The 576,716-nt window shown below is 39.5% G+C and overlaps 2 protein-coding genes, 1 long non-coding RNA gene and 1 other non-coding gene across 24 annotated transcripts; all 4 read right to left on the bottom strand.

Moving 5' to 3' along the window:
• Positions 1 to 120,446: 120,446 nt before the first annotated feature.
• On the bottom strand, positions 120,447 to 274,084 carry AEBP2 (AE binding protein 2). Of its 3 annotated transcripts, XM_023583027.3 has the most exons (10): positions 273,257 to 274,084; positions 244,348 to 244,555; positions 236,490 to 236,597; positions 216,338 to 216,524; positions 212,166 to 212,290; positions 202,794 to 202,861; positions 200,168 to 200,281; positions 197,790 to 197,816; positions 149,011 to 149,112; positions 120,447 to 121,505 (listed from the first exon to the last, which is right to left on the bottom strand). In XM_023583027.3, the coding sequence occupies exons 1-10, from the start codon at positions 273,919 to 273,921 to the stop codon at positions 121,445 to 121,447; spliced, it is 1,665 nt and encodes a 554-aa protein (XP_023438795.2). In that variant the 5' UTR covers positions 273,922 to 274,084; the 3' UTR covers positions 120,447 to 121,444. The 3 variants fall into 3 exon arrangements, with proteins under 3 accessions (XP_023438795.2, XP_004473284.2, XP_004473282.2); XM_004473227.4 differs by lacking the exon at positions 149,011 to 149,112 and having other exon boundaries at positions 273,257 to 274,081; XM_004473225.5 differs by lacking the exons at positions 120,447 to 121,505; positions 149,011 to 149,112 and adding an exon at positions 195,675 to 197,228 and having other exon boundaries at positions 273,257 to 274,080.
• A 9,523-nt stretch (positions 274,085 to 283,607) lies between these two features.
• Positions 283,608 to 291,972, bottom strand: LOC131274804 (uncharacterized). Of its 3 annotated transcripts, none has more exons than XR_009182098.2 (4): positions 290,432 to 291,972; positions 286,013 to 288,342; positions 285,471 to 285,754; positions 283,608 to 284,495 (listed from the first exon to the last, which is right to left on the bottom strand). It is a non-coding gene; the product is annotated as an uncharacterized lncRNA (long non-coding RNA). The 3 variants fall into 3 exon arrangements; XR_009182099.2 differs by having other exon boundaries at positions 283,714 to 284,495; positions 286,013 to 286,257; positions 286,627 to 291,972; XR_009182097.2 differs by having other exon boundaries at positions 286,013 to 291,972.
• Positions 291,973 to 316,633: 24,661 nt separating this feature from the next.
• Positions 316,634 to 567,094, bottom strand: PLEKHA5 (pleckstrin homology domain containing A5). 17 transcript variants are annotated; one of them, XM_058282854.1, is made up of 32 exons: positions 566,886 to 567,083; positions 566,690 to 566,769; positions 564,628 to 564,685; positions 425,284 to 425,367; positions 423,709 to 423,829; positions 421,044 to 421,148; positions 418,356 to 418,428; positions 415,286 to 415,386; positions 405,665 to 405,780; positions 405,357 to 405,374; positions 398,825 to 399,292; positions 390,623 to 391,076; positions 388,334 to 388,417; positions 385,989 to 386,108; positions 385,117 to 385,170; positions 368,105 to 368,185; positions 363,582 to 363,617; positions 363,007 to 363,069; positions 361,693 to 361,773; positions 361,419 to 361,568; positions 352,591 to 352,692; positions 343,361 to 343,472; positions 342,544 to 342,590; positions 341,539 to 341,727; positions 340,653 to 340,773; positions 329,643 to 329,761; positions 325,755 to 325,964; positions 324,667 to 324,819; positions 324,058 to 324,182; positions 321,668 to 321,813; positions 320,103 to 320,208; positions 316,634 to 317,501 (listed from the first exon to the last, which is right to left on the bottom strand). In XM_058282854.1, the coding sequence occupies exons 1-31, from the start codon at positions 566,975 to 566,977 to the stop codon at positions 320,114 to 320,116; spliced, it is 3,858 nt and encodes a 1,285-aa protein (XP_058138837.1). In that variant the 5' UTR covers positions 566,978 to 567,083; the 3' UTR covers positions 316,634 to 317,501; positions 320,103 to 320,113. The 17 variants fall into 17 exon arrangements, with proteins under 17 accessions (XP_058138837.1, XP_058138840.1, XP_071066301.1 ...); XM_058282857.1 differs by lacking the exon at positions 320,103 to 320,208; XM_071210200.1 differs by lacking the exon at positions 341,539 to 341,727.
• LOC111759099 (U6 spliceosomal RNA) lies at positions 460,483 to 460,589 on the bottom strand. The gene has a single exon (XR_002793184.2). It is a non-coding gene; the product is annotated as a U6 spliceosomal RNA (small nuclear RNA).
• Positions 567,095 to 576,716: the final 9,622 nt, after the last annotated feature.

Genomic DNA, 576,716 nt, shown 5'->3' with positions numbered 1-576,716 from the left:
GGAGGTTGTTGTTATGGGGGGAGGAGTGGGGTGGAGGGGGGGTATATTAAAAAAATAAAGAGAAAAAAAGAAAAAAAAAAGAATAAAGGAGGATCAAGAGAAGCAAATGGAGTTCCTAACCTCTTCCCACTAAGAACAATCTGCAAATTTTACAGTACAGAAAAATAATTTTTGCCCCAGGCAGAAGAGAAGAGACAATACCATAAGAATCTATTTAGTTACCAAGAGTTGATCATTAATGAGTGTCACCAAAAGTCTGTAGGTGTGTAACAGACAGCAGCTGAAAGTAGTGTTAACTTTCCACCCTAAAAGCCCTTTAAAAAAGTGGAACTCTTACATGTTGCTGCTCAAAGCAGAGTAAGAACCATGATCAGACTGAGCAATGGCTGAGAACAGATGAAGATTTCACGTGCTGTTCTAAATCGTTTCCTTTAAACACGTGTGTCAATAATAGTTAGTATTTTAGAATAGAGGTAAGTAATGTTTCTTCGTATTAAAGTTTTAGGAAAAAAAACTAACTCGATAATATATTATCTCCCTTTTTTTTCTCATTTACGTTAGGGTAAAAGCCTAGAAATGATATAGCCGGGCACCACCCTTAGCCTGCTAGTTGCTTCTAGAATTGCAGACATCACGAAGGAAGCAAACAGTTCTGAAGACGACTTCGCACACATTGTCTAGGATCTCAGAAATGAATCTAAGGCTGATGCTCCCTGGATATCAAAGAGAAGATATTAATAAAATTTCAGGTCTTTAAAAAAAATTTTCCATAAGGAAATTAACATTTTTTTATAAAAATTTCCTAAACTAACAGAAACATCATATTTAAAGGATAAAATATTGAAAGCTTTCTTTCTAAAATAAAGGAAATAAGAAAACTATTATCTCCATTTCTTTTCAACATTGCACTGGAATCTTGGGCCAGGTCAGTGCAGAAAGGGCAAGAAAACAAGAATAAAAGACATGAATATTGGAAAGGAAGAAATACAACTGTAAAACTTGCATTATTGGCAGGTGACATAATTGTGTATGTAGAAAATCCAAAAGAATATACAAACTGTTGAAATTTTAAAGGTCTCTAGATAGAGCATCAATATACAAAACTCATTTGTAGTTATACAGATTAGCAACACACAAATAGAAACTGAAAATTTTAAAATAGTACTTTAAAAGCATCAAATATTTGGCAATTGATCTAGTAAGCAATGTGTAAATTGACAACCTGATACTAATGTTTATATATTAATGTAAAGAATAATCAAAGCAATCTTAAAGAACAAAGTTGGAGGTCGTTTGCTTCCAGATATCAAGAGTCATAATAAAGCTACTCTAGGGAGCAGATGTGGCTCAAGTGACTGAGTGCCTGCTTCCCACATGGGAGGTCCCAGGTTTGGTTCCCAGTGCCTCTTAAAAACAAGAACACACAAGCAAACAAATGAAAAACCATCTCAGGGGAGCCAATGTGGTTCAATGGTTGAGCATCAGGTTCCCACATACAAGGTCCAGCCCCGGTACTTCAAAAATAAATAAATAAATAAGTCTTCCCTAATTAAGAGAGTCTGGTATTAGTGAAAGCTATAGAGTTAGACCAATGGAATAGAAAGAAAAGTCCACTTGATTTATGATGGTGACATAAAATGAATTAGGAAAAGGACAGTTATTTTAGCAAAAGTTGTGAGATTAGTTGGATTATCTATATATGGAAGATTTTGGGATCTTGAACCTTTACCTCACACCATATGCAAATAGTTCCAGATGTACTGTAGATCTAAATGTGAACACCAAAACAATAGGAATTCTGGAAGGAATCATAAGAAACTACTTAAATGACTTTTGGGTAGCCAAAAATTTCTTCAAATACAAAAAGCACTAACCATAAAAGCAATAAAATTGATGAATTGTACTACATTAAGATTAAGAATCTCTCTTCATAAAAGACACCACCAAAGAGTGGAAAGTCAAGCCCCAGAGTGGAAAAAGATGTTTGCAATACATATTACTGACAAATGGCTCATAGTCAGAAAACAAGTGAACTCCTAAAAATAATAAGAAAAAGACAGAAAATCCAAAAGAAAAACCAGGCTATATAGTTGAACATGCATGTTACAAAAAGGCTATTCAAAAAGTCAATAAACATATCTAAATGTGGTCAACTTCTTTAATTAAAACACAAATTAAAACCAAAATGAAATACCATTACCATCTGCTATTACAGCTACAAACAAAAACGACTGATGATACCAAGTATTGGCAAGAACGCAGAACAAGTGAAGCTCATAAAACTATGCGGGAAGAATTATTTAGTAGTTTCCACTAAATTGCCCCAGCAATTCCACTACTAAGTATACACATAAAGAAATTCATACCCATGTTTTCCTTAAAAGACATGTACAAGAAGAGTTTCTGTTTGGTGACGGAAACATTTTGGTAGTGGATGGTGGTGATGGTAGCCCCTTTTTTTTTTGGTAGCACAGCATTTTGAATATATTTAACACCACTGACTTGTATACTTGAAAGTGCCAGAAGTGATTACTTTTAGCTTGTATATGTTACCAGAATAGTGTACCAGAATACTAGTAAAGAGTGAACCCTAAGTAAACTATGGTCTATACTTAACAACATAATCATAATAACAATGTTTATCAATTTTAACAAAGGTACCACACTAATGCAAAATGTTAATGACAGAGAAAACTGTGGGGGAGGATATGGGAACTCGGTGCTCTCTGCATGGTTTTCTGTAAATCTACAACTGCTCTAATAAAAAAATTAATACCTGTAAAAGAATGTTCATAGCAGCAACTTTAATATTAGCCAAAAACTGTGGACTCTTCATACAACAGAATACTATACAGCAATGAGAATGAACAAACTATTGTTACACGCAACAGGGATAAATTTCACAAAGAAAATTTTCAGCTAACAAGACAGTGAAAGTACCTCCTCTATAATTACATTTATAGAAATGTCAAAAACAGGCAAAACTACTCTGCGGCTTAGAAGTCAGGATGGTGGTTCCATTGGGGCTGTAGTGACCAGGGGATTATACCAGGAGCACCTCCAGGCTCTGGTACGCATCTACTTCTTATTCTGGGTAGAGGTGCCTTCACTTTGCCACTTTGTGGAAATCGATCAAGCTGAGCACTAAGGGTCGGTGAGCTTTTCTACATATTATATTTGAATTATACTTGAATAAAACATTTATCAAAAAAAGGCCCAGAACATTTTCACAAAAGAGAAACACTGGTTTTTCTCTGCCCACAACAAATGAAGGATCATAGCTCTGGCGTGAAGGGAACTAACTCATTGCACTGTCACCAATGACTGATGTCTCCAAGCCACAATTTTCCTAAGGTCAATTCACTGGCAATGCTCAACAGAAATACTTAAGAGCATTTTTCCCACTCTCACTGGTTCTTCTCTTTTGCCATCCTCTTAAATCTCTGTTTCATTTTTTCTTTCCTTACTTGGTTCTTTTTTCTCTGTCTCTCTCTCCTTCCTCCCCCCGCGCCCCCCCACCACACTCTCTGTGTCCATTTGCTGTGTGTTCTTCTGTGACCGTTTCTATCCTTACCAGCAGCACCAGGAATCTGTGTTTTCTTTTTTGTTGTTGCATCATCTTGTTGTTGTGTCAGCTCTCTGTGTGTGCGGCACCATTCTTGGGCAGGCTGCACTTTCTTTCGCGCTGGGCGGCTCTCCTTACGGGGCGCACTCCTTGCGCATGGGGCTCCCCTATGCAGGGGACACCCCTGCATGGCAGGGCACTCCTTGTGCTCATCAGCACTGCGCATGGGCCAGCTCCACACGGGTCAAGGAGGCCCGGGGTTTGAACCGCGGACCTCCCATGTGGTAGGCGGGCGCCCTATCCAATGGGCCAAGTCCACTTCCCCTTACTTGGCTCTGATGCTGATAAGACTAGACTTGGTTGCATCTCAGAATTTCAATTTCCATTCCTTAATTTGAATGGGAGCCAAAACACAATTGCAGAATGTCAAATTGCCAAACCTACCAGAAAAAAAAGGTAATTGTTTAGATGCTAACTCATCTGCATTCTTTTAAAATTTTTTAATGGTTATACTTGGATTCCACCACCCTCATTATTTTAAATTTCCATTGAGTTACATTGTGTAATTTTTTGTTTTTGCAAAAGAAGAAATTTTTTTATGACTTTCTACCACAAATCAGAATAATTGTTAGATATTTTCCCTTTATTTTTGATAATTCCATTTTTCAAGGTCAAACTCAGAATTAGTTCATCTTCACATGCTATTAAATGTTATGTTGATGCTCCAAATTCCCTGGCCCCAACTCTAATTCCTTACTCACTTTTTATTATTCTGATCTACCAGAACCATAGCAACTAAGATTGCCACAGAAGAAAAGAAAATTAGAATTTAGTTATTGATTTTTCCAAAGGGCATGGTAATGAACATACAAAACAATCAGGTGGTGAATAATCACTCATGCAAAACGAGCAGTGCAAATGACTTCTTATTGGGTTTTTTTTAACTTCTCTACATTTAAGCTGTAATGAGCAGCAATATATAGCAATTATAATTTCTAATAAAGAATCTATTCTAAGAAATGTTTATTACTTTTATTGAGCTATCCAGACTTAAGTCTCTATTTTTGACAGTTAATACAATTAATCCATTATTTCAAACTTCAGTAAAGAGTGAATCCTAATGTAAATTATGGTCTATACTTAGCAATATCATAATAACAATGTTTATCAATTGTAACAAAGGTACCACACTAATGCAAAATGTTAATAATAGAGAAAGCTTATTTTAAAGACTGTAATTCTGAGACAAATATTCTGTTGTAAACAGAAAAAAGTCTACAGAAGGAGAAGAAAAATTAATAAGCCACAGCTTATAAATTCATTTAAAAATGGATAAAAACATTTCTGATTTAAAACAGTGGTGAATAATTCGTTTCTTTCCCACAACCAAAAATATTTACCAATGAAATTGTGCATACTTGCATATATTGAGAGTATAATAAAAGCTTTATACAACTGTATGCAAATTAAAAGTAATATTTACATGCCAGCAACTATTTTATTATGGACAATTGAGTGAAAAATAAATTCTTGCAAATCTAACCATTCCTTTAGAAGTGACAAGGGCCCTAAAGTAATGTTTTTCTTCCTCTAAGAGTTAGTGATTTCCATAGCAACTCTCCATCTGCTTCCCACTATCTTACAAGCTTTTTTAATTAAGCTTACATATGTCAGCGTTCCAAGATTATCTTTGTGTTTGCATAAACCATATGACTCTTTGACAAGGTTGGTGGTGCCAATAACATTAGAGAAATATTTAAATGTCAAGTCTGTTATGTAAGAAAAAAATGGATGTAAGATGGCAATGAAGTTGAGATGGGAAACACTGTTTCTACAAGAATGTTTGTCAGCAATCTTTAAGTCAATGACCACAGGCTTCTCTTTAGTTTCTGCTTCAGAAAGTGATTTAAATCCCAAGAAGTAAATATTCTATACTGAATATATATATGAGTTTATCCAATACTTAAAATCTATAGGAAATACCCAAGCTTTCCAATGTACCTCTATAGTAGCAATCTTCATTACATGAATTACACAAGTTTTCTTAATAACATGTAAAAGGGTAAGGCATCCTTTACAAAAATTTACTGAAAGGCAGATGAGAGCTATAAGACAAACACATTCGGAACTTTTTTTCTCACTACCAAATCCTTGTTATAATGTTGCTAGACAACTGCTTCAGAAATAATTAGGTCCATCAGAAGTGTCCTGAAGGTAGTAGTAGTAGCAGTAGTCATAATAATAATAATGGTCAAACTTTCACCCAAGATTTATTCTTCAGTCCTATGTTATTACACAAGACCCCCCCAGCCACAAGGTCTTATAGAGAGAATAAACCAACAGAACCCTTAGTTCTTAACCAATGAAACTCTAGTTCTAATAAAGGAAACCATATTAACGGTTTCATTTCTTGCAGAATGCTTTAAGTTCAAGGAGACCTTCTTGAAGACACATAGATGAATTTTAAAGGCGTAGTTCAATGAAAGTTTCCTTTTTTAGTGGGCTGATCTGTCCTGCATGTGGATGAGGCATATATGTCCCGAGGCCTAAAACAACTGGAACCAGTTTCCCTGCCACGTGGTGTCCTCCTCTTCAATTTACACTTTATGCGCCATATCGCCCCTGTTGGCTTTCTTCAGCTCAGGTTATTGAAATTCCCGGTAGAGATACTCATACCTGAGAGAGATGAGCCATTGCATCTGGGCTCAGTTTCTCTTCATTTCCTTGCAAAGAGTAGTACATGGGACAAGGATGTTTCCGCAGGACAGGATGCAATTGTCCCTGTTGAGGCTCTCCCTAGAAAGAGCAGACCAGAGCTAGCAACTGCTGGGGAAGACTTTTTTCTTAAAATTTGAGCAGGAAAATGTATGTCACAGGCACAAATATGGAAGGACAAAGAAAATTTAACCTATCCTGAGTTTGTTCAGTTAGGCCTGCCCTTAATGCAGTGATAACTTGGATTGCATCTCACATCCTTTGAGAATATAATAGAAGCCTATAGACTTCTTCCCCAACTATGCCATTAAAAACGTGGCTATAAAGTTAGCCTGAATTTCATGACGTTCAAGGACCTTCTGAAGCACCAGTTTGTGTTCCTGATTTGGAAGAGGCCCAGGAGCCTCTGCCGCCTGTGATGGCTCAGGACAGACTTCCCTGCTGGGAAAGTCAGGTGGGGGGTACCAACACTCACAGTAACCAGGAACCAACCGGAAGGCACATCTGCAACAAGTCAGCATAGCTACTGGCGTCACGTTTTTATAAGGAAAAACAGTGTACTGATTTTCTTGTCAGTTATCAATTCCCATTCTGCATCCTGCATCTTGGCTTAGAAGCTATCTGTATTAGCTCATTAGAATTCTCCAAAGCAAATGTACCATCAGAAATGACAGGCCTTTACTTACATGCATCTCCTTACTGATAAGCAGAAGATAAAGAAAGTAGAAGAAAGGGAGGTACAAAGGGAAAAAGAAATTTCACATCTTATAGGGAAACTGTTCTGTCCACATATGCTATATTTACATAAACATATGGAGAGATATGGTTATGCATGTGTATATGTACATCTATACATATTTAAAATATACTTACAATCATAATACATGTACATATATACATATGTAAATTTTTATGAGAATGCATAAAGAGACCATTATTCAGGTTATTCTTAGGCCAAACCACTTCTGAAACTAAGTACTGATGAGGGTTATAGAAGTAGATACAAAGATTCAAAGAAGTAGAACCAAGTCAATATTTTCTGAAATCTATTCATTTTAATCTTGCAAGAATGGTGTTTGAACCTGCAGTTCTTAAAGCATGTAAAATAAAAATCTCATCATCATAACATATAATTCCATATGGAATAATCAAATAATCCAAACCTTGGATTTCAGATATTTCTTAATAGAAACACAAAAAGAAACATAAGAAAATTCTATTTGTAAGCTTTTCTTAAAGAAACTCTCTTTCCACAACATGCTCTGTACCAATTCTCCAAGATGTTTATCAATTGTGACAAATGTACCACACTAATGAAGGATGTTGCTGATGTGGGAAAATGTGGGAGGGCTAGGGAGCGGGGCATATGGGAATCCCCTATATTTTTTGTTTAACATTTACATAATCTAAGTTTCTTTTTAAAAAAATAAATTAAAAAGTATATTTTTAAAAAAACCATTCCTCCTCTTGTCACCAAAGGAAATTACAAATGACAAAGTATGTCCTCTATGTAGACAATCGTCCCTGTTACTGTTGATAGAGCCATTAGATTGCTCAATCCTGGATTCAAAAGAGTCACAGAACAATTTTAGACTGGTCCTGGAGACCCTTAATCTCAGCCGTGATGTACTACTTTGCAAAAAAGTAAAGCAAAGAGAAAGCCCCTCCCTAGCATTGTTTTGTTAACTTCTTTTCAGGCCCTATCCTTTCCCTTTCAAGCCATCCCCCTCCTCATCAGGCTTACTCGCCCCTCCTCTGTATTATTTATGCAGCTCGTATGTACCTTTATCCTGACATTTATCACACTGCAATCCTCCCACGTTTTAATAACTTCTCTGATAATTAGTTCCCTGGAATATTGCAAGCTGGCGTATCTAGCCCTCCATCCCCACCTCACTCTTTTCCCTCCACACACAAACGTACATTTGCATCATCTCTGTAGAATATCTAAAATATAATATAAACTCTTTTTAAATACATTTGTATTAACATACCACTTACTAAGTGTCAGACTCCCACTGTCAGCTTTAAATGTATTGTTTCATTTCACTCTCACATTCTCTGAGGTAGATTTTTTCCCTCATTTTGAAGTAAAGGAAACTAAACTATAGATATCTATGTAAACTTCCCAAAGCCACATAAATGGCTGGTGACAAAGCCAGGACACAAGGCAGGCCACTGGACCCCAGAATGCCAGGCACCTCTGGCGTCTTCCTCTCATGGGAATCCATGTGGCGGTACCTTCTGCAGCGGCTCCCAGAAGCCTCTCTTCTCCTCAGTCCCCACTGGCCTCCCAATCTACTCGTTACCCTCTCACGCCCACTGTATACTTCCAAAGATAAACTCCAGAATGTGTAACATAGTGATTTCAGTGGTGGCTGAAGACTGTGATTAAAAGTATAAATGTAAGCATGTTCTTCTTTTACAATTGTTAAGAAATTGGTGATGCACAGAAAAATTACAACGAATGTAACCTATGAACAACAGTTAACAGTAATATTGTAATATTTTTACAGTAATGGCAAAGATGTATCAATTCTAAGGGACAAAATAGGGGGGTATAAGGGGATAGGGGATTTTTCCTTTTGGAGTAACGAAAACATTCTAAAATTGACGGAGGTGATGATGGCGACGGACTTGGCCCAGTGGTTAGGGCGTCCACCTACCACATAGGAGGTCCGCGGTTCAAACCCCGGGCCTCCGTGACCCGTGTGGAGCTGGCCCATGCGCAGTGCTGATGTGCGCAAGGAGTGCCCTGCCACGCAGGGGTGTCCCCCGCGTAGGGGAGCCCCACGTACAAGGAGTGCGCCCATAAAGAGAGCCGCCCAGCGTGAAAGAAAGTGCAGCCTGCCCAGGAATGGCGCCACACACACGGAGAGCTGACACAACAAGATGATGCAACAAAAAGAAACACAGATTCCCGTGCCACTGACAACAGAAGCAGACAAAGAAGAACACACAGCAAATAGATACAGAGAACAGACAACTGGGGAGGGGCGGGGAGAGGAGAGAAATAAATAAATCTTAAAATAAAATAAAATAAAATAAAATCGACTGAGGTGATGACAGCACAACTCTGTGATGAAAATCAGAGCCACCTTGGAATGGACTGTACAAAGTTTGGGGCTGTAGAACAGCTGGATGGAATCCAGTGGTGGATGATGGACTGTGGTTAACAGAACAAATATGAGAATGTTCTCTCATGAATATAGCAAATATATTATATTATACAAGGTATTAAAAATCAAGTGGGTTGGGAGCAAAAACACCAAATGTAAGATATGGGCAATAGTCAGTAATACTATTTTGGCGATGTTCTTTCATAGTTAGTAACAAAAGTTTCATAATAATGCAAGGTGTTGGTGGGAGGTGATGTATGGAAGCCCTGTAGGATGATATGCATGTTAGTTTTGTTACGTTCACAATGATTGCTCTACACTTTTTATTTATGTACATTCATGTGTAAAAGATATACTGCAATAAAATTTTAAAAATTAAGTTGCTGAAATTCAAATACAAAAATCATAAAAATAAACTAATAAACTCCAAATACACTATCACCATCACATCAGTCCCCTAATTAAGAAGTTCCTATTTTTTCTCCAATTACACCCAGATGTTCAACTTCTCCCACGAAGAACCGGTCCCTCTCTCCCCTGGGTATCAGTTGTACTTTTGGTATCTATTTAGCATATGTTTCTTTGTTTGGTACTTGGCACATAGACAGATAGAGTCCTTGCCTCCAAGGAACTCAGAGTCCAGGACCTGAAGATGTTTAAACAAGAATGTGAAAGAGTGTTATTGGTACTTTTAGTGATGTGTGGAAAATACAGTGAAACGGCAAAGAGGAGAGTATGACCCACAGCAGCACCTGTGCAGGAGAGATTGGGAGAGACTAGGGGACTAGGGGTGCCAGAGTGTGGGATGGGGCATTTCAGCAGGAGGAAGCAACTTGAGACACAGCACGGAGAAACCCTGGGGTGAGTCCAGTCCGCCAGCCCGGCTCAGGTGGAAGGTGCCAGGCAGGTGGGGCACGTAAGAGCCAAGGCTGCAAGGGCAAGCTCCCAGAGGGGCTGATGTCTGACAAGCTGTGAGAACTAGGGTGTATCTTCTTTTCCTTTTATACCTGCCTCCTCATTAGCAATTAAAATTATAGCAGCCAGTATCCACTGAGTTACAACTATAAGCCACCACTGCACTGAACATTTGACACACGTCATTTTACTTCTTACTAATATCACATAAACATGCCAGGAATTAGGTATAATTGTTCCAATTTTACAAATAAGTCAGCTGAGACTCAAAGCCATTAAGTAAACTGATGAAACTCATCTCAAAACAATCTGAATTCCTTTATCTAAATTGATGTTGCACTTTTAGGCTGCATTATCTAATGTTTGACATTTATTCATTGTCCTCCTGATCTAGTCTGTCCACCAAATTCTGGAACAAATGAGAGCAAATATTCTTTATTTTTCCTACAGTGTGTTCTACAGAGCTGAGAAAAGCAACAATGTTTGAAAATTCCCGCTTAGAAATAAGTGATCCACTACAGCTTTGAATTAAAGTATGTGTCAGCTTTCATGGTCCAGTATGTCATGGCTGGCCCCCTTTGAGACCCACTTACTACCATCTTCTTTACTCTTTTAGCAGGGCCATGTATCTTCAAAATTCTAACTAAGTTTATTCTTTCCAGAATCGACCCCTTCCAGAACAAGATATTAGTCATGTGGGGATTTCAGCCAGTTCCAACCACAGTGTCAGACCCATCTTTCCCCAACCTCAGTAGAATAGCCAGAGAGGTTTTCATGCTGTCAGACAGGGACTACTGCCCTAACCAGCAGGAATTAACTACAGAAAAGTTATCATAGCTCCTCGACATCCCCCATAAGAATAAGGGTGTGAATTCTCAGGGGTGGGAGGGAATGGAGGCAGGGAAACGAGAAGATGAGCCACAACATGGCCGACAGACAACATGGCCCACAGACAACATGGCCGACAGACAACATGGCTGCAAACCCCACTGACACCTTGAGTTTAACCTTGAGGTCCCAGTTTCTCTTTCCAGGTCCTCCCCTTGGCCCCGGATATTCCAAACAGGCCTCACTATTGGCCCCCATCATTGGTGGAGTAAACCAATTACAGCTGGGGCCTCTCCCCTCAGCATTAGAAGAGGGAAGAATAGTTAACAGTTTAAAAGGTGATGATACACAAGGCAGAGCTCGCTCTCTCTGCCTAGAGGAGCCTGCACCGCACCAAATCTGGGTGTATATTTCCATGTTTTTCTCCCATTTCTCAGCAAGCTCTGTTCCTTCCCTCATTTCCCAAATAAATTCTTTTTACTGGCCTAAAATATATATATGTGTGTGTGTGTCAGGGTTTTTATTTGTCATAGTGGTTCTCCTAACCCAAAAGTGCTGTTAATCAATCCACTTTTGTCCATCCTGACCAGGCTGATAGCCACAACTGAGGTCAATCAGTCTACAGAGTAGGACCAGTCCCTGCCTCCACCTCTGTGTATGAAGACCTACTGAGTGTATTGCATACTGACTGTCAAGCAGCTGAGAACATAAGCAAACTCATAGACTCAGAATCTAGAATACAGGTTACCTGGAGACACAGTGGGGTAGGGAACAGGAAGTAAAAACTATATAGCTGAGAGCAACATTATTATATCTTTTTGTAGCTCTTGATTTAGTCTGTGGAGCATAGTAATTACAATGCAAGGTGTTTCCATCGGTCACATTTTAGAACTGTCTGGAATCCGTAAATATTTCCAAGAAGACTTGAGAAGGTCCCAGACCAAAGAATTGCTGATGAATCCTTGTTCTACTACTTACTAGCTGTGTGTGGCCTTGGAGAAATTTCTTAACCACCCTGTGACTTTTGTTCCTCGAGCTTACAATGAAAGTAATATTCATTACCTGCCTCAAAAAAATTAAGAAATTAAAATAGTTTATACATTAAAAAATGTTTAGATCAATACCCAGTTCATAGAGAACACTCAACAGCTGGTAGCTATCACTATTGTGATTAATGATAAGTCATAGAAATAGCTGATTCTAAAATTAGCATTCTAAACAAGTATACATTGTAAATAATGGATTAATTTTAGTTTGACATTCATGGATTTAGCATCCAAGGATTTAAGTTTATGTGAGAAAAGCTGAAGTTTTATGACATCTAAATAATGTCTAATTTTGTAAAGGAAGTAATTAAACTGAGCGCAAGATGAGTAAGGTTTTAATGAGTGGCCTTGGACAATAGCTCAATATCTTCAGTCCAAGGAAGTGGATGTGTCTCAACAGACAGAGCGTCTGCCTACCATATAGGAAGTCCAAGGGTTCAATACCCAGGGCCTCTGGCTCATGTGGTGAGCTGGCCCACACATAGTGCTGCTGTGTGCAAGGAGTGCTGGCCCACGCAGGGATGCCCCCAAGTAAGGATGCCCCCCCCCACAGTGCAAGGAGTGGCCCCTGCACAAGGACAGCTGCCCCACGCAAAACCATAGCCCACCCAAAAGTGGTGCCACACACACAGTGAGCTGACACAGCAAGATGATGCAACAAAAAGAGACACAGATCCCCAGTGCCACCTGATGAGAACACAAGCAGACACAGAAGAAAACACAGCGAATGGACACAGAGAGCAGACAACAGAGGAGGGAGGGGTGAGGGGGAGAAACTAATAAATCTTTAAATATATATATATATCTACCGTCTAATGGAGCTTCCTACAGTTTGACCTATAGGTATATTCTTGCTAAATAATAAAACTTCCTTTGATTCTCATGGAAAGTGCCCTTCCACACCTACCACCCCTAAAAATGTTGGCTGGTGATGCCAGAAAAGATAAAGTAAATAAATCTAAGAAAGAGAGGGTTGGATGCCAGAAAATTTAAGTCTTGGATAAATTAAAGAGTAAAATGTTGAATTCAGCAAATGCTGGACTATACAATGTTAAAATTCATCATATGCTCTATACAAAGACAAGAAGCAATTCTTGAGACTGTTTGAAGGAGCATATCAAGTGCAGAAAGTGCTTATATATGAGAAATCAAACTGCATGAAAATTTTAAAAGGGGCCAACGTATGGAATGAAGAGATATATAAAATACATGATCTTCAGATAATGTGACTAGAGAAAAAGCTAGAAACTTGTAAAAATAATTCCAGAGAAGCAAGAAAGAAAAGAGTCACCAGAGTAACCTTTGCTGTGATTAAAGGTAGATTCAAAGTGTTAGCAAAGCATTTTTCCCAGAATATGAAGTAAACATGAGACATAGCATTAATTAAGTATGTGGCTACAGAGGCTTTGTCTCTAGCACCAAAGACACATTGAGTTATTTATTGTAAGAAATACTCAGTGCTGACAAAAAAAATCACAATCAGGTGAAAGGAGAGTAATATTTTTAGATGTAAAGTCAATATAATTTCACCCCAATGGACTCTAGTTCCCCAGCTGTTCCAACTTCTCCTTCCCTTTGAATCAATGACATAAATTACAGAAAATGAATTGACTTCAGATTTTAGATGATATGTTAATGCAATTTAGATAATAGCATTTACTTTCAGGGAAATTGGTATTTTAAATCCTAAAATCTTCCCTTTTCCTATTAAAAGAGAGTTACAGAGTTTTATTATAAGTCATAAGGGAGAGAGGATGCAGGTTACGACATCAAAGCAGCTTTCCCGTGCCTAGAAAAGGAAATCAAGGATCAAGAAGCAGGCAGGACGCAGAAAGACTTGGAAAGATAAAGACTAGGGACACATGTCGACTGGGGCCCCAGGAAAAAACCCAGGACCACACTCACCCTCATGGACCACAACCTGAAAGAACCCCTGAAATAAAAACCGAGGTGCTGGAGGGAAGATCTGAGAACATCCGGACTGCAGCTCCACGTTCCCACCATGCCTAGCAAGGTGCAGGCTGGTAGACCAGCTGGTGGAGGCAGGGTCCATATCCCTTTAGAAGAGGCAGAGAGAATAGTTCTAGGTACCCACAACCTGTGCATGCGGTGCAGAAACTTGACAATGCCTCCGTGAGAATATGGAAATTTTGAGAGAAACGATGGACTTGTTAAAAGATCATTTTTAAGGTGTAATAATAACTGCCATATAAATATAAAATGAACACTTGTCAGAGATTTTATTAATGCTTCATTGAATGAGGGAACCAGTAAGATGTTACAACTGGTTCAAAGGAGAATTCAAAGAATACATATGTAAATTTATTGTAATAGTCACATATGTACATATTTACATTTCTGAATGTTGCAATAAATTTACAAATAAATGCAAAATAAATCTGTCCACAGGGTAATAATCTATTGCCATCCGTCGTATAAGTTAATTTTTATTTCTATAGACGAAAATCATTTGCTCATTATTAGTTTTCTACAATTTATAGAATTGTAAAAACTTCAAAGGCACTGAATGACATCAAGCCCCCATAGACTCAGATAACCAGAAGAGAATTCTAGACCATGCCCTCGTTTTCCCATGCAGACACCCAGTGCCTTTTGGGGCAGTTCAAGGTCGTTCACAAAGACTGAAGAGCCCTGAGATCAGGAGAAGAAGGCAACAGCCTGCACAGATCTCACATCCAGAGGCAATGGCCGATCTCATGGTCATTAGCAGAGGAAGACAAGAAGATGCCCAGGAATCGGCTCCAACCAGCCCGCCAGGGCCACCAGCGTGCGATGTCTCGTTACCAAGTAGGATGAGCACCAGGGAAGTGGGGGCCAGCGAGGGTCCAGGGAACAGAGGACACTAAGCTTCTTCTTGAATCCAGACTCCATCTTGGAAGGAAGAATGAAAAAGACCACTTGAGAGGTAGAAAGAACTGGGAAGCTTGACCTATTCATGAATATTTAGCAGAAAGGAATTGTTTTCCGAAGAAACTGGCTTACCTTAATTAACTACTTTAAGAGGCATTTTTTTTCCTTCCCCTCACTAGGAGCAAGAGCAAGATGGGGTCAGTTACATAAAATGCAAAATGTTACTTTTGTGCTTTTTCACATCTGTGTAAATTTTAATCCTTTTGCTTTGGATAAAAATCTTCATACGCTTTGGACACATTCTCCTACCTAAAGTTGCTACTGACTTTCACCAGTGATAGGTCTTCGGTGGGACATAGCCTTATGATTACCGTAAATTTCAAATAGTTCTACAACAGAAGCATATTAAAATTTGCAAAAATACCGCCAATCATGATTTTAAGAAAGAACCTGATTCAAGAATATCTTCTCTATTGGAGTGATGAATGACCAACTATGCGATTATCCCAAATACCATTGATTGTACACTTTGAGTGAACTGTATGCTTTATTAATAAGTACCAATAAAAATAAAAGGGTATCTTCTCTCCAGCTTTGCGCATTCTCCTTCATGATTGCCCCCTCATCTTTTCCATTGCTTCTTCTTCAGCAGCCTGGCACTGAGCATCCTCCAGAAGACCTAGGGGACTTTTTTAATTACTCTAACCTGGCTAGATCTGACCGTACAATGTACCAAAGAAGCAAGCACTACTGGCTTTCGGAATTGAAGAATGAGGTAACATCATAGTTAAGGTACCATAGCAACAATGTCACAGAACATACTGCAGCAGAGTTTATTGTGATAACTTTATAAATGACTTCAGTCTGCTATTTATACCAGCATTGTAGATATAAGAAGATCACTTCTATTTTGTTTTAATTTATTGAATCCTATGAAGTAAATTATATTATCTAGAGGTATTTCTTAACTCAAGATTTACTGGAGGTCTTGGGATATGTACTTCAAAACAATGAAAAATATCTCCATACTCATAATGAGTTATGAGCTGAAACATGAGACTATTGCCCTCCAGTAGGTAAAGCCATCACAGGCATCATGCCAGGCTCCTAGGCAAGTAAAGTGGAGTAATAAAACATTTACTTACACTGCAAGTAAAAAGTTCACTTTAATTTATAATGACTCTCAGCTTTCTATTTGTGAAGCTTCAGTTTGTCAGAGTTCCAAGGAACTATTTTGATAAGCAACTCCTCAAAAGAAAAAGGCCACCGTATCTAGAAGTTAGTACTATATGCACCAATAAAAATGTCCAATAAAATATTGACAGAAGGGATCTAAGCCAAGTGATAATCAATATCCCCCAAATTCTGCCTCTTTTGCTGAAGAAAGCTCCTGTTAACTCCATGTCATTCAAACTATGATTTAAAGTTTCAAAACAAGTCTTTGCATGAAAAGTCACAGGATAGGAGAGGACATCGAGCCCTTAGATATACAGCAGGCAACAAGATCAAAGCATTACTTGATCACTTTCTGCCCTATTTTATCACTTATCATTCATTCATTTATTCATTCAACAAATACATATTGAAGATGTATCCGATATAAGAGCATTGGGCAATGTACCAGGGAAGTCATAAGGGTGAAAAAGTGACAATCCACATCCTTAAGGTTACCTAAGAACCAATGTAAATGAAAAATAAGTGCACAAAAAATTTCAGTATGGTGCATCTCTGTTAGGGCAGAGATAAGCACAGGGCTTGGGGGGAGGGGGGAGAATTCACAGACGTGTTCTCCAAGAGCAACTCTCAACAGGTGTCAGAAGGATAAGCTTTTCACCCAGAGATGGCTAATTAAATACCCGTGAACTTTGACCAGAATAAAGACATAGCCGGGCAAAAGTGTCTGGTGTAGAAATAGCATTGTGCTAATTTAAGAAAGAAAGAAAAACACAAATACTGCATTTCCAAATTTAGACATGTAGGGACATTGAGTCAGGCCACTTTAAACAGGCACAAAGTGTAATCATTCCAAGAAGTTGAGTATTGTGTCTCTTATCTACTCATCTAAAATTAAATTTCCCGTTCAGCTTTGACATAGAGACTATTTATAGACATTTTTTTAAAAAAAGAAAGAAAGAAAAAGAAAAGAAAATCAAAAAGTTTAAACCCAGGGCATATCTTCTAAAACTAAAAGAGGATGAGAAGAAAGCGACACCTAATGGTTGGTTACGTCAAACAACCCCAACTGCTCCTCCAAACTCAAGAGACCATAAAAAAGAGTCATTGACCTAAGCCATCAGAGAAAGCCTCAAAATCATCCTAAAAAGTGAAAAAAAGAAAAAAAGTTATCCAGCCCTCTGGGAAACCAGTTCAGCTCTCTAATCAAATGTCATGCAAGGCTGCAGAAATTTTTGACCAGAAGGCATTCCAAAGACCATCCATAAACAGTTGATATGCTCTTAGATTCCCTGGAAGATTTTTTGACTCTTGTAAATAAATAATAATAACAAACACTTATGTAGTACAACCATAAGTTGGACCAGACCCTGTTCTAAGGGCCTCCTATACATTTACTCACTTACAGATTTTCTTTTAACACAATCCACATCTATGCAAATGAATAAACAATAAATTCTGCTAGAATCTTGAAAGTCAGAGTAGGAATAAATGATATTGTTAAAAGACAAGAATATTAAATGTGCATAACTACTTCTTAGTACAGAACTGCAAAGGAACTTGAGAGGTCATAGTTTATTTTTTGGCCCTTAGGAGTTGTTGAAAAATCTGTCCCATGAGAGGAAATGCAGCATGTTTACTTATTTCTACTTATTCCTTAAATTCTTTCTACCCTGCTCTTTGCTTTCTTGTCTCACTCCTCTGTGAAAAAGTACTTTTTTTTCCAAACTTCTTTTCCATCACTGAATTTGTCTGGTACTTTATATGCTTATCAGTAAACTCCCCAACAATTTTCTCTCTTTGCAGGCATCGTCACTTCAATTCTGGAAACAATAACCAGGTAAATGGAGGGGTCTGGCTTAAGCTTAGTAGGTCAAATGGCCAGGCCAATTCTAAGAATGGGCACATGAATAACAACACACGTTTCTTTTATGGTAAAATGTCTTCATGTGAAAATCAGATCATTAGCATTGATCTGTACTGCCCACTGAGGGACCAGTTTTTAAGTATTTGTATTAATCATCCTAACCAACTAAATGTCAACCAATATAAACTGTTCCTAAATCTAAATGCAGTTTTATTTCTCATAAAATTGGAAGAAATCATATTTGTTATCGTCTACATCTTTATCAGTCCATGAATTACATGTGGTCTCTTGCCTATACATAAATTCAATCCGAGAGGCAGCTTTAGATATAAGCTCATTGAGGGATATTTTTGGTAATAATCAGGCCTCTGCAACTAATACAAAGGACATTAACCAATCCCTTAAGTCGTCGTGCTTTGTTAAGATCATCCTCACCCTGGAAGGCTGGAGGGCGCCAGGCTGGGTGGTTGATGGGCCTCCTGCTTCCAGAGTGTATTTCTGCTACACATGGAAACTTTTTCACCCTTTCCTTTTGTAATGGTCAGAACAGAAAAGCATAGACTATATAACTTTGCCAGAAAGTATAAAACCCTTGGCTTATGCTTTTCCAATCAAGAAGAGGTTCTATTAGAAAAAAAAATTTCTCTATGTCCCAACCTTCTCTCCTTAAAAATTGAATATTATGCATACTATATTTTGCATGGAACACACTAAAATTAATGATTAACCAATCTGGTACCCCTAGCTCCTCCCAAAGGAGTTGGTCATTTTGTGCTCCTCAGAGCACAAGGAGCACATATTTCAGACATATAACCCAGGACAAAGTGAATAATTCAATGGACCCGGTGCTGAATAGACAAAGCCCTGGCCCATATTATTTGGGGATTTCAGAACCATGATCAGTAAGGTTTTTTAACATTTCTCTCAAAAAATAAGAACTGGAACACTAAAAGGAAATCTATAGCTTTCACACCACACGAGCTAAGAGGAAGAAGGTTTCAGTCAAGCTTCTGACTCCAGGAAAAAATGGCCTACTACAAGCAAAAGAAAATTCAAGGATGAACCCTACGAAGTTCTCTCCTTTCCTTAGAATTCCCGAGCTCTGTCCTATTTCCGGGTCCTAGAATCCCCCTCCCAGTTTATTGCCAATTAAATCCTTTCTAACCTAAACCAGTGCCTGGCACATATTAGGCCCTCAATACATGTTTCTTTAATTAAGTTGTTAATCATAATGTGAACACAGTTGTGAGCTTCCTGCCAACTTGTTCCCAGGTCAGTTTCTCTGGCCCAGTAGGACAGTAAATAACAGTACTTTCAATTTCAGAGTTATATTTCTGGAAGTGTAGCAGGGAAGCCATAATGCTAAACTAACAACTGAGCCAGGCCTCCTGTCAAGAAGGGGCATGAGGGAAGCGGACTTGGCCCAATGGATAGGGCATCCACCTACCACATGGGAGGTCCGCGGTTCAAACCCCAGGCCTCCTTGACCAGTGTTGGAGCTGGCCCATGCACAGTGCTGATGTGCACAAGGAGTGCTGTGCCATGCAAGGGTGCCCCCTGCGTAGGGGAGCCCCACGTGCAAGGAGTGTGCCCCGTAAGGAGAGCCACCCAGTGCGAAAGAAAGTGCAGCCTGTGCAGGAATGGCGCCGCACACACGGAGAGCTGACGCAGCAAGATGATGCAACGAAAAGAGACACAGATTCCCGTGCCGCTGACAACAACAGAAGTGGACAAAGAAGAATAGGCAGCAAATGGACACAGAGAACAGACAACTGGGGGGGGCGGGGGGGGAGAAATAAATAAAATAAATCTTTAGAAAAAAAAAGAAGGGGCATGAAAGTGGCTAAGACAATTTCCTTCTAAGGCTTAAGGTAACAACTCTTTTGGTAATTAGAGGCCTTGATTTTCGCATCTGTGAAACAAAAGGGCTGGTCTGAATGAACTTCTGAAACACTGATATGACCTTGGCCACAGAGTTTAGGATGAACACAAAGTGGCTGTAGAAGCCATTGGGCGGGGGGGGGGGGGGGGGGGGAGCGGAATATAGCCGAGAGGGAAATCTAATTCACCAGAAATCCAGAAACATGATGGACAAATGTGAGACAAATACCCAAGGATCTTCTCTTCCATGCAGCTTGGCATGGAGAAAGAGAAGGTAAACAGTAGTGCGGATAAGAAATCCTGAGGATGAGGAAAAAACACAGGGGACTGCTTAGTAGCTTCCTTACGTGCTAAATTTTTAGAAGAAAGAGATGCCTCTCAAATAATCTGTGACAAACCATCAGTTTTGGGTTGTGGTATTTTTTTTTATTTGCATTCTGCTACAGATTGATTTCTGATCTTTGAAAAGATAGAGACATTGTGCCACTTCATCCCTGAAGTATGAAAAGAAAGCAAAGAGCATCTTGAACACAATATTTATCTAGTTTCGTAGCCTGATCTAGAGGATTTTTAAGAAATTTTACTGATAGGCTTTAACAATGAACACACTGTTAAGATCTGTGAGAGATCTGCTTGCCCGCTAATTCAGCCTACTACAATTTCATGGATGCTGGCAAAAGACGTAATTACGCTCAGCAGTAGTAGTAGCCAGAATATCAGCATTTGAGCCAGTTCCTCCAACCCCAATTCCAACCCTAGGATGCAAAGATAACCCCTGCATTCACAGTGGATTGTGTTACAGCAGAGGAAACCTGAACTTAGGTAGCCCAGATCTTTTCTACAGAGAAATACGCATGCCTGCATTTTGCTCTGGAGGGAGATACTTACCACTGCTCCAAAGGGTAACACTGCCCCTATCTTCCAAGGTTTGTTTCCTACCAATGTGGTATCAAATTCCCATAAACTTGCTGGCCTAACCAACACAAATTTTATTGTCTTGCAGTTCTGGAGGTCAGAATTCCAAAATGGGTGTAACTAAAAGCATGTGTCAGCAGAGCTGCTTTCCTTCTTCAGGCTCTACGGGAAAATCCATTTCCTGGCCTCTTCCGGCTTCTAGAGGCTGCCCATACTCCCTGGCCATGTGCCTTTCCTTCATCTTCAAAGCCATCAAAGGCAATTCAAGTCCTTCTCAGATCACATTATTCTGACCTCCTCTTCTGCCTCCCTCTTCAATGTCATAGGTCCCTTGTGATTATTTTGGGATCACCTGGATATTACAGGATCATTTCCCTATCAGCAATCTTGACAGAGGTGTTGGTGGACATCCTCGTCTTTTCCTGATCTTAGAGGAAAAAGCCTTTCATCTTTCACACTCAATATGTTGCTAGCTGTGGGCTTTTCTTATATGCCTTTAGTCGTGTTGAGAAAGTTCCTTCTATTCCTATTTTGCTAAGTGTTTTTATAAAGAAAGCATGCTGGATTTTTGCCAAATGCATTTATTGAGATCATGGTGTGATTTTTTCCCTTTGTTCTATTAATAAAATATATTACTCTAATTGATTTACTTATGATGAATTGCCTGGGATAAATCCCTCTTGATAATGTGCATAATTCTTTTAATGTATTGTAGGATTTGATTTGCTAGTATTTTATTGAGATTTTTGTGTCTTTATATGGGATATTGGTCTGTAATATTCTTTTTTTTGTGGTATTTTTATCTTACTTTGGTATTAGGTGATGTTGGCCTCATAGAATGGGTTAGAGAATGTTCCTCCTCTTAATTTTTTTAAAGAGTTTTAGCAAGACTAGTGTTATCTCTTGGAATGTTTGGGAAAATTCACAAAAGAGTCATCTGGTCCTTGACTTTTCTTTTTTTGGAGCTTTTGAAAGACTGATTCTATCTATTTAGTTGTTATTGCTCTTTTGAGATCTTCTATTTCTTCTTGACTCAGTGTAGTTACTGTGTTTCTAGGAATTTGTCCATCTCATCTAGGTTATCTAACTTGTTGGCATACAGCTGTTCATAGTATCCTCTTACAAACCTCTTTATTTTTGTGGGGTCAGTAGTAATGTCCCCCCTTTCGCTTCTGGTTTTAGTTATTTGCATCTTCTCTTGTTTTTCCTTTGTGAGTCTAGCTAAAGGTTTGTTCATTTTATTGATTTTTTCAAATAACCAACTTTTGGGTTTGTTGATTATTGGTTTTTATTCTTTATTTCATGCATCTCTGTTATAATCTTTATTATTTCCTTCCTTTGTTCCTTTGGGGTTTATTTTGCTCTTTTTTTTTTTCCTAGATCTTCCAGCTGTGAGATTAGGTCTCTGATTTGAGATCATTCTTCTTTTTTAATGTAAGCATTTAGAGCTATAAATTTCCTTCAGTACTTCCTTTCCTGCATTCCTAAGTTTTGGTATGTTGTGTTTTCATTTTCATTTGCCTCAAGATATTTCCTAATTTCCCTTGTAATTTCTTCTTTGACCCATTGGTTGTTTAAGAGTGCATTGTTTAATTTCCAGGTATTTGTGAGGTCTCCATTTCTCTCTCAGTTATTGATTTTTAGCTACATTCCATTGTAGTCAGAGATGATATATGGTTTTAATATTTTTTTAATTTATTGAGACTTATTTTGTGGCCTAACATATGGCCTATCCTCGAGAATGACCCATGTGCACTAGAGAAGGATATACATTCTGCTGCTATTGGGTCACGTGTTATATAGAGAGATGTTAGGTCTAGTCACTTTATAGTATCATTCAAGTTTTCTACATCTTTATTGATCTTTGGTCTAGATCTCCTAACCATTATTGAAAGTGGTATATTGAAACCTCCTACTATTAATGTAGAACCATATATTTCTCCCTTCCTATCTGTCAATATTTGTTTCAAACACTTTGGAGCTATGCCATTAGGTACATAAATATTTAAAATTGTTAACTCTTTTCATTGACTAAACCCCTTTATCAGTATGTAGCAACATTCTTTGTACCTAGTAATCAGTTTTTTATTTAAAGTTTGTTTTATCTGATATTAGTGTAGCCAGCCACTGCTCCTTTGGTTAACATTTGTATGGCATTTTTTTTCATCCTTGCACTTTCAACCTACTTGTGTCTTTGAATTTAAGGCGAGTCTCTTGTAAATAGCATATAGTTCATTGTGTTTTTTCAATCCATTCTGCCAATCTCTGCCTTTTGATTGGAGAATTTATTCCATTTACATTTACTATTGATCATGCCAGACGTTCTTATATCCACCCAGCATCATGACAGCACTTTTCTTGAGTGCCAGAAGCTAACATATATGAAAAAAAGAAAGAAAGAAAACACCTTCCCTAGTCCTTGCAGATTGGCCTGTGCAGTGCTCCCCTTCAGAGCTTATCCATACCATGTGCATTTAGACTGGCTCAAAGCCAAAGTGACAGGGCCTCCCTGATCCTTTATGGGCATGCATCTCATCTTGGGCCTGTACATGTGGGCCCAGGAATCTCCCAGTTTCACTGTGTACACTGAGGTACAAAGGTCACCTCTTTTTTGGGAAACAGTTTCTTCCCGGTACTGGATACTGAACTGTCCTATAGCCAGCAATCCTTTACCCCAGGCAGCCACAACTTTAAGGCTGTCCCATAGAGTTAGGAAAGGGTGCTCTGTGAGATGCCTTCTACATGTAGGGGAAAGTTCCAGGACAGCAACTGTGATAAGTTTTCTGGTTCAGTCCCTCAACAAACAGAGGGATTGGATCAGACATACATGTTCCCAGGAGGTGCACAGGGTACTCTGCTCTTTCTGAGACCAGGACCAGGGATTTCTGCCAAGAGCATAGGCTGCCTCTGCCTCTTTATAGTTACTATGAGGATTACATTTATCATCTTAAATCTATTACAATTTAGTTTATACTGATATCAACTTAACTTAAAAAGTAGACTTACTGGTATTCTAATATAGAATTATTGTGACTCTAGCAGTGGAAGAAATCATATCATTGATGTGGAGACAGTGGCCACAGGAGTTGCTGAAGGCAGGGAGAGGGAAAAAGAGATGTGACAATAGGGCATTTTCGGAACTTGGAGTTGTCCTGAATGATACTGCAGGGACAGATGCAGGACATTATATGTCCTGCCATAACCCACTGAATGGACTGGGAGAGAGTGTAAACTACAACATAAACCATAATCCATGCTGTGTAGCAATGCCCCAAAATGTACTAATCAAATGCAATGAATGTACCACACTAATGAAAGAAGTTGTCAATTTGGGAGGAGTGGGGGGGGTGTGGGGAGTGGGGTGTATGGGAATATCATGTTTTTTATTGTAACACTTTGTGTGATTTATGTATCTTTAAAAATACATAAAAAGATAATAAAAATTTAAAAAATAAAATTTAAAAACATTTACACTATTCTGTTCCTATGTGCCTCCATCCCTCTTCTTTATATTGTTCTTATTACAAATTACATCTCCATACATTTTGTATATTTTGATACATCTGTGCTTGTTTTTTATACATTTGAATTTTAAGCCATGTAAGAAGTAAAAAGTAGTATTGCAAATTAAGAATGCAATAATACAGCATTATACTTACTCATATAATTACCTAAACAGAGGTCTTTATTCTTCATGTAGCTTAAATTAACAGTCTAGTGTCCTCTCCTTTAAGATCAAGGACTCCCCTTAGCATTTCTTGTAAGCTAGATCTAGTGAAAATGAAATCCTTCAACTTTTGTTTATTTGGAAATGTCTTCATTTCTCCCTTATTTGTGAGGAATATCTCTGCCAGGTATATTATTCTTGGATAACTTTTTTTTTTCATTCAGCACTTTAATTTGTCTTCCCATTGCCTTGTGGCCTCTGTGGCTTCTATTGAGAAATTGAATGCTAATCTTATTAAGGATCTTTTATGTGATAGTTTGAAGCTGAGTAGATCGCAAAAGATGATGTTCTTAAAGTTAATCCATATCTGTGGGTGAAAAACTTATTATAGATGGAACTTTTGACTAGATTCAGTTAAGGGGCCTTCCTTTTGATTAGATCACTTTAGTAGAACATGACCCAGGGTAGGTCAGATTCCTCTTACTGGAGTCCTTTATAAACAGAGGAATAAAAAGCCACAGATACACAGAAAAAAAAAGCTGCAGTGACAGAAAAAACGTCCAGAAATTGAAATTAATAAATGAAGAGTTGAGAAAAGTCACAGATGGATCAGCCCAAAGCAAAAGTAGCATCAAGGCCCAGAGGAGAGGAGGTGAAAGACAAGTTGATGCCACCATTATGCCCTGCCATGTGCCTGATTGCCCATAGCTGAGCTCAGGGAGAAAGTGAGCCTGGAAGAGAAGGCAGAGACTGGCAGAGCCACCATTGTGTCTTGCCATGTGGCAGGAATTCAGGATCACCAGAAGCCAACCTTAACAGAGAGAGCTTCACCTAATGCCTTCATTTGGACATTTTCCCCAGCCTCAGAACTGTAAGTTTATACCTAATAAATTCCATAGTAAAAGCCAACCCATTTCTGGTATATTGCTCCTAACAGCTTTAAGCAAACTAAAACACCTTATATATGATGTGTTGCTTTGCTCTTGCTCTTTTTAAGGGTTTGTGTTTGTCCTTGGCATTTGACAGTTTGATTATAATGTTTCTGGATAGAGAGAGATAGAGATAGAGACAGAGATAGAGATAGAGATAGAGATAGAGATAGAGATAGAGATAGAGATATGGGTTCGTCCTGTTTGGCATTTATTGAGCATCTTGGACTTGTATATTCATATATTTCACCAGATTTGAAAAATTTTCTGCCATTGATTATTCAAATATTTCCTCTGGTCATTTCTTTCTTCTTTCTGGGACCCCTATATGATGGGTATATTTGGTATGCTTGGTTGTGTGCCACAGGTTCTTAGAACTCTGTTCACTTTTTTTACTTCATCTTTTTTCTTTCTGTTCCTCAGACTAGAAATTTTCAACTGTCTTATCTTTGTATTCATTAATCCTTTCTTCAGCCTTCTCCAATCTACTGCTGAATCCCTCTGTTGGAAGTTTTCACTTCAATTATTTTACTTTTGAGTTCCATAATTTCCATTTGGTTCGTTATCATTTCTATCTTATTATTGAATTTCTCATTTTTTTCATATATTGTTTTTCTGATTTCCTTTAGTGCTTTGTCCATGTTTATCTAAGATCTTTGATTAGCAATTCCAGACAGAATTTCTCTGGAACAGCTTCCATTAATTTTTTTTTCTTGTAACTGGGCCACAGTTTTCTATCTCCTTACATTTTTTGTTGGTAACTGGGCGTTCTGAGTATTACATTGTAGTCATTCTGGAAATCTATCTCTCCCACTCCTCAATCCTCCAGATCAATAACTGGAAAAAAGAAAAACATGAAAAGAAATAAAGAGAGGAAAAAGAAAGGATACTAGATGCTGTATAAAGAAATAAAAACTCCCAGTGTGTATTAGTCAGTCAAAGGAAAGTTGATGCAAAGTACCAGAAATCTATTGGCTTTTATCATGGGTACTTATTTGGGGTAGAAGTTTACAGTCACAAGGCCCTAAAGAGTCCAATTTAAGGTTTGTTCGTCACCTAAGTCTGTTGCCACATGTTGAAACAAGATGGCAGGTGATGTCTATGAGGGTTCGGCCCTCCTCTTTCCTCTTAAGACTTCATGCTCCCAGCTTCTTCAGATCTCAGCTGTAGGCTGGCATAGGATTCATCTCTTTTCCTCTGGGGCTCATTTCTTTCTGAGCTCTCTTCCTCTGTGTATCTTCTCTGTTTATCTACTTCTGTGTGTCTCCTGTCTATATAGCCTTCAAAGAGGGTCAGGGATTCAAACTAAGTCACCCTAAAGATATGGTTGAATCAAAGCCCTAATCTTAACATAATTTAATCACTGTCATCTCAACTGAATGTAATATGATCAAAGGGTATCACACCTACAGAAAAAGATCAGTTTACAAACATAATCTCTATTTTTGGAGTTCATAAATAATCGCAAACTGCCACACAGTGTAAGTGACAATATGAGTAAATATTATTGCATTTTTCATTTGTAATGCTGTCTTTTGCTTCTCATAAGGCTTAAAATCCAAATGGATAAAAAACAAAATAAGTCTTTGTTACTAGGCACACAGTGCATAAGGATATAATTTGTGATAAGAACATAAAATGGAAGGATGGAGGGATACAGGTACAGAATAGGTATAAGCTATTAAGTCAAGTTGGAATCAACACAAACTAAATTGCAATAGATTTAGGATGCTTGTATTCCCCTGTTAATCATAAAAAAAATCTTAAATGATCCACACAAAATGAAATGGAAAGTAATTCAAAATGACTCTTTATAAAAAATCATCTAAACAAAAAGAAAAGTAATGAGAAAGGGAGAAACAAAAAGGTATAAGACTTAACCAAACAATGAGCAAAATGGCATAAATCTTGCCATATCAGTAATTACCTTAAATGTAAATGGATTAAACTCCCAATCAAGTGCCAGAGATTGACAGAATTAATAAAGAAACATGACCAACTATATGCTATTTACAAGTGACCCATCTTAGATCTATGAAGCAAACAGGCTGAAAGTAAAAGGATAAAAATACATAATCCATTCAAATAGTAACCAAAAGAGTGTAAGGATGACTATATTAATATCAGACAAAATAGATTTTAAGTCAAAAACTGTTATAAGAGACAAGAAGGACATTATATATCAATATAAAGATCAATTCAACAAGAAGACTTAACAATGATAAACATAAATACACCTAACACCAAGGCACCAAAATATATAAAGCAAACATTCACAGTAGCGAAGGGAGGAATAGAAGAGTTTTACAAGAAGAGTGAGATACTATAATACACCACTTTCATAATGGATGGAACATCTAGGCAGAAGATCAGTAAGGAAATAGACGACCTGAACAATACTATTAACCAATGACATCTAAGCAACATATTTAGAACACTTCACCCAACAGCAGCAGAATACACATTCTTTTCAAGTGCTCCCAGGTCATTCTTTGGAATAGACCATATATTAGGGCATGAGAGTCTCAATGAATTTACAAATATTGAAATCATAAAATGTAATTTCTCTGACTATAATGGAATGACTCTAGAAATCAATAGCAGAAAGAAAACTGGAAAATTTAGAAATATGTGGAAATTAAACAGCACACTCTTAAACAACCAATGTTAATAAATTACAAAGGAGTTTATAAAATATTTAGAGATGGATGAAAGCAAAGATAAAAAACTACTAAAAATTATGGGATGCAGCAAAAGCAGTGCTCAGAAGAAAATTTATAGCTATGAACAAGAAGAGCAAAGTAAGCCCAAAGTTAGCAGAAGAGAGGAAACAAGTCTAGAGTAGAAATAAATGAGAGAATAGAAATAATTAAGAAAATAAAATAAAAAGTTGATACTTTGAAAAAAATCAGTAAAACTGACCAACATTTAGCTATACTGAAAAAAGATGCAAATAACGAAAATCAGAAAGGAAAATGATATCACTAGTGACCTTACGGAAATAAAAATATTATGAGTGAATACTATAAAATAATTGTATGCCAACAAACTAGATAATCTAGAAACAATATGAAAATTCCTAGAAATACATGTTACCCAAATTAACTCAAGAAAAAATAGAAAACATCAACAAACATATAACAAGTAAAGACATTGAATCAATAATCAAATACGTACCAGGACCAGAAAGCTTCACTGATGAATTCTACCAAACATATAAAAAGTCAGTACAAATCCTTTTCAAACTCTTCCAAAGAATTTAAGAGGAGGAAACAATTCCTAATTCATTCTCTCAAGCCAGCATTACTTTGATTACCAAAGCCAGATAAAGCCATTCTTAAAGAAAAGAAAATCACAGATGAATATCTCTAGGAATATCAATACAAAATACTACCAAATAAAATCCAAAAGCATTTTTAAAGATTGTTCACTATGACCAATTGGAATTCATCCCAGAAATGCAAGGTTCAACATACGAAAAATCAAACAATGTAACATGCTACATAAATATAATGAATGAAAAAAATCAATGATTATCTCAATAGATGCAGAAAAGATATTTGACAAAATCCAACACTCTTTCTTGACCAAAACACTCAGAAAACTCGGAATAGAAGGGAACTTCCCAACATGATAAAGGACATACATGAAAAACCCACAGCTAGCATCATTCTCAATGGTGAAAGATTTAAAACATTCCCCCTAAGATCACAAACAAGACAAGAATACCTCTTTCACTACTGCTATTCAATATTGTATTAGAAGTTCTTGTCAGAGCAATTAGGCAAGAAAAAGAAATAAAAGATATCCAGGGTGGAAAGGAAGAAGTAAAACTATTAACAGATGACATGATCATATAAATATGAAATCCACAAGAAAATTATTAAAGCCTACACCTGAATTCAGCAAAGTGGCAGGGTACAAAAGCAACACACCAAAATCAATTGTGTTCCTATACACTGTCAATGAACAATCTGAAGAGGAATTAAGAGAACAATTTAATTTATAATAGCATCTAAAAGGACAAAATATCCAGGAATAAATTTAATCAAGGATGAAAAGATTGTATACTGAAAACTACAAAGCATGGTTGAAAGAAATTAATGAAGACCTTAAGAAAATATCAAGACATACCATGGTCATGAATGGGAAGAGTTAATATTGTTAAGGTATCAATATTACCCAAATAAATGTACAAATGCAACGTAATCCTATCTAAATTCCAATTGCTTTTTTTGCAGAAATGGAAAAACTGATCCTTAAATTAATATCAAAAAACTTGAAATTGTTTGGAGGACTCAGACTTCCTGATTTCAAATTTTACTAAAAGAGACAGTAATCAAAACAGTGGGGTACTGCAATGAAGGTAGACAAATCACTCAGTGAAACAGAATTGAAAGTCTAGAAATAGACCCACATATCTATGACCAATTGATTTTTGACAAGGATGCTAGTACACGCAGTGGTGAAAGAATAGTTTTTTCAACAAACAGTTTTGGGAAACTGGATATAGGCATTCAGAGAAAGATGTTAGACCCCTACACCATAGACAAAAATTACTCAAAATGGACCAAGGACCCAAATATAAGAACTAAAACTACAAAACTCTTAGCAGATGGCATGGGACAAATCTTCGTGATCTGGGGAAAGCAGATGTAGCTCAGTGGTTGAGTGCCTGCTTCCCGTGTACGAGGTCCTGGGATCAATCCCCAGTACCTCCTAAAAAAAAAAGTCTTCATGACCTGGGATTCAGCAATAGATTCTTATATATGACACCAAAAGCACAAGCAACAAAATAAATAATTGATAAGTTTGATTTCATCAAAATTAAAAACATTCATGCATCAAGGTAAAATTATCAAGAAAGTGAAAAGACAACCTATAGATTGGGAGAAAATAATTTAAGATCATATGTCAGATAAGAGTTTAATAATCCAAATATATAAAGAACTTTTACAATGCAACAACAAAAAAACAACCCAACTAGAAAATGGGCAAGGTACTTGAATAGACATTTCCCCAAAGAAGATATGTAAATGGTCAATAAACACATGAAAGGATGCTCAATGTTATTAGTCATATGGAAATGCAAATCAAAACCACAATGAGATACCACATCACACACATAAGAATGGCTATTATATTTTTAATGGAAAATAACAAGCGTTGGAGAAAATATGGAGAAATTGGAATTCTAATGCATTGTTAGTGGAAATGTAAAATGGTGCAACCACTGTGGAAAGGAATATGATGGTTCCTCAAAAAGTTAAATATAGAATTACTGTATGATCTGGCAATTTCACTTCTAGATATACACCCAAAGGGAGTCAAAACAACATCTCAGATACTTGTACACCAATATTTATAGCAGCATTATTCACAATAGCCAAAGGTGGAAACCCAAGTGTCCATCAACAAATGAATAAACAAAATGATTGGTACATACACACAATGGAACATTCTTTAGCCAAAAGAAAGAACGAAATTATGAGACATGGGAATATAGAATAAACTTGAAAATTTTATGCTCAGTGAAATAATCAAGACATGTAAATACAAATATTACATGTTATCACATAAGATGTCTAGAAATAACAAATTCACAGAGATAGAGAGCAGGCTAGCCATTACTAGGAAGATGGAGGATGGGAAGAAGGGGGAGTGTTTGTTCACAAAAATAATAATTAAAAGATTTTTTTCTCTCCCCTTCGCCTCCCCCCTGCCACCTGCCCAATCCAGTTGTCTGTTCTCTGTGTCCATTCATTGTGTGTTCTTCTGTGTCCGCTTCTATTCTTGTCAGCAGCATTGGGAATCTGTGTTTCTTTTTGTTGCATCATCTTGTGTCAGCTCTCCGTGTGTGCGGTGCCATTCCTGGGCAGGCTGCACTTTTTTCACGCTGGGCAGCTCTCCTTACGGGGCGCACTCTGCACGTGGGACTCCCCTACCTGGGGGACACCCCTGCCTGGCCCAGCACTCTTTGTGCACATCAGCACTGTGCATGGACCAGCTCCACACGGGTCAAGGAGGCCTTGGGTTTGAACCGCAGACCCCCCATGTGGTAGGCGGATGCTCTATCCATTGGGCCAAGTCTGCTTCCCTAAAAGAAAGATTTTTTAAAACAACCAAAGAAGGTGCACTGGGTCTTTACATCCCCGTGGACATTGGTGGGAGGCAGAAGCTGCTGTTACCCAGATAGCCGAAACTGGGGCTAGCATCTACGTGGCCCCTCAGGAATCCCCCAGACCCACCTTCAAGCTCAGCTTTTGAAGGACGAGGTTCACTCTGCCTTCCCTGGCCCCAGCCAGCAACCCCCAGGATCTGCTCTGTGTTCCAGCAGCTGACGTCATTTTCACAGCCGCTGGCCACGGAGAGAAGAGTGGGGGCTGGCTGGGGTTCTCACTTACAGAAGCTGAACTCTTGGCAGCCTCTCCTTTGTCCAGCGTCTTGCTTCCTCTGTCACTCCCATAGTTGTTCTAAATGTCCAATCTGGTTCCAGGGTTACCACCTAGTCATTTCTAACCCCTTTTGCCAGTTCATTCCTTTTTTCTGGAGGTGGGAGTGATCTGTAAAACTTCCTACTCCTCCATTTTGCAGCTGCACCATCCTTGGAGAGGAGTTTTGAGGAGGAATTCTTTGAAGGTAGCTGTTGCTCCTCTGTGACTCCTACTCCTTCAATGTCCCAAGGGAATTTGGAGGGAAGCCTCATGGCAAGAGAGAACTTCAAGGAGAATATTCTTGGAGTAAAACAATCTTCCTAACTGATTTAAAAACAGGGTGAAGAAGTTTGCTGCTGGATTGGGATCAGTCTTCATTCCCAAACTATGCCTGGGCAAAGAACATGTTTCCTATAGACTGCATGTGGCCCTTGGGCCACCATGTATGGTTGTGTGTTGTCACGGATATATCTAGTGGCACTGGAGGGGGTGGAAACTCATTCTCCTTTTATCTATTTTCTTGTAGATGGCAGTAGAGTATCTTGTCCTAACAAAACCAGTATAATCTGGCCATACCCTACAGAGTCAAATGGTCAAGAGTGTAAAGTATAATGTAAACTATAATCCTGCTTAGTGGCAGTGCTCCAAAACATGTTTACAATTGCAATGAATGTGCCACACTGGTGAAAGATGTTGCTAATGTGGAACATGTGGGAGGTGTGGGGAGTGGGGCCTAGGGGGATCCCCTATATGTTCTCTATCACATTTATGTAATCGAAGTATCTTTTAAAAAATAAAAAAGTGGAAAAAATTAAAATAAATGACCCAAAGAACGGAGAAATAAAAAATAAATAAATAAATGAATGAATAAAACAGTATCCACTACAACCATTTCTCAACAGGTAGAAAATTAAGTATCTTAAACAATGGGCACCTCTTTCTAATAAACACAAAAGCATTTCATGGGCAAGCAGTGGCACTAGGTGGGCTTCCCGTGAGAAGAAGCCAGCGGAGGGGATGCCCTGATTCTCACACAGCAGGTCTCCCTGAGAGATTAATGAGACCTCAGCGACAGAAGGCAGAGGAGCACCACCAGATTGCAAGAGACGGTAGCTGGAATAAATGCCAAGGGGAACAAGAGAACTACCGAAGAGAAACCCCCAGACATGAGAGGAGAGGGGTGTCTACCATAAAAGAAAGCACTCCAGAAAAGGAGCTCGTTTTAAAGATTGACAAACCCTCTCCTGCCAGAGTGGATGTCACGCAGAAACTTTCTTGCCCCTCTCGCACCCTTCACAGGTGCAGGGACACTGGCTAGCCAGAGGGAAGAGGGATTGAGGTCCGCATGTCATGTGCTGCTAGAGAGCGGCTGGGGAGGCCGGAGGAGATGCTGGACCTCAAACAACTCTTCCCTCCCAGTTTCAGACTACCCCATGCTTAAATGGCTTCTGCACAACCCCAAAATCTATTTCTCTCTTTCCATCTCTCAAAATACACATACACAGATAGAGAGAGATGCTTTACAATATTCCCTCAATCTCTGAAATTTGGTAAGTTTTGACATTTTTTAATGGTATGGCCTTTACTAGCATTTAAAGAATCATGAAATAAGGCAAATTGAAACCTAGGAATGACATGTAAAAGGTAGTTAAGCTTAAAAGGGGAAAGACCAAAAGGTAAATAGAAATAAAGCAGGGTAAATGGAAACAGACTGAGGCAAAGGGGTCAGATTTCCAAGTGAGACAACATGGTGTTTTTTAACTTAATTGGTACCTCATGATAGATTCAATGGGAGCAAGATGGCAGACCAGTGGACCAAGACTCTGGCCCTAGCAGCGATCTAGCACCCCCGAAGTGATCACAAGCAGTTCTGGAAGGTATGGAGTGGAAGAGCAAGACGTCAAGTTAAAAACCTGGGAAGCTAATTAAAAAAGAAAAAAATAATAAAATTCCAAAAATATGAGGAGCCAAGGAAACAGCTGGATAGAACCCTTGAAAAACATCAAGAAGAGAGTCCAGACCCAAGATGGACAATGAATCCAAAGATCTCAGTAAGCAATGGACCTAAATTAACAGAAGCCAGAAATCTCACAGAAACCAGAGGATTGCCAGATTCATTAGATCCAGGGCAGCAACCAGGATATTTGAGAGAAACAAGCTAACTCTGAAAAGCAAACAGGCAGCAGTCTTCCAAGGATGGTACACGTGTCCTGGAAGTGCACAAAGACTTTAGAATGGTAGTGAGGCCCAGAGAGTAATAAAAGGAATTGGTTTTCGGATACTCAACTTTTATAGGCACTCTTCTCTAAAACTGATCTACCTGAAAATGTACCCTCCCCTCTCACGTCACTTTTTCCCCAATTTAGAAAGAAAGGTTTACCTCTCACCTGTATTGATTATTAAAATGGTTCCAGGGGAAGCAGATGTGGTTCAAGCAGTTGGGCACCTGCCTACCACACGGGAGGTCCTGGGTTCCATTCCCAATGCCTCCTAAAGAAGAGCAAGACAGTGCGCTGACGTGATAGGCTGGCACAGCAAGATGACACAACAAAGAGGCACGACAAGGAAACACGATGAGAGACACAACAAGCAGGGAACGGAGGTGGCTCAAGCCATTGGGCGCCCCCCTCCCACATGGGAGGTCCCAAGTTTGGTTCCCAGTGCCTCCTAAAAAGAAGACCAGCAGATGGCAAGCACAAAGAGGCTGCAGGGGCAGTGCAGGGGGAGTGAGGAGAAATAAATAAAATAAATCTTCTTTTTAAAAAAATGGTTCTGGGACCAAACAAAGAGGAAATCTAATAATTCCTTTAATCAAGACTGCATTAAAAAAAATAGACTGTATAAATAGTTTCACATTTATATTCCTGAAGTGAATCCAATTAAAAGATGCATTCCCTGTATAGTTTTGCTTTTTTAAAATGATTATCAAGTGTTTTATATATACTTTATATATATATTTTATATAGATATATAAAATAATTATCAAGCAGCTACAGGCTATTAATTATAATTATTAATAATAATAATTCAACACTAAAGAAATATTTTAACACTAATAACCTTATAGTCACAGAAATATGTAATTTTTAACTTTGAATTATATATATATTTTTTTTTGTTGTTGCAGTTAAGTTTACTAGAGTGAACAATAGGATCACAAAAAATATATTACGTTAGGATAAACTTCTGTAGAAGTGGAATGAAAATGTAATTTCAAGGAGATATAAGCAGAAATATTTAAAGATAAGCTTTAGGGCAAAAGAGTGTAGTTGTTAAACGGATGGACCCCATCAGACAGGATTTGACTCTCGATACCCCCCACCACATGTACATTAGCTGGGTGAATTTGGGAGAAGAACTTTAATGGAGTCCCTCAGTTTGTTTGTATCCCTCAATGGTTTTGTTGTTTTAATACCCTATAAAAGGGAGCAGATGTGACTCAAATGGTTGAGTGCCCAGTTCCCACATGGGAGGTCCCAGGTTCGATTTCTGGTGCCTCCTGAAAAAAAAAAAAAAAAAAACAAGCAAAAACAACAAAGGATAAAACTGCTCAGGGCAGCCGATGTGGCACAGTGGTTGAGTGCCAGCTTCTCTCATATGAGATCCAGGGTTCATTTCCAGCCCCTGGTTCCTAAAAAAAAGAAAGAAAGAAAAGCTGTAATAATAGCACCAATTTCATCAGAATTGGAGGATGATTAATAGATAATGTTTGCAAAGCGCTTAGCGTAATGCCTGATACTGATAGCGTAATGCTTCAACCAGTGTGAGCTACTGTTTTTATTCGTCGGGCCTCGTTTTCAGGACCTGTACTGCAGGAATTGACATCTGGCTCGTCCTGCCTGACTCGCCTTCTCAACCCCCGGGCTTCTATGGGTAGACACGAAAGGATTCATACCGAATCCAAACCTCAGCTCGTGGGGCATATCATCTCCAATCTTCCTCCAGAAAATGACCTAGCATTGGAATCCCCAAGGTCCTTAAACACACACTGCGCTCTAGTTTTCTCTCCCTTGTCCTGGGCACACACCCCAGGCTTCTTCCTAAGGACCGGCTCTTGTTCCTTAATGCACGTCTAGTGACCATAAGCGCAAACTCTGACACAGTACTCAGTCATGAGATGCCTCCCATAGTGCAGAACCCTTTTTCCCAGCTCAGTTGGTTGTTGTCTGTTTGACGCCTTCAGGAGGCATGCGGAAAGCTCTCAGGTGGTCAGGCTGAAACCTCTGCAGACTGGGGACATCTACTCTGGCGAGCCCTTTCCAGTGCTTTCCCGACCTTCAAGGTGTGTGTCACTCTTTCCCAAACTCTCCAGTTCATCGGCTGAAGAGTGCTGCTGTGTACCTTCTGGGGCTCTTCTTCCCCCACAGATCAGATTATCCCTTTCAAGCCTTCTACTCATAGAAATCAGCAATTACCGAACTATCCAACTCTTTTCTAGAACTTGCCTATTCATCCTAATTGACACTTCCAAACATATTGAATTATTTCTCCAAATTTTTTTCAGGTTGAGCCTAGAAAATAGGCCTCTTCAAAGACAGAAAACATAAAAAAGCATTATATTAACCCTTCAACATAATCGAATTTGAATTGGATCAAAGAATTTTTTTTTTATGTGATCCTCACAAGGCATGGAATTTCTGGAACCCCTTTCTCATTTCCCCACTTAAATTTTAAAAGTCATTTCTTAATCATGTAAGTAATAATGCACTTTGAAGACACTTCAGAGACTCGGAACAAAGGGAAAAAAGACCACCATTTTCATCACCCAAAGAAAATCATTGCTAACATCTTTGGATCTCGACACTGAGCCAAAACAAAAGCCCACCTCTCCTGCCCCACACACGTACACACTTTAAAAATAAAGGAAGGGAGAAAAAACAGACCCAAATGTGATTTCCTGGCTTTAAATCTTTTGCAGACATTCATGCTAATTACACAACAGCCTTTATTTCCTTAGGTCGCTGGGAGAACAAGAGGCTTTCTGAGCAGGCTGGGTTGGCCTTACCGCCCTCTGTCCCTCTCTCTGCTAATGAAATTTCCAGTCTGGTCTCTGGCCTTTGCGAGCAAGACAGACCTCCTACTGCTTCTGTCCTTTAGATGGCAGCATGAGCTCTAACACTACAAGGCCGGTTTTCTCCCAAGTTAAGCACTGTTCACAACCAAGAAAAAAAACTAAGATTGAAATATCTGAGGGAGTGCCTAGGAGCCGGAGAAACTGGGGTTGGGGAACGGGTCATTGAGAGTGAAAGTGTGAAAAATGGGGAAGCTAGAAGTTTCCTGTGGAATCTAAATGTTTCCAGCAGCAACATCTATGCCAAAGACAGTACATGTGTGGGCTATTGTCACCATAGCCAACCCACCACTACTCGCAAGAATGGGTGAACAACAAAATTTGTTTGTTCATTCACTCATTCACTCAATGCATATGTATTGACTTCCTACTGTGTGCCAGAGATACAGAGGTGAATAAGACAGGTAATTCTCATTCACTTACTGTGCCCTCATGGATCTTATATTCTAGAATAGGAGACAATTAAAAAATAAAAATAGACATAAAATAAACTTAGGGAGAACAACAAGAGAAAATAAAATAGGATAAAGGTGATAGAAAGGGTATAGGCTATGGCTATTGCAGACAGGATTTTCTGGGAAGATTCCTCGCAGGAGGTGATATTTAAGCAGAGATCGGATGAAGGGGGAGAGGAAGCCACTCAAGTATCGGAGGGAAAGTAAGACATAGGGAAAAACAGGGCAAAGGCCCCCGTGCCAGGCACCCTTGGTTTGTTTGAGGAGGAGGATGGCATGACTAGAGCAAGGTGAGCAGAGCCAGGAGTGGAGAGAGATGAAGTCAGAAGGAGGAGGTCATGGGGCAGAGCAGACCATTGGAAAGGGTGCTGGGTCTTCCTGTGAACATGACAGGAAACCTTTTGGATGGTTTTGGGCAGAGGACTAACATGCTCAGTTTTCTAGGGCTCACTTTGACTTCTATACAGAGTAAATGCTGGGGAGGCAATAGTAGAAGCAGAGAGGGTAATCTGTGGGAAAAGCTTCATCTTAGTGGAGAGATGGTGGTGGCCTGAGTAGAGGAGGGGAAATGGAGAGGGATGTGAGAAATTAAGATTTTGGAGGTGGAAGACTTATACTGAATCAAGCGGCCCAGCTTGGGGCTTCTCAAATTTTAATGTTGCCTGGGGATATTATTAAAATGCAGATTCTGATTCAGCAGATTCCTGGGTCTTGCATTTCAGAGATTCTGCATTTCTAACGTGGCTGGTCCGTGTGAGGAAGGAAGCCCTAAATTACGAGGTAGCCATTGTACAGAACGCATTGCCTTTCTTGCGTGCCCCTGGAAGGGTTCAAGCTATGTACCGTGCTCAGCAGAGTTCATAAAAGTCACTGTGGTAAGTAGGATTCTGGCATGGCCCCCAAAATTCCCACTCCCGAGTGTGTACATCCTGTAGAACCTCTTCCCTTTGAGTGTGGCCAGGACTGTGAATCTGATGGACTAGGTTACAAAGGTGACAGGATTTGGAGGTGTAGTTAAGGGCCCAAATCAGGTGAGCTCATAAAATGGAGATAGCCCTGGGAAGGCCAGACTTAGCCAGGTGAGCCTTAAAAGGGGCCAAGCCCTTCCAGAAGGAAGAGTCTCAAAGAGTGTCAGGGATTCTCCCAGTGGCTTTGAAGAGATAAAATATCACTTTGTGGAGAAGCCCACATGACCCTCAAGGGTCTGAGAGTGGCCACTGGCTGCAGACAGCAAGAAAGTGGGGGCTGCAGCGCTACAATGCAAAGAACCAGATTCTGCCAACAACCACGTGAGCATGGAGCACCCCTTGACTCCAGCTTTGTGGGACCCTGGGCAGGGAACCTAGCACACTGGGCCCAGACTTCTTAGCTAAAGAACTGTGAGCTAACACATGGGTATTGTTTTAAGCAGCTAAATTTGTGACAATTTGTTATCAGCAATATAAAACCAACACAGTCACTCAAATAACAGTGTGACTATAGTTGAGCTGAGGAAACCTGGTTGAGAAAGGCTAAGGTATGGCCAGAGGGACAGAGGATCTAAGGTAGGTGTGTTAGGCAGAATGTTGACTCCCTTGACCTTTTTCCCCAGGATTACTCCTGTGCATATGTTACATGACATGGCAAGGGGACTTTGCAGATGTAATTAAATGACTAACCTGATGACTTTAAAAAGGGAAATTATCCTGGATTATCCGGGAGGGCTAACCAAATGACATGAACACTTCCAAGTAGAGATCATTCTCTTGCTGGCAGCAGAAACAGTCAGACATTCAAAGCACCAGAAGAATTCAATGTGCCATTGCTGACTTGAAGATGAAGGAGGCCACATGTCAAGGAAACACACCTCAGCCCTACAACCATAGGGAAGTGAATTCTACCAACAACTTAAATGAACTTGGAAGAGGAATTGTCCCAAGAGCCTCTACAAGAGTAGCCAATACTTTGATTTTGGCCTTGTGAGTTCCTTAGCAGAGGGCCCAGCTGAGCCACACCATGCCCAGACTTCTGATCCATGAAACTGTGAGATAAGAAATGGATGGTATTTTAAGCCATTACATTTGTTGTTATGGCAGAAAAGATAAGTAACACCTTCAGAGACTGACTATCTTTCTCACACTACACGAATGGAAATCATCCATTTCAAATCCATGGTCAGCAAATTTTTTATTCTATTGTGCCTATAAATGTAATTTTTTTTAAGTAATGGAGATCTCTTAAGATCAAGTAGTGGACAACTATCAATTTGAGTTTTGGAATTTTTGTAACTAAAGTCCTTCCTTCGCAGAAACATAAACAGAGAAAAAGCAAAGTTAATTGAGATGTCACCATCCATATTCCTATGACATTGAAAAAAACACTGATTAAATGGTAAGAACTAACCCATATATATATATATATATGATGCTTTTTTTACTTTTTAATGGTCATAAATTAAAATAAGGTATATTGCAGATCACTAGTGGTTAGGGTGGTAGTTTCCTGGTCAAGAGTTCTTGAAAATGTTTTTATTTCCCCACTAGTAAATGGACTATCAACAACAATGTGCTTTTCTGGAGGGCTTCATAACTGAGAATAGCATATGCTGCTTGGTAATTTTCTCAACTCTGAATAAAGCAAAAAGCCATGGCTCACCTCATGGCTGAGTGTAGAAGTAGCAGAGAGAAAACCTGAATCAGGAATCATCAAGAAGACTGTGTCTTCATCCAAAAAGAGAGCTTCCTTTACATTTGCTAGGGAGTTTTTTATATCTTCTCTCCTATCTCTGCACTTGTCCTCCCAGAGATCCACACCGGCAGCTCCAGCTATCTTCAATCAGATCTAGAACCTGGTCTCATCCTTCTCTCCAGACTGAAAAGTCTGTCTCCTGGACATCCCCATCTGGATGTCCCACTGGTTCATAACATTCAGTAAGCACAACAGTGAGTTACCTGGAACAGCAATCGCCCAGTTCCACTGGATCAGATGTGATGTTCTGTTTCAGTTGATGTTATCCCCCCAATCACCAGGACAAGAGCGTTCAGAATTCTCATTAATGCCTTTCTCTTTTTAGTTCTCCTTGTTCTCCTGTATCTAAACAGTCCCCAAAATTATCTATCAATTCTACCCTTCATGTTGGTTTTCATATTTAACCTTAGACTCACTACCCTCCTTTATGCTGTTTCTCCTTAAATCTACTATTTCCACTATGTAGTAATTTTCCCAAAGAAAATTAGGCCCTGATATTAGTCCCTGCTCAAAAACCTTTAATGTCCCAGGACAACTAACAATGATATGATGATGGACAATGACCACCCCAAGGAACAAAGAGAGTCTGCAACTGCAAGCAAGATTGTCCCATCCATTGGTCCTATGGGATTTAAGCACCCTCTCAATTAGAGCTGGACTGGGCATCAGCATCCCAGAATCCTCAGGATTGGGGAAAGAACTATGGACCAAAGTAGACTTACCAGTATTCTAGTGTAGACTTACTATGATTCTAACAATGGAAGAACTTTTATCATTGATGTGGAAACTGACCACCGGAGGTTCTGAGGGGAGGGAGAGTGAAAAACAGTTGTTATGAGGGGACCTTTTCAGGACTTGGGAATTGTCCTGAATGACACTGCAATGACTCAAGCCATTATATATCTTGCCATAACAAAAAAATTGTGTGGAAGTGAGTGTAAACTACAATGTAACCTACAACCCATGCTTAGTGGCAATGCTCCAAAATGCACTCATCAATGGTAACACACTACTGAAGGATGTTATTAATGTGGGAAAACGTTGGAGGGGTTGGGAAATTACATTTATGTACTTTAAGTATCTTTTCTAAAAAATAAGAAAATATATTTTTAAAAAATAAAATAAATAAAATAAAAACCTTTGATGTATCCCTTATAAAGCTTAAGCTCCTTAGTCCAGAATTCACATTTCTTCCTCAATGTATCACAACTGGTTTTACCTAGCTTTTACGTTGGCTTCTTCCTCTGCATGGTCATATGTAACCTCAGCCTTCAGCAGTGTCTCTTCTTACTTTGCCACCATGAGGACACTCTTGGCGCTAACCAAGCCCCGTGGGAGTATCTACATTCCTGCCCTCTTTGCAGTAAGAATAGTGCCAGGTGACTGGGTCTGCTCAAGAACCCTCATCTTCTAGCTGGCGGCAGTTGAGAGCCCAGTGCCTCCTCCTCCTCTCTCCTCCCCTGCCACAGTGACCTTGGAGGGCAAGTGTTCCAAATGGCGTGATTATAAGGCGGAGGAAGTCTGTTGGACCCATAACAGACTTGTACTTTGTTAACCCACTGAGATTTGAGCCTTGCTTAATGAATCAGCTAGCACTAACTATCACATCTATCCCTGTGCTTTTGTTTACATGTTTGCTTCTGCTTAAATGCTTTTTCCTCTTCCCACCCATGATTCTGGCTTTTGAAATCCTCTCATCCTTAAAGGCAATACTTTGTATGTAGACTGGCTGATCCACAATGAATTTGTACCAAAGACAGGGGAATTTTAAGAAATGAGAATGTGGTGAGTTTCCATAAAAGCAAATATGCTGAATTTAAAACACTGTCCACAGCCTGAGATAACCCCTTCTGTCTTCAAGTATCTTCTTTTATAAAAATAATGGTGATATTAGATGGCAGAAAGATGTTTTCCCCCTATTATTTGGCAACATACAAGTGTGGCATCTGTATTGTATTTCCTTTACACTAACATTTTTTCTCTAAATTTTACTTTATAGCATTCCCAAATCTGGCAACCACGGCTTTAAGGCATAATTCAACTGGCACCTTGGCCACAAAGCTTTCCATTCGCCTCCCAACCCCAACACAACCCCCGATGCCTTGTATTTTGCTTTAAGCTCTTGGCCTTTTTATCTTCCCTATCAAACAGAAAATTCTTTCAGGCAAGTGATCTTTTCTTAGTCACCTTTTTATTACCCATATCAAGAAACTTAGAAAAAATTTATTCTTTTTTTTTTTTTTTTAAGGAGATACTGGGCATTGAATCCTTGAGGACCTCATACATGGGAAGCAGGTGCTTATTATTATTTCTCTCCCCTTCCCCCCCCACCCCAGTTGTCTGTTCTCTGTGTCCATTTGCTGCATCTTTGTCCACTTCTGTTGTTAGCTGCACAGGAATCTATGTCTCTTTTTGTTGAGTCATCTTATTGTGTCAGCTCTCCGTGTGTGCGGTGCCATTCCTGGGCAGGCTGCACTTTCTTTCCCGCTGGGCGGCTCTCCTTATGGGGTGCACTCCTTGCATGTGCGGCTCCCCTACGTGGGGACACCCCTGCGTGGCACAGCACTCCTTGCGCACATCAGCACTGCGCATGGGCCAGCTCCACACGGGTCAAGGAGGCCCGGGGTTTGAACTGCGGACCTCCCATGTGGTAGACAGACACCCTAACCACTGGGCCAAGTCCACCGCCGAAAAAATTATATTCTTATACAAATGTGAAGACTGAGATCTAGAAAAATTAAATTACTTGGAAGTTTTAATTTCTAACATTAACTGAGCACCAACTATGTTCCACACATTGTTTTTTGCACTTCACATCTGTTTGCTCCTGTCATCCTTACAAGACATTCTCATCTTGCCAAAAGACTATGCAAACTGCTGGAAGTCACACAACTAGGAAGTGGTAATCTTAAGATTTGAATCACAGTGATCTGGCTCCAGAGGTCATACATTTACCCACTATGCTACTCTGTAGATGAAATAGGATATATGGTTTTTTTAAGATTTAACTCAGGTCTCCTGTTTCCTGGTTGGCATTTTTTTTTCTAGTAGAATGTGGTTGTGAAATCCCTTTTCCTTCAACCTATGTTTTTAAGTATTCATAATTTCAAATAAAATATTAGGAAATTCAACCTCTTTTGTAATGTTCAATCAATATTTTGGTATAATTATCTTAGATTTCCCATTCCACATTCTAATTTTGTACACACATCTGATCAGCTTTAAGGTCCTTCTATTTCTGTGTGAATTTTTTTCCCATTTGTCCTTCAGAAAGAGAGTAAATTAAATTAAGTCACTGAACGCTGTTCAGGCAACTGTGACAGAAGCTCAATAAGGTGGGACATAGCCAATAATACCAAGTTTTGTTTCATTAAGATTTTCAATACCTATTTGGTCAGACTTAAATAAAGCTAGATTCATCTAAGAGCCCTACATTTTAATGCATTGGCTACCAATCCTTTGAGTGGTAGGTGTGCTGGTTCCAATTTTAAAAGATGGAAGAGAATTTTGGACTTTGAACAGTAGGAAAATATCAATGGTACAAAAAAATCAAGATCAAAGTGACCCTCATGTCAAAAATCCCACGTGATTTTATTTTAAGGTGGATTCACATTTCATTTGCCTAAGGAACCTCTCCCAGAAATTACAGGAAAATTTTACCACCGCATGGTTGGCCTGTAGTAGGATGTCATCCCCCTAAATTTTTATCAGAGTGACCAATAGGTATCAAAAAAGATATTTTAATTAAAGGGAAAAAATTAGCAAGCATTTATACCAGGCCAAAAATTACCTACATTAGCATACTTACTCAGTGTCATCGTGGCAAATCTTCCTCGTCCCCATCCATCTCAGTGAGAGCTCAAGATGAAGGATCGTTATACGTGGGCCCCACCGGCTTGCTCCCTCCTCCAAGTTCTTTCAGGGGCCCATTTCGTAGCACCAGCGAGTCTCCCTGGGTATAGCAGGAGGTGCAGAGAGTACAGTCCTGACCACCGAGCCCCTAACTTTAACAGGAGAGCAAATGCCTTTTCTTGAGACCTGTGAGCAATGGCCACACACCAGCGGTCCCTGAAGGCCAGAGACCAGACAGAAGTTGGGACACGGGGCCTCACAAGCCCACCCATCGCCTCTCCTCTGAAAGACTCTCTCTAACCCCCGCTACAGAAGGCCCAAAAGTATTCATAATTTGTAGAGTGGATGACAAACCTCACCACAAACCAAATAGCCTCCTTGCCTTCCATGAGGCTGTGCAACAGCCTTTCTCCAAGAGGAATGTTCTTACTCATGATGGAGTCAGGACCTGGTGTCATGTATTTTTACAGGGAGAGAAAATATTATCTTGTCCCAATAAGGTAATACTCAATCATTTTATATTTATAGTTTAAAGTCTGTATTTATATAAAAATATGTATTGCTAATTTCTAAGAGGTCTTTTTATTTTGATCAAAGACACAATCTCCACTGATGTTAACCCAATGTATAAATAAATATACCAACAACTCTTGAAAACATAAGGGGAAATTCCTAGAAATACACACAATACAATATTCTAAACAAATGTACAAAATTGTGTTTATTAAAAACAGATAATATACCATTTCTCAGGTCATCAGATAGCACTTACAAAATTCTACTATACAGTAACAGAAAAAGCCCCATAAATTACAAAAATTCAAAAAATAATCCAGACCACAATCATTGACCATAACAGATTAAAAGTAAAAATAACAGAAGTCTAAACAAAAAAGACATGTCAATTTAAAGCTTTCAACCAAATGACTTTGGTGACAATGATGCTTGTAATTGTAACTTCAGACAAGGGTTTTTTTAATGTATTTTTGAGGTTTATGATGTAAACTTTTCAATGTCAACTTTACTGTTCACAAAGAAATGTCAACCTGTCTATTAATAGGCTTTCCTATGGATTAATTATATCTGTTAAAATTAGTTTGGTTCCCATAGAAATCTCAAGCAACTGTCCCTTTAGAAAAGACTGCAGCAGATGTTACTCTTCCAGACTGCAGGATTCATCCAGGATCAGCCTCAGTATAAAAGCAGACCCTGTGGGAAGTTCTATTATAAATGTATGGCCGCTTTAAAAATGCATGTTTAAAAGAAGATAGGTAATTTTATACTAACTCAAACCATTTCTTCCAAATGGTACTCAAGATCAAGAAAATCATAGACTTGCCTCTAAATTATTCTAAGATAATATCCTAAAGCATTCTCTTCTAAGAGCAAAGAAACTCATTTAGGTTGTGTTAATTAAATCTGTCCCCAAAAGATGAAGCAAAGAACATGAAGGCACAATTCTAAAGATACACTCCCATGCACTGCCTGCTAACCCCTAAAATATTTAACGTTGGTAAAAGACATATCCATATAGAATCAGCTAAAAATGCACAAGTATTCCTTTTTCTTATTCTGAACAAGTCTCCAGAATTAAAAATAAGACCCTCTCAAGAATCGCAACACACCATAAAAGAAAGGAAGAAAACCGTATGAATTAAGGGTCAGATAAAACTATTACATGGGCACTTTAAAATCAGGCATTTTCAACAGGCTGAGAGATACTTTCCATAAAGGGAAACATATGTTATCCATACAAGTCTTTTCATTAAACCACAAAGGCTCATCTATTTACTGGTTATAAAAATTCTACATATGGAAAGAAGGTTTAAAGCCATGGAAACTTGAAATTCAATGGGCATACACATAGACATAAACACATCATTTCTTGGGTGTGTAACTTTCAGCAGCATGTAAAATACCTTGGTGAGAATTGTTTTGCTTTGCTCTTTGAATATTGCATGATGCTAAGTTTCAGAGCAACAGTTTCGTGCCTGAGTTTATACTCTTATCAGGATTTCTTCTTTTTCTGGCCACAGTCGGAGGAAATTTAATGGTGCTTAGAGTCTCGGCACGAGGCACTAGTGGTCCCATTTACCACTCAAACTACGCCACCCAAGCTTTAATCATCTGCCAATCCTTCTTTATCAACAGATTGGACCCCTGAGCACAGGGAGTGACCCACAACAAGTATCATCACTTAACGGCTCTATAATTTGAGTCTCCTAATGGCACTAAATGCCATTATATCTATATTAGATAGGAATGAAGATTCCTTCCCTGTCCACCCTACAGGATTGTTGTAGAAGGTAAGAGAAATGAATGGCCAGCCCTCAGGTCGCACAGGCTCTCTGCCAGGCTCTGGGGAAGCATAAGGAATAAGAGCTGGGTCCCGCCTCGTGCATTTGTAAAGAGCTTCCTAAACCGTAAAGCTCAGTTTAGATGGAGGGCACCGTTGTTGACCCTTTGCCACCACGCAAGGGTAACGCCTCTGTACTTGGCAACATCCATCGTACTTGGGTCTGAGTTTGGATCACTCAGCGTCCTCTATCTGAAAGTCGTGTGGCTCGTTGCTCACCCCAGGCTCTGCCCAAACTTCACCCTCTGAGAGATGCCTTAACTGACACTCTCTTATTTTGTTCATTTGTAACTTTGTAATTTTAGTTTCATTGCCTGTCAGTCATTGTTTTGTTTTGCAATGGAATCCCATTGTTTTAGCTTGGGAGCAGATTTAGGATGTTATTTTTCTTTCTTTACCTTTTAATTGTGGAGATTTTCAAATATACACAGGACTAGAGCACATGGGTTAATGAACCACACACACACACCCGTCACTCTGCTTCAGCACAACGCAGAGCCCCCTTGTTGCATCTAAACCCTCTCGCCAACCCCAGCCCCTAAATCTGGAATATTTCAAACAAATCTCTATTACTTTAAAGCAATCTGGATTGTTTTTTCACCATACTACATCAGTATATTTTACCGTAATACCTCAATATATGTCCCTAAAGGGTAAAGCCTCTTTTCTTTTAACAAAACCACTACTACATCACACCCTAACCACTTTATTTAAAATTACAACCCCTCTCCCCAGCACTTCCTCTTTCCCTACTTTATTTTTCTCTATTGATTTATTATCTTTGGCATACTATATATTTTACTTACATGTTCATTTTCCATCTTCCACTAAAATGTAAGCTCCCTGAGTGCAGATATTTTTGTCTCTTGTTCTTTGCTGTATCCCCAGTGTCAAGAATTGTGCCACATTGAAGGTACTCAGTGATTAGTTGCCAAATAAATTAATCCATCCCTTTCAAAAGAACAAATCAGATCCATAGATGGATTTAGGGCAAGACCCTGTCAGCCAACCCTTTAATTAGAGCAAAACAGCAGACCATTCAAAATTCCAAGAGACCCAAAAGTCCTGGTTTTCTCTCTAATTGCTTAAGGCTGTACTTAAGTGACAGGCTACAAATTTAAAAAGAAAATTTAAAAAAAGGACTTAATGATCATCACCACCTGCACAGAAAGCCATTTTCCTTCCAAATAGAAGCTCTTCATCCAGGGAACACTGAGGCACAGAGCATAATTTCCCAGCCTAAATTAGTCCTTCCTAATTATTATTTGCCTACCAACAGGCACGGGTGAACAGGAAAACCTCCCCGTGCTCTCCTGAATTCCTACAGCCACGGCTGACATTTGCAAAGCACTCAGTCTGCACGGGGCTTTCTTCTAAGCCCCTGCCCCCTTGCCTCCTTTCATCTTCCTGACACCTCTACGGGTGGGCATGGCTGTCACCCCGTTGACAGGGAGGCTGAGGGCACGGGCAGGAGCCCTGCCTGCAGGGCAGGGAAGGGCACAGCCCCCCCTCCCCAGGCACCGGCGCGGGGTCCAGCCTGTGTCCCCAGCCTGGGCGCTCCATCTCGGCACCATTCCCCAAATAAGGCGCCTGTGTGGGCGGCCAGCGGGTGCCCTGTGAGGGCACCTCCACGGTGCGCAGCGGCCGACGACCACCCCGGGCACTCAGCGCAGCTGTCCCTCTCCCTGCTTACATGACCTTCAGCAAATGACCCACCCTCTCTAGACCCAGCTTCTGCGTCCGTGAACTAGAGACGACAAGAGTTACTGAAAGGAGATCCTGGCAGCTCTCCGGGGAGCCCTTAGCCCTCTTCCGGGGCCTCCGGCGGGGGTCGGTGGGGCGCTGCCACCCAGAGCACATCAGTGGGGAGGTCGCCGTGGCCTTCGGTGAGGCTCCTCCGCAGCCCCCTGCCCCGGAGGCCGCAGCCCCCTGCCCAGCCAAGGTGCCGCACTGTCCAGGCAGTTCACTGCTCCTCCTGGGGGTCCTATGAGACAGGGGAGGAGTTGGCTGCTCGCTGGGAGACACACTTCAGCCACCAGATAGCGATGCCTGGGACTGGCCTAAAGGGATGAGCACGCTCGCTGGCTCCGGTCTGGTTCCAGAGCCCAAGATCACTGATGCGGCATTGCAGGCATGCAGACAGTCCAATGCCTTCGCTGGTGCAGTAGGCACCCCAGAGGTGGTTAAGGACCAAGCAGGACCTCCTAAGCAAACCCACACCTCCGCCATCCAGGAGCTTAGACCACCCCTAAATGAACCTGGAATCTCCACTCCAAAGCGTCGACCCCCGTGATGGGCTTCCCGAGAACGTGTTGGTATCGCTGCTGGGCTGTCGACTGTCAGCTGGAAATATCAGTGATAATGTATTACCTTATTCACACAAGTTTTCCTTTATTGAGTACCAAATCATGCCGTGGGAACTTGAACCTTAATAAAAGGGACACGAGTTGGAACTGATATTAGGTATTGTTCCTTGTGTTTGTACCGAGAAGCAGAAAATGAAATGCTATAGAGGCCATTGGTTTTATGGTTTTGTTGCCTCCGTATGGACTAAGAGACTGCCTTAAGTCTCTGGAAATCATCTGATATGAAAGTCAGCCACATAAACATATTTTGGGGGCTCTGGCTGGTAAATTAGCTGACAACTAGAAGAGATTTATATGTATTTTCTTGCTGCCAGGAAAGCAAGCACCCTGGGCTTAGGGGACTGGCCATCTGTGAGGCTGGATCCAACTGCGTACCTTCCCAAAAGAGGTGAAATAAAGTTTAAAAATGGTTAAAAGAGAAAAAAAAAAAAAAAAAGAGTATATCTGTGGAGTCAGACTGCCGAGCTGGAACCCCAGTTGTGCCCTTCGCTGAATTCTGTGAACCTGGGCATGTTATTTTACTTCTCTGTTCCTCTATTTCCTTACCCATAAAGTGGGAAAAATATTAGTACCTGCCTCACAGGTGTATGACAATTGAAAGTGTTACTGCCTCTAACATGCTTCAAACAGCACCTAATACATTACAAATTCTCAGTGGTGGTTATTTTATTATTATAACTCCCCATGCCTTTCCCCACTTCTCCAACATACTTCCATGCCAGCTTTTCATAGTCCTCACATAGGTGAGTATGCACATAACAGGACATTAAAACTGCCGTGTCCACAGAGATACCAAGAAAGCATAGCTGTAAAACTCCTAAGAAAAGGTGCCAGGTGATTCTAACCAAAATTGACAATACAAAGTGCCAGAACTGGTTTCCAAACTCTCAGTCCCTTCTTGTACCCCACTCCCTCCATACAAAAGCCCTCTCTTCAAGAATGCAAAACAATTATGAGGGGCAGATAGGAAATCTGTGACGAGATTTTCTGGAACCCTGTTCGCCCTGTGGGGAGTCTACCCCTTCCCCTCAAGGTGCTTCCTTCTCTGCTAAAGTGAGGGGCTTCCAAGGGACCATTCAGAGGGCGCAAAATGTCTTCTGTGATATGGGAGATTTGTGCCTGGAGAAACCTGTGGCAGCAGGACAGAGGTGACAGGTGGCCAGACTCAAACAGGATGGGCCTGCACATCCAGAGCTTGTCAGGGTGAAGATGTGTGAGGATCTCCCAGCAGTCCCTGGGGGCCAAGGGCCAGAGAAGGTAGGATTAGAACCACTTTAGTTCCTGACCAAGGGGATGCCCTGGAGGGGTGAGGGGCTTCCAGCAGGAGAGTGCGAGGAATGGAGCACTGAGAGGACCAAGGGCAGGGGGCCATCAGAAAGCCAAGGAGCTGTGCAATCCCTATCACGGGAGCTGCAGTGCGTAGTGCAAATGGAATCACAGAAATGCCCCTGAGAAAGAGCCAGCTTTAAACAGCTGTCAGCCTGCCACAGAAGGCTCTTACTCTTGGATAGGTCAAAAGAGCATCTTGCGAGTGGAGGATGCTTGGAAGAGACAGAAAAACCTGACCACGGCCCCTATTTAGAAATGACAGGTTCCCCTCCACCTGCTCCAGACCTAGCTAAGGTAGGAAGAAAGAGCCCACCGGAGGCCCTGGCTATAGGGGCAGATGGGGAAGGCACTTATCTTCGAATGAAGATTGACATGTTAAGTGATACAGTGAACTAGACACTTATATACAGAATTGAATTGGGATGCTTATGACCCAAGGTAGGCTGTCAATTTACTAAGAGTGAGCAGGAAAGGCCTGGGGCTGTAGGGTGTTCACCCAGAGGCAAAGGTATATTACCCCACTGAATAAATCACACGAGGAGCTTTAGTTTGCCAAAGGACTGCCGATGCCAAGTACCAGAAACAGGTTGACTTTTATAAAGGGGATTTATTTGGGGTAAAAACTCACAGTTCCTGATGGGTATGGGGAAAGGCAGGAAGAGATGAGAGGTGGAGGCGTCTTTGGGACATGGAGCTGCCCTGGATGGTGCTTCAGGGGCAATCACCGGACATTGTAAATCCTCACAGGGCCCACTGGATGGAATGGGGGAGAGTATGGGCCATGATGTGGACCACTGACCATGAGGTGCAGAGGTGCCCAAAGATGTACCTGCCAAATGCAATGGATATGTCATGATGATGGGAAGGAGTGTTGCTGGGGGGGGGGAGAGGTGGGGTAGGGGTGGTAGGGTTCAAAGGGACCTCATATATATATTTTTTTAATGTAATATTATTACAAAATCAATAAAAAAATAAAATAAAATAAAATAAAAAACTCACAGCTCCAAGGCTATGAAAAGTCCATCTCCAGGCACAACGAGAGGTGCTTTCTCACCAAAATCAGCTGCCATGTGTTGAAGCAAGATGGCAGGCGATCTCTGCCTGGTCTCTCCTTCCCCTCTGGGCTTCCTCTCTCAGGCTCAGCTGCTCCCACTTTCTTCCCAATTTCAGCTGCAAGTTGCCATGGGGCTTGTCTCTTTCTGGGCCTCCTATATCACTCTTGGCTATTCTGCTCTCTTCCCAAGTTCACCTATGAGCTTGCAGCCATACAGCAGGGCTGGTCTCCTCTTGAGCAGCTCTGTGGGCCCAGTCTATTTGAGCCTCTCAGGGGCTTCAGTTTTCTTGCACAATCCTCTCTTTCACAATTGCAAAATCACTGGCTCCCTTTTCCTATGTGTCTCTCTCTCTCCCTGTGTCTCTGGGTTTATATCAGACTCAACAAGGAGGCAGAGACTAATCTGAGTCATGCCTCACTGATGTAGTCCAATCGAAAGCCCTAAAGTGATCTTATCAAAGATCCTAATCAAAGGATCCTCAACTGAACTTAATGCAATCAAAGGGTATCACACTTACAGGAATAAACTAGTTCAAACACATAAATCTTTCTCTTTCGGGGACTCATAAAATAATATCAAACTGCTATAGGGGGCAGTGGAAATAAATAAATATGTGTTTTGTTTATACATCTTACATATCTTACTTGTTCAACATGCAAGCTATCTACTGTTAGCCTTTACCTCCTGTGCCCCAGCCTCCCCACTTCAGGTTCTGGAATGCCCCAGTAGTCCTCACACTACCCTCATGCTCTCAATTTCTCTTCTCTATCTAATATCACCAGATCTTTTACTCACTCTGTGCCACTTCTATCTTGAGCTCCAGGCACCTTCTTTACTATTCCCAGGTCATATATATGTACCTGTTTGTCTTCGCACATGCCTTTCCCTCTGCTTGGAATATCCTTTCCCTTCTCTACACCTGGTGAACACCTACAAGAGATCATCAACCCTTACAAATATAGATGCAAAATCCTCCACAAAATACTAGCAGACTGAATCCAACACCATTAGCAAGTGGGATTTATTCCAGGAAAGCCAGGATGGGTCAAGAACAGAAAAGAATAATACACTACATAAATAGAATGAAGGGGGAAAAAACACATTTACATCTCAACTGATGCAGAAAAGGCATTTGACAAAATCTAGCACCCCTTCTTGATTAAAAAAAAACTCTTCAGAAAACTAGGATTAGAAGGGAACTTTGTCAACATGATAAAGGGAAGATATGAAAAATTCTCAGCTAACATCATAGTCAATGGGGAAAGACTGAAAGCTTTCCCTCTAAGATCAGGAACAAAGACAAGCATGTCTGCTTTCACCACTGCTATTCAACACTGTACTGGAAGTACTAGCCAGAACAATTAGGCTTAAAAAAATAATAATAATAAAATGCTTCCAAATTGGAAAAGAAAAAATAAAACTATCTTTCATAGATGGCATTATCTATATATAGAAAATCCAAAGGAATCCACAAGAAACATATTAGAGCTAATAAAATAAATTCAGCAAAATGGTAGGGGCATAAGATCAACACACAAAATGAGTGGTGTCTCTTACACTAGTAATGAACAATCCAAAAAGGAAATCAAGGAAACGATTCTGTTTACAGTAGCAACTAAAAGATCAAATATCTAGGAATAAATTTAACCAAGGTTGTAAAGGCCTTGTATATTGTGTGCCAGCCAAGGTTTTCCAGAAAAATGAGAATTGACAAGATATGTATGTAAACATTAAGAATTTTACTAAAGAAATTGACTCACCCAACGATGGGGATTGGCAAGTCCAAATTCCATAAGGCAGGATACAAGTTAGGAACTCTAATGAAGGTTTCAATGAATTTTATCTCTACTTCAGCCAGAAGCTAGCTTGCTGAAGTAGAGATAGAAATTCTTTTCAACTGCTGAAATTAGTTCTCCCTTTAAGGCCTTCATCTGATTGATTGAGGAGACTTCTCCCACAGCTGAAGGCAATCTCCTATGTTGATTGTAGATTTAATCAGCCATAGATGCAATCAACTGTCAAGTGGTTTAGATCCATGAAATACCCCCACAATAGCAACCAGGCCAATGGTTGTTTGACCAAACAACTGAACACTACAACCTAGCTAAAGTGGCACATACTATTAACTATCATGCATGGAAAACTAAATATCACTACTGAAAGAATTCAAAGACCTAAATAAATGGAAAGATATTCCATGTTCATGAATTGAAAGACTTACTATAAAGATGTCAATACTATTGTATTAGTCAGACAAAGAGGTGCTGATGCAAAGTACCAGAGACCTGTTGGCTTTGATAAAGGGTATTTGTTTGGGGTAAAAGCTTACAGTTACAAGGGTCTAAAGAGTCCATCTCAAGGTACCATAGGAAGTACTTTCTCACCAAAGTCAACTACTACATGTTGAAGCAAGATGGCAAGCGATCTCTGCCTGGTCTCTGGGCCTTCTCAGCTGCTCGGCTGCTCTGTTCTCTTCGGCTACAAACTATCAGGCAAATGACTCATCTTTCTTCCTGTGGCTTTAGCTTTTTGAGCTTTATCCTTTCTGTCACATGGCAAGACTGAAATGACCAAGTTCTTGCCTCTTCCTCTTAAGTGAGTGTCCATTTATATCAGCCCACTAAGGGGGTGGTGGCTCAACCCTGAGTCATGCCTATTGGCATCATTAAATCAAAGCCCTAAATTTATTTTATCAAGTACACTTAAAATCTGTGAATTTAATTCAATCAAAAGGTGTCACACCCAGAGGTACAGACCAGTTTACAAACACAATCTTTCCCTTTTTTAGAATTCATAAATAATGTCAAACTGCCACAATTACTCAAAGAGATTCACAGATTCATGCAATCCCAATCAAAATTCCAACAGCTTTCTTTACAGAAATGGAAAATCTGGTCATCAAATTTATATGGAAGGGTAAGGAACCCCAAATAGCTTTTAAAAATCCTGAAAAAGAACAAAGTTGGAAGACTCACACTTCCTGATTTCAAAACTTTTTACAAAGGAACAGTAGCCAAAACAGTGTGGTCCTGGCACAAAGACAGAACATATAGACCAATGAAACTGAATGGAGAGTTTATAAATAAACCTACACATCTATAATCAAGTGATTTTTTACAAGGGTGCCAAGACTACTCAATGGGGAAAGAAGAGTCTTGTCAACAAACTGTACTGGGAAAATTGTATATCTACATGCAAAGAATAAAAGTGGGATCCCTACCTTATAAAAAAAAATTAGCTCAAAACTTAAAACACTTAGAAGAAAATGTAGGGAAATAACTTTAGGACCTTGAATTAGGAAATGGATTCTTAGACTTTACACCCAACACATGAGAAACTAAAGGAAAAAAAAAAATAGATAAATGGATTTAACAAAATTAAAAGCTTCTGTGCATCAAAGAAATTATCAAGAAAGTGAAAAGATGAATGCTACATACTCCCTAGAAACTTGTCCCAGGTACCACCTGTCCCATGTGTCCCCCACATCCAACACCTTAAACCAGTAATTCTCCCCTGCCATATTTGCCAAAAGAACATTTCTAATGTTGTAGTTTCAACCACATACCCACAAATCCCCAGAGTTCACATGCTCCCTCCCCCAACTCTCCCTCCAATTCCATGGACAGTCTAACCCACCCTCCCTACACTATCCCCCTTACAGGGCAGTACCACCCAGCCCAAAAGAATTACTGCACCACTGTTATGCCCATCCACAGCACAACTATATAATTCCACCTTATAGATTTTGCCCATATGGGCATTGAATCATAACCACCTTCTCCCTTTCTGTCTCCTGTAAACCTATCTTTCAGACTCTAGCTCTGTGAGCCTGCTTGATTTGCTTGTAATCAGTGAGGTCATGTAATATTTGTGTTGTAGCATGGGGTGGACACTCATAATGAGTGGGAAGATGTTGGACTTCCATCCTGAGGAGTCCTGCTATGATCTCAAACAGAGGGGCAGAAGTATCTTGAGAGCATAGGCAGTGCCTAATAAGAGAGGACAGACCAGTATGTCAAGCCCTCAATGCTTCTTTTTGTTGTTGTTGTTTTTAAAAGATTTATTTATTTAATTCCCTCCCTCCCCCGGCTGTCTGTTCTTTGTGTCTATTTGCTGCGTCTTGTTTCTTTGTCCGCTTCTGTTGTCGTCAGCGGCATGGGAAGTGTGGGCGGCACCATTCCTGGGCAGGCTGCACTTTCTGTCACACTGGGCGGCTCTCAATGTTGTTGCAAGTAACTATGAATCTGGTCCTTCAATTAGTTAATTTTGGTGGTCACTGTGGGTCCTGAGGGGAGAGGGAGGGAGGAATAGAATAGATGGAACAGAGAAGTAGACTTGGCCCAGTGGTTGGGGCGTCCGTCTACCACATGGGAGGTCCACAGTGCAAACCCCGGGCCTCCTTGACCCATGTGGAGCTGGCCCATGCGCAGTGCTGATGTGCGCAAGGAGTGCCCTGCCACGCAGGGGTGTCCCCCACGTAGGAGAGTCCCACACACAAGGAGTGCACCCCATAAGGAGAGCCACCCAGTGTGAAAGGAAGTGCAGCCTGCCCAGGAATGGCGCCGCACACACGAAGAGCTGACACGACAAGATGATGCAACAAAAAGAAACACAGATTCCTAGTGCTGCTGATAAGGATAGAAGTGGTCACAGAAGAACACATGGAAAATGGACACAGAGAGCAGACAACTGGGGGGGAAGGAGGGGAGAGAAATAAATAAATAAATCTTTAAAAAAAAAAAAAGAAAGAATAGATGGAACACAGGACATTTTGGGTAAATTGGAATTGTACTACATGATCTTCCAAAGATGGATATAAATCATGCCAAACTTCATCAAAATCTATAAAAGTCTATGGTTCAAATGTAAACCACAATGTAAATCATTGACCAGGGTTATAGCAATGTTTCAATATTTGTACATCAATTGTAACAAATGTATCATCCAAATGTAAAATGTTATTAATAGGGGAGAGGGGGAAAGGTAGAGGATGTAGGTTATATGGAAATCACTTATATTCTGTACATTACTTTTCTGTAACCTAAAGCTTCTTTGAACAAAATGAAAAAAATTAGACTCTAAGCAAATAAATGGAAACAAATGTCACTATATGCAAGACAACAGATCTTAATGAAAGACCTAATGTTTTTAAAAATTTTTTTCTTTCATATTTTTCCTTTTTATTTTTTCATTATTTTGAACTTTTTAAAAAATTTTGTATTTTATTCATTATTTTTAAAGCCATCATTATATCATTTTCCTATTAATTATATTCAGTTATTTTGTTGGCTTCAATTTTCAAGCAGTTTTGGATCACAGAAAGGTTACAATTGTGGCAGGGGAGGATCATTGGAGTGGGGTGTCAGAGATAGGAACTGCATGGGAGGAGGTTCACCTGGGACATAACTATAAGGCATATGAATGTGCTCAAGTGTTCATGGGGCATTGTCACAGTGAGTGGAGATCCACATAATAACCAAAGAAATATCGAATTCCCATCCTGGAGAGCTCTGCCACATTCTCTAATGGGATAGCAAGAATCCCCTAAGTACAGGAGCAGAGACTAGTGAAGAAGGATGGACCATTGACAGGCCCTTGATTGTGATGTCTGTACTTATGAACTTTTACTTCTGAATTTGAAGCTTAGCATAGTGTTATAAGGTGCCTATGTGTTACCTCCTGAGAGCCTCCTTGTGTTGCTTAAATGTGGCCTCTCTCTAAGCCAAAACTCAGCATATAAATGCATTACCTTCTCCCCAGCATGGGACATGACTCCAGGGAATAAGCCTCTCTGGCACCAAGGGATTACTACCAAGCACCAACTAGCAATGCAACTGGGAAAAGACCCTGACCAAAAGGGGGAAAGGGTAAAGACAAATGAGTTTATATGGCTAAGAAATTTCAAAGTGAATCAGGAGGTCATTTCAGAGGTTATGCTTATGCACTTCGCAGCAGGAACTCACTGACTGCCAAAGTAAATATTATCTCAAATAGTGGGTCTCCTGAGGGCTGTGGAGATATCCAGACACTATAGGCAGGGCGGACAGCTCAGGAGTTTGGCACCCTGCCAGGGGGCCCTACTTTGGAATTTATGCTCCCCAATGTGATAGAGTTGAACTCAGTTGTTTTTCCCCTACACATGGTTCTGCTGTCCCTCTATATGAATTAGTGCTCTACAATTAATGCTAGAGTTAAATACTTGTATGTCCAAGAGACTTAAATCTTTGGGCTGTCTGTGTGCCAGTTGGGTCCTGAATCTCAACAGACTTGCAACACCTAGTCTCCAGTTCATTGGACTCAGCCAGGACAACTAACAAGGAGAAGATGACTGAAAATTACCATCCCAAGGAACAGAGAGAGTCTGCAACTGTAAGCAAGATTTTCCATCTGTCTGCCCCATGGGACCTAAACCCCTTCTCAAGTAGAGGTAGAGTGGGCATCACCATCACAGAATCCTCAGGACTGAGGAATGGACAATGGGTAGAGTAGATTTACAGTTGTTCTACTGTAGAGTTGCTGTGATCCTAGCAATGGAAGCACTTTTATCATGGATATGAAGGCAGTAGCCACTGGAGGTTCTGAGAGGCAGGAGAGGGAAAAATAGGTGTAATTTGGGGGCATTTTTGGTACCTGGAAATTATCTTGAATGACATATCAATGACAGATACAAGCTATTGTATATAATGTAATAACTTGCAAAAATGTTGGGAAAGAGTTTAAACTACAATGTAAACTACAATCACCGCTTAGTAGCAATGCTCCAAGATGTGGTCATTGATTGTGACAAATGTACCACACTAATACATTGGAAAATGTGGGAGGGCTAGAGAGCAGGGCATACCAGAATCCCCTATATTTTGGAGTAACATTTATGTAATCTAAATTTCTTTTTAAAAAAATTAAAAATATTAAAAAAAGAAAGTGAAAAGAAAAGCTACAAAATGAGAAAAAATATTTGAGAACCATATATCTGATAATGACTGATAAAGGTTTAATATTGAAAATATATAAAGAATTACCACAACTCCACAACAAAAAGACAAACAAACCAATTACAATATGGGTAAAGGATTTGAATAGACATTTCCTAAAGGAGATAAAGAATCAATAAGCACATGAAAAGATATTCAGTATTATCTGCCACTAGAGAAATGCTTATCAAAACCACAATCAGATATCACTCCACATGCACTAGAATAGTTATTATTTCAAAAACAGAAAATAGCAAATGCTGACAAGGGTGAAGAGAAATAGAAACCCAATTTTAAAAATGTCCCAAGGATTTGAACTGACATTTCTCCAAGGAAGATAATCAAATGGCTGATTGATGATGAAAATGAAAAGATGCTCAACATCATTAGCCAGTCAAGAAATGCAAATTAAAACTAAAATGAGATACCACTTCACACCTATTAGGTTGGCTATTATTTAAAAGACTGAAAATAAAAGTATTAGTGAGAATGCAGAGAAATAGTGACCTTTGTACATTGTTGGTGGGAATGTAAAATAGTGCAGCCACTGTGGAAAACATTTGACAGTTCCCCTAAAAATTAAATATAGAACTAAAATGTGACCCAGAAATCCCACTTCTAAGTATAAACCCAAAAGAATTAACAGCAGAAACTCAAACAGATCCTTGTACACAATATTATGGCAATATTATTGACAATAGGCAAAAGGTGGAAGCACCCCAAGTGTCCATCAATTGACATGAATGGAAAAACAAAATATGGTATAGACATACAATGGGAGATTATTTAGCCCTAAAAGAAAAATGACGCTCTGATATATGTCACAACATGGACGAACCTTTAAGCCATCATGTGGAATGAAGTAAGGCAGGCACAAAGGAACAGTTATTGTGTGATTCCACTAGTATGAAATAACTGGGACACGTAAATTTGTAGAGACTGTAAGTGGAACGCAGCTTACCGGGGCAGGGGGAGAGTGAACGGGGAGGTAATGCATTAGAGATGCAGGGTTTCTGTTTGGGAGAATGGAAACGTTTTGGCAATAGATGGTGGTGGGGGTAGCTTAGCTTTGTGAATGTGATTAGTCTCACTGAACTGCGTGCTTGGCAGTGGTTGAGGTGGAAAATTTTACATTGTACATATGTTTCCACAATTAAAAAGAGAGAAACTAAAGAGAACATGACAATTAAATGTAAAGCATGATTCTTGACTGGATCTAATAACGGGGAAGAAAAGGTCCAAAAGGACATTATTGGGACAACTGAAAAAATTGAAATATAGACTGTATGCATTATATCAATGTTAAATTTCTTAAACTTGATAACACTACTTAATGTTGTTACATAAATGAGTATCTTTGTTCTTAGGAAGTATACAGGGATGCATTCAGTTATCAAGATAATGACATAGGCAAAATACTCCTAAATGTTTAGAAAATTGACTGATGATTGATAGATTAAATAGATGATGGAAAGATAGAAAATTGATAGGTAAGTAGGTAGGTAGATAGATAAATAGAAAATAAAAAGAAAGAAAAGAAAGAGGGAGGCAGCAAAGGAGAGAGGAATGGAGGGAGGGCGGAAGGAAAGAAGGAAGGAAGGAAGGAAGGAAGGAAGGAAGGAAGGAAGGAAGGAAGGAAGGAAGGAAGGAAGGAAGGAAGGAAGGAAGGAAGGAAGGAAGGAAGGAAGGAAGGAAGGAGGGACAGAAGGAGGGACAGAAGGAGGGAGGGAGGGAGGGAGGGAGGAAGGAAGGAAGGAAGGAAGGAAGGAAGGAAGGAAGGAAGGAAGGAAGGAAGGAAGGAAGGAAGGAAGGAAGGAAGGAAGGAAGGAAGAATAGAATAGAATAATAAACCAAATGTGGCAAAATGTTAAAAGATAGTAAATCTGGGCATATGGGTAGGGGATATACTTGCATTCTCTGTCTTTCTCTGTATTCGTATCGTATAATTTTTGCAACTGTTCTGTAAGTTTGAAAGTATTTCAAAATAAAAAGGTTAAAAGAAAAAAAAGATGCCGTCAAGAATGATGTCGGCCTAGTGGACATTTTCCTTATCTTCTGCCAGATGCCATTAGCTCCTGCCTGGCCTGCCTTCCAGTGACATGCTGCTGCGTCTGCCTCCATCAAGTGGCTCGTTATACTGCGCCATGTGATGTGACTGCTTCTTGGACTGAAGGTGTCACAGAGGCAGGGTCTTCTTCATCACAGTAGACTCATTAACTAACACTGAAAAGACCCAACCTTTCCATAGTCCAAATCTCAAGCTTCCCTCATAGATGGGAGCCCCCTTGTAATCAGAAGGCTTAAGGCTTGACGTTCACGGTGCTATCTGGACTTTCAACTTCTCCAGCAGGCCAGCAGCTTCTCTCTGGACAGCACAGGAGAAAAGCTCTAACTTCTAGCAAAGCTCAATTAACTACTTAGAACTCGATTAACTCAATTAACTACTTAGAACTGCTGCCTCAAAGTGCTGCCTGGATGCCCTCCCCTGCTTTGGGTATGCCCGCCCTTTAGGTGCGTGAAGTTAGGTACTAGCCTCTCCCTATAGCTTGTACCAATGCTGGAGGCAAGATCTGAACTTGCTTTAAATGTTTTTTAACTATCTAATTTCAAAAATAGTCATTAGTCTTGTTTGCATGTGTTTGGAGTCAGGTATGGAAAGGTAAGCACGACTAGACTGTTAATATTGGTTAATATTTTTCATTATGTCTTTATATTTTACACACTAGACATACCATTTTATAATTGTTGAAGAGGAGTTTCATAAACGATTAAACCATTAGGTACATTTCTAAAAATGGACTCAATCTGTGTTCAGAAGCCTGTGTGTCCACTTCCTTACTCATGGCTAAGGGGGAGTAGGGGCAGTCACTAGGTACCTCACGAAGCCAGAGTTTGATCTGATGGATCTTTCCATTTGGAAAGCAGCACCTACTTCCGCACCATTTCCGAGCCTTGTCCAGAAGCAACAAAAAAGGCTGCTTTTTAGATACAGAACTTTCTCTCTGGCCCGTGCTGGGGCGACCTGACACAGACTTTCCTTTCATCTGCCTTCAGAGCATGTTCTTGCCTGGTCTTAGAAAGCCCTGGAGCTCCTTCATAAGACACACAACAGACGGAGGCTAGGTTGGGACATTCCAAACTGATTGATGGAAGAGAACAGATGATGTGCACATTTTCTGTAGGCCAGATGTACCTTCTCTCTGCTTAAGGGATTACCAGCTAGGGAAAGAGGGCCTTAATAAAAGCAGGGGGGGGGGCGTCCGTGAAGTGCTGCTAAGAATCGCCTGATTAACTCCTGCTTTGAAAGGAACTCGAGCCGGTCTCACCTACGTGCCATTTACACTCACGTCATTGTGAGCAAAATAGTGACTAAGGACAGTTGTATTGGAGCAAGAAATGTCATTTCACGGGAATATCCAATACAACTAAGTGATTTCCACATCCTGAGTACGACTTATAATGTTAGGTTTTCAATCTGGGTTTATCAAGTCCATATGATGAGAATTCTCCCTAGTGCTCATAGGTAAGTAACTAAGTTCACTCCTTCTCGTCCCTTCCATCACATTGTGCTAGCCGTGGCTGATTGGGCATTGCTTCCTCCAGAAGCAGGGACTGAGGTGGGGGAGAGAATAAGAAAACCGAAGCTGGAGGAAGGGGATTAAGCAGGGACAGACACTATTGGGTGCTTGCCACGGAGTAAGCACTCAGTAACTGTTTCCTGAAGCCATGCTCTGCCTACAGATTCAAAGTTACGGTACTGAGTGACCTCAGTTATTATAAAGAACACCAAAATCAGGAGTTTTATTAAGGTCAGATGGGCTACTCCAGGGGTTCTCAACCTTTTTGTTCCACAGAACCCTCTGCCAGTCAGGTGAAAACCACAGACCCCTCCCTAAGTCCACACTAAACTGTGTGTTATTTAATAAATAGATCACAGCCGCACCAACATGTCCCCACAAGGATGTTTTCTTGAATTTTCAATTTAAGCTCACAGACACCCTGCAATCTTTCCACGGACCCCTGGTTAAGAACTCTTGGTCTCTGGTCAGAATCCTCAAAGTACTGCATGAATTACTATAAACATAAAATGGAAGACCACGTAATTACCACGACATCACTTCTTGGCCCACTTATCCCACCCTTACCCCACCACTCTCCCCCTCACCTAAGGCTCTGTGTCAAAATTTTGCACAGTGATAGCTTCTTCCTTTTTTAAGGAGGTACTGGGGATTGAACCCGGGACCTCAGGCATGTGAAGCAGGTGCTCAATCACTGAGCTACACCAGCTTCCCACTGATAGGCCTTTTTTTTTAAGATTTATTTATTTATTTCTCTCCCCTTCCCTCCCGCCCCCACCATTGTCTGCTTTCTGTGTCCATTCTCTGTGTGTTCTTCTGTGTCCACTTGCATTATCTGGTGGCACTGGGAAACTGCATCTCTTTTTTGTTGTGTCATCTTGCTGCGTTAGCTCTCCATGTGTGTGGCACCACTCCAGGGCAGGCTGTGCTTTATTCTTGCAGGGTGGCTCTCCTTGCAGGGTGCACTCCTTGTGCATGGAGCACCCCTACGAGACATAGCACTCCTTGAGCGCGGCAGCACTGTGCGTGGGCCAGCTCACCACACGGGTCAGGAGGCCCTGGGGATCAAACCTTGGAACCCCCTATGGTAGGCAGATGCTATATCAGTTGAGCCACATCTGCTTCCCATGATAGACTTTTAAGATTCCCTGATTATGTAGTCAAAATTCCTAGAAGTTACAGTGTGACTTGATAGATTGGCCACTTAAATGAGTTATCAAAAGAAAGCAGCACTACAGCCTCCGGTTTAAACCAGTCTTCAGCAACATGCAAAGCATACTGTTAGACTGCTCCAGTCACAGAGGGCTGTTAGCTCGCCCATGGAATTGTCCAAATATACTCAGAGCTTTTAAGATAGAGATTATGATAGTCCATTCAGATTCAATTATTTTAACCTTCTCTGTTAAACAGGAAAGCAACTTTTAATTTAAGAGTAAAAATTAATAGTGATAGCCATACAAAAATCAAAGAACTTGAATATAGAACCAAACACTATATTTTTTAACCAAACATGCAGTAGTACTCGACAGGGAGGTCTAAATCTACTTGTGCTCATTGTGGCATCATTATGAATGATTTTTAAACAGCAGAATCACTAATAGATTTCTCTCTAAGCCTAGAGATATTTATTTCTTCACTACACTGCCCAAATTGCCACAGGACTGCAGGAAGAAGGGAGAAAGCAGATTCTGTACTGGCACAGGTACATGGTATTCCACTCTAACTAGCAGTGCTGACAGCCACTGGCCACCAGGTGCCCTCTTGCTAGGTAGGCGAGGGAGGGCATTAGTTGGGTGTTCTATGCTGGGGCCAGAGGTTAGACATCACTGTGCAAGGTATCTTACCACCCCTCTCTCAAAGCCCCCAGTCATTCTCTCTAGAGACATCCACCTGAAATGCCCTAACTATAGCTCCCTTCTTAGAAGCCCCAGCAGTTAGAAGAGTAAAATTAAAGTGAATCTGTGGAGCGGATACGGCTCAAGCAATTGGACATCTGCCTCCCACATGCAAGGTCCCAGGTTCGGTTCCTGGTGCCTCCTAAAGAAGACAAGCAGACGCCACAGTCAGCAAGACACCACAACCAGCAAGACTCAGCAACTAGTAGACACCACAGGTGCTGTAAGGAGCAGACACCACAACCGCTGCAACCAGCAGACACCGCATTGAGCAGACACCGCAACGAGTAGATGATGCAACCAGCAGATGACACAATGAGCAGGGAGCGGAAGTGGCTCAAGTGGTTGGACACTAGCCTCCCACATAGGAGGACCCAGGTTCAGTTCCCAGTGTCTCCTTCAGGAGACGAGCAGACAATGAGTGGACACAATGAACAACCAGCAGACAGACAAGGGAGCCATCTGGGCGGGGTGGGGGAGGATAAAAATAATAATAGTAACAAAGTGAATCTGTGACCCAATATTCTTTCATTCCCTAAAAGTCACGAAGTATATCATTGCAGTTTTAATCCAAGGCATTGGGAATGGATATCAGCTTTTTTCCATCTCTAGAGTAAATCATTGGCTAGGTGATTTCTAGCTCTCTCTTCTTAACAAAACTCTTTGACAAATTTGGGGTAGACCAACTTCGTAAGGACTTCTTTTTTCCTGAGCCTTGAAATGTAACTGGCATTATCATCATTTCTCTTGTTCACAGCTGCTCTCCCTCTTACTCCTCACAGCCTCTCAATGCCCCAGCAGCTATGGCCATTTGGGTGTGCTTCCAGCCCCCTATAAACCAAGTATCGCCTGAACTGCCCCCACAGCACCAAGACAGAGCCCCACGCTCGCTTCCACTGGGGAACCCCCTTCCAAAGCAGATGCCCCACTGCTGAGACCCACGTAGGCAAGGAAAAGAAACACCATAAATGTGATGCGCCCTGTTACTGTGGTGTGTAAAACTGGGCTCCTGGGGTCCCTCGCACGGTTCCTGTAAAGGGTGCGCAGAGAAGTCCCATCCATGAATCTTAGCCTAAGGCTAGGTCAGGGACCAAGGGAGAGAACACAGTAGCACAGACTTGTGAAAACGCTTCTCAAGGAGAAGCTTTCCCTTCCTTCCCCTCCCAGAAGTTAAATATAGAGAAGTCAAAGAAAGAGGGGGCGGGAGGGACGGAGAGAGGGAAGGTGAAAAGGAGAGAGAGGTGAGAGGAAGGAGGGAGGGAGGGAGAAGGGAAGAAGGGAGGAGAGAGAAAGAGAGCAGAGGAACAGAGAGGGAATCCCCATCCAGCTGAAGGGGCAAAAAGGAACTCCAGCTGTAGAGAAGCCCTCTTAGATGCTGATGGCTTAGTTAGGAAAGGAGCAGAGTAAGGAGACTCCTTACGGAACTTTGTCGTGGAGATTGCCTTGTAGAGCCACCCCATCTGGGGCATGCTCAACCGTGTGAATCTGTGATCTAGGTCTTGCTGGGAAGATGCGTAGACTTTCTGAGCCGGCTGCCAGGAACCCTGCCCGGGGGTCTGAGGACACCTGTCTGCTTTTGTCACATTCCGAAGTTCTTCTTTGGCAGGTGCATCTTACTTACTACTACCGTTGGTGGTCCTCTGGGTGCTAATTCAGCCCCGAAGGTTCTTCAATTTCAGGACCTTACCTGAAAGTCAACTTACATTCTCTTCCTTATTTATGTTTTATGTATAGGAATCCCTTCCTCCTTTAGAATGAATGCACGGGAGTCACCACTCCCAATTCCCTCAAAACAAAGGCGAGGTCAGGAAGCAAATGTGCCTCAAACGACTCGGCTCCCATCTACCGTTCGGGAGGTCCAGGGTTGGAAACCCAGGGCCTCCTGGTGAAGGTGAGCTGGTCTGCAGAGAGCTGAGCTGACCTGACGCCGCAAGATGACGCACGGGAGAGGCAGTGAGAGGCATAGCAGACCAGGGAGCGGAGGTGGCTGGGGGACTGAGTGCCTCTCTCCCACACCTGAGGTCCCAAGATGGGCCCCCAGTGCCTCTTAATGAAAGCGCGCACAGCAATGGACGCAGAGAGCAGTGAGCGTAGGCCAGGGCGGGGGCGGAGGAGGAATTTAAATAAAATAAATCTTTTTAAAAATAAATTAAATTTAAAGAAAAACAAAGGTGATTTTACATTTTTGTGAGTAGGAGTGAGAAACCTGCAGTGAGTGCCCTTCTTCACTATATTACCGAATATCCACTTTATTGAGGCGCTTGTGATAAATGCCTCTATGATATTAAAAGCCTGAACACCTGGGTTCCACCTTGAGGAAGTGGATTACTTTTATCTAAGAGTGTTCTGAATTGTGTATCTGTTCGCCTTTCCCCCTTGGTATTTTGATTTAATTTTTTTAAAGTATAAAACCATATATAAAGTCTTTAGCAAGTGCACAGAATTCTCTGAAGTCTGTTTAACTGATAGCTTCATTTGTGGCTCTTTAACTGTCCCTCCCCTTCCTTTTCCTCCATCTTCCCTGTGAACTTCTAAATTATTTTAACTTGCTGAATTTTATGTTTCCTTCTAGCCACCTTAATTCAGTAAGGGGAATAGTGCCTCGCACCTCTGGGCGCACGATAATTTACCTGAGTCGGTCAGTATGCGTTCTCTTTATGGTGAGGAGGAAACCACGTAACAAGCGAAACGCGGGCGCCGGCTGCCTCAGCTGTCCAAGAGCTGCCGGCCCGGGGCGTCTCACCCCACACGTGCGCCCCCGTCTCGGTTACTGTCGGCCCCGGCACCCCGGGGCCACGAGCTGGGCAGGCCCTCCAACCTCGTCTCCTTCGCAAGCTGGCTCTGACGTCCGTGCTCTGCCCGGGGCTGTCCAGGGAGTGGGCCTGCGCACTGCCCGCTGTGCCCGTCTCCCGGCACCTGCACCTGCGCCAGGCGGGGCAGCAGGCACGTCCGCCGCCCCCCGCAAAGAAGTTGCCAGAAATACTATTATCCCTTACAGCCATTGTACAATTGCTAACATTTGCTTCTTTATTTCATGAGCATGTCCTATTTCATGAATCATTTAAGAGCAAGTTAAGCCTTCATGCCTCTTTATCCCTAAACATTTCAGTATCTATTTCCAAAAAACAAGGATTTTGTCTTTCACAACATCAGTGCTAAGGAAAATCAGGATTTTTAACCTTTACTAGATACTATTTTATACTATATATCCTAAATAGAAAATATTTGTACATATGCAGACCTTATGCAAGTTTCTCTGTTGTCACAGTAATGTCCCAGGGCATTTTTATACATGGAGTCTAGTCCAGCATCTAATCCAGGACCACAGGTTGTGTTAGTTGTCATAACTCTTGAATATTCTTTCATCTGGAACAGTTCTTTAGTCTTTCTTTCTTTCATGGCCTTGATTGTTTTTGAAGAATATGGGCCAGTTAGTATATATGATGTTCCTCCAAGTGGTTTTGGCTGATGTTGGGTTAATTATGATGCTTCCTCATCATTAGATTTGGGTTATACATTTCTTACCATAGAAGTGATGGTAGTCTTTCTCAGCACATCTTCTCAGGAGGTACATGATATTATTTGCCCCCAAATTGGTAATGTTTACTTGATCAAAGTAATAGTTCCCAGATTTCTCCACTGTGAGCTTTCCTCTTTGCCCTTGAGAGAATTCTCCTCTAAAAATATTTGAACCTAGTGCTTTTGTGTGTGTACATTATTTCCTTAAGTACTTTGTTTATTTCTTCTACAAAAATTGAATTATTTTTAAGCTTAAATTTTGGTAAACCATATTTACCTAAGAAAGCATCCATTTCATCTAGGTTTTCAACTTTTTTTTCCATAGAGCACTAAGGTCCCTTACAATATTTAAAAATGTAGTCAGTGTCAAAGGTTATTTCTCCATTGACATTTCTTATTTTGTCTATTTGTGTTCCCTCCTCTCTTTTTTTCCAACTCCATCACACTCAGGAGCACAAATTCCAAAGTAGGGCCCACGGACAAGGCACTGAACTCCAGAGCCATCTGCCATGACTGTAAGACCTGGGTGTCTCCGTAGCCCTCAGGAGCACCAGTAGCTGGGGTTGTATCTACTTTAGCTGTCTCTGGGATCTTGCTGAGACGTGCATAAGCACGACCCCTCTGATGACCTCCCGACTCATTTTGAAGTCTCTTAGCCATATAAACTCATTTGTCTTTACCATTTCCCTCTCTTATTAAGGTCTTTTTCTAGTTGTATCACTAGCTGGTGCTTAATTTCTGCTTTTATAAAGATTTCACTTGTTGTGATTTCTTTTAGTTTCCTTTGTTATCTTTTCTAGGGAATTAAATTCATTTATTTTCACAATTTTTTGTTTTATTGCTATAAATATTCCCTTGATCACTGCTTTAAGTGTATCCCATAGATTCTAAGTGTTTATGTTATTACCATTTTTTTTAGAAATGATTTAATATTGATTTTGTATTTTCACTTTCATCCAAGAATTATTTAATAAAATATGTGTTGGTATTTTTATAATTTCCAGGTAGGAGGGCCATTTTGTTTTGTTTTGTTTACTATTAATTTCTACTTTTATTCCATTATTATCAGAGAGTATTGTTTATATTATTTGGACTTTATGGAATTTACTGAGATTTTCTTTGTGACCTAATAATATATGATGATGTTCCATTAAGAAATATATTATCTATTATTAGAGGGTATCATTCAATATATATCCATGAGAGCTGCCTTACTGGTAAATGTGTTTTACTCAGTCTTCCTTTTTTTGTACACTTGATCTGTCTTGTACTGTAAGTACTATACAAAAATTTCCTTTATTAGTTATTTCTATTTCTCCTTGTATCACATAGAATTTCTGCTTTTATATCTAATATATCTTCATTGTGAATGGCGACCTTTAAGTGTCCTAATATATCACCTTATTGCTTTTTGGCTTGATTTCTATTTTTTCTGATACCCTAACTCCTGCTTTTTTATTATTTCCATTTTTCAATTATAACTTTCTCATTCTTTTATTTTTTAGCCTTTATGAATCACTGTTTTAAGTGTCTCTTTTATATACAGCTTATAGTCAGACCTTGTTTTGTAAGTCGAATGGAAATCTTTTTCTTTCAATAGGTGATTTAAAACCATTCACATTGATATGACTGATATATTTGGCCTGTGACATATTTTATGTTAAGCGACTGTGTGCATGTAATTACTGTGTTTTTCCTCTACGGTTTTTCTTTGCTGTTTTAGTTTTAAAACTTTCTAAAAAGTGTATTTTAAAGTTTATATTTTGTTCTAGTATTTACTTTTGCACACAAATGTTTAATGCTCTTGTCCCCGGTTTTCTTTTTTATCATTATTTTGTCTTTATTTTTTTTAATGTTATATTCAAAAAATATGAGTCCCCAGTTTTCATTTACTTTTACTATCTGGTTTTCAGTTTTAAATGGTTTCTTTGACTCCCATCTATTGCCTATATAATAATCAATTAACTTATTTCTACTTTCCTCTTTATCGCCTTTCTTCAATTTCAAACTAAATTAGAAACTTATTTCTACTTCATCAGAACATATAATTATACATTACTCTTCAGCCTTCATCCATCTTTTTTCCTTTAATCTAGATTAAGTATATTAATTTTTCATCTTCAGTCCTTGTGTCAGTTTCCCCTCATAGCTTGGCTGGATAAACATTGTCCTCTAGTGGACTCCTCAAGAATTGCTCATTAGTAGAGTATTCTCTGATTACTGCAATGTTTAAAATTGTTCTTTCTTAGCCTTCATATCCGAAGGAGAGCTTAGCTGGATATAAAACTTTGTTTCACACTCTCCTCCCTTGAGTTTCTTGAAAATGCTGTTCCATTGCTTTGCTTTCCATGTTGCTTTTGAGAAGTCTGATGACTGTCTAATTCTCTTGCCATTTGATCTTGTTGCTTTGGAGCCATGGAGATTTTTGTATCTGTCTTCAAATGAATAACTTACTACAATCATGGCACATGGCTCTGGAGTTCAGTGTCTTGTCAGTGGGCCTTACTTTAAAATTTGTGTTCCTGAGTGTGATGGAGTTGGACTCAGATATGATCTTTCTACACATGCCTCTTCTGTCACTTTTACTGAACCTGTGGTTAGCACTGGGGTCGGTGTATACTCAGACTTGAATCTTTGGACTGGCCATGTGCCAGCTGGGCCCTGAGCCTCAGCAGAGTTTCAATTCCTACTTTCTGGTTTATTGGAATTACCCAGGTCAAGCAGGAGAATCGCATCCATCATCCATGTGGGATCAAGGCCCCCTCTCAATATAGAGGTGGAGTGGACATCACCATCCCAGGGTCCATAGGATGAAGGAATTAAATACGGATTAGAGTGGACTTACTGGTATTCTACTATAGAACTATTGTGACTAGTAATGGAAGAAATTGTAGCATTGATGTGGAGAAAGTGGCTATGGTAGTTGCTGAGGGCAGGGAGAGGGAAGAAGAGGTGTGATGTGGGGGCATTTTTGGGACTTGGAGTTGTCCTAAATGATATTGCAGGGACAGATGTTAGACATTATATATCCTGCCATAACCCACTGAATGGACTAGGGGAGAGTATAAACTACAATGTAAACTATTATCCATGTTGTGCAGCGGTTCTCCAAAATGTATTCACCAAATGCAGTGAATGTGCCACAATGACAAAAGAGGTTGTTGATGTGGGAGGAGTGGGGATTGTGGGGGGAGGGTATATGGAAACCCCATATTTTTTAATGTAACATTTTTTGTGATCTATGTATCTTCAAAAATATATAATTTAAATAAATAAGTAAATAAATATATGAAATTTACTAGGATACACCTCAAAATTTATTGTATCAGGTCAGTTTTCCCAGGACCTATTAGGGTCTTTCAATTTTCAATTACTGGGAAGCGGATTTGGCTCAACTGATAGAGCATCCGCCTACCACATGAGAGGTCTAGGGTTCAAACCCTGGACCTCCTGACCTCTGTGGTGAGCCAGCCCCTGCACAGTACTGATGCATGCAAGGAGTGCTGTGCCACCCAGGGGTGTCCCCCACATAGGGGAGCCCCATGCACAAGGAGTGCACCCCTTAAGGAGAGCCACCCCGCATGAAAAAAGTACAACCTGCCCAGGAGTGGCGCCGCATACACGGAGAACTGATGCAGCAAGATGATGCAACAAAAAGTGATACAGATTCCCAGTGCCGCTGATAAGAATACAAGCGGACAGAGCAGACAGCTGGGGACGCGGGGTTAAGGGGAAAGAAATAAAGACAGAAAGAAAGAAGTGGGTTTAAAAAATTTTTTTTTCTATTATACTTTTGTTTCCAGAAAGTTTTCTTGAATTATGGTTTTAAATATTATTTTTCTTTGCCTTCTTCAGGGACTCCTGCTTATAATTATGGTTACTCTTCTATGCTTAGATTTTATGTCGACCACTCTCACCCTACCCTTTTTATTACTTTATTTCATTTTCACTCTCTTGGTTGCTTTCCTGCTCTTCAATGTCACTTGTTAAATTTTCATTCAAATATATTCTCACTTAAATACCTTGAATTCAGCCTTTATCTCTGGTATTTAAATTTTTTATTCTTGTTCTCCTATCCCATTTAAGCAACTTTAATTTTATTCTTTTTTTACCCATTTCTTTTCTTAGCTTTTTAATTTCTGATTCAAGATATTTTTAATATCCCCCAAATGGTCATTTAAGAGATATTTGTTTCCGTTTAAAGTGTGTGTATTACATTTTTTCCTGCTTCATAGATGTTGGACTCTTTTTCAGTTTTTCACTTATACTAGACTTTGTATTTCTGGTTATGATTTTCTCTCATTCCCTATTCTATACTGTTTTGTGTTTGCAGATAATCCTTAACTCTCCCCAAAGACTTGCAACAGAGCTTGAAAGACAGCTCTGCTAAAAATGAGTATTTTTGTATGCTAAGATAATTTGAAATTTTATTGTGCTTTCTGTTTCTAATAATACTTGTAGGTGTGGGACTACTTTTCTTATTAATTTCTTTTTGGGGGGAAATTTGTGGAGAGATTTTAATTTATAGGCTGGCAGCATTATTTCTGCTACTCAGAAGATCCCCCCAATAAATGGTTTTGAATAAATAAAAGCATTCAATAATATTACCTAAGTTAGATTTCGAAAGTAAAAATCTTCTAAAATCCAGTACATGTCATATTTTACAAGATCTCCTAATACAAGAATTATAATAATTGGCATATATTAATTGCAGATTATAAATATGTGGGTCCTTCTTTTTAAGAAAATATGTTCCTTAAATAAAGGAGTACCAGACACAAAGAATATGGTCTTACTTTGAAGGCCAGTTTCCATTCCGATGCAAATATATTTGTGCTTCTTTCATTCTATGTCATCCAAAATTTAAACCAGAGCTAAGATTTTCCTATTTGTCAGATTCTTGGGAACGTGCAAAATCACTTTCAGAAATTAAGTAGAGAAATTTTTAAATGAAGTGGCATTGCTCTATCTTTACCCCATTTTTGCTGAGTACTTTCATAGACTTTAAAAGAATTCTTTGGTGCTTAGGACAACATTTCACACTCCATAACTAAAGGACAAGGCATATTTGTAAACTAACTGGGGCTTGGCATTCAATCCAGATTTGCAGCATTTGCAAAACAGATGAACTGAACTATTTTATAGTTCTAACAGCTTTCTTCTTTTAGTGTTAACACGCCTAGAGTAAAAACCCATAACCTGGGGGGACGGATTTAGCTCAGTGGTTGAGCACCTGCTTCCATGTACCTGGTCATGGGTTCAATCCCCAGTACCTCCTAAAAAATAAAAATAAAAAACCATAAGCTGCTGTGTCCACAGAGTGAAGTAAGAAGCTTGGAAATCAGATTTTTCTAGTTTTTCCTTGTACCTTTCTAAAATGTTCTTAAAACATTAACTAGCTTGACACTATACCAAACAAAGCTAAATCCCATCCAAACGTAGCCTTGAATTTATGCAACAGATAACTTCATTTCACATTTATGCTCACAAAATGTTTTGTTATGTAGTTTGTATACAAATCAGGAATAAAGGGCAGTGAACTGCCCTCCTAGAACTCAACAGAAGCCCATCGTAAAAGATTTGGCAACTAAACCTTCCTGGCCACAAAGACCTGCATATGGTTCGTCTCTTTCTGGAGTGCAATAAATCACAGCCTTAAAGAGAAATAGGTGGGGAAGCTCAATTTAATGTCCTCATTTCAAAAGACAAATGGTAAAACAGATGGCAGCATATAAAGCAGTCCCAGCTCTTTATCACCTTAGTTCTTCAGAATTAAGCATTTAGACCACAGTGATTTTAAAACATATCCATGAAAGTGCAGGAAAACAGAAAAAGCTTTAAAAAAAATTCCTGGAATGGTAGCCAGTGTCCCGGAGCTGGGATTAGTCCCGACCTTAATAAAACCAGGTAGTGTGAAGACTGATCTTTTAAAACAAAATCAACAAATGACCCAAGCCTCTCTGGTGCTTCCCAGCCCAAATGAATGTTGTTATACAAGTAAGGTATTTCTCAAGGCTGGCTGAACTCCCAGCTGAACGGCATCTTTTCCTTCTGTCACACACTTGACCAGTTCTTTAGAGGGCAAGAGCAGCTGTCGATTAAACAGGCCTACAGAGCCTAAGAGTCAATATCACTGGTAAATGCAGATTCATTCACGGAAAGACCTTGGCCCGCCTGCCCTGACCCAGCCTACAGGCTCAACGGGGTGGGAGAAGAGGCAAGGGTGGGGAAGAGGGCCCAAACGGGCAAAGGCAGAGGCGCAGAGGAAAGCTGGAGCATCAGGGACCCTAAAGCACTGCTGTGAATGAACTCAGTAACCTACTCACGGAAAGAACAGAAGCAAACCGAATATGAGCGGCACCATTACTGCTGCAACATGACTCGACTGGTATTAAATTATTGCTTTCCTTAAGCAACGGCAATATCAAGTGTTTCCAGAAGTGAATTGACTTCAGACCACAATGAGATATCATCTCACACCTCAGAGAATGGCCATTATTTTTAAAAAAGAAGAAGAAGAAGAAGAAAGAAAGAAAACTTCAAGTGCTGGAGGAAATGTAGAGAAATAGGAACACTCCTTCACTGCCGGTGGGAATGTAGAATGGGCAATTCGGCAGTTCCTTGGGAAGTTAAATACACAACTGTCATATAATCTGGCAATCCCTCTACTAGAAATATACCCTGAAGAACTGAAAACAGGGACACAAACAGACATTTGCTCACAGATATTCATCGTGGCGTTATTCACAATTGCCAAAAGATGGAAACAAGTCAACTGTCCATCAAAAGATAACTGGATAAACAAAACGTGGTACATACATACAATGGAATATTATGCTGCTGTAAAAGAAGAGATTCATACGATAACATGGACGAACCTTGACGATATGAAATCGGGATGCACATGACAATGTGGATGAACCAATGTAGTTCATTTCCCAGCCCCCCATACCTCAAAAAAAAAGGTAAATTCGAATATGCCTGGCATGCCTTCTTGACCCAGGTTCGCTAACACAGCGTCAGGACTCTGAAGCATCCTCAAGACCATCCTGCCCTTGATCTCAGGGTGCTCTGCGGTTGCCAACTTGAACTCCCCAGAGTCTCCAGTGCCACTGCATAGCCATCAAGTCAGTGATCCCATAAAAGAGACAAGAAGGGCAGACCCTGGTCCAACGCACACCTTTCTTCTCAGGGGAAGGTGTTGTCTGGAGGTCACAGAAGAGAGCTAAAGAAGTGAGTGGGACCGAACGCCAGCACAGCCACAACAGCTTGTGATCTGAAGAGCACTTCCTTCTTCTCCCCAGCCCCACCTCCCTTGTGTCATCCCAAGCAGTCCCACTGCTTGCCCCCATCCCTGGGGCAATGACCTGCCCAAGTTTCTGATAGCTCTCCCTAATAACTTCTGAGCCTACACTGTAAGTGATAAAAGCCGTGCACTTGTTTCCCTAATGAAAATCATTTCACACTTGTCTGTGGAATGTTCTTTGCTGCAGAAGGTCAATAAATTCATTTTTATATAAGGAAAATAGAACATCAGACTGTGATGACGATTCAGTAAGATAATTTGTACAAAGCACTTGGCTCGGTGTATTATAAGAACTTAACAAAAGGCAGCTACTGGTGGGAGACAATTCTCTGTAGGATAGGTCTCTTACATTTCTGAACACCTTATGAGCACAGCCACTGTTGGGGCCTTTTTTCTAGACTTTCTTTTCAGGGATGTCTGTGACAGGCTAACTTTTTCCCAGCAAGTAGGTCAAAATTTCATACCCATTGAAGTTCTTGACACATGCTGCTTCCCCATTTGTTGTTTCTTCTGGGTTGAACAAAAGTTGGAATAGCGCTGGCTTCAGCAAATACGAATTGCAACACTCAGGTTGCTTGTGGATAGAATGAGAAGGCAAATGCCGTTGTGAGGAGAAAAGGTTGCCTGTAGTGGGATTGGGGTGCACTGCCCAGACTCCCCTTTACACCAAAACACTCATTCTCCCAGCCGTCAGGAGGCTTGGCTGCTTAGGGCTCAGCTCATCACCTTCCAGGAACTGCCCATGGCAACAGGAACCTGCCTCACCCAGGGGCAGCTTGCCTCCAGCCATGGGGGCACAAAGGTGAGGCCTTTTCCTCAATTCAGGCTATCCTGGACCCAGAGCCTCCCCTGGGGCCTTCAAGGCCACTTTCCAATTTCAGCCTAGTTGAATTCCCTCTCTGCTCCATCCTGCTTCCCTCCCTTCCTTCCAGGCGTTACTTACACTAAATCTCCTGAGTCTCAGGGTCTGTTCCTGGGAACTGAGGGTGGTGGGGAAAGCCTTTGTTTCTATATATCCCCAGGATTCCCACCAGCGTTTTGTGACCAAGCCTAGACCTCGCGAGTCCTCTGCCATTTACAATTTTTTTGCTCACTTCACTCTTGCATATGCTCAAATTTCAGACTCACCCACTAACAATGACTGTAATGGGGATCAGTAAAGAGCGTGTGAATGGTTACCTGAAATTAGGCTCTTGCAAAACCTTCTGGATGGAGAGAATATCATAACTGTTAAACTCAATGCAGATTAAGTAAAGCTTTCATGGGAGTTCACATTTTCTCATCTGCGTACGTTTTCTAAAAACATGGTCTGCTTCTAAGAGAACAAAGTAAAGCCTCTTAGAACACTAGTGCCGGCAAATAAGTCGGGAAAGGGGAGAAGAGTGAGCATATCTGAACTGTGCAGCCAGAAAAAAATAGCCAATTCAATTAGGCTTTCACTTGATTGTTGTTTCCTATTAGTAAAGAACAATTGTTTCATATACGCAGAGTTGCTTTGCCTGAAAGATCTGAACGCTGGGACCGAGGTCCCTAAATATAAAATCATCAATTACCAGTGTATTTGCAAAAGTTTCAAAAACCCTACACATAAGACCCCATGGGCATAAAGAAACAAGTACAGAGAGAGAGACCAGTTCTTTGTCAGTGTTCATTTACTGAAGAATTTGGCTTTAGGAAAGAGGAATTAGGTTTCTACCTTTCCGCTAAGACTAACAGGGTCAGAAAGTCAAATGGCACTAGAGTAATTCTTTTCTTTAAAAAGCAAAAGTTAAAGCATCAACTCTTTAACCCCTGAGCAAAATACTCTGCTGACTATCAAAAGCAAAAGTTCATCCAAAGGTGAGTCAAAGTCAATTACCAGTCTGTTTAGGCACAAACAAACAAAAAAAAAAGAACGAATGCACAAGACGCTGGCTTTTTTGCAGCATAGTGTTTATAAAACATTTAATGGAGTGTTTCCTTTCCAATTAAAAATGACGGTAGGATTTACCTTTCAGTTTTAATATCTTTGCCTGATACTCATACTCTTAAAATGAGCCAAGGCAATGAAGGAAACCATTCTATACATATATCTCCAAAATTACCCTCACCTCAGGGTAAACGGAAAGGGTATTAAGAGCCTGAAGTGGGGATAGGCTGGACATCCCTTAGCTACAACCTGAAATATATTTGTAATGTCAAAGCCTGCTACCTGAATATTCCAGACATCCTGTGACCTACCTAATACCCTTTAATAAAAATCTTTTCCGTTTTAACTAGAGTAGCAGGGGGGGAATTGAAACTAAGAACAGTAAGTCATACAGGAACTGATGCCAAAGATTTGCAGTCAACAGACCACCAAAGAAATAGGAGTCTTTGACTCATTTTCTTCCCTGCTTGGACCTGAAGGTGGTGATGATCCCATTCCTGTAAGAGGAGTGCTAGTTCACGGTACCCGGGCGGGGCAAAAGTGTAATTGACATTGTCACCTGCAGCAACCTGGATGACTTGCCTACCATTGGCTGGCCTGAGGGACTGCTGCTTCTGCACAGGAGAGCTCGAAGAAAGAAAATGCCAAGCTCAACGTTTAAGATTCTTGGCGAATCAGGGGTTTTTATTATTGTCCTGAAAACACCTCTCTTGCAGTTGTTTGGCTGAAAGAGTTGAAAGTCAGGCACGGGCGGGAACCTGCCGTTGCACAATTACAACAAAGGTTCGCGTCACAGCTCCTCTCTTAAGCCCAAGTTAGGGAGCTGAGACAGCACGGGGCCCTCAGAGTAGGGATGGAGTCTGGTGCCCTAGACCCTTACCACCAATCAGCCTCCCTTACCAGAGGAAGCAGGTTCCTGTCGCACTGTCTGCTGAATTGGTTCTGACTCAGTAGAACAAACGTGATTTTAAAAACACTGCCCCGGGGTGGTTGTGGCTCCAGGGTTGCCGAGTCTCCCCATGTCCCACCTCTCATTGCTTCCATACCTGTCACTAGGCATGTTCCAGCAGGTCCTTTGAGGCAAATTACAAAGTCAAGCCATGGCATATACATATACAACATGTACAAAAACAACAAAAATGTTCAAGAATTGGCTGATTTGTATCACCAGAAGTCTGGAGAATAAGCATGAAAATGGATTCTGGGGGTGCTAGATCACAGGGAGAGGAACTTCAAGTAATGAATATAAAAGCAAATGCCAAAATTCTGGATCCAATATACTACTTCTAGATAACTCAGGTTACTTCCGACTTGCTTCTTGGTTACATAGCTCTAATCTGGATTCATTGATGGCTAAATGAAGCTGAGATGCCAAGCAATGTAATATAGTGAAAGACATGCAAAGATCGAGGGAAAAAAGAATAATAAACTAGAATTATCACATACAACTTCCTCACCTCCCTCCTGTCTCCCAAAAAGACCCTATCACAGCATTGAGCAACATTTAAATGGTGAAGGAATTAACAGTGTCTTTGAAAAGCACTATAGTGATTTAACTCTGTGGGTCAAGATACAGCAGGCAAAGCTGCCACTGCAATGGGCCCCATTATTTCACTAAGGATTATGGGATACCAGAGGGGATGAGGCTAACAGTTACTTAGCCCTGAGGGGCATCATGCGCTTATTTCTCAAAATAGGCAGTAAGCCTTCAGCAGACAAGAATTTAATTTGCTTAATAGAGTTTAATCCAAAAACTATTTTCTTATTGAAAATTCAGTAATGTTGGTATAAGTCTGACTAAAATGCTTATACATTCATGCACACAAGGTCAAAATATCTGAAGGGTGAAAATAACTCCGGAGTTAAAATACTGACATCAATGAGACATAGTCAATTGCCCTGCACATGGCAGAGAGCACACATGATTATTTCTATAAACAAAAAATGTCTGTTCCAAATTGATTTGCTATTCACACAGAAAACTGGTTAAGGTTTTCTCAAGTGTTTTTCCAAAATTGCCTTTATTATAAATTAGCTTAAGAATGATTCCTAAGAGGTTTGATTCTAAAGTCACAGAAAGATTTAAAAATACTTCCAAATATTCCTTAAGAAACTGTGATGGTGACACTTCTTGAGTCAGAAATTGTTCATCTACAAAGACACTGATTATCACTGATAATCTTAAATCTTAAATCTTGTGTCTTGTCAGGATTTTTGGTCTATTTCTTTGGCTGGGCGATCACTTCCTGTTTCTTAGGATGGCTTGTAATTTTTTGCTGATGTCTAGGCATCTTAATATGCTGGTGATTAACTCTGATGGTCAATTGCTCTCTCTTGCCTAGTGGTTTGTTTCATGGCTCTTCTTTGATTTTTGGTTCAACTTATTCCAAATCTTTAAAATTGCTCAGGTTAGTTCATTATAATAGGGCCAGGGACCACTAATGGGGTCAAAATAACTGTAAACTGTCTCAAAAGTAATAAATAGGAGACCACACCATGCCAAAACCCATGAGCCATAGGTAAAGCTAAACTCAAAGCCAAAATTATACCATTAAATAGTTTAATATTGTTATTAAAGCAAAATAAGCAGTTCTGGGAAGATGGCATCAGAAGAGGTGGGCAGGGCTCAACTCTCTAATAAAAACAACAGAGGAAGGGCAAAAAGCTGTCCAGGGGATCTGCTTTAGGGGTCTGCAGACCAGGAGAGTGCCACACAACCTCCAGGAGGGTAAGGGACAGAGAAACAAAAAGGCAAAACAAAAGCTGTAAGTAACTAACCCCCTGCAGCCAGGAATGGCACTCACCCCCCACCCTCAAGTTGAACAGCCTGGATATAACCCATGGCTCGCTGCCACCCAATGAGAGGAGAAAGGGCAACTTTCTCTGTGGGAAGAGGGAGGGTGTGACAGAGAGCAGAGCGTGGTTTCTCTACAGCAAAGTTGGCCAGCAGACCCTCTAAGAATCTCTGCTTTGGGCAGAGCAGCATCACAGACAAGTGGAGGTTGGAAAAAACACTTCCAAAGAAAGATTCACCAATGTGCCATCTGTTGGCCAGCTGGGAAAATGCAAGTAGAAAAAACACTTAGCAGCCTCTGTTCCCAGGCTAATCCAAGCAGCTCTGCATCTCATTAGTGGGTCCCTGGCCCTATTTTAATGAACTAACCTGAGCAACTTTAAAGATTTGGAATAAGTTGAACCAAAAATCAAAGAAGAGCCATGAAACAAACCACTAGGCAAGAGAGAGCAATTGACCATCAGAGTTAATCACCAGCATATTAAGATGCCTAGACATCAGCAAAAAATTACAAGCCATCCTAAGAAACAGGAAGTGATTGCCCAGTCAAAGGAAGAGACCAAAAATCCTGATGAGACACAAGATTTAAGATTATCAATGACAAGCACAAAAGTTTCCTAAATCAATTCAAGGAGTTGAAAGAAAAGATGACTAAAGAGATAAAGGACCTTAAGAAGACACTGTGTGAGCATAAAGAATAATTTGAAAGGCTGCAAAGAATAATCACAGAGCTTATGGGAATGAAAGACACAATGGATGAGATTAAAAATATATTAGAGGCATATAACAGCAGGTTTGAATTGATGAAAGACAGAATTAGTAACTTGGAGGACCCAGCATCTGAACTTGAAAAGACAGGCAAACAAAAAGAGAAAAGAGCAGGAAAAAATGGAGCATGGTCTCAGGGAATTGAATGACAATGTGAAATGCACAAACATAACACATTATCGGTGTCCCAGAAGTGGAAGAAAATGGAAAAGGGGTAGAAAGAATATTTCAGGAATAATGACCAAAAACTTCCCAACCCTAATAGAAGACATAAATATCAATACCCAAGAAAGACAAATGCACCCCAAACAAAATAAATCTGAATAGACCTATGAGGAGAAAACTACTACTCAGAATAGTATCAGAGATAAAGAGAGGATTCTGAAAGCAGCAAGAGAAAAGTGAAGCATCACATACAAGAGACTCTCAATAAGATTAAGTGCTGATCTCTCTTTAGAAACCATGGAGGCATGAAGAAAGTGGTATGATGTGTTTAAGGTACTGAAAGAGAAAAACTGCCAGCCAAAAATCTGTCTGGCAAAGCTGTTCTTCAAAAATGAGGGTAAGTTCAAATTCTTCACAAACAAAAACTGATAGAGTATGTTGCCAAAAGATCAGAATTACAAGAGATGCTAAAGGGATCGCTACAGACTGAAAGGAAAAAACAAGGGTGAGAGACTTGGAGAAGAGTGTAGAAATCAAGATTATCACAAAGAGTAAATTAAAGGATAAAAAGACAGACAAGAGTAAGATATGACAACAGAAAGCAGAAAGACAAAACAGATGAAGTGATGCCTTAATAGTAATAATATTGACTGTTAACAGCTTGAACTCCCTGAAGAAAAGACATATAGACTGATAGAATGGATAAAATGTGTGTGTGTATATATATATACGAACCATCTATATGCTGTCTAAAGAGACTCACCTCAGATGTAAGGACACAGCCAGGTTGAAAGTGAAAGGTTGGAAAAAGATATTCCAAACAAATAATAACCACAAAAAGCTGGAGCAGCAACACCAGTAGCAACAGAGTAGCAACACTATTTTGCAACACCAGCTGCAAAATAGATGTTAAATGCAACTATTATAACTATTATATTATATTATAATAATAAAATTGGCAATTCATGAAGAAGAAATGACTATACTAAATATTTATGCACCTAACCTGAGTGCCCCAAGATACATGAGGTGAAGCTGAAGGCAGAAATAGATGTCTTTATAATAATAGTTGGAGAATTCAACCCACCACCCTCAGTAATGGACAGTACATCTGGACAGAAGATACATAAAGAAACAGAGAGCTTGAATAATATGATAAACAGACATCTGTAGAGCATTGCACCCCAAAAGCACAGCATATACATTCTTTTGAAGTGCTCACAGCCTTCTCCAGGACAGACCATATGTGGAGTCACAAGACCAGACTCAACAAATTTAAAAAGACTAAAATTATACAAAACACTTTCTCTGATGATAACAGAATGAAGCTGGAAATCAATAATGGACAGAAAAAGGGAAAATTCATAAATATATGTAGATTAAACAACAAACAAATAATCAGTGGGTCAAAGAAGAAATTGCAAAAGAATTCAGCAGATATTTCAAGATGAATGAAAATGAGAACACAACATATCAAAACCTATTTGACACCACAAAGCAATGCTGAGAGGGAAATTTATAGCCCTCAATGCTTACATTAGAAAAGAAGAAAGAGATAAAATTGAAGATCTAACTGCACACCTGGAGGAACTAGAAAAAGAGCATCAAACTAATCCCAAACCAAGCCAAAGGAAAGAAATAGTAAAGATCAAAGCAGAAATAAATGAAATCAAGAACAAAGAAACAATAGAATTAACAAAACCAAAAGTTAGTTCTTTGAGAAGATCAACAAAAATCACATATCTTTAGCTAGAATGACAAAGAAAAAAAGAGAAGACATCAATAAATAAAATCAGATATGAGAGAGGGGACATTACCACTGAACCCACAGAATTAAGAAAGGTCATAAAGGATACTATGAACAACTGTATGCCAAAAAATCAGACAATGTAGATGAGATGGACAAATTCCTAGAAACACATGAACCACCTATCACAAGTGAAGAGACTGAAACAGTTATGAAAACCTACAAAAGATGAAAAGCCCAGGACCAAATGGCATTATAGGTGAATTCTACCAATCATTCAAGGACAATCTAATACCATTCTTGCTCAAGCTAATCCAAAAAAAATTGAACAGGAAAAAACATTACTAAACTTATTCTATGAAGCCAACATCATCCTAATAACAAAACCAGATAAAAATACTACGAGAAAAGAAAATTACAGACCAATATCCCTAATGAATATAGATGCAAAAATCATCAAAAAAATACTTGCAAACCAAATCCAAAAGCACATTAAAAGAATCATACACCATGATCAAATGGGTCTTATCCCAGGTATGCAAGAGTTTTTCAACAGAAGAAAATCAATTAGTGTAATAAACCACATTGATAAATTGAAGAAGAAAAATTACATGATCCTCTCAATTGATACAGAAAAGGCATTTGACAAAACAGCACCCTCTCTTAATAAAATCACTCCAAAAGATAAGAATAGAAAACTTTTCTCAACATGGTAAAGTGCATGTATGGAAAAACTACAGCTAGCATTGTTTTCAACAGTGAAAGAATGAAAGCTTTCCTGCTGAGATCAGGAACAAGGCAAGGATGCTCACTGTCACCACTGTTATTCAAATATTCAACTAGAAGTTCTAGATAGAGAAATTGGACTAAATAAATAAATAAGAGGCACTCAAGTAGGAAAGGAAGAAATAAAACTTTGGCCTTTTGCTGATGATACGATCCTATATCTAGAAAATCCTGAAAAATCCACAACAAAGCTCCTAGAACAAATATTTGAGTTCATCAAAGTGGCACGATACAAAATTAATATGCAAAACTCAGGATGTTTCTGCAAATTACTGACGAGCAATCTGAGGAGGAAATCAGAAAAAAAAATTCCATTTATAACAGTGAAATATTTAGGAATAAATTTAACCAAGGGCATGAAGGACTTTTATTCAGAAAACTATAAAACATTGCTAAAAGAAACTGAAGAAGACCTATAAATGGAAGGACATTCCGTGTTCATGAATTGGAAGACTAAATATAATTAAGATGCTAATTCTACCAAAAGTGATTTAACAGATTCAAAGCAATCCCAATAAAAATCCCAAAAGCTTTTGTCGCAGAAATGGAAAATCAATTATCAAATTTATTTGGAAGGGTAAGGAGCCCCAAATAGCCAAAAAGAAGAACAAACTTGGAGGATTCTCACATTCTGATTTAAAGCATATTATTTAGTGGCAGTGGTTTGAAAAAAAGAAAGAAAGAAAAAAACCCAGCATGGTATAGGCATGAAAACAGACACATAGACCAATGGAACCAAACTGATGGTTTATAAACAGACCTTCACGTCTATGGTCAAGTGATTTTTGACAAAGGTGTCAAACCCACCCAGCTGGGGCAGAACAGTCTATTCAACAAATGGTTCTGCAAGAACCTGGCATTCATATCCAAAAGAAAGAAAGAAGACCTCCTTTCGCATACCTTATATAAAAATTAATTCAAAAAGGATCAAGTACCTAAATATAGAAGCTACAAACATAAAACTCCTAGAAGAAAATGTGGGAAAACATCTTCAAGATCTTGTGGTAAGCGGTAGTTTCTTAAACCTTACACCCAAAGCACAAGCAACAAAAGAAAAAATCGATAAATGGGACCTCCTCAAAATTAAACACTTTTTCACCTCACAGGATTTGTCAAAAGGGTGAAAAGGCAGCAGACTCAATGGGAGAAAATATTTGAAACCACATATCCAAGAAGGGTTTGATATTCATGTTAGATAAAGAAATCATACAACTCAACAATAAAAGACAAGCAACCCAATTTAAAAATGGGCAAAAGACTTGAATTGACTCCAAAGAGAAAAAACGAACAGCCAAAAAGCACGTGAAAAAAAATGTTCAACATCACTAGCTATTAAGGAAATGCAGATCAAAACTACAATGAGATACCATTTCATACCTTATAGAATGACCACTATTAAAAAAACAGAAAACTACAAGTGCTGGAAAGGATGTGGAGAAACAGGAACACTCCTTCACTGTTGGTGGGAAGGTAGAATGGTGTAGAGACAGTTTGGCAATACCTCAAGAAGCTGATTATAGAACAGCTGTATGACCCAGCAATCCTATTGCTAGGGATATATTCAGGAGAAATGAAAGCAAGGATGCAAACTGTTTGCACACTGATATTCATAGCAGCATTATTCACAATTGCTGAAATATGGAAACAGCCCAAATGTCCATCAACTGATGAATAGATAACCAAAATGTGGTCTATACACACAATGGAATACTATTCAGCTGTAAGAAGAAATTAAATGGGGATGCATATGACTACATGGATGAAACTGGAGGATATTATATTGAGTGAAATAAGTCAGACACAAAAGAACAAATATTGTATGGTCTCACTAAAATGAACTAAATACGATGAATAAACTCACAGAGGTCAACTCTAGAGTAGAGGTTACTGGAGATAGAAGGTGGGTTGAGAATGGGAGCTGATGTTTAATTCATGTAGCAGTATTAATAAGATTTACTCTAAAAGTGAGGAAATGAATAGAGCCGAAAGTAACACATTATAATGACTATACCACAGCTGATTTACAAATGTGACTGAGGCTGCAAGGGGTAGTATGTGGAAGTAAATGTCAGTTGAAAGGTAACTAGAGAATATTCTAGGATACGTATAACAGTGATTTCAGTGGTGGATGAAGATTGTGATTAATAGTATAAATATAAGAATGCTCTTCTTTTATAAAGTGCTAAGAATATGGTGATACAAGGGAAAATTACAACTAATGTAACTTATGGATGATAATTAACAGTAATATTGTAATATTTTGCAGCAATGCCAAGAAAGTATTTTTTTTTCAGTACTAAGGGACAATAGGAGGGTATAAGGGTGTATGGGGTTTTTCCTTTTAGGGTAATGAAATTGTTCTTAAATTGACTGAGATGATGACAGAACATCTCCGAAAATGAGAGCCACTGAGTATATACACTTTGAACAGATTGTACAAAGCATGGGACTGTATAACACAATAAAAAGGACAAATATGATAAAGTTTTCTTCTAAACAGAAACAAATCTCTAATGCCAACATAGGGTGTCAATAATTGGGTGGGATGGGGGGAGATCCGCCAAATGTAAGATATAGGCTAAGTGTTACTATGACTATAAATACTTGGATGATGCTCTTTCAGAGTTTATAACAAACATTTCACAACAACACAAGGCGGGGAGATGTATAGGAGCCTTATATGATGATATGCATGTTTGTTTTGTAAATTCACAATTCTTTTATTATTATTTTTAATTAAAGTTAATAAATCACAAGGAACTACTTGTTTATTCATTATGTATGTTCATGTATGAATGATATACTTCTAGCTTCCCACATGGGAGGTTCCGGCTTCGGTTTCTGGTGCCTCCTAAAAACAAACAAACAAACAAAACCCCAAACAACATGCAAACAAATGGAAAAACCGATTCAGGGTAGCTGATGTGGCTCAGTGGTTGAGCACGAGCTTCCCACATACAATGTCCCGGGTTCAAGCCCCAGCCCCGAGTACCGCGAAAAATAATAATAATTATAAGCTTCCTTTAAAAAAAAAAAAAAAGCACAAATGATGGGTTGCATTCCACAGAGGGCTACTCACCCCAACGCCTGTGTCCTACCCAGTAGCTCCTAGGAACTCTCTTCTCCTCATTTGACCTAACCCCAACGCATTCCCCCACCCCTCCCATTCTAATCTACTCTCTTCCAACCCCAGAGAAAACACCCACCATTTTAGTTCTCTTGGTCATTCCTACACAAAATACAAATCTCAAGATAATGAGATAATATCTACTGCCATACTAAGCGCACTAGCAGGCAGCAAGGGCCCAGGGGTAATTCAGACTGCTGACCCGTTCATTTCGTTGTCGGGTGCCTTTGCTGCTTGTTTGGGCATTGTAACAGCAGAATTCCACCACAACCGAAAACAGCTGACAACCTACCATGACCTGTCAGGTCAAAATATATATACCACCCTCTGAAGCCCTCCTTCTCTTCTGATTCTTGGTATAACAAATGGCTAATGGCACAGGCTCTGCAGATAGACAAACATAAATCCATATTTCCACCGTACGTACATAGACAAGTTTAGTAATTTTTCTGACCTTAGTTTTCCTCTTCTGTAAAATGGGGGGAGTACTACCTATCTCCTTGGACTGTTGCAATAATTAAACGAGATAATGCTGGTAAGATGCTCCCCACAGTGGTGTAGACGAAGCATTCAGTTAATATTAGTTCACATCATTACTCCCCTAATCACCTGCTAGCATGTAATTGTACAGGCCGGTGTCCAAATTCAATTTTCAAGAGGTACCAGGGACTGAACCCAGGACCTCATCCATGGGAGGCAGGTGCTCAACCACTGATCTTCACCTGCTCCACATAAAATCATTTTTAATTCTACCCAGGTAATCCATTTGGAACGTTCTTTTTACATATTTTAAGGAACTGCAGTTACAGCAGCAGTCTGATAAGAAACACATTTGAAACAATGTACTCACAAAAAAGATCCACATCTCATAAGAATTCCTCATTTTTATTACGTACCCATAGTTCACCACTCCACTCATATGATCGTGCTAAATAAAGAAGGACCCAGCACTTCCCCTGCTTTTATCTATTCATAACGTACCCATCAAGGTCCAGACCAAAAGAAAAGCACAGGGACACGCAGGGCCTTGCCTTCAGTGCTCAGCTCTAGGACACGACTTCCAGGAATGGGTTGTGGGTTGTGCTAATGAACTGATTTCTTTTTTTTTCTTCCCACCTCGTGGTTTGCACTTGCTGTGTCGGTTCGTCTTCCTTGTTTCTTTAGGAGGCACCAGGAACCGAACCCAGGACCTCGGATGTGGGAGGGAGGCACCTGTTTGCTTGAGCAGGGATTGGGACTCCTTCACCAATGGAAGGAAGCAAAGGAAGTAACATTTATTAAACATTCACCATGAATCTTCTCTGTGTTAGGCCCTTTAAGAAACTTACTCTACAAATCCTCTTTCAAGATAACTATCATCCTTGCCATTTTGCCTTGAGAATCCAAATGCTAAGTAATTTGCCCAAGGTCACCCAGGCAGGATTTGAACCCCGGGCTGTCTGATTCCAAAGCCCATGCTTATAGCTAGCAGTCTATGTGGCAAAACACATACGTAATACATGGATAGCCAAGGAATTAAAGTGAATGACATGTTTTCAACTTCAGATACTCAAGTCCTTTCAATTCAACCTCCAAAAAAACTCTCAAATTCATCCTCTTTTCTCCATCTCTACCCCCTTCCCACTAGTCCAATCCTGTCACTGTTTATCTAAACCAATGCAATAGTCTCCCTACCTCTCCTGCCACCTTTAATCCATCCTCTACACAGCAACCAGAGTGATATTTTTTAAATTAAGGTATATTATGTCCTTTCCCTTAAAAAAAGTTTTTTTTCAATAGAACCCCATCAAATGCAATATGGAATGAACATTCCGACAATGTCCTCAGGCTCCGTATGCTCTGCCCAACAACTCTCCTCTCTGGACCCAGCACCTACAACTCTTCAGCCTCTCTCGCTGGATTTCAGCCTCATTGGTCATCTCTCAGGTTCTTAAATCTACTGCTCTTTCCCATTTCAAGAACTTTTCCCGGGAAGCAGACTTGGACCAATGGACAGAGCATCTGCCTACCACATGGGAGAGCCAGGGTTCAAACCCCGGGCCTCCTGACCCGTGTGGAGCTGGCTCATGCACAGTGCTGATGTGCGCAAGGAGTGCTGTGCCACGCAGGGGTGTCCCCCTTGAAGGGGAGCCCCACATGCAAGGAGGGTGCCCCATAAGGAGAGCCGCCCAGCAAAAAAGAAAGTGCAGCCTGTGCAGAAATGGTGCCGCACACACAGAGAGCTGATACAGCAAGATGATGCAATAACAATAACAAAAATGAGACACAGATTCCCGGTGCTGCTGACGAGGATACAAGCGGACACAGAAGAACACACAGCGAATGGACACAGAGAGCAGACAACTGGGGATGCAGGGCAGGGGGGAGAGAAATAAATAAAAATAAATAAGCTTTTTTAAAAAAAAGAACTTTCCCATTTCAATACCCATGGACACCACAGCTAATTTGTAGTTACACTTCAGGATTCAGTTCAAATTTTACTTTCTCAGAGAGGCTTTCTCTGCCACCATAAAATAATTTTTTTTTCATATTATTCTCTGTCATAGCATTCGGCTTGCTTTTTTCCCATAAGGACCATAAGTAGATTAATTTATTGTTTTATTGTGAAAATGACTACATCCCTAGCTATATATTGAATGTTGAGTAAGTGAAAAACCAAACTCACAATTATTTAGTGTCTTAGAACGGCATTTGTCTTAGTGTTTTAAGTTGACTCTTTCTAATAGTCACAACTACGCGGAAAGGTAGGCATGGTCAGCAACTGATTAGGTGGGCTGATGGCAAAAGAGGTATAGCCTGAAAATACAGAGCTAGGTGGAAAAAAATAAGAAACAGAATGAGTTATAGAACACTAACATTTGTGTAAATTAACAATATACATGTAATTCTCAAAACTCCTCAAATGGTATACTTGAAAGTTGATCATTTCTCTGTACATAAAGTTTAACTCAAAAGTAGAGCAGTAAACAGTGAAACCTAATTAATGACAGGCATGCTCAAGTGTTTTGGGATAAAAGGTACTGGTGTCTGCAACTAACTTGGAAGTGCATCTAAAAATTAAGATGTGATAAATATAGCAAAATGTTAATTGCAAACTTTCGATGGTGGGTAGGTGGGTGTTCACTGTATAATTCTTTCAACTTCTCTGCATGTTTGAATTTTTTTCACAATGAAATGCTGGGAAAATGCATGCAAAACCATGCCTATTTTGCAAGAATACAGACCTAAAAGGATATATTAGTCGGGGTTCTCTAGGGAAACAAAACAGACAGGAGATATCTAAATAGTATGAGATTTTATAAAATTGTCTCACACTACCGAGACAACGCACAAGTCCAAATTCCATAGGGCAGGCTGCAAGTCAGGGACTCCGATGAAGGTCTTTAATGAGCTCCCCAGGAAATGCTGGATGTCTGAAGTAGAGATGGGAATTCTCTCTCTGAATGCTGAAATCACTTCCTCTTTTAAAGCCTTCAACTGATTGGTCAGATGTCACTCATGGCTGACGTCAATCTCCTCAATCTACGCTATCAACTCACTGATGATTAAAGTCCATGAAATGCCCTCATATTACAATTAGCCCTGTGCTTGCTTGACCAGACAACTGGGCACCATCACCTGACCCAGCTGACACAGTAGCCTAACTGTCACAAAGGGATACTACACATCGAACATATCAAATCAGTGATATTAGAATGGGTACTACCTTAATTTGCCAGGGCTGCTGTTACAAATACCACATATGTGTTGGCTTAAGTAACAGAATTTTTTTCTCACAGTTCTGGATGCTAGAACTCCAAAATCAAGGTCTCGACAGGCATACTTTATCCCAGAGTCTGTAGCCTTCCGGTGCTGGGCTCCCTGGCTAGCACCTCTGCTCTGCCGCATGGTGATCTGCCTTGCTCTCTGGCCTCTTCTGGCTCCATACATTTTCACCTGCATCTTCTGCTAATTTGCTTTGCCTCTAATGGGTCTTTTTTTTTTTTAATTTTTTAAACAAATCAATTTTATTCATACATATTAATAAAGCATACAATTCATCCAAAGTGTACAATCAATGGTATTTGGGGTAATCAATAGTTATCTTTTGCCACTTTTTCCATGGTTCTTAGCCGTGCCATTGGCCTCAGTCCTTTGGAGAAGGGAAACAATCTGATTCCTCACACTTGGATTATTTCTCATCATTTTCCACTTCAGGGAAAACAACAAAGGATACATCTCAGGTGCATCGCACATAGTGAGGCAGCCGTTGTAGCCAAGGCACCAGCTCTGCCATTGGTGGTGCTGAATGAGAGTTAGAATGCCGCCCTCTCTGAGTGGGTGATTTTAGGCAGGTCACTTCATCTCTCTGACCTCATTTTCTTTTTTTTCTTTTTTTTTTTTTTAAGACTTTTTATTTATTTATTTCTCTTCCTTTCCCCCCCCTACCCCGGTTGTCTGTTCTCTGTGTCTATTTGCTGTGTCTTCTTTGTCCACTTCTGTTGTTGTCAGCAGCACAGGAATCTGTGTTTCTTTTTGTTGCGTCATCTTGCCGTGTCAGTTCTCCGTGTGTGCGGCACCACTCCTGGGCAGGCTGCACTTCCTTTCGCGCTGGGCAGCTCTCCTTACGGGGCGTGCTCCTTGCGCATGGGGCTCCCCTATGAGGGGGACACCCCTGCGTGGCACGGCACTCCTTGTGCGCATCAGCACTGCACAGCGCCAGCTCCACACGGGTCAAGGAGGCCCGGGGTTTGAACCACGGACCTCCCATGTCGTAGGCGGACGCCCTAACCACTGGGCCAAGTCCGCTTCCCATCTGACCTCATTTTCTTTTCCAAAAAGTGGAATAATGGTGCCTATTTCAGAGCTGTGGTAAAGAACTAAAACAATGAAGCTACAAATACCTTATGCGTGGAGTTAGAAATGATCCTTACACTCTCATTCTCCACAAAATTTTAATTTCCCCCTTGTTCTCCCAGATACTTTCTTTCATATTGATTTATGGATGTCACTAAAAAGGTTCCTGAGAGGAAGGTTTTAGATCCTCAATTGTTGCTATACAGCCTCATGCACAGGAACTTTGTTGATATGCTGCGTGTTAAAGCACCTCACAACTGTTGGTTAATATTAATACTTCATTGTATCAATTCTCCCTTCAGAACGAAGGCACCTCTAATTCTTAACATGTGTACTTGAAAATCAGTATTTGATTTGGACGAGAGAAAATGAGCCAAAAACACGTGACAAGATTTCATAAGTCCCTGCTAAATGTAATCGGCTATTAATATTTTCCTCATGCTTTAGAGCAGCAGTTTCCAATGTAGCGTTTGCATACTCCAGGGAGTAATCCAATTGGAAAGGAAAGGGAACTACTAAAGCTGGTGTTTATATTTGTTTACCTCGTTCTTTTGAATTTCCATTTTCGTGTATAATATACTATTAATATATTAATACAGTGTATATACCATGCTCAGAACATTTTTACTAATGGAGAATTTGATCAAAAAAGTTTACAAATCACTAATATGAATTTATAGCACATTTGGAGGACCTAAGCTTTTGTTTTTTAATTCATAAATGAAGTTATAATAAACAACCTACATGGTCATAAGAATTTCAAATACAGTAAAAGAAACCACTCTGCTCACTGGGCAGTAAGTGCTGTCCAAGGCCAAAGTGATTTTTCTGATGAGAGAAGAGAGAAGACAAAGAGGCCAGATATACCAATTCCAAATCAGAGAAACCTTTAGGAAACTGTGGAGAAAACCCTCTCGGGTGCTTTCTGAGGAGGAGAATGCTGCTTTTGCAGATAAGCAGCCTCTTGATAGAGGTCCAAAGTCACATGGCTGAAAAGCAGCAGAGCTGCACCTTGCGCCTTTATCTTTTCTTTGTCAAGTCCATTCTTGGTTGGTAGGTTTGAACAACAGAGCTCCATCTTCCTGGATATCTGAAAACATTACAGCATGGGAGCAAGGTAGCACTGAGGTAATGGGATTTAAGAGGGCGGGAAAAAACAGCAGAAAGAATTCAGAGAATGAGTTTTAGTCCTGCTTCCACCACTTATGGGGTCGGTGTAATTTACAAATTGTAAAGAACGCACAAAAGTCAGGCATTATTTTCAGGCCCAGACATTCAGACATTCTGCTTTAGAACAGTGCCAGCACGGGCCTGGATTTTCCATCTGTGCAAAGGAAGCCACTGATCCTCAGGCCCAGTAATTTGGGGAACCATTTAATGCAGAAAGCCACAGAACCCGCAGCTTCCCTGGCCACCAGTGAATCCCCATTCAAATTAGGCTTAAGACAAATCCAAACAGGGAAATGGATGTGGCTCAGCCAATTGGGCTCCCATCTACCATATAGGAGGTCCAGGGTTCAAGGGCAACCCTGGTGAGGGCAAGCTGGTGCATGAGGTGAGCTGGCCCACGCAGAGTGCCGCCCCATGTGGGAATGTGGCCCCGCACAGGAGTGCCGCCCTGCATGGAAGTGCCAGGCAGGCAAAAGCTGCCCCGCACAGGAGTGCCAGCCAACGTGGAGAGTTGGTGCAGCAAGATGACACAACAAGAGACACAGAGGAGAGAAAAAAAGATGTAGCAGAACAGGGAGCTGAGGTGGCGCAAGAGAGTAATCGCCTCTCTCCCACTCCAGAAGGTCCCAAGATCAGTTCCTGGAGCTGCCTAATGAGAATACAACAGACACAGAAGAACACACAGCTAATGGACACAGAGAGCAGACCACGGGAGGAGTGGGGGGAGAAATCAAATAAATCTTTAAAAAAATGCTAACGCAAACAGAGATTTTAAGGAGAGTGCTAGAAGTGAGGGGAGACACCACTGTGCTTACGGAAGGCAAATCATTGTGTTCCCTGAAACCGGAGGAAATTAGGGGCAAAAAAATGTTCAGTTTTGTCATTCTTAGAAAAATGACTCTGTTTACAATTCCAAAGGAGAATAAATGTTCCTATTAAAAAATGTTCATCTTCTGAGAAGATGTTACTTCTTTCTAGTCAAGCTCAGAAACTGTCATTAAGGGAAGAAGTCTTCTTTGTAGGAAGTTCCAGTAACAAAGGAACTACTGAAGGAATATTAAGAATTATTATTCTCCTTAGAGTAACTGAATTCTATAGTATGCAGATGGAATTTTTATTTTAATAGCCATGTAAGGAATATTTTACCACTTTAAAATTTTTCCCTAGCCATTTTTGTATCTCACAGTTTGCTACTCGAAAGAGTGAAAATATATGGCTGATACAACAATCAAAACAGGAAAACTTTTTCCATCTCTCCTGTCGTTACCTTTTATTGCTCATCTGGATTGGCTAATAAGGTTAATAGCCAAGGAATTAATTAAAAATGTCTGTTTTAGCTGAAATGTGCTGCTATTGCTGGGTTTATTGATATATTTTTTTACCATAGTTTTAAAAGCTAAATTATCACCAAGTGGTGAAATACTCTCTTGGTAGATCCCTCTTCATTATTCTTAAAAATCAGCTGCAGTTTCAGAGAAACTTTGGGGTCATTTTCCATTATGTTATGTTTCTTTCCAAAAACTAAAGGAGGTAAGTGATCCAAAGAAACTCTTAATATTTCTAAAAGTCCTTCCAAGTCATTCCTTCCAAATCTGAGACCACACACTAATATGGATATTGAGATCTCTTGGTTTCAACATGAAGACAAATGATAAATAAGCCAAGTCAAATAAGATGAGATTACCATTTTTCCCTTAACCTTCAACCAGTTTCTTGCCTAAAATGCCAACAGAGTATAATCATCATAAAGTGGCTGAACACACTCCAGACAATAATCTGGCATTTCTTACAAGGAGCAAAGCTCTTCGAATTAACTACTCCAGGGGAAAGCACATGTAGTTCAAGGAATCAATAAGCAGAAGGAGAAAGTCAATGACAATGAACACAGTGTCATAGGAAACCAATCTAAATTAGAATCCTGATGAAGTGTTCTGAAAAAAAGTCTATCATTAGATTCAATGTCTTGAGAATCAATATGACAGGCACAGATTAGACATTCAATAATAATCAAATCATGTCTCCAAAATTGTCCAAAGACTTTTTTTCTCTAGAAATTTAATTTTCAACCTTTGGCCTTGAGTGTTAAAAAAAAAAAAAAGCTGTTCACATTCTTAATGAAGAGCACATATGAAAAATCATAGGACTCCAAGGCCTCCAACACAGACCATAATTGGAAAGGCAGGCCCTACTGAGGGGATATTACCTTACAGTGCTTTGAGAGCCCCTCAGCATGGCAACAGATGCATCTAGAATTTAAATACATTTCTGTTACATTAAAATATCCCAGGTAGGGGAGTTCCAGGAAGATAGCATAGAGTAGGCAGGCAGGGCTCAACTCTCTCACAAAACAACAGAAAAAGGGACAAAGGTATCCAGGAAAAATGTTTTGGGGTCATCAGAGCAGAACAGTGCTGCACAACACCCAGGAGGGAAAGGGACAAAGAGGCAATGGACAAGAAAAAACAAACATGAATTAATAAATCCCCATGGCGGCCAGGAAGAGCTCCCATCCCCACACTCAAGGCATGCAGCCTGGATTCAACCTGTGGCCCACTGCAGCCAACTGAGAGAGGAACAGACATATTCCTCCCTGGGAAAAAGGAGAGCAGGTAGAGAGCAGAGGGTGGTTTCTCTTCAGTGAATTTGACTCCAGAGCTTACTTTGAATCTCTGCTTTGGTCAGACCAGAAAAAAAGGCAGGCAGAATTTACAAGAGACACCTCCATGGAAAGGTTCACCGAAGGGCACCATCTGCTGGCCAGCAGAAAAATACAAAGAGAAAAACTGCATTTTAGGTCTCTCTTAACCCAAACTCCTGGGAGAAAATCTGTGTCCCATTAGTGAATCCCTGGCCTGATTTTGATAACTTAAGCTGGCAATTTTAAAGACTAAAAACATGTTGAACCAAAAATCAAAGAAGGGCCATGGGAAAAAAACAAACACTAGGCAGAGAGAGAACTTGACCATCAGAGTAAATTCACCAATATTCAGATGCCTAGACATCAGCAAAAAATTACAAGCCATATCAAGGAACAGGAAGAGATGGCTCAGCCAAAGGAACAAACCAAATATCCTTTCAAGATTCAGGATTTAATACAACTAATCAATGATAATCATACAAATCTCCTAAAGTAATTCAGAGAATTGAAGGAAAATATGACTAAGGAAATAAAGGATATTAAGAAGACACTGGGTAAACATAAAGAATAATTTGAAAGTATGCAAAGAAAATTTGCAGAGCTTATGGGAATGAAAAATACAATGGATGAGATTCAAAATACATTATAAACATATAACAGCAGATTTGAATTGATAAAGACAGAATTAGTGATATTGAGGACAGAACATCTGAATTTGAAAAGACAGGAGAACAGAAAAAGGAAAGAATGGAAAAAATGGAACAGGGTTTCAGGGAATTGAATGACAACATGAAACACACAAATATGCATTATCAGTGTCCCAGAAGGGGAAGAGAATGAAAAGGTGGCAAAATGGTTATATGAAGAAATACTGATAGAAGACCTCCCAACCCTTATGAAAGACATAAATATCTGTAACCAAGAAGGGCAAATGCAGCCCAAAAAGAATAAGTCTGAATAGACATACTTGGAGACACTGACTATTCAAGGGAACCTCAATAAGATTAAGTGACAACCTCTCATCAGAAACCACAGAGGCAAAAAGAAAGCTGTATGATGTATTTAAGGTACTAAAAGAGAAAAACTGCCAGCCAAGAATTCTGTATCTGGCAAAACTGTCCTCAAAAATGAGAGTGAAGGAGTAGATGTAGCTCAAGCAGTTGGGTGCCCACCTCCCACATGGAAAGTCCTAGGTTCAGTTTCCAGTGCCTCTTAAAGAAGACAAGCTGATGCACTGAGCTGACACAATGAGCTAACACAAACAGAGAGTGGATATGCTCAAGGGGTTGGGCACCTGCCTCCCACATGGGAGGGCCCAGGTTCATTTCCCTGTGCCTCCTAAAGAAGATGAGCAAACAATGAGTAAACACAATGAGCAGATACAACAAGCAGACAGAGCAAGCAGACAGATGAGAGAGGGGGCTGGGAATAAGGGTGAGTTTAAAGACTTCACAGGGAAAAGAGAGAGAGAATGTTTCCAAAAGACCAGAAAAGGGAGTGTTGCAAACTGAAAGGATGAAACAAGGGTTAGAGATTGAAGAACAATGTAGAAATGAAATTTATTGGTAAGAATAACTTAAAGGGTAAAAAGATAGGGGATAGTGAGATATGACAACAGAAACCCAAAGGATAAAATGGATGAAGTAAGCAATGTCTTTATAATAATAACATTGACTGTTAATGGCTTGAACTCCCCAATCAAAGTACATAGAATAATAGAGTAGATTAAAAAAATATGAGCCATCTATATGTTCTCTAAAAGAGATACACCTCAGATATAAAGACAACCATACTGAAAGTGAAAGGTTGGAAAAAGATATTCCACATGAACAATAACCAAAAAAGATCTGGAATAGCGATACTAATATTGGACAAAATAGCTTTTCCGTGAAAAACTGTTAAAAGAGATGAAGAAGGTGATTATGTATTTATAAAAGGGGCAATTATAGGAAGCAGATTTGCCTCAATGGATAGAGCATCCGCCTACCACACGGGAGGTCCAGGGTTCAAACCCAGGGCCTCCTGACCTGTGTGGTGAGCTGGCCCACATGCAGTACTAATGTGCACAAAGAGTGCCATGCCATGCAGGGTGTCCCCCGCGTAGGGGAGCCCCATGCGCAACGAGTGTGCCCCAAAGGAAAACCCCCAGCACGAAAAAAGTGCAGCCTGCCCAGGAGTGGCGCCACACACATGGAGAGCTGACGCAGCAAGATGATGCAACAAAATGAGACACAGACTCCCAGTGCCGCTGACAAGAATACAAACAGACAACAGAGGAACACGCAGCGAATGGACACAGAGAGCAGACAACTGGGGTGGGGGGAAGGGGAGAGAAATAAATAAATAATAAAAAATCTTTTTTAATAACTAAAATAAAAAGGGCAATTCACCAAGAAAAAAATAACTATAATGAATATTTATGCACCTAACCTGGGTGCCCCAAGATACCTGACACACACAGTAAAAACTGAAAGGAGAAATAGACGTCTCTATGATAATAATTGGAAATTTCAATACGTCACTCTCAGCATGGGATAGAATATCTGGACAGAGGGTAAAAAAGGAAACAGGGAGTTTGAATAATATGATAAATGAACTCGCTCTAACAGACATTTATAGAGCACTGTACCCCAAAGCAGCAGGATATACTCTTTCAATCGCCCATGGATCCTTCTCCAAGACAGACCACATGTTGGGTCACAAGACAGGTCTCAATAAATTTTAAAAGACTAAAAATGTACAGAACACTTCCTCTGATCATAACAGAGTGAAGCTGGAGATCAGTAATGGATAGAAAAATGGAAAATTCAAAAATATATAGATGGAACAGCAAACTCTTAAATAATCCGTGGGAAAAAGCAGAGGTCGTAAAATAATTCAGTAAATATCTTGAGACAAATTAAAACAAGAATACAACATATCAAGAACTATGGGGGGAGCAGGTGTAGCTCAGTGGTTGAGCACTTGCTTCCCATGTATGATGCCCCAGGTTCAATCCCCAGCACCTCCTTTGAAAAGAGGTGAGCACCTGGCTCACTGCACAGGCACTCCGCTCACCACATGGGTGCTGGCTCGCCACACAGGCACGCTTTCTCTTCTTCTTTCTCACCAGGAGGCCCCGGGGATAGAACCAGTTTCCTCCCATATGGTAGGTAGAGGCCTTATCACTTGAGCCACATCCACTTCCCATCTTTCTGCTTTTTTAATGTAAGCACTAAGGGATATACATTTCCCTTGCATATTGCCTTTGCAGTGTCTCATTACCACATTAATGAAATATGTTGTTGATGTGGGAAAGTGTGGGAGGAGAAAGGGATGGGTTTCTTTTTTTTTTTGTAATATACTTTTTTATTTTTTAAAAGACATTTAGATACATAAATGTTACATAAAAAATATGGGGGATTCCCGAATGCCCCACTCCCTACCCCTCACACATTTTCCCACATTAACAACAACCTTCATTAGTGTGGTGCATTTGTTACAATTGATGAACACACTTTGGAGCATTGCTGCGCAGCATGGATAATACTTTACATTGTAGTTTACACTCTTTCCTGCACAATTTTGCAGGTTATGGCAAGATATATAATGGCCTGTATCTGTCATTGCAATGTCATTCAGGACAATTCCCAAGTCCCAAAAATGCCCCCATATTACACCTGTTTTTCTCTCTCTTTCCCCTCAGAACCTCCAGTGGCCACTGTCTCCACATCAGTAATAACAGTTCTTTCATTGCTAGAATCACAATAATTCCACAATATAATAACAGTAAGTCTATTCTAGTCCATTGTCCATTCCCAATCCTGAGAATACTGGTGATGCCCTCTCCAATTCTAATTGAGAGAAGGCTTAGATCCCATGGGGCAGATGGATGGGACTACCTTGCTTGCACTTGCAGACTCTCTCCGTTCCTCGTTGCTGTCCATCATCGTCTCCTCGTTAGTTGTCCTGGGTGAGTCCAATGAATTGGAGAGCAGGTGTTACAACACTGTTGAGATTCAGGGCCCAACTGGCACATAGACAGCCCAAAGATTTAAGTCTCTTGGACATATACCTATCCACTCTAGTACTAACTATAGTTTCAAATTGAAGGGGCAGAAGAGTCATGTGTAGGGAAACCACAAAAGTGTCCAACTCTGTCACACTGGGGAGCATAAACTCCAAAATAGGGACCACTGGCAGGGCACCAAAGTCCTGAACTGTCTGCCTACCTATAGTGTCTGGGTGTCTCCAGAGCCCTCAGGAGCCCCACTATTTGAGGCAATATTTACTGTGGCAGTCAATGAAATCCTGCTGAGATATGCATAAGCATAACCTCTGGAATGACCTCCCAACTCACTTTGAAGTCTCTTAGCCATATAAACTCATTTGTCTTTACCCTTTCCTTCTTTTAGTCAAGGTCTTTTTCCAGTTTAAAGCTTCTTTAAAAATAAAAAACTAATTTCAAAAAACCAAAATGAAATGCTATCAATAAAACCAAAGTTGGTTTTTTGAGAAAATCCACAAAAGTCACAAACCCTTAGTTAAACTGACAAAGAAAAAAAAAGAGAGAGAAGATGCAAATAAATAAAATCATGAATGAGAGGGGGTACATTACCACTGACCCCACAAAAATAAGAGAGATCATAAGAGGATACTATCAACAACCATATGCAAAAAACTAGACAATGTAAACAAGATAGACAAATTCCTACAAACACACAAACTACACGGAAATAGAAGACCTCAACAAACCAATCACAAGTAAAGAGATTGAAAGCGTCATCAAAAACCTCCAAAAGATGAAAAGCCCAGAACCAGATGGCTTCATGGGTGAATTCTACCAATCATTCAAAGATGATCTAGGGAAACGGACTTGGCCCAGTGGTTAGGGCGTCCGTCTACCATATGGGAGGTCCCCGATTCAAATCCCGGGCCTCCTTGTCCCATGGGGAGCTGGCCCATGCGCAGTGCTGATGCGCGCAAGGAGTGCCCTGCCACACAGGGGTGTCCCCGCATAGGGGAGCCCCATGCGCAAGGAGTGCGCCCCGTAAGGAGAGCCGCCCAGCACGAAAGAAAGAGCAGCCTGCCCAGGAATGGCGCCGCCCACACTTTCCGTGCCGCTGACGACAACAGAAGCGGACAAAGAAACAAGACGCAGCAAATAGACACAGAGAACAGACAACGGGGGGAGGGAATTAAATAAAATAAATAAATCTTTGAAAAAAAAAAACAAAGATGATCTAATACCAATATCTTGCTCAAGCTCTTCCCAAAAATCGAACAGGAAATAGTTCTCCCAAACTCATTCTATGAAGCCAAAATCACCCTAATACTAAAACCAGATAAAGATACGACGAAAAAGGAAAATTACAAACCAATATCTCTAAGCAAAAATCCTCAACAAAATACTTGCAAACCAAATCCAAAAGCACATTAAAAGAATCATACACCATGATTAAGTGGGTCTTATACCAGGTATGCAAGGGTGGTTCAACAAGAAAATCAATTAGTATAATAAACCACATTGATAAATTGAAGAAGAAAAATCTCACCATCCTCTTCATGGATGCAGAAAAGGCACTTGACAAAATACAGCATCCTTTTTGGATAAAAATACACCAAAAGATAGGAATAGAAGGAAGCTTTCCCCATGCGGTAAAGTGCATATATGAAAATCCTGCAGCTAGCATTGTACTCAACAGTGAAAGACCGGAAGCCTTGCCTCTGAGATCAGGAACAAGACAAGGATGTCCACTGTCACCACTGTTATTCGATTTGGGGCTAGATGTTCTAGCAAGAGCAGTTAGGCTAGATTTAAAAAAAAAAATAAGAGGCACCCAAGAAGGAAAGGAAGAAGTAAAACTTTTGCTATTTGCTGATGATAGTCCTATATATCTAGGATATATATCTATAAAATGCAGAAAAATCCATAACAAAGTTTCTAGCACTAATAGGCTAATTCAGGAAAGTGGTGGGATAAGGATTAATACACAAAAATCAATACCTTGCGCAGCAGGTGTAGCTCAGTGGCTGAGTGTCTGCTTCCCATATACCAAGTCTTCAATCCCTGGTATCTCCTAAGAAAAGAAGCATTACCTCTTCTTTCTTTCTTTCTTTTTTAAGATTTATTTATTTATTTCTCCCCCCTTCCCTGCCCGTCCCCCCCCCCCCCCTCCGTTGTCTGCTCTCTGTGTCCATTCGCTGTGTGTTCTTCTGTGTCCGCTTCTATTCTTGTCAGCAGCCCGGGAAACTGTGTCTCTTTTTGTTGTGTCACCTTGCTGCGTCAGCTCTCCGTGTTGTGCAGCGCCACTCCTGGGCAGGACTTTCACGCTGGGCAGCTCTCCTTATGGGGTGCACTACTTGCGTGTGGGGTTCCCCTACACAGGGGACACCCCTGCATGGCACACATCAGCACTATGCGTGGGCCAGCTCCACATGGGTCAAGGTAGTCCTGGGTTTGAACCACGGACCTCCCATATGGTAGGCAGACACTCTATCCATTGAGTCAAGTCTGCTTCCCTCATTAACTTTTCTATACACTACTGATACGCAATCTGAGGAGGAAATCCAAAAAAAAAACTCCATTTGTAAGAGCAACCAAAACAATCAAATATTTAGGAATAATCTTTACCAAGGAATCAAAGTCCTGTATTCAGAAAGCTACAAATAATTGCTAAAAGAAACTGAAGAAGACTTAAATAAATGACAGAATATTTCATGTTCATGACTAGAAGACTAAATATTATTACAATGTCATTCTACCAAAACCGATATCCAGATTCAGCACAATCCCAAAAGCCTTTTTTGTAAGAATGGAAAAGCCTACTACCAAATTTATTTGGAAGGGTACAGAGCCCCAAATAGCCAAAAATGTCTTAAAAAAGAACAAAGTTGGTGGACTCTCACTTTCTGACTTTACAGCACATTACATAGCTACAGTGGTTTAAGAAAAAGTGATACTGGAATAAAGATAGGCCTATTGACCAATGGAACCAGATTGAGAACTCAGAAATAGACCCTCACATCTAAGGTCAAGTGATTTTTGACAAGGTTGTCAAGCCCTATCGCTGGAGCAGAACAGTCTATTCAACAAATGGTGCTGGGAGAACCGGATGTCCATAACCAAAAGAAAGAAAGAGGACCTCTATCTCACACTTCAGACAAAAATTAACTCAAAATGGATCAAGGATGTAAATATAAAAGCTACAACCATAAAACTCCTGGAAGAAAATATAGGAAAACATCTTCAAGATCTTGTGGTTGGCACTAGTTTCTTAAACCTTACCTCCAAAGCATGAGCAGCAAAAGAAAAAATAGATACATGGGATCTCCTCAAAATTAAACACATTTGTTCTTCAAAAGATTTTGTCAAGAAAGTAAAATGGTAGCTTATTCAAAGGGGAAAAATATTTGGAACCACCTATCCAATAAGGGTTTGATATCTATGTTGTATGAAGAGATCATATAACTCAACAATTAAAAAGACAAGCAACCCAATTTTTAAAATATGCAAAAAACTTGAATAGACATTTATCCAAAGAGAAAATACAAATGGCAAAAAGCACATGAAAAAATGCTCAGCATCACTAACTATTAAGGAAATGCAGATCAAAACTACAATGAGATACCATTTCATACCTTGTGGAATGGCCATTATTTAAAAACCAACAAACAAACAGAAAACTACGAGTGCTGGAAAGGATGTGAAGAAACAGAACCATTCCTTCACTGTTCGTGGGCATGCCTTTGTGGAAGACAGTTAGCCAATACCTCAAGAAGCTGAATATAGAATTGCTATATAATCCAACAATCCCGTTACTAGGAATATTTTCAGAAGAACTGAAAGCAAGGACATGGACTGACATTTTCACACTGATATTCATAATGGCATTATTCACAATTGCTAAAATATGGAAACAGCCCAAGTGCCCCCCAACCAATGAGTATCTAAACAATATGTGGTATATACACATAGTGGAATACTATTCAGCTGTAAGAATAAATGAAACTGGGAGGCATATGACAACATGGATGAACCTAGAGGATATTATGTTGAGTGAAATAAGCCAGACACAAAAGAACAAATATTGTGTGGTCTCACTAATATGACCTAAATATTATGAGTAAACTCATGGAGGTAAACTCTAGAGTATGGGTTACTAGGATATAGAAGGTGGGTTGAAAATGGGAGCTGATGTTTAATATATGTAGCATTATTAAGATTTACTGTAAAAGTGAGAAAATGAATAGAGTTGAGAGTAACACATTATAATGAGTACAACTAACACTGCTGATTTATAAGTATGATTGTGACTGAAAGGGTTAGTATGTAGATGTAAATGTCAATTGAAAGGAAACTAGAGGACAATCTAGGGTAAGTATAATAGTGATTTTGGTGGTAGTCTTAGCACTTACTTAGTTACACTTACTAAGTGCTAAAAATACGGTGATACATGGGAAATTATAACTAATGTAACATGGATATAGTTAACAGTAACGTTGCAATATTTTACAGCAAAGGCAAGAAGATAGTTTTCAATACTAAGAGGGAAATGGATATGCCTCAACCAACTAGACTCCCATCTACCATATAGAGTGTCCAGGGTTCAATGATAAGGACAAGCTGGCCCACACAGTGAGCTGGCCCACATGGAGTGCCAGCCCATGTGGGAATGTTGTCCCACACAGGAGTGCCACCCTTCCTGGGAATCCCACCCAGCGTGGGAAAGTCGCCCCACGCAGGAACGCCAGCCAACGCTGACAGCTAGCACAGCAAGATGACGCAACAAGAGACACAGAAGAGAGAAAATAAGAAGACGTGGAGTTGAGGTGGTGCAAGAGAATAATCACCTCTCTCCCAATCCAGAAGGCCCCAGGATCAGTTCCCAGAGCTGCCTAATGAAAATACAAGCAGACACAAAAGAACACACGGAGAACAGACAACAGGGAGATGGGGGGGGGGGCAGAGAAGTAAATAAAATAGACCTTTTAAAAAACATTAAGGGGCAACAATAGTGAAGTATAAGGGGTATGGGATTTTTCTTTTTGGAGTTATGAAAATGTTCGAAGATTGACAAGTGAAATCAGTAAAATTCTGTGATGAAAACGAGTGCAACTGAGTATACATTTTGAATGGATTGCATGAAGCTTCAGACTGAGTAACACAGGGAATCCAGTGGTGAATGATGGGCTATAGTTAAGAGGAAAAATATGAGATTGTTTTCTCCTGAACAAAAACAAATATATAATACTAAGATAGGGTGTAAATAATTGGATAGGTTTGGGGAAAATATACCAAAGGTAAGATATGGGCTATACTTAGTGGTAATTTTTTTTTTAAGGAGGTACCAGGGATTGAACCCAGGGCCTCATACATGGGAAGCAGGCGCTCAACCACATGAGCTATATCCACTCCCTAGTATTTATATTTTGACAATGCTCTTTCATACTTTGTAATAAATGTTTTACAATGTGAGGTGTTGATGGAGGGAAGATGTATGGGAGCTTTATGTGATAATATCCATGCTTGTTTTGTAAATTCATAAATTTCACTATATATTTATTGTTCATATATGTTCACATATGAATGACATTCTTCAGTAAAATAGTATTTTTTTAAAATCCCAGATAAAAGAAATGCTCATAACAGCACCTTTTTTTTTAAATTTCTCTTCCCTTCCCCGCCTCCCCTCCCCAGTTGTCTGCTCTCTGTGTCCATTCCCTCTGTGTTCTTCTGTGTCCACTTGTATTCTTGTCAGCAGCACTGGGAATCTGTGTCTCTTTTTGTTGCATCATCTTGCTGCATCAGCTGTGTGTGTATGGTGCCACCCTGGGCAGGCTGCATTTTTTTCACGCTGGGTGGCTCTCCTTACAGGGCACACTCTGCACATGGGGCTTCCTACACAGGGGACACCCTGCGTGGCACGGCACTCCTTGCGCGCATCAGCACTGCACTGGGCCAGTTCATCACACAGGTCAGGAGGCCCTGGGTTTGAACCCTGGACCTCCCATGTGGTAGACAGATGCCCTATCTGTTGAGTCAAATCCACTTCCCTCATAATAGCACCTTTAAAGTGCTATTTTCAGATCTCTATTACAGAAATAACAAACCCGGGAAAAAAATGTAAAGTAACAAAATATATTTCCTGGTCCTCTGTATCATTAAATAAAGCAGATAACTAGATGGTTGAATGCTCATAAAGTTATGAAGCAGAATCAAATTACCCAGGAATTTGTGTTTTGTTTTTCTTTACAAAACAAGCTTGCATCTCTTTTCCAAAATGTGTATTTGGTCCCATGTATATTGTGAGTATCTTTGTTCTTTCTAGATGACAAACCATTATCTCCTTCCCTCCCTGATGTCTAACATTCAAGTCATTGCAAAATTTGGATGCAGAAAAAATACTAAAACTCCAAAATGATGCAATCCTAGGAGACAGTAAACAGGAGCGATGAGGCAAGGATAAAACCCTCATTTGAATAGTGGAGGGGAGAGCTGTGCTTCACAGTGGAGGCATCCAGTGCCCCCCGGTGGTCTGCCATCTCTTTAAAGACCAGCGCCTGAAACCCACATGCTAAAGGTTCCTGAATTTTTATCTCTAGCCTCTCCCTTTACCTAGGTACCCCTGACGGGATTCTTGCTCTGTCCCAACCTCACCACTTATGTCCTCTTGAGTAACCAAGTGGTATGATTATTTCTGACATTGATTCTAAGGTGTTACTTAAATTAGGCCTGGAAATTCCTATAAACTAAAGAGGTTAGAAGATATCATAGGAAACCCTTTTGGGACTCACAAAACATGCCAAGAACTGTTCTGCCCTCTTCATGTACATTAATTCATTTAATCCTCACAACAACCCTATTAGGTAGATTCTATCATCCGTATGTTTAAGATGATGGAATTAAGATATAGAGAGATGAAGCAGCTAGCTCAGGAACACACAGCTAGAGGGAGAGGATGTGGCTTGAGCAGTTGGGCACCTGCTTCTCACATGGTAGGTCCCAGGTTCAGTCCCCAGTGCCTCCTAAAAACAAAACAAACAATAAGCAAACAAACATAAAAACCAAACCAGGGCAGCCGATGTGGCTTCGTGGTTGAGCGCTGGCTTCCCACTTACGAGGTCTCAGGTTCAGTCCCCAGCTCTAGTACCTCAAAAACAAACAAACAAACGAAAAAGACCCCACACAGCTAGAAACTGGCGGAGCTGAATTTGAACCCAGGCAATCTGGTATCAGAACCCATACTCCACTCCTGTCCCAGGCTGCCTCTCAAAAATAAAGAAGTAAAACAAACGAACAAAAATTGCAATTTGTTAAGCGTTCTCTTAATAACCCCTTATCTATTTTACACTGTGATTATTTTTGGAGTGTCTCTATCCCTTTCAGTTTGGTCTCCACTTGTATAAGAAGACACAGAAAATAGGAGATGAGCAACAGTCAATAAAAATGATGCAAGTGAATGAATGAATTGCTGAGACCCTCTGTTTCGCTCAGCCATCTGTCTTAACTAGGTATTATTCTCAGCCAGCAGGCCTAACACGTCCCTGTTGTCCTCTTTGCTCTGAACACGGGTTTTTTGCAGACTCCTTTCTATCTTCCGCCCTCATAATGTGCCTAGAGGTAAGTCAGCATTCCTCCTTTCTCATGGGTGCTCCTCTCTAGACCACCTGCGGCTTGGGTCTGCATTCTCTGCAGATACTACAGTGAAGCCACACTGCCTTCAGATTTTATCATTTTAATGAAATATATAAGCATAGAAAAATATAATAAATATCACTCAACTAAAGACACAAAACATGAAAATGTTGCTTCCCTGGAAGCCCCTGATTCCTTCCATGACCCTTTTCTCTCCTCTCTGCTCTGAATTACCTCTATCCTGAATTGGGGGAACAATTTGTACTTTTAATGTGGCTTAGTTTTGCCTGAGCTGCTATGACAAACACCACCCAATAGTTAAGCTTAAACAACAGGAATGCACTGTCTCATGGTTCAGAGGCTAGAAGGTTTGCCCGCTTCTTCCTGGGCTTGGTAGAGTCTGGTGCTGGCTTGCCCAGGTCCCTGGGGCTCCTTGGCTGGCATCCGTGTTTGTGTCACCTGCCCGTGCTCTCACCTTTCTCTTCCAGATTCTGCTGACTTCCTGCTTCCAGCTCCTCCCCAGGGCTTTCTCTTCACAAGGCCTCTAGTAATATGACCAAGACCGACTCTGATTCAATTGGCTACACCTTAGCTAAAATTAACATCTTCAAAATGTCCTATTTACAAAGATTCTCACACAAGAATGAGATTAAGAACGTGTTTTTTTGAGGGGTAAATAACGCAATCTATCATAATATGGACTAGAAGTAATATGCAGTTTTGCATGATTTTAGACTTTATAAAAATTATTTCACACGACATATATACTATTCCTTTAGCATAATATTATTATTTAAAATAATAATAATAAAGTGAACACCTTGTTCCCACACAGGTTAAAAGAAGAACATTACTATTTCCCTGGAAGCCCTGGCATGCCTCTCCCTGACTCCATCTCCTGCCTCCCAGAAGCAACCACTGCCCTGACTTGCACATTAGTCCTTTTCTTTTTCATGGTTGCCATCACTTATGTATGTATCCATAAAGCAGGTGTTACCCAGTTTTGCTTTTTTTTTTTAAGATTTATTCTATTTATTTCTCTCCCCTTGCCCCCCATTGTCTGCTCTCTGTGTTCATTGCATTTTTTCTGTCAGTCAGCACTGGGAATCTGTGTCTCTTTTTGTTGCATCATCTTGCTGCATCAGCTCTCCATGTGTGCGGCGCCACTTCTGAGCAGGCTGCGTTTTTTTCACGGTACGGCTCTCCTTGTGGAGCGCACTCCTTGCACATGGGGCTCCTCTATGCGGGGGGCACCCCTGCGTGGCAAGGCACTCCTTGCACCTGGCAACACTGCACGTGGGCCAGCTCACCCCACACAGGTCAGGAGGCTCTGGGGATCAAACCCTGGACCCCCTACATGGTAGGCGGATGCTCTATCAGTTGAGCCACATCCGCTTCCCTGCCTGTTTATTAACTTATAGAATGTTTGCATATATTCTTGTGATCTCCTTTCTCCACTCAGTATCAAGTTTTAGAAATTCTTCCACATTGGTGCACATAGCAGTAGTTAATTCATTTTCACCATGTCACATTATATGGCAATTCCACAAATTCTCCTGCTGAGAGGATTTTTTTTAAAGGAATGAATCCCAGATCTCATACATGGGAAGCAAGTGCACAAAAACTGAGCTACACCTGGTCCCCTACTGATGGGATTTTATTTTGCTGTTGACGTTATTTTAAGCACTTCTCTTATTTTTTTTTTTTCCATTACAAAAAAAAATGCTATAAATGTGTTTGACCATGCCCTGAGGTATACATGTGCTAGAGCAACTCTAGGGTATAGATTTAGGATTACTACTGCTGGCTCATAAAGTATGAAAATGTTCAGTTATATTTAGAGTGACCACATATCCTGTTGCCCCTTTTGTCCCAGCCTACCTATTAAGAGTTCCTCTTTTGTTCTCAAAAGTGTTTTCCAGTTTGGACAGTAACTTCTATGGTCTCCCTAGTTACTTTATATTCTGTAAGACTGTTTTCCAAGGTGGTTGTTCCAATTTGCATTCCCATCAGTAATCCATGAGTGTCCCTGTTACATCACATCCTCCCCAGCAGGTAGCGGGTATGAGATGGCACCACTTTTCCTTTTGCATTTGGCTGGTTGCTAGTGTGGTTGAGTACCTTCTCATAGGTAAATTGGCCTTTCTGATTACCTGGCCCTCTGATATGCTTAGTCAAATCCTTTGCCCATATTTTTATTGTATTGCTTATATTTTCCTTATTTTTATAATAATTTGCATATGTTCTTTATACTAATTCTTAATCAGTTATATGGGTTGCAAATATTTTCTCTCAGTCCATGGATTTTACATTTCGCTTTATGATATCTTCTGATATGCAATGTTTTTCATTTAATATAGGCAAATTTATCACTTTCTCACTTTTTTCCATTATGGTTTAACAGTTTTTTAGTTTTGTATTAAAAAAATCTTTCCTACACTAATGTCATAAAATATTTTCTGGGGCAGCGGACTTGGCCCAGTGGTTAGGGTGCCCGTCTACCACATGGGAGGTCCGCGGTTCAAACCCCCAGCCTCCTTGACCCGTGTGGAGCTGGCCCATGCGCAGTGCTGATGCGCGCAAGGAGTGCCGCGCCATGCAGGAGTGTCCCGGCATAGGGGAGTCCCATGTACAAGGAGTGTGCCCCATAAGGAGAGCTGCCTGGCGTGAAAGAAAGTGCAGCCTGCCCGGGAATGGCGCCGCACACATGGAGAGCTGACACAGCAAGATGACACAACAAAAAGAAATACAGATTCCCGTGCCACTGACAACAACAGAAGTGGACAAAGAAGACACAGAGAACAGACAACCAGGAGGGCAGGGGGAAATAAATAAATCTTTTTAAAAATTAAAAAATTAAATAAATAAAATATTTTCTGTATTTAATGCTACAAGTCTTGACTTTTATCTTATTATTTTATACTTTCATAATTTCTTTGCTTCATTCATATATAAACTCCTTCCTTCTAGATTCAATTTCCTTCTTCTTGAAATTTATCTTTTAGTAGTTTTTCAGTAATGCCATGGCAGCAAATTCTCTCAATCTTTGTCTGAAAATGGCCACATTCACCCTTATCCTTAGATGATAACTTAGCTAGCTATAGAATTCTAGGTTGAAGATTAGTTTGTCTCTTTGGACTTTGAGGCTGTAATTTTTATTTTATTTTATTTTATTTTATTTTTTTGCTGTTTTCTATTGCTACTTTTGAGAAGTCTGCTGTCAAACAAATTGCCTGTTGTTTGTAGGAAATTTGTCTTTTCTCTCTGGTTACTTTTTAAATCTCTGGCTTTGGTGTTAAGCAGTTTCACAGTAATGTGTCCAGGTGTAGGTTTATTTTATCATTTTTTTAAATTTTTACCTTGATTGAATGTTGTGCTTACCAAATCTGTGCTTGCTAAGTCATTAATTCTGAGAAAATTATCTTCCAAAATTTGCCTTCCTTTGTCTAGCCTCTACTTCTGGAAATCCTAATCAACTTTAATTGGAATTTTTTTAAAATTCCATCCTCTCTATTTCTAAGCCTTTCTTTCATGGATTCCTTCTCTGTATAATTCTGTGACCATTCTGAACAAGCTTTCAAATATGTTCTAGTTTAATAGTTTTTTGTTTAGCTGATGTTTAACTTCTAAATTGATGCTTAACTTACGCAATGTGTTTTCTATTTCAATGACTATACTTTTCAATTTTTTAAGTTATGTTTAATTATTTTTCAAATGAGTTTTATCTTCTGTGATAATATCTTGTTATCTATGTTTTCAGTTCCTTCTCTTCAGGTTTTAAGTGTTTACTTTTTCTTTTAAAAAAAAATATTTTGAAAAAATTTTTAAAGATTCTTAGATTACATAAATGTTACATAAAAAATGTAGGGGATTCCCATATGCCCTACCTCCTTCCCCTCCCAGACTTTCCCACATTAACAACATCCTTATTAGTGTGATACATTTGTTAAAATTGATGAACACTTATTAGAGCATTGCCACTAAGTGTGGATTATAGTTTGGCTTTAAGTGTTTTAAACATCCTTATTATTTTATAGTCTCTGTCTAATAATTCCACTATCTGAAGAATTTTAATATCTAATATTGCTTCTTTTTTTGTCAGCTGACATTTTCTTATGGTGGATTATTTTCTCTATTTTTCTTTAATAATCCTATGCAATAAAACAGAGAAGTTTCATTTTTGCTTCTGCCTGGTGCCCAGATATCAACTATTTATTACTTTTATGTTAATTTCTCATTTTAGAGATTCCCAATTCATGCAGATAGTGTAAATTTAAATACTAACCCATATGAAGTCAGACCTGTGTTTACAAAATCTTTAAAGACTATATCAGTTATCTATTGCTGCTTTAAAAAGCACCCTAAGGGAAGCAGATTTGGCTCAACCGATAGAGCATCTGCCTACCACATGAGAGGTCCAGGGTTCAAACCCAGGGTCTCCTGACCCATGTGGTGAGCTGGACCATGCTCAGTGCTGATGCGAGCAAGGAGTGCCGTGCCATGCAGGGGTGTCCTCCACCTAGAGAAGTCCCACACACAAGGAGTGCGCCCTGTAAGGAGAGCTGCCCCATGCAATAAAAGCACAGCCTGCCCAGGAGTGGCGCTGCACACATGGAGAGCTAACCTAGCAAGATGATGCAATAAAAAGAGACAGATTCCCAGTGCCGCTGACAAGAATGCAAGTGGACATAGAAGAACACACAACAAATGGACAGAGAGAGGAGACAAGGGAGGGGGTGGGGAAGGGGAGAGAAATAAATAAAAAATAAATCTTTAAAAAAAAAAAGCACCCTAAAATGGGAAGCAGCTGTGGCTCAATCAGTTGGGTTCCCGTCTACCATATGGGAGGCCTGGGTTTACGTCCTGGGGCCTCCTTGTGAAGGCAGGCTCTCCAGCACACTGCAGAGAGCCACCAGCCCACAAGCACTGCAGGGCACTGCCCAGCCCGCATGTGCCATGGAGAGCCGACTCAGAAATTGACGCAATAAAAAAAAGTGAGACAAGCAAAAACACAGAAAAGCACACAGTGAATGGACACAGAGAGTAGACAACAAGCCAGCCACTGGGGCGGGGGCAGGGTGGGGAGGACACGGAAATAAAAAAAATTTTTTAAAGCACCCTAAAACATAATGACTTTTTAAAGAAAGATTTGCTGTCTCTCAACAAATCTGTCCATCTGTAGTTTGGCTGGGTCTCAGATGGGTGATTCCTCTGCTCCATCCCGGGTTCTTTCATGCATCTACATTCAGCTGGGAGCTCGACTGGGAATGACAGGTCCAATAGGACCTTAGTCCCCTCATCATCACTCTCCTTGCATCCTCTCATTTTTCATAGATCTACCCTGAGCTTCTTTCCAACATGGCAGATGGAGTCCATAAGGGAGTGATCCAAGAGTGTAGGCTCCAATGTGCAAGCGCCTATCAAGTCTTTGCAGGCACCACACTTTCTAATGTTCCATTGGCCAATGCAAGCCACACGGCCAAACTCAGAATCAATATGGAAGGAAAGTATGGTTCATTGAGGAACACTAATGTGATTTCAATAAAGGAATCTTTATTGTGATTGTTGTCCTAGATCCCAGGCTGGGAAGGACAAGTTTCTCTGATCTCTTCCTCTGCCTGCAGCTATATTTTTCCTCATCCTCCATTTCACAGATGATGTATTCAAACCTAATCCAAATACCAAAAGTTATATGCCTCCAGCAAGGCCCACTGTTCTTATTTCATATTTGCAAATGTCAGAAACACCACCTCAAGCACAAGAAAATGGTGATGCTTCTCTTGATATTAAATCTAAAACAAGAAAAAAGCAACCCTGCTAAATTTTTGCAACTTTCTTTGGTCTTCTTTGGGACTTCAAAATGGAACCATAACTATATCCCCTTTTTTATGTTGCCCTACTCCTTTGCAATAACAAGAGTCTCTTTCTTTACATCTTTTTATGGACTTGTTCCAGACTCTTCTGAGATTTATAAAATAATTTTTCATATTAATGTAAAATTTTGTTGCTTCTCAACCTATCAGAATCTAGTTATGATTCCAATTTTGTTTTTCTCTCTTTTCTTTCCAATCTTTACCTCAAGTTTCTGTTATTTCACATTTTCAGTTTCTAAGCCTCAAGATCAATCTTTTCCCTCTGTTTCTCCATACCACTCTCCAACCCTTTTACAAAAAATGGGTATTCAGTAATTTCAGACATGTTCCTGGATATATTCTGATGTATGAATGATTGGTTTGGCACCTGTGTTTGTTAACAACAAAAAGTAACAAATCTCTGTCTTGGAGGGGTTCATTTTTTCATAGACCTTTTGGTAGAATTACGGTTTAATTGATATACACTTAGCATGAGAAAAAAAGATCAGTTCTATTCACTAATATGCAAGCTTTCTTTGGAACCAGGCTTATTGGAATAGTGAAAAGTAATACAAAAATAGATCTCATATCTCAACTCTTGGTCTGAACTCACCCAGAGCTTCACACTGTCTGAATACTTAAGAACCCCACGAAAGTCCTTCTCTCATCTATTCATCATATTGCAACTTACTATCAATTTTTCCAAAATCCCTCTTCCTGCATAGGTAAATGATTCTAATGAGAAAATATTGGTTAGCTTCAGCCTATTTGTTTATGCTCTGTTCCTGTTCATCAGAGTCCTCTTTTTTTCCTACCTTCTGTTAGTCATTGACATTTGCTGAACACTGCTCTCCCCTCTGCAGTTTTGGCTGGTCTTAAGGAATTATATACCATGAAAATCTTTATCAACTGAAGGATAAAATCTTGACATTGATCTAATCAGATTTGTTTTGTTTCCTTTTACTCACTCTGGCCATCGCAGAAGAATAGGTACAAGAAGGATAAGATGGTAGTTGGGAGATTGATCAGGGGAAATTGCACTGGTCCACAAAAAATTTAACTGGGGAACTACAGAGGTAATAGCAGAGGTGCGTTAGGAGCAATAACTTTAAGTGGTAAAATTGACAGGACTCAATGGCTGGGATGCAAGGGTTGAGGGAGAACAGGTTGTGAAGAGCAAGTTATGCTTTGGTAGCTGGGCAATGTTGATTCTTTAATTTTTTTAAAGGAGGTACTGGGGGTTGGCCCAGGACCTCATACATGTGAAACGTGCTGCACTTGTTCCACTAATGTTGTTTTTTATGGAGATAAGAATACAGAAGAGCAACTCTGGGTGAAAAGATCATTCATTCCATTTTAGTTCATTTCTTCTAGAAATTAACCCTCTGATTCTGCTGTTTTTAATTCCATTCAAAGCTGACAGAGAGCATGTTTAGGTTCAGCGAGATGTGGGGAAACTGATTTGTGTTTAGTGGTTAATTTTTTGTGTTTGCCTTTGTATCGCTACAGGGCTATCAAAAGGTGATGACTGGGGTAAAAAGAAATACAAATCTGGAACTCACAAAAAAGATGTGGGCTAGAAATGTGGATTTGTGTGAGGTCTTTTGTGCTATTTGTTACCTATTACATCTCAACTCCAGATCCAGATGCTTTGTGATGCTGGAATTTTGCCAGTGACATTTTCGAGATTCCTTTGCCTGCTAGCTTCCCATTAAGTTTTGCACTAGAGAGATACTGGAAGGCAAATGAGACGATAAAGGATTTCCTTCTTCCTTCTTCCCTTTGTCTTACTGTTTCTGTTGGTGGGACTCTAGTGGCGGCACTTCATCCCAAGAGCAACAATCGTTGTTTCCAACCTTCAACATCTTTTAGAAACCCCAGAGACCAGCCTCATCTCAGGCCTTCAGAGGTCCAGCTGCAACCTGGTCGTGGTCATTCCTCAGAGGCCCCAGAGACGCAGGTCCCCTACTCAGATGTGCTAGCTTTGGACAGCCCCGACCTCTTCTCTTTGGTTACCCCAGGAAAGAGTTCCTAGGGTTGGTAGCAGCTTGTCCAGTAATTACCTCTGTATTCGTGCAGTGCCCTCTCTTTTTCTTCCAACCCTCTAACACCTGTGTAATTGATTCCTTATATTCATTTCCCTCTGTTGAAATACCTATTATGGTTTCTGTTTTTCTCACTGGACAGTGACTGATATACTCTAGGTATAAAAAAATCAATAATGGGGAAGCGGACGTGGCTCAACTGATAGAGCGTCCATCTAGCATATGGAGGGTCCAGGGTTCGATGCCCAGGGCCTCCTGGCCCATGTGATGAGCTGGCCCACACACAGTGCTGCCACACGCAAGGAATGCCGTGCCACGCAGGGGTGCCCTACACGCAAGGAGTGTGCCCCTAAAGGAGAGCCACTCTGTGTGAAAAAAGCGCAGCCTGCCCAGGAGTGGTGCCACATACATGGAGAGAAATAAATAAAATAAAGCTTTAAATAATAATAATAATAAATTTCCCTCCTCTTAAGAAGCTCTGAGACTAATTAGGAGGTTAAGATAGGTAAATAAATGTACCAGTTTCTATTCAAGATGGTCAACTGCCCATACTTATTTCCTCTCCCTCCCAAGACATAATAAAATGATAGAAAGGAATTAAGCTATAAATTCCAAACAACAGAGGAAATAGGGATGAAAGGAGATACACACTAGCAAAGCATTTCAGTAAATTTTCTGGAAGTTAGAAGACTTGTAACTGATGAAGTAGGGAAGAGGAAACCCCAGTCTGGAACGCATATAGAGGGGACTGTCGCTAAAGATGGAGACAGTCTGCCCAGCAGAGCCCAAGAGTGGCCATCAACTCAGAAATGCCGATTACCACAGAGGGTGACGTGAAAGACCAGGGTGAACAGAGATTAACTGGATGTGCATAGACCAGCTTCCTTTCCGTCCCAATCTCCTCCAGCCAAATGCTCAGGCAACCCCCATTCCCACAACACCTTGAAGAATAAAAATTATTTATCTCCAATGAAAGAGAACTTGCAGAGGAGAACCAAACCACCACTGGGACTATTGCTGCTTCACAACAAATCTCTTCCCATTCTAGAACTTAGGGTCCCCAAGCTTAACAGCAGGCTCCCTGGACACTCACTTTCACATGAAGAGTCCTGGTCAAGAAGGATCACTTACATTCACAGAAATCTAATTTTCTATGGCATAATTCTTGTTTAAAAAATCAAATACATTTACTTTATTTTGAATAAAAAATGAAAATAATACAAAAAGAATACAGTGAAAATGCTATCTCACTTTTCCTCACCTTCCCAAGTCCAACCTATTCTCATCTCAAAGGTAATTTCTTAGATAGACTTCTAGAGTTTTTATATAAACACAAGAAAATATATTATCATATCTAAATTTTCATTAAAATTAGCATAAAATACACACTTCTGCACCTTGTCTCTCTGTTTACTTAATGGTACACAGAAAACATCATTTTAAGTAGATAAACTCTAATTTATTTACTGAGTGTCCTATTGATTAATATTTGGGTTGTATCCCATCTTTTACTATTAAAACAATGCCTCAATTAATGATATTGTATATACAAATTTTCCCATGTGCTATCAAATCATTCTTAAATGAGAATGGACAAGTGATGGAACCAGACTTTGAGGAAAAACATATGGCCAAAAAAATCCAGAAAAACAAAAATAATTTTGAACAGAAAAATCATGATCAGAAAATAATTATTTTTTTATATTAAAACCTCTAAAAATGACTAAGCAAAACTAGAAAATTTTAGAGCTCTGTGGTACATCAGGAAAAACAGTAAACTCATTTTGAAACAAAATCCTTTCTTGACAACTGAACAGACCCAACTATTACATACCCAACTAATAGAGGCATATGAGAGTTTTCAGGGGAAACTTCCAGTTCTCTAAGTTTTATAAGGGCAGATAATTTAAAAGAAAAGGAAAGAAAAACAGTGTACTAGTCAGTCAAAGCAGTGCTGATGCAAAATACCAATAATCTGTTGGCTTTTTATAGAGGGTATTTATTTGGGGTAGAGGCTTACATTTCCCAGGCCATAAAGCTTAAGTTACTTTCCTCCCCAAAGTCTGTTGCCACATGTTGAAGCAAGATGGCTGCCGACATCTGCAAGGGTTCAGGCTTCCTGGGTTCCTCTTTTCCCAGGACTTTCTCTCTGGGCTCAGCTGTTGTATTCTCTCCACAAGGCCAGCTGTAAACCATCAGGCAAATGGCTCATCTCTCTTCCTGGGGCCTCTGCCATGTCTAACAGAGACTTCTCTCCTTCTTCACATATCTGCTTCTTTGTCTATTTATTTCCTGAGGCTCCAATATCAAAACTCCCACCTCCCTTCTCTGTTGTGCATTTTTTCTGTGAGTCCCCACCCAGGGACTCAATGTCCTACTGATGTGGCCCAATCAAAACCTTGATCATTATTTAATCAAGTGAAAGTGAAACCTCTGAATCCAATATTATCTAATATGCCCAGAGGAACAAGCTAGTTTACAAACATAAACCAGTATGCTTTTGAAATTCATAAACAATATCACACTGCTACAAGCAGTACAGCGAATCTAAAACAGAGACTGAATCTGAAACTGAATAGTGCAGAAAAAAGTGGTAAACACACAAATATGGGAGCGTTGGAAGAGAAACTTCCAAGACTGATCAGATTTTACTTGTGTCTGCACAATAAGGAATATCCTAGGTACATATTAGAAAGAATGAGATATAATAAAGTTGGGGCATGAAAACCTTTTGATGGCTAACATGAAGGTTCTGTGTCTGGAACTGAGGTGATATATATTTTTTAATTACATGTCTTTATTGTGCTTTTTTAATTATCAAAGTAAAAATAATCTTATCAATACCAAAATATATTTGACTTCACATAAAAAATTATTATTTTTTAAAACTCAGATTATTAGCTTTAAATTTGTAGGAAAAACAAGGACAGAGTGCCATGAAATTACAGTATCAGAGAATAAGAAGAGTCCTTGAAATTAAAACTATAATTGTTGGGGGAAGACAATCAATAGAAGGATTAGAAAATAAAATTGAGACAATGTCCCAGAAGGAACAACAACAACAAAAACAAAAACAGAAAAAACTGAGACATCAAAGATCAACCCAGGAATTCCAACAACCTACTAATAGAAGTCACAGAAAAATATAAAAGAGAGAGGGAGCAGATGTGCCTCAAGCAGTTGAGAGTGCTTGCTTCCCACATGGGAGGTCCTGGGTTCAGTTTCTTGTACTTCCAAAAAAAAAGTAAACAAATGAATAAACCAACTCAGCGAGCCGATGTGGCTCAGTGATTGAGTGCCGGCTTCCCATATAAGAGGTTCTGGTTCAGTCCTCTGGTGCCTAAAAAAAAGAGAGAGAGCAAGAAAGAAAAAAGAAAGGATGAAATAACAGGGTAGAAGAAGTCACAATAGACCAAGGAATGAAAACAGTGATAAGGGTTCCAAATCAGCTTCTAGTCCAGCAGTAATATATAAAGTCTCAAATCGATAAATCAAAAATAGTTAACTGTGAATTATCTGTAGCTTAAAACAATAACAAATATTTATTTTGCTCACAAATTTGCAATTGGGGCAAGACTTGGCAGCAGCTTATTTCTGTGCCACATGGCATCGACTAGAAAGCTCAGTTAGGATCTGAGCATCCACTTTCATGCACATGGATGACAAACTGGTGTTGATTGCCCTCTGGGAATTCAGCCAAGCTCCAGGTCTGAGAGTCAAAGGCTTCAGTTCCCTGCCACATTAACTATGCTATGTGTGGCTCGGGCTTTCTCACAGCACAGTAGCTAGGTTCCTAGAACAAGAGTTCCAAGACAACAAGGCAGAATTCATGACATTCTATGACCTAGCTTTGGAAGTCACATAACATCATTTCCACAATTCTCTTTTTGTCAAAACAGTCAGAAAGGGCCATCAAGCGTCACCTCATGATAGGAGAATGGCAAGTTTCTAAGAGAGTATGTGGGACAGGAGATACTGTTGTGATCTTCTTGGGAAAACGTAGTCTCCCATAGTGACTTTAGCATATTATTTGGGTCATGAAGATAACCACCAGAGGAGCTAAAAACAGAATTAATTTGAAAGAATTGAGAGGTTAACCCTGGAAGATGGGACCAGGGGTGGAAAATAGTGAGGTGGGACTATTGTTTTTAATACCGACCCTTCTGTTGTGTTGTTGTTTTTCAATCAAGTGCTTGTTTCAGTTTGATAAATTCTTTTAAAATTGTACTTAGAAAATACAAATATAACTAAAATAGCTGTCCTCTCACCTTCATAAGTTGACATGTCTGCTCTCATACCAGTCATAACTTTGGAACCAAACTTCCTCACTGGTTCCATAAGTAAAACAATAACTGCAAATTTGGTGATTTTTTTTTCCTTTGGAGTTTTTATGGAGATTTCTTAGCTCATGGAGGAGGAACACATCACGCACAATTGATTGTTACATTTATGTTTTCCTAAATACAATTTTAAAATATAATTTATCAGGGTGCTAATGTGGCTCAAGTGATTGGGCTCCCATCTACCATATGGGAGGTCCAGGGTTCAATTCCCAGGGCCTCCTGGTGAAGGAGAGCTGGCCTGCGTGGTGAGCTGGCCCAGGTAGAGTGCTGGCCCACTCAGGAGTGCTGGCCTGCATGGCAAGCTGGCCCGAACAGAGAGCTGGTGCAGCAAGATGATGCAACAAAAAGAGACACAGAGGAGAGACTATAAGAGACACAGCAGACCAGGGAGCTGAGGTGGCACAAGAGATTGAGCACCTCTCTCCCAGTCCAGAAGTTCCCAGGATCGGTTCCCAGTGCTGCCTAAAGAGAAGACAAGCAGACACAGAAGAACGCACAGCAAATGGACACAGAGAACAGACAATGGGGGTGGGGGAGAGTAGTAAATAAATAAATATTTAGAAAAATAAAATAATTTGTCAAACTAATACATGCATTTGATTTTTTAAAATCAAAAACTACTGAAGGCTTATGATGAAAAAAAAATTTTAACCATTGCCCCTCTTTCTATAGCTAGTCCATATTTTTCTGAATTCTTTTAAATTAATTCTTTATTTAGTTCTTCAGGTAGTTTTTATTTGACAAATCCCCCCATTTGAAATTTCTCTCCTCCTTTCAAGTCTCCTCCTTGTCCTCTCAATTTCATCTGTCTGCTCCTGCACCCTCCCCCACACACACACAAACACAGAGCCCTGTCCCCTTGTGTAAAGGTAACTCACCCAAGAGACTACTCTGAATCCTGGACAACTCCCACCTCCCATCCCAGGCCTGACTGCTCAGCTTCGGCTCCTGAACAAGCTTATCAAAGCTGCTCTTCAAAGGCTTTGATCTCTCCACAAGGAATTTTACAACAACCGCTCATAAAAGAAAAGTTTCTCATTTTACACAAAAAAAGCAAACCAGAGTAAAATCATTAGTAATGGAAATATGTCAGTGCTCAAAAGGAAACCAAGAAGGAATGGTTAACTCTAAGGAGATTAGGAAACACTTTCCAGATGGCAGGAACGGTTATGAGCAAAAGGTGTTTCAGACAGATGGAAAGGCCTTAGAAATGGTAAAAACACGCAGTGTCTTATGGAATCTTTATTTGTGAAGCATAAGGTAAAAGAGGAGAAAATGTGAAAAATGAGACCAAAAAAAGTTGATAAGAGCTAGATCGTGATGGTCTTTTTATATAGGGCTCAGGAGCTGGACTTGAGACCATCGTACAGGACCTGAGAATTTAAATGCCTGTTGATGCCAAGCAAACTACATAAATAAGCAAAATGAGATCATGTAAATGAGGGAAAAGATAGCAAGAGTAGAACCCTATGGGAAACCTTTCTAAATGGGACAGTGCAAATATTTTCCTGCAGAATGCAAAGCTAGTGTTGCCAGAGCTTTCAGTTTTTCAACTTTTCAACAAAAACAGAATATTCAGATTTTTTGGTGATATTCCCCAATCTTTAAGTGTTGGCTACTAATATGTGCTTTTTCAGGCTCACAGAGTATGTTCAGCCAACAGAACACAAATTTTTAACTCTTCTACTGGCTATCAGGAACACCATTACAGAACCTGAAGACAGGGAGTCATGGCCTGCTCTGCAGTTTTAAAGATAGTTCTAGGGAAGCAGATGTGGCTCAAGCAATTGGGCTCCCATCTGCTATAGGGAAGGTCCTGGGTTCATTTCTCGGGACCTCCTGGTGAAGGTGAGCTGGCCCACGTGGGGAGCTGGCCCACGCAGCAAGCTGGCACAACAAAAAGACCAAGAGGTGAGACAGTGAGAGACACAATAAACCAGGTAGCTGAGAAGGTTAAAGCAATCGAGCACCTATCTCCCACGTTGGAGGTCCCAGGATCAGTTCCCAGTGCCTCCTAAAGAGAAGACGAGAAGATAAGCATACCCAGAGAGCACACAACGAAGAACACAGAGAGCAGACAGCGAGTGCAAACAGCAAGAGTTGGGGAGAAATAAAATAAATCTTTAAAAAAAAAGATTGCTCTAGTGGCAGGATGTAGGATGGATTGATTGGACGAGGGATAAATGGAACATAGAGAAGTTTGAAGACTCTTGCAATAAATCATCAGTAAGAGACATGCAAAAGTCTAAGTAAAACAGTGCTTTTGTCTTTTTTATTAGAGAAGTAAGTTTACAGAAAAGCCATATATAAAAAATACATTTAAAAAAATACAGAGTTCCCATATCCCACCCTATTATTAACACCTTGCTTTAGTGTAATATATTGGTTATAATTTAAGAAAGAACATTTTTATGACTGTCCTATTAACTATAATCGTACTAGTAAAGACAGTCCATCATTTACAATGGAGTTCACTGTGTATACTCTGTTGTTGTTTTACAACTTTTTTCCTGTTAACACATACACATCCTAAAATTTCCCTCTTTTAACCACATTCACATATATAATTCAGTGCTGTTAATTACATACACAATGTTGTGCTACCCATACCACCATCTATTATCAAAACTTTAGAATGACCCTAAATAGAAACTCTGCACAACTCAAGCATTAATTCCCCATTCCCTACCCCCAACTTGGCCTCTGGTAACCTAAACTCCAGATTCTGACTCTATGAGTTTTTTTATTCTAATTATTTCATATCAGTGAGGGTCATAAAATATTTGTCCTTTTGTGTCTGATTTATTTCATTCAACGTGATGTCTTCAAGGTTCATCCATATTGCCACATGTATCAGAACTTCATTCCTTTTTATGGCTGAATAATATTCCATTGTATATATATGCCACATTTTATTTCTCCATTAATAAATTGATGGGCACTTGCTTCCATCTTTTGGCATTTGAAGGCACAATGCTTTTTAATCAATTATTATTTTCAATGCAAGGAGGTGAAATGGTCTTGAGTATTTCTCACCAGAATTTAACTCCAGATGAATTTTCTTGTTTCTGTAAATCTTGCGAGTTACGTATACTTTCAGAGATATAATGGGTTTATCTCCGTTACTTTCCATAACTTCCATTTTTTTCTCATAAACGTTCTTGCCAGTAAGAAGAAAAGGAAAACTTGTATAACTGGCTTTAGAAAGGCAGCTTGTTGAGTCTCTGCCCTCTGCTTCTGTATTATGTCAATCGTAGACGTAAACAGATATTTTCTGCAAATGGCTTCCACATGCCCCCAGCTCTGAAAATAAAATAAACAGTGCAGGCTGTGAAATCAGAGTGTTTTAAACAGAGTATTCCAACTGGGAAAATTGTCTAAACATGAACCTTATTTTTACGGTGATTTAAAGTGGTCCTTTACCTATGAAAATAACCTTTAAAAAAGAGTAAATGTGGGAAATAGGAAGAAGAGAAAAAGAGAGAGAAATTATCCACCTGTTTTTCTATTACACCTAATACTTTTCATTTCTATTTGCTAAGGTGGAATTATATCTCTGGTACAAAAGTATTACATTTGGGCAAGAGAGAACATTTTAGCCACTTTCAGACTTACCAAGTACTGATGCTGTCTCATGTTCCAGCAAATTAAATCAGGGAGAGTCCACAGTGCCTAGTTTCCCAGCCAGGACCTGCCAGGAGCCGGCCAGGCTTCGCCCCGCCCCATCCCACCAGCTCACAAAGCACGCCCGGGCATCAGGCCCGTTCCACTAGCGTCCAGAACCAAAAGGAAACGAGACAGCACTTCACTCCTGCATCTGGGGCCACACAGGCTTTGAAGCTAGTGTAGGCTTCAGGGTATTATCAGCCATTTGCAACCCTGCCCAGAACACGAGTAAGTGAAGAACGCACATCCAGGAAGGAGAGCCTGGCCTGCTTTCCCACCAAGTCCATCCCCACCAAATAGGCGTCCTGCTCGCACGTTTTCCAAGCTTTGTTTCCTTGGGTGAAGATATGTGTGGCTATGACCCCGGAGCTCGAAACCCTAGTCTCATGACTGTAAAATTCCCTTTCTCCATGGGGATAAAAGTCAACACTCCATCTCCAATGGACGCTTAGGGGAGGCCCTTTCCTGCTCCCATCTGTGGGGACTCAGCTGAAGAGGATCTAGTTCCTATCTCTGCAATCAGAGTAAAGGGAAATTCCATTGAATCCTTCTGGGGTTGTGATGAGGACAGATGTGTTCCAAATAGCCTGGGATGAAAACTGGAGCACATTTTCTCATAGAAATAATAATTAGCTTCCCAGGCAAGTTCATAAAATCCTATTTGAACCCATAAAATTCTCAGAATACTCCGGAAATTCCTACGTAACCCATCTGCTCCACTCTTCCCCAGCTGTTTTTCTTTTTTAAACAGACTAGCATGGATATGATCCTAGTTGGCTGGATACTCCAACCCTCTTCACTCAAATTTACAAAAACCCATCTATGCATTCTACCTGATATTAAAAACCTATATAGGGAAGCGGACGTGGCTCAACTGATAGAGCATCCGCCTACCATATGGAGGGTCCAGGGTTCAAACCCCGGGCCTCCTTGACCCATGTGGAGCTGGCCCATTCGCAGTGCTGATGCATGCAAGGAGTGCCCTGCCACGTAGGGGGGTCCCCCGCGTAGGGGAGCTCCATGCACAAAGAATGCACCCCATAAGGACAGCCACCCAGCGTGAAAGAAAGTGCAGCTTGCCCAAGAACGGTGCCGCACACACAGAGAGCTGACACAACAAGATGACACAACAAAAAGAAACACAGATTCCTGGTGCCACTGATAAGGATAGAAGCAGTCACAGAAGAACGCACAGCGAATGGACACAGAGAGCAGACAACTGGGGGGTGGAGCGGGGAGGGGAGAGAAATAAATAAGAAAAAAAATCTTTAACAACAAAAAAAAACCTATATGTGCTCAGCTGATGAGTTTTGTAGTTCCACTATAGCTCACCCCACCTCAGACCCCTCACAGAGTGTGAGCATGTTTCACAGCTCTTTCCTTTCCTTCTATTCTGATGATCTTCAGCTTTGGAGGAAATTTGAGACCGCTATTACAAAGGTAACCCACCAGAGAGAGACCCATTTGTATATGGAAGTTCTATATGTGATATCATCAACTAATGGGAAAAGAATAAATTGTTCATTAGGTGAAGTGGAGAAAACGACTCACTATATGTAGAAAAATAAATCACTCTTTGGAATCTAACGATTTCCCTCTCTGTGTATTAGTAGAGAGGAGGGAAAAAGAGGGGAGAGAAAGTGTTAGACCCTTGAAAAATGAGGAGTTGTACAGACTAGGCAAATTCCATAGAGCTTAGCAAAGTCTCAGGAGTGTGAGCAGGTGACCTTCGCCTAGTCATGTGGTGGCATGTGGTGTGTCCTTGAACCCTGTGGGGGTGTGTGGTGTGTCCTTGAACCGTGATGGATGATCTCCAAGTAGCAGTTTGGCTCCCACTGGCTTCCACAAGAATGCCATTAGAGAAATTCACCAGTCTCCTAATGCTAATCTGATTCCTCTTCACTGGTCTGCCCAGGTCAGGAATCCTCACCCCCCTAACTTTTATTTCCTAAAAGTAATGCCCCATCTCCCCTAGCCCAGGTGCCCTCCTCTGTCCCCATAAAGGTACAGATAAGGTAACGTCATTCTTCCTCAAGGGTCTTGCCTGGTATATTGGTATGGTATAAATCCCTTGCCTAGATTAACTCAGGTCCTCTCTTCCCCGTTTGGAGGAAGTAAATACAAAACGCTGAGATTTGGTTATGTCTTTTCTTTCCCAGCATAATAATGCTACTTCTCAAGACAATGAAGATACCTTGGTGCAACAAAGAGAAAAGTCACTTATAAGGAAGTAGGAAACAAACAACACAAAGATAATTGTTTATAGATATTAAGGCCTATTAGTAATCCAGGATTATCCTTATATGATCATAGAGGAAAGGGAGCTCATGCCCTTCTAATGAGTAAAATGCTTGGGAAAATCTCCGATTGGTCCAACTAAATTCTCCCATCGCTGATCAAGCACCCTGGGTAGGAAAAAGGGGTACTGTGAGACACTAACCCTGTGGTAAAGAAGTCAACCTCACCAAACACTAATGTTTGTAGAACAGAACGGTCAACAATTATCCAAAAGAAGATGGAAGCACTTTTTGAGGTAGAAACAAGAGGCTATTAAGTCAATGAGAAAATAGTTTCCGAAAAGGATTAACAACCAATTAAATTAAATACTAAAAGAATATATCATATATAACTGGAGAGAACAGAAACACTTATAGTATAAAATAATAATATATATTATATAAAATGTATATTAATATCAAGATATATTAATATATTCATATTATCTCAGTGGTCTAAGTGAGATTAGTTCATAGCAAGTTTCTCCAAAATGAGTGTAGGCCTGAAAATTGTTTTCAACCGGAAGTTTATTTCTAAACCCAAATCCAAGACGGAAGAGAACTGAGAGTTCAGAAATAAAGCCACACATTGATAGCCAACTGAGTTTTGACAAGGGTGTCAAGTACCTTAATTGGGAAAGGAATAGATGCTTCAGCAAATGGTGTTGAGAAAACTGAATATCCATTTGAAAAAGAATAAAGCTGGACCTCTATCTTATACCATATACAAAAATTAATTCTAGATGGATCAAGAACCTAAACATAAGAGCTAGAACCATAAAACTCCTAGAAGAAAATATAGGGAAAACCTTCAAAACCCTGGATTTGGTAGTGTTTTTTTTTTAATGACACCAAAAGCATGAACAAAAAAAGAAAAAATAGAGAAAATGGACTTTATCAAAAAAATTTTTTTAACTTTTACATGTCAAAGGATATTATCAAGAATGTGAAAGGATTTGGGAGAAAAGATTTGTTAACCACAAATAAGATAAGGATTAATATCCAGAATATATAAAGAACTGCTACAACCTAATGAAAAAAAATAAGACAACGTATTTTTAAATGGGACAAAGGGTTTGAATAGACATTTCTCCAAAGAATATATACAAATGGCCAATAAGCACATAAAAAGATGCTCAACAGCATTAACCATTCGGAAAATGCAAATCAAAACTTCAGTGAGACGGAGGCAGACTTGGCACAGTGGTTAGGGCGTCCGCCTACCACATGGGAGGTCCACGGTTCAAACCCCGGGCCTCCTTGACCCGTGTGCAGCTGGCCCATGCGCAGTGCTGATGCGCACAAGGAGTGCCCTGCCACGCAGGGGTGTCCCACGTGTAGGGGAGCCCCACGCGCAAGGAGTGCACCCCATAAGGAGAGCCACCCAGTGCGAAAGAAAGTGCAGTCTGCCCAGGAATGGTGCCGCACACACGGAGAGCTGATACAACAAGATGATGCAACAGGAAGAGACACAGATTCCCGTGTCGCTGACAACAACAGAAGCGGACAAAGAAGATGCAGCAAATAGACACAGAGAACAGACAACCGGGGGGGGGGGGGGAGGGGAGAGAAATAAATAAATCTTAAAAAAAAAAAAACTTCAGTGAGATACCACTTCAAACCCACTATGATGGAAATTAGAAAAACAGAATATAAGAAAAGTTAAAGAGGATCTAGAGAAATAGGAAACCCCATACATTGTCAGTGGGAATAAGGAACTAAAAGTCAGTTTTTCAGTTCATCAGAAAGTTGAACATAGAACTACCATACAATCTGGCAATCCTATTTCTAGTTATATACCTAGAATTGAAGCAGGGACTCAAACAAATATTTGTACACCAATGTTTATAGCAGCATTATTCACAATAGGCAAAAGCTAGAAGCAATCCAGGTGTCCATCACTGGATGAATGGATGAACAAAATTTGGTGTATACACATAATGGAATATTATTTAGTCATAGAAAGGAATGGAGTTCTGAAACATTCTTTAACATGGATGAACCCTGAAGACATCATGTTGCATGAATAAGCCTGACATAAAAAGAAAAACATTGTATTATCTCACTTATATGAAATACCTAGAATTAGCAAATGTCATAGAAACAGATAGTAGATTACAGGTAACCAGGGCCCAAGAGGGAGGGGAAGAAGGAATTATTGTTTAACAGGAACAGAGTTTCTATTGAGGTTGTAGCAGTTTGATATGGTTATGAATTCCAAAAATAGATATTGGATTATGTTTGTAATCTGGTCTGTATCTGAGTTTCTATTGAGGTTGTAGCAGTTTGATATGGTTATGAATTCTAAAAATAGATACTGGATTATGTTCGTAATCTGGTCTGTATCTGGGTATGATTAAGTAATGATCAGGGCTTTGATTGAGACCAGGTCAGAGCAACTCCTGTATTATGCCAATTTAACTTGGGTTTTTGTCATATTGAATAGAAGAAGCCTAAGTATTATCCATAAGATATGATGGGAACCCTAGCCACTGGTAGGAATATCTGGGAATGGAACATGAGGTATCTTTCTTAGAGAAAAAGGTGTTTGGAAAGAAATAGCGATGCCTGTGGAAATAAAATAATCCCTTGCTGTTTTTAGAGTAGCTATGGTATCTGCCAAACAAGAACCTTTTAACTATTAAGGCACTCCTCTCATTATAATCAGAGTTCAGTGAGAGAATCAAGTCCTATCGAAAATTATTTGAAGGACTATTTTCTATTCAGTTCTGTTAAGGATGGTACATAGTTAGAACCATTCTAGATACAGAAGAGAGAAGCTAATTAATTATATGTATGCAAAAATTCTATATACAAAAATACTCTAGCAGAAATTCCTGTTGAGAAAGGCTATAAGGCGCTTATCATATCTGATATTACTTGACAACTGTATTTAATGTCAACCACTATACTTCATAAATTCTAAAATACTATTTTCAAATTTTAACATACCTTACATTTTACATAGTAATCATTGTTTTTGTCTTTCTAAAACATATATATTTTAAAATGGTATATTTTATAATCCATGGATTTATTGGGTTTGTTGAAACATTTCATAATTGAATATTGGCTCATGTTCAAGTATATACATTTTAAAGACATAGATTGTTTATCATACAATATTTTATTTGCCATTCTTTCCTCACCACGCACTTATCCCCAGCACAAACACAATCCACAGCACAGTCTGGCTATATTAAAAACTTTTATGTGATTTTCCATAAGATTTTATTACAAACTTCTAAAACTACAATAAACACTTGCGTTTCAACTGTAATTCCCTAGGCTGCTGGAAAAAAGATAGCCTTCAATGTTTTGCTGAAAGTTCTATGCTATCAACATTGTTGGCATACAAAAAAACAGGTCTTTAATTTTTCACTTATTTGGTTAATTTTAATAAAATAGTAATTTTTCATTTTAATAATTATATATAATAATATTTACTGATAATTTATCATATTCCCTGATCAGTATTAAGTGGTTTATATGTATTATCTTTCTTGATATTTGTAGCAGTTTGATATAGTTATGAATTCCAAAAATAGAATTTTTATGTTTGTAAACTGGTCTGTACCTGGGCATGATTAAATTATGGTTAGGGCTTTGATTGGGCCATGTCAGTAGGGTATTGAGTTCCCACCCACCAAAGGGCGGGGACTCACAAATAAAAGGCATGGCAAAGGACAGAGTTGGAGCTTTTTGTTTTTTTTTTTTTTGTTTTTTTTTTTTTTTTTTTTTGTCTGTTTTCTGTGTCTTTTTGCTGCGTCTTGTTTCTTTGTCCGCTTCTGTTGTCGTCAGCGGCACGGGAAGTGTGGGCGGCACCATTCCTCGGCAGGCTGCTCCCTCCTTCGCGCTGGGCGGCTCTCCTTATGGGTGCACTCCTTGCGCGTGGGGCTCCCCTACGCGGGGGACACCCCTGTGTAGCACGGCACTCCTTGCGCGCATCAGCACTGCACGTGGGCCAGCTCCACACGGGTCAAGGAGGCCCGGGGCTTGAACCGCGGACCTCCCATGTGGTAGACGGACACCCTAACCACTGGGCCAAAGTCCGTTTCCGAGTTGGAGCTTTTTGATGCTGGAAGTTTTCGATGTTGGAGTTTTGATTTTGGAATTTGATGCTGAAGTCTTAAGCTGGAGGCCCAGGAAGTAAGCACACAGAGGAAAGAGAAGCAAGCCCCAGGATGAGAAGAACCCTGAGCCTGGAGAGAAGCAAGACCCAGGAAGAGAGGAACCCAGGAAGCCTGAACCCTCACAGACATCAGCAGCCATCTTGTTCTAACACGTGAAAATAGACTTTGGTGAGGGAAGTAATTTATGCTTTATGGCCTGGTATCTGTAAGCTCCTACCCCAAATAAATATCCTTTATGAGAGCCAAAAGACTTCTGGTATTTTACATCAGCACCCTTTTGGCTGACTAATACAGAATTCATAGCAAATTCATATGAGATAAGTATTCCTATTAAAGAAGAAATAACTGATGTACTCTTAATTCATTTGCCCAAACACATTTCAGGTGGAGGAAATGGTCTTAATCTAGATTTTCCTGACTCTAGAACCTAACTTCTCAACTACTATGGCACACTGCTTCAATTTTAACATTATTCAGATTGAAATCCAAAGAGAATTGTAACCTCTTAGAGAATGAAAAATACAAAGATTTTAACTGAGTATGTAGACAAGTAGGACTAGCAATGTATGCTGGAAAAGCCTGAATTCTAGTTCAACTAAATCCAAGTCTTCCAAAATTTACCCACTCCTACATTTCCAGTCATGTTTTTCATTACACTTCACTGCCATCACTACCACTACCACCACTTACCCCAGAAAAAGTTCCTACATTCCAGTAACAGACCCTCTCTCATCATATTCTACTATCTCCCTTAAGTTTTCTCTGCCTAAAATATGCTTCTCTCCCTCTTCATGTTCATCAAAATTCAATGCCACTTTTTCTAGGAAGTCTCTCTGAGCTCCTTCTTTCTCCCCCACACTCCTCAGCAATTTTTTTTAAAGATTTCTTTTTTTTTTTTAAAGATTTATTTTTATTTATTTAATTCCCCTCCCCTCCCCCGGTTGTCTGTTTTCTGTGTCTTTTTTTGCTGCGTCTTGTGTCTTTGTCCACTTCTGTTGTCCTGTCGTCAGCGGCTAGGGAAGTGTGGGCGGCGCCATTCCTGGGCAGGCTGCACTTTCTTTCACGCTGGGCGGCTCTCCTTACGGGGCGTACTCCTTGCGCGTGGGGCTCCCCTACGCGGGGGACACCCCTGCATGGCAGAGCACTCCTTGGCGCGCATCAGCACTGCACATGGGCCAGCTCCACACGAGTCAAGGAGGCCCGGGGTTTGAACCGCGGACCTCCCATGTGGTAAACGGACGCCCTAACCACTGGGCCAAAGTCCGTTTCCCTCTTTTTTATTTATTCACCTCCCCCCCCACCCAGTTGTCTGCTCTCTGTGTCCATTCGCTGTCTGTTCTTCTGTGACCGCTTCTATCCTTATCAGTGGCACCCAGAATCTGTGTTTCTTTTTGTTGGGTCATCTTGCCGTGTCAGCTCTCTGTGTGTGTGCAGCACCATTCCTGGGCAGGCTGCACTTTCTTTCATGCTGGGCGGCTCTCCTTACGGGGCGCACTCCTTGCGCATGGGGCTCCCCTACGAGGGGGACACCCTTGCGTGGCACGGCACTCCTAGCACGCATCAGCACTGCGCATAGGCCAGCTACACACGGGTCAGGGAGGCCTGGGGTTTGAACCGCGGACCTCCCATGTGGTAGGCGGACGCCCTATCCATTGGGTCAAGTCTGCTTCCCCTCCTCAGCAATTTGAACCTGTATCTACCTTACTTACTTGAACCACTGAATCTTCCTTACTTTTTATTTCCTATACATGTCTGCTTGCTTCCCTCATTAGATTTGTTTTTAAGATTTATTTCTCCCCCACTTCCCATTCCCCTCATTGTCTGCTTCTGTGTCCATTCACTGTGTGCTCTTCTGTGTCTGCTTATATTCTCATTAGGCAGTTCTAGAAACTTATCCTGGGAACTTCCAGAGTGAGAGAGAGGCGATTACTCTCTTGTGCCACCTCAGCTCCCTTGTTCTGCTATGTCTTCTTATTTTCTCTCCTCTGTGTCTCTTGTTGCATCATGTTTCTGTGCCAGCTCTCAGCTTCAGCTGGCACTCCTGTACAAGGTGGCTTTACATGCTGAGCAGCATTCCCACACAGTGGGGCAGTCCCGCATGGGGCAGTATTCCCATGTGGGCCGACACTCCGCATAGGCCAGCTTGCCACATGGGCCAGCTTGCCCTCACCAGGAGGCCCTGGGCATTGAACCCTAGACCTCCTATATGGTAGATGGGAGCCCAATTGGTTGAGCCATATCCATTTCCCCCCATTAGATTTTGAATTTTAGGGACAGACTGGGCAGTATATCTCACTGGAGGTCATCTAAGTCTCAGCCTCATTTGTAAAATGAGGATGATAAATACTGTCAGTAAATGTAGTCACAGGGTGAAGTTTAGATCAAGATTGTGGCTGTAAGATCCATTAAACCACATAAATGTTTAAGTTGGTGCCTCATAGAGCCTTTCAGCTAAATCAGAGGACTTCTAAGAATCTTTAGGGCATTGTCCCCACAGCACCTGTTGTCTCAGCTCAAAGTAGAAGGGATTTTTAGGTGTATCTTTTGTCTAATGAATAATACTTTGATTCACAGAAAGCCTACAACGTATTTAAAAACTTGGACTAAATGGATCAAAATAGTTCAAAATGAAGAGAGGCTTCTAGGCAGAAATCATTTTGGGAATGCTATTCATACACAAATATAAGCTATTTTTTAATGGAAAAGGAAGTGTGACTCAGAGGGTGGAGCCATACCCAGAGAGCAGAAGCAAGAGCCAGAGAGACCTATTCTCAGAGAACAGAAATGGACCCTAATCCAAAAATATTCCTTGTACCCAGAGTTAGCAGAAATGATGATAAGTGCCCACCTGGATTTCAAAATTGCTATGGATCAGTAACAACTTCATGCTTCCTGTTCTTCCCTTTTTTGAACAGGATTTTCCAACGTGGTTATTCTATCCCTCTCTAGTCACTATGTATTGGGTATATGGGGATCAGATAACTTGTCTCTTTTTGTTTACAGGGCTCTGCTCCTGTTGAACTACACCAAAGAATCTCCAGTCACACCTGAACTTAATCAAATAAAGAAATACTGTAAAAAGATGACTTTTGAGGGATGGATGACTATATTCTATACGTGGGAGGGAGGTGAATTTTTATTCCAGAAGACTCTGATAGTTTCCAAAAATGCCCACCATCAATTCCTTCCCTCCCTGTGCACACATGCCACATCTCATCAAAAGGTAGAGTTTATTTTCCCTCTCCCTGAATCTGGGCTGGTCCTGTGCCTATTATCACCAATAAAATGTGGCACAGGAGATGTCTTTGGCACTTACAAACTCAGGCCTTAGGAGAACTGGTTACTCCTGCTCAAAATCCAGTCTCCATGCCATGCAAAGCCAAAATCACATTGTTTTCATTTGCTAAAAGCTGCTGAAAGCAATATACCAGAAATGGGCTGGCTTTTACGATGGGGATTTATTAACTTATAAGCTTACAGTTCTGAGGCTGAGAGAAATATCCAAATCAAGGCAGCAAGTGACTTTAGCTCTCTCATTGAAGACTCAGCAGAGATGACCCTGGACCTCTCTGTCATGTCGGAAGGCACAGAGCAGCACCTCCCAGTCTCTACCTTTTCCTCCAGGCTCTGTTGCTCTCAGTTTTGGGCTGCTCCATCTGTGGCTTTCTCTTTCAGCTTCTGTGGGTTCCTCTCTGAGTTCCTTGTCTCCCTCCATATTCATCCCATTTATAAAGGACTCCAGTAAAAGGATTAAGACCCACCCTGGGTCATGCCTTACTGAAGAAATCTAATCAAGGGTCCCTGACTGGATTAATCTAATCAAAAGGTCCCACCACAATGGGTTCACAGCCACAGGAATGCATTAGCTCTAAAGACATGATCTTTCCTGAGGCCCACAAAAGCTCAGACTACCACATGCATGGAGAGACTAAGTGAAGAGAATAAAAGTCAACAGACCCAGATGAGCTCTAAGCCAAAAGACATCACCAACTGAAGAGACATCTTAGATATTCTAGCTCATTTGAGCCTTTTGATGCCTACGGCCTAGCCAACATTACACAGAGCAAAAGAACCATCCAGATGACACTAGTCAAGCCAAAGAATCATGAGAGATAATAAATGTTTGTTCTTTCAAGCCACTAGATCTGAGGGTAGTTTGTTCTACAGCAATAAATAATGAAATAGTTTCCAGATGACAAAAAATATGAACATAGTACTTGCTTATGATACTGTAGAAAATGAAATTGATTCGTTAGAACTGGAAATACTATAAAGATAATCTATTTTAGACCAACGTGTCCTTCAGTCAAGGAGAGAAAATGAAGTCCATACAGTGAGTTCATGAAGAGACAATTCTAGAACCCATCTCTCATACCTTAACAGTCTGTTGAGGCCTTAAAGAAAAATCAGTGACTAAAACTGTATTCTCTATATCACATTTATATTTCAGAATTACTGTTAAACATGAGATAAAATTCTGTTTTACTCTTTTGAAAAACAGCAGGGACAGCAATTTCTTAGAAGTCAATGTAGGGTCTCTGAGAAGTCATTTTTATGACTATGTGGTACATATGAAGCAATATTTGATCAAGAGAGTAAGAGCAATGATCTAGAGAATGCCTCATCTCTTCTCACATAAAACTTCAGAAGAGAGAATGCTGATAGAGGAGAGAAAAAGCTTATCTTAAAAAGTCTAGGGAAACGGACTTTGGCCCAGTGGTTAGGGCGTCCGTCTACCATATGGGAGGTCCGCGGTTCAAGCCCCGGGCCTCCTTGACCCGTGTGGAACTGGCCACGTGCAGTGCTGATGCACGCAAGGAGTGCCGTGCCACGCAAGGGTGTCCCCCGCATGGGGGAGTCCCACGCGCAAGGAGTGCACCCGTGAGGAAAGCCGCCCAGCGTGAAAAGAAAGAGCAGCCTGCCCAGGAATGGCGCCGCCCACACTTCCCGTGCCGCTGACGACAACAGAAGCGGACAAAGAAACAAGACGCAGCAAATAGACACCAAGAACAGACAACGTGGGGAGGGGGGGAAATTAAATAAATAAATAAATAAATAAATAAATAAATAAAGTCTATATGAGAAGTGAATGTGGCTCAGGCAATTGAGCTCCCATCTACCATATGGGAGGTCCCAGGTTCAGTTCCCATGGCCTCCTGGTGAGGAATCCCCAGGCAGAGAGCTGATCCAACAAGATGACACAACAAAAAAGAGACACAGAGGAAACACAATGAGAGACACAACAAACCAGGAGCTGAGGTGGTTCAAGTGACTGAGTGCCTCCCTCCCATGTTGGAAGGTCCCAGGATTGGTTCCTGGTGCCTCCTAAAGAAAAGATGAGAAGACAAGCAGACACAGAAGAAGATGTAGCAAACAGACACAGAGAGAAGACAGCAAGCACAAGTGGCGGGGGGGGGGCAGGGAATAAATAAACAAATCTTTAAAGAAAAAAAGTCTATAAATAACAGGAAAGATCTTGCTGTTGCTCATAGCCATTTTTCAAGTGGTAAGAATACCTAAAGACCATATGTTTTATTCAAGGTGAGGAATATGTTCATGAAAAGGGAAGTCTTACAACATCTATGATGTGAATGACAATCCAGACTACTCAACTTAATAGAAATACAATTGAAGTTTGTATATAGACCCTGTATCTAACAAACTCACTAACAAATTTGCTGATTGTAATCATTTTTCTGTAGCTACATTTGTATTTTCTTAATATATAATCAGTACAATCTTTTTTTTTCCTGAGATACCAGGAGCTGGGGTTTGAAGACTAGACCTTATATATGGTAGGCTGGCACTCAATCACTGAGCTACATTGGCTCCCCTGAGTTGGTTTTTTAGTTTGCTTGTTTGTTGTTTGTTTTTTATTTATCTCTTTTTTTTTTTTAGGAGGCACTGGGAACCTCCCATGTGGGAAGCAAGTGCTCAACCATTTGAGCCACATCCCAGTACCATCTTCAAATAATGAGATTTTTTTCTTTCTAATCTTTATACCTTTTATTTCATTTTCTTGCTTTATTGCATTGGCCTTAAACTCTCTTACAATGTAAATAGAAGTGGTAACTACAAAAGTTCCATTTTACTCTCAACCATTACATATTGTATAAGTCATTTATTAACATAAATAAGTGTTGGATTTTCTTATATGCTTTGCCTACAGCTAGTGAGATGATTATATGTCATTCCCATTTATTTTGGTAATATAATAAACTACACTGATTTTTAATGTTAAAAAATTCATAAACAAACCCAACTTGGGTTTTTTTGTGTATTCTTAAGTTAGTCTTCTGATCTTTTGTTTAGGATTTTTCCATCTAGCTTCATGAATGAGGTTGACCTTTATAATTTTCCTTTCTTATAATGTTGTCAAGTCTTATTATTAAGGTAATACTGGCTCTGTTTTAGTTTCCTAAGTGCTGCCAAAGCAATATATGAGAAATAAAAGTTTGCTTTTACAATGGGATTTATTAACTGATGAGCTTACAGTTCTGAGGCCATGAAGTGTCCAAGGCATCATCAGAGATGCTTTCTTCCCAAGCTGCAACTGTGGGCCATTGGGCACATGGCAGGGTCTGCTCATCTCTCCCCATCCTATAAGTCTCATTGCTTTCAGCTTTGGGCTGCTCAGTTTGTGGCTTTTCTGTCTCCTGGTTTGGTGATTTCAACTTCTGGAAGCTTCTGTCTCTGGGCCTTTTTTCTGTGTCTGTTGATTTCTATTCCTTCATTTATAGATGACTCCAGTAAAAGGATCAAACCCACCCTGGGTGATGCAATCTAATCAGAGGTCTTTAACTGGGGTGATTTAATCAAAAGAGCCCACCTACATTAGGTTTAGACACTCAGGAATGGATTAGCTCTAAGGACATGATCTTCTGGGGTCCACCCAGCTTAAAACTGTCACAGGCTCATAAAATAAATTGGAAAGTGTTACCTCTTTTTCCTATCTCTGGAAGAGATTTTATTAGATGGACATTATTTCTCTCTTAATTACTTGGTAGAATTCACGCATGAAACCTTCTGTGCTTGGAATTTTCTTTGTGATTAAGTTCTTTTATTACAGATTCAATTTCCTTTATTGTTTTGAAGTATTCAGACTTCCCAATTATTCTTGGATCAGTTTTGTGTTTTGATAGGAATTTGTCAATTTTTCTAAATTTTTCTTCAAAATTGATTGCTAAATTAATTGGCATATACATGAATTTTTTTATCTGTGTGGTGTTTACTTTTTCATTTCTGATACTGAATATCCAAGTCTTCTCTCTTTTTTCTCATCAGAGTACCAAGGGTTTGTCAACTTTATTAGTCTTTTATTAGTCTCAAGAGAGTCAAGTTTTGGCTTGGATAATCCTCTTTATCATCTGTGTTTTCTATTTTATTAATTTTGCCTCTTACATTTATTATTTCCTTTTTTTTTTTTGAGATGGGTGTATACTCAATTGATTTTCAGTGTATCTTCTTTGCTAAAATATGTGTTTAGGGCTATAATTTTCCTCTAAGCATGACTTTAACTATGACACACAATTTTAATACATAGTAGTTGTATTATCATTCAGTTCAAACTACCTTCTAATTTCCATTTTTATTCTTCTTTGGGCCATGAGTTGTTTAGACATGTACTACTCAAGTAGCATATTTGTGAATATTTTCTAGTTATATTTTGGTTAGGAATGTCTAGCTTAAGTGCCCAGTATGCAGAGAACATACTCCAAATTATTTCAATCTTGAAATTTGTTCAGATTTGCTTTGATTCAGCATACACTGATTTTTTAATATCATGTACATACTTTAAAATTTTGTGGTTCTTCTACACGTATTAGGTACAGTGTTGTTTTCTCTATTATATCAAGTATGTTCATCAAGTTAAGATCTTCTATATCTTAATCTTTATAGGGGAAGGGTCTAGTTCTGTCACTTATTGAAAAAACTGTGTTAAAATCTCCCACAATGGCTTTGGGGTTGTCTATTTATCATCACAGGTCTGTCAACTTTTACTTTGTATATTAGCATGCCCCTATTAATAGTGGCATGCTAATTTACAAATTTGTTTATCTTTATTTCATTAAACCTTTTATCATTTAAAGTGTGCTTTTTACCTCCAGTAAGGTTTCTTGCATTATGATTTACATTGTTATTAAAATAGCTATACCAGATTTGTTTTGGTTAGGAATTTTCTTAGCATTATTTTTCATTATGTACTTACAATCTTTCTGTATTCTTATATTTTAGATATGATATTGTAAATAGCATATAGAATGAATTATATTATCTGATGATCTTCACATTTTAACTTGATCATTTAGTCCATTTGTACTTGACAGAATTACAAATATATATGCGTTTAAATGTACCCCTTGCACTTTGCTTTATATTCGTCCCTTCTGTTCTATGTCCTTTTTTTCCCTCCTTATCTTCTTTTTTATTTATCTTTATTATTTTATCTTTCCCTTCAATTAACTGTGCTTCATGCACTTTATTTAAATTCTTTAGTAGTAATCCCACAGACTACAATATGCATCTCTGATCTACCAAAATATATTATAGCATAAATTATTTTACCTCTTCCCAAACAATGCAAAGACTGTATTTATAACTCAATGTATTACCTTTCTTGATTTATATGCTAATTTGTAATATATTTCAACTATATTTAACCAACCAAAAATGTTATTATCACTTTTATGGTCAGTACTCATTTAAAGATATACATTTATCCTTTCTGTTGCTCTTCCTTCCTTTCTGTGTATCTCCATGCTCCTATCTGGGATCATTTTCCTTCCACAGGAAGAACACTGTTCAGATTTCTTCTATTGCATATATGCTGGATATGAACACTCTTGGGCTTTGTTTGTTTCTTTGAAAATGACTTTCTTTCAATTCCATCCTTGAAAGGTATTTTTTGCTGGGTATAGAATTCTATACTCAGTTATTTTCTTCCATTATATTGTCTTCTGCTTTATACTGTTTTTTGGGGAGTCAGTTGTCTATTTGTTGTTCTTTGAAAGTAATCTATTTTTTTCTGCTGCTTTTAAACACTTCCCTTTGTCTTTGATTTTGACCAGTTTTGTTCTGATTTATCCAGGTGTATCAATCAAGGGAGGAGAGCATTACGGGGTATGTTGGAATTAGACTTTATGGAAGAAGGAGTTAGGATCAGAGAAGACTCGCCAGTAAGTCAATCTGAAAACTAAATGTGTCCAGCCACCAAAAGGGGAGTTCATGGAGAAGCTGTTATTATATAACAACTCTCTATGAGCCCATCGTTCACGGAGAAGCTGTTATTATATAACTCTCTATGGGCCCATGGAGTAGAGGCTGGAGGTGGGCCTGGAGTCAATGATGTCAGCAAGAAGAACTGGGTGCAAAGAAGAGGAAAGCGAGACAAAGCTAGAACCCCCATCACCTCCGCATCTATTGTCACCACACCTGAGTATGAAAACACTGGAGAATAAAGACTGCTACCATCCAAATCTCACCCAAGTTCATCTTTTGGACAACTGTAACTCAAAATTATACATGAGAGGTTAAGTCTGGGAAACACAGTCCCCCAAGCTTGACCAAGTTGATACAGCAATTCCCCAAACTTGGTTTAGCTGTCTTTTGACTCATTGTGCTAGGGGTTTATAGGACTTACTGAAATCTGCGGCTGGTTGTTACTACTTATGTAAAATTCTCAGCCATTATCTCTTCAACTATTACTTCACCATTCTCTCTTTTTCTTGTGCAATTCCAAAAACTTATGTTACATCTTATCACTTTGCCACTTATGTAACTTTTGTTCTTTTTTATAATTATCATCTTTTATTCTTTCTGTACATCATTCTGGATAGTTTCCACTGACTATCAGTTCACTAATTCTCTCTTCAGGTGTGGCAAATTTGCTATTAAATCCATCTATTGAGTTCTTAATTTCAGTTATTTTCTTCAGTTCTAGAATTTCTATTTTGTTATTTTTTAAATATTTTACAGCTTTCTGCCAAAGTTCTTAATCCCGACTTCTATTTCCTTGAGCATAATTAGCGCAGTTATTTTTAAATACATGTATTAACTCCATTATACGAATCTCTGTGGGCCCTGTTGCTCTTTTTCCTCTTGATTTTCAGTCACATTGCCTTGTCTCCTTACAGGTCTATCACAGTTATTTGTGACTGAGTGCCAAACTTTGTATATGAAAAAAACACTATAAAAATTATTTGACGCTTAGAATAATGTTAACTTCCTCCAGAGAGGATTTACATTTGCTTCGGGCATGCAGCTATGGACAAAACGCAATACCTAACACCTTAATCCAATGAGAAATTGAGATTATTAGAAGGTGGGCTGCATTCTTCATGTGAACTGTTGTATTTATGGTTCAACCTTAGTCTTACAATATAGTTCTTTAGGGTCCCAAACCAAAGCTTGGTGGACATTCACCATGGTTCTCTCCTTAGTGAATCAGGACTCCAAATTCTGTCAAGCTACCTGTCAGGTCTCTGTTGCTTTCAAGCATATTTAGTTTATATTTTGTCCAGATTTTCTAGTTATTCTCAACAAAATAGTCTGCATTGCTGACGTGACACTACCAACATTTCCCCCAGTGTTCTAACCTATTTATTTAATAGATTTTAGTTTTATATTTGATTTCCCCATAATTTCAGTGTTATAATGTTTTCCTCCTCTTATTTCCAGGAATATGTTTAGTATTATATGAGAGTCAGGGCTTTTTCATCTTATGCTGTATCTTCTCAAGATTCTGTAGGTTTGCTGTTTTGTTTTGTTTTGTTTCTATCTGGTTGCATCATCATCTTTTTTTTTTTTTTTTTTTGGTGCTTCATTTTGCCATAATAATAGATTGCAAAAGTTCCCTGAATTCAGATTGTAAATTCTCTCTTGTGAGTGGAACAGTCTGGGCTCTTGTAGCTCTGTAGTTCTTTTCAGCTACAGATTTGTCATTGTTTGGGTTTATCTTGCTGATTTATTGTTATTATAAATGGATACAGTCCATGATCTGGTCTTGGTAGGGTATACATATTTAATCTTTCCTCACTACTATCTTCAAATACTCCCTTTAAGATCTACTTTCTCTGACCTTCACAATTTTATGAATATCTACTAAGTTTCCTTGTCCAGTTCAAATTCCATCCTCCAGGAGATGGAATATAACTCCCCACTCCTGAAGTGAGGGCCGTGCATAATGAATTCCTTTCAAAGAGTACAGGACGGAAAGGGAGAGAAAAGAGTGACTTTACAGTGGAGAAACCTGACAAACACTATTCAGCCAGGTGATAAGTGAACATCGCCTGTGATAAGTCAGGTTGATAGCATGTACTCTTGATATGATCTAATATGAAAGGCCTTTACCTTGTTTTCTTCCCCAAAGCAGATAATCTCAGTCTGATCATGAGAAAAGCAGCAGAAAAAAAATCTCAGTGGAGGGATACTCTACAAAATATCTGATGAGTAATCCTCAAAACTATCAAGGTTGTTAATAACAAGGAAATCTGAGAAACTATCACAGCCAAGAAGGGCCACAGGAGACAAGTCAATTAAATGGAATGTGGTATCAAAAAAAGGACATTAGGGGAAACTAAGGAAATCTGAATAAACTATGGACTTTAGTTAAGGGTAATGTATCAATATCAGTTTATTGATTGTGATAAATGTATCATATTAATGTAAGATGCTAATAACAGAGGAAACTGGGTGTGAGGTATATGGAACACACTGTACTCTATTCACAATGTTTCTGTAAATCTGCAACTATTCTGAAATAAGAGGTTTACTTTTAAAAATCTCTATCTTACATCCGATTTAAAATTCATATCTTCATGCTAACTTCCCAGCCCAAAATGTCTCTCTCCCCCCTCAAACTCCAGGGAAATCACATCAGATTCTTCTAAGTGTGTTGTGATCACAACTTTGCTTTTGTCCCTGTGACAATGGCTTCAAATCTTCCTGTCACGCAGCTTTAGGAGCCCATGGATCAGCTGCCGTCCTCTATAAGGGGAGGGAAGGAGAAATTCTACTGTATCTCCTCCACAAAAACCCTGTGAGTAACCTTCTTTATCTCTCCAGTGAATTTTGATAAATGAGCCCAGCATATTTCTTTAAAATAGACATTTTAATTAGAAACTTAAGAACGTGTAGGCTTTCAATAACCACAATACTCAGTCCTGGGACCTCAGTCAAAATTCACAGCAATTTAATATCCCATCACTCTATTATAAAAACCTTTTCTGGGAAGCAGACTTGGCCCAGTGGTTAGGGCGTCCACCTACCACATGGGAGGTTCGCGGTTCAAACCCCGGCCTCCTTTTTTTTTTTTTTTTTTTTTTAATTTTTTTTATTTTTTATTGACTTTGTAATAATATTACATTAAAAATATATATGTGAGGTCCCATTCAACCCCACCCCCCCCACCCCCCCTCTCCCCCCCCCCAACAACACTCGTTCCCATCATCATGACACATCCATTGGATTTGGTAAGTACATCTTTGGGCACCTCTGCACCTCATATACATTGGTTCACATCATGGCCCATACTCTCCTCTATTCCATCAAGTGGGCCCTGTGAGGATTTACAATGTCCGGTGATTACCTCTGAAGCACCATCCAGGGCAGCTCCATGTCCCAAAGACGCCTCCACCTCTCATCTCTTCCTGCCTTTCCCCATACCCTTTGTCCATTATGTCCACTTTTCCCAATCCAATGCCACCTCTTCTATGTGGACATTGGATTGGTTGTGTCCATTGCACCTCTATGTCAAGAGGAGGGTCAGATTCCACCTGGATGCTGGATGCAATCCTCCCATTTTCAGTTGTAATCACTCTAGAGCCCCGGCCTCCTTGACCCGTGTGGAGCTGGCCCATGCGCAGTGCTGATGCGCGCAAGGAGTGCACCCATAAGGAGAGCCGCCCAGCACGAAAGAAAGTGCAGCCTGCCAGGAATGATGCCATACACACGGAGAGCTGACACAGCAAGATGACGCAACAAAAAGAGACACAGATTCCCAGTGCTGCTGATAAGGATAGACGCAATCACAGAAGAACACACAGCGAGTGGACATAGAGAACAGACAATTGGGGGGGGCAGGGGTGGAGAGAAGAGAAATAAATTTTGAAAATAGTCTTAAAAAAAAAAGAAAGAACTTTAAAAAAATAAAAAATAAAAACATTTTCTTTGTTACAGATTATTTCACTGGAATTTTAGTGGCACAGTCATGTAGGCACTCTGGGCATGGACTCAAAATCTCCCCAGAAATCCCCACAATAAACCTTTAGAACACACCTTTTGAAATCCATTGAAAATTAGATTAGAAAATTTCCTAACAGTCTACAGACAATTAGAAACCCTAGCCATAAAGAGCAAAACAATAATTCACAATTATTAATAACAATAATTGGCGGTAGTTCCGTTGATCTTCTATTATTTCTGTTGGGTTATCATCTAGGTCTTAACAATACTTAAGACTGTAGTTTGTGGGAAATGGACTTGGCCAAGTGGTTAGGGCGTCCGTCTACCACATGGGAGGTCTGCGGTTCAAACCCCGGGGCCTCCTTGACCCATGTGGGGCTGGCCCATGTGCAGTGCTGATGCAGTGCTGATGCGCGCAAGGAGTGCCCTGCCACACACACAGGGGTGTCCCCCGCGTAGAGGAGCCCCACGCGCAAGGAGTGCGCCCCGTAAGGAGAGCCGCCCAGCACGAAAGAAAGTGCAGCCTGCCCAGGAATGGTGCTGCCCACACTTCCCGTGCCGCTGATGACAACAGAAGCGGACAAAGAAACAAGACGCAGCAAATAGACACAGAGAACAGACAACCGGGGGAGGGGATTAAATAAAATAAATCTTTGAAAAAAAAAAAAAGACTGTAGTTTGTAAATTCATAAAGATCTGTTGAGCCACTGCTCTGTATCTTCTCATCTGTTTATTGATAATGCACGATGAACACAGGATAGAACACAGGATAGGTATTAGTGAAATGATGCTTTCTAAGAAAACTGGAATATACCAAAGAGATTGGAAATGGGCAAAACCAGAAACCAATTTGTTTTCCTGCAACAGGCAAAAGCTAATGGTTGTCTGAACTATGATACTGAAAAAGGGGATGGAGAGACATAAACAGGTTTCAACATATTTGGCAGGTAGATTTATAAGAGTGGATATTATTGGGCAAAGAGAGAGAAGTCAAGGGTAATGCCTAGTTTTCAAGACTGGCCAATTGGATAGGCAAAGATACTATAAGCAGCAGTAAATGGAGGAATAGATTTTTAAAGAGAGGAGACAGTGGCTCCTAAGAAAAAGGAGTCAATGGAGAAGAGTATTTTGAAGTGTTTCAAGGAGGAGGTTTTCTACTCACCCACCCCAGCACTGTCCCATCTTCACCCCTAATGGGAAGCATGTTTGCGTAAATCTGAGTAAAGAAGCAGACACATGGCTGGCATCTTTACCTGTTGAAGTTTCACTAGAAATGCAAAAATATTAAAGAAATATTTAAAGTGTATATTTTGTTTGTATATTCTTCCCTCTGGAAGACATAGGCTATCTCTTTTTCAGTCAATATAGCCAAGGGATAGCTTATTTTTTTCACTGTGAAATAGAATGTAAAATATTTTCTGAAAGTGAGAGGGGGCTGGAAGTGCTTAGAGTTTTAGAAAGATTGGGAAGTTTTAAAATAGTTGATGCAGGAAAATGTGATATTGCCAAGAAGGAAACAGAAGGATAACCAGACAACATATGACCTAGTAAAGATTAAGTTCTGGAACTCAGTAAGGCTTCCAAGAGTAGCTCTTGGAATTCTATCTTCATTAGATAGAATGGATCTATCTAATGAAGTTGACATTCAATAGATATTTATAGACTATAAAATACTCTTTATAGGGAAGCAGATGTGGCTCAAGTGATAGAGCTTCCACCTACCATATGGGAAGATCTGGGTTCGATCCCTGGTGCCTCCTGGTGAAAAAGAAGAAGAGAAAGTGTGCCTGTGCAGTGAGCCAGTGCCTGCATGAGTGCCCACGTGGTGAGCACAAGTGCCTGCGTGGTGAGCCAGTGCCTGCACAAGTGAGTGATGCAGCAAGATGATAACGCATCCAAAGAGAGACAAGAGGGAGAGTCAAGGTGAAATGCAGCAGAAACCAAGAACTGAGGTGGCACAATTGACAGGGAACCTCTCTCCACATCTGGGGTCTCCAGGATTGAATTCTGGTGAATCCTAGAGGAGAGAAAATGAGAAGAGAAGACAACACAGACAGAAAAAAACAGCAGGATGGGAGGAGGGGAAGAGAGAAAATAAAAAATAAAATAAATCTTTAAAAAAAAAAAGATTCTTAATTTCTAAAAAAAAATTATAGAGAGGGAGCATTTTATAGAGTATTTTATAGTCTATAAATACCTATTGAATGTCAATTTTGTGCTAGATATTGTTCTAGAAACTCAGGATATAATGGCAATCAAGGCAGAAAAGGAACTTGTTTTGACATTTAAAGTCTAGAAGGATGATACAAAAAATAAGTAAACAACTCAAAAAGAATATTTTAGATAAAACTGAGAAGAAAAATTCTATTAAGAAAATAAAATAGGATGCAGTAGAGATAATCGTGAAAGATAAATTACTTTGGATTGGATGTTCTAGAAAGAAGGTAGCATTTAGATTGATATCTGAATAGCCAGAAGAGGGTATATAAATATCCGCAGGAAGAGCAGCCTTGGCAGAAGAAACAACAAATGAAATTGAGTTTGGCATGTTCAAGGAACCAAGAGAGAAGAATGGCTGGATGCGACGTCAGTGTTGGCGCATAGGGTACACAAGGGAGAGCTTCAGAGCAGCTAAGATTTGTTAGAGAGGCAATGACCAGATTATGTAGATCCTAATAGAATATAGTAAGGAGTCTGGATTTTATTCTAAGTTTAATGGGACTCCATTAGGAAACTCTAAATGAGGGGAATGACATCTGGGTCACATTTCAAAAAAATCACTGTGGCTGCTGTGTGAGAAACAGAATGTAATATAACAAGAGTAGAAACAAAAATACCAAATAGAAGGCTTTTGCATTAATCCAGGTGAGAGGATTGGAATATAGGCTAGGGTGGTGGCCATGAAGATGGAGAAGAGTGAAAAAGGAGGGAGAAATCAACTGCTTCAAACGCTACAGCCAGGAGGATATGACCCAATTAGTGACCGTGGACAGGCTCCATGGACATCATTGCTGACCTTGAGAAAGGCCGTCCCAGTGGACGGGGTAGAGCAGATGGCAGCCTGGAGATGGCTAAGGAGCACGGAGGTGAGGAAGTGTGCACAGGGATTACAGTCAGCTCTTATAAGAAGGGTAGCTAAGAAGATGACTTGAGAAACAGGACAAAGGAGGTAGGGCTCATAGAGTCAACTGGTGGGAGATACTTAAACAATTTCTATGGTGGCAGACTTTGCTCTGAAAGGGTGGGAAGCGATGATGCAGGAGATGCCATGAAAAGATGGCAGGGACTGAAGTCCAGACCCAGATGAAGCAGTTGGCTGACATTAGAAAGCGAAGAAACGCAGATGAAGCTGGGGTGTAGACCTGAAGGTAGGAAGACAAAGGAGTCCAACAGGGTTCCGCCAAGAGAACATCTCTTATTTGAAACTTCTACTACATTTCCTTGAGTGGATCATAGATCTTTCTTCACTTCTGAGAGTAAGCAATAGTATCCATGTCAATTGGATAATGACCAGAGCACCGGGCCTCCAAAAACGGCTCAAGTTTATACAGACGTCATCACTGTGAAATCTCTTCCCCCGTGAGGATCCTTTTCCAAAATCCCCATATTCTCCTTTTAGCCAGAAACTGAGACGCATCTATATAGTAAACGTGACCTGATTATTTGCCACAGTAGCTTGTATTTGGTGCCTACTTAAGAAAAGAACTATAGTAAAAAATTTTTTAAAAATACCTATACATGGATGAATCTTCAAAACATTATGCCAAGTGAAAGAAGACAGACACAAAAGTTCATACATTGTATGATGTCAAGTATAAAAAGAGAAACGAAATCAATTAGCCCAAGCTGTCTGACATGAGGCAATCTGAGTGCTCAGACCAGCCAGAAATCAAACTGACTTACAGAAAGAAGTTACAAGTACGTACGCCTGAGTTTATGACTGACATTCATACCCATTATATACACTTTAACTATTTTTAAACGTCATTATAAAACACCAACTTTAAACCACCTTTGCATTAACAGCCATTCAGGTTTCTTTGTTTCTGTGCAAATCTTGAAATATTGAAATTTAGCTTTTTAAGCCATCTCTGGCATATATATAATGTGCAGTTGAAGAGGAAGTAATTCTGCACCGATCTTTTTTCTTTAATTCAGATTTGCACGTGGCATCTCACGTAAAATTATACGGGGAATAGACTTACTCTAACACACATAAATCAACTGCAGATAAGGCTCAAGTGCTTCTCCTCAGAGCTGACTCTTGCCCCAAAGCCACAGAAGGCTGCACAGCAATAAGCAAACAGATAGCTCAGGTCATGCTAATTACTTAAGTTAAAGGCTGATCATTAAGTTTTGGATACTTTTCACTTAAACTTTAAATTTTTATTTATTTATTTTCTAGCTTGATGAAGTAATTACCATTAAAGGCAGAACTCAATCACCTGCTAAAATATGACAATAAGCGAAACAAGATTGTACAGCTCATAATGAGAGGCGCTAATTAGGCACCGAGTGATATACAACTAATAGCCAGACACACCACTCTAACAACAGTACATAAAATGAAAGCAAAATGCCTATGAGGTTCACACAAAATCCTTTGATGGCAAGAAAGTAGACTGAGAATTATCTGTCATCCAGTTTCATTTTTAGTGTGACTAAAACGGCTCAACTTCTTATATGTCACCCAGTGAGATTTTACAAAACAGTTCTCTAGTCCTGCCAAATGACATGATTTTGAAACAAACCACAGCAAGCCCAAAAATAAAGAACTTGGATGTTTTTGCTTAACTGAACTAACTCAATGTCATCAACAAAAATTTTACATGAAAAAAATTTAAATCTGACAACGAAGTTCCTCATTGAAACCATTCAAAGTAAGTAAGCGAGGAAAAGATAAATTCTATTACAAAGAGTTTATTAAAGTCTGGGCTATGTTAATAAGCAGACAATAACAAAAACATAATTACTCTCATTTCTGATAAAGTCCAGGCACTGCTGGCCATTAAGGTGAGACAGGTAAATGTCCCTTAGGGGAAGCAGATGTGGCTCAAGCAACTGAGCTCCCGCCTATCACACAAGAGGTCACACGTTTGGTTCCCGGTGCTTCCTAAAGAAGACGAGCGACAGAGAGCTGATGCAATAGGTAGGCACGGTGAGCTGATGCAACAAGCTGACACAACGAGAGATAAAGGAGGAAAAACATAATGAGAGATGTAACAATGCAAGAAGCTGAGGTGGCTCAGGCCATTAGGCACCTCCCTCCCACATCAGAGGTCCCGGGTTTGGTTCCTGGTGTCTCCTGAAGAGAAGACCAGCACATAATGAATGGACACAGCAAATGCAAGCAAAGAGAGAAGAGGGAGAAAGAAATAAATAAAATAAGTCTTTAAAAAAAAAGTCACTTAGCATCCATGGCTCTAGAGAATTACATGCCAGTTAACCTCAAGTTGCAAGGACAACCAAATATGTCCCCACATATTTCCAAATATCTTTCAGGGGGCCATACCATGCGGGTTAATGTCACTGATCTAAACCAAAAATACACATTCATAACATATATAGATGACTTCCTTTAAAGCTTTAGATTTTATAATTTGGCTCAATAAAAATGTGGCTTTGTTGATAACCTGTGTGTAGTGAGCTGGCCCACACTCAGTGCTGCCATGCACAAGGAGTGCTGTGCCACACAGGGTGCCCCCTGCATAGGCGAGCCCCACACGCGAGGAGTGCGCCCCGCAAGGAAAGCCGCCCTGTGCAAAAAAAGTGCAGCCCACCCAGGAGTGGTGCCGCACACATGGAGAGCTGACGCAGCAAGATGATGCAGCAAAAAGAGACACAGATTCCCAGTGCCACTGACAAGAATACAAGCAGACACAGAAGAACACACAGCGAATGGACACAGACAGCAGACAACTGGGGGAAAACGGAGAGAAATAAATAAAAATAAATCTTAAGAAAAAAAGATAACATTAAAAAAAGCTAAAATAGGAGCTTTACAGAGTTATTCATAATGATAAAGATGGAAAGCTCAAGAATGTATATGCATTTTATAAGAATATATATCGGGAAACGGACTTTGGCCCAGTGGTTAGGGCGTCCGTCTACCATATGGGAGGTCCGCGGTTCAAACCCCGGGCCTCCTTGACCCGTGTGGAGCTGGCCCATGCGCAGTGCTGATGTGCGCAAGGAGTGCCCTGCCACGCAGGGGTGTCCCCCGCGTAGGGGAGCCCCACGCGCAAGGAGTGCGCCCCGTAAGGAGAGCTGCCCAGCGCGAAAGAAAGTGCAGCCTGCCCAGGAATGGTGCCGCATGCACGGAGAGCTGACACAGCAAGATGACGCAACAAAAAGAGACACAGATTCCCATACCACTAACAACAACAGAAGCGGACAAAGAAGACACAGCAAATAAACACAGAGAACAGAGAACCAGGGTGGGGTGGTAGGAGAGAGAAATAAATAAATAAATCTTTTTAAATTAATTAATTAATTAATGAAATAAAGCCACAAGGTCAGGAGCTTGTACAGATATTTCTAATTAAATTGGAAATAAATTGTTCTGTTAATGAAACTCCATAATTGTTAAACTTATTAAGGTACTGCCTTTCAACTGGCCACTTTTCAGTTACTTATAATGATAGTGGTCAGTTCTAGAAGAAATGTTTTTACAATGAACTTTCAAGAGAAGGCTCTGGTACAAATATTTCAAACAAAAATGTAAGTGAATTGGAGTTCACATAAGTAAATGGAGTTTTAAAAACTCCATTAATTAAGCATATCCCAAATGTAACTTAGTTGTACCAGCTGGACTCTCCCGCTGATACTTTCACTAGCTGAGGGGGCTCATTCTGGCAGTGCGTGGTCTCCACCCTACTGCTCACAACTGCAGAGAAAGTGTCAGCACCAAAACTGAAACCAAGTTTAGACTAAAATACAAAAAATTGTTTTTACTCACTTGAAATTTTGAGGCAATGTCTGACAGAACCTGCAACTCCTGAGATATTTTCAAAGGGCCCAACTGAATAGTGGCAGCCGAACCTAACGATGAGGTAAGTTCCCACAGGAGTCTAGTCATCAGCTCCTTTTAAAACACGCTCCCCACCTCCATGCCAGAAAGCAAGCTGAGTGGGCTTTTTTAGGATATCGCATGAACGTTTCCTGAGATTGCTCCCACAGACTTCTGGACCAGTTTTACTAATGGGATTGAGATTGAAAGTGTGAGGCGAGTCGTTTTTCAAAGGCTACCTGTCTTAGTTTCCAGGCTGCTTGGGCGAACACCACACTTTGGCCTAAATAACAGGAATTTATTGGCTCAGCATTTCAGAGGCTAGAAGCCTTGTTTCCTCTCAGGTTTGGGAGCATTCTGGTGGCGGAAAAGCACTGGGTTCCTTGGCTTTCCCCTCAGGCGGGGAAGGCCTCTCCTCTCTCTTCCAGTCCCCTGATTTCCTGTTCTGGCCCCTGCCTTTGTCCTTCTCTTCCTCAGGCCTCCAGGAAGAGGATTCTGACCCAGCCTGCTTCAGAGGCCCCACCTGAACCAGAGGAGCTCACCTCCACAGGAGGGGGAAGAGCACGCTGTTTTCTGTGGAACGTGACTCGGCCTGCCACACTACCTTCTGTCCTAGGACCAGGACTTTTCTCCACACTGTGCTACTGAAAAAAATACAGAAAGAGAGTAGATACCAATGTTAATACTGTCATCTACAAGTCCTGTTGTAGAAGCCAAGCCACTTCTGTTCTCCTTACCTCACTGTTTAACAAACAGATGCTATAATTTAGAATTCATAAATTATCAACAAAATATAACTTTTATCCATATTACATACTAGGGTTTATCTTATGTAAGGTTACATTGGATACGAGGACACTAACGTGAAAAAGATAAAAAAAGGAAGTTGAAACTCACTTAGTTCAACCACCTCGTTCTATTTATTAAGGAGGAGAGAGGAAATGTCATGCCCAAGATAACAGGGCAAATATGCAGTCCATCTGGAGCTGAGCCTCACATCTCCTCATTTCTAATCCAATATTCTTCCCGTGCCTCACAAAGCGGGGTGCCTGCGTGAGCAGCCTCCACGCAGCAACTCTCTGGACCCTAGAAAGACGTGAAGGGGCTGCTTCTCCAGCATCCGAGTATTTTAATAGCATGGTTCCCACACAACGTTCCCAAGAGACTGCCTTTCATATTTAAATGAATATGCATTCTTTACCCTAGAAAGGTCTAGGATTTGTCACAAATCTAAAAATAATGATCATGTGTTTGGGTATTTTATGATGGCAAAAGCGAACTTCAAAGAAGGTACACAACTATTGCTTCGAGGGGAAAAAAGGGAGAAAAGGACACATGATTTACGATGGCAACTCCCTCTGTGAACAAAATGTTACTTTTTTCCACCCTAGGATGAGAGAAAAGTAGGAACATATTTCCTAAAATGCCATGTTGCCGAGGGGAAATAAATCTCAGGACCTTTTTTGGAGGGGGGATGATAGAAGCCCCAGTACTGCGATTTGGACCCAGTTCAGAAGTCTGATCCAGTTTAATCTCTTGGCTGAGTTCCCGACTTTGCTGAATTCTCTCCAGAGATCAAGGTCAAAGGGCCCGCCCCCGACAGCAGGCAGCCCTCTCTCCAAGCCCAGGAAAGGCTCGAACTGGGAAAAGAACGCAGAGACAGCGTTTCCTTTTTTATTTCCACAGATCCTCAGTGAACGTTCATCAAGCAGGGCTGCGATGGAAACAGTGTGTTTCCATTTTAAAGAGGAATGTTCACAGGATGAGAAAAGAAACTTGCCGATGTAGAGGGGGCTGGAGTCTGGCTGGGGCTCTGGGAATTGCAGGCTGATGGGCTTTGAGCTTCCAGCAGCATCACGATGTCCTAAGCAAAACATTACCTGCAAATGAGGCCACTATTTAGTAAAAGGTACGGAGCCGAGTGTGAGAAAGGAACAAGCTCAGTCGTTTGGCTCTAGGGAAAACACTGCCTCCTCCCAAGTAGCTGGTTTCCCCCACTGTGGCATTGCTAACTCTGGCAGTTCTCACCACCTGCGTTATTCTCCAAGACAGGGGTTGGTTCATGCTGGCGCAAGAGTACTTAAACCTCATTTTTTCAAACCTGCTGTGTCTTTAGTCAGATCTGTAACTTGCCATAATTTTAAAAATCATCGCCACCACCTGTGACCTGTCCCAATTAGAAAAGCAGTCCTTGCACACCATTTGGCAGTACCAAAGGATCGCCCCGTTTGTTTTGAGACAAGCTTTGCAAAGTCCATGAATACAATTTTAGGTTTCATTCTTCCTTCAAGCTTTCAGAAAAAGCTTGCCACCAGATTTGTTCAAAAGGATTCCGCCTCCCGACAGTGCCTTCTTACCCGGAGACCCTTTCCTTTCATGTTCTAGTAGAGCCTGTGCACCACATTTCTTCAAAAGCCAAGCTTTCCTCCCACCAGCAGAAAGGCAGCTCCTGCAACCTATGGCAATCTGAAACAAAGTCACAACACATGGACATCCCACTTCTAGCTTTAGGACAGTTTGAATTATATTTACTTCAAACATCTTTATTGCTAGGCCTGAATTGGGCAATATTTTGTCATGGTGCTTTTTTTTTTTGGCTCATAAGGAAACCGTTTTCTTTATCCTTGGTGCTAAGATCACAAATGGTCTTTCTCACAGCACTGGAAAACATGACTATGACGCTGAAAACCACGTTTGCTGCCCAGCAAGCATGCATGCCCCAGGACTCTGGAGCAGAAATCAAAGGCATTTCGTTGTGTGAATGGCCTGCAGCTGGAATCTTTCCTTCCAGGCTAACAAGGAGGTGGAGGAGCTGTGCAGCTCCGTGGGCTTGATTTGTGATGGGTGATAAAAATATTCCGTAGCCCCACTCCTCAGAGCCCAAGGCAGTGCTCTCGGACTAGGCACAGAGTAAATGCGTGCTGAGGTCCAGAAAAATCCATGGCCAGGCCCAACAAGAAGACGCATCACCCTCTTGCCTGCTTTTCACCTGAAATATTTTATCTGAAATGACCATTGGGCCTTTGAGGTGAAACAAAAGGGTTGCCGCAAGACCCTGAGCAGTGCAAGGTCCTCCGGGGATTTTTCAGATCCATGTTTAAAATTTTTCTTCTCCAAAAAAAAGACTGAGACAAATGGGTCTATTTATCCATTTATTACAGAGGTGTGTTAACCTATTGAGGAATTTCTGCTCTCTCTTCTCTACATGCCTTTTCCATTTGAAGCCTTATCACTGAACCTAAGTAACCAGATGAAGTTTCGCTTTGTCTTATATGCACCAAAAATGAGCTAGGAGATTATCAAGGATTTCAGAGTATGGATGTTACAGGCTCCATTTTCAGGACAAAATTGGTGGAGAGATAGGGGCGTGCCAGCCGGGCACTAAGCTCTAACCACGGCTCTCGTTCACCGGCTGAGGGATCAGGGGCGTGCTGCTTACCTCATGGCTTCACTGTAACGTGGAACCAATCCCGCCCTCCTCTCAAGGTGGTTGTGAGAATTAGACAAAGACATTGTGTAAAGTGCCTGGCTCGTTATATCATGATCATCATTGCCAATACTACCAGTGCCCAATGAAAAAGACATGCTTAATAGCTATATCTGTTTCACTGGTAAATGAATGAATGAATATTTACAGATGGTTCTCCTAAGATCCCTCTCAATTGCTTCTGATACACTTAAAATATAAAGCAGTGCCTCTCAAATTGTAAGGGATACACTGGTCGCCTGGGAATCTTGTTAAAATACAGACTCTGGGTCAAGAGGCCTGAGGTGGGGCCGGAGAGTCTGCATTTCTAACCATCTCTTAATCAATGAGGACGCTGACCATGCTTGGACTAAAAAGTACTAAGTCATCCTCTAGGAACAGACCAGTTCTTTAAAGATTCACATGAGACCAAAATGTCTAGCCAAATAAAAGGTGAACAACAGTTAAGACACAAATGGTCTTTCCCACCACGGCAACTAACAAAAACAGATTCTCAGCGATATTATCATCTTTGGTCATACGACCAAGGAGCTCCAGTGACCTCATCAATGAACTCACCATGCACACAGAGTTAAGAGTCAAACGGCAGTCCATCTACTTACAAGGGGCCGCTCACACCTGTCTCCACTTTCTCTTGTAAGTCGGAAAATATTTGCTATTGTTTGTGGAATACTGGAAACTAAGCTTTAAATGTCTCCGTAATGAATGTCAGGAGCACACATAAAAACAGCATTTAGTTTCACTTCAGGTGATTAATAAATGCCTCATGCCCATTATGGGCTCCGCGACATAAGCCCGGTGTCGGGGAGGAGGGCCAAGAGAAATAAGGTCCTTGGCTCCAGGGAACTTAGAGTCAGGAGACATGTTGACAGACTGATAGGAACATGAAGGTAATTTGATGCCAAATGAATATAAAACAGGGGAGACTAACCTAGAGAGGTGGCACCAAGCAAGGCTTAAGGCAAGAACTGAAAGATGAACTGTCCAGGCCAGTTACCCAGGAAGAAAGTCTGTGGGGAATATTCCAGGCAGAAGGAAGAGAAAGTTCAAAGACTCAGAAGCAGAAGAGGGCAGAGAGTTCTAGAAGAAGAGAAAGAAGTCCAATATGGCTTCTTTCCACCAGCTAACTATTCATACAGGGAAGACAAAAGGATGGAGAAGCAAGAGTTCCATTTAGATCTGTCAAGATTCAATGAGCTTTTATTTCTAAATGCTTATTATTAACTTTATATGGTACACAGTAATTGCAGAAGGAAGGGAAGAAGGGTAGGAGGGTGTGAGGCAGGGAAGGAGGGAAGGAGGGAGGGGGGAAAGAAAGGAGGGAGGGATGATTGCTGGCAGGCTTCACTCAGCCAGATCACCTGGCAAATGAACAAGGCAGAGTTTCTGTATCAAAAGAAAGATTTCCAAGTTAAAAACAAACAAACAAAAACAAGCAAACAAACAAAAAACCCAGAATAATTTGGTTTCTCCATAAGGCTGTAAAATAATGAATGTTATTTACTTGGAAGTGAGATTTCTGGGAAGGGAGTGAAAGTAATGGTTAAACGATAATACTTCAAGAGTAAAGCACTTTGCAAAACATTATTTGCAAAGCAGCTATTCATTTGACTCCATAAGTTTCAATTATAAAAAGGTGAGTAAGTATAAATTTGCTTCATGATGCTCAGGAATAAGACTTACTGTTTCATTTCTTTATTTTTATAAATCAAATCAACCTATCTTGGGTCCCAACCTACCCTCACTTACCAGGGTTAGTGGGAAATTCAATAGTTCATGGTTTAGAAGGAGGGGGTCCTCCTTCCTGTTATTTGAAGGAAGGTCTTCACAAGAATTCCAGGAGATTACAGAGTATTTGAGATATGAGGGGAGGGACTCTGTGGTGGTTTCCATGACTACCATTGCTCCTTTTTCACTGGGAGATGCTGAGAAACACTGCTCACCATCATTAGGGGAGGCTCTGGGATGCAGTCACAGCTGTTCTGTTGTCTTACCTCAGGCTCAGACACTGGGTAATGCTCTCAAGGTCAAAGCACCCAATCTAGTTCACACAGGCTTCCTGCAGTCACCCTCGTACACACAATGATGGGTGCTACAGGCCAATGGACTCAAGTCTTCATCACTCTTCCCAACATCAAACTGTTTCTTGATAGGGAAACGGATGTGGCTCAACCAACTGGGCTCCCATCTACCTTATAGGAGGTCCAGGGTTCGATGCCCAGGGCCTCCCGGTGAGGGCAAGCTGGCCCACAAGGAGTGCCAGCCCACACAGGTATGACACCCCACACAGGAGTCCTGGCCGATGTAGTAAGGTGGTGCAGCAAGATGATGCAACAAGAGACACAGAGGAGAGAAAATAAGAAGACAGAGCAGAACAGGGAGTTGAGGTGGCCCAAGAGAGTAATCACCTCTCTCCCACTCCTGAAAGTCCCAGGATCGGTTCCTAGAACCGCCTAATGAGAATACAGGCAGACACAGAAGAAAATACAGCAAATGGACACAGACAGCAGACAACAGAGGGAATTGGGGGGGAGGGATTAATCAAGATAAATCTTTCAAAAAAAAAATGAAACTGTTTCTTGATAGAATCAACCATCAATTAATACTGCCTTGGTCCTCTTCTTCTTTGAATCATCAGATTGATCCCCATTAACAGGCCTGAAATACAACACCCAACACTTTCCCACTGGGGCTGAAAATGCCACTTAGCAACCTCTTTGAAACTGCCACTTACTACCCCACTTTTCAGAGTAGCTCCTCCCTTACTGGTTTGTAGAAGTTTCTTGTCTTTCATTCAAAGGCCTATCTCCTCATGTTTATTCATGGGGGACTTGCTGCCGCATGATATATGTTACTTTTTCTTCTCCCCCTTGCAGTACCTGCTAAAGCCAGCTCCAAAAGATCTAGTCACTGAACATTCTAGGCCTCCATTTTAAGACCAAGCATAACTGCAACAGAGCTGAATCCCACCTTTCCAAACTGGATTGGCTGTCACCTCACCCCATCCTTAACCACACCCCAAACTGGATTGGCCCACCTCATCCTTAGCCATACCCTTCAGCCCACCTTCCTCAGATGGTATAAAACCCCACAACCATTTTGTCTGGGGAGACTGAGCAGAGGTGTGCCTCTGGTCTCCTTGCTCATCAACTATGCAATCAACTCTTTTCTTGAAACCCTGGTGACTCAGTATTGCTTTCTGTGCACACTGGACAAACGAATAGACTTGGAAGTAATGATTTGGTGACCACAAAGGGACGACCATAGAAAAGACTGCCTGAGGTTCCATGGTCCTTGCAGGACAGCGTTTCTAGTCATTGACCCTGAGCAGCCACCTAGACCAGTTAGTCCAGTGGCTCAACAACCGGGACTCTCTCCTGTGTCCACTGGTGTTGTCGGCCCTTTGGCATGGTTTAATTTCAAGAAAAGAAACAATTTGGTGAACATACGTCTTTGGGGTGAGTAACTTTGTTAAGGTACCTACTCTTAAGCAAAACCTGTCTGGTCTCTGGTTGTGGATTTGAGTCCCACCTTAGTCCAACCAGGTTATACAGGGTGCAGATCCCAGGCATGTGAGTCAGTTGCTAAAGTGCTCACACTCTGGTTGTGGGTTCAAGTCCCACTCTGGGCTCTGGTTGTGGCTTCGAGTCCAACTCTTGTCTCTCTTCAGTTGGTATACCAGTTGTAACATCTTTTGTTAGTGCACTGTATACAACTCCCCTTCCCCAGAGCATGTCCATACCATAACTAAGAATCAAGGCACAGTACCGTACCTTTCCAATTTCCCATTTGGTCTTTCCGAACTGCTGGTTTAATTTTGAAACCTGTAGTCAATACCAAACAGGTACAGTCATGGGAATTGTTAACAGTACTTTTGACTGCAATCCTTTGCAATGCATTTTGGATAATCAGTCTCTGTTTAGCTATGAACTAATGAGAAAGAAAAGATTAAATCCTTCTGTAACACAGCCTGGCCCCAAAACAAATTAGGATCTGGAGACCAATGGCCAGAAAATGGATTTCTTAACTATAAGGCATTTTTTAATTAGGTTTATCTTATTAAAGAGAAACGTTTTGGTAGAATTGTATCAAATGTTTAAAAAGTTTAGGTGCATTTTCAAGCTTGATCATTCAGAACTTCTGGCCCTGTTCTGGCCTTTTGGGCACCAGGAATCGGGGTGCTTGTGCTTGCTGTGGACAACCTGGCATTAGGGGGGAAGATGGCCCAGAGTCTCCCTAGACAGCAGCAAACCCCTCCCCCACAATGCTCTTTGCCCTCTAAGAAAGCAAAATGCCTTCTAATGTGACTGTTAAGGCTGCCCCAGGAAATGGCAGCAGCTTCTCCAATTGTCCACATCGCATCTTTAGGTGAAATAGATCTTAGGATTTGAAACAGGGACACACGGACACTAGTGATACTAAGGCCACCTTATTTATCTTAAATCCCCTGCCTGCATTAACCCTCCTCTAGGAATACAGAAATAATTCATACGGTGGGTGAATGAACCAAACCAGTTAGGGCAGCTATGGGGGAGGCATAGAAATGTTGCAAGATAAGCCATATTTTGCATAATTTGTCATATAAAATGGGTTCATCACTTACTGTACCACTTTAAGGGAATTCACCTATTTGGACTTATTTTTCCTCTAATAATACTTTTGTGATAGTAGCCACAGTAGCAAGGGGGTAATTGAGTACAACTGCCAAATTTCAAAAGGTCAAATAAGGAAAGAAAAATATCCTTGAAAGCTACAGAAGACTTTTTCTGGATTATGCTTAAGACAAATGAAACAACTGTAGTATATTTCCCATAGCCTGATAGTATGCTTTTGCAGTTGGTTGTCCATAATTTTTAAACGTTTTGAAAACAAAGAGAGTTTTAACCTGCAGTGTAGGAAAAAGAACGGAAAGCTGCTGGGTGCTTTTATATGCCTGCAATTAAATCATAGCTTAGCCATAATAAGAAACCAGACCTTCCTACATGCGCACAGAAAACTGTTTTTGGAAATTACTCAAAATATATCTCACTGAAATACTGATAAAATGGTAAACTGAGAAAAACAATATTTCTGAAAACCATCCCCTAAAACAGCTATGTATTCTGAGTTATCAGTGTTAAGTACAATAAAAACCTAAAATTTTATTCTACTTAGGTATATTCTCCCTAAATTTATATAGGTTACTAATAAATTAAGCTAGCATTATATTTATCATATCTTTAAAATGATGTAAAATGTAAATTTGTACTTAACAAAGTTGAGTTAATACTCTGACACACTTTATTTTAAGAATAAAGTGAATCATAAGACAAGGTAATATTGTCTGTATTTTATGACTTGAATTTTCTGTAATCAAAAAAGAGATTTATTGCACATCATCTAATTTAACCTGTCTTGTAAGTTTACTTAGACAACCTAACTCAGCTTTAACTGACATGGAAACTTAAAATAGGGAATAAGATCTTGGTGTTCTGTACAGGTTGATGTAATACCCTGATACAATTCAGAGTGAACTGGGTATAAAATGAAAAAGTATTTGCAAGGTCTAAATCTAAGATTTATTCCTTTTTGGAAAAGAAAAATTATCCTCATTCAAACTTATAACAGGGGACCTATAAAAATAAACTCTGGAATATATGACCTTCCTCATAAAAGAAACTATGCAAATCAGCCAAGTCTTCAACTTAAACCTTGCACTTAAGAAACTTATTTCTGTAATAAGGAAACTAAGCTTAATTATAATCAATGCCTAAGAGTCACAGACCTCCTTGTTGCTCAAATGTGGTCCCTCTCTAAGCCAAACTCTGCAAATAAACTCACTACCTACCCCACGACACTACAAGGGACATGACTCACAGGAATAAGCCTCCCTGGCACTAAGGGATTAATACCAAATTTTGATCAATGATGCTTTTGAAGAAGGATCTTGGTAAAAAGGGGGAAATTTTTAAAACCAAATGACTAAGAGACTGAGTTGGGACAGCACTCTGTAAGTTACTCTTATGCAGGTCTCAACCAGATGTCACAGGCTGCCACACTGTGCAGGGCCTCAAGCAGCAGTGCTCTTGAAAACCCTGAGGACATCTGGACACTCAAAACCAGGCACATGGTTCATAGAACCAACAATGGGCCCAAGTTTGTATCCCACTAGGGCACATATTTTTCCATGTTTGTATAACCAGAGAAAATAGCATAGACCTTGCCACTACAGGTATTGGAGTTTTAACTCCTACTACTACTCTCCTCGCCTCCCAAGTCCTGACAAAAAAAGTGCATTAAGCTTAATTTTTGACAGTATATTTGCTACCTTAGGATTTGCAGTCCCAGGGTGGGAATATATGTCAAGTAACTATATGTAATCTCACTCTGATCATAGAAAACTATTTTCCAAGGTCATGAGGAATGAATATCTGTGAAAACCACAGGAAACATTTACCTTTTAAAGGTTTGGAAGAAGGCATCTTTGACACCAAGGTCAGAATATTCCAATGTGTAAATAACATTTGGATAAAAGGCCAATATACTCTAGGATATTTGAAGGTAGATCTGTCAATATACCAACCTACTAACCATTTCTGACATGAATAGGCAGTAGGCATAATCATAGCTGGATTAGGATTAACAACAGAACTATTAGCTCCTTGGGGTTGGGTTTGCTTACCATGAAGCAGCTTTATACAATTTAACTGCCAAGATTGAGGAACTTGCCAACTCTACTGCTACTGTACTTGAGGCCATTTGAATCTCTACTGACTCTTTGGCAAATGCTGTGATGGACAATTAGATAGTCTTACACTATCTTTTTTTTTTTTAAGATTTCTTTCTTTCTCCCCGCCCCGTTGTCTGTTTTCTGTGTCTATTTACTGCATCTTGTTTCTTTGTCCGCTTCTGTTGTTGTCAGCAGCACGGGAATCTATGTCTTTTTGTTGCGTCATCTCTCTGTGTGTGCGGCACCATTCTTGGGCAGGCTGCACTTTCTTTCGCGCCAGGCGGCTCTCCTTGCGGGGTGCACTTCTTGCACGTGGGGCTCCCCTACACGAGGGACACCCCTGCGTGGCAGGGCACTCCTTGCGCGCATCAGCACTGTGCGTGGGCCAGCTACACATGGGTCAAGGAGGCCCGGGGTCCTCCCTTGTGGTAGATGGACACCCTAACCACTGGGCCAAGTCCATTTCCCTACGCTATCTTTTTAAAAGAACAAGAAGAAGAATGTGCTGTACAAATACTTCCTGCTGTACTTGGGTAAATACCTCCAGCCAGATTGAGTTAAATATGCAAAAGATGTACAATCAGGCCACTTTTGACTATATACAATTAATAACCCATCTACACAAACCTTGTGGGAGTCAATTTAAAGGTCCTTGTGCAAGGTGTCTTGGCTGTTAGACATTTTAAGTTCAATAATAGTAAGAGTAATAGCAATGCTTATGCTCAGGCCTTTAGTTCTATAACTTGCTATCAAATTTGTATCCCAGAGGCTACAGTTCACTGGACTCTTCTGCTCTACTGCTGTCCTCAGAGAACAGGGTACCAGCCTGTGCCTGAGCAACCAGTCGAAGCAGGGGAAATGGATACCCCAGAGCCACTTCCTCAGCTCAGGACCCAAGAATACCTCCAACAGCATGCTAAGGTGGTCCACTCCTCGAATTCCAACCTATATCTTCAGTTTTCAGGAAGTAGCTAGAGTGGTAGTCACCACTAATCTCTCAAAATAGAGGAATATGTCAACCAAAAAGGGGAGACTGAGGGGAGCACATGTAACTCAAGTGGTTGAGTACGTGCTTCCCATGTACGAGGTCCCTGGTTCAATCCCTGGTACCTCCTAAAAACAAGACAAATGAACAAAAAAAACCAACTCTCATTGGGGAACAGATGTAGCTCAATGGTTGGGTGGCTGAGCATCTGCTTCCCATGTATGAGGTCCAAGGTCCAATCCCCAGTACCTCCTAAAAAAAGGGGGTGGGGGACTGCAATCACCACTTACCAACCCCTTTGAAACTGCCTCTTACTAACCCATTTTTCATCGTAGTCCTTCTGTGGCAATCTGATATTATGAATTCCAAAAAGAGATATAGATTATCTTTGTAAATGTGTCTGCTCCTCTGGGTGTGATACCCTTCGATTGTATTAGATTCAGCTGAGATGCCTTTGATTAAATTATGTTACAATTAGGGCTTTGATTCGACCACGTTATTAGGGCAACTCAGTTTGAGTCCCCACCCACTTGAGGGCTATATAAATGGACATTTATATGCAGAAGCAGATATGCAAGAAAAGAGAGAACTCCACAGACATGGCAGGAAGAGAGATGAACCGTTCACCTGATAGTTTACAGCTGACCTTTTGAAGCACAAGAGCAGCTAAGACCAAAAAGAAACAAGCTCTCCAGCCTACAGCTGAGATCAGAAGTTGGGCCCATGGAACCTTAAAAGGAAACAGGAAGGCTGAACCTTCACAGATATCAGCAGCCATCTTGCTTCAACAGGTGGCAACAGACATTTGGTAAGAAAGTACCTCTTGTGGTACCTTGAGTCGGACTCTTTAGGGCCTTGTGACTGTAAGCTTCTACCCCAAATAAATATCCTTTATTAAAAACCAACAGATTCCTGGTACTTTGCATCAGCACCCCTTTGGTTGACTAAAACATCCTCCCTTATTGGTTTGTAGAATTTTCTAGAAGTTTCTACTTCCCTTTTTGTTCAAAGGCTTATCTCCTCAAGTTTATTCATGGGAGGCTGAATGCCTCATGAGATAAATTACTGTTTTTTTCTTCCCTTTGCAGTACCTGTTAAAGCTGGCTCCCATCAATTCTAGTTACTGAGCATGCTCCACTTAACCCCACCTCTCCCAAACTGAATGGGCTGATCTCACCCCATCTTTAACCATTCCCTTAAGCCCACCTTACCCGAGATGTTATAAAACCTCAGCATACATATTTTTGTGTGTGGGTGGGGGGGGAGACCAATGCGAGGTGTGCCTCTAGTCTTGCTAGTTGACTATGCGATAAACTTTCTTTTCTTGAAATCCTCATGACTCAGTATTGGCTTCTGTGCACGTCAGGCAAGTGAATCCACTTGATGGTAACTGGACCAAGGGGTAAAGCGTGCTCTAGAACCATTTAGACTTTAAGAAACACTGCTGGGCTCATTTTCTGGGGTGAGAGTGATAGATAACAGGAGATGCTTTATGCTTCCTGGTCAAAATCACAGGGGCAAAATTAAAACCCAAAACATCAAGTACTTTTTTCTTAGTTCACAATTCTGATAAAGAAATTTATTTTTCTCTATAAACCAAAAGCTATTTCTACAAACTTATAGTCACATGTCAATTTGATATAAACATTGCCACCTTTTCATTCCCTCCTCACAGAGCCTCCCCGTAACCATTTGTATTCCTTTCTTCCACTCTCACTACACGAACAGATTTTAATCCTTTGATACTTTGCTTCAGCTCCCTTCTTTTCAATCCCTTTTTGCACCTGCTATTTGTCTCAGACTCTCTGATACTCACTACCTCCTTCTGTTTGAGAACTTCCCGAGTCATTTCTACCCTGAGTTTACTGACTTTCCTTTTACCCTCCCTCCACGATCTACCACTGCTGGATAATTCCAGGGTGCTTGGGTCGCCTTCATTCTTCTGTGTATTGACGGAGTGTAATGACGGAAAGGCAATTCCTCCTAAGTGAGCTCAGCCTGTTCCCATTACTCATGACATACATTTTTCCCTGTTATTCTCTCTGCATATCTTTGATCACCTTTATCCAAGCATACAGACAAGTAATGAGAAAAATATAATGAACACCCTTTTACTTATCTTCCAACTTTGTCAAATTTAACATTTTGCAATATTTTCTTCAGATTTCCATTTCTTAATCATTGCAAACAAAACTGAAGTCCAGGGTTTGATAATTTGATCCCAGTCCCCTCCCTCCCTCCTAAAAAGCACATGTGACATTGGCAGACTTTTTAAATTTTGGTCAATATGATGGATGACAAATGTCCTCTTATTTTAACATGCATTTCTTCAGTCATTAGTTGAGTTTGAACATTCTTTGCTTAGTGGCTCTTTTAGTTTCCTGGCTGCTAAAGCAAGTACCGTGCAATGGGCTGACTTAGACAATGGGAATTTCTTGGCTCAAGGCTTTGAGGCAAGGAGAATCCAAAATCAAGCAGTCATCAAGGCGATGCTTTCTCCCAGAAGACCGGCATTCTGGGGCTGGCTGCTGGTGATCCTTGGTCCTTGGCTTTTCTGTGACATGGCAGTGCACATGGCAGCCTCTCCTGGCTGCTCCTTTCTCTTCCACTGACTTTAAGCTTCTGGCTGCTCCCTCCCTTCTCTTTCTCTCTCTCTCTCTCACTCACTCTCTCATCTTTTTCATTGGGCCACATCTTAAATCAAGTAACCTAATCAAGACATACTATTTACAAAAGTTCACAGCCTCAGGAATGGATTACATTTTCCAGGGTACATAGGTACAAACCACCACAGAGGCCATTCAGGTGTCCTCCTAGGGGACTATCCTTCCTAAAGTACCATCTTCTGCAGTTCTTTCATTGTGGGTTTATTAGTAAGCTCAGTCTTTGCCTTAAAAAGTCTTTATTGTGGGGAGTGGATGTGGCTCAAGCAGTTGAGTGCCTTCTTCCAAATGGGAGGTCCCGGGTTCAGTTCCCAGTGCCTCCAAAAACAACAGCAGCAGCAGCAGCAAACAAACAAACAAAAAAAACTCAAGGGAGCCAGTGTGGCTGGTTGAACACCAGCCTCCCACAAGGTCCCAGGTTCAATCCCTGGTTTCAGCGCCTCAAATGAACTTTTAGCTGGATATAGAATGCCAGGTTGCCAGGTAGTGTCCTGCAGCAATTTGAGGATATAATTTCATTATTTCCCACTCATTATCATTGCTCATGAAGTCTCTGTCAGACTAATATTCTTTTGTAAATAGTCTCTATTTTCTCTCCGGTCACTTAGATTACAGCTTCATTGTATTTTCTTTTCTTCCCCTCCCCCTCCCCACTATTTTTCCTGTATCCATTCGCTGTGTGATCTTCTGTACCTATTTCTCTTTTTGTCTTCTCGTCTCCTCTTTCTCCTCTAGGATTTCCTGGGATTCAATCCTGGGGACCTCTGATGTGGAGAGAGTTTCCCTGTCAATTGCACCACCTCAGTTCCTGGTCTCTGCTGCACTTCACCTTGACTTTCCCCTTTGTCTTTCTTTTGTTGCACCATCATCTTGCTGCATAACTCACTTGCACAGGCACTGGCTCACCATGCGGGCATGCTTTCTCTTCTTTTTCACCAGAAGACCCCAGGGATTGAACCTGGGACGTCCCATATGGTAGGTGGAGGCCTTATCACTTGAGCCACATCCACTTCCCTCTGGTCACTTTTATGATCTCTTTGGCTTTAGCAAAATGTCTCATTTGCTATTTAACCCATCCATTTAGTATTTTGGGTTTTATTTTTGTACTAATTCCTACTCACATTAGGTTTTCCACCATCCCCCACCTCCAAGCCTTTTATACTTTTGCGTGAACAGTATAAAAACTCATCTTCAGTGGGAGTTTGTCCATGCAAATCCTATGTTATCTGAGTTGAGGCCATATTTTTCCAAAGAGGTTTTGTATTTGCTTCTGCCAGGTGTCACAGAGATAGAGCCTTCTATGTAGTATGAATTTAAAGCCAACACTTACCCACAGTGCAGGCCTACGTTTACTGACGCCAAATGAAATTTTGAACCACCAAAGCCCAAACTGAGGCAGACAAATTTTCTCATAGCCGCCTGTCTTGATGGGTGGATGCCTTTCTTGGCTACTCTCTTAATACAGCCCTTCAGGAGTCTAGCCTCGATGCAGCGATTTCCTCTCAAGCTCCCTAACTCACCTAGGCTGGTTCACATAGTGCTTACCTCCTGTACTCTCCACGCGTGATATATGCTAGGGCTCTCAGTCTAAAGCGCCAAGACAGACGCCCCGCCCCATCCCGCATGCCCCCACTCCCACACACACACACAGACAAGCACACGCAGAAACGCAAGCTACCATCACGCTCCTGTTCAGGGAAGCATCACCTTATGCTCAGAAGGGTCCTAGGGTTAGTCTAATTTGCCACATCAGAACCAAAATCCTCTCTCTATTTACTTCCATAACAGGTACATGAGACCCATTTCGTTGGGGAAAGTGGGATTTCTTGTATTGCAGAAGAAGTAACCATTGAGGCAGGAGTCAAATAGCAAAGTTCCTATAAGATGAAACGCCTACACTTTTCAAAGGAGAAGGAAGAAAACAAGCCCTCAAAATCCACAAACTTGGTTGCTGAGAGACAGAAGCTGTGATAAACCAGTGGGAGGAGAAGGGAGAGACTTCTAAGAGGAGAAAGTGGCATTTTGGACCAGGATGGGTAAGTTTGCAATACCTTCTAGGGACAGATGCTTTTAATGCAGGGGCCAGGTGCTCCTGGCCTGAGAGGGGGGAGCACTCTGGTTTTTCCTGGATAGCTCTTGCTCTCAATCTCTCCAAATTCTCACACCTTCCGCATCAGTAGCAGCTCAAGAATTTTGTAATAAGAGGGACTTAGGAGCAATGATGGGATTGGAAGAGATGGTAAAGAGTTATCTTGAGCTGAGTTTACGGAGCAACCACACAATTTGTACTTAGACTGCATGTTACAGGTCAACCAAAATAACAAAGCCTTTGAAAGTTACTCACTGGTAACATCAATTTCAGAAATGTCTGTTGTCTTTATCAAATATATACTTTTAATCTGAAATGGTTTTGGGGCTAGGGATGGATTGATTCTGAAAAAAATCCCACGTCACCCTGACCTTCAATCTTAGCAGATGACCTCAACTCCCAACTTGTCAAAAAAAGTGAACTCACCAGCCAAGAACTTCTTTAGTTTCCTCATTTATAAAACAGGGATGTTCAATAGTTCCTATCTTCTAGAGCTGTTGTAAGGATTAAATGATTTATGATATGCAAATGGTACAAAGTCAGCACTAAATGTTACCTATTGTAATTATTATTTTTCAACACCCCCATCTATAACCTGCATCCGTACCCACAAATTTCCCTTTTCTTCCTGCTGCAACAAAAGTGATGTCTCTTCTCCTGTGAAAGCCATCTATACTCTGGAGATCCCACCTTTTCCAGCTGTAGCAGTTTGATATGGCTATGAATTCCAAAAATACATACTGGATTATGTTTGTAAACTGGTCTGTACCTGGGTGTGATTAAATTATGACTAGGGCTTTGACTGGGTCATGTCAGTAGGTCGTTGAGTCCCTGCCCCCTTGGTGGGTGGAGACTCACAGATAAAACTACAGGACAGAGAAGAGAAGTTAGTTGGAATTTTAATGTTAGGAGTTTTGATGCTGGAGGCCCAGGAAGTAAGCACACAGAGGAGCTCAGTTGTGAGGAAAGAGAAGCAAGACCAGGAAGAGAGGAACCCAGGAAGCCTGAATCCTGGCAGATGTCAGCAGCTATTTTGCCCCAACAAGTGGCAAAAGACTTGAAGTAACTTGTGCTCTATGGCCTGGTAACTGTAAGCTTCTACCCTAAATAAATACCCTTTATAAAAACCAACCAATTTCTGGTATTTTGCATCAGCACCCCTTAGGCTGACTAAAACACCAGACTTCAAGGGGACATGCTATTATCAGTTACTTTCCCCCATTTCTCTATCCTCAAACTCTTCTTCATTGGCTCTTTTGCTATCACGAGAAACTAAAGTTCAGGCTCATTTGCATCTCCACAATAATAAAGCTATATTTTAAATAAATATATTCTTAATTTTTTAGGCAGACTTGCTACATACTAGTTATAGTCCAAAACTGAACTCATGATCTCTACATCTCTCAGTTCTCAGACACAACTGATCCAATTTCTCTTTAAGTGGGGAGTCCCCTAACATTCACCATGGAATTAATAAACTCCTGTATTAGTCAAGAAAAATTAGGTTATTATGCAGTAACAAATAACCTCTCATCGTCAGTCGGCTAAAATAAAGTTTATTTCTCACTCAAATTATATATCCACTACACGCCGGTGCGACCTCGGCTCCATGTCTCACTCATGAACCTCGGCTGACAGAGGACCCGATATCAGGAACAATCCTAAGTCATGGCAGCAGTGGGAAGGGGAGAGAAAGGGCAAGGAGGGCAATGCTTCTTAAATGTTTCCACTTGGAAGTGTACATCACATCCACTAACCTATCACTCAGCCATGCCTAACTTCCAGAGGTAGAGAAGCACACTCTGCCATATACTCAGGAGAGAACTGAAAATAATTACGAGTAGCCCTTATTCCTACTACATCTACTTTCTTTTGACTAAGAAACAGGACTAGTAAACTGCTGCTGTTATCTTTTGTTCTTATCCTATTTTCATTAATAACTTCCTATAGGGCAAAATATATATATACAGGGAAACGGATGTGGCTCAACCAATTGGGCTCGTGTCTACCATATAGGAGGTCCAGGGTTTGATGCCCAGGGCCTTCTGGTGAGGGCAAGCTGGCCCATGTGGCGAGCTGGCCCACGCAGGAATACCGCCCCACGCAGGAAAGCCCCACTTCATGGGAATCCCACCCAGCGTGGGAAAGCCACACTGTGCAGGAGTGCCTGATGACACTGAGAGCTGGTGCAGCAAGATGATGCAACGAGAGACACAAAGGAGAGAAAATAAGAAGATGTAGCAGAACAGAGAGTTGAGGTGGCACAAGAGAGTAATCGCCTCTCTCCTACTCCAGAAGGTCCCAGGATCGGTTCCCAGAGCCGCCTAATGAGAATACAAGCAGACACAGAAAAACCACAGTGAATGGACACAGAGAGCAGACAATGGGGAGAGGTGGGGGGGATGAAATAAATAAATCTTAAAAATATATATATATATACACACACACACACACAATTTAGCAACAAGAACAAAAAAATATAATGCTTGCAAAAATCCCATAAAACATCTCTATCCAAAAATTATGCTCACCCACTATGTGATATTATTTTTATATTGTAATATAAATTATTTCTTCATATTACTGTTTAATATATATATTTTTAGGAAAAGCCTCATCTTTCGTCTTTGAACCTGCCCCTAACGGTCATCATCTCTACCCCAAGGGAGATACAAATGGTGCCAGAACATCTACCTCTGATTTTTAAAAAGACATATGCTGAGTCCAAAGTGTCTGCCCTCCAAAACCAAGTGAGCCATGTCAGACTAGGGGTTTCTAGAGTGTCTGGGCTTTCAAATTCCAGCTTCAAAGACTAAACAAGAAATAATATAACTCTTATGTATAGGCAATGCATGGGAAAGGGAAAGAAAAGAACAGGATATAGAATAGCACTGCAAAGTATAGTTTGCTATATAGTTTTGAATATTGAACAATGTTCATATTTTAGATATTCAAAATAATAAAATTAAGTCCATGTAGATGGAGGAAAAAATTCAAACAACTGGAAATTGAATTTTCTTAAAATAAGTATTTTAAAAAGCCCAGGAAATAGGGGTACATTTATCAAAATATGTACACGATCTGTCCGAAGAAAACTATAAAACACAGCTGAGAGAAATTAAATAACACAAATAAATGGAGATACATGGTATATCCATGGATTGGAAGCCAATATTAACTATTTTTCCCAAATTGTTCTACAGATTCAAAACAAACCCAATCAAAATCTCAGCAAGCCTATTTCTAGAAACTGACAAGGTGCCTCTAAAATTCATATGGAAATGCAAAAGAGCTAGAAAAGCCAAAAACAATCTTGAAAAAGAACAAAGTTGGAGGACTGATGCCATCTGATTTCAGGACTTACTATAAATTTACAGTAATCAAGACAATGAGGTACTGGCATAGGGACAGGCATAGAGATCAATGGAACAGAACAAAGTACAGAAATAGATCTGCACATATATGATCAACGGATTTTTGACAGAATTATCAAGGTAATTCCTTGAGGAAAGGATAGACTTTTCAGTAACTGGTGTTGTAACTAGGTACCCGAACAGAAGAAATGAATCCCGACCCTACTTCATGCCATACACAAAAATTAACTTGAATCAGAGGCCTAAACACAAAAACTAAAACTATAAAACTTCAGCAAAAAACATAGAAAACCTTCATGAATTTGGAGTAGGCAAAAATATTTTTAGACAGGACACAAAAAACTCAGGCCATTGAAGAAAAAGTTAATAAATTAGACTTCATTAAAATAAAAAATCATCTGCTTTTCAAAAGACATTGTAAAGGGAAGTAGCTGTGGCTCAACTGATTGGGCTCCTGTCTACCATATGGGAGGCCCTAGGTTCGCATCCCGGGGCCTCCTTGTGAAGGCAGGCTGGCCCGCACCCATGGAGAGCTAACAGCCCGTGCCCGCAGAGAGCTGGCACAGCAAGATGACGCAACAAAGGGAGACAAGTGAAGAATGCACAGCAAATGGACACAGAGAGCAGACAGAAAGCAAGCCTCAGGGCAGGGGGAAGGATAAATTAAAACAATTTTTTAAAAGTTAAAAAATAAAAAATAAACAAAAGACATTGTAAAGAAAAAGGCAAACCACAGAAAATATAGTAAACTTGTATAACATAAAAATAAGAAAGAAAATGGTAATTTAAAAATGAGCAATTTGGAATAAACTACACAGAAGATATACAAATGGCTACTAAGCATATGAAAAGATGCTTAACATCGTTATTCATCAGGGAAGTACAAATCACAGTAAGATACCACTACACACCAACTAAAATAGTTAAAATTAACAAGGAAGACAATAGCGAGTTTTGATGAGACTGTGGAACAATTGGAACTTCATACACTGATGGTGAAAATGGTATAATTTGGCAGTTTCTCATAAAGTTAAATACACTTATATTTATCACATCACCCAGCAACTTGCCTGGGTATTTACCCTAGAGGAATGAAAACACACGTCCAAACAAAGACTTTTACACAGGTGTTCTCGGCGCTTTATTCGTAATAGCCCAAAACTGGAAACATACCAGCCAGCCATCACAGGTGAATGTGGTATGTCCACACAATGGAACACTATGCATGTATAAAAAGAATGAACTGATACATGCAACAATATAGATGAATAAATTAAAAAAACAAGCTGAGGGAAGCAGCTGTGGCTCAAGCGGTTGGGCACCCGCCTACCACACGGGAGGCCCTGGGTTTGGTTTCTGGTGCCTCCTAAAGACAAGCAAGGCAGCAAGCTGACACAATGGGCTGGCACAAGAAGATGATGCAACAAGATGATACAACAAGGAGACACAACAATGAGAGACACAACAAGCAGGAAGCAGATGTGGCTCAAGCAATTAGGTATCTCCCTCCCACATGGGAGGTCCCAGGTTCGGTTCCTGGTGCCTCCTAAAAGAAGACAAGCAGACAGCAGTGCAAACAACAATGAGGGGGAAGGGGATAAAATAAATAAAATAAAATAATAAATCTTTTAAAAAAATAATTCTTTAAAAAAAAAAAAAAGGCCTGGCACTAAAGAGTACATACAACATGATTCCATTTTATGAAACTCTAAAAAAAGAGTTTAATTTCAAATCTCCCAAGTGGTTGCTTGGGAGAAGTGATGGGAATGCAACTTAACAAGAACTTTTGGGGATGATGGGACGGTACTCTGCCCAGGACTAGGTCTTTGTTTCTAAATATCTCCCCTTAGAAGACAACAACGATCCTTGGAAAAATGAGCCTAGAACAACCTGTTATGCCAGACAGGAAGCACACAGAAACTAATGGGGACATGTCAAAGAGAAAGAGGGAAGGTAGAAGAATGCCAACTAATAAATAGAGAATTTATTGTATGAGCTCCACAGTAATAACTAATTCGGCTAGCATTATCAATGGAAGCTAAAGCCACTGATGAAAGACAGATGGAAAACAAGACAGAGAAACATGTCTAACAACAACTTAAATGATCAAACTTAACATCAACATTGGACAGAATGAAAAGTGGTTGTGGCTCAAATGATAGAGCCATATGGACCGTCCAGGTTCAAACCCACGGCCTCCTGACCTGTGTAGACCTGGCCCATGCGCAGTGTGATGCACACAAGGAGTGCCCTGCCACGCAGGGCTGTCCCCTGTGTAGGGGAGCGCCACATGCAAGGAGCGCACCCTGCAAGGAGAACCGCACTGTGCGAAAAAGTGCAGCCCGCCCTGGAGTGGTGCTGCACACACAAAGAGCTGCTGCAGCAAGATGACACAACAAAAAAGCAACAGGTCCCTCATGACAAGAATGCAAGTGGACACAGAGGAACACACAGCAAATGGACACAAAGAGCAGACAACGGGAGGCGCGGCGGGGAAGGGGAGAGAACTGAAATAAATCTTTGGGAAAAAAAAAACTTGGATAGATTGATATCATGTGCCTCCTCACGTATTACAAAACAAAAACCGTCATCATGAAGGACAAAATACTACTACTACTACTAATAAGGCTGAGGAGCAGTAAAAGGATATCAAAAGAGCATGACAAATAAATGCATTGCTGGCTCCCTGAGTGGGTCATCATTTGAAAAGCTGCTAGAAAGGACATTAGGACCAATGGGGGGAAATTTGAACATGAACCACTTATTAGATAATAGTGGTTTAAGAATATTCAGTTCCTTGGGTGTGATCGTTGTACTCTGTCTTCTGAGGAGATACAAGCTGAAGTATTTGGGCATATTGTCTACAGGTAGTACTCAAACAGTTCAGCAAAACGTGTATGGAGACAGAGACAGAGAGAGAGACTGAGGGTTTTCTACAAAAGGCAGAAAACCAAAAAACACCCATCCAGTAACTTACGTACACGAGGTAATTTCACCTTTGTCAGAGCTGAAAAGGACCACGGGTAATGCTAATAGCTGATTAGTGCTGCCTTAAGCAGAGAATGAAAAGGACAATGGAATAACCCAACTCGTCTGTTTCTTCGTATCCGGAAACTCAAGTCACTGTTAATCAAAGGAGGCCAAAAAGCAGTGCTTCAGGGTTTGAGTGTCTATTTCAACCAAATGGGACCACAGGCATCTAGTTGCTCAAGCCAGAAACCTCATCCCACATTATAAGACACCACTAAAATCTGATCATGTCCCACGCACACTAACTGCCTTGCAAACCGTAGAAATGATCCCTGAAAGTGGAGTCTTACTAACTGCCTCGCAGCGGCTTTCTCGGGACAGCGTCTGTGTTGCAGCTCTAGATGCCCCGGATGCCCCAGCACCTCACCTCCCTGCCTTGCTTTGTGTCTCTCCCTCATCACCCTCCCTCCTTCCCAAGGCTCTTCAATGTGCTCATCATTTGCCTGGATAAATTCCCTCACTAGAGACGAGGTTCAATGCCCTGCTCCATACTCCCATAGCTCTTTTACTAACTTCCCTTTCGTTCACAGTCATCCCACTTCAATACGCGTGTCTTCCTGGCTAGACCGTAACTTCTTTGAAACAGTTTTATGTTTTGTTCATTTCCAGAGCCCTAATGTCTAGACGGGCGTGGAACTTAAGTGTTGAAATTCCTGTTGGCTGTACTCTGAAGGTGACTGCAGGCCTGGTCTATCAGATGGAAGACAGGCAGACAATGCATCGGTTTTAGGTTATGCTGCAGTAACAAATAACCCATCAGTGGCCTAAAACAATACATCGGTATTAGGAGTCCAGTGGTGTTCAGTACCTACTCCATACATTATTAAATCAATCTGGAAAAACAATACCTGAGAAAACAAAAGGAATTATCTTAGCATATTAACTGATTATTAAAACATGATTGGATTATGGGTTTTTGTTTTATTTATTCTCTGTATTTTCTATTTTTTTCTCTGTATTTTTTTTTTAAGATTTTTTATTTATTTTTATTTCTCTTCCCTATCCTCCCCCCTGCATTGTCTGCTCTCTGTGTCCATTCGCAGTGTCTTCTTCTGTGTCCGCTTGGATTCTCGTCAGGGGCACCAGGAATCTGTGTCTCTTTTTGTTGCAGCATTTTGCTGCGTCAGCTGTGTGTGAGTGCCCGCCACTCCTGGGCAGGCTGCGCTTTTTTTGCACGGGGCGGCTCTCCTGACGGGGCGCACTCCTTGCGCGTGGGGCTCCCCTACACCGGGGACACCCCTGCGTGGCACGGCACTCCTTGCGCGCATCAGCACTGCACATGGGCCAGCTTACCACCTAGGTCAGGAGGCCCTGGGTTTGAACCCTGGACCTCTCATGTGGTAGGCAGGTCCTCTATCAGTTGAGCCAAATCCGCTTCCCCTCTGTATTTTCTAAATTCTCTATATTGAATATCTACTACTTTCAGATTTAGAAAAATATTAAAGAAATGATTTGATACTTTTAGGAAAATGTACTTCACTTTCCTCATTCGTTATCCAGTTGCTCCTATAAGTGAAAGTTTTATTGTTGGAGTCTCTACAGTTTCTTCTGAAATTTAGACTTGTTTTCTCCAAAAAAATCAAAGACCTATAGAACTTAAATTCAGATTCTTTACACGTAATCTCCTCTTGATAAATTATTCTTGTAAACCAAGAAGGAAAGCTTCCTTCAGACATGCCATACAATCTCATCTAAGATCAAGCAGCAAGGCTGGGTCTTGTCACTGAAACAGTCATTGACTTAGGGCTAAAGTCATCTTCTATTCAATATTCTGTACAGATAAGAACTAGAATCGGCGGTGGACTTGGCTCAGTGGTTAGGGCGTCCGTCTACCACATGGGAGGTCCACGGTTCAAACCCCGGGCCCCCTTGACCCGTGTGGAGCTGGCCCACGTGCAGTGCTGATGCACGCAAGGAGTGCCCTGCCACGCAGGGGTGTCCCCTGCGTAGGGGAGCCCCACGTGCAAGGAGTGGGCCCCGTAAGGAGAGCCGCCCAGCGTGAAAGAAAGTGCAGCCTGCCCAGGAATGGCGTCGCCCACACGGAGAGCTGACACAACAAGATGACGCAACAAAAAGAAACACAGATTCCCGTGCCGCTGACAACAACAGAAGCGGACAAAGAAGACGCAGCAAATAGACACAGAGAACAGACAACCGGGGTGGGGGGAAGGGGAGAGAAATAAATAAATAAATCTTAAAAAAAAAAAAAAAAAAAGAACTGGAATCAATTCAGAGTTTCTCTCATCAGTTTTTCAAGTAGAATTCTAAATTTTCTCCCTGCTCCCATCTGGCTGTACCTGGATGAAAAACAAAAGCTGTCCTAAATTTCTCCTCCTAGTCATGGCCAAAAGAACATTTCTCAGCCACTCTATGGCACCTGGTAGAAATCAGTTCAGGTATTTCTCATTACAGGAAGAGTGAAAATTTATAACCACAAAGCCAAAGCTGTTTGAAAAACAAATGACAAAACATTAGCATTTTCAAAGAGAGCTACTCTCCTGTGCCCAGGTATGTTATCTCCATTCTCCATCCCTCAACTCCCATAATGCCCCTTAGGTTATTTGAAAATTTTCTAAAGGATTCTAGAGACGAAGTCAAAGTGTTAACATTAAAGGCCTGGCAACGTCATTTATTCACTTGATAAATATTTCTTGAGCATTTGCTATGTGCCACATACTGTAAGCCAGGAAAAAAAAATGATTTGCAGATAAAGGATTTTTTTGCCACTGCCTTCCAAAATACTCTATAGACTCACTATACCTGTAGAAATAGCATCCCTCTATGCCTTGTCCTAGTCTTGGGCTGATTTTTTTCTTCTTCTATGGAAATGGATCTCTAAATTTATAATGAAGAGTGAGCACTTTGATTTACAGAATCCTCCTGTACAGATCACTTTTGAGGAGCTACTTAAAGGGAAAATATCTGGGCGCCTATGAGAAGATCCTTGAAAGAGTAGAGACCAACTTGCCAATCTTATTGGAAATGGATTCATTTTTCTGCTTCCTCCTGACGTATCTGATTTGATCATATCTTGTTTAAATAAATATCCATTAGCTACAATACACATCAGCTGTTCAATATCACAGGCTACAAGATTCTTACCAATGGAAAGACCTTACATTGATAACAGAGGTAAGGAATACTTGAAGATAAGCCTTGCACTAGAAGGACATTTCCGTTCTGCTATTTCTTTTCCATTCCCAGCACTTTCTCACCTCCTCCAGGACCTACTAAGTCCAGGTTTTCAGAGATAAAGAGACCGGTCATGGACCAATGACCCCACACAGGAGGAAGCAGACTTAGGGACTTGGTTTAAAGTCACAAAGCTGATAAGAAACAGAATAGTTACGCCTCCCCTCCAGCTCACTCCCCATCATCCACCTTCACCGAAGAGTTCGCGCCTGGCCGGCTGCCTTGACTCCACTACTACTTTCACCACTACCCTCAGTGACTCTGAAATGAATATTAAAAGGATTAACGCCACAGACGCTGGCCTTGTGGTGCCTCAACTTCTTCAAATCCAATAATCACATCTTCAGTCCCACCATGAATAACCCGTCCTCATGGTCATATGCTGTATCACTGCTACCAATTAATGGATCATGAGCAAAATCTTAATCCAAGCATCCCATTCTCACCAATTCCTGTCTTTCCATTTAACTTCTTCTAATACCAGTGAGTCCAGCAATTCTTCAACCCCATTAGTGCCTCCAATCTACTTATGTTTCAACGTCCCTTACTGCCAAAATCTCACTTCCCACCCCTCAAACTGAATTCCACAGACTACGTTATATTTTCCTAGACCCCTCTCACCTTTTCTACCTATCTAGTAAAATCCCAGTTCTGGTAAACTCCAACGTGCCACCTATTCCATGCTTGCACCCATACAGTTCCACATGGCTGCGGGGGGGGGGGGGGGGGCAGCGCACAGCAATGGTATCTGTTTATTTTCAATTTATGGTGACAAGCCTCGCATGTTATTTCAGGGCTGTCCAGGGTTTCTATTACATTTCTCTATTCCATCCATTCTCCCAGATAATTATTTTTCATACCTTCTCCTCTCTCTCAGGAAGAAAGGAAACTGGAATAAATCCCAATGTCGGGAAGCGGACTTGGCCCAGTGGTTAGGGCGTCCGTCTACCACATGGGAGGTCTGCGGTTCAAACCCCGGGCCTCCTTGACCCGTGTGGAGCTGGCCCATGTGCAGTGCTGATGCGTGCAAGGAGTGCCCTGCCACGTAGGGGTGTCCCCGCGTAGGGGAGCCCCATGCGCAAGGAGTGCGCCCCGTAAGGAGAACCGCCCAGAGCGAAAGAAAAAGTGCAGCCTGCCCAGGAGTGGCGCTGCGCACACGGAGAGCTGACACAACAAGATGATGCAACAAAAAGAACACAGATTCCCAATGCTGCTGATAAGGATGGAAGCAGTCACAGAAGAACACACAGCAAATGCACACAGAGGGCAGACAACTGGGGGCAGGAGGGGGAAGGGGAGAGAAATAAATTTAAAAAGTAATAATAAATCTTTTTTAAAAAATCCCAATGCCTACTCATCTTTGACACATAGATGTCTAAAAGGCAGGTCAAACATAACCAAACTGGATTTCTGCACCAAAGGTCGTTCCTTGTACAGTCTTCCCCAACTATTAAGAGGTCCCACCTTCCACCCAGTTGCTCAGAGAGCCTTAGTCATCCTCGCCGACACCGTCCGCACATACACTTCACCTCCAATACCACCTCTAGGACCCCTGCATATTCCACTCCGCTGATTCCACCTGCAAGTCACCCCATTTCCTACACTCGTATGAAAACCTCCAGAAGCCTTCTCTGCCACCACTCTCGTATAGAGAATACAGCGTTCCCCATAAAACAGCCTGTCATCATTTTAAAACCACTCCACTCACCTCAAGGGGCTCAGACAGCATGAAGAATAAAACCCAAAATGCTTCCCAATGCCCTCTGCGACGCTACCCCAGCAGGGGGCCAGCGGGAGCCAGCAGGCCAAATCTGGTCCACGGCTTTTGAAAACAACGTTTTACTGGCACAGACGTGCCCGTTCATCTGCACAACTGCCTTCCCTGCTGGACGGTGGAGATGTGTCCTTGTGACACAGGCCTTAGAGCTCCCCCAAATAAGAGCTAGCCACTAGCTGGTCCTTCACAGAAAGCCTCTGCCGCCGCCGCCCCTCCTAAGGTGCCCCGAGGCCTCCCCACACTCCAGCTGTCCAGCTGTCCAGCCGTCTATCCCCGCAGCAGCACCCCCTCCAGCTCGGCCTTTGGACCCGCGCCCTCTGCCTGGAACACGCCTCTCCCACCAGGCACACGCCTGGCCCCGCGTGCTCTCCAGATCTCCGCTCCAACATTTCCACCCGAGAGAGAACTTCCCCGACTCTGCTAACACAAAGAGCGCCCTGCCTTTGTCAGCCCCTCGGCCTGCGTTATTTTTCTTCCGAGCCCTTATCAGGGACTCGGTGGATCTGCTCACTGGTCGACTCTCGTCTCTTACCTTCCCACCAGCATGTAAGTTCCACGAGGCCAGGGCCTTTGGTCTATTCCCTGCTGCACCCCAGGACACCGCGCACAGTAGAGAGTCAATAAATATTTATCGAATTAACAAATTTTCTGGATCCTCATTTGATTCACACTCTTTCTTAAGAAACATGCAGTATGTTTGAATAGCGTAGAGGAAAAATGGAACTTGAAAATCATGAGAAGAGCTATGCAAGAATGTATTTTAATTTGTGTACAAGAGTTAGCTTGCTGTTCTTCTCAAGTAAGTTCAATTCCTAAGCCATGAGTGTTGTGTAACAAGTGGAATGGATAGCCTGGAAGCATGAAGGGAGAAAGATGAGCAAAATTTTCATAAGATTTTCTTGACACTGACTGCTGTCTTTCAGAGATGTTTATTCTTTAACATGACCTTGTAAATACATTCAATTAAATCAGTGCTTTTCAAAAAGATATAGTGGTAAGATCTCTGGGTCAGAATCTGACAGAATGGGTTCAAGATCCAGACTCACCAACTTGCTGGCTGTGTAGCCTTGGACTAGTTACTTGAGTAACTCATCTATGCAATAAGAATAGCAAAAAGAAAAGAAAAACCCTTATATGTTACCTCTAAGGACTAAGTGTGAAAGATACGTAGCCCACTGTCCAGCTAATTATAAATGCTTAGTGACCAGGTTATAAACACCAAAATCTTGCAACTTCCTCTTTGCCCTGGCCTCATAAAATTGCTTAGAGCTTTTAAGTGTATGGACAACTTCGATGAAGTATATGAAATTTCAGAACATGCATTTTGTGGCAATCACCCCGGCGCTAATTTAAATTTAAATTTTTCTTATGTCTTATTTTTTTAGAATGTTATCTTGCTGTATTATGCAAACTTTTCGAAACAAGGCTGGAGTTAAAGAGACCAAACAGTTTCATATTTTTTTCAAAGAATGGATGAAATATCATAGGAAAAAAAGTGGTTTCTAGAAATATCTCAACCGCCAATCTTTACATTAGGGCAATCAAGTCAGTCCTATTAGCCCATATTCCCATCCACATGAAAATACCTAGTAATCTATACACATAATTGTATGCTATGATTCACTTCTGTTTTCTCTTTCCCTTTCTTTCTTGGCAAAGATGATAAAATTTCAGCTATTTAATATTTGCTAAATATATTCTGAATTCCTCTTATGTTCAAGTTTCCTTATAAACAATAAATATCCATTAACCTCTATACAGCAAGTATTATTTTCTATTTCAAGATATATTCCCTTTGTTGCTAAATTGTTAAGTAATCTTCACTACGCCACAAAATAAGCCATAATGTTGGAGGAAAAAATCAAATACATTTTGGCTCATAGTTCCACGTTAATGAGGCTATCTTTTTTCCTATTGGCAATTACATCTAAGCAATATTTATTTGCTAAAAGACAAGAACAGTTTTAAGTACTATAATTAAATTTTTGATGTTTTACATCTCACAAAGACAAAATGGGCAATTCATCATCCTCTACGTTACTCTAGTATTTTTGCAACCCATATTAAAAGAAAACATGTAGCAGTACGAGCAGACCAACGCAAAGCTAGAGGAGTCACTTAGTCTATCTAGCCCCTTACCTCACCCCCGAGCAGGTCTGAATGTACGTTAAGAGATAGTATATTTGATTGTTAGGAACTCTAAGAAAAGAAAATGTATTAATTCCCCCAGTAATTCCAATATTTTCAAATCTGGGAAACTTGCAGTGTTTCTGAAGAATGTGACTGTCACTTCACTCGCCCCTGGGGGAGGAGGAGATCAGCCTCCCAGTCAGCATGCCCATCAGCACCCTGCTGACCCAGCCCGCCTTCGCCACCCCCGTGATCAAAGCCAATCTGACCCCAGTCCCCACCGATCTTACCAAGTCAAAGCTGTAAACACGGGAAGCAAGGCCCCGGGCAGCAGCCCTCCCCCTCCTCTCTGCCTCCTCCTTCACCCGCCCACCAGGCTGTCCCACCCTGGGGCACACGGAGATCACTCTGCCTTAAACGGCCCGTCTTCCCCTTAGTAAGGAACTCCTAAGCGTTCTTTAAAAGGTGTAAGGGAAGGTGGCCGTAAACAAAGCGGAGCCTGCCCTGAGGCCAGGGCTGGCCCACAGCCCTCTTGTGCTTCCACATTTTTCCAGACACGCCTCCAACATGGCACTTCACACTGCCCAGGAATTATGTCAATGTAACTATAATTACACACTCACCCTCTCCTAAAACATCTGGACACCTGGAAAGTATGAACACCTTACTCATTTTTATTCCATGTAAAGACTGACAAAACTGTACTACCTTCATTTCTCCAAGTTTTTTGCACATGGTATTTCCTCTGGGAAAGCTTACCCTGCCTTATGCATTAAATTCAAAAGTTATTTCCTCTCGGATATTGTTAGTTTCTCCCTTACAAGGTTTGCAATAATTAACAGGTCATAGGCTATGACTCCATTCCAATCCACTGAGCAAGCGGCCTATGGGGGTCTAGGAGGCAGCCCATCCCCTCCCAAGAATGAACTGGACCAGGTGGCGGACTTGGCCCAGTGGTTAGGGCGTCAGTCTACCATATGGGAGGTCCACAGTTCAAACCCCGGGCCTCCTTGACCCGTGTGGAGCTGGCCCATGCGCAGTGCTGATGCGCACAAGGAGTGCCCTGCCACGCAGGGGTGTCTCCTGCATAGGGGAGCCCCATGCTCAAGGAGTGCATCCCGTAAGGAGAGCCACCCAGCGCAAAAGAGCAGCCTGCCCAGGACTGGTGCCGCACACACAGAGAGCTGACACAGCAAGATGACGCAATGAAAAGAAACACAGATTCCCGTGCCGCTGACAACAACAGAAGTGGACAAAGAAGACGCAGCAAGTAGACATAGAGAACAGACAACCGGGTGGGGAAGGGGGAATGGGAGAGAAATAAATAAGAAAATCTTTTTGAGAAAAAAAAAAGAATGAAGTGGAGCAGATGAGGGCAGATAAGGGCCTTTACCCCGTTCACCACCAACCCCTCCGATGTTCTAAGACCTCCTAGCCCATGTCCCCCTGGCCATTTGGCCCAGGCTGTACTTGGTTTCCCTGCCTACTGATGAGCTGTATAAAGTCATCTCCACCACCCTCCAGGGGTGGGCTGAAGTCTATTCTTCAGATCCCCTCTGATGGGAGAGCTTCCCAATAAACTTCCTGCCTGTAATTTTGTCAGTCTCCATGTCCCAGTGAGCGCCATTCTTCTCTAACATTTGGTGCCGAAACCCAGGACTGGAACCACGTTGAGACTGATTGATTGGGAAGAATTTCCACCCTGCCACTTCTGAGAGCCCATCCAACACCAGACACCGGATCGTAGCTGGGCCCACCAGAGGCTCCTGTTCTATGTCTCTCCTTTTTCCGTTGTCCAGGAAAGCACACCCAAAATCCTAAGTGCTAGGTCAGTGATCCTCACTGCTGTCCCCGGGGCCACAGCAGGTAGTAGGCCTGCATCCTCATGGGAAGAAATCCCTTCGCTCTGGAGATGCCTGGTTCCAAGTGCGGTTTCTTGTTTCCTTGGTGATTTCTGACTGATTCAGGGATGCCCGTCTCACTCAGAATCTCCCATCCTAGAGATCCTTAGTCTCACACACGCCACCTAAAATGGGGAATTCAATTTCGCGCCCCCAAAAACCACACCTCTAGGTTGTCTCCTTCATAGCTTTAAAACTCTGAACCCGGAAGGAGATGTCAAAGTTAAAAGCTCAATTTCTACTCATCATCTGTCTGGCCGCAATACCAATTGGACAATGAAGGTCAATGGCCAGAAAATGCACTTTTGATTTCCAAGTTCTCCAAGACTAAAAGATTTATCCAGTGTAGCAGCAAGGGGGCCTGAGGTTCCCTACGTTCAGGCCTTCTTTCATCTTCATACCCGCTCCTCTGTTAATCCTGTTCAATCCTCCTCAAAAGCTTTCTTCCTCCTCCCTCTGCCCCCCAAACCCCCTGAAAACCTCAGCTTTGATCCAGCTGATCAGGCTCCCCCTGCACTTCCTCCACATGTACCTCGAACATCACCTCCACCCCCACCCTCCTCGTCCACTGACTCCCCTTCCTCCCTCTCCTCATTGTCACCGCCTTCTACCGAACTTTCTCCCTTCCTCCTACAGGCACCGGGGTGGCGCCCACCTCCCCTCTCCGCCCTTCCCCACCTTGCGCACACAGAAAACCCTTCTTCCAACTCCGACTCCTCCGATAACGCCCTCTCCCACTGCCGTATGCCTCATCAGCACCCCGACTTACTCCATCCTCCTGTTCCCCCACATCTCCCCTTGAACCTGCTCCCTTCTCCCCTGCTCTCGAGCCCAACTCCCCACCTCCAGCCTCCTTCCCCAGCTCCTGTCCTCCCTCTCCAAAGCTTTATGCCTCGCTCTCTGGTCTCTCCCAAATCAAACCCCGCCTCAGATCCTATTCCTCTGATCCCTCTCGTGTTATCAATACCCAGTTGTCTGTAATAGCATGACTTAACCTACAACTGCTCACCTCTTACAAGCAAGCTTTTAGCTGACTCCTCAATTTAAGTGTACTCCTAAAAGGCAATAATCCAAAATATGCGTTAAATATCTATCTAAACTACTAAATTAAAGCTTACTACATTTAAAATGCTCAAATATTCCTAACTATTGTTGATTACTAGTAAAACTATTTCCAAAAACAAGCTTGCATATTACAATAACAATGATTCCAGAAAAAAAATCTTAAAGGCAGTAAAGATAGCCATACCAAAGCAGTAATAATTATGAGTCAAATTAATGAACTTTCTTTCTGTCAGTGTCATAACTCTTTCTGTGTCTGTTCAGTGCCAGTGTCTATTTTAATACCTCCAGATGGACTATTAAACTGATACAAGAAGATTCCTAAAAGAGCTATATTCAAATGGTCAAAAACTAAATAAGCACTATATTAATAAATAGGTATGAATGCTAGTAAGACAAATTTGCATTATGGACAAATCTCATCATAAAAAATAGTTCTTGCCTAAACTGAAATGAATACTTTATTTTTCTTCACAGAATGAAATGAAGGATGTGAAACATAAATGGATATTGAAAGAAGTAAAAAGTTTGTAGGAGTGTTGACTGAAACTTGACAAGTGTGTTCAAGAAAGTATGTTTTGTCCTAAGATAAGATGGCTGGTTTTCATAAAATCAGAATGGAAGTATGCAGGACAAAACTTGAATGCATATGGCAAGTTGTAGAAAGTATCGTGGTAGCATTTAGTAAGGAAATATGTTCTGTGAAAGCAGAATTTGTCTTGAAATGAAGTAACTATATGTAGTTATGAATAGTTCTAAGAAGTTTGTAGAAGCATTGCTTAAACTGGAATATTCAAATGGCTAACTAGAGGAAGCCATTATTAAGCAGAAACTGAATTGATGATTAACTTCACAACAAGAAAGTCTGTTAGAAGCCACCTCAATCTGCATATTAAAGTGATGATAAAGAAAAGATAATTTTGATTCCATTGGGAACCTTAGGTTTTCATAAAATAATGAGGAAAGTACTGCATTGCTAAAATAAAATACCTGTTAATTAATGTTATCATGAAAATCATATGTTGTAAGAAATTTGCTTTGAGACAGTTCCCAAAATCATTTTAGTAACTTACGTATGCAGGGTGTATTATAGAATGTGTTTTTATTATTAAGGAAAAACAGTAATTTTGTCCTAAGATAAAATGACTGGTTATGAAGAAAAGTTAAAATATAAAACAAAACCTGAATGAATACAGAAATTTTTTTAGTTCAAGTTGAGTAAAATTTATTGGGTCTATCTATAAAGTTTTAAAAGCTGTAATATCAAATAGCATACTGATGCAAAGTTAAAATTTTGTTCTTTCTCTGCTAAAATAACAAAATTCCCCAAATCAGTGGTCTGTTTCAGCAAAAGCATGCAAAAATAGTTTTATGTCCTGGCCAATCAGTATACAAAAAAAAAATCTCTTTTTATCAAAACAATTTCTTCTACTTTAACCTTATTTCCTTGGCTGTTTAAGAAAAATAAATCTTATCACTTTTACAAGAACATAATGGTCAAATCTGTCTTCTCAGAGTCAAATCGTGAAAAATATCTTTCACCTTGGGAAAAAGTGAAATAATAGTTAAGTTCATTTGATATATTTTAAGTTGAATAGAAAGTGTTTAAAAGTGTTATGAAATTTTAAAAGATTCTTTAACCCTTTGCTAAAGTTTTATCAGTAAAATGTTCATATGAATACTTAGAGAATGCATAAAATTCCTGGAAATCTTAAAAATGTTTTGGCATAATATTAGATAAAAGTAGAGTGCTGTTAATCATGGCTTTAATTATCTTTTAAAATGGTATGTGTCACAGAAACAACCTCTCCACCTAGAAACCAAGAGGCAGATGCTTTAGCTGGTGTTCATCTCATTTGCCCACCTCCACTAACGGGGCAGCTCTATGGCTGCAGAAAGAGCGACCACTGAGGGCTGCCAGGGGTAGATGATTGTAGAGTAAAGTAACACCACTGCTGTCTGCAGCAGACCCAAATATTGCAAGTTTGTTGCAAAATAAATATCCAGTTATGTCACTATCACTGTGTTTTAAAACTTGCTAAGCCTTTCTCTGGTCTCTCTTGAGGCAAATCAAGCCAGCCTGCATTCACCTTCAAGTGAAAAAGCCAGAGGTGGGTTTCGCAGGGCTTCCCCAAGGCTGTGTGCAAGACCTGGTAACAAAAATTCCGGCTGCCCACACTCAAAGCAGTTAATTAGGATAAAATTAAAGAAATTTCACAGAAACCTGATGAAAACCCAGCTGTGCTCACGAATAAATTAACCAACCCAGTCTCTCCTTAAAATTGCCAATTTAGATCCTGAGTCAAACTCTGGTCAACTGTACCTACACACACACTTTACCACACAATGTTATCCAGACATTAGAAAGAAGTTACTTGGGGACCTCATATTTTCTGAATGTAAAATAAATAAATAAATAAATAAATAAGGAAAAAAAAAGAGTCAGAAGGAATTTCTGTCTCTAATACAGAAAACCAGGTCCTCCTAGAGAATTCATTGTCAGCTTCATGGGAGCTGCTAACTAGTGGCTTCACCTGGGGAATCAAGTCACCTTGACTGAGTTTCCAACTTGCTGCTGGCCCTATATAATTCAGATGTGCCCATCCCCATGACCACATGAGCCCGTTCTTATAATAATAAAAGATCAATATTTACACACATAAAAATAAAAATAAAACAGAAAGAAGTTACTGAAGCTAGAGGATGGCCTTCAACCCCCTCAGAAAGACCTGATTAACGTGGCATTCAAGGTCTTTAAGAAGAGAGAAGAGGAAGCCAAATTAAAACGAGGTCAGGTTGAAGGCTCCCTCCCAGCTACTGCCTTCAGTTTTCAGTCTTTAAACCGACTCTTCCCTCCTTTGTGTCCGCCTCCTGGACCCTGCTTTACGTGTGGAAAGGATGGGCACTGGTCACACTCCTGCCTGGATCCCAGGCCCCTGCCGGGACTTTGCCCCGTGTGTCATCGCAAGGGTCAGCAGAAGAAGCCAGACTGTCCTGAAAACCCCATTTCCAGGAAAGCTCCTCCAGCACACCCTAAAAACCTGGAGCTGGGGTCCTCCTTTCCAGACTTCCTTGGATTAACGCAGGACTGACGGACCTGATTCGAGACAGCCTGATATCTCCATCAAGTCTGAACCGAGGGTTATCAGGGAGATCAGCTTTTAATTGACACAGGGGCCACATACTCGGTCCTCTTAGAACGTTCAGGACCTTCATCCACTGCCTCAATCTCCTGTGGGGGATGACAGCGTCCCTTTTCCTTTAATTACCATTTGCTTGATAGAAAATCACATTCTCCCATCAGTCTCTCACAATCCCTACCTGTCCCTCCCCCTTCTTAGACTGTGACATGTTGCCCAAACTCCACTCTTTCATCCTCTCAAACCAACTTCCTTCTCCTCGTGCGTGCTCCTCCCCGATTCCCACTGATACTCCTCCTGTACTGCAGGCAGAGGCCAGCCCCCAGGTCTGGAACACTCATTCTCCCTCGGTCGCACCTCCCCATCCCTGTTAGACCTTCACAAACACTCCTCAGGAACCCTGATCCTCAGTGCTCAACAAGGCCTTAAGCCCACTCTTGACAGATTCTGTGCTGCTGGTCTTTTTGTGCCCAACTAATTCACCATTTAACACTCCCATCCTGGCAGTGAAAAGCCAAACAGCAGCTATTGCCTTGTACAAGACCTTAAAACTATTCATAAAGCCACACAACCCTTTGTTCCTTTAGTTCCTAATGTCTGTTTTGTTCAACAAAGCATCTCCAGCGCCTGGAATGATGTTTAGGAGAGTCAATAAACCGAATACGTGTTGAATGAACGCTCCTGACTCAGGAGCCTTTATACTGCCTCTTCTCCACCTGAAACCCTCTTCCATCAGTAACTGAGTGGCTAGAAATGTGAGGTCTTTGCTTGTGTCACATCACCCATGTCTTGCCAATGACCCTACTTAAATGACAGCACAAATTCACTTCCTCTCCCCTTCTCCATTTCGTTTTTAAGGGCATTTACACTACATGACCACTATATATTTTACTCAGTTACATAATGACTGTCACCTCCCACCCACATAGTTTTTTTTTTTTTGAGGTACCAGGGCCAGGGACTGAACCCGGGACCCTTGCGTGTGGGAAGCCAGCACTCAACCACTGAGCTACACTGGCTCCACACCCACATACTTTTAAATTCCATGAGAGCAAGAATTTGTTTGGTTTGCGGGTGAATTCCCAGCATCTAGAACAGTGTCCTGAATACACTGTCTGCTTACAAAAATAAGTTTCAGATGTGAAAAGTGTAAGTAGCACTGAACAATTCTAATACAAATATCCCACTGATATCCACTGTTGCATCTAGCAAAATTAGTACATAACCCAATGAATTACTTAAACTGTGTTTATACAGAAATATGATCTTCAATTATTCATGAAATGAATCCCAAAGATGAATTAAATAATTTTACTTCATCTGTATTTTTAAATAAAAGTTAAGCATAGAAAGAGGAAAAGTGGGAATGTGCTTGGGTTTCAAACCAGCCCCATTTAACAAAATGTATAGCTGAATGATAGCATTCCTACCTTGCCTCTGAAATAATAAAGTATGATTGCGAAATAAAAGTTATCTATCAATTAAAAAATTCTTCTGTTTTCTGTTTGTTACTACTAAATGTGTTAAAAATTAAAGAACAAAATCTTCAGCATTAAGCTAGGCTCAAACATTTTCCTAGTGTCAAAGAAATGAGGACAGAGAGGCTTCAAACACTAGCAAACTATTAGATATTAACAAAAATAACTTAAAATTTAACTTATCTTCAGAAATATATTTCTAGGTACTTTCAGCCCACATATCAAATAAAAGATTTGCTAATTCATCCAAGAACACCGTAACAAATTGACTCTATGTTACAAGGGTACAATGCCCAAAGAAAAAAGACCAAGTAAATACATACAAATACCCATGAAATGAGATGGCTACCAAGTAGTGCCAAATTTCTCTATGACAAAATATAGAAGCTACCATATGGGACCATTTTTCTAACTATATTCCACTTTATTTCATCCTGGTTAAAGTCTGAGGATCACCTTTTTGTAAAGTCTTTAAATGCAGTTTATAAGATCTGTTAAGATTTTGCTTTCAATTAATTTTTAGGCAAACAGCCACCTTTATAATGGCATTACTAGAACAAATTTCTTTCCTAGAAATACTTGTTCTAACATCTACACTGAAATACCTAAATAAAAACATCCATCTTAAGCCACATCATTTAAAGGACATAAATTAAGAATTTTTAAAATTAAGTCTATCTTACATAATGTCTTTTTTATATCTCCCCAAGTAGAGCCTAAAACCAGAATTTTTTTTCTGTGTGGTAAATCTTTGAAAAGCAATCTAAAGTCAAGAGAGTTCTAAGAATTTTAATGCCCCCTGCTTAAAATACAAATAGCAAATAAACACATGGAAAAAATGTTCAGTCTCATTATTAAACAAGGTGTAAATATTTATTTGTAATATTTGGTGTCTATCAAAACCTTTATGCTGAAAGAAGTCAGATATGAGAGAGTATATACTGTATGATTCCATTTAGGTAAAAGTCTCCATCTACAGTAACAGAGGATCAGCCAGTGCCTGGGGCTAGGGGTGGAGTGAGGGACCCTTTACAAACAAGTGTAAGGAAATCTGTGGAAGGTGATGGAAATGTTCCGTCGCTTGATTTTTATGGTGATTTCATGCTTACATACACAGGTCAAAACTCATGTAGGTATACAATTAAAACAGATTAAAAGAATATATTGAATTTAATGTTAAAAGTATATATATAATATATATATATATATATATATGTAAACTAATTTTGGCCTAAATGCACAGGAAAGTTAACAAGTGCCCCATGTCAGGTGATACATCCCTTTTTCAGGTCTCCCAAATGAGATGGCCTAAACCCAGGTTTGATTTTTGACTCATCATCTAAAGCAAAGATAAAAGGTAGCTACTGGATAGGTCAGATGTGAAAAGGCCAAGAGACAAATCCTGGGGGACACTGTTGGAATGCTTTCCCTCCTTCACCCACAACCTGAAGCCATAATGAATGCTTTCTCCACTCCTTTGCTAAGAGAGAGGGGACTGGGATCACAAGACAACATAAAACGTGTTCATGAAAGGACGAGATCAGTGCTAATTCTGAAGCCCAGGCCACTGTTACCCCAGCCTGACAACAAATATGAAGAGGTGCACTGGAGAATGCCGGGACCAGACAAGCAAGAGAGCAACCTCAAGCAGCACTAAAAGATTAATCTTCGTAGCTTACAAAATTGTGGACAGAGTGTAAACTACGATGTAAACTATAATCCACACTTAGTGGCAATGCTCCAATGTGTTTATCAATTCTAACAAATGTACCACACTTAAAGAAAAAAGTGGATGGTATGCCAGAGTTTGAGGCTGAGAGGGAAGGGGGGGGGAAATATATATATCTCCACATATCTAGAGAACATTAGTCCTCTTTCTCACAAATCTTTTCTCCTAAACCTTGGATATGTCAGTGACTGGAGAGGCAGGAGGGATGTAAAAGGTGAACTCAACCCGCATTAACCCCTCCCCTACTGTTGCATTCCAAACACTAAAGAAAATGAAAGGAAATCTAAAGCTGGACATAAATTTGGGATAGGAAGAAGCTCTAAATTCTAAAAATAGTTAACTATTTGTGTTAGTTTAGTATACAGGACTTCTGAATAACTAAAATGAGATTTTTGTTACTGCAAGTAATTCAAGCACTATTACCTAAGAGCAATCAGAAAAACTAAGGAATCTGCATGAAACTTTTCGATGGCAAGAGAGTGAGTTTGAAAGGATCAAAAATGAAGATAAAAAATCTAAGGCAGATGGGGGAGCTCTGTCGCATTCCCTAATGAAACAGCAACAATGCCCCGAATGCAATGGCTAAGACCAATAAGGAAGGATAGTCCAACAATGAGCCCCTGATGCTAATGACTATGCTTGTGAGCCTGTATGCCTAAAATAAGAACTAGGCCTAGAGCTGCAGGGTGCCTAAGAGTTACCTCCTGGGAGCCTCCATGTTGCTCAAATGTGGCCGGTTTCGAAGCCAAACTCAGCATGTAAATGCATTGCCTTCCCCCCCAGCATGGGACATGAATCCCAGGGATGAGCCTCCCTGGCACTGAGGGATTACTACCAAGTACCAGCTGATGATGTGGCTGAGAATGACCTTGAATAAAAGGGTCAACTCAGACCAGCAAAATATCTCAGCCTACATGTAACATCAGGAGTTAAAAATGCCTTTTGACCTTGAATAAAAGGGGGAAATGGAAAGGACAAATGAGTTTGTATGGCTATGAGTCTCCAAAAAAGAGCCAGGTGGTCATTAGAGGAGTCACCCTTACACACACCTCAGCAGAGTCCCAGAGGCAGCTAAAGTAGATAAAACCCCAGGTATTGGTTCTTCTGAGGGCTACAGAGACCCACAGGTTATATGGTCATGGCAGATGGACTTCAGTGTCATGTCAGTTGGCCCTACTTTGGAGTTTGTGTTCCTGAGTGTGATGGAGTTGGGCTCAGATGTGATCTTTTTTCACAAGCCTCTCTTGTCACTTTTACCAGACCTGTGGTTGGCGCTGGGGTTTAATGTATACTCAGGGGACCTGAATCTCTGAACTGTCCGTGTGATAGCCAGGCCCTGAGCCTCAACAGACTTGCAACTCCTATCCTCTGGTTTATTGGACTTACCCCAGCCAGCTAACAGGGAGGTGAAGGTCAACCACAACAACAGGGAGACAAGAGAGCCTATAACTGCAAACAGGAGAACTGCATCCATCATCCAAATGGAATCTAAGCACCCTCTTGATACAGAGGTGGAGTGGACATAGCCATACCAGGGCCCACAGAATGGAGTGGAGTGGACTTGCTGATGCTCTATTTTGGAATTGTTGATTAGTGATGGAAGATGGCGTTGAGGTGGAGAAAGTAGCCAGGAGGGCTGCTGGGGTTGGGGAGTGGGATGAAGAGATGTGATATGAGGGCATTTTCAGGACTTGGGAGTTGTCCTGGGTGGTACTGCAGGGACAGTTACTGGACATTGTGTCTCCTCCCATGACCCACTGGGTGGACTGGGGGAGAGTGTAAACTTAAATGTGGACCATTGACCATGTGGTACAGCAGTGCTCAAAGATGTGTTCGAGTGCGGTGAGTGTCCCATGATGTTGGAGGAGGCTGTTGCTGTGGGAGGAGTGGGGTGAATGAAGGGCGTGGGGAGGTTTATGGGGACCTCATATTTTTTTAATGTAACATTACAAAATAAATTAAAAAAAAAAAAAAAAATCTAAGGCAGAGGGGGAGGAACATACCCAAAACCACAAAGGCAGTTTTAGGTTGAACTGAGAATCAAACCCAGGCAGTCCAAACTCTTAACCACTTTTCCACCTTAGACTGACTAAATTCTAAAGACTGATAGTATTTAAGTTTGGTATGGGAAAAGACCAATTGTGCCCATTCGATGGTAGCTGACATTGGTACCTCATTTTAGGCACATATTTTAACAATACCAAGACTTATAAATGGAAAAAACCCACAAACTCTTTAGGCCAGTTAATAGTCCATTTCCAGAAAATTATACTTCAGAAATATGACTCCAAGTATGTATTTTCAAGGATGCCGCATATTATTTATATGACAGAAAATCTGGAAACAATCTCAATGTCACTGGAAATAAATAATTTATACCACATCAACGCCTGGCCATACAATTTTTCAAAAAAGGTAAGAAAGGTCTATGGATGTCTTGAGTTATAAAAAAATTTTAAAAAAATTTTTAAAAAGTCAAATCACAAAACAGTATGTCAAACAATTTGAAAAAGCACACATGCAAAAAATGTTTTGAAAATAGCAAAATATTAATTGGTTAGCAAGGAAGTGTGTAAGCTGAAGACTTTCACTTTTATCCCTATTTTATATACTATCATTTTCTTCAATTTGGCTACTATAACAAATTTTTGAAAGTAAGTTTTTAACAAATTATTACCAATTTAGGACAAATCTTGAAAGAACTGTTGACTATTCTAAATTACATTTTAAGGGAAACGGACTTTGGCCCAGTGATTAGGGCGTCCGTCTACCACATGGGAGGTCCGCGGTTCAAGCCCCGGGCCTCCTTGACCCGTGTGGAGCTGGCCCATGCGCAGAGCTGATGCGCGCAAGGAGTGCCGTGCCACACAGGGGTGTCCCCCGCGTAGGGGAGCCCCACGCGCAAGGAGTGCACCCATAAGGAGAGCCGCCCAGTGCGAAGGAGGGAGCAGCCTGCCGAGGAATGGCGCCGCCCACACTTCCTGTGCCGCTGACGACAACAGAAGCGGACAAAGAAACAAGAAGCAGCAAAAAGACACAGAAAACAGACAACCGGGGAAGGGGAGGGGAATTAAATAAATAAAAATAAAATCTTTTTAAAAAATAAATAAATAAATTACATTTTAGAAAGATTAGGTCTTTCAGATAATCTGAGAGAAGAAATAAGGAGAGAACACAGAGAAAATAAACTCTGTAACATCAACAAACACTGATACTTATTATGCAGGATTTAAAAAGACACCAACTTTATCAGTTCAGAGTGTTCCGTTCTACTCCTAACTTTTGGAGTGTTTTTTATCAAGAAAGGACATTCTGTATTGTCAAATGCCTTATCTACATCAATGGAGACAACCGTGGTTTTGCTCCATGAATTCTATTAAACTGATTGGTTTTTCTTATGTTGAACCACCCCTGCATTCCTGGAATAAATCTGACTTGGTCTTGGCACACATTCATTTTATTTTAATATACTGCTATATTTTGGTTTGGCAGGATTTTCTTGAGAATTTCTACATCTAAAGTCATAAGGATGTTGGTCTGCATTTTCTTTTCTTCTGCAAACTTTATCTGGCGTTATCAGAGTAATGCTGCTGTCCTCACAGAAGGAATATTCCTCCTCTTCTACCTTCTGGAAAAGTTCGAGAAGGAGTGTTGTTAAATCTTTAAATGCTTGGTACAACTCAGCAGTAAACCATCTGGTCCTGGACTTTTGTTAGGTTTTTTAGGAGGTACCAGAAATTGAACCCAGGACCTCATACAGGGGAAGCAGGCATTCAACCAGTCGGCTATATCCACTCCCCAGTGAGAGTTGTTTTGTTTTGTTTTTAGGAGGTACCAGGAATTGAATCTCAAACCTCATACATGGGAAGCAGACACTCAACCACTTGAGCTACATCTTCTCTCAATTAGGTTTTTAATTACGGATTCAATCTTACTTGCTACAGGTCTGTTGAGACTTTCTATTACTTCTTTCATCAAATTAGGTAATTTGTATGTTTCCAGGAATGTGTCCATTTCATCTAGGTTACCTCATTTGCTGGCATAATAATTCATAGTAACTGCTTATAACCCCTTCTGTAGGGTCAATAATTATACCTTGACATTCATTACTGATTTCAGTTACTTGTTTCCTCTCCCTCTTTTTGCCAGTATGGCAAAAAGATAATGAATTTTATTGATCTTTAAAATATATTTAATTATCAACTGTTTTTCTATTCTCTATTTATCCCTGCTTTAATCTTCATTATTTCCTTCCTTCTACTAACTTTAGATTTAGTTAGCTCTTCTTGTTCCAGTTTCTTTAGGTGTGAAATTAGGTTGATTTGTGATCTTTCTTCCCTTCCCAAGTAGGCATTTAGAACTATAAATTTCCCTCTCAACACTGCCTTCGCTGTACCCACTAAGTTTTGATATCTCATGTTTTCCTTTATGAAAAACCCATGGCAAATGTACTCAGTGGTCAAAGACTCAAAGCTTTCCCCCTAAGGTCAGGAGCAAGACATGGATGCCTGCTGTCACCATTGTTATTCAATATTACAGTGGAACTTCTAACCAGAGCAATCAGGCAAGAGAAAGAAATAAAAGGCATCCAAATTGGAAAAGAAGTCAAATTATCCCTATTTGCAGATGACATGATCCTACATATATAGAAAATCCTAAAAAATCCATAAGAAAGCTACTAGAACTAGTAAAGTTGAAGGATACAAGACAAAGTAGAAGATCAGCTGGATTTCGATACATCCCTAATGAATAATCTGAAAAGAAAATCAAGAAAATTCCACTTACAATACCGGCTAAAAGAATGAAATACCTAAGAATTAAAGTTAGCCAAGAAGGTGACAGAGGACACCAGCTAGGAATCTTATGATCCATTCTTCTGAAATGCTCAATGCTTAATTCTGCAATGCTAGCTACAATGCTTAATTACTTGCATGGAGTCCAACTATCAGGAATGAATTCTCAAGGTTATAATCTATTATTATTTCCTAGACACACATTTTCTTAAAGAACCTCATGCTTTTCTTAAGAAAGCCTCAAAGCATGCAATTACCTTACATACACAGAACTATTAGACACCCAATTATAAATGAATTTGCAAGACAAGTTTTCTTTAACAGAAACATATAAAGCCATAGTAATTTCAGAATAAATTTGTAATTTTATAAAACCTAAGTATATTTTTAGGAAAAGTATATCCACATTGAAAAGGAAAACAGGTGCTTTGACAGCTGTGTTTATGTATGTGTGGGTGTAGCAATGCTCTGGGACCAAAACATTCAAATAAACTACTGGGGAAACTCTTTCAGAATAGTTACTTTTTTGGTCAAATCTACTCCAAGAAAGCTTGGAAAGCAGCAGCTATGTTTAGAGGGGGGATTTGACTCATACCAAGAATATAACATTAGTATATTATGTTACTCATATAAAAGTAACTGAGGTCTTGTTTTACATATAAATAACAGGGTTCAACTGAAAACAAGATTGAGCATATTTTGACAATTAAATTGAAATTAATAAAAAATTATTACAACTAATAATAGAACATCATTTATCCTTTACACTGAAAAGGTTTAAGCGAACTGAAACAGTTCCCTTTAGAAGATTCACATTAAGAATGATATGGCATTATCACAGAATACGGCTTAGGCCAGGTCATTTCAGTCCTGCTGGTGTTTTATTGCTGTTAACTCTGCTAATATCTTACTCTTAACAAAGTTAAGAGCCCATAATACTCATTCAAATAAATATTTGAGAGCCTATTTTGTGTCATTCTTCAAGCTAGGGACTAAAACACAAAACTACAACAGAAACACTGAGCTCACTCAACTTTAGAGTAGTGTTAAGATATACATTCATCTCCTCTCTCACAGCGTGAAAAAAAATTTTGGTATAGTGGAAGGAATTCTGACCTACAATTCAGGTCAGGTAATAAACCCTGACTTGATCCACTTACAAGACTTAATTTTCAATTTTATAGAACGATGCTCTAGACAAGGAACACTTAATTCAATTCAGGAAATTATAGACTATGCAAATATTTAAAATTTTAAAAAGAAACTAAGCTGGAATTTTTCTAACAAAATTTTTATTCCTTTAGGTCAAATTTTCTTTATTTTTATAATAGAGAAGCATTTTTAAATTAAAAAATGTATCACTTCTCTCCAAAAAAGGCCCTTCAAAGACCAGAGTACTACATACTGTATGATTCCATTTATAGAAAATGTAAATATAAATCAATTTATAAAGATGGAAGATTAGTGGTTATGTAGGTCTGAGGAAGGAAAGCTAAGGGGCATGGAGTCTTTCTTTTTGGAGTAATGAAATTGTTCTAAAATTTTTGAGACGATGAATGTACAACATTGTGATTACACTAAAAGCCCATTGATTATACACTTAGGATAGAATAGGCGGAAACAGCAGCTGTGTACACTGGGGGGAAGCACAGAGAGATTGAGGGGAGCACTTTTCTTGTTTGCTGTCATTACTGAAATTACAAAAATGCTCTAATAATAGTTGAAGTGATAAATGTACAACTATGTGATTATAGCAAATACCACTAACCGTACCCTTTGGATGAATTTTATGTTTATATTAATATTATCAGGAAGTGGGCTTGGCCCAGTGGTTAGGGCATCCGTTTACCACATGGGAGGTCCGCGGTTCAAACCCCAGGCCTCCTTGACCTGTGTGGAGCTGGCCCATGCGCGCTGCTGATGTGCACAAGGAGTGCCATGCCACACAGGGGTGTCCCCCGCGTAGGGGAGCCCCACATGCAGGGAGTGCGCCCCGAAAGGAAAGCCGCCCAGCGCAAAAAAAAAGTGAGCCTGTCCAGGAATGGTGCTGCACACAGGGAGAGCTGACACAGCAAGATGATGCAACAAAAAGAAACACAGATTCCCGTGTTGCTGACAACAAAAGAAGCGGGCAAAGACGACGACACAGCAAGTCGCCACAGAGAACAGACAACCGGGGTGGGGGGGAAGGGGAGAGAAATAAATAAATCTTAAAAAAAAAATGTATCAATAAAATTGTTAAAAAGACCCTTAAAATGCTACATATGATTTAACTCTTTTTATAGATAAAAATACCCATTTAAGAATTTCTATTTGTCTTTTAGTGAACTTACGCAGAGGTATTAAAGTTTAAAAAATTGTGATTAACAGAAAGCACCCCACCAACTATTTTGACTTTTCGATCATGCGTCTATCATATTTTTATACTTTATTAAAAATCTAGCAGCTTTAGTAAGCATATATTATTTTTAAAAGTATCCAAATAGCAAGCAATGAAAGAGGTTTTACACACGTCACAAGTTTTATCCCTTTTAAAGAGTATCCGTATATTTTTAAACATTTTATTAAGGTGTGAAAGGGAAGGAATTTTACATTCCAAGGTTTACTGACAAAATTACCAGTGTTTTCAATGACAGTACAACATATCTTAAAATAAGCACTGAGAATTAAATACTGTCCCCATCTTAATTTTCTTTCATCTGATATTCAAAAGTAAAGTAATGATGTGTGTCCACTTTAGGGAATATTTATATATGAAAAGGTAAGTTTATTAGAAAAATAAACAACTTTAAATTGTACAATATTTTATACCTCAAGATTCTTTAAAATAAAGTGTATGTGCCATAAGTGTTTAAACATGGTCTGATTTACAAAAACTCATTAAGTCCTATTTAGTAAAACAAAACAAAAACACAAATGGTGAAAGATTGGACTCTTAGTAACTATTTAGAAATCCAATGTAAAGTTAAGGGAAAAAAAAATAAAAACCTGCATTTGTTGCAGTTACCTAAGTACTGTAATATTTACTATGCAGTCTGAAGTTTATTGTGCCAAAAATTTTACCAACTAGGATCAGGGGCTGGCAAAATTTTTCTTAAAAGGCTAGATAGTAAATGTTTTAAGCTTGCCGACTATATAGTCTGACTACCTGAACTGTACCCATCCCTACAGCAAGAAAGTAATCACAGACAATGAGCAGAAGTTTGCCCACCAGTTGCTCCGCTAGACCATGGTTTGTTTCAGGGGTCTTATTACAAAAATCCCCTATTTGGGTATTAAGGACAGGATAGAAGGGTAGACCATCAATAAGCGAACATTAGAAACTTAAAATTAAACACTATTTCCTAATTTGTTTGTTCATTTGCTTGTATGTGTGTATATACACACACAGACACAAATAAGTTATAAAGCTAGCTCATTTTAATTCCACATTCTTTCTGGTGTGTTAATTACAGGAAGGGATCAAAGGTACATAAGCAGAGAAATGATAATGAGCAAATGAATACTGAGAGGCTAATCAATAACCCATGATATTTGGTTTTGACATCTAAGAATATCTACAAAATGATAAAGCTAATTTATTTGCTGGGTCCCCTAAAGAAAAAAATGAGATTTAAGTTTTCAGGTGTCATTTTAAAATTGAATTGAATTGTTACAATTTTGAAGCTAAATGTAATTTGCCTTGTTTTATTAGAAAAAATACTCAGACAAGGTCTACAATCATCGGTCAATTAAGAATGACTTACAAGAACATGAAGCAATAAAATAAAAAAATACAGGTACAAACTATATATCTGAAACACTTCTATTTGGCAATTTCATAACAAATAAAAATAAAAAAAGAACAATGGAGATTGCAGATTACTTTGCAGATACAGAATAAAGCAATTGATGAAGTGCTTAAGCAAAAGAAAACAAAAAAGAAAACACACTGCTTTTCTTTTTAAAAATAAACTCACATTTGCTACAGATCATATGGATACCCTTATTAAACAACCATTCCAGAATGTCTTATAGTAGCAGTGCTTTTATTTGCACTTCATTTAATTTTATATGACTCATTTCATGTATATATAGACAGGCTCTTTAACCCACTTGTAATGAATAGTCTCTCTTAATTTTTATCTATCTTTTAATTTTTTAAAGCAAATGAGAAATGATTTATGTATCATGGAACCTTTTCCATTTTGGAACCAAAGGCTTAATTCTATTATTTTGTCTATTCTTTCTTTAAAAAAATTTAGTGTAAAAATTGCTGGTTTTTATATTTACTGTAGTAAAGTGAAAACTCCTCAATCCGGAGTATTTTCTGCAGTTTAACTGCATATAATCACATACTTTACAATATGTCCTTCCAACAGTAAGGAAATAATTGATTTCACGGTCACTGTCAGAAATGAGTGCCATAATTCTATTATGGGTACAGGTCCTCCCTCAAAGACTTTCTGGAAGGATGTTCAATGTGTTTTGTTCTCATAGATATTAACAGTAGTACATAGTCCCTTAAGTCTGAAAAGACATTTATTGTTAAAGAAGGTGCTTTATTAACAATTCCTCTGGCAGCACTAGTGAATTACAATATCCTTCAATATTATTTCTACCATAATATATACATTTAACTTTCATGCCTCTAGAAAAACATCTACAGTACATTTCATAATATAAAAATATATTACAAATCTGCTGAATTATTTACAAGCAATGTTGTATTATCTCTATGCAACATTTTTTGATACAATACTAACAAGTTACACATATTTCCATTTTGTAAGTTAAAAAAAATCCATATGGCTTCTTGCTAACCAAGCAAGAAAGTGATTTTATTTTCCTTTTCAAAACCAACTTTGGTGCATAAAGGATTCAGCTTGAAGATACTTTAAAAAAAATACAATTTTCTTACATTAAGAAAAAAACTCAAAAACCAAATGGTTTCCTCAGAAAAAAACAATTAAGAGTCTTATATAGGTTAAAATGAAAATATGATTATTCAAATCATTTGAGATAGAGGTTTTTCAAAAACCTTTAACAGATGAATTATGTAGGTGAATATTAACATACTGTACTCCATGAGAAAACCCTAGTCCTGAAAGGGGAGCCACCAGGCATACTGCAACACTCTTAACAGAAATTTTCAGCCCTAATTCGATAGATGAATTTTTAGTTGATTGCAAATGTCGTTCACTGTTTGCTTAAATACAAATTGAACACTTTTCTTAGAGTTCTGCAAAAGAACACAAATGGCAACCAATCACATCTATTTATCATAATTGAAAGGTAAATTATCTCTTGATAATTTTCTCTAAGATTTTCCTAATATAACTTCAAATCAATAGACACTGTCAAGACAAATATCCTTACAGTGTTTTTGGTATTTGTAAGGGCACATGTTGTGATTTTTTTTTCTTTCAAATATAAACTACCATAATCACTAAGGGGGAAAAAAAAGCAGCTTAAAGCAGCAAGCATGCAAAGCCTTTAAGTAGCTGTTCTGCTAAGTTGCCAGAAGAGTGTTTGCTCAGTCTCCCACAGTACCATTCCATGAACATGTGGATATACAGTAATATATTAATATATTCCACAGAAGAGCCTACTTCATTCACAGAATGTTTAACACTAAAGCATAAATATAATTCTAAATACTGGATTTTTTTAAAAATTAAAAATTAAAAAAAAGGAAGGGGTTTTGACTCTAGTGTGCAACTTTTCCTAAACCCATTGTCAGTGACTAAGACTGCAGGTGTCCCCGCTTGTTTGCTTTTTATGTATTTATTTATTTTTTTACCTCTTCAACCTCTTCTGCGGCATTGTTCTAGAAAAAGAGAAAGAAGAATTTTATTTTATTTAACTGAATCAAGAACACATTGTGTACTTTAAAAGAAACATCAAAAGTTCTTATAAGATATAGACAATGAAATGAGCAATCATTAAAATTTATCTCCAAAACATTCTCACATGAAACGTTAGTTACATAAAATTCAGCTTTTTAAAAAACGCCATTTTATGTAGTATGCTGATGTGTTTCTAAGATCCCCACGTCTAACATATGCTTTTTAACCAACCAGTATTTTTAAACTGATGTTTATATTCCAAATAAATATGCTGTTTTAGTCTCATTTTGAAGTTAAATATATTTTTGGAAGGCTTGCCATGTTTTCATTTTGAGATGTACATAAGCAGAAGATTATTTCTCCTAAGAACAGTTGGAATAATGATGTTTTTTCTCTTTTGCTTAATTTCAGAAGTTTTCCCACTCAAAATTCTAGAAAGCATCAAATAAAGATGCTATACTGAGGCTAATTTAGGAGCTTCTAGAGTTATATACTACTTTAAGGCAGAAAGTTATTCCAGAACAGAAATATGAAAATTTAGAATCAAAATTAAATTTTAAGACTTTTTTTTTGGTTACAGTTAAGGAAAATTAGACCCACAGAAGCGCCAAAGTTTTCCTTAAGGACATCCTCAAACGCCAAGATTGACAAGATTGAAATCAATAAAAATTGCAGCATTATATACTTTAAGAATATGCTATGGGATTCTAATGCACATTCGGACATCAGTTTTGAGCTTGACTGATATTTTTTTAAGTCAGTTTGACTAAAATATCTAAGTTGCTTCCACAGAAGTGGCAAAAATAAGCTGGTTCTGTGAGAAAGGAAGACTCTTGTGGGAAGGTAGAATGTGGGGCAGAAACACATAAAGGTTAAAAACATTAAGATCCAAGCCCCTTTTCTTGAGAGATCTTTACAACCAGTTCTTATGGCAAAGCTGCTCTCCTAAAAATGATATCACTCTTTCACAATGTGAATTTTGATCACCCTCTCCAAAGAGCAAGCAGAAATAAACATTAAATTGCATATCAGTAAATAAAGAATATTCAATCATTTTTCTTTAAGGTTAGTTTTGATTTTCCCATATCTTTAGTAGTAGTTTCCTCAATCCTCTCCTTTAAGATTTAATTTCTTAACAACCCATCTCATTTCACAAAGAACCAGAATCACCATACATAATACTATCACCAAAGACATGAATTAAAAAAATTTTGGGGGGGGGGGGGGTACATAATATTCAAGAGTCTCAATGAATCTGCATGGCAAGGCCTATTATGGTAGAATTTCGTTCTCATAAAATGGCTTAAATTATAGGACTCTCAATGGATTGAATACCAATGAAAAAAAAACTGAGACATAAAATGAAGTGTTTAATTGCTCCCAAGTTTGGCATGCGGAATAATCTCTTATCATAGCTAAAAACATAATTTTGGGATTATCAATTATTTTGTGTCATCTTAACCTGTCCAACCTATTCCTATGCAAAATATATATTAAATTAAAATTTATCTTAAAAATATAAAAAATTAAAAGTTTATTAAGAATGCCTTTTTAAAACTTAGCTTTAAGCATTTCCACCACTTTTTTAACCACTCTAGTGTGTATCATTTGGACAAAAGCAGGATACTGTTCTGCCACATACTATCTGTGCAACCTTGGGCAAGATATTTAACCTCTTGCCTCAGTTTTCCAACCTGTAAAACAGAGATAGTAACACCTACTTCACAGGGCTGCTGTGAGGATGAAGTGTATGTAAAGCACCTAGCAAAGTGACTCAGCACATAGTCAGAAAGGTTGGTCTCTTCTCCTTTCCCCCCCTATACCTTCATAAGCACAGCACGCTAAAACAAAGGTCAGATCAGAAAATCATTAGAAATGTGAACACTGTCAGCTACCTCTTAAAGAACAAACACAGTAAAACTTTAATTGCTCTTTTTAAAAGTTTGGGGAAGAGTATACATTTTTCAAAATTCAACCCCTTATGGTATTTAGGACGCATGCGATACATTCCTAGGTTCACAGAAGTCTGATATTATTTTTAAAATTACACACTTTTAAAAAAAGGCACTTGTTTTCAAATACTTTGTAAATTACAACCTAAGTTACTTGAGATCAATCTGGAATTAAACTGGCATATGAACATTACCAAAATATTGTCTTTATTTCTATGATTTATATAACTTTTAAAATGACTTCTATATACAAACACCCAAAAATAAGATATGCTTAGTATTTAAATTCATTACTTAAAAAAATATCCCAATCTTATATACAAAATTTAGGGAAATTTAAGATTAAAATTCAAAAAGTATCAAGTCAAGAATTAAATTACCTGTATATGTTTGGGTCCAAAAGCAAGGCAGTATCTTTGGGTAGTTTTGATAAATGAACTACTTTAGTTTTTAATTGATGTCGTTCACTTTCATTCACCCATACATCAGGCAGACTAGGAATTAAAAAAAAAGGCATTTCTTCATCTCTAAAATATACGGCAAATGCATAATTATAACTATAAATAAATGGCTCTACTTAAGAATACAGTTTTTGAATAATATTCTAAAATTTCAATTCTTGAAAAATGGGGGAGGGGTTATCAAATGCTTCTATTCTAAAATAAAGACATACAGTATTAATTCCCATACTGTTAAAATTATTTAGGGAAACGGACTTTGGCCCAGTGGTTAGGGCGTCCGTCTACCATATGGGAGGTCCGCGGTTCAAACCCCGGGCCTCCTTGACCCGTGTGGAGCTGGCCATGCGCAGCGCTGATGCGCGCAAGGAGTGCCGTGCCACGCAAGGGTGTCCCCCGCGTGGGGGAGCCCCACGCACAAGGAGTGCGCCTGTGAGGAAAGCCGCCCAGCCTGAAAAGAAAGAGCAGCCTGCCCAGGAATGGCGCCGCCCACACTTCCCGTGCCGCTGACGACAACAGAAGCGGACAAAGAAACAAGACGCAGCAAATAGACACCAAGAACAGACAACCAGGGGAGGGGGGGAAATTAAATAAATAAATAAATCTTAAAAAAAAAATTATTTAAACTCTTATATCAATAAAATAACAATTTTACAGATTCACCCTTCGTATGACTTCACAATTGCCTAGCCTCTTCAGCTAGGATGATCAGGCTGCCTAGATTAAAAAGCTTCTCAGAAGCCAGTCCCAGCTTAGAAATGAGAGGGCTAAATTTTGGCAGGAATCTTGGAATAAATTAGTAACTCTTAGGGGCAAAGCTGTATCGAACTCAGAAAAATACATTGTAACATATTGCTGGCTTTTAGCTCAGTAAAATTAATACCTGAGCTTGACTTGATAGGAACCTGAGAGTAGGTTTCTTTATTAAGAAATAAGTAGTAAAAATCCCACACGACTACACTTAACTTCAGAAAGACAAACATGCTCATGTGAGTGTAATTCTGAATTCAAAGACATTTAACCTTATAGGGAAATCCAAATAAAAGCATTTTGATATTCGGACTGACAAATCTTCACAATATTGGGGATACACAGACATCTAAATTTGAAGGCTATTATTTTAAAAGGAACTATGTTTATAACAGTTTTGTAATCTTACAAATCAATAGGAAACAAATGAGCACTCATTAGGTAAAGGGGAGCGGGGAGACAAAGCATACAATCAATTCACCAAAAAAATAAACTGCTTCTGAAGTACCTTATTTGTAATCAAAGAAATACAAAATTTAAAAGAAAATGCTAGGGGAGCGAATATGGTTCAAGTGGTTGTGCGCCTGCTTCCTACATGGGAGGTCCCAGTTCTGTCCCTGGTGTCTCCTAAAAACAAAACAAAACAAGCAAAACACAAAAAACCAACTCAGGGGAGCCAATGTGGCTCAGTGGTTGAGCTTCAGCTTACCACTTAGGTGTTCTGGGGATGGCCCCAGTACCTTAAAAAAAAAGAAAGAAAGAAAGAAAATGATAATAGCCAGTGCTATTGATAAGCCAGGGAAATAAGCTCTCTAATGTAACACAACAGGTGGGAATATGATAAAAAGACTTCTTTAATATACTAGTATGCATTATATATTTCTGAAATCTATTTAAAGGCTGTTAATTCACACCATACCTATCAACACTACCTCAGAGCAGAGTTAAAAAATATATACAATATGATCCCATTCATTTACATTTATTTTCTTCTTGGTGGTTATCTATTTTGTCCAAAATTTCTATAATACACCTTCATTACCTTTTGTAACAAGAAAAAGGAAAAGAAAAAAATTTTTTCAAGAAAAGGAAATTAAATGTGGAATACCTAAACTTGAAGAATATTTAGGCCAGAAGTGCTCTAAAGCATAGGTCCTAAAATTCAAAGAAAAAGGTAATGGCTGCTGGACAACTGACCAATTGTTTCATCTTTAAAATAGCATTCCTTGTGTGCCCAAAAATGTTTAAAAATTTTTAAATAAATGATTCAAACAAAGTCATGACTAAGGCTGGCTTCAAAGTATTTGAAGATTCTTAAAAATCCTGAAAACAATCACATTTTTAAAATGATTAAAAATTGTATAACAAAAAAAAAAAACAAGGAAAAAAAAAACTGTGTAACACATTTCTGCAAAAACAATAAAAAAGCTAAAGCTTTGGAGCTTATACCTTAAGCCAGCACTCCGTTTCACAGATTCTCTCTCAAGTCCTGACAACCTCAAAAGAACATACAGTGGGAAGGGGCTGTGGCTCAAGCAACTTGAGCTCCCATGGACCATATGGAGGACCCAGGTTCGATCCCCAGGACCTCCTGGTTTAAAGAAAAAAAGAAAAAAGGCATCCCAGACGTGCGTGGAGAGGCACATCAAAAAAAAAAAAAAAAAAAGACTATGATGCAACCAGATAGAAAGATTTAAAAAGGGCATACAGTTTAAGTGCAATACAATTTTTGGATATGAAGCTTTAATAAAAATAAGACTGTTCTATTTATTAATAACACAAATAGTATTTCACTTACATGTCTTCAGGCATCCAATGAAGCAAAAGTTTTATCTTTCCAGAGTCCTCTTTTCTCTTAGCTATTACCTAGGTAATGATATGGAAAAAGAAAATCATAAAAACAATCTATAAAACTCATTTTAATGTATCATTAAAAAGCACTTTTAACCCTAATCAAGAAGTGTTCATATCCTGGACCAAAAACTGATCACCACAACATCCTGATGATCTCTGCTCTGTAGCAATCAAACCTTCGTCCTTCCCACAAGACTGAAAGCCCCAGGACAGTAAGGACTCTATCTTTCAGACTTCTGAATCACGATACCTAAAGCAATGTTTGGTATAAAAGGAATTAATTCAGTTTTTTACAATCTACCCTAAGAAAGTAAACCTGAAATCAGTAAAAGTTTTATGCAAAGTGAACATCTTTTGAGCACTTCTGGCTCAAAAAAGGGAAAGCAAGGGGAGTAGATGTGGCTCAGGGAGTTGAGCGTCTGCTTCCCACAGAGGAAGTCCTGGGTTTCCAGAGCCTCCTAAAAAACAAAACTAATAAAAAACAAATGAATAAACCAACTCAGGGCAGTCGATTATGTGGCTCAGAGGTTGAGTACCGGCTTCTCACATATGAGGTCCTGGGTTCAGTCCCCAGCCCCCGTAAACTTAAAAAAAAAAAAAGGGGGGGGGGGAGGCAAACATCCAGTCACTAAGGTCCATTATCTGTGTTTTCCTGTTGTTGTTGTTATTTTAAAATAACTATTATCTCACCCCAAGTTGCCAAAACCCTAGTTCAGGCCATCAATCTTCTGAACCACGCCAGTCCCCAAATCCATTCTAAGAATGCTTGTTCCAAACAAAATCCACTGGTACTACCTTCCCTAACTAAAACTCTTCAAGGTGCCCCTGAGCACTAGGGTAAGGTCACTCTTGGTACGATGCACAAACTTTTTCATGATCCAGCCTCTCCAGCCTCAATTTTAATGTTTTCAGCTTCTAACTCTTTCAGACATTTATTAGAATGGTTTCCCAAACTATGAGTCATAGAAAGAAGCTTTCTTATTCAACCACCAACTCACCAGATGAACTGAATCTTAGTTTTCTCTGCACTGGGCCCAGTAATGCTTTACAGGGGAAATGGCTCCACACATCAGCCAGTGAACCTTACTGCACACCACGGGCAACACTTAATACTATAGTTTAGTAATAGTCTTTCATCAACTAAACAAATGTACCGCAAGGAGTTAATAATAGGAAAATATACAGGAAATCTGTACTCTGTATGATTTTTCTGTAAACCTACAACTTCTCTAAAAATTAAAAAATAAGAAGTTGAAAGCTTTTGAAAGACTTGATAAAGGAGTCACTAAAAAGGATGTGCTATAGAATTACAGTAAGAGTAAAGAGAAAAATCATAAGTCTCAAAGACCCAAGCATCAGATGGATAACTGAGTTTTGCTCCAATGCCAAGTAGATAAAAGCAGATAAAGATGTTTTTAACAAAACTGGCAATTTGGTGAAGTTATCTTTTGAATTTAAACCATTCAAAGAAGGTTTTCACAGGTTATCCTCTAATTGATAATTATTCATATAAAGGATTTTGCCCAAAAAACCCTATTTCATACCAGGAATATCCTTTCAAAGTGTTTCCTCCCTACTGCAGCAGGTTGGATTATAAAATGTCCAGAGATTTAGTGCTGAGGATCTATGAAATGATGGATCATGTAAAACCCATCAAGGTTAAGATGCGTATATCAGGATCTGCTTGGATTTATTAAAAGTGAACATTCATATTCCAGAAGACACAAACCTTTTCTTTTTATATAGGATTCATTTGGATGTCTGTCAACTCAGATGTGTGATTACAGCTCATGGCTTTTCTTCCAAGGAAATTATCACATTTTGGCAAGCTATGCTAAGGAACACCACGCCATTATTAATTTCACATTCCACTCAAAGGTCAGAGATGGACAGGATATTTTGTGGAAAGTGTTAAAGTTGGTACTATGAAATCTCAAATGGAAAATCCATGGAAAGGTCAGCGTGCTGGCTTACACTGACCTGAAACTCATGAAGAATACACAAGCTACAGATGTAGCATTACATTTATTGGTGATTTATTTTACAAAAAAATCAAGTCAGACCTTTTTAAGGTGATATTCGGATGAATTAAACAAATTGGAGGTTTTTCTTTATAAGTAGGATGAAACTATTTGGACATGTCACTATCTATAGACTAGAACTTCTTAAACAGGGTTCACTGAATTATAAGCTCATTAATTCAACAGTCAAGTAATATGAAGTTCTGTTTATGGAACAATATAGTCAAGGGTTTTGTGTATATCTTACACAGATTACCTTTTTTTTGAGGGGCCAGGGCCAGGGATTGAACCTGAGACCTTGTATGTGGGAAGCCGGAGCTCAACCACTGAGCTACACCGTCTCCTGGACTTGATTTTTTTTTCGTTTGTTATTTGTTTTTGTTTGTAGGAGGTACCAGACATCGAACCCAGGACCTTGCACGTGGGAAGCAGGGCCCCAACCACTTGGGCTACATTTGCTCCCCATGGATTACCTATTTTCAAAAAATACATAGTTCTGTGTAATAAACTTAAGTAGAGACATATCGAATAAATTTTCATCTGTCTGCTCATTCAGAAGCTTCATCGAGATGTTTCAGTATTTTCAAGTTGCCAATTAATATTTAATATTACTTAAAACTTCCTTGGTATTTGGATGATATGGTTGTATGAATATTGTAAAAACAGAATAGCATAAATCACCTTTTTACATGTGAACTTTTTTCCAGTTACTTCACTGACAGTTTATTACTGATAGTCCCATCAGTGTAACTCATTGGTCATTACTATATAATAGCAATGTCTTGTTCTTTGAGTGATATTTTACTCTAGTAATACAGAGAAAACTTCAGGCAGAAAGGTCCAAATTACAGCCTTGCTTTTTTGTTTTTAAAAAATATAATCCCCAATATTTTTAGACATCACTTCATCAATCTGATTTTTTCACCTGGAAATTAGGAATAATATAGAATACGAAAATGTTTCCTTTTGGAAAGAACTCTGAAGGCAAAACAGAAAGAAGAGAACCTGTTGACAAGTGATATAAAAAGAGTGTGATATTCTAGTATTAGGAGCTAGAAAGAGAAGACTGAAGATTTGGGTCATGTTATTAATCTGCCTCAGGTGTTTTCTTCCTAGTTTGTGGAAAAAAGGGGGGGGGGAGCATGCATTTGGCTTTACAGGTATCTTCAAGTTCTGGCTCCACTTTAGATAAATAAAAGTTGCAAACCTTTAGACTGTGTATTTTTCAAGTGTGGTTTGTTCAAGAAACGTTAACTGAGAATGTTAATTAGCACATCCATATTCCAATACTGTATAGGACTTTGGCCCCATATAAAACAAATGAATATTCATTTGTATATTTAGCTAAAATGCTTAAGGTATAGACACCTCATTTTTTGATTCCTGACTTTCACAAGTCTGAGTTCAAATAAAATTTATAACAAATTTTTACTCCCATCTCCACATCATTTCCACCTACATTCACACAGATACATGCTTCCTAGGAAACAGGCATTATCACCCCCCTCTTCCTCAACCCTCAATCCCCGTAAGCTGATAGCTTACTGTACATTAGCATACATTTTACTTTATTGTCATTTCTTTATGAGCATGTCTTCTCCAAGAAATGGGGGATTTTTCAAATCTACCATCTATGACAGTGCTGGCACAAAATATTCTCCATAAATGGAGAATGGAAACAAGTAATGATAATGGAATATAATAGTCATTTAAAATTAGGTTTAAAATGCTAAAAAGTAAAAATACAATCTCAAATTAAAATGTACAGCATTATTACAAGTACGTTAAACACAAGACAAAAATTTAAGGACTGGATGTAGCTCAAGTGGTTGAGTGCCTGCTTCCCAGGTATGAGGTCCTAGGTTCAATCTCCAGTACTTCACTGGGGAATGGATGTGTGGCTCAGTGGTTGAGCGCATGCTTCCCATGTACGAGGTCCTGGGTTCAATCCCTGGGACCTCCTTTTAAAAAAAAATTACATGCAATTAGATGTATGTATACATAAAAACTTCATGGAGCTGTACATGTAAAATCTGTAATACTAGATGTAAATCAAACCTCAAAAGAGTGAAAGAAAAAAACTTATATGTAACAGTACTCCACATTTTGGCAATGGTGTAGAACTTTTTCTTCTATTTTTCTTTATTTCTCTTATAGTCTTAAGGAAATCATTCTTTAAACAACCTCTTTTAAAATTCATCCTTGTCAAATATTTTCACCAATAGAAAAAGAGAGAGATTTAGAGAAGCTTTGTATAGCCAAACATTAAAGTCATATTTTTTAGTAATTAAGGGACTGAAAATGCTATACTGGCCAACCAAGCATCTATTCTGATTGGAATATTTTTAAAAGATGATTAAACAGTACAGAAAAATATACTGCTGGGAAGGAAAATGTCTCTAATTTACCACAAAGGAGTCTGCTGTTTGCCTGGGGATGTTTTGGTTTATTTTCAAAGAACCATTAGTCACTTGATCTTTAAGTTCAATCTCAAGGAATCTACCTAAATTAGATGGTGGATCAATCTGAACACAAGTCATAAAAAAGTGTAAGAAATACAATATGCTTGCCATTCATAACCAGATTCTAAAATTAAACTAATGCTAAATAAAATAGAAACAGATCAAACTCTCATAACTCACAATTTCCATTTAACCAAATTAGCACTTTAGTGTTTGAATAATCTAATGCTCAAATTTCCCCCCGAAGTTCAAACAGTTACAAAATAAAGTCACACTGAAGCCTTTTAGAACTCAGTAACACTTGTGCAATAGGCAGCATTCTAAACAAAAATAAAACACTTTCTACCCCATTTGTTTTTAAACCCATAGTTAAATAAATTCTTTTTAATATAGACTCGGCAAAGAGTTTAATGAAAAAGTCCAAGGATGAATCTAGAGATGCTAAAACAAAATGCCTCTACAATGAAATAAGATATAAAAACAATGCAAAACAACCAAGCACAGCAAACCAATTAACTGTGTCACAAGGATTCTGCTGACCTCTTCTGGAGAAGACGAAAGAAAACGTTTCAATTAAAATATAACACAAATTAGGCAAGCTGCTCAGTTTAGTATCTCGCAGCATAAATTCTTTTTTTACAAAATTGTGTCACAGGAATCATTAGTATGAATATTTCCTATAAAAAATAATTTGACAAGGGTAAATTTGCAGCTATTTATTGAACATTCTGACTACTCACTTCTATTGAACACATATTGCCTCCCCTTCTAAACCTTTTCAGACATAAAACTCATTTACTCCTTTCTATTTTTCTATTGTGTCCAACAAAGACCTTTTCCAATCTGTATATCTCTTCCTTCCACTTCCTTGCCCCAGCAAAAATCATTCTTCAGATTATATTCCACCTCTGACTTTTTCTTAGTTTAGGTACCTCTGCCTTCCTACAATATTACTAACAGGTACCAAATCACTCTTATTCCACAGATATTTAATTCATTCCATTCATCACACAATGCTCTGAAGTCCTCTTTGATGTTTTCCATAGCTAGAAAACTCATTTTCATCTTCCTAGATTATTGTGATCCCAGATAATTTTTAAATTTTTTCCAATAACCTAATATCATTGCTACTATTTTTAGTTCTATCATTTCCTTGACTTTTTTTTTTTGACCATCTTTATTCTAAGTCTAAGGATCTCATAACAAATAAGAATCACATCACCACTATTCCCTTATACAAGATCCTGCTCATTACTAGACCCTTATTTCATGAGCTCTACTGTCTTTTAAATCATTAATGTTGGTAGGTCCCAAACTTGAGTCCCTGGATGCCTTTCTTTTTTCTATGCACACTTAATCCCTAGGTAATCTAATCTAGTCTCATACCTTTAAATACTACTGATATGCTGAAAGCTCTAATATTTTTATCTGTGGATCACACCTCTCCTCTGAATCCCAAACTCTAAAATCCGCCTATCTACATGCAAAGCCTATCTACATGCAAAACCGCTGGATGTCCTAAATGTTAATTTACTGTGTTCAAATCCCAGCGCTTGATACTCCCCTCACCCACAGTCTTCCCCAGCTCTATTAACAGCAATTCCATCCTTACAGCTGCCCAGGCCAAAAGCCCTAGAGCCATCCTTTCATCTTTCTCAAATCTATCTGATCCATCAGTAAGTTTTATCAGCACTATTTTCAACAGATACCCAAATTTTAACCACTTCTTAATCACCAATGCAATCATTTCAGTCCAAGCCACTATCATCTCTCAACTGAGAAAATAAAAAGACTCATGATCCGTTTTCCCCACCCTTGACCCCATACCACCTGTTCTCAATACAGAAACCAAATTGGGCACATTTTTTTTTTTATTAGATAAGGGCAGGGGGTGGAGGCAAAGATGAAATGCAAAGCTATACCAAGAAACTCGAGAATGATGAGAACGTTCATTATCTCAACTGTGGTGGCAGCCAAAGTCATAGAATTGCATACCTTAAATGGATGTAGTTTATTATATACAAATTATACCTCAATCAAATCATTTAACGAAATAAAATAAATGAGACCAGGGCTACTCAATCTCCTTCGACAGCTTCCCATCATACAGAATAAAAGCCAAGGTCTTAGTCTAACAAGGTTCTCCCCAATTGCCTATGAGACATCTACACTCTGTCACACTCATTCCCTCCAGCCACCCTGACCTTCTTCCTATTTTTCACACATGCCAGGCATAGGTCCACCTCAGGACACTGTACTTGATTTTCCCTCTGCTTAAGGTGCTCATCCCCCTAATAAATGAATGGCTCATAACCCCACTTCCTTCAGTTCTTTACAATTTTATTCATTTATCTTGTTTATTTTGTCTATTCCACTAGCGAGTAAGCCTTTTTAAAAAAATCTGTATTGTTCACTTCAGTAGCAATTCCTGTCACACAGTTAGGTGCTCAATGTTTAAGCGAACGAAGAAATTAGCCCTAATTTCACAAACCAGGCCTGGCTGACCACATCTAACTTACCTTTTATAAAAAGAATAATTACAGACCTATCATGTCATAAATTTGTTATCAAATTTCAAAGGAGACACATCATAATAATAATTAAATCAAAGGAGGACATTGCTGTCTGAGAAAACCAATATTCTTGCTGAATTCCAGCAAAATTACCAAAGCACCCGTCTTCACTCTTTCTTAACTTCAAATCCTTTAATTTTTTTCCCTTCCAACCCTCATCTTTGTTTAACTACATTTCCTATATCCTTTAAAAGAGCTTAGGTACGGTGGCAATCTTCAATCCGAACTCACACCCCTCAGGTTTTACAATCATCAGGAAAGCTTCCCTTTACTATATCTAATCTTCACCTCTTAACTGCTTTTGCTTCCACATCTTTAATTCTTCACTCCCTCCTTCAAATTCTTACCTCTGTTAAATTTCCAACATCCACAATTCTACCCTATATAGTAAATTTGCCTTGAGTTCACTGACATCTAACCTCTCTTTTTTACCTTCCTTTTAATACCACACTTGTCTTTCTAACAAGAGTTCTTACCATGGAATCCATGAATTAAAGGTCAGGGGGAAGAGGTCCAGAAACCCCTATGAAATGGTAATATTCACCTTCCACAACCGTCACATTAAAAAAGGCAAGTCATCTCTGAACCTCTAGTTTCCTCATCTGAAACAACTGAGTTGAGAAGTAGTGGTGGTTGTATGGTGACAAAACTTTTTCGATCTCATTTTATTTTGGTATACTTAATAACTTTCCTTAAAGTATCTCATGCATGCCTCTATTTAAATTCATTCCATCAAGAAATCCACTATTGGTTATTTTCTTGATTCATGTGATCTAAATGGGTCTTAAAATTATATTTCCTAGATTCCACTCTATCCTAGAGTGATATTTTTAATGCATAAAAATTAAAAACTACAGTGTTTCCCCTTTCAATCTTCCTTAATAAATAGCTATTACATTAAACCATTCAAATTCCATGGTAATTATTCACAAAAATATAGCATTAGAACATTTCCCTTATCTTCAAAATGAAAACCTACAGGCAGACCCAGCACAACAGACTGTATACAGTGGTGTGGGCAGCAGTTCTTTTCATTATTAAAGAAATTTTTTAAAAAGGAAAAAATATAGGTGGGATAGGATAAAGGGGCTAAATTAAGAGGATGAGCCTGATAGGTAAAAAATAAAATAAAAAAGGGGGAGAACATGGAGTTAGGCATGTACATTAAAATGAGTAGGCAGAAATAACAAAACAGTCAAATAACTGGGGGACAAGAATATACAGAAGAAAAAATGAAAATGCAAGAAAACTGATTATAGGAGATGGAATAAAAGAGCTTCAAACCAAACCAAACATGATATTGTTAACAATGATCTTATATTTAAATTCTTTTGCATTTTGACTGAAATATAAAAATTAAGTTAACCCAAATTTAATGTTATTTTGTATTTCAACAGCCAAAATTAAATAGTCTCTTTTTCCAGGGATTCAAATCATCCAAGAGTTTGGCTAATAATCTCTACTAACTTACCACATCAAACCATACTAACTCAAAGATGACTAAATAAAAAATGGCAAAGGGGCATGGAAATAAATAGAATTCTTTATTAACTCCTAGTTACCCAAAAAAAGAAAAACTGTATTTAGTGCTCTTCAAAATTTTGATACTTTTCCTCTTTGCTAAGCAACATCACTAACAAACTGAATGCCAGTTATATGTGCAAGGACAATCCAAGGCACTCAGGATAGGTCAGAGGAAAAAAAGAGAAAAAAATTCCCTCCCTCACAAGGCTTTAATTTGATGGCCAACATTATCTTATTTTTTAACACACATAAAATTGTGGATGCGTAAATTAGAGGCATGGGATGGGGGGAAGGAGGCAGACTGCATGAAGCACACAGGGATGTGAATGAAATTTTCTATAGCTAAAGGGAGTCTAATGATCTAATTTTACAAATAAAAATACCAGTGGTTAGAAAAGGCACCTAGTTTACTTAAGGTTAGAGCCTGGTCTTCTAATGCCTGTGAGTTTGAAGCCATTTCCACTATATGATATCACCCCAATATTCCTAAATAGCTCAAACTAAAGACTAAAACATTCAATTAAATATAAACATGTATAATCTGGGAAATATTTGCTTAATTAACATTACAAGGAATTGTTTAAATATTGGTAAATGATAGAGTAAAAGTTTTACTTTGGTTTTGGTTAAAATATATTTTCTTAGATTGAGCAATTTAGAAATATGATAATAAAACTCAAAATACACTTTTTTGCAAACTTATGCATATAATTTTTAAAAAACATAGAATACTTACAGTACTATGAAAAACAACACTGTGTCCCTTCCCTAAACTTTCTATATGAGCTGAGAGGTTAAAGCATATGGCCCGATGTCTTATCGCATCCAGTGTTTGTGCATCGAAGAAATCATGTGGTCGTGCTAAAAGTCAACACAAAAGAGGTAAAGAATATTTAGAAAATATAACAGTCTCCAAACAGCCAAATAGTCCATTTTCCACAAAAATAAGTAATAAAGACTGAAACAACCAATTAACAAATACCTATCTACTGCTTAAATTCAAGATAATCTTTGCTTTAAAAAAACAAACAAAAAACAAAACTGAGTCTAGCTGAGAAGATAAGGATGTACCAAAGCAGACTTCCAACTTATATTTGGTTAATGCTGCCCATTGGCTTGTGAGGTTCTAACCTTAGACACTCACGATTCCATTTAACTACCACCTTCTCATATATCTTCAACAATAGCACCTCTCCTGTATACCCAACCTTCATTTTCAACAATCTGACGAACATCGCCACCTGTGCTCTACACTGGGATCTCAAATTCACCATGCCAAACATAGGAATCACATTTCATAAACATAATATATTAACATGTAATAAAAATTGTTCACAAATTTTACAAAGTGGCACTACTATTTGGGGGGGGGGTGACAAGTTTTTCCTTGATTATGAATAAATTCTAACAATCTAAGAAAAATACAAATACGTTTCTAAATACCAATGAAGCCAACCCAAATTCTTTCAAGTCCCGATTCTCATCAGTTACCAAGTGTATGACTTTGGTTGAACTGCTTAACCTACCTTAGCCTGTTTTTCTTATGGAGAGAGATATCATGTCAGCTATGCATTGTTATGATTAGACAAACAAATGTATATGAAAAATGCCTTGTAAATCATAAAGCAGTCTGTATTGAGCTTATGCAACTTTTTATATAAACTATTTTAAAAACCTAGAGTGCACAGTCTTTTAGTGTGATCACAAACTTTCACATTAATTTGGTAAGAACATTTTTCAGTTTTCAATTTTCATCCCACTAAATAGAATAAATTGTGCCATCCTTAGATGCAATGAGAAAGTTTCTCAAAAAAAAAAAAAAAAAGAGTAATTTTTAAATTTGGACTTACTTGATAACATGTAATTTTTCAAGATCATTTATAACTGAAAATACTATTGACCCAAAAAAAACGGCTTGATTTCCTGGTATCACATATTCTGAATTATATGTATGCTGATCACACTAAGGATATTCATGGGATTCCCAGCACATTTACACAAATTCACCATAGTTTTGGTGGGGGACCAATTCACCAGCAGGCACATTCAAGAAAATACATCTAAACACCTCTTTTCTCACAGTATTTTTCCTTAAAAGGAAACAAGCAAAACATTACCTAGTAGCAAACTACCAGTACCCACAATTTCTGATTTCATTGCAAAATCAGCAGGAAAAAATATCTGACATTTGACATTTTGGGGGTATGGGGGAAAGGACGATTCTACCTAATGCTGAGAAACCAATCCCATTAGATCTGTGGCTAATGGAGAAATTGTGTACTTTCTCGACGCTCTCCAAATGCATGCTTTTTCCTGAGAAGGATAAGCACTTACAGAAATTAACAACTTACCCCTTAAAATCATTCAAAACAATCACTACTTGTATCCAAGATTTAAACATAGAAGTCATTATTTTAATTTATTTCACAATAATAAATTGACTCAGGAGTCTCCAAACTCCAGAATCAATGCATTCAGACCTTAAGCATGTTAGAGTAAATCATACAAAACTAGAACTGAGGTCACCAAAGCAGATATCTGAGTAAGGAGGAAAAAAAACATTTCCATTTACTTTTTCATCTCATCCTTTTTCAATATATTCCTCCTTGGCAATCTTTCTATAATGTGCATTAGTAGCATTATCTGTATACAATGTACAAACCTATATGTTAGGATTATGTACCCAAGCATTTTTTAAAAAACTGAGGTGAAAAATTAAAAACTTTTGGAGACCATGAAAATCGAGACTATTTTCTTATGGTTCCAAATCATATATATTGTGTGATCTCCACCCCCCCACCCCCAGTAGGTACATTAATAGTATTGTGGTTATGCAGAAGAAAACATTCTTAGGAGCTGCACCCTAAGTACTTCTGGAGTGACCCATCAAGATGGCTTCAAATTACAACAAGTGATTCAGGGCAAAGTATATATTATATAAAGAGATAAAGCAAACACGGTATAAAGCAAGCATGGGAAGAACTGGTGAATCTAAGTGAAGGGTATACAAGTATTTATTATACTATGCTTTCAACTTTTCTTCAGTTTAAGGTTTTCCAAAATAAAAAATAAAAACTTAAATTTTAAAAACTTAAACAGAAATTTATGCTACAGTACTATTTATAATGTGCTTTGTACCTAATTAAGTAAAAATGATCTTTCTGAATTACATGAGGAAGGTACTAAGTGGTTACACTTTAGTTCATTTCCGCAGACACTGTACATTTTTAAAAGAAAAATGGACAGCAACAGCCATCAACTGCCAACTAATCAAAACACTGTCTTAACAACATCCCATAATGAAAAGTCTTCAATCTTTGAAAGTTCAAAAGGTAATATATTCAGGGTTAACCCCATTCCACCCAATAAAAAAGGGAACAAAAAAGTTTTCTTCACCCTATGTCTACCCTCAAGTCTGTCTTTCTGGCTAATATAAGAAAAAAGACCACTGTCCAAAGTAACCATATACTTAAGCAGGCTCTGGTGCTCCATTTCTAGCCAGCTATTTTACCAAGCCTATCTTTCCCTACAAGAAAAGAGGAATAAATTCTATTGGCAGATAAATAATGTGGAAAAGTAAGCAAATTTTATTGATTACTGTGTATACACTGAGACCAAAATAATAAGGCTAGGTAAGAAATTTATCCTCAGTTTTGAGTAATGTAATTCAAGTAGTTTGCAGTTTCACACATAAAACTGCTCACCCGCTCTCTCTCTCTCTCTCTCTCTGTATATATAAACCCTCATATGAAATGGCAGGGATGGTTTTTTGTTTTGTTTTGTTTTGTTTTAAAGATTTACTTTTTATTTGTTTCTCTCTCCTTCCCACCCCACCAGTTGTCTGTTCTCTGTGTCCATTTGCTGCGTGTCCTCCTTTGGCCACTTCTGTTGTTGTCAGCGGCACAGGAATCTGTGTTTCTTTTGTGTTGCGTCATCTTGCTCTGCCAGCTCTCCATGTGTGCAGCACCATTCCTGGGCAGGCTGCACTTTTTTTCGTGCTGGGCGGCTCTCCTTACGGGGTGCACTCCGTGCTCGTGGGGCTCCCCTACACAGGGGCACCCCTGCGTGTCAGGGCATTCCTTGCGTGCATCAGCACTGCGCATGGGCCAGCTCCACACGGGTCAAGGAGGCCTGGGGTTTGAACCGCGGACCTCCCATGTAGTAGACGGACACCCTATCCACTGGGCCAAGTCCGCTTCCCTAGGGATGGTTTTTTATTTTTTTTCTAAATAAATGGAAGTCAAAAGGAAAAATGGGATCCAAGTAACCTAAATTTACTTACCACCCAACTATAATGAAAAATAAACTTATTTTAAAAAGAAACTTCAGATTTGAAATTTTAAAAGTTTATTTTAAATTCCCTGCCAATGACCACTTCATTCACTCATTCATTCATATTCTCTTTACATTCATTCACTCAGGTTATATTTAATTAGGAAGCTGATACCAAGCCAGGCATAATGCTGGGCTCTGGAGTCTCAAAGTCAATTCCTGTCCCAATATTTATAAGCCTTATCATCTAATTTTTTCCATCCTAAATATCAACACATCTCATAATCTTCACATAACTACTGTATATATGTACATACTTAGAGGTTTATAAATATCGAAACACAGCTTATGGTAAAATCTTTTTGATATCCAACACATCCAATTTAGGGCAGACAGTTCATTTATTGACATATTTTAAATTTTTATAGTTTAGGAAAAAAAATCAAAGCAGCTGCCCAAATCTAATTCTATATGCAGTATATTTACACTCACAGATAAAACATGTCTCAATTCTCACACTAACAGACAGGTATCCTTACCTGCTTACTACCATTAACAGAAGTAGGTAAGAGTTGAAGAAGGAGTAAAAACAATAGCCATCTATTACTCAGAGATCTTCTTAAGTGAAACACTTACGTAATGAACGTCTTCTTTTGTTCTTTAATTTCCTCCTTTTGTTCATTCCAGCTTTAGAAGGAGATTCCTCTTTGGCCTTTGGCTGGCTAGAAACTTTTGAGGAGTTCTGCTGACTGAAGTGTGTGGGTACATGGCGAGCTAGCCCTCCCTGAGAAGCAAAGCTGGCATTGCAGCCACCAACAACACACTGTGAAAATAAAAGAATAAATGATGTCAGGGATGCTATGAAGGGAATGAGAATATGAACAAATGAATATATAGTATTTTCAGAAGTAAATCAGTAGTGCAACAGAACTAATTCCAGATCCACAAATCCTAAAGTATATGAGAAAAAAATGACAAGTTAAAAGCCCAATTTAAAAAAACGCCATGGGGTTTTTCTACATCTATAGAGATGATGAAACATCTAGAAGCAAAAGCTGAAAGAAGATTAGAGAGATCTAGGAGAGTGATTCTTGACTAGGGTGGGGGTGGGGACATTCTACAATGTCTGGAGACTTTTGGCTTTTGGCGATCAAAACTGAACAGTGAGCTACTGACTTTAAAAACAGGAAGACACGGGTGCTACAAAACATCCTACAACGCACAGGACAGTTCCCCACTCCTACAATAAATAATTATCTGGCCTAAAATGTTAACAGTGCCATGGCTGAGATAAGCTGATCTAGGATAATATCTTAGAAAGCAAAGAAACCTACAACATCCACAGAAGTGGAGCGCAAGGGGTAGAAATTAATGCAATGTCTTTCCTTTTGAAATACAAGAAGATCCCTGGGCAAAACATGTTTTTAAATCACACATACAGATCAAATCCCCCTTTTCTTCAAAGCAAAATGGGATAATCCAAGATCCTTCCAATTGACTGTCCCCATCCCAGTGCTGGTCCCTCAGCCCTCAACCATCTGACTTTCTTAAGCCATGTGAGGGTTCCATCATTCTCCAGTCATGTTGGCTCTAATTACTCACCAGTAGTCCTCCTCCCTCATCATAGGCAAGTCTTCTATCACCAAAATACAGATCCTTATAATTTTTAATCAGAAAAGGACCATCAGGAACTACTTTAGCCTTGTCACTTTATAAGCAAACTAAGTTGCCCAAGGTAATTTTAGGGAGGCCGTAGTAGGGTGGTAAATAAACCTCAGTTTGCATGACTCCCAAGATTTCTACTCGAGACAAAAATAGTGAGATCATCTTCTCAGAAAACACTGACCTTTTTATTAATCACTTTTCTAAGACAAGCAATAAAGTTGTTTTGCTTCAAAAATTAGATCTCCAGGAAGCAGATGTGGCTCAAGTGATAGGGCCTCTGCCTACCATATGGGAGGACCTGGGTTCGATCCCTGGGGCTTCCTGGTGAAAAAGAACAGAAAAGCATGCCTGCGCGGCAAGCCAGTGCCCACATGGAGAACCAAGTGCCCATGTGAGTGCCGCGTGGCAAATCAAGTGCTCACATGGTGAGCCAAGTGCCCACACCAAGTGCCTGTGCGGCAAGCCAAGTGTCCGCGTGAGTGAGTCACGCAGCAAGATGATGACATGACCGAAAAAAAGAGACAAGGGAGAGTCAAGGTGAAGCGTAGCAGAGACTAGGAACTAAAATGGCATAACAAGAAACCTTTCTCTGCATCAGAGGTCCCCAGGATCGAATCCCAGTGAGTTCTAGAGGAGAAAGACGAGAAGAGAAGACAAAAAGAGAAACAGGCACAGAAAATCACACAGCGAATGGACATAGACAGCCAAAAAAACAGCGAGAAGGGGGAGAGGAAGGGAAAGGAAAGAGAGGGGAGGAGGAAGAGGGAGAAAAAATAAAATAAAATTTAAAAATTAGATACCTTGCCAATTACTAGGATTCCTGGATTTTTTAAAAATTATTTTTATCTTAGGACATATGATACTTCAAGACCTTCATTAGGCTCCCCACTATTCTACATGATTATAACAGCTAGAAGAAAAGTACAAAAATACTAACTTTTCAAAAACTTTTATATAACTTTATTAAAATATTGAATTTAGCCTCTCAGAGAAGACTTAAGTTCAGGGTTGGTTGGTCTTACGCAGCCCTCAGTAAGTTCCATACATACTTCCCTCTGCTATTGGACTTGAGAAATGAAAAGGCTAACTATCCAGGTCACCCAGTGGATCGGCTAGTTCAACAAGGATGGAAGAACACTGAGGTATCACTAGAATTACAACACACAAATTGGCTAAAGAAGAACGGTGTGACTTCTGGCTAGATCTTGGGAAATAATTTTGGGAGGTCTTGTTACAATTGAGTCATCTTTTTTTTTTGAGGTACTGGAACCAGGGATTGAACCCAAACCTTACACGGGGAAAGTCGGTGCTCAACTACTGAGTCACATCGGCTCCCCTGAATTTTTTTTCATTTGTTCGCTTGTTGTTTTGTTTTTCTGTTTTTAGGAGGCACTGGGAACTCAACCCAGGACCTCCCATTTGGGAAGCAGGCATGCAACCACTTTAGCTACATCCACTCTCCCGAATCTTACTATTTAAAAAATACAAAACACCATTTTACAAAATGATCCCCAAACAGCTAAATCCACAACTGTATTGATAATGTATTTTCTAAGAGTAGCTTATTATTCCTCCAGGCTCTTTCTTTCATTCAGGCACCTCTATCCATTTTAAATTTGTAAAGTTGAAAGAATCTGTTAAAAATCATATAATTTCTTCACAAAGCCCCTCTGTATCTGCACCAAATGGAAAGGAGCTAATCCTCTCAAGGATATCCTCCTACTCTTACTGCTTATCTAGATCCTTACCCTAACTCACCCTCTCTTTCCTTGCATTTGGAAGGCAGGAACATACTTATATGAAAATCTATACTTCCAGAAGCACCTTGCATATGACATTTCAAAATATATTAGCAGAATTGAATAGCACGTACTTACAAAGTTTTGATTAAAATGATGGTCAATGAAACATTTCACAGCAAATTCCTTTCACAGTGCCATTAACAATTACTCTATTTTGACATGCAAGATACATTTGGGGAACTCTAATAGCTCTCAGCATTGTTATTAAAAGTATTTGCCCACTGTAAGGGTACACACTAAAGAGAAAGGAATAATTTAAGATTTCAGTTCATCTAGTTATCTATTCTTTGTCTAGTACTATGCAAAATGCTGGAAATATACAGATGAATAAGATAATTCCCACCCTGAAAGAACTTATGTGTGGTTAGCAAGACATACATGTAAGACAAAAATTTCAAAGGAATATAGTAAGGAGAAAGGCACAAGGTGCTTTAAGAACCCAAAAGAGAGACAGCTTAATATAGTGCTTTAAAATTAGTATTTCATTTAATTCTTTTAACAAACTTATCGGTATTATGGTCTTTAGATTACCTGCATCAACAATGTTCTGCTACAAAACCGGTCCAAACAGCACAGTACTGGCATAAAGATAGACATATCGATCAGTGGAATAGAATTAAGAGTCCAGAAATAAACCGACAAACCAACCAATTTCATGTTAACAGGACAAACCACTCTCTTCAACAAATGGTGCCGGGAGAACTGGGTATCTATAAACCAAAGAATGACACAGAACCCTTATCTGACTCCCTACACAAAAATCCATTTTAAATGGCTCAAAAGACCTAAATATAAAAGTCAGGACACCACAGGACTACTAGAAGAAAATAATGGAAGAAATATTTGGGAATCACACATCCAATAAGGGTTTAATATTCATGATATATATATAAAGAAACATCACAACTCAACAATAAAAACACAAATGACCCATTTAAAAAATATGGCAGGGGAACAGATGTGGCTAAAGCCATTGAGTACCCACCGCCCATGTGGGAGGTCCTGGGTTCAGTTCCCAGTGTATCCTGAAAAAAAAACAAAACAAACAACAAGCAAAACAAATGAAAAAACCAACTCAGGGAAGGTGATGTGTTTCAGTGGTTGAGCGCTGGCTTCCTGGGTTGAATGCTGGCTTCCTGGGTTGAATAGACATTTGTCCAAAGAACACATGAAAAAATGTTCATTATCACTATTGATTCGGGAAATGCAAATCAATGAGGTATCATTTCACATCTATCAGAATGGCCACTATTAAAAAGACAGAGAGCTACAAATGTTGGAAAGGATGTGGAGAGATAGGAATACTTACTCACCATTGACAGGAATGCACAATGGTACAGCCACTGTGAAGGACTGTTTGGCAGTATCTAAATCTAGAGAACTTGAATATAGATTTGTCATGTGACCCTGCAATATCACTACTGGCTCTCAGAAGAACTGAGAGCAGTGACACAAATAGATATCTGCATGCCCATGGTTCACAGTGGCATTATTCATGACTTCTAGAAGCTGGAAACAACCCAAGTGTCTGTCAACCAATGATGAGATAAACAGACTGGGGTGTATTCACACAATGGAATACTATGCAGCTGTAAGAAGAAATGAAGTCATAAAGCATATGACAACATGGCAGAACCTGGAAGACATTATGTTGAGTGAAGCAAGCCAGACACAAAGGGACAAATACTACATGATTGTGTTACTATGAACTAAATATATTATAACATATTGTATGATTCCATTTATATAAAATGTAAATATAAATCAATTTATAAAAATAAAATTTGATTAATGGGGCTAGGAAAGGCACGTTAAGGGGTGTGGAGTTTTTCTTTTTGGAGTAATGAAATAATTTTAAAAGTTTTTGTGATGATGAATGCACATTGTTATACTAAAAGTCACTGATTTTTGTTTTATACACTTTAGACAGATGGTACACAAGAATAATCAGAAATAGCAGCTATGTTCAACAGGGGAAACAGAATTAAGAGGTAAATAACTTTGTTTCTCTTTTCTGGTTATTATTGAAATAATGAAAATGCTCTAATAATGACTTAAGTGATTAATGCACAACTATGTGATTATACCAAATACCACTGATTGTACACTTTGGATGAACTATATGCTTTATTAATATGTATCAGTAAAATTCATTTGCTAAAAAAATTTGGAACTTGGTTATGTCACTCTACTTTTTCAAATACAAAGTTTATAAAAAATATAGGTCAGCATTTAGCATCTGAATGGAGAGTCTTTTAACTGGAATAACCCTAAGGGGTTAGTCTTGCACTGTCCAATACAGTCGCCACTACACACATCTGACTACTGAGAATTTGAAATGTGGCCAGTCTGTACTGAGAAGTGTCATTAAGTTAAAATACACACCAAATTTTGAGGATTTAGTAAAATACCTCATGAATAATTCTGTGTATTAATAACATGCTGAAACTAAAATGTATTGAATTAAATAAAATTATTGAAATTATTTTCATCTGCTTAATTTTTTAAATGTGCACACTAGAAATTTAAGATGATTTAGTTAGCCCACATGTAATTTATTAAGACGGTGCTGCCAGAAAAAAGTCATACAATACTTATTTTTCTTACTTTTCAATTTTAGAAGATGTCTTCCCCTTATTTCCTAACACCTGCCCTAAAATCATACATGAAATAAACAGTATTCTGGCAATACAATACAAGTAAGACAGTTTTTCTCCTCATGTTTCCCGTTTTGATTGGTTCATTTAAACAAACAGGCTGAAAAAAGTCCATGTTTCCAATTTTAGAACAGATACGTGACAATAATTAGGGCAGAGATGACAATGACAATTTTGACCCAAGACCTTAGTTAAGTTCAGAGGGATTTTGTGATATATTTCACCCAGGATTATTGCTAATTAAGAGTATCAGAGGGAAGCGGACTTGGCCCAGTGTTTAGGGCGTCTGTCTACCACATGGGAGGTTCGCGGTTCAAACCCTGAGCCTCCCTGACCCGTGTGGAGCTGGCCCATGTGCAGTGCTGATGCGCGCAAGGAGTGCTGTGCCACGCAGGGGTGTCCCCCGCGTAGGGGAGCCCCAAGCGCACAAAGAAGAACACACAGCAAATAGACACAGAGAACAACTGGGGGGGGGGGGTGAAAGGGGAGAGAAATAAATGAATTAATTAATTAATTTTTTTAAAAAAAAAAAAGAGTCTCAGAAAGCTAGCAGATTCATTTCATCCCAGGATCATTTTAGCCTGTGAATAATCCCTGGTAGCATTTAGAATTGAAAGAATAAATACCTAAAGTTTATTTTGTTTAGCAGTGAGCGAATGCTCTGGAAATAAAATCAATAATGAAAATTCTAATAGTGAATTGTTTTATCTTTGATATTGATGATTCAATCAAGAGTCAAAAACAAATCTAAAACAGAAACCAAAAAAGTATAATTTAGAGGTAAACTTTTTTAATTAAGAAGAAATAGGGAGGGAAGTGGATGGAGCTCAAGCAACTGAGTTCCCGCCTACCACAGGGGAGGTCCCTGGTTTGGTTCCCGGTGCCTCCTAAAGAATGAAGGCAGCAAGATGGTATGATGGGCAAGCACAGCAAGGTGACACACAAGAGGCACAAGAAGAAAAACATGACAGACACAACAAAGCAGGGAGTGGAGGTTCCCAGTGCCTTCTAAAGAGGAGGAGCAAGACAGGAAGGCAGGCAGGACAAGCTAACACAACAAGAAATACAAAAACAAAAACACAATGAGAGACACAACAGAACAAAGAGCAGAGATGGCTAAAGCGATTAGGTACCTCCCTCCTATATTGGAGGTCGCAGGTTCAGTTCCTGATGCCTTCTAAAGAAACAAGGAAGACAGACACAGCAAGAGCATACAACCAGGGGTAGGGAGAAATAAACGAACACAATAACTCTTAAAAAATAAAAATAAAAAAGAAATGGAGAGCGGATATGGCTCAAGCAGTTGAATGAGCACCTGCTTCCCACATGGGAAGTCCGGGGTTTGGTTCCCAGTGCCTCCCAAAACAAACAACAAAAAAAAAAGTAAACAAAGATACCAACTCAGGGGAGCTGATGTGGCTCAGTGGTTGAGCACTGGCTTCCCACATATAAAGCCCCAGGTTCAATTCCCAGCCCAAGTATCTCAAAAAATTAAAATTAAAATAAACTAATAAAATACAAGTAAAATGGCAACACATACATTTCACTTACAAACTGTCCTCTAAAAGAAAATAATTATAGGAGTCATCTAATCAATATTCTACTCATTAACTGTACATCCTAGAGTGAGAAATTTGCTATTGCCTCAAATGACCTCAAGCATTTCATGGTTCTGAGTATAATTTTAGCGTCCAAATAATCATTTCATATTTTTCATCCACGTATAGAACAATGAACCCTGATTTCTACCAACCATATTCGGTTTTCTGATGAAAAGGCAATCTGTTTTGACCATTAGAGAAAAAGCTTGTTGGATACTAAATGTTTCAAATATTCTCTCCCTGAAACCCACTGAAACACCTTATAAATGTTGACAATTGTTCATATCCACACCACCTCTAGAAAACTGGACCTAAAGTTCTTTATCACAGGACAATCGTCTGTAGACACTTAACAAAATAGGCAATTTATCAAAATTTAAGAAAGATTCTCACAAAAAAGCATGATCCTCATGGGTTTTTCCATTCCTTCTTAAGATTTACAACCCGTGGAATCAGACTAGCTTTCTGGAGAATGGGGACAAGAAAAGCTAGAAAGTGGGCAACCACACTCAATCAAGAACATGAGATCTTTCCAAGTCATCACCATGGCTACTTACACTAACTGAACTCTCAAAGAGTGAACAACTAATGTCAATGGTCAAGTAGCTATTCTAAAATTTGAAACATGGAGTTATGTTTTCAAACAGATGGTAGAATAAAGCAATACTAAGACAGTCTAAAATTCAAATTGATATTCCCAGATATAGATGTCCCACAGGCCAAAATCATTTCCCTTACTCACACTATGAAAAGATGAGGAAATGTTCACTATAATATAAAGAGAGCATAGAAACATTAGATATCCATTTATATAATAATATAATGCTGAACAGCTTATCAAAAACCATGGAGGAAAGCTAACATAAACACTGTAAGATAATGGACAAGAAAAAAGAGGGTTTTTTTAAGGGGAGAAGAGAATTAGAAGCAAAAGAGGAGGGAAACGGACTTTGGCCCAGTGGTTAGGGCGTCCGTCTACCACATGGGAGGTCCGCGGTTCAAACCCCGGGCCTCCTTGACCCGTGTGGAGCTGGCCATGCGCAGTGCTGATGCCCGCAAGGAGTGCCCTGCCACGCAAAGGTGTCCCCCGCGTGGGGGAGCCCCACGCGCAAGGAGTGCGCCCGTGAGGAGAGCCGCCCAGCGTGAAAGAAAGAGCAGCCTGCCCAGGAATGGCACCGCCCACACTTCCCGTGCCGCTGACGACAACAGAAGCGGACAAAGAAACAAGACGCAGCAAATAGACACCAAGAACAGACAACCAGGGGAGGGGGGGGAATTAAATAAATAAATAAATCTTTAAAAAAAAAAAAAAAAAAAAGAAGCAAAAGAGGAAAAAGAAAATAAGGAAGACTTCATAAGAAACAACTGACCACATGCTTAAACAAAAAAATATAAATCTACTTGCGCTACAAGTTATGGGTTTTATAGGCTTAACTACAAAAAAAACATCGATCATTATTATTTCATGTCCTCATTTAACTGAAATAATTCATTCTCTATCACGAAAGAATATGTTTTGCAACCAATTTATTTTGGAGTGAACCTGAGGATATCAAAGAGCTCAGTGAACATAATTTTTAAAAATTTCCTCCCATTGGTCATGTGATTACACCAGTTCTAAAATATTTAGAATAATATTAGAAAGTATTTAGAATAAATAAATAGGCTAAAATAATTGTAAGTTGGCTTTACTGTGTATATCTGGGTAAGGCTAATCACACTGAGAGAATGTGGCTTAACTGAACAGGTACACCCTTACTAGTGTCCTCAATAATTAGCACACATGACTTAGATCTAAATAGCAATAAGAAATAGCTTCACTCCATGTTCCTCTAAGGGAGTATAAATCCAAATTAACTTACTCCAACAAAACTCACCTACAGAAAAAATACTGATATTGCACATCTTAAAAAGTTGTGTGTGGACTTCTGGGAAAATAGTGGATTAGAGAAATGCAGGACTCATTTCTCACCCAGAAAAACAGTTAGTGGACAGGCAGAAACTGCCTAGAAAAAAATGTTCTAGGCCTTAGGATACCAGAGGAAGGCTTGACATCAGTCAGAAGAGAAAGGGGCCAAGAAAAATATAAGGGCTTAATACCCATGATATAGAGAAAGATTCTACAACTCAACAATAAAAAGACATACTACTCAATTAAAAATGGGCAAAAGACTTGAATAGAGGGAAACAGAAGTGGCTCAAGCTACTAGGCTCCTGTCTACCATATAGGAGGTCAAGGGTTCAATTCCTGGGGCCTCCTGATGAAAGACAAGCTGGCCCGCGTGGCAAGCTAGCCCATGCAGGAGTTTTGGCCCACACCAAGAGCTGGCGCAGCAAGATGAAGCACAAAAAGAGACACAGAGGAGACAGTAAAGAGACGCAAAAGACCAGGGAGCTGAGGTGGCACAAGAGATCGAGCACCTCTCTTCCACTCCAGAAGGTCCCAGAATCAGTTCCCAGTGCTGCCTAAACAGACAACAGACACAGAGGAACACAGAGAGAGGAGACAGCAAGGATGGGGAGAGAAATAAATAAAATAAAAGACTTGAATAGACATTTATCCAAAGAAGAAATACAAATGGCAAAGAAACACATGAAAAATGTTCAATATCACTAGTAATTAGGGAAATGCAAATCAAAGCTACAATGAGAGTGGGAGGAGTGGGATAGGGGTTGGGGGGTATACAGGAACCTCATATTTTTTAGTGTAACTTTTTTTTGTGATGTGTATATCTTTACAAAAATGATATGGTGGGAAGTGGGTTATATGGGAACCTCTTATGGTTTTTGTTTTTTTGTTTTTTTTAATATAATATTCCTTGTGATCTATTCAAAATTTTTTTTAAAAAGCTACAATGAGATATCATTTCATACCTATTAGAATGGCAACAATTAAAAAGTAGAGAAAACTACAAATGTTGGAGGGGATGTGGAGACAAACGCTTAAAATGGGACTGTATAACATAATAAAACCTCATGTGAAATATGAATATGGGTAATACTGCATGTATTAAGACTGTTTTTACAAAATACAAATACATATAAACTAGAGACGGAAACAATAGTAGCTATTTTGGCAAGGGATGCATAGAGAGATTAGGAGGTGATGAGGGTTTGTCTGTTGTTTATTATTGGAATAGCGAAAAGCTCTAATAATGATTGAAGTGATGAATACAAAACTATATGATTATTATCTTTATCACGAAAGAAATGAACTTACATGTCCAAGAAGCACAGTGTACTCTAATCGGAATAAATCCAAACAGACCTACTCTAAGACATACTGTACTCAGAACTGAAAATGCTAATGATAAAAAGAAAATTCTGAAAGCAGCAAGGGAAAAGCAAATCATCACAGACAAAAGAGGCCCAGTAAGACTTAGTGAGAGTAAATAGGGGGTAAGAGAGGAGTTTCTTGAGAGTACACAAGGATGGTTATAAAACATGTAATATTACACCATAACATATAGGAGATGACAGACTGATAATGTAAACCATAATGTAAAACATAGGATAACTAAAAATGTAAAGATCTGTGTATCCTAAAGTATGCACCATAATGTAAGCGCAGATGTCACCTTGTTAGAAAGCTAATGTCTCAGACTCTGTACATCACTTTAAGTAAATATGATATGAATAGGGCGTAAGAGTATCACTGTGGAAGGGAAAAGGTTTTCTGGTGGATGTGTGGGAGTGCTGTATATTATATATATACATTGCTGTGGTCTAGGACTCCTGTGAAGAAACGCTGAATAATTGGGGGGGGGGGGGAAGGATAGGATGTGGAATTTTTTCAAGTCAACATTCTTTATCTAAGTTCTTTATCTAACTTTATCCAAGTTCTTTATCTATCCTTTAAACCCATCGCTATATGCCATTCCCTAGTAAGGGACCATGACATTATATTGGGCTTCAAATTTCGGGGAGTTCTGGATCACAGAGTGTTTCAACAATGGCAATGGAGGGATACTGGTATGGGATACCAGTGACAGGTGATATATGGCTGACAGGGAGCTGTACAGAACATATGTCCAGGATGCATGGTAATGTTTGGATATACTCATAGTGGCAACAATTAAAAACCACAGTAGGGGGGGTACTGGGTTCCTGGCCAGTGGTGCTCTGTCGTGGTCCCTAGGGGAGCAGCGACAGTCTCCCAGGTACAGTGGCGGGGACCGGGAGGGAGTGAGGGTTCAACAGTGAGCCCCTGATGCTAATGACTATGCTTGTGAGCTGATAAACCTAAAATAAGAACAAGGCCTAGAGCAACATTGTGCCTGGGAATTTCCTCCTGTCAGCCTTCATGTTACTCAAATGTGGCCAGTCTCGAAGCCAAACTCAGCATGTAAATGCAATGCCTTCCCCCCAGCGTGGGACATGATACCCGGGGATGAGCCTCCCTGGCAACGAGGGACCACTATCAACTACCAACTGATGATGCAACTGGAAAATGACCTTATATGGAAGGTTCAATGCGGATCAGCAGAATATCCATGTCTACATAAAATACCATGACTTTAAAATGCTGTTTGACCTAAAGTAAGGGAGAAATGGAAAGGAGAAATGAGTTTATATGGCTACGAGTTTCTAAAAAAGAGTCTGGAGGCTGGCAGAAGGATTGCCCTCATGCACAACTGAGAAGAGTCAGAGAGACAGATAAAGCAGATACAACCCCCAGATATTGGTTCCTCTGAGGGCTAAAGAGACCCATGGGAGTTATGGTCATGGCCGATGGGGTTAACTACCAGGGCAGATGGCCCCTCTTTGGAAATGGTGTTTATGTGTGATGAATCTGGACTCAGATAGGATCTCCCTTCATAAGACTTTCATGCTAATGTGCTGGAGGTGCAGTTAATGTTGGGGTTTAAGATATATTTAGGGGATTTGAATCTCTGGACTGACAATGTGATAGCCAGGTCCTGAGCCTCGACAGACTCCAGCACCTACAATCTGATCTATTGGACTTACCACACTCAGCTAAGATGGAGTTGAAGAAGGACAACCACCACACCATGGAGCCTAGAGTGATTACAACTGAAAATGGGAGGATTGCATCCAGCATCCATGTGGAATCTGAGCCTCCTCTTGACATAGAGGTGCAATGGACACAACCAATCCAATGTCCACATAGAAGAGGTGGCATTGGATTGGGAAAAGTGGACATGGTGGACGATGGGTATGGGGAAAGGCAGGAAGAGATGAGAGGTGGAGGTGTCTTTGGGACATGGAGCTGCCCTGGATGGTGCTTCAGAGGTAATCACCGGACATTGTAAATCCTCACAGGGCCCACTGGATGGAATGGAGGAGAGTATGGGCCATGATGTGAACCATTGTCTATGAGGTGCAGAGGTGCCCAAAGATGTACTTACCAAATCCAATGGATGTGTCATGATGATGGGAACGAGTGTTGTTGGGGGGGGGAGAAGGGGGGTGCGGGGGTGGGGTTGAATGGGACCTCACATATATATTTTTAATGTAATATTATTACAAAGTCAATAAAAAAAAATTTTATACATAAAAAATAAAATAAAATAAAAAAAAGACTTAGTGAGGATTTCTCATCAGAAACCATGGAGGCAAGAAGACAGTGGTATGATACAATTAGGATAATGAAAGAGAAAAATTACCAGCTGAGAATTCTTTATCAGGCAAAACTGTCCTTCAAATATGAAGGTAAGTTTAAAATATTTACAAGTAAACAGAAATTAAGAGTCCATAAAAAGGAATCCAGTTCTGCAGGAAGCACTGAAGGGAGCCCTACAGACCAAAAGGAAAAGACAGGAGAGAAAGGTCTGGAGTAGATTGTAAAAGGGTTATCAGAAAGAATAACCAAAATGGTAAAATGACAGACAAAATAAAATATGACATATGAAAGCCAAAAGATAAAATGGTATAAAGTAAATAATGCATTTACAATAATACCATTTAAGGTGAATGGATTAAATTCCCCAATCTAATGATATAGGCTGAGAGAATGAAAAAAAAAAAAAAAAAAAAAAATGAACCAGCCACATGCTGTCTACAAGAGATTCACCTTAGATCAATGACTAAAACCAGCTGAAAGTAAAAGGCTGCAAAATGTTATTACACATAAACAATAACCAAAAAAGAGTAGGGGTAACAATACTAATATTGTACAAAACAGACTTTAAATGCAAAAAAATTACAAAAGAGGGGACTGGATGTAGTTCAAGTGGTTGAGTGCCTGTTTCCCACATAAAGGTTCCAGGTTCGATCTCCAGTGCCTTCAAAAAACAAAAACAAAAGAAAAAACAACCCTCACTGGGGAGCACATGTAGTTCAGTGATTGAGTGCCTACTTCCCATGTATGAGTTTCTGGGTTCATACCCTGGTACCTCTTTAAAAAAATTTATAAGAGAGGCAGAAGGCCGTTATATATCAATCAAGGGGACAATCCAACATGAAGGAGCAACACTTATAAATATCTATCTATGTACCTAACCAAGGTGCCACAAAATACATGAGGCAAACTGGCAAAACTGAAAGGAGAAACGTGTCTCCACAATAGCTGGAGAGTTCAACAGGCCACTCACATCAATAGTTGGGAACAACTAGAAAGAAGATCAACAAGGAAACAGAGAACTTGAACAATATGATAAACGAGCTACACCTAAGAGACACAAACAGAACACAGAAACTGCATCTCAGATCAGCAGGTTATACATTCTTCATGTGCTCATGGATTCTCCAGGATGGACATATTGGGTCACAAAAGAGGTCTCAATAAATATAAAAAGACTGAAATTACACAATGCACTTTCTCATAACAGAATGAAACTGGAAATCAGTAATAGGCAGGAAAGGGGGAAATTCACAAATGTGTGGAGGTTAAACACCACACTAATAAACAATAAATGGGTCAAAGAAGAAATTACTATAAGAGAAATTAGTTGATATCTCGAGACTAATGATAATGAGAACACAATTTATCAAAGCTTACATGAGATACAGTGAAAGCAGCGCTGAGAGGGAAATTTATAGCCCTAAACGCCTATATTTAAAAAGAACTGAGGGAGAGAATGTGGCTCAAGTAGCTGAGCGCCTGGCCCCACACGGGAGGTCCCAGGTTCAGTTTTGTGCCTCCTGAAAAAACAGAAACAACAAGAAAAACAAGCAATAAAACCAACTCAGGGAAGCCATATGACTCAGCATTAGTGCCTGCTTCCCACATACAAGGTCCCCGGATTCAATCCCAGCCCTGGGTATCTGAACCAAAAACATACACAAACACACAAAAACAGAAAAATCAAAACCGAAAGCTCATTCTTTGAGAAGGTCAATAAAACTGACAATCTCTTAGTTAGACTAACAAAGAAAAAAAGAGATAAGATGTAAATAAATAAAATCAGAAATGAAAGGCGGGATAATACGGCTCCCTACAGAAATAAAAAGGAACATAAAAGAGGATATTATGAGAAATTGTATGCCAACAAATTAGACAACCTAGATGAAATGGACAAATTCCTACAAAGGCACAGACAACCTACACTGACACTACAAGAAATACAGGAACTCAACAAACCAATCACACTTAAAGAGACTAAATCAGTCACCAAAAATATGCAAACAAATTAAAGTCCAGGACCAGACAGTTTCAAAAGTGAATTCTACCAAGAGTTTTGAGAATTAACACCAATACTTCCAAAAAACAGAAGAGCAGGGAAAATGACCCAACATGTTTTATAAAGCCAACATCACCCTAACAGCAAAGCTTATCTAGATAAAGATACAAGAAAATAAAATTATAGACCAGTCTTTCTAATGAATATGGATGCAAAAATTCTCAACAAAATACCTGCAAATAGAATTCAACAGCAAAAAAGAATATACATCACAATCAAGTGGGATTTATTCCTGGTAAACAAAGGTGATTCAACACAAGAAAATCCATAAACTTAATAAACCACATGAACAACTGAAGGAAAAAAAACACATGATCATCTCAATCAATGCAGAAAGGGCATTCAACTAAACTCTGTAACTTTTTGGCACACACACCTCTAAGTTAACATCTAAAAAGTCTCATATATTTTCCAGCATTGTGTATATGAGTATGTGTCTGTGTCTATATATAGGCTTTAAGTCAATTTTTTCAAAACTTTGGAGCTATAGATTAGCACATGAAATTTAATAACCCCAATACAAACTAACTGCCCAAAGACAATCACTGATATGATTATCAGTCAAGTCAGTCTTTCAATGAAAGCCTTAAAAAAAAAAAAAAGGTAAGCAAAACTCTGAATATATCATGTTACACAGTTCTAATTTTTGGAATCATGTAAATATTTTACATATTCAAAAATAAACTTAAAACAAAAAGAAAAGCATAATCCCTAAAAACCAAAAATAAAACAAATGAACCTAATTCTATATATATCAATATTGTGACATTTACACAAATAGAAAATAATTATTTTCAGAACCATTACAGTTTAGAAATTTTGACCATTCATACTTAGTTGAATAGATCTCAAGGACAAGCAAAGCTGTAAGAGTACCTTAAAACTTCATTCAGCTATGCCCATTCCATAGAGGTATTGTGATTAGAGATACAAAAATAAATTTTAAAATGTCTTTGCATTGGGAGAGAAAAATTAAGTATGTGTACATAGAACATTATGTACAGTACAGTGCCATGAAGATCTACAAGGTGCTACTGGAACAGAAGGGAAAGCACCAGTTTCATGGAGGATATGGCAGCATTAGCAGGTAATCCAAAAGAGAAAATAAAAATTCCAGGTAGGAATGTTGGTTTTTAAGTTCTGACAAATATATCACAGTAAAACATTGGTGGAAACAAAATGGGTGAGGTATATGAGAACTCTCTGTGCTATCACTGCAATTTTTCTGTACATTTGTAATTATTTCAAAATAAAAAGGTTAAAAAATTCCAGGTAGAAGGCACAGCATATACAAAAACACAGTGGGGGGGTAGAGTGCAATTCATTTGATAACTATGAGCAGTGTGGTATAGCTGGAACACAATTTCCTGTGAGGGTGTAGTGAGGGAATAAGACCAGATAATATTAGATATGAAGACTTTGTGTGTCATGATAAGAAACTTAGCTTTTAATTTTTAAGGAATAGGGATTCAGTAAGGATTTCAAATAGCAGAATGGCTGGCAGAACCAGATGAACTGGAGGTAAAATGTCAATGTGATAAATTGTATACAGTGAGAGTCAAAGATATGCTAATTCAAAGTGACAGGGTTTGTTAATACATGTAGGGTGCTGAGAGAGGAGTTATGAGGGGAATTAAGGTTCATAAAAATCAGGTTCTTGAGAAACAGATGTGGCTCATGCAGCCGGGTGCCCACCTTCCACATGGGAGTTCCCAGGTTCAGTTCCTGGTGCCTCCTAAAGAAGATAAGCAAGAAAGTGAGCTGATGGGATGGGCTGGCATGGTGAGTTGAAGCAAGAAGATGACGTAACAAGATGATGCAGCAAAGAGACACAAGGAAACACAATGAGAGACACAACAAGCGCGGAGTGGAGGTAGCTCAAGCCATTGGGCACCTCCCTCCCATGTGAGGTTCTGGGTTTAGTTCCCGATGCCTCCTAAAAAAGAAGGCAAGCACACGACAAACAGACACAGAGAGCAGACAGGGAACACAACAACGGGAGGGGGGGGTGTGTAAATAAAAATCTTCAAAAAAAAAAAAATCAGGCTCTTAAAGCTAGAGTAACTGAATGGATGAACTTACCATTCCCAGTCTAGAGAAGAATCCTACTTGGAAGGGGGAAAAAAAAATCTCTCAAGATTTTGTACATATTAAGTTTTGAAATGCTATTAGATATCCAAGCTGAATATTCTATCCTGAAATCCAAGAGGAAAAATTAGGGCTGGAGATAAACATTTGGGAGTAATCAGAATATAAACAATATTTAAAATGAAAGGGTTAAATAAGAACAGCTAGTGTGAGAACTTGTAAGAGGGCACTCTCCAACATTTAGAACTATGGCAAGAGCAGAAGCCACCAAAGCAGACAATGAAGGAGCAGCCAACGATGGGGAAGGGCAAGAGAGGAAGAACAAGCAAGTATAGTATCAGGGAAGCCTAGAGAAAAAAGTATTCGTTAATAAAATTAAGAAGCCACTGCCCAACATTATTTCTAAAATGTGGAAACAACCCAAGTGTCCATCAATAGATAAATGGATCAACAAAATGTGGTATATACACAAAATGGAATATTCCTCAGCCACAAAGAGTAATGCTCTTACATGCCACTACTGTATAAACCTCGAAGACACGTTAAGCAAACTCATCCAGGCACAAAGGGACAGATATTGTAAGGTTACACTTAGTGAAACAGCTGGACAAAGCTGAATACCTATGAAGAGAGTGCTGATAAAATATGGTAAACCCTCACTTGAGAATATTATACAATCATTAAAATTAAGTAAGCAATTTATTGACATGAAATGTTATCCAATATATAACTGATAAAAATAGCCTATGTGTATGAGCAGAAGGCTCCCAGTTAGACTCCACTACAAAAGGGAAAAAAGGATAACCACAGACAGAATGGGAGAAGATATATGCAATACATATATCTGACAAAAGACTTGTATTCAAATATATAAAGAATTTCTATACTCAAACAAACCACCAAATAAAATAATGGGCAAAGATCTGAACAAGCACTTTAAAAACAGGATATTCAAAAAGCAGTAAATTCTTGGGAAGTGGCTGTGGTTCAAGCAGTTGGGCTCTGGTCTACCATATGGAAGGCCTTCGGTTCACGTCCCAGGGCCTCCTTGTGAAGACAGGCCCACCCACAGGCCGCGGAGAGCCGCCTCAGCAAGGTGACACAACAAAAAGGGAGACAAGTAAAAAAAATTTAAAAAACAAAAAACAAAAAACACCAAAGAGCGCACAGTGAATGGACAAAGAGAGCAGAACAACAAGCAAGCCACAAGTAGGGGCAGAAATAAATAAAAATAAATACAAACACACAGAAGAACGCACAGCAAATGGACACAGAGAGCAAGACAGCAAGCAAGCCGCGGGGGGGGGGGGGGGATAAAAAAAAGCAATAAGCTTTTGAAAATATGCTCAAAATCATTACTCAACAAGGAAATAAAGTGACTCACCTCAAACATCACCTCTTCTCAACTCCCACTCACCTACTCTTGCCCAGTCCCTCCTCCTTTAATAAATTTAACTATCTCTAATGTTTCCAGAGAACCTTTCATATATCACTACTAAAGCACTTAGAACATTCCATTGTATAAATTTATTTAGATCTGCATAAACTTAAAGAACCTAAGTTTGCTCAAGGACAGAAACATTTCTTATTCATCTCTTCTTCTAAATACGAGCATGATGCCTTGTAGTATATAGACCTGAATAAATGTTTTTAGTTCAATTACTTCTATAAATTACAGAACAGTGCTTTTTTAAATAATACCATTAGCTTTTTTTCTTTCAAAGACATTTATCTTTCCCTTCCTAAATGGGGATCTTCTATAAGAGGATTTGGGGTAAAATCCATTGAAATTAACCTGCATATCATACTCAACCAGTTGTAGGATTGCTGCTTTAAAGAAAAATGTATGAAATCATGCAAGGAGGAAGTAAATAATTCTTTTAACAATAATCTCTTACATCTATTGAGCATATTCTGTACAATCACATTATGAAGTAACTAGTATTACCGGCTACATATGAGAAAGGAAATTAAGAAAGTTGTTCCAGGTCATACTTCTAATAAAAGTCAGGGCCAGGATTTCTAGTATGACTACCAGAAAGACAGGAGTGTTAAAGTTATGGACCCACATACCACTAGAAAAGTCAACGATTTATATCTTGATTGGAATTTTGGTGTTTCTCAATTAATAAACCAACCATATACTGAATACTTCTTGGGGTGGGAAAAAAAGTCAATGGGGAAAGCAGACATGGTTCAAGTGACTGTGCTCCCACCTACCACATAGGAGGTTTCAGGTTCAGTTCCTGGTGCCTCATAAAGAAGCCAAGCAAGACAGTGTGCTAAGCGTGCACTGGCGCAGCTATCTGACACAACAGGACGACACAAAAGAAACACAAAGAGGAAAACATAACGAGAGATACAAAAAAGTAGGGAGCAGAGGTGGCTCAAGCGATTAGGCGCTTCCCTCCCACATAGGAGGTCCCAGGTTCGGTTCCCAGAACCTCCTAAAAGGAAGACGAGCACACAACAGACACAGCAAGTGTAAACAACAAGGATGTGGGGAGAAATAAATCTTTTTTTTTTTTTAAGTCAATGGAACCATTGACTTAAAAAAGAAAAAATAAACACATAAAAAGATACTGAACCTCACTCGTAATTAAAGGAAAGGAAATTCAAACTACGTTAAGATGCAGTATCTCACGTGAGACTGGCAAAAATCAAAAAAAGTCTGACAACATTCTCTCAGCAAGGTTGTGGAGAAAACACGTTTGAACACTGCTGATGAAGGTACAACCCCCTCAGGGAGGACAATTTGACAAAGTGACTTACAACTAAGCACAATAAATAATATGGCCTCAAAGCCCAGTAAATGGAATTAAAGCCCTTAATGTTCTACAATTTCTTCATTTCATATTCTAATCAGTGTTAAGCTATTAAGAAGTCTTTGACTCTGAGAAAACATAAATAGACCCCCAGGTACTAACAACAATCAACCAAATTAAAAGACATGGCTTCAAGTCCTTGTTCCTCTCACTAGCTATTTTCAAGAACCCAGTACCTCATGGTGCTGTTTTTAGTTCTCTCCAATTTGAAAACACCTGAATTATCTCTATCTCCCTTCCTTTTGTTGAACATGCATCTACAGAAATAATTAAACAGTTATTTTTTTTTTTTAATGAGGACAAAAGTAGATCCATTGAGAAACACATATGGGAAGTGGCTGTGGCTCAAGCAATTGAGCTCCCATTTAACACATGGAAAGGCACAGGCCCCCACGGCAGCTAAGCAACACACCAAAAAGATGATGATGCAACCAGATGGAAAAAAACAAACAACTAAGCTTAAGTTGGTTTAAAAAAAAAAAAAAAAGCAACTCACTACACACTTACCTTAAAAGGTTTATCTCCACTGTGTGTCAGCATGTGCCTCTGTAACCAACTTTGACTGGTTGATGGAGTATTGTATACTTTACAACCTTTCCATAAGCAAACAAATACCTGTAAAAAGGAAAGCCATGTTAGATTTCATCACTTATTTCAAAAAAATCTGATCCCATGTAAATTCAAATGAAACACACTGCAGGTCTTCAGTTGACAAAAAGAGCTATTTAATGTATGGAGCCAAACAAAGCAGATGTGAATTCACATCTACAACTAAAAAAATAAAAATAAATGTAACACAGAATATATATCTAGAATACATACTTTGAAACCCTTTTCAAATGACTATTACAAAGAAATAGAGTACCTGCCAAAGTTTATTGATTTCTTTTCTCAAACAGTCCTGCTTTTTTTTCTGTTGACCAATTAAAAATTTGCATTTCAAAGGTATTTTGAAAAAATGTTTTACATAAAAAAAGATTGAAAAGATAAAAAAAATAAAAGGTACGTATTCAAAAAAAAAGAAAAATTTAAGAAAAATATTTATTTCTGCCATAGTGAAAATAAAGACTCACTAGCAACTATTAAGTTTTATTCTCTGTGGGTATAAATTGCTTCAATAACTGGATATTTCAGAATTTGTCGTCTGAAGAACACATTCCCACTCAAAAGTTGATTCTGCAATCTCTATGCAAATTAATGACAAATTATTTTATAACATTTTTTAAGCAATTAAGATTTCCACTAAAATAAAATAACTTGACAGAGGGAAATTCTACGTAAACAGAAAAGTGATTCAAAAAGTTTAACTACACAATTACCAAGACAGAACTCCCAATGAGAGCCAGTTTTACTCCTCCTCAAGTCTGCTGTACTCCACACTCAATAAGGAACTGACACAGTGACATGGAATGGCACAGCACACCAATCACAAAATGCCATTTAGAAGGAAATAAGATGAAATATTAACAATACATCACTAGACACTGGGACTATGGACCACTATTCACTTTTTTGTATTCCTTGAATAGCGAGCATAATACTATCCAAAAAATATAAAGCTATATAAATAAACAATGAAAACAGAGTCAATAAATGTTCATTAATGGACATCTGCATCTTCAAAGAATGAGTAAAACAAATTATCAAATTATAACTATTCTGCTGTTCATTTTTCCTATTCTCACATGCACACTAATTCTTATATTCTATTCATTAAAAACTATTCTCAATTATCTTAATTATAAAACAAAATTTAAAAGAAAATGTTAAATTAAGATATTTGTAAAAGCAATGCATATGAGCTGACTATTATAAATGATTCATATTCTTGGGTTCAGGTAACTGAGTATGACTGGATTTGGACTATACCGTAATTAACAATGTATTCTTCTTCCTAAATAAAGATACCAATTTCCTAACTGATTTTATTTACGTCAAACTGAATATTGAAAATTACTCCCCACATAAGAGAAGTATGAATCTACTGCAGTCACGACCACCCAAGAATTATTTATAAGCTCTGTTATTTTCTAAGGTAAGAGCAATTATAAATACAGCCACACTTTGAACACTACAAAATCAACAGCCTAATTAATATCAACAAACTTGATATTAATTTCTACTCAAAACCCAAACCATTTGGTACAGATCCGTCTAAACAAGCAACATCACTGCCATTTGACACCACTGTTCAAATTCAGACTACCACCATGTATCCTGATTCCACCAGATTTGTTAGCTCCCTTTAGTTAGGCAGGTACAAGAAATCAGAACACTTCCTCCTTCACACTTAAAATGCTTGACCCTAGCACATGTTTTCAAAATGATACCCAAGGTTCCCAAAGTTAACAGTTACTTTCTAAATGAATCCAAGAAAGGAAAAAAGAAAAAAACATATATTAGAAAGCTATCCCTATATGCTGTGGAAATTAATCCATTGTTGTTTAATAGTTGCATACAGATAATTGGTGCTATCTATCAATATCCTGACTCAAGACTACTAGATTCTAAGACAGAGCCTTAAATTTTTAATCAAAGAAATACACACAAACCAGAGGCTGGGTTTAAATTCTCTCACAATTCATACCACATAACCAAAATTTTTAGAGCGAGTAGTTGGAACAAAATTAGCATCATTTTTGTGACTCTTAACTGTGAAGAATTCTGTTGTAATTCTTACAGGAGTACTACCCTCTACCTGAGTTACTCTCAAATCAAAGAAAAGATGGGATTTGATTTCTTCAAGATAAATACTACCCCTATACTACACCTATTATTATTCAAGCATTATCTGGAGGAAGCAGTAATCTCTGATGTCTAGTTATTTTTTTGCTACAAATAAACATGACTATGGAGGCAATAGCAGTATAATTCCATCAGATAGAGCCTTAATTAGTAGGACGACATAGTCTAGACTCTACATGGAATAATGTCCCATAACACTATTAGGGCAATACCTTCAGGATTTCAAAGAAAAACTATAACCTTCAACCTAGTGACTTTGTAGGAAATGAAGTAAGTGTAAAGAGACCAATGCTAACTACGTTTAGTTTTATTTAAATGAAATATTTGTGTCTAAAGGCATAATATCTTACCCTTCTCTTTCACATTAAAAAATAATTCTGGAAAGAAAAAAGCATAAAACTTTACACAAGTGTAGTCTTGATACACAAAATGGGCCCTAAAAATCCATACCTAGGATGCACAAAAACCACGAAACTATTCAAAAGCTACACTTCCTTCCCTTACACTTAATAACACTTTGATAATAGACCATTTGATAATGGAGGTAATTCAAAATCTGACAAAAGGTTCTTTCTTCAAAGCTCAGACATTGTAGATGCATGATTACGTGGGGGGAGGGGGACTATTTTATACCCTATTTTCAGAAACCCTCCCATTCTAAAAATTAATCCTGAAAGCCAAACTCCACAGGACTCAGTCAAATTTGGATAGAATTATGTTCAAAAACATTATCTATCATGGTTCTTCTATACTACTTTAAAATGAATTCAGACCTAACATTTTAATTTAGAATATTCAGGCACAGAGGTCCACAACCTAGTCTTTCACAAGAGATAGAAAGAGGCTGTATTAGGTCATAGTAGACAGAACAGAAATAGAGCAAAAGTAAATAACCTGAATTCCATCCAGCTCTCAATCTGTAGCTGCGTAAACCTGGAGGATTCACAATCTAAATCTCAATTTTCTTCCTTATCAGAGATACTATGAGCACACATTTGACAACTCCAAAATACTAGGGAAATCTAGGATGACACATTCTCTCAGAAAGACTAGTCAACAGAAAAAGCGAGTTCATTTGAAACTCTGGAAATCCCTTCTCAAAATATTCCCATCAGATTTTTCTGCTAGTGTCAAGAATGAAACATCACACACACTCAAAGGCAGGAATACTTTTGGACTACCAAAGAATCTTCAAATTTAAATAACATACAAGATGTACAGACCCAAAATTTGAGTGTTGTATGAAGTTTGAGGTTTTCTGTGAGAATGGATCAGCCTTACCTTCTGGGATCATCTCCAAAATGAAGGAAGGTGGTTCAAACCTGGGAACCAAGGGAAGTCAGTCTCCTTCTCTTTGGGCAATTTCCTTGAACAAACGTTACCAGAGTATTTAAATGTGTAACCTATACCTATAATGGCTTGTGTGACAGATCAATGACACCTAACTGGTTACTAACATCTAACTGGTTACTAACCTCTCATGCCTGAAATATTCAAATGAAATCAACTAAAATTTCCAGAAATAAAAGAATTCACATTAAAATATAATGTGAAAATAAAAAATACATATAATGTGTAATAAGAGAATCAACGTATGATAAGGAAATTTAATTATTAGTAAATTAAAATAAGTTACATATTGTAAATACAAAGCACTTAGCAGTGTGATTTACTTTTTTTTTTTTAAGGAGGTACCAGGGATTAAAGCCAGGACCTCATACATGCAAAGCAGGAACTCAACCACAAACTACACCAGCTCCCCAGCAGTGATTTATATGCAAAAACTTTAAAAAAGCCTAGTTATGTTGAATAATCAGATTCCTTTTACAGTAAAATGATACAAAAAGATATATAGTAGCAAGATACACACCACCTAAAGCCAGGAGGAGGTTGGATGGATAATCTCATGCTCCCATCAAGGGCTAAAGTTTCTGAGAAAAAAAAAAAACCCATTCTTTTACAAGATGTAGAGAAATGAAAGAGAAACAAAAAATTTTTAAACCCAATTATTTTGGTGCAAACCACTCTGCTCTTTCAATACCTGTCTAAAATACAAGACATAATTTTGCATCCACATTAAATGTATTAACATTTTTTATTTCCTCTGTTAAAAGAAATTTAATAAAACAGAGGCCAAAGGTATTTAATAAAATATTCAGGGAAGTGGACTTGGCCCGGCGGTTAGGGCGTCCATCTACCACATGGGAGGTCCACGGTTCAAACCCGGGGCCTCCTTGACCCGTGTGCAGCTGGCCCATACGCAGTCCTGATGCGCGCAAGGAGTGCCCTGCCACACAGAGGTGTCCCCCGCGTAGGGGAGCCCCACGCACAAGGAGTGCGCCCCGTAAGGAGAGCCGCCCAGCGCGAAAGAAAGTGCAGCCTGCCCAGGAATGGTGCCGCCCACACGGAGAGCTGACACAAAATGACGCAACTAAAAGAAACACAGAAGCGGACAAAGAAGACGCAGCAAAGAGACACAGAGAACAGACAAAGGGGGGGCGGGGAATAAATAAATCTTTAAAAAATTTAAAAATAAAATAAAATATTCAAATTATAAGAATAAAATATTTCCCGTTCATTGCCGAAGATACAACCAATTTCAGGTTGTGTTTAAGAAATCCCAAATTGGCAATCCTTTGGTTATCTCACATCCTAGCCGCACTTCTGTTCTAAGTATAGACCTAAAAGTCTACAAATGACATTTTCTAAAACAAAACTGAGTGATTTCACTGAAGTCTTCAAATAATATCCTATCACCCCTCCAAGAAAAATATTCTCCTTCTGCCCCACCACCAAAGAGCACACCAAAGAACATATATGCAGAGAAACTTAGTAAAATAACTGATAAAATACCTCCCACATATGGAAGCTGAACCGATTTCTTTCTGGCAACTATTTTTAATATGAGAAATAGTTAAAACAAAAAGAAGAGAACACTAACATATCTTATGCTGAATCACTAAAACTCTGCAAAATGAAGTGCTCCAGCTACCAAGGCCTAGGTATATCTAAATCTCCGGGCTTTGAAATTTAATTAATAAAACAGCTCAGAACCTAGGATTAGAACCCAGTCATGCAGAGTATTGGGCCAAGAATAATCTATTATATTTAAGAAAAAAGGTTGAATTTTTTTGCCTGTTTCATTTTAAATAGTAAAAACTACTCTTATAAGATTAAAAAACAAACTTAATTCATAATGTGATGTTTAAAGGTTAGTTTTATTTAAAATGTAAACTCATTTACCCACTTTGGTACATGAAAAATTCTCCTTGATTTCAGTCTCCAATTAAACCACACTTGATTTCAATATCCAATTAAACTACACTTGATTTCAGTCTCAAATTAAAGTCTGCATGAACAAGGCAATATAAATAGATTAAAGGAAAAATTAATTAATTAATTAATTAAAGGAAGGAAAAGAAGTTTCTGAGCTGTTAAAGATCATTTTGTTTCTTCCCAGGGTGAAGATTAAAATGGGATAAGAAAAAGAACAAGAATATAATATTTAATACTTCCTCACTCACTGCCCCAGTAAAATTATCATTTTTCAATAATTAGAAGCATAAAAGCTCCTAATTAAGCTTTTTCCATTTTTTTTTTGTTGCATTGTGACAGTTTGATTCAAGAAAGAAGAGAAATACGAAATCTAAGAGAAAAATTGTCATCAAAATCAGATATTCCAAGCAACACTTTATTCCAACATCAAAGGACAAAAGCAGATCAAGATTTCTTCTCTTATACTGTAGTACCAAGTTTCCAAATTCTTATTAATACTACTTTTGAGAAAGTCTGGTCTATTTATCAATGACTGGTATATTGCAATAATTGAGATGCACTTTCTGTATTTCTTTGATCCTTTCTTTACATTTACAATTTAGCAATTAATGTCCTTCAAAGATCAGGAATCCTTTCTGTGATTAAAATAACATTACCTTGAGTTAGCCAGAGAATTTCATTACTTGTAATAAAGTAATTTTACGAATAAGAGTTTCAGAATATTTTCATTTAAACAAAATCATACCGTGGTCAATGCCAAGACTTACTATGTCTAGTCCTATATAATAGCAATAAAGTATAAGTAGTTGCAGTGATTAGTGTGGTACAGTTAATTTTTAAAATTCACAGTATAATTGCATTTTTTGCCTATATATCTATAAAGGACTGAAAAACTTCTCAGAAGGTTGTGTATCAACTTGCAGGACCTAAGACTTAGACTTGTTAATTTCTCCCACATCTACTAAAAGAAGTCCAGTAATCTTCTGCAGGGCCCATGACCCTATAAATAGTTGCTAAATTAAATGACAAAAAAATATCATGCCATGCATGGCTCAAAAAATTACCTTGGTAGTATATACCAAACAAAATCACCAGCTCACAAAAGGAAATCTGTAAGGGCCAGGAAACCAACTTGGTAAAATAGCTCACAATGAAAAATGTGACATACATGGGGCATGGGTGTAGGGGGACTGAGTTATCAAAATAGCCTAATCACTGAGCTGGGTTTGGCAGTGAAAATACTGTATGATAGGCACAGTTCATTAAATACACCATCTGAAAGTACATTTTACTGGCCTCTAAGACACCATACATATGAAACCCAATGAGAATGTTTACTTGTCAAGTTTGCATAATCAAAAACTTGCTGACTTACTAAAACATACTGTGCTAAGGACAAATATTTCTTAAAAGAAATTTCAAATGCAGCACCCCTGGTTAAAATGTTAAGAGTGCTTATATAGTTTTGTGTTTAAAAAATAAATAAATACTACCATCTAAAAATCAGTACAACCTTGGAAATAGTTACTCACCCAAAGACTTAAGCCATGATGATTTTTAACCAATTTAGAATCAGTGTACCTCAACAGTGATGGCAGGCTGACAGGAGATGTGTGACCTAGTAAATTATCTATACTTTCAGTATGACATTAATTTCTGGAAAATGCACTAAGAGTGGTAACTATTCAAGACAAACCTACGTAAAGTTGGAAAAGTGTATTATTTTTGCCTCATCTAATTTGCATAACTTTTTATTTACTACCCAATTAAAGTCATATAAACTAACACAGAATTAAATATACTCTTGAGAGGATATAAATCAATACTGACTAATCAGGACTTTCCATCTAAAAGCTCTGACAAGACTAGGAGAGAGGTATAATTCTCATTCAAAAATAATGAGTACAGTCATTTAGTAGGATTGCATATAGTAATCTTAGTACCAGTTAATTTCAGCATCAAGGATAATTGAGTATAAATCTAATAAAATCCAGGGCAGTACCAATTCCTAAATGTTCTCAACTCAGAATATTAGAAGCTCAAAATATACTGTATTCATTCATAATATTCCCATCCCAATCCAACCCTATTGTTAGAGAATAAGTATAATTTCTTCAATATAATATATTTATGAGCAAATTAAAATCCATATATAATATGCTCTATTTTTCACTTAATTCTATCAAGTATGTGGGAAGTAATTAAAACAAAAACTAAATTGGGGGGGGAAGCCTATGTAAAAATAACCCCAAATTTATTTTCAGTAAAAAGGTCTAACTAGCAATTATAAATAAATGAAACTAATGAAAACAGGGAGTAAAAAAAAAGAAATGACAAAACCAACCCCTCCTCGCTGACCATCTACATGTATGGAACGGATGTGATCTGCCAGATCTGGACTAGAGTTGAAGCAAGCCTGGCACTGGTCCCAACAACAATTATAGGCAATATTTTTGCTTGAAGAAGTAGTGCTTCCTTGTCCATTCATCATTGCTGGAGTTGAACGCCCACTGGAAATTGTGCTGTCTACATCCATTATAGTACTGCTTATGCTACAAAAGAAGAAAAAAGGCTGTGTTATTCCTAGAAATTTACTAACATGAATATGATCTTATAAATATTTAATTTAGAGCACCACTTGACATTTGTTCTATAGGAACAAAGCACACTAACCATGTTCTCCATTAGAAAACAACACTGCTTTGAAATTTAGTTGGTAATAAAGTACAAATCAAGGCAAAAAAATAAGAGAACCTAAAAATCAAATATGGGATAATTTAAGCAACTTTTGGCAGAAATGAATGCCCCAATACTACACCCTAAGAAAACCACACACACACATTTACACACCCACAATACAAGTTTATGTCTCATCCCTTCCATGGTACTAAGATGTACGATTTAGTAATAAAGTAACAGTTCCCAGCTGTAAGTAATTCAGAATCAAAGGATTACCATGAAAGTTCTGACCTGAATTCTTCACTAATCCAAGAACACAAATGCTACCACATCCTACCTCTCTCCATCTTAAAGAAATTGGGAAGTATTGCTGTATTATCCTTTCTAAATAAAAAAGTAGAGTAGATAAAAACTGAGTGCAGGGTAGTGAGTATGGCTCAGGGGTTGAGTGCCTACTTCCCACATGGGAGGTCCCAGGTTGGGTCCCTGGTGCCTCCTAAAAAAATAAAAAAACAATTAAACAAATGGAAAACCAACTCAGGGGAGCTGATGTGGCTCAGTGGTTTTTAAAAAAGCTCTCTAATTTTACCAAAAGACCACATAGGAAGTCTTTCCCTGGCTGTTAAAAAACATTTTTTTAAGTAATTTCTCTCCACCAAAAAAGAATATGAAAATCAATCCCAAAACTTTTATTTCCTAAACAAAGTACAACATATAAGAAGTGATCCTTTTGTTTTCCTTTTTTAGAAAGTACTCAATAATAATCAAAATGCTCAACACCATACTTTTGCCTTCATTTTAAAAGCAATTCACTTTTTTATTTTCTTTTTCAGTATCTTCCCAACAGATAAACTACATGGAAGTAGCTTCAATCACTGAAGAATTTAGTAAGAACATTCTCAGACCAAATTCATCAAAAGGTATATATCTACTCGCAATTTAAGAAGTACCAATAGTCAAATTATGAAAATTATATTAGCTCCTCTAGCTTTTATTATGGAAATTTTCACACAATAAGGTATTTCAAAACCTGGATTCAACAATCAACATTTTGTCCTATTTGCTGTATGTAATTTTTTGCTGAATCATTTCAAAGTTACAGGTATTATGAAACATCAACCCCAATTATTTCAGCATGCACCTTCTGAAAATAAGTCACCTAAGTAATCACTACAGCCTTATTTGCACCTAAGAAAATTAACATGAACTGTGCTCACTATTAAGCTTTACAGAGGTTTGTGTCCAATGTCAATCACACATTTTTAATTTAAAAGTGTGCAAAAATGTTTTTGTAGGATGAAAAACATGAAAAACGTCTCAATTTCCCTTTGAAGAACATTCCACATTTAACTTCATTGGTTAAGTACGTACCAGTCAATATAGGTTGTAAATTACAACTTTAAAACATCATTCTAAAAAACTTTGTGATCTCTAGAACCCTTTCAAATAGGAATCAGTCCTTCAATACCCATATTTATTCGTATATTGTTTGTTAGTGCAAGAATACATTGTGATATGTATATGTCCTAGAAATTTCAAGTCTCATGAGGTTCCCAATTCTGAAATGTTTTCTTGCTATTTTTCTTGTCACTTGTTATAATGTACTTGGAAAGCATTTTGACTGTGGCGCAGAAACTAAACTAACTCCAAAGACATATTAATTTTAAATAAACAACCAGTCACACCAAATTTATAAACATCAGGAAAAGAGATAATCTAAATGAAGTATTGTGATACAGTTAAGTGAAATAAAAACAAAGATTCAAGGCAGATGTGTTATGATTTGCACACCCAAGTGAGAGAGGGAGACAGATACAGATTTCAGATAGCCTCTAAAGTCCTAATCTCTTTGGAAGGATACAGAAAACAGTGCCTGTCCTCAGGAAGGTTGCTGGAGTGAGGGTTGGAGGTAAAAGGAGAGAAACTTATCCTTCACTGAATACACTTTACTACCATTTTTAACCGTGTACCTATACTGCTTTTATTAAAAAGCCCATAATTAAGATGGAAATGAAACATAATCCATCATCTTTAAATTGGGCAAATTAAACTAAGGACAAGAGAAACTCATAATTCTTGTGCAACACTGATCTATCAATATACTCTGTCTACACTGTATTTAATGTACTGCTTACTCACTTTTCCAAAGATGGGAAAAGGAAAGTTCACATACCAATGAGCATGAAGCACTGTTTAGTCAGTCTATGTGCTGAATCACTCACTTGAAAAACAGTACTTATGTGGGTAGAGCTACTCAAAAAAGGACAGACTAATGCAGGTGCTCAGAGCATGAACTGTGTCTACCAACTGAGCAGCAAAGGCTGGCAAGAGGCAAACCCCATCCCTAGATGCACACACGAATCCTCATGGAACTTTCCCTACCCAGAGCCTGGAAGGGTCACCGGGAGTCCTGCTTCAAAGCACATCCAAACCCTAAGAAGTATTCCTCAGACTTACCTATGCCCCAGTCCCTTACCAGAATCAGCGTTTCTCTTCAGTTTTAAGTCTGATGCAGCCCTGATCCAACAGGGGGGACAATGGAGACAAGATACAAGTAATTTCTGATTCTGACAGAACCCTGAGCAGGTATGGATTTCATAGAAAGCACTGTCTTTTTTTCCATAATATTCTAGATAACCACATCATCAGAACACTACTAGATGGAGACAATCCACCTGATATTACAATATTCCTAAAATCATACATATATTAAAACATTTTGGGGAGAGCAGATGTGGCTTAAGCGATTTGGCTTCTGCCTACCACATGGGAGGTCCCAGGTTCAGTTCCCAGTACCTCCTAGAGAAGGCAAACTGACACAACAAAAAAGACACAAAGAGGAAAAACAATGAGAGATAAAACAAACCAGGGAGCTGAGGTGGCTCAGGTGACTGAGTATCTTTTTTCTGCATGGGAAGTCCTGGGTTTGATTCCCAGTGCTTCCTAAAGAGAAGGTGAGCACACAGCAAATGGACACAGAGCACGGACAGTAACCACAAACAGGGGGGGATAAATAAAATAAAAACATTTTGGGAAGCAGATGTGACTCAGGCAGTTGGGCATGCACCTACCACATGGGAGGTACCGGTTTCAGTTCCCAAAGCCTCCTAAAGAAGACATGCAAGACAGCAACAACGGGCTGGTGTGGCGACCTGGCGCAACAAGATGATTTAGGAAGAGACACAATGAGAGCCACAGCAAGCAGGGAGCAGATGTGGCTCAAGCAACTGGGTGCCTCCCTCCTACATGAGAGGTCCCAGGTTCGGTTCCCTGGTACCTCCTAAAAAGAAGAGTAGATAGCAAATGCAAACAATGGGGAAGGGGGGGACAATAAATTTAAAAAATAATAAAATATATCTTAAAAATAAACTTTTCACTCAGTTAATTCTTCTTTGTATTGTACATGCACTGATTCTGTGAAATGGAAGATCTAAGTCTCCCTGGAATGTCAAAATCCAGGCATTTGGAAGAAACCTAAGGCACTCAAAGCACTTACAGCATTCAGATAGTTTCAATAATCTAAAGCACTGCCTTTCAAACTTTCATGTGTAAATGCATCACCTAGGATCTTATTAATTGTAGAAACTGATTTAATGAGTTTAGGGAGAGCTCTGAGATACACATTTTTAACAAGCTCCCTCCCACTTGCTGACAATCCTGTTGTGACATTCTGAGTAGGAGAATATGTCAGATCTCTTTCACTATTATTACCCAACTGTGATTCATGAGACTATGGACATGTCTTACACGGTATAACAATGGACTAAAGAGCGTATGCATGTGCACACACAGCCTGTGACAACAGAAAATCCAGAAGTTTCAAAAAAAACCCCATAAACTGTTAAAAACTTTAAAGCAATGTTTAAGAACGAGCCTGAGAAATTTTTAATATAACATCCCCCTTTCTCCTTTCTACACTCCTTGTTAAGAAATTATCTGGCAAACCAGAGTTTCCCACCCCAATACTCAAAGTGTCCAACAACATGGATTTTATGAATATCACTCCTTTTTGGAATTAAAGGGCCAATATATTCATATACATAAGAAGAGCTCCCCCTTTGAAAACTCAAATTATTTCCAGGAAAACATCTGCTTGGTGGATACGACCATGAACAATTAATTGGGTTGTGGGCTATAATGACGTGCTTGCTCAATGGCAAGGCAGTGCAGAAGAGGAAACAATAGGTGGATGTCTATGTCATTAGGATGGAGAAGGAAAATACCAGGTCTTAATATAAGAATAAGAAAAGTTTACTGATATGGTTTTAGATTCCACACTGCAAGTAGCCTTTAAGAAACTACTATTTACCTAGTTTTTAATATAATACCAAAGAATAGTCACACAATTATCTTAAAAGGCTATTAAAATACTCCTTCACTTTTCAAATAAGTATCTGTGAAGTCATATTTTGTTCACATAGTTCAATCAACAATTCCAACAGATCAAACGCAAAAGACAATAGAATTTAACCATCTTTTGTTAAACCAGATAGCAACTACATCTACAAAAATGTCATTCTTCCATCATTTTTAATTTTCACTAAAAATGTTACTACTTTGTTAACACGAAAGGGTTCATTATTTTAAAATCAATTAAAATTTGTAAAAGTTCTCAGTTTTAATTTCTAATGCTGTAAACAGTGAGAAATGTAACCTACATAAACAAAAGCTCTTCGGTTTACTGAATGATTTTTCAAGAAAACTAAGTTAAGGACCAGTGTTCTAAACCAGACTGCCTCCAGAGCAAAGCCTGAATGCCTATCTGACTGCAAAAGGTATGTTTCCAACCTGGAATATTCTGATTGTGGGGGGAGACCAAATTACCTTATTTGAAGAAATGGTACAAATCAAAAACTTTGGGGAAGCAGACTTGGCCCAATGGATAGGGTGTCCGCCTACCACATGGGAGGTCCGTGGTTCAAACCCTGGGCCTCCTTGACCCGTGTGGCCCATGCACAGTGCTGATGCGTGCAAGGACTGCCGTGCCATGCAGGGGTGTCCCCCGTGTAGGGGAGCCCCACGCACAAGGAGTGAGCCCCATAAGGAGAGCCGCCCAGCGCGAAAGAAAAGTGCAGCCTGCCCAGGAATGGTGTCACACACACGGAGAGCTGACACAAGATGACTTAACAAAAAGAGACACAGATTCCCGGTGCCACTGCCAAGGATAGAAGCGGTCACAGAAGAACATACAGCAAATGGACACAGAGCAGACAACTTGGGGGGGGTAAATAAAAAAAATAAGTCTTTAAAAAAAGGAAAAAGAAAAACTTTGGTAGATGCTGATACAACTTACAAAGAAGGTAAATGCAAACCCACCATGCACACACTGCGTGGGGACCAGCCTCAGGCTTGGCTCTTGTCATCAGTTTCCCAGGGGAGGGGGGTGGCAAGGGCTTATCAAAGAGATACTGTACCAAGTCAGAATGGGGGGGAGGGGACGGGGCAGGGGGAAGGCACCATCTTACACAAGTTAATTGTCACCCAATTCACTGCTGGATTTCACCTGCTCATTCAGGTAATGATTCTCAATGAAGTCATGCAAATGGGGCTCCTGTTTGTCAGTGGCCAGTCTGTGCAGACCCAGGAGTGACTGACTGAGTTGCCCTTTTTCAGAAGTGTAATGCACACTCGGTGCATTTGGAGCACTCTCCCAGTCATCATGTTCTGATTTCTTCACATGCTGAAGGAAGATTCAGCCCCCACATTGGTTCTGCAGCTTCCTAAGCTTCTCAGCATGTTCCCTCTCTCATAAAACTGGTGAAGAAAATATTTGACAAAGTGCTTAAAACCACATGATCACAGTCAAAATAGTAAGATATCAACTGGGAGGTGTAAAAGAAGTAGAGCGGTTTCTGGAGATGCAAGATGGCTTTGGAGTAGCTCAGGCAAGGCAGCTCTCTTGCAAAATAGGCGAGAAAGCATAGGAAAGCATAGAAGTCGTCCAAGGAAGCTACTCTGGGGACCTGTCGACCAGGAGAGCAACAAGCATTGTCTAGGAGTGCCTGGGGAGGGAGAGACAAAGAGGCCAAAGGGAAAACCTTGAGTTGATGCCCCCAGGATTAGAAAAGTTGCCCATCCCCAATGTCCAAGGCAAAAAGCCTTGGTAAAACCTGCGTGAGCAGCCAAGGGACAGGGAAAGGACATATTCCTCCCTGGGAAGGAGGAGGACGCAGCTGAGGGTTGACTATGGTTTCTCTTCAGCAAATGTAACCACCATAATTCGAATTGCTGGTTCAGAAGAGTTACTTAGGAAAGCAGATGTGGTTCAAGTAATAGGACTGCCACCTACCATATGGGAGGACCCAGGTTCAATCCTTGGAGCCTCCTGATAGATAAGAAAAAGAGAAAGCAAGCCCGCACAGCGAGCAGAATTCCCACACAACTGAGTCATGCAGCAAGATGACAACGCAACAAAAGAGAGACTAAGGGGAGAGTCAGGGTGAAGCACAGTAAAATCCAGGAACTCTGGTGGCGCAGGTGACAGGGAACCTCTCTCTACATCAAAAGTCCCCAGGGTCAAATCTCGGTGAATCCTAGAGGAGAGAAAATGAGAAAAGAAGACAAAAGAGAAACAGATACAGAAGATCACACAGAGAATGGACACAGATAGCAAAAACAGCAGGACAGGGGGAGTAGTGGAAATGAAGGATTCATATCCACGGAAAAGTCTTCCAAAGGGCGCCATCTGCTGGCCAGCCAGGAAGTGAAGAAGATGAGGCTTGTCCCTCCCATTTTCTTTCCCAGGTTCGGAAGATCTGCACTATGCCTCATTAGTGGCTCCCTGCACATTTAGATCATTTAAACAGGGCAATCTTTTAAGTTTTAGGGAAAAAAATGAACCAAAAATCAAAGGAGGGATGCCGATTTGGCCCAACAGACAGGGCATCCCACTACCACATGGGAGGTCCAAGGTTCAAACCCTGGGCCTCCTGACCTGTGTGGAGCTGGCCCACGTGCAGTGCTGATGCGCGCAAGGAGTGCTGTCCCATGCAGGGGTATCCCCCATGGACGGGAGCCCCACACGCAAGGAGCACACCCCATAAGGAGAGCCGCCCAGCGCAGAAAAAAAAAAGTGCAGCCTGCCCAGGAATGGCGCCACACACACGGAGAGCTGACACAGCAAGATGACGCAACAAAATGAGACACAGACTCTGGGTGTCACTGACAAGAATACAAGTGGACACAGAAGAACACACAGTGAATGGACAGAGAGAGCAGACAACTGGGTGGAGGGGCGGTGAAGGGGAGAAAAATAAAAAATAAACCTTTAAAAAAAAATCAGAGCAGCTCTGAAATAAAACCACTAGGCAAGCAAGAAAGAGAAAATGGTCAACAGAGTAAAATCACCAACATAATCAGATGCCTAGATATCAACAAAAGATAACAAGGCATACTAAGAAACAAGAAGATAATGTCCCAGCCAAAACGGCAAACGAAAACTCCAGATGAGACACAGGATTTAAAGGCAACTAATCAGCGAGTTACACAAACCTCCCTAACCAATTTAATAAGTACATGAAGGAAAATACTAACAAGGTAAAGGATATTAAGATGGCACTGTGTGAGCATAAAGAACAATTTGAAAGCCCACAAAAAAAAAGTAACAGAGCTTATCAGAGTGAAAGAAACAATGGATAAGATTAAAAATACATTACAAGGGGGGAAGCAGACATGGCTAAAAGGACTGAGCTCCCCGCCTACCACATGGGAGGTCCATGGTTCAGTTCTCGGTGTCTCCTAAAGAAGACAAAGAGCTGGCGTGACAGGCAGGTAGAGCAAACTGACACAACAAGATGATGGAACAACAACAAAAAAAGATGACACAACAAGAGACACAAGGAAAAAAACATAATGAGATGCAAAAAAACAGCAAAAGGAGGTAGCTCAAGTGATTAGGCACCTCCCTCCCACATCAGAGGTCCTGGGTTCAGCAACTAGTGCCTCCTAAAGAAACAAGAAACAGACACAGCAAGTGCAAACAACAAGGGGTTGGGGAGAGATAAATAAATATTTAAAAAAAAAAAAAACATTACAAGGACTTCCAGGAAGATAGCAGACTAGAAAGATATGGGATTCTCTTCTTCCCTGGAAAAATAGTTAAAGGACAGGCAGAAACAACCTGGAAAAAAGTCTTCTAGGGTTTAGGATACCAGGGGAAGGCTGGACACTGCCAAGAAGAGAGAGGGACAAGAGAAAAGAATAGTGATGGCAAAACTGTGAGTTAAAAGCAGTAGCTGTTACTGCCAGAAAACCCCTCCTCCACACTCCAGACACTTGTGAACACTCGGTCCTCTGGGCCAGCGGCTACAAAGGGAGCCCCAGGGACCCACCTCCCCAGGAACAGGAGAGAGGGACAAAGCCTAAGGCTGACTCAGCTTTGAACCCACAGTTTTGGTTTGCTGCGTCAGGAGCCCTTCCAGGCCAGGAGGGCCTTGCCGTTGCTTGCCCTGGAGCCAGCACTAGATTCAAGAGATTCACGAATAAAAGGATCTGATCATCTCAATCTCCCTTCTCTATTAACCGGGGCTGATTGTTGGGGACACACCTCCCCCAGGAAAGGAGAGAGAGGGACATGGCTGACCCAAAGATTTGGTCTGCTATTTCCCACCAGCCCTTCCAGGCCGGGTGGGGCTGTGCCATTTCTGTTTGCCTTTAGAGCCAGCTCTAGGCTAAAGAGATCCAGGACTAAGCTTAAGAGATGTGACCCTCTCGGTCTCCCTCTTTACTAACCAGAACTGACTGTTGAGGACACAGAGGAGACTGAATTATTTCTTACCCAGGAAAAGGGAGGAGGCTGCCAGAGAAGGTTGGAAAACTCTTTGAGAAAGTATGAATTACAAGGCTCTTAGTCTCCATGCCGGATCCTCTATCACACTGATCTACTCTGTGTTGCTGCAAACACACTCTGATCAGGCACTGAATAGAGAGGGCTGGCAAAGCGTGCCACCTGCTGGCAGACCAAGAAAGTGTACATGAGGAAATTAAAAGTAACTGAGAGAGGTTTTTTCCAGCCTTTATAACCTCGCTCCCCAAAGTCCTATGAAGCACCCAGTTTTGGGCAACTAACAGGGACAGTTCTAAAGAACAAGGTTGAAACAAGAATCAAAGAACAGCAGTATCACGCAGCGTCCCGCTACTAAAGCCCTACAAAAGAAAAACTGAGCTTCTGAGTAATTCACCATCTTAATCAGATGCCTAGAGAGCAGCAAAGAAGTACGAGCTGGGAAGTAGATGTGGCTCAGGGTTCAAACCCAGGGCCTCCTGACCCGTTGTGAGCTGGCCCACGTGCAGTGCTGATGTGGGCAAGGAGTGCCCTGTCGCGTGCATTAAGGAGTGCCCTGCCACGTAGGAGAGCCCCACGCGCAAGGAGTGTGTCCCCGCAAGGAGAGCAGCCCCACACAAAAAAGTCACAGTCTACCCAGGAGTGGTGCTGCACACACAGAGAGCTGATGCAGCAAGATGACATAACTAAAAGAGACAGATTCCGGGTGCCACTGACAAGAATGCAAGCAGACACAGAACACAGTGAATAGACACAAAGGGCAGACAATGGGGGGGGTGGGGAGGGGAGAGAAATTTTTAAATCTTTAAAAAAAAAAAAAAAAAAAGAAATTACGAGTCATACTAAGAAAATGGAAGACATGGCCCAAGAAAAGGAATACCAAAGCCCAAGAAGAGACAAAGGATTTGAGACAATGAATTAACAAGATGCAAACAAATTTCCAAAACCAAATTTATGAGTTGAAAGACAATATGGCTAAAGATAAAAATGACATCAAGACGACACTGAGTGAGCACAAAGAAGAATCTGAAAACCTGAATAGAAAAGTAACAGAGGGAAGCAGATGTGGCTCAAGGAATTGGGCATCCACCTACCATGTCCTGAGTTGGGTTCCCGGTACCTCCAAGATGACACAACGAGAAGACATGACAGACGTGGGAAAACACTTAAGACACAACAAGGGGGAAGAGGAGGTGGTTCAAGCCTCCCACATGGGAGGTCCCAGGTTCAGTTCCCAGTGCCTCCTAAAAGACAAGCAGACAACAAGCGCAAAAAACAAAGTGAAAGTAATTTTTAAAAAACACATGAGAAGCACAGAAGAGCAGACTCAAGATGATAGAAGAAAAAGTGATAGTGAGGACAGAAGAGCTGAAATGGAGAAACACCGAGCAAAGGGTCAGGAGTTGAATGACAACACAAAACTCAACAACAAAAGTGCCATGGGAGTTCCGGAAAGACAAGAGAAGGGAAAAGGGGCAGAAAGAGTATTTGAGAAAATAATTAACTGTTTGCCAACTCTCACAAAAGAAATGAACTTACATATCCAAAAAGCACAGCATACCCCAATCAGAATAAATCCTAATAGACATACACCAAGACACATAATACTCAGAATGTCAAACGTCAAAGAAAAAATTCTACGAGCAGCAAGGGAGAAGCAAACAATCACAAACAAGGGATACCCAGTAAAACTCAGGGTGGATTTCTCATTAGAAACCACAGAGGCAAGAAGACAGTGGTATAATACAATTAGGATACTGAAAAAGAAAAAACACCAGCTAAAAATTCTTTATCTAGCATAATTGTCCTTCAAATATGAAGGTGGGTATAAAATATTAACAAACAGAAGGCAGCGGACTTGGCCCAGTGGTTAGGGCATCTGTCTACCACATGGGAGGTCCACGGTTCAAACCCCAGGCCTCCTTGACCCGCGTGGAGCTGGTCCATGCGCAGTGCTGATGCGTGCAAGGAGTGTCGTGCCACGCAGGGGTGTCCCCCGCGTAGGGAAGCCCCACGCGCAAGGAGTGAGCCCTGTAAGGAGAGCTGCCCAGGGTAAAAGAAAGTGCAGCCTGCCTACGAATGGCGCCACCCACACAGAGAGATGACACAACAAGATGACACAGCAGAAAGAAACAGAGATTCCAGTGCCACTGACAACAACAGAAGCAGACAAAGACGACGACGCAGCAAATAGATACACAGAACAGACAACCGGGGTGGGGGGGGGAGGGGAGAGAAATAAATAAATCAATCTTTTAAAAAAAAACAGAAACCAAGCGAGGTCGTAAAAAAGAAACCACCTTTGCAGGAAATTTTAAAGGAAGCCTTAAAGCCTGAAAGAAAAGGACAGGAAAGAGAGGCTTAGAAGAAAGTATACAAAAACAAATAGCAGAAAGGATAACCAAAAGAGTAAAAAGACAGACAAAAATTAAGATATGACATGAAAATCAAAGAATAAAATTATATAATAACGCATTTACAGAAATATCATTTAATGTGAATGGATTAAACGCCCAAATCAAAAAAGATATAGACAGACAGAATAGATTAAAAAAACAGGAGCTGTCCATATGCTGCTCACAAGAGACTCAACCAAGGATTCTAAAGCAGATGGAAAAATTCTCAACAAAATACCAGCAAGCAGAATCCAACAGCATATTAAAAGAACTGTACACCATGACCAAGTGGGATTTATTCCTGGTATGCAAGGGTGGTTCAACACAGGAAAACCAATTAATGTAGTATACCACATTCACAAATTGAAGGGGGAAAAAAACACATATTATCTCAATCAATGCAGAAAAGGCATTCAACAAAATCCAGCATTCTTTCTTGATAAAAACACTTCAAAAGGTAGGAATAGAAGGAAATTTTCTCAATATGATAAAGGGTATATATGAAAAACCCACAGTCAACATCACATTCAATGGCATAAAGTTGAAAACCTTTCCCTCAAAGATCGGGAACAAGATGAGGATGCCCACTGTCACCACTGTTATTCAATACTGTGCTAGAAAGTTCTTACTAGAGCAATTAGAAAAGAAAAAATACGAATAGGCATTCAGATAGGAAAATAGGGTATAAAACTATCACTATCGCAGATGACACAATCCTATATTTAGAAAGCTATGACATGTCTGACAAAGCTACTTGAGCTGGGAAACGGATGTCGCTCAAGCAATTGGGCTCCCATCTACCACACAGGAGGCCCTGGGTTCTATTCCCCAGGCCTCCTAGTAAAGGCAAGCTGGCCCGTGCTGCAGAGAGCTGGAGCAGCAAGATGACACAACAAAGGGAGACACAGAGGAAAGACAGTGAGAGAGAGACAGCAGACCAGAGAGCTGAGGTGGCTCAAGCAGTTGACTGCCTCTCTCCCACTCCAGAGGTCCCAGGATCAGTTCCTGGTGCCTCCTAAAGAGAAAGACAAGAAGAAAAAAGACAAGCAGACACAGAAGAATATATAGTGAATGGAAAGAGAGAGCAGACAGTGAACGCAAACAAAAGATGTAGGGGATTAAAGGAAAAAAGCTACTTGAGCTAGTAATTGAGTTCAGCAAAGTTGCAGGATACAAGATCAACACGCAACATTCAGGAATCTTTCCTTAAACTAGTACTAAACAATCTGAGGGGGAAATCAGGGGAAAAAACCTGTTTACAAAAGCAACGAAGACTCAAATACCTAGGAATCGATTTAACCAAAGACATACAGTACCTATATTCAGAATATTACAAAACAATGCTAAAAGAAATCAAAGAAGACAAACAAATGGAAAGACATTCCGTGTTCATGGATTGGAAGACTATTGTGAAAACATCAAACCTACTCAAACAGAATTATAGCTTCAATGGAGTAACAATCAAAATTCCAATAGCCCACTTTACAGAAACAGAAAAGGCAATTACCAAATTTATTTGGAAGGGAAGGTGCACCCAAATGGTCAAAAGCATTCTAAAAAAGACATATGATGTAGGAAAACCTTCAGTGCTTGACCCTGAAACATACCACAAAACTACAGTGGTCAAAACAGCATGGTATGGCATAAAGATACACACTGATCAGTGGATTAGAACTGAGGGTCCAGAAATAAACTCTCACCTCTACAGCCAACTGGTTTTTGACAAACCTACCAAATCCATGTTACCAGGACAAAACAGTCTCTTCGACATGGTGCTGGAAGAACTGGATATCCATAACCAAAAAGAATGAAAGAGGCCGCCTCCTAACTCACTCTCTATAAAAGAATCACCTCAAAATGGAGCAGACTTAAATATAAAAGCCTGGACCATAAATCTACTAGGAGAAAATACAGGGAAACATCTTCAAGATCTTGTGGTAGGTACTGGTTTCTTGGATCTTCCATTCAAAGAACAAGCAACAAAAGGAAAAAATACCACAATGGGACCTCTTCAAAATTAAACACTTTTGCAATTCAAAGGACTCTGTCACAGGGTAAAAAGGCAGCCTACTCAATGCAAGAAAATATGGGAAATCACATATCCAATAAGGGTTTAATATCCATGATTTATAAAGAGATGATACAATTCAACAATTAAAAGACAAACCACCTGATTAAAAAGTAGGCAAGATTTGAACAGACGTTTGTACAAAGAAATACAAATGGCAAAAAAACACATGAAAAAATGTTCAACATCAGTAGTGACTAGGGAAATGCAAATCAAAACTACAATGAAATATCATTTTATACCTATAAGAATGGCCATTATTAAAGACAGAAAACTCCAAGAGTTGGAGAGGAAGTGGAGAGACAGGAACAATTTTTCCACTGTTGGTGGGAAGGTAGAAAGAACAGTACAAGCACTGTGGAGGACTATTTGGCAGTTCCTAAAAAAGTGAATATAGACTTACCACATGACCCTGCACACTACCCAGGTATATACCCAGGAGAACTGAGAACAGTGACAGACAGACATCTGCACACAGCATAACAGAGTTATTCACAATCACCAAAAGATGGAACAACTAGGTGTCCATCAACCAAGGAATAGATAATCAAACTGTGGTGTATACACAGGATGGAAAACTATGCAGCTGTAAGAAATAAAGTCATGAAGCATATGACAACATGGTAAAAACTGGAGGACATTATGTTGAGTGAAGCAAGCCAGACACAAAAACTAATACTGTTTGATTGCCCTGTTATGAATGTATTATGTAAACTCATAAAGACAGTAACTAGAATATAAGTCACCAGAAAATAGAATGAGGTTAGAGAGTGGAAAGCTGAGGGTCACTATGTGCAGAATTGGCAAAAAAGGTTGTGTGTTTATCTCGGAAATGAATAGAGAAGGTGAAAGCACATAATAGTGTTTGTGACTAGTAGTGCTATTATATGGGTATGACAGTGGTTGACAGGGGAAGTCTACAGTCATGTCTATTACTAGAAGGAAAGATAAAAAGTAACATGGGACTGTATAACAGTGAAACCTCATATGAAATAATGAATATGGGTAATATTGCATATGTAAGGACTGTTTTTCTTTGAAACTGAACAAATGTATATTGTTATAAGATGTTAATATCAGACAAAAAAAATATAGCTAAGTGAAGAAACTAGACACAAGGTACTACATACTGTGATTTCATTCATTTACATAAAATGTGAATATAAATGAATTTATAAAGATGGAATTGGATTAGTGGTTATGTAGGGCTGGGGATAGAGGAATTGAGAGGAGACTGCTAAAAGGTATGGAGTTTTTCTTTTTTGAGTAGTGAAATTATTCTAAAATTTTTTGTGGTGATGAATGCACAATTCTGTGATTATACTAACAGCCACTGATTGTATACTCAAATGGAATGTATGACATGTGACTATATCTCAAGAAAACTGGTTTAAAAACTTGTGTAGGCACAGATCCCTGTGTAGGCAGGTATGGGATGTTCAAGCACTATCTATAACCGAATGTCGCGATCTATTTAACTCAGAAATAGTTCATTTCCATTTGAGGTGATGAAAAAGTTTAGGCAATTGATGGTAACACAATACTGTGAATGTAATTAATACCACTGAATTGTATACTTGTAAATAATTAAAATGGGAAATATTAAAGTTCAATATATGATACCAAAAAAAGCTTAAAAAAATATCTACAGGAGAGCCACCAACAAAGCACTGTGCACTCTGTTGATAAATACACAAAATACGTAAATCATCTGGGTTTCAACCTACTACTTCTGGAAGGTTAAAAATGAAAACTAGAGGAGCAGATGTGGCTTACGCAGTTGGGCACACACCTCCCATATGGGAGGTCCTGGGTTCAATTCCTGGTGCCTCCTAAAGAAGAAGAGTAAGAGAATGAGCTGGTGTGGCAAGCTGACACAACAAGCAGGGAGATGTGGCTCAAGCAATTGGGCACCTCCCTCCCACATGGAAGGTCCTGGTTTCTGTTCCTGGTGCCTCCTAAAAAGAATACAAGCAGACAGATAAATAAATAAAATCTTTGGGAAAAAATAAGAACCATGACTTCATCCAGAAGGTGCTGGGGGAAAAATATTAATTCAAGGTCAATCATAGAAACCAATACTATCCTCAGGTGGAATTTGTGCCAAATTTAGAACTAAGGTTTCTGAAACAGATATAAGCCTAACAACTTCAACATAAAATCCAATTCAAAATATTCATTCCAGGGACACTAAGGTGTAATCACTACTGTCATGAAATTGGTCTTAAGCAGGATTAAGAACTGAGACCACATCTGATTTCTGTACAGCCTCTCAATTTTGCTTTCTGACTTTTACGTCTTTCCATTCAGAGACAATTAGAAAAGAGAGTAAAGACAAGCACCCCATCTTATTACATGTGTTATATATGCTCAAGTTAAAATTTCCCTAAGGCCCTTCTATTCACATAAGGTAGAAGGAAATCTGCTCCCTTATTATTTTATACCATGAATCACCCCTAGCTCTCTCATTTAGTGTAAGCTCCCAAAACTAGCTTAGTTAGGGCCTTGCACACAACAAAATGTTCACATAATTTTTATAGTGACAAATTTCAGTAGGATTTTTAAGGCAATTAAAACATATGGTTTAGTCATACTGAGATAATCATAAAAAATTAACTGAGAGTCTACTAAAAATCATTAGCCAAAATCAAATAGGACTATTATTTTAATTATAAGCTATTATCACTCAAAATTTTAAAAGCTAAAATGGATTTTTCTAATCAAGAAAAAGACAACTCTCTAGCCTCACAATTATATCTCTGAATAAAGACAAAAGATTTTTGTTCCCCAAGACCCAGCAGCATTCACTAAATTGGCCAAAGGGGACTTCATGCAATAATGATGAAATATAGCCTGTGGAAAACAAGTAGGCTGCACTCTTATGTCACTACCATGCACTGTGCACATTTTCTTTAAATTTGTTTCTCATTTCTAGTCTACTGACTTTTAAGAATACTACACACACATTTTTCATCCAGCTTAAGGGATTAATGAACAATTATTGTCAAAAAAAAACTATAATAGCAAAATTCTACTTCAATACAATTGAGGAATTACCTTTTACCTTAAAAATGAACTACATGTGAAGATACCTTGAAAGTTCTTTAAAAGTTAATGTCAAATCATGAAAAATGATTTTATTATGTATGATTTCAGTATACACATTTATAACAAAAATGATGACAGTAGTGATCAACACTTAAAGAAGACGTATGTTCAAGGGACCCATTTCCAAGACAAATTTAAGGTCTTAAAAAGTCTTACTGGAGGGGGGCTACAGACTGAGTTCAACCAGGTGAACTCTGATTTTATTAATCATGCATATGGGCATGCAGATGTGGCTCAAGCAGTTGGGTGCCTGCCTACCACCTGGGAAGTCCCACATCAGATTCCAGTGCCTCCTAAAGAAGATGAGCAAGACAGTAAGCTGACGCAATAGGGTGGCACAGTGAGCTGAGGCAACAAGATGACACGGTGAGAAGACACAGGAAGAAACACAACGAGAGAGACAGCAAGCAGGGAGAGGAGGTGGCGCAAGTGCCTGGGTGCTTCCCTCCCACATGGGAGGTCCCGGGTTTGGTTCTGATGCCTCCTAAATTTAAAAAAAAAGATGAGCAGACACAGAGAGCAGGTAGCAAGCGCAAACAATGGGGGGTAAGAGAAATAAATAAATCTTTAAGAGTTCCACAAATCTCAAAGAATAAAGGCATCGCTGTATTATAAATCAATAAATGTTTTAAAAAAAATCGTGCATATGTAATGAAACCCCAAGAAAACTCAAAAGATGCTCAAAGCCCAACAAATTTCCATGACTGAGAAGATACTTCTCTGTGCTAGTGCTGATTCCATGTGGAGAGGGGGTATGGAAACTTGCGTTTTAGAGACCCTTCCAGACCTCTCCCTATGCATCTCTTCCTTTGGCTTCTTACCTGCATGCTTTTACTATAACAAAACTATAATCCTGTTCCGGTTCTGTGCTGCCCCACCCCTTTACGCCTCATGTATAAGTGGAAGATTCAGAAACACCAGTGGCTGGAATTTTTCTCGTATCGGGGAAATGTATCACAGTAAATCTGAGGACTGATTGTAGGTTTCTGAGCAGGTGACAGAAGAGGAACACAGTTTATACTTTAAAACCCCTTGAGGAGGGAAGCAATTGAGCTACCATCTACCACATGAAAGGTCCCGAATTTGGTGTTCGGTGCCTCCTGAAGAAGAACAAGCAAGACAGCATGCTGGCATGACAGGCTGGCACATGATGACGCAACAAGGAAACATAATGATGCAACAAGGAAACACAATGAGACACAACAAAGCAAGGAGAAGAGATGGCTCAAGCAATTGAGTGCCTCTTCCCTACACGGGAGGTCTCAGGTTCCGTTCCTGGTGCTTCCTAACTGTTCCTGGTGCTTCCTAAAGAGAAGACAAGCAGACAGAGAGCACACAGGAAATGGACAGAGTGAGCAGAGTGAGCACAAACTGGGGGGGAAGGGTTGTGGAATAAATAAATAAGTCTTAGGGAAAAAAAAAAAAAACCCTTGGGGAAAAGCAACAAAGAAAATAACAAGTAAAACAGAAAACAAACAAAAAACCCCTTAGGGAGGACCGCCCAGATCAAGATGGTAAAGTGAGATTCTTCAGGCCCCCATCTCTCTCCAGAAGCTTTTAACAACAAGCAAGAACTGGTAGAATATCTCAATGCTCCAGAAAACAGTTAAAAGACAGGGCAGCCTCAAATCAAGAAAAAGGCTATCCAGGACCATAAAACTCCTAGAAGAAAATGTAGGGAAGCATCTTTAAGATCTTGTGATAGGCAATGGTTTTTTAGACTTTACAACCAAAGCACAAGCAATGAAAGAAAAAAATTAAAAATGCAATGTCCTCAAAATCAAACTTTCAAGCTGCAAAGGACTTTCAGTCAAGAAAGTGAGAAGATAGCCTATTCAATGGGAGCAAATATCTGGAAATCACATATCCAGAATTTATAAAGAAATCCTACACCTCAACAATAAAAAACCAACCAAATTTAAAAATGGGCAAAAGACTTGAATAGAAATTTGTCTAAAAAAGAAATACAAACGGCAAAAGAGGGGAGCTGATGTAGCTCAGTGGTTGAGCATCTGCCTCCCACATGAGGTCCCGGGTCCAGTCCTTGTTATTTCCTTTAAAAAAAAAAAGGGGGGGGGGGGGGCGAAAGAACACATAAAAAAGTGCTCAATCTCACTAGCTATTAGGGAAATGCAAATTAAAACTATGAGATATCATCCCACACCACAAAGAATGGCCATTTAAAAAAAAAAAAAAAACAGAAAACAGTCAGTGCTGGCCAGGATGTGGAGAAACAGGCACTCCTTCCCTGTTGGTGGGAAGGTAGAATGGAGCAGCCTCTGTGGAAGACAGTTTGGCAGATCCTCAGGAAGCTAAATACAGAACTAACATATAATCCAGCAATCCTTCTACTACTAATATATCCAGAAGAACTGAAAACAGGGAAGCAAACAAACATTTGCACACTGATGTTCACAAGTGCCAAAAAGATACAACCCAAGTGTCCACCCATCAATGAATGGATAAACAAAATGTGGTATACACCTAACATGGAATGATATGCTGCTGTAAGACATGAAATCAGGACACATGTTAAAACAGATGAATCTTGAAGACATGATGCTGAGTCAAATAAGCCAGACACAACAGGACAAATGTTGTTTGGTCTCACTAATATGAACTAAATACAAAGGATAAACACACGGAGTTAAAATCTACACTACAGGTTATCAGGAAATAGAATGAAGGCTGAGAAGGAGTACAGATGCTTAATGTATGTAGAATTTTCAATTAGCTTGATTGTAAAAGTGTGGACAAGAATAGAACTGATGAGGATAACATTATAATGAGCATAACTAACATGATATATATTGATTTATAAACGTGACTGTGGCTAAAAGTTTAGGAACAGAAAAGTCAACTGAATGAAAGCTAGAGAATAATCTAGGTAATGTTTAACAAAGTGAACGCTGGTAGATGAGGGCTGTGGTTAACAGAATACAAGAACAATCTTCTATGAAGAAGAACAAATATATGTCACTATTATATTTGATAAGACTATAGTGATACATGGGAAAAATACAATTAATGTAACTTATGACTATAGTTAACAGCAATATTGTATATTCTTGCATCAATGTCAAAGAACATGCTATATCAATGCTAACGGTCAATAATAGGGGGGATAGCATTTTTTTCTATTGGACTAAGGAAAACATTCTAAAATTGACTGAGGTGATGACAGCACAACTCTGTGATGAAACTGAGAGCCAGAGTGTACACTTTGAATGGACTGTACAAGGCATGGGACTGTGTAACAAAGTCAAACATGTGGTGAATGTTGGACTGTGATTAACAGGACAAATACAAAAATGTTTTCTTGTAAACTATAATGAAAGTACAGTATTAATACACGGTATTAATAGGGGGGTATCTAAACTACAGACATTAGTTCATAATACTTTGATGATGTTCTTTCATATACAGTTGTAATCAATGTTCCACAACAATGTAAGATTTGGTGGCGGGATGGTATATGGAAATTCTGCACATTAAGCGTGCTTGTTTTGTAAGCTCACAACTTCTCAAATAAATAGTTTAAAAAAAAAAAACTACTGGTGGAAATGTAAAATGGTGCAACTTCTACGGAAGACAGTTTGGCAGCTCCTTAGGAAGCCAAGTATAGAACTCTCATGTGATCCAGCAATCCCGCTACTAGGTATATACCTAGTAGAAGTGAAAGCAGGGGCCTTCAGCTGAATATGGAGTATCTGATATTTCCTCTTTCTCACTGTCTTTAGTGTAGCTGCATAAAAGAAAAAGAGAACCATTCTGCCTTATATTTTCTCCAGTTCTTTTTTTTTTTTTTAAAGATTTTATTTATTTCTCTCCCCTTCTCCGCCCCCATTGTCTGCTCTTTGTGTCCATTCCCCGTGTGTTCTTCTGCGTCCACTTGCACTCTTGTCATGCAGAACCAGGAAAATGTGTAGCTTTTTTGTTGCATCATCTTGCTGCATCAGCTCTCTGTGTGCCTGGGCACCACCCCTGGGCAGGCTGCACTTTTTTCACACGGGGAGGCTCTCCTTGTGGGGCACACTCCTTGTGTGTGGGGCTCCCCTACACGGGGGCGCCGCTGCGTAGCACAGCACTCCTTGTGCACGGCAGCACTGCACATGGGCCAGCTCATCACATGGGTCAAGAGGCCCGGAATACAGAACCCTGAACCTTCCATATGGTAGGCAGATGCTCTATTAGTTGAGCCACAACCACTTCCCCCCCCCCCCCCCCGCCCCAGTTCTTTTTAACGATATGTGGAAGCAGTATTTGAAAAATGTTGTGATTATTAGACTAACTCAAAAAAGCAGATTTCCCCAACTTATTTCTGATGTTCAGTCAAAATCCCTACTTTTAAGAAAAATAATCATTCCAAGGGCCAAGGAAATCAAATGATTTGCCAAAGTTTCTGTAGGCATTTTCTAGTAAAGCCAGGACTAATATATTTATTACTTAATCCCCCTGGAGCAGTCTACCCACCACACTAATGAAAAGTGGGAAGATAAATAGCTGAATTAAACACAGTTCTATACCCTTTACATATACCATCTCACTTAATCCTAACATGAAGATTTTGCTACTATTTTAGAATTAAGGAAACAACTTCTTAGAAGTTAAATTATATTAACCCAAGTCTTTCTAACTCAAAGGTCCATGCTCTGCACTATCCAGTGTTCTTTAAGTTATTTCAGTGATGGGTGTCTGGAAAAACAAAGCAAGCTATTTTTTCAATTAAGTCCTCAAGAAAAAACTTGATTCAGGTAACAGTAATATAGTATTTTTCTTCTAGACTGTACAAGAAATTAGCTTTTCCTTCCTTTGATTCACTTTTCCAAGCATTAAGATTTTTGGGGGGAGCAGATGTGGCTCAAGCAATTGGGCTCCCGTCTACCATATGGAGGGTCCTGGATTCAGTTCCCAGGGCCTCCTGGTGAAAGTGAGCTGACCCAGGCAGCACAGAGAGCTGGCACAACAAGATGACACTACCAAAAAAAGAGAGACAGTGAGAGACACAACAAACCAGGGAGCTAAGGTGGCTCAAGCAATTGAATGCCTCTCTCCCACATCGGAAGGAAAGTCCCGGGATCAGTTCCCGGTGCCTCCTCAAGGGAAGACAAGAAGAGAAGACAAGCAGACACAGAAGAACAGGCAGTGCAGCAGCGAACAGACAGAGAGCAGATACCAAGGACAAGCAGTGTGGGGGGAAGGGGGGGAATCTTGGGGAAAAAAAGACTTTTGCCCAACCTCTTCCCAGTTCAAGTTTTTTCCATTTCATATTTTAATATTACATTACTACCTCTTAATTTGTCTCCCAGCTCCCTAACTTCCCTTCTCTCCTTCTAGTACATGTTTAATTTTCCTCTAATACGCGAGTTTTTATCATTCATCCAAAAATATATTTGCAGAATATCCAGCACTATGCCAGGTGCTATGGATAAGAGTAATGACCAAGACGGACATGGTTCCTACTCTCAGGGAGCACATAATCTAGCAGGGCAGACAAACACTAAACAACTACCTAAACTGTGAGGGAGGACTTGGCAATCTGTCCATCAAGGAAATCAGGGATAGTAAGCCTGGGAATATGCTCAAGGTGGAACCTGAATATGACTAGAAGTTCCAAAGAGAGAAGGCAGAGGAGAGGCAAAAAAATTTGATTCACAACCCTAAACTGCGAAAAGACCACTTCATCAATTAATTCTTATCTTTTTGGTTGCAATGTAGATCCTCTGATTTAGGAAGGAAGTCTCCCAAATGTGCCAGATCACTTCTGCCTGTATGTTTCACATAGGCTCTCTAGAAACCTCTCTATCGTTCACCTAACCATGAAGTCAGATCCCACTCTCTAACCAAAATTTAGGCACTAACTACACAATACCCTGCAGTTTTAATTTTAATGCATTGTGTCACAATTTACAGGGAAAAATCAAAACTAATATAATCATCTTTTAGTCTTTAAAAATTAAGTATCTGGGAAGGTACCATCACTAAACAGGGTAGATTGCTAGCTACCAGTAAATGCTCAATTAAGATGTTTTAAACCTCCAAGCCATTTTCTCATCCATCCAAGCCCAAAACTGTTTAGTGCTAACATTAATATAATCATGCCTTTCATAAATGAAAACTATTAGTCATAAAAACAAACTCAACATGTGGTTACATCATTGCAAATCTCCATTATCGTTAATGGAGAACATATTCCAAAGCTTTTTACTAACAATAAATCAATAGCTTCACCTACATATTAAAAACTATTAAAAAATAAAAGGTACTATTATGAGACCTTTTAGGCCAACCACAGAATAGACATAGAATTATAGCATACATGTTAAAATATATTAAAATGTAGATTTTGTAAGGAAATATTTTAGTGTACCATTTCCTTTTGCAAGTTTCTACAACAATCATCATTTGCAGATTCTTCTTAACACTTCATATAATACTTCCTGGCATCCCAGATATATTGCTTCATAATAATAACAGATCATTGATAGGTTTTCAGTTTGTGCAGAATCTCTCTCCCCCACTTGAATGGGAAGCTATGGGGCTTTGTTTTATTCACTGCTGTATCCCCTACACGGTGCCAGATACACAGGTTCTGTATGTATTCACAGAAGAGTAAATGCTTAATAAACTGTGTGCCAAATACTCTACATGTAATCTCCATAATGATCTTAGTGGTAAGAAATATTGCCCCCCTTTTACAGATGAGAAACCTGAAGTAATAAGACATAAATAACTTAAATAACCTTCCCATGGTCACCAAAGCTTAAGTAAAAGCCAGAATTCAAACCCATACATTCTGATCCATATCTTACTTAACCGTTACTCTTCCTATTCTTTCTCCCTCCTTAAAATTGCATTTAATTTTGGTAAAATGTTAAGTAATTTTATACAGTAAATATTTCTAAATAATGATTATTATGTATATAAGACTTTTTACAAAATATAAATACAAAAATGAACTAGAGACAGAAACAGCAGCAGCTATATATAACAGGGAAAGCATAGACATTGAGAGGTGATGAGTTTTTTGTGTTTTTTGTTTTTTATTGCTACTGGAATAATGAAAAACGCTCTAATAATGATTGAAATGGTGAATACACAACTATATGATTATACCAAATACCACTGATTGTATACTTTGGGTGGATTTATGCTTCACTAATATGTATCAATAAAATTGATTTGTTAAAAAAAAAAACAATACCTGATTATCCATTTCAGATTTTCCATGCTCACACTCGATTTTTTAAAATATGCTTTTCATAGAAATATACAATTTCAGAGTTGTCCAATCATTTAATATTATGGACCTCTGTATCTCCTCTAAATCAGAATTTAAGTTAGATCAAACTGAGAATCTGATAAAAGCTGTTGACATCGTCTCAAAAATGTCCGCATAAAAGTTTGCATACAATCTCTAAACCTGACCAAGTATTAACTTATAAAGAAAATAAGAGATACTACAACTTTATCAATAACATTTCAAATAAGGGCACACTGCTAATTAAGTACAACCACTGAAGGCCTGAAACACAAGCAATTAATGTTTAATTAGATTTATAACTTTACTTTTCTTAAACTGGCAGTTGGAAAAAAGATGACTTTAAACTCCTCACTATCAAATGATCTAACCAAAGGCACCAGTTCCCTTAAGTGAGAATGTGTGCCCTCAAAAATACCATTTACAACTGGAAAGATGAATCAAACATTCAAATAATAAGGATATTCAGAATAATTCAGTGCTTTTTTTTTAGGTTTTAAAAACAATTCCGTGCTCATTAACAAATTATTTCCTTTGGACCTTAAAACATCCTAGTGGTAATACCTAACCATGTTTTGTAGTTAAGGAACAAAGTTTCAAAGATATTACTCAAAATAATATACCTAGCACTACTAAGATTTGAATCGTGTGCTTATACTCCAGATTAGACTCTTTACACTCCAACAATAATCTACATCCCTCAAGCTACAGTACAGAACCATAAAATATATAAAAAAACAGTATGAATACAAATGTGAGAATTTCAAAGTAAAAGAAATTAAAACCAAGTTAAAGAAGGCCAAGAAAGGACTCACTGTGGCATTTTAACAAGTTTTGAAGAGTTGTCTCCGTCAATAAAAACTTGAAGCAAATATCATGCATCAGGAAGTATAAATAAAAGCAGGAAAAGTTTATCTAAGTGAAGATGTATGAAGAAGAAAAAGGAAGCAGGTATAGTTAGGTCCTAAAAAGGCATTGCAGTTTCCTCCTTGCTCTCAGACCACTCCCTGGGGGAAACTATCTGCCGAGTCATGACAACACATCTCCTATGGAGATGTCCAGTTCATCAGTACAGAGGCCAGCTGCCAAGAGCAACGTCAGTGAGCCACCTGAGAGCAGGATCTCCAGGCCCAGTCAAGTTGGAGGGCTGGCAAGGACCAAAGCCCTTTACAACCATCCTCAGGAAGACTGAGCCAGAACCACCCAGCTAAGCCTCTCCATTCTTGACTCTTAGAAGCTGTGTGAAACGAATGTTCGTTATTTTAAGTCACCAAATTTTAGGTAAATTTCAGACACAGCATTAACTAACACAAAAGGTAAGATATGAAATATTGTGCAAGAAGCTATGGAAAAACCTACAACTTTAAAAGCCTAACAGTAATATGCAAGATGGATCCTGTGGGAACCAATCTGTCTTTCTACTTCTCACAAGACCCAGAAAAGGGTCTTGGGAGACCTTATCCAGAAAGGCTAAGTGGTCAAAAGTAAATACTTGTGCTTGACAGGGAATCCACAAAAGTCCCCAACTGTTTCAATAAAGTAGTCTTAACGTTTCTTTTTATGTATTTATATTTTATTAGATAAGTTGTAAATTTACAGAAAAATTATGCATAACTAATGTTTCTTAATTCTGTAATACTGATCGCAGTGGTGAATGCACAACTCTTAAGTATACCAAAAGCCAATGAATGTACACTGTAGATGGACTATATGGTATTTTTTAAATTATTGTTTTGTTTTGAGCCCAGAGCCACCCTTTCTCTAAAGAAAGTTACCCACCTCCCAAAAAAAAAGTTATCAAAGAAAATTGAGACCTATTATATACTTTTTCCTCAATTTAATCAAAATGAAAAGGTAGCTAAGAAAGGGATGCTGGAGATTTATGAACTGCTGTTTCAGAGTTGAAAAGGGTATTAGTGAAAGGGAGTCCCATCATGAAGTATGGACAAAATATTACTGATTTTTCATAAATATATTTTATTGCCTCATCCATACATATCAATCATAACTTCAATATGCAGCCTTCCAGTATTAATCTGACTCGAAAGTTTAGTCTCTATACCAGAAAAAGATCTTGACTAGCATACTACTAGGAAGCTGGGCAACATAAACCAGTTTTCTCAGTGCCAAAGCAACTTTATGTCAAAGCTGCCGATCTATAGGGCTGGAAGTCCAAATCCTGGAATGCCCAAAATGGCAAGGGCCTCCTGGCCTTTGCTGGCCATTAATTTACATACTATATGCCTTCCCTATCAACCTTCCTCACAGAGTTTTCACTTGACATCTGGATTTATCCAGAAAGGCTAAGTGGTCAAAAGCGTCCTTAGCTTCTTTTTCAAGTCATGATTTTATACTACAGTTGGAGGAAAAAACAACATAATACTAAGGAGAAATTTAAAAAACCAGAGGCTGTTATTATCGACTTACCTACATATATTAAGAAACTGAAGGTACTAAGCTGATTCAATAGCTAGAACTAATTTATGAACTGAAAACAATTTTATAGGCATTTTAAATTTGCAAACTCTTATTTAAATGTTAACTTAACAGTTAACTGGAAATCATCCTAAAGGAAAAAGGTGGCAACTTTTCAAAAAAGTAGTTAAGCTAAAGTTCAATGTTAAAAAAAATTTACTTGTAGTTGTCTCACACAGCTAAATATTCTCCCCAAAGGAAATTCTATTGCCTTTATAGCCTAAGTAAAAGTAAAGTTACCTATTATTTTTAATATTTTCTAAATTTACCAAAATAAGCACATTTACAGACTTAACTTGGTTTTGAATAACTTTCTCCTGGGGAAAATCATCAATTTTTTTTTATATCAAGCGTCATTTAATCATTTGATAAATTACTCACTTTTTACTACACAACACTTAAAACACACTTGCAAGTGACAAAATGAAAACACCACCTTAAGTCACAAACTCTAATATCTAAATCTTTGCCTTTAATTCTTTTAAAGAAGGATCTTAAAAATACTTAATAAGAGATTCCAACTCTAAAGCATTTCAAATAAAATCAAAAGTACAACCTAATTTCAAAACCTGAAGAGACACTGTAATAGAAACAACTAAGTTTTAAGCATAATGTAATAGTCACGTCTCAAATATTTTTTAAAGTACTTGAAAATCATGATACCCTTCAATCAGTAACAAAACTAAAGACTTCCTACCATGAAATCAATCTATAAATACCCATGCATGGGTGTAATCTACAGGATAATTTATAAGAATTGTGGATCCTTTTCAAATTGAAACAATTCTGGGGGGGGGGGCACCTTAATGGTAATAAGAGGGCATTTCAGAATTAAGATAAAGACCACCAACCAGTTTCGTTACTTACGTAAAGCTTTTTCATACAATAAATTTATTACCCTGAAAAAATATGTAAAAATTACCACAAAATTTTGCAATCTCTAATATTTAAGTATTTTTAAAGAAAAGTATGCTTAGTTATCTAAATTCTAACCACATATATATATGGACTTGACACCAATCTTACTCCTGCCTCTGAAGGATGACTGTAATAACTAGTCAAATAAATTACCTAACAGATAGCACATGAAGCCAAAACTCATACTTCCTGAAATATTACTTTACCAACAATTAGTTGTCTCCTAAGGAGATGTAGTGGAAGAAATTAACTCAAAAAAAAACAAAACCTGACATACACAATTTGCTACTTAAGGTGAATTATTCTATCTCGTGATGTGATACTAGACAAAGTAAATGAGAAACAAAATCTAACGCTAGATTTACAAAATATTCAGACCTTTTTATTCCCTGTAACATTATCGAAAAAGTTATTTTTAGCAGTTAATCCAAGATTCCTGCAAAAACTTTAGAACACTTAAACTCAATTCAAATCAATATTGTTAAAAAAGTCTACTGTTCCCTAAAACATTAGCAGAAGATTTGAAGGTTAGTGTCATTATTTTAGAAGCGTAATATGAAAGATGCAGTTCTCTTTTTTGGAAAAAGTACACTAAAAGTTCAATTAAAACATGAAATTTCCAAATGGATCAAGGTACTGTTAACTAGAACATACTATTAAAATAGTTTCTCCAAATGTCCTAAAAATATTGGCTGCATCACATTCTCCACGTTACTCCTACCAAGCTTTCGAAAATGAGACTCATTCCATCGTGGGCCTCTCCCACACATGACTTTTAAAATCATCTAAAATCGTGACTCTCGCTTTGCAGGATTACTATATAAAGATTTTAAACGACACACGAATAGGTTGTACCTTCAAGACGTATGGTTAGGATTACTACTCTGATTCCACAGTTTTTACAGAACATCAATTCATTACATTATTCTGTAACTTATACGTTTTAAACTTTCTCCCAGATTTGATCTCAAAATGGAAAAGTATTAAAATCACTTTGGAACGTTGGACTTAATGAGGAATTTGGAAAGCTCTTGTTAAATATAAAAGAATACTGTCTTTTTTTTTTTTTTTTTTTTTTTTAAGTAGAGAAAAGTGAGAGTTGGGGTCTCCTTCCTGGATAAGGAAAATTACGTTAAATCCAGGCGTAGACCAGCCATGTTGGAAAACACTTGTCAATTATAGTTCTGACAAGTGTTCCCCAACACCGGTGGAAGCAGCTAACCTTGCGTACCAAGGTATACTCCAAGGCCGCCCCCTCCTCCGCCGGGAGATCTGGACCTGTATGGGGGGGACTGTTTCCAAGTTAGAGCGGTTCTTAGGCCCAGAAGGGGCGCAGAGCCGAGGGGAAAGAGGGCGGGCCGAGGCGAGTTTGGGGGAAATGGTCCGAGAGTTCGAGGCCGCTACCCCGCGGACAGAGGGGCGCGGCAGCAGCCAGCGATTTCCGAGCTGGGAGGCTGGGGGAGGAGCCGAGGCTCGGGGAGCGCGGGGACCTCACCGAAAAGTCCCTCGGAGGGGCCCGCGAGGGCGAGAGGAGGTAGGAAGGAGGGGACGCCGCGCTGCACTGACCTGTCCTCCGAGTCCATGCGGCTCAGAGGCTCCCCATCCGACGACATCTCCAAGCTGCCTCGCCGGCCCCCGGAGGTCGCACTGCTTCCGCCTCCCCCGGTCCCGTACCCCTCGTCGCCGCCGCTGGAGACGACGCTGCTGCTGCTGCTGCCGCCACCCCCGCCGCCGCCCTGGCTGCCCCGCGGTCCCTTGGGCTCCTCCAGGCCCTCCTTGCCGTCCCCATCCCCGCTGCTGCTGCTGGCGGCGCCGGGGCTCAGCGAGCGCGTCTCGTCGCTGCTGCTCCCGCCGCTGCTGCCCACCAGGCTCTCGGCGCTGCTCTCCTCCTCGGCCCCGCCGCTGCTGCTGCTCTCGTCCTCCTCCTCCTCGTCCTCGTCCTCCTCCTCGTCCTCCCCGGCCTGGCTGGCGCTCTCGGGGCTGGGCTCCGACATGGTCTCCGCCTCGCCGCCCCCCACTCCGCCGCCGCCGCCCCCACCGCCGCCGCCGTTCAGCAGCAGCGCGGCCACCGCCTCGGCCTCCGCCTCCTCCTCCTCCTCCTCTTCCTCCTCCTCCTCCTCCTCGGGGGGCTCAGGCCGCCCCCGCGCCGCCGGGCCGGGGCTGCCGGGAGGCAGGGGGCTCAGGCGGGAGAGCTCCTCCAGGTCGGCCATGTCGGCGAGAGCGGCGGCCATGGCGGCGCCTGCTCTACCTCCACCTCCACCTCCTCCTCCTCCTCCTCCTCCTCCTCCCCGCCGCCTTCTCCCTCGCTCGCCTCGCGCTGCCTCGCCCCCTCCCGAACGCCCCAAACTCCGCCGACGCCGCGGCCGAGCAGGAGGAGGGCCCGCGGCCTGCGTCAGCCGGCACGCGCGCTACGGAGCCCGCGCGGGGCCAGGCGCGCGATCGCGCGCTCGCACGCCGGGCCCGCTGCGCGCCTGCGCGGAGACCCCGGGGGCCGCCTCCCCGCGCCGCAGGTCCGCGCCCCGCCCCGCCGGGGGCTGCGCGCCTCCTTGTGGTCCCGCACGCCCTCCCGCAGCGCGGGCCGCGGAGTGCCGGAAGCCGCTTGCGCGTGACTGCCAGCCGCCGAGTGCTCCCCAGAAAGTCGTTCATTCCGGGGACGTCGGGGGCGTGTCGTCTGGTGCTGGCGCTAAGCCTAGGGGGACCTAGTCCCTGGCCTTGGGGAGCCTCGGTTCAACCGGGAGAGGCGTTAAAAGGAGCAGAAATAAATCTACACGTTACTAAATCTGTGTGCGCCACAGAGCGCCACAGGTTTAAATCCAACTTGTGATTGAATACTTCTAGTCTTGGTGAAATTGCGATCTCAGGGCCTTCACCCTCGAGGTTTGAGGGCGTCAAACTTTCTAGGTCCTGAGCCCGCTGAAAAGAATGGTGTACGTTCTTACAGAGTTTTAAGATGGCACCTACATTTTTTTCCAGCGCGTTATAAATTCTGCTTCACAAAATGCAATCGTCGCCCTGTTTAAAATGTAGGCAGTGGACTCCGATACCGTGGGGATTTAATACCCCCAATAGCCACTTTTAAAAATACACGAACAGTCTCTTTTGTACGGGAATTTTCCATCTTTCTTTTAGCTTTTGGAACTTACTTTTATATTCCACATCCCCTCCAGAATTTTATTCCAGTAAAATATTTTCTTTTATTGATTTCATTATCACGTTTCCCTGTAACAAAAATGTGTATACAAATTGAAATTTAGGTTTTTAAACTTTTCTTTTGGCCATAAGAGTCGTAAGTGCTATTATTACAAATGACCAAAACATTTGCAAAAATTTTTCTTAAGTATTAAATACAAAGGTAAAATTTGGGGAGGAATGCATTTTACAGCGATGGAGTTGAACGGATTTTTATTTTAATCAGTGGATGACTATTACTAAAATGAGAAGGAGTTCATCAAATTCTATTCCAAGTTTTCAATTCCATAGATGGAAATATTGAGAAAACTTGTTCGTAGCAAAAAGTAGATGCAAACGAATAAAGTTCTATTATAGCAATGCCACTCAATTCTTTGAACTCCTTCCAAAAAAAATCAAAGAGATTAACTAAAAAAAACAAACATTTTAATGATCTTTTAACTGACAATGTTGATTAGGTTTTTTCTACTTTGATGAAAGTAACTGAAAATCACCTGACTTAAAGGACGTTAGTCACTCTCATTCATCATTCTTCCCAATTGTCTCTTCTTTGGTGTCCTGGAGGTTTTTGCAAGGTAAGGGGGTTTTGCCCTTGGGAAAGATTTGGGGGCATTTTTGCCCCTTAATAAGCTTTGAGACGGGTGTGTGTTAAGCCTTTTGTGGAGTGGGAGAGAGCAAGTGGAAAGGGAGTCTGCCTTCACCTTGAACCCAGGGCACATTTGTGAGCAGGTCATTTTAGGGATGCCTATCTGAGCTAGCTGAGGATCAGGGACACTACTGCTCTAAAATTGAGTCTCTGGGCTCATTCACATCCTGGAAAGGGCTTCCCGCACCCTGAGTGCCCTGGTAGTACGCCCAATGCGTAGGCCTTGGCATACCTGCTCTAGGCGATGTCGCCTCCAGAGAAAGCAAAATAGTAAAATAATAAAAATTGATACAAAAGCGTTATCGCTTACCTTCACTGCAAGACTCCATTTTAACCTCAAAGCCGCTCTGAGATAGATGAGTGTATTATCATCCTGTCCTGTAAACTAAGAACTAGCCAATAGTTCACACTAAATCACCGCTTCTTAACCTTTTTTGTTCCACGGACCCCTTTGCCAGTCAGGTGAAAACCACGGACCCCTTACTATTTAATAACTAGATCACACCCACACCAACACATCCCCACAAGGATAATGTTTTTTTAAATTTTCAATTCAAGCTCACGGACCCCTTGTTAGGAACCCCTGCTCTAAATAGTGTGTATTGAGGGCATATGCCAACCTCTGTGTTAATCACTGGAGATTTTTGGCAGAGTTCATCAAAAAAGCTTCAGAAAGATTGTTAAGATTTAAACAGAAATGTATATAGTGAGGTATAGGATCCCAACATGTAAGTTTAATTCATTTGTGCTGGATTTTGAGGAGCGAATAGAATTGGGGGGGATTCTAGGACTGAGATGCAAAAACAGATAGGCATAAAAGTGTATTCTAGACAGGGTTAATTATCACAAAAAAGCAAAGCTGGAAAGAGTGCAGAGGCTGAAGGACAATGAGTGTATTCTGAGGTATTTTAATAAAGGTGTGATAGGATTAGAGCTACGGTGCAAGGCTATTTCATGCAGAGGAGATGTGGTGAGGCTGAAAAAAAGTGAATGGAGATTAACACGTGGAAATGACAGTTTTCCAAGCCAAGAATCAGTGTTCCAGCTACAGTATTTATACTTGAAGATTAAGATGACCTATCTTGGAATTGACTTTTTGGAGAAAATAATAAGTTTTCCATCACTGTGGAGATTGTTAATTGTTTTTGGGGTTGTTGTTGTTTTTTAATTGCAAAAGTTTTTAAAACTTTAAAGAACTGCATAATAAGGACTCATGCACCTATCTAGAGTCGTCAATTATTAATATTTGACATATATGTCCTCTCTCCTTTTCTCTCCTTTCCCCCTCTCTCCCCCTCCCTCTCTCTCTCCTTCGTCCCTCTCTTCTCTTTCTCTGAGGTTTATCAGCTTTGGTTGCAGACCTCACGACTCTGCATGTATCTCCTAAGCACAAAAGCTTTCTCCTACATAACCACAGTGTAGCAGTCTCTTTATTACACTCTTGAAATTTCTATCGCTAAAGTGTTTAGATGCCTCCGTTGATAGAGTTCCTTTAGGAAACACCAGGTAAAAGTTGGAAGATGCCGCAGCAAGTCACAAACCTAAGGCAAAGCCTTCCTTTCCTGTCTGTGACCAGGTAAGTACCAAAATTAACTTCCAGAAACTTCGCAATTTGGCAGAGTAATTTTATGTCTGCTGAATCTAATAAGGAAAAAAAAATTGAAGCTTATTCTATGTCAACAGTTTTTTTTTAAGGATTTCATTATTCTAGCAAGCCATTTTCACTCTATTTTACAAAATATCAGTCCTTTGGAAATTAAAAAAAAAGCAGCTCATACTTCACAAATCAAGAATCACTGTCCTACAGTTCTTTCTTTTCAGCTCAAAGGATGTGTGATTCTATACGTAAGTGTACATTGCCCGATAATACTGCATAAGAGGTATCTGGTTACAAATATTATTCAAATTCATCAACTACAGTAACTCATGAGATCAAATTAACAAGAATAATTCAAATTTCACTATCTTTTGTACCTACCAAGCCTACTTACAGTTAGGACACCTCCACCTTCCAGCAAAGTGCACCAGAAAATACTTCTGGGATCCCAGGTCACTGTTCTAGACACTGTGAGCTCCTTCTAGGAGCTGTGACACCAACAGCCCAAGCCATGGCGCAGTCTGAAGAAAGGGAGATCTTTGTACTGACATTGTTAGGGGAACCCCAAAGCAAACTGCTTAGGCCCAGTATTTAAGACAGTTTTCAGTGAAACAACTCTTTATGCTTTGCTCAGGAGTCTGTCTCTCCTAGGAATCCAGACATGCTTTCATGGGCCTAGAATGGCGACAGATTTGAGTAGCAGCTACCCCACACTGTATTTATTACTCCCCATCCAATGACTAAGTCTTTCTAACAGGGCTTCTCTGTCCAGTTCTTTCTTCCACTAAAGTTGAGTTCTGTTCCAGGAAGCAGCCTCAACTCCCGGGTAAGCAAGTTTCTTTCAGTCCTGTCTCACCAGTTTGCCAGACATGCCCAGGCACGCTTGAATCCCAGTAGCATACCCAGTTTAGATTCAAGCCGGAATTTCTGCTGCACTGCATCTGAGATACTCCTGAGAAATTCTCTAAAATATGCAGCTATATCGTGTTTTGTCCCTTCATTTTAGGTTCCTCATTCCGTGTTGCTTATCATAGTAAGGAAAATCATAGCAGCAAGATGACCTCATTCTCTGACTCTTGGATTAAAGAAAGTATGCCTGAAAAGATATAACCGCTTATAAATGACGGAATGATAGGATCTCGAAGCAGGAAAGAATTAGAAATCTAATGGAAGCTTTCCCATTCTGTAGAGTGTAATCCACCCAAAACACAACTAAATAATGGCTTTATAGGTTTTGAGTTAAAATCTCTTTCACTAGCCATTTTGAGACAAAATTGCTTTGGCTGACAACCTTTCACGATCAGTTCATATGTATGCATAGGATTTTGAGTAGTTTCTCATTTTGAATTTAGTAAAGTTTTCAGTAAACTGCAGGTGAGAAGTATAGGTATATTAGTCCACCAAAGGGATGCTTATGTAAAGCACCAGAAGCTTTTGGCATTTATAATGGGAACTTATTTGGGGATAAAACGTTACAGCTCCAAGACCAAATCAAGACATCAATAAAGATGCTTTCTCACCAAAGTCAGCTACAGTTGATCCCGGTGTGCTGCCACGTGGTGAAGCAAGATGGCCGCCAGTCCCTGCGAGCTTTCTCCTTCCCCTCTGCACTTCTCTCTCAGGCTCAGCTGCTTGGCTTTCTTCCTGATTTCAGCCGCAAGCGGGCATAGGGTTTGTCTCTCAGGCCTTCCTCTCTCTGCTGGCTTAGGACTCGTTTCTTTCTGGACCTTCTATATCTCTCACAGCCATTCTACTCCCTTCCCAATTTCAGCTGTAAGCTATAGACAAATGGCTCATCCCTCCCCCAGGCCTCAGCTGTTTGAGCCTTCTCCTTTCTGTCACTTGGCAGGATCAAAAATGACAAAGCTCTCCCTGTGTGTCTGTCTTAATGTGGGAGTGTCCAGCATGGGGGCAGGGACTCAACCCGAGTCACACCCACTGAGGCAGTCAAATGAAAAGCCCAAAGCAATCTTAACAGATAATCTAATCAAAGGCCCTTCAACTGAACTTAATACAATCAAAGGGTCTCACACCCAGAGGAATAGATAAGTTTATAAACATAATCTTTCTCCTTTTGGGATTCATAAAATAACCTCAAACTACCACAGTAGGCAAAAGGTGAAATGGGAGTAACATAAATACTTTTTTTTTTTTTTTGCCTTTCCTTGTCTTTTTTATCAGATTTGTTAATCAAATAACTTTATTCCATGCTCAAAACTCTCTATTATTAAAATTGAATTTGACACACTAGTTATTATAACATACCAGTCACAGTACCAGTTAATACTTTATCCATCAAATCCCAGGGAAGGAAGGCAAATATCTAAATATGTATATTTGTGACGGTTTGGAGCTATGAGCTATGTACCCCAGAAAAACATGTTTTTGAACTTAATCCATTTCTGTAGGTATAAGCCATTGTCAGTAGTGCGGTAGGGAAGGCTAAGAGAAGGGAGATAATTTGGCAATAGAGGAGGACCAACCAAAAATTACCCTTAGATAACACCTAATCACAGGGGTAATCACCCCACCCAAGGCCTAGGGCTCAAGGCCAAATGCTGGAAGATGCCAGATGACTAAAGCTCTCACCATTACCTGACTACCACAAGCTTCACCGACCCCTCCCCTGGGAAATTCCCACTCGAAGGAATACAGAGCCAGTAAAAAATTGTAGTTTTCAAACAAATGAGAACATTAGGACTTACCAGTCCTAATTTACATGGAGGGGAAAGAAGGGGGGAGCCCAGCCCTAATAAAACAGTACCCCTAGCCCCAGCAGGAGCAACTTGTGCAATTCATACAAGCACGCCCACACTCCCATCTTGAGTTGATATTATTACTTTACATTAATTTCTCCTGCAACTATTTGACTAGTCCTTAAATTCTTTCTCATGGCTATGTCAAGAACCCTCCTACCCCAGGTCTCCAAGACCTTCCAGGGCCTCTCCAACATCAGTAGGACCTTTTGATGAGGTTACTTCAGTTAAGGTGTTTGACCAACTCAACCAGGATAGGTTTTAATCCTATTATTGGGGTCCTTTATAAGCAGAATAAAATTCAGACAGAATGACACAGAGGGAGCAGCCAGAAGCCGAACACCAATGGATGTTCAGAAGGAAAGGGAGAGGCCAAGAGAGGCCACCATGGGCTTGCCATGTGATAGAGAAACTAAGGACCACGGACCACAGTCTTCTTGGGGCAGTAGTGCCTCGATGATGCCTTGATTTTGAATGTCCCCTAGCCTCAAAACCATGAGCCAATAAATCCCCATTGTTTAAGGCAATCCATTGCGTGGTATTTGACAAAGCAACCAAGAAAACTAAAATAATATTTAATGAGTACAATATTAGAAGTTTTTATGGGAAGCAGATGTGGCTCAAGCAATTGAGCTCCCACCTACCACATAGGATGTCCCAGGTTCGGTTCCTAGTGCCTCCTGGAGAAGATGAGCAAGACAGAGCTTGCGCCATGGGCAGGCACAGTGAGCCAATGCAACAAGGAGACACAAAGAGGAAAGGCAATGAGAGTTACAACAAAACAGGGAGCTGTGGTGGCTCAAGTGATGGAGCACCTCTCTCCCATATAGGAGGTCCCAGGTTCAGTTCCCGGTGCCTCCTGAAGAGAAGACAAGTAGACACAGAGAGCATACATCAAATCGACACAGAGAGCAGACAGCGAGTGCAAACACCAGGGTGGGGAAGGGATTAATAAATAAATCTTAAAAAAAAAAAAAGTCTTTCAGCAGTATTGATGAATTAACTTGACTTTTAGAAAGCTTCAGGCCAAATTAAAGAAACCACCTCCCTTTACCTAAGTATACAAGTCCTCATGATATCTCTTTTGACTACTCACCTTATTTGTACCCTTGTTTTTACTGCCCTTTCCCCCTTTCTCCCTTATTTCTTTACTTGCCTTTGTTTACCTTGTACATCTTGGTAAATTAGCTCAAATTATTTTTTAAATGAAGTGAGGTGGATTTTTGCCAGGGGAATACTGTTTTGTTTTGTTTTGTAGAACCTGTTAATCCTCCTTCCTCCTTCCCCAGCACCACACTAGCTGCTGGGCAGGTGACCTCCCAGTCTTACTTGCTATCAGGTATGGCCATGTGACTAAGTTCTGACCAGTGAGCTGTGAGTGGAAGGATGCCGGTCCTCATTAGGAGGCTGCCTGCCCTCCCTCCTCATGCTCCTCCTGTTCCTGTACATGGGCAGAGTCACAGAAGTGATGGTGGGGGTGGGCCAGCCTGAACCAGATGACAAAGGCATAAGAGAAGGAACCTGGGGAAGTGGATTTGGCTCAAGAGATTGAGCTCCCACTTACCATATGGGAGTTCCCAGATCGGTTCCCGGGGCCTCCTGAAAAACACAATGAGACAGCAAGCTGTTGTGGTGAGCTGACAAAACAAGGAGACACAAAGAGCAAAGACAATGAGAGACACAATAAAGCAGGGAGTAGAGGTGGCTCAAGCAACTGAGTGCCTCTCTCCCACATGGGAGGTCCCAGGTTCAGTTTCCAGTGCTTCCTAAAGAGAAGCCGAGCAGACACAGCACACAGCAAATGGACACAGAGAGCAGACAGCAAACAAAACAATGAAGGGGGAGAATAAATAAAAATAAAATCTTTTAAAAAAAGAGAGAGAATGAACTACCTGTACTGCTAGATGGCCTCATTGTGCAATGCCGCCCATCCCCATTGACTAATAGCTCAGACCTTGGTAAGTCCAACTTCTTCCAAATTCTGATAGTTTGGAACTGTATGTATCCCCAGAAAATCATGTTCTTTCATTTTTTCCATACCTGTGGGTATAAACCTATTTAAGTATGACCTTTTGATGAGTTTACTTCAGTTAAGCCATGGCCCAGGGTGGATCTTAATCCTCTTACTGCAGGCTTTTATAAACTGGATGAATACAGAGAGAAAGAGAAAACCACAGAAGTAAGACGCTGAAATCAACAAAACCCAGCCAAGAAGGGAGAGACCAGCCGACACTGACATGTGTCTTGCCGTGTGACAGAGGAACAAGGATCACCAGCAGATGGGTTTTGGGAAGAAGACATCGCCTTGATGATGCCTTGATTTGTACATTATCACAGCCTCAAGTGTAAGCTATTACAGTCCCATTGTTTAAAGCCAACCCACACATGGTATCAGCTTTAAACAGTCTAGCAAACTAAAGTACAAACCTATACACTTTCATTAGCCAGTGGAGGAAAAAAGGTTATACGATCTGCTCGTGTCAAGTTGAGAAAAGCCTGACGCTCCTTCCTCAAGTACACCTGCAAGCGTCTTGAACGAGAGGTTTCTCTAAGGGGGCCACAGCAACATCCCAACAGCAGGCTCAGCCAACCTTCTATTCGGGTCAGTGGGCAGAGGCCTCCACTAATTGAACTGAAGGCATTGGAGAGGGATGGACCCTATACAGAATCAAATGGAACTTAGACCTGTAACGTAATAGGTTGCTGGATAGCAACTTATTCACAATATATTGAGTACACTGAGTGCCTACTATGTGTCAGGCGATGCTCCTAGCACTGTGGATATAGCTATGAAGAAAGCAAGTAAATATCTCTGCTCTCCTGGAACTTAAACTCCAGGCAAATGTCCTTGTACCTCACTCACAAGAGGGTGACAGGGCTGTGTGATCTTTGTAGCCAACCCGGTATTGGGGACGTCCTTCATTTCACTAGTAGAAATGTATGCCTAATGTCCCTTGTGTAATTAATGAACCTTCTGGTATAAATTTCAATAAAGATCCTTGAAGTGCTTAAGGAGTCACCTGGGGATTTGGGATTCCTGATTAGGGCACTTCAAATTCTAACGAACCACCCCTGGAGTGTGAATTCCTAATAGGGTGCATCTAATGATAACTAACCTCCCCTAGAGTGTAGATTAAAGTTAATTCACACACAAGTATATTACACTGTTTATAATGAAGTATTTTAAAGCAAATTTATAACAGAGACAATATCACAACAGGGCGCAGTCCAGGGGGTCCCAGGACGCCCAAGTTTTGCATATTGGTTTTTAAACTACTGAAAGACTTCTCTGTCATGTAAACTGCCACCGCCCAAGTTTCCAGAACCACCTCCTGAGGCCTGGCTGCCTCTCACAGGACCCCTAGGTCCTCCAAAAGATCCAGCAACTACAGGGCAAACAGCTGGCATAGCAGGGGTCTCCAGGGCCCCCCAGAGTAACACGGTTTGCATCCTTTGTGAATGGCCTGTGCATGTCATTCCAATCATTGACTGTTTTGAATATTAGTCTTGCTTAAATTTGCAGTTATGAAGGAAGTGATGAGACTCTCTGGTCTCAACCCCAAATACCTTGGGGGAAGGCAATGTAATTGGCCAGGGACTCCCATGCCTAAATGCATTGGCACTGGCCTGACCGCAAGACCAAGGCCCTGTTTCACAAGGAGGCTGCTTGTGGGCGGGGGCGTGGAGAGGCTTGCAGACAATTCTGTAGGTGTTCACCAAAGGCCTACTGGGACTGCCAGGAGTAGATAACAAAAGGCCCTAAAACCAGAAGAGTGAGTAGGAGAGTGCTTGAGAGATGAACAATGGAATGGAAGTTGGTAGAAAGGTCAGTAAAATCAGCACTTTATCCAATCATTTGTAGTAGAGAATTTTATTTATATTTTCTTTACATTAAAAAGAGCTATCATTTACACGTCTTTTCCTTTTGTTTTTTTCTTTATTTTTAAAGACGTTTTAGATTCTGTAAATGTTACATCGAAAATCTAGGGGATTCCCATATACTCCACCATCACCCCCTCCCACACTTTCCATTAACAACATCTTTCCTTAGTGTGGTACATTTGTTACAATCGATGGGCGCATATTGAAGCACTTCTGCTAAGCATGGTCTGTAGTTTACACTATGGTCACACTTTGCACCGCACAATTTTATAGATTTTGACAAAGTGTATAATGGCTTGTATCCATCATTGCAGAATCTTGCAGAGCAATTCCAGTGTTCCAAAAATGCCCTATGTTGGGGAGTGGATGTAGCTCAAGCGTTAGAATGCCAGCTTCCCATGTACAAGGTCCTGGGTTCAATCCCTGGTACCTCCTTAAAAAAAAATGCCCCATGTCACACCTATTCTTCCTTCTCCCTCCCATCAGAACTTCTGGTGACCACTGTCTTTATAGCAATGTTACAAGTTCTTCCATTATTAGAATAGCAATAAGTCTGCTTTAGTCCATAGTTGCATTCCCACCTTATGTTTGTTCATTCCTTAATTTTGAGGATTTGGGGATGGTGATGCCCACTCAGCTTCTGATTGAGAGGTGGCTTTGCTCCAGTTGGGCAGGTGGATGGAACTGTCTTGCTTACAGTTGTAGATACCCTCTGTTTTTTGGGATGGGTGTTGTCTATCATCAAATAAAAGAAACAGAAGAACCATGTGTAGGAAAATTATAGATGAGTCTAACTCTGCATTTGCACTTCAAATGCTATAGGTTCTGGTCAGTTTATGTATACGTGGCAGTTTGAGATTATTTTATGAAACCCAGAAAGAGAAAGATTATTTTGTAAACTAATCTATTCTTCTGTGGGTCACCCTTTGTTTGCATTAAATTCAGTAGAGGGCTTTTGATCACCGTAGGGATTTTTATTGGGCTATGTTAGTGAGGCTGGGGCTCAGCTTGAGTCCCTTGCTAGGTCTGATGTAAACAGACACTCAGGCAGACAGGGAAAGAGAGAGCCCTGTCATTTTTGATCCTGCCGTGTGACAAAAAGGAAAAGGCTCACACAGCTGAGTCCCGGGGAGAGATGAGCCATTTGCTTGGTAGCTTACAGCTGATTTTGGGAAGAGCACGGACTAGCAGAGACTAATATAGGAGGCCTGGAAAGAGACAAGTTCTATGCACTTGAAATTGGGAAGAAAGCAGAGCAGCTGAGCCTGGGAGAGGAAAGGGGTCAGGGGCAGGCAGAGGCCAGCCAGAGATCGCCCGCCATCTTGCTTCAACATGTGGCAGTTGATTGGTGAGAAAGCACCTCTTACGACGCCTTGAGCTGGAATTTTCATGGCCTTGGAACTATAAGTTTTTACCCCAAATAAATATCCTTTATAAAAGCCAACAAGTTTCTGGTATGTTGCATTAGCACCCCTTTGGCAAACCAAGAGATATGTATGTGTACACTATATACCTATATGTCTACACATATACATGTATGTGTAATTCCACAGGTGAGCTGATAGAGTTAAGTATATGTGTACATATAACACACACAAGTCTGCGTATACATGCCTGTATATATGTGCACATGTATGACTATGGATGTCATTTGGCATAAGAGCTGAGATTGTTAATAACTAAAAAGGAATGATATTTTCCATATCTTACCACTGAAACTGAAAGAGGCATCCTTGACATCAACTTTATGGTAGAGAATGAATCTTCAAGGATGTTATAGCATTCATTGGTGTTTATTCACAAAGTGACTGTTGGAAATATTGCCAGTCATTTGATACTCTACATATTGCTGGGGACAGAAAACTTTGATTCTGGGAGGTCAAAGCTTTACATTCATGAGATAATCATAAGACTGTTGATAAATATTCTGGTGTCTCTCCCTTAAGCATTTCTGCATTCAATGGAAGTCAGGTATGCCATCGGACTTGACTTGCCTAAAGAAATAAGTAAAAGTGACATATATCAGTTTGGGGCAGAAGATACAAGAGCCACCATGTGCTCTGATGATCACTTTTTAAAAAGCATCCTAGATGGTGATTTTACCACTCTGTGGCCGAATGAGGATGATTCAAAAAGAACCTCATCCCCCCTGTGATGGGCAGGTGAGCAAAAAGTAAAGCTTTGTTATTTGAAGCCATTGAGATGTGAAACTGTTTCTCATAGTCTAGCCAAGCCCACATAGACCAACATACCTCCTTTCTCACAATCTTCTCTCTCCAAGACTTTTATTGTCTCCCACTGTTAAGGTCGCTTGGCCCAGCTGAGGTGCAGTCACACTTTCGGTCTTTGTCCGACCAAGGCCTATTTCAAGCTACCAAAGTCACATCCGTCTTCATCGGCTTGCACAATTTCTGAAAATTTAACAATAGCTTTCTCGCACCAGTTTGTGAGCAAGCGCCAGCACGCCCCTGGGAAGCCCCATGTACAATTACAACACCTGCCAAGGGAAAAAGGAAAGTTCAAAGTATTCACAAAGAATATTAGCACATGAATGACCGAATTGAGAGGTCCTGAGGTAAGGAGACCTGTTTCATTTAGCCACGGATGAACCTTTTAGAGGTACACCTCAGGTAATGGCAATTCTTCACGCAGCCTGGAAAATGTTGGAATAGTCGTTACTAAGTGGTTACTATTACCCAGAAACAAGTAGTTACCTATAAAGGCTCTAAAACCAATTTCGCTTCTTATAACCAGAAAATTAAAACCACTTAATCTATAAATCTATAGAAGTGTATTCCTTTAACTGTTGAGTTAAATTGCATTGAAGATGATATATGCTATTTTGAGAAATTTTATTGCTACGTACCAGTTGGTGTGCTCGGTGCCAGAAAGAAGCAGGACATGATGCTGTTCCTGGAGAACAGCCAACCCCTAGGGAAAAATTCAACTTCCATTTCAAAATGTAGTGATTCAGTGGGTGGAACCAGTGGGACAAGACCGCATGGATACAGAAGTTCTGAGTGAGCAAGAGAAGCCAACCAGTGGGTTTTTTTTAAAGATTTTAAAAAATTTATTTCTCTCCCCATTCCCCCCCCTCCCGCCCAGTTGTCTGCTCTGTGTCCATTTGCTGTATGTTCTTCCATGACTGCTTCTATACTTATCAGTGGCACTGGGAATCTGTGTTTATTTTGGTTGCATCATCTTGTTGTGTCAGCTCTCCATGTGTGGGAATGTTCAGAAAGGATCTAAGACTGAATGTGTATTCAAGGTTGCATCCAGACAGAATGTGGGCAAGATGCTAATTCAAGCTCACTGTGAGATGTGGGCGATATGTTAATTCAAAACCTACCTGGTATTCAGGCAAAGACTTAACTAACAAAGAAAGTAGTTTTCTTTGATAAAAGCACCATTTAACTCCCCACCCTGTATAAAAGGAACTTGAAAATCTTGTTCCGTGCTCGAGTTTGAAACAGAAAGCTCCCTGAGCCCCACCAGCCGTCAATAAATCATTTTTTCCTTCTCAAAATCATTCCTGAGTCCTGGCCTTTCTACACGCAAATAATTGAACCTCTCTCAAATTCTACAACATTTTTGGGGGCTCTACAACAGGAGGAGTATAGCAGTTTGATATGGTTATGAATTCCAAAAATAGGCATTGGATTATGCTTGTAATCTGATCTGTACCTGGGCATGACTGAGTTATGATTAGGGTGTTGAGTTCCCACCCCTTGCTGGGTAGGGACTCACAGATAAAAGGCATTGCAAGGGACAGAGTTGAGGGCTTTTAATGTTGGAGTTTTGATGTTGAAGTTTGATGCTGAAGACTTAAGCTGGTGGAGCCCTGGGTAGTCAGCTCACAGAGGAAAGAGAAGCCAGCCCCAGAAAGGAAGGAACCTTGAACCCAGAGAAAAGCCCCAGGAACGTAGGCTCCCAGGAAGCCTGAACCCTCGCAGATGTCGGCAGCCATCTTGCTCCAAATCAACTTTGGTGAGGACAGTAACTTATGCTTATGGCCTGGTATCTGTAAGCTCCTATCCCAAATGAATACCCTTTATAAAAACCAACCAATTTCTGGTATTTTGCATCAGCACCCCTTTGGTGCTGTAAGCTCTTACCCCAAATGAATACCCTTTATAAAAACCAACCAATTTCTGGTATTTTGCATCAGCACCCCTTTGGCTGACTAATTCAAAGGGACACAAGTCACTGCAGCTCAGAGAGCCACGGACATGTGAGCCGCTGACTGATGTGCACCAGCCCACCTGCACCTCCCACGGGCCTCTCTCCTCCCACTCAAGGGGCCTCAAGTGGCTAAAGGGGTTCGGTAAGCTTGGGAAGGTGAGAAGCGCCACAGGTCCTGGTCATGCCGACCCTTCATGCCTGGTGCAAGAGGCGTGCTGTCCTGGCGTCATCTTGCTGGAGCCTGACTCCGGCCTCCCTTCTTCCTCTGTGCCCGTGGCTGGGTGGCTGGTTGTCCCCCACCCACTTATCGCAGCAGCAGCGGCAGCAGGGACAGGATCCTTTCATCTCTTCTCTCCTCTCCAAACTGGAAAGTGGCTTGTTCTGTTGCACAGCATGTCCCCTGAAACAGTGAATCTCCTGTTTAGAGAAGGGATTTAATATTGGGGTGCAGCCCAGAGTCCTTGTGGAGAAGCCGTGGGATGGGATGTGCGTGTAAAGCAGTCGGGGATCAGAAGTCACGGCGGGACTCTGATGAGTGGGCTGTGCTCCCTGCTGGCCCTGCCGGCCTCTCCAAAGCAGAGCCTAACATGGGGACTGCTCTAGGGGAGCCACTGTGTGTTGGGAATAAGTTCAAAAACAAATGAGAGGGGACGCGGATTTGGGCCAATGGTTAAGAGTGTCCGCCTACCATATGGGAGGCCCAGGGTTCAAACCGAGGGCCTCCTGACCCATGTGGTGAGCTGGCCCACGTGCAAGGAATGCTGTCCCACGCAGAGGTGTCCCCTGCGTAGGGGAGCCTCACGTGCAAGGAGTGCGCCCCGTAAGGAGAGCCGCCCAGTGCAAAAAGAGGTGCAGCCTGCCCAGGAATGGTGCTGCACACACTGAGAGCTGACACAACAAGATAACACAACAAAAAGAAACACAGATTCTGGGTGCTGCTGACAAGCATACAAGCGGACACAGAAGAATACACAGCAAATGAACACACAGAGCAGACAACGGGTGTGGGGGGGTGGGAGGAGAGAGAAATTAAAAAAATTAAAATACTTCAAAAAAACAAACAAAGAGATGAGGGGAGTGGACATAGCTCAGTAGTTGTGCACCTGCTTCCTGTGTACAAGGTCCTGGGTTCAATCCCTGGTGCCTCCTAAAAAAAAATGAAGGGACTAGAGCAAGTATTTCCTCACTCCATCCCCGGATATTGCTAAGGAACTAAATGGTAAGAAAACCCATTGAGCCTGCGGGGAAGAAGGCAGCTGATTCCTAAGACACACCTTGAGAAGCACTGGATGGGAGTAGTACTCTCCCCATGGCCCTCAAGGCTCTTCAGGATTTGACCTCAAGCCCCTTTTCTACCTTTTTTTTTTGTAGCTGCACTCGTCTCCCCCACTGTTCAATGGGTCCCTGGCAGGCCCAGGGCTAGGGTGTGGAGAGCGAGGCACTTAGGCCAGAGGCCACCAGGAGGTGCTCACCCGCCAACACCAACCCTGCCCTTGCGCCCCAATGCGGGAGCTCCTCACACTTTGTGGCTCCAGGGCCTCCAGCACCTCCTCTTAGTCCCAGCCCCGCTCCCTGAAGATCTCAGGCGCGTCCATGGATATTCAAGGCACATACAATGAAATTACAATTTCAGCGCATCCCCAAAAACCCACTGCGTTTGGGATTCCTTCTTACAATAACTTTGGAAAATAAAACAAGCTCTAGTGCTCAGGGGTGACTTGAACTATGAAGCCTCAAGATGGGGTTTCCCAGGGCCTGCCCTCCTCCAGTGCAGACGCTGCCCTGCCAGGGCCGTAGGGCTGGGTGGGAAGAGCTCTTGTACAGTACGCAACCTGCACAACTGTGGGGACAACACTCTTGTAGAATGACTGGCAGGTCTGGGGTCGACAGACCCTTTCAAATCCAGGCCAGCTATTTACCAGAAAATTTTGGGCTTGGGATTTTTTTTTTTTTTACAGAGGTATGGGTATTGAACCCATACTTCTTTATGTGAGAAGCAGGTGCTCAACCACCAAGCCACACCCATCCCCAAAGGGTCTTCTTTTAGTTATTGTGAGGAGTAAATGAGTTGATACACAGGAAGCTCTTTCTGCCTCTAACATAGTTGGTGCCCATTAAGTTAGTTTCCTTAGAAATGCTTAATAGAAATTTAATGAATGTGTTTCCATCAGGAGACATTCCCTAATGGGAGGTCTCAGATCTGCCAGGACTTGAGATGATAATGATGATAATAATACCAAATATTTATTAAGTTCTTCCTTATACCAGGCATTGCTCTAAAAAATTTGCATGTATTAACCCATTTAATCCTCACAACACTGTGAGATAGGAATCTGTGTAATCCCTATGTAGAGACGCGAAAAGGTCCTGGTCAGAGAATCCTGGGGCGCCTTTGGCTCAAAAAATGCTAAGAACTGGAGGCAGGAGAGGAAATTCTCTTTGTGTTTCCATCTTTCCCTCCAGTCGGTCAAGCAGGGCGCACACAGCACCTGTCCCGGAGGCGACCACGTGGAGATGATGAGCTCCCATCTCTTCCTTGACCCACTGCTTTTTACTTTTGTGAATTATCAAATTAGCTGTACAGTTACCGTAGCTCTCCAGCTAATAAGGAACACTCGGTTCTGAGGTGATTTCCTTTGCGTGAGGTGGAAATCCGGGAAGGGTTTACTGTGGGCTCGTTTATTCTGTGGTGCGTTAGGAGACGCACTCCCACGTCCTAATCCGTTTCCAACAGGCTGCCCGCTCTTTTCTGTGTTTTGCTAAGACATTTTAAAAAAAAATTGGAGCAGCTGTAGCTTTACAGAACACTCATGCAGGAAATACAGTTTTCCCCATTTGCTTTTCCCTGGTACCTCTCTTACGGTTGATGCAAGAAATCTTATTATGATTGTACTTGAACTACAGTCCACAGTTCAGGGTTCCCTGGTTGTGTTGCACAGTTCCATGACTTGAAACAAACATTTATTCTGCATACACATACAATCTAAAATTCCCCCTTTTAACCACATTCAAATACATAATCCGGTATGTGTTCACCAGTGTTAACAAACGTCCCACACTAAGGAGGGGCGTTGCTAATGGGGAGGCGGGGGAGGGAGGGGCTGGGGTGATGGGAATCCCCTATACTTGGATGTCGCCTGCATGTCATTTAAGGCTCCTTTGAAAATAGAGAGAAAAATATTAAAAAAAAAAAAAAGTGTAATCCGGTGGTGTTATTCAGTTGCTGATGTCCTTGCCAGTTCTTTGGTCTGTTGGTAAAATGGGTGTTTCACTTCCCCGCACAGCCCCAGAGCTCTCAGCTAAGCATTGCTTGTCCTCGCCATCCTCCCTGCCATGGCTATGGAAGTTCAGTTTAAGTAACGAAAGTGAGTTCACCAGAAACAAACCACGCACGGTGGCCTCGTGAGGCCCGCTGAGCTCCCGCCTCGGCCTCGGCCCGGGCCGCAGCCTTCCCGGGGCCCCGGGCCCTTCCCGGGCGGCGGCCAGCAGTCACGCGGGGCACGCGGCGGCCTCTCCCCGCACGCCGCTCCTATTTACTCAACACCTACTATGTGCCCGGGTTTTCAGCGTCTCTGGCCCGGGATTCAGAAAGCTTCTTGGGGCCAGGCCGGGAGAGAAAGCCTGGAGACGGGGAGGGAGGCGCTGGCGGAGGCCGCGGTGAGGGCAGGGCCCGGGGAGCTCGCGCACCTCCGAAGCTTCCGGAAAGGAGCGGCCGCCAGGCGCGCGCCGTCCGGGCTCTGTGAAGTCGTTCCGCGCGCGCCGGGGCGGCAGGAAGCCCCTGCTCTCTGCTCACGGGAGGGACGCACGTCGGACAGACGGCCACGGCGGAGGCGCGCTCTCCCGCGGGAGCGACAGGCCCCGCGTCCTCGCGGCCCGAGCGGGCGGGCGTCGGTCCAGGCCGGCGGGCTCAGGTCCGGGCCGGGGAGCCGAGGACGTCGCTTCTGTTTTCCAGCAATCGGTGAGAATGAGGGGGCCGCGGGCGAGGCGCGGCCTGGGCCCTGCCCGGGAGCGGCCGGCCGCGGGGAGAGGGCCTTCGGGTTTCCCCGCCCCGGGCCGCGCCCTCCCGGGGCGGTTTTGCCTCCGGGGCGCACGCGCGCGGCCGAGCTCCAGCCCTGGAGCGGGGTTCACGACCCGCCGCCCTGGGGGGACGTTCTGGATCTTGGAAGCTTAACTCAGACACTGATTCGGAAAGTTTGCCATTAAGGAGAGGCAATGTCAAGACTGCTCAGAAAACAATTTTAACGCAGTCCAAAGACAATTACGCCCAAAACCTAAGTTCGATGCAGTACTTGTTAAATTGACCCTGTAACTTAGAAAAGATTCGTTGGCCAAGCTCAGGATGTTATAATGAGAAAAGCCGTCCACTAAGCCTGTTCTGATTGACTTGGTCAAATGGTATATAAATTAACTCCATCTGAAGAATCTGATCTCCAAATGGGATTTTCATTTCCATACGACTGCAGGTGAAAAATGTATGTGAAGTAAGAAAGTAAGGGTAACATAAGCTCCCCCCACGGCTGGTGAACTTGGCAGCCCACATGGAAAATGAGCCAGCTCTTCCCCTGCTGAACAAATCCATTCAAAATGATTTCATAGTTTTCCTTCCTCATCCTTTGGAATGTGGAAGCCATTTTCCAGTGGGTTAAAAAAAATATTTCTGAAGTTTTAACTCTTTAAGAGAAGATAGCTTTCTTTATTTTCCCTTCAGTTTTTCAAGGATATGTGGAATAATGCAATGATTTTTTTTTTTCCAGGACAAATGCTGTAGGCAGAAAGTTGTCTCAACCTTATTTAATTAGGACCCAAGGGAAATTGTTATGCTTAATATAATGCCAAGTTCTATAATTGAACTAATACGGGTTTTCAGCCACCTGCCAGGGAAATACCAATGCAGGTAGATTAAATGATACAGAAAAAAAAATTTTGGCTTTGGTATTGCAAAATTAAATAAGCTAATTAAAAACAACTAATTGAAGGATGCTAGCTTTTTTTTTTTTAATTTTTTTTAATTGACTTTGTAATAATATTACATTAAAAATATATATGTGAGGTCACATTCAACCCCCACCCCCACCCCCCCTCTCACCCCCCCAACAACACTCGTTCCCATCATCATGACACATCCATTGGATTTGGTAAGTACATCTTTGGGCACCTCTGCACCTCATGGTCAGTGGTCCACATCATGGCCCATACTCTCCCCCATTCCATCCAGTGGGCCCTGTGAGGATTTACAATGTCCGGTGATTACCTCTGAAGCACCATCCAGGGCAGCTCCATGTCCCAAAGACGCCTCCACCTCTCATCTCTTCCTGCCTTTCCCCATACCCATCGTCCACCATGTCCACTTTTCCCAATCCAATGCCACCTCTTCTATGTGGACATCGGATTGGTTGTGTCCATTGCACCTCTATGTCAAGAGGAGGCTCAGATTCCACATGGATGCTGGATGCAATCCTCCCAATTTCAGTTGTAATCACTCTAGGCTCCATGGTGTGGTGGTTGTCCTTCTTCAACTCCATCTTAGCTGAGTGTGGTAAGTCCAATAGATCAGATTGTAGGTGCTGGAGTCTGTTGAGGCTCAGGACCTGGCTATCACATTGTCAGTCCAGAGATTCAAATCCCCTAAATATATCTTAAACCCCAACATTAACTGCACCTCCAGCACATTAGCATGAAAGTCTTATGAAGGGAGATCCCATCTGAGTCCAGATTCATCACACATAAACACCATTTCCAAAGAGGGGCCATCTGCCCTGGTAGTTAACCCCATCGGCCATGACCATAACTCCCAGGATGCTAGCTTTTGTAGTCAAGTTAGGCTCTCTTTGAGTTTCTGTCTTCTTTGCCAATTCCTATGCCTGGTAGAGGAGATATATACGTATATACTTATGTATATATATAAAGTATCTGATGAAAAACACACACACACAAACTGCTGTTTTGCTTTTTTTATAAAGTTTTTTTTTAAGATTTATTTATCTCTTCCCCCCCCACCCCGCCCCCGGTCGTCAGCTCTCTGTGTCCATTCACTGTGTGTTCTTCTGTGTCTGCTTGTATTCTCATCAGGCGGCTCTGGGAACCGATCCTGGGAACTTCTGGAGTGGGAGAGAGGTGACCATTCTCTTGAGCCACCTCAGCTCCCTGTTCTGTCTTATTGTCTCTCCTCAGTGTCTCTTGTTGCATCATCTTGCTGTGCCAGCTCTTCGCATCTGCTGGCACTCCTGGGCCGGGGTGGGGGGGCACTCCTGTGCAGGGGGGTACTCCTGCACGGGGTGGCACTCCCCACGGGCCAGCTTGCCTTCACCAGGAAGTCCTGGGCATCGAACCCTGGACCTCCTATATGGTAAACGGGAGCCTAACTGCTTGAGGCACATCTGTTTCCCTTTTTTAAAAGATTTTATTTATTTATTTATCTATTTTAATTAATTAATTAATTTATTTATTTATTTCTCCCCGCCTCATTGTTAGTGCTTGCTGTGTCCATTTGCTATGTGCTCTCTGTCTGCTCATCTTCTCTTTAGGAGGCACCGGGAACTAACCCTGTGACCTCCCATGTGGTAGGCAGTAGCCCAAATGCTTGAGCCACATCCGCTTCCCTGTTTTGCCTTTTAATTTTTGCATTTTTAATATTTTGTTTGCACAGTTGATCTAACTTGAGAAAGGGTAGTCAATGAAAAAGTCTTCACACTCCTCTTCCTCAGCTGCCTGGTTCCCCTTTCTAGAACAACCAAAGGTAAAAGTTTCTTTTTTTTCTTTCTTTCTTTTCTTCTTTATCTTTTTTTTTTTAGGTGGGGGGTATAACTCTTTCTGAGGCTTTTTTTTTTTTAGGAGTTATCAGGGTTTGAACCCAGGACCTCCTATGTGGGAGGCAGGAACTCAAGCACTAAGCTGCATCCGCTCCCCTGAGACATTTTATGGATATTTAAATAACTACATATATGTATTCTCTAAATCCCAATCCTTTTTTTATACAAAGGATGACATAGCATAATATTAACCTGTTTTGTACTTAAAATTTTTTTAACGGTCATATATTTTTTGGAGATCTTTCCATATCAGTGTTTACAAAACAGCTTTTTCTTCAGCCCTTTTGGTATGGTATGGATATACCATTTATATTGCTGCAATGTATGAACTGTCATATACATGTACATATATGTAGGGAAAAATGTGTGTTTGTTACTTTTATAGGTGCCACCAAATTGCTTCTATAGAGGTTGTATCAGTTTGTACTCCTATCCACAAAGTACGGGAGTTTCTGTATCTGTTTCCCACAACCTTACCAAGAGTGTTTTATTAACTGTTTGGATCTTTGCCAAACTGATAGGATTAATAATTGTTATCTCGGGTTGTCTTTTTTTAATTTAATTTTTTTAATTTTGAATTTCTCTTATGGGTAAATTGTCTTTCCTTCTCCTTGACATTTTCTTTTTTTTTTTTTTTTTGGAGTACCAGGGCCAGGGACTGAACCCTGGATCTCCTGTGTGGGAAGCTCGTGCTCAACCACTGAGCTACATCGGCTCCCCTGAGTTAGGATTTTCATTTCTTTGCTTGTTATTTGTTTTTTTGTTGTTCTTAGAGGCACCAGGGACCAAACCTGGGACCTCCCATTTGGAAGGCAGCCAGTCAACTCTTGGACCACATCCACTCCCCAAGATTTTAAACTTTTCAGGGTTAATCCATCTAAAATTTATTTTGGGGAGCAGGTGAAAAAGTGATGCATTAATTTTTTCATCAGTGTTTTATTAATTAGGAGGCATTGTCCACCTCTTCTTCACGAATTTGAAAGGCTCTCTTTTCCTGGCTGCTGCTCTCCTCTGTGGCTCTTTTTTCTGTACTCACCATCCCTGTCTTTCTGGTTTTTGTAACTGTGGCACCAGACTCTACTTCAGTACCTGAGAGCGCAAGACCTTACTATTCTTTCTTCTCTAAAATGGCTTTTCTAGTCATTATTATTTATTCTACCAAATGAATTTTAGTATCAGCTTGTCAGTTTCCCTAAAGAATCTTTATGAGAAGTGATAAAGACTTACATTGAATATATAAATTGATTTTCCAGGACATCTGACGTATTTCACTTTAGGAATATATGTCTCTCTGCTTATCTAATTTTTTCAGTAATGCTTTATATTTCCTGTTAAGCCTATTCCTAGGTACCTTTAAGGCTTTGATGCCATCGTGACATCAGATCTTTCTTTACTGCATTCTTTTGAATGGCTCTTCCTAAGCGTTGGCCCTTTATTTTTTTTTAACAAGATATATCTTGTATCTTGCAACTCTCTTTCAAAGTGATTTACATTATTTTTCCTGAATTGACACAAAATTTGGATGGGGAATGAGTCCTAATATTTATTATGCAAAAAGAACTAACTAACGTGTGCTGAAGGGCATAAATGTTACTACCAAAAGCAGTTAACTCTTATTTAGCGCAACTATGTGCCAGTCACTAACCTGAGTATTTTTCATATTTTAATTCCTTACAACAATCTTATGAGAGAATTTATATTATTCTCTTCCTTTTATTGATGTATAACTAAGGCACAGAGAACCTAAGCAACTTGCTCAAAATTACACAGCTAGAGAATAGTACAGTCAGGAGTAAAACATTGGCAATTTGGCTTGAAGGTCCCTTTTAATATCATGTTATATATATATTTTTAGAGAAGTTGTAGGTTTACAGAAAAATCATACAGAAAATACAAAAATACAGTACCCCTCCCATTCTTTTATTTTTAATTTTTTGAGGTACCAGGGGCCAGGGACTGAACCCAGGACCTCGTTTGTGGGAAGCTGGCACCACATCAGCTCTGAACCCAGGAACTCCCCTGTGGGAGGTGGGTGCTCAACTGCTTGAGCCACATCTGCTCCCTCCCATCCATGTTTGTTTTTTAAAGATTTATTTTATTTATTTCTCCCCACCCCTTCATTGTTTGCACTTGCTGTGTCTATTCATCTTTCTTGTTTCTTTAGGAGGCACCAGAAACTGACCCCAGAACCTCTGATATGGAAAGGAGGTGCCTAATTGCTTGAACCACCTCCATTCCCTGCTTTGTTGTGTCTCTCATCGTGTTTTTCTTCTTGTGTCTCTTGTTGCATCACCTCGTTGCATCAGCTTGCTGTGCCTGCCCGTCGCACCAGCTCGCTGTCTTCTTTAGGAGGCACCAGGAACCGACCCAGGGACTTCCTGTGTGGTAGGTGGGAGCTCAATTGCTTGAGCCACATCTGCTTCCCCTGTCCATTTTTAACACTTTGCATTAATGTGGCACATTCGTTTCAATTGATGAAAGAATATTATGATAATTATACTAATTAACTCTAGTCCATCGTTTACATTAAGTTCAGGGTTTGTGCTGTACAGGCCTATGATTCAGAGTCTATCTAGATCATGAGGCCATGTAGCCTACTGGTTGCCAACATTGTTTTTTTTTTTAAGATTAATTTAATTTATTCATTTTCCCCACCCCCTTGTTGTTTGCATTTGCTGTGTCTGTTTTTGTTGTGTGCTGGTCTTCTTTTTTTTTTCAAAGATTTATTTTTATTTATCCATCCCCCCCTTTGCTGCTTGCTTGCTTTCTACTCTCTGTGTCCACTTGCTGCGCATTCTTCTGTGTCTGCTTGTCTCCCTTTGTTGTGTCATCTTGCTGTGCCAGCTCTCCGTGGACGCGGCCCGTCAGCTATCCATGGGTGCGGCCCAGCTTGCCTTCACAAGGAGAGCCTGGGATGCGAACCCAGGGCCTTCTATATGGTAAACGGGAGCCCAACTGACTGAGCCACAGCCGCTTCCTCTGGTCTTCTTTTTAAGAGGCACTGGGAACCAAACCTGGGACCTCCCATGTGGGAGGGAGGTACCTAATTACTTGAGCTACCTCTACTTCCTGCTTTGTTGTGTCTCTTGTTATATTTACCTTCTTGTGTCTCTTGTTGCGTCACCTTGTTGCATCATCTTGCCGTGCCTGCCCATCGCATCAGCTTACGGTCTTACTCATCTTCTTTAGGAAGCACCGGAAACCGAATCTGTGACCTCCGATGTGGTAGGTGAGAGCTCAATTGCTTGAGTCACATCCGCTTTCCAACATTGGGTTTTATTTTTTTTTTTTTTAAGATTTATTTTATTTATTCATTTATTGCTCCCCTCCTTCTTTGGTTGTGCTCACTGTCTATTTTCTTGTGTCTGTTCGTTGTCTGCTCATCTTCTTTAGGAGGCACCAGGAACCAAACCCGGGACCTCTCATGGGATAGGGAGATGCCCGATGGCTTGAGCCACCTCCGCTCCCAACATTGGGTTTTAAATGTGTTATTTCATTTTCAGTCCGATGCCCCTATCGGATTAAAAACTGTTAAACCTGCTTTACATATGGGAAATGGGGTAAGAGAAATTAAGTAACATGCCCAAGTCCCGGAGTTTAAAAAGCTGACCTGCTCTCCATTATCCCTTGCTGCATCTCATTTTGTTGACCAAAGTGGATTGTTTAGGTTTCCATTAACTTGATTTTTAGTCACGGTTAAATGAATCTTGCAATCAGAGCTCCTGATGAGGGTAAGGTAACCCGAACACCATACTGACAAATATAATTTTAGTCATAGCAAATAATGTGACATTTTAGTGAACACATGAAGCCCTTTTGTAGGGAAATTATTATTTTCCTTGGGCTTTTTGAAAATGGCCTAATGGCCTCTTTTTTATTTCAGCATCATAAAGGGTAGGACTCAAAGTCTCACAGAAAAATAATTAGCAGTCCTTTCTCCCCAGTATAATATAAAATGCTGTTAATCTAATATTTATTGCTCATTTATCACAGAGCAGGCCCTATCCAAGGGCCGTGCTACCGCAGCGCACAAGGCAGACGTGGTCCCTGCACGTGGGAGAGCTGCCGGTCTCCGGGGGGAGGCAGGCATTAATAAATAATCCTCCAGATTTGTATTTATGAACTGTGATAATTGCTCCTAGGGGAAATCACCAGGTGATTGGAGAACACACAACAGAGGACAAGCCTCACCTCAGTGTGTGGGTGGGGAGGGGAGCTGCCGAGCATGAACCCCGCGGACACGGGTTCTGAGCCCAGCTGGGAAGAAAGGGGGGAAGGAGGCGGCATCGCCGAAGCTAAGGTGGGAGCAGGCTTGGGTGAGGGAGCACCCAGGGCTTTATGGGTCATCAAGTGATTTTGGCCTTTCCCAAAGCAGGGGGAGCTCTTTGAAAGGTTTTTAAGTGGAGAGATGTGCTCAGGGTGCCATTTTAAAGACGATGCCTCTGCATGGTGGAAGATGGATGGGGGGAGGCGAGTGCGAGTGGAGGGCTGCTGGGCCTTGGTCCAGCAGATGGAGGAGGAGGTGGCCTCTTCCTTTCCCAGGGCTTTTGTGCTAAGTGCGACCCGAGTGGCTCACAACAACAGAAACACATCGTCTCACAGCTCCGGAGGCTGGAAGTCCAAAATTTGGGTGTCAGCAGGGCCCTGTTCCCTCTGGACCCTGCAGGGGCCCCTCCGAGCTACCCGGGCTTTGCTGGCAGCCCTTGGTGGCCTCAGCTGGCAGCACTTCATTTCAGCCTTGGTTCTCCCGTGACATTCTTCCCTGCTGTGTGTCTCTTCTCTCTCTCTTTTTTAAGGTGTCAAATGTACTTCACTTCTTCAATAATGCCGTATTTTCATGGGTACACAGTGCTTTTGCTTGTTATCAATGATGAGTTGGTTTTTTTTAATTTTTAATTTTTTTATTTATTTCTCTCCCCCACCCCCCACCCCGGTTGTCTGTTCTCTGTGTCTATTTGCTGCGTCTTCTTTGTCCGCCGATGAGTTGGTTTAGAAACAATTCAGTATCGCCCCAGCTGGGAGGATGACTGAGCTCTCCATTCCTTGGGGGTGACGCTGTCGACAGGGGACAGGTTCCGCTCTCTTCCAGCATGTGTGGTTACATACGTCCACACAGCAACACAGGAAGTGGCTCCACCGGCTGCCACAGCATGACCACATTCGTCATGGAAATCAGGTGACGGGGCCTCGCCGGGGTGCGCTGAAGGCTTCCAGCTCTGCCATGACTCCTGTGTCTGTGGCCAAGGGAAACATCGTGAAGTTGGAGGCAGGATACCGCAGCTGCGCGGGCTTGGTGCAATCTCACGCCTGGCACCTTTGCAAAAACAACAAAACAAAACAAAACACCTCTCCTCGTCTCATAAAAGACACCAGTTTCATTGAATTAGGGCATGACCTCATCTTAACTAATTCCACCTGCAAGACCCTATCTGCTAATAAGGTCGTCTTTGGAAGTGCGGGGGTTCAAACTTCAACACGTTTCTTTTTGGGGCACAAACCACCCATAATAGATAGCGAGAGGAGCGTGCGCTTTTAGGATATAAAGGCTCGACAGGGTTAGGGGGTGGCCTGGATACTGGTGTCAGGCAGGAAGAAGCGTGGCGATTCCCCTCACCCAGGTAAGGACTGGAGGAGGCTTAGGTTTAGGGTGAAAGTTGATGAACTCAAATTTTAGAATGTCATGTTGAAGATGCTTTTGAGAACTTCAAGTGCAGATGTCAACCAAACAGATGGAGATCTTCATTTGGGATCCAGCCATGGCTGTAGATGAGATGCACCATAGAGGATAGACTATAGATGAGAAAAGATGGGCGCCTCGTTAGCTAGCTCATGGATGAGTTGACCGCATTGTCTCTTCACTCTTGTTTTGTGGACCCTAATTGTTATTAAATAAATGTGAAGAATGGAACATTTTGATAATTTCAATGATTATTTGCACCTTACCCTGCCTGGGCTAATCATAAGAGCAAATAAAACAGCAGTTGGTATACCTGGCTGCCCTGTTCCCTCCCAATGACACCTTTTTTTAGGGAGTGGAAAACAGATGATGCCAGGAATTGCTCCTGCGGTGTCTGGTTGGAGACCCAGACACCGGCACAAAACGCTGACCACCATCCTAATCCATCCTATCCCCAAACCCCACATTGCTATTTCCTCTTGGAAAAAGCCTTTCCTCATCTTTCCCATCCAAGAAAATTCCCCCTTTGGGATTTCCCTGTATTCAGTATATACCTCCACTACACTGCCATCCAACGTCCCATTAGCACATCAGGCATCTATTTGGGGGTCTGTTTCCCTGTAAGACAGTGAGTTCCTTGGCGGCAGGGACATTGTCGTAATCCATCCTTGTATTTACCGCACATTATTTAGCATAAAGTAGGATGTGCTCGATACTTTTTTACCTAAATGGATGGATTTCGTTTATTGGTAAGGTGATGTGAAGTATCTCACAGCTGAGAGTGACCTAGGACTTTCCCTTATAGGAAAACTCCAAATTTGAATTCTAAAACTTTGTGAAAAATTACATTTAGAAATAAAATTTGGATTTTAATTACTTGGCTCTGAATTAGTATGCAAAAAGTGTTCTCTATATTTTCCCCCCTCTCTAGACCTCTACATTTTCCCCCTCACTGGAAGGGCTCCCTCATCTTTGTTGTTTCCACTTGTTGTCTGCTCGCTGTCTCTGCTCATTGTGTCTCCTTTTTGTGCCTGCTCATTATATCTGTTCATTGTGTCTGCTCATTGTCTATGCATCTTTTTTTTTTTTTTTAAAGCACTGGGAAGTGAACCCAAAACCTGTGGGGGACAGGTTCCCAAGCACTTGAGCCACACCTGCTCCTTTCTTATTGTGTCAGCTCATTGCAGCTACACATTGAGTCTGTTCATCATCTTTAGGAGACACCTGAAACTGAGCCCAGGACTTCCCATGTGGGAGGTGGGTGCCCAACTGCTTGAGTCACATCCACTCCCCTCTATATTCTTATAACAAACAAAACACTGGCAGATTAATTAGGACCATGAAGAATTTGGCATGGGGAGCATCTGTAGGTTGACTGTAAAGAGCTCTAAATGAGTAGGTTGGTTAAAAAGTTAAAGGAACACTTCTGGAAGTTTATTAATCTTTGCTCATTAAGATATATGACAATAATTTGTTGTTTTATATCATCTAGGAAGACCAGAACATTTGGTTGTTATTGCTCACCTATTTGTAAGATGAGCCCAAGTCATGTCTACAATGCTGCCTTATTCACTTGAAATCCCTTTAATACCCTACTAAGAAACCTCCTACTGAATTACTTAAGAACCCTTTAACTTCATAAATTGTGAGCTATTTGGACAGGTTGATTCAATTAAGAGTACACCCCTCTCCCCCCAAAAAACCCACACACACCTAACAAAACCCTTCTAACTATTGTCATAAAATTCTTTAAAATTATGCAGAAAGCCACATGATCTTCCCGAGGTAGGACTGAAACACAAACAGAGCTGTTTTCTTTCTGCTGTGTGTTATTAAGTTTAATTGCTTCACTCTCGTGATTGCTTTTAAGGAGAAGGAATCAATCAAGCGCTCACCAAAAGCGGATGCCATTGCATTATGTATGAGGTTGGCAAGGGAGGAGAGCCCTGCGACCCAGGAGGAATCAGGACCCGCAGCACTGGCAGACGTGGGGCTCTGCGTGTCCACGGCTCCTTTTGTTAAGAGACACTGTGTGTGAGCCTCACCTCGACATCGCTCCTTTGACAGAAGGTCCTCCAGCTTAGTTTTTTTTTTTTTTTTAATTTTTTATTCATTTTGTAAAAATATTACATTCAAAAAATATGAGGTCCCATTCAACCCCACCACCCTCACCCCACCACTCCCCCCCCAGCAACATTCTCTCCCATCATCATGACACATCCATTGCATTTGGTAAGTACATCTCTGGGCATCATTGTACCTCATGGTCAATGGTCCACATCATGGCCCACACTCTCCCACCTTCCATCCAGTGGGCCCTGGGAGGATCTACAATGTCCGGTAATTGTCTCTGAAGCACCACCCAGGACAACTCCAAGTCCCGAAAACGCCTCCACATCTCATCTCTTCCTCCCATTCCCGGCACCCAGCAGCCACCATGGCCACTTTTCCCACACCAATGCCACATTTTCTCTGTGGACCTTGGAGTGGTTGTGTCCATTGCACATCTATGTCAAGAGGGGGCTTAGATTCCACAAGGATACTGGATGCAATCCTCCTGCTTTCAGTTGTAGGCACTCTAGGCTCCATGGTGTGGTGGTTGACCTTCTTCAACTCCACGTTAGCTGATTGGGGTAAGTCCAATAAATCAGAATGTAGGAGCTGAAGTCCTCCAGCTTAGTTTTTAAGACAGGGCTGTTCCCTGCCTGTGAAGGTAATGCCACTGATCATCACACTTTCCCCGGAAACGCTAAAAAGGCCTGTTTACACGGCCTCCTTAAACCCCCTTGGGAATTCCTGGCATCGGTTTTTGAGATGGCAAAGCTGGATTACGGGAACGGATGAGGGAAGAGAATTTGCTTCTGCTGGAACCTTCCAGAATCCACGAAGGGCAAATCCTTGGCTTCATTCATCCCAAAATCTAATAAACAGAGTGAATTGGCCCAGATTCATGTAACCGTAATTATTTTAAACAAAATTTTAAGTGAGATAGTAGGGGTAGCAAAAAGATCCTGCCTTGCTTCCCTAATTGCTGAATCTGTCTCATTGGTGGGTTTCGTTTCTTCCTTCTAAACCGGAGGTCACCGTGGGGCGCCGCGGGAACCTCCCCCGAGCTTAGACCCGCGTTATAACCCCCGTTACCCTTCAACCTGGCTCCAGAGCATCCTCATGGTCAAAGCCTCCCCAGCCACCCGCCCGCAGGGCTGGGCTTCACTGCTGTGTACACTGTCACCTTTGTGGGCAAGAGTCAGCAGGCAGCAGGAGGAGCTGGAAAAGGTGGAAAAGCTCCCACCACAGAGAAAATGGGGTGTAGTCCCTCAAGGGAAAGAAATTTGGCAGAGAAAGTCCCTCTAGCAAAACCACATGAACACATCGTCTCTTGTCCGGCAAGGATGTTGACTCTTCAGTCATTATAGTTCCAGAGAACCTAAATATCATTAATAAAGTACCTGAAAGCCATGTTTCTGTAAAAAACAGCCGTAATTCTCCTAATTGCCCTTTTATTAAGGAAAACTTTAGTCTAGCAGATGGTTCAGCGTGGAGCTGGACATCCTGAGCGTGCATCCAGTCACAGCTCTCAGTAGGACAGACAGGAAAGAAAGGGCACTTAGTGGGTTGACATGTTCCCTCAGGGTCACGTCCACCCAGAGACCTGTGAACATGACCTTATTTGTAAATGGGGTCTTTGAAGATAGATTAGAGTGGGCTCTAAATCCAACATGACTGGTGTCCTTATGAAAAGAGGGACATTTGGACACGGGGACAGACACAGAGGGAAGATGGAGGCAGAGATGGCCCAAGCCAAGAAGGCCGAGGGCTGCTGGCATTCACGGGAGAAGAGGCAAGGAAAGGGCCCTTCCCCAGACCCTCTGGAGAAAGCATGGCTCTGCCGACAACTCGAGTTCAGACTTCTGGTCTCTAGAACAGTGAGAGAACACGTTTCTGTGGCTTGAAGCCACCCAGTTGGTGGTACTTCGTTGTGGGAGCCCTAGAAAACGAACACACGAGCTAATGTTTTTTGAGAGCCTCCTTAGCGCCAGGTACAGGACAGATAACTTTCCCTGCTTTCTTTTTTTTTTTTCAAAGATTTATTTTTTATTTATTTCCCTCCCCTTCCCCCCCCCCAGTTGTCTGCTCTCTGTGTCCATTCACTGTGTGTTCTTCTGTGTCCACTTGTATTCTTGTCAGCAGCACTGGGAATCTGTGTCTCTTTTTGTTGCACGTCATCTTGCTGCGTCAGCTCTCTGTGTGTGCGGCGCCACTCCTGGGCAGGCTGCGTTTTTTTTGCGTGGGGCAGCTCTCCTTGCGAGGTGCACTCCTTGCGCATGGGGCTCCCCTACGCGGGGGACGCCCCTGCGTGGCAGGGCGCTCCTTGTGCGCATCAGCACTGTGCGTGGGCCAGCTCCACACGGGTCAAGGAGGCCCGGGGTATCGAACGTCCGATATAGTAGGCAGATGCTCTATCAGTTGAGCCAAATCCGCTTCTCCCTGCTTCCTTTTTATAAGTTGAGGAAAGTCCGAGGCAAGTTTATCTGAGACGAAGCAGGTCTTGGGTAACCTGTAAGCTGGGACTCCAGTCTGGCTCATGCCACTAGCCAGCCCTGGCTGCACACCTGGTGCCTAACAGGAGGGGAGTGAGGCGGGGTCAGTGGCCTAGAACCAGAGCAGGAAGACTAGCAGAGGAGGAAAGCGTGGGTGTCACCTTTGCGTGGCAGTACTACCAATGTCCTTCTGAGCTGTGACAGTGCCATGCAGCTTATATAACCCTTAGCACAGTGCTGGGTGCACAGTGGGTGCTTGAAGGAGGTCTTTGGAATTAGTTCAATCACATTAGCCTCATTTAAGACGTATCTTTGATGCCAGCTGTCACCACTGCTGCAGATAGATTGGGGTCATCATTTTAGAAGGTTTATTCCGACAGATAAGCACTGTTGCTAGACTCTAGGTTTTTCCTAATGACACGAGCAAGTGCTGAGTGGGGAGTTCCCACTGTAATTACAGTGAAAAATCTATTATTAATATCACATTAACAGCTCAGGATTTGCCTAATCTCTTAATTAAAAGGCACCAGGCATTAAAGACAAGCTGACCTAAATACAGTTAGCTGTCGGGTGCCGAAATCTCTGTCTCCACATGCTCAAGAATCTCTCGGTGGGGTGTCCTCTGATGGGTTGCAGGGGCCCTGCAAGCAGAGGGTGAGGGATCAAGTGCCTCCAGGGCTGCTGCAAAGGCCAAAGGAAACGGCAGAGCATATGGAGTGTGAGGAACTTGAGCAGAGCTGCCAAACGGCAGCAGAGCACCAAGCCGACGTCCCGTCTCGGGGGCAAAATGCCCTCCTTGTTTTTCTGCTGTTAATGGAATGATCTAAAATTGGGTCTGTGGCTTTCTCTCTCTCCTTTGTAGAGGACATGTGGGGTGAGACAGGGTTCTCTTTGGCACAATTTTATAATAAGTTCAAGAGGCAACAGAAGACTAGGTTCTCCCCAAAAGCTTGAAGTTTGAGTCTTGTATTAACATTCTATCAGTCATAAAAATTTGCCACAGACTTGGTGGTTTAAAACAACAGCTATTCGTGAGTGAAGGGCTTGACTGTGTTCTCTGCTTTGAGTCTCACAAGGCCAAAATCTAGGCACCAGGCAGCCTGGGCTCTTATCTGGATGCCTCGGGGAAGATTCCCTCCCAAGCTCGCTCAGCTTGTTGGCAGAATTCAGGTACTTGTAACTGCAGAACTGAGGCCCTGTGCCCCGCAGGCTGTCAGCCCAGCATCTCCCTCCGCCCCTAGAGCCCACGTGCATTCTTTTTTGTTTTTAAAATGCTGGTAAAATATTTATATAACAAAACATTTGTCATTTTAACCATTTTTAAGTGTAACATTTTGTGGTGTCAATTACTTTCACAAATGTTATCTATTTCCAAGATTTTTCACCACCCAAAACAGAAACTCTGTACCCATTAAGTGGGTAATTCCCTCTTCTCCTCCCCCCAGGCCCTGTAACCTCCAATCTACTTTCTGTCTCTATGAACTTGCCTATTCTAGATATTTTACATAATTGGGATCATGGACTATTTGTCCTTTTGTGTTTCACTTATTTCACTCAAAATAGTGTCCGCGAGTTTCATCCATGTTGTAGCACATACTAGAAAGGCATTCCATTTTAAGCTGAATAATATTCTCCTGCATGTGTATACCACATTTTGTTTGCCCATTCAACTACTGATGGACACCTGGGCTGCTTTTCAGTACTTTTTTTTCTTGCTTGTGATTCAGTTTTTATGGCTTTTATTGACATGTCTTCAGGTTCAGTCATCTTGTTTCTATTGTTATGTGTGGTTGGCTGTGTACACCCCCAGAAAACCATGTTCTCAAAGCTTGTCCATTCCTGTGGGTGTGAAAAATTTTTAAAAGCACAGAGCCTCAGGAACCTTCAAGATAATGTCAAGCAATCTAATCTATGTAAGGTCTCAGAGAAGAGTGAAAAGAGAAACGGGTAGAAAAAAATACTTGAAGAAATAAATTTGGCTAAAAATTTTCCAAATTTGATGAAATTTGTAAACCCACAGCGTCAAGAAACTCAATCTCCAGCAGGAAAAATGCAAAGAAAATTGTACCAAGACACAGTGTAATCAAATTGATAAAACTTACAGATTCCTGGGATACACTTCAGACTTACATCAGAAGCTTTGGGTGGTGGACTCATGATTTGTTCTCAAACAAAATGAAACAAAATCCAAAATGACCCTATCGATCAACTAGGTTTAGGAAATACAGATAGTTTAGGGCAAATGAATAGTCAGGCACATTAAAAAATTTTGTTTTGAACTGTTTTAATTTCCCGGGCTGCTCAAGCAAATACCATGAAACAGTTCAGGTTAAACAATGGACATTTATTCACTCACAGTTCGAGGCTGGAAAAAAGTCCAAATCAAGGTGTCGTGAAGGTGATGAGGCAGGCTAGATTAGGGACTGAGAGATGAATCTGCGACCTGGCAGAAAAAAAGTGGCCATGAAAGCACATGGCTGTGGGAACACGTCCCTGAGGGAAAGACCTTACAAGATGGCTGCTGATAGAACCTTGCAAGAATTCCCCATTCGGAACAGGACTTCCTCAGGGATCAAGGAGAAACCCTGGATGTTCTCAAGGGGACTTACCATTGGGCTGTCCCAGGGAATTGACAGGTGGGGTAACCAATCAAAACAGCAAACAGCTGGGACTCCTCCTCCACCATTAGCAAAGGGACAGAATAATTAATAGTTCAAAAAGCAGGTGCAGAAGCTAAATCACTTTTTTTCCTTGCCCTGTTCTAGCCAAGTTTTTGCCCTGTTTTTGCTTTTTTTCTGTCTGCCTGGATCAGCGCACAAGTAAACCTGGGGACTTGTAATCTGCAATGGGGATTTGTAGTCTTTAAGTCAGCCCTTCCTACCTCTTTTCAGCCCTTTTCCATTCTCTACCTGGGACCCATAATCTCTTATTTTCTCCCATTTCTCTTAGTTCTTTAATTAATTACTGGCCTAACTGAACTGTCTTGCATTTAAAATTCAGTTTTTGTAGTTTAGCCAAGAACCTAGAGAAAATCCGGCAACAGTGATGCATTCTCCCTGCAGACTGTGTGTTCTGGGACTGGCTGCTGGTGATCCTTGGTCCTTATTTGTCACACAGCCAGGCGCATGGCCGAGTCTCCTGGTTTCTCCCCTCCCTTCCAGGTTCCTCCCTTCCCTTCCAGGTTCTATTGAAGTTCAGCTTCTGGCTCCCTCTCCTGTCTGAGTTTTGCTCCACTCAAGGACTCCAGTACAAGGGCTAAGACCCATCCTAAGTGAGCCGGGCCACACCTTAACTGAAGTAACCTCATCAAAAGGTCCTGTTGCAGTGGGTGCACAGCCACAGGAATGGATAAAGTATAAAACCATCTTTTTCTGGGGTAAATAGAGCTTCAAACCATCACATGAATAGTACATATTTTTGGGTTTCACCAAACATTTTATGAAACTGTTAAGTGACCTCTATCCTTGAGTAAGCTACCGAGTCTCCGTGCTCCGTTGTTTGTCCCTAGTGCCATGACTTCCGTTGCTCTCTTTTCCTCAATCTAATCCATCTTCTGTTCCTTGACCCGCTCTGCACTTAATCCTCATGCTTGTATCCTGTTATTGTTTCCAGATTTTCTGTCTTTACCTTCCTTTACTTTTGTATTTCTTTTACTTTTGCAAAAGAAGGCAAAAAGGCAATAGCTCAAGTATTGTTTCCACGGTGTATGTGCTCATTCTGCTTTCAGCTCATCCCGGGGAATCTTACAAGAACTGATTGTCAATTTGAGAGAAATCACAGCCCTCCCTGGAGTTTTCCACAACAATTTGGGCCAGATAGCGTTACGGTAAAAGTCTGGTGTCCTTTTCAGACATGAGGATTTTTTTTTACAAGATAGTAGATTTATGCAACTATTTTCTGAATAGGTCTAGTTTTAATTTAAAAAATTTAACTCTGTAAGCCCCCAATTACAATGTCTTCATTTTGTCAAGCAATCAAATAAACCAAACTACTTGAAACTAAAAGGAAAATACATATTATGCTGCTGTGGTTCCTGAGATTTCCTTTGAGATGATATATTTATGGTATCAAATAATACCAGGCCATTTCACAAATAACTTTTTACTCTGCATCATGACTTTCCTTTTGGCATACTGTCCAACGTTCTTTCCTGAAACAAAGAAAAGAAATCTGGCTCTTCATGATTTTGAGTTGAGCTTTTGTCAGGAACTTGGGATGTGCTGGAGTTTGTCCCCTTTGAAATACAAGTATCAAGTGAAATGTAAGACTGCAAATAGCTAATGTTTTCCAAAATGACTTATTTGTGGTTTTCTCTTTATACTTGGCTTTGAATCAATCTGAAATTTTTTCTGGCTAATATTAGGAGATCATGTGGGGGCAGGAGTCCCCATCAGGTTCATTTTAACTATCAAACTAGTATATTTCCTGTTTCAGGTCCAATGGGAACTTAAAAATGGATTTTTTTTTTTAAGTTCTATAACTAGGACATGCTTACTTGTCAAAAATTCAGAGAATATAGAAATGTTTAAAGAAGACTCAATTAACAGTGATGTATACTCACATTTTTCTGCAGATGTAGATCATACATACATCTACTTTTTTAAAGACTTTATTTTTATTTATCCCTCCCCCCTTGTTTGTGCTCGCGCTCTGCTCTCTGCATCCATTTGTTGTGCACTCTCTGTGTCTGCTTATCTTCTCTTCAGGAGGCACTGGGAACCAAACCTGGGACCTCGCATGTGGAAGAGAGGCACTGAATCACCTGAGCCGCCTTAGCTCCCTGGTCTGTTGTGTCTCTTATTGTCTTTCCTCTTTGTGCCTCTTTCGTTGCATCATCTTGTTGTGTCGGCTCACCCCACCTGCCTGCCGCGCCAGCCTGTCTTCTCCAGGAGGCACCAGAAACTGATCCCAGGACCTCCCATGTGGTAGGCGAAAACTCAATCGCTTGAGCCACATCCACTTCCCTATACATCTATTTTTAACAAAATGTGATGGTATGGGGCATAGCCTTTTTTTTTTTTTAAGTACCAGGGCCAGAAATTGAACTTGGGACCTTGTATGTGGGAAGCTGGCACTCAACCGCTTGAGGCACATCAGCTCCCGAGTTGTTTTTTGTTTGTTTGTTTGCTTTTATTGTTTTTGTTTTTAGGTGGCACCAGGGACTGAACCCATGACCTCGTGAGCCACATCAGCTCTTTTATAATCTACCGTCGTCACTAAATATACAGTGGACAGCTTTTCGTAAATGAACCATCCCCACAGTGGAAGGCTGCAGATAATGAATGTTTTCTAATTTATTTAACCAATTCCCCTCAGGCGGACATTTGGCTGGTGGGATACTTTTTTTTGCAGTCTGACGCACTCAACCCCCATTTCAACTCCCTTCCCCCTGCCTTCCTCTGCTCTAAAAGCAGGAAAGGGCAGCACCTACTTTCTTCTTACAGGCAAGGGTGGCCGCATCGCTTGCTCCTGGCCAATGAGAGAAGTGGAAGCAGCTGGTCAGGCCCTCTTTCATGCTTCCGGTGCTCATTTACTTCCTTAGGACAAATCCCAGGCGTGGTAAGCAAGTGGGCATTTTTAAGGCTTCTAAAAGATTTGCCTCCCTGCAAGGTCATATCCACTGGCACAAGCCCGTGTGAGCGCACTCCTTTCCCTTTGTCCTCTAACTTGTCACTCTTTTTAACCTTTTCTAAGCTGATGGGTGAAAAAAGTCTCATTTCTACAATGTGCATTTCTTTGATTGCCACTACCGTTAAGCACCTGCGCAGATGTTTTTAGATGCTTGCATTTCTTCTTGGGTAAATTTCAGGTTAGACCAGGGGTCTTACTAGAAGCAGGTTGAGTCCCTCGTCTTTGCTTGTGGAGAGGTTTTGGGACTATGGCTGAAGCCATGGTTTGAAACGCTAACAAACCCATGGTTGCTTCCACTTTCTGGTAGGATTTCCAGGCATGACCCCTGTTACAGGCCTGCCCTTTGACCTGTTCCCAGACACCCCAACACACTTGGCAAGGAGCTAGGTGAGATACAGTACTCCTTTAAAAAAAACCACAACTGGGGCCCTCGGGTACCTGCTACTTGAGCTACACACACCGTGAAAGGTTGTGGGCAGGCTCACTGCTACTTCAAATACCAGGGGGTGAGGTAGGCATTTTCTAGAGTCGGGTAGAACCAGACAGGCCACACCAAATAGGCAGGGAATAGTGATTTCTCTGTAAGCAACTCCAGTGTCTCTGCATAAACCACACGGTGCAATAGTGTAATTCAGATAGTAGATAACATGGACTTTTCCACGGGTGTATCTCCATTTTTGACACGGAGTAACATGTCTCCACTTGCCTGATATTTTTTTTCTTTTAAAGATTTATTTATTCTGCCCCTCTCCCTGCCGCTATTGTCTGCTCTCTGTGTCCATTCACTGTGTGTTCTTCTGTGTCTGCTTGCATTCTTGGTGGCACCGGGAATATAGTCTCTTTTTGTTGCATCAGCTCTCCGTGTGTGCGGTGCCACTCCTGGGCAGGCTGGGCTTTTATCACGCTGGGCGGCTCTCCTTACGGGGTGCACTCCTCACGCGTGAGGCTCTCCTATGTGGGGGACAACGCTGCGTGGCAGGGCACTCCTTGCGTCCATCAGCACTGCGCACGGGCCAGCTCCACACGGGTCAGGAGGCCCTGGGTTTGAACCCTGGACCTCCTATATGGTAGGCGGATGCTCCAACAGTTGAGCCACGTCCGCTTCCCATACCTGATGTTTTTGTAATCACCCTGGGCTAGTGTAAAAAAAAAAGGAAGTTTGAATTGGAGCATAAAGGGAAATGAGGCCTGGGCTCCAAGGTCCAACACACCTGGGGACAGAAGCAGGGCCCCAAGTTTGTGTTGGAGCAGGGACCTCAGGGAGCCTCACCTTCCGAGACCTTGGCATGTCTGGACTCTGCCTTTTGGAATCATTTTCTGTGAGTCACTCACAGCCTACAGGCCTAGAAGGGTCCTCTGGGCTCATGCACACCGAGCCTTTGGGCCCAAGCAGATTGCAGGGGTAATGATGGGCCAGGAGCAGGTGAGCCACGTCTTCCTTGGGATCTCACGTTTCCCCACCAAGCCCCATCACCAGAAGCTGGCCCACAGGGACAAGACAGGTGCTTCTCAACTTTTGGGTCTCAGAATCCCTTATATGCCAATAACTATTGAGGACTCTAAAAAGTTCTCTCTATTTCCTGTGATAGAAATTAAAACTGGGAAGTATTTAAAATATTTACTCATTCAACTAAAAAGAATGACAATAGGGAAGCGGATTTGGCTCAACTGATAGAGAATCTGCCTAACACATGGGAGGTCCAGGGTTCAAACCCAGGGCCTCCTGACGCATGTGGTGAGCTGGTCCATGTGCAGTGCTGATGCGCGCAAGGAGTGCTGTGCCATGCAGGGGTGTTCCCCATGTAGGGGAGCCCCACGCACAAGGAGTGCACCCCGTAAGGAGAGTTGCCCCACGCAAAGAAAGGGCAGCCCGCCCAGAAGTGGTGCCGCACACACGAAGAGCTGACGCAGCAAGATGACACAACAAAAAGAAACACAGGTTCCCAGTGCCACTGACAAGAATGCAGGTGAACACAGAAGAACACTCAGTGAATGGACACAGAGAGCAGACAACGGGGGTGATGGGAGGGGAGAGAAAAAAACAAACCATCACATGGTAACATAAATGGCATATTTTTTAATAAAAAATAACTCTATTTTCCAAAACGAAACTGAGAAGACAGTGAACTCTTTACTATCTGGATTAATGTGGCAGTGGAATCCTCCTATCTGCTTCGGCGTTCACCCTGTTGTGATACTGAACGTCATGTGTCCTTTGGGAAACTCCTCTGATCACTATTGAAAGAATGACAGTGAAAATGGTAAGTAACACCTGAGTATTAGTATGAAAATAGTCCGACTTCACAGACCCCCTGGAAAGGTTTTGGGGGCTGTCCAGACCACACCACTGGGTTGTTCAGTGGCTCCTGTGACCTCTGAATCTGATGGGGTTCTGCTGGGGGCCCCAGCAGGACACTGAGTGATAAAGGAGAGTATTTCTCCTCCCGGCTGCATCCCTGCGGGTGTTGCCTGAGGCTGGTGACGCCTCTAAGGAGCGAGAGCTTCTCCTAAGTGGCTCTCTCCTGTGGCTTCCAGATACTTCTTCCCTCTCCTCTGAGTCTTGGGGAGAAAAGAGCTCCCAATTCTTGTCTTTTGTAGTTCTACTCTCTCTGCACACAACTTTGTGAGCGATCCCTTTGCAACAAAATTTTCTTGAAATTATCGTATTTTATACCACATGTAAATGAAACAAAAATTCAGTAAGGAGACACTGAACCTTACGATGTGCCCCTGGTTCTGAGAAACCCCTACGAGCAGCATCAGTATGACCTAGGAGCTTGTTAGAAATGCAGACGTTGGGACTCCCCTCCAGAACGAGTGAATCCACCATCTAGGGACTGTCCCAGGGATCTGTCCCGGGTGATGCTGATGCCTGCTTAACGCCCTGGTGGACTCAGAACCACAAAGCAGGATGAGATGGCCCCGAGTTCATTCCAGCTAGAAGTAGCAAAAAGCACTCATGTGGCATTTTCTGTGTGCCTGGAGCTGTTCTGAACACTTGACCCGTTAACTCATTCATTCATGTTGTAATTGTTATTAGATGAATTTTTGAGCTGTGGAAAAAAACTAGGCATGAAGAGGATAAGTACCCTGGCTTAATGACAAGTGGCAGAGCTTGGCTCCACCCCAGGCGCTCCGGTGCCAGCCTTGTCTCTAACCACTGTTTAATAGGGCTTCCTAGGAGTGACAAGGGGTTCTGAAGGGGCTCAGGTTTCCTAGCAACAGAGCTGGTGGCGGGCTTCTCCCCCCCTCCTGCCCAGTTAGCGTGATCTCCTATACTGTTTCCCACACTTGGAGAACTGCGGGGAAAATGCCCTTTTCTAGGGAGGAGCTGGAGTGAGCCCTCACTGGACAGGCTTTTTGTGAACCCACGGAACAGAGGACTGTAGGGGCTTTGCAGCGAGCCCAAGGGCCCCGCCTGGGGTTCTGGCTTCTACTTAACTGTGTTACTCAAGGCTTAAATCACATTAACAGTACTGCCTAGTCCCTCCCTGCCTTTCACTCAGTCTCTCACCACAAAATTTAGGTAACTTTTTGCTGTAAATTATTTTGATTTTTAATACATTATCTATTCAAAAATTAAATAAAAGTCTTTTAAAGTTTTAGTTTTCCTAAGAGAAACCATACTTTTCAAAGACTTATTTTCAACCCATGGATGAAATATGGGATCCATTTTTCAGGAAGAATTCTGGGAAACTCTTTCCAAATTACTTTAGCATAACAATTATTTACTGTATTAATTTATTCTGCATACATTCAGAATTCTTCAATAACTTTCTCTGCCATGTATTAAATCTACATAAAACTTTAGGCAGGTTAAGTGGTAAGAATGCATAAATAAATAACTTGGCAGTAAAAATATTTTTATTGCTTTTAAAGAAATAGATGTAATTAAAAATAAATTTAAAAAAATTTACTGTATCATAATTTGTTATGATAGAGTGTGATAGGAAGTACAATGGAAATAAAAGTTCAAGGAGAAAAAGGAATGATGCAAAATTTCCTATTTAAAAAACTTGTGTCTTTTTAAAATGGAGGATGGAGGTAGCAACAGTATTTAGATTCCATTGGATACATTTCATTTTTTTATATATGTATTTTTTTGAAGATTTATTTATTCTCCCTCCCGTTTGCTCTCGCTCTCTGCTCGCCTCTCTTTAGGAGGTACTGTGAATTGAACCTGGGACCTGTTCCTTGCTTTGGTGTGTCTCTCATTGTGTTTCCTCTTTATATCTCCTTGTTGCATCAGCTCGCTGTGCCAGCCCATTGCACCAGCTTGTTGATTGCTTGTCTTCCCCAGGAGGCAAAGGAACTGAACCCAGGGCCTCTCATGTGGTAGGTGAGAGCCAATCGCTTGAGCCATGTCCACCTCCCTGTTGGATACATTTGAAAAATGTGATGTAACAGTTTTATTTTTAAAAGTCAGGGGAAGTGGATGTGGCTCAAGTCAAGTTGATTGCCTGCTTCCCACTTGGGAGGTCCTGGGTTCTGTCCTTCTGCCTCCTAAAAACAAAATAAACAACAAGCAAACATACTAAAAAAAAAAACAGCTCAGGGAAGTTGATGTGGCTCAGTGGTTGAGCACCGGCTTCCCACATGAGGTCCTGGGTTCGTCCCTGGCCCCAGGACCATGAAAAAAAAGAAATAGTATAGATGTCAATTTAAACATGTGCAAGGTGGGTACAGAATTTTGAAAAATACTAAAAAAAAACCCCCAACTTTTGAAGATTACTTGTTTCTTGTTCACAGTAGAAGGAATGTTAACCTTCTGTAGACCAGGGGGCGAGGACTGAGGGACCCACAGCCTGCTGCTCCCCCCTCATGCCTGCGCCCTGCCCTCAGGCGTCCTGGGTGCTCTACTCAAAGAGCCAGTGAGCAGAGGGAGTTGGGGAGGGGGCTCTAGGTGAGTCCTGACCTAGTTCACCTCTTCGAAGAATTAATGTCTCCCTTTTTAATGTCCTGTGACAAGTACCTGTGCTGACTTACTATTTGTAAACGCAGGGTTTTCGTCTGGTTTTCTTAAACGTTGCAAGAGCCTTCATCAGTGGAGGAACTATTATCCTTCTTGGAATAGTTGAAAAGTACTGTGGTTAATAAAACCAAAGCAAAAAAGAAAAACCAACAAAAACAAAACCCCTACCGAAAACCCACCAAACAAGAGTAACTCTCCGCCTGCCAATATCCTGACCAAAGATCTATAGTAGTAATCATTTCATGAGCCAAGGGGAAGAATCATCTACTGACCGTTCCCTCTAAGAAGGCTTTTGTGTGTCATCTGTAGACAAGGTGATCTGTGTAAATACGTTTATGTGGCTTTAGCGTGCTACACATTCCCCTTCCATTGCATTCAAACTCTTTTCATCCACCTTCTACAGTACAGTTTACGTGTTTGTGTTTGTTTGGAGCAGATGAATTTTTATATAACTGCATTTTGAATTCAATCTTAATTCATTTTAATAGAGTATAAAAAACAAAACGCTGATCAGTGCCAGTTTGGTTTCAATTATTTTTACATAGGAATCCAAAAGCATCGCTTTTCCTTGCACTGTGGGAACAGTATGTGAACAAAAGGTTGTGGAGGGAAGATGATGTAATTGGTTCTGAAGAGCGTGAACATCTGCAGAGAAAGTACTGAAGAGAAATGATTTCTGAGGGCCCCACTTCGGGTGAAATGGCCCTTCTCTACTCGCCCCTCGCAAGCAGCAGAGCGAGGCTGCAGATGCTCGAAGTGACTTTCTAAAACATGGAAACAAACAGAAAAACGTGCAGACTTCGCAAAACTAAATTTGCCCACTGCTGACAGGCTTAGAGAAAAGAAAGCCAGCAAAACTCTGCCCCGGTCCAAATTCTTTCGCTTAATGTGAATGCAGCCAAGCCAATTCCTCTCGGCCTCAAGTTCCTCCACTCTGACAGGTTAAGGCCCTTTTGTGATGCTGTCTAGGATTATGAGATTATACCACTACTTTTTCTCTGCAGTCTCTTGAGCACAGATTTTCCATTTCAGATGGAAGGAACAATGATTTTGACACGTGATTTAAGAACATCAACATTTATTTAACATGATAAAAAAGAAATGAGATATGAACATTTGCATTTAAACAATAGTAAGTAGCCTTTAATACTTACATTACATGTGCTCATTGTATAATATATATACAATGAACATAATTACATTTGTACACAAACTAAGTACTAGGTTTGAAAACCTGCTTATTGCTGTACACATCTATTCCAATGAAGTGTAAGCCCAGTACTTCAAAATACCTACACTTTTAATTGTTTTTAAGAAAGAGCAAGCGGTAACATTTGTGTTTAAGCTGACAAGAGTGTGGCAGGAACTGCTGACATTGCAATCTGACTGAGAAATAATTATAGCAGAAAACGGGACATACTTCACTTAGCAATAATAAAATGGCACATTTTAAATATATATATATAAAATTTTTACAAATCAAGTGTGAAACAAAGCACTGCAGGAGCCAAAATGGGGAGGAAAAAAAAGGACACAAGCTTCATTGGCAATAATAACTAAATTTAGGTACTGAGAAAGCAAAAAGAAATAAAACCCTACCAAGACTTAAGAAACACCAAAATCTGGAAATCAGTAACTAGGTCAGGTCTGGCTGTAGACTGCACATGGAAAAGCACCTCTACGTAGTGCTCTGAAATCACAGCAGCAAGCTGGTGTCAGAATAAGAGCCTTGAGATTATGGAGTGTACATATGGGCTATTAAAGCTGTTTTGGAATAAACATTTTCCAGAAGTGATAAAATGATGCTCTGTGGCCAAAAGCATCAGAACTATGAATTTCATAGATTTAAAATATACTGTACAATATCTTCTCACAATGCTGAAGGTCCGTGTCCTTAGCTTTGAATCGTTTCAACAGAAGTCAGTAAAGCTGCAAAATAAAAGTACAGAAATTACTTTAAAACTTGCAAAGTTAAGGGATGACCATTTTCCAAAGCTAACTTAGGGTGACATTCTGTAACAACAGAACTGACAAGCATGGCCGAGAAAATCCTAAAACATAATACAATCGAAAGACATTTTCCTTCATTTCCATAAGCCTGATTCACAAAGCGAAGAAACACAATGCAAGTAAATAGCAATTCAGAAAAAATATATACTCAAACTTGTGGCTGAATTCAGATCAACAAACCGAGCAAAGATTTGCATTTTACTAAAATACGTTCTTTATCGAGCAGACTACATAGCAGTTATCATTTGTAAAGCTTTCCTTAGTCCTGCCAAAACTAGCAGTTCAGAAAGATGACATATGCACAATGGGAAGCTATAAAACCGTACATGCTGTCTGTCACCAGTTGTTTGTAGTGGTTGCATGCCACAAGACTGGAAAATATCTGGCAATAAATGTACACCGTTCCAGTAAATAATGTCACTGGCACTTGGAGTTGGTGTTTAAAGCAAAACATAATCCCGTAACAACTTAAGAAACGTGGAAATGTGCTTCAGTTTTAACTCTGAACATTATTTATTACCAGAATGGTCTGTGTGCAGTGAATCATAATCTGTTTATTGAACCAAAAAAATAACAAGAGTGGCCCTTGATGTATATTTCCCTACTAAGATCCAGACAAAGGCCATCTATCAGCCCCTTGCACAGTAGGAATCAAATGAGCATGATGTTTATTTTTCTTATGCCTGGTGCTATTTTGTCCCCACTGGCAACTGTCACTTTTGAAAGTATTTAAGTTAACAGTTTAAATACACATGGAGTTAATAGCTAGAATATATGTCACCAGAGAAGAATGTGGTTAGAGAATGGAAAGCTGAGGTTTAATCTGTGTAGAATTGGTAAAAAGTTTTTTATAAATGTTTGGAAATGAATAGCAAGGTGAAAGCACATTATATAATTTGTCATTCGTAGTGCTATGGGTATGTAGTGGGTTTTTTTTGAGTAATGAAAATGCTCTAATATGGACTGAAGTGATGAATGTGCAACTTGCTTGATTATACTGAATGCCATGATTGTATACTTTAGATAATCAAATTATAGGGTGGGTAGGGGGAAAAATACACTGAATGTAAGATATGGACGATAGTTAACAGTAATACCTTGACAATGCTCTTTCATAATTTGTTACAGATGTTTCACAACAATGCACGGTATTTGTGCTGAGGTGATGCATGGGGGCCTTGCATGACGCTATGCCTGCTTGTTTTGTAAGTTCACAACTTTTACTATACACTTGTTGTTTATGTGTGTATGCTCACGTATGAATGATTTACTTCAAAAACGAAAAAAAAAAAAAAACCCTCGCCAACAGTAAAAACTGTAAGTTAAAAAATTTTTTCTTTCATATTCCTATAATTCTCCAAAAGTAAAAAAAAAATAAGTTTAAGTACATGAGTGACAAAATCAAGACTGGGCAAGAATGCAACACACAGGCTGTTTCTAACTCCACCAAGCACCTCACTTCTGCAACCAACAAAGGCCTCTTCTAGGCTCCAAGTAAACAGTCTCAAGTAAAAGTTATAACTATGACAAGACAGTTAAACACAAATCCTTCTGGCTGAAAAAAGGCACTCAGGTTATAGCTACTCCAAAAATGCATGAAAGGAAGCAGATTCTAGAAAATAAACTTAGTGTGAAGTTAGAATTTGTATCCCAAAAATCTAAACATCAAAGAAAGATGTTAGCAATAATGCTCACATGTGTTAAAGCTGCTTATGGTTGTTTAACAGAAATTGGTGATAGTCTGGAAGCATCAAATAGTACTAGATCTATAGATACTACCAGAGGAGAACACACAGAAAGAGGCATATGACTCTCACTCTGTACCTCCCACCTCTTTTGAAAAGTGGACACAAAAATGTTTACCTGTAATTACACAATTTCTGAGAAAAACCAGCAATTGTTTATAAAGTTTAAAAGCAGGACCAGTTCTAAAACTGGTCTAAGGAAGATGGCTCCAGAAAGGTTCCTTCCTTCTCTCCACCCCGACCAGCCACAGAGGATTTATTTATTTATTTTTTTAAATACTCTGTACCTGATGTAAAAGGTTTAATTATTTGGAAATGAATTCTTAAAGATTTAACAGTCCATCAAGTTAGCTGGACCATAAATATTTCTTTGTCATTCCCAGTGAAGTAGACATGTTATGCTCACTGTAAGAAACATTACCTGATCGGCCTGTAATGACTTAAACAGAATTCTCAGATCAGACTACGGGAAGGAGGGCTAAGTGGGAGCACAGCTGCAAAACACTGTGAGGCTTGTCTTGGCACAGGCCATACCCTGCAAGTTCGGCTGTTTTAACAAATGATGAAGTAAGAGCCAGAAAACGCTGTCCCAAAGCAAATCACTGGAAGGGCCAATGGTGAAAACCATCGTTCCAACCCGTGGCCTCTTGTCTGCCAACTCTCCCTAATGTACAGTGCAGAATTAATCCCAGCGTTTAGCCACTAAACCGACACACGAACAAAGTTCAAGTAAAAACTGTAAGAGCAGAGCACAAAGGAAAGGGAAACGACGTACTTCTTCTGAGACTACACACACATGAAATGTGATCCTTCCGTGAGCTGGGGCTGAGGAGACGGGACTGGCGATGCGGAGCACTCAGGAGACGGGGACACACTTTTCGCTACAACACATCAACAAAGTGTGAGAGGATAAAAATCTTTTAGGATACATTTGGGGAGGGAAATCCTGACACGATGACCCCACAACAACAAGAACATGTTTTGAGAAGGAATGAATAGTTGTACGTGGGTTCAGGAATTCTTTTCTAATCTGGCAACTGATAATCCAGTATATGAAATGGCTCTTCAAGAAAACTGTTTAAAAATTCTTTTTTTTTTTGCTTAGAATTTTATCTTCAAGGTATCTACCCACACATCACTCCTTTGCATCCCATTCTGTGTTTCCTTTAAAAATCTTTCTAGTTTAATGTAGCTAAATACCAAAGGGGAGTTAAATATTGTTTTTCAATAGGACCACACTGCTTGACCTAAACCTGCTCTAACCAGTAACTGAAAGTGCCTAGGGACAATTGGAATAAGAAGTGAGAATTGGGCACTTTGCCTTCAAGTGTGAAGGGGAGAGGAAAAGGCAGTCCTAAGTAGCTGTCACAGGACAACAGGACTGATGACATACATTTACTACTGTATGTACAGCAGGCGCTCTCACACCTCCATGCTCGTCCCGAGGAGAGAGGCTTCTGAGATGTTCTGAGTAACTGAATTTCATTGTATTTGCTCTTTTGCAGTAGGGGTGTGTGTGTATGTTCGTTCCTAGGAATGGTGTTTTGCTTATGGACTAAAGGAAACAAAGCTGGACATATGCACTGGTGGTGTATCCACTCCCTCCAAAAAATCATAAAAGGGAAAAAAAAGAAGAAAAAGGAAAAACGATTTAGAAAGATCCCCCAAAATTTCAAAGAAGAACAGCACAGAACAATTCATATTTTTACAAATTAAAGAAAAATACAAATGTGGATAATTGTAGAAGCTACAGTAAACTAGTCCTTTCTATTACTTTAGAAATTAAATCCACCATAGTTTCCAAAGTAGAAAAGTGGCTTCCAAGAACTGAAGGATCTTCATAGAAAAACTTTACAGTATGTATTAAGATTAAAAATAAAAAAATAAAGGGAGTGGATGGGGCTCAAGCAGTTGAGCTCCTGCCTCCCACACAGGAGGTCCCAGGTTTGGTTCCTGGTGTTTCCTGAAAAAACAAACAAACAAACAAAAAAAAACCCAACAAGCAAAACAAACTAAAAACCAACTCAGGGAGGCCGATGTGGCTCAGTGGTTAAGCGCCGGCTTCCCACCCAGAGGTCCTGGCCCCCAGTACCTAAAAAAAAAAAAAAAAAAAGGAAGAGACGTTCCCGTGAAAAAGCACCTATCCCCAAACCGGAGGAGACTCTGCGAGGGTCTGGCTGGCCGCTGTCGCCCTTTCCTCCCTTTTCCTGAACCAGACGCCGGTGGGACGGCGAAGGGAGACGAATCTGCAGTCAAGGTCTAAGCTGCCGCCTTGCTAGGGTCTTCACAGGGACGGAGGAGCTCAGAGGGAGCAGGGGGAGAACGGCGAGAAGGGTCTACCTGCCCCCGCCTGCCTTCCCCTGGAGGCCTCGGGGGCCGGCTCGTGAGGAAAGGCAGCTGCTTCCTGTCCGCTGGCGCCGTCTCTCGTGGCTGCCTCCGGGCAGCCTTCTGGCTCATGGTTTGAGATCCGGGCCACATCTTGAGGGCTAAAGAAAACAGATCAAGATTTTAAAAATTTGTTTTAAACAATGTAGCGAGCTTTTTCTTCCATGTTTGTCATAAAAATTCTCAACCATACATAAAACTGTTCATCTGTATTTAATGACTTCTAACATTTTACCTGCAATTAGTGCCTGTTTTCTCTTATGAAAAGTTTTAATTAAAAAAAAAAATCATTTATGAAACCTGTACACACACCTCCCCAATCCTGTTTCATATAAACCCCTAACTTGCCACTTCCCAAATCCACCACTGCCCAAATTATTTTAAAGCAAATCTCAGACATGATATTTAATTTATGAATACTTTAGTATGGAATTACAAATGCCACATCACCAAATATCCAACCAATGATAAAATCTTCCTGTCTCATGTTTCTGTTGTTTATCTAAATCAGGATCCAAAAAAGGTCTATACATTGCACTTGCCAGGCAAGTTGGAAAGTCGACTTTAACCTAAAACAATTCCTCTAAGGTACCATTTTTCTTTTCCATTAATTTGTTAAAGAATCTTGTTTATCTGTCCTATATAGTTTTCCACATTTTGGAGTTTATGATTATATCCCTCATATTTTCTATAAATTATAGGAATTTGAGGCTAGATTAAAGTTTGACTTTTGTGTCTCTCATTATTTATCTCCTTGTGTCTCTTGCTGCATCAGCTTGCCGTGCTTGCCTGTCACTCCAGCTCGCTGTCTGCTTTAGGAGACACCGGGATTTGAACCAGGGACTTTCATGTGGTAAGGAGGAGCTCAACTGCTTCAGCCATGTCTGCTTCCCAGCAAGTGTACTTTATAGGTGATGTCATGTACTCTTTATGTATCAACAAGTTGTCTGTTTGCGATAATCTATCATTCCTTACTGAATAAACCTCTAAAAGAAAATTTCCTCATGAGCTATTTGATTAGAGTTTGCTCAGGAAAGGGAAGACAAATACTTGATGCTTTCTCTGTATGGACCAGTTCTTAGAATAAGAAGTTGATTTCCGAGCATCCTCCCAAGGTGGCTGACAATTTTTTGTTGTAGGTATTGTGGCCAGGGATTGAACCTGGGATCTTGTATGTGGGAAACCGGTGCTCAACCACTGAGCTGCACTGGCTCCCCTGTGTGGATTTTTAATATACTAAACATGTTTTAAGCTCTGCCTATTAATAACAATTCAGCAGAGATTTTTCTTTATCATCTTTGCCAAATACTTCTCAAATTCATTCTTGCTCTTTACTGCAGAGACAAAGGCATTCCTAATAACATGAAATCACAGCATTCCCCTGTTCCACATGATGCATTTTTTATGGAGGGTGGGACTGAGGATATACAGACTTAACAAGGCTAGTTAAGAAATACAGCTAAATAATACAAAGCAAATCACCACATTCTTTGGAAAAGCCAGTCAACAATTTATTTATTTATTTTTTACTTATTTTATTTTTCTCCATCTAACAATTTGGACTTCTGGTCAATGTCTATCATTTTATGTGCAATGCTGAGCTGTTTACTTTGCTACAGCTTAATGAGCTCTTTGGCATTTTAAAAAAAGGTATGATTTATTCAATACTTCCTGTATGCTACACAGGCAAAAATACTTCACATGTATTATTGTATTTAATCCTTAGAACACATTTGTGAGGTAAGAAAAATGGTGGTAATAAGAATATCTAAGTCGGGGAAGTGGATATGGCTCAAGCGACTGAGCTTCTGCCTGCCACATGGGAGGACCTAGGTTTGGTCCCCAGTGCCTCCTGGAGAAGATGAACAAGACAGTGAGCTGGTGCAATGCACAGGTGTGGTGAACTGATGCAACAAGGTGATGCAACAAGGAGACACAAAGAGGAAAGACAATGAGAGATACAACAAAGCAGGGAGCTGGGGTGGTTCAAACGATTAAGCGCCTCTCTCCCATCTGGGAGGTGCCAGGTTTGGTTCCCGGTGCCTCCTAAAGAGAAGACAAGCAGACACAGAGAATACACAGCGAAGGGACACAGAGAGCAGACAGCGAGCACAAACAGTGGGGGTGGGTGGAGGGAATAAATAAATAAAAATAAAATCTTAGAAAAAAAGAAAAGAGAATATCTAAGTGAAGGACCTGCAATTTAGGAAGCTTCTATAACTTGCTCAAGCTCCTATAGCCCCTAACCAGCTAACCTGAGTCTGTGACTCGAGACTGCTGACTCTGAAGGCATCATTTTAAAGCAGTTACACATTTTTGTGAATGATCCTTTCAAAAAAATTTACCTCAGTGGAACATCTTCAGGCATTTTTTCCTTGTTTCTTTCTTTATCTATCACTTTTTCAGAACTTAATCCATTTGGCTCAGATTTGAAAAGGGTTTCGATAAGAACATTTTCAGTTTTTTTAAACTGTAGAATAAAAAGAAAAACTTCTCTTTTTCAAAGTATTCTTATCACATTTAATACTTATTAGTAAATCTAAAGTGATTCCAAAATAAGTTTATTAAAAATTATACCTTCCCCAATATTTACTGATAATAAATTTAGATTCAAAATATTAATAAAAACGTTAACATTTTTCTAACACCAGGCTAATACGAAGTCATTTGGCTAAAGGGATGGTGTATAATGCTCAGATCTAGCTGCACTGAGGTATAACATTATTTAACTGGGTTTATAATTATTTATTCCTATCTTAATGGAAAAATCATATTTAAATTTCTAAGTAACCCATTTTTTTTGATGTGGCTGAATATAACAAATTAAATGAAAACTATCATTTCATTTGGTTCTATGGACTCTGATGAAGGAATACTTTTATTTTCAACCTTACTGCTTGGATGTAATATTAAAAAATCTATTCCTTTGGGGTATCTGTCCTAAAATAATCTACCTCTTTGTTGAAATCTGTATTTTGAAGTTCAGCTTCTTTTAGCCGGACAATTTCTGCTGCAGGAGTCACATGGTTTGGCTTTACATCATCTTCTCTGGTGACAGTCTCCAGTTCCTTAATGTTACTTGATAACAAATCATCTCTCTTTCGATTCTGCCCGAAAGATATACAACATTTTTAGATTTATACTGTGCATGTAAGTATATTTTACACCTAGTGCTTGTCAATTGTGGGGCTGGAGCTCCATTCATAAGAAGGTTTCTTTATGAAAATCAAGAGAGGAAAATTACACACACATACACAGCAGTTTCTACACATTTTTCTCATTTCTTCATTTTAAACCATCCACTTCACAATTTTACAAAGTAGTTATTCAGCTGCTGCTCTTCATTCACCGTTAGCTGGAAAGGGAAGATTTCCATGTAGGACAGGAAAGCACGTCCAGCTGCTGCATCCGGCTTATGTCATAGATAAACTCTCAGATACAACTACTACTAGTTGAAAACAGGACTCACAGGAACAAATCAGACAGGGTTTATTTATGAAGAGGGGCAACAAAATGAATAAAACAAACAGAATGACATCAATTTACTGGGCTGAAGTTGAACTATGATAGATAGTAGACTTAGGTTCTCACGGGAAAAGTACCCAGAAGACAAATAATCAGTAAAATCGTGTTAATGTTTCCTTAGAAACTCTCTTCTGCTACAAGTTAGGTCATGCTAAATTAGGCCACAGAGTAACATACGTTTTCTTGGGAGGCGCGTCAGGGACTATCTTGGAGACTTGTGTGCATCTTACGCCTCCTCCGTGTCTCTGTGCGGTGGGAAGGGCAGGTGATATTATTACCTGGTTTACAGTCAAGGAGACTGTGTCCATGATTGGTTCAAGGGCATCCAGCCAGTAATTTAACTCTGCTCTAGTGAACCCAGGGTTATTTCCATTTTACTAAGCTGTCTTAGCTTATTATTATAAGAATTAAACAATATGTAAAGTAACTACCCACCCTGTAAGCCTTTTAGACCCTAAAATCAGGTAACTCTGGTTCTGTGACTCAAGCAATATGAGATCAAAAGTAATGAATGTACCTGGGTAAGCTTGAATGTATTATCCCTTAAACTTGAAGGACTTTGTAAGGGTGACTGGTCTGAAGAACCAATAACATTTAATCCCTTTTTCTTTTCTCTTAGGCATGCTTGCTGGTGTCTCCTTATTCTTTCCATTTGTTCTTCCACGGTCATTCTAGGTCGAGTATTTTCAGCCAAACAGAGCTGTTCCACTGCACTTCTTGGTCTTTCCTTCAAATTAACAATCAACATGAATAAACAAATACAGAATAACTTCTGAAAAATATGATGGAATAAAAACATGTTCTAGAATACATTTATTTTGTTTTCAGTATCAAAAGTGGAGATGTTGAATGTTACTTAAATAGAACCAGGAAAGCAAGCAAAAGCTTTTACCCTTAACTGGTAACTGGAGATGCATGGTCAATGATGGAAAGAGAGATAAAGAGGGGAGACCCGATAGGGGAGAGAGGGAGGAGCTACTTAGTGAGAGCATTTTGTTGTTTAAAATTAAAAAAAAAGGGGTGGAAAACGGACTTTGGCCCAGTGGTTAGGGCGTCCGTCTACCACATGGGAGGCCCGCGGTTCAAGCCCCGGGCCTCCTTGACCTGTGTGGAGCTGGCCCATGCGCAGTGCTGATGCGCGCAAGGAGTGCCGTGCTACACAGGGGTGTCCCCCGCGTAGGGGAGCCCCACGCGCAAGGAGTGCGCCCGTGAGGAAAGCCGCCCAGCGCGAAGGAGGGAGCAGCCTGCCCAGGAATGGCGCCGCCCACACTTCCCGTGCTGCTGACGACAACAGAAGCGGGCAAAGAAACAAGACGCAGCAAATAGACACAGAGAACAGACAACTGGGGGAGGGGGGGAATTAAATAAATAAATAAATCTTTAAAAAAAAAAGGGGGGGGTATGGCAGGGAGCGGATGTGGTGCAAGTGACTGAGTTCCCACCTCCCACATGGGAGGGCCTGGGTCCCTGTGCCTCCTGAAAAAAGCAAACAACAAGCAAAACAAATGACAAAACCAACTCAGGGAAGCCGATGTGGCTCAGTGGTTGAGCACTGGCTTCCCAAATAACAAGGTCCCAGGTTCAATCCCTGGTACCTCAAAAAAAAAAAAAAAAGAAGGAAGTGTGGCAGTTCCGGAGTGAGCTTGCCCATCTTCCCAGCAGCCTGAAACAGCTTCAGTTGTTGGCTTCTGCCATGTATTTCTCAAGCAGGGTGAAAGTCGCAAGGGTGCTTTCTAAATTGCAGGTATTTTATTTTAATGAAAATACAATGGTTTATATCATTCATTTACTGTGAAAGGACTAGGAGTAGAAAACCCTAAGATATTTTATGATCGATAATAAAATTATATAAATAGTTGTTTTTTATAAATCAGACTGTCATGTTTCAAAACTTAAAAAAATATTTATATGGCTCTTTAGGATAGTTTTTCAAATTTGTTTCCAGTTGATTTTATATAAACTGAAGGGTTTAAAAATATTAGTCACATGAAACGACAAAATGCTATTTCTCACTTTCTTTCTAAAGATGTAAACAATACTAGTATAGGAGCCAAGATAAGCATTTCAAGAATTATTCTACAGAGATGTCAGCTTACTCGACATAATAGAAATATAAAAGAATAAACATAGTCTAGAATTTGGAGGCAAGAATCCACAGGCTTCCTTGTGTCTGGTCTGAGTTAGTGGGCTCCAACATGGACTGGAAAGAACTCAGGGCAGGAGTGAATAGCTCTGACTCATCAGTCTCTTGGCTAACTGCGCAGGTCCTTTTCTGTCCCTACTCTAATCTGAAAACAGGCTGGGTAGGAGCTACGGTGTGGGACTACTTTTTACTGTGCGGTGTGAACACCCTAACGAGCTCAAGTAGAAACGAAAAGGAAAAGGGGACACTGGAAAGGCCGCGATGTGCAGAATTGATAACCCCATTTATTTGCAAAATAAAACACATCTATGTTATCAAAAAACATAAAAACACACCAAGTAAATTCTAGATACTGACTGGGAAGTTGGCCCACTTTTCCCTTTACTCTTAGTAAGGATAAATGTATATGGTTCCCAAGTTTTCCTATGCTTTTGTAAAAATGCTAACACTCTGCAACTTGCTTTTTCACGTTACCATATTGCAGACAATTATTTTATTATTTTTAAGTGTGGAAAGTATAATTGTAGAACTTATATAAATCAAGTAGTACCTTTTTGCTTGGTCTCAATATGCACTATTTTTTCATCCTTCTTATGTTGATTTGCTATTTTTAGAATTATAATTTCCAAATAGAACACCCTCCCAATCTGTAAAAAAAATGCCTACCTTTCTAAACAAAACAAGAGCATTACAGGACTATGACCACTGATGTTAATACTGATAGTTATTCATTATTTTCATCTTATGTTTTTTTTTTTAAAAGGAGGTACTAGGGATTGAACACAGGACCTGGTACATGGGAAGCAGGCGCTCGGCTACTTGAGCTATATCCATCCTCCCCATGATAACTATTTTATACGTCTTCATTTCAATTTTTTACTGACTGAAAACATTATATTTCTTAAGCACAAATTTGTAGATTTTATTTTGCATATACTTTTTTTAGTTGTACTTTAATATCTTTCAAGAATAATGATAAACTCATTATGTTTTTAATTTTATAGGTTAAAATGATCTCTGACCAAAGAGAGAATTTATAAAAATGAAAAATAAAGGTTGTCTGCAGTCTAAATTCCCAGACCATACTTGGGTAGAAAGAAGTATCCTCAGTATCATCCCATGAAGAACAAGATAGGACGGGTTTAGAGCTAGCTTGAATTAAATGGATTTTAGATGAAGGTGTGAAATAGAGGATTTATTTCCCAATCCCCACTCACATCTCTCAGGGTAACCAGAGGACTGACAAACTCCAAAACTATCACAGCTGGAGGCCCTGCAATCCCAGGCTAGCTAGGAAATCCATTAACTTTTATTCTTTTCATTTTACCCCTCCCCCCCATCCCTTGTGGCTTTTGTGTGCTGTCTGCTCTGTCCATTCGCTGTGTTCTCCTGCGTCTATATTTTATTTATTTCCCCTCCCCTCTCGTGGCTTGCTTGCTGTCTGCTCTCTGTGTCCATTCACTGCGTGCTCTTTGTGTTTTTTTTTTTGCTTGTCTCCCACTCTTTTTTCTGTTGCATCACCTTGCTGAGTTGGCTCTCCGCGGCGCCTGTGGGCTGGGTGGCTCTCCGCAGTATGCGGGCGAGCCTGCCTTCACAAGGAGGCCCCGAGACGCAAGCCCACGGCCTCCCATATGGTAGACGGGAGCCCAACTGATTGAGCCACAGTCGCTTCCCTCCATTAACTTTTGAGTAGCTATAGGACACTCTCTCTCAGCCTCATTAGGGACATTTTTAGAGGTTTAAAGGGATGTAATATAGTACAGCTAAAAGAGAAGAGAATCCACATACCATGGACTAAAGCCCCAACTTCCAGCTGGTCAAAAGAAACCTAGATTAGGGAAGCGGATTTGGCTCAATGGATAGAGTGTCTGCCTACCACATGGCAGGTCCAGGGTTCAAACCCAGGGCCCCCTGACCGTCTGGTGAGCTGGCCTAAGTGCAGAGCGATGCGTGCAAGAGTGCCATGCCACGCAGGGGTGTCTCCCATGTAGGGGAGCCCCACGCACAAGGAGTGCGCCCTGCAAGGAGAGCTGCCCCACGTGAAAAGGGTGCAACCTGCCCAGGAGTGAGGCCGCACACACGGAGAGCTGACGCAGCAAGATGACATAACGAAAAGAGAAATAAATTCCCGGTGCTACTGACAAGAATGCAAGTGGACACAGAAGAACACACAGCAAATGAACATAGAGAGCAGACAACTGGGCAGTGGGGGGTGGCGGTGAGGGGGGAGAAATAGATTAAAAAAAAAATGCAGTTGAATACCATTCTTGGATCCATCATCTTCTTAGTTTTTCTTAAGGTTACGTATGAGGCTATTGTCGAGGATTCAGGTGTTGGGGATTTTGTTCTTGGAGGGACCACGCCAACAGGAAAGTGGGAACCTGAAAAGTAAAACAGCAGAAGGTATACAAAATGTCCTCTTCATAGAACACCACTTTCTTTTGACATAATCAATTTCTAAGATTTTTAGCCAGAAGGCAAATTAATGAACTGAAGAATGCCAGGAAAAATGTAGTAGCCTTTCATTAGTAATTATACCTAATAATAAGTCAGCTATGATATCACCAGAGAAACTTAAGGCTATATTAGAAATACAGTTCTACAGATTAACTGATGTTATCAGTTAACATAGGAATATAATTATAAATTTGTTCCCTTTGTGGCACTGGCACATCTGTCTGCATCACCATTTTAACAAGACTATTTCTGGGAAACGGACTTGGCCCAGTGGTTAGGGCGTCCGTCTACCACATGGGAGGTCCGCAATTCAAGCCCCGGGCCTCCTTGACCCGTGTGCAGCTGGCTCATGCGCAGTGCTGATGCGCGCAAGGAGTGCCCTGCCACGCAGGGGTGTCCCCCGCGTAGGGGAGCCCCACGCGCAGGGGAGCCCCACGCGCAAGGAGTGCACCCCGTAAGGAGAGCCGCCCAGTGCGAAAAAAAGTGCAGCCTGCCCAGGAATGGCGCCGCCCACACTTCCCATGCCGCTGACGACAACAGAAGCGGACAAAGAAACAAGACGCAGCAAACAGACACAGAGAACAGACCAGACAACTGGGGGAGGGGGAGGGAATTAAAGAAATAAATAAATCTAAAAAAAACAAAAAAGACTATTTCTGAATTAGCATTTTTTTCAATTCAGTAATACTATAGATCATATATTCTCACAGCAACTCTGTGAAAAAAGTACAGTCCAGTACTTTTAAGTTCATTTCCTTCCTCAGTCCATGTGCTCCGGGCAGCCTTCCCTCCACTGCTGCTCTGCTGCTTCTTCAAGCGAGCCCAACATTTTCTGAGTTAGAAGGACCTTAGTCCAATTCTCTCACTTACTACAGGTCAAGAAAAGGACAGCCCGGAAAGGGTAAGTGATTTGCCTAGAGCTTGATTTCCATTCAGTCTCTCTCAACCACTGATAGAAGCCACCGACAATGTTAGAAATAGTTAACTACAGGTCATCATCAGGATTTTCTCTTTTGTAATTTTATAATTAGAAAACAAACTAACAAATAATGATAAACAGATAAGCCATTAACACAACAACAATAAAAAACAACAGCAAGTTAACACAAAATATATGCAGACCAAGTAATTTCTAAATTTGAAAGAACTTACTAAGAACTGCATACCATAGCAATCTTATATAGTACTCATATATAGTACTATCTTATACCCAGTGTCTTCCACTGAGGATACTGCAAAAGAACAAATTATTAAAATCTCAATGGCTTCGTTTTTTTTTTTTTAAAGCATCACTCTTTTTGGACTCATTAAAAATTATATCAATAAAGAGCAGGAGTTTTCCAAATATCAAAGCAGAAAAACAACAGCATAGGAATACCTTCTTTTATTGTGCTTTTGCTCTCTTGAGCTTTGCAGATGTTCCTTTTTTTTTTTTTTTAAATAAGTTGAAGGCTTGTGGCAACGCCGGGAGGTGCAAGTGTCTGGTGCCATCTCTCCAAGGGCACGTGCTCACTGCATGCCTGGTGTTATTTTGGTAATTCTCGTAATCTTTCAAACTTCTTGACTATTAGCATTTCTGTATGGTATGGCCAGTGAGCTCTGATTTTACTGTAGTAATTGTTCCAGGGCACCACAACGGAGGCCATATGAGACGGGCGAGCTGGTCAATAAATGTGTGTGATCTGCGGGCTCCACCGACAGGCTCTTCCTGCCTCCCTCCCTCTCCTCAGGCCTCCCGATTCCCTGCTACACATTATTGAAATCAGGCCAGTTAATAACAGTACAGTGGCTTCCGAGTGTTCAACTGAAAGGAAGACTTTCTCACTTAAAACCACAAGCTAGAAACAACTAAGCTTAGTGAGGAAGGCATGTCCAAGGCCGAGACAGGCCGAGGCAGCCCTACTGCTGCTATGAAGAAAGTTTCAGTGGTCCGGGGAGAAGAGGAAACCTTAAACTAGTGCCTAATCCAGAGCAAGGCCCTAACTCTCTTCAATGCTATCAGAGCTGACAGGTGAGGAAACTGCAGAAGAAAAGCTGAAACTAGCATGAGTTTTAGGGTAAGAAGTTGTCTCCGTAATATCAAAATGTAAGGTAAAGGGAAGTGGATGTGGCTCAACTGGTAAGTGTGTCTGTCTACTATATGGAGGGTGTAGGGTTCAATCTCCAGGGCCTCCTGACACATGTGGAGCTGGCCCACATGCAGTACCGCCATGTGCAAGGAGTGCCGTGCCACGCACGGGTGCCCCTGTGTAGGGGTGCCCCACGCGCAAAGAGTGTGCCCCGCAAGGAGAGCTGCCCCATGTGATAAAAGCACAGCCTGCCCAGGAGTGGTGCTGCACACATGGGGAGCTGACGCAGCAAGATGATGCGACAAAAAAGAGACACGGTTTCCCAGTGCCGCCGAATAATGCAGGCAGATGCAGAAGCACACATAGGGAATGGACAGAGAGCAGACAACGGGAGAGGGGAAGGGGAGAGAAAAAAAGAAAAAGAAAAAAAAAAAAAAGGAACGTAAAGCAGCAAGTGCTGATGTAGAAGCTGCAGCAAGTTATCCAGAAGCTCTAGCTACGTTAACTGATGAAGGTGGTTCCATTACACAACATGTTTTCAGTGTAGATGAACAGCCTTCTCATGGAAGAAGATGCCATCTAGGACTTCCATAGCTATAGAGACGCCAGTGCCTGAATTCACAGCTGCAAAGGACAGGCTGGCTCCCTTGTTAGGGGATAATGCAGCTGGTGACTCTTAAGTTGAAGCCACTGCTCATTTTTCACTCTGAAAATCCTAGGTCCTTAAGAACTACACTAAATCTACTCTGCTTGTACTCTATATATTGAACAACAAAGCCCGGATGACAGCACATCTCTCTACAACATGGTTTGCTGAATATTTTAAGCCCACTGTTGAGACCTACTGCTCAGAAAGAGTTTCCTCTCGAAAGGACTACTCACTGACAATGCACCTTGTCACCCAAGAGCTCTGATGGGGGTGTATGAGATGTTTTCATGGCTGCTAATACAACATCTATTCTGCAGCCTATGGAGCAAGCAGTCATTTTGACTTTTAAGTGTTTTTAATTAAGAAATGCATATGGTAGGATTATTGCTGCCACAGTGATTCTTTTGATGGGTTAGGGCAAAGTAAACTGAAAACCTGGAAAGGATTCACTATTCTAGATGCTACTAAGAACACCTGTGATTCTTGGGAAGAAGTGAAAATGCCTGCACCGATAGGAGTTTGGAAGAAGTTGATTCCACCTTTCACAGATGACTGTGAGAGAGGTTCAAGACTTCAGTGGAGGAAGTAACTGTAGATGTGGCAGAAACAGCAAGAGAGCTAGAATTAGAAGTAGAGCCTGGGGAAGTAGATGTGGCTCAACTGACAGAGCATCCACCTCCCATATGGAATGTCCAGGGCCAAACCCAGGCCCCCTGACCCACGTGGTTACCTGGCCCAAGCACAGTGCTGATGCGCGCAAGGAATGCTATACCATGCAGGGGTGTCCTCCGTGTAGGGGAGCCCCACGCGTAAGGAGTGCGCCCCATAAGGAGAGCCACCTGTGCGAAATGGCGCTGCACACACGGAGAGCTGATGCAGCAAGATGACGCAATAAAAAGAGACACAGATTCCCGTGCTGCTGACAAGAATGCAAGTGGACACAGAAGAACACACAGCAAATGGGCACAGAGAGCAGACAACTGGGGAGGAGGAGGGTAGGGGAGAAAAATTAATTAAAAGAAAAAAAAAACTTAAAAAAAAAAAAAGAAAAAAAGAGAAGTGGAGTCTGAAGATGTGACTGAATTGCTGCAATCTCATGATAAAACTTGGATGAGGACTTGCTTCTTAGGAATGAGCAAAGAAAGTGGTTTCTTGAGATGGAATCTATTCCCAATGAAGATGCTGTGAACATTGTTAAAATGATACCAAAGGGGAAGCGGACATGGCTCAACTGATAGAGTGTCTGTCTACCATATGGAGGGTCCAGGGTTCGATTCCCAGGGCCTCCTGACCTGTGTGGTGAGCTGGCCCATGCAGGGGCACCCCCGCATAGGGGTGCACGACGCGAGGAGTAAGCCCTGTAAGTAGAGCCACCCTGTGTGAAAAAAGCGCGGCCTGCCCAGGAGTGGCACCGCACACACAGAGAGCTGACGCAGCAAGATGACGCAACAGAAAAAAGGAGACTGTTTCCCAGTGCCACCAGATGATGCAAGCACACAGCGAATGGACAAAGAGATCAGACAACAGGGGAGGGAAGGGGAGAGAAATAAATAAAAGCATACCTTAAAAAAAAAAAAGATAAAGGATTCAGACTATCACATCAACTTAGTTGATAAGGCAGTGGCAGGTTTTGAGAGATCAACTCCAATTTTGAAGTAAGTTCTATGGTGGGTAAAATGCTATCAAACAACGTCGCATGCTACAGAGAAATCTTTTGTGAAATAAAGATTGTATCAACATGAGACTTCACTGTTTTATTTTAGGAAATTGCCACAGCCACGCCAACCTTCAGCGACCACCTCCCCAGGCAGCCAGCAGCCATCAACATGGAGCAAGACCCTCTCCTGGCAAGAAGATTACTAGTCCCGAAGGCTCAGGTGATGGAGAGCATATTTTAGCTATAAAAGTATTTTTAAATTAAGTGTGTACATTTTTTTTTACTCAACATAATACTATTGTACACTTAACAGATCACAGTATGGTACAATTTTTATATGCACTGGGAAACCAAAATTTCGTGCAACTTGCTTTATAACAATATTCATTTTATTGCGGAACTAAACCTGCAGTATTTCTGAGGTATGCGTGTAGTATTTTTTTTCCTCCAAAAAACAAATAATATGCAGCTTAATTAGGTTGTCTGAGCATGTTTATTAGAGAGCTGTACATATGAGAAAAGGAAGAGCCAAACTGATACACTGTTCAAATCCAAAATTAATCATTATCCAATAGAATACAGCAGCAGACTGAAGCAAAAAATATACTATGACGTAGTGAAGTTTATGACAGGAATGCAAATGAATGGTTTAATATCAGTAGATCAATTACCATTTGAAAAGGCATTTAATAAAATTCAATATCCTTTCATGAAAAAGAAAACAGTAAAAACGAGAATAAACGGATACATCCCATTAATATGATAAAATGTAGACACTCAAAATCAAAGCCAGCCCTATGTTCAATGGGAAAAATTTAGAACCATTCCCCTGAAAGCCAGGAACAGAATGACCAAGTCCATTACTCCACCTGTTTCCTAACACTACTGTGGAGCTACCAGCTCCAGAACAGGAAGGTCTAAAATTTAGAAAAGAGGAAAGACCATGATAATTATGATACAAACAAGCAAAACAACTGACACACCAGAACACTTAGACAATTCAGCAAGGTATGGCCAGTCTTAACTTGGGCCACCCAGGAGGCAGGAATTAGCACTTCCCCCAGGGCAACGACGGCGCTCCTTCCCACATGCTTATCTGCTATGGGAATGACTGGTGAAGTGCCTGCTCAGGTGCTGACCACTCCGTGAACCTCATATCCCGACCGTGTATTACGAATCCAACAACAAGAACAAAGATCCGGCCGTGGGTGACAGGGTGTGAACCTCTGCTTTGAAAGTTTTCCCAACTTATGGCTACATTTCTCCTCTTTCTTAACTTTCATACTACTTGAATCTTCACTTACCACCTACAATTTTTCATTTGGTAAATGAAAAATGGTTTACTTCTTTCTTTACTGTTTTTATTACATGAAACAGATATAAAGGAATAAGAAAATATGTACAAGTGTGAAGAAAAAGGATTCACTCATATTCATTGTCTAGTTTAAGAAATATCATTACTACCTTGACTACCCTTTTCGGGCTCCCTGATCCCCTCACCTCCCCTCTCCCTTTACAGGTAATAACTGTGTGTGTGTGTGTCTTCTTCTCGCTTTTCTTTATAGTTTTGTAATACTTAATTCTCAAAACACATATTTAGCTTTGCACGTTTTTAACCTATATGTAAATGGAATCATATAATATGTATCTTTCTACAACTTAATGTTTTCACTCAACGTAGCTGCAATTTTTTAGTATTTAAGTTTTAGAAGTTTTTGTAAACACGATAGAGCTGTATTTGTCTTTTAATCCAGTCTGATTTTTCCTTTTAAGCAAAGCATTTAGTTCCATTAGATTTGTTGTATTAATAATTACTGATTTATTTACACCAATTTACTTTTTTTAATTCATTTTTAAAAAATATTACTTTCAAAAAAATATGAGGTCCCCACGCATCCCCCACCCCCCTACCCCAGCACTCCCCCCACAGCAAAACTCTCCCCCATCATCATGACACATCCACTGCATTTGGTGAGCATCGCTGCACCTCAAGGTCAGTGGTCCACATCATAGCCCACACTCTCCCACGTTCCATCCAGTGGGCCATGGGAGGATCTACAATGTCCGGTAATTGTCCCTGCAGCACCACCCAGGACAACTCCAAGTCCTGAAAGCGCCTTCACATCTCATCTCTTCCTCCCATTCCCCACACCCAGCAGCCACCATGGCCACTACACCAATTTACTTTTATGTTTTGTGTCTTCACATCTTTTCTATTTGTTTCTCTTCTTTTGCATTATTTTTCCCTCTTCCATTTGTCATCCTACTAGTTTGGAAACTTTACACTCTACTTCTAGTATGTATACTTAATTTACTGAAGTCTAAAGTTAATCCAGGGAAGCAGACTTGCCCAGTGGTGAGGGCGTCGTCCTACCACATGGGAGGTCCACCGTTTAACCCTGGGCCTCCTTGATCCGTGTGGAGCTGGCCCATGCGCAGTGCTGATGAGCGCAAGGACTGCCTTGCCATGCAGGGGTGTCCCTCGTGTAGGGAAGCCCCACGCACAAGGAGTGCGCCCCGTAAGGAGAGCCGCCCAGCGCGAAAGAAAGTGCAGCCTGCACAGGAATGGCGCCGCACACACAGATAGCTGACACAACAAGATGACGCAACAAAAAGAAACACAGATTCCCAGTGCCGCTGATAAGGATAGAAGCAGTCACAGAAGAACACACAGTGGATGGACACAGAGCGCAGACAAATGGGGCGGGTAGGCGGGGGAGAAGAGAAATAAATAAATCTTTAAAAATAAATGAATAGTTAATCCAGATCATTACCATCTTCTGAAACACCACCACAACCCTAAAGAATGCTAATGCCAATAATCCTCCTCCTGATATAAATATTAGTGTCAAATTTTTTTTATACTTTTAAACTCACTTTTATTAGTGTTAAGTACAGTCAATGCTTCTTTAGGTTTACCTACATATTTACTACTTCCTTTCTGGTGTTTCAGACCTTCCATATCTAATCACTTTCCATCTACATGAAATACTGTAGACCTCTCCTTCTCCCAGCCACCCTTCTTTTATTGAGGTAAAATGGATATACATTAAAATTCACAGATCATGAGTGTACAATTTGATGAGGTTTGATAAGTGTATATAGTTGTGTAATCATCTTAATCAAGATAAAGAACATCTCTGTCACCCAAAAATGTTCTTCCAGTCAATCCCACCTTTTCCCCATGGGCAACTATTGTTACAACTTCCAGCACCAAGAGATACTTCTGTTCTGTTCTCAAACTTCATGTAAGGGAATCACATACTATGTCCGATTTGTGTTGGGCTTCTTTCACACAGTACAGATTTTTTTCTATTCATACACGTTGAGATTCATACATGGTGCTTATGTAACAACAGTTCTTTTTTTAATCATTTCATGGAATACCGCAATCTGTTCACCCATTCTTTCGTGGATGAATATATGGGTTCTAGTTTTTGTCCATTATGAACTAAAGCTACTCTAAAGATTCTTGTATAAATATTTTTAAGGGATTATGTTTTTATTTCTCTTAGGTAAAGATATGAGAACAACTGCGGAGTATGATAATTCTTTGTTTAATTTCATAAGAATTTTGTAAAACTATTACCCATTTTATATCACTACCAGAAATGTTCCACATCATAATCAACACGTAATACTGTCAATCTTTTTAAGTTTAGCCATTCGAGAAGGTGTGAATTCTTTTCATTTGGTTTTCTTTCATGATTAATAAGGTTGGAAACTTTTTCATGTGCTTATTGGCCACCTGTATATCTTATTTTGATAAAACTTTGGCCATTTTTTTCTCTCCTTGTTTCTCTTTATTATTCATCTTTAAATATTCTGGATATAAGATCTTTGTCAGATATATGTACTGACAGTATTTTCTCCAATTCTGGCGATGATGTCCAATTAATCAGTGTTCCCTTTGTCTGAGGGGTATCCTACCAGACTCTTAATTGGTTTAGACCCTGAGCTTTGTTGTGTCATCAGGAGAAACCTGACTTTAATGCTCTACCTTAAGTTCTTGGTGCTCTTCTTCATGTAGTTTTTCTAGTTTTACCTTTCACCAATTTGTTAAAGCATTTCAAAAATATTTCAACCCACATTTGCAATCACTTTCTGTGGGAGGATTGTTCAGGGTATATAGTCTACCACACTACCAAAAATATAATTTATTTTTGTTTGCAGATTAATTTTTCCTGCATATTTATAATAAACTTCACCAATATGATAAAGACCGAGAACATATTGTTTAATTTACATTTATATGAAGACTTTCAATAAGAAGACATAATTTGGATAAGATCTAGAAAGGTATATAAATATTAAGTTCTCAAGGGAAGCAGACTTGGCCCAATGGATAGGGCATCTGCCTACCACATGGGAGGTCTGCGGTTCAAACCCCGGGCCTCCTTGACCCGTGTGGAGCTGGCCCATGTGCAGTGCTGATGTGTGCAAGGAGTGCCATGCCATGCAGGGGTGCCCCCCGCATAGGGGAGCCCCACGCGCAAGGATTGCGCCCCGTAAGGAGAGCCACCCAGCGTGAAAGAAAGTGCAGCCTGCCCAGGAATGGCACCACACACACGGAGATCTGACACAACAAGATGACGCAACAAAAAGAAACAGATTCCCGGTGCCACTGGTAAGGATGGAAGCAGTCACAGAAGAACACACAGTAAATGGACACAGACAGCAGACAATTGGGTAGAAATAAATAAAAAATAAAAATCTAAAAAAAAAAGTTCTCAAAACTGCAGTATTTTTCTAATTAAAAAAAAAAACTGATAGGAGATGACATAGAACAATGTTTCAATTAAAAAGATACATGGACATTTACACAAAAGTGTTTACTTTGTGACTGTTTAAAGGTCATAAAGTCATTCCAGTGGGTTATGACCAGCCTATTTTTCTGAAAACCTTTTTACATTTCGCCATATTTGCTCTATCTCTGTATACATCCATGTGCTCTGTATATGGCACACACAGCACAAACACACACACACCTCTCACTTTCTTTGGGGAACCATTTTAAAGTTTAAATTGCAGGCACATTTTCTCTAAGAGTTTCAGAATTTACATAATGCAGTCTCTTATATAACCCCAATATCATGATCACACCTACTATTATCTCATATCTAGAACAAGTTCAAATATCTGTAATTGTCCCAAGAATGTATTTCAAAGCCTTTCTTTTCAACCATGATCTACTCCACGTTCAAGCACTGCTCTGTATTGGGCACCATCTTTTAAATGTAGAATAGTCTTCCATCGAATCCTTTTTCGCTCCTGACACTGACTTTTTTTGCTCATGACCAGCATTTAAAGAAGAAAAGATCAGAGTGCATATTATATTATTTTATGGAATTTATTATAAAGACATTGTGTGAAAATTTGCTTAAGCCCTTAATTCCTTATGGACCATTTTGAAGTAGAAAAAAAATCCCTCTGAAAATTCAAACTTTTTATAGGTATGGCACAGAAAGTAGATTAGAGGTTACCAGGAGCCAGGGAGAGTGGTGAATGGAGGAATTACTAAGCAAGTATTACCTATTAAGCTATTTTTATAGAGTTCCTATTTAGGATTTTATAATGGATAGTGGTGATGGTAGCACTACATTGTGAATTTAATTAATACCACTGAATTGTACATTTAAAATGGGAAATTTTATCTTACATATATATATGCTACTCAAAACAAAAAGTTTGGCATAACTTATTTCTCAGCAAAAGTTAACCTGAAGTGACATGATTTTTATAGTCTATTTAGTCTACTTAGAATGAGTATTCTAGAAATACTAATGGGTTTTAAAAGGGCATTCTGCCTCATTCCTAGTCAACAGGACATGTTATCTACGGTTTCTGGTCCATGCTATCTTTCTAATACCTGAAAATTTTAATTGAGAACCTCATCAGATTCTAAAGGTTTCAGACAAGGGATTGTGAACTTGTACCTTTACTGGGTCAACATATGTGGGGACCCAGGGCCCTAAGTCTTCAGCATGTGGCCGCCTGTGTGACGTAGCCGTGAGTTAAAGGTTAACATGGTACCATGCAGAGATGGCAGCATAAACGATAATCTTCCCAAAGCAGTAAACGTCCTTCGTAGGACCATAGTGACAACATCACCACATCCCAGGAGGATGCTTCACGTGACCCTGGCAGGAACTCTGTTCCCATATCCTATGGAATGCCCTTGTTCTGACACCCCTTTTATCATCCCTCATTTTTCCTGACTCTTTGTGGAACACTGACTTCATTCATTCTATGACTAGTTGCCATCAAAGCTTCTCTCCTGCCCGTAAGTCCTGATAAACTTAGCCTGACTAAATACCAGACATGCTCTTTGGTCTCATCAGCTAATGCCTTTCAGGAATTGGGCTGTAACAACATATAAAATAAATTTATGGATAAAGTGTCTGCAAATCACTGGAGATCAAACAATCCTAAAACCTGACCTTTAACAACTGAAGTTTCCATCTCTGAAACAGGTTCTGATTTTTCTTCTCCATTAGATTCATCAACCTCTGCAACTGTTGTTAATTCTGGTTCACTCTTGTAGAGTCTATAATCTGGACCCTTGAAAGGAAGGTAGTAATTACAAAAAAAAAATATTGCAAAAACTTTACAAATATTTACTTCTATAGTTACCAAACTCTAAAGATAAAAAGCTCCATAGTCAGCTATATGTCATAATTGAGGTAGGGAAAAAAAAAAAAAAGATTTTTGAAAGATTTCTAACTGGTCAAACTTTAAAAAAGTTTAAAACTAAGAATGTTTCTCTTAGGGAGAAAGTCATTAGAACATTTTATCACAGCATAACTGAGGTGTAAAGAATAATTATATCAAGCCAAGAAAATTTAATTTAGGACATTGTATCTATTTGCTTAACCCCCATGTTCTGGGCTCCAATTTTCAGTAATAATGCCTAGCAACAGCAATGTCCACATCCTCCCAGTCTTCTCACACTGAACTGCCCCCACCCCAACTGTCTCATCATTCTTAGGAACAATCCTGTACTTTCTTACTTCTTTTTGGTATACAGTCATAATTTTGCCTCTAAAATCTTAAATGGTTTATTTAAAATATGGCTCCTTCAACATGAAAAATAAAGTAACCACAATTCTGAAGATATTCAAACAAATGAGAATGGTAAAACCAAAACAGGAAAAACACAAACGATAAAGTTAGACATGAAGAAAAAAAAGCACTGGCTAAAAGTGGGGTTTTGCTAAGAAATACATGGTTATAATAAGAAAGTTTGATTGTAAAATAAAATAATTTTAAAAAATGAGAGGGCATGTATGACTGATTGATTATTCTGTGGCTATTCTAGCCACTTACACAGTGAGATCCATTTCTTGGATATCCTTGAACTTGGTGAATCTTCTTCTCTTCAGGCAGATGCACGGGGCCCCTGCTATAACAGAGCAAGGAGCTGCTATCACTGGGCAGAGGGGGGATTATGGGAGGCTGCTCTGTAAAGTCATAGGACCGAGGAAGTGGAGGACGAGGTGGGACTACTTCCTCTTCCTAAAGATTGTAGAATAGTTACCTTATTTAGATAAGCATATTGAATTAAGTGTATCTAAATTTTTCAATGGTAAATTAACTTAAATTCACTTTAAGACAATTAAAAGGACACTGTCAAGTCAAAACTCTCATACTGAAAAGTAAAATTAAAAAATATTTACCATAGCCAATAATTGGGTTTTAAATATGGTAGTATCTAATTCCTTCTATAATACACAGATTAGCCTTACAAAGAAGTTCAATATCAAAACAGATTATTGCATGAAACTATTATACTTCATTTTAAAAATGAAATTATTAATTTGAAAATTTTATTTTTCCCCCTCATTTTTTAAGAAAAAAGAGCATTTCTCTTTGACTTTGATGTAAAATTCATGACCACAGATTCTTTCAATTAGGTTGACAGTATCCCTTTGCAGCTTTGATTTCCTTATGCTATGCATGACACACGGCCGAATTATCTACCAACCAATCTACAAAATTTACGAGGCATAAGAAACAATGATACAATATTCAAATTACTTAGATTTTAAAAAGAACAACAATATTAAAGTTTTAACACAGAAGAAAAGTGGTGATTCAATTCCTTTGGCATTAAGAAAACAAAAGAAAAATCAGGTTTACAATTACCAAATTACTGAACCAATGAAATTTCATAATTAAGGTAACTCTTAAATAAGAATATATTTTTTGAAAAGATTTTTTTGTTGTAAGATTAGAGAAAACAATTTCTTCTAAGTCATGTTTTAAACATTAAGTCATGTCTTAAACATTAAAAATCATTAATTTACAGTTAGAAAAACAATTCAAACTTACCTCATTTTTGTACTTAACTGTTGAGACAGGTTTTGATCCTGCCATACCTATTAAAAAAGTATAAAAATATAACTACTTGTACTAAACACATTTCTTTAAATCTACAAATTAAAGAGAATAATTTCATTTCACTTATTTTAAGTGAAGCCTTCAGTTTCTAAACCCTCGCTTGTTAATGTTTTCAGAATGTGAAGCCATTTACATTACAAAATAAAATATCCAGTTTAACAAGAAAATGGGGAAATGGGTTTTCTCAAACATTACTGGTGTAAGTGTAATTTGATATAATCTCTTAGGAGAGCAATTTGGCTGTACCTATCAAAATGGAAAATGCATGTTAGCAAATTCCCTTCTTGGAATCCATTAAGTATGAGCATGTGTGTGTTCATTCAAGTGTAGCTTCTGACAGCAAAAAAACCCTAGAAACACATGCCCATCAATACAGAAATGGATAAATAAAATTATCCATACAATGGGTTCTTAAGCAGCTATTATCGTATTATTAAGGGGGAAAAGAAGTTATGGAAAAATAGGTCTATTATGCTATTTTTTGTTGTGAGGAATATTCTTAAAACCAAAATACTGTGTAGGTTTATAATTGTACACACAAAATAGTGGTTATGTTTGTGTGGTAAGGTTGGGAGGGTTTTGCTTTTTACTTGTCTTGTGTATTAACTGAGTGTTATGAAGAAGAGTGCCTCCTTTCTACTGTCAAGAAACCATAAAAATAACAAAAGAAACCCAATTATATGTGACATTCTATTTAGGTAAAATATAGTGGTCAAATAGTATAGAATAAAATGCAAAGCTAATTTACCCGTTTCTGCTGTACCTCTTTGCTGTTTGTGTTTAGTCAGCCCTTCCACAACATCTTGAATTCTCCAAAGCTCTTTCTGAATCTGTGCTCGCTGAATTCCTGCTGATTCAGTCTTATCAGTGAAAATGGGAAGAACACATAAAGGAAAAATCATTATATAAAGGTATGAATTTTACTAATTAAATATATTAAAAAAACAAACAAACAATTCTAATTGTAGTGGATTGAGTTTTGAAAAAAAATTTTCTTTCTGTTTTTCAGGAGGTACCGGGGATTGAACTCAGGACCTCACACCTGAGACGAAGGTGCTCAACTGCTGAACTATATTTGCTCCCCAATGACAATTATGTTTTTAAAATTTGTTTTTAGGAGGTACTGGGGAACAAACGTGGGGTCTCATAGAAGGGAAGCAGGCACTCAACCACTTGAACTATTTGGTTCCTTTTGGAAATATTTAATATGATCTATGTGAGTCTTCCAACTTTGCAACTTCAATGGCAAAAAGACAAAGATGAGAAAAAATTAATTTTCCAGACCTAAATGTAATATTTGATATATTTTCAATGGCTAATTCAAGGATCAATTCTTAAGCTAACTTTGCCTTGTATTATTTATGATCTCAGAAAGACATATTGATCAGAAGGTACTAAAAATGGGTAACAAAAAACAAAACACAAAAAACTCACAAACCTCAAATTAGATAGAAAGAAAAATTAAAAAAAAAAAGAAATGAAAGTACACTAGCTTCCTATGTTCTAGAATTAAAGGGAAATGCTAAAAAAGAAAAAAGCCAAGAAAATATGTTTTAAGAAGTTTTACTGATAAAGAGTTAAATAAATGCACCTACAGGACAAATTTTCAGTTTTGGAATCCAAATTTATCAGTGTCATTTTTATTCTATTCTAAGTTATATTTGGTTTCTTACTTTTAATAACTATATCATGTCCTTAGGTTAAATACCCCAATTAAAGGAGAACTAAGATCATACTAATTTTCTGTTAGATTCTAATAGAACTCTATGATTCTTACTGATACAATACTTTGGATAACAATGAATGCAATTAAAAAAAATCAATAAAAAACTTCATAAATAGGGAATGAAATTTAAAAATGGCCACAATACCTAGGGTTTTTGTTTTTGCTAAAAACCAGTTTTGGTAACTAGACATTAGAAATATAATTAATATTTCATGAATAGGCTATAAAGTCCTCACAGGAGACAGAAACATGGTTTCAAAGTCTAATACCTAGAGACTGTGCACTCCCAAGGCCTCAAAAGGCTCTACTACGTAACATTTCCCTTTTGCAAAACTGAAAGGGTTATAATGAAAATCTAGAACTTTTCAACACCTGTTAATGATTTGAGTTTTCTGCTTGATGAGTTAACTACTCATAATCTTTTTCCATCTTCCACTGGACTGTTTCTCCAAATCAAAAAGGAAAAGTTTAAAAGAGTGGAGGTGGCTCAACAATTAGGCACCTCCTTCCCATGTTGGAGGTCCCAGGTTCGGTTCCTGGTACCTCCTACAGACACAAGGAAGATGAACAGACACCACAAGTGTAAAACAATGAGGGCATAAGGAGAAATAAGAAAATAAATAAAATAAACCTTAAAAAAAACAAAAAAAGGAAAAGTTCTTGGGGAGTGGATGTTGAATGCTTGCAATGTGCGAGGTCCAGGGTTCAATTCCTAGTACCTCCTAAAAACAAAGCAAACAAATGAAAGCAAAAAAACAACTTTCATTGGGGAGTGGATGTAGCTCAGTGGTTGAGTGCCTGTTTTCCATGTACTAGGTCCTGGGTTCAATCCCCAGTACCTCCTTGAAAAAAAAAAAAAAAGGAAAAGTTCTTCCAAATCTAGATAAACCTGAATTACAGAGGTCAAAGATAGCTTTTCTTGGTGTGCCATCCATTAACTTTGCCTATGTTTTCTGCACTGCAGGGAAATAATTAGAGTTCAATCTTTAAACTATTTTTCTTTGTGGACAGTATTTTATTTTTTGAGTCATGGTAGAAAAGTCCATCCCCACTTTATATTTCCTGCTATGAGCTTTTTAGTTTTACTGTCCATGTTTAGGTTTCCAACACTTCTGGAGCTCACCTTCCTACTACTGCTAGGGATCAAAACAGTGAGCCTATTTTTCTAATATTACCTATTAACAATCCGTCTTTCCCCTACCTATAATAAAACATTCCAAGCAACCATATATGCATCGTCTGCTGCTGAACCACTCTATTCTGTGGTCAAAACGCTCTACCTCTGAGCTCTACCTGCTGAGCTGTCTATTCTGACCCAATGGTCTGTTTTTTCCTCTACTATGCCTTTACTTTTAAAAATTAACTATTTTTTTCAATAGTACAGTTGGAGGTCTACAGGAAAATCAAGCAGTAGAGTTCCCATGTACTCCCCCCATCCCCCCGTTTTCTCTATCATTAACATTTTGCATTAGTGTGGTATGTTTTCTACATTTGATGAAACATTATTATAACGACATTTTTAACTATAGTCAATAATTTACAATAGGGTTTACTCTGTGTTATAGAGTGCTATTCTGGTAAAATATATTTAAGGTAAAAGTAATAATTTCTGGCATTTTAAAGTATAGGATTCAATGGTGTTAAATACATTCACAATGCTATGCTACCATCACCACTATCCATTACCAAAACTTCTTCATCATCCCAAAGAGAAATTCTTTTTTTTCCCCAAAGATTTATTTATTTATTTCTCTCCTCACCGCCCCCAGCCCAGTTGTCTGTTCTCTGTGTCTATTTGCTGCATATTTTTCTTTGTCCGCTTCTGTTGTTGTCAGCAGCAAAGGAATCTGTGTTTCTTTTTGTTGCGTCATCTTGCTGTGTCAGCTCTTCGTGTGTGCAGCATCATTCCTGGACAGGCTGCACTTTCTTTCGTGCTGGGCAGCTCTCCTTATGGGGTTGCACTCCTTGCGTGTGGGGCTCCCCTACATGGGGGACACCCCTGTGTGGCATGGCACTCACTGCGAGCATCACCACTGTGCATGGGCCGGCTCCACATGGGTCAAGGAGGCCCGGGGTTTGAACCATGGACCTCCCATGTGGTAGACGGACACCCTAACCACTAGGCCAAGTCCGCTTCCCAAAGAGACTTTACCAACTGAGCATTAACTTCCTATGCCCCAGCCCACCCCTGGTAACCTGTATTCTAATTTTTGCCTCTGTTCATTTGCATATTCTAATTATTTCATATATATAAGATAACATAATATTTGCCCTTTCACGTCTGGTTTATTTCACTCAACATGGTATTTTCAAGGTTTATCCATATTGTAAAATGTATCAGAACTTGATTCCTTTTTATGACTGAATAATATCCCATTGTATATATGTACCATATTTTGTTTATCCAGTCATCTGTAAATGGATACTTGGGTTGCTTCCACCTTTAGGAAATTGTGAATAATGCCACTATGAACACTGGTATGAAAATATCTAAGTCCCTGCTTTCAATTCTTTTGGATATACACTTAGAAGTGGGGTTCCTGGGTTATATGGTAATTCTATACTCAACTTTCTGAGGAACCGACAAGCTGTTCTCTGCAATGGCTGCACCGTTTTATAGTCCACCAACAATGTATGAGGGTTCCTATTTCTTCACATCCTCCAGCACTTGACGTTTTCCATTTGTAAAATAGTAGTCATTCCAGTGGGTGTGAGGTGGTATCTTATCATGGTTTTGATTTGCATTTCCCTGATGGCTAATGATGCATCTTATATATGCTTAGTGGTCATTTGTATATCTTCTTTAGAGAAATGTCTATTCAAGTCCTTGGTCCATTTTTAAATAGTTGTTTGTATTTTTGTTGTTGAGTTGTACCTGTTTTTAAAAAATACATATTCTGGAAAGTAAACCCTTACTAGATATATGGTTTCCAAACATTCTTGCATTCTGTAAGTTGTCTTTTTACTTTCAAGTTGAAGTTCTTTGATGCACAAAAGTTTTAAATTTTGATGAAGTTCCATTTATCCATTTTTTTTCTTTTGTAGCTTGTGCTTTTATTGTAAAGTCTAAGAAACCATGGTCTAATACAATGTCCTGAAAATGTTTCCCTATGTTCTCTTTTAGAAGTTTATAGTTTTAATTCTTATATTTAGATCTATGATCCACCATATTTTTATATATGGTGTGAGGTGGGGGGGTTACTATCACTTTTTTTTTTTGGCAAAGGGATACCTAATTTTCCTAGCACCATCTGTAGAAGAGATCCATGCGCCCCGCCCCCCCCCGAATTGATTGGACTTGGGGCCCTTGTCAAAAACCAAGTGACCATAGATGTATTTAAAAAAAATCAATATACTGAATCCAAATCATAAGCCCAACAGGGGCAGGTATTATTATCTTCATATTACAGTAGAGGAAACTGAGACACAGAGTAAGTAGTTGAAGGTCATATGTGCAATGCTACATTTTAGGCTATACCAAAATATCTTAACTTCTTGTGGGTCTTTATTAGTATCTTATAAACATTAAAACCACTGTGGCAATTTCTTTAGAAAACCTTCCTGGAAATTTGGCTGGAACTGAATTGTACTTTATGGAAGAATTTCATCTTCATAATGTTAAATCAGGCCATCCATGAACATGGTATACCCAGTACATCCCTCCATTTATTTAGGTTTCTTTTATGTATTACAAATACATTTTATAATGAACATTTTTCATTAAGTTAGATTTGACAATATTAAGGGATTGTTAAAGCAAACACAAAAAAACAGAAACACATGACAGAGCATGTGCCTGCAATGCCCAAAATATTTAACATCTGGATACTTTAGAAAACAAGTCTGCCAACCCCTGCCTTAAATAGTAGATATTATCACTTTTATCTATGTAATTTAGTAACTTATTTTTGTAGTTGATTTGATTATTGATAATGTAGCTGTAGTGCCCAATGGAAGTCACAGTCTCATTTGGCTATTTAAATTATATAATTAAAATTAAATACAATAAAAATTAAGTTCCTGACTCACATGAGTCAACTTCAAGAGCTCAACTGCCTCATGTGGCTGGTGGCTACAATACTGGAGAGAACACAGAGAGAATAATTGATCTTTTATAAGTCAAGCTTACTGACTGTATTAATCAGCCAAAAGGGTGCTGATGCAAAATACTAGAAATTGGTTGGTTTTTATAAAGTGTATTTATTTGGGGTAGGAGCTTACAGATACCAGGCCATAAAGCATAAGTTTCTTCTTTCATGAAGGTTATTTTCACGTGTTGGAGCAAGATGGCCGCCAATGTTAGCAAGGGTCAGGCTTCCTGGGTTCCTCTCTTCCTGGGTCTTGCTTCTTTTCGGTCTCAGGGTTCCTCTCTTCCCAGGGCTTGCTTCTCTTTCCTCTGTGTGCTTACTTTCTAGGGCCCCAGCTTAACACATCAGCATCAAACCTCCAACATCAAAACTCCAACATTGGGAGGTGGATGTGGCTCAAGCAACTGAGCTCCTGTCTATCATATAGGAGGTCCAGGGTTCAATACCCAGGGCCTCCTAGTGAAGGCAAGCTGGCCCATGTGGCAAGATGGCCCATGCAGGAATGCTGCCCTGTGCAGGAGAGCTAGCCCATGTGGAAAGCTGGTGCAGCAAAAAGAGACACAGAGGAGAGACAACAAGAGACACAGAAGACCAGGGACTGAGGTGGCGCAAGGGAATGATTGCCTCTCTCCCACTCCACAAGGTCCCAGGATTGGTTCCCAGAACCACCTAATGAGAATACAAGCAGACACAGAAGAACACACTGTGAATGGAGAGAGAGAGCAGACAATGGGGGGGGGGGGGAGGTGGGGGAGAAATAAATAAAATCCAAGCGAAAAGCAAAAAAACTCCAACATCAAAACTCCAGCATCAAAAAGCTCCAATTCTGTCCTTTGCCGTGCCTATTATCTGTGAGTCCCCACCCATTAAGGGGCAGGTACTCAAAACCCTAATGATGTGGCCCAATCAAAGCCCTAATCATAATTTAATCATGCCGAGGTACAAACCAGTTTACAAACTAATCCAATACCTAGTTTTTGAATTTTTAACTATCAAACTGGTACACTCCCCCCTCTGAATTCCAAAAACACATTACAATATTAAAACAAACCTTAAATCAGTAACAATGCAAGTACTAAATTATATCACAATCAATTAAAAGAAATACAGTTTGTCTTGGGGCAAAGTCCCATCTGCTGTAGAGCTCTGAAACTTATAGAACAATTCATATGCTCCCAATACACAAATGGATGGACAAAGGGTAAGCATTTTCATTATAATAAGGGAAAATTGGGAGGGAAACATGAGTTGTGGATCCTCTACTATTCAGTAAACCTGCAGATCATCCTTCATTCAATTTCAAAGTCTGAGAGTCATTTTTAAGATGATGGTTTCTTCTCCTTGGTGCCTCATGAGTACCCACCCTTTCCAGAGGCTTGCCCAATGGCCATTTTGTTGGTTCCACCCTCATCAAGAATCTGGGTGTTGACCAAGCTTTAGACCTCACCCTCAAAGAGCAATGGAGTGACTGCCACACCTTACCCAATCTTTGGGTTAGAGTCTTAGCCCCCTAGTACAGTGATGTGAAGGCAACATCCTCCCTAACCTTTGGCATACAGGTTCAACCCTCTCTGAACAACGAGTTGACCATCTGGCCTTCCCTAATCTTTGGGGGACAGGTCTACCCCTCTCCAACATATGGTGTTCTCACCTTAATCACCCTAATCCTTGAGAAATGTACTCCACCCTCTCTGCACCCTGCAATACTTTCCCTGAATATCGGGTGGGAACAACTACCTCTTCAATTGATGGGGCAAACTCAACCTCTCTGTACTCATGGGTGGGGCTCCTCTCTTGGCCCAAGGTGATGCCCTAATTTCAGATCTCAGCTTCCATGGTTTTGCTCTTAAAGCTGTTTCTCCTTCAATCTCTCCTTTCCATGTACCTTTTAGTACAAGCCGACAGTGGTTTTATTCATACAGCTCTCTCAAAAAGCTTGTTGGTTTGGCATGTAGGAAGCAGGGGCCCGAGATATCAGACAGTAAGACTTTCCACAAGTCTTTCCTAGATATTTGCATCTTCAATCCGGATGTACAAGTTCCAAGTTTAGTTATGTCCTCCAACGGGGCACTTTCACCTGCGAGCTTGATTTCCAGGACTTGGAGTTTCCAGAATCACTTTCTGTTGTCTTTGTGCTTGACAGTTCAGTCCTCAGCGTATCTCTCTCATCTAACATTTTGCTAAAAGCTGCAAGGAAAAGCCAAGCCACATTCTCTGGATTTCCTTTGGAAATTTCTTCAGCTAAATGCCCAGACTTGCCATTTTCAAATTCTGCCTTCCCTAAAACACCAGGATTTAATCTTGCTAAGTTCTCTGCAACTTTAAAACATGGATTGCCTTTCCTACAGTTTCCCATAACAGTTTCATCATTTACTTCTAAGGCATCATGAAAAGTTTCTTTAGCATCCATATTGCTATCAACAGTCTCTTCAACGTGATCTAGGCCTCTTCCATCAAGCATAACACAATTCTTCCAAAAAATACCTCTTAGCCATTCAGAAAACCATTCCAGCATTTTGGTAATTGCAAAAGCACTTCCCCACTCCTTCCCCCCAACCTTGTTACTAAATTGTCAGCCAAAGGGGTGCTGATATAAAATATCAGAAATAGGTTGGTTTTTATAAAGGGTATTGATTTGCAGTAGGAACTTACAGATATTAGGCCATAAAGCATAAGTTACTTCCCTCACCAAAGTCTATTTTCATGTGTTGGAGCAAGATAGCTGCCAACATCTGCGAGGGTTCAGGCTTCCTGGGTTCCTCTCTTCTTGGGTTTGCTCCTCTCTGGGCTCAGGATTCTTCTTTTCTCAGGGATTGCTTCTCTCCTGGCTCAGTGTTCTTTTCTTCCTAGGGCTTATCTTTCCTCTGTGTGTTTACTTCCTGGGGCTCCAGCTTAAGGCCTCAGTATCAAACTCCAACATCAAAAACGCCAGCAACAAAAAGCTCCAACTCTGTCCTTTGCTATGCCTTTTATCTGTGAGTCCTACTCACCAAGGGGCGGGGACTCAACACCCTACTGAATGGCCGAATCAAAGCCCTAACCATAAGCAATCATGCTCAGGTACATACCAGTTTACAAACATAATCCAACATCTATTTTTGGAATTCATAACTATATCAAACTGCTACACTGACCTTTTATCCATTCTACTGATTTGTTGAATACAAAGGGTTTCTAGTGAATTTACATAGGGTCATAGGCATGAAGTGCCTTTTTTTTTTCTTTGCCTTTTTATTAAGTGCCTTTGATTATTTTTCCAAACATATTATCTCCATTCCTCAGAACAATACATTAAGACAGGCATTGCTATTTTCATTGCACAGATAAGCAAACTATCATCTGGAACTTGATCTTCCTATTGATCATATTCTTTTAATACAGAATGGATTACATTTTTACAAAAAGGATAAAAGTATCATGGTTAGATAAATTTATACAATTCAACACTCAATTCCAAATGACAGAGATGGACTTGTGAAGGAATACAATGCCATATTCCTGCAGGAGCTGCTGACAGAGCTGAGACGGGTAGCCAAGAGAAGAAAAGACCACAGGGCTCATCATATGCCCAGTATAATAAAGAACTTGTAAACCATGAGAAGGGCTACTCTGTGAGACAGTAAGGTTCCTATCATTGAAAGTATTCAAAGGCACAACTGAGGTAGCCAGTGTAATGGAAACTATTTTAAGGATATGCATGAATCTAACATGGTGGGTTTAGTATCAGTTAAAACCAGTTACAACAAGGTGGAAACAACTCAAGTGTCCACCTACAGATGGAATAAATAAACAAAATGTAGTATATGCAGACAACAGAATACAATTCAGCATAGAAAGAAATGAAGTTCTGATACATATGACAACATGGATGAACCTTGAAAACATCACACCAAGTAGGATAAGCCGCACACAGAGGGAAGAGGTGGAAGGGGATGTTATTGTTTAATAGGTATAAAGTGTCTGTTTTGGATGATGAAAAAGTTTTAGTAGTGGAAGGTGGTGAAGGTAGCACAACATTGTAAGGGGAATTAATGCTACTGAATTATACACGTAATTGTGGCTAAAATGGCATATTTTAGTTTATAAATATGTTATCACAACGAAAAAAATCACAATGGGGAAAAAAAAACCATCAAAACAAAGTAAAAGCATTACACTTTCTACCTGAACTTCACCAAGTAGATCCAGCTGCTCTTGCATCTGGTTCCTGGTAACCGTTACATCATATTCTAACTTCTCACACTCTCTCCAAGCTCGTTCCAGTTCCTAAAACAGAGAGGATTAATTACTTTTGTAGGGAAATGTGCTCTTAGGTGTTATCACTACAATTATACCCTTTCTGGATTTAAAAATCATCAAGTTTATATTAGGCAAATAATTTTTTAATAAATTTGCCTTTACTGTATTTTATGTTTAGTTCATTTCAACAATTTATTGAACAACTTAAGTATTATTGTACTTCTGCTGTATTTAAATTTACTAATAAAACGCCACCACAGGGGAGTAGATGTAGTTCTAGTGGTTGAGCACCCGCTTCCCATGTATGAGACCCCAGGTTCAATCCTCGGTGCCTCCTAAAAACAAATAAACAAACAAACAAACAACCCATCTCTTATTGGGGAGTGGATGTGGTTCAGTGGTTAAGCACCTGCTTCCCATGTACAAGGTTCTGGGTTCAATGCTAAAACAAACAAACAAAACCAAAAACCCTCTATAACTTTTATTTATTCATCCATGAGAGGAAATATGTGGATTCCATGATTTTTATTTTAGCATGACTTTACTTAGAATAAATTTATAGAAATGTGAAAAACTAACTTATGTAATGATGTAAGTAATTCAATGAATCCTGCTTCTATCTAGAGACATGCAATATAGCCATGATCCATCTATAATCTTCTCCAGGTGGGGAGTGGGGGTGGGGGTGGGGGGTGGGGCGGAATTCATAAAAACCCTGAAAATCAGAGTATTTATGACAATTGGTTTTTAATGGCCTTTCATCTACTGAAAATAGAATGACTCTACAGGTTGTCAAAAAAATATTCTCATGTCACCCTATTAGAGGGATTCTATCCCTATAGGGATATAGTTACTCTTCTGTGGGTTTATAATTACTTTCTAGATGTTTTAGAGCACACTATGAGGCTAACAAATTAATGAAATGAGGGCAGGGGCAGTACTTGATCAATATTTTATCACCAGCATCTAGCATGGTGTTGGCAATCAACATATATTTATTGACTGCTATTGTTAAATGAAGAACCTCCTACAACCAGAGCTGCTCTGAAGGAAACTCCCCTGGGAAACTTTAACAACAGAATAAAGAAATAAGGGATAAGGAAGGAGGGCACTGAGTGGAAGAAAGGTTATGCTCCAGTTCCTAAAGGTTTACTTGTCTTACTTTTTTTTAAGGCACTGGGGCTGGGGATTGAACCTGGGACTGAACCTTGGGACCTTGTATGTAGGAAGCCGGCACTTAACCACCCTGGTTCCCCCAAGTTGGTTTTTCCATTTGTTTGCTGTTTGTTTTTTTGTTTTTAAGGCACTGGGAACCAAACCCAGGACCTCCCATGTGGGAGGCAGGAGTTCAACCATTTGAGTCACACCTGCTCCCCCAACACTTTTTTCCAGCCTCCCTCCCCCCACCCTGCTGTTTTTGCTGTCTGTGTCCATTCGCTGTGTGATCTTCTGTGTCTGTTCCTTTTTGTCTTCACTTCTCATTTTTCTCCGCTAATCTTCACCTGGATTCAATCCCAGGGACCTCCGAAGTGGGAGAGAGGCTCTCTGCCACTTGCGCCACCTCAGTTCCTGGTTTCTGCTGCATCTCGCCTTGACTCTCCCCTGCATCTCTCTTTTGTTGCATCATCATCTTGCTGTACAGCCTGCCACGTGGGCAAACCTTTACCACGAGGCCCTGGGGATCGAGCCCGGGTCCTCCTGTATGGTAGATGGAAGCCCAACCGCTTGAGCCACATCCGCCTCCCCCAACACTTTCAAAAGTTTATATTTTTTCTAAAGGTTCTCTTTTAAAAGTTTATTTTATTTCTTGTGTTCTGCAACTGGCTTAAAATCGTTTGAAAAATTGTAGGTAATGAAGAATTAAGATGCACACTTTAAAAAATTAAATGAATATTAAAAATCTGGGCCACTGAGATAATTGCCTTTTTTTTTTTTTTGAGGTTCTAGGGTCAGGGATTGAACCTGGAATCTCGTATGTAGGAAGCAGATGCTCAACCACTGAACTACACCTGATACTCTAGAATAATTGCTTTTTGAATTTAAGATGCCCCAAAGCAGGTTTTATAATGAAATATATTTAAAAAAGCAGAAATAAGTACTCAATATTTTTTATCATATCTATATTATATAATTAATTTAGGGGGCCTATTAAGCAGGTTTCACAATGAATTACATCTTAAAATGGTCAGCGATAAAGAACTAAGGATTTTTATCTCATCTATATTATGCAGCTATTAGTATCCTTACTTGACTTCAGAAAATTGTATTTATCTGAATAAAGATCTCAAGAGAGTGAACTCTTTTAATAAAGCGGCTTCAAGCCATCTTTTAATTTGTGTATATCACAAAAACTGATTAAGGGAGTGTGAAAGGAGGATAACAGAACCAATGGCAGGTCCACTGAATAAGCAAGATGGCTCCGCCAGGCTAACACCTAAGCTAAGAAATACGTGCACTCAAAGTGGACCCAAATGTGCCGAAGAGGCATCTAAATACAACAACGTTTCAGAAGATCCTGGTCTTTCTTAGAGAATCGTATGAAATACAGAGATTGAGTTAGCGATTACCAAAATTTTAGGGGTAGAGAAACATATTTAAAATTTTTCTCATCTGGAAAGTCCTGCTGCTGCACTGTAGAATTTGGCCCCAGTCCCATAATCCTGCTAGGCCTACCTGGAATTCTGCCTTTACCCCAGCTCCTGACACACGACTATGGGTGGGCAGTAACAAAAGCCAACAAGGGACAGCTATTATATCAAGAAAAGGGGCAGCACTGGCATGACATCACTTTCCTCCCAAGACCTGGCTATTTTATTAAAATAATTTAATACACTATGTAAGTACAATGTTAAAATCTTTGAATATGAATAGTGATCTCAAAAAAAAAGATAATTCCATTCCAAACAGTTAAGAGAATGAACTCTTAAAATCACAAACACATGGGTGAACCTCAACATGCTGAGGTATATATACACTATTTGATTACACTTACATACATCAGTGCAAAAACAGGCAAAACTGATCTATAGTTTTAAGTCAGGATCATAGTAGAGGAGCAGCTAGAATACTAGTAAACTTCAATTTCTTGATATGGATGGTGGCCAGATATAATCTGTGCATGTATCGAGGGGAAGGGAGCTGCAGGAATGGCAGAAGATTTGAAAATAATTTGTTTAGCAGGTAAACAGCAGTCTCAGTAGTTACTTTATAGTCTGTACTGAGCCAAGATTTAGCGCTGTGTATGTATGTGTGTGTGTGCGCGCTCAACTCAAGTTATGTCTGTAACACTCTGCTGCAACGAAGGGCCAGATTACACAAAGATCAATGAGGATTTTAATAACTAGAACAATAGCAGATACAATTACAATATAATGATTTTTAGGAAAAGATTAGGACTAATGATGCATTTCCAAATTTTCAATGTAACAATAACTTTCCTCTTTTTGCCCAGAATCAATAGCAATCTAAAGCAAAATCTACCTATGTGAAGAGTTCTAAAACATGCTAAACAAAAAGTCTCAAATTCTTGCCTTTCTATGTCACTGTCACACTGCCTCCCTTTTAAATAAGCAAGTAAATACTTATTACCATTGTTATGCTTAGAGCCACTAGACTGGTTTCCCTCTAAATTAGGGTTTCTGAGTCTTAATTTAAGAACAGTCAATTCATTGTTTCCCTGTTCTATTTTACAAATGAAGCATTACAGCGATGGTAAAGAATGCACAGTATATTTTCGGTTTCACTTTCAAAATGGGGGAGCATAGTATAGACTTACTATTATTATTAGTGTCTTAATTTAAGTTAAACTATAAATACCTCTTCAAATGTAAGTGATACTGTAAATTAATGTCATTACTCAATCTTGGAAAATTACTGTAACAGTTAACTTAAACTGTTAAACATAACTTATGTTTATGTTTTGAACAAAAAGTTATGTTAAACAAAACATAACTTACCATTATGTTTTGAGGATTAGGAATGCACACAAAGGTTAATTTGGTCACTGTCACCTAAGCATAATAATCTTGCCAATTGAGTTTTGGAAACAGTTTTTTTTTTTCTTGAGAGCAATCAAAAGAAATAATCTGATTGCATTTTTACGTCCAGGATGAAGAGATCTCTTAGCATAAATCTGGAACAAGTGTAGGTATTTGAACAACTTTTTTCAAGAAAATAAAGAATATCTGTCTTTTTATGGTTTTACACTTGTCTCCTCTTACTATGGTTACTCAAATAAAAATCATTATTTCCTGAGCACATGACATGCCTTTCTATACTACTATGTAAAAATGACTATCTTGGCTTTTTTGTGCCGAAGAGGATCTAAAAAGGGACCAAATTCAAATTGCATAAACTGAAGATCAACTAAAGCAGCCATAATTACAGAGCTAACACCTATATTTCAAATTTCTAATTTATCTTAACAATTGCAGTCACTCTACTTTTTGGCTACCTATAGTAATCTTTAACTCTTATCATTAGCTTCAGTTCTAATGTTCTCTTTGAAACCATCTCAAAGAAAGTGATTACTTTTACTATATAAAGGTTTAGGTATAATTCATTTTTATAATTATGAAAGTAGAGAGAGTACAGGAGAAGATAAAGAAAAGAGATTATTGCACCATGCTTCTAGTTAGCATTTTGTTGGATTTTCTTTTAATCTTTCTCAAACATACAAAATGGAAGATTTCAAACATACACAAAAGCAGCGCCACTAACACTCAAATTCAACAATTGTCAAGATACAGCTCATTTTGTTACATCTATTAGCATCTCCCTTCTATCCCTGTGGGATTATTTTAAAGTAAATGGTAAACATACTATCATTTCACCTATAAATACTGTTGTATGTACTTTAAAAAAAACATAAACACAACAGAGAAGGGAATTCTTATTTTTAAAAATATAAGCACCTAAAAATATGAACAATTCCTGAATATTAAGTGATTAACATCTTGTTTTTGCATTCCCCGATTGTCTCATAAAAGTCTTTTCAGTTGATTTGCTCAAATCAGAATCCAAACAAAATTCAACATATCACACTTGGCTGATGAATCCTTGAATCTATTTTTGTAGAAATTATGAATATGTATTCCTTTAAAAATATATATTTTTAAGTAGAACAAACCTCCCCTCTCTCTTCATTCTCTTGCCACTTTTTTATTGAAGAGCCTGGGTTATTTGTCCTGTAGAAATTCTCATATTCTAGATTTTGCTAACTGAATTCCTGTGGTATTGCTTAACATGTTCCTATCTCTTATTTTTTGTGATTTTGTATTATTAATCATGGAATCACTACACTATCTTAGAGTCCTTTAAAGATCATTCTGTAAGAATTCAGGGATGCTGACAGGTCTATTGCAAAACACACACAACAACTACAGTTTGCTACCATCTTGCTTTTCATTAGCACTTTATTACATTCAGAATGCATACACGGAGCTATTTAACGCTCTAGTCACTCCCTACGGCAGTCCACTCGTGCTCCTTCCCTATTCCTTTAAGCTCTAAACCCTAGCAGATCAATGTAGTCTAAAAGCTGCAGTTTAGTTATGGTTCTCCTATCCAGAATCCAGTTCTAGGAAGACAAACAAGTTTAATATAAGTCTATTCATACCACTTATTAACTGTATAACCCTGGGCAAGGGACTACACCTGTTTTCCATTTTTAACATAGTAATAGTATCCAAGTCAAGGAGGAGTTAGGTGGATTACGTGCATATAAGGCGTTTATAATGCAACCTGGCACACAATAAATGCTTAGGAAATATTTGTGATTATTATTTCACATATTGGTATTATTTTTCAGTGGATAAATGCATAAGCCGTCTTACCCAGCACAATTGAGGATGACTAGGAGCCTTTGTTTGTTCTTGCTTTCTGATTGTCTGAAATTTCTCTGATAGGATGCTAATTTTAGATTTCAAGTGCCAGAAAGTACAACTTATGTGATCACACAGTCGAGTAGAAAATGCAGAAGCCCTAGAATTAAAAAGTCCTAGATTTAGGTATTAACTCTGTTCCTTATTAATAATGTCAGCTTGGCCAGTCATTTAACCTCCATGAACCTCAGTTTCTTCATCTGCACAGCGGAGGTAATAAAGGAAAATAAAACAGAGGTAATAATTTTATTTATTTTGCACAGGATTCTCTTAAGGATTAAACGAGACCATATATGTGAAATTATAAAAATGTAATGGCCCACCTGATATGAATGAACATACATAAAATGTACAGTTTTATGCGGATCAGTGTCCTATCACAAGTCAGCTGCCTGCAAAGGGAATTTGGAAATGTAGGTACATGAAGGCACCTGGGCAACTTAGCCTGTGGGTGATAGCCCAGCCTTCCAGGGGGAAATTATGAAGTATTCTTCTTATTCCTGTAAAGTCACCAGTGGGCTCAAATCCCTACTGTGCACAGGGGGAAACGGCTCAATAGCTGTTTATTGGCTTTTCTGCCTTTCCTGGTCATTCTCTTTATCCCCTAATTTCTGCATCCTGGACTCATCGCCCAAATAAACAATTTGAACCCAGTTCCTCAAATCAGGCTTTGCTCTCAGAAGGGAACCCAAGCTAAGGCAGCGGCACACTGAATGCTCAGTTGCAGGTAAAACCGACTTCACACCAATTCTTCCCTCCAGACAGGCTCAGGTAATAAGTGGAGGCAAGGAGAGGAAATGCAGCATTAAGAATTAAATGTAAAGGGAAAAGACTGTAGTCTATGTTTGCCTTGTGCTAATCCTAGTTTTCTGTACCTTGTTACCTACTGGGTGAGATGTTCTCCGAATCAATGCTTTGATCTGTGGAAACCCTGTGCTATACTTTTATGCCTGGGGCTTGGATTTAAACCAATGCTGTGAATGGAGTAGGAAAGAACCAAAGGATTCCTCTGAGATTCGGCCAACAAAAATGTAATTCCAACTTCAGTCTAATCAACATTCACTGAGTGCCAACTATATGTTCAGTAGGATGTTACGCACACATTAATGTTTCTAGTCTTAAGCTACAACTATAATTAAGTTTACATAAAGGCACAAATAACATGGAGTGTATCCTACAAAGTAGGACATGTCTTAGAAGAATGTTTCCAGAGTGTGTGTTTATAATCACTGATTGATGCTGAACACAAGAAAAAACAAAACAAGCAATGTGAGAAAGTGCTCCTCAAAGAAGGGTTATTTCTATTGTGGGTTTTAACACAAACCCCCTTTTTAAGAGTTGGAGTTAGTGTTGGGATGGAGCAGATTCTAAGCCCACTAGTGAGGTTTAATTTAAATTGGTAAGGGAAAGAAAACAGCTGGGTGGAAATGAACATTGCACATCCTTAGAATTTCCTCAAATTGGACTTTTAAGATCAGGCACCAAATCATTAAATGGTTTTCAACTAAATGCTGAAACTAAGCCATTTTGATTTGACTCAAGTTCTCAAAGGGACACCGAGGTTTTCATTAGCTTGGCATGGACAGCTTAGCCCTATTTTCCCTTTCTAAACTCAAACTCCCTGTCCTCTAAGAGGAATCCTCTACTGCAGTCAGTTAGTCAGCCGAATTTCCTGCTTCTCCAAACATGTCTCCTACATTCTCTTCTCTGTCTTATATGGACCACTCTCCACCTCTCTTTTCTTCTCATCCTACTCATCACTGATCAGCTCAGAGACTGCTTCCTTGTAATATTAGACAACACACATCAGGTGCATATATTTTTATGACTATATTATAAAAATCCACAGGGGTCTAAGTCTTCAGGACTCTGGTTAGAAGACCTGGATTTATGCTCCAGGCACAGCATTTGTTAGCTTCATACTTGGGTAAGTTAAGCAACTCAATCATTTGTCAAATTTTTAATGCATATCACTATAGTGTTGGACGCTAGAGCTACAAAAATAAATGAGGCATGGTTTCTGATTTCTCAAATGAGATAAGAGAAAGACAAGTTTTTTTTTTAACAGGCATAGAAATATAAGGCATTTAAGAATCACAAAAACTACATTGTGATTTATCTAAAACTATGGGCTGGGTATATTCCTTCAAAAACACCTCACCGTTTCTAATGTTTACTAATTTAGTGTTTGGAATGAATCCATATTTAGACTTTAGTATCTTGCCAGTTTGGAAAGACCCTTTTTAATTTAGCTGTATCGTCTGCAGACATTTTTAAAAGCTGCCTAAACAACTCCTTGAAGATACAGATAAAGGTATGGCAGCAGTTTTCTTCTCTAAGAGGGTGGCTTTTGCTAGGATTTCTCTTGGAAAGGGCTGCATGGGTAGGTGCTCTTACTATGTTTAGAGATGACCACAACACAGGCTCTAAAGCAGACTGTTTAAACTCATAGAACACTCAATTTACAAACTCTAGGTAATACTTTGCCATTTGGTAATCAAAAGAGACTCTTTAAAAGTCATGTGACTAGGGGTTAAAAGGTTCTGCTAATTATATTTCTTATTCAAACCTATCATCTAACTTAAACTCAAACTCTTGAAATGGTAATGTTGATAGAGCCTTAAAAGCTTTTCACAGGTGCCTTTAATGGAAATGAGTCCCAAAATTATTCTGAATCTCCTAAAATCCTTGAAATATTTATTTTCTTAATACAATAAAATTTACAAACTTATTTGTAAAATAAATACATTTGTTTAAAAAAGTTTTCATTTGCATAGACGATAGAAATAGGAGTAGTTTTCACCTCTGTAAAGCAATTAAATAAAAAAGACCCACATAAAATTTCGGTAAGTAAAAGAATCCGTTACTTACGGCCGTGGCTCGAGACAGTTCCCGGCAGGTACTAAGCAGCCCGTTCTGTAAATCATCCCTCTGCAACACCACGGTCTGAATGGCCGCTGGGTTATCTGCGTTCATTTCTATCTCTTGGCTGGCTGAGAGCAAAGCTTGCTCAAGCGTGTACTATTGTAATAAAAATAATTACACTTAATGTTCTGCATGAGAGAATTAATTCCTTTTACTTTAGTTATCAATGTCCGGCTAATAAGATAACATCAATTGTAGATGATAAACATAATTGTCTTACTTTCTCCTTGTGGAGCTGCTGAAGTTTCTCTTCTAGAGCATGTACCACTTTATCTTGTTCACATAATCGGCTTAACTTGGCCTAGGTTATAAAAGAGGTCTTTTGTTAGCAATTTTTAATTTTTCCTAATATTGGAGGTAGGTAGTCACAGTGTGACAAGAAAACACATTTAAAATAGTCAAGGAATAACTAATTAGGGTAAATCTTTATTTCAATCAGTACACTCACACAAAAAAAACACCACTTATAAAGACAGAATTCTTAAAAATATGCATGCAGAGTAAAGTAAAAAAGCATTTCAATCATACTATTTAAACTGCAAAATTTAAAACATTTTTGATAACCAAACATTTTTTTTTCTACAATCACCTGGTTAAGTATTATGTGGAGTCTTTAATATAAAGCACCAACTGGATATTATTTACACATTTTTAAATTATACTCAAGTTCTTAGAAATAATTATAATACGAAAAAATTACTGCTAATGGGGAAAAATAACCTTTAATAGATTTAATGTTTTAAATTATTAGCAATACCCTAATTTTTAAATTTTGATAATATGAAAAGCTATTCTGGTAAAATTTCAATATTACAATGAAACAATTCTCTTTTATCATTAATTTTCACATTAAAATGTGAGTTGAACCTTGGGAAAGCCAATTAAAAAAAAGTTAAGATACGTTATAATATAGGTGCTGTAGTATTTCAAATAAAAAACCCTAGATTTTAACTATATCTCAAAACTTCTGACTTTATAACTCACAATGACAAGTAAGAAATTTGAGACTTTCATCTTTGTCAAATAGCAAAATTCAAGTACCACCAAAGGAAAGATGATGCAATGAGGGGTAAGGAGGCAAAACTCAATAGAATAAAGCCAGGGAATAAGAGGGGAAAATGAGATACACATATAAACAGGAATACACAGCAGATCAGTGACCTAAAATATGATATAAAAGTCTAAACTTAATGAAAAAAGGAAGCAGTGATAGAATTTCTAGAGGCTGATACTTTCTTCTGAAGACATAGATAGTAATGCTCCTCGACTCTCAGTCTGCCACAATATTTTATCAGAAACAGTCTTCCACTTTCATGTAAGTGATTCTTAATATGTTCATCTGCTAACCACAAGGGTGGTGGGGAGAGAAACAAGTAATGATTTAATTTAAGTACACAGGAAGAAAAAGTGCAAACTTATTTCATGTTATTTTGGAGGGCATGAGAGGAGTTTTTTTTTGGTAATGCTTATTTCCAATGCTTTGGCAAAGAACATTAACAGAGCACAGATAATAATGTATCATATTAATACTCACATCAATATCTACTTCCTCAGGTCTGTATTTGTATAATGTACCTCTACATTCATCTTGAGACAGCTATAAGGAAAGATGTCATGTGACAACTTTAAAAATAATGTTAAAAAATACATTGTGGCTATCATACTATTTTAGATTTATGTTAAAAATATACAACAGTGTAACAAAAAATGGGATTTTAATGATTCTTATATTTTTAGAAACTTAATTCAAAACACAGATATTTACAAAAGTAGAAAAATACTTAACAGTGATAGAATATGGAAGATACATAAGAAGATGTTAAGTTTGCCAAACAAAATAATAAGCTGGTCAAACAAAAATTACAGAGCACCTTTACATTTTCCATTTTTAAGACACACATTATTTTAAAGAAAAATTGACAAATACAACCAGGGCAACTGGAATAAAATAATTGAATCAAGCGTATTTCAACAGTGAAAACCATCCTTTATGGTATATATGTAATTAGACACTGTGTATGTGTACAATCAAACGCCAACACATTTTAGTACAATTTTAACAAAACCTCTAACATTGTATACATATATATAATATACAAAACCACATACACAATATAGACTTATCTTGTTCTTCTGTCTTAAGAACTAAAAAATAATGGAGGAAAAGGATGGGTTTAATTGAAAAAGAGGAAAATCAGTCAAAACCTCGTAAAACTGAAAGCCTATATTACAACAGATAGTCAAATTACAAAAAAAGTTTCTATGTGCTGGTTGACACCGTTTGCTTTATTATAATGTCAAGAATTGTTATCCAGTGTATTTAAATAGCCTTTCTTTAGCTTCTTCCAAATGCTTTTTGGTCAGATAAATACTAATTTCTAATTGTGCATACCAAGATTTCAATAGCCATCCAGTTAATTATACCACATATCATAGCCTCTGCAGGCAATATTTCTCTCTCTCATCTTCTGACTTAACATTGAATTCTAGACAGTTAACAAAAACATAGTAGGGGCCACTGTGTGTGTACTGAATGGCACATTTTTTTCCTCAAGGTGGGGATAGGAGAGATGTGTCACAACTACTTCTAGTTTGGAAAAAGTTGAATTTCATAGTATATAAATGTCTTATAAATGTTTAAGAAGGCATGAAAAAATCTGCTTAACAGTTACATCTATAAAAGGAGGCATAATTTAAACAGAAGATAATTTTGAATGGATCTCTATATGTGAGGATCAGGAAAAGGTTAAAAATATAAGCATTCCAAACATACAGTAAAAAACCCTAGATAAGATTTATATGTTTCAAGACATTACCTTCACATACTTCATGCAAATGAATGTGTGACTACTTAAGAGTATGTACAGTGATTAAACTATACAACTTTCATTGAAATGAACATTACATGAAAAATGAATTTAATGACAAAAGTTAGAATACTTGCACATTATTTTAAATAAAGATCATTTGATGTGTTTGAAGTGTCAATTGTTACTCTGAATTAAAGCACCTAAATCTAAGAAAAGAATTTATACTATTTGAAAAGTAATGGAAAATAAGTTTTTAAATATTCAAATCCACAAAAAATTTTTTAAGACAGTGTAAAAATTACATTTTTCACATTTACAAGAACTTAAAGATGAAAGCCTTAAGCTACTAAGATGTCCAACTGTACTCTGTCAATATTTAAAGTTAAATGCAAGGCAGCTTTACTAAACCATGGAATGTGAGAGAAGTTTTATAATCACTACTTTTAGATTAAAATGTCCTACATCCCAGTATCAACTGAAAAAACACCATTATTTTTAACTGGAAACAATTATTTGCAGTAAATATTTAGGATACTGGTATGGTATTTTTGTTTAGGGAATCTTTTCTGCATATTCTTTTTAACATCATTTGGCATATTACAAAAAAAGAAAAATGTGTACTGCATAATCTTAACTTTGGAATGATCTGTAGCTATGACCATATAAATATACTGCACACATAAGCCAGATATATTTTTGTTATAATTTTTAGTGCCCTTGAAGAATTTATTTAAACCTTTTATTAAATTATTCAATAAAGATACTCATTATTTGATTATCAATAAATCCAAGTCTTAAATTAATCAATCTTCTCCTACACTCAGCTTTTAGAAGTCAGAAGAAAAACCTAAGAAAACAAAACTATTACTTTAAAAATTGATTTGAAAGCATGTTGTATTTTACATTTGCTTTTTTTTTTTTTAAAAGAAAAGATGGGTATAATTTAAAAAATTTCTATTTAGGATTGAAAGAGTTTGCTGTTTAGTTTTCAATTTGAAAATCCTATTAATAAGAAAAATGTAACTTCACAAATATTCTGCATATGTAATACTCATTATTATACTTAAAAATCATTTCAACTTCATTTTCAGTTAAAAAAAGTTCTGGGTTTGAATATTATATCTGTTTTAAGTATCTTAGCAACTCTAGAAAAGCAAATGAAAAAAATGAGCTGTGTAATAATTATATACACTTGAGCAGTATAGCAATCAAAAATTTGATTTTTAGAAATTTATGATATAGACTTCACTATTTAAGGACAGTACTATATTTTATGTATTTAGAAACTCAGACCTTTTTTAATAATGTATCTTATGTTTTTAAAAACTGGCTTAGCATTAAGATAAATTTATTTATATTAATTATAATTCAGCTGTCTATAATATTCCTTTTAAGTATGTGAACTATATATATTTTTAAAAGTATATGAATATATGTATAAACTCCAAAAAGGACTTAAAGAAACAATTTAAAATTTTATAATATTAGATATTATATCTGATGAGGGGAAAAATGCTTACAGGACTGTAGGCATTTGCTGATATTAGTCCATACTTTTTTAGAACAATTATTGATCAGGTGATTAATTTCACTGATATTAATTATGAAGGCTAATAAAAATTATGGTACCTAAATGCTAACTGTGAAAGGTGGTAGAATAATAAGTGCAGGGGATTTTTTTTCATTGCGATACTCATTTATTTAGCATTTGTTTTCATTCAATTTTAAGAAAATTTACTGCCTTATAATTTTATTTCCCAGGAATCCTCCTCTTTCCAAAAAGAAAATGTAAACATAAAAGATCCTCCTGAGGGAAAATATGTCTGCCTATGAAGGTTATAAAATATTATTTTGCCACTGTATTTCCAGATAAATATTAGGAACCTATCTTTACAACATTGTAATGCAATGTCAGAAATGCAAACCATAACACTGTACAAGCATAAGCTTTCATAAAGATTTTCTTTGGATAATTAGATGAAAAAGGATATCTGGAAAAAATAATTTCAATTCATGTAAATGTATAAAAAAAACTTAAGAAATGTGTCTTGACCATTATATTTATCCATTTAATGGATACTAGTGGCTGATTAGAAGACAGTCTGAAGATTCCCTAGCATTGATAGAATTCAAATCAACACTGATTTCCTGATAACTGCTTGCCCTGCCATGCTCAGGCATGACTGCTGTTATTAGACATTCAGCTCTTTCTGTTCTATACTATTTTTTTTCTTTCAAGTATTAATATGAAGAAATATATTTATACAAATCTCTGTTTTCTTTCAGTACTCAAGTTCAGTAGTGACCCGTCTCAGGTATCCTCACGTTTTTAAAAACCTCCAAATGGAACTTTTAATGCAACTGTATAATTCAAGTCATCAATTGGCTTCTGCATCATCAACCCTAAATACTGATCAATATAAAAAAGAAAAAACCAAACCAAACAACAATCCAAAATCCAAGCTATCATTCTTATTGAAAATATGCAAAATGTGAAAAATGAAAAATATAACCAATTACAGCAAAATACCTTTGAGCTCATGTCAACTTAGCATTGTACAAAATCATAAACTGACAGCTCCAGTCACGGAAAAATATATCAATTCCAGAATAAGTGCTGGTTAAGGTTCTCAGTGTGGCACTCTGAGAGGAGAATGGAGGTTAAATAATGGGGTGACTGTAAGAATCGAAAGATTCTGTTTTTTCTTGAAGAGTAAAGCTGTTTAACTTTAAATATTTAATATTTTATCTCTTTACTGAAAATTAAAGACTACATCCAATCATATAACGTACTTCAAATGTGCCGAAAACTGAGCTCCCACCAACTCTATCAATCTCCATGTCCCCGTGACACAGGTCCTAAAGCTACTGAAGCAAATGAGAGGCCTTCCAAGTCTAAGCTCAAGATGCTTCTTTTTATCAGGTGCTTTTACATACTTTAATCAAAACACATTATATATTCATTTTTCATGTTAGTTAATTTTCTTCTTCTGTATGATTTTTAAATATTGTAACAGGTCATAGACCAGGATAGTTTTGACGGTACTGAAGTGGAAGAAGCTGATGTTGCAAAACACACAGCTGGGAACATTTAGACTATGAAATACAAAATAATTGGATAAAAATGTATATAATGACTTATTTTGCAGATCTGCAGATTACCAAGACTCCTGATTTAAAGTCAAACGAACTCCATGACATGTATTTTGACTTGGGGAAATAATGGGGTAAGATATGACTATCCTGATGACGATCAAAGAACGGTAAAAATACTGGGAAAAGACATTCCCAGTGGGTTAAGAAATGGCTCTCTTTAGAGGTTTTACCATACCACAGCATTTTCTTTTGAAAATTATTTTGATCTCATTCACCAAGAGACCAGAAACTAGATTTAAACAACTCCCATACAAATCTAATCTAATCCTAAAACAATGGTGGGTGAGGAGTTACCCTTGACAGGAAAAAAAAAAAGTATTTTCTCTAAAAATCAGTTATAATGCTTACAGGGTTGATCAAAATAAATGGCCATCTATTAAAAATTTTGCAAATGTACTGCAGACCTCCAAGTACATATCAATTAAATACTCTGCACAAAAACTTTAAATGGCACACTTAATAGTCAACAGCAAAATGTTCTGCAAAGCCATGCTAAATATGCCGCAGCATCTTGAAAAGCATGAATGAATTGTGGTTTTCCAAATAAACATAAACAACAAATAAAAATAAGACCAATGTTATGAGTAAGTCTGAGGAAAAACCAAAACCGTCACTGAGGGATTCTGCACATGATAAAGCAGTACCATTCACCCTCCGAGACCTTACTTGCTGGTACAGTTGGGGTCTGAGCGCCGAGTTCTCAATCATTGTGTGAACCATGGTGATAATAGGTTCATTTTCTTTCATCTATTTCAAATCAGGAGGAGCATACAGCAAACATCAGTTTACAGCATAGCTAGATTTGAAAGACGACACTGTAAATATAGCCTCTACTTTAATATCTTCCTAATAGTGCAGTTGTTTACATTTTATCCCAAGGTTGTACAGATCTTACATATACTATCAATTTCAAACAAGTATTAAAATGCTGTAAAACACTCCAAAGGCTATAAAAAAGCTTACTAATTGCAATGGTGCTGCAACTACATTTCGCTTTATAAATAGTTAATTAATGAATATTTCCGCATGTAGTAAAATAGTACATGATATAGCATCATGATTCAGAGGATAAACTAAACGCTGACGATACCTACTGACATAAAAAGGAGAAAATCTATATCATCTGATTGATTAGTTCTTCAATAAAGCCTCATACAATAATCAGCTCTTTATAGTCAACCAGAAAAAATTTAGTTCTCTACAAATAGTAAAACTTTATAATATATAGTGTATATTGTCACTTATCACATCTTTTATTAAAGTTAATCTTGACAGACACATTTATATACACTCTATTTTGGATTTTCTCACAATATAATATTATATGTAGAAATATTTCAAGGACATGCAAACTAAAATTTATTCAGCCAAGATTCAGCATCTCTCTTCAGCTCTTAAAGAGTCTGAAACCACCCGTTTCACATTTCCAGCTACATTGTACTTAATTACTGCCTCTAGAAAAATATTTCTTTTAGCAGGCTCTGGACTCAGGAGTTGAAACAAAAAGACAATCATCATGATATACAGAGTAAAAGGCCAATAAGTTTTTATGACTCTTAAGCTGACAGGTCTGTTTATAACTGCCATTTGCAATGTTTAGTTTGTTATTTTTCATTCTTCATATTACAGGAAAGACATTTTTATCATGGTTAACAAATGTTTCTTTGGTAGCTAAATCTACAACAAGTTTATATAGCTTAAAATCAATGAATGCATACTGTAAGAAAAAACTAAATCTTGAAATTATATTTCTAGCCACCAAAACATCATATCAATAAAATGTTTTGGATAGCATATTAGAAATTTCTGTGGATTGATTAATCTATTTATTAATAGTTAATAGTCAATGCACATACCTTTTTAAATTAAAAAAATTTTTTTTCTTCTTAGTTTTTATTGATACCCCAAAGAGCAGAGTTTATTTACTTAGGCTAAAAAGTTTCCCCCCATTTATATACCCATAGATACTGAGGGTATACAGGACAGTGACTTTTGACAGAAAGTATACCCTTACGTAAGCATCAAAACAAGATATAAAATGCTTCCATCTACCCAGAAAGTTTCCTTCTGTCTTTATATCACTCTCCATTCTCTTCTCTGCTCCATACAATCCCAGTCTGATTTCTCTAAGTACAGATTAGTTTTACATGTTTTATAAGCCAACTGAACAATAAAGAATTTGGTACTACACATCAGTTAAACTTCTTATTCCACCCCACAATGTTTACCATTAAGAGACCAAAGGCCTTTATATATAGATGGCATTTCATGAACAAAGGAAATAAATGTTTTAGCATGCAGGATGGGATCAAGTTTTACAATGTTGAAAGTTATAGAAAATTACAGCTATTTTTTTCCTATAGGAGCAAAACATTCTTATGATAGAAATTCAAGATTTTATATTTTAAGGTGCCCTCTATGTTTTACAAGGGAAAGTTAGATAACTTATCTAACTTTATCTTAAGTGTTGATTTTATAATAGAGCTTTAAATCTGACAATCATTTCACCACACTGACACACTTCCAGTAATATAATAAATAATTTAAGCATCTATCAATTTAGTATCACTCCCCTCCTCCCTCTCTTCCTTTCCTATGCCTCCCTCCCTCCCCCTCCAACCTACCTACCTATTACAAAAATACGCAGAAAATAGAGTTCCCTTCTACCCCCATTCAAACCATAGTACTTCCTAGTAGTGCTCTGCATTAGTGTGAAAATACAGAGTTCCCTTCTGCCCCCATTCAAACCATAGTACTCCCTAGTAGCGCTCTGCATTAGTGTGATACCTCTCTTAAAAATGATAAAAGAACAGTATCCCACTATTAACTCTAGACCATGGTTTATGTTAGGGTTCACTCTGTTGTACAGTCCTTTTTTCTTCTAATTTTTACTCTAGTAACATATATGTACCCTTTATTATGTCTGTATCTGTGTGTGCGTATATAAGAGAAATTTATTGGAAGAAATGTTAACTAATTGAAAAAAGCGACTACTCAATGCATGTGTATATACCTAAGAATATCTTGTAATACCTTTTTTCCTTTTATTATTAGCTATTTCAGAAATGAAAGCTTTTTTAGACCACTACCTTTTTAAAATGTATGTACCTATGTGTTTTAAACTATGATAATATATATGTAACATAAAATTTGCCATTTTAACCATTTTTAAGTGTACAGTTCAGGGGCATTAGTTACTTGTACAATCTTATGCTACCATCACCACCTTTCAGTATTAAACTTTTTCATCACTCAAAACATATACTCAAAATAAGAAAAAGCAAAAAACAAAAAGACCTAAATACTCTATCCATTAAGCAGTAAATCTCCAATCCTCCTTCGCCTGGTCACTGGTAGCTGTAATCTACTTTCTATCCTTATGAAATTTTGAAATTCCAGATACTTCATGTAAGTGGAATTATAAGTCTGTCCATGATGCAGCAAAAGACAGAACTTCATTCCTTCTTTTGGTCCAAATAGTATTCCTTTGTATGTATGTACGCATTTGGTTTATCTGTTCATTTGTCAATAGACGTGTGGGTTGTTTCCATCTTTTGGCTCTTGTGAATACTGCTATGAACAATGGAGTATAGGCAACCTGTTTGATACATCAGTGTTTCTTAACCCCGGCAGCACACTGGAATCACCTGGGGAGCTTTAAAAGAATATTGATGTAGCATGGGCAAAACAAATTGTACGTGTAACCTAGCAAGCACCATTGAATATAAAAATCATTAGCCCTGTTGAGTTTAATATTAACCAGACCTTTTATTTTCTTTCTTTGCAAAGAAAATATATGATGTATCCTTGTAATGCTTCATTCATTCCCTATTCTCACCCTGACTTAGAGGTACGAGGCACAATATGTATTTTAAATGCTAATCAGAGCAGAAAACTAGACAAATTCCCCAAATCCCTTCCTAGATGTCCCGTCTACAATTTTCTTTGTTTCAAATCATATCTATGATTAATTCTGCTTCAAACCTGTATAAAAACTAAGAAAACCTCTTAACGGAGAGGCAGATTTGAGATTTCATGTCGTCCGCTGGCTAAAAAGCAACTTTTCATTCCCAACTTGGTTTGGTATGTCCATGGACTAGTCTGATCTCCATCACTGCCACCCTGCTTCCCAGGTAATTCTAATGTTTCTAAGTCAAGTATCTGACAATAATCCGTGTTCTGCAGCTCACAGCCTCCTTGGAATACCATTTTACTCAAGTCCAAAAGAGACAGGATAAGGCTGTCTACAGAAAGCCACCACAGTGAGACCATTTCAGAATTCTCTTGGGCATCACCTGGACTTAACCAAGGGCCTTTAGGATGCCTGGGTAGTGTGTTGTAAGAACGATCAAAGCAAGGGAGTGGTCTTGAGTGGCATGCAATAGCTGATGTCAACTAAGCAGTCACCAGGATCCCAATATAGTGGGAGTTTGGACCCCATTAAACAATTCCAATAATTCCAATATAATTTGAATTTTCATTCCTTCTAGTTTTACTGAACTGTAAATACTACACTTCCTTTATCCCCAAATGTATGCCAGGAACTGGCCAGTGGTTCCTATCACTAAGTCACCTCTGAAATATTATTATTATTATTAGGTCCTGGGGCTGTGTATTGAACCTGGGACCTCATATGTGGTATCCTGGTACTCAACCACTTGAACTACACCAGCTCCCTATTCTTTATTTTGACTCTTAGAAACTGACTTGTTTCTATAACTTGCAATGAAACAGCACATTCTATCTGGCTCTTGCTCTGTAAACTGAAACTTTATAACAGGTTTTCAACTAAAGCAGTAAAATATGACTGAAACATACACACACACACCTATGATTAATTCTCATAGTGCTTCGTGAGTACCTTAGTACTTGGTGGTTAAGTTCTCAGAAAAAAAAAAGGGACACTGAATAATTCACTTCTGGTTTGAATTTATGAACCATAGAAAACAATTCTAATAGTACAGTTAACAGTCTACCTATTTTGCTCTAAGTAATCAGAGTGAGAGAAAAACTAATTAGTACATGGAGGATTTTTAATAATTTACTGGAAAATGAGTTAAATGCTTTGCTTCCTGCTTTAATTCTACCTTAGAAGTAACAGGTAATAAAGGCTTAGATTTCAGTTAAGTGTCAAACTATAATGCTATTATAAAAGGCTCATTATTTCATAATAAAAATGAAAATGTATGATTCAGGCATTACACTATTTTTATAATTAATTTCAGCAATAGAAGACATATGTGGAAACACTCTAGAAATAGATTTACTGTCAGTGTATTCTGTATAGAATATGCGTTTTTACTTGGAATTTCTAAGTCCAAATGTTGAGAAAAACTGTAGAAAATCTGATACTTAATTCTAGCATCTTTTGCATATTTGAAGTATGTAGTACTACTGGGAACGTAAAGCTTCCTTTGACGTTACTGTCAGGAAATACCTTGATTTAAAACCCATCATCAAGAAACATTTCCTCAGTGTGACGGCACACATGTAGCTATGGCGCGTCTGCTACACCGCTGAGCAGACTTCCCAGAGCCACGCTGTGGGCTGGCGAGCGGGCGGGGACCACCTCGCCCTCCTGGTCAGGTGTCCTGACAGCTCCTCCTTCCGTTTGTTTCAAGGTATGTGCAAACATTGTTACTTGCGACGTGTGCCACAGATGAAAAAGGTTAGAAAGCACTGAGATAGTGTAAAGCTGTTTCAAAAAATTAGATTTTTCTTCTTTCTTTGGTGTGGTGATTATTTTTATCTCAGCAGTTCTCAAACCTGACTGAAAAAAAAAGAATCACTTACGGAGATTTAAAAAACATCTGCAAGGCTGGGTCCTGGAAATTCTGACCGAGGACTGGGGAAAAGAGAGCCTGGACTATCGTGCTTTCTTTTTGTCTTGAAGATGCGCTGGGAGCTCTGACGAGAAGTCAGGCTTGTGAATCACCATCCCGTCCTGGCACCCATTCAAATAACTGTCATTCAAAAGGAAATTTTTCAAGATCCTGACGGGTTGGTTCTAGGTATTGGTTAAGATAACTGCACAACTATCAAAAGATGAAAAATTTCAAACCAAGTTTCTAAACGAGGTATTGCATCTAGGTTAAAAGTGTCTTATTGTCACTGAATAAGATGTAGCATTAAAACAATGATTTAACCTCCTTTGTAAAAAATTAACTGAATCTCCTTAGTAATGATATTAGTGGAAGGGGACTTTGGGTGTTGGGTATCCAATTTTCCACAGTTGTTTCTCCTATTAGGGCAGGGAGGAGAAAGCGACTAGCAGTGAGCAGAGCTAGGATGGTCGTTCATACACCCTGTCTTGGGAAAAGTATAATTCTCCAAATCTTAAGTATAAGAAGTGGTTAAGGAGTGGATTACCTGCTTTTATAAAAGATTATGTAAATGATCCTGAGCAATGCCGTTTAATAGAACTCTGTGTTATGATGGAAATGTTCTGTCTTTATAGCCCAATATGATAGCCATTAGCCATACACAGCTACTGAACACTTGAAATGTGGCTTGTGTGACCGAGGAAATGAATTTTTAATTTTAAATAACTGTAATTAATAAAAATGTAAATTTAAACAGCGGCACGTGGCTAATGGCTATCATATTAGATGGTGGATCTAGAAGTTTTAGACCGGGAAAATAAGCATAACTTTCTCCTGATCTGATCTTATTTCCAGAAAGGAAACACATTTGTTCAAGCTCTGTCTTGATTTTAACTAAGTTTCCTTGAGTCTTAATTCTGTGCTAACAGCTTCTTCCCCTTTTTGAGCAAGAAGTTGGGATGATTTCTACCTACTTACAGAGCTTTTTTTGTCCTTCACTGATAATTAATGAGAAGACCTGTTTCTAGGCTGTCATTTTCCATTTAGATGAAAACTGGACTTTTTCTGAGCACTTACAAGAAAACTCTGACAGTCTAGCAGCTGAAGAAATTTTTTTCTCAAGAATGCCCTGGGTCTACATCAATAAAATTCTTAAAATATGTGGCTTTCATGCCTATGGAGAGGCTTTCGGGAATGTTTATAAAAGAGATCATTTTGGTAAAGGCAATGTAAACTCCTTCTATGCTTACGCTCACTCCAGGCACGAGTGAAAGTGCAAGAGCCAGAGACCGAAGGGCATGATTCCCCAGGGAGACTGTTCACTGATTCACAGCAAGCAGGGAAGGCGGTGTGACTTTTGTAACTGAGGAACGAAAAGTTTCTTTATAACCGATGGTGCCGTTAAAATTTTGAGGTCTATTACTTGGGGAAATTTTAATGCAATCTCAACAAACTGTCCGTGCTATGCATGTTTTTCCTAAAAGTAAAACTTTGGAAGAATATGACTATAATTAGTTACTTGGAAGAATCAATGATACTTTATAGAATTAGTTAGACTACAGATACTATTTCTCCTTGGGAGAGTAATCTTTAGAATCAAAATCCCAGTTAGGTCGCTGATTTTTAAAAGCTACCATGTTGAAATATATGCCCCCTGAATATTTGGAAGGAAACTTTGAAGGTTTAGCTAATGCCTTTCCAAATAATTTATATAACTTACTTTTAGTAAATTTCATCCTTTTTTCATCTAAAGGCCTTTAAAGATTTTTGCTTTGTTTTTAATGGAAAATTCTTTAGGCGCTACTGGATAACTTTTACAGGTCTGATCTTTACTTCAGTGCCTTAATCTATTTTCCTTAAGGAACTTTTCCTAACCACTGTTTTGTTTTTTTTTTTCCAGCTTCAAGCTATCTCATTCTACCATCTTTATTCCTGGCATCCACAGGCAACCAGAAAATACTGAAAGACACATTTTAAAATATGTTTCAGTGCAGGCATATTTGAAATGGTCATATTACTCTTCTCTGCAAGTATCTCAAAAATTGTTTTTTAAATGCCCCTCCCCTTTGTTGTTTGTACTCGCTGTCTGCTCTCTGTGTGACCATTTGCTGCATGTTCTTTTTGTGTCTACTTGTCTTCTCGTCTTCTCTTTAAGGACGCACCAGGAACGGATCCTGAGGCCTCCGGTGTGGGAGAGAGGCACGCAAATACTGGAGCCACCTCGCTCCTGGTCTGCTGTGTCTCTCACTGTCTCTCCTCTGGGTCTCCCTTTGCTGTGTCTTCTTGCTGTTCCAGCTCTCTGCAGCACGGGCCAGCTCGCCTCCACCAGAGGCTCTGGGTCTGGAACCAGGCCTTCTACGTGGTAGATGGGAGCCCAACTGCTTGAGCCACAGCTGCTTCCCTCTCTAAGTATCTTGATGATACAAGGGACAAAACATTTCAAAAGTGAAAATCTTACATCTGTGGTAGTAAAAAGGTTATTTGTTCTTGTCGTGGGTAAATCTACTCTAAAATATATCTGCGTTTTAAATCAAAATTAAAATATCTTCTAGATAAAAGGACCTGGGTTTTATTAATTGTAACTGTGTTCCTACTGAGTTACAAAAGGTGTTGAACACCTGAATTCCTACCATTAATTCAAAGATTTATCAGCTTATGTTCTACTACTTAACAACACCATTAGGTAACTCCTACGAATGTTTCTGGCATTTATTCTCAACTTTATTTCCTCCAAGGGCTTTAAAAATCATTCAAGGATTCTACTTTGTAAGCACTAACACCCTTAGTGCTTAGTTCCATGAATACTTGCAAAATGGATAAACTTTTTGGAAAAAAAAATGTAAAACTAAGATGGAAGGAAAAGCTACAGGAACTGGGTTACAAAAAATTTGCTTTTGTAACTGAAATGGAACTGTATATCTATTAGTCATTTTAGGAGGGGTGGGGAAATTCTGTTTTCACCTCCCTATCTTGTTAGTAGCATGTACAAAACCTAGAGCCAATATTCCTGGGGTAACAAAAACCAGCAGCCTGTAACAGAACTACTCAGTATAAGAACACTTCCATTAATTTTGAGGGAAGATAAAATAGATTAAAAAACAATTCATTAATTCAAGGTGTGCACTCTTAGCTCTGTAATTTGCAGCAAGTTATTTAAGCCAACTGAATGGGGATGATGGTAACTGGCCCATATGGTATGTAGGCTGTGTTATGAGAAGCAAGTGGGACACTATATGGCAGCGCTTTGTTAAATGGTATTTAAGCTGTTAGGATGGATAGGCCCTGAGCAGGTACACAGAGAGAAGAGGTAGAGCTTCTGAAGCACCCCAGACAGAGCAAGTCATTAGCTGGAGAAAAGGGTCCATGGGGGAGAAAGTGCTTCATAGGTGGGGTTGGCGGTAAACCGAGGGCTTGAATGAAAAACCAAAAAGACTTGACTGTGTAGGGAACATGAAGTCCCTGAGTTAGTGGAAAGGCATACTGTGGCAGGAGATTTAGGAAGATTACATTGGCAAGTGGACACATTCCTTTCGGAGCAATCGGGGAGACAATAATCTAGAAGAGTCATCATTTACTGAGCGCTTACTGGTTCCTTTCTCTGTGCTAAGAGCTTTATGGCTCTTACCACATTCAATCCTAAATGACCCTGAGAGGTTCCTATTATTACAACATCACAAACGTGACCACCGAGGTTTAGAAAAGTCAAGCAAGTTGTCGGTGAAAGTTGGAATGAGGAAAACCCAAGACCATTAAACAGGAGGATATGGACACATTACACATATCCTTTTTTTTTTTTTTTAAGATTTGTTTTTTTAATTTATTTTTTATCCTTCCCCTCCCCTTGGCCTGCTGTTTTTGCTGTCTGTGTCCATTTGCTGTATGATCTTTTGTATCTGTTTCTCTTTTTCTCCTCTAACCAGGATTCCATCTTGGGGACCTCTGATGTGGAGAGGCGCTCCCTGTCAGCTGCGCCACCTCAGTTCCTCGTCTCTGCTACACTTCACCTTGACTCTCCCCTTCGTCTCTCTTTCGTTGCGTCATCATCTAGCTGCGTGACTCACTTGTGCGGGCACTGGCTCGCCATGCAGACACTCGGCTCACCACGTGGACACTTGGTCCTCCACGCAGGCACTAGCTCGCCGCGCAGGCACGCTTTTCTCTTCTTCTTTTTCACCAGGAGGCCCCAGGGATTGAACCCAGGTCCTCCCGTATGGTAGGCGGAGGCCCTATCATTTGAGCCACACCTGCTTCCTGACACATATCCTCTTGTATTACCACACAGTACTGCCTCCTAAAAGAATGGTGAGGACAGGCAGTGAATTCTAGATGGGAGACCAGGGATACTGCTGTGTGTGAAGGTTCAGACAGGAAAGCACTATGGAGGAACTATGGCCTAGACTTGGCGACCAAAGGGTAACGAGGAGCTTAGTACGTGTAACGGCATTCTGGGGGCCTCTATTCTTCTGCCTAAACACCAAGCAATGCAACGAATATATATTATACAATGAAATCAAGTTCTTTTTCTGTAATAGGCTAAAAAAAATCTATTGAGATAGTTCCATGTTCTTCCTGTTCTCAGTAAAATGGTTTCAAGTACCTTTAACTCCAGTGTCAGAGGAATTTTAAACTTTAATATGGGCTGATATTAGCCAGATGCAATTTGGGAGAACTTGTCTGATGTAATTACGCAACTTTTCTAAATTCATATCATCTCCATCCTTTGAATGGTGGGACAGAAGGATGGACGCCAAGAAAGCTTGCCATACCCTGGGTCCCTCAGGGAGTCTGACTGTGCATCTACCAGGCAGGCAGACTGAAAAAGAAGGGTGTCAGACCGTCCTGCCACAGCCAGACCGAAAGACCGCGGTTCACGCCCCCTTATGTGTCGTCCTCTTTCCCCTTCGGGGCTTTAAGGTGAGGCCCTTGAGGTTCCAAAGCTAAGGAAACAGTTAAAACAAAGATCTGGGTACTTCTCAAAGCCCAGCGAACGCGTTCCCAAGGACAGTGTGCTCCATACAGGCTACAGGAAAGAAGCTCCTTTCCAAACCCGCCCAGCCCATCTTTTGTTCCAGCTCTTGTGGACTCAACCAGTTTCTTATGGGATCCCCGGGCACTCGTGTGCTGGGGAGTCAGTCTCCAGGGGGCAACCCTTGATCGCTGGAGGGCGGGAGCCAGGTCAAACCCCTCCTTCTTCTCTTCTTCAGGTGGGTGATTCTGCCGTTCCCCTTAATTTGCCACGCGGATGGGCTCAAGCAGGCCTCAGGTGCTGGCGGCAGGTGGTGACACATCCCTCCTGCCCTGCTGACTCTATTCCCTCTTGCTCCTTGTATCACTTTTCAGAGTACACTTTTTGCAGTCGAGCCCACACCAGAGAAACCCAGGCCCTGATGGACGGCAGGGCTGCAGATGAAGGGAAACACGATGACCACTGTGCTGGGAGGAAGGCTAAGTAGATGAATTCTCACATGGCAGAAGACGAAGAACTGGGAAACTTTTCCAGTTAGGGTTGAGAAGGTGAAAATGGCTTGCAAAGATTAATTACTGGTATAAGGGGCCCATGACAATAACACAAGCATTGGCTAGGCCAAGAGATCAGTGTGGACACACACCTATTACTTCTTTCCACATTCTAACCTATCTATCCGTTGTCCATTTAATCCCTTTAGACTTCTGCCATCGTTTTATCATATCCTGCTCAAGACTTTTCTGGCTTTCATCCCATTCCTACCAACCCTCACCACCAGATACGGAGGGGAAGGAAGGGGAAGGAAGGGAAAGGATAAGAGAAAAAGGAGTGAGGTGAGAGAGAGAAACAAGATTACTTTTAATAGCACGGGGTAAGAAAATAGATATTCTGTACCATGTAACTAGTTTGGGATGGGAAGTGTTAATCAATTTTCCAGTTTCCTTACTTTGCTTTTTCTAAATACCTATTCTATATTCCCCTAGAAACATTACCTCTTGTAGCTCTCAATCATCCATCCCTAAAAATAGAAGTTCCAGGATCCCTTGAAATATTAGAGAAAAAGGGATTTTGCTTAACAGCTCGAGAGAAGGAAGTTGCTGAATTGACAAGAACAATGAAAGACATCAAGAATCTTTTGAATCACCTTGTTAGCATTTCTTTCCTTAAAGGGATGCTGTCTTTCATGAACACAAAGAACAAAATGTGAGAACTGTGCTCTTGGATTTTTTAATCTTGAATGGTTTCAGAACCAATTATATACACCCACTTTAATTGTTCCTCTTTGCATTTTCCTCTGCATAAAGATGTTTAAAAGTGCTCAGAGTTCCTGTCTGCATAGATTTTTCTTATTGTTAGTTCTCACAAAGATACGGAAAGCATAATGATAAGGAATGTTCACAGCCACCCATGCTGAACAACAGACTTCATCCAAAAGTCACTAATAATTTAGCCAAAAGAGAGTTGTTTATAAAAAAGAATTACACCATAAAATCTAAATGCTATTAAAAAACATTTGCAAATGAGAAAGTTCAGCTTACTTTTCAAGACATTTCAGGAGTTAGCATCAACCAAAATTAATTTTTTTGCATTCCCCACACACTTTTTTCCCCCAAATGTACTGATAAAAAAGTATGACATAAGGATTTAGCTACTGACTTGCAAATCTTAAATATTTTGATGCAACAAAAAAACACAAAGGTATCCTTGAGCAGTTCTTCTTTTATTGTACCATGGCACACTGGTTTGTCATGAAAAACTCCCTGCTTTTCCATGAGTTTGAGGATAAGGTCTTTTAGCCATGTGGTTTTAAAGAATCTACTACATGGAAGCGGATGTGGCTCAATCGATTGGGCTCCCATCTACCATATGGGAAGTCCAGGGTTAGATTCCCAGGGCCTCCTGGTGAAGGAGAGCTGGTCCATGCAGAGTGTTAGCCTGTGTAGGAGTGCTGGCCCAAGTAGAAAGCTGGTGCAGCCAAGATGACACAAAAAGAGACACAGAGGAGAGACAATAAGAGATGCAGCAGGCCAGGGAGCTGAGGTGGTGCAAGAGATTGAACACCTCTCTCCTACTCTGGAAGGTCCCAGGATGGGTTCCTGGTGCTGCCTAAAGAGAAGACAAGCAGACAAAGAAGAATGTACAGCAAATGGATAGAGAGGGAGGCTCACTCAGCGTCCTGTCATAATTTTATTGGTGGTGATATGTTTGATTTACCCACAAGGGGGCAGCATGCTTACAAAAGGCTAAGAAGCACTGCTCCAAGTCTCTTGACCATAAGTACCTACCTACCTACCTCTTCCGTCTGAGCCTCTCGCCTTGTTGTCAACAAGGAAAAAGCTGGCAGGAAGGTTTAGGGAAGAGTTAAAGGGAATATCTAAACTCTCCTGTAACTGCTCTTTGATCCTTATTAGGGAAAGTTAGAAAGAAAAAGGAGTGAGGAAGAAAGCAACAAATAGCTAAAATAGGGATGAGGATGGATGGAGGGACAGGAACATGCTCTAACTTCCCACTCCTATTAGTCGTCCCCTTGAAGCACGCTAGTTAGGGAATAGAGACCGATCAGAAACCTGGCAGAGAAACCGCTGCCACTGAACACGTGGTCATCGGTACCCCCAAGACGGCTGCCGGAAGACCCTTGCGAGAAGCCCCATTCAAAACAAGATTTCCTCCAGAAGCCAGGAGAGGCCCCAGATAATCTTCAGGGGCCTTATCATTGGGCCCTCCCAGGGGATTGATGGGTGGGGTAATTAATCAAAACAGCAAACAGGTGGGGCTCCTCACCTGCCATCGGCAAAGAGGTGGAATAATTAATGGTCCAAAATGCAGGTGCAAAGGCTGACCCGGCCCTCTCTTGCCTTTTGACCTCTGTTCTTGCCTTCCTCCCCCCTGCCTGAACAACAGTTAAGTAAAACCATTTGGAATCTGTAATGGGGAACTGTAGTCTGTAAATCAGCCCTCTTTATCACTCTTCAGCCCCTTCCTCGCTAGCTGGGACCCATGGTCTGTTATTTTCTCCCATTTCTCTTCTCTTCCTACCTTCGTAAGTTACTGGCCTAACTCACCCGGCGTGCTCTCTAAATTCATTTCTCGTAACTTAGCCAAGGACCTAGAGAAAGTCCGACAACACCCTCAGGACTGAGCACGACAGTTCACTCCACCTCTTCAGCCTTGGAGAGGCCCTTGCCTAGCTCCTTTCTCCAGTCCTAGTCTGGTTTCTGAAACCCTGATTGTGTTCCTTTGCTCATCCCAACCGGCCCTGGTCCAGGCTACAGGAGCCAAAGCAGAATTGCTCCTTCCAGTGCTAGACTTGCTGAAGACATATATGCTCCTGGGACATATATATCTGGTGCTCCAAACACGTATCTAGAGATGTTTTTCATGAAATGTAACTACCCAGATGATACTGTCATTACTGTCTTCAGATATACTACTGGGTTAGATACAACTTTTTAGGACCTGGCCTGGGAACTGACAGCAGGAGTGCTGTTAAAAATATTTAATAACCTACAGGGTGTAGGAACCAGAACAACCAGTATGCCCTGGTTACCAAGGACTAGCACCTAATGGCTGGTGACTATATGCCTCTATGGAAACCTGTTACTCAAGCTTCAAATAAATGACTCACATTTGGAAAAAGTTAATAAATGCTAAATCCATTCAGCAGATATTTTAGGATGAAATTGGCAAGTTTCACTTAAACTGTAATCACAAGTTTCTCTAATATTCAGTGACAACTAAGCTTATTTATTAGAAAATGAGTTACTGATATATTACTTCTGCATTTTTCTAAATAGAACCTGGATGAGGTACATAAGTATACATCTAGGACTACTGTACATTTGTAGGTTATACTTCGTGGCTATGTTATATGAAAATTAAAATAAAAAAATATACCTGGACTGGTCTTAATAAATGTGGACCTTGAATATTCCAAGTCACTAAGCTATAAAAGCAAGAACCAACTGTAATAGTGGTCTTCAAAATGCAGAAGGCAAGAAACAGAAGAAAATTTTATCATATACTTAGTAAAGCTATTGTTATGCCTAAAAAACACTTCAATGCATGACTTGTCCTCTTAAGTGGTGACCATTAGAAATGAAATTATATTGTTCAAACTATAGGCACCAGAAGTTTCCGGTGTAATATGTTAATAATTTTTTTGTATACTATGTTACTCTTCAGAATTTCAGATAAGGCATTTGCATTTGTTATTTGTTATAAATCTCCCATTAGTCTCACAAATGAATTTACTTCTGAAGCATCTCAGAGACTACCCTTTGGTTCTATTTTTCACCACATCTAGTAATAGGGATTCATAGAATGTAAATCAATTAAAAACATTTCTTTTGACAATAATGGTACTTCTTGGCAAGGAGCAGGAGGAAGATTACATTTTTGTTGTTGGCTTTAGGTTATTCTGATAATTTATTACAGCAATCAGAGTAAGTATTGAAAGTGAGACTCAGCATATGTTCATTTTGTATGATTCACAGGATAAGATGGGACCAGAGCCTTTTCATCCGACTTTCAGGATTTTAGAATCCACTTTCCAATTTGTGATTATATAAAGCTGATGAATCAATTTATAAATCCAAGCAATCAATAATGCCCATAAAAAACCAGACCTAGATATTTGAAACTGATTATTGGCAGTAACAAGATTAAAAGCTGGAAATGTTTGTGCTGAATAAAGAATTTTGTTAAAATTCAAAATTATCAAAAAATTATTTTTCTATAACTTAACGGCCATAATTGCAGAAACAAAATGTAGGAGAGTTCAAAAGTAAATCATTTCATTTACATTAAATGCAATTATTTGAAACCATAAAGAATTTTGATTTATTTAAAGAGAGATTTTCTTTAGGAATCTTAAGGATATATTTAGGCAATTTGAGTTTCTGGGCAAAGCACCCACAATGTTTTTTGAAGACTGTCTAATTATTTTCGTCATTAGAAATAAGTCTTATTTCAATGCAAAAGAATTTCTGAAAAATTCATTTCTTTAATTTTTTTCATCATTACCAAATTTAAAAATAGGAGTAATAAAACTTTGTTTCAGGGTCTAATTCAGTGAATTACTAGAAATCCTTTGCTGACGGAAGGAGAGAGCAGAGGACCAATAAAAAGAATTGAGACCGTTAGAAGCTGCCTGTCACTACCACGGTACAACAGTGTGCTCAGAAAGGCTGACAGGAAGAGAACCCGAGGCTGGGATCGAATCGGCTACGTAGGGGGAGGGAGGAGAGCTGACAAAAAGCAACTCCGCAAAGAGCAGTATTTTAGATATGTATCTGCCCTTTCCTAAGATTTTAATTTCCAGTTTACAAATTTCAAGCAGGGTGAGTAATAACATACAGTGAGCCACTAAGTTTATTTCCTGAGATCTCTGATAACTTTAGAGTCACATTTCTATCATTTTTTAAAAGCCAATTTTTCTAACATCCAATTGTTTTTCAGAACCATCTCTAGCTTTACATTTGAAGAGTCTTTTTTTTTTTGCAGGTACAGTGACTGGAGATTGAACCTGGGACCTCGTATGTGGGATGCTGGCGCTCAACCACTGGGCCACATCAGCTCCCCTTAGTTGGTTTTTCCGTTTGTTTGCTTGCTGTTGTTTGTTTATTTTAGAACTGAACCTGGGACCTCCCATGTGGGAAGCAGGTGCTCAACTGTTTGAGCCCCATCTGCTCCCTTCAAGAGTTTTTAAGAAAGTGATTCCCTAAGTATCTTAGAGGCTTTCTGGCAGTGTGGAGTATTAAGAGAAGACTTATTTTCCTATTTTATTACTGAACATATTTTAATTAGACAACTTTCAAAGTGTTTTAATATACACTGTAGTTAAATTTTGAAAGTGTTAGTCTCTGAACTGAATATCTAAATTTGGATACATGCAAAGCTGATTTCTAAAGCTTTCCAATAGGCAAAATAAAAATTTCACATTAACAAAAGTATATTTCTTTGTAAAATACAAACAAGAAAAATGATCTGACATCTTTTAAAGGATTATCCTAATGCAAAACCTCTCTTTAAATATAATTTAGAGCAGAACATTACTATTTTGTTTCAAACAGGCAAACAGAAATATGTAAACATTTGTCTTATTTCCCATAGTAAACTCTTTGATAAAATATTCAACTTTGGGCATTTTAAAATAAGCTAGAATAAATTTTAGCTTTATTTATATGAAAATAGGCATTCGATGGAAGAAATTCTATATTTAAGAACCTAACAAAAATTTCTATCAAGTAAGAATAAAGCATTTTATAAAAACTAAAATATGGGAGAGTCATTTCAACTGTTGAACAGTCACTGAAACCAACTACTGAGGAAAGGCTAAGAACTGTATGTCACTACAGAAGTGACTCTCCCTATCTTGGCAAAGACCAAATAATGAGAGGGGACAGCAAACAGGGAAGAAAGGGACACAATTAGAAATTATCTCCACTACACACTTCACCCATTGTCAAGCTCCCATATGGGAAAATACACCCCATTACATCCACACCCCTGCCCCACTTGGTGTCTGGTTCTTTAATCAGGTCAACACCACGCTGAGATAAGGCTCAGCAAATAGCTTTCCCTGGGATTAGAAGTCGAAAGTCTAGAAAAGCCAGGCTCTCAGTTTCAGGTCACTGGTCTCCTTTTGTCATCCCCCTTGACCAACACAACTGTTTTCTCCCTGTTTATCATGGTATTCCTGAATTCAATTTTGGATGGGAGATTTCTTATTCTGTCACTTACGAAAGTTCTGAGGACATCCTGTATTACTTCATAAGGAAAGTAAGAATCATGCTATTAACTCAAAGTGACCGAAAAACTTGAGTAGTCCAAAAACTACATTTAGGAAATTTAATTAGTTATTATAAGCAAGAAAATTCTACAAATCCCACCTGATGATCCAAATATATGGTGTTCCTTTGAAGATGATGTGAAAGAATTTCATTCTAGTAGGCACCAAGCAAGAAAACAAAGGGATAGAGAAAGAAGGTGCAGAATTCATGAAAAGGTCAGTTTTGAAATAAGAAAAACAGCTAGTTTACTAAAACCTACTATATCATAGCACATCACAACTTTCATACACATGCTCTCCTGTAAACAGTACGGATGATATATTATATTACAAAGGTACATTTAGTTTTATGAGAAACTAAGTGGATGAACATATAAACTGAGTATTAAAACAAAAATTCTTCGAATGGTTTGAGCAGACTGGATGTTAGACGCTTTACATGTTGACACTTTTCTGCATATGGAATTATTTCTTTCCATAAGATGTCTAAGAAGCTAAGATGTGCATGGGCCATTTTCACTCTGGTTAAGAGGCTATTATATCCTTTGAGAAGTGCATGTACTTGTTCATTCTATTCATTAAGAATAAAAGGCATATCTTACAACCATAATCAACTTTCTATTTATTACTTTACTGGACGCTTTAGGAATTCTCAATATCTGTCTTACCAGGAGTGGAAGGCATGGTATTAGGGGTGTAGAACAACACTACTTGAAGTCTGTATGCATTTCCTTCCTCCTGACCAAAAGTTGGTAGGTGAAGGGCTAAGAAATTAATTCTTCCTGTATTTTCTTTCATTAATGTATAAATGAAAAAACTGAATTCTCAAAGGGTCAATAGCAGGTCCTAACGTTGACGCAACGATGGGATGGGCTCATGTTCGACACTAATGACACCGATCAAAGCAACTCATGAGCGGCTCAAAGTGAGTGACGATGGCAGACGACACAGACACATCTCTCCATAGCTGACCTTTGGGCTGTGGGCCTCAAGTTTCAGCTGCATGAGCTGTGCTAGCGTGTGCTCCCGGACACTACTCAGTTCAGCTTGCTGCCGCCGCAGCTTTATTAGCAGCAGTGTAAGCTCCTCTGGCTGAAGGAGTACAATTTAAGAATCCAAACAGTGGAAAACAGATTAATTGTTGTCTTAAGTGACAGCTATTAAACCAAGATTTCTTGGCAAGTTTCCTCTTACGGCTGCCATCAACCACAGTGCCTAGGCACCATGATGACAGGTCCTACATAAATCATAGACATCTAGAGAAACAGAAGGAACAGGGTTACTTTAAAAGATACAGCAGAGCAGCAGGATACGACAGCATCTTCTCAGAACAAAGGAGAGAATATTTCAGCGTTAAACATAAGAAAACACAATGTCAAGAAACCATTTTTAAAGGCTTGTATGTTAACAGCTATTAAAAGATTATGATTAAAAGATACTTTAATCATCTAAAAAATCATACCTAAGACTTTTCCAGCACAGAACAGTACCTGCATGTCCAACACACACTGTTCTATAGAGAACAGAAGGTAAGCAAAAAGAATCAAAATTCATGACAATGTGGGTAATATTTTCACATTATTAAACTTAGTACTTGGGATCTATTAACTGCTTCCCAGGTATATAAAACCTTTTAGTTCCTGATTGGTAACTATGATTCCTGAGGGGAAAAACTGTTCAACAGTGGATGAAATTCCTTAACAGTCCAACATGATATATTTTTCTTTGATAGAAATGTAGTTAAGGTCGGTCCCTGGCAGTCTTACAGGCCATAAAATATTACTTAGTGTTTCTCTGAGTTTTGTTATGATTAAAAACTGCATGCAAGCCAGAGGGATTCTTTCTTCACTGAAGGGCCTAGAGTGTGCTCTTAAAATGTCTTGGCCTAAAAACACCCTTTAGATGGATTTGTTTTGCCGACACCATGGCACCACACTAGCTCTCTTCTGTTCTGCTCATTTGCTGTTCTAGAGTTTCCATACCATTTTTTTTTTTTAGAAACAGAAAAATGTTTAGCTATTATTTGGAACTCCATTAAAAATTACTACATTCAGGTAGACCACAGCTACTACTGGATTCTTTAGATAAGCCTGATTATCTACAGAGATGAGAAAACCTTTCTTATTACACAGTCAAAGAATGCTTACTGTGTATGTGACTTAGACCCCGAGTGACATTGACAGAAATACCAGAGAAGGAGGGCTTGGACCTCGTGGTTTATTATTTATGGAGCTAAGAGGATAGAGAGCTTTTCAAAAGGATGAAAGATGCCAACAAGTTTGTTAGATATTTACATTTTAAGGCCAAAAAAAAAAAAAAAAAGTTGGCTAAAAAACAACAACAAAACCAGGTAGTAAATAAACTTCATCTTAAATACCCACTAGAGGGAGCAAAGCAGAAGAGAAAATATCATAATGATATAGCTTATGATTAATGCCTGTTCACTCTATCAATAATCTAATATTTAAAAATTCTTAGACTTAATTGAGAAATATATATAACTTCTAACAAATAAAAGGCAAGTAGTTTAAAGCCAGGAAATACTTCGTTACTCTAAGCTGGTAAAAGGTGAAACAGGATTGCAAAAACATGTAAGACTAGCTTAATTTGATTATGGCAGGAAGAGAATTTTAAATAATGAACAACTAAAATGGTCATCAAATCACATTTTCACTGAAATTTAGACTATCTACTCATATTAAAACATACCTCTCCTGATAAAATGCCTTTAAAATCAGCTGAAGTGATGGAAAGTCACCTTTTCTCTTTAATTTGAAGGACAGTGTACTGATACTATAAGTCCTTCCCAATTTGAACATAACACTGACAATGAAATAATTAGTACTTTCTTTGGCCTAGTATTTTTCAGTCCTTATTTCTCTGTAGGAAATATACAAATCTATTTCTTTTCACTCTAAGGTAGTTAATCTATATAGAAATCCACAGGAGAAACTTCTCAATAGGCCTGTTGTTTGACTACAAATAGGTGCTTGCTGGATTTATTCCACTGATGAATTACTCCAAGTTCTGTTTGAAGGATAAGGAAACTAACATCCAAGGAAGTAAAGGAACCCACGCATGGTATATAATAAACCTTCAAAATAATTGTCTATTTAGCAGTCAGAAAGTGAAAAGCTATCTACTAAGACAGTGAAATGGCTCCATGATTCCAAAGTCTTCTGATGAGCATCTCTTCTACAAAAGCAGTAAAGATTTTTATTTGGATGCACCTCTCTGGAGATTCGACCTTAAGCTTATGTCACTTGTTGGCAGCATGTAAATTAACATGATATGGTAAATAAAGACGACACACTTACTGTTTTGCCTTGGAGGCTCTGGGGACTAACAGACTGTAAACTTAGGCCTGCTGGCATTGATCTTCTATCAGGCATATAGACGTGCTAGGAAAATGAAAGGCACGATATAAATTCTGTGGTAAAGGTATTGTGAGGGGTAGGGGTAAGAAATCATAAACAAATTTATATTATGAAATACCATTCAAACTTGCTATTAGTTCTTGTGAAAGAAGACAGATACTAACATTTAGTGCTTGACTGACAACGCCACTGAACAGAGTAATCCCATACAGTCTACTTCAGCAGTCCTCCAGCTTTTTTTGGTCTTAGGACCCCTTCATATCCTTAGATAAAAAAAACCATGGGAAGAGGGGCACTCTTTTACACTTTTCCAAATCTGGCTTAATACGAGCCAGCCGGATTCTCATATCTACTTCTGCATTCAATTTGTTGAAATAAGGAATTGGAAAAGGGAAGAGAACTTTAGTAGCTTGTCTGGATAATTATGGATATCAATCTCTGATACTGTGCTAAACCTTTTAAAGTGGGAATTTCTGAAAGGTGAGTTGCAATGTGGAACTCATACTCTACCACGTTAACACAGTCTCCGTGCACTTTAAATGACTCTCTTACCCATCCACAATTTTGTAATTATCAAACATTGGTGATTCAAAAAAATACTGGCTCACTGACTGCAGATCTTCCAAACGCTGACACTTCCAGTAAACAACATAAAAAATCACATTTGTTAAGATCACCACTGATCTTTAAGCACTGGGAAGCTGTCAAGCTCACGATGGCAGATAGACTATTTCTGGAATTCTCATTTTAGCTTGGAAGTTTGAATGTTGTCATCAGCAACACATATCGTCAGTTGTTTTCCTTCAAGTGACAGCCTCACATTTCACTTTGAGAAAATGTCTGTCAAGTACCTAAGTCTGAGTAACTACAGTGTGTCTGTTATTTATTCATCTCATGCTCCATGAAAAAGGGAAGCTAGTTTAGCTTGCAACGCAAATATTCATGCAAGTGCTTTTCCTTTTCCATGAGTCAACTATTATTAGTAACTTTGCTATAAAATAGAAATGCTTTAGAGACGTATTTCCCATAGGATAACACAGAACACTAAAACGATATGTAATCAAGTGTTTAGGTTCAACAGAATTAACTTTTATTGTTTTATAAGGGCATTCCTAAGTGAAACTGCTTATTTTATTTTACTGTGACTGTGTGGCAGTGAAGTATACAAGGACCACTAGTCCAGTTCGGGGCAATTGTTTTGATCTAGAGTAAGGTGCCAGTAGTTTAATCCATCACTGTTTCTGCACCGTTAATGAAAATGTTAACACAGCGAAAAAGACAAACAGTGCCTCACTGTTACTCTGGAAATAGTTTTGAGCTTGTAGACCCCCTGAAAGGCTCTTGGATCACACTCTGAGAGCCACCAGTCTAGAACGTGGAAGAACAAATTTGGTGATACTGAAGAGGTTTTTTTGGGGGGAAGGAAGAAAAGGAATAGGCATTTATTTGGCTGGGAAATGGGTAGAAAGGACAAATTCATCTCAGAGTCATTGAAACAGATACTAAATCTGGCTAAGAATGTGAAAAATATATAATTTTTATATATTGTAATTATATAATATCTAATTATATAAGGGCATATAATTTAACCATTTCTAATCTGCACATTATATAAATGTGCATGACATTTTTCTTGAATATTACTATTTTTATTAAACGTGACTAAATCTTTGAAAGTACAAAGTAACTAAATACTAAACTTTGTTACAACTGAGTTCAAAAATCTCAGTATGAGGGAAGGGATGTGGCTCAAGTGGTTGAGCACCCGCTTCCCACCTGGGAGGTCCTGGCTTCATTTCCCAGCTCTGGTACTTAACAAAACAAAACAAAAACCAAAATCCCAATATTCAGCTGGTTAGAAAGTTTTGATCCTAGCAGAGAAGAGGAGCACAAACTACTGCAGGGTATGTGAGGAGGCGCGATAGCCGGTGTGTGAAGAGCCAACCAAACGCACGTGGTCTTAAGAGCCGGGCCAGCGAGCAGAGAAGGCTGACGGCAGGAAGCCTCCTCTAAAGGAACCGCGTCTCGTTCCTGAGAGATGAAGCGTCTCGAGGTCAGGTTTTACACGTGAGATCTGGATGCTGCGGGATAGTCTCCTTGGATTACTCAAGTAAAAAGGGACTGCTTTCCTCACCTTCTCCCGAGTCTCGTCTCTCACATTTGAAAGAACAGAACACAACTCCGCAAGTAAAGCCCCGCACCCGCTGCCCAGAACCGCGGGCGCCTCACCTTCGGGTGGTGGGCCCTGTGCCTGCGGTCGAGGGTCACGTCTGCTCTCTGACTCGGCGACGACACCTCTGACCGGTAGGTCCGCTGAGGGGAGTAGCCCTGGTAGGCGGCGATGGAGCCGTGGGACGGGGACGCGGGGATGGAGCGCATCGCCTGGTCGGCCGTGGCGGCCATGGCGTTGGGACTACCCAGGGGCGCGTGCCGAGGGAGCGTGCCCTGCTTGCTGTAAAACTGGCGCTGCTGCCACTCGTAGAGCTGCCACATGGTGTCGTCGCGCAGGGACCGCCGCTTGTCCTCGGGCGCGGGCTGGTCGCGGCCCGGCGCGGCGCCGCACGTGCTCTCGGGCCGGCTCCTGCTGTTCCGCGGCAGCGTCCTGTAGCCCTCGGGGTAGCGCGCCAGCGGCTGGGCTCTGTGGCTTGGCATGTTTCTTGGTAAAGTTTGGTAAGAAATTACTCTAAGATAAAACAATCGATATGCAAAAATGAAGGAGAGCTATTTGCTAGATACTAACTTAAAATTATATTTCTTCTGTTAAGTAAAATTTATATTAGGACCTACTTATTAAAGACCAAGAAGCCATGAGTAATAACAGATTTTAGTTTTTCTCGTGAAATAGTTTGATGGATTAATACGTTAAACAGCATCTTACATCGTTAAGACTACTGATAGCAATGTGTAGTTTGGCTTAACGAAGGAAGACTAACATGCTTCATTTTACAAATAAAAAGAAGTTCAAGTTCTAAGCTCAAGTCTGTCTTCACATTTTATTAATTTCATATATAAAACTTCCAGAGTCTCATTTTCACATATCTCACCAGAACAAATAGGATTTTTGTGTACGGATGGAACACTGGCATTTTTGAGTTTTGCCTACGGGGCACAAAGGCTCAAAATAAACTATCAGAGGTGCATGTGGACTACTTTGTTTCGTACCGTCTCTTGCAGAAAGCATGGCTACTTAGGGAAGGAGCACATCAGGACATTTCACAAACTCTGCAATGTTTTCAGAAAAGAAATTAACATTCATCTTTATGAATGGTATCAATATTTTTTTTTGGCTTTTTAAAGCCATCTAAAAATTATTCATGTATGTTAAGTATTCAAAATATAATTTTAAAAAATGCCTCTTTTTTTGATATGGCCACACAATGGCATATTAATAGGCAGTGATTATTTCAGTCTCCTAAAATGAAAGAAAAATAATTTTATTGTACAAAGTTTTTTAAAACACCTTGATAAATATAAATACACAATCTTGAATTTATCAATATCTGAATTACCCTGGGAAACGGACTTGGCCCATTGGTTAGGGCATCTGTCTACCACATGGGAGGTCCGCGGTTCAAACCCCGGGCCTCCTTGACCCATGTGGAGCTGGCCCATGCGCAGTGCTGACGCGCACAAGGAGTGCTGTGCCACGCAGGGGTGTCCCTCGCGTAGGGGAGCCCCACATGCAAGGAGTGCGCCCCATAAGGAGAGCCGCCCAGCGCAAAAGAAAGTGCAGCCTGCCCAGGAATGGCACCGCACACACGGAGAGTTGACACAACAAGATGACACAACAAAAAGAAACACAGATTCCCGTGCCACTGACAACAACAGAAGTGGACAAAAGAAAGAATACACAGCAAATAGACACAGAAAACAGACGATCGGGGCAGGGGGAAAGGAGAGAAATAAATAAATAAATCTTCAAAAAAAAAAAAAAAAAAAAAAAAAAAAGGAACTATCCTGGGGAGTGTGGATTTGACTCAAGCAGCTGGGCGCTCGCCTCCCATACGGGAGGTCCTGGGTTCAGCTCCCGGTGCCTCTCAAAGATGAGCAGATACAACGAGCAGGGAACAGATGTGGATCAAGAGGTTGGGCACCCACCTCCCACACAGGAGGTCCTGGGTTTGGTTCCCAGTGCCTCCTAGTAGAAGAAGAGCAGACAATGAGTAGGCACAATGAGCAGACAACCGGCAGACAGATGAGGGAGCCATCTTGAGCTTGAGGGGTGGGGAACTATCCTTGTGTTAACCTCATGCTAAGTCAAATGTTATATGAAAAGGATTTTAAAAAGCCAATTAAAAACTCTATATATCCACTTTGAATTTGTGTTTCCATATCATCTTCAGAGAATTACAGCTATAATTCAAATTTTAAATGCAAGTATAACCTTTTTCTAATAACCACCACCACAAAACCTAGATTAAAAAGACCAAGGTTAAGTGACAAGTAGTCATTTTGGGCTATAATCTTACTGGCATAAATGCATATCCTAACGTCACACACAATATAATTCAATGAGCCAAATGTGGGAGAGATGGGACCTGAGGACCCCAGGTTTCCTGACCCCTGCTTTCAAAGTTTAATTAACAATCCATTCCCAATTACCTTATTTTCACCATAGAATGGAAAAACTTCCTAATATTTTACTGCCTCCCTCTGGATGTTAAAAATATCACAGGTGTTGATAAATACATAGACTGGAAGGGGTAAGACTTGACGTGTTAGTTACTTGACTGTACTTGTAATAATCTGGGAAAATGTGACTGATTTTACAGTCCTCTCTATACTCAAGACACTTGTAATTAGCAGTACACAAATACTAATGTATTATAGGAAAGATTTCACTGTGATTGGGGACAATGAACTGGCTGCTTCCTGAGTTATGAGGCATGCTAATAATGAAATTCCTGCACAACTGGTGCCTACCAGGGTAGCAAAATAATGTCATTTTTACACACACCCGAGAAAGTCCCTTGTTCAATATATACCCACAAAAGGGAATAAGGCTGTGAAACATTACAATACAGTGGAAATATAATAAAGTGGAAAAGGCAGCTGATAAAAAAGTCAGGAGAGCCAAGTTTTGATTCCTGCTTTCCTATTAAATAGAAGTGCTTAGCCCTCAGGTGAGTTACTTATATTGCTGGGACTCAGAGGCTGGGAGAAGGGGACAGGGTGGAGGGACAAGACTAAGGAGATCATCGTCCTCCAGCTAGAACTGGAGCACAGGCCTTCTACTTCCTAAAGCATTGTTCTTTTCATTATATCAGCGAGGCTCATAATTTTGGATTTAGTGACACAGTAAAATACTCCCTATCGATTTTAGGATTCTCTTTGGATTTTATGAATTTTTATAATTTAAAAAATGAATTTTGATTGACTTTTTGCCAAAAGGAGGGAAGCTAGGGAAAAATATCTTTGCCTTTCCTATCACAATCATTTAATCAAAAATTAAGAGATATTAAAAAGTTAGGAAGGGCATAATTTTAACATTGCGAGGAAGTCCCTTATTCTGAATAAATTCACTACATTGCAACCAAAATCTAGTTGCTTGACCAACTGAGACTTTTTGGGCTTCATCTAAGAGAAAATCTGATCACTAAGGTATCTTATAGTGTAATTGAGGGTTAAGAACTAACAAATAATTATGATTATTGTATCATTCTATAGATGCCTTCCTAATAAGTAGTAAAAGTAAATACCTGATATCTCTGAAACTTGCTGAACCAGAACCCAGATGTCTTCATCTCTGGTAATGATGGGAACATCTATGACCTTTGTCTCATGACTGTAAAGACCTTGTGATCCACCCTGTTTTGTGCCCACCCCCGTCCTGTCTTAGAGCTTCCAAGTCTTAAGATCACTTGACAGACTCTCAATGTTTATTAATGAAGGAACCTAAGCTGGCCCCACCCCAATTACCCATTAGCAGAAACCTGCTAAACCTGGACACTAAAAAATGATCAGAATTACTGCAGTTCAGGGGGACAGACTTAGGCCATGTGAGCTCCTTGCCATGTGCTAGCAAAACTCTTTCTCTTTGCAACCCCGATGTCTCAGGAATTGGTTATTAGGAAGCATGTGGGACAAGAAGCTGCTTTGCTTGGTACCAAGAGTTCTAAAATCTACCTTATTTTGTACTTTTAAACATTTTCAGGTCCTTCAATACTTCCTCCTAAATTAAATTTCCTACAGCGCCCTGGCTGTTCCTCAGGTTTTCAATGTCTCCACTTAAAACAGGCTTGCTCAGACCGGAGGAAACCACCTCCAGGCAGGAAGGAGCCAGCACTACCACGTGGGCTAACCACGGAGCACTCTGGGGGTGGGTGGAGGAGAAAGGCGCCCGATGCTCCGAAACTACCAGGAGAAAGAGCTCAGTCTCTTGCTGCCTTCCCTCCATGTCTATTTCCAGTTCTCTGCTGCTTGGGCTCCCTCCCTATCCCCAAAATGAAAGCCAGACACTGGAAAAGTCCAGAGCTGGCAACCCCACAGCTATTTGCTTAGGAAGAGTGTCAGCCAGGGGAAGCGGATTCTAGCCGAGACTGCTCTAGCACGAGAGCCACCTACCCTGGCAGACCCTGGTTTATGTGATCATTCATAACTTCAAGAAAAATTATAGAGAACTTGATATGCAAAAAACTCTGAATTAGGCACCCAACTATACCACAGAAACATATATTGAAAACATAAAATACTATTTATGTCTAGTTTGAAAATATTTTAAAAGGAAAGATCATTGATAAGCACATTAAGGGACATACTGTCAACTTAAAACGTACTTAAAACTGCCTACTAACGTTAACTTCTAGCTCAGACGCTACTCCTCTGTCAGTCGTTGCCACTGGAGTATTCATAATATGATACAAAAAGCATACGGAACATGCGCAGGTCCCTGTTGTAGAGAAGTATATTGGTCTTGAACTGCCAGCCTTTTATACATAATCATTAACGAAGCCTGGTTAATTAAAGACAACAAAGTTTAAAAAAAGTCTCTCCTGCCATCTTTGGAACCATTTGGGGGAAATTTTAATAGAAAATCATGTTATTATCAAGTACATTCTTTTTTTTTTCAAGCCAGGCAATGAGTTTGTTAGCTAGTACATTCATTTTTATCCCATATACTTTCCAGTACTTTGAGACCTGTTTCAGAAACTACAATTTCCTTCAGTGGTTTTCCCTAAAGAGATTCAAATTAAGCACAGTGTGATTTACTTTTACGTGAAGGCTGAAAGAAGTGAGCACTGCCAGCTCCTTCGTCAGGTTCAGTGCCCTAGTCACCACAGCTGCCTGTCACACACCACGAAACCCTGTGCCTGTGATTCTGCCACATACCACGACGGCTTAAGGAGCCAGGCGTCAAAGCCGTGCCCGACTCAACAAAGCAGGGTTAGAGCTTTGTTCTCAGATGCAGGGATCTACTATGTGACTAAATATTAAATCTCTTTTCTTTCTATCAGAACCTTAATAACAAAAGATGGTTTTTCATAGGGATCTTTACATGAATACCATGAATTAAAATGATGCTTATTTCCACTATATTAAGGCACCACAACTAATTTTTGGGGGGACCAAGTTTATTTAACAATGTAGATGTTATATTTCAATGATCTAAACTGGACTCTAGCCATTGCATAAGACCATGTAACTAATAGTATTTATAGAAACTGGTGTTCTAGTGAACCAATCCAGAGACAGAGGAGGACTCCAGAGAAAATCAAATAGCGTAAGCCCAGCCTTCAGATGCTGCCAGCCAGCATTCAAAAGGAAAGTCACAGAAAGTCTTTATAAATGTTAAATATACCCACCAAGGGACCTGTTCTTAGAAACTAATGCTTATGCTTAATAATTTAAAAACTGATTCCAATTTGAAGTCGGCTTTACTTTGGTGGAAATTCAGCAGATCTTCTGATTTGGATTTTTATTATTTCCCTGAAGTGGTTGCTTTATAGTAAGTATCTCCAAACATCCTTTCATTTTTCTCCAGAATTACTTCTGGCTTATTGCCTGTCTCATCAAATTTTTATTTTGGAAAAAGCAAATAATTCTCACAATTCTCTCCTGAAAAAATTAGAAAAGTGAGCACAGAGGTTGGAAAAGAAGAAAATGGAGGTGAATAGCACAGCACAAGAGGATGTTTTTGCAGTCTCAGGAGAAAGAATGAAAGACAAAGCCAAGTGCACACACACCTTTGAGCTGCACTTCTTGAAGGACAGAGTGGGGACTGTAGCTAAAACTGCGAATGAATGTCAGCCATGCGCAACTGAGCAAAACTGGAAAAACATTTCTACACCTCAGATGTTTCATTATCAAAATAAGTTAATAATTTAATCAAAACATTTGCATCACTGTTTTTGTTTTCTACTACTGACAGGTGAGAGTTAACAATAACTCTGCAGTTAATTTTTAGATAGACTAGTACACCAAAGTACTTAAAAAATTGTGCATCACCAAATTCATGCCGAAATGACAGAATCTTTTTTCTCATTCACTGGAACCTTCGCTTCCTCTAGTTCCTCTGGCCTTTATTTTTTTGTCCCCTGTGAAGCCCCTCTCTCCCACTTCATTCCTTAAATGTAGATATTCTTTCTACTGATAAGTATCATCAGAAAGAGCTTCTGGGTTTTCCCAGAACCAGCACACAAGGAGCTCCCTGAACCCATTCCCCACGTAGCCCCCTACTAAGCAGCCCACCAGCCAGCCAATCAAGCCTCTAGTTACATCTGACCTAATACAAACTAAAGCCCCACTTGCCCTAAATCCACCCTTATTAGATAGATAAATCCTGCCCAAACAATACCACTCAAAGTAACTTCCTTCTCTATGTCTATAAAAACCATTTGCCAACACTGAAAGTGCAAGGATGCTTCAGCATTTGTAAGGGATCAATCAACTTCCTTGCTACAGGAAAACTAGTGGTGCCCTGAATAAAATATTGTAACATGCAAAATCAGCTCTTGGCTTTTGACACTGGTTAATTTAGAATCTTAATTTTATCCAGTTTCCCTGCTGAATGCATTTATAATGAATTACTCTATCTTCATGCTTAGCTTTAATTATTTTTTATATGCTGGTGATGTTGCCCCAAACCAAATTCAAGTGCAAGATATAGAGATATGCCGGACAACCTGTCCAGTCATACATATCACCTTCTCTTCCCAACTCTTCTTTGTGTGGTGAAATGTACCAGACAATCAAAGTTGCGCAAGTCAAAAAGCAGGTGTCTCCTGACTTACTCTAATGGCTCAAATGAGTGAGTGAGATTAGTTTGCAATCAAGCACATACAAGCAATCAGCTAGTCTCAACAATTAAAATCTGAGCACATCCCTTCCTGTCCTCACTTCAATTACTCCAGTAACTTTTGACCTTTCTCCAATTCATTCTCCAGGTTTTGTGGCCAGAATGATCTTTCTGAAACCCCAATCTGAATACATCATCTCTAGGTTATCTTTCCATCCCTGTTTCCTCTATCATCCCTCATCCTCCATCATCACAGCAGTTACACTCAGACCATTATGGAATTTTTAAATTCCTTTCCCTGCTCTCTATTTACTCTGGAACTTTGCATGTCTAAGTCAAGACACACATACTAACCTTTATAGCTCAGCTGGTACTTTACTTCCTCCAGAAAGGTTTTCCTGAACCCTCAGATTGTGCTGGTAGCCCCCGAACTGTATTCCTTCATTGCATATGTCACACTATACTGCTTATTCAATTCTTTCCTCTACTAGACAATAATCTTTGTAAGAACGTGGACAGTATGTTTTCATTATCTTATTTTCTGGCCCTTCATTAGCATATGGCAGCTGTACAAATAACATATGAAAGCACCAATGAATGCATGAATGAATGAATGCTCAAGTGATAAAACTTAATGCTGAGTCATGTAAATTCTAATTTTAAGAAAGCCAAGGAATGACACTGAAAATTAGAGAAAAATAAACTTTCATGGTCCATAATTGTTGTGTAAGGAGAACTTTGCATAATAGTCAGTGGTAGAAGCTATGAATGGAAGACACACAGGGTGGGGTGCTGGTGGGAGGAGGAGACAAATTTTCATTATCTAATTATAGTTCAGAATTCTAAGAGAAGACAGTAGTGGTAGGGGACAAGATTGGGGCGGGGTAAGTGGAGGGATAAGGCTTGTTCCCACCTGTATCCCAAGCAAATGTGATCTCTACCCAACCTTAGTCTTCTCTTGTATTGGGCCAAGGAGGATAGTACCTCGCCATTATTTAAGTTGGCTAACAGTGCAATGAGGGAACAGAGAGAAAATACTTATATCTGTCCACCACGAACAAGAGATAGAGCAATGACGTTGTGGTATCTAAAACACAATTTAACCAATATTTTCAACTGGTAGCTCAGAAGTCAATTTCCACTAACATGCTTTGAAAGCAACTTGGGTTCATAAAGCATAATGACAAGACACTTACCCCCTGGTTTCTTCTTCATGACCCCTCCCCTTCTGGATTTTAATCCACTGTTCCAATTGCTGCATTGAATTAGTTCTCTGTATGACTCGATCAGCCTCCATGTGTAAGGGCCCTGTGTTTGGGTGACTTCCACCTCTGACATCTGCCAGGCTAACATTGACTGTTCTGTTCTCTGAACTAGTCACACTGCCTGGCCTGTAGTAGCCAGTCTGGGCTGGGCATGCTGTGCTGCTCTCATATTCAGACGGCAGAGAATTCAATTTTACGCTATTAATTTTTGTTAAAGGTCTGTCCTGACCGTCCTTCTGAAATCCATACTTTTCAGCTTCTAAAGCCCTTTTTTCTTCAATTTTGCTTATCTCCTTGTTTTTCTGGTTGTTTTGGACCTCTGGCTTAATGAGCACTCTATGGTTGGGAATGTTATTGATTTCTTTAATCGGTGCATTTTCAGATGTAATCCTGTCCACTCTGAAATAAGAGGAAAAAAGTAGAGTAAATCAGATGGAAGAATGCATGCAGTATTTCTGGGCTTCAATCTAGGGAAAATGTAAAATTATCTTTTACTTTAAGAAAAAAACAGGAAGGGTCACAGGGTCACAGAGGATGAGTTTGCACAAATCCCCAGTGGTGTGTTAAAATTCAAGCACAACACCGGAATACGTAAATAGAGACAGGAATAAGAAAACACAAAACAAATGGTATACAAAGTACTTGGAGGATAAAAAGCCGGGTGTGTACCCAACACAGAAATCTGGACATAAACTAAGTAAGCTTGTCCTTTGACAGTTAAACAAAAAATCCACATTCAGAGGACTGTAGCAAAGTCACTTGAAATCAACAACATGGCTCCCAGCCAGGAAAGCTAGCTCATCACAAGACAAACGCGAGCCTGGTCTGTGGAAAGAGCCACATCAGGAAATTAGTCTGTTATCCAAGACAGGACCCATACAACTAACTCTTTCTGTTCATATTAAAGAGGCAGCTGAGTGTCGGTTAAGAGTTCGTGAAGCAAAACCGCCTGTGTTCAGATCATAGTTCTGCTTCTTATGAGCTACGTCTTTAGGCAAGGTATTTAATATGATTCAATTTCCTCTTTGGTACAATGGGGATAATTACAGCACCAAGATCAGAGATTTGTTGTGATGACCAGATGAGTTGACCTGTGCCAGGCTAAGACTGTTCTGTTCTCTGAACTTGTCACACTGCCTTGCCTTAGTAACCAGTCTGGGCTGGGCATGCTGTGCTGCTCTCATATTCAGATGGCAGAGAATTCAATTTCACACTATTAATTTTTGTTAAAGGTCTGTCCTGACCTTAGTACCATGATTATTTCTACAATTCATCCAACAACAACTGGATTAAAATCTGGCATCCCATGGGTACTGGCCACTGGAACAAAGTGCTGGTCCAAACTGTGTCTTGGGTTACTCAACACTTCATTGCACACCATCCCAGTTGCTCTTTTAAGGTTTCTGATGAGAATCTGCATCCCTGAGCTCAATCACTGCCAGGCCCCAACAAGCTCAAGCTGAGTGTCCAAACCTGCATGAATTCACTAAGACCATGCCAGTTTGGGAGGACTCTTGGGGACTTACTGACCTACTAGATTTGAATATATAGTGCTTCCATTACACCCAATTTTAGTGGTGTGTGTAGAATATATATGTATCTACATACTCTGGAATGTGATCTGAGGAAAAGGTGAAAAACACTCCACAGAAAAAGTGATTATTTTTTTTGGAGTAAAGTTATGAACTCTATCTAATAAACCACTATTTTTCATTTCCAAATCAGATTGGAGAAGAAATAAGAATAAACCGTAGCAAGGATGATTTAGGTTAGATGTAAAGCCAGCTTTCAGATAAGAAGCAAAATTAGATGTTGGGAGAAGCTGGCAGAGTAGGAAGCTCAAGGAATCAGACCATCAAAAAGCAGGAACCATCTGAATCAATTTCAAAACTCCAGAGTTCAGCTGAACACTGGACAGCTTTCAGGGAAGACCACAAAGACTGGTAAATTTCTCTCTTCGCATAGCGGTTACCGGCCCTTCATGTAGCTTGCTGGTGCCAGAAAGGGTCATAAAAATCCACTTCCCCAAGATTCAAGGAAGTGCTTGCTGATCACTGATCATTGTTATTGATCAGTGACTTTGGATTGCTGGGGGCCTGGCTCTGAGGACACCCAGTGTTCCAACTGCCCTGGACAAGGCGGTGGAGGGGACTTAGAGATGGGACACTTCCTCAGAGCCAAGGACAGCAGAAAGGCTGCACTGGCTGGGCAGGGGCTGAGTCAAGAAAATGTAGCTCTGAGTGTCATGTGGGAGAAGCTCTTGGACCCCTCCTGGCCCTACCCTTGTCTCCTCGCTAGGACAGTTTGGAGCCAGCCAGACCTCTCTTTGTGTGCCCCTGGCCTTGTTCCAGTTGGGAAAGTCTTCTCCACCATAACCCTCCTCTCAGAATTTACCCTCCAGGCAAAAGGAGCTTGAGACAACAAAAGCGCTGTAAGACACAACTGAGGTGGACGGCTTGGGGCAAGGCTTACCTGCTTTAGGTCCTGCAGTGCAAGACCAGGGAGAAGGAAAAGGTGTCTCCTGGGAAGTTTAGGGGGGCATGCAAAGACCTGTCAAGAGGGGAACTCCTAAGGCCACTTGCCAACACAAGCCCAGGGTAAGACACAGGCCCAGATAGACACTGAGAACCCTGCACGTTGCATCTGCCTTGGGCAGGCCTTCCTGATAGAGTACTGAACTCTGAGGAGAGTACCAGCCAATGCAAAGGCAATTCCAAAGACAGTGGGAGGCGTTTTTTTTTTAGATTGGCTTGGTTTTGTTAGCTCTGGACACTCGAGAAAATCTCCCTCATATTAGAGGCTGATTACAAACTCAAGAAACAGACATATCATGGAATAAATTCCAGATTTTACATTTAAAAATATTAAAATGTACAGTGTTTAACATAAGATTACAAGATAAAGAAACAGGAAATAATAATAGCCCATTCAAAGGAGGAGGATAAAAATCCAGAAAACATTAGCAAAAAACACTAGGCTGTGGCCATACTGGACAAAGACTTTAAAGAGCAAGAAATTCTAAAAAGGAAACAAACAGAACTAATAAAGTTGAAGACCACAATAACTGAATTGAGAAAATCCTAGGAGGGTTTCAATAGCAGACTGGGGCTGGTGGAAGAATCAGTGAACTTGAAGACAGGACAACTGAAATGATTAAGGCAGAGAAGCCTGGGAAAAAAAATTACAAAAAGTGAAAAGAGCCTCAGACACCTCTGGGACAACATCAAATATACTAATATATGCATTTTGGGTGTCCCAGAAGGAAAAGAAAGAGAAAAAGGGGCAGAAGGAAAATTCGAAGAAATGATAGAATTTCTCAAACTTAGACATGAATATGTACACCCAAGAAGTCCAGAGAACACCAAATAAGATGAACTTGAAGAAAAATACACTCTGTTACAAACTGATCAAACTGTCAAAAGCAAAGGACAAGGAGAGAGTTCTGAAAGCTGTAAGAGAAATTCAATGTGTTTGTTCTGTACAAGGGAGTCCCAATTAAACTGAGTGCTGATTTCTCATCAGAAACCATGGAGGCAAGAAGACAGTGGTTTGAAATACTTAAAACAACTGCCAACCAAGAATGTTACATCTGGTGAGATTTCCTTTTAAAAATGAGATTAAGAAATTCCCATATAAACAAAAGCTGAGGGAGGAGTTCATCACTAGACGTGCCCTTAAAACCCATACTAAAGGGAGTTCTTCAAACTGAAAGGAAGGCACACTTGCCAGTGGTTTGAAACAGCATAAAGAAATAAAGAACTCTGCGGTAAAGCTAAACATTTGGGTAATTATAAATGCCAGTAAAACTGTGTTGTGTTGTTTGGCATGTAACGTCACTTCTTATTTTCTAAAGGTGCTAAAATGCAAGTGCACAATTTACATTTTATTTGCATAATATTTTAAATCACCTGTATTCTACTATTCTATTTAGCAAATTCTTATGTTTTTTGAATAGTAGCTAGCTAGGAATGTGGACTACAGATTTCAAATCAAATGTTTATATCCAAATGAGGTATTTACTTTATGAACCACTATCTAAGTAAGCAATGTTTTGTTTGTTAAGCATGTGTTTATACCAGTTTTCTGACATTCCCATAATCTGGCTAACATAAATCCTGTGTGAAGACCTGAAATGCCCTTAAACAGCAGGGAATAAAGCTATTTTCTGACTTTATTGTTGTGACAGGAAATAATACATTAAAAATCATACTGTAGAATTTATAAAAGTCACATAAAATTTACACTAAAATCAAATTTATCCTTCTTCCTAAATAATGAGGGAAGAGGCGGCAGTTTTTGACAGTGAACATTAAATATTTGAAAATACTTTAACTTATTTACTTCTAGCCTCTTTAAAGCTATTATTTTAAATTACAAGCACAATGCCTTTTTTCTCTCTATTTTTCCCAAGATTTATTATTTACGAATTATAATTAAGAAACTGATAAACACTCTGCTTTTGTCTAATAGAACAAATCTGATTTAAAAAATGTGTGTTAAGGAGTGATGTAGCTCAAGCGGATGAACTCCTGCTTCCCACTTGAGAGGTCTGAGGTTTGGTCCCCAGTGCCTCCTAAAAACAAAAACAATAAACAAGCAAACAAATGGAAAAACCAACTCAGGGGAGCCAATGTGACTCAGTGGTTGAGGTCTGGCTTCCTGCATACGAGGTCCTAGGTTCAATCCCCAGGCCTGGTACTTCAAAAACAAAAACAAAAACGTATGCTAATAGAACATAAATAATGTAAAACTTGCAATCTAATTCTAAAAAGCAACATTTAGGTGGCTGCAGAGAACAAAATGAAATATAGAAAATGAAAATAACAGGGATGGACAGGGAAACAATTCAGAGAATGTATATCATCATTAAATTTCTTTTACCTCAGTAATGATCTGCACACTAAGGGACTACTGTAGTTCGCAGCTGAAATAAACTATGAATTTAGAAGAAATGAACTAACAAGCTCAAAACTGGATGTTTTATCTCTTAGGTGATACACCCTGATAAATATTTATAAGTATTCTGGCCATACAGGAAAGAGAGTCTAAATCACTTCAAAACCATGTAAACAAACCTCCTATACTTACAAAATACTACGATAATTAGGTACCTCCAATTTGAATGACTAAAAACTAACAGCACAGGATAAAAATGCCAACAGCTAAGAGTAGAACAAACCACACTGTCTTTATAGGAAAACAGTGCCCAATACCAGGGGGCACATAGGGGATATTCAATAATTACTGGCTAGCTGAGCAAATTACATGAACACAACTGGCTGAAAAACTGTCATGGTCACAAAATCAGGTTGGCAGAAGTCAAATAAAAATTTGACTGTCATCTTTATCACCCCCAAGCCATGAATAATAATTAGCTTTTACAGTGGTAAATATGATAAAAGAAAATGGAAATAAGTTGAAAATCTGAGAAAAGTACAACATCCAACACTTGAAATGATCTGGAAACCAAGTATTTTAGTTATAACGATTCTAAACAATTCCCTAAATATTTTACTCTGCAATTAAAATTATCCAAGATAGATTTTCAATTAATTCTTCTCACCTACACATTTTCTCTAGCTATTGGTGCTATTTTTACATTTGAAGTTCCCAAGCACCATTTCCCTCCATTAGTTCCCGCCCTAGAACAAGCACGTGTCTGATTGTGTCCTGGACTTCAACCCTGGGTCCTCTTTTCCTTTCTCTCCACACTTCCTCCCAGCTCCAATTATTAGTGATTGGCTAAGTTGATGTGGATTCAAAATTTAACAAAATAAACCTAAATATACTTATACAGCATCACCTTAAGGATTTCAATCACGTTAAGAAACTTTATTAAAATGTACACTAAGGAAAAAGGAATAAAGATACACTGTTCCAATCCCTAATTTTCTAAGAGGCAAAAAAGACCAGACTTGAAAGTTAGTATCTTCCTTATAAAAGATAAGTATTCAATGGTCACCCACTGGAAATAAGACTTAATTATATCATAGGTCTTTCTTTAAATTACAGGGATATAAACTAAGTAGGCAATGTTGTTCAGCTTCTATTTAAATAATTTTTAAAACTTTTATTAGTTTTTAATACAGTACAAGGATATCAAAATGAGTCATATGCTTACACAGAGAAAGAAATCATAAAGATCAATTTTAACAGTATGTATATTATCAAGAAATCTGAATATTAGAGTTTCAAAAGAAAGAAGTGCATAGAAATAATGTAAATGCTTGATAGTTTTCTGGGGACATTAATCATAAATCAATCACAATTAACCAGAAAATGTTGAAGAAATGGAACTTGTCAAATTTTTATTACAATTTATTAAACTTCAAAAACATATAACATGGTATAAAAACAGAATTAAATTAACTTCATGAAAAGAAATTCTAAGTCTGAAAATTTCAAAAAACAATGTCTTGGATAAAAATCAGTACTGGTTTAAGATAATTAAAAATGTACTTACCGGAAATTAAAGGTAATTCTGTAAGAAGAAAGAATATTCAGTTTGAATGTTAGGATTCTTGATTCACCCCAGGACAAGGATAGGTGAAAATGAATAAATAGGAAAGGTGTGAAAAAAAAATTTAAGGTGGTATCTCAAACTAACTAAAGGTGTGTTAATTCAGTACAGAACAAGAAGTAATCCTCTGAGCGGGAAAAAAAAAATTATCATGACTATTAAAATGATATGTACTGTGATAATGACATGCTCTCAAGAAATGGAATAAAATGTAAATGGAAGTCACCATTATTTTCCCTACGAGCCTTTACCTTTTCACAGGTTCTGTCTGTACAAGGGCAGCATCTAACATGGCTTTCATCCACAATTCCATTTCCTTTCCTGTATCAGTGCAGAAATAATAGGTCCGCATGTTTGGATGGGCTGCCTGATTGAAAATGACATGATCATTTAAAATAAAAATACGGGACTCTGTAAAAGAAGAAGAAGAAAAAAATCAAGCGGTTCTTTACATATACCATTACTACCAAATTTTAAAATTCACACCTCTTTACTCAAGAATAACATTCCAAAGTAATCAGCAGCAACATTAATTGAAATGGACATGTCGTAACATGTCATTTTAGCAGTTCCTTTCCTTAGTCTTCAAAAGGTGCTGCTATTGAAGTATTTTGTCTACAGGGCTATTTTGTGAGGAAAACCCTATACCTGCACACAAAAGATTTATAGATGACCAAAATGGCATTTACTTTTAGCTTTTCCTTTCCCATTTCAGAGTTAGAATGTAAACATTTTAGGATCAAGAGGAAGAGAGACTATATAACTGGGAAGCAGGTGAGTCATTTTGTTGTTTTTCTCTACAGTAGTTCATTCTACCTCTAGACCAGAGAAACAGAAGGAAGACAAAATAAAGATGCCACCAAGGCGAGACTGCTTGAACCCTCACTTAACTCCTGGGTTGACACGGCAAAGATGGATATGCTTATAGGGGTCTCCCATGCCAGGAGTGACTGTATCAAAGAAGAAAAAAAGGTCAAACAGCGAATTCTGTGGGGAAAGCATTCTTAATTTCCATTGCAAAATGCCTGTGACAGTTTTTTGCAGAAATTCAACGAGGAGGAACAGTAAACAAAAGCTGTACCAAGCACAGAATGAGGTAACTGGAAGAGTGGTAAGTGGGCAGGTGATCTGCTAACATAAAGGAACAGATCTAGGCACACATTTACTCAGAGATCTTGACTACTGACTTTATTTACAATGTCAAATTAACTGCTTCAAATTCTTTTTAGAAAGAATCAGAGTAAAAATAAATTCAATAGGACAACCAGCAAGAAGGTGGCAGAGTGAGGCACTCCTAGAATCAGCTCGTGCTACAGGGCAGTTAGTAATCACACAGAGCTTTCTAAAGCACCTGTTTGGGGACTCCAGGAGACCAGAAGAGCATCCTGCAACATCGCTGAAAGAAAGGAAGGAGGCATCTGCAGAGAAGATTCATAAACACAGTACTCCAAAGCCCCAAAAGCCAGTGCCCAGCCTCCACTGGAGGCTGAAGCTGCTTTGGGAGCTGTTCTGCAGCTGAAATTGGAAGCTCTACTTCCCAAAAACAGGGGAGAAAGAGATAGTTGGGTACCAACTTCAGTTACTGATGAGTAAATTCGGTGAGCTAAAGTATAATTCTAAGAACAGCTAAAGTTTGAACCTCTCCAAGTCAAAAAGAGGCTGGTAGCCACCATCTTGACTCTGCACCTGGTGTTAGGGGAAGCAGGGTGGACTAAAAATCACAGTACTGGTAGGGACCAGTTACTTTCCATCCAGGTCAGATTGTAGCTCTAGCCTGAGCTCCAGCTCCGCCTCCGGCAGGGAGGAAGCTATGGGGACCTGTGCCAGCCTCTCTGGGAAAATACCAGCCAAGAGGCAGAGGCTGGTGATTACGCTACTTTGGCAGTGCAAGCTGCCCCAGGAGCTAATCTGTGGCTGAAATTCCACTGGAAGCTCCATTTCCCAAAAATAGGAGAGGAGGAGATGGCTGGCCACCGATTTCAGCTACTGATTAGTAGACTCAGCTGGCTAAGGTATAACCCTAGGAACAGCTAAAGTATGAACCTGTCCAAGTCAGAAAGAGGCCAGTAGGTACCATTTTGACTCCAACCCCAGACTGAGGGGAAGCCGAGCTGACTGAAAATCACAGTGACAGTAGGAACCGGTTTCTTTCACCCAGATCATCCTGTAGCCCTAGGCTAGGCTTCGGTCCCTCCTCTAGCAGGGAGGCAGCTGGCAGGCCCTGCACCAGCCTTCCAGGTAACTGCAGGTACCTTTGGCTGGCACAGACTGAATAAGTGGAATTCTACTGGGCAACTGTGGTTATCTTGGAACCGCACTGCAGAGATTGCTGCCCACATCTGCAGCTCCATCCCCACCCCAGGCAGGGGAGAAAGGGGCGTGTAGCTTCATTAGTCTTTCTGGGCAACTACAGTCTAGGCCTGTATGACTTGTATTATTCCACACAGCTATGGCTTTGTCTCTATCCCTGGCAAAGGAGAAAGTTGGATGAAGCTTAATTGGTCCTTGGGACAATGAGGGTAGCTTGAGCCTCCACAGCTTATAGCACCAACTACATCCTTGGCTCCTACTACATAACCAGTAAGGGAGAAAGGGTAGAAGTCCTAAACTAAAGAGAAAAACTATACCCAGAAAAAATATTCTAGCAAGCCAGATGTCAAAACACCAACAAAAAATTACATTCCACACCAAGAAAGAGGAAGATATGGCCCAGTGAAAGGAACAAGATAAGCCTCTAAATGACATAAAGGAGTTGAGAAGACTAATCAGATGTTCAAACAAACCTCCTTAATAAACTCAGTGAGATGGCTAAAGAGATTAAAGATATTAAGACGACACTGGATGAACACAAAGAAGAATGTGAAAGCACACAAAGAAAAATAGCACATCTTATGGGCTTGAAAGGTGCAATAAATGAAATAAAAAACACATTGGAATTATATAGTAGCATATATGAGGAGGCAGAAAAAAGGACTGGTGAGCTTGAAGAAATGGCCTCTGAAAGTGAACACACAAAGAACAGATGAAGAATGGAAAAAACTGAACAAGTTCTCAGGGAACTAAATGACAGAAAGAGATGTGCAAACATGCATGTCATGGATGTCCCAGAAGGAGAAGAGGAGGGAAATGGGGCAGAAGGAATACTTGCAGAATTAATGGTAGAATTCTACTGAAGGACATAGATATCCATGTCCAAGAAGCACAATGTACTCCCAGTCAAAAAAATCCAAACAGACCAACTCTGAGACAAATACTAATCAGAAGGTTAAACACCAAAGACAAAGATAATTCTGAGAGCAGCAAGAGAAAAGCAATGCCGAACATATAAGGGATACCCAATAAGATTAAGTGCTGATTTCTCACCAGAAACTATGCAGGCAAGAAGACAATGGTATGATATATTTAAGATACTGCAAGAGAAAAACTTCCAGCCAATAATCATATATGTGGCAAGACTGTCTTTTAAAAATGAGGGCATGTTTAGAATATTCACAGATAAATAGAAATGGAGAGAGTCTGCAACAAAGACACCAGATTTGCAGGAAATAATAAAGGGTGAGTGAGCTGGGGGTAAGTATGAGCACAAAGAAGGGACAAAATGGGGGCAAGGGGTTACCTTCGGGTGGGGTTTTCTGGGTTTGAGGGGGGCTGGGGATGGGAAGAGGGGTAATATGGTCCAAGAAATAGGTGGGAGGGAGGGGCAACATACAAACATGGGAGAGTGCCAGAAGTTCATTGAGAACTAAATGTTGAGTAAAACGTATCAAAGTATAAGGAGGAGGGTTACCTGGTTAGGACGCTCAGGGGGTATGGTCTGATGCGGGAGGACTCCGGAGGGAATAGCTGAAGGCTCATTTTGCCAAGGTGGGTTCTACCATTGGGTGGGGTGGACCCATATCCTGGGGAAGACTAATGCCGTCGAATAGAGAGAACTGTATCTCTCGTGAGAAAGGACGGCTCCCAGGGCATTAGATTGGCAGGCATTGTGGGCCCTAAGGGGAGGGGAAAATGGACGTGCAATGGATGGAACAAAGGTAAATAAGGGGGCAAAAGAGGAGTTATGTGAGAGTACACGAGGATGAATATAAAACAGCTAATATTACACCAAAAACATATAGGGGATGACAGACTAATAATGAAAACCATAAGACAAAACATAGGATAACTAAAAAATTTAGAAAACTGTACAACCTAAAGTATGGACCACATAGTAAGCACAAATGTTACCTTGTTTGAAAACTATAGTTTCGGAATCTGTACATCAGTTTCAGGAAATATGATATGAATAAGTTAAAAGATTATTGCTGTGGAAGGGAAAAGGTTTTATGGTGGATCTGGGGAAATACTGTATATTGTATATATGAATTTTGGTGATCTAAGACTCTTCTGAAGCTGACATTATGTTGGGATTCACTTTACGGGAAGTTTTGGATCACAGAGTGGTTCAACAATGGCAGCGGAGGAATACTGATATGGGATGTTATTGACAGGATATATATGGTTGACAGGGAGTTATACAGGGCATATGCCCAGGGTATATGGTAATATCTATATATACTCATAGTGGAAACAATTAAAAACAACAGCTGGGGGGGTACTGGGCTCCTGGCCGGGGGGTCACTGTTGTGGGCCCTGGGAGAGCAGCGGCAATCCTCCAGGTGCAACGGCAAGAACCAGGAAGGAAGGAGGGCCCAACAGTGGGCTCTTGATACTAATGGCTACACTTTTGAGCCTATGCACCTGCAATAAGAACAAGGCCTAGAGTAGCATTGTGCCTGGGGGTTTCCTCCTGACAGCCTTCATGTTACTCAAATGTGGCCACTCTCACAGCCAAACTCAGCGTGTAGATGTGATGCATTCCCCCCAGCATGGGACACGACACCCGGGGATGAGCCTCCCTGGCACCGAGGGATCACTACCACATACCAGCTGAAGAAGCAACTAGAAAATGACCTTGAATTAAAGATTCAATGCGGAACAGCAGAATATACCTATCTACATATAATAACATGACTACATATAATAACTACATACAATAACATAAACTTACATTAGGTTTGACCTAATGTAAGGGGGAAATGGAAAAGAGAAATGAGATTATAAGGCTGTGAGTCTCTAAAAAAGAGTCTGGAGGTTGTCAGAAGGAATACCCCTATGTACAACTGAACAGAGTCTAAGAGACAGATAAGGTAGATACAACCCCAGGTATTGGTTCTTTTGAGGGATAAAGAGGCCCACGGGTTCTATGGTCATGGCAGATGGGGTTCACTGCCATGACAGATGGCCCTTCTTTGGAGCTGGTGTTTCTGCGTGATGGAAATGGACTCAGAGGGGATCTCTTCTCACAAGACTTGCATGCTACTTTATTGGAATTGTAGTTGGTGCTGGGTTTAAGATATATGTAGGGGATTTGAATCTCTGGACTGATAATATGACACCCAGGCCCAGAGCCTCAACAGACTTCAGCTCCTACACTTTGACTTATTGGACTTACTCCACTCAGCTAACATGGAGTTGAAGAAGGTCAACCACCACAACATGGAGCCTAGAGTGTCTACAACTAGAAGCGGGAAGAGTGCATCCAGTACCCATGTGCAATCTAAGCCCTCACTTGACATAGGTGTGCAATGGACACAACCAATCCAATGTCCACAGAGAAAATGTGGAATGGGTGTGGGAACGGTAGCCATGGGGGCTGCTGGGTGTTGGGAACGGGAGGAAGAGATGAGATGTGGAGGCGTTTTCGGGACGTGGAGTTGTCCTGGATAGTGCTTCACGGACAATTACGGGACACTGTAGATCCCCCCAGGGCCCACTGGATGGAATGTGAGAGAGTCTGGGCTATGATGTGGACCATTGACTATGGGGTGCAGTGATGTTCAGAGATGAACTTACCAGGTGCAATGGATGTATCACGATGATGGGAGAGAGTGTTGCTGTGGGGGGAGTGGGGGGCGGGGGCGGTGGGGTTGAATGGGACCTCATTTTTTTTTAATGTAATTAAAAAATAATAATAATAATAAATAAATATAAAAAAAAAATAAATAAATAAAGGGTGAGCTAGAGCCTGAAAAGAAAAGACAGGAGACAGAAGCCTGGAAGAGAGTCTAGAAATGAAGATTTTTATCTATAAAAGTAACTAAAAGTATCAAAAGAGTGGTGAAAATAAAATATGGCAGATAAAACCTAAATAGTCAGGAATAAACTTAACTAACGATGTGAAGTAGTTGTATTCAGAAAACTATAGCTCGATGTTAAAGAAATAAAAAAAGACCTATATCATTGGAAGAACATTCCATGCTCATGGAATGGAAGACTAATTATCATTAGAATTGAGTCATTTCTACTCAAATTTATACACAGATTTAATGCAATACTAATAAAAATTCCACCATCATCTTTTAAAGTAAAATGGAAAACATGATTATCATATTTATTTGGAAGGGTAATTGGTCCTGAATAACCAGAAACATCTTAGAAAAGCAAAGCAAAGTTGGAGGATTGTCATATCCAGACTTTAAATCTTATTACCTAGCTACAGTGGTAAAAACAGCATGGTACTGGCATGAAGACAGACACATAGACCAATGGAACCAAACTGATGGTTCAGAAACAGACCCTCACATGTATGGTCAAGTGATTTTTGACTAGCCTGTCAAACCCACCTAACTCAGGCAGAATAGTCCATTCAACAAATGGTGTTGAGAGAACTGGATATACATAGCCAAAAGAAGGAAAGAGGACCCCTATCTCACACCTTATCCAAATATTAACTCAAAATGGATCGAAAACCTAAATATAAAAGCAAGAACCATAGAGCTTCTAGAAGAAAATGTAGGAAAAACATCTTTAAGACCTGGTGGTAAGTTGTGGATTCTTAAAGGAGATAAGAGGAGGACTGAGATGGACTACTGATGTTTAATGTATGTAGAAGTTTTAATTAGCTTTACTGTAAAAGTGTGGAAACGTAGAGTGAGTAACAGCTCATTTATAAATGGAGTCAGTTGAAAATAATAGCTTAGGTATGTAAATGCCAACTGACAGAATGCTAGAGAAAGCTAGAGAATAACCTAGAGACTGAATGGCACAGTAAATCCAGAGGTGGATGAGAATTGTGGTTGATGGTACAGATGCAAGAGTGCTCCTTGTTAGGTAGAGCAGATGTCCATCACTACTGCAGGGTGGTGGGAATGCAAAGCAGCATGGGAAAAATACAACTGAAGTGACCTATGGACTGTGGTTAGCAATAATAATGTAATATTCTTGCATCTATGCCAAAGAGGTACTGTGATGATAATGGAGAAGTATGGAAAATGTGTGCCAAATGTACACTATGGACCTGGTAATAACCGATGATATTATCTCATAATCTGTAACAAATATTCTACCACGATGTGGTATGTTGAGAGAGGGCTGTTTGGGTATTCCTCACATGTGCATGATTGTTTCCTAAGCTTACAACTTCTGTCATAAAAATACATTTAAAAAATAATAATAGAGTAGGTTGGGGGAAAAATACACCAAATGTAAGGCAAGGACTATAATTAGTAGTAGGATTTTGACAATATTCCTTCATAATTCGTTAACAAATGTTTCGTGACAATATAAGGTATTGGTGGAGGGTTAATGTATGGGACACCTGTATGAGGTTATGCATGTTTGCATTACAAGTTCACAACTTTTACTACACACTTACTGTTATATTTCTATATACATTATATATATATATATATAAAATAATAGGGTGGGTTAGGGGAAAAATACTTTGGTTAGTAGTAATATTTTGAGGATGCTCTTTAATGATTAAAAATGCTTAACAACAATGCAAGGTATTGGTGGTAGACTGAGGCATGAGAGCACTATATGATGTCATGTATGTTTTTTTTTTAAGTTCACAACTATTACTTTATACTTATTGTTTATGTATGCTTATGTACGAGTAATATGCCTCAATAAATTAAAAAATTTCAAGAAACACAGTGATAAAAATAACTACATAACCAACAAATCTCACTTGCCTCAAATATATAACACTTTCTTGGAAACAAATTAAAAGTTGCATGTTGTTAAAATAATTTAAACAAAGTGTCCACAGACTGTAGTCAAAGATTTTCAAGAAATGAATAGAGACCGTATTTGTGATCAATGAAGGAATGCCGGGCTCCTGGTGAGAAGACCCCACTCTAGCCCTGAACTGACACTGCCAAGCCACGCCCACATCAGTTCTCAGAAGTGGAAATATTCACGAGACGATGTCAAGGTCCTCTACCTAGCTTTACGTTCCAAGACCGGGTTCAAGAATTATCTATGAATTTCCTACTTACCATTTTGATAAACAGCAACAGACCTGAAGTCAACAATCTTTGAGTAGCAAAGGCAGCTCACAAATTCAGAGGAAACACCACCACAAAGAAGAGAATGTTTAATAGAAATTATTGTTCTTGTCACAAATAACATGTAAAACAAGCCAAAAAATTACAGAGAACATAAACGTTAACATACAGGATCATTTCTATTGCTACCTTCTAAAAATTTTAGCATTAAAAAGTCTAAAAATGTCTGATAATATGTTGTATAATAGTATGAATTCAATAAATATTTATTCAATTGATGAGGTAAAAAAAAATACCAACATTTAAACCAATGGCCAAATTATAGGGTTAATATTACACAGTTCCACATGTGTGCTTAATAAAGTTATTATTTTGTGTTATCTATTCAAGCTTTGTTGTAACATCTCAAAATACTGAATACTGTTTCTCTGATTCACACCACTAATAAAATTTATTTAAATATGAAGCTATTCCCCTCTTCTCTCAGATCTTTGCTCAGATATTATACTGAGGCCCCTCCACTCACCATAGCATTAATACCTTCCCTGCTCACTTTTCTCCATAGTTTGCAACACAGGTGCAAATCAGTCACAATCCTGAGTGTTCCTTGAAAGTGGATGGGGGAGGGGAGCCATGTGGCTCAGTGGCTGAGCACTGGCTTCCCACAGACGAGGTCCTGGGTTAATCCCCGGCCCCAGTACCACACACATGGGGAACTGAAAACTGAAACAATTTTATAACTTATAAACTTTTTATTGCTAACTCCCTACAAATGTTATCCTTATCTCCCCCCTTTTCCTTAAAATTAAAATTCTACCTTAAATCCTTTGGCGTTCTTATGTAAAAGGAACAAAAAATAGGGGTCTCTAAGTTTTATTTTGGCCATAATCATGAAGCAAAGAAGGCAGCATGGATTTTTAAACATAGTACCACCAACTTTGCATAAAACTGCTGCTTAATTGAGTGTTCCAGAAACCAGCAAGGGATGGTAGGAACCACTTGTCCGGAGAGGGGGCCTCAGGTCTGTTCAGCTTTAATAGCAACAGGTTTAACACCTCAACTTCAATATTCTCTGATGAGCATGCTTTTTTAGATCCAAGAAAATCTTTGCAATTATTCTATATGATCATAAATGTACATACATCATGTTAAAAATATGATTGCTGTTTGTTATAGCATTCTCCCTCCAAATTTATTAAGAAAAATTCATATGCACAGTAACCTTGAGGGATTAGTGCAATGATCACCAGGATATCCACATCTAACTTCATCAATTATTAGCATTTTGACAGATTTGCTTTATCTGCGTATGTATGTCTCTATAGCTGCGTATTTATACTCACCCTGAAGACACATTTCAGCATGTGCCTCCTATTCAAGGGCATCCTCCTACATGACTATAACACCATCGATTAACACACTTAGAATTTAAAAATGGCTGCACTGAAATATTTTCTGCAATCATCTATGGCTCAACATCCAGTTCTCACTCAATGCAAGCTTCAAATACAGAATTAAAAAGTACAATTACTTCCTTACCTTAAAAGCGTATTTACGATTAATGTGATCCTCAGAGGTAAGCATAGCTATCTGAAAACTCGGCAACAGTATACTTCCCAGGATACCCTCTTCTTTCTCATCTAAGAGATAATTTAACATCTGATTAGAAACTTTAAATGTTATGAGGCAGGATGAATTTTCTCAAAATTATTTTGACTTAAACAAAAAGGTTCTTGGGCCGGTCTTTATGTAAGTTTTAAGTGAAAATATCCAATAGCTGAAGTATACAATTCTGTATTTTAAATGAGCTTCTCCATCCTAAGCAAGCCAGAAATTGGTTCCAAATGTTTAAAAAATGTCCATAAAAAGAGCATACATTTATTTGGCATATGTACTGCATTCTATGAGGCCTTTTACATGTGATCCACTGAAAATATTATGGGATATAAATAATGACAGAATCTTTTAAAAAATGAACCCACTCACATTTCTTGCAGGATTTAAATGTCCAAGCATTCTAACTCCAGATAAATGTGTGGCCTATTCACTTAACATCATTCAGTTGCTGCTCAAAAATCTCATCAGCCAGCCCTTTCTATTTACAACTCTTCTCATCATAGCCCCTCCAAAGGCCCTCTCTACTCTCCTTTGGAACTTTCGTCCTCCTAATAATTCTGACATATATTTTAGTTACTTATCTTTATAATCTTTCTCCATGGAGAATATAAGCTCCATGAAGACATGTAGAACAACAGTAGTGAACGCTCAAAAAATTTGCTGAATAAATGAATAAACACATGAATATACTTTTAAAAAGCATGCTATAAAAATTATACGCCTTTAAAAACATACAACCTTGATGTTTACTTTACCAGTCACTCTGATACACAATAAATTTCTGGGACTAAGTTACAAATCTACAAGGCAAACACATAAAACATACCCAGGAAAATGACAAAACTTTAATCTTGGGATAGCATAGATCTACTTTATTAACTTGCTGCTCAAGGGCAGAGATGTTCATGAAATTGAAATATACAGCTCATCATTATATACTCATAAGACAAATAAAGCAAGCTGTGCACCAGGCTGATGAACTCACCAAAGAGAAAAATCACAAATGGGAAGTAACTCTATATTATGTGTGTCTTATTTTATTTATTTTATTATAAACTTGATAGGGACTTATTTTTCCCTTCATATTGAGAATATATGGTGCAACTACCAAAATAAAAAGTTGCATTAAATATCACTCTTTTGCTTAAAAACATCCCATGACATTTACTCTAGAATCCAAATTCCTATATCTATTTCTTCCATCTCCTTCCCAACTGCTTTCTACTTTGTTGCACGGTTTCTTTCTGCTCTTTGGACATTCCAAAGGCTTTTCAACCTTAGAGATTTTGCACTTCCCGGTGCCTGCCTACTCTGGCTACTCCTCACTTAGACACACAATTGAAAATATCTTCTCAGAATACCAGACCCTTTTATATTATGGCCTTTTTTCCCTAAAAACACTTATTATAGTGTTTTCTGTTAGAGCTTATCTTCTGCCTCATCTCTCTAGCATGTAAGCTCCATGAAAGCTTTCCCACACTGCTGTTTTGACAGCACCTAGAATTGTACCTGGCATGAAACAAGTTCTGCTCAATTGGTATTTGTGAATGAATTAAATCTCACAATGAATTTTGTCAATAGACACACAAATTACAAGAAATTCAATGTTTTTTTTGTTGCTGATGCAAATTAACATTAAGAAAATTTAAAAACTAGAAATAGAAACAAACATTCTCTTATTCTCATTTAACACTCAAATAGTCTGTAACTATACCGAAAAAGAGAGGACAGTACAAAAGTACAAATTATAATCTTGGGGTTAATGCTGGAGTTATAAATCCTGACTTTCTGAAGGATTGGGAAAAACTTTAACAAAAATCATCATGTAAGCTTGGCACTTAAACTAAAGATATTACCACAATTGCAGCCTGACCAACGTTTCTATGACAGAAAATGAAATTTTATAGGTTTGGTTAATTCTGAGTCAGCTGCAGCTCTCAACCACAGTTTGCAAGGAAAAGAAGAGATGAATACTGTTCTAGTAATTCCAGATTTTTGAGGTTAATATGAATATTACATTGCTTTGATAGGCATATTTCTGCCACAAAATAAAACTACTAATCAGTTCTAAAACCCTCGGTCACAACTTGTAATACACTTCTCTAGAAAAGTGTATTATGGACTTATTAATTATGGGTTGAAATCTAATTTTTTTTTCTTTTTTTGAAAATCTAATTCTTTACTGACTGTTTCCAATCAGGCTAACAACTGTAAAGCAGTGAAGGAGCAATTGTCCAGGTTCATGATTTATGTTAGAGCTGATGTCAATTTATCTGGGGAGATCCACTTGTGGCTCTTGCAATAGCTGCCAGGTCTATCTGGCACTTGAACAGAGCCTCCTTCGGGCTTTTAATTCAAGTTGTATTAATTGATGATTGACTAACCAGAAAACATTAAAAAATGAGAAATGAAGACTGCTATTTGCTATACCTAAGCTAATACCTTTATGTCCCTGCCACCAATATTGGCAGCCTAGTATGTACCTATGCCACAACTTTCTCTGTGTTTGAGGGAAAAGGTTGTCATTGCTTGTTTGTTTTCTAAAATAGGGTCATACTGAACACGTTTCTCTGCAAGGTATTTTTTTTCACTTGTCACATCATCTGTGGGTGAGCAGAACTGGTTAGTCAATGGATCCATGGATAGGTCTCATAAAGCTGACATGTGAAAGGACTTCATTAAACTAATATGATTTTGACCCGAAAGTCACAGAATTCTAGGACAGGATTTAGGAGCAAAGATTCGTATATTCTCCATGTAGAACAAACCAGACTGACACAATCAGGTCACAGAAACTGGATCAAAACTCAGACTAATCTGCTTAGGGCAATAAGTTGTCTACTGTCTTGCCTCAACGTTAATGAAGAAAAGATTTTAATGAAACAGAGAAAAAAAGGATATAATGTTTTCCTTTGAAATGGTATCTGATGCTTAACACAGACTGCACTGCAATTAAAAAATAATACAGTAAGATAGTTTATGGTTAACTCACCTCTATAATAAAAGAGGCAAAGGTCAGAAAGCACAAACCAGCGTTTCTTCCACAGCTTCATGCCAGTACTGTCCTGCATTAAATTAGCATATTTAAGAATTTTTTTTCCATGTCAGACTATTAAAACTGATTTTTGGTGCTTTTATTTTAAAATAAGCTTTTAAAACAAACTGTTTGACATGTGCTACCTAGAAATACAAATAGAAGGCCAAATCAAAATATGAGATAGTTTTCCAGGGACTTGTATCATTTTCAGAATATCCCCAAATATAATGGTCTCTGAAGAGTAATAATGTCATGAAAAAGGAATACTGCTGAAGCAATCTGATTTGGTTTCATATTTATAAGCAATATGGAAGTTACACTTCTGAACACATACGTCTGCATCATGTGTAATCTGGTAAATCAGATTTAATGAATATGTTTCTCTTCAATAAGAAGAAAAGTGTGTGAATTGAAATCATTCCAAAGGTAATGTGATTTAAAATTATTGTGAATAAAGGAAGCTTAATATACAAATTAACAACTTTTAATTGCTAATTTCATTAACAATTTTTTTCCCTTACATCCAGAGTTTGGGTTTTGCTCATCTTGCAGAAAAAAGACTGCCTGTTTGGCATCTCTTTTTAAGTAATTTCATTCATAAAAATATCAAGCTCATAAAAATTTACAATCTTAATAAAATTATCTTCCCATACACAATAAAGCAAAACTGCAAGAGAAAGTCAAACACACACACACACGAGAGAGGGAGGTTGGTTTGGATGTGCACTGAGTAATATTGTTAAGTTAATTTCTAATTGTGATTATCCTCATAAAGATTTTATAAATTATATGGGTAAAAATACCTCCACATAAAAGATTTGTCCCCCAAACTGGCAACAACATCAGGGAAGGGACAAAAAAAATTAAAGGGCTACAGTATTTTCAATTTCTTATGTACATTCTTTCTTTAGTACAGATAACCAAAAGATTTAGATTTTAAGAGGCCATGGAAACAAATATTTTCTTTAAGTCACATACATATAAAACAAAGACCTGGGTATAGAAAAACTGGTTGGTTACACTTTGCAGTACTTAATCAACCCAAAGGGTCAAGAACCAAGAGAAAGAATTATTTTAAATAACAGCTACCATATCCTAAATTAGGATTAATATTGCAGTGAGCTATCTGAATATAACATGGACTTAGAAAGACCAGTGAGGAAAAGAATAAGGAGAATTCCTTCGATAATAAATAGAATTTGCAACATTTTTTAGGTTAGATACACCAGAATGTCAAATGGTTAAAATGTAGTAAATGATTTTCAAAAAAACTAAAATTTAGTATCCAAATTATATATCCAATCAACTCAGTGAGAAAATGGCAAAACTAATTTACTTGAAAGTCTAGGAATTACTTGGAAATTAAGATGGTTCTCTTCAAATTACACTGGGTTAGCTACTGCACAACTTTCAGAGGGAACTAACTCTAATGAACATACCAGAACAAGTTCATTATAAGTTTTAATGAATAAAAATTATTAGGTTATCTGAAAGCCATTAGTAGTACTTAGAATAAAGTAGCACCTTCACTGAACTAATACTTACCTTGTTCTGTATACTCTACATAATTGGAAGAATCAGAGACATAGAAAAAAGACAGATAAAAACCTTGAATGCCAAGAATAATGTCTCAGTGATCTGGCAGTCCCTTATCTGAAACCCAGTTGTACCACAAAGTAAAAAGAAAAACAATAGGGAAGCGGATGTGGCTCAAGCGCCTGGGCTTCCGCCTACCACATGGAAGGTCCCTGCTTTGGTTCCCAGCACCTCCTAAAGAAGACAGCAAGTGGGCACAAAGGGCAGGTGCTGCAAGCTGACAAAACAATATGAGGCAACAAGAGACCCAAGAAGAAAAACGTGAATGACACAGCATGCAGGAATGGAGGTGGCTCGAGCAATTTAGGTGCCTCCCTCCCACACCGGAGGACCTGGGTTTGGTTCCTGTTGCCTCCTAAAAGAAACGAGGAAAACAGACACAGCAAGTGCAAACAATGAGGAGGTAGGGAGAAATGAATAAAACAAATCTTTAAAAAGGAAAATAGCCTCTAAGCAATCAAAATAGACGTCATAAAGTCCGGGGGTAATGCACATGAATGCTTGCTAATTCTAAAACTTACGACAAGTTTTCAAAAAACCTTAGGAATCAGGTTTTCCAGACACTACAACAAAACAAACCCCGACTTATCGGGGAATCTTAGAATAAACCCTATTTGAGCAAACAGACATACCAAGAAAAGAAAAGAACCAAACAGAATGTTTGGAGGAAGAGAGTATTAAAGCAAAAAGTACTTTATGCTGTTTGCTTTTTTTTTTTTCATTTCGGTAACTTTTTAATATTGCTTCTTTTTGGATAATTTTAAAAAGGTATTCCTAACATTTTCCTACAGTACACATTTAATTTTAAAACTAGAAATACCTGTTATAAACATCAGAAGTTAATCTCTGTTCTAAGTAATATCCATTGCCTTTTCTGTCTTAATTGCTACCTTAACATTCCTTTAGGGACAACAACCAGGAAAGTACCTGGTGACTGCCCCACAGCTCCTTTTCCATTTTCCATTACTATCTCAGGTACATTCAGCCCAAAAGGTTCTTTTTTGATTCTGCCCTTTGTTTCACAGCAAACGAAAGAAAAAAAAATACCTGTTTGTAAAGCCAACCTCGCCTGACCACTGGTGCATTAGGATTCCTTTTAATTGAGTTTGACCTTTTTCCAAAATTATGAACTTTTTTTGAAGATCGTGAAGTCTAAGTAAAAAGAATCAGGTTAGAAAACATGGTATTAATAGCTGAAGATTTGAGCTTATTTTCCATTTTCATAATTTTAAGCCCCTTTCAGATTTCCTTAAAACTGGCAAAACTTAAATCTTTTTAGACAAATCATAATTCCATTTTTGCTGGCTTAGTTGTTTCAAGTGAAAGAATAAGCCAGTGACTTTTAACTTTACATCTGCATTTAGCAGTGCTGTTTGAAAGTTAACAACATTAAGTCAGAAGAATAATACACAGATAGTAAAAAAAAGACAAATATTACAATTAATTCAAAACAAGACTGAAACCGTCCACTTAATGTAATGTAGTGTTTTCTTCTTTATGGACAACTCTGAACCTGAATGATATTAGAAGGATGGTGTTTACTGGATTCTTAAAAATATGCATAAGGATATATAATCCTTTAAAATACTGCTAAGTTTACTATGAAGAATTTACTTCTACAGGAATGACAGCAGTTAACAACAACAACAACAACAAAATGATGCTGAAACTGAATTTCTCTATAAAATAAAAAGTTATATCAAATTATCTATTTTTCAACTTACCTAAAATCTTTGGAAATTTAGCATACATTCATATTTTGTAAAGATTAGTACATAATAACATTTACCCTAACCCATGAAAACTTTTCCTGAACACATACAAAAGTGCTTAAAAAGTAAAAAAATCAAATGGTACAAAAATGTAAACAAGGACAGTCTACTTCTCAGACCCTAGGACCCCATCACCTTCCTTCACCGCCCAGTGAGATAATCAGTGTCACTGGGCATGTGCATCTGTCTATTTAAATAATTGTTTTCATAGTTACGAAGTATCTTTTCTTTCTCAAATGACTGCATACACAACATCCACTGTTCTTTTCTATTATTTCTTGGAGCCACATAAAGGAAATGCTTGTTTACCCACACTCCTGTCAACATAATGTGCTAAGAAATGTTCTGATCTTTGCAAATCTGATAATTGAAAAATGGTGAACTTTTGTAGTTTTAATTAGCATTTTTCACATTATGAAAAGGTGCTGAACATCTTTTTCATGTTTAAGAGTAATTTCCATTTTCTTTTCTGGGAGCTGATTTTATATAATTTGCTCACTCTTAAAATGAGTTGTAAGCCTTTCCCTTACTGATTCATAGTTTTTTAATTATAAAAGAGTTAATTCTTTGTTATATGTATTGCAGATATTACACATGTAATTCAATTTCTCACTCTCTTCTATTAAGGTCTCTGGATTTTTATGGCTTATTTAGAAAGAGCATTTCCATTCTGAATTACTTTTTAAAATAGTCTATATTTTTCCCCTACCGCTTTTACAATTTTTTTTTTTAAAACATTTCAACAACTGATCCATCTAGAAAATTTTTGGTGTAAAGTGGCTGTAACTTCCTTTTCAGATGATGAATGATCGCCAATTCATTTATCACATCTCCAGATTTTAATTAAAATATATTAAATGAAGCATTAAAATACAATGCTCGGTAATCCTATGACATTTTATGTTACTGAAAATGAATCAGGAATTGTTTAGCTTATAATTATGTAAATTACTATCACATTATAAATTTACATTTACTTGTAATATTTTAAAAGTTTTAACAGGCATTTAAAATACTATGATAATTCCCTATAATTCATTCGATTACAATAAATAAAATTTACCATTATAATTTTTTTTCTCTTGTAAAACTATTTTTTAAATAAATTTAAAGAAAAGATTATTCATTTGTCATTCCTCACATCTTTTGCTATACATTAACTTAGGAACTGACAGCAACTTGAAGGCAATTATCTGAATTACCTATTCAGATTTAATAGCAAATTTTCCAAGAATTTGAAGATATTTTTATATTAAAATTCTAAATCTGAAATATTAATGTTAATGTTGAAAGTATAAGAAACAAAACCCACAAGTTCTTTCAGACACAAAAGTCTGGGATCACAGATTTACTTAAAAAATTAACATTTTAGTTTCTCATTTTAAAGAAAAGTCATCTGCTCCTGTTTTCATACGTTACTTTTGTTATATTTCTATACTGGATTCTGAATAATTCAGAGGTCACCAAGCACACTGGCACAGGTTTTCCCTTTGGTAGTAAGGAATTTTATGCCTATTTAAAAAATGACATAGATTATGTTTAAAAAAATCAATCCTGGCTGGATTTTAAACCACCCGTCCTAAAATCTATTATAAGTCTCTTCAATCTAGGTACTCTTAAGATCAGAAAATAGGATTTCTAGGCTGTTACATTAATCTTTACCTTTAAAACTTAAAAGTTGATTCAATAAAATGTTCAATCTCTCACAAATATACAGATTACCTCAAAATCTGAACTTTCCCATTATTTAAAAAAATTTGTCATTAAATCATGAAATGAAAAACTTATTGCTTTGTATTTCAAGTTGAAAACCAATGTAATTAGGTTCATGTAATAAAAACGAAATTATTCTTCAAAGGTAATTCTAAGCTCATCAGGGATAACAGTAATAGATACTAACTACCAGTTACCAATAATTAACTGTAAGTAAAATAACTCACTCTGCCTACAGGGCTCACTGGATGCACTGCATAATCTGAGGTCATGTTATAATTAGAAGCTTCATTTATCATACTTATAGGTCGTTCCTTTTTTTCTTCAGATGTCATCGTTGCAACAGTCCTGAAAATATAATACAAAGTGCTAAAACCCGCTGTGTATGTAAACGGCTTTATAATAAAGTTTGCCTAGAGTTAACAATTCTGGTACTCTAATGGAGGTGGATGCTGGGTACTTTAGAGTCGGAGGTTAATATTTAGAACTGCTTTATATATAATGAACACGCCTCCTAAGCAGAACATAAATTGGTATCATTGATTCATATATTTTTGCTGAGGACTTCCTCTGTGCCAGGAACTGGGATACTTATTTAATCCAGGCAGAAGTGTGTGACCAGTCAATTTTCAAGTGCGATATGAACGTGAACACCTTTAAAACTCAGGTAGTGTTCCTCAGAACTGCAATTTACACATTTGAACTGATCTGAGTTGAAACACGATTTAAGGAGCTGAGATGCCCCATTTGTGTTAAGTTTGAGGTATTTTTATATCTCTACATGGAGATGTCAAGTAAGCACTGAATATGAGTCTGGAGTGCATGCATAAGTGATTTAATACTATAGCGATATACAATGAATGATAGCCATTACGGTAATTATTACTGTTCTAGTTTATCATATTAAGTATATACACTTAACCTAGTTTTGGTAAAATTGTCAATACCATGCTAAAATTAGTACATTAAGACAAGTGAGGAAATTTAGCTAGGCTACAGGGACAATCACCATAAACAAAAGCACCTTTTTAAATTTAAGCACCTAAATTAATATGCATCATGGTTATTTTAATAAGCAGTATTACAGTTAATCTACTTGATCTTTCAACTTGAAAATTAAAAATGAGGGGAGTGGATGTGGCCCAAACATTTGAGCATCTGCTTCCCACATGGGAGTCCCAGGTGCCTCCAAAAACATAAAAATAAAAACAAACAACAAGCAAACAAATAACTAACTCAGGGGAGCCAAGGTGGCTCAGGGATTGAGCCCCAGCTTCCCATATACGAGGACCTGGGTTCAATTCCCAGCCCAGGCACCTCGGAAAAAAAGAATTACAAGAATTAACTACACAAATATCACAAACAATAACAATACCTGACATTTGTAATTGCTTTAGAGTCTATAAAGCATTTTGTACATATTTTGATGTTTTATAAACCTTCTGAGAAATGGTATTTGCCACTATCTTGGATTTAAAGAGGAGCAAACTAAGTTCAAATTCAGTTCAACAATTTGACCAACTGTAGACAATTTAATTTCTCTGACCTAGAACCCTGGACTCTTTAATTTATTCCTGGGTTAAACTATTATAAAAACAGCTTCTGAAATTATATTCCATATGAAAAAATTTTTAGTTATGTTTATAAATCATATTTAATAAACAACTGCCAATCTGCTGTCATACTTGACTCAAACGTTCACGTATGAAAACTGTTCAACTGAATTACACCGAGTATGGAACACAGCAAGTCCATGCTAACCCCATCTTGAATTCAGACCTTCCAAGAAACTCTTTACTTACTGTTCATTCACAACAAAAATACAATTGTCCTGTGATGGCTGGCCTGTTACTGGATGTTTGCAGGTCACTTTTCTTTCATTATGGCTGAAAGAAGAATAGGAGAAAAAGAGAATATTTAGGAACTTCTACAATCACAGACATTTTTCTAATATTCTGGCAGCAAAACACCCATTTCTTTATTGTGACATTAGTGAATAAAGGAGAAAAATTCAAACCCCCAATCTGTGTGTGTATGCAACTGCTACTTACAGTTTTACAATAGAGCTAAACTCACCCCATTTATTCTTGCTTAAATCCTTTCTGTTTACTATCTTATGAACAAAGATAAATTGGTTTGGCTCATGATTATTGCATTTCATGAATCAACTACCTCTATTATTTTGTGACCTAATTTGGACAAATTGCAGAGACCTAATGTCAAAGTCATTTGCAGCAAAAAAAATTTCTACGATACTACTATATGGAAAAGCAATAATATGGTGTGTTTCTGTTTTTTAAAATAAGGTATATAAATAATGCAATGGGAATCTGAGAAGGAAAACAAAAATCTTAAGTAAATGAAAAGCAGAAACAACAACAGAAACAAAGAAAAACCTACTTGTTATGTTTACAAGAACATAAAAAATCTGTTTTGGATTATGACCACCTCTGGAGAATAAGACCTTTGCCTAAGAAATATTATTTTTTCTCTTAGGTTAAGTGATGAGATTAGGGCTCTTACTCTTTTCTTGATTTGAGAGAAGGAAAAAAAACCCTATCTACTGAAGCAGGAAATATTAAATGCCTCAAATAATATACAATATATATCGATAATATAAAACAAATAATATACACTATCATTTGTAAATTAATAATATTTTTCATTAGGTCAAACACCACAAAGCAACTAGTGAGAAAGATATATCATTGTCCCTGACCTAAGAAAACATGCTTTCATTGTGGAGAAAACTTTCAAAATATTTTATTGAATGTTATTTTATTAATCTTAGAGATTACAAGTCACCAACTTTTTGGTTTTATATATTTAAGTTCATTTCAAATTCTTTTTTTTCCTTTTTTAAAAGATTATTAACTTATTTATTTCCACCAACCTCCCCCCTCCAATGTTTTGCACTTGCTGTCTGCTGTGTGTTCTTCTGTGTCTGCTTGTCTTCTCTTTAGGGAGCACTGGGAACTGATCCTGGGACCTTCCAGAATGGGAGAGAGGTGCTCAATCTTTTGCACCACCTCAGCTCCCTGATCTGCTTTGTCTCTTACTGTCTCTCTTCTGTGTCTCCTTTTTTTTGCACCATCTTCTGCACCAGCACTCCTGCGTGGGCCAGCTCTCCTGTGTGCACAGGCACTCCTCATGGGCTAGCACTCTGTGTGGGCCAACTCACTATGGGCCAGCTTGCCTTCACCGGGAGGCCCCAGAAATCGAACCCTGGACCTCCTATATGGTAGATGGGAGCCCAATCACTTGAGCCTCATCTGCTTCCACAAACTCTGTCTTTATTATTATTATTTTTATTGCTAACTCAGAACTCTGAAACTTCATCTATTAAGTAAAACCAAAGATATATAAAAGAAGTTTTTGTGTTTGTTTTTGAGGTACCAAGGTTGAACCCAGGGCCTCGTACATGCAAAACAGGTGCTCAACCACTGAGCAAAACCTGCTTCACAAAAGAAGTTTTTATTAATTGCATATTAAATACTGTATCACAGTTGAATGAGTAATGGAATAGAGTTTTACTCAAGCAACTATTACTCTCCTTGAATTAACTGGTCTAATAAGCTTTTGGTTGGTGCTAGCATTGGTATATACCCAGGAGACTTGAATCTCTGGACTGTCCATGTGCCACCTGGGCCCTGAGCCTCAGCAGAGTTGTTGTTCCTATTCTCTGGTTCGTTGGACTTACCCAGGTCAGCTAACAGGGAGGTGAAGATGGTCAATCACCACACCAGGGAACTGAGAGTGCCTACAACTGCAAGCAGGAGAATCGCATCCATCATCCAGGTGGAATTTAAGCCCCCTTTTGCTCTAGAGGTGGAATGGACATCACCATCCCAGGGCCCACAGAATGGAGGAATAAAATATGGATTAGAGTGGACTTACTGATCTTCTACTATAAAACTTTTGTGACTACTAATGGAAGAAATTATATCATTTATGGGGAGAAAGTAGCCACAGTAGTTGCTGAAGGCAGGGAGTGGGAAGAAGAGATGTGATATAGGAGCATTTTTGGGACTTTGGAGTTGTCCTAAGTGATATTGCAGGGTCAGATGCTGGACATTATATATCCTGCCATAACCCACTGAATGTGGCCAGGGGGAGTGTGAACTACAGAGTAAACTATTATCCAAGTGGTGAAAAAATAAAAACAACAACAACAACAAAAACCCTAATCTAAAGCATTTAAAATATATATATATATATATAGGAAACCTAATCATTCTTTTTTTTAAAAAAAGATTTATTTATTTATTTATTTAATCCCCCCCTTCCCTGGTTGTCTGTTCTCTGTGTCTACTTGCTGCGTCTTGTTTCTTTGTCCGCTTCTGTTGTCGCCAGCGGCACGGGAAGTGTGGGCGGCGCCATTTCTGGGCAGGCTGCACTTTCTTTCGCGCTGGGCGGCTCTCCTTACGGGGCACACTCCTTGCGCGTGGGGCGGCACTCCTTGCACGCATCAGCACTGCGCATGGGTCAGCTCCACATGGGTCAAGGAGGCCCAGGGTTTGAACCGCAGACCTCCCATGTGGTAGGTGGACGCCCTAACCACTGGGCCAAGTCCGTTTCCCCCTAATCATTCTTTATCTCATAAGTGTATGCCACTTTGGCCCAGTGGTTAGGGCGTCCGTCTACCACATGGGAGGTCTGTGGTTCAAACCCTGGGCCTCCTTGACCCATGTGGAGCTGCATGCGCAGTGCTGATGCGCAAGGAGTGCCCTGCCATGCAGGGGTGTCCTGCGTAGGGCAGCCCCACGTGCAAGGAGTGCACCCCATAATGAGAGCCGCCCAGCGCAAAAGAAAGTGCAGCCTGCCCAGGAATGGTGCTGCACACACAGAGAGCTGACACAGCAAGATGACGCAACAAAAAGAAACACAGATTCCCGTGCTGTTGACAACAACAGAAGCGGACAAAGAAGACGATGCAGCAAGTAGACAGAGAACAGACAACGGGGGGGGGGGGGGGGGATAAATAAATAATGAATCTTAAAAAAAAAAAAAAAAGAAAAAAGACATTTTACCTTCTAAGCACTTTCCCCCAGCACAATTTGTGGAAGAGATTATTCTTTCCCTATGGAGGGGACTTGGCACCTTTTTCAAAAATCAATTGGCCATAGATGTGCAAGTTTATTTCTGAACTCTCGATTCTATTTCATTCATCTATATATCTATCCTTGTGTTAGTACCATGCCGTTTTGATTGCTGTAGCTTTGTAACAGATTTTGAAGATTCAAGATAGTTTTTCATAAACATGGGATATCTTGTCCATTTATTTAGGTTTTCTGTAATTTCTTTCAGTAATGATCTATAGTTGTCCATATACAAGTCTTTTCCACCCTTATTTCCAAGCACTTTTAAGCTCACAGATCTTAAAATAAAACTAACAAACTAAATAATTAACTGAAAAATCTTAGGAGTTTATCTTATCTAAGTGACCATTCCCTAAAACAAGTATGAAATCTGGGTATATTTATATTGTTCTTTTACTTCTTCAAATATACCCAGCATGCTGTTTTCACTTGTTTATTGTTATGACATTAAATTGACATGAAAATTGAATAAAATCTACAAGGATACTCTCACACTGAAGTCTTTTACTGAAAAGAAATGATTTTCCCTACTACATATGTCTAACTAACATAAAGGGAAAGAAATCCTATCAAAATTTTATTTATCTAAAGTACACAGTATTCCTAAAATCCATCTTCTCAGTTACTCAAAAAAGAAAAAAATACAGCTCATTTCTAAAGCATTCAATTTCAAAATTTATTTGAGGATGTATTTTAAATTATAGTTACTCAAGATCATTAAAAGACATGTCTACAAAATGCAAAATCGGACAATTAGAATTAAAATCTATCACTGCTTATGATTTTTCTACTTGAAAAATAAGTGTATTGTTCCCTAATCATGGAATCAAAAGGGAATACTTCAAAAAAATAACTTTAGGGAGGAGATGTGGATCAAGGGGTCAAGTGCCTGATTCTCACATGGGAGGTCCCAGGTTTGGTCCCCGATGCCTCCTAAAAACAAAACAAAAAAATCCCCCACAAACAACAAGCAACAGATGAAAAACCCAAGCAGGCGAGCTGATGTGGCTCAGTGTGTGAGCGCCAGGTTCCCACACACAAGGTCCCAGGGTCAATCTGTGGCTTTGGTACCTCAAAAACAAAAAGAAAAACAAACCCAAAAACAAATTTTGTTTTCGTAATTAAAACAAATTAGAAATATGACAAAAATATAAACTGTAGTCTTAATGGTCTAAATATGGTACTTTTCCACTACCTGACAGCACTGTCAATCCTCACTGTTCTTGTGTAAATATGTGTTAAAACATATTTTTAAAAAATTCACTTTTTAAACAAATCAATTTTATTGGTACATATTAACAAAGCATACCATTTTTCCAAAGTGTACAATCAATGGTATTTGGCATAATCACATGGTTTTGCGTTCACCACTTCAATCAAAACATTTTTTAAAAGATTAAAAAATTTCAAAATCATTCCATATTCTGTTAGCATTTTTACACAACATTGCATTTACTCAGTATTACTGTAAGGGTAAGGGGTAAAAATTTCTAAACGGTGGCAGTAAAAATATGAGCTAAATAAACACCTAGTGTCAGTAAATGAAGTCGAAATGTGATTTCAAAAAATATTTTTCCAAAAAGCGATCTCTGTTAAAGAACAGAATTCTTTGAGACAGCACTTGACTGTGGGAGGTGGTTTGGCCAATAGCCAATGTCCTTAGGGCAAAGGAGGGGTAACTGCTCAGGACTTAGGGGGAGGGGAGGGGAGATAACAATTCCCAGCCTTCAATTCTCCCAAAGCCTGTCTCCTCAAAAAACCAAGGCATTCATCCAACTCTTCCTTGCATTGTCCTGTCCTTATTTACAAAGCTTGTTTTCATACCACACTTTGCCTTCATTTTCCATACATATATCCATACACCACCAGATTTTTTTAAGGGCCTCAAAATTAAAATCAAGAGTACCATCAGTTTTGCTATAATGTTTGTTGTGAAAATGTTTTCCAAAGTGATTGATACATTAGGGAACAATCTGAACATAACAAATTCTGCATTTGCTTAATGTACCATTTTGTTTGCAACTAAGTCTAGGTGAATGAAGAAAACTGTACCCAATGGAACCTAGCCACGGAAGAATACACAAAATGCACACATGTACATACACACTTCTACCATCCATCAGTTGCTTCATTTCACTGCCAGTTTTATGAATCACAACCGTCCACATCTAGTATTACCACCTTCCATCCAATTCGAGGTAGTGCTCCAACATTTTCCAGTAACTCATGCGCTGAATCCCCTCCAATATCCACTGCCACAAATAATGACAGATTTTTTTTGAAGTATCATATTTATTATAGTACTTATAGTATAATAAAGTATCATATTTATTAAAGTATCATTTATTATAGTATTTACTAACCATTTAACATGTGGAAAACTTTACTGTCATTTTTATGAGTCATCAATGAAATTTTTGATTGGTGCGCTCCTAACCCCATAAACTCTGTTGGTTTTAATTGCCTAGAAAGGTAATTTTGTTTAGTACAGTAAGTTTTAGGAACATATGTGTTGCATTACAGCAAAACTGTATTACTAAATTACAAATGAACATACCACTGTGCTACTTAAAATGCACCTGAAGCTTTAATAAAATGAGGCACCATTTAAAAATCCTGGTCAGAGATTTGTGTTCTTCGGGAATGAAAAGGAAACTGGAAAAGATGTGGCTTTTAAATATATTTGCATTTCTAGATGAGCCCTTATTAAAAAAAAAACCATAAAATTCAGGTCTTGGCGTACAACAGGCCTATGGTTGCGGAAAAAAACAATTCCTACCTCATCTCTGAACTCACTGTGGCAAGGAAGGAGGTCTGAAAATTTTCTAAATATGAAATACCTCCTTTTACTTTCAGAGTTTCTTCTGTGCCATTTTAAAATATAGGTTTATATCTTAAACGCATAGGTTCTCCCAAGGGACACGTGGCAATGACTGGGAACAGGTTCGGTTGTTCATGACTGGGGGCAGCGTTTCGGGCACCTGTTGGGTGGAGACCAGAGATGCAGGTAGCACCTTACGAGGTTTAAGACAGACCCCTGCACAAAGAGTTACCCAGCCCAAAGGTGAGCAGCGCCAGGGCTGGGAATCCCTGCCCTAGACTGCCAGTCTTCTGACAGTGAACCCCATCGAACAAGCAATGCTTATTATTTCTGTGTGTTTTTCTTTTTCCTCCAGAAACAAAAGAGACAAGAAGCAATAGCAGTTAAGAGCACAGGTTCTGGAATCAAACTGCCGAGGATGAAATCCCAGCTCCTCCACTTCACTAGTTAGGTGACCCTGGTCAAGGGACTTAAACTCTCTGTGCCTAAAATTTCCTTAACTGCAAAATGGGGATAATAACAGTACCCGTCATGGGTTATCAGTTTACCTTTCACTTATTCAACAAACATATACTGACAATTTAGCAGTGAACAAAACAGAATATCAAGGATAACTTTTTTTATGAGGATTAAAAGAGCGAATAGCATAAAGCCCTTAGAACATGGCCTAACACATAATAAACACTCAAAAATGTTACTTTTTATTATTATGGACTTCAGGATGTTGAGTGTATGTTGTCATTATTAGATTAATAATCAGTCAACTGTTTACATACAGTTTAAATTAGTGCCTATCCAAATAACTTTTTAAAAACTCATGCCATCCCATTACTCTGTATTTATTGTCTAAGTTACTTGTGATCTCTCTTGGTTTTCATGCTTTTGGTACAGACACACCTAATGTGATCTACACAGCTCCCATAATCTGCTGAGGGTGGCAGAGCTACAGACCAAGTTGGACAGATGCCTTTATATAAAGAATGGGGCAGCAGTATTCCGAATATAGGAAACAATTAATATGGTCCTTTCCAGAGTTGGGGGAGCAAGACACTTTTCATGCAGTCCATATTGCTACCAAGGAGAATGTCTATGACATCTCTAAGAAAACACCCCAACTACACCAAAACAAAAAACCAGATGCATAAAGTGCACAAAATGCACATTTTAAGCATAAACCCAATAAAATTATGGGTTTAGAAAGAGAGAAATCTGCTTGCTAATATGATGTTTTAAATTTCTAGCTATAGCAATGAAAGTCACTGACACTGGAGAAACTATTTCATTCTTAATGGTATGTTATTTCAAACCACACAGGGAAAGAAATGAAAGTATTGCATACAATTAACTAAGGGCTGACAAATGCAATCTCGTATTAAAACGCCTGCTATCCAACAGTAAGTAAGGCCATAATATTGCAACCTTTATTGAGGACAAAATATAAATCTTGTATGTGATATTTACATACAGGTAAAATGCCCTATAATAAGTTCTTTAAAACATGTATGTAGACCTATTTGATTTTTTCATTTTTTAAAATTAATTTTATTTAAATATGTTCATAAACCACACAATTCATCTAAATGAACAATCAATGACCTTTGGTATAATCACAGGGTTGTGCATTCATCCCCTCAATCACTATTAGAGCATTTTCCTTACTCAAAAAAAGAAAAAGAAAAAGAAAAGAAAAAAAACAAAAAAACACATTTTGCAAAAATTTTACTTCTAAAATACTAGATTTTAAAAACTGTAATTAAAATTTAAAACATTACATATAATAAATCAAGACATGACATAATATTCTTTGAGACAACTGTGGAAAGGAGCTAGACCTGATTTAAAATTAAGACCACTTATGATTTCATGGCGATATGATGGTTCCAGGTTGTTTAATGCGGCAGCGCTGCCCTCTTTCCTGGGTTGGCTTGCCTTTTAGCAGGCACCCTTACAGTCCCAAGCTGGCCTTGGGAGTCCCAAGTATAACATATAAACCACAAAGTCCAGAGATGAAAGGGAACTGTCTGTTTGCACATGTCTTTTCCAGAACTATTCCCCAATCCCCTGGCCATCTTTCTTTAGGATCTTATTAGCCTGAGTTTTGAGAATCCATGCCTACCTAATTAAATCCCTGGCAGAAGAAATGAGCCCCGTATGGTGAGCTTACACCAATCAAGGTTCACTACTATGCCTGTGGCCCACCTGGTGGAAAGGGAATAAAACAAGATTACGTGATAATACCAAAGAAGGTGAAGAGAACGGCTATTAGCAAATGAACTGACATCTCATTTTCTTTACAGAACGCATGTCATGTATCGCCCAAAGAAAATACTTTCACTAGCATATTATATTCAAAACTAGATTTCTCCGTTCTCCCTGGTAAAAGAGGAAAAAAGATTTTACCAAATTCTCTCTTGTGAGGGCTTTCAGAAGGTAAGGAGGGTGATATAACCTGAATTTGAAGAACTCTGCAGGTTTTATTTTTAATAGCTTTGTATTGGCTACTAGTTAATATTTCAGTTTTTTCCTATGGAATAACACTGTTTTTAACTTTTATTATTATTACTTTTTATTTTTAAGCACATCAATTTTATTGGTACATATTAGTATAGCATACAATCCATCCAAAGTGTACAGTCAATGGTATAGGCATAGTCATATAGTTTTATATTCATCACTTTAATCATTTTTAGAGCATTTTCATTATTCCAATAATAATAAACAAAATTATACAATCAAACAAAAAAATTCATCACCCCTCAATGTGTTTATTTTATTTATTTTTATCTTTATCTTTTTTTCTTGCTCTATTATACTGGCTAAGACTTCCACCTTATTTTTATTTTTTTTTCCTTTATAAAAAATTTATTTTTAATAATCTTTTTTTAAAGATACATAAATTACAAAAAATGTTACATTAATGTTACATATAAGAGATTCTCACATACCCCACTTCTTTTTTTTTTTTTAAAGATTTATTTATTTCTCTCCCCTTCCCCCCCTCACCCCAGTTGTCTGTTCTCTGTGTCTATTTGCTGCGTGTTCTTCTCTGTCTGCTTCGTTGTTGTGAGCGGCATGGGAATCTGTATTTCTTTTTGTTGTGTCATCTTGTTGTGTCAGCTCTCTGTGTGTGTGGCACCATTCTTGGGCAGGCTGCACTTTCTTTCGCGCTGGGCAGCTCTCCTTATAGGGTGCACTCCTTGTGCGTGGGGCTCCCCTACGCAGGGGACACCCCTGCATGGCGCGGCATTCCCTGTGCGCATCAGCACTGTGCATGGGCCAGCTCCACATGGGTCATGGAGGCCCGGGGTTTGAACCGTGGACTTCCCATGTGGTAGAAGGACGCCCTAACCACTGGGCCAAGTCTGCTGCCATACCCCACTTCTTACCCACCCCCACTCCTCCCACATCAACCACCTCTTTCATCATTGTGGCCCATTCATTACATTTGGTGAATACATATTGGAGCACTGCTGCACTGCATGGATTATAGTTTACATTGTAGTTGACACTCTCCCCCAGGACATTAAATGGGTTATGGCAGGATATGAAATGTCCAGCATCTGTCCCTACAATATCATCTGGGATAACTCCGAGTCCCGAAAATGCCCCTATATCTCATCTCTACTTTTTGTGTTCCCTGCCCTCAGCAACTACCTTGGCCACTCTCTCTGGATCAATGCTACAGTTGCTTCCATTACTAATCACAATAGTTCTATAGTGGAATACCAGTAAGTTCACTCTAATCCATATTTTATTCCTCCATCCTGTGGACCGTGGGTTGGTGATGTCCAGTCTACCTCTATATTGAAAGGGGGCTTAGATCCCACATGGTTGATGGATGTGATTCTCCTGCTTGGAGCTGTAGGCACTCTCGGTTCCCTGGTGTGGTGGTTGACCATCTTCACCTTCCTGTTAGCCAACCTGTGCAAGTCCAACAAACTGGAGAGTAGGAGCAACAACTCTGCTGAGGCTCAGGGCCCAACTGGCCCTGACAGTCCAGAGATTGAAGTCTCCTGGGTATACACCAACCCTACCACCAACCACAGGTTCAGTGAAAGTGATAGAAGAGGCGTGTGTAGAAAGTTCACATCTGAGTCCAACTCCATCACACTCAGGAACACAAATTCCTAGGTAGGGCCCACTGACAAGGCAATGAACTCCAGAACCAACCGCCATGATCACAGAACCTGTGTGTCTCTGTAGTCCTCAGGAGCACCAGTACCTGGGATTGTATCTACTTTGCCTGTCTCTGGGATCCTGCTGAGGTGTGCGTAAGCTCGACCCTCCTGATGACCTGACTCTTTTTTGAAGACTCTTAGCCATATATGCTCATTTGTCTTTACCAATTCCCCCTTTTATTCAAGGTCTCTTTCTAGTTGCATCACCAGTTAGTGATTGGTAGTAATCTCTTGGTGCCAGGGAGGCTCATTCCCAGGAGGCATGTCCCACGCTGGGGGGAAGATAATGCATTTATATGCTGAGTTTGACTTAGAGAGTGGCCACATTTGAGCAACATGGAGGCTCTCAAGAGGTAACTCTTAGGCATCCTGCAGCTCTAGGCCTAGTTGAAATTTCAGGCACAAAGGTTCATAAGCATAGTCATCATGTTTAATATTCATTTCATGGGTAAATCCAGTAACTATGTGTGGCATAGGTAACTCAGCATCCCCAACTCTTACTGCCCTTTTCTTAAACTAAACTGTAAGCTAGATTCAGCGGGAGGAGAGTTGACAGTTCTGAGCTTGGTCATCCACACCTACCGAGAAGTTGGTGGGTCTTTGTCATGGCTGTTACATGCAAATAAGTCAAAAGCATAACTCTGAAAGAATGTACCACTGTTCTCAAGTTTAAGGTACATGTCTCTCGAGATATGCCTCAGGAAACAACTGTCTGAGAATAAGTAGATCTTAAAGTCAGTGAAACTAAATATCTGGCCATTTCCTACTTTTGTAAATATATAAATGCCTGCTACTTCAATCATAATCAAAGCAGCAATCTGCTGAAGTCACACACAGCCCTGCCTGCCTTGGTAAAAATCTTTAAAAATATGGACCTCTACTCTTGAGCAAAGTGATGCATTCTTTTCAGAGTAGCCTCACTTCCACATAGCAACCATGATAAAGGACCACCAACTTCTTGGTAGGCGCAGATGATTGAGCTCAGAACTGTCATCTCTCCTCTGACATCGAGGACAAGGAACCCACAGAAGTCCCCTCATAAATGCTCATTTACTCGCCAAGCTGGATTTGTCCAAGTCGTTCTTTGGTCTGACATATCCCTCTCAGTTCAGTGGAAAGCTGTCTTTCTAGGGGTGGGGGGGTGGGGTTGAATGGGACCTCACATATATATTTTTAATGTAATATTATTACAAAGTCAATAAAAAAAGAAAAGAAAAAAAAAAAGAAAGCTGTCTTTCTATATAGCACCTCACTATACTCTGAACACTGTTAATACAAAATCCATTCTTTTTTATTTTAAGAAGAAAAAACAATATTGCTATCAACACATTGTAGTAAATAGCTAATATTTTTTCCCAAGAGATACATATAGTCAGACAAAGCAAGCATGTAACCATGGCAATATGGTTAAAAATGTATCCACTATGCACAAAAATAGTACGTATTTTAGAAAACTGTCTCATACAAGAGATTCTGGTTGTCTCTTATTAAACTCAGATGCAAATTCACTTGTATGATTTGTTTTGAATCATGTATTTCCCCATGGGAAAGAAAGAAGGATTTGATTTAGCTTAAGGAACACAGAAGAGTGTAGTGGTTTGACAGATGCAATAAGGGTTCTTCTTCTTGTAACACTGGTAATGAAGATAATATCATGACTTGGATTTGCAAGGGTCCAGCCATAAATGCTGCCAGATATCCATGATGTTTTTAGATTGGAGAGGGACAGAAGAGGTTCAGAAAGTTTCCCAAACTTAAGTAGAAAACCATGCAGCAAATAGTTCGATGTATGCTTATATGTCTGTTGTTTTCAGTATCCTATTCAAACCACAAATTGTACTGTAGTTTTGTCAATTCTCAGTTTGGCCTTGGTTTCATTACACACTTATATTTTCTAGCTTATTTTAAAATTGAAGGGCTTTTTATCAATAGAAACCATAAAGTCACAGCCTTATCAGTTTGTGACTCAAACAATAAAATTGAATTAGGTTTAAAAAACATGTTTGTAGCAGTGATTCAATTATTAAAACAACTGATTCTATAATGGACCAAAGCAATTTAAAAAATACTATTCAATGCAAACTTCATTAGTTTTATATAACCATTTTAATTTATTTTCCTTTTAATATAAAGGAGAAAAATGTTATTATGTTGAAATATGGCTGCCACAATGACTGTTTTTGCAATTTATTTTTAAACTGAAAATATGCTGGCATAGAAAATTGTACCAACAATTAAAGGCAATATTTTAAGAAGAAAAGAAAAACATTACAGGCCCCTGCCTTTTCTTGAGAGAAACTGAATTCCCGAGTCTTGGTTATGTGAAGAAATAAACACAGAGCTAGCAATCTAAAAGATTGTAATTTCTTTACTAAACATGAAAAGTATATATTTCTCTTCTCCACATTTAGTTCTAAATATCATTTGCCTTTAAAAACTAACTGCTTCCAGATTTCCTGCTCCAACCTCAGTGATTCATTTACACACCATCTACAAATTCACCCTTAAGTCTTAACCCCTTGTCTTCTACCCTTTCTCTTCTCATCAACTAGAAAATGGATAATCTCAAATTTCTAGGGAGAAAAGAAAGGGTTCATGAGGTGTGAGCGATTCACTGATCCTTATCACCACACATCAGCCACCACTTTAGCACCTGCTGCTGTCACACACTGTACTTGAGACTTGACACTCAATCCTCACAGAGCCCTTTTGAAGCAGGCTTTATGAACCTAACGTTAGGCAGGAGTTCCAAAGCACTGAGAATGTCGCCAGCCGTCACACTGTGAGCACAAGGTGCCTCCAAAACCCAAGCTGCTTCTCCTTTACCCCCTCACCTCCAACAGCTGTACCTTCCTTGACTCTTATCACAGCCAAGGAGACTTTTCAGTTCTGCCCTTCATCTTCTCCCATGTTTCTGCTCAATGACACTAAAATCAAACCATAAATAAACCATGCGTTCCTTAAAGGTCCCTCCCTTCTGCTACCGACGGCGAAGGAGTGGCAGTGAACACGCAGCCTTCCCTTGCCACCCCTTCTTTCCTCCTCCCATGGCACTGCCTAATGGCAAGACAGCCTCATTTCGATCTGAACCTCAGTAATGAAAACTTTCTCAACTCAAATTTAATTTCAAACCCAGTGCCTTTTTTACATTCTCCTCTCCTTTGAACACTTTGTATCATTTACCCATTCTTAGCTGCTCAACTCACATAAAAATATAAAAACAGATTTATAAATGTTACCTCACATTTCCCCAATAACAGATATTAAAGAATTGAAGCACAAATGATAACAACTGTAAAGTATGGTTGATCCTACAGGAATTGAAAATCTTGCTTGACCCAAACAAAAGAGGGAGCTTAAATCTGAGTGGGAAAAGTAAGGTGTAACACTGCAAGCACAAAGCTGAAGACATTTTTACAGACTTGGAACAATAAAGAAAAAAAATTAACTTCACAAAATATAATAGGCTCACATACTGTATCACCTGTTTCCATTTTTTCAGTTGGTTATTTATAAATCAGATAATGTCTAAATCATTGTTTGCAAGAATTTATAAAAATAAGACTGACATACAGATTTAGGTTCTATAAGATGAAACTTTTAAATGGACTTTAAACAATTCTGGAAGTAATGCAGAATAATTCAATTAACCCCATGCTAGTGAAGAATAAAATGTACCTAACAATTAATAACTGTTATCCAACCAGTGTTTTACATATGACAGTTTTATTTTATAGATGACTTGATAAATTACATTAAAAGTGAAACATGCCTAAAATAATTCAGCTAATTCTCTCACCTGTAATCCATTTGGCTGATTCTGAACTTAGATTTTCTTAAAAGGATAGGAAAACAGGCAATAAGTGGTTAAGACAGAATTATTCTTAGAATATATACTCTAATTCACAAAAGTATTTTCTGTCAAATGTTTAAGAATTAAGTGACAATTCTGACTGCCACCCAGAAACCACAGTGTGAGAGTAGACAGCTAAGGACATCTCCATCACAGCCTTTGTTCAGGCTCTTAGATGCCTACGACTGTTTTAACTGATTAGCCTCCTAATTTACGTGCTTGTCCATCTCCATACCAAGCCTCAGTTTCCTTCTGCAAGAAGGGAACCTAACTACCATCACCGCCACCACCAAACCCCCACCCACCTTGGACCCAATGAAGCCCTCACGAAATATCAGCTGAATCTGAATCTGCCAGCAGAACTAGAGTCCTAAAACACAAACAAGATTATGTTACTTGCTTCACAAAGCTGTTGGCTCCGCCCACATCTATGTGAAGTACAATGGTGTGCATTCAACTGTAATTTAATGAAGCAGGGAGAAACACTGATGATTTGACCTAACATTAAAGTTTACTCTGGAAAGATTCAGGAGAAAAGTACTCATAATGGACCTGTAACAGTATAAATGATCAGAGGTTTGAGTAGTGTTTTGAAAGACTAGAGAATCATTTATATAAAAATATTATTAACCGCAAAAGCTTTATGTCTTTTAAAAATAAAATTAAGCAGCTAGGCAACCCTGAAACACATCAATACTCAGAAAATATTTAGGCAATTAAAAGTGAAAACGTGGCATTTAAATATATATATAGGGAGGTAGACTTGGCCCAGTGATTAGGGCGTCCGACTACCACATGAGAGGTCCGTGGTTAAAACCCCAGGCCTCCTTGACCCGTGTGGAGCTGGCCCACGCACAGTGCTGATGTGTGCAAGGAGTGCCGTGCCACGCAGGGGTGTCCCCCACATAGGGAAGCCCCACATGAAAGGAGTGCGTCCTGTAAGGAGAGCCGCCCAGCGTGAAAGAAAGTGCAGCCTGCCCAGGAGTGGGGCCGCACACACGGAGAGCTGACACAGCAAGATGACACAACAAAAGAAACACAGATTCCCGTGCCGCTGACAACAACAGAAGCGGACAGGGAAGATGCAGCAAGTGGACACAGAGAACAGACAACCCGGGTGGGGGGTTGGGGGAGGGGAAGGGGAGAGAAATAAATAAATAAATCTTAAAAAAAAATACATACATATATATATATATATATATATGGAAGCATACGTGGCTCAAGTGACTGGGCTCCCGTCTACCATATGGAGGGTCCCGGGTTCAGTTCCCAAGGCCTCCTGGTGAAAAGCAAGCTGACCAGCTTGGAGGAGAGAGCTGGTGCAACAAGACGACGCAATAAAAAGAGATGCAGAGGAGAGACAGTGAGAGACACAACAAACGAGGGAGCTGAGGTGACTCAGGCAATTGTCTCCCTCCCACATTGAAAGGTTGGTTTCCAGTGTCTCCTAAAGAGAAAGGGGAAGAGAAGACAAGCAGACACAGAAGAATGCACAGTGAATGGACACAGAGAGAAGACAGCAAGTGCATGTGGGGGAGAGGGGGGCAAAAAAAAAATCCTAAAATATCATTAATTTAGACAACTCTGCTACTTCCTAAAGAATGCTAATTAATAATGTTTTATTGTTAACATTCATTAAATCAACATATACTATGCTATCAGGAAGGAAACAAACAGCTAATTAGGTAAAATCAAATTTAAGTATCATCTCTTTTGTATGTGGTCATATGCTACTTTAGAAAGTAATCCTAATTCGAACCCACACAGAAATTACCATGAAATTTCTAATGGAATCCAATTTTTTATTGTAAATAAACACATTCTTTCCAATGGAGTCAAGCTAATAGAATAAGTTATCATTAAAAAATACCAGTGAAGTGGATACGGCTCAACTGGTCAGAGTGTCCGCCTACCATATAGGAGTTTCAGGGTTTGGTACCCAAGGCCTCCTGGCCTGTGTGGTGAGCCAGCCCACAAACACGCAGTGCTGCCACACACAAGGAGGACTGTACCACGCAGGGATGCCCCCCGCATAGCATGCCCACGTGCAAGGAGAGTCACCCCGTGTGAAACAAGCGCTGCCCACCAGGAGTGGTGCTGCCCACCCAGGAGTGGTGCTGCATACATGGAGAGATGATGAAGCAAGATGGTGCAACAAAAAGAGACACAGATTCCCAGAGCTGCCTGACAACAGCGAATGGACACAGAGAGCAGACAACGGGGGGGGGGACGGGGGGGGACGACACTGGGCTGCACGCAGGAGAAATACATAAAAATAAATCTTAAAAAAAAAATTTAAGAATACTGTACGAGCTTATCTAAAAAATCATTTAAAGAAGAAAAAGGCAGTTACTCATAAATCAAATGATGTCTCTATAAAGCAAAACGGCTTTGTGAAATGTCAGAATTTCCTTCAAGATGGCCATAGTGTAAATACATAACATATGCTTTTATTCATTCAATGAGCTAGACATTGGTGACAAAGTCTTAATAACATTAAAAACATAAATATATAAACATTAAAACCATAAATGAAATACAAAGTGGAGATAGATGAGGGACTGACTTAGAAGGGGGAGGGAAAGGGGTGGCATCACTGACAGGGTCCCATTTGAAGTGAGCCTTGTAGGATCAGCAAGAGCCGACAGATGAGGCTAAGCTTAGCACAGGTGAAGGGGGGGGATGCGCAGAAATGGGGCCAAAACTCTAAGTTTTGAAGAACAATATGTGCATGTAAAATTTATTAAAATTATGTGGGTTTCAAAACTGTATTTGTTGTTCTCTTTACTTCAGTATCAAATAAGTTTATTTTTTAAAACTCTGAAAATGTCCAAAGAGCATAATGAACTTAGCAATTAATTAAAGCTCAGTTTCGTCAACTAATCATTATGCCAAAACACTGAGAAATTTCTCACAGATGCGACAGGAATGGAGAAGTCCAACCCAGAAGAGCTGAGTAAGGAGCCACTTCCTGCGGCCAGGGACACAGCACAAGCAGAGCAAAAGATGCCCAGCAGTGGGGGGAGGGGGGGATTCAATGGACACTGCAGGATCTTGTGAAGTCAGTATTTTACTCTGGAGACATATTTCCAGCAGAGTACAAGGTCATGACCTGTTAGCAACTGGCTACATAATTGGCAGGTTTTGGTCATTAGAGTGAAGACAGAATCTTTTCAATACAAGAATACAAGAATTAAGATATCCTCATTCATTTAACTTGCTCAATCAGTTCATTTGTTCATGTTTAAAAATGTATTAAGCATTTCTGATATGCACAAGGTGTGTACTACCCACCACAAAACAAACATTCAGTTCAAGACTGTAAGGGACTTAAAGAATACTATTCAATCTGGGTTTGCTAAGTGAAACCTGAACCTTATGACGGAAAGGGTTCCTCAAAGCATATCTTATTCATGAGAAAAGAGACAAGTGTTCTATTCTCCCCACTGCTTGAGATTAGGGTAAACTTTACAGCAATTTCAGATTATCGCCCCCCCCCCCTTATGTCAGCTTTGATTTCCTGTTCATACGAAACAGTTTAAGTAGCTTCTGCTTGAACTTTTGTAGCACTTAGACCAATGACCCCTGATGTCATTACTGTCTCAAAAACATCCTTGTTTAAAATGCACAATGAATATATTCCAAGTCATTGTTACTACGGTAACCTACCAATTAATTTTGAAAGAAAGTCTATTTTGAAACCATATTAACATATTTTAAGTGGATTCAAGATAAATTTTTAAAGGGAATAAAAATATTCATGAGTTCTCCAAATACTTGCTTTGGGCAGAACCTTAGCTGGAAGTTGAAAATTATGCAACTTCAGGGGAAAAAATGTGGATCTTGAATTAGCCTGTTAAAGCAAATAAACTTGAAACCCTATTTCTATATTTCTAACCTTCTAAATGTAGAAGAATAATGTATTGGGATTCTTACTATAAGGTAGCTATTGTTAATTCTTCAAATTCAAAATCTTTGCACATTCATGTATAAAAAGCTAATTTAGATAATTTCCTTTCAATACCCAACTATATTATTCACATAAAAATATGATAGCAAGTCTTTTTCATTGATTCAGAAAATTATTCAGAAATATTTAACATATTTTTAACAGTTTCCATATTGTCTTTTCCTCACATAGAACTGAAAAGTAGAAAGTGCCTACTCTTTGAGAAAACTGTTTATAAGATCTTGAAATCCCAAAGCTGCTAATTAACCTGCATGAAAAGAATTATGCTACAATTGATGAAAGGTAAAAGCCTTTAAAGGCTTCAGTTTGTACAATGGAAATAGCAGAAAATTGAAACAGTATCATTCAACCACTCACAATGGGAAAAAAAGTTACAAGCAAAATAGCTGGGTAAAAAAAAAATTTCCTACTCAACATAGCTACTTCCTAAAATAATGCTTTCAAAACAAATCAATTTATATAGTATAACGCAAAGAAATGTGAACAGATAATATTAATGAGAAATAAATCTCCAAAAGGTGTATTGTCTAGCCTTTACAACCAATGGCAGGAGTAACTTTCTTAATTTCTTTATAAATGCTGAAATACTGTCATAATAATCTCCTGCATTATACTGCTCTTAAATTTTAGGTTACTAAGGACTCCTATTTTGAATCACATCATTGAAATAACTAAAGAATAACAATTAGACTACTATTAATATACTCTTACAAAAGCATTATACAGTGAATACTGTTAGTATCTCCATAGGAATGTCTGGGGAATTATTCATTTCTCTTTAAGAAAAATATAAAGCTTCTCCTTTAAATGAGTTAAAAAATAAGGCAAACACTTTTAAATAAAAATCCTTAGTGTCTGAAGCAAGATGTGACTACAATGTGGTTAGGGAGCTTAAAGCTAAGAAGAAACAAACTGTGAGAAAGACATTTCCAAACCTCTAATCTTAAAACGTCCAAATCATTTGAAAACATAACCAATGTATTTAAATTTCTACAACAGTACAGTACGAAGTTACAGAAACGTTTAGTATATAACTCCTTGAACCAGGCACTGTGCCTGGCACTAAGGCTGCAAAGATTATTTATTTACCACGGGATCCTTAACTGAGAAAAATGGATATTGCTTATTTAGACATTAGCTATATATTATTAAAGCATAAATGTAGTAAGAATTACTTACCAGCCTTCACCAAAACCCAATTCGTGCACAGACATTGAACTCAGGCAAAAGGGACACTGGAACGGAGAAGGACTCCAGCCCTTGTCTGTGAGCTGCTCCCAAATGAGCCTCTGGGCACAGCGCTAAGGAAACGCCCGTGGCCGTCAGGCTGGCCTGCCACTCTGGGCGTCTGACACCAGACTGACGTCATGCACGAACGTGTCAGTGCAGCCGCAACCAAGGCAGCTTCTCCAGGAGGAATCTGTTGTAACTGTGCTTGCCTTCCAGCCAAAAAAGTAGAGTATGATTCCAATCCCCTTAAAACTGGCAGATAGCACAGGCTGAACTATCAGGATGAGCGCTGCAAATAGCTTTTGAAGAAAACACTTGGTGAGAATTTTAAAATAACCTCAGTCCTAAATAAATATTTCCTGTTAGAACTGTAAGCACACCAATTACATAACTCCTTCAACACGACTTTTTTTCCCCCCCAAACTTGACACACATTTATTTCAAAAATTCAACCAATAAAAGGTAAAATGAAGGGTAAAAGTGCCTGGTATTCCACTACCCAAAAATGTTAACGATGATAATGACAGGCACGCAGATCATTATTCACTTACTGCGTCAAGCACTTTAAAAACTCATCTGAGCCTCATAACCCAATGAGACAGTTCTGTAATTCCCTTCATTTTACTGAAGAAACCGAGGTACAGGGAAGTAACTGGACATGGTCGCAATGCTAATAAGTGATTGAGCATGATTCAAACCCAGGTGAAATGTCTCTACTGCCCATACATTGCTGAGCTTTACTAACTACGAGGAGAGGTAACAGTTGTTAACATTTTGATGAACATTCTTTTAGATCAGAGATTGCATATATAAATATATATATTTATCCAGCACAAGGAACTGAAACTACACAAGTTGTTTTGCAATCTGCTCCCCCTCCTGCCACTAGCTATATTTCTAATTTTTCCTTTCTTGCTCATTATCTAAACCTGCTTTCTTTTTTCTCTTTCTATTGTAACGACACTTAATGTATACCACTGTGCAAAAACATCTTTGTGCTCTTCTGGGTTTAGTTTCATAGCATATTTCTAAGTAGTGGGATGGACAGGTCAAAGCACATGCTTATTTCTGACCTTTACAGACACTGTGCCCCCAAAAAAGAGGTACCAATTTATATTTGTACCTCAGTGCACTAGATTTTTCCTTTTCCCATATCCTTACCCACTCTGGGTATTGACAACTATCTTCTTTGTAAGAGTACGCACAGATCCTTTCATAAAACATACTGTAAAAAATCTTGTTAGAATGCTGATGACTAAATTTTCTTCCGATAACTCGATCTGAATTGTCTTACAACTAAATCTATCACAGAACATAACTGGCGCTAAAACATCCCTTTCATATAAAGCTGCTCTAACAAAAATTAAAAATAGCATCTCAAGTTGAGAAAACAAAATTGTTTCATCACGTAGTTTGAAATACAGACAAGCAAGTCAACATGATTTTCTAGAACCAGAAGGGTTTGCATATGTTTTAGAAAACCAGTGATTCATGATCTTTCCTTTTTTTTTTTTTTTTCAAAGCGAAGGTTTGGCTATTTCAATTATGTTCAGTTTAAACTCCTCACACTAAAATAGAAAACAAACCATTCTTGAACACATTAAAAAGAAGCCAATGAAATAACTTTTCTCCACACTTCTAAAAGCAAAGGACAGCTCCTTTTAAAATGACACCACATGGGAGTTGCGCGGTTCAAACCCTGGGCCTCCTTGACCCGTGTGGAGCTGGCCCATGTGCAGTGCTGATGCGTGCAAGGAGTGCCGTGCCATGCAGGGGTGTCCCCCGCGTAGGGGAGCCCCACGCACAAGGAGTGCACACTGTAAGGAGAGCCTCCCAGCGGGAAAGAAAGTGCAGCCTGCCCAGGAATGGCTCCACACATATGGAGAGCTGACACACAAGATGACGCAACAATAACAAAAAAAGAAACACAGATTCCCGGTGCCGCTGATAAGGATAGAGGCGGTCACAGAAGAACACACAGTGAATGGACACTGAGCAGACAACTGGGGGGTGGGGAGGGGAGAGAAATAAATAAATAAATCTTAAAAAAAAAAAAAGACATGAATCATAGCATCCTGTAAACAGAATATATGAAGGTTTAAGTTTCTATATAAAGCTTATTATCCCCATCCCCAAAACAATTTGACCTTCGATGATATAAGAAAGCTTTGAATTCTTCTTTGTTTTTTTTTTTAAGAAGGTACCAAGGATTGAACCCAGGACTTCATATGTGGAATGCAGGTGCTCAACCACTGAGCTACATCTGCTCCCTTCTTCCATTGTGATAATTAGATCAAGACACCTCAAAAAATTTACTATGAAGAAATTTTTAATATAATTTTAAATATTATTTGATATTATTTTAGATCTGGCTTAGGTGTATTCACTGGTATATACATTATAAAATTATCCTACCTGAACGCAGATATTTTGGTAATAAAATAGCAATACAATATGTTTGTATAATCACAGAATGACATGGGGGTTCTGCACATGGCTACCAAGAGGAAAACAGTCATGATAAAGCAGCAGAGGTCTGTGGAGATGCTGCAAGATTACCAGGTATATTGAAAAGTAACAAGTGAGTCAAGTGCTTGGTTTGGGAAGATATCAGTACCATGCACAATTTCCTTAGGATCTACAAGGCTCAGACCCCTTCACCCACTCACCCACCACTTACAGAAGGAGTAAGATAAAGATAAATAAGACAAAAAGTCCCTCCTCTCTAGGCCATAAGAACCTGGAAATGATAGTTTTAACGGAGAGAGAGCTGTAAACAGATCATTATAACATAACCTGATTTGCAGAGCACAGAGGAGGAACTGGCTGAAAGCCTGGGGGAATCTGGAGAAGACTTAACAAAGCAAGTGAGAGCTGACCTGACCATTTCAAGATGAGATTTCAGTGAGAGGTAGCAGTAGTCGTAAAAGTACAAATTTAAGATGCAATCTAAATTTTACACGTACAAAAGGTGCCCAACTAACAAAGAACTGATTCTTTTAAAGAAAAGGTGCAAAACAATAGAACGATTCTTACAAGTGCCTTGTAAGATTCTGCCCAGCTCGATGGCCAGTTTAGCTTTCTCAATTCTGCCCAAACCACATTTTAGGAAAGGAAGCTGAGGTGTACCGAGAATGCCTGCTACTTAAATGGGGCTAGTGAAACTTCTTCAGTAGGAAATCCTAATCTCAGTTAATCCTGATTACCTTTTAATATATTAGTATCTCTACACTACAGGGCAGGAACCATGCTTCACTAGAAAGCCACAGAATAAGTCCAGTGACAGACTCCCAAGTATTCTCCACCAAATAATGTATTTCAGTGAGACTGAGTTCTCAGGCATGTTTTTAATGAGTGAGGATCCAGTTGTGATAACTACCATTTTTCAGGTCTTACATTACTTCAATTTTCAGTGGCATTTAGAATTCTTGAAATTTGAAAATGCCACCTCTTTTTGAAATGCCACCCATGATGTAACTTACCTGATTTGGTTCTCTGGCTTTCACTCTACAAAATAGGCTTTGTCCAAAAGACTCAACCCAATCTCCATATTCTGGTGCCACTTTACTCCACACTAACACCCAAAATATAAGTTTTCTTAATGGGTAGGAAACAGCTCTCATAATCTCTATTCTGTACAGTGACCAATAATGCTGCATACACATGAAGCACTCACATGTCACCAGTTGATTATTTTTATCTTCTGTGCCATTTAATGCAAATCTTTCAGATCAGAAAAATGTCAGTACAATGACAACAGTGAAAAAGCACGTTAATTCTCAAGGTTACAACACAGGCAGAATAAGAACACTAATAACCTCCTTTTTCCTTTCTTCCCAAACTTCCAACTTCATTTATCTTATCACATACCAACCCTATCTCCATGATTCCGAAAGAAACACCAAAATATTACTAGTTACAAAAGTAAATTTAAGTATATGGTATTTTCTTTCTCACATTCTCATTATTTTCTGTTAAAAGCTGGTCACCAGCTAAGGGCTAAATGAACTCACAGAAGTGAAACCCTCACACTAATGATAACCTTGAAAAGGCTCTAAAAGTCCCATGTACTTCCTGCACAGGTAATCGTTACATCAGTTATGGTCCACTGTAGCCCTCAGTACAGAAACAAACTCTACGCTATCAAGGAAGACAATCAATGAGACTCCTGGGCCAAAGACTTCTTCTAAATACTACATTAATCATCCTAATTTGACAGTGATATAATCGTCCAGATATTTTCCATTTAATACCCCTAAAATATTCAAGGGTTGTTCCATGCTATCCATCTTGGTACCTTAGTAGAACTAAAATTTCATAACACGGCATACTCTTGGAAAAAGAAATGACAAGTGCCGAATGATTTAAAAATTGAACTAATGCATAAACATTTGCTTAGGAAAAGATCAATTTTAAAGGAACGCTCTTCCATACCACTGGGATGACCTTTCTCTGAGAGTGGCGGCTACTCAAACATACCCACTTGCTAATGAGATTCAGAATATTCTCTTTTCAGACTATCCAGTTTTTAGGTCATTAGTGAACAAGGTGGTCCTCTATGGTCAGCTTAAAATAATGACTTCATTTTACATTTTCTTTATTTCTTCTTTCAATGCTTTCTAAATTGTACTTCTTGTGTGAGCTTTATGGCCCTGACTTCCTACTTCTGAACTCGACATAACTCGTGTAGCTCACCAGTTTTAATTATTCCAGTCCATGTGAAATATTACCTTTTCAGAAAGGTTGCCCCCTAACTCTTTCACTCAGGTAGTTCCACTATTAAATATCAGGACCAGTAAGTGTAACCAACAAAGTTTATGGAAATACATACTTACATCAATGAATTCACCAGTATGTATGTAAACTCTTTTGCATAATAAATAGAAATTACAAAATAGTGTGTAATTTCTATTTATTATGCAATAGATATTACATAATAAATGTAAATAACTATTAAATAATTAAAATAAAAATTGCATAATAAATAGAAATTACTATTTCAATTATGTGGAGTGATTCTAGTAGGTTGACTTACAAAACCAAATAAAAAACAAAGTGAGAGATAGGATCTAAAACGCAAATATGATGTGGGATTTTAACCGATTATCTCTCTTTCCTGTGTCCCTAATATCTGTCATCTCAATTCCTGAGCTGTGGGGGAAAAAAAGTTTGGCTGTAATTATAGTTCCTTGGATGTATTTGAACTCTTTGACTATCTTTGGATGCCTGAAGAAATAGGTGGAAACTGAAGACAATTTCACTGAATGAAAAGAAAAAAATGGATTCTGAGTGGTGACTCAAACTTTTAATAGACTGTACTCCAAATTTTCACCTAAGTTACCGTTCTAGTATAAGTACAATAAATGTGGTAGGAAACTTCACATTTACAGATTTTGTACATAAATGTGCAATAATAACGAATACAAAATGAGGTTTGGAACTGCTTTTGTTGTATGAAAGACAATTTTAAATTTTAGCATAATAAATTAAGATTTAAGAACACATTGATGGCTATGAAATAACAAAACAACACAAGCTATATCAGTCAGAAAATAAATAAATATTTAGCTCCAGATTCTGTGTGTGGGTTCTAACTACAAGTTTTTGGATGAAGATATATATTTCTGAATGATACATTTGACATAATATAACTGTATACATTTTCTTTCTCAAAGAAATCATAAAACCTAACTGGTTCTGTATAGTGCTTGATTGATCAACAAAACATCTATGATTCAAGTACTAACAGTTGATTCTACTCTTGTACCATCTGCCTAGAATATACATGGTCTGTTTTTCATAGAGAATTAGAATTGAACATGTCAGGGTTACCAGTTTCATTATCATAAAAAAAAAAAAAGGCCTCAAAGAACCTCTTACTATAATGGTGGCTTTGTGTGTTGGCTTTACTTACTCATTCAATAACTCCAATTTACTCTCTTGCAATGAAGCAAGGAAATGCCCATGTTTTAGAAAGTTTTACTATCATAGGACAGGATGGACTACATTACCTAGACTCATGATCGAGATATAACCTAGGGGGTTAAGAGACACTTTTATCTCTACAACTAATTCAATGAAAGGTCCTGAGAAAGTAACTCAGTAGCTAAATAATCTTTTTCTCATCAAGATATTACATAACAGACAAAACCAGGCAGTCATGTGTCAATAAGAATGCCTCCAAGGTCAAGTTTCATTAGGGGTATGGGTTATTTTTCCTTAAAAACAAAACCCAAAACACCCATTCATTTCTCTGCTATGTAGTAACAACAAACAAACAAACAAACAGGTTTTAATTTGCCATATATCTACATCTACTTTTCTGGTGCTAGAGGGATAATTCCTTTATCCTTTCTTACACCTTATTTATACAAATTCCTTTAGCTACATTTTTTTTCTTTTCTTTTAAATGTAAATATTTACCCTTATTTTAGAAAGTTTGGCCGTTTGAAGTTGGGTGCAGCTCAGAAGATCAGTCCTCAGAACTAACATTTCTGTAGGTGTGAACCTAATGCAGTAGGTCCTTCTGAATAAATCATTCAGTTAAGGACCTTTGATTAGATTGCTTCAGTAAGGCCTGTCCCAGGGTGGGTCTTAGTCCTCTTACTTAGTCCTTTACAAATGGGATGAATATGGAGAGAGAGAGTAGAGAAAAAAGACCCAGGGGCTCAGAGAGAAACCCACAGAAGCAGAGAAAGAAGCTGAAAGCAATGGACTCAGGGAGACAGAAAGCCATAGAAGGAGCAGTCAGAAGCTAAATGCAACAGAGTCTGGAGAAGGTAAAGATTGGCAGATGCCGCCACTGTGTCCCGCCATGTGACCGGAGTCCAGAACTGCCAGCAGCTGTGTCTTCTGGGAGAAAGCTTTGCCTGATGCCTTGATTTGGACATTTTTCTAAGTTTCGAAACTGTAAGCTTTTAAATTAATAAATCCCTCTTGTAAAAGCCAACCCATTTCTGATATATCACCTTGGCAGCCTTTAGCAAACTAAACAAAGTTTATTGGAAATGTTACACCTATGGCTGTGTAGTGTTAAAATATAAAACAATTAAAGAAACTAGGGTTGAGATTTAATTTCCTTGGCTCCCATTAACAGATTTTTTATTCATTCAACAAACATTCACTGAGTGTACTGCTTCTTCTGTATAAAAGACATTTTGCTAGATCCGGTGGGAGCAATGAAAAGAAGAAGAAACGAGCTGTCCAAATCAGTCAATGATGTAAGTGAAATAGGTAACTATCTAACTAAAATACAAGTAAGAATATGAACTGCTGTTGCATAAATGAAATCTGGAACCAGACTCCCTGGGTCAGAATCCTTGATTTCAAGCCTCAGGAAAATCAATTGATGCCTCAGTTCTTCATTTCTAATATGGGTATAACAACAGCACCCTATGCATAGAACTGTTACGAGGATTAAATGCATGGAAACATTAAAGCCCTTACACGTGTCTGATACACAATTAGAGCTCATTAAATTCAAACTACTATTGTTTGAAAATATACATGGATCAAAAGTACCAATGGGCTTTGAGCTTGATTCCTAAAGGACAGTAGGCTCTGGATAGTAGAGAATAGGAAGCCATGAGAATAAAATATTGGGCTAAAAACGAGATGATTAGTTTGATTTGGAGAGGGAGATAAGAGCAGTGTCGATGGTTCTGAGCATTTGATGAAGAGGCCTTGACGTTACTAATAGGTTGTGGAGAGCTACTAAAGGCTCTCTGAGAGAGGAGGTTAGGAGCAAAGGCAATTTGCAACAAAGTTTTAAAAGTCAGATGGAGGGTAAGCAAGGGTTTGGACTTCTCAGAATGCCCTTGAGAAAGCTGATGTTCCCATGAAGCAGTTTCTCTTAAAAAAACAAAACAAAACATGGCTCACACAAACCCTACCACTAAAATGAAAGCACACAAACCCTATCACTAAAATGAAAGCACTGAGCAGCAACCTATGGGTTGCCCCAGACGATGAGTTACATGAGTACACGAATGAATGTGAAAGTGAGGTTTGATATTATTTGCAAACAATTTCTCAAATTTTGATAGTTCACATTATGGTCTAGATTTTGAGTACAACGTTCTCTTACAAAGGTTTTTCCAAAAGAGTGGCCAGGGCCTTCCAGTTTCCGCTCTAACATATAAAGAGCTTGGAAGATGTCGCTCTTGTCCAAACAAGGGAAAAAAAAAAAAAAAACTGAACAAAGTGAAAAACAGTAATTCTTCGCAGTTTCATCAGAGAATTGAGGTCACAGGACAAGCCGCTGCCCCCAAATTGGAAAGAGAGGGGAGGGGAGACACTGAGACTCATATTTTACCTGGAACAGAAGCCCTCCACTGGAGCTCAGACACGTAAACTGTCGTTAACAAATGGCTGGGGGGTCAACAGAAACAAAACTGGAGGGGGGACACCCTTTCTTGAGTTTACCTCCAGGAGACCTATCAGGTTCTCACTGAGAAGACAGGAGGAAACCCCTCATGCTTCCAGGACGGCGAGGGGAAAGGAACCATTCTGAAATACAAGCAGAGTTCTATCCTTTTTAACAAAGGACTGTCCTCAAGGGAAACCTAACCAACTCGGTTTTAGCAGAGTCTAACAGACAGGATGGAAGGGAAACACCCACGACAGACCTCTGCACCCTTACCGTCTTACCTAAGGGGTGGGGTGGTGTGAAGTACTTGTGAGGGTCAGAGCCCAGGGGTGCAGAGCAGAGACCTAACCAGAGCAGAGAACACTCGCTCCCTCTGCGCCTTACCACAAAAGCCTCAGTGCCCCGGCCGTACTTAAGAAGTTTCTAGGAAAACCCAAAGACAACAGAGGAGGAAAAAACAAGGACACCAGAGGAAATTTTAGTCTCCGACACCTCCAGCTAAACATAACCTAACTCCTAGTTAGAGAAACACAAAACCTCACACCAAAGACTTATTTAATCTCAGTTCCTTTTACCCGGGACACATCATGTGCAGCTTTCAACAAAAAATTCTGACATACTAAAAGACAAAAGCATAGTCTGAAAAGCCAGAGCAAGCCTAAGAACCAGTTTCCATGTGGCACAGAGAATCTGGAGTTAGACTGGGAATTTAAAATAACTTGATAAATATGCTGAAGGCTCTGATGGATGGAAAAAGTGGGCAAGATACAAGAACAGATGGATAAGCATATGGAAACACTAAGAATCAAAAGAAAATGCCAGAAATCAAAAACAGTGCAACAGAAATGAAGAATTCCTTTGATAGGCTCATGAGTAGAGTGGACACAGCTAAGGAAAGAATCAGTAAGCTGGAAGATATGCCAAAAACAGTTGCCAGTTAGCTCTCAATAGGGCAACCTTTGATAACTGCTGCTATGGCAGACTATATTCCCTGCTACTTACCGTGCAGCCTTCTCTTCCTGCTCAGCTTTGTTCACCGTAGCAATGTGCCTAACTAAACTATTACATCTCTTGGCTTTTCTGCCAACTAGCATGGCCGTATGAATGAGAAGTAGCCAATGGGATGAAGTCACGAGTGCTATGGGGGACCCACAGATCCTTAAAGGAGCTAACTCAGCGAGGATATGAGCTCTTTTGTCCTTTGGATTTTAGTCTTTCCGGACATCATGATGCCAACTATTTTGGACCATGAAATCATCGTGCGAAAGGAAGTTTTACTCCAGGATGGGGAAGATGGAAAATGGAAGGAACCTAGGACATGATTTAAATTTCAGATACCTATATCTGGAATTGCTTTACTTGAAAGGTAAACTGTATTTAAACTGCTTTTCGTCAGGTCTCTCTTACGCAGGGCCAAATAGATTTCCTATCTAAGACTGCTAGTTACTAAATGTTTGCTAGTACAACTAAGCTATCAGCACAATAAATTAATACATTCCAGTAGATTAAATTAAGCTATTTATGACTTGGTAAGATTAGCTATAACAATTTTATGTGGCTCAGTCACCCTCACTACCTATAATTTCAAAGATGTCTCCCTTGTTCCTTGTATGCCAGTACCTAATACAGTGCTTGTTACAAAGCAGTCGTGCAAGAGAGCATTCTCCAGGGTTATGCATCTACAAGGCTGGGACCTGGACCTGCTGACGCACACAGTTCTGGGCGTGCAGAGAAAGCAGGTCTGAGATAAGGAGGCCAACCAGCAGTGGGAAGCAGCATAACTCCTGCAGTGGAGAGGACTTGCTTCCAACCCCTCCTCTACCTCCTGGCCCAGTTCTACCCCTGAATTCCCTAAGTTTAGGTTTTCAAACCATTTACTTTCTTTTTGCCAAAAAGTTAGATTTCTATAACAAAAAAGCTCTGAGAAAAAAGTAAATGGCTTAATAAGCTTATTAAGATAGAAAAAAGGAAACAAGTGAAACAAAACAAAACAAAAAGTCCTCTTCTCTAATTACAAAATATTTGCCATGTTTTCAATAAAGTTGCTAAAAATATATTGCAGAGAGAACAAATTCAAGAATGGTACTTTTCCATATATATAATTTCCTTGATGGTCAGTGTTTCAGTATAAATTTGGCTTCCTAATGTGAAATTCAAATCCTTTTTTATTACCATCAATGCAAGGCAGCAATACCCCGAGTTCTAAAGCATGAAGACTTGCCCTAAGGTCAGTGGTCCTAAACTCAAATTTTATCAGCTGCCTCAGAATTACAGGAGAGCTTTTTTAAAAACATAAATTCTTAAACCAAACTCCTAGAGATTCTGATTCAGCAGATCTGGCTTGGATATTTATATTGTAGGTTGCAAAACCACTTCCAGAGAGAGAAGAAAATAGGTTTTGAGTAGCTGAAGTGTGAATGTGAACAAACTAATGAATATTTTACTTGTTTCTTCCCTTAGGTAAATTCAATCTTTATAGTTTATACGATAAACTATAGTTACCTCAACTTTAATGGAAAGAATTTAGATAAAAATATCTTAGGTTTTTTTCAACCTGTAAAATTCCTGAATTTTACATGTAGGAATTATGAAGTAGACCAAATATATCAACATTTTTGCACATGTTAACAATATGTAATATGTGCCTTATCCTTTCTTTGGTATGAGCAAGGATACTTTTAGTAACAGAATGCCCAATTTAAGCTGGCTTAAGGAATAAAGAATTTAGCATCCCCCATGAAAGAAGCAGGGTGGCAGGGGCGATGGCACGGCCGGCTGACGCAGCTGCTCAGTAATGCCGGGGCCCCTGGCTGGCCGCCTCTGGGATTCTCTACATTCTCTTCTCATGTTCCCATGAAGGCTACGAAAGCTTCAAGTATCACACCCTTCCCATAGGGAAAGAGGAAGATTCCTGACTGAACACCTTTTTGGTTTTTTTTTTTTTTTAAAAAAGGAGGTCCCAAATTCAGTCCCTCATACTTGGAAATCAGGCACTCAAAACACTGAGCTACATTTGCTCCCCAACTTAACACCTTTTTAAGAAAATGAAGAAAACTTTTATAGAAGCTCTTCAAAACCAGTCAAAGGTGTGGGGACCAGGATTACCACTATTCTCTAAGAGTAACGATTATCTGCACCCTGGGACTGAGGAGCACCCCCTTCCCAGAGTCCAAGGCTAAGAACAAAGTTTGGGGGGCATGGGTAGCATTTTGATTCGCACCAATACAGCCCATTACACTTCCCATCACATTCTACAACAAATTAATAAAGCATATTTAAAACAATCAAAATGTAATTTAGTATGGCAAAATCACTTTAGAGCATTAAGTAACTGGAAAACATTAACAATGCACAATAAAAGGAAGAGTAAACTGCCAAAACTTTAAGTTCTATGTAACAGAAAATATTACAAAAGATTTACTTACCTGGAAACTGGAAAGATATAACTCACTTTCTCATTCAGTAAATTACCTCAGTTCAATAAAAAACACATTGAAAACCACTATTCCAGAATGTTCTCCTACTCTAAATAAACTGTGTATCCATTATTTTGATTCCTAATTTTCTTACGATTTTTTAAAGATTTATTTTTGTCTCTCCCATTCCCAGTATATTTTAACAACGGGAAAGAATATGCCCCATTTGCAAATTCTGTATTATAACTCTTTTTTTGTCTAGAAATTTCACTTGTTTGCAAACTTTCAATTAAAAACAAAAAACAAAAAAAGGACAGCAATAAAATCCTGCCCTCAACTGTTTTAGGTGGGTGTGGTAAGGGAAGCAAATTCTGCACTGGTCCAGAATACCAGACCTGAGGAAAGTTATTAAAAGGGGACGTACACTTTTCCCTGTTAAATGGGTGCTAGTTGTGGCTCTGAGTAAGGAAACAGGGACCCCTCTCTCATTTCCTCAAAGATGGAGCAAACCCAAGCAATTCTGGTGCCCAAGTTATTTAGATATTGAGACTCTCACCCTTGGGAAGCAGACTGGGAGCAGCTGATCAGACAATAGCCAGGTACTGCTTGGAACTTCATGCAGGGAAGGGACAGTAAAAACACTTTTCACTGGAGTCTGTCTCTTGTTGCCCTAAAATTATCAGTCCACTGTGGCTGAGAGGAGAGACAGCCTCAATCTTCACAGATGTTAATTCCTATATAAAATATAAAGCACCTATTTTTCACAAGTAAATGATATAAATTTTACAAAACTCTCTAAAGTTGAAGGGCAATTCATATTAAACATTTTTTCCCCTGTAACAAATTATTTTTTAAATACTACACCGGACACTACTTGGTTACAAAGAATGGAGATCTTTTTCTTGGGATGATGTCTTATCAGGAAATTAGACCAAATACAGACAATTGGCTTATTTTCCAAATAAGAGCAACACTGCCTGACAATACACACAAATGAATGAGAAAATGGGATAAAAAGGCATGTAATTAAACCAGAGTTACCTAAACTTCTGTCATTCCTAGAAACCTTTGAGATTCTACCATATCTAAGTGTCACATGTACTATTAACAGTTGTTGAGACTGTCTTTGGAAAAAAGTCAGCTTAAACAGCCTCATCCTAAGCAATATCTGCAAAATCACAGGCTTTATTCACTACCTATATTTTTTCTAACATAAAACAAATTAAAATGAGAAAATTTCATCCAAGTACTATCTTGTTATACTGTCATAATTAACTTTAAAACCATTCAATATAAACAGCTAAAAAAGGCAGTTAGTTAATATATTAAATATCCTATCAGCTATCCACATTCAGAGCAACTAAGAAGCCAGTTACACAAACACTTCGCTATTGATATCTGCACCACAGAATTTTTAAATTAGCATAATGGATGTTGGGAATATTTTTTCATAGTGATAGGAGTGATATTCAAAGTATATGGTTGGCTAGAAGGTCCCTGAAGAAATAGGAAATAAGAACCTAGCTATCCCAGCAGCCAAATACCTTCGGAGTAGTGGTCCAGTATAGAATTCCACCTACTTCTTTGTCCTTCTCACCTAGTGAAGGATCCTGCTGCCTTAGCACATTAAGTTATCTGATCCTGCTCTCAAAATTTTGTTACACTTAGAGTCAATCTTTCTTGTAAGATAGGTATTGGAGTATCTATGAGGATGACAGAGGAGGGACTTTGCTAAACTTTTATGAACAGATTAAGTGACTATTCTTACACCTAATAATAACGTGTATGAAGAATTCAGCTAGGACTTGTTTTCATGCACTAACCCACAAGGAAGTAAGGCTGTAGGGGAAGGAAACATATCTGTATCACATAAACCTGTAACTGTTAGAGGCTACAGGCATTTACCAACAGACTTAATAGATTGGTTTATTACAGCTGACGACATACCTAAAAATCTTTTCATAGATCAGCAGTGATGTGTACTATGTTTGGGAATGGCAAATAAAACAGTACATTTAAAAAAAAAAAAAAGGGAAGCGGACATGGCTCAACTGATAGAATGTCAGTCTACCATATGGAGGGTCCAGGGTTTGATGCCCAGGGCCTCCTGAGCCGTGTGGAGCTGGCCCACGCTCAGTGCTGCAGCATGCAAGGCGTGCCCTGCCACACAGGGGCGCCCCCGTGTAGGGGAGCTCCACATGCAAGGAGTGCGCCCGGCAAGGAGAACCACCCTATGTGAAAAAGCGCAGCCCACCCAGGAGCAGCGCCGCATACGTGGAGAGCTGACGCAGCAAGGTGACGCAACAAAAAGAGATGCAGTTTCCCAGTGCCACTGACAAGAATGCAAGCGGACACAGAACACACAGAGAATGGACACAGAGAGCAGACAACTGGGGGGGAAGGGGAAAGAAAGAAATAAAAAGAAATCTTAAAAAAAAAAAAAAGGCAGCTATTTAATCTCATAAAACAAATAACCAGGGCTGCGTATTTCAAGTCACATATCAAAAGATCTCTCAGATGACTTCCTGGTATATTAGCTACCATCTACTAAGTCACAATAAAAACTATACAAACCTGCTTACAATACCCTGTTTCATTTATTTTAAGAAGCATGTAAGGAAAACACAATGTGGTAGCATCTCTGAATTCAGGAGGTGCCTCACATCTGATGGCATTTTATAACTGTCTACCAGGCGGCAGTTATGACATAGCTGTCACTATCTGTGTATGCTCAAATAGCATAAAGCACAATGTGTGTGTCAAGGGTCTTGTAATCAAACCTCAGAGACGACAGGAGGGCGTGCTTTACCCCTAAGAACAAACTGGTTGCAGGGAAGACAGGGAAGGTACTGAATCAGGGGAACTCGGCAACATCCTGGAAGCAGGAATCAGAACTAAGCCAGGACTCCCTAACTGCAGAGGTAAAATTATTTCAATAACTCAGTAAAAAAGTTCACTCACATCTAGTCATTGTTCCTCTCTCTCCTCCATTAAATATTTATCTAATAACAGCTACTGGGTTATGATTTGGGAAATGGATATTTCATCTACTGAGCAAAAATTTAGGCTAACAATAAAGCAAATTGCCAGCTCCCTTATCAAAGTGTGATGTTTGGAGAAGGGTCTGCCTTTGTCAGGGTATGCAGAGGCTCCATTTTAAAGACTCACCCCCTGTGGGTCTCACTCAAACATAAGTTCTCTCTAGTACTGGTTTCCTGCCTCCCTTTATTTCTATATTATACTATTAATTCATAGTTTTTGTTATAAGCCACTTCAAGTTCTTCATGAGAAAAGGCTAATAGAGTTTCTAGGACCTGAAACAGTTCATCACTCACTCACTCACAACAATTACTGAATGTATATAATAGTAGGGGGTTGTGTGTGCATATGCTGTGTGTGTGTATGCTGTAATTCTTAAACCTGAGAAGGAACAAATCATCAAATTAGGATCCATTCACATTTTCAAAAACCAATAAAAAGCATCTCTATCAAGTTTTTTTTTAAAGTACAAAATAATTGGTGTATACAATGGATAAATTGTAGACACCAGTTAGAAAATAGACACAAACATGCCTAAACTCAGCCCGTCTGTGTGAACAGAAAAAAAAGGCAGCTCAGTTGGAGGAGGTTTCCACACCACAATCTCAAAGATAGTTAATAAATACCTATCTATATTCCTTATTAACTAAAGTCTAGTCTTTATTCAGATTCTCCTCGTTTTACATGTAATGACGTGTCTTGTTCCAGGATCTCACCCAAGACACATAATGCATTTAGTCGCCATGTCTTCTCAGTCTTCTCTTGGCTGTGGCAGCTTCTCATACTTTCCTTGTTTCTGAAGGCCTTACTAAAAGTGCTCACGTACAATTCCTTTTGCTTTTAGTCTTACAGACTTCACTCATTTCCAGAGTTACTAGCTAAGCACTTTCCCCTACCATCCACTTCTGTGATATAGTTTCATATATTTGTAATAGACTGTTTTGTCACATTCTGCATTCCATTGTGGGGTCCACTGATCTCCTAAGTGAATTATTATTATTTTTAAGCAGGATCATTAGAAAAATTTAAAAATATGGAATGCTTCATGAATTTGCATGTCTTCCTTGTGCAAAGGTCATGCTAATCTCCCCTGTATCGTTCCAATTTCAGTGTATGTGCTGCTGAAGCGAGCACCTAAGTGAATTTTTAAAAAAATTTGTATACAGCAAGGTTTCACTTTATGCTGTCAAGTTCAATGGACTTTTTTTTCCTTTATTTCTCTCCCCTTTCCTCCCTCTCACACCCCAGTTGTCTGCTCCCTGTGTCTATTCACTGCGTGTTCTTCCATGTCCACTTCCATTGTTGTATTGTTGTCAGCAGCACCAGGAATCTGTGTCTATTCTTGTTGCATCATCTTGTTGTGTCAGCTCTCCGTGTGTGTGGCGCCATTCCTGGGCAGGCTGCACTTTCTTTCGCACTGGGCGGCTCTCCTTACGGGGCGCACTCCTTGCACGTGGGGCTTCCCTATGTGGGGGACACCCCTGTGTAGCACGGCACTCCTTGCGCGCATCAGCACTGTGCATGGGCCAGCTCCACACGGGTCAAGGAGGCCCGGGGTTTGAACCGCGGACCTCCCATGTGGTAGGTGGACGCCCTATCCATTGGGCCAAGTCCACTTCCCAAGTTCAGTGGACTTTGATGATGCATAATGTCATGTATCCAACATGACAGCATAATAGAGAATACTTTCACTGCCCTAAAAAAATACCCTGTGCTTCATCTATTCAAACCCCTGACCCCTCTCCTTGAAATGCATGGATCTTTGTACTGTGTCTATAGTTTTGCCTTTTCTGGAATGCCATCTAAGTGTGGTTTTTTATTGCACATGTCCACGTGCAGATGGGGAAGGCACATGAGGGGCAGCAGGACCTGTAAGGTCAGCAGCACTAAAAGATTTACTGACCAGTTTCCTGATCACAACCAGTTCCCAAGGCTTGCCTTTTAACTACTTAGGAATGGAATGTTATTGTGACTGGAGGGTGAAAGGAGTGGAGGGGGGGTGAGAAAATGCAAAGTCATACAAGCCAAATACATTATACTGTAGTCTATCACAGTATACTCTATTGCACTTTTTCTTGTATTTAGCAAGCTTGCATTTTTCTACAAAGTTCAAAACGAAAACAGGCACAACTAGCCTATGGGTATTAGCAATCAAGACGGAGGTAGCCTTTGAGGCAAAGGAAATGGGCAGTTATTAGGCAGAGATGTGTCTTTTGGGATGCTAGTAAAATGTTCTATTTCTTCACTTGGGTAGTGGTATACGAGTGTGTTCATTTTGTGAGACTTCCTTAAGCCATACACTTAAGGTACGTGCTCCTTCCTGTATGTTATACTTCAATCAAACTGAAAGTAGGTTGGCTGAAGAAAGCTGTCTTCACAGAATATCATGTAAACCATTTCTGACCATTTTTCAAACCCAGCAATCACTTTATCAAAGATGCAAGGATTCTTTTCTGAGAGCACCAAGCCTACAACATTTTAACTCTTGAAACTTTCTAAATTTATTAATTATAAAAGGTTATTAAACCATATGGCATTTATATATTTCAAACTGTGTACATTTAATCTAGAGAGTATTGTTAGAAGGTTCTTCCTGGAGGGGAAAGAAAGGCAAAGAAATGAAAGTATTCAAGGATATAATTAACATAGTAAAACTTAACAGGAACACGGAGAAAACAGGTAGTAGATCTGGAAACAGTAATCACAACTACTGGCAAATATGATAAAATATCTTAATATGAAAACCCTATGTCCTACCTTCATTTCCTCCAGGTTCCAGCAGTGGTCCCTGGACCAGAGCTCCCTAGTTAGCAAATCCTTTAGACACTCCAGGCTCTGCCCTCGTAACAACATTAAAGTGCGCCTAATGGTATTCCATAGCTTTTTTTCAGAGAAGGCCATAACAAAAAGCTGTAGCAAGTTTATTTTGCTGCAAAGATTTTGTTGAGCAAACTGTCTGTTACTCTACCCAGTGTTCCTTAAATTAAATCCACATAAGAAACTCCACTCAAGGAAAAACTGAACCCCTGGACAAACCGGTATCGTCATTCTTCCCTGGTAGTATGGTAGTCCTTCTACATTGGAAACAGTGGCTATCGTAACCCTTATGTTTAGTGAGCTTGCACTGTATGATTTTCTTCAGTTTTAAGCTTATCTATTTTTATTTAATAAACACAATGTTTTACCCTTGTAAATCTTCTAGGAATAAAATGCCATAAACAAATCCAATCTATACCTAGCTCAACATTATGTGACCTTTTCTAATACAGTTTATTTTTTAAAAATTTATTTCTCTCGCCTTCCCCCGGACAGTTGTCTGCTCTCTGTGTCCATTTGCTGTGTGCTCTTCTGTGTCCACCTGCATTCTTGTCAGCGGCATCGGGAATCTGGGTCTCTCTTTGTTGCGTCATCTTGCTGCCTCATTTCTCTGTGTGTGTGGCGCCACTCCTGGGAATGCTGCACTTTCTTTCGTGCTGGGCGGCTCTTCTTACGGGGCGCACTCCTTGCTTGTGGGGCTCCCCTACGCAGGGACACCCCTGCGTGGCAGGGCACTCCCTGCTCGCATCAGCACTGCCCGTGGGTCAGCTCATCACATGGGTCAGGAGGCCCTGGGTTTGAACCCCGGACCTTCCATGTGGTAGGTGGATACTCATTTTGTTGTGCCAAATACACTTCCCAATACAGTTTAGTTTTAGGTTGGGGACTGATATTGTTAAATTATCATTTAACCTTTGGAGATGCAAATTTGGCCTGAGAGCCAGAATCCAACATTTCTTTGGGCTATAATGAGAGTTGCAAGATGAAGTCCACTGGCCAGTACCAACTGGTTAGGGCAGATCTCTTTAAACTTGCTAAATCATTTTAAAAGGGGTCTCAGGGAGTAGGATTGGGCCCTTATATGGCGTGCCATGACATGTTTTCAGAAGAACACGAACACATTGTTTCAAATACAAAAATGCTTTTAAAATTTTTATATGTAACTTGAACGGAAGGTGGTGGGGATGTTATCCAAACTGCTGAGGTGCGAGCCTTCCCCACTCCCCCTCACTCACCGTCTAGAATGTCGGTCAGCTGTCAACATGTCGTGGCCGCCCTCGCCTTCTACACACTGGAGAGCACTAAACACATGTAGTCAGTGCCTGGATTCTGTTATATGTTCTGTACTACTTGGGACTAAAAAAGGATTTTTACATTTCACTAAACACACACACACACAAACAAAAAGAACAACTTTTGTCTAACCTAAAACAAGTTTAAATTAACAGGGAGGTTCCCAGTACTATAAAATAAGAGACAGTTTTTATTAAGTAAATAAATCTGCAGTTTAAAGGGGAAAAAAATTGCTTTTTCAAATGAAAGACAGCATCTAGCCACACAGCTTGAGTGAATCCTGGATTCCAGCTTCAGGTGGGCTCTTGACATCATCTGGCAGGCAGCTCTTTTATTTGCTTCCATTCCACTTTCATCCGTGATTCTAAAAATTTTCTAACTAGCAGTTACCCCAGCGGCCCCCAAATCAGATGAGAGCCCTGCAGTTCAAATCTTAGTGGCAGCCACATCCATCCTTCCTTATTTCTTCCTACAAGTCTTCAGAAGACGAGCTGTTGTTCTCAACTCCCCATGCCCTAGTTTTAATCTCTGGTCCCTCTTTCCTCCAGTTTCGGTCTCTTCCCTCTCCTGGCTCCTTTAGTCATTTCCATTCTTCGATGTATCTTATTTTTGAATGTATTTTCCTTCTTGCACTTCCCACTCCCACCTCCTTCACTACTCAACTAATTGTAGCCTTATTTCCACATTCCTCACTTCACAGCCAACGGCAAGATCAAAGGCTACTTCTTTAGTTCTCACCTCACAGGACCCCTGTGGACCAGCCCTCCCGAGTCATCTGGCTCTCTCCTGCCAACCATTTCTTACAGAGTCCTCTGCTAGCTTTCCATCCTGCACCACCCAGACCAGGGGGGGTCTTCTAAGACGCTGTCTTCATCCACCTTTACTTTACAGCCCTCTCTTCCTTAAGTGATTTATGAAATCCCTTTTTCATAACTGGTTGTTGTTTTATAACTGTGTTGCTGTTAAATTAAATTTATACATTGGTAACACCTTAATGTATATCTCCTGCTCAGCAGGGCCCTACAGCCAATTTTTGTTTTACATGGTATTCACAACTTCCTATATCATGATGTTCAAAACTCTTTATTCCCAGTAAAAATATGTTTCTCTCCTAAATTTTTCACTTCAAATACAATCCAAATGCTGGAGAGGAGTCCTTCAAGCCCTCACATTTACTAGCTCCCCTCTCCCAAACACGCAGTCCTTTGATTCTGCTGTTTCAGTTTCCATTGCATTTTCCATCTTTTTATTTCCACTGCCACAGTTCAAAATCCTCATTCCATTTTCATTTGTACCATTTCAACTATTCCTGAGTTTGTCTGTGCCCAATTTCCTCTCCCTTCAGTTTGTCCTCCACATTGCTATATCTTTTTTTTCTCTCCATATAATCTGGATGTGTAGTTTATTTAAGAAAACAATCTAGATAAATTTTTATTTCAATTTCTGAAATGTTTCTTTGACAGGTTGTTTTAATTTTTTGTTAATCTGTGTACAAGACAATGCTATCAACCAATCATCAACCAAAGTAGGATATACATTTCGAGGGCATTTATTTGCTTTACTAGTAACTGGGATGGATTTGATTTTTTACATATTGTTCTACTTTCTGTCTCCAACTAATTATGCGTGGGGAAAAGTGGTTAGCCAGGATTTAGAATACAACAAAGCTAACTGACCCACAAAATGACTTAACCCAGAACTCTGTCTTGATCAGTTTGCCAAGTCAGTTTTCTATCACATGGTAGCTTTTAAAATAGAGAACATGGCAGGCTGGAGTTGGTTAGTCGACCTCATTTCCCTAAATCAAGGAAGAACTCAGAGTCTCTTATAAGTAATGTCACTTCTCACAGCTTTGTTACTGACTACATGCCTGAACAATTTAGCAAATTTAATACGCAGTTTTTAAAGAGACCTTTCATCTAACCTGTCATAATATCAAAAAGCTGAGAGGTTGGGGTGATAGTTTCTGACTTTGATTTTTTTAACACTTGTCCTTTTAATTCACAAATCTGTCCTGCTCTGCTCCCCTACTTAAACTCTTAAAAATGCCCACCTGTGTCTGTCAGATGGTCTGTGCTCCTTGGCGTGGCATACAGCACTACCCTGATCTGCCATTCTGTCCGGCCTGCGCTCCCTGCCCTAAAGTCTTCACAACAGGTACTCTAGCAGCATTGAACCAAGCATCTCCGGAAGAGATCCACAATACAAGCCTTTGGCCCTACTGTTCTCTTTGTCTAGAATGCCACCCACTCCTGCTTTTCTGCTTAGCAAATTCTTATTCCCCCCTCAAAATCCCACACAGACATCAGCTCCTCTGGGAAGCCACCCATGCGCTCGGATCCTTGGGCAGAAGGAATTACTCCCCCTCTTTGCCACCTCTGTGCTCTGTGAACACCTCTCTCACTGACTCAGCGCTTTAGCACTCGATCCAGAGGAGCGGGCACCTGTCTGCTGACATTGAGGTCACCTGGGCCTGGCTGTGTCAATGACCCGGTGTTTAATCACTGACAGTTATCTCTTTACAGACCCTTTTCCCTACTGGGTGGATTAAGAGCTCACCAAAAACTAGCACAGGACCTGCCTGAAGATGATTGAAAACAGAGGTCCTCAGTTTAGTGACTGGGGATTTTGGCATGAGCATAGGTTTGGGTTTAAATCCTGGCTCTGCCACTCACGAGCTCTCTAAATTTGAAACAGAGAACTGCTCTCAGCTTAAGTTTTCCAATTTCTTGAAATGGGGGTAAATAATATCCTCCCCGCAGATTGTTATGCAGATTATACAAGATAATAGGCACTCAATAACTGCTCACACACTATGCATTTAGTAATGTTTGATGGATTTATGAATATACTGGTCATGCAATATTTCAAAAAGTTAGAAATAGTTAAGATTAAACTAAATATGTGAGCACTGACTGTTTCTTCAAAACTTATTTACCAGAGCATTTACATAAAAGTAATATTTTAACAGGCACTTTCTATTTTTATTAAAACTGAACTTGAATTCTTCTTTTTGACTTTGGTTGATGTCGGCCTTATGCTTAAAATCTTTATAAACCTTGTAATAGGAAGAAGCATGTGGGAAGCAGACTTGGCCCAGTGGTTAGGGCATTTGTCTACCACATGGGAGGTCCGCGGTTCAAACCCCAGGCCTCCTTGACCCGATGAGTTGTACAAGGCATGGGACTGTATAACTCAGCGAAACATGTGGTGGAAGAAGATGGACTGTGGTTAACAGTGCAAATAAGAGAATGCCCTCACATGAACTAATGTACAATACTAACTGTTAATAATAGGGAGTGTATGGAAAAATTATACCAAATGTACATTATGGACCACAGTTGGTGTTTAATAGTCTGATGATGTTCTTTTTTTTTTTTTTAAAGATTTATTTTATTTATTTCTCTCCCCTCCCACCCCGCCCCCAGACCAGCCCCGGTTGTCTGTTTTCTGTGTCCATTTGCTCTGTGTTCTTCTTTCTGTCTGCTTTTTGTCTGCTTATTGGTAGCAGCACGGGAATCTGTGTTTCTTTTTGTTGCATCATCTTGTTGTGTCAGCTCTCCGTGTGTGTGTGGCACCATTCTTGGGCAGGCTGCACTTTCGTTCGCGCTGGGCGGCCCTCCTTACAGAGCACACTCCTTGGGCATGGGGCTCCCCTACACGGGGGACACCCCTGCGTGGCAGGGCACTCCTTGCGTGCATCAGCACTGCACATGGGCTAGCTCCACATGGGTCAAGGAGGCCCAGGGTTTGAACCGTGGACCCCCCATATGGTAGATGGACGCCCTAACCACTGGGCAAAGTCTGCCGCCCTTGTATTATTCTTAAACACAACTCTACACAGAAGAAAAAAATAATCTAGAGTGAAATTTAGTATATCAAAAACCAAAGGAAAAAAAGAAACTGAACAACATACTGTTTTCTGTTAAAATTACAAAGATATGATATACACTGAGAAAAGAATCACATGTTTAATATTAAACAAGCATACTTCATTTTAATGCCTATAATTACACCTATCACAAAAACTTATAAATAGGTCAAGTCATATTAAGAAAAACTTCTTGCTTCCTTATCAACTCTTTGGGCAAGGTGAGAAAAGGTAGTGAAAATGAGAGTGTCTCCAATCGACCAAGATATATTGATTGTCTCCCAGTGCTCACGTTCTTGCTCTAGAATTTTTACTTGTTTATTCAGAAAGATTTCTGCACCGTTCACTAAGCTGTAAGATTATGTTATCCATCTCCCAAACGAATGCTGCTAGCTAGATGTTAATTTTCTACATTCTCCTTTTCTTGCCATTAGGAACTTATCCTTAAAGGAAAGATACATTTCTGAAATACTTATAAAATCAGTTTTAGTAGATAAACCCTATTTTCTCATTGACTTAAACTGTAACTTCTCAAGAAAGAAGTACAGCTCCAGGAAACTTCATGCTAATATCCAAAACATAACTTCTGAAAGGCACAGGGTAAAAAAGCCAGCCCAAGTAGCTCATCAGAACTGAAAAAGAAACCAAAGATGTGTATACTAGACAGCCCCTAACCTGTCTACCCATTAAGAAGACTGGGAGAAGATTCTTAATCCAGAACCTCTTCCACTGGAAATCATCCACACTAAATAATGGCTTGGGGGAGAATTCCATCTGCATTAAATAAGAAAGATTCTATGCTTTAGGCTTGTGGTTTTCTAACTTTACAGGGTACAGCTTTAGACTTATACTTGAAAAATGCAAGAAATAAAAACTCAAGAGTCACAGAATACATAGGATTTTACTAAGACATTTATTTTTCATTAAAGGCTCCCTAAATTGCACATTTAATACGTAGTTGCTTTTTTTTTTAGTAAATATGGCTAAACCATTAAAACACAAGTTCAACACTAAACTCAACAAGAAAGTTGATCAACCCCTATTCTCAGGACCATCATAAAGATGCCAAATGAGGCTGACAGTCAATATGCAAAGCACCTAGGGTCAAAACCAGCCAGTTTCAGGTTCCTAGGTAGCTTGGGATGATAGTAGTCTGTTAGCATTTGTCCCATCCCTTCTCAGAAGAAATGATTTGAGAATATGTACATTGATTAGTTGGCAGTTTGAGATTACTTTATGAATCCCAAAAATAGAAAGATTATGTTTGCAATCTTTTGAATTAAATTCAGTTAAGGGGCCTGTGATCAGATTACTTGATGAGAGAGAGAGAGAAGAGAAAGGAACTGCCATGTTTGATCCTGCCAAATATGAGAAAGGATCACCTAAGCAGGAAGCCCAAGAGGCTGGGCCAGGCAACTCAGAGATGAGCCTCTGACAGCTTGCTGCTGCAATGGGTTAGAAAGCAGAGCAGAGCAGGTGAGCCTGAGAGAGGAAGCCAGGAGGGGAAGAATCTCCCCCACCATCTTGCTTCAACATGTGGCAGCAAACTTTGATGAGAAAGCACCTATTATTATGCCTCAAGTTGGATTTTTCATGGCCTTGGAACTGTAAGCTTTTACCCCAAATAAATACACCTTATAAAAGCCAATATATTTCTTGTACTTTGCATCAGCAGCCCTTTGGCAAACTAAAACAGTAGCTTATAGCAAGAAAAACTGCAGTTTAAATTAGGTTTCAAATTTAACAAAGGTGCTAGAACAAAGCCTAAGTTGGTAACCATATCAAACTTCCAATTTTTCAAAATAAAACTAAAACAGTTCCTAAGGGAACTGTGAGGTGCAGTCCAGCGTCCAGCACACATTTTACTGCTATGTGTATCTGATGTGTTCACAGAAGAGGCAGAAGTCTTAAGCTTCAAGTGAACAGAGGGAATAATGTCCATTCTTTAATAACCTTGGCAGCAATCAGGATGATGGGCAAGAAAAAGACATCATAAAAGAAGTGTACAAGTTCACAAATTCAGTTCAGGGCCAAGAGGTTGAAGAGTCACTGAGGAGGGATCACTTGGAAGGTATTATGGTATACTTTAATTCAAACTGTTTTAACACTCAGCCCCCAAGGAAAAGTGTGACGGATTTGACACAGAGAGCATGCCAACAGCTAGTCAAACAAAATAAAGACATTCTAGAAACTCCAGCGCCTGGCGTGCTTTTTTTGCATTCTAATATTAGAGCTTAACACTGGTGGGAGGAAGATATTTTTGCTTGGAGATAGATAATGGAAGGTTGTTGCTACTGTTGTTGCTATTATGACGTCAGCTTTTATTCTGACCTGTAGTTCTTACTTTTTATTCTTTAGGCTGATGACACCAGAGGAAAAACAGTATAGGTTAACACGAAAGTGAGAACAGAGTAAGGCATGACTGTACCTGTGCATTTGGCTTACTGAAAGGACCACATGGGACAAGTGCTAGCCAAGGTCTGGATGTGCAAGTACAGGATTACTGTGAAAAAATATCACAACAAATCAAAGAAAGAGAATCCACCTTTGAGCTACAAACATGTAATAGTGCTTGATAAAAGGATGCTGAGAAGAATCCAGATGAGAAAAGAACCACCAAGTCAGGAAGCACAATAGAGAGACTGACAACTTGACAATAAGAGGGTGAATCTGGGAAGCAACAACAAAGCACTGAGGAAATCACAGACTGAGGTTATGCTTGTGTGAATCTGCTGAGGGTTTTAGTAGCTATCTATCGAGGGCTTAGTAAAAGAGTTAAACTATGTCAAGTTAGGTTAAGTAATGGGATTATATACTTTGGATGTACCTATCTTAAATCATTTATACTTGAGATCTCATTAAAATAAAGTAGTTTTATACTGAGTCAGCTAGCTGACCTTGAATCTGCTGAAAAGCCACTGCCAGAAGAAATGTACTTAGAGAGAAGTAAAAGTACAACAGTCTGATCCTAAAGACACAGTGTTTTCTTTTATGTCAAACCACTCCACCCATTCAATCTCTGATAGCTGAACACCTTAATATTTGACTATTACATTGGACCAGATTCACCAAATTTTCAGTGAATGGACCATACAATTTCAGGGTTCTTGGATACAAATAATTACAAAATTCTTTCAAGGCCAACAATGAATTGTTTACAGTTAAAAAAAGGTCCTTGGTCAATTCATATTTTTACTTCATTGGTGGAAATGACATAATAGTGTGTAATAATTTTAATGTGTTTCTTAAATAATGACAGTATGATAATGACTTCTTTAAAAAAACATCAATCATTTCTAAAAGTAGAGAACAAAGAAATATAAAATATGAGCCCTTAACTATTGGTATGGACTGAAAGACAGAAAAAGGAAAAAAATTAAATCAATAAACGTTTAATGAGTGCCAGTTGTGTGTTAGGTATGGCTGGGTTTCTGCAAATTTGAAAGTCCATACTTAAAACTAAGTGTGATCTTTAAAATTTGAACATTGTTTTTATAATGATATTTATTGCCTAGTCTTACATACAAACAAATCTGAGGGATTCCTGTAGCAAAATCTTGTTTTGCCTGCCATGCCAAATAAAGCTGGAACATACTGGTGATGAACATTTCCTCTATTTAGGAATTAGGTAAATAATGCTCCTTTACAATACTATCACCTGCAATTTCTGGTTTAAAAGCCATTATATTATTAGGAAGGGTTTCCAAATAAATTTTTACTTATACTTCAGTATAATTCTGTGAGTCTGGAATTGAAATCAGATAGGTAATATTTAGACAAACATTTACTAAACACTTACTCTGCAACCCATACCATGCTACATTTCTTATTATTTTCTACTATAAATCAAGTCTTTAAAATTAATTGGTGTCTTCATGGGGATAATCTCAAACTTTAAGAATTATCAAAATCTTTCCTTGATCACTATTTTGGCCCAAATCTTTCACATAATATTCATGACCTACTCTTGTAGTGTTTGGGGACTTAGTAACAGTGTTATAAACTGAAATTACAGTTCTTTTCACTCAATTTACTATTCATACACACATTTGTATTCTCTTTACATTTTAATTCTGAAATTGTTCTCTAAGTGCAAAATAAGAAAAGAACTGAGGCAATTTTCTGGACGATACAAGCAAACCCATAATTCTTCCTTCACTTATCTGGATATTTCAATATAAGGGTTTATATTCAGAATTATTTAAAAAGTTTGCCAAATGTGTGATATCATATATTGCAATATTTTTCTTTTCAAAAGTAAACCATTTTTTCAGAGAAAATTACAGAGAAAATTTCTGAAAAAGATGCTAAAGGCAAAGAAGTTCTACTACAAACAAGCTTTTATGTACCAGTATCTCCTAAACTTACTTGATCAGAGATCTCATTTTCATGTAACACAATGTATGATATTCCAGCATTACTGAGCTTCATAACAGTTACAGAAATAATGCTCTGCAATTGGCAGGTGTTAAATTAAATACACGAGTAGATAAACTTAATGATTTGCAAATGAACAAAATCTCTAGAAACCTGGCAAAGAGATCCTTGTCATCAATACCACCACCCCCCCTCCCGCCATATTTCCCTTTCTTTCATTTTCCTGTAGTTTCTATGTACTTTTCTTTAGCAGGCCTTGAGTTGATTACTTAGCTTCATTGAAGATCTATAATCATCTATATTCAGGGGAAAATGGGACTAAATAGATGCAAGAAGTAGTGCAAAGTACGATTTTGCCATGAAAATTTCCTGCTTATCCAGTCTATCGTAAACAAGCAAAAAAAACAAACAAAAAAAGTTGCAATCACATTTATGCCACCTTTTGATAACACAATATACATATGTTTCTGGTAATCTGGTTTCAAAGAACACGCAGGACTGATGCATTTTACAAACCTGAAATGTTTTTAAAACGAACAGTTAACAGAATTTTCCACTCTGTAAAAGCAACACTTCTTTTTCCCACAGTAGCTATTTGTGAATGACTTTGCCACGGTCTACGAAATAATCTTATTACTTTAGGAACCTTAAAAGAACCTCCAAATGCCATGGTAAAGTATTCTGCTAAAAAAGTGGAGATAAACAGGGCATGCACACTGCCCAAGGTCACACAAGTGAGTCAGTATTAAAGATGTGGGAATAGATTTCTTGAGTACTGTCATCTACTCCTCATCTTTAACTGCTAGCCCTCCCCTTTCATGAATATACCAGTTAAATTATACACCCACCTCCTTCGCATGTGCCAATCGTGGAAAATGGCATAGTGGGGGCAGTTCACAAAATAAAGATATTTCAGGAAAGCATCACATAATTGCCTGGCATTTGAAGGTACTAAGCTTTTAGTATTCTCTTCCTATTCCTCCCACCTTCCACACCATTTCCTGGAACTCTTTAAAAAATTCCCTATCTGACATTTATATGCACCAACCAACGTCACTTCCCCTAAGGAAATAAATATGGTAATTTTATGCTTTCTTTTCAAATATCCAAAAAAAAAAAAATCTTTCTCTCAAACAATGATGTGATTTTAATTTCCAAAAGAATATTCTGAATACGCTAAAGATTTGGTTGCTGAGTTTACCTATTATAATAAGTATATAATCAAAATCATGCTTATTATGAAATAATAATTTGCACATTTTAAATATTACATGCTATTATGAGAACCTGTTTTAAGCTATTATATAATATGAACAAAAAAAAAAATCACAAAATTTCCCCTGAACTTCATGGTAGAATAAGAGCACACTGGATAACAAAAATAATCACAAAACATTTAAATAAGAGTATCTGCCTAGCAATCTCCATAAAATGAACTCACAGGAACTAAGAGGAGCCCCCAAAGTCAAAACTATTACTGTGCTTCAAACACGTCTGTAGCTAATACAAAACTAAAAATAGAATAACCTGTAAATACAAATACTGAAAAATTGCAACAACTTACATTTTACCAAGTGCTGTCACTCATTTGATTTTAGAGTATCTTAAATGACAAAAGCAAACTTTTATTTTTGAATCACCTATTTGACACTATGTACATATTATTGCAACAGGATCTCTCATTTTATTTAAAGAATTATTGTTCTTGAACTAAATAGACCCTTCCTACTACTTTTCTAGATATGCTGTAGAAATGTGAGAGCAAAATTTATAATTTTATTAAAATTCAAGAACAAACGTCTTACTCCATCTAAACAGACAAACCCTGAAGCCTCCCGCAACAATTCTGCCAGCATCATACAGCACAAGTGAGCAAATGAAATTTCTGGGGAACAGGAAAAAGTATCATCATGGCAATTTATGAACCTCTCACCTCAGAAATGTACTGGAAATATTTCAGAAGAGTGAGATTTAGATTGCAGGAATAATTTTCTCCCAATCTCAGCTAAGTTACTTGCTACATAAAGCACCAGCTTAATATAGAACAGGCGGCAGATAGAAGTAAAGACATAGCTTGCTAGGAATAACTGACAGATTAAAACAAAATAGAATAAAACAGCTGATTAACTCACCAAATAGCCTTTTACTAAAACCCTGCATTCTTCTCTTTGTCTTAGGCGTCTGGTTCCCAAAGACAAATTACATGCTGACAGAAAGATGACAAAGGGCACACTGTGATCCTTTTCTCTTCTTCCCTTCCCACTAGAAGGAAACTAAACCACACTGCAGTCTCCAAGAGTAAGTGTTTCATATGAGCATGCTCAGTATCTAACTTAACCGCCTTGGTGTTTCCTCTCGGCATGGATGGCCTACTTCCAGACAAACTAAGACTGCCGCAACTTCAGGGGAGGACCACTGACCGCCTGAACTAAATGCACCACCGGACGAGAATTCATTTGTTTTTACCTTCGTGATACTTGTGGTCCACTTAACTGCATGTGACTGGAAATGATTATTTCTAACTTTTATCAAAACAAGTCCTTAGGTTTCAATATTTCATGCACTATGCCAATATAAATAGCCCTAAATGCTGGAATGATTTGGAAATTTCAAGAAACTGAGGATGTGATCGTCCAAAGTAAGTATGTCCACTGGCAAATTACACAATCTCTAAGTCATCCATATTTCAATTACTAACTCCTTATTCTATCCTCTAGTCTATCCATCGAATACAACAATCTGCAAACTCTGTAGTGGTATATTAATTTCTCCTCGGAACAAACTAAAATGTTCAGTGTCTTTATTAAAAGTGTTTGGTATCTTCAAACCACAGTGAAAGAATTTTTCTCATCTATAGAGCTGCACGTTCTCAGTAATGATAACAGACCTCATCCAAATGTTGATAAACCTATAAAACACGATTTTTAAAAATCTGCACTTTAAAGAACAATTTTTACAAAAATGCCAGAAAATCAGCCAAATGGTTTGCTTGTGTGCATGTGTATGTTCACACCATCAAACAAATAATCTGCTTGATTTGCTGAATAACTAAATGCAAAAAACATGGGGTTTGCATGATGAAAATATGGCCAAGGAGCTTATTCTTTGCTCACTATGACCATATAAATATTCCAGAAATAGAATAGCACAGCATATACAGTCCCACTAAAACCAAGCAGACAGCTCTTGCATTTCCACTTCCCATTTTCACCTTGGTCAGAGAAGTCAAAATAGGAAGAGGTTTTTTGGTTTTTGTTTTGGAAGACACAGAGGGAAGTGGGGGAAGGGTGGGAATGGGGTGGGGGTGGTTATAATTTTTGAGTGATGTGGGAAAATAAAGCTAGAAGGCTGCATTTTTTTTCTCTCTTTACCTAGCCTAAGATTGCACTTCAAAGGATGTTTTCTAAATTCCACCAATCCAAGCCCAGGATAGCGTGCCACTGGCTAAGTGGGGTTGCCCCTCCATCTATAAACAAGCACATATGCTAATTTCCATTTTCCCCTTTTTCACAACCCATCCCTGTCAGTTCTATCACTTCCCTGTTGTAAGCCACAGAAACTAGACACACACACATACACACAATACAATGTTGGACGCCTGGGAAGTGAGAAGGCATGGCAAATAGGGAGACAAATTCTGTAGCAGCAGCTAAGGTCAGGTACTTCATAGATGGTGAGACAGAATCAGCAAAAGGTTCAAGAGTCGTAAAAAATAAAATATTAAAGGAGTAAAGAGGGAAGCAGATTTGGCTCAACTGACAGAGCATGCACCTACCACACAGGAGGTCCAGGGTTCAAACCCAGGGTCTCCTGACCCATGTGATGAGTTGGCCCACGTGCAGTGCTGATGCGCGCAAGGAGCGCTGTGCCACGCAGGGGTGTCCCCTGTGTAGGGGAGCCCCACGCACAAGGAGTGCACCCTGTAAGGAGAGCCTCCGCATGTGAAAAAAGTGCAGCCTGCCCAGGAGTGGCGCTGTAAACAGAGAGAGCGCACAGCAAGATGGCACACAAAAAGAGAGACAGAGTCCCGGTGCCACTGACAAGACTGCAGATAAACAAAGAAGACCACACAGTGAACGGACACAGAGATCAGACAATGGGGGGGGGGGGGGGGGGAGAAGGAATAAAGAAAATCACAAAGAATGATTTATTTATGGAACCATATCTAACTCCTTTCCAGAAAAAAAAGTTAAAATAAAAGAAAACTCCCAATATACCAACATTTTCTTTAGCATTCTACCAAAGTAACTCAATCTTATCACCAACAAACTTTAAGCAGGTGTAATTACAAGGTCCGTGAGCACTGCAAACTACATAGCATCCAATATCTAAAGAAAAAGCCCAGGAAAAGAAAGGACAAAATGAAAGCAAACATCAGGAGACACAACAAAGTGCCAATATATGTATATATGGTTAAGACTAAATAAGTGCTGTATGTGTTAGAGTAGAGGTTCTGTAGAGTATTATACCTAAAGTACTCAAAGACAGTTCTATGATCCTTGAGTGAGAAAGGGAAAGTTCTTCAGTAAAGACTAAACAAAACAATCTGATTCCAATCTATCAATACTGACTGAGAACCTGTTGTATATTAGGCATAGTACAAGATAATGCACAGTGGAAACTAGAGCAAGTAGGACTAACAGGGTTGATGAGGCAAGAGCACATGCAACCAAAACAAGGGTGTTGCTGCAAAGGAGAGGTGCTATAGTGTTCTGGAGAGTTTAGAGGGAAGAGATTAAACATTCTGCTGTAGGGAATTAGGAAAGGTTTTGTGAGCAGATGATCTTTCTAAACTGCATGAACCCACGAGGGTGGGTGGTTCCCTCTGATTTTAGCAAACCTGGCATTCCTTCTATAGCTAACCACATGCCGATCGGGGTGAGTGAATGACCAATGAGCCTGATGCTGAAATTTGTTTTATTTTTTTCCCATAGGGTCATACAGAATAATTTGGATAGTGGTGTATGTGTGTGTGTGTGTGTGTGAGAGAGAGAGAGATATGCTCGGGGTCCAGAAACCTTTCAAGTTGACCTCTCAGTGGGGCGAGGTGTCTTGGAAAAGATTCCTCAATGATTTTGAAGTTCCCACTGCTCTAGGTGCTCATTAGCTTATAGGATGACAAGGACATATGAACAAATAATTGAAAGACAATGTTGGAGAACTGTGAAGGAAGTCTCTTGAAGATTCAGTAATTTTGCTTGGGGGTGCACCAGACATCAGAAAATATTTGAGCAGGACTGGAAGAAGGAACACAATGTCTATGTACAAGAAGGGGAGTAATGGATACTTTAATAAAAGGAAACAAAGAAACAACGCAGGTAAGGCATAAAGCCAGAGAAAGTACATGGTGTGCTGGGAAAGAGTTCCAGTGTGGCTGCGGATGGGGGCAGCAAAGCAGAAAGAGGCATGCAAGGAGCATAGGCGGTTTATGAAAAAGGCTTTTAACATAATCCTGGAGTTGGTGGATTGATGAATGAGTGAATTTATCCTTGCAAGCATTTTAGAGACAGTAAATATTTTCAAATAGTGTAACCACATGGTCCTACTTATGCATTTAAATGTGGATGGCAGTTTGTAAAAAATGGAAGGAAGGAGGAGACTGACAGCTGGGTAGCTGATTAGTAGTTGGATATCTAGATGGAAATTCTAGGGAGATCTTAGGTAGTAGTACATTGAGGAAATAAGAAATCTGAGAGATTTTTAAAGACAAGAGGACATGGTGCTGGACTGGATACAGGAGTCGAACAGATGGAAAAGCAGGGAACATCTATGAGGATCCTGCTTGGGGCTACTGGGTGGAGACCTGGATGCACAGGGTGGTGATACGGGTTGCATTTAGAGGAGAGTGGGCTCACCAGGGGAGAGGGGACAAGGAGGGAAAATCAGCTCAGTTTCAAAACAGGTAGAAGTTACAGTTTTGACAGTCAACCGGAAATATCTAGTATAAGTAGAAGGAAATATGCATCTAGGGTTCAAGAAAGAGATTCAAATCTACAAAAGAAGAAAAGAAGTCAGATAAAGAGCTCAAGAAAGAGATCAGAAAAAACAGAACCACCCCTGTACATCAAGTGTGATATTCAGGAAACCAGGGAAGGAAACATCAAGGCAGGTAGGTGGTCAAACTGCCAAGGACAGAAAGGTCAAGAACGATGATTGAAAAAGGCTGATTGACTTATCCACTGGACGCTGTCACAAACCTCATGAAAATCAGAATAGCACTGTAAGGTCAGGAAAGCAGCTCCGAGAAGACTAAGGCAGGCTTGGACTCGGAGGGAAGACTCAGCAAGCATTTGCTTAGTGCTTCCTTTTGCCAGGTCTTATGCTAACAACTTTCATGGATTGCATCATTCACCCACAAAAACAACATTGTGTGATAACTCTGCTAAAAATCCTAAATAAAGATGAGGAAATGGGGGGTACTCTGATTCTTTCTGTCTTAACCACCATAATCACTTCGCTCTACTGCCTCTCAACCATTAGCGTAAGATTCTCTCTCCCTCTTTTTTTTTTTTTAAATATGGCAATAAGTAACTGCTAATATTTACAGACTGTCTTAAATATATCATTTCAACTCAATATTCACAACTTCCCTTAAGGCAACAGGTACCATTATTATTCTCCCTATTTTACAAAGCTGGAGACTGAAGCTCAGAGGTCACACAGATATGTGAGCTGAGTTAGAATTAGAATCCAGGCTTTTCAACTCCAAAACCCATGGCATAACTGAGAGAAAAACAAGGAGGAAATGTGGCTAGGCGGGTGAAGGGATGCAGAGCTGCCAAGGGAAGGACCTACAGAAAGGCAAGGGGGACTAACTTGGTTTTTATTTAGTTTTATTGTGGTATAATTTATGTTCCATAAAACCCGCCCACTGTACGTGTACATTCAATGACTTCTAGTAAATTCACAGAGTTGTGTAATTGTCACCACCATCCAGTTTTAGAACATCATCCCTCAAGTTCCCTCCTGTCCCCTTTGCACCCACCCTCACTCCCCCAGACACAGACAACCCCTGATCTGCTTTTTGCCTCTGTAATTTGTCTTTTCATATATGTGGAAACACACAATGTATAGTTTCTGTGTCTGGCTTCTTTCAAGTAGCTTTAGGTTTTAAAGGTCATTCATGTTATACCAAGTTTTAGTATTCGAACGTTCCAGTAACAAGTCTTTGTGTAGATGTTTCATTTCTCTTTCGTAGATACTCTTGGATCAAGTTTACATTTAACGGTTTAAGAAAGCACCATACTCTTTCCAAAGTAACTTCACCATTTTGCATTCCCATCATTAATATACAAGTTTGCTTTTCGACATTCAACAATAGTTGGTATTAACATCTGTATTAGTCAGTCAAAGGGGTGCTGATGCAAAGTACCGGGAATTTGTTGGTATTTATAAAGGGTATTTAATTGGGGTAGAAACTTACAGTTACAAGACCCTAAAGGGTCCAATTTAAGGTACCATAAGAGGGTACTGCTTCACCCAAAGTCTGTTGCCACACATTAGTAAGCAAGATGCAGGTGAGGCCTGTGAGGGGGGTTCAGCCCTCCACTTCCCCCTTAAGGCTCTGTGGGTCCAGCTTCTTCTGATTTCAGCTATAGGCTGGCACAAGGCTCGTCTCTTCTTGGGGCTAGCTCCTTTCTGGGCTCAGGAGCTCTGTTAATAAGGTCAGCTGTAGACTATCAGGCAAATGGTTCATCTCTCTTCCTGGTTTCTCTGCCATGTCTATGGAGCGGTCTCTCTTCCTCTGTGCTCTTCTGTGGGCATTTATATCTGTGTTCTTGATTGAGTGCCCATTTCTATAGCCCACCAAGCAGGCTGGGACTCAACACTGCACACCCTAATGATGTGGTTGAATCAAGTCCTAGTCTTGATTCAATTAAGTAAACCTAAAGCTTGAAATTAACACAATCAAAGGGAACCAGGCCCAGAGAAACAGACCAGTTTACAAACATAATCAATATCTCCTTTTGGAATTCATAAATAATATCAAATTGCCACAACACTTTTTTTTTTGATGTACCTGGGGCTGGGGATTGAACCTGGGACCTTGTATGTGGGAAGGTGGTGCTTAACCACGAGTCACATCAGCTTCCCTGAGTTGGTTTTCTTTGAAAACATTTTGCTTATTGTTCATTTTTTTTGTTTTGTTTTGTTTTTTTCAGGAAGCACCAGAAACCAAACCCGGGACCTCCCATGTGGGAGGCAGGAGTTCAAATGCTTGAGCCACGTCCGCTCCCTCCTTTTTTACTGTAATCATTCTTGTAGGTATAAGGCGGGTTAGTTTAGGGAAAGGGGAGGTGAGTCACAGCTGGACTTGACAGAAAGCATGGCTGTGAGACAGGTGGCCATGAAACCCACCTGGAAACCCCCTGAGGGAAAGACTGCCACTTTGAATTCCATCTGGGGTCAGGGGGAAGCCCCGGACACCTTCAAAAGGCCTCACCATTGGCCCCATGAACTGACAGGTGGAGTAACCAGTCAGAACAGCAAACAGCAGCTCCCCCTCCCCCCGCCACAACATTAGGAGTGAACAATGGCAGCCCACAAGCCCCAACACTCTCGCTGCCTAGCGGAGCCCACATCTACAGTTTTAGGTGGGAAACTCTGTTCTTTCCTCCCATTTCTCAATAAACTACCGGCCTAACTAAATCAGCATGTTCCTAAATTCTTTCATGCAACATAAGCCAAGAACTGAGAAGACTCCATCACTCCCCAATTTCAGGTATTTTGTTGTGGTTTTAATCTGTGAGTTCCTAACATCTAATGATGTCAAACGTTTTTCATTCATATAAACTTCTTTCGTGAAATACCTGTTAAAATCCTTTGCCCATTTTTTAAAAATTGGGTTGTTATGGATTTGTAAGAATTATTTATATATTCTAGGTATAAGTTCTTTGTTAGACACATGATTTGCAAATATTTTCTCCCAGTCTGAGACTTGTCTTTTTATTTTGTCTTTCAGATGAAAAGTTTTAAATTTCGATAAAATTTAATTTATCGATTTTTTTTTCTTTATGGGTCTCGATTTTGGTGTTTTATCTAAGAAATCATTCACAGACCCAAGGTCAAAAATATTTTCTCCTATTTATTTATTTTATAAGTTTTATAGTTTTCATTCTTACATTTAGGTCAATAATCCATTCTGAGTTTTTTGTGTGTCTATGTATGCTGTGAGGTAAGGGTCTAAGTTAATTTTTTTTCTGTCAGGGGTGGGGAGGGCTTTGGATGTCCAATTTTCCGAGAACCATTTCTTGAAAAGATTACTCACTGAATTCCTTTGGTACCTCTGTCAAAAGTCCTCCCTTTTGACAGAGAAAACACAAGCAAGAAGAGTTAAGAAGAATAAAGATACTTGGGAAGTGGAATTGGCCCAGTGGTTAGCGCATCCGTCTACCACATGGGAGGTCCACGGTTCAAACCCCGGGCCTCCTTGACCCGTGTGGAGCTGGCCCATGCTCAGTGCTGATGCGCGCAAGGAGTGCCGAGTGCAAGGAGTGCGCCCCTTAAGGAGAGCCGCCCAACACACGGAGAGCTGACGCAACAAGACAACGCAACAAAAAGAAACACAGATTCCTGGTGCCGCTGGCAACAACAGAAGCGTATAAATAAGAACACGCAGCAAATGGACACAGAGAGCAGACAACTGGGGTGGGGGGAAGGGGAGAGAAATAAAAAAAAAAAAAGAATGAAGATACAGACAGATTTGAGGTTGAAGAGGAAGGAAAATCTAACCAAGTTCATTCCTGACGGCATCTATTTTTCTCTACCAGGTTGCTCAGTGGTCTGCTAGGAATGAAGAGGAGTGGAACAGTGTTTTGAGGTAAGTAACAAAAGGTTTGGAACATTTGCTGTAGGGAAAAGAAAAGTGACTGGATAGTGGAGCTGTTTTCTCTACTGGTATTTGGTGACCAAAGAAGTAAAGGTGGGTCTTCGGCCTGCACACAGATCCTGAGACTTTCATCCCATTCCCGGGAAGAATGAAAAGGAAATCTATTCAGCAGGAAGGAAAGGAGGTTAAAAAGATTTAATAGTGACTCTTCAAATAGTTTGAGATTCCACCTGACTTAGAGAATAAAATATACAATCAGTTCCACAGCGTTTCCAAAAAAAACCAAAACACCTCAGGCCTTTGACTATGTTTTTCACCAGGAGCTTCTGTGTTCATCAAGTTTAATGCTGTTTTTTACTGGGACTTAGGATTTTCAGGAAAAAGAAACTTGCCACAGGGATATTTACATGAAGCTTTATAGAGGAGTAGCTGGCTGCTGGGCAACTAGAAGTCACCAAGACCTCACTATCATGTGTTCATGAGACAAGTCTAAAGGACTAAAGGCATTTACCTGGGGGATAGGGGCACAGGGGGTGGAGGGCCACAGTAACAGGATCTTGAAGACGAGAAAAGAGCCACAAGCTGGCAACAGCCACTGCCACCACTGTCGCCATTTCCTTAAGATTAAATGAAGGTACAACACAGTAATGGTCACAAAGTGCTGATACTATACTTTGCTGGCAAAAGATTCCCCAGGTATATAAAAATTTTATCTCTTTCTCAAAGATCTGCAGAGGACATTATAAATTAAAGAAAAAGTGAAGAGCTTTGATTTTTAAAATTTCAACTTAATAACTAATACAATTAAGCATTTTCCCCAAAACCATAGAGCAAGGAAATGAGTCTCAGGAGTTGTACAAATGAAAAAGAAATATTAATAGAAAGAGTTAGTATAAAATCTGGGGCAGATACTTGGAAAGAGGTATAAATTACTCTGGAGGATAATTTGTTACAATGTGAAAGGAAAGAATTGTCAATTTTAAAACATATTTACATAAAATAAACTTAAATATGTAGTGATAAGCTCTTGGCATATACTCAGCATGCAGCAAGATAATGAATAGACTTAATTATATATTATTTTGGGATTCAAGTTCTATCTCTTGGTATAGACAATGATTAGACTAAAAGACAATCTCTCATGCTTTACTAGAAAAAACAATAGCAAATACAAAACAATTTTACTGCTGAATAAAGGTTCAGAAGAGGAAGTAGTTTTTAAAAATATTGCTTTATGAAATGAGAAGAGAAATGGGGATGGGGCAGGACAATTCCTGCTTTCTACTAGGAGAGTAGTAAATATTTTTAGTGCCCCCTCCCTAGAATCAGAAATCAAGATTTTTCCCATTTTGCTTAATGATATTCTTAACCTAATAGCTAAAATATTATGTTAAGTATTACAAAATTTTATAACTTTTAAAAAACCATTTGTTCTCTTTGTTCATTCCACAGACGTATGAGGAATACAGCAGTAAAAAGTCTATGCCCTTATGGAGCTTACAGTTTCATGGTGGAAGCAAAGACAATATAAGACAGTGAAAGGGTGATCCAGAGAACCCTTTGGGGATGCTAAGACAGGGTAAGTGAGAGCGAGTGGACAGGAAAAGCCTGCAGGGCAACATTTAACAGACTAACAGGGACAGGAGAAGAGAAGTCCTGGCAGCATGGGCAGTCGAAAGGCTCTAAGGTAGAAGGAACAAGCTTGGCACATCTGAAGAACCAAGAGAAGGCCTCTGTCTAGGCTGTGAGGTAAGGAGTAAACAGTACCGTAGGCCAGCAAGTGTCAGATGGTAAGCCAGAGAAGGGACTCTGGCTGTGCCATGATCTGTCCTACATTATAAGTCTATTAGAAGAATGACTGGCCACGGTGTGGAGGGCGGATTGCAGAGAATCAAGAGGAGATGCAGGGGGAGCAGATGTGGCTCAAGAGGTTGAAATCCTGCTTCCCACATGGGAAGTCCCTGGTTGGGACCCCCGTGCCTCCTAAAAAACAAAACAAAACACAAGCAATCAAGTAAATGTAAGAACCAACTCAGGAGAGCCAATGAGGCTCAGTGGTTCAGCGCAGGCTTCCTATTTACAAGGTCCTGGGTTTAATCTCGGGTTCAACTCAAAGAGCAGAAGCAGGGGAAGAGCTGAGAGGCTACTGCGATTGTCTGGGTGAGACATGATGGTGGCAGAGATGAGGGTTTATGATAGATGCAGAGAAGGAGAGATGTGGGATGTTTTAGAAGAAGCATCACCAGAGCCTTCTAATAGACTAAGGGTAAGTAAGGGATAAGGAAAGAAAGAAACTAAAGATTGCTGTAAAGATTTTATCTCAGTCAGTGGGTAGGGTGGGGGAAAGGAAGAGTTCAGTTTTGGCTGTAACATTAGACACTGTATGGAGAGGTTAGAAAGTGTGGCGATTAAAGGAGTTTAGGCTGGGGATACAGATTTACATGTGACTGGTATATAGAGTACAAGGAGCCTTGGAACTGAGTGAGATGACCTAAGAGAGGACACAAGATTGACCTTCTGCTGTCATTATTTCATATCAGTCATTCAGCAATGCCTACTATGTGCCAGGCCCCATCTATGTGAAAAAGCCAGATTATTGCTCTCATGGAGTTTAGTCTAACAGAGAACACAAATACATATATTTTATATATATGCAAATTATATAGTGTATCAGAAGGTGGTTAGTTTATGGAAGAACAGAGGAATGAGGAATGTAGCTAAGTGATGAAATTATTTGGGGGTTAGGGTAAGCCTTGTACAAAAGATGAGATGTGAGTAAAAAGCCAGGCTGAGGGAAGGGACAGTTCTAATTTGCCAGGCCTGAGATAGGAATAAATAAAATCATTGAAAATCAGACATGCTGGCATGTTTGAAGAACAGTGTGGAGCAGAGGAAAAAGAGTCAGTAAAGGAATGGCCAAAAAGCAGGAATGCAGGAGTGCAGGAGTGTCTGAAAGCACGGAGCTAAGGGGAAAAGGGTGGAGGACCAGCGGTGCTGAATGCTTTGGCGAGGACGGGAAAGGTAGGGAAAGGTCAGAGCAGGGAGGTTCTGAAGTGGGAACTGCACTGTCTGGGGAGACGGGTGCCATCTCTCTACCGAGTGAGGAGGGGTGCAGTGGGGCTGGCAGGAGGCGTATCTACTTCCAAATGTAGTAAGGCAAGTGGTTCTAAGGACTTATGAAATTCTTGGTCTGTTGAAGCAAAAAAACCAGAATTTAAAATTTTTAAATAATGGTACCATAGTTCTGAAATCCAAAAAACCCCTGTTGCTTATTTTCTCATTCTATTAATTCTAAACCTCATAAAAACTTCAAAGGGAAGCATTTTAAAGTGAAGTAGGGGGTTGCTCTTCATTCCCCTGGTAGCACAGACAGGTCCTTGCTGCTCCCAGCTGGCACGGAGAGGAGGAGGAAAAGATGAGTGAGTGTTTCGACCTTCCTGAGTTGCAGAAGGTATAACAGAAAGGAAGCTGGGTAAGGAGAACACACGGAAACAGAACAGGCAATCCACACAAGCGATACTCTCCATCAGGGGTTGGCAGGCTGTCGGCTGTGGACCAAATTTGCCTGCTTTTGTAAATAAAGTTTTATTGGAGCACTGCCATGCTCATTTGTTTATATCTTATCTTTGGCTTCTTTTTCTCACTACACAGCTTAGTTGATAGTTATGATAGAGACTGGGGCACAAACCTTACAATATTTACTGTCTGACCATTTGCAGAAAAAGTTCATTGCCCTCTGCTCCAGATTTAGACTTTGACATTTGCAGATGAGGTTCTGAGTGTTAATGAGATACATAAATTCAAGGACAGTAAATAGCCTGTAAGTGAACTTTAAATGTAAAAGAGGACGTAATGTTAACATTTTTTTTTAAAAGAAGAAAGGTCTTAATATTAGAAGAGGAACCCGAATGTAGTAAAATTCACAAGAGCAAGGCTTCCATTAAGCATGCCTGTTTATTAAGGTAATTTATGAGCTTAAGAGGGTCCATGTGGGAACACATGAACCCAGATTTGAACAAAGGCAACACGAACGTTATGGTGACTGAATCAGGTACTGTGAAAAAGCAACTTCTAAACTGTAATCAGTTTCTTATGCTGAGCTGGAAGTTGGCTATCAATTTATCACTTACTAGAAATCTATTCTGGTGTGTGAGAGTTTTGATTTTTTAAATCTGGAAGTGGCCTGCAGTTTTGAGAATATGCCCCTAAGTAATAGCCTCCGTCTATCCATCTGTCCTGCAATGCCTTCAAGCGTATGAGCTTCTGATACATGGCAGACAAATGGAAAAATGCAATTTCTGGGCAGGAGACACAGAGTTCAAGACTCTGGGTATATGAGCAGCTGGCTAGGAAATCCCAAAAGAAATACATTCCTTACAATATCAGCAGCATATATTCTCCTTCTGCTTCGGTGTCGGGATCATTCTTAAAATCTAGTTTTCTAAACTAGTGAAAAGGATTTATGCCAAATACAATATACTTTGATTTGAGGTTAAGGTATGAAGGGAAAAGTTTTAGAGGTGAACTTATTTCATTTCAGAATTTCAATTTCAGAAAATAACAAAAGCTACCGTTTATTGTACCAGGCGCTGTTCTGAGTACATTTCAAAAATCGGTTTATTTAATCCTTAAAATAACTCAGTAGGGTAAGAAATACTCTCATCCCCACTACACTGAACCTTGAGTTTACCCTGCTGAATTTAGTAGCAGAACCAAGACCTGAATCCAGAGACGTCTCACAACAAAGCTCTCCACACCCCGCTGCTGGTCCCGGGGGCACGTCCTCTTCTGACTCCCGTGGTTTGTCTGTTCCTTTACTTTTCTTTCCTCCCAACCCTCTCCTTTCCACTTTCACTTTCTTATTGTTAACCACATAGCTAGCACAGGCCTGGTACATGCTTATCAAACCAATTCATATGCACAAAAGGTACAAATTAAAAATACAAAGTAGCCTTCACCCATACTGTCAATATTTACTGCGCTGTACGGAGCTTACTTCTTGTACTCAAGATAATGTGCATAAATACCGCGGGTATATATCAAACTCTTCCACGCTAGTACACACACTTCTGCCTCTGTTTTAAGTGCTGCATGACATGTTCCACAGCACAGATATCCTGTAATTTGTGAAGTCATTCCCTATTGATTGCTCTCTTGCCTTTTTTTGACATCTCATTTCTTTCTCTGTTGCTGTTTATACAACTTTTCATAGTGAGCATCTGGTGTTTGCCTTATGTATACTAATAGAGATGACTGAAACGTATCTATCTACGTAGTTATAATTGTAAAAAGATTAACAGTTGTTATGTTTTTTACATGACCTTTTGTGATATTTTATTAAGTTCAATTTCTTGAATAGGATTTTGTTTGTGCACCCTGAGGTCTTCAGGACCCTTTCCTAAACTTGAAAGATCTGTCCCTTTTCTTGGTTATCGACAGATTATGTTTTATGTGTCAACACTGATTTTAAAAATTTTAGGGATCAGCTATTTCAGCCAAATGTTTTTTTGGTTTTGTTTTGTTTTTGTTTTTGTTTTTTGCTTTTTGTTTTGGTACCAATAAGTCTTTATTTAGTCATTGTATTACCCCGGGGAAAAGAGGGAAAGGGGAAAGGGTCAGCATGTGTTAAAAAATGATAGCAGAAGAGAATGAAGTACCCAGTACAAAATCCACCATCGAATAAACGTGCCCAGTGATGGGGCTGCCAAAGCCCAGGGGCTCAGCTCCCTGCAATTCGGGAATGAAGGGGAAGAATGAGGGAAGAAGAGACAGGTCCATGCTTTCCTAGCTTCCCCTCCTCCCTGTATTTCAAGATGCCACACAAAGCTTTGGCTTCTAGCAGTAAACATGGACTTATATTCTTCCATCTCCTACTAAACAATCTGTGCCCCTCTCACCTAAGTTTTTTGCACCTGCATTAAAGTTTCTGAGTGTTTTGGATATACATTCACCTTCCCATTCTTGCTCTCTCACTCCCACTTTCTACGTGGAAACTACCCCCACCCCCTTTTACATTTAAAGTTCACTTACAGGCTACCGTCCTTGAATTTATGTATCTTATTAACACGCAGAACCTCATCTGCAAACGTCAAAGTTTAGAGTAGAGCAGAAGTCATGAACTTTTTCTGCAAACGGTCAGACAGTAAATACTGTAAGCTTTGTGGCCCAAACAGTCTCTATCATAACTATCAACTAAGCTGTGTAGTGAGAAAAAGCAGCCAAAGATAAGATATAAACAAATGAGCATGGCAGTGCTCCAATAAAACTTTATTTACAAAAGCAGGCAAATTTGGTCCACAGCCGACAGCCTGCCAACCCCTGATGGAGAGTATCGCTTGTGTGGATTGCCTGTTCTGTTTCCGTGTGTTCTCCTTACCCAGCTTCCTTTCTGCTATACCTTTTGCAACTCGGGAAGGTCGAAACACTCACTCATCTTCTCCTCCTCCTCTCCGTGCCAGCTGGGAGCAGCAAGGACCTGTCTGTGCTACCAGGGGAATGAAGAGCAACCCCCTACTTCACTTCAAAATGCTTCCCTTGAAGGTTTGCTATGTCTTCTTTACACGGGCTCCAATTCATTAGCAGGTGCTTACCAACAGGGTCACTGCACGTGGGAGCCAGCACGCAAGGGGCCCCAGTGGGTCTCACCTCCTCGGATCCCCCCTTTCCACACGAGGCAGGTCTGACTCGTGCACCCAGCAGGAGATGGCAGCAACGGCAGGGCTGACTTCCGAGCCCAGGTCGCTGCAGCTGCTGTGGCTTCTGCTCTGCCCCGCTCCGGGTGTCCTCAGGAACTGAGGCCTCCTGCAACAGCCAGGACCCTGAGAGTGCGTCCTCCAGCCCGAGACAAACTCTGAGGTGGCTGTGGCCGGACAACCCTTGATTACTCTATCCTAAGGGACCCTCAGCCAGAACCACCCACTAAGCCACTCCCAGAATCCCAGAAGACCTATGAAAACTGAGACATCAACTATCTGTTTTAAGCTGCGAAATTTGTAGGTCATTTGTTACATACCACTAGATAACTGAAACACAGCACTTTCTCATTTTTCATCGATAACACATCCAACCAAATTTGAAGTTCTGTAAGCCTAGAAATTACAGATGTAGATAGGGAGACACTTTGCAACCCAAATCTGAAGCCTAAAAATGTCAGATTTAGACATATTAAAAGCATGCTTTTAGTATTCCATTTGTAAGTCATCACATACGTTGACTATTGATACTGAAGGTCAGAATGCTACCAAACCAGACAAAGTGCCCTTAGAGTACTGCTAAGGCCTGTCACTCAGAAATGCTCAATACACACCAATGAGTGCAGTAGGAATAAAGGAATGTGTGATGCCAGGACTGGTAGGATTCCTACTCCAGTACATCTCATGATAATTACTTATTTGCAATGTCTCTTTCAACCACCAGAGGGCAGGCATGTCATACTATTCTTCCTTGACCTTCCAGCAGTTAACCTAATGCCCAGAGCATGCAGTAGGAATAAAATTAAAATTCTGCACAAACGGAGGGAGGAAGGATGTGTGTTAATAAAATGGAAGAGATTAGTTCTGACTACAACACCCAAGAAGGCTTCTTAGAGATGGAGGTTGAGTTAGAACACAGGACTTCAAGGGATAGGGAAATAAACTAAGCAAAGCACAGAGGCTGAGAACTTGAGGCCAATTTCAAGGAACGTCTGACCAACACGACCCGAGTACAGGGAGTGTGGATGGGGTGTAGGGCCAGGAGGCTAAGTACTCGGACTGAAGCTAAACTTTCACTCTTCCTCCTTTTACCTACTAAATGGAAATTAGTTCTTGGTTATTATTCTTTTATTAAACATCTGTTGCTATAGAGGACAGTAAATTTAGGACATTAAATGGCTCGTATTCATTTATCCCCATGTGATTATAATTCGACTTCTTGTTCCATATATAACAAAAGCAAGCATCATTGTTTACCTGGCAGGAGCACTATCCAAATGCAGGTGCTGTGCCCAAGAAGAAATAATCACCTTCTCTGGGCAGCCTGACTAAATTCAAATCTATTAAGTGACTGGAGACGTCAAAACGCTTTCTGAGATTTTATTACCACCTACTTTTTCAACTGCCCTATTATTTTTAACGTTATCTTTCCAGCAAAATAGTTTAGTAAATTAGTATTTCTAAATATCTGTCATTTTCATTTGAATGACAAAAATAGCAAAATCATTTCCTTTTCATTTGAGTTACTGAACCCTGGGCCACAGATAACTTCGTACTTATATTTCATGGGGCCTGTGGAAAATTATGTTGCTTCTGTGGTTTATGGTCTGATTCCTAGATCTAAGATCTGTGGTTAGCAATATATTTATTTATAAGACAATAGAGATATGTAATGAATAAAATGAAATCCCAACATTTCAAATAGGATATGCTTACTGAATGAAGCTGAATGAGGCAAATGGTTTAATTTTTTATTCTAAAAGGCATTAATAAAAATATCCCATCCCCTCAAACACAATGAATAGCAAGATGTTACATGTATGTTTGTAGTAAAAACCAAATTGTTCCAAGGATGGACATTAATTAGTTAATGATAACAATCTAGATTTGTCAGGCATAATAACGAATATAAGGGAAAAAATTACAAATATAAGAGCAGAGAGGTGCCTGACCCGGGTCTGCAGGTCCCTGTGGATCTGTATGCCCCTGAGTCATTCGCACACTTTTAAATACATAAGTACCAAAGTATTTTTTTGAGGAATGAGACTCATTCAGTCTCAAACAACAGAGAACCCAGTTCAAATCAGCTTAAGGGAATTTATTTGTTCACAGAATAAAAATTTATAAAATAAAAAGCCAGGGAATGGAACTAAGTAAAACCTCACTACCTGTTCTTCTTCCCTCTTTTCTTAGTAATCCTGTGGGTGAGAAAGACAGTCAAGGCAGATCTTAAACACCAGGAAACTCTTATTTTCTTCCAAAGGACTTACCAGTCCGTCAGCAGGCATCAGCCGCGCTTGCCGCTGAGGCCGTAACAAATCTTTCTTTATGAGCACCAAGCACCCCCACTCTGTCCCTTGACACACCAAGACATGGCCTTTCAAGACAGACAGTGCTGAGTGGGAGCAACTCTTCATTTTAAGCCAAAGCACTTACTTCTTAGTGATATTTCTCCTTTCTACAAAAGCATCTTTTACCCTTGAGGCCTGGATTTTGGTTTGAGAACTAATTATTTACTACACAGGGAAGAATTAATCATACTCATCTTGTAATACATTTTAAAAATAATTTATTCCTTCTCATAACTCCTAATGCTTGTTGTATATAATTTTAAGCAAATTTGCTCTTTGAATCCATCCTTGCTGCTTTTACCCCTATTTAAAAATCTCCTCCAAGTCAACCAGCTTTTGATCATTTTTAATTTCATCAGCAGTTTTAATCTTTTAATAAGCAACAGCTCTCATTTCATTACTGTTCAGAAACTTAGCTTTCAAAACAAAGTCGTAAGCAATTTGTTTTGTTTATCGAGGTGCGATGACAAGAGCTTTGTTATGTGAGCCTTGAAAATAAACCAACATTATTATTAATAGCTGTGGTCTCGACAGCATTTATTATATACAGTCTCCAAAACGTTATCCTACTTAGTCTAGCTCTTGACATCCACAGCTACAAACAAAATTTAAATTTTAAGCCTACCATATTACTGATTTTTTGCTTATAGTTGTTGGGTTCTAGTACTTTTACTTATTTTTTGTTTGTTTCTAAGGAGCAACACAAAATGTTTCTAGAATTTATTTCCTCTCCCTTACTTCCAAATGATTTCAATGGAGAGGTAAGGCAACATTAATGTAAAATAAATGTAATAATGTAAAGTGGTCATTAGAATGTGATAAAGGGGAGAAAAGACTGGTCAATAAATGAGTACTCAAATTAGGTTAAAAGCAAATTTCAACTTCCGTTATTAATACAAGTCAAATAGCAAATCACAAATACACTTATTTTCTTAAAACAAACTTGTTTCACAGAAATTCTGTCACTCATTTTAGTTTCCATATCCAAAATCTTTGCAAGAAACATCACCTTTTCCATTTGTGAAAGATCAGTCTATAAGAGTGTAACACAATCAAACACTAAAAATGTCAAAACCATTTCTCTCATTGGCAATTAAAAAAAGTAAGGAACAGCTTGGATGGGGAAAACACATCTGCTTCACAGCTCAAATTCTAGAAATGTAAAGAAAAGGTGCCCTCATCTGGCCAAACTAAAAACAATTTAGGCCTTGAGTCTCGTCAAGAGTAAATTTCAGGGCTTTAACAGGTATATAATAAATCTGAAGGTTTTAAAAATATAAGTAATCCAACAATATGGATTTTTTGCTGCCTTTAAAAAAAATATTTCCTGCTATAAAAACATAACTATTTAAACCACAAAATGTAAAGCAAATTATATATGTCACTCAACTAGACATATCAGAAATTTATCAGGAAGAATATAAATTGCTACCAGACACCTCTTATTTGCAAATCATTAATTCTAAGATGGCATAAGCAACTTAATATTCTAACTAGACTGATGACCAATATGTCATATGCGATTATCTGGGGAAAAAACTTCTGAAAAGTTAAGGGTTCATATTTCTTCATTTTTTTTCCTAAGTACTTCTAAAAATAATGTGCCATCTAAAGTTAAGTTTTGGTAAATATTTTATAATATTAGACACACATCCCTGCCAACCAGACACAGTAAAAGCCCTGAAGGAAAATATCATTTTCAGTGGCTCTGTGACATTAAAATTAAAAACAAAATGCTAGGGATAAGCAATTTTGTCATTAACAATGATGATGATGATGACCCTACTACTACCAACATTACAAAACTACTAACACTCAAATGTAGCTATTTGCCAAGCACTGTGTGTGGAAGGCAGAATAATGGTCCCCCCCAAAAAGTCCTGATCCTTGGAACCTTACCTGGAAAAAGGGACTTTGCAGGTGTGATTAAATTAAGGACCCTGAGATGGGGAGAAGATTCTGGATTATTTGGGTGGGCCCAATATAATCACAAGAGTGATTTAAAAGATGCAAGAGGGAGTCCAAGGGAACTGTGACTACAGAAGGGTCAGCCTCGATTTCCATCCCTGGGAGCAGCACCTCCTTTCCCAGCTTCCCTCTTCTCCCTCCTGACACTCCCCACCCCCCAAGGCAGAGTCACCGGACGCACTCGGATCCTGGGACATAAGCACCGACTGCCCCTGGAAGGGCCAGCTCTGTCGGTGGACGAGGGGCCACGAGCCAAGGAATGTGAGCAGATTCTGGAGTCTGGGAAAGGCGAGGAAGCGGGTTTTCTCCTGGAGTTCTGGAAAGGGACACCTTGGTGTCGGCTGGTGAGGTACCCCTCAGCTTCCGACCTACTGCGAGGTAAGCCTGTGTTCTTTTTACGCCACAAAGTTTGTGGCCATTTGTTACAGCAGCAACAGAAAACTAGCAGACTGTTAAACTCAGTCAATCCTCATAACGCTACGAGGGTAGCTAATGTTTTTAACTCCACTTTACAATGCAGAAAGCTGAGGCTTAAAAGTAAGAGAGATCAAGCTAGTTTGCCTGAGGTCACAAAGGGAGGTTAGCTCTCAGCCCTGAGACTCAGCTACCTGACACCTGCATCGTGCAGGAACCAGGCCCCTGGCCTTCCACTACAGACATGGCCCTGGCGGCAGCTCAGGACTGAATGTTCTCCACTCACTTCTCCACCCCTTCCAAATGAGATCTGCCTCCCGACTACCAGTGTTTAGAACGACTTAGAGCTTCTCTCTCCCTGTTCAATGAACCTTTAATTCATTACATCTTATTTCTGGCTTCTTCCCACATCTACTGGGGCCAGGCTGGAGCAGACCCAAATCACCAGGTAAAAATGTTATGCAAATTCACTTCCTACTAGATAGTTCCAGTCCTATAATGTCCCATCGGAAAACATTCAAAAGTTTTCCACTAGGCAACCGGTAAACCTAAATTCCTTAACCCAAATCCTCAAAAGGATCTCACCGCTCTGTTCCATCTTTCACTACTGCTCTGCACATACTCAAGGCCCATCCAAAATCTACTCATCAGCCCCAAACCCATTCTGCCAGAGCATCACTTCCACATGCCTTCTTGTGACATGGTACTCACCCAGAATGTGCATACTTTTGCCTGCAAAAACCATAAACACCCCTAAAAAAACAGCAAACCAGCCATAAAGCTGTGCAGGAATTATCTGACTCTTCTCTCCCCATCTTTCCTCCCCTCCTTTACATCTCTCCCTCAAAAAATCTTAAAGAATCTGAAATGTAGTAATGGGGGGGGGGGGGGGGGAAGGCAGTAAAGAGTAAAGAGTAAAGGGGGGGGGGAGGCAGGCAGCATTCTTTATATTGAATGGTCCCTGCCTTACTCAGCCTCACTTGGTTCAAGATACTAAAAGACCTAGTTAGGGGAGCTGGTGTAGCTCAGTGGCTGAGCACCGGCTTCCCACACACGAGGGTTCTCAGGTTCAATTCCTGACCCTGGTACCTCAAAAAAAATAAAATAAAAAAATAAAAGACCTAGTTAGGCTAAGGGACGTGGTATATCACATAGTTTATACTTCTAGGGTTCAAATCCTAATTCTCTCAGTTCCTATGTTTGTAGTCTAGGGGAATTACTACACCTCTCTGGCCTCAGTTTCCTTACCCGGTATCTCTTCCTTAGGGATTAAATGGAATGATACGGTAGCTGATAGTGTAGCTGATACACAGATTTGATTTTTACTGCAGTTCCCCTCAAGAACTGGCTTCCTCCTGGATTCCAGGCCACTTGGCTGGAACACAATCTGTCTAATCATTATCATCCCTTCTCTCTGAGTGCTGATCCTGTGACCATTCCACAGTGCCAAGCTATGGCTCTATTTCCAACCCCGCGCATGACAAACAGATCACCAGTAGCTCCTTTTACCATCTTTCCTCTTCTCCCTTCTGACCTCCCCCCCCGCCATCAGACCCACAGCAGAGATTCACTTACCCATTCAGATATATTATGACTTTAAGAAATGAAAAAAGCACTGGCTTTTCCAGCAAACGTCCCTTTTCTTATTGTTGGGCCAATGAAAAGGGTCAACATACTGCTCTTAGATTAATACACTATTCTTTTAAAGGGGTTTTATAATATTATCAAAATAGCAATCAATGTAACCACATTAAATACTTGTTAGCATCACCTTTTATTATTCTGAGTCTAGAAGTTCGTGATACCATCCTAAGCTTCAGACTCTTTATTTCAATGTTAACAAAATGACTGTGCTGCATTCAATAAGAGATTTCAAATAACTTTAAAATATAACAAAGTATTATTGTTGTAGTACATTTAATCGTATTCTCCTTTAACCTGCTAGATAATTTAAATTGCTTGATAATCTAAGCCTAATTCATTTCTAATTAATGCTAGTCTGAGCTTATCAAATGTTCTACCACTTTCCACTTTGGTACGTTTTGTTCAGGTGTTCAGGTCATCTCAACCCAATAGTGAGATCTTTTATTAGAGAGGAATGTATCCTTTTTTAATATTTTCCATAATATGAAAGAATTAGATTTTTTTTTCACAATTACGACAAGGTAACCAGGTTTTATAATTGTTGGCCTAATATGTTACCTCTACTATTTGCATTTCCAAGTGAGTCATACCAAATTAAGGAATAGTGGTTCAGAACCCTGGCAGTGTACCATAATCATGTGTGGAGTTCCTAAAAAAATTAATCCCCAATTCTCATGCCAAGATTTCTGACTTGGTTGGTCCCAGGTGAGCCCAAACTTGGTGTTCTATTATTTTTGTTGGTTTGTTTTTTTTTTTTTTAAAGATTTATTTATTTAATTTCCCCCCCTCCCTGGTTGTCTGTTCTTGGTGTCTATTTTGCTGCGTCTTGTTTCTTTGTCCGCTTCTGTTGTCGTCAGCGGCACGGGAAGTGTGGGCGGCGCCATTCCTGGGCAGGCTGCTCTTTCTTTTCACGCTGGGCAGCTTTCTTCACGGGCACACTCCTTGCGCGTGGGGTGAGTCCCCCACGCGGGGGACACCCTTGCGTGGCACGGCACTCCTTGCGCGCATCAGCGCTGCGCATGGCCAGCTCCACACGGGTCAAGGAGGCCCGGGGTTTGAACCGCGGACCTCCCATATGGTAGACGGACGCCCTAACCACTGGGCCAAAGTCCGTTTCCCTGTTGGTTTGTTTTTTAAAGAACCGTAGGTGAAGGTCAAACACAGATGGTCTGAAATAGTTTAATGGAAATTATAAGAAAACACTATATTCAAATATACATATATTTTTAAAACACATATTCTCTAAACATTAATTTAAAAAAACTCATAACCAGCATACTTTAAATCACCATTGTACTGTATGTACCTTTTAAAATATAATAGCAACAATCACTGCCAAAGTTTTCCCCCACATGAACAGTCCTCAGATTGTTGATTTTCTATAATATACTTTCAACAGGTATAAATTCTGTGAGCATCAAGAGTAATAACACAATGTGCACTGTAAATACCTTTAATCCTCATTATCTGACAAACTGTTCAGCTTGTTCCAATTTAAAACTCACTTTCTGGATCAACCTACCAAACAAACGCCCGTGTTTTATTTCCTTTTTGTTCGAGTACCCGGTACTGCCGCATCCCTGCAGTGACTCCCCTTGTGGAGGGAGGGAGAAGCCACGCTTACAGAAGAGTCTTGAGAATGAAAATGCCCTTGATTGTCACATGACCTGGTCTCAGGGTAAAAATTTAAACCCAAATGGTGATCTAAAGTCTACATATTCAGCCGTTAAGCCCTTTTGGACTCGAACAGCAGACACGCATAATAAATCTCAAAGCTGACAGTTTGAGATATGCTTATCAGCTCTGGCACTAAGATGGTGTTAAAAAAAAACAACCATTGGCCTACTGTATGCTGCTACAAAGCAAAAAACTAAGTATAACTATTTGTGGGGGAAAGGGGAGACTGAAAGAGTAGATTAAATAAATGCCGCCATATTTTCATATCAACTTATCAAGCATGACTCTACCCCATTCTGATTGGTATCTTTTCTCTGTCTCTTTCACCAAAAAAAATTACTATTTTGAGTTCAAACAACAAATAAAGGGCTAACTTCCAAGTACCTTGAAACTAACCTGCCTGTTGCTACTACAGCACAACACCCCTACCTACGCACAATATTCTAGGGAAAAACCTATATCCTAAAGTTTGTATTTAACACTTCATTCTTTTGCAATTCCAATTGTTTCTCAGGTCTCCTCTAGTCTTTAGCCATATGCATAAACTTATAAAATTGTGATCACATGTATCACAACTGTTTCTGTTTCAATATAAATAATAGTATTAATGGAGGCCTGTAATAATAACTCATGGGGTTAAAAAAACCATTTAAGAATTATATAAAACAACCAGTCAATTCCGCATTTTAAAAAATTTGCACCTGACAAGCTGATGTCCCAGTGCCAAGGAATATCTTGTTTTAAATGTAATGTCATCTTATATAAGAGACCTAAACATTTCTGAAAGGGACAATATAAGTCTGCAGTTAAAATAATACAACAAATGTCAGAGTTTTCTTCTTTTATCCTAACCGTTTGGTTTAGACTGACAACAGAATAAACCAGTAAGATAAATGAAGCCACTGGGGAAGGCCTAAAGAGGTCCATCTATCAAATATTCTGGTCTACTGTACACCATATATGCATTTCTAGATTTCAACAAATTAGACTAGTGTATACAATAGCACAACACCTTTCAATATAAATACTGCTACTTTTTTTTTTTAAGAAAACAATTCACAGATACCACTGATTTCGGTACAGATGAGGACACTAAGTTCAGTGAAGTAGACTAATGAGAAAGCCAAGTTCAGTTCTACCACTTTCTGCCCAGAAAATGTCTACATCAAACAGAAAAACCCTGGGACAATCTCACCAAACAGAGTTGAGCAGGTATCAAAAGCTACCAACTATCTCGTTCTGTCTTTGTTTGATGTCATTATATTTTAATTTATTTCATTATTATCAGTTTTTCAACTTCAATCATGAAAGTCAATTAAATTATAAACTTGAAAAACATGGTCAAGCAGTCCACTGCATAGCCCACTTCTGGGAGTCCAAATGGTCTTGGTTTCTTTTCTATTAAAAAAGCCATGCTGGCCCAGGTTCCATAATCCCAGATGTGCGACTGTATTTATTCAACTCACGGTGGGATCAGTTGGTGTTTGAGTTAGCTGCCACGTTCACCTAGGGAATAATGAATTCTGAACAAAATGTAATTTATGAGAGAAAAGCAAACCAATTCTTGTGTTGCTGCATTTATAAATATAGGGTTTGCCAGCACTGCTTCCCCAACCTTTTTTTCATGTCACAGCACACAACGGAAACAGAACGTTTTGGGGTAGCAGCCTGGAGTCCGAGGACCGAGGAGCCTGCTGGAGGTGGGAGGGTGGTTCCAGCCCTGGGGCTGCGGAGAAGGGAAGCGTGTGTACGGTCCTGCCAGTGTACCTGCCCGTGTACCTGCCAGCACGATGGCCGGCGGAGGATGAAGGCAAGGCCACTGCCTCCACAGGCTCACCTGCCGCGACAGCCACGCGTCGCTCTCCCGGGCACGCCTACCTTCCTGGAGAGAGACTGGGGTGTGGGATACCCGAGGGGACTCGTATCCTGCAATCCTGAAACTGTGCTGCTGGAATCTCTTGTGCAACAGAAACGGTCTTTGCTAAGCACGCCCACCCGCGGTGCTGCGTGACTACTCCTGTCTGTGTTTTCTGACAAGTCAGGCTGTGAGACAGATACGCTGACTTTTAGAGTTAGGAACTTAAGAAATTATTCTGACCTACTGACTCCTTTGGGGCTGCAACTATGGAGGCTAAGAGGGCAATTCCTGGGAACCAGGAAAATCTGAATGGCCACCACACGACTGTGCAAAGAGTGAACATGGTAATGAAGAAGATATAGGGAGAAGATGGTGGAAATAGTTACAAACATAATTTAGAGCGCACCTAAAACATCACACTTGCCACTGATAACAACATGAATTTTAGGGGCCAGTAGTAGAGAACGCAGTGAAGATAGTTCACCTCAAACAGCAGAAAGAGTCACAGGTTTATATGATTTGCAAAATGTCTATTTAAAGAAATAAACACCCCTTCCTGTACAGTTAAAGAACAACTAAAATGCTTTCTCTTTAAGAGAAATTAAATTATAAAGAAATCAAGAAGAAACTTTTCAAAATTATTTCAAAATATGAGATTTCTTCAGCCCTAATTACTGAGCAAAATGATTTTTAACAATGTACACACCTTGCTTTAAACTTTTTAAAGAAAAAATAACATGCAGTGTACATGAATGTGTGTGTGTGTATATATGTAATTATACATATATGTATCATTCCCTCCCCCAATACAGAAAGTGAAATAGGGAAAAAAAAAATCAGTTCCATTCTTCACACTCCTTATCAAAACCCAGTATTACTACTCAAATGTAATTGTTAACATTTTCTTTTGTATCCTACCACACTTTTTAAATATGGAAGCATAAATATCTATATTTTTATTATACAAACTATTCTAAGACTTTTTTTTTTCAATAAATCTTGGACTTCAGCATACATATATAGATCCAGTTCTACATATATTCTATTGTATTCTACCTATTCTATAATTTATATAACTTCTTATTTAAAGATACTTTAGGCAATTTCCAGTTTTTGCTAATACACAATATTGCAATAAATAACCTTGCACATCTTGTTTTATGTAAGAAATTGTCTTTTTTTTTTTTTAGTTAAAAAAAAAGACCATGTTTTGGCAATTTTGTTTGCATTCAACATAATAAACTATAATATTTGTAGGACAAATTTATAAGTGCAGATTTGGTGGGTATATATTCCTCCCAGTAGCAAATGAAACTGTTTCTCTCTGCCCTCACTAGTACTGGGTATTATACTTAAATCTTTGCCAGTCTGACAGGTGACTAATATACCTCAATCTAGCTGGCATTTCTTATTGGCCGTTTGTATTGCTTTTACTGTGAACTGATTTTTCACTGTTCCCAGCTTTCATCCACTTTTTCTATTGGCTTACTCAATACTGTCCTACTGGAACTCAACTATTTTAAACACCACATATTCAAGGTCACTTGGTAACAATTCTCTCACTACAAAAATAATTCTGAAGTTCATTATGGTTTCCCTGCATTATCTGAATTGCTTGTTCAGAACTCTTATACTTATTCCTGTCCAAATTCCACAGCGATGACCACAGGTGGCTTTACTTTAACATGCTTCTACACTATGAAAAGCAATGAAAACATACACAAGTGGCCCTCTAGTGTGGAAGAAGCTAGCAAAGACACAGCATCACACAAGCGATGATTGAGAGACCAGGGTCAATCCAATTCTGGTGTCACCTTTGCCACAAAAGGCTGACTGACCCGTAGGATGTCAGCTCAGTTCTTGAGTATAAATTCCATGAGTCTAAGAGGTTTTGACATTTTTCTTAGGACCATAAAGCACACCTGAAGTGGGGCATAATGAAACAGTTTTGTTCTTTATGAAACAAAGAATAAAAAATAAAAATAATCAGAATATAATATTTTAAAAAATAAAACTCAAATTATATAACAAAGATTCCTGACATGATTGACACATCCTCAACATATTAGGAACTTGGGAAAACACATTGAATATACTCAAAGCATTAACTTATTACCACTTTCAATGTGATTTTCTGATAATCATTTTATGAGAGGTTTAGCAGAAATGAAAAAGCCCACTGATATTAAAGACTTCTTGTTATGCCTGTTATGATATGTTGCTTAATGGCACGTATGCTTCTTTTATTTTTTAGCTTACATTAATAGAGACATATCTATAAATCAAATTAAGACTAATAATTGAGTTTTAGGGCTCCTACCCAAGAAATCAAACTGAATTTGTGATCAAGTTTTCATGTTTCCACTCATGAAATTATTAAAAACAAATAATTTCTCTCCCATTTGAAAAATTATTCCAGGGCTACAATGCCTACGCTTATTCAATTTATACTTTTAAAAACCGTGTTTAAGAAAAAAATTGTCTCAAATACAAATTTTATGTAGGTGGAAAATCATTGCTATAGCAACAGGAGCTCCAGTTTGAGACCTGAAAGATGAAAAACTCTCATTTCCAACACTGTTCTGAATATGGTAGAGTAACAAAGTGTTCATGTAATTCTGTGATAATATTTTCCTGGCTCTGCCATTTACTAGCTGTGTGACTGTGGCCACTTTAATTAAATGCCTGAGTCCTCATCTGAAAATGAGGAATGATGGTACTATCTTTTAGAGTTGTTACAAAGACTGAGTGAGCTAACACACGTAAAGCACGGAGAACTGAGCCCGGTGTGTCTTAACACTTAAAATACAGTGAATAATTATCTTCACTGTTCATCTGTGATATGGTTTTGTAAAGTTCAGATCTTTAAACATCAAACTTTTTATTTACTTCACTTTTTTTTAATGGTTTTAACTTATTATATGCAGCATATCCCACTCTTCTTGGTGTGTGGTTTTATGAGTTTTGATAAATGCATAGAGCCAAGTGCTCATCACGACAATCAAGACAACAGTCTGTCACCCTCCAAATGTCCTGCACTGACCCTTTGCAGCCAGCCCCAACCCAACCTCAACTCCTGGTAACCAATGATTCTCTCTCCTTGCTTGTAGTTTTGCTCTTCCAGAATGTCATAAACACAGAATCGTACAGCATGAAGCCTTTGAATCTGACTTCTTTCGCTTGACATTAATGCATTTGAGATTCATCCATATTGTCGCAAATATCAACAGTTCGTTCTTTTTTATTAGCCGAGAAGTATGCCATTTGATAAGTATATCACAGTTTGCTCATTCATTCATGAGAGAGGGAAGACATATCGGTTATTTATACTTTTGGGTGATTACAGATATAGTTACTGTAGACAGTTCCTTGAATGAACATAAATTTTCATTTTCTTGCATAAATACCTGAGTGGGATTCTAGGCCACGTGGCAAGTGTATGTTTAAATGTAGAAAAAATTGCCAAACTGTTTTCCAAAGTGGCTATTAGCACTCTGTATCCTGTCAGAAAGGTATGAGAGTTTGCATTGCTCTACATTCTCATTAACATTGGGTAATGTTAGGTTTTGTTTGGTTTTGTTTTGTTTTCAGCCATTCTAATAGACATGTAATGGCATCAACATTGTGGTTCGAATATACATTTCCCTGAAAAATACAAAAGTTGAACATATTTTCATGTGTTTGTTTGCTATGTAAATCTTCTTGTTGAAGGGTCTGTTCAAATCTTTTTATCAACTAGGTTATTTGTTTTCTTATTATTGTTTTGAGAGTTCTTTATGTACTTTGGCTAGAATTCCTATGCCATATAAATGATTTACAAATATTGCCTCCCAGTCATTTGCTTGTCTGTTCTTTCTCTTAACAGTATCTTTCACAAAGCAAAAAGTTTTTGTGATGAAGTTCAAAATACCATTTCTTTCTCTTTGAGGATTGTGTTTTTGGTGTCCAATTTAAGAAATCTTTGCCTAACCTAAGATCACAAAGATTAACTCCTATGTTTTCTACTTTAGAGTTTTAAATTTAGGTCTATGATCCATTTTGAGTTAATTTTTACATAAGATGTAAAGTATGGGTTGAAGTTCTTTTTTGCTTATGAAAGGCCAATTATCCCAGCACCATTTGTTAAACTTTTCTCAATAGCAATGCCTTTCTACCTTTGTCAAAAAAGAAAAAAAAAGACCAACAGACTATATTTGCATGTGTCTATTTATAGACTCTTTGTTTTGCTATACAGTTCTATTTGTCTATCACTGACACCACCTGTCTTGGTTATTATATCTTTACATTAAGTCTTGAAATCAGGTAGTCTGAGTCCTTCCACTTTGTTCTTCTTTCTTCAGGCTATTCTAGTTCCGTGGCCTTTATACATAAATTTTAGAATAGTTACATATCAAGTTTTCTTGAGTAAATCTACTTACAGGCAGCAATTTTTATAGGGTGGTGTAGGAATCCATAAGTAATAAAAAGTGTCTCTCCATCTTCATATTAAAAATAAACTATTAAAATCTTGTTAAAGGTAGATGAAGACACTCCTAAGTGCAGTCTTCACAAATCTTTTTACGAAAGTCTTAGGACAGAATTTAAATACTCCTTCCAGTTTTTTTTTTAAAGATTTACTCGCCCCCCCCACCCCCAGTTGTCTGCTCTCTCTGTCCATTCACTGTGTTCTTCTGTGACCGCTTCTACCCTTATCAGCGGCAGCGGGAATCTGTCTCTTTCTGCTTCATCATCTTGTTTTGTCGGCTCTCCGTGTGTGTGGTGCCATTCCTGGGTAGGCTGCCCTTTCTTTCGTGCTGGGTGGCTCTCCTTACAGAGTGCACTCCTTGCGCGTGGGGCTCCCCTAAGCGGGGGCACCTCTGTGTGGCAGGGCACTCCTTGCGTGCATCAGCACTGCACGTGGGCCAGCTGCACATGGGTCAAGGAGGTCCGGGGTTTGAACCACGCACCTCCCATGTGGTAGGTGGACGCCCTATCCTTGGGCCAAGTCTGCTTCTCCCTTCCAGTTCTTAATAAAGTCAGTCTCTCCAAGTTTTGCTTGACATCACAGTCCTCAGCTATAACTAAAGCTGTTTTTCTCTAGAATGCCCCCTTTCAAGTTAAGTCAAGGTATATGGGGTTTTTCTTTAGAGCAAGGGAAAGGATTCAGGTAGGAAAAATATCTGTATCTCTATTTTGCTAGTATTCCCTTTTTACTTTTCAAGTGCAAAAATATCTTTGCTTGATTAAAGATTTTATGAACTTCTTGCAAATGTCTTACTCACCAAGCATCAACAGATGCCAGAAGTCAGCAATGTTAATAGACCATCACTATAAACAAGGGATGCTCATCGGTAACTGTGGTTTTGTAAAGCATATGGACTGTGGCACAATCATCCTCCCAAATAATTCAACAATCTCCTCACTTGGGCAGACTGCTTAACTTTAAGTGAACTATATAAGGAAAGACAATTATGTTTCAAAAAGTGGTGGGGGGTGGGGGTGGGGGACGGGACTGTAGGAAGATGGCAGAGGAGGAAGCTCCAGGAATCAGTTCCTCCCTCAGAACAACTACGAAACGGGCCCGAACTGTCTGAACCAACTATTTTGAAACTCCGGAGTCCAGCAGAACACTGTACAGCATCCAGGGAAGAGCAGGAGGAAGAGGCTGGCAAATTACAGTAAATGCCAGTGCTCTGATCTCCACGTGGTGGTTACCGGTGCCCATCGCTCGCTCTCACAGCAGGCAGCAGGTAGCTGTGGGATCTGGCTACTGGCACACACAAAGGAATCGGGTAAAAATCCAGAAAACATCAACAAGACCAGACTGTGGACAAACCAGACAAAGACTTCTAAAAGACAATCTTTAATATGCATAAGGAGATAAAGGAAAATACAGAGAATGAATTAAAGGATATCAGGAAAACAATGAACAATGTGAGAATCTCAATAAAGAATAGAAATTAAAAAACAAAAAACAGAACTATTGGACTTGAAGGCCAGAATAACAGAAATGAAAAATATCCAAGAGGGTTTCAACAATAGATTGGTGCTGGCAGAAAAACAATACGTGAACTCAAAGAAAAAACAACAGAAATGAGTCAGGCTGATGAGGAAAAATAAAAAATGAATTATCAAAGTGAAAATAGTCTAAGAGAACTTTGGGACACCATCAAGCATTCCAAGATATGCATTACAGAAGTACCAGAAGAGAAAGAGAGAAAGGGGCAGAAGAACAGTAAAAGAAATGTGAGGAAAAAAACCCCTACGTAACAAAGACGATATGCACATTAAGAAAGAAGCCCAGATAACATCAAACAGGTCTAACTAGAAGTAAAAAAACAAAAACAAAAACAAAACGCCCCTTCCATTAATGATCAAACTGTAGAACAGAACAGTTTTCTGAAAGCTACAAGAGAAAAGCAACATGTCTATACAAGGAGTCCTAATTAGATTGAGCACTGATTTCTCATCAGAAACAATGGAGGCAAGAAGGCAGTGGGATGAAATACTTAAAGTGCTGAAAAGAAAACAATTAGCAATCAAGAATTTTATAACCGGGGGAATTTTCTTTCAAAATGAGTGAGATTAAGACATTCTCAGATAAACAAAAGCTGAGGGAGTTCATCACCACTAGACCTGCCCTACCAGCAATGCTTATAAAGGGAGTTCTTTAGACTGAAAGGAAAGGACACTAGAGAGTGGTTCGAAGTGGTATAAAGAAATAAAGGTAACCCTTGGGGTAATTACAAATTATTATTATTGTATTTTTAATACAGAACTCAACTTTTACTTTCTACAGGTGCTAAAATGCAAGTGCCTAAAGAGTTGTGATAAATCTGTGGTTTTGGACATACAATGAACAAAGATATAACTTGTTACAAATACAAAAAAGATGAAAGTTGGAGGATTGTAGGAACAGTGTAGGTATATGTTGGTGAAGTCAAATTGGTATCAAATCAAATATGATTGCTACATATTTAGGATGTTAAATATTACCCTGGGGGAGTGGATGTGGCTCAAGCAATCGGGTGCCAGCCTCCCACATGGGAGGTCCCAGGTTCGATTCCTGGTGTCTCCTGAAGAAGATGAGCAGACAGATGAGGGAGCTACCTTGGTGGGGGGTGGGGTGGGATGGGCAGGGCAGGGGAAGGAGATAAAAAATTGAAAAAAAAATTTAACCCCTCACAGTAACCATGAAGAAAAGAGATGAAGAATATATCTACATAGAAATGAGAAGAAAATCAATATAGTACAATACAAAAAAAAAACAACAAATAAATAGGAAAGTGGGCATTAACCTAAGATTTAAGGGACAAAAAAATATATAAAATTTACAAACACTAAATAACAAAATGGCAGAAGAAAGTCCTGCATTTTCAGTAGTAACTTTAAATATAAATGGTTTAACTTCTTCAGACAAAAGGCAGAGATTAAGAGAATGGATTAAAAAAGCATGACCCAACTATACACTGTCTGCAGGAAACCCACCTTAAATTCAAAGACATAAGTAGCTTCAAAGTGAAAGGATGGAAATAAATATACCATGCTTGTAGTACCCAAAACAGAGCTGGGGTAGTTATACTAACATCACATAAAATAAACTTAAGTAAAAAACAGTTATGAGGAATAGAGACAATCATTATATACTGATAATCAGGTCAATTTAACATGAAGACATAATTATAAAAAAATATATAAACCTAAAAGCAGACCCACAAAATATGTGAAGCAAATACTGACAGATTTGAGGAGAGAATGAAATGGTTCAGTATTAATATAGGAGACTTTAATACACCACTTTCAAAAATGGATAGAACATCTAGACAGAAGATCAATAAGGAAATACAGGACTTGAAGAATACACTAAACTGACTAGACCTATTTAAACATATATAGAAAGGAGGCAGAACATCCATTCTTCTCTAGTGCACATGGATCATTCTCCAGGATAAACCACATGAAGGTCACAAATCATGTCTCAATAAATTAAAAACACTGAAATCATAAAACGTATTTTTTTCTGACCACAATGGAAGCTAGAAATAACTGAGGGAGAAATGGATACTGTACAAAGAGTGGAAATAAACAATATATTCTTAAACAACGAGTGAGTTAATGAGGTTAAAATATAAGGGGAATTAGGAAATATCTTGAGGCAAAAGTAAATGAAGATACAACATGGGATTTGGCAAAGGCAGTACCGAAGGCAAATTTTATAGCTCTAAAAGCTAACATTAAAAACAGGTAGACAGATTTCAAATCAAAGACCTAATCTCAAAACTAGAAAAAGTAGAAAAAGAAGAGCAAACTCAGTCCAAAGTGAGCAGAAGGAAGGAAACAACAAAAATTAGAGTGTAGATGAATGAATCAGAGAAGAAAAAAAAAGAGACTCAACAGAACCAAAAGTTGGTTCTTTGAAAAGATCGATAAAATTAAATAACCTTTAATACAAGCGATGAAGAAAGAGGATACAAATTGATTAAAATCAGAAATGAAAAAGGGGATTTATTACTGAGCCTACTAAAATAAAAAGGACTAAGAGGATATTACGAACAACTGTATGACAACAAATTAGATAATCTAGATGAAATGGACAAATTCCTAGAACTATCTATACACTGACTCAAAAAGAAATAGAAGATCTCAACAAATTCATAACTAACCAAGAGTGACCGATCAGTAATCAAAAACCTCCCAACAAAGAAAAGTCCAGGACTAGATGGCTTCACAGGTAAATCTACCAAACATTCCAAGAAGAAATAACACTAATACCGCTCAAACTCATTCAAAAAACTGAAGAGGAGGGAACATTCCCTGATTCTACAATGCCAACATCATCCTCATACCAAAGCCAGATAAAGATACCACACAAAAAAGAAAACTATAAACTGATAACCTCTTATGAATAGATACCAAAATCCTCAAAAAATGCAAGCAATCTGAAACCAACAGCATATTAAAAGAATTACACACCATGAACACCATGATCAAGTGGGATTTACCCCAGGTATGCAAGGGTGGTTTCGACATAAGAGAACCAAATAATATAATATATCATATTAACATAATGAAGGGGGGGGAACCACATGATCATGTCGATGCACAAAAGACATTTTACAAAGTCTAGCACCTGTCCTTGCTAAAAGCAAAAAAGTGAGAAGAGAAGGAAACTTCCTCAACATGATAAAGGGGATATATGGAAATCCACAGCTAACATCATGCTTAAGAAAGAATGAAAGGGGAAACGGACTTTGGCCCAGTGGTTGGGGCGTCCGTCTACCACATGGGAGGTCCGCGGTTCAAACCCCGGGCCTCCCTGACCCGTGTGGAGCTGGCCCATGCGCAGTGCTGATGCGCGCAAGGAGTGCCGTGCTACACAGGGGTGTCCCCCGCGTAGGGGAGCCCCACGCACAAGGAGTGCGCCCTGTAAGGAGAGCCACCCAGCGCGAAGGAGGGAGGAGCCTGCCGAGGAATGAGGAATGGCGCCGCCCACACTTCCCGGACCGCTGACGACAACAGAAGCCGACAAAGAAACAAGACGCAGCAAATAGACACAGAAAACAGACAACCGGGGGAGGGGAGGGGAATTAAATAAATAAAAATAAATCTTTAAAAAAAAAAAAAGAAAGAATGAAAGCTTTCCCTCTAAGATCAGGAACAAGACAAAGATGCCCACTGTCACTACTGTTATTCAACGTGGTATTCTAAGTTCTAGCCTGAGAAATTCAGCAAGAAAAAGAAATAAAAGGCAACCACAATGGATAGAATGAAGTAAACTTTCTCTCTTTGCAGATGAAATGGTCCTATTTGTAGAATAATCTGAAAAATCCACAATAAAGCTCACAGAGCTAATAAACAAATTCAGCAAAGTGACCCTCCATACAAGATCAACACCCAAACATAAGTAGTGTTTCTATACACTACTAATGAACAACCTGAAGAAATCAAGAAAAAAATTTTACTTACAATAGCAACTAAAAGAATTAAATACCTAGGAATAAATCTAACCAAGGACGTAAAGTACTTGTACACAGAAAACTATAAAGCACTGCTGAAGAAAACCAAAGAAGCCCTTAATAAAAGGAAGGGCATTCTGTGTTCATGGATGATCGTTAAGATGCCAATCTCACCAAAAACTTCAACAAGCTTCTTTGCAGAAATAGAAAAGCCAATCATCAAACCTATATGGAAGGATAAAGGACTTGATTAGCCAAAGTCTTCTAGAAAAAGAAGATGAAGCTGGAGGACACACACTTCCTGATCTTAAAAGTTATTACAAAGATTACAGCAATCAAAACAGCATGTAACTAGCACAAGGACAGACATATAGACCAATGGAATCAAACTGAGAGCTCAGAAATCAATCCCCACATTTATGGCCAACTGATTTTTCACAAGGGTGCTGAGGTCACTCAATGGGAGAAGAATAGCTTCTTCAACAAATGGAGCTGAGAAACCTGGATGTCCATGTGCAAAAGAATGAAAGGACCTCTACCTCCTACCACACACAAATCAACTCAAAATGGATCAAAGACCTAAATATAAGAACTAAAACTATGAAATTCCTAACAGAAAACACAGAGAAGCATCTTTAGGATATTGTGGTAGGCAATGGTTTTTTTTTATAACCAAAGCACAAACATTAGAAGAGAAAAACAGATAAATGGGATCTCATCAAAATTAAAAACTTTTGCGTATCAAAGAAGTTTATTATGAAAGTAAACTGACAATACATACTAATAGGAGAAAATATTTGCAAACCACATATCTGTTAAGGATTCAATATATAGAATATATAAAGAAATCCTTCAATTCAACAAGAAAACAAACAATCCAATTTAAAAAATGGGCAAGAACTTCCTGGGTAGCATGTAAGCAGGACTTTTAGGTAAGGGAAATCAAAGTATATGAAAAGGTATTTATCATTCTTAATAACTCAGTGAACAGACTGAAAGGAAACTGAAATCTTAAGGACTGTCATTGGTGAAGTTTTTCCCATTTAAAAAATACTGAAATCTAAAATGTTTTATGAATATATAAAGACACTATTTTTATTAAGTAATGCCAACAGTGTTGAAAACAGAATACTTAATCATTTAATTTTAGTTTCTCGGGAAAAGGACTTGGCCCAGTGGTTAGGGCATCCGTCTACCACATGGGAGGTCCGCGGTTCAAACCCCGGGCCTCCTTGACTCATGTGGAGCTGGTCCACGCGCAGTGCTGATGCGCGCAGGGAGTGCCGCACCACGCAGGGGTGTCCCCTGCGTAGGGGAGCCCCACGCGCAGGAGTGCGTCCGTGAGGAAAGCCGCCCAGCATGAAAGAAAGTGCAGCCTGCCCAGGAATGGCGCTGCCCACACTTCCCGTGCCGCTGATGAGAACAGAAGCAGACAAAGAAACAAGACGCAGCAAACAGACACAGAGAACAGACAACCGGGGGTGGGGGGGAGGCGTGGGGAGGGGGGTATAAATAAATAAATCTTAAAAAAAAAAAAAAAATTTTAGTTTCTCTCTTATAACTAGCAGTAAAATTTTATTTTATTCCGTAGCTATTTCAAAACCCAAGTGCCTAAAAGACTTAAGTTTCAAGTGGCATTGCCTTCATACACCAATACTTTTGGTAACACAAGGAAAATGATGCTAAGAGTATTTTCCAACAATCAAATATTAACATTTTTGCTTTGGTATTTGAAACTTTAATTTAAAAGATTTCTAATTTTTAAAATGGACAAAAGATTTGAATAGACATTTCTCCAAAGAATGTATACAACTGGCCAAAAATCACAGAAAAGATGCTCCACATCTACTCATTATGGAAATGCAAATCAAAACCACAATGAGATACCATTACTTAATTTGCTACTAATTAAATAAAACAAAATTACAAGTATTAAAGAGGATACAGAGAAATAGGAACACTCATTCATTGTTGGTAGAAATGTAAAATGGTGCAGCCAATGTGGAAGACAGTTATATAGAATTACCGATGAACCAGCAATTCACTTCTATGTATGTACACAAAAGAATCAAAAGCAGGACTCAAGCAGCCATTTGCCTACCAATATTCCCAGGAATGCTATTCACACTTGCCAAAAGATGAAAACAACCCAAGTGTCCATTAACTGATAGATAGATAAACAGAATGTGGTAGATACATACAATGGAATATTACTCAGCAGTAAAAAGGATTAAAGTTCTAAGACATGTCACAACATGGATGAGCCTGGAGCACCTTATGTTGAGTGAAATAAGTTAGACACAAAAAGTCAAATATTGTATGATTTCACTGATATTAAATAATAATTACAAGCAAACTCACAGTCAAGAACCTAGGATACAGGTTACCAGGGAACTGGGTGGGAGCATGGAAGAGGGAGTTAAGTCTCAAATATACAGTTTCTATTTGGGGCAATGGAAAAGTTTTGGTAATAGATGTTGGTGATGCTAGCACAACACTGTTCAAAAATTAACAGTATTAAATTATTATTTGAATGTGGTTAAAGGAGAAATTTTAACCTGTATTGTTACTAGATAAACATTTAAAAATGAATATTAAAAATATATATCTATGGAACTACACAACATAGTGAACTCTAAGTTAAACCATGGACTATGATTAATAGTCCAATTATAAAAATGTGCTTTCATCAATTGTAACAAATGTACCACACCAATGCAAGGTGCTAATAATCGGGTGGTAGATGGGAATCCTACGTTTTATGCACGGTTGTTCTATAAACCCATAACTTAAAAAAAAAAAAAAAAGCACCCAATTGTGTGTGTATCCCACGAATGCAATTATGCAACAAATACATATATAAAAGGATAAAGGGTGAAAGGCAACTTGGAGAAATGAAAATAACAGTGGTGGAGTGGTAGGTTTAGTGGTATGCACATTTTTCTTCTTCAAGTTCATCTTATGCTTTAATAAACTGCCTTAACAAAAAAAAAACCAAAATGACATGAACTCCAGAAATAAAGGATGAGAAGTTACTTATAACATCATCAGAAGGAGATTTATTTCAATTGTATTTTGTGCCTAACTTTATTGATGCTCATTTACCTGGGATTAAAAGGCCAACAGTAAAAACCTAGGTAATACATAGCAAAGGGGACTTTTTTTTTTTGCAGTCTGTTGACAGGGAAAAAATATGACTCTATAAACACATAAACCTGATAGAACAAAACTTACAACACAGAGGAAAGTAGTTAAATTACTCATTTAGTATCTTTAAGGCCCAGTTTAAAATTAACCTGAAATACAAACCTCATCACCTATCACAAGTAAAATGGGCTATTCCTTCCTATATGCCACTTTAGAAGAACAAAGTTCACCAAAGGAGTATGATTATTCCGTTTCTGACCTAAGTGCCTTATAATTTAATTACACTAAAGTCAATGACAAAAATAAAAATGCTGCCATTAACAATCTTCTAAATTGCTACCTCATAAGCATCTCCGTACAATGAAAAGATATGACCTCATTCATTCCTAGTCTTTCAATTCTCATTATTTTAGAAAGAAAATGTATATAGAAACTTTAATACCCAAGTGGTTACTGTGAAGGTTTTTAAAATTCAGGGGAACAAAAAAAGAATGATGTTCTAGATAAGTAATCAATACTCAAGAAATTTCAGAGACTTGAGCTTTATCAATAAATGAAATTAGATGAGAGAGGGAGTTCAAACACTTGGATCTGGGTTTCTTCCTGTTTTGGGTGTTTTTTAAAAATTCCTTTTTTGTGTGTGTTTTTTCCTGTTTTGTTTTTAATACAGCATTTACATATAGGCTCCTTCCAAAAATGGTCCAGTCAATGCTAGAGGTTGTAGAAAGTGCTAGAACATTTACACAGTTAGAAGACACAGAGTGGACAGTAAATATTGGTGAAATATAGTTCTTTTCTATACTGCCTTACCTACACACAGAGCTTAACATTCATTTCTTACCTCTCACCATTGAGTGAGGAATGAGAGGAGAATGATGAAAAGTTTACAAAAAAGAGTGCTGAAAAAAGTTACACAAAATAGAGGGAAAGAAAAAGAATTACAAGTCATGACTAATGAATGGTCCATAAAGATGTTCAGTCCAAGTAGGCCAGTTGAATGTTGACCTGATTTTTACCCCAGTCTCCTCTCCCAGGAGCCACTGATTATTCTGTAGAATATAAAGACAAGGTTTGAGAAGACTTCACTGTAGCAACACATGCACAATCACAATAATGGGGCATGGCTGGAAAGGTCCACTAATGAGTTCTTCAAATTACACATTTTCTAGATTTATAAACTTTGTTCCCATTTTAATGTTTATAAAATTGGTTTTATCTTAGATTCAATGTCTATATTTAACGTGGTAGCCTTCCTTTTTTCTAGAAGAGTCTATGCTAACCTATTGGTGACTCTTACAAAGTGCCTCTGAAGGCAACGCGGAATTCGAGTCTACCATTAATAGATGGAGGCAGCCAGCTTAGCACTGTCGTACAAACTGCTGCCAATCGGATAAAGGCCAGAAGACTCTGGAGCACCTCCCAGTACTGGACAGGGAGACATGTCTCAGATTTCCTTCAATGTGTAATATCACGGGAAACCAAGTACGGAAGGGACACGAACTTCATTCATCTCTGGTGGTTTTAATTTACAGCTCTTTTTTTTTTCTTTTTAATTTGATAGTCTTTAAACAGCAATTACTAGATCTTTACCCTTTGGTTCACAGGAAAAACCGTTAAGTTTGCCAGTTGGGTTGTTTAAACCAATGTACATTTCCAAACTTTCAAAACTTATTACTGATAACCTCAAATTTTTTAACGGTAAAAACAAAGGAAAGATGACACATGCTTATATGACTACCATCAGAATGAAAGAAATCAAGTATTTGTTTTAATGTTTGATAAACTATTTCATAAAATAATTATGTACCTTATTATTTGCCTATCTACTATGTGCCAGGAACCTAAAGGATACTACTCTAAACCTGTGCGCAACTGTTAATGTTACTTTACAGAAAAGGAGGCTAGTTTTGTCTGATTACAATGCCCAGCTCTCTCCACTTCATCAAGTTACCCCGGGATTATTGATTCCCTATTTTTCCCCATGTTTATGAAAAATGTTTCGAAGTTCAGTACTATCCATTACTGTTACACTCTTTCACTCATTTGAACAGCTCTTTGTTATTTGTAATAAAGGATTATGAAAATCAGAATGTGTGTGTGCTTGCAATAGCGTGTATGGGAAGGGGAATACATGGAAAGGCACAGAATTTTAATTAAATATTCAAATAACAGCAAAGATATTGGTGTTGAATTTACATGTCCCACCCAAAAGAAAATGCTAGATAACTGTTTGTAAATCACTGTAATTAACTGTTTTCAATTCAGGGTCTTATAGTTTCCCCAAATGTACTTGGCACAACTGATTTGTTCCATCTGTTATAAATAAGGTATAGCTCACTTTGGTTGCACAAATTCTGAGGCTTTATTTTCTATTAGAATAGCCTATTACACATGAAACAGAATATGTTTTCCATTGACTGAATCCAAATATACAATTTCAATGAAAAGTAAATCTCAAAAAACATTAAGTCAACCAAAGAGAATACTTCAAAGGAAATGAAGCAAAATGTCTACCTGAAAAGAGCTTAAATCCTGAAGCCAATCAGAAGGTTGTCTCTATTCACAACGCATGGCTTTATGGATCAAAATCAACGGTCCAAAAGTAATCAAGAACTCCTCCAGGGAGTGGGATATGGGAGACAAGAAATAGAAGCTTTCAACTGGTATAAAATTGTTTTCAGTCTCTGCATAAACTGATAGCCCATTCTTTCAGACAGAAGAGAAACACAGCCTGCTGTAAAACAGGGTATTATAAATGACTGGTAAGAACCCACACTACTATGTGTGTCCTACAGAAGGTCAAGAGCACTAAGAAAATCTCTAACTATCCAATAACAGCTAGCAGAGGGCAATCTCAGGAGTTGGGGGATTTTCCCCAGCAGTATCTAGCTTTCCCAGATAGGAGGTGAGGTCAACTGTAGTACTGATCCAGGGATGGAAATTTTCTGGGGGGCTAGAGCAAAATGGAAAGAATACGTGAACAATCAAGATTCCTGGCAGCAGGAAGATCAAAGGAACATGGCAGCAGATACAAACTGTGGTGGCTCCCCATCTCATGATTCTCCTGACTCTTAGAAGAACCCCAACATGCCATGTCTGTTCTATTAGGTAGAAGCATGAGAAACTGCTGATTTTGTGGGTCAAAAACAATATAATAATTGTAAATAAAGATGATTCAATCCACTCCCTGTGACTATCTCCTCCATCTAGCAAATCTAATTCTCTCTTGGGAATCTGACACTTGAAAGACGAGACAGTCAGAGCTGTGTCATCTTAATGGAAGCAAAGGGTTCAGAAACTCCCATTGCTCAAGTCCCCAGATTCCTGCCCTGCCCAAAGTTCAGCTTCACAGCAATTCCTCTGAGACTGCAAACTCCCAAGAACTCTTTCAATAACCAATTTTAATAAATAACTGCAAGGGAGACTTAGTTTATGTTCTCTGCAAACAAAGGAACCTCAACAAACATAAACTGTGAGCATGGGAAGCTAGTGGACCTTGGAGTTACCAGTTCAACATCCAAGTTCTGGTTTTCTTCCTGTTGTGCCCCAAACCTGAGCATGACTGCTCATTAAGTGAAGCTCAGCAGGCAAGAAAGATTTCCTCTTTCTTGGTTCACAAATCTTACAATCGTTACACATAGACCAAACTTGCTCAAAGCATGTGAGGGACACCAAGGGAGAAAATAATGTTAATAAAATGTCTAGCAAGGCTCAAGGATTTTGGTTAGTTTATTTTTAATAGTAACCACCACAAGTCACAGATGTTAAATAAATTAAAATGATATAAAACTCATAAAATTAAAAAAACAAAAACAACCCACAGTCTCTAAATAGTCATCATGATCTCAATTTCTACTAGAAAGGATCTACATTAGCTTCAGTCAGCACTCAGTCTGGCAGGTTATGCCCACCTCTCCCATGACTCAGTGTGAGATGGCAAAAAGAGCACACGAAATAGCAGCCAAATAGAGCCCATGTAAATTAAATGGGAAACTTTACTGGGAACCAGCAAGGAGTGTGGAGTGGATTTTTCAAATCTAAAAGCATACCGCACCCTCTGAGCCAATAAAGGGACTTCACCGCCTCCATAATATAGTATTTACTGCTTAGCGATGCTGCTTCACTTGAGGCAATGTGGCTCATTCTGCTTCACATGGCTCAGAAAACACATAATCCAAAGTACGTTTTAAAAACACTCCCTAATAGTTTCTGTATGTCCATAAAATTCTATATACTTAAGGAAAAAAAAAAACAACTAAGCTGCTGGGACAACTAACAAACCATATGGCAAAAACAGATTCTATATGTCAAAATCACTTCCAGATGGATCCACGTAAATGTCAAAAATAAAAACATAAACATGAGAATACAGTGACTTTTAAAATCTAAAGTAAATAATGTCCAAATCTGACACCAAAACCAGAAACCAAAAAAAGAGAAAAATAGACTGACAATATTAAAACAAAAGAAACAAGGCAAAAAATAAAATTAAAAACTTTAAACATTTAAAAAATATCAAATAGGAAACCAACATACCAAACACAATGGACTCAATTCTACTGCCAATAATTTATCCTAAGAAAATTACTGGACATGTACAAAGATGAATTATCTAGGATAGTCATGGAGCATAATAGTGGGAAAAAAAAGAAAACAAAAATCATCAACATGAGCATTTTAAATTATGATTCATCCCATCTGTTCAATGAAAATGTGCTGCCATTAAAAATAGTAATGAGATCTATATACATTTACATGGATAGATAGATCACCACATGTACTGGTGAGAGAGAAAAAAACCCACTACAAAACAGCAAGAATAATATGCAAGGCAAAGAGTAGTGCCCATCAAAAAATGTTCTCCCTAGGCACACAGTGGACTATTATTTCCAACCCCCCCCCCCCACCATATACACACACTTGCACAGTTTGGTGTGGCTATGGGATTATTATGTTCCCTGCAAAAGGAAGCAAGCAGAAGAAAAGCACTGGCTAAAGATGGCAGGGACAACATAGCCCGAGTTCCTGAAAGACAGCACGGAGCGGAAACACCCCGACACCAGCCCCAACCTGGAACATCTACTCTGGGCCACTGTGTGGGAGAAAAATACACTTTTGCTGTGTTTGTGCTATTAAATTTTAGCCATGATGCTTTAGTAGTTTGACCTACCCTAATGTAAGATACCATGTTTTCCTTGAAAAAAACAAACAAACAAAAAACTACATATACACAAATATTTTTGAAGGTTTGGAAAGATATGCAGCAACATGTTAATGGTGAGTATCTAAGGAATAAGATTACAAGTGATTCCTCCCCCCCCCCATTTTCACTATACTTTTACCTTTTTTTTTTTAACTTTCATAAAAATGAAAAAAATCTTATAAGAGTAAAAAGAAAAACAAGTATATTTACTAGTTATTTCACCCCGGTCACTCTTTAGTGCAACATTCAGTCTTATTTTCAGTTTAACGCTGATGTCTATCTAAAATTATCTTTTTAGATCATTCATTTATCACCTGCCTCTTCCCTGTCCCCTGAACACAGGTCCTTGATGATAATCCTGTTCACAGCTCTATCTCAAATACTCCAAAACCTAAATTAGCACCTGGCTTCAAACTCTACCTGTGCAGAGAAATAACATAATTATTCATCAATTTTCCCAGTTGTTTTATGGGTCATAGGACAGGCTTCTTTAGGTACCACCAATAGTCTTCTAAAGTGACAGTACCAATCTGCACTGCCCCACAGTGTATCAGAGTTCCTGTTGCTATACATCTTTGCCAACACATGGTGTTTTCTGTCTTTTTCCTTGTAGCCATCCTTGTGGGTATGCATTTCTGCCTCAAAACTACACACACACATAGTTCTAATTCTCTGAAGAGCCCTCACTGATACCATACACTCTTAATTTCTCTCAGAATATAAAATATATTATCTGGTATAAAGCAAGTGACTCCTCTTACACAATTATGTGGGCTACAATTGCTTGTTTGTATCTTGAGACAAATTTAGAATTATGTCATCAAGTTCAAAAATAATTCCAATGGAATTTGATTGAAACTGTAATAAACCTATAAATTTGAGGAAGAACTGATGTCTTTCCCATATTCGGTTTTATTTATTTATTGTTTTGCACTCGTTGTCTGCTCTCTCTGTCCATTCCCTGTGTGTTTTTCTGTGTCTGCTTGTCTTCTCTTTAGGCGGCACCAGGAACAGATCCTGGGACCGTCAGGAGCGGGAGAGAGGTGCTCAGTCTCTTGCACCACCTCAGCTACCTGGTCTGCTGTATCTCTTATTGTCTCTCCTCTGTGTCTCCTTTTGTTGTGCAATTTTGCTGTGCCGGCTTTCCGTGCGGGCAGCACTCCTGCACAGGCCAGCACTCCTGCACAGGCCAGCACTCCAGTGCGGGTCAGCTTGCCTGCACCCCAAGGCCCCAGGAATTGAGCCCTGGATCTCCTATATGCTTGAGCCACATCTGCTTCCCCCATATTCAGTTTTAAATCCAAAAATATAGTGGGTTTTTAAATGTATTGCTTTTATCTTAGCAAACGGAGTCCCTCTTTCTCAACGGTTCTGTAACATTTTAATTAAGATTACTCCTAGATATTATTTCCTAACAAGGAAAGGAAAAAGGAAAGGAAGAAATCAGTTAATGAACATATGAACTAACTCAATAACATTACTAAAGAAAAAATTTTGCCTAGAAAATGAATAAAGATTTTAAAAAATAATTCTGAGAATACAGGAGAACCCTATCAAATACTACTGAGATCAGCAGACATTCGTACAGTCTTCCTGTATGAAATATGTTCAAATTTTTGTATGTTTATAATAAATATTTAAAAACTGGGTGATACTCTTTATAGTAATATATACTAAAAATTATATGAAATGCAGACAAAGATTTATATATCAGTATTCGAAGAAGCATTTATAGTAACATAAATTGGACATAATCTAAAATTAAAGAAAGTTTAGTAAATTATAGCGTACACCCTTACACACACACACACACACACACACAATGGAATATTAGGACTTCAAAATGATAACTTCTGGGCCAGAGGACCTGGGCTTGCATGTTACTTCAGTGACTTACTGGGCTCTAACCTAACCCTGCCGTTTCCGACTCTTACCCACTTAGTGCAATCATTTAGAGTTTGAACAAATTCAAATACCACTCTGCAATTTTATAAATTTCTCTGGGCTTCATCCTCACCTATAAGTAAGGAAAAGAGGAGTTCTAGCATCTTAGGAGATTATAAAAGAAATGAATGCTTGTATATATTTAGAACACTTAGGACTGTAGCTGACATATATACATGTTCGGCTACTATCACTCTTTTCTGCTGCTCCTGGCGCCACCACCACCACAAGTCTCATATTTAATAACACACACACACAGAAGAAGTTTCTGAAAGCATCCGAAGTCCAAGGAGCATGTGAGCCTCAATTTGGCTTGTTTTCTAAGAACATCATAGTAGATCATCTGAGGCCAAGTGGTACCTGCTACTCAATGGTCAGAAAACCAGGGGTCTCAAACAACCTTCCCTTACTTCCAAGCAGACCTCAAGGTTCTTGCAAGGCAGATGGGGGAGACGAGCTTCCACCATGAACATCCAAACACAAAAAAACTTATGGTGAAATCTGAACACAACTTTACATCTGAAAATTGATTAAAACGACATTTTCAAGAACCTCCTAAGTGATTTTCCTACATTCAGGTGCCTGTGTAATCTCTTCTCAGAGGATAAGCTTTTCAAAACCAACATGTGATCACGGCAGCCGTCTGCTCTTAGGGTAAACATGAGACTTCACACGGGCTTCACAGTCCTGCCCGGCCTCATCCCCAGCCCTCCTGCCTCGGCTTGCCCCACACGCTCACACTTGCTCCACGTGTTTCAGTCAATGAACACCGGCAGCCAGGCCTTCCTTGAGTTCCTCAAAGCCACTCAGCTTCCCCCCACTGGGCTTTTCGGCAAACAACTCCTTACACTTTTCTTTTTGTCGTTTCAAATTTCTCTCCTCTTCCTCTCCCCAACCCCGCGCCTCCGTTGTCTGCTCTCTGTGTCCACTTGCTGTGTGTTCTTCTTTGTCTGCTTCTGTTGTTGTCAGCTGCACGGGAATCTGTGTTTCTTTTTGTGGCGCCATTCCTGGGCAGGCTGCACTTTCTTTCGCTCTGGGCAGCTCTCCTTATGGGGCGCACTCCTTGCACATGGGGCTCCCCTATGGGGGGGACACCACTGCATGGCATGGCATTCCTTGCGCGCGGGCCAGCTCGACACAGGTCAAGGAAGCCCAGGGTTTGAACCGTGGACCTCCCATGTGGTAGACGGACGCCCTAACCCCTGGGCCAAGTCCACTTCCCAACTCCTTACACTTTGAATGATCTGCTCGTCCTCCTTCCCCTGGGGAATTCCTGCTCATTCCCTGGATCTCAATTTAGTACGCTCAGCCCACAGACTATCTCTTATGACATTATGCTCCTCTCCTTGACAAAGCCTATGGCAATTCTCCTTTCACGTTTCCTTTTGACAACTGGTTTAATGACTGCCTCGGACCCAGGAATGGAGACTCCACTAGGACAGAACCGCGGGTCTGTAACTGCTCACCCAGTGACTCCAGCGTAAAGATCACACCCCCGGCACAGCAGAGGCTGAGTAAACATCTTTTGGTTGGTTGAATGGATGAAATGAATGGAAGAAGTGAAACGAAAAACTGTGGAATAACACAGAAAATCAATAGGGAAAAGATAGGATTTCAAACCAAAAAGCTGTCAGCATAGCTAAGAACCACAAAACTCTTATCAAGATTGATTCTACCCACAGTCATGTTTCCAGTGCAAAAGCTCCAGAAGGCTTGCAGGGTCATATGCAAGTGTGATTCCAACATCAAAAGCAACCTTCTCTCTGCACAGTATCCTGAATAAAATAAGCGACTGCATTTGCCACCCCTTTTATCCATCTTTTGAGGGAGTGGACTATATTCAGTTCACCCCTTTTTAAAGATAGGCTTTTTAGCGCTTTGGTTTTACTCCTCTTCGCTCCCAGAAAACCTGAGATCACGCCAAGGTGACCCTGGAGGTTGCCTTCATTACTGATCTATATGCAAAACATGCACTGCGAAAAGGAAAACACTCCTAAAGAGACAGAACAAACAAGTAAGGGGAAGCAGATGTGGCTCCAGCCATAGGGCTTCCCCGCCTACCACATGGGAGGTCCCTGGTTTGGTTCCCACTGCCTCCTGGAGAAGGTGAGCTGGCATGGTGGGCAGGTGTGGCAAGTTGACACAGTAAGATGACACAAAAAAGGAGACAAGAGGAAAGATAATGAGAGACCTAACAAACCAGGGAGCTGAGGGGACTCAAGCAATTGAACCCCTTTCTCCTACACGGGAGGCCCCAGGTTTGGTTCCCAGTGCCTCCTAAAGTGAAGACAAGCAGACACAGAGAGCACACAGCAAATGGACAGAGAGCAGACAGTGAGTGCCAATAACTGGTGGGGGGGGAGGGAAGGGGTGTAAAATAAATAAAATATATCTTAAAAAAACAAAACAATTTTTTTTCCTAGATAATGAGGTTTATTTTTTTTTTCGCTCCCCAACATTTAATTTTTATTATTTATTTATTTATTGACTTTGTAATAATATTACATTAAAAATATATATATATATGAGGTCCCATTCAACCCCACCACCCCGACCCCACCTCTCCCCCCCCCCCAGCAACACTCATTCCCATCATCATGACACATCCATTGCATTTGGTAAGTACATCTTTGGGCACCTCTGCACCTCATGGTCAGTGGTCCACATCATGGCCCATACTCTCCCCCATTCCATCCAGTGGGCCCTGTGAGGATTTACAATGTCCGGTGATTGCCCCTGGAGCACCATCCAGGGCAGCTCCATGTCCCAAAGACGCCTCCACCTCTCATCTCTTCCTGCCTTTCCCCATACCCATCAGCCACCATGTCCACTTTTCCCAATCCAATGCCACCTTTTTCATGTGGACATTGGATTGGTTGTGTCCATTGCACCTCTATGTCAAGAGGAGGCTCAGATTCCACATGGATGCTGGATGCAATCCTCCCACTTTCAGTTGTAATCACTCTAGGCTTCATGGTGTGGTGGTTGTCCTTCTTCAACTCCATCTTAGCTGAGTGTGGTGAGTCCAATAAATCAGATTGTAGGTGCTGGAGTCTGTTGAGGCTCAGGACCTGGCTATCACATTGTCAGTCCAGAGATTCAAATCCCCTAAATATATCTTAAACCCCAACACTAACTGCAACTCCAGCACATTAGCATGAAAGTCTTATGAAGAGAGATCCCATCTGAGTCCAGATTCATCACACATAAACACCAGTTCCAAAGAGGGGCCATCTGACCTGGTAGTTAACCCCATCGGCCATGACCATAACTCCCATGGGTCTCTTTAGCCCTCAAAGGAACCAATACCTGGGGGTTGTATCTGCTTTATCTGTCTCTCAGACTCTGCTCAGTTGTGCATAAGGGCAATCCTTCTGACAGCCTCCAGACTCTTTTTTAGAGACTTGTAGCCATATAAACTCATTTCTCCTTTCCATTTCCCCCTTACATTAGGTCAAACAGCATTTTAAAGTCATGTTATTTTATGTAGACAGGGATATTCTGCTGATCCGCATTGAACCTTCCGTATAAGGTCATTTTCCAGTTGCATCATCAGTTGGTAGTTGATAGTGGTCCCTCGGTGCCAGGGAGGCTCATCCCCAGGTGTCATGTCCCACGCTGGGGGGAAGGCATTGCATTTACATGCTGAGTTTGGCTTCGAGACTGGCCACATTTGAGTAACATGAAGGCTGACAGGAGGAAATTCCCGGGCACAATGCTGCTCTAGGCCTTGTTCTTATTTTAGGCTTATCAGCTCACAAGCATAGTCATTAGCGTCAGGGGCTCACTGTTGAACCTCATTCCCTCCCGGTCCCCGCCGCTGCACCTGGGAGACTGTCGCTGCTCCCCTAGGGACCACGACAGAGCACCACTGGCCAGGAACCCAGTACCCCCCCTGCTGTGGTTTTTAATTGTTGCCACTATGAGTATATCCAAACATTACCATGCACCCTGGACATATGTTCTGTACAGCTCCCTGTCAGCCATATATCACCTGTCAATGGTATCCTATACCAGTATTCCTCCATTGCCATTGTTGAACCACTCTGTGATCCAGAACTCCCTGAAATTTGAAGCCCAATATAATGTCAGGGTCCCTTACTAGGAAATGGCATATAGCGATGGGTTTAAAGGTTAGATAAAGAATACGTGTTGACTTGGAAAAAATTCTACATCCTATCTTTTTCCTTTTTTTTTTTTTTTTTCCCCTAATTATTGAGCTTCTCTTCACAGGAGCCCTAGACCACAGCAATGCATATATATAATATACAGCACTCCCATACATCCACCACAAAACCTATTCCCTTCCACAGTGATACTCTTACACCCTATTCACATCATATGTACTTAACGTGATGTACAGAGTCTGAGACAATAGCTTCCAAACAAGGTGACATCTGTGCTTACATTGTGGTGCATACTTTAGGATACACAGTTTTTTAAATTCTTAGTTATCCTATGTTTTATATTATGGTTTATATTATCAGTCTGTCATCTCCTATATGTTATGGTGTAATATTACATGTTTTATATCCATCCTTGTGTACTCTCACGAAACTCCTCTCTTACCCCCCATTTACCTTGGTTCCACACATTTAACGTCCATTTTCCCTTCCACCTTGGTGCCCACAGTGACAGCCAACTTCCGTTTCCCGAGGAGCCACTTCCAGAGATAGATGGAATAGTGTTCAGGGCCTAACTTGCTCAACTGCCCCAATGCCCTGGGAGCCACCCTTTCTCTCGAGGGATACAGTTCCCTCTATTTGATGGCATTAGTCCTCCCCAGGATGTGGGTCCACCCCCACTCTCACTACTTGGGTTTCTACCCCATGGTGTCACCCACTCTGGCAGAATGAGCATTCAGACATTCCCCAGGAGCCCGTCCTGCATCAGACCCTCCCCTCCAAGCATTCTAAACAGGTAACCCTCTTTATTATATTTTGATATGATTTTCTCGGCATTTTACTCTCCACCAACACCTGACCCTCTCCTGTGTTTGTATGCTACCCCTCCCTCCCCCCACTTTTGGGCAATGTTACCCATGCGCCCATCCCCAGCCACCCTCAAACCCGCAAAGCCCCAACCAAAGGCAACCCCTTGCCCCCCTTTTATCTCTTCTTTGTGTTCATACTTACCACCATCTCGTCTTAAATTCCACCCCTGCAGACATCGGCTCACATCCTTCCTCCACCCTCCGATTTCCTGTAAGCCTATCGTTCAGTCTCTTGCTATCTAGGGCAGCTTGGTTATTTCATATCATTGAGGTCATGTAGTATTTGTCCTTCAATGTCTGGGTTGCTTCACTCAACATAAGGTTCTCAAGATTCATCCATGTTATCACATGTGTTTGTAGTGTGTTTGTTCTTACAGCCGAGTAGTATTCCATTGTGTGTATATACCACATTTTATTGATCCACTCATCTGTTGACGGACATTTGGGCTGATTCCAACTTTTGGAAATAGTGAACAATGCTGCTATGAACATTGGTGTGCATATATCGGTTTGTGTCCTTGTTTTCAGTTCTGCTGGGTATATACCCAGCAGTGGTATTGCTGGGTCATATGGCAAATCTATGGCTAGTTTTTTGAGAAACCGCCATACTGTCCTCCAGAATGGTTGGATCCTTCTGCATTCCCACCAGCAGTGGATGAGTGTTCCCCTTTCTTCACATCCTCTCCAGCACTTGTATTCTTCTGTTTTTTTCATAGCTGCCAATCTTATGGGTGTAAGATGGTATCTCATTGTGGTTTTGATTTGCATTTCCCTGATAGCTAGAGATTTGGAACATTTTTTCATGTGCTTTTTTGCCATTTGTATTTCTTCTTTGGAGAAGTGTCTGTTTAAGTCTTTTTCCATTTTTTAAATGGGTTGTTTATCTTTTTATTTTCAAGATATAGGAGTTCTTTATATATGCAAGTTATAAGTTTCTTATCAGATATATGGTTGCCAAATATTTTCTCCCACTGTGTGGGCTCCCTTTTTACTTTCTTGACAAACTCCTTTGAGGTGCAGAAGGCTTTAATTTTGAGGAAGTCCCATTTATCTATTAGTTCTTTTGCTGCTCGTGCTTTTGGTGAGATATTCATAAATCCATTACCTATTACAAGGTCCTGTAGATGTTTCCCTACGCTGCTTTCTAAGGTTTTTATGGTCTTGGCTCTTATATTTAGGTCTTTGATCCATCTTGAGTTGAACTTTGTATAAGGTGTGAGATGGTAATCCTCTTTCATTCTTCTACATATGGCTATCCAGTTCTCCAGACACCATTTGTTGAATAGGCCACTCTCTCCCAGTTGAGAGGGTTTGGTGGCTTTATCGAATATTATGTGGCTATATATGTGAGGTTCTATATCAGAGCTTTCAATTCGATTCCATTGGTCTATGTGTCTCTCCTTATGCCAATACCATGCTGTTTTCACCACCGTAGCTTTGTAGTATGCAAAACAACAATTAAGTAAGCAACAAGATGGGAAAAGGTGGAGTTTGGGGTATGTGGATAGTATCAATTTATGGAGGGTAAGTCTCCAAGGAGTAGGCATTGTCTGCCTTGGTGAGTGTCTGACAACTTTTCTACTTTTTATTCTTTTGGTGGTGGAAAGGTAACATAACGAAGTTTTAAAATTCATTAGCTTATGTGACAATACATGAACATTCAGGCTGGATATTAATATATGAGTCACAAAGAGTGATAAATCAAAGGTCCAATGATCCACACAATCAAGTAAAAGAAAATTTATGTTTCCATGCTCATTAACACTATCAAAAGGGGAAAAGAAAAGAAAAAAAAAGACACATAAAGGTTTAAAAAAAAGTTCAGTTTGTGGAAACCTGTTACTTGAAAATTGCAGAGACTAGAGAAATGTTGATCTGTAACCACCTCTGCTGAGCCGACAGGCTGATCTTTGCACAAGGCCAGGGAGGAAAGCTCCTGGACCACCACCACCAGCAGGTTACAGGATACAAGGACATTTAGGGGCGATAACCAATAACGTGTGAAAGCTGAGTACAGATACAGAGATCAACCCAGGAACAAGACAGTCCAGACACAGCCTCAAAGACCTTCGAATGAAAAAAGTGGTAATGAGATAACAGTTATCTCTGCCATTTAGTTATAAAACATCAGATATAAGACATTTAGTACCATGATGTGTTTCTATAATTGCAATATATTTTAATAAAGTCAATAACAGGCTGTTCATGAAAGTAAAAAATGAAAGTAATTATAATGGGGGCAGTAAATACAATTGCCAATACTCCATTCTTTTTTTTTAAAAAAAGAAGGGAGCGATAGGAGGATCAATGCAAGAGACAGTAAAGCCTGAGAATCCGGGCACCACACAGTAGAATAAGTTATGAAGGAAAAGGACACTCTTCCCTTTTTGCACTGAAAAAAGGTTCCCAAATTCTGATTCAAACCAGGTTGTCAAATGACATTTTTCTTAAATGATGATTTATTACTAAATTTGTTTAGCCTATGGCAAAATGAAAGAAATAAGAGCAATGCATTTCAATTTTTCAGAAATGTAAAATTTATTTAAATTTAAGAACTGGTTTTTGGGTTACATTCTTTCAAATTGTGGATATTAAAATGTCCTCTCACAAAATTACTATGATAGAAAATTGTGCATTAAAAAATATCTTCACTTAGCAAAATGAAAGCATTGTAACCCTTTGACTATATTGAGATAATTTCTGAAAGTTTATTGGTCTGAGAAACTCCAGTCTAGGAATTCAAGTATGAATTGGCAGAGAGAAAAATCACGAAGATACCTTTGGTTATTCTGATGACCAATGGGGCAGCAATGTTCAAGTTTATACTAGATCACTCCAATTTACCACATGTTCAAGACAAACCAGAACTTCTTGGTTGAATCCATTCTCCTATAAACTCATCCAGCACGTTCCCTGGGGATGGGAAGCTTTACTCAGTGTTGTATTCTCTAAGGTTGATATCACAGAGCCTCCAGAGGCAGGCTTCAATGAATGCTACTGAAGTGAAACACTGTTTAATCCTCCACACTGCTGTATATTTTACAAATGGAAACCAAGTTAAATAATGATACTTGGGACAGACAATACTACCCACTTGCCCTTTCGTAAACCCTCTTCAAAACTGCTCACCGTGTAAGGATGATATAACTGCATCCCTGAAGTGGTCTGTGTATTTGGATAGTTTGACCAAAATATACAGATGGTGTAGAGGATGAAAGACATTACAAACCACATTTCTCCCAAGTAGATTCTCAGAGAATCTGCCCAGTCTTGGTTACAGCCCAGGCTGAACAGGTATTAAAGGTTTCTGGTTTGAACTCTTTCCTAGACTGCAGACCTCCTCTCTGAATGGCAAAGAATCCATCACTGCCAATGTAAAACCCATTAAGGATATAAACTAACTAAACGCCCTCCACAGACCTATAAAAGTGATGTCTAGGATGCTAACATAAAAGGCAAGCAGGAGAATTGCATCCATCATCCATGTGGAATCTAAGCCCCCTCTTCATGTAGAGGGGGACTGGACATAGCCATCCCAGGGTCCACAGGATGGAGGAATAGAGTATGGATTAGAGTGAACTTACTGGTGTTCTGCTATGGAACTACTGTGATTAGTAATCAAAGAAATTGTAGCATTGATGTGGAGAAAGTGGCCATGGTAGCTGCTGAGGGTAGGGAGAGGGAAGAAGAGATACGATGTAGGGGCATTTTCAGGGCTTGGAGTTATCCTGGGTGGTACTGCAGGGACAGATGCTAGACATTGTCCTGCCATGGCCCACTGGGTGGACTGGGGGAGAGTGTAAACTACAACAGAAACCACTATCCATGTGGTGCAACAGTGCTCCAAAATGTATTCATCAAATGCAATGAATGTGCCATGATGATGAAAGAGGTTGTTGATGTGGGAGGAGTGGGGTGAGGGGGGTGGGGGTATATGGAGACCTCATATTTTTTAAATGTAACATTAAAAAAAAATAAAGAAGGAAAAAAAAAAGGTTCCTATCCAGCACTCTTTTTTAAAATTTATTTCCCCTCCGCCCTCACCCCTGTTGTCTGCTCTCATGTCAATTCGCTGTGTGTTCTTCTGTGTCAGCTTGCATTTTCATCAGGCGCAGGCGGCACCGGGAATCTGTGTCTTTTTGTTGTATCATCTTTCCACGTCGGCTCTCCATGTACGCAGTGCCACTCCTGGGCAGGCTGCACTTTTTGCACACAGCAGCTCTCCTTGCAGGGCACACTCCTTGCACGTGGGGCACCCCTACACGGGGGACATCCCTGTGTGGCATGGCATTCCTTGCGCATGGCAGGACTGCACATGGGCCAGCTCACCACATCGGCCAGGAAGCCCTGGCGAACCCTGGACCTTCCATATGGTAGGTAGACGCTTCATCAGCTGAGCCACATCTGCTTAATAAGTCTCTTTTGATCAAGATTTAATGGATGTATTGAAAGGACACTAGTGTTAAATAGCTAAGATCTAAAGTGCTCATCTCCTAGGTGATTAATTAAAGCAACAAATGTTTCTGAGCATCAGGCATGCACCAGGTATAATGATGCATGCATGTAAGCTTGAGCTACATAGGGCTGAGTGCAGAACTGAGAGATTCAGCACATTCTCCTTACCAAGTCTTTTCAGAAAACTGAGTAAGAACACCAAACATCACATCGTACCTCTAAGAAGACCTGCAAGACACCCAATGGTGGAGATCATCATCTTTATCTCATCAAAGGAAGAATTTTCAGGCAACACTTAAGACTTTTTTTGAGCAATCTGAGTGGGTGACTATGTCTAAGACAGGGATCTTCATGAAAAGGGGGAGGAGCAGGTTGTCTGGTTTGAGTTACAGTTTTTGAGGGGGGGAGGAAGAAGAAAGAAACCGGGGGTTTGGGGGGAGACAATGAGTTTACTTTGGAATACCTTCAGTTTACAGTGTCTGTGAACATGCGGGTAGAAATGGGAAATGGGCTTGAGGTTAGGGTGAGAAGACAGTTGGGGATAAAATTTAGAGGGTATCTACAGTGGTTGTGGATGGTATGAGAGAGAACTTCCTACGAGCAATGGAGGCCACCAGCATACAAGGCTGTGGATAATGAGCCCAAAGAGAAGACTAAGTTACACTCAGAGGCAGAAAGAGATGCCAATGGCAACAGTGCTGGGCCAGGCAAATACGGGGGTTTTAAAAAGTGAAGAGTAGACAGTGGTGTCAAACAAGGAAGACAGATAACACAACAGCCACATTAAAAAAGAGCCAGTGAATTTGGCTATTAAAAAATAATGGGGGGTACAAAAAATATCAAGAATGGGAATGAATTACAGAACCCTTTTCAGAAAGGGGGAGGTCTGAGCAGGTTTTCAGATTTGAGGAAATGAAACTTAAAGGTGACAAACAATACCCCCTGAGAGAGGTAATGGGATCAAGAGCAAAGCGGAAGCTACAGAGTTTTGCTTGGAAGAGAATAGTGGTCACTCCTCTGAAATCAACTGCGGTTTTCCAGCGGAAACTGAAACTTATCAGTGATAGATACCAGTGATAATAACATTTGGAGGCATACAACCTCCATCTCAGATAAAACAAACTCTTAAGCTCTTGGCTCCTTTAAAAATAGCAGAAAGGCAAAAAGATTTAAAAAGTGGATTCAAATTCTGGTTTCCTGATTAACTGTAGCAGCTACTTTGGAAAAGCTACTTTTATGATTTAGTTTTCAAACCTACTTTTAAAAACATGGGCCTTATAATACATACCTTTGTCAAATTATTCTGAGGATTAAAAGAGATAATACTTGAAAAGACCCAGCATTAGTCATGACATTTAGCAGGCACTAAATAAATCTACATAAAAGGAGGGCATGTGATTAGGACATTCCATGCTGAAATTTCAGTTCACACTCCTTGTATTTCATGAGTTACTTTCCACCACCACCACCTTAGTAATGATATCCTTTCTATTTACAAGGTGCTTTGCGGGGTTTTTCGTTTGTTTTTTGTTTAAAGCTTTCACTTTCATGATCTCATTAACTGTGACTACAACCCTTTGAGGTATGAACTGAGAGGCAGGGAGATTAAATGACTTGCCCTAGGTCAATTTAACATTCATTAGGTTATCTTTGTTCTAAAAAGTTGTAAAGAACACTGATCATCAGAAACAAAGATGATCTATTCCTGTAGTAGGTAACAGGCTCCCTTTGTTGTTGTTTTTTTAATTTTTAAAATTAAAAAAAAATTTATCAAAGAATATCACACACACATAAACAATAAGTGTATAATAATAGTTGTGAACTTACAAAACAAACATATATAACATCAAACAGCACTTTCATACCTTATCCTACCACCAATACCTTGCATTGTTGTTAAGTATTTTTAACGATTAAAGAGCATCGTCAAAATACGACTACTAACCAAAGTATTTTCCCTCTACCCACCCTATTATCATTTTTATATTTAAATATGAAGCTAACTCACTTCTAATCTCATGTGCACATTATTTTGCACTGGGCTTTGTCAATCATTTCATATGTCTTTTAAAAGGCACAAGGTAAACACTGCCCATGAATAAGAGACAATAGCTAAAATAAGAAAATATGGGAAGCGAACGTGGTTCAACTGACAGAGCGTCCCTCTACCATATGGAGGGTCCAGGGTTTGATCCCCAGGGTCTCCCGACCCACGTGATGAGCTGGCCCATGTGCAGTGCTACTGCACACAAGGAGTGCCGTGCCACACAGGGGTGCCCCCACATAGGGGTGCCCCATGTACAAGGAGTGCACCCCACAAGGAGAGCCATCCCACGTGAAAAAAGTGCAGCCGGCCAGGAGTGGCGCCGCATACATCGAGAGCTGACGCATACACAGAGAGCTGATGCATACACAGAGAGCTGATACAGCAAGATGATGCAACAAAAAAAAAGATGCAGTTTCCCAGTGCCGCCAGATAATACAAGCAGACACAGAAGAACACACAGCGAATGGACACAGAGAGCAGACAATGGGGGGAAGGGGAGAGAAATAAATATAAATAAATTTAAAAAGGGAAAAAAAAAGAAAATATATGTAAAAATATCTAGATCAATGCCTAGCCTATCAAGCACCCAATAAACACTTACTGACATGTAAAACAGCTCCAGATTTAACAAAGCCTATAAATTCCTTAATAATACAATATGACAATCTTTTCCTGCACTATATATTTACATGTATAATTTATTTCATGAGGAGGCTAAAATTTTTAGATAAAGACAGCAGCCCCTAACTCATATATCCTACTTGTGCTTTTTTCTTTACATACAAATAGCACTCCAAGGAATCGAGGGGAATTAAGAGGTTTGGGGATGGAATTTAAAAAGTTCAATAAATTGAATGGGAAAGAAATTATCCTTTATCTTCACGAAAGTCTAACTGGAATTTAGTATTTCCTAAGATTATAAATGCAGGCAACTAACCACATTAGTATTGGCAGTATCCTCTGATTTTTTGTCATCAACAGAATTCAGGTATTTTCATATCATTTCATAGTCACTGCAGATATCTTGAAATATCATTTATACTTACCACTTCAAAATTACCATAATTATTAGACTCCCTTCTAGACTTTGTCATTTAATGTGTTAATAAAATAGCAGATAGTACAATGTCATGAATGTTCAATCACTTTGATATCTTTATTTTGATATAATTGACTTCCCTTTGCTATCGTATGTTTGTATACATACACAAACACACAGACACCCACAAAAAAGTGAAGAACTTCTGCTTCAGAGAATGGCTAAGACCGTACAGAGTTTCCCTCCCAGTGTCTTCCCCCAAGAGATGTGTACCTCTTTTTTGCCTCTTCCCAATTCTACGTTCTCCCCCCGTCCCATCTGGCTTCAACTGCAAATATGGGCACAATTATTACATCCATGTCCACAGCTTCTGAATCCATTTCCTTCTTTACACTCAAATGCATTTTGTTGCTCTTTGCTCCCTCGGCCCTCACACCAACATCTGTGATAAAATGTCCAGGACAGCAAAGTGCCACTCAGAAATGCAGACAACTACAGCTTTCTAAAATGCAAAGACCCATAACCTGGGCAGCTTTACCATCAACATGGTCTAATGGGGGGAAAAAAGGGAAAAGGCAGGGGTAGGGAGGGAGAGGTGAGGAGTAGAGGTAGGTACACTGTAGAACGAGCCTTTTTATTTCTCAGTGTACTTCCTGTCTTCCTAGCAATTAGAAGGAAAGAATGAATGAATGAACACACACAAACATGTTAAAAAAAAAAAAACAAACATCAGATGGGCTGTAAAAATTGTTTTGGGGAAGGCAGAGAAAAGGCATGAGACTGCTCCTATCTGAAGTGGGCCTTCTTGTACTGAACCAGTACAAGAAGAGATGTACTGGTTGGAACCGAAAGAATTGTGAAAAAGAAGGCTTGCGGGTTAGTTCTTGGTAGAAGTTGGCCAAGCAATGAGTTCAAGATTCAGGTGACCAAGCAGGAAGCCCAGGTATAGTACAGTCATATTGCAATTCTCCATGAATCCACTTCCACATCCCCAGAACAAATCCGCTACTAGAGGCCCTACTGCAAGCCACAGGAGCCATCTGCAGAGGCTCAGAGCTAGGAAAGACTCAATCATACTACTTAAAAAAGAAGGGGTGTGGTGGGGTGGGTGTGGGACTTGACTCCCAGGGATGAGCCTCCCTGGCACTGAGGGATTATTACTATGCATTAATCAAGGATGCACTTGGTGAATGAACTTGTCCAAAATGGAAAATACTAAATGAAATTGAGTTTTTGGCGAAGAGATTTCAAAGTGAGTCAGGAGGTCATTCCAAAGGTTACGCTTATGTAAATCTCAGCCAGACTTCACAAACTGCCAGAGTAAACAAGGCCTCAAACAAAAGTGTTCCTGAGGGTCCTAGGGACAAAGAGACTCCAGAGGCAATTCACATGGTCTTATGAAATCAACACTCCTTCAATGGGCCCTACCTGGGAATACATGTAAATCTACTTCCTTAATATAACACAGATATACTCAATTATAAATTCCCTATTCATGATTCTTCTACTTCTTTTATCTGAACCTATAAATTTAATTTACCTGAAAGTTATTGGGTTGTTCATATGCCAGATGAGCTCTGAAATCTAGCACATATGCAGTCAACTCTTACCCTCCAGTTCCTTGGGCTTGCCCTGCATAACCAACAATTATGAGGATGAAAAACAAACAAACAAACAAAAAACAAATTATGAGGATGGATCAGCCCCACTCCAAAAGCAAGAAGTATCTTCAACAGCAAGCAAAACAACTCCATCTCTTCACCCCATAATATCTATGCCTCTTCTCAGCCTGAAGCAGTCAGAGCATACATTGTCCCAATCCCTCAAGACTGAAGAATGAACAAAAATGGGGGAGAAGGCAGGAATCTAACAACTGAAAAAGTAGATCTATAGTTCCTGTAGTTGTTAAATGAGCAACCTGTAACACTGATACAAATAATACATTTTAAAATTTAAGAAAACTTTTTTGAAAAGAGAAAGGGGGAGGGTAAAAGAGAGTCCTTATAAGATTACAGATGGAGGATGTATTTGCCCAAGGAAATATTGCAAATGAATTTAAGTCTTCCAGTATTGTCAGCAATATAAGTCATGAATAAACTGGTTTGAAGATATATTCACATACATACTATTGTTTCTATGAGACAGTGTGTTACAAGGTCTTAAAAAAAAAAGACATATAACATTTGAGTAGGACTCATGGCTAAGAACTACATTTATTTATTAATTGTACTCCAAAGCACCAAACAAGGACAAATGTAGCTGAAAAAAAAATACTTTTAAAAAATTAGCAGGGATTATTTTAATTGGCATTTTACACAAATTTTAGTTGTTTATATTTCAAATTATTAATACTTAGGATTCAAAGAGCATAAACCAAGCTTAAATTCAATATATAAATTCAATGCATAAATTTTAAAACACACCCATGAAAATGGACTACTTTCTGTACTATTCCTCTATCAAAATGTTTTTCAATAAAACATTTTCCATTTTCATACATAAATTCTCAATTAACCAGAAAACAATGAGGTATATAGTACTAACATAATATAGTAAAATATTATTATTTTAAAAGATAAATCAAAGATTTTTGTGTAATGACAGGATTTATGTGGATAAATAAAACCAGATTTCTTTTTATTTTTCGCTTATTCATGAGTAAAAATTAGCTTTAGAAAAAAATCACATTTTATTATTCTAGCAATTAAGGCTCAAATTAGGATATTTTAAACTAAAATTATAGTAATAACATCTTACTATTGCTTAAAAATACATTAAAACGATAAACACGCAAAGAAAATGAAAAAGCCTGCATCTTCCCAAAGTAATTATTAATGTTGATCCTTCTATACTTACTAAATCCTAACTTGTAAAACTATACTCTATAGTTCTTACTTTCTCTATAATTTCAAGTATTATTTACTACCTTGTTAGTATAAAACCTGGAATGAAATTTCTGTCTGAATTTGTTCAGAAGGTCCATATTCTTATAAAATAAAATATTTAAGTGCTCTGTTCTTTAGTTAAATTCATAATGCAATTTGACATTATGAATATATTAACACCTTATAACTGAATGACTGAACTAGGAAGTGCATACAGGGAGGCTTCCTTTCCTTTCTTTATAGCGTAAAATATGGCAAGAAAACAAAAATAACAATGGTCTTCACAGAAACTGAAGAGATAAATTATATCCAGCAAATTTTATTCATTCATATTTAAGAAAAATCTATTTTACCCCTGAATAATCCATTTTCTACTTGCTCAACAGAAAGCATTTTCCCAAAAAGTATTCAATGTAAACACTTTTACATGGAAGAAGAGTTAAAGTTTTTTTTTAATTTAAAAAAAAAAAAAAGCACATTTCGTATGAAATAGTACAATAAATTAGTGGTCATCATTTTAAAATCAGTTACCAAGATGCTTGTGGGGGGTTAAAATACCAAATTTTGGCTGGCACATAGTATAGGCTCAATAATATTCACTGAATGAAGGAACTTAATATTAAAAGCTTTCCAATTTAGGTTAAATTAAAACTGGAATAGCAACTTGCTCCTTTCATTCAAATTATTTAAATATAAGCTAAGTAACAAGGACAAACCTTTTTTACTGTAGCAAATGTATTATAATTCTATTTTACATTAAAGCAAACGTTATTTTAACATTAAATACAAATAAATTGAGCCTTTAAAAGTAGCAAACCTAATACGAACCTGCTGCATTTTCCCAAAAAAAAAAAAAAAACTGGACCATAGTACAATTTCTGTACAATTTTTAACAGACGTTAAAAGCTCTCTAATTTACATTAGAAAACTAAATTTTTTTTTGCCATTTACTTAAATGGGTATGTACAAATCCACATTTTGAGAACAAAAGTAAGGCTAATTTATGACCCCAGAAAAACTAATCATTCAGCTTAAAAAAAGAGATACCTAATTTGAATAATCCAGACTCTTTCTTTACCCTGAAGGAAAGAACATTCTCAGATTCTGTTTGAAGTTGGCACCCACATAACTCCATTTTGGTTAATTTCCAAAAGCACATATGTTATAGTAAATCCTCTTCTTTCAATGCCAAAACATTTTTGCTCCTAGAAATTGTTTTACTGGCATATTCTCAACATATCAGTGTCTTAATACCTGCTGATACTGAAGAGGCAAGAGTGGCCAATACAGTTTAGAAAATGAAGTTGCGCTTTAATTCCACATAAGGTTGACTTTTACTTTGAGCTATATTCTCTCTCTTTATCTGCGAGTTTAACACAGTGGTTCTCGACAAGTCAAGCCTGGGAAACTATAAATTATAACGAATTCTCATTTACAGTTAATCTGAGGTGCTTCCCAGACATGAGCGAAGGGGGAGAGGGATAGTTGATTGTTTTAAATTAGTAGTTATTAGAACTGATAAATACATGATGAAGGGTTTTCTTACAAATGAAGCCTCAAAATTTCCATCTTTGGAGAAAGAGAAAATTTTTTGATTAACTCAAATAGAAGCTTTATGACATTCACTGAAGTATTTTTCAAGGGGAGAGCACAGTTACAGCAAATTTTCTTTTCTCTTTTTTTAAAATAACAGGGACAAAGATAAACAGAAAGAAAACAGTCCATAAAATGTTTTTTTTCCTACACTCTTTCTTCAGAGAATTCTCTGAACATTTCTAACTTAAGATTGCTCTCTCTTAAGAAGGGACATGAACTTCTAGAAGTTTAAATACTATAAACACACTATACAGAGTTCAGTGCCTGGCATTTCAATAAGACTAGTGTTCTGTCATAAATCCTTTGATGTAAATGAAATAAAAAACCCTACTGCTTTGTTTTATAAATGAGTTATTACTATTACTTTTATTTTACTTAAAATTTCAAGTAACAGAAGAACGTATTTCTTAGAACAATATTTATTAAGACTGTAAAGCTTTTGCCTCTTCTTCCCTCAGAATTAGAGATTAGTTGTAAAATACTTTGCTATGAAGTGTTAAATGTCTAAAATTCACACACAGTGAACCACCAATTCTATATCTGTGAATTTATCTGAAGGAAAATTCCTTAAGAAATTTATGTTCTAAGATGTTAATAAGTTAATTTTTTTAAAAATTGAAAACCTGACAACTGAAAATAGGGAACTGATGTACAATATTATGGTATATCCATACAATAAAATACTGAGCAGTCATTATGTAATAAGAAATTGTTACCAGTGGATTTTGGGGGGGAGGGCAGAACAATGACAAGAGTGGGGGAGGGGAGTCAAAGAACCTTTCCAGTCCTCTTACACTCTTTTATACTGCCTGAATTTATCGTCAGCATGTACTTATTTTCTAATTAATTACCAAAAAAGATGTTGAAGCAATGTCATTAATACCAAAAAGCTATATACATGGTTAAAATGGGAAATGATGTTGTACGTTATCACACACACAAAAAAGATGTTAAAGAATATTAAATGCCTTACACGTTAGGAATGTGTGTACAGTATGATCCCAATCCTCTTCAGTATATACACGTATAGGAAGGAAACTGAAAAAATAAGAAATCACCAAATCCAACTGTGCCCTACCATAAGAAAGCCTCGTTTTCTCTGTAGAAAGATTATCATCGGAAAGAGCCACATCCACTTACTATAATAAAAAGTGACAACTGCCAATTACACGTAAACTGTTGTGTGTGAACACGCGTTCCTGGATATACATAAACAATGAACTTGCCAAGGCCTCTGACGCACCCCAGGAGGCCGTGCCTGCACATGTGATTAAGTGGTGCTTCAAATACTTCGGGTGGTATTTCAACTGCTCACACGGAAAGTTTTCATTTGCCCGCACCTGACTTTGAACTGAAACCTGTTATGCTAATTTGTACAACATGAAAGTCTTTAAGGGAATATTAATATTAATTCAGTACAACATCCAGAAAAAACATTTTTTAAAAAAAGTGAACAGTACAACGTTTAAAAGGAAATGTTTAACAATGGAATGCTATACAGAAGTTGAAATTATAATAATGTATACTAATGTATAATTAAATACAGCAACCAAATAGTGAAAAAGCAGATTACATAATGGTACATTATGTACATTATAGCTACAACTATATGAAATGGATAGGATGGTGAGAATGTGGGTGACTATTTCGTTTTTTTAAAAGATTCATTTATTTCTCTCCCCTTTCCCCCGCCCCGCCCCAGCTGTCTGCGCTCCATGTCCACCTCCGTGGCTGTCCGCCGCTGGGGAATCTGTGCTTCCCCTGCTGCGCCATGTAGCCGCGCCAGCTCTCCGCGCCGGCCGCGCCGTCCCAGGGCAGGCTGAACCCTCCTTCGCGCTGGGCGGCTCTTCCCACGGGGCGCACTCCCCGCATCAGCACCGCACGTGGGCCACCTCCCCACGGGTCAAGGAGGTCCGGGGTTTGAACCGCGGCCCCCCCATGCGGTAGACGGACGCCCCAACCACCGGGCCAGGTCCGCCTCCCAGTGGGTAACTATTTTGAAAAATATTTTAATATAGATATTTCATTGTTTTACTTGTACAAAAGTAATAAAAATTAGAGAGAGGGCAAATTTTAAAAGCATCAATGTACAGTTTGCTTCTTTGGAGATTAAGATTTTAAATAAAGGAATAAAATTGAATGAACAGCTGTTTGCTTTCAGGAATACAAACAGGGGGAAATAAACAGAGGGAGGCTGAAGTCTGTGAGAGCAGGCTAACTACTTGTTACCAGCTGTGTTTTAATTCATATCACCAAACAGTAACAAGCCCTTTTTACTACCATCAGAGGCTGAGAATTTCCATTTGTGCCCAGTGAAAGTTAAAGGCACACTAGAAAATATTTGAAATATCAGATTCAGTGATTTACTGTCTGGTCTATATTTTAAATTCAGCTGAATTTTCAGGAATTAAGCAATTCTAATCTAATGTCATTCAAATTCACAGATGATGATAGAGATGACTGATTAGTTACAAGTACCTTAAAATATAAGTTACAGGGGAACGAGTGTAGTTCAGTGGTTGAACGCCTGCTTTGCATATACAAGGTTCTGGGTTCAATCCCCAGAACCTCCTAAAAATAAATAAATAAATAAATATATATATTTAAGTTGTAAGGACAAGCAAATTAAAAATCATAGCCAATTTGCAAGCTGATATATCCTGAGTTCAGTTCATTTCATGGGTGCTAAATGCAAATGGCTCTGTACTCTATCCCTCAAAAACTAAGCAAGATAAATATTACAGCCGTAGAAATCAGAAAGGTAAGGCAATGGTCGGATGGAGGCAATACTAGAGCAGAGGGATGTCTTTATTATAGCTACATTAGACATGACAGCCCAGAACCTAAAAGAAATTAGAAGGGGATATGCAAGAAATTTTCTGACAAGCTTTAAGCTACCACTTTTCAAGGGCACTGTTACATAAAATGGCACTGTTGCACATGACACTTGCGTGTGGGAACACACTGTGATGGACTGAACCATGTCCCCACAAAGACATGTTCAAGTCCTAACACCCCCCAGCCCAGGTCCTGTGGATACAAACCCAACTGAAACAGGAAACCTGAAGATGTCTACCGGTTATGGTGGGACTAAAGTAAATCAGGGTGGGCCTTAATGCAACAGGACTCTAGTCCTCTTAAAATGAGGAAATTTGGGAAGTCAGGAACAGGAGACAGATGGCTGTGACAGAGGTAGAGCCAAAGGTGAAAGTAACCTGTGTCTGTCAATGCATGAATGAATAAACAAAATGCAGTATACAGATACCCTGGAATATTACTCAGCTGTAAAAAAGAATGATGTTCTGATACATGCTACAACATGGAGGAGCCCTGAAAACATGAAATAAGCCAGACGCAAATGGACAAATACTGTAGGATTCCACTTGTAAGAAATATCCAGAATAAGAAAATTCAGAGATAGAAAGTAGATTAGAGGTAACCAGGGGAGGTTTGGAGAAGAGGAATTGGGGAGTAATTCATCAATGGGTAGAGTGTTTGTTTTGGGTGATAAAAGAGTTTTAGTAAGGTAAGGTGGTGATGGTAGCACAACATTGCAAAGTAATTAATGCCACTTTAAGTAATTTAAGTAAGTAAGTAAGTGTAGCAGTTTGATGTTATTGATGAATTCCAAATAGAAATACTGGATTATGTTTGTAATCTGATCTGTACCTGGGCAGATTGAGTTGTGATTAGTCCCCACCAATGGGTGGGACTCACAGATAAAAGGCACAGCGAAGATCAGAGTGAAGGGTTTTCTGAAGTTGGAGTTTGATGCTAAAGACTTAAGCTGGAGCCCCGGGGAAGTCAGCACGTAGAAAGAGAAGCCAAGCACCAGGAAGGAAGGAACCTTCAACCCAGAGAAAAGCCAGCCCCAGGAACGTAGGAACCCAGGAAGCCTGAGCCCTCGCAGCCGTCCGCAGCCCTCTTGCTCCAACACGTGAAAATAGACTTTGGTGAGGGAAGTAACTTATGCTTATGGCCTGGTAGCTGTAAGCTCCTACCCCACATAAACACCCTTTATAAAAACAACCAATTTCTGGTATTTTGCATCAGCACCCCTTTGGCTGACTAATATAGTAATACACTTAAAATGGTTAAAAAGGCAAGTTTTACAATATATATCGTACATTTGTTATATGTGTGTTATATACACGACCACAACTTTAAAAAAACTAAACAAAATCAAGTATGATGATAAGACTTACTAGTTTGTACACCTTGCCTATTTTATCTTTGCATTGCCAGTGTCTGCCAGAATATGATGAGTAAACATTTGCTGAGATGAGGAAAATAAAAGACTATTAATTTAATTTTACCTTTTCTCATTAAATTGAAGTTTATTTGACTTTAAAATTATTTTTCTTTGTAATTTTAAATCCAATGCAGGGGGTCTGGGGATTAGACTGTTAATTCGCACAGGGAAAGGGCAGCGCCAGGCTGTCTGGTTCGTTATTATATTCCCAATACACAACACAGTGCCTAACATATATCAGGGGTTCAACTGTTATAGTGCATGATTTTTTTTTCAAGTTTTGTAGAAAAAGCTTTCTTTTAAACAAATCAATTTTATTGGGCAGATATTAATAAAGCATAAATCCATCCAAAGTGTACAATCAATGCTATTTAGTATAATCACAGTTTCATATCATCACTTTAATTGTTTTTAGAACATTTTCATTATTCCAATAGTAATAATAAAAAGCAAACAAATAAAAAACTCAACACCTCTCAATCTCTCTTCACTTCCCCTGCCATACGTAGTTGCTAATCTGTTTTTGTCTCTTATTTATATTTTGTAAAAACAGTCATATATGCAATATCACCCATATTTGTATTTTACATGAGGTTTTCCTATTTTATATAGTCCCATGTTACATTTTTCAGCTTTCCTTTCAGTAATATACATGACCTTAGCCTCTCCCTTTCAACAGTCATACCATATGATAGCTCTGCTAGTTACAAGCACTATGATGTGCTCTCACCATTTTGAAAATTTACAAACAACCTTTTTACCAGTTCTGCACAGGTTAAACCTCAGCTTTCCACTCTCTACCTTCATTCCATTTTCTGGTGATATATTCTAATTGTTAACTCCATGAGTTTACATAATAAGTTTAGTTAATAATAATAGCACAATCATACAGTATTTGTCCTTTTGTGTCTGGCTTGCGTCACTCAACATAAAGTCCTCCAGGCCCATCTATGTCGTCATACGCTTCACGACTTCATTTCTTCTTACAGCTGCATAATATTCCATTGTGTGTATGCACCACAATTTGTTTATCCATTAACTGGTTGATGGGACAGACACCTATGCAGTTTCCAACTTCTGGCAATTGTGAATAATGCCACTACGAACATCCATGTGCAGATGTCTGTGTCTCTGCTTTCAGTTCTTCTGGGTATATACCTGGTAGTGGGATTGCCAGGCCACGAGGCAAGTCTATATTCAACTTCCTTAGGAACTGCCGAACAGTCCTCCACAGTGGCTGTACCATTTCACATTCCCACCAACAGTGAACAAGCATTCCTATCTCTCCACATCCTGAAAGAGGAGCTTTTTAACGCAAAACTTACTGCTGGGAAGCCCTGTTTTAGGAAAAAGTCTGGGAAGCAGTAAGTAGAAGCAGCAGCATAACAATCTGATCACAGGAGGGAACTAATGTAAGTGTGCTCCTTTGGACGTCCAGAAACACTCTAAAAGGCACACTGCACTTTTGTGTGCTTTCTTTCTAAAAGTTTTTGTAATTTTAGTGCCATATATTGTTTCACCAGTAATACATGATTTTTCCCTGAGAAACTCCATATATAATTACTTCTCTAAAGTAAACAGTCAACTTTTCACACTGCAATAAAAAGCTCTAATTACTTCCTCTTCTGTTTCAGGAAGTTGTAATGACTGGCTGGGCTCTATTCCCTACAGGAAAAAAAAGCAAAAAACAACGCCAGGAAAGGCTCCTATCTAACCTTTTGACTCTCCCGCCAATTAAATGACACATTCCAAGGGAAGTTCCTGAAATACTAACTCTGAGAAATAATAACTAATAGAGGAAATCTCAAAAAGTAAGATTACATAAAATGGAAACTCTTTTCTAAAACAATTTTCAGAAAAGGAAATAATATGTAGCAATTAGAAAAATCACCTTCTTTGTACACTTGGTCCTACCTATATAAACAATTACAGATAAAATTACCATTTATTAAATGTATACTTTTCAGGAATGTCTCTGAGGATGAACAAGATCATCAACCTAGAGATGAATTATATCTTCAGAAAGCCATCTGAGTTGCTTCAGGGGATATTAGTATATTTAATCCAGGAAGGTGTTATCATGCTCAATTCCACAGAAGCCAGAAATGATGACTATTCTTCCCCACGTGCTTGATTTATTACGAAAATTACAACAAAGTAATTCTACCTCTGATAGAATCTTATCGCCTAAGTGAAGGACCTTGCAATCTTTAGTGAAAAACAATAACACATTCAAGAGAAAGATTAATATTATTGTTATACCCAGGACAATGATTCATATCTTTAAACTGTTATCCTCTTTTGAAGAAAATACATTCATTAGATTCTAAGTTGGTCACACTTAAAAGTCCTATTACCAATGATTCCAAGGCTTACTGAAAGCTGACAGGTCCCAAAAACTGTATTAAATCAGGTAAATAGCTGACTAAAAACTAACAGAGCAAAATGCACATATACACAAAAGAACCTCAAGGAAAGCCCAGGTTTAGGGACTTCACAAGAAAGAATCTTGCTTTCCCTCTATCCCCAACAGAGGCTGTTTTACTATTACTAGATGGGGTTGGGGTCATTACTCAGGATTATCTAACAGAAATGTTTTTATTTCATCTCATAATCAAACACGGTTTAGGACTGTCTGAATTTCTTCTTGCCACGTACAACAGCTATTATAAAAACCTACCTAAGCCCGGTATGTGGCAAGGAGCACCCAGGTAAGGACTGAGAGTCCCATGTCCATCTTTTAAAGAACGTGTTTACAGCTGGGGCCACCCCTTCCACACACACACTTCCCACTGTGCGCTCCTACTTTTCTACGTCCCTACCGCTCCTTGTATCCTTCCTATGCCTCAGCCAGGCTGGGGTAAACCCTGAGGTTTAGCTCAATACTGACTCAGAAAGAGGCTTCTCACTCTTACCTGGCATTGATTGAACCTTAGCAGATGATGCCCCAGCATGTGAACCCCTTCAGGGCAAAGCCTATTATCAACCTGTACCCCAAAGTACAGACCTTAACACAGAAGGCACTCCACTCCGTGCTGGCTGATATTTCAGTTTTAGTAACAGCTTTGTTGGGACAGAATTCACATACATAAAGTTCACCCTTGGGAAGAGGGTTTGGCTCAACAGATAGAGCGTCCGCCTACCACATGGGAGGTCCAGGGTTCAAACCCAGGGCCTCCTCACCCATTCACCTGTGTGGTGAGCTGGCCCATGTGTAGTGCCGATGCGCGCAACGAGTGCTGTGCCACACAGGAGTGTCCCCATGAACGGAGTGTGCCCCGTAAGGAGAGCCAGCCCGTGAGAAAAAGCGCAGCACACATGCAGAGCTAACACCGCCCACGTGCAGAGCTAACACAGCAAGATGACACAACAAAGGAGATAGAGATTCCTGGTGCTGCTGACAGGAATACAAGCAGACACAGAAGAACACACAGTGAAAGGACAGCGAGCAGACAACGAGGGGGGGGGAATAAATCTATCCTAATAAAAATAAATAAATAAATAAAAGTTCACCCTTTTATTTCGTTATTTTTGTTTTTTGTAGTTTTTAGGTTCACCCTTTTAAAGTGCACACTTTAGTGTTTTTTAGTATATTAAGAGTTGTGCAACCATCACCATTATCTAGTTCAAGACCATTTCAAAGCTAAAAAAGGAAGCCCTGTACCTATTAAACCGCCCCCCTCCCCCCCGCCCCTACAACCACTAATCTCCTTTCTGTCTCTATGAAATTGCCTATTCTGGACATTTCATATAAATGGATAAGACAATAACAACATTTTATTTGCAATCTCAAGAAAGCCAATACAAATATCAGATTTTAATAGAAGATTAATAACAGTTTTTAAAAGTCTAAAACACATACCAAACTTCCGCTACCATCAACGAAAACAAAAAAGTGAGACGCCTTTAACACGAATACTTAACCGTTCTCATTACACAAAAGATTAGTAATCTCCCTAAGAACATCCTTCTTCCCAAAGTATGAAGGCACTTTAATAGGCATTTCCTAGAATAATTTCTTAGTGAATTTGTGGCAGACACTGAAATATGTTTCTGTAAGTCAAATTTTGAGGAAAACATGCCTCGGTGAAAATTTATTATCTACTGCTATCTAAGTGTTTTGGTGCCTACAATTGAGAAGAATTATACAGAATATCCTCTTACAAAGACAAAAGAGCAAGAGAAGCATTAAAAAATAAAAAACAAAATAAGAAGACATAAATACATCTAAATATACCAGTAACCACAAGAAATATAAATTGTCTTAACTTCCAGGTTAAAAAAAAACATAATTAGGTGTGTCAAATGATTAAGATTACTATATGCTATTAATACTCTAGGTAAAAGCTAAATAAAAGAAAGCAAGTGTGTTATACTAAAATTACACAAAACAGGAAGGCCACAAGCATTACTGGTGGTAAAGAGGTCTTTTCCTAATGATAAAATGCTTAATTCATTAGGAAAATAAAAATTCTACACTTAAATGTATCTGATAATGTAATTTCAAAACTAAAGAAAAAAGTCAGAACTACACAGAGAAAATGAAAACCGACCATGAGTCAGAAACTATAACTTTCTCAGTAACTGATTTCAATCTCATGCAAACTCTCCCAGAACACAAAAAGTGGATTATCCTGCAACTCATTTTCTGAGACTAGAATAACCTTCATATCAAAGCAAGGCAATGATGGTTCAAGAGAGGAAAATTACAGGGCAATTTCACTTATTAACATAAATAACAAAGTCCTAAACAAAATATTAACAAGCCCAATACAGCAATGGGAAAAAAAAAGTACATCATGACCAAGTGAGACTTAGCCCAAGAACACAAGGTTCATTTACCATTTAGAAGTGTATTAATGCAATTCACAATAACTGAGTTTAACAAATGAAAAGGGAGGGGAGGAGAGGGAATCAATTCAATGTATGCAAAAAAAAAAACAAGTAATAAAATTCAACTTGGGAAGTGGATTTGGCCCAATGGATAGGGCGTCTGCCTACCACACGGGAGGTTCAATGTTCAAACCCAGGGCCTCCTGACCCGTGTGATGAGCTGGCCCACACACAGTGCTGATGCGCACGAGTACCGTCCCGCACGGGGGTGTCCCCCATGTAGGGAAGCCCTATGGACAAGGAGTATGCCCCGTAAGGACAGCCACCCAGCGTGAAAAAAGTGCAACCTGCCCAAGAATGGCGCCGCACACACGGAGAGCTGATACAGCAAGATGACACAACAAAAAGAGACACAGATTCCAGGTGCCGCTGACACAAGCGGACACAGAAGAACACACAGTGACTGGACAGAGAGCAGAAAACTGGGGGGGGAGGGGGGGCGGAGAAGGGAAGAGAAATAAATAAAAAATAAATCTTAAAAAAAAATTTCAACTCATTCATAATAAAAGTTCTTACCAATTTAGGAACAGCAAAGAAATTTCTTAATCTGAAAAAGGATACCTTCCAAAAATCGTCAAGTATTCTTTTCTTTTTTTTAAAATTTAATTTAATTTTATAACTTCAAATTTACAAATGCTCTACATTCACCAAATTCCCCCATTTCCTTTCTTTTCATCCCCTTATAACGTCTAATTTACTTTGTCTCTCTGAATTTGCTATTTATGCATATTTTATGTAAGTGAAATTTTAAGTGTTTGTCCTTGTGTACCTTGCTTATTTTGCCCAGCATTATGTTTCAAAGTTTATCTGTGTAACATCATGCCTCAGAACCTTTTTCCTTCTTATGTCCAAATAACATTCTATTGTGCATTTGTACCATATTTTGCTTATCCATTCATCTGTTGTTGGATGCTTAGGCTTTCTACACCTTTTGGCTATTGAAGTATTATTCTTAATGGTGAAAATCAGAAGAATTCCTTTTAAATCAGAAATAAAGCTGTTTCTATTTATCACTACACTAGCGGGCCTATCCAGCAAAATAAAGAAATACAAGAACTGGAATGGAAAAATAAATAAATAAAACTGTCATTATTAACATAGGATTGGTAAATAATTATATTAAAATTAAGAACTCAGTTCATCAAAAAGATCCCTTTAAAAAAAAGTGAAGGTGAGCTACAAACTAGAATTCAGGATAGTAATTACTTATGGTGGGGAGACAGAGGGATGGGATCAGGAAGAGACAAGAGGGGAATTCAAAGCCCTAAGACAAGTCCTATTTCTTGAGTATCATGTGCAGTGGTTATTCACCATATCCAGTTGGTCTGAGTTAATTTTTTCATAACAAAATAAAACAGAAAAGATTTTCCTAAAGAAATTTCTTAGCATTGTATAAGTGGCATAGTAAAATAAGTGTTATTTGATCAGCATAGTTCAGACTATTGCTAGCTGCCTAAAATAAACTGACCTGTACTGCAAGAGGCAAAGTTTAAATAGATTATTTAACCTGCCTTTCCTAACCTGTCCAAATGATTAAAGGCAAGAAAGTAATAACTATTAATTTTTCTTCATATACAGAGTCCCCCAATTATCTGTTTATCAAATGCTTTTCTTTTAATTATTTCCAAGTGGTTCTGGGAATTTGTAAAATCTTCTACTGCAGTCATTCCTACTTTGTTTGCCTATTCGGCAACCTTGTGGTTTAAAGATTATGAAATTTTGCTCTGGTTCATCACACAGTTTGAACTTCCCAAATGACTACAGCAAAAGAAAAAAAAAAAGTTAAATATTTACATTTAAAATGTCTACTTCTACTAATATAAATGTGAAAAAAAAAAGAAAACATGAATTTGAAAATCCCAGTTCTTGGATTTTAGCCTTGACTTGGTATTGTACTTGATCAATAGCATGACATAGTAAAGTATAATATTTGCAGATTAGCATTACAATTTTGCATCTTTAAATACTTTACATTTTTTAAATGTCAATTCTAATTTTTTAAAAAGATACTTAAAATACTCTGAAAAAACCTAACGTGAAAATAAGGAAACTGTTGAAATGAGTATGCATCTCTTTAGTATGTAAGCTTCTGAGGTTCACGTCTACCTAAACCTATTTAAGGAACACTGAATTAGAAGCATAGCAGAGCCAAAAACTCCTGGGCTGACCATCACCCTTGACCAAATGAGTCATGGTCCCTGTCCGTTTGTCCAAGCATCACTTTTCTCTGAGTCTAACAAAACTAAATCCACCAAGGCTTTCAATGTCCAAATCCACATACCCCATTCCTTTTCCCAGTCAATCCCCTGACCTAGAGGCTTTGTTTTTTCAGAAAGGGACCGAGCCTCCACTTCAGCTCTACTTTGGAAACTACCTGTAGAAGTGGTCTCCATTAAGAGCAGACGCCCCCAAAATAACCTCAACTTCTTCTCTCAGCACCACCTCCACAGCCCGGTAGCCCAGGATGTCCCCTGCGCACATCAGCGGTCCCGCAGCAATCCCTCACCTCCCCCCAGGCCCTCCAACACCCGGGCCATCCAGTCCCCTCCTCACAGGACCCGGTCATACCCGCAGCCACACCCCTCTGTGGTCACTACTTCAAGGACTGCACTGCGTGGCCACAACCCCAAAATCTTCCAGTACGCATGTTCTCTCTCCCTACGCGGGCTGGCTCTGGGAGAATTTCTGCATCATCCCAGTTCATCAGCTTTCTTCTTTCTCCAGTTCCTCCTTTCTGGTTTGAAATCCACAGCCTAACTTTCCAACAAATTGATCATACCTAAACTCTCCTGTTCGTCTGCCTTTCATGAAATTCATTTGGCAGAACACTTTGTGGATCCAACTTCCCATTTCCTCCAAGCTCCCAGTGCACGTAGGTCCCCCTCAAGATTCAGCAAACACTTACTTTGTGCCAGAGACACGGCATTCACCACTCTTTCAACAAGTTGCTGACTTACTTATCACAGAATGTGCAACACAACTGTTCAACAAAACGTACCGAGCTGAGATGTCAGCAGTCAGTGAACCAGAGAGAGGAGGTCCCCTACTCTTGTGAGGTTCATATCCCAACAGGGAGGGAAAGACAGACACGAATTTCAGCCAGTGATAATGCTGTGAGGAAAATAAAACCAGGTAACAGGAGAGCAAGTGCCTGGCCAGACGGTCTTGGCTGTGGATAGGGCAGGAGGGGTTATCTACTTGAAAGCCTTCTTGATGGTTTTTTCCCACCTGATGACCAATAAACCCAGTTCCTGTGTCTCGGGAGCCAGAACTAGCTGCATGTGATGGTTCTGCTGGGGCTCTGAAATACACGGAGAGCTCCAGTGGTCATGCAGTCTGGACTCTAAACCCACAGTCCCAAAGAGACTACCAAACCAACAAAACACATCAACGAAAAAATAACCCTATTCTTAAGAGTTCAAGAACGAAGAGCTTTAATAACAAAGAGACTCACAATACATCCATTTAATTTTCTATGCAGTGGAAGTACGTAACTGGCAACGTGACCATGATCTAGTGTGATGTGACCATGATCTAGTGTGAGGCCATACTCAAGAGAGAGAGGGCAACCAACAAGCTCGGCTGGGTTCAATAATTTTTTTGGCACGTGTGCCATATGGATTATAAAAACCACCCCAATTTTCCATCCCCACTCCCCATTCCATATCCATTCCTTTGCAGTTTAAGTTTGTAGCTCCTCCCCTCAAAAGATGGCATCTGTTTCTCCCCCCCTTACATATGGGCTGGCCCTGTCCTGTGACTGTCTCTGGTCAGTGGAAAGCTGCCGATGTGCCGCAGTCCGGGTTCTGAGCTGAGGCCTCAAGACGCCTCGGGCACTTCTGCTCACTCACTTGGACCCGTCTTCTCCACGGGAAGAAGCCTGGGCCAGCGCATGGGACAATGAGAAACCACGTGTAAGAGAGCTGAAGCAATCCTGCCAGTCCAGACAGGCCACCTTAGACCAGCCAGGTCAGCATAGCCTCCTGCCTGACCCAGAGCTGCTCCCAGACAGGAGTAAGCCCAAACAAGACTAGCTGAACCGCCAGCCAACCCAGAGACCTGAGAATAACGCAGCTATTGTTTTGAGCCACAATTTGGGATAGTTTATTATACAGTAATAACTGATATAGCAAAATAATTTTACCAGTCTATTCTTAATTCTGATAATCTATTACTCATGTCAACAGGGCTTAGGAGGAAAATGAAGTCTCTAATTGTGAAATATTTTAATTTCAGGGTCCTCTTTTGCTAGGTGGCTTTAGCAGTAGGCCAGAAAGGAACTGTTACATATTGAAAGGATTTAGAACCCCATCAAAGGATTTTACTTCTCTTACCAATAAAACTGCTAATTTCCCATTTAGAGCTTCTTTGGAAACTCTGCTGAGAAAAGAATCAACTGGATTGAAAATCATTCCTAGAAGGATAACTGGAGGTTGATTTGATGTTGTAAAAATCAGGATTAATAGATGTTTAAAAATTAAAAAATAAAAAAAGACCAGGGTTCTATTGTATAAGGAAAAATAACTAGTTGGTTTCCTTGTCCTTTTATCACTTTTCTGAAATAGAGAAATATTCAGTGTGAACTAATTCTAGAAATGCATCTGTTTTTCCAAATTCAAACAGCAATGTCATTTCTTTTTTGCGTATTGTATTCTACAACCTCCAGGAGTTTAGGTAACTAAATTTTTAAAAGTACATATAATAAACATACATGCCACCTCCCCTTCCCACTCATCTGGGTAAGAATAAAAGGTTTACTGACTTCAGGCCTATCCTGCTTTCCACCCTCTGGGGTTATTCTGGAAATTAAATGAGAGGGGAGGGTTCAGAAGTTATGGACCCCCCTTGCCCACCACCCACCCACACGGTTCTTGTCCCAGCCTACTCAAGCTACTACTGGTCATGAGCTCCGCCTGTGCCAGCCAGCAGTGCCTGAGAGCCCCCATTTTCCAGCCTTTACAAAGACTATTAACACGTTTAAATTTTTACATACCTATATATTTATACAGTTGCAAACCCAACCTTCTTACTCCCTTTTATTAATGATGAGGGGTTTAGTTCTTTGATTCCCCCCAGCCTCCTTTTACAGATAATAATAATTTAGTCTACAGTTAAATTCATTCATTTTAAAAAAAGAAACCTTATAAAATAATTTTTTCAAACACAAGTAACACCTATATTCAAAACTGCCTTTTTACATCACTCCTGGTACACTATATCATATACTGCCTTCAACATTCTCTCCTTTTAATTAGGTTCCAGCTGCCTACATGAGAGTCTCTAATGTTACAACGCCTTGGGTTCTACACTAATCTGGAGAATATATTCAAGCTAGGGCTACCTTTTATCTGTAGCTCTGGACAACGTCTACTTCACTCTTTTAAGAAAGTCCCCTTAGTGCCACTGTCTGGGCATTTCAGAAAGAAACTGATTTCTAATTCCTAAATCCAGAACATTCTTAAATAGAAATTAGGATTTTAAAAAACAAGTATTTATATTATTAAATGTACACTACATGACCACTGACAAATATTTATTCACTACTACATGTAACAGTTCCTACCTTCAAGTGGTCTAAAATCTCACGAGATGAAAACATTCTAAATGATGACATTTCTGAATCACTATTTGTAGGCCAGGCATTTTAGGTTGTTCTCCAGCATAGCATCAATGACACTGAAGCTTGCTCTATACCCAAAGTCATGAACATGCAAGATAAATACCCATGTATTTGATATCTGTACCAGGCTTTATGGTTTTTCAAACTTTGTTCATATAAATTAACTCATGGTATCACAAGCCTATAAGAGAGGCAAGACAAGATTTATTCTCTCCTTTTTACAAAGGCATCAGGTCCACAAGGGATTAAGCAATTTTCTCAAAGTACAATGGCTACTAGAGGTAAAAGAGCAAGGTCTGACCAGCTGGCCAGTGGCTCTCCTCCACTTCACACAGGATTCAGTGCCCACGGGCTTACACAGATGCATATACTGTGGTGACAGAACACTGGTGCTTGATTCTCTTGGCAAATCTAATGGGCATGGAAAGGGCCTAAATCATGTTGTATTCTGAATTTTCCTAAGTGAGTACATACTACAATTCCCACTGGGCTGTGGGAAAAAGTATTCGTCATTCTTGTTTACACTTGTTTTTCAGTCATAATAAAATAAGAAAAAATAAGCTTTGCTAATATGTAAGATATGGATTCACAGCAGCACATGTGCAAAATTTATATATAAAGAAATATATACATAAAATTAGGTGTACACTCTTCTTTTTGCATGTAGGGGGTGCAAAACCAAAATATTTTGGAGAACTCAACTATGCTAACTGGCCCAGACATTAAAAAATTAATAAATACATAGCTTAGCTATTAAGAAAAATAATGCAATAGAAAAATGGAGAAATGAAACAGGCAATTCACAAAATGGATTCAAACATGCATCAAATATAGGAAAAGATGCAAAGCACAGCAACTGAAATCAAGAACATGCAAATTCAAACAAGAGACCTACCATTTTGCCCATCAGATTAGCTAAAATTAAGTCTGATAATATCAAGTGTTGGCAAGGATACAGTAAAAAGTTATTCCTATACACTGCTGATGTCAGTATAAAATGGTAACGATGTTACGGAAGAAAGTTTAGCCCAATAATAAAACCATAAATTAATCTAAATGTGACTGGCAAACTGGTCTAGTAGTCAGCCCAAATCCAATTCCCAAAGAAATTTAGGAAGTAAACACACCATTATCAATTGGGCCTTTCTGATTCACTGTGCAGTCAGTTTTGCACAGTGCATCACTTATTAATTCTTATATATATTTTTTGTAATCTTGCAATTAGGCAACCCCACATTTTACACATTTCAAATTTTGGGACCCCATTTTTGTTATTCAGCAGGTTTTTAATTATACTCATCAAAAGTTAAAATACATATATGCTCTAATCCAGTAATTCCAGATTGCACTATTTTATAAGTGTTTGCATATGAGTTCAAAGTTTATGTTTAAGTATGTTCACTAGTGCTTTTAGAAATTGAGAAAAATTGGAAATAAACTAAATGCCAAACGAGAGAAGTATATCTAAATAATTAAAGCACATTTTATACCCATTGAAAGAATGGTGTTGAACTCTATAACCACTAATATGAAAGTATCTAAGACATTCATTCATTAAATGAAAAGGAAATGTTAAAGAACAGATGTAAGACAACTCAATTTTTGTTAAAATAAAAATATATTTATGTATGTCCATTTATGTAAATGGTAATAAAGGTAAATCAACACTTAACTGCTGATACTTATAACCTCTTAAGGAGCAAAGTACAGGGAGGAAGGGGAAAGCATAAAAGGACACTCTATATTACTATACCAAGAAGAACAGTACCATTTTCCTATAATCTTCCTTAGAATGCAGCCCTAGAGTGGCCACTCTTACTCAAATACTGGCACTGATAATAACTACAGTGGTTTAAATCACATGAGTAAATCCGAAGCCAAGTTGACAATTCATTCAAGTATCTAAAACCACACCCACACACACCCCACACACCCCACACACTCATGTGTGATATATAAAACACATACACATAAGACCTGGGCACCGCTTTAGTGATCTACTAGTATAAGGACTCTTATCCTTAACTACAAATTCTGCCACGGCCTTTTCATTCAGCTACTAACATAGCTATAGGAAATATACTCCTAGTAGAGAGTATACGGGTATTTTGGTAATTTATCAAACCAGCATAAGATACCAATTATTGATACCTTATACTATTACAGAATGTGAAACCAGGATGAACAAAAGTTTAAGACTCAATTTATCAAGTATTCAAATGTTTTAAAAATATCTGGGCTTACATGTAAGCTCATGAACTGTTTTCTTTTTAGTCTTGTGACTTTATAATATAAATTCATATATTAAGTTAGGGATGGTAAATACACCAGTACACCCATCTCTTCACCTAAGCCCATGCAGAGATCACTAGCTGATCGCAGCATGTTTTCCCACTGATCCAGAAGCTGCTGTCTGAATTCTGAATACAGTGCTCCAAATGGCTGCTGCTAATCAGAGTTGTAATGCCAGGTGAAATTTATTTAACATCTGTGGTACTCCAGGACATCAAAAGCCTTCAATGAACAACACGTCCCAGTGCACACGTTAAAGTAGTCTTCTCCCATTTTTAACTTTGGTCTTGACCATGTGACTTGCTTTGGCGAAAAAGGACATTAGCAAGCATGATGCAAGCAGAGGTTTTAGAAGCTCCTGCATACCTGGGCTTGTCCTTTTAACATGCTCCCTCTTGGAAGCCAACTTCCATGCTACAAAGCGGCTTGTAGCACGATGAGAGCTTGAGGCAATGATGAGAAGCCACCCTGGGTGTTCCAGCATCAGCTGCATAAATGACTTCAGTTATACCACTTGTAACAGAAGAACTGTCCAGCTGAGCCCAATCGATCAGGTATAAATCATTGTTTTAAGTCACTAAATTTCGGGTGTTTTGTTACATAGCAACAGGTAATGAAAACACTATCCCTGGTTCAACAAGACCTTACTTACATCAGCTCCCTTTAAATTTCATCCATCCAATCAAGAGTATATATTGTGGGTATTGAGAAATGGTGGCAATCTCACACGCTGCAAGTCAGAACATAAACTGGCTCAAATTTTCTAGAGGGCAATTTGGCAAAATGTCAAGTGATGGGCCTTTATTAAGAAGTTCATATTCTTTCCCAATAATTCCCAATTCTAGGAAACAGACATGCACACAAAATGTTCATATAGAGATCTTTTTCACAGCAAAAAGCTGGAAACATAGCCATCTAAAAAAAGACTAATGATTAAACTATTATATATTTATAAGACAGAATACCACACTGTTATTTAAAATCTTCTTCTGAATAAATAATGATCCAGGAAGGGCACACAATATAAGGACACACGAAATAACTATAGTAAAAATAGGATTCAACATCATATTAGCAATAAGACTCTAATCTTTAAAAACATACATGCCAAAATATTAACAGAAACTGCATAATGGGACTGTGGGTGATTTTTACTTTTTCCTTCTTTATTTTCCAAAATTTCTATAATGAAAACACATTACACCTATAATCAGGGGAAAAAAACATTTTAAAAGTAGGAAAAAAGCATACTAACACTAAACATACATTTTTAATTTAATTTGGAATTATTCTGATCTTTCTTTACTAACTTTAAAAAATGCCATCATTATTAGAATGTATCTCCATTAAAGAACAGTTTTTTCAAAATAAATGGTGTAGCACAACAGATAAATCTTCAACAGAGAGGGGAAAAAAGCTACATAAATTTTAACATGTTACTTTCCCCATAGTATTGCTTTGTACTATGAAATTTGGCCAAGGAGTTCCTTACTGCTTTTCAGAACTTTGTCATTTTACTAAGTTTTAAATTTTAGCTTTAACAGCTGTATAAGGAATATTTAATAAAATGGGTATTACATGTACCTTCAACCAACTTCAGCAAAAGCTGTTAAATTAAATCAATATGAAGAATAAAATTAGTTTTTCATCTCTGAGGCAAATTCCTTTTTTTTTTCCCCCAGACCATGCCTGTCCAAAGAAACAATGAGTATAAAGAATCACAGTCATGAGGAAAGGTTGGGGGAAAAAACACCTATTCCCCAAGTAGAACATCTAGAGCAAAGAGCCTTTGGAAACACTGCTCAGGCAGTGACAGTGAATTCTCTGAAGTGACCAGTCACTTCAGAAGTGCCCAAGGGAATCCCTGGCATCCCACAACAAGGTGGAGTTTCTACTACCACCTGTGCTAAACTGAAGCTGCTTTCCCGGATCTCCCCTGCTCAGGACCATCCGTCTAGGATTGTACCTACTGTTTCTTCCTCAGAATTCAATACTTCTTCTTTTCCCAGGCCCAGGAATGAACCATCCTCCTACCCACTCTCCATACCTTCAACCACTCCCTCTGCAATGTAAGGCAAGAAACTTTCTGGAAGTACCACCACTTACTTCCCCAGAAGTCTACAGATCCGGGGTCACCGTCCTCCCCACACTCGGGCACCCTGCCCTGTATTTCAATGAGGAGCAGCAGCCCTCTGATAGTTTTTTCAGGGACCCTGACTTCCTAAGGAGAACTGGGTCTGCTTCTCTAATCACATGGTTTCTGAAGGGTTTGCCAAAAATAGTATCTTGGCTCCAGCCACAGGACAACGATTGAAGACCAGATGGCCAGTGTCTACTCCAGCAATGGCCATGTAGCCCAAGCTAGTCAAAGTCCTTGTCCAAGATTTTAAAATTTGGATCTAGAAGGTACCATGCCACTTGGATTAAAAAGTTTGAAGGGTATAATTTGGAACTGTGCGAAACCATTTTTCTGACAAAGTGGGAAAAGCATTCTTCAATGAGAAAAAAAAAAAAAAAAGCAGGCAAGGAAAGCCCTGAAGAATTTATCACCCCGTTTTACACCTGGGATTAGCATGAAAAATAAAGTCCCCTCTTTGCTTTTTGCTTTCACTCGTTGGTTTTGGGTCACGTGGACACTCGAAAATTAAAAATGACAGGTAAGAAACAGAAAAAGGTCGTGAAATGTTCAGATTTGCATAGAGGGACCAGCTTTTTTTTTTTTTTACAATCTGTTCTAGGTCTTTATTTCGAAGCCTAATATAGGTACTGGACATGCAAAGGTGATTATGAAACTGTCTCTGCCCTCAGATTGCTAATAGTCCAGAGGCTTTTAAATGGCCACGGAGTTCCTCAAATGGCCTGAATCTTGTATCAATGAACTCCTCTCAGGTTTCTACAGGATGGTATTTCAGGATTGTAAGATTTGGTCCATACTATTCACAAGAGTATTGACTTCAGTAAAATCTCCTTATTCTCCCGAGACCACAGCAGCTTTAGTTCAACTCACGCCTGAACTATGGAAGTTTCTAAATGGAAATGGGATAATCAATGGCAAACACTGGAGAGGCTGATCAGTTGTCTCCCAAGAGACTTCACAAGGCTCTAATTATCTTGGCTTTATCACAGGTCAGGTTGCACAATCAGGCCTGTGAGCAGATTCTATCCGTGTCTGGAAGTGGAATCACATATACCAAACTTGAGACAGAGGTGATTCACTAATTCATACTGAGATAAGTGTCACATGGACAGAATATTTAAATTTCATAAAAAGTCAAATTACAGTTTCTGAATAGCATGGAATTAAGTTTAATATCACCAAAGTTCATTCAATCAACAAAGATTTATTGAGGATCTACTATGCGAAAGGCACAAGGCTAAGGGACTACAATTACAGCATTGCACACAAGAGCTTTTTGTGAAGTTTATCTACCATCTGGAGTTTGGGGAAACAAGTATTCTCTTGATTCTAACATGAACTTTTTAAATACATTAATGTTTCTGAAATAAGGATCAAGGAGTTTGTTTTAATATGATCATGCCTCTATTTTCATCCCTGAAAAGCTGTTATTAAATCAATAGTGGGAAGTGGCTGTGGCTCAAGCATTTGGGCTCCCATCTCCCATATAGGAGGTGCAGGGTTCAATACCCAGGGCCTCTTGGTGAAGGCAAGCTGGCCCACGCGGAGAGCTGATGCAGCAAGATGACGCAACAAAAAGAGACATTGGAAGGACAATGAGAGACGCAGCAGACCAGGGAGCTGAGGTGGCACAAGAGAAAGATCGCCTCTCTCCCACTCCAGAAGGTCCCAGGATCAGTTCCCAGAGCCACCTAATGAGAATACAAGCAGACACACAAGAACACACAGCGAATGGACACAGAGAGCAGACAATGGAGGGAGGGGGGAGAAATAAATAAATAAATCTTAAAAAAAAAATCAGTAGTATAATTTATGATGACTGGCAGCTTAGAAAGAAATACAGCAATTATACAATTAAATATTTAATTATAATCCTGGTAAGTGCTAAGAAGGAGAAATGTAAGGAGAGCGTCTGAAAGGGGACAGAACCTCGTCTGGGAGGGGCTCCCTTGGCCGCTACAATCCGGTCTTAACAAAACAGGCAGAGTGACCCTTTCAGAGGACCGAGGCAGTCACGTGTCTGCCCAGCCCAGCCTCGGCTCGCCATCTCCCGAGTAATCGCCAATGTCCTCCCATCAACCGACCAAGCCCACAAACAGGTGGGTCCCTTAACGTCTCTGACTTCACCTCCTTTTCCTCCCACACTGACTCCTCTTATTTCTCACTTCCCTCCCACGCTCCCACCTTAGAGCTTCAGCCCGGCAAGCTCACTGTCAGGTAATCTCATGGGCATCTCCTCACCACCTTCAAGTCTCTGCTTAAAGCCAATGAAGCCTAGTCCCCCTGTGAAACTGCACAGTGTTCTCCCATCCCCTGATTTTTTCCCCTACAGCACTTAGGTATGTATTCTTACATAATGTAAAATTTACTTACTTATTATGTTTACTTTGTCTGACATTCTCTCCCCCATGACCTCACTCCCCAGAAGGACAGGGTTATTTGTTTATTGATGTATCCTAAACACCAAGACATGTAATTACGAGTTCAAAATGTGTGGAATAGAACTGAAAGAATGAATGTGTGAATGAATGATTGGAGACCTCACTACTGAGACTGAAATCACAATCAAAATCGAGCGGCAAGGCCTCCCTCTCCACTGGATGGCACCTGATGGGCACTGCCAACTACCGCTGCAGTCTTTCTCCTTCTTCTAAACTTCCATGCCACACCAACCCATCCCGTATCTTTCTTTAGATATGTAACACCTTTGCTTGGGTTGTGGTTCAGTCTCAAGACCAGGATGCTGTTTATTCTTCATCTCTGAAGTGACTCTGCTCTATTCTGATCCACTTGTGAGGCTTTCAGACCTTAACTTTCAAACACAGGCTTAATTCCCTGGTCTCATGTTTGCAAGAAAGGCCTCTCCCAGGGACCCCAATCTTGGCCCAAGGCCTCTCAATATATGTAGTCAAAACATGATTGTACTTCACAACATTTACTATCATCTGTAATTACATAGTTGTGTGACTATTTTATCACTCCCACTAATTCCACTATAAGCTCCTTAAGAGCAGGGTCCATGCCTGTTTCATTCACAAAGTCTAAAGTGCTTCACGCACACTGAATACTGGGTTAAGTATCTGTGAAATGAGTAATTGGGTGAATAAACATGAAATTCCCCACCTGGATCTCCATGGAGGTAGACGGTCACTTAGGAGCTGAGACAGCAGTCTGTTTGGTGGGGTGTGGGGAGTGGGTTGTGTTTTCTTGTTCATGGGTTAGGATTCCTTTATAAAACCCAGAATTTAGTCACCTAAAATGCTATGTCTTCTCCAGATAGGTCAAAAGTCAAGCCAGCATCAACGCCTCCACCTAGGACTCTGCCCCTACTCCCTCATTTCAGTCAAGGTACCATCATTCTTTTAGCCGTTCAAACACAAAAGCCGTGAGCAGCTTTTGACCTCTTTTTCTCTGTCAACCTCCTAGCTCAGCAAGACTCCCGAGGCCTGTCAACTCCTCTTTAATATCTTTGATCGATGGCCTCCTTTCCTGCCATTCCCACTGCCACCAACGTGCTTCAATCAACTAACTCCCAGCTTACGGCAACAGGCGCAGAACTGTTGTCCTTGGTTCCACGTTTGCTCCTTTCTAACCCATGCTGCCTATATTAAAATTTTCCAAAAATCTTAACTTAATGTTTTTAATGCTATACCCAAAAACATCTGTAATGGCTTGCCTAGAAAATAATAAACCCAGCCTGACATCTGAAGCCCAGACACACTATAACTCCCAATAGTGTTCCAGGTTCTACCTCCCATTACGCGTTAACTTCACAGCAGGGCAGGTGTCACCCTTCACCACCCACGTTATGCACGCTCCCACTCCATGAATGATTCCTACCAGTCTCCTTGCCTACCCATCTGAATCCCACCCATCCCCCAGGCCCAGCTCAACACCCACCCCCCCCCTTCCATCCAGCCTTTCCAAGTTGGCACAGACTAATTTGCCTTCTCCTTTGAGTTCTTACAACACCAAGTGGCAGACAACAACGAACATTTTTCACACCATTAACTCCAACCTACACAGACATATATACGCGTAACTTTTCATCATTACATCTCAGCTACATAAAAAGGAAGGGATCACAGGAGAAGTGCATTTGTCAGCAAAAGTCTTTGTCGTTCACAGGGATGTCAGGGCTAGGCAGGCAGGGATGCTTGTACCAGATCAGTCTCCAGGGCCACCAACTCTACTACTCTTTCAACGCTTCGTGCTTTTCTACTCTTCACTCCCCGCCCCCTTCCTAACCAGTCATAAACTTTGAGAATAAGATGAACAAATGAGTCTATCCAGATGAAAGGAAACACATCATTTGAGAAATCTAGAAAAGGCTCTTAAATTGTGACGCCTCCTCTTGTTCTATCCTGATTAACTACTTAAAAGATGAGTCGTCATCATCATAGATACAGTTCGCACCTGTGATGCCAGGCATTAAGGTGTATCGTGGGAACTACAAGGAGGCTACGCTGGGCAGCCCTGGTCCTTACTAGGAATGCTGGGGCTAAAGAGAAGGGCAGCAGGATCCCATAACAAAACCCGCTGTGACTGGAAGTCCTGCCAAGGAGATACATACCTATTGGTACCCCAACCTTGAAACGAAATCCATTTTCTAAGTGAAGCAGTTACTTCCAGTAAACTTTCTTCATCTAGTCACAGCATGCTGTACTTTTTCCTTCACGAAGATTCCTGGTTTTAAATGATATGCTTTTGCCTTTTTCTGTTTAATGTCTGCAGGCTCCATCCAGGTGGGCAGTGCCCCTGTGGGGGTGATTCCCTGCTGTATCCCCCAAGCACCTACACAGAACCTGGCACTTTACTTGGCACTCATGAGTGGATGGAGAGGAGTGACTGGGCTCCAACACCCCGTTAAAATAACACCAGCCACAAGCTTTTGTTTGTGGGTTGGCCTACTGGCCTAACCACTGTATTTGCTTCTATGAAACAATGTACTTTTAGTCCCAAGCAACCAACTTATGAAATGCATATTATAGGGACTGCTTATAATGCCCTGTATTTTTTACATACTTTTCTATTATAAACTCCTTGAAGGTTGAGATTATAGTTCATAGCTGCATTATACCTAATTAATTAGAATAAAGTGCTCTATACATCAAAGAAACTATGTATTAAACAGTCCAAAACTTTGTTATTAATATGAAAGCGTCCATGAGCTGTTCTGAAGCACTATATTGCTCTAGCAATCAAAATATAATACTATAGTATTATAGTATTAAAGTAACAAACAACTTAAAATACCAAATACATAAGGATTTATTCTAATATTCTTATGCCAGTTATGTCAGGTTCCCCATCTCCAATCTTATTTTGAATTGTGATTATGGAGAAAGATTTTTCCCCCCCATTTGTACCCGTAAATGGCTATTTCATTCTAGAATTCCCCTGGTTGTAGGTATGTCCAAAATTTTCAGTGCACATTAGATCCAGCTACCACAGATATTGAAGTGAAACCTCAATAGCCAAATCAAGCACTGCCTTATTTGCACAGTAAGAAAAACTTCAACTTTCAGAACTTAAAATTAAGTTTAGAAAAAAAAATATGAAACTACAGCCTCACAGAATTTACATACTATTTTACTATCCTGCAAAGATTTTTTTTTTGTTCACCAATCCTGTCACATAAGACAATAGCCTCTAAATATTGAGAACAAAGTTTCTCAGTATTCAGACAGGGAAGCAGACTTGGCCCAGTGGATGGGGCATCCGTTTACCACATGGGAGCTCCGCGGTTCAAACCCCAGGCCCCCTTGACCTGTGGGGAGCTGGCCCATGCGCAGTGCTGATGCGCGCAAGGAGCGCCCTGCCACAGAGGGGTGTCCTTCGCGTAGGGGAGCCCCACGTGCAAGGAGTGCACCCCATAAGGAGAGCTGCCCAGCACTAAAGAAAGTGCAGCCTGCCCAGGAATGGCGCCGCACACACGGAGAGCTGATGCAGCAAGATGACGCAACAGGAAGAGACACAGATTCCCGTGCAGCTAACAACAGACGGACAAAAAGAACACGGAGCAAACCGACACAGAGAACAGACAACCGGGGTGGGGGGTGGGGGATAGGGAGAGAAATAAATTTAAAAAAAAATTTTTTTTAAAAGGGTGTATGTCTTTTTTTTTTTTAAATGTATTCAGACAGCATTGTTCTAAGATTTACTTGGCACTTTAGGTCAACCATCTTTTAAAACCTCGAAACACAAAGGAAGAGTCAATGACACATCCATTTTAAGCTGCCATGACTTGTCCTTACAAAGTCATTAAGCAACATTTTCAAGGAGTAAGCAGAAAACTTTATAACTTTCAAATATTTCAGATTATCTTCTACAATTTACAGGCCAAAATATTTGGTTTCTAGTAAGAATATGGAATACTGAAAGCTACACTAAGTTATAAAATCCACTAATAATAATTTTCATCATTCTTCCCAAAGATAGATAACATGAGTTAATTTTTTAAAGGCAACACAGAAACTAAATCAAACTCAAACTCTGTGTGTATGTATTTACACACACACTCATAATAAACAATTTAGAAGCTGGTTAGCTAAAGGGGCATAGAAAATTACTTTTCTCAGAAAAAAATTCAAGTATTAAATATTTATCTTAATATAATGTATTAATTTTCAAATATTACCATTTTCTGAGCAAACCAACTTAAAGTAAAATACATTCTCTATATTCTATATCCTGTTACCTAATTGTAAACATTTATTTAAAAAAACAATTTCACAAAGTATATAAAGTAAACTGATTAGCCACCTCAGATCATTTTAACAGGTCTTATTCTGATGAGGTCCTATGCTGACATTAGCAGTATATCTGTTCCCACGCAGTTCTGCAGGGAAGTTGTGTATATATATTATACACATATATACATACATACATACGAACCTTCCCCAAGGAAAATGTAAGCCCAAAAAGCAGCAAAGAGCCAGAAAGCAAGCACACACAACTCTGGTACTACATACTTCCACACTATCTGGGAGATGATGAGACTGTTTACACAAAGCTTAAAGAGAAAGAATAAAATAGTTAAGCGGATTAGAAAAGCTAAGTAGCTGTCCATATTTCCCACATCATCTGTTTTTGGACCATTGCGTTCATTATTTTGTAGAATATTGTAAATTCGCAAAACAGTATAAAATAGAAAGACATTTAGAAATGGCACAGAACTTAAAAATTGCCCTTCCAGCCTGCTTAACTGAAAGATGTGAAGACTGAGCTCCAAAGTCACTTAGAAGATCAAGTTCGCCTGACTCTGCCACTCCACTGCTCTCCTTCCCTGTCTGCCCACGGAGACAACAGATGTCAATACCAAAAAATATTATCCAAAGATAAGAGCCTTTTTGGTAATCTGCCATTTTGAGCAACAATCAACATGTGTTCAGGGGAGAAATAATTCGGGTGTTAAATGTACTTCACTTGGGAACAAAGCAGAAACAATTCAAGTTCTTGAGGTCTCCCCGCTCGCTGCGGGGCCTCCTGGGACCACGGCTGGAAGCAGCAGCCAAGTGACTCTCCGTGGCCTGGCACTGCCCACCCTGCCCACTCTACCACCTCCTTCTCTTCCGAGGCATCAATAACCTCTTTTCGTCATCTGAGAGGGAGAAAATAATGAACACATCCACCAACATTCATTATCTTCCTACTTCAGACTCCTATCTTTTCCTCTCCTCTGAATATCCTAAATTTAGTTCCCGCGCCTGCTGTTTGCTGCCTTGCTGCTTTGCTTTGCAGGCTGTAAGCTCCAAAGGCCTGTCTCTGTTGTTTATTATATGATGTGACAGTGGGAACAGTAATTCTCCTATTTCCCAGGGTAATGTGGGATGAGAGCACTTTGTAAATTTTATCATTGAAGACAGAAGTTGTGTCCCTATCATATTAGAATGATAAAGCATCCCTAATTGCTCATAACAATACGAGTAAGTAAAAAACTTCTAAGAAATTATGGCCTACATTACAGATTTACCTAATCTTAAATTAGTCTTCTGAGAGAACCCAGAAAATTAAGCTAGACTAGCATTCAGCAAATCACGCATTTATCGATGGTTAGTTCACTTAAAAGAAGTTTAATGAGGGATGTATTTCTGTAATATGCTCTATTTTAAATAAATGACTTCCATAAACTAGTTTACTGCTACTTTTTTTACCCCATTATCAGCTGTCTATTAATACCACAAGATTAAAACCCACTAGTCTAAAAATTACAGATATGTCTTCAAAGTTAAAATAAAATTATTACAGCTTTTTTAATATTGTCCTAATTTTCCTGAGAAATGTATTTAGGCATGGCACTCAATTAAAATTCTAATTTGTTAAAGTCAATTTTAAGAAAGTCTAATAACAATAGCTAGAAAACTAAAGAAAACACACACTCTTTCTAACAGCTTAGGTCTAAATTAAAGCATACATATTCAGCCCACACAGAATAATATTTTGCAGCATCACATAAACATTCATCTAAGAATGTACACATTCACAGAAATTAAATTACTGGAAATTCTACTGTTCCCCCTACTCTTATTAGATCAGCTAGGCTTCATGTACAGTAGTTGAAAATAAATTGAATAAAAATAAATGAACTCAATTGAAAAGACTGTCTTTCTTTAGAAATACGCATATTACACTCAGTAACAGAAGCGTCCTTCATCATGGCAATCCAAAACTCACTTTAATTCAGAATGAAAATAACCACGACAAACATACCTGGTGACTCCGTATTTCACTCAAGTCTTATTTTCTAGGCCATCCAAAAATAATGTATACAAGATCTCCAAATGAAAGATTTAACCAAAAAATATCCAGAAAAGGACCACACCAGAAAACTGGACCAAACCATCAAACTACCCTGTTCCTGCCTCTTACTTCTCTGCTTTATTGCTACATTCAAAAGCAAGCATACCTAATACCTATACCAATACCTTGACATTTTATATAAACATCCTTCTAAAAATTTTAAAAAACCATGTAACTGTAAGTTATTGAAAGTATGGTGTGATCTTAAAAGTGTCACTTAGTAAAAATAACTGATGAGTCTGATGAAATAAAGGCAACTTTACTATCTGTTATTATTAACAAGCTGCTTTAGTCTCAACCAAATCTTGTATTTAAGCATTCTCTTCCAAGCCTTAGTCCCTAAAAATTAAACAAACAACTTTTTTTAAACAATAAAAACAAGCACTTAAGTAAACAAAGCTTTAATTTAAAACAAATATAAAACCACCTTCAGTTTCCCTTAGGGGGAAGTTAACTTTCAACAGAAATTAGTTCACTATTTAATAGAATTAGTTTTAGGGTTCAGACTGGTCATCTTTCCACACAAACTTTCATTCAAGCATAAACCAAGCAGAAAAACTCAATAAATTAGATATTTAAATATACTGAGGCAAAATAGATAATGCTCCAACAGACAGCTATGAGATATTCAATATTTATTTCTCTCTATTTTTACTTTCTGACATGTCACGGTTCATCAGTCTATACCTGGTTTTATATCATTTTTGCTGCTTACTAACACCTCTGAGCAAAACACACAACCAGAATTCATTTTAAAAAAACAAAACACTAACATAACTCAAGGTTATCTTGTTTGATATCTATAAGCACAAATAATCAAGATAAAAATTTTAAGTATTATGTAAAGACAAATGATAACAAGGCTCCAACACCCAGGAGCACATCAGGAGCTTATATGGAAGCCCCAAAAATAAACTATTGTGTCCATAAATGGTCTGATTTCCAAATCAATGAATGCCCAACAAATGACACTAACAAAGTAGGGTCTTTTTTTCTCTCTCAAATTCCAACACCACAGAAAATAAAGACTAAAGTCAATATGATGATTAACCTTTAAAAATCACATCTAGACCTAAGTATTCAGTTGAAGATTAATCACACCATTCGAATTACCAAGGAAAAAATAAAAATGGAAACTTACTTTATATAGTATCTTGCACCTTCAAAAGTATATGCTTCTTCCCAGCCAGTGGGCAAATCTAAAAAAAAGATACATTATAATTAGAGTTACTTCAGCAGGAGAGCAAAATAAAAGTTTTCTAGCCATTTTAATTATATTGTCATGATCAATTATTTTCATTTATTAAGTAGATTTCTAACTAAAAATATATGTTGGGCTGGTAGTAAAATTGGGAGTAGATAAATATGTTTTTAGGGAAAAACAGCATTTCAAATTTAAAGCCAATAGTAAAAGTATCGATGACATAAGAGCTTATCTGACATGATTATCCACTTTAACCACCAGGGTGGAGAAGAAACATACTCTGGCATCCAAAATGAGGCCTTCTAATCCCAGGTAACATACCTATGCACAGCTGGCAAAAAACTGCATCAAAAGCAACATCTACCTTTTCTCAGGTATGTCTATTCACGATCATATTCTTCAGCTACATAACCAAATATCTAGGAAAGAAGGACTTCCTAAATAATCAGAGGGAAAGAAATCTGACTCTGAATATTTAAATGAGTGTGTTTCTATACACATGATTTCAAGAACTTGAAGGATCAAGGAATAAACCTGGGAATGATTCACGGAATGATGGTATCTCTACGTACTTCACATTATTTATAAATGACAAGTGCCTTGGATTTAATCATAAAACTGTTCTGACATAAAACGTCATTGATGTGCATACAAAACCACAGTCAAAGCAAAGTAAACCAAACCAGAAAAAAAAAAGGGGGGGGAAATGAAGGTGAAATCATGTAAGAAATTTTTCTGCAACATGAATGTTATCAAATCTGTGGGGGCAGGTATGACACATATTTCCATAACCAAAATAGGCGTGAGATAATTCTTGTAGATGATTAGGCTAAATAATTTAAAAACCAAATAGACTTTCTGATATAAATACGTTACTATCCATAAAGGCAAAGAGGCCGTCAAAGGTGCCCCATGCATGCAAAACATTTAAAAGGTATACTGAAGTCAAGGACTGCACCTGGGTGTTCAGAAACACGACAGCGTATTAGTCAGAAATGCCTTAAAAATGTAACCCCATCCTGCCTGCGACACCAGCCTTCCCCTTCCTCCTCCACCTTTCTGCACATCTGAAGCTATTAGTCACTTCACGGAACTCCAGCATTTAACAGAAAAGGCAGGCTTGTCCAATACCCTGGCAACTTTAAGAAATGCACAGAACCTCAGAGTTGCAGAGAAGTATCCTGGAAGCCAGCGGTGGGTGATGGCTGAGCCGGTCTCACCGTCAACCCCAAGTGCTCCCGGGCCTGGGCCGCCACCAGCCCCGGAGGCCGGCCAGGAGGGAACACATGTTCCCTTTCAAAGACAAACAGGCTCCACGAACGTAAACAAAAAACGACGAGCGAGCGAGCCAGAGCAGCCCTGCCCCGGCTCAACTCACACTCGGCAGGCGAACCGGCGACCAACTGCGCCAGGGCGCTCCGCTGCCGCGCCGACCCCGCTCCTCCCGGGGCGCAAGTGCGCCCCCCGCCGCGCAGGACGCCCCCCGCCTCCGGGCGGCCCGCGCGAGCTCGCGGCCGGGGACTTTGAATCCCGATCGCCAGCAGCGGCAGCTGCAAACGCCTCCTCCGGCCCCGGCTGCGGCTCCCGCGGCAGGAGGGAGAGCGCCCGGCGCCGTTCTCCGTCACGGCACCCGCAAATCCCCCCCGGCCCCCGCCCCAGCAGCCACCGACCCGCAGATCCCCCCTAAGGGACGAGCAGAGGCTGGGACGGGAGGCTGCGGGAGGGCAGCGGGCAAGCCCGTCCCCGAGGTGGACCCAGGCTCCGGGGCGGCGACGCCAGGGACCACGCGGGCCCCGGAGGTGCCGGGAGAGCAGAGCGGCCAGCGGGAGTGCGTGGCGGGGGGCGTCGGGACTCGGGCGCCGAGGGGGCGCCCGGCGCACGCGGCGGCGGCAGGCTGAGGCAGGGGCGCCGCGGGAGGGCGGCGGCGGCCCCGCGCGCCCCTACCTGCCGCCGGCCTCGCCGCCCCGCGCCCCCCTCGGCCGGGCCCGGCCCGCGGTACCTGCGCTCTGCCGCCGGTGTCCGGTGACCACGGCCTCGCCGGTGACGGGGTGCAGCCAGGTGGTGCTCTTGGCCTCCTCGCTGCGGGGTGAGAGAAGGGGCAGAGCCGGAGGTGAGCGGGCTGCGGGGGCTCCGGCGGCGCCTCACGCGCCCGCCCGCGCCCCTCGCGCCCGCCCGCGCCGCCCCCGGCTCTTTACTTGATGAAGAAGACCCGGCCGCCCCGGGTGACCCCGTACGTCCAGGAGCGCGGCAGGGAGCCGACCCGCTCGAAGCCCAGGTCCGCCGCCATGTCTGCTCCCCGGCCGCCGCCGCCGCCTTCTGCCGCCGCCGCCGAGGGCGGAGGGAGCGAGCGAGCCGGGGCGGCGCGGCGCGAGCGCGGCCGGAGCGCGCCTCCCCGGCCCGGCGCGTCCCCGCGCGCGCCCTGCCCTCGGGCGGCGCCCGCCCCGCCGCCCCGCCGCCCCGCCCGGGCCCGGCCCCGCGGCGCCGCCCCCGCGCATCGTCCCCGGCCGCCCGGCCGGCCGTCCCGCGGCGCCGCGCCCCGCGCCCGCGCCCGCGCCCGCGCCGAGGGGGCCGGGAGCGTTCAAAAAACCCCCCCGGAAACCAAACCCCGCGTGCCGGCCCCCGGGCTCTGCCCGCAGGCTGCCGGCCCCAACGCGCTTCCAAGGACGCGCAGTCCCGGGGCCCCAGATTGCTTTCCCGTCCGTCAACAAAGCCCATCACCGGAGCTTTGTTTTATAAGAGCCATTGGATGGTCAAAAGATTTTTCCCAAAAAAAAAAAAAAGGGCTTTCAAGTAGCTGTTTTTATTACAGCGCACGCGGAAGGCTTTTCCTGTTTGTTTTGTGGCCAAGTAGCATAAGCTTTGACCGAGGACCCGTGAAACAGGAGTGGGTTCAGACTTGACAAGACAGAACACGTTTTTCTCTGCCTCGGCCCCTTAAATCATCTGATGTTTTATAAAAGTAAAAACTTGCCTTCTTCTCTGACATTTATTATCAACCTGGATTTCTACCTTTCCCCTACCGCCCGTAAGTTATAATAATAGCTCGCTTTCCTGGCCACGGTGCACCTTTGAGAATCCCCACAACAGCCCTCAACGGCTCTTATAATTCCCATTTTACAGATGGGGAAAGATGAAGTGTAAAGAGGCAACGTAATTCACCCACGATCCTGTTAGGAATTGGCCGAGCCTAGATGCCCACTTTGGCTTCTGGATTTCAAAAGGCCTTTGGTATTCTCACCTTGCTACACTTGAAAAGTAAAAGTCTTGCCCCCACTCCACCCCGCTCCCCACTTTGTTCTTTGAATACGACGTGGGCAGATTTCACTGCAAGAGAGATCTCCCTTCATGCCACTTAAGAGGGCTTGCCTCTTACTGCTTCTGGTCGTCTGCCACCCTTGGAATTGCTTATGCGTCTTTGCAGCAAGATGACTCACTCCAACCAGAGGCACAGTCCAATAATAATAGTACTACTTGGTATTTTTATAGCACCTTTTTCTGACCAGTTTGAGTGCCTTGGAAGCCTTATCTCATTCATCTTCCCAGCAGCTCAAAAAGGTAAATAATCTTTTTCAACGTTTAAGGAAACTAAGGCACAGAAAGGGTAAATGACCTTGGCCAACGCCATCTCCAGCAAGTCAGGTGGGGCTTGGATGAGAATGCAGACTCATTGGAAGTTTTCTCCCATACTCTAATTCCCCAAGGCCATTCTGTCATTGGTGAGAAGGAGACTGCAATTATTGCTATAATTTTCTTGTCCATCTGCATACACAGGGGAAAAAATAACATCACTTTAATATTTTCTCTCTTTTGTTCCTTTGCATTCTCCCCTTTCATTTCACTCCTTATTACTTCTTGACATCTTATCTCCTACCTAGTTTCTGGAAAAAATGACTTAAAAAAAATCAATGAATAGCTACCAGGAAATGTTCCACATTATCACCAGTGGTCACTGGGTATAACATAGCAAGAAAATCAAGCGATATTGACTCTGTGTTGTGCTATCATCATACATTTAAAACCTAAAGTGAATCTTTTTAATATAACTTTAGAAATCCAGAACCTGTTAGTTCACCCATAGTGCCATATTTGACTTTTTGACTGTCTACTCCTTGAGAAATCTGTAAATTGACCCTACTTTCCATTAGGATTTCTTTTAGCTCTGAATCTTTTTATTTACAAGATTCATTGGTACAAGGCATATTTCAAAAAGTGATAGCAATCTGCTTAATAAAAATAAATATATCAAGAAGCGACATTCTCAGGGTTTAAATGGTAATCCAGAAATTTAAGTGCAATTCCTCAAATTTAGGAATATGTCCCAATTAGGAAAAGCAGTTAAAAAAAAAAAAAAACTTAGCCACATCTGTACAAAATGAGGCATTCTTCTGATTTGTGGAAATAATAGTCCTCATGGCATCCAAGAGCCAGTAAGAGCAGCTTCATCTAATAGAATATTGAGCACTCTGAATAATGTCCATCCTTCGTGATTAAATTTTTCTTAAAATGCCCTGTCTCTGTAACTTTCTTGTCTTGTCGTGGTCTGCTTTATGGTGTGGTCACATGTACTTGTGTGTCTCCTTCCCTGTAGGAGGGTAGGATCATATCTTTCCCATCACTGAATCCTCCATGACCTTGAGTCAGCACCCGAATGGTTATTGAACCCATTTTCTTCCTAGTACCTCAACCTCCCAACAGAGTTATTTCCCAGAAATATATCCGCTTTCTTTCACCCCATATTCTTTCAATAACCAACTCATATCTACACTCATAGCTAACCTCTGCTTTTTTATTTTTCATATTTCCATTCTGAGTCTAGTCAATTTCTCATATTATGACCTGCCTTTTTGAAGAGCATTATCCTATGACTCTTGCAGCTTCTCTGAAGAAAGAGGATGTTTAAAAAGTACTGAGCACTAAAAATAAACATCATTCAATCCCTATATGGACAGCCATCCTTGTTCTAAAGACCTTACAGTTCAAATATAACAGAAAATATACACAATGACAAGAAAAATGCAAAGGAAAGGTTCATAAAATATGTGAGAGGAGAGAGAACAAAGTGACATCTTAGAAAACAGCAAATCAATTTCTCCCCTTTTGAAGGAAATTTTAAAGTGTGAGCTCTAGAAAGGAAGTGGGGAAAGCAGCTCTTGAGATAGAAAAAAAGTCCTTTTATATCAAGAAACATCTATTATTTCATATATATTAATGCTTATTAAAATCCACCAATCAAATTTTCTGACTGACCAGATTGTCTTCCCAAATATATGTTTGCTACCTTATGTATTTGCTATGTTATTGGTTCACAAACTAAAGAATTTTGTAAACAGTTCCTTTATTTCTTTTTTTTTAAGATTTTTTTATTTATTTAATTCCCCCCCCCTTCCCCAGGTTGTCTGTTCTCTGTGTCTATTTGCTGCATCTTGTTTCTTTGTCCCTTCTGTCATCAGCGGCACGGGAAGTGTGGGGGGCGCCATTCCTGGGCAGGCTGCACTTTCTTTTCACGCTGGGCGGCTCTCCTTACCGGGCGCACTCCTTGCGCGTGGGGCTCCCCTACGCGGGGGACACACCTGTGTGGCAGGGCACTCCTTGCGCGCATCAGCACTGCGCGTGGGCCAGCTCCACATGGGTCAAGGAGCCTCGGGGTTTGAACCGCAGATCTCCCATGTCGTAGATGGACGCCCTAACCACTGGGCCAAGTCCGTTTCCCATGTAAACAGTTCCTTTAACTTTGAACCAGTCAACAGTAGGGTATTACATACCATGAAAAGACTAACCCAGAGGGCAAAATGGAGGCTCCAATTAGCTCAGTGGAAATCTAGGAGAAAGGATGGAGATTGACAGTCTAAGACAGGTAAGAAAATGGTATTTGGGAATCAATTTTGGGGGGGATTTTTTTTCCTGTTAAGGAATAAACTGATTATTGTGGATGGAGTTATTCATTCATTCATTCATTCAATAATCATATAGAGGGGTCTTTCTGTGTGTCAGGCATTCTGATGAGTGGTAGGGATTTAAAAGACTTGTCCTGCTTTGGGTAGTTTTGAAAGGGAGATGGAGATGTAAATACAGCATGGGAAATAGCATCTCTAGTCTTGTCTTAGAATATAAAACCTCTATCATAGTTGTTTTCCTAGGGTATCCGTGAACCTCTCAGGGTCTGTTTGCATCTACGGTCTTTTTTTGTGTTTTGGAAGGCTCTTCAATGATTGAAAGGGAGAATTGCAAGAAATACGTAGAGGAGAGAAACATTTCACTCTGAGGATATACTAGTTACTATGCTGCTGGGATTCTACACTAAGTTTTCAGAGTCCCCCTGGAAGCATGGAGAATAAAAGTGAAGAGAAAGGGAGTGGGGGTGGCTCAAGCGATTAGGTGCTTCCCTCCCACATGGAAGGTCCCCGGTTTGGTTCCAGTGCCTCCTACAAAGAAGATGAGTGCACAACGAACAGACACAGCAAGTTCCAACAACGAGGGGTGTGTATGTGTGTGTGAAAGAGCAAAGAGGATAGTTCAAAAATGTCTTGAAGGAACTTAATGCCTGAACCCTGGGACTTGTTAAACACCTTCTCCTTTACCCCCAATCAGCGAAGATGTTATCATCTACCTCTCTCATTCCAGTAAATTACAAAGACCCAAATTCAAGTAGGAGAGAATTAAAAAACACATAGCGCACAGGTGTGGGCAGTCAGGATATTGAGTGAGCAGTCTGGCTGAGTTTTTGACCTGGCTTTGATCTAAATTAGCTGCTTGACCCCAGACAAATCATTAACCCTACTCTCCACTCAGCTCTTTGGACCTCATCTGTAAAATGAAAGCAGTGATCTCTCTAAGATATTAGGCATGATTCTTTTCTCTTCTAAAGTGGTATGCTTTTACGGGGTGGGCACTCTAGTGACTGAAGTTGGGGATATTTTGTCACCGTGGACAGACACAAGTAAGAAACTTGCTCAGTGGAACCATTTAGGGTTTTCTGCCCCTCCAATGGTTTGTGGTAGTCAGAAAACTCTGGAAAGGACTGCTTCATCTGAAAGGTCAGTCTCCATTTTAGTCTTCTAAAGGAGCACCACATCGCTAATATACCATTAGTATTGGCAGAACACTTTACAAAATTATTTCACAGGCAATGCGGTGTTTAACTTGCACAAAGGGCTTTGTAACATGAGTAATATTAACATATTAGAAACAAGAAGATGTGCCCCCAGAAGATATGATATAATTTAGCCATTATGTGGAAGATGTGAGGCTTCCACAAGTCAGGGGCCAGATTAGAAAGAGCCTCAAACGCCACGCAAGTCCTTTGGGCATTAAACTTGAAGTTCAGTCCACAAGGTCTTCCCTTCCTGACCAAGCTTCATTCACTTGTCCACTTCTTCATGCCCAGCGGTTCCTCAACCTATTGCACTTGTTCTCTGCTTTCACTACTTCTCTGCATCTGCTCCGCAGGTCATCAGATGCCCGAGCTACCAAGTCTTGTGGAGACGTTCAGTCTAAGCTTTCCTGACCTCCCTGCAGTGTTCACACAGATGACCGCTCTATTCCTTGAAACTCTACTTTCTGCCTCAAGACACCAGGACATTTCCTGTCTCTGTGGCACTGTTTCTCAAAATGAGTTTTGTAGACTGGGAGGCTTATTTAAATATCGATTCCTGGGCCACTCCTCAGATTCATTTGCTGCTCAACCAAGAATCAGCACTGACCAGCACCTCGGTGATTCTTATATATGCTAATATCTGGGAACCATTGCCCAACATGATAACTCCTCACTCTGTTTTTCCAGCCTATACCACACTCCTGAGGTCAAGACTATATATTAGATTTCCTTTTGGACATCTCTACCTGCCGTTCCTCAGGTGCTTGCTCAACCTGCCAGAACAAGTCACTTTTTCTCAAACACTTGCACCACACCATGTTTTCAGTCTCCTCTTTGTGAGTGATACCAGCATCCAATCACATACTCACATCAGCAACATCAGAATCATCCCTCCACAACTAGTTAATTAATAAATTATATAAATTGTCTGCTAAATACATCACAAAGGTATTTACTTTATTTTCCATATCTTAATATAAGCACTCATAAGTGCCAACAGAATGATCTTTGAAAAAATAGATTATTTTCATTTGTTGTATAAAATCCTTCAGTGACTCAAAAAACTTTTAAGATGAAATCCAAAGCCATTGTGTGGCGTTTGAGGCTCTTTCTAATCTGACCCCTGCTCACCTGCAAGTTGGCCATATGGAATGGCCCACTGTTCTCTGAACAAGCCAGGTTCTTTCAAATCTCTGTACATACCACTCTCTTCCTAGAATGCGTCAGAAACCATCCTCGATAACTTTGGGCCAACTAATGGCCCCGTTTTTCCACACTCCCAAGTCTTCTATACTGAATTGTTATTGTAGCCAGCTTCTCTTTCTGCTCCCTAAACTCTCTAAATGAAAACATTTTATTTAGTATTTTTATCACCTAGTGTTTTAACAAATGCTATTTAAATGGATGAATAATAGTACTTACATGTACATAGTATCCTATATTTTACAAAGCATATTTAATACTTTTTTTTTGTATTTTTTAAATTATCTTTTTAAAGAAGATATATGGATCACACAAAATATTACATTATAAAATACTTTTTGTATTATTGAGGCCTGCCAGTGAGTTGTGTTTCTATCCTTTCTCAGATGTAACACTCCCTGTAGTTTTTTATAGACTATCCTGAATATAAGAGAAAAAAATGACATGACCTAAGAGCAGCAGAGCAGAGTATGAAAATAGCTGCTTTCTATAGAGCTGTCTTCCCGGCTTAAAGAATACTTAGAGTTTGTAGTCATTTCTGAGTGAGACACTGAAGGATAGAAAGGATTCAGCATTATATTTTGTTTTTAGTTGTTGTTTTTGGCTTTTTTGGGGGTGTGGGGAGGTACCAGGGATTGAACCCAGGACCTCGTACATGGAAAGCAGGTGCTCAAACACTGAGCTACATCACTCCCCAATGAGAGTGGGGTTTTTTTTTTGTTGTTTTTTTGGGAGGTACCGGGATCAAACCTGGGACCTCGTATATGGGAAGCAGGGGTTCAACCACTTGAGTTACACCCATTACTCTATATTTAATTTTATAAAGGGACCTAAGCCTTCTTTTAAATGAAATTTCTTCCTAGAAAAAGGAATATTGACAAAAAAATAATATTTAATACCTAAAAATCTCAAATACTATAGCTGAATAAAATAAAAAATAAACACACCTAGAGAAATGTAAAATCACTAATGATATGTGTAGCTGTAAGTGATAAAGGTTATCATATCATGCCCTAAACCCCAACGGATAAATAAAAGAATGAAGGGGACTCATTATCTCCCTCATTGTTAGCATTTTTCACAGTGTAACTCTCTAAATAGACTTTTTCTTTAATTTCAGCAACTACTCCTTGCTTAAAGCAAGAGATTTTTCACCATCTTACTATCCATATCTTTTCATAAGAAATTATAAATATATATGAAGACATGTACACACACATATATACATGTATATATTTGATTTTTAGCCAATTTTCTCAATTTCCAAAGCATTGTTTATGTTTCCGTTACATGTGGAATTATACAAATAATAACCTAAAACACAGTTATCTGTAGCTATTTGTAATATTTCAAATATAGCCAAATTTAAGGAAAATGTAATGCAAAAGCAAAATTTGGCATTGTCATAGGCACTGCCTTGTACATAGTTAATATTGAGCAAATGTTTAGCAATTGAATGAATCATAAAATAACAGCATATAGTGCTAGGGGAAAAAATTCTGGAGGCTTTTAAATAACATTCTATTTTAGATATGTTTTTCTTAAAACCAAGCAGTTGTAAATTCAGAAGCGTGTCTTATCAGTTGAATTTCTGATCCGAGAAGCATGCATATTTGACCTAAGAAAACCGAGAACAACTTATGAATAATTACAATAGGAAATGTGAACAGATTTAAAATAAAAAGGACCTAAAAAATGAAAGCTTAAATTTCTCTCTCTTTTTACATCACTCTGTGTGGACCAGAGGGAAGGAGAGGGACTAAGCTGTGTGAAACCTATTTTGGTGAAAACCTTGCTGGAGCCCTGCCCCAGCAGAATTTTATGAAAGCATAAACCTAGGAAACGATATCGAGCAGAGAGTCCAGTGTGTTGTTCTATTTCCAATTGTGTCCTCCTGTGCCCGAATTTACCATGTGTAGAGAGGGAATAGAATTAGCTATTCGTTTTTTGTGCTAGAGCATTTTAGAAGAGCTACATTTTTGGCAGTCTTGAAAAAGGGTGATTTTAAAATGTTTTGTAATTGTCATAACCTTCATTGGCAAAATGCAATTAATTCTAAGTTTGCTGGCAATATATAATATACTCAGAAGATCTGATGTTATTCTAAATATTAATGAAATCAAAAGAATCTCTTATATTCCTAAGCAAAAAAAAATGGTGCTTAATACTCTGATATCTGGAGACGCTTTCTATCCTATTACTCCATGTCAACTACCTTTATTACTTTTGATTATAGATCCTTTACCTGCGGTTTATAAATTCATGTAATGCAAGTTGTAAACAGTTACGGTGAATGTAATGTATATCATATACTGGGCTAGGGACGCTGGGGATACAAAGACATAAAATTCAGATCTTGGCATTCAAGGCAATACAATCAAGCTGGGGTGGGAGCAGTAGGGAAGAGATTAGATTAGATTGGCAGTAAGTTTTATGATAGAGATTGGGCAAGAGGGAAGATGGAAGCTGTGAGAAGGGCATTCATTCTGGGTGGCTGTGAGGAGGGGTGGTGAGGGAAGCCTCCCTGGAGGAGTGGTATGTGAGCTAGGTTATTTAACGTTAGGCATTTCTTGACGTTGGTAAATTACATCTTAAGCAGATTCTGCCCTCATTTCTCCCTTCTCCAGCTCTGGTAGGGTATTAGGTACCAGCAGTGAGGGGCCACGTGTGGCAGAAACTGCCGGTTGTTTACTTCAGCCTCTCCTCTCCCCTGTTAGAACCCCTTGATTTTTAGTTGGACGTGACCACGCTTGAACTAAAGGCATCTTCACAGCCTTCCTTGGAGCTAGGTGTGGGTCCTGGGATTGGGCTCTGGCCATTGGAATGTAGGCAGAGAAATGTTGCGTGACAGATTATGGGACATTTCCCTCAAGGCTGGTTGGCAAACATTTGGTCTTGCTTATTTCCTTCTTCCTTATCCCGCTGTTCGGAATGTAGATGGGACGGCTACTTCCAACTTTGGACCGTGAAGCCTGTGGGGATAGTAGCGTGGACACGTGGATGTAGCCTGGCTCCCTAAGGATTTCAGGAACCAGCCAGCATGCCCGTCCTGGACGGCTTTCCTCAGACTGAAAAGAGGGAGAAGTCAAATTCCACTCTATGTAAGCCATGCTTATGCTGGGTGCTCCTGCTACTCACAGCTGACCCTATCCTTAACAGTGTATCACCTCTGTCTTGTTCAACACAATATGTAGTACTTGTCAGGGGCTCAATTTTTTTTTTTTTTAATAAATGAATGAATGCATTTTCCACACATACATTCAAAACCACGTAAATAAAATTTACCTTCTGCCCCAACACTAGTGACTGTTCTCTTAGATGAATCAGATTGTCTCATGGCTTACTTTGTTAGGTCCTGAGAATAAGGCAGGCCCTACAGAGCTGCTTTAATTCATTAAAGTATCGTCTTTTCTGATAAGTTAATTTGAACAGCTCAAAAGTTATTTGACCTTCCAATGCCCACGCTGTGTTAGTCTCTCAATGAACTACATATTTGTAATACATGACCATGTGACTCCAAGCAGAAAGCAGAATTGACAGAAAATGCAAACTGAAATGGGTATACTTGCCCACTGTGCGCTGATGGACATGGGTTGCATTTATGTTTGTTAATCCAGCTTTCTGGGAGAGGTTCACATACCAACAATGTCAGTATTATAAAAATGCTTCCAAACCCAAACTACGTAGAAAAGCACTCCTTATTAAGGGTAAGACAAAGTTGTCAAGATTT

The sequence above is a fragment of the Dasypus novemcinctus genome, chromosome 20, assembly GCF_030445035.2.
Source record: "Dasypus novemcinctus isolate mDasNov1 chromosome 20, mDasNov1.1.hap2, whole genome shotgun sequence".
In the NCBI taxonomy this organism is placed as follows: Eukaryota; Metazoa; Chordata; class Mammalia; order Cingulata; family Dasypodidae; genus Dasypus; species Dasypus novemcinctus.
Note: the sequence above shows the minus strand (reverse complement) of the source record. Positions and strands in the feature narration are given on the sequence as shown.

Excerpts from the sequence above, each read along its gene's own strand:
- AEBP2 (XM_023583027.3), bottom strand. The coding sequence starts at position 273,921 with ATGGCCGCCGCTCTCGCCGACATGGCCGACCTGGAGGAGCTCTCCCGC. Across the intron at positions 216,525-236,489 it reads GTGGAGATAAACCTTTTAAG|TGTGTTGTTGGTGGCTGCAA; the intron begins GTAAGTGTGTAG and ends TTATTTTCACAG. Across the intron at positions 121,506-149,010 it reads CTCTTCCCCCTCCTGTGGAG|AGCTGGGGGCATGTGGAAGC; the intron begins GTGAGCTCCTCT and ends TTTTATTTTCAG.
- PLEKHA5 (XM_058282854.1), bottom strand. The coding sequence starts at position 566,977 with ATGGCGGCGGACCTGGGCTTCGAGCGGGTCGGCTCCCTGCCGCGCTCC. Across the intron at positions 388,418-390,622 it reads ACAGGGCCCACCACCCGAAG|CACGTCTATATGCCTGATAG; the intron begins GTGAGGCGCCCG and ends TCATTTTCCTAG. Across the intron at positions 341,728-342,543 it reads CAGTTAAGTACAAAAATGAG|GAAGAGGAAGTAGTCCCACC; the intron begins GTAAGTTTGAAT and ends TACAATCTTTAG.